At 42.7% G+C, this 561626-nt stretch overlaps 5 protein-coding genes, 2 non-coding genes and 1 pseudogene across 7 annotated transcripts in view; 6 read left to right on the top strand and 2 right to left on the bottom strand.

The window, feature by feature from the left end:
* LOC145395055 (uncharacterized) overlaps positions 1-27746 on the top strand; it is a 262494-nt gene extending 234748 nt beyond the window's left edge. Inside the window, exons 18-19 of the mRNA XM_080268807.1 lie at positions 24421-24700; positions 26614-27746. Coding sequence (XP_080124933.1) covers positions 24421-24700; positions 26614-27746 — 1413 coding nt within the window. The remainder of the gene's footprint in view (positions 1-24420; positions 24701-26613) is intronic.
* Positions 16030-16148, top strand: LOC145395113 (5S ribosomal RNA). The gene has a single exon (XR_013896544.1). It is a non-coding gene; the product is annotated as a 5S ribosomal RNA (ribosomal RNA).
* A 56549-nt stretch (positions 27747-84295) lies between the features above and the next one.
* Positions 84296-170620, bottom strand: scf (Calumenin B scf). The gene is made up of 8 exons (XM_080268689.1): positions 170541-170620; positions 132952-133054; positions 116409-116542; positions 106278-106471; positions 102359-102595; positions 101173-101288; positions 90749-91480; positions 84296-84968 (listed from the first exon to the last, which is right to left on the bottom strand). The coding sequence occupies exons 2-7, from the start codon at positions 133045-133047 to the stop codon at positions 91292-91294; spliced, it is 966 nt and encodes a 321-aa protein (XP_080124815.1). The 5' UTR covers positions 133048-133054; positions 170541-170620; the 3' UTR covers positions 84296-84968; positions 90749-91291.
* Positions 150669-150787, bottom strand: LOC145395132 (5S ribosomal RNA). Its single transcript, XR_013896561.1, has one exon. It is a non-coding gene; the product is annotated as a 5S ribosomal RNA (ribosomal RNA).
* A 392-nt stretch (positions 170621-171012) lies between the features above and the next one.
* Ns4 (Nucleostemin 4) lies at positions 171013-224862 on the top strand. The gene is made up of 10 exons (XM_080268687.1): positions 171013-171101; positions 184215-184327; positions 195432-195609; positions 197078-197429; positions 201446-201710; positions 205817-206034; positions 206975-207100; positions 208511-208676; positions 212646-212792; positions 224147-224862. Exons 2-10 carry the CDS (start codon positions 184234-184236, stop codon positions 224392-224394), a joined length of 1794 nt encoding a protein of 597 aa, XP_080124813.1. The 5' UTR covers positions 171013-171101; positions 184215-184233; the 3' UTR covers positions 224395-224862.
* Positions 224863-234131: 9269 nt separating this feature from the next.
* On the top strand, positions 234132-331952 carry LOC145394938 (arf-GAP with dual PH domain-containing protein 1-like). Its single transcript, XM_080268688.1, has 8 exons — positions 234132-234213; positions 249881-249992; positions 250185-250298; positions 270683-270860; positions 273295-273297; positions 293706-293942; positions 323543-323677; positions 331656-331952. Exons 1-8 carry the CDS (start codon positions 234132-234134, stop codon positions 331950-331952), a joined length of 1158 nt encoding a protein of 385 aa, XP_080124814.1.
* Positions 331953-411287: 79335 nt separating this feature from the next.
* Positions 411288-543256, top strand: LOC145395008 (N-acetylneuraminate (7)9-O-acetyltransferase). Its single transcript, XM_080268753.1, has 15 exons — positions 411288-411462; positions 458255-458351; positions 459133-459241; positions 467728-467868; positions 475155-475274; positions 484203-484337; positions 489718-489837; positions 492575-492690; positions 495004-495291; positions 495858-496006; positions 505495-505664; positions 521956-522198; positions 532534-532640; positions 541144-541360; positions 542912-543256. Exons 1-15 carry the CDS (start codon positions 411288-411290, stop codon positions 543254-543256), a joined length of 2532 nt encoding a protein of 843 aa, XP_080124879.1.
* LOC145395088 (5S ribosomal RNA) lies at positions 530933-531051 on the top strand (annotated as a pseudogene).
* Positions 543257-561626: the final 18370 nt, after the last annotated feature.

Raw genomic sequence — 561626 nt, 5'->3', positions numbered from 1 at the left:
CTACATGACAGTATTGTGATACCAACTCTAACATATGGAAGTGAAGCTTGGATGTTGTTGGAAGGACACAAGTCAAGAGTGAGAGCAGTGGAAATGAGTTATTTAAGAGGAGCCTGTGGAGTCACATGGAGAGACAGGCTGACGAACGAGGATATAAAGGAGCGTTGTGGTGTGGATGTGGATGTGATAGGAAGCGTTATGAGAAACACACTGAGGTGGTTTGGCCATGTGGGGAGGATGGAGGGTGAATGACTGACGAAGAGAGTGTATGTGAGTGAGGTGGAGAGGGGAAGAGGGAGGGGGAGGCCGAGGATGAGATGGAGGGATGGGGTGGAGAGGTATATGAGAGAGGGGGGTGTGAGTTGGGAGCAGGGCAGTGAAATGGCGGGGGACAGGGCGACTTGGATGCAATTTGTTTGTGGCCACCCCAAACGGGATTGAGGCGTCTGGCAATAGATAGATTATATATATATATACTAGTATATATATACATATCATCATCAGCCATTTGAGTAGCCACTGCAGGACCAGCCTATCCCAGCCGAAGTGGGGATGATACAGCCAGTGTATCTCTACCAAGTGGCTTAGGCTGTCTGGTAGAGACTGTATGTAGGGTGTGAAGTGCTTGTAAGTAATTGTTGTGTTGGAGTGGCTTTAGATGTGTGTGTAGTCTGTGAACCAAGTGTAATCGTCCCACGCAAGCCAAATGGGTGCAAGCATACTTTATAGTAAGCGACACTGGTTCAACCACATCACCTCTTATGTCCACCAAGCAGTACGTGGCCAGGAGAATGCTCCCAAAGTTTTTTACCCTGGCGGGGCACGAACCCTCGCTCTCCAGTGTACGAAAATGCACCTTTACCACTGTACCACAGAGGTTCCTTTATATACAGCTACTGCAAATTGACTTAGGACCTCCTCCCACAAGGTATTGAAAAACACAAATCAGAGTATATCAGTGTTTGTGCATGAAATGCCATTCATTAATATGAAATCATGTTTCCCTTGTTTTTCAGGACCAGTTGGATGCATTTTGGCATGGAATAACTTAGATCTCTAAAAATCTAAGGACATTTCTTTGCACTAAACATTTTGTCAGTTCAGTCTTGAGGTTGTCCAGATTGGGTGTCTTCTTCTCTATCTATCTATCTATCTATCTATCTATCTATATATATATATATATATATATATATATGTGTGTATATATATTGTGGTAGGTGGGGGCGCTCACCATCCACTCACTCGATGTAGTGCTGCTGTCGGGTGTCTGCCCTTTCCTCTCCTCCATCCTTCTTTCCTTCCATCCTCCTCTGTCTTCCTTAACTTCATTCTTTCCTTGTCCTTCTGCCTACGGGTGACTTTACACTTCCTCTTCTGTCTTTCCTTCATTCTTTCTCTTCCTTCTGCCTGTGGGTGACTTTACACTGACTGACAAGCCAAATGGTTTCCTGTACACCAGGAAACCATTTACTACGCTAGGTGGTAACCATATAACCAGATTTTGGCGCCTGGTGGTTTAGTGAGTAATTATTGCGCTCCAATCGGATTGAGCCGGTGAAGGTTTATTTCCAAGGGATGGTTGGGGTTGATTGCTCATGTAATGCCACTCAGGGATGAGTGAGGCTGGTCACTCTCATCTTAAATGTCACGACCAACTGCTTAGCCCCGGGCTCCTACACTCCTCATGGGGCAATGTAGGATTGGATGATGGATAGGGGAGGTACTGGCAGGGTGAGGGGAGCAAATAGGGAAGATACTAAGAGGGTGAGGGGAGTAAATAGGGGAGATACTAGTAGGATGAGGGGAGCATATAGGGGAGATACCAGCAGGGTGAGAGGAGTAAAGAGGGAGATACTAGGAGAGTGAGGGGAGTAAATAGGGGAGATATTAGCAGGGTGGGGGGAGTAAATAAGGGAGATTAAGTGGGTGAGGGGAGTAGATAAGGGGAGATATTAGCAGGGTGAGGGGAGTAAATGGGGGAGATATTACCAGGTGAGGGGAGTAAATAGGGGGGATGAAGTGGGTGAGGGGAGTAAATAAGGGGAGATATTAGCAGGGTGAGGGGAGTAAATAGGGGAGATTATAGCAGGGTGAGGGGAGTAGATAAGGGGAGATATCAACAGGGTGAGGGGAGTAAATAGGGGAGATACAAGCAGGTTTGGGGGGAGTAAATAGGGGAAATTAAGTGGGTGAGGGGAGAAAATAAGGGGAGATGTTAATAAGGGCAGCATACAGGAAACCATTTCCAACGCTGGGTGGTAACCATATAACCAAACTGTATGTGCTCCTTACGTGTCAACAAGTGGGTTGGTGGAGGGTTATTGCCCCTCCCCGTAAAACAAATAACTCAAAGACAATGGCCACCCTTTACGTTATTATGGCGTCTGGCGATAGATAGATAGTATATATATATATGTGTGTGTGTGTATATATATATATACAGTAAAAATCCTATTATTTGGCAGCAGATTATTCGGTAGATCCGACATTTCGACAGTTTTGAGAAATAGTCCCATTTACGAAAATCTTTGATTGTTCGGCAGATGTCCGGAATCATCTCGGCAGTCCAGGAAGTGTTATCTGTGACTTGTAGGCCTAATGTTTCATTACACTTCTGTATGTTCACTAATTTCTATATTTTTTCAGATTCAGGTATAGTATTCTATTAATTACAATATTGCACTGTATCATACAGTACAGTAACCACCCCCACCAAATTAGTGAGGGTTACGTTCCAAGCCCCCTCGCTAATTCTTGAAATTCTTTCATTCTTGACGCCTTCCTGAAAATGACATTTACCGGTAATTGCGTAGCCCATGAACCACTGATACTGTAATGCATTACCCATAAATAAATGTTGCTTGTTAAATCAGTTTCCCCGTTGTTTTTAGCTGTACGGCTGTGACAGCTCTAATGTTTTTATTCTTCAGCATAATGGTGGAAGGGACTGTCTTGTTTAACTAAACCTAACCTAACCGAGTTTAACTGTACCTAATAATTTAACCAAACCTAACCTAACCTAAAATCAGAAAAATACTTAAAAATAAACTGGAGGAATATGAATTGCTAAGGTCTCTCTGATGAAAGTGAAACGTACATTTAGCGCTCATTCTTTTGTTCGTTTTTGTGTTTAATGTGAAAGAGGAAGTATTGATGCAAACAGTAATGTATCCCATTAACCCCTTAATAACCTCCGGCACTGAACAACCCTTTACAGTACGGTACCAATGTCAGTGATGTCAAGTTAGTGTGAGCTATAATGAAAACTGAATAATTATGGGGAGGGAACGAAGGTCACTGGTATGTTTACACGACTCTACACTACCATTCCAAGCAGTCAGGCGGTCGGTTAATCTCAAATGTTTTCACCCATTGGGTAAATGCACCGTATCTTTATCAATTTTTCCGTGACTCATTGCGAATCATAGCATGGGTTTAGGAAGCTAAATAACACATTGCTAGGTGAGCCAGACGATTATCTTCACATCTTTAAGAAAAATTGATTTCAGAAGAATGGAAGAAACTTACTCTATGTACTCAGAGAGGGATTAAATTTCTTCCATTTTCTTAAAGATGTGAAGATAATCGTCTGGCACACCTAACAATGTGTTATTTGGCTTCCTAAACCCATGCTATGATTCACTATGATTCACGGGAGAAATTACAAAGTTACGGTGCATTTTCCAAATGGGCGAAAACATCTGAGATTAACCGACCCCCTGACTGCTTGGAATCGTAGCGTAGGGTCGTGTAAACATACCAGTGACCTTCGTTCCATTCCCATAATTGATCACAGTTTTTTCATAGCTCACTAACTCGACATCACTGACATGGGTACTGTAAAGGGTTGTTCAATCCCGGAGGTTATTAAGGGGTTAATGGAATACATTACTGTTTCCATTAATACTCTCCCTTTCACATGTAAACAAAAAAACGAACAAAAGAATGAGTGCTAAATGTATGTTTAACTTTCATCAGAAAGACCTTACAAATTCATATTCCTTCACTTTATTTTATGCAATTTTCCGACTATTTTACTTAGTGTTTGGAAAAGTACTGTAAACAGTACTCACTCCAAACATATTTCTAATAATATAAGTAGTGATGAATTAGCCAATACAAGTGATTCACTGAGCTGGTAGGTAATATTCTTTATCATTCCGGCCATCCAGGAAGTGTTATCTGACTTGTAGGCCTACTGTGTTATTACACTTGTATATGTTCACTATATATATATTTCAGATTCAGGTATAGTATTGTATTGATTGCAGTATTGTACAGTATACAGTACTCTCTCCAAACACAGTTGTAATACCATAAGTGGTGATGACAGTGTTCACCAATATATTTAAGGTACTGAGTGGGTAGGTTTTTGATTATTCGGCAATCCAATTTCTTGGCATCATCCCGGTCCCATAGATGCCGAATAAAAGGACTTTTACTGTATATATATATATATATATATATATATATATATACAAGGAATGCAGAAGGGGAAAGCATACTCGAGTTTGGGGAGGCAACAGACATGATTGTGTGCAACACATATTTTAGGAAAAGAGACAGTAGGTTAATTACGTATGAGTCTGGGGGAAATAGCAGTCAGATAGATTATTTTCTGGTTAGGAGGGCCGATAGGAGGTTAGTGAGGGATGTTAAAGTTATAGGAAGTGAGGAGTGTGTGCAGCAGCACAAACTGTTGATTTGTGATATGGTGCTTAAAGAACAAGTGATGAAAAAGAGGACTTATGTACCTAGGAGGAAAATATGGAAGCTGAAAAACCAAGTAGTAAGGGATGCCTTCTATAGCAAGTTGAGGAGAGTGGTGGCTGAACAGGGAGCTGTAGACAGAGGCGTTAATGAACAGTACAGAGCCCTCAAGAACAATTTCTTGAGAGTTACTGATATAACATGCGGTTGGACAAGAGGACCACCAAGACATAAAGTAACTTGGTGGTGGGATGAGGGTGTAGAAGCTGCAGTTAAGGAGAAAAGAAGGCTTTTCTGGGAATGGAAGAAGGGTGGTAGCAAAGAGGAATATTTGGCTGCCAAGCATAGGGCTAGAAGAGCGGTATACAGGGCAAAGTCTGAGTCACAGAGACTATTACTTGATAACCTAAATCATGGTGAAAGGAAAAATATATTTAGGGTGGCAGGTCAAGTGAAGAGGGATAATCGGGATATTATAGGTGAGCAGTGTGTGAAGAATGTTGAAGGAAGGGTAGTGGTGAACAGTGAGGATATCAAAGATGCATGGATAGATCATTATAACCGGTTGTTGAATGAGGAGTTTGACTGGGACAGGGAAGGTTTGGAGCCAGCAGATCCAGTGTCTGGCCCTTGGCCTTTGATTGATACTGCTACTGTGAGTGAGGCAATAGGCAGAATGAGGGTGGGGAAGGCAGCAGGTGTGTCTGGGTTGACTGCTGAAATGTTGAAGGCCTCAGGCGATATAGGGGTGAGTTTAGTCACTGACCTGATTAATAGGATTATTTATGAGTGTGTTGTCCCAGATGATTGGCTGAAGAGTGTAATTGTAAATATGTATAAAGGGAAGGGTGATGCCCTAGTAAGAGGAAATTATAGAGGTATAAAGCTTTTAGATCAGATAATGAAGGTAATAGAGAGAGTTTTAGAAGGTATGATTAGAGAAAGAGTGAATATTGATGAGATGCAGTTTGGGTTAATGCCAGGTAGGGAGACCACTGATGCTTTGTTCATTGTTCGACAGCTTCAGGAAAAATATATCGATAGGAAAAGGGATCTTTATTTTGTTTTTGTTGATTTGGAAAAGGCCTTTGACAGAGTCCCTAGAGAGGTGAAGTGGGCAATGAGAAAGCTTGGCTTGGAGGAGTGGCTGATTAGGGTGGTTATGGCTATGTATGTGGGTGCTCACAACCAGGTAAGAGTGAATGGAGATTTGAGTGATGAGTTTTCCTTGAATGTTGGTGTGCATCAGGGGTCAGTCTTGAGTCCCATGTTGTTTATCATGGTACTTGAAGCCCTTTCACGTGACTTTAGAAACGGACTCCCGTGGGAGTTGTATGCTGATGATTTGGTGTTGATTGCAGAGAACGAAAGGGAGGCGGAGGAAAGGTTTAAGAAGTGGAGAGATGGTATGGGGCACAAGAGTTTAAGGGTAAATGCCGATAAAACAAAAGTGATGATATCTAGGGTTGGTGGTGGTACTGTCAAAGACGAGGGAGAGTGGCCATGTGCAGTTTGCCACAAGGGCGTGGGAAGTAATTCCATCTTGTGCAGTGTGTGTGATAAATGGGTGCATAAGAGATGTAGTGGTATCAGAGGTAGACTGCGAGATAATGCTGATTTTATGTGTATGGCATGTCGGGGTGAGCAGGTGGAGATTGTCAGCCGTGAAAGGATTGAACTTGCTGGTGAATCTCTTGAGTGTGTGGAAGAGTTTTGTTATTTGGGATATATGTTGTGTGCTGGAGGTGGGGCTAGAGCTAGCTCTGTGGCTAGGGTGAGAAGTGGTTGGAAGAAGTTCAGGGAGCTCTTGCCTCTCCTGACATTGAGAGGACTCTCCCTACGTGCTAAGGGGTCTTTGTATGCAGCATGTATTTACCTATTTGTAGTATACAGGAATTGAGCAATGCTTGTATTTGTATTTACCTATTTGTAGTATACAGGAATTGAGCAATGCTCGTATTTGTATTTACCTATTTGTAGTATACAGGAATTGAGCAGTGCTCGTATTTGTATTTAGCTATTTGTAGTATACAGGAATTGAGCAATGCTCGTATTTGTATTTACCTATTTGTAGTATACAGGAATTGAGTATGGTAGTGAGACCTGGGCAGTGAAGGAGGAAGATATTCGCCGGCTCAGACGTACAGGAATGACAATGATTAGGTGGATGTGCAGTGTGTCCCTGCGTCCAAGGCCTGGAGGGGCTGGGTATACGATGGACGAGTTGAGAGGTAGGATGGGACTGGAGTGTATTGGTGTTGTGATGAGGAGAGGTAGATTGAGATGGTTTGGACATGTGGAGAGGATGGGGGATGATAATTGGATGAGGAAGGTGAGAAGTGTTAATATTGGGGGTGGGGTTATGAGGGGTAGACCGAGAAAGACATGGGACGAGGTCATTAAGTGTGACCTCAGGGTTAAGAGACTGAACAGGGAAGCGCAATGGATCGTGCAGCGTGGAGAGCCGCCATTAGGTGATCAAGGCCGACACTTGCAAGCATGTTGGAGCCTTTAAAAATAAAAACGACATATATATATATATATATATATATATATATATATATATATATATCTATCTATCTATCTATTGCCAGACGCCATAATCGCGTACAGGGTGGCCATTTGACTCTGAGTTATTTGTTTTACAGGGAGGGGCACTAACCCTCCACCAACCCACTTGACACGTAGGGAGCACGTATGGTTTGGTTATATGGTTACCACCCAGCGTTGTAAATGGTTTTTTGGCTTACAGGAAACCATTTGGCTTGTCACTCAGTGTAAAGCTATATATATATATGTAGTATATACATACATACATACATATACATGCAACCACTGCAGATTGACTTAGGTTCTACACACAGAATTGCTATGGGAAAGTTGTTTGTCTTTGCTTTGTGTTTCCTCCTCTACCAAGTGAATTTTTTCGGCAAGAAGTAACTGGCAACTCCTCTGGTGTTGGTGGGAGGTGGTGAAACACTCAGCATGTCAGTGCCCAGAAGCGAGAGTGGGAGTATATGTTCCCGTCGCTCCGAGCTTTCACCTCTCTGTTTTCGTATGCATTACTTTTTGCCCTGTTATTTTCCCAGTAGTGGTAGGTGGTGGCGACCATCATCCACTCACTTGATGTAATGCTGCCTACTTCTTCCTTAGCCTTTATCATTCTTTTTCAGTGCCTGCCCTACTCTCTTCCTATTTCTCCCATCTTTCCTGTCACTACTTAATGCTTTTCTTTCCGTTACAGGTGGCTTTACATTGGGTGACAAGCCAAATGTTTCCTGTAAGCCAAGAAACCATTTACAACGCTGGGTGGTAACCATACAACCAAACCATACGTGCTCCCTACGTGTCAAGTAGGTTGGTGGAGGGTTAGTGCCCCTCCCTGTAAAACAAATAACTCAGAGTAAAATGGCCACCCCATACGGGATTATGGCGTCTGGCCATAGATAGATAGATAGATAGATTATTTTCCCAGAGTCAAGTTGTCATGCCTGGAAAGTACTGCTCAAGGGATGAGATGGACTGTATCATTGCATGAAGGCAGGATAATGTCCCTATCAACACAATTTGTGAACATACTGGGCCTGCAAAGTCAACCGTCACGAAGATTCTTGCTGCAGTGCGCGACCTGCCACTTGATGTACCAGAGCACAAGCATGACGGTGGAAAGAAGAGGACAACTTCCAGATGTATAGATATGCTTCTGAAGAGAGAAGTAATAAAAAATCCTCGACTGACAGCAGCAGACTTGAAGAGAATACATCCCCAGCTGTTACAAGACATCTCAATTCGAACTATCCAGCACCGCTTGCAGAAGAAGCTGGGTTTGTCAGGCCACACTGCAGCCAAGAAACCGTTTCTCACTGACCGCATGAGATGCAGCAAAGTCAGTTTGCCAGGAAGTATGCACACTGGACATCGGATGATTGGAAAAAAGTTATGTTTTCTGATTATAGCACATTTCAAGTGTTCCAGGTGTGTTCTGCCAAGGTTCGTTGCCCTGCCTCTTGTAGTCGATATGACCCTGCTTACACGGTGCCGACTGCTAAGCACCCACAATCAGTACTGGTATGGGGGTGTTTCTCAGGCGAAATGGGAAAGGGAGGCCTCTACTTTCTTCCTAAGAACGTGATGGTGAATGGTGGCTGGTACATTCAAGTTCTGAAAGATCATTTGTTAAACATTTTTCATGGGTGCGACTTTTTCATGCACGATTCAGCTTCTTGTCACAAGTCAAGAGAGGTGACAAAATGGCTTCAGGGTAATCGATTGAGGTCCTCGACTGGCCTGCAACAGTCCGGATCTAAATCCAATAGAAAACTGCTGGACAAAGATGAAGAAAATCATGGCAGAGAAGAAGATACCCAATCTGGACAACGTCAAGACTGAACCGACAAATGTTTGGTGCAAAGAAATGCCCATAGATTACTTTAGAGATCTAAGTAATTCCATGCCAAAATGCATCCAACTGGTCCCGAAAAACAAAGGAAACATGATTTCATTGTAATGAACGGCATTTCATGAACAAACATTGTGATATATTATGATTTTTGTGTTTTTAATACCTTGTGGGGGGAGGTCCTAAGTCAATTAGCAGTAGCTGTATATATATATATATATATATATATATATATATATATATACAGTATGTATATATATATATATATATATATATATATATATATATATACAGTATGTATATATATACACACACAGGAATCCCTCCACTTTCCGATGTAATAGAGCCAAAAGCATGTTCGGAAAGTGATCCCGTCCGGAAAGTGGGCCCCAGCCTCTTGGACTTGTATTTATGGACCCTAGCCTACCCTGACTCAGAAAAACACATATACAACTCCCTACTGGACATGCATAGTACCTACTTAAGACCCAAATCACACCAATAAGGGTCATAAAAGACTGAAATAAATGCAAAAGAACCAGAGAATGAGGTTTTAGAGGTGAGTTTATACAATATTAAACATTCTGGGTACTTACAACAAGTCCCTGGCTCCTGGACTGGTTTCAACCGCCAGTTTGCACTCCACGGTTAATCCTTTGCACTGTAAATTCTAATTTCTTAACACTGCACAACGCTGTAAATTCCCGTGTGGTCTAGTGGCGAGGTATTGCAGTTTATTCACTGTTTATTCACAAAAACGAGTACGTGCGGCATCCATTGCGATAAGCATCCACTTGTGATGACAGTTAGGTGGTAACTGATGGTGAGGGAGGAGCAGGGTTGCCAGATCGATACTCGGCCACATTACCAAACTCCTCATTTTTCGTTACCAAATTCATAAAGCAAGCATTTATTCTTCACTAATTATATATACAAGTGGAATATTAATCACTCTCCTTATAATTAACAGCATGTTGATTATTTTCATGCTATGTAGGCTAGCAGATTAATCAGAGAGAGCAGACAATCCACCATCTCCATTCTGTGTATCCTCATACATATGAAAAATCTGTTTGGTAATGCATTATTCTGATTCATTACCAAACGAATTTTTCATTACTAAATTGGCCCACATTTGGTAGTGAAAAATACCAAATGGCAACCCTGACAGAGGAGGGGGGAGGAAGGAAGGGGTGAAGGGGCCGTGGTGTAAACAGCTGTTCAGCGCCCTGCAGCAGTTTCAAATTACGGGTGGGAAAAAATTTGGATTTGGGGGTGATTTTTTTTTTTTTTTTTTTTTTTTTTTTGGCCATTTTTGGGTTCCAAAGATCCATTCCCACAATGTCCGGAAAGTGGGCATCTGGATAGTAGAGGGATTACTATCTATATATATATATATATATAAAAACACCTTCCAGTAGGGTAATCTTTCCTCCCCCCCCACCCACACTTTGTAAGTGTGCCTTGCTTAATTGCCGTGGGTTATAGGTATGTGTGTGAGGAAATTGTATTGAGAAAACCTAATGGTGAATTGCACTGGTCTGTATAAAATTTTAGTATTTTTATGCATAAACACAGTTTGCCAGTGGCATTTAATCCTTCAAACAAGCATTGAACAGACGAGGGCAGAACATAACGAGCTATTAAAAAAGTATACTGTACAGTGCTTAGAACAGATCATTGTGAAATATTTTAAAGTTGTGTAGTATACACAGAATAGATGTTAAACCTAATGAAAATGTAGTAACAGCATCAGAAAACAAAATTTAGCATCCAGTGAGACCCTTGGCATCAAAAATAATTTTAAATATGAGTCTTCCCTTGACAAACTCATGTTTCTCCATTTTCAAAGCAATCTGCATTGCACATGTGACAACAGTGTCTGGGACTACATGCTTCTTGAAAGGCAGAAATTCAGGTTGCACGTTCTGTGGTTCTATTTTGTGGAAGAAAAAAAAAAAAAATGAACATCCCATGTAATGTTTCCTAGCTCTGCCAAGTTGTATAACACACCTATATAATAAATGTCTTTGCATGACCTCTGCCTGGGTAGCACACTAGACCATAATCACCCTTTTTCCAGTACTTCATACTCCGCTTTTTCAGTAGGATGTACTGGTATACCAGTCACAGCATCATTGTCATCTGAGATGTCCGGCGGTGTTTCTTTTTCTGAAGGATCATCTGGTTCACTGTCAGACCAATCATGCACAGGAGATTCTGTGTTGGCACAAGGCTTCCCCAGTGATGCCTCAGAGGTTGATGCGTTTATGTCATCAATGGTCACACTTTGACCTGGCTCTGCCTGGATTCTGTTGGCTTGTGTTCTTCATGGTTTGGCTGCAGCATCCTCCGAAAGCTTCCCCTTTTGTTTATTAACCAAGATTGATAATTTTCCAAGGTGAACCAGCTGGTGACTCCATGTTGAGTTTTGCTGTGAGCGGTTTCTGTTTGGAGGATATATACCAGATGCACAAAACCCACTTATAGCAAGTTACTGCTTGAATTTACCTATAAATGACGAAAACACATTAGCTAGTTGTTTTCAGTGTGTGAATATGTTCACAACAGTTATCACCATTACATGAATTAATATCATGGCAGCAGTTACCCTATACAACCTTGTCACAGTTGCCATGTTGGTGCATATATAGGACTAAATACCATATTCTCAGAGCTATAAATTCATGTGATTGCTATAACACCTTACACTGTCCACAGGTACTGACAGCATTTTCAAGTATGCAGACAGGTTTATTCATTTAGCGCCCAACTGCATCATTTGCAGCAAATATTTTTGTAAAAAAAAGTGATTAAAAATATTTTCCTTTAAAAAGAGTACTGTGCATAGTAATCATGTAAGATTATGAAATTTAGGGAATATGTAGAACATTGAGAAGTAAATAAATTCCAAATGGTTATATTTCATTAAGTACATATTTTGGCAACTACCTGCATAATGATCACTTTTAGGTACTGTATTTTTTGTAGTTACCCCAGACTTAACACAATTACCCTGTTCTGTGGTGACATACACAGTGATATACAGGAACACAGTATTGTCAATTAACCTTTACCGTTTATGTTCACTTGGTATGAGTTACTGAAGGATCCACACCATGTGGTATAGGAAAGATGATAGACTGTACAGTAGCGTTATAGACTGAAACCCTTTGGAGTTCACGAGCAATGCCAGATTTACTGATGTAATATTATTGTTTGGAAAATACAAGTAATTGATAGTGTATAGGTGTACTGCAATTTGTCAGTTGAGTATTTCACTTGCTCTTCTTGTAGAGTGTGTGTGTTTCCATTGAGCTGGCTGTACTTCATCTAGCTTAAGGCACAATAATATTTTTTAAAGAGTAATATCTATGTAAATAGATATACTTACCAGAGCTGATTAACTCTCTCGCGCACAGATAAGTTTTAGTAAGTTTCCCGGCGCACGATTTTATTCCACCCTCCTCCCCGCCAGCCCGCCCTTGTGCTGCTGAAAACATGTATTCTCGTCTTATTTTCGCCACCCAAGCCTCTCTGTATTGTCATGAAACCTGCATCATCTTATTTGCCGATGTTTTTTCTAGCCAGTAAGCAAAATATATATATATATATACAGAAAAGTATGAATAAAAGTACATTAGGCCGGTGTGAATAAACATTTTGGAACGTCAATCTCAGTTCCCAACATCCTAGTTCAAATGTTTTCCATTATACAGAAAAATGTTATTAGAAGTTTTGATAGAGAATTTCATCAGCTTTCTAATGAGATTTGTCTGATTGTGATACAATTTGTAGTTTTTGAGAAAATAGCAGAAAGCTGAAAGCCATTTTTTGAGACAAACTGATTTTTGTTCAGGGAGCCCTACCGCAAAAGTTTTCTCACACACATTATGTTTTTATTTCATAATCTTGTGTAGAATTTCATGAGCTTTCTCATGGTCTGTCTATCTATCTGTCTATTGCCAGACGCCATAATCCCGTAAGGGGTGATCATATGACTTTGAGTTATTTGTTTTACGGGGAGGGGCACTAACCCTCCACCAACCCACTTGTTGACACGTAGGGAGCACGTATGGTTTGGTTATATGGTTACCACCCAGCGTCGTAAATGGTTTCCTGGCATACAGGAAACCATCTGGCTTGTCACTCAATGTAAAGTCACCTGTAAAGGAGAGAAAAGCAATAAGAAGTGACTGGAAAGATGGAAGAAATAAGAATAAAGGAGGGCAGGCACAGAAAAAGAATAATAAAGGTTAAGGAAGAAACAGGCAGCACTACATCAAGTGAGTGGATGATGGTCGCCACCACCTACCTCATGGTACCAGCAGATTTTTGATACACTTCATAGTTTCCGAGTAAATCACAAAAAACTACTGGGTACTTTCAAAGCCGTGCTGCACTTTTATCATGTGCCACAATAACCATGGTATTCCTGCCTACGTAACAACAACTTTTTATCAGAGATATTACATTGTTATGTCCTGTACATACATAGAATTCACTGATCTTTATCATGGTTCTTACAGGAAATTGATACGTCCAATAGTTTTCGAGTAAATGGAGGACAAAGGTAGAAAACTCCTCCAAGTGCTGCATAGTTTTGCCACTAGCAAGAAAAAACACTTTCTTCTCCCGCCTTTACCTAAAAAATATACTCTCAAAGGCTTATATTTTGGTGATGAACATACGTAGAATTCAGTTATCTTTATGATGGTTCTTACAGGAAATCGATACGTCCAGTAGTTTTCGAGTAATTAGACGACAAAAGTAGAATACTCCTCTGAGCACTGCATAGTTTTACCGCAAGCTAGAAAAAAACACTCTTCCCCCACCTTTACCTAAATAATATGCTCCCAAAGGCTTAAATTATGTTGATGAACATTTGTAGAATTCACTGATCTTTATCATGGTTCATACGGGAAATCAATACGTCCCATAGTTTTTGAGTAATTGGACAACAAAAGTAGAATACTCCTCCAAGCACTGCATAATTTTACCGCAAGTGAGATAGAAACACTTTCTTCCCCCGCCTTTACCCAAAAAATATGCTCCCGAAGCCTGTTTTTATTTACTTCCCCCCCCCCCTCCATGTACATATGTTTATATGCTTCCTCCTGATGTTGTCAAAACACAAATGCGACTATTACCTGGATGAAAGAGAACAGCTTACCTTCAAGTGCACTGTCAGTTTTTCCTGCCTCACCCACACCTACATATTTTCACTCGCACCAAAATGCAAACACAGCTGCACACATCATTCAACCTTACCTCAATACACTGCACGAATGGTTCACCACAAACAGGCTCAAAATAGCCCCAGCCAAATCTACAGTGACTCGTCTCACAAACTGGACAGCAGAACACAGTCACATATCGCACCTCACCATAAACAACACTCCCCTACCACACACACACACACCCAAAATCCTTGGTGTAACATACAATACATCAGTGTCATTTAAACAACACATCACAAACATTAAAAATAAAATAACACCAAGACTCAATGCCTTGAGGTCACTTGCCCATACAACATTCAGACACAACAAAGAAACCACCACCACAGTATACAAACAATACATACGTTCAGTGATGAATTATGCAAGCCCTGCCTGGGCTTCTAACCTGACCAAAACACACTACAACAGTCTACAGACCATACAGAACAAGGCCCTAAAAATAATCACAGGCTTCACAGCTACTACACGCACAGACCACCTACATCAAGAAAGCAAAGTCCTCAAAGTCAAGGATCACCTAGACATGAGAGCACCCAGTTTCTTGCTGCAGCCTCCACAAACCCACAACATCCACTACAGTACATGGCAGCACATCCACCCACACCAAGGAACATCAAAACAACACCCAGCACACGATACCATACACAAATACTGTCATCTCGCCCACCTCAGACCAGCTTCCAGAAGCATATCCACACTCAGATCACTCGCTGCTCCATTCAGTCACTTAAAGACAACACAGCTGCATTCACAGCCTCCTAACATCCACCCTTCTGAATCCTATCTTCCTCGTGAGGACAGGGTCCACCTGGCCAGGCTGAAATGTGGGCACCATCCAGCCCTCTTAAGCTACCAAAAGAGGCTGGATGACTCTGTCGCTGATGCCTGTCCAGGATGCAACACAACACCCCATACTATTATGCACATTATGGAAGACTGCATTGCACACTATCACCTACGCCAACAACACAACATACACTCTTTGAGAGCTCTGTGGCAAAGCCCGGTCTCGGCCATGGCCTTCTTAAGGGACTTGGGGCTGTTTGGCCAGACTGCCTAGGGAACAACTACTACTACAAGCCATGTGCAAGGTGATGTTCTGTTGTCGGTGGCCATCTTGCAACCGTCCTGCCAGCACCCAGCCCTCTACAGCCAAGTGCTGAACTTTCAGCCTGTACCTTCCATGTGTGGACATGCATTTCACTGCAATTTAGTTGTATGTATTTTCTTTGTATTTTCGTCGCAACTTACCTGTTTCAAGATGGCAAGCATGAGTGGTTCTTCGGGTAGCAGTGGTAATGAACAAGAGCAGCCTGGCACTTCTAAATCTTCACTGCCAAAGGAGAAATGGCAGTACAGGAAAGGACAGAAATACACCAAGTATACACTTGCTGACAGTATGGCAATACAATGCAGAACTACGGTTACTTAACCACAATTATAGTTCATAAAGTTTACAGGGGATGTGGGCAAAAAATCATGCATTTAGGTAGTTAAGTTCAGAGGCCCCGGACCCAAACTAATTTTTCCCATAAGAAGTTCAGTTTAAATTTTGATTATTTGAATTTCACGGTGATTTTTAGGTACCCATGCCCATCGAAATTCGAGAATCCACTGTATATATACAGTATATGTATACATATATATATATATATATATATATATATATATATATATATATACGGCCATACCACGTTGAGTACACCGCTTCCCGTCCGATCAGCGAAGTTAAGCAATGTTGGGTCTGGTTAGTACTTGGATGGGTGACCGCCTGGGAACACCAGATGCTGTTGGCATCCCTACGTGTCAAGTGGGGTTGGTGGAGGATTAGTGCCCCTCCCTGTAAAACAATTAACTCTAAGCCATTGGCCACCCCGTTTGGGATACATGGCGTCTGGCAGTGAATGAATGAATATATATATATATATATATATTATATATATATATATATATATATATATATATATATATATATATGTATATCTATTGCCAGATGCCTCAATCTTGTTTGGGGTGGCCACAAACAAATCGCCTCCACATCGCCCTGTCCCCCGCCATTTCACTGCCCTGCTCCCAACTCACACCCCCATCTCGCATATACCTCTCCACCCCATCCCTCCATCTCATCCTCGGCCTCCCCCTCCCTCTTCCTCCCTCCACCTCACTCACATACACTCTCTTCATCAGTCTTTCACCCTCCATCCTCTCCACATGGCCAAACCACTTCAGTGTGTTCCTCATAATGCTTCCTATCACATCCACATCCACACCACAACGCTCCTTTATATCCTCATTCGTCAGCCTGTCTCTCCATGTGACTCCATAGGCTCCTCTTAAATAACTCATTTCCACTGCTCCCACTCTTGACTTGTGTCCTTCCAACAACATCCAAGCTTCACTTCCCTACATTAGAGTTGGTATCACAATACTGTCATGGAGTAACTTTTTCACTTCCATGCTCACTTCCCTGTTTCTTATCACTGCTTTCAAAGAACCAGCAACCTTTCTTCCCTGCTGTACCCTTTCAAGCACTTCACCCTCCAAACCTCCATCCTTACTCATCATACTACCCTAGTACTTAAACGTACTCACATTTTCCAATTCCTCACCATCCAACCTCGCTGTGCATCCACTGACTTCACCTCTCTCAAAGACCATCACTTTACTCTTCCCTACATTCACCTTTAGATTCCGTTTCGTTCACACTCTCCCAAACTCATCCACCAAGCCTTGCAGCTCCCCTTCGTCTTCACTCAACAACACAGTATCATCTGCAAACAACAGTACAGGGAGTTTCCAAACACTATCCTCTCTCACTAGGGCCACTCCAACATCCACTACCCTACTTTGTACCTCTTTTATTACCCCATCCATGTACAGATTGAACAACCATGGAGACATGACACATCCCTGTTTCAACCCAACTTTCAAAGAGAAAAATTCACTTAGTTCACCATCCACATGCACTGCAGCCTTAGCACCATCATACATACTCTTCACAGCATTCAACAACTTCCCATCTACTCCATATATTCTTAATACTTTCCACAATCCTTGTCTATGCACCCTGTCATATGCTTTTTGTAAATCCATGAAAGCCGCATACAACTTATTTCCCTTCTCTAGAAACTTTTCCACTAAAGATCTAAGAATGAATATATGATCTGCACAACCTCTTCCCTTCCTAAAGCCTCCCTGTTCTTCTCCAACTAATTCCTCTGTTCTTTCTCTAACTCTGTCAATAAGTATCCTACCATACACTTTTCCTAATATACTAAGATGACTAATGCCCCTATGATTACCACACACTTCTTTTTCCCCTTTTCCTTTGTACAAGGGAATAATTATACCTGACTTCCAATCCTCCGGGACTCTACCTTCCTCCCAGTCCAATCTACACATCTTCCACATCCATTCTACTACTATCTCTCCCCCATCCTTCAGCATTTCACCACACACTCCATCAATTCCTGGGGCTTTCCCCAATTTCACTTTCTTCTTTGCTTCCACAACTTCTATGCTACTGATTTCTTCCTGTCTTTTCACCTCCCTCCTTCTCCCAGCCATTCCCCAGCCACTTATACTCGCATTACTTCCATCCTGTATGTTCAACAATTCCTTAAAGTGTTCTCTCCATCTGCTCACTTTTTCTCCCTTCTCCACAAGTAATCTACCATTTTTATCTTTCACTCCCCTGCTAACCTCACTTCCACCCTGTCTTACTCTCTTCACCTCTTTCCAGAACATTTTCTTACAGTCCCTCCACTTTACACTCAAATTCCTTCCAAATTCCTCATCCACTCTCTTCTTACTCTCTCTTACTAATCTTTTCACCTCTCTCATTCTTTCTACATATGACTCTCTTCCGCCTCTCAACTTCTTCCACGCCCCTATTTCTCATCCATTCATTGTATGCTTTCTTCTTTTGTGCCACAGCAAATATATATATCTGAGCTAGGTACACTACCTGTTCACTGACGTCCGTGGTTGCTAGGCGTCCTTACATCCCCTGCGCACTTGCCGCTAAGGTACTGCTAACATACACTATGCAACCACAATATCCCTCCATGAACACCCGTGACACATATCGCTATCATTTTATATAAATCATAAGTTATCAACAAATGTCTTAGCAAGGTACAGTACCTGTCCACTGACGTCCGTGGTTGCCCGGCGTCCTCACGTCCCCTGCACACCTGTCGATGAGGTACCGCTAACATACGCTACTCACCCAGAATATCTCTCCACGAACACTCTCGGCACATTTCACGTACATTGCACGTAAAGTATAAGGTCTCAATAAATGTCTGAGCAAGGTACACTACCTGTTCACTGACGTCCATGGTTGCTAGGCATCCTTACATCCCCTGCACTTTTGCCACTAAGGTACCGCTAACATATGCAACGCACCCTAAAATATCCTTTCACGAACACTTGCGGCACATTTCGTGTATACTTCACACTAAATCATACCAAATACTGTACATGACTACCACAATGATTCCACCCCTACCTCTGCAATTATTTTGTTCCTTACTATGGTACAACATAACGCAGCACCTTCGCCTCGAGAGTACGACGCACTGCTATATTGCACACACCACACTCCTTCATGAACACTTGCAGCATGTTTGACATATATTTCACACAAATTCATACGCATATACAATATCACTATCAAAATAATTCCATCCCTAAACACCTCTAATAATCCCTTCCCAACTATGGCATACAGGTGATGCCTGCCCCATTCCACACTACGGCTTTGGCGTACGTAACGCCTGGTAGTTCCAGTATTTCACAAAGCCAGTTACCGTACTATATCTTTCACACAATATACAGTTTAGGCATTGGCTTCACTATAAATGTAAATTTATTCACGGCATAGGGCCAAGGGGAGGCAGAGTGGCGAAACCCCACTACAGTGAACACAAGTCTTGCCCCCAGGCCTAACGACTGATAACGGGCACCATTGCTTTTAGAGATATCTACACCCACTGCAGATTGACTTAGGACCTACACACAGAATTGCTATGGGAGAGTTGTCTGTCTTTGCTTTGTGTTTCCACCTCTGCCAAGTGAATTTTTTGGACAAGAAGTAACTGGTAACTCCTTTGGTGTTGGCGGGAGGTGGTGAAACACTCAGCACATCTGTGCTTGCCCAGAAGTGAGAGTGGGAGTATATGTTCCCATCACTCTCAGCTTGCACCTCCCTCTTTTTTCATATGCATTACTGTTTGCCCTGTTATTTTCCTAGAGTCGAGTTGTCATTCCTGGAAAGTACTGCTCAAGGGATGGGAGGGTCCATATCATTGCGTGGAGGCAGGATACTGTCCATATCAAAACGATTTGTGAAGGCACTGGATCCTCAGAGTCAACCGTCATGAAGATTATTGCTGCAGCGCCAGCCTACCACCTGATGTCGTACCGGAGCACAAGCATGGCAGAGGAAAGAAAAAGACGACATCCAGAGGTACAGATATGATTCTGAAGAGGGAAGTAATCAAGAATCCTCAATTGACAGTAGCAGAATTGAAGAAAATGCATCCTTAGCTGTTACAAGACTTCTCAGTTCGAACTATCCAACAGCGCTTGCAGGAGCTGGGTTTGCCAAGCCGCACCGTAGCCAAGAAACCGCTTCTCACGGACCGCATGAAGAAGCAGCACATTCAGTTTGCCAAGAAGTATGCACACTGGACATCGGATGAGTGGAGAAAAGTATTGTTTTCTCGATGAAAGCACATTTCAAGTGTTCCAGGTGCGTTCTGCCAAGGTTCGTCGCCCCGCCTCCCGTAGTTGATATGACCCTGCTTACATGGTGCCAACTGTTAAGCACCCACAATCAGTAATGGTCTGAGGGTGTTTCTCAGGTGAAATGGGAAAGGAAGGCTTCTACTTTCTTCCTAAGAACTTGATGATGAATGGCAGCCGGTACATTCCAGTTATGAAAGATCGTTTGTTAAACTTTTTTTATGTTCATGGGTGCGACTTTTTCATGCACGATTCAGCTTCATGTCACAATTCAAGAAAGGTGACAAAATGGCTTCAGGATAATTAGATTGAGGTCCTCGACTGGCCTGGCAACAGTCTGGATCTAAATCCGATAGAAAACTGCTGGGCAAAGTTGAAGAAAATCATGGCAGAGAAGAAGACACCCAATCTGGGTAACCTCAAGACTGAACTGACAAATGTTTTGTGGAATGTCCTTAGATTACTTTAGATGTCTAAGTGATTCCATGCCAAAATGCATCCAATTGGTCTTGAAAAACAAGGGAAACATGATTTCATATTAATGAATGGCATTTCATGAACAAACATTGTGAGAAACTGTGATTTCTGTGTTTTTTAATACCTTGTGGGGGGGGGTCCTAAGTCAGTTTGCAGTAGCTGTATGTTCCATCGACAAAATCCCATCAAAATATGCTCAGAAATAATATATTATCACACTCAGTCCATAGGGGCTTCAGCTCAGGTTGGAGGGGGAGAATTAGTGGCGTTTAATGGAACAACACATGCAGTGCAACCCTACAGCCTAGCTACTTGTGAGGTACTGAGGTTTATTGCTATGGACAGGCTGAGAGGTGCCACAATGTTGCCAGGTGTTTACCTCAGAAGAGAGACGTGCCTGCTAGAATGCACCAAAATTTGATGCAAATCGGCCGAAAACTTTATTTTTGATGAATTTTTTCTGCTTTTTATGCGATTCGTATTATTCCGTTTATGTGCCAAGCTACAAGGAACACAATTCACATCAACGTGCCTAGGAGGGTTAATGCTTTGGTCATTGTGTTTGTGCTACACCTATGGGTGGAAGTATTTATAACACAAGCTTTGCTGCAGTTTTTGAGAATCCAGCAAACACAAAACAAATGAACATTATATATGAATCCAATGAGAAGATGGTAATGTGTATGCATAACCCTGGGACAAAAATGGATAGATTTTTAGGATTGTGTACTAATGCACTTTAAGACAGAATTGTAAAATGAAACATTCAAATCTCTCGTCATTAATTTTCTAATATGTGTTCATATTACACATCTTAATTGTACGGAGCAGATTGTGCTTCTTTTTCCTGAGACTAAATCTGTTTGTAAAATGCAGCACTTGGCATCAATTTGAGGTTTAAGAAGCATATAGTTACAATATAGTCCTTTCTTTCTTTATAATCAGAAAGACATTTACAGACCATATGTACTGTGTATGTATGGGCATAACTCATGCCAGTGCAGAAATAAGTAGTATAGATATAAGTAAGGATTGCATTGATCATTTCCTATTTGGCAGAATTCAGGGAAGGGATTGGAGATTATAAATGAGTGCTAAAACTCTAAAATGGACATGAGGAAGTTTTAATATTTGAAAAAGTGATGTGCTGTGTATCAATTGTGCTGCAGTATGCTGTTGTCTGTGTGTATTTATCATTGCCACTGTTGTCTTAACCTTTTTGTGCACAGATATAAGTTACTGAACAGATTGTTCTGTACAAAGTTTTGTCCTGACCATGGAAGAAATAATGGCATTTTGAGCAACATTTTTCATCCAAAATTTATTTTTCCAGGTTTTGTGACACAACTTGTGTCTAAATGCAGTAATGTGACATTCCAGGGAAGGCAATTTTTGTGAACTGGTTTGAATTCCCCCCCCCCCCAAGTGCACAAAGGGGTTACTATTGTCATAGGACTGAATCATGTGTAACAGCTGACTTTGTATATAAATAACACTCATTCCAGAACATTCCAAAGACTGTGTAGATGCTCCATCATGATAATACATTGCTAATACAGTATTTGTGTAAGGCTTTAGATATGCTCATTTTATTTCAATAAAATTGATATAAGTAGTGACATACTGTAAGCAGGTGTGTGTGTATGTTTGTAGAGCTGGTAATTCAGCATGTATGCAGCACGTAAAGGACTGTAGTCAGTGTTAGACAGGTGTGTTGCATGGATCTGCTACCTTGTGTTATACATTATAAGTGTACATCATTACAGGCAAACATTTCCTGCAATAGTAGTGCACATTTGTATTTACCTAACACAGAGGCAGTGTTGTGTGTTTTATGGAAAGTCAGTGAATGAGTTTACAAGACAAATGTGTCGTGTACATCCGCAAGTATTTTCATTTTCTGTGTAAACATAAGAGGAAATATTATTTGATCATTTTTAGCCCATGAAACTGATAAAAACCAGGAGCAGTGGTTAAAATTCTGTTAGTGTTAGGCAATGCCGTTCATTGTTTAAACACTTTAAATTAATAGGATAAAAGCTGAAATAACAGGAAATGTTAAGTTCAGATGGTGAATGACAGAAACAAGTTTTAATTAAATACAGGGTATACAGGGTGTCCCGAGAGTTAAGTCAAAAACTTTGGGAAATAATAGAGGAAGGAATTCTAAGGAAAAAATGTTATATGAACATGTGTCCAAATCCCAACCGTTACGGAGCTACAGTTACTGATGACCTTATGGCCGAATTATGAAGGAGACCATTTTCACCCATAAGGTCGTCAGTAATTGTAGCTGTAACGGTTGAGATTTGGACATATGTTCATATAGCATTTTTTGTTTAGAATTCCCTCATCTCTCATTTCTCAAAGTTTTTGACATAACTCCAGGGACACCCTGTATAGATACTTTATAATGAATTACGATATTTGGATTTCATGACATAAAATTGGTCTGGTTCTGTTTAATACAGAACATTCACCTTTCTTCCTTATTGACTGTCTTACTCTTTCAGTACAGGTACTGTTTAAGATGATGCATTTTAGTTAACCTTAAACCAGAATGTGGCAAAGGATTGTCTTTTTAAGTAGTACTTCTGCTTATGTGTGGCTACTAAGTTTGCACTTATATTTGGTATCACACATGACAGTAAAGGTAATTTTCAGTAAATTATTGCAATGAACTCAATGCAGTGCTGCTCTCGGGTGTCTGCCCTTTCCTCTCCACCCTTCCTTCCTTCCATTCTCTTCTGTCTTTCTTTCCTTCATTCTTTCCTTGTCCTTCTGCCTACGGGTGACTTTACACTCCCTCTTCTGTCGTTCTTTCCTTCATTCTTTCCACTTCCTTCAGCCTGTGGGTGACTCTACACTGAGTGACAAGCCAAATGGTTTCCTGTGCACCAGGAAACCATTTACTATGCTGGGTGGTAACCATATAACCAAATTTTTGCGCCTGGTGGTTTAGTGGGTAATTATTGTGCTCCAATCGGATTGAGCCGGCGAAGGTTTATATCCAAGGGATGGTTGGGGTTGATTGCTCATGTAATGCCAGTCGGGAATGAGTGAGGCTGGTCACTCTCATCTTAAATGTCAGGGCCAACTGCCTAACCCCGGGCTCCTACGCTCCTCATGGGGCAATGTAGGAGTGGATGATGGATGGATATTGCAATGAATAGACTGAACTTCCCTGACATGAATAAGAACTGTATTTAGATATGGTGTACATGAACTTTCAAAAATTGTAATGACTTACGATATACGCAGACGTATTGCATGGTTGGGCAAAATGTTTTGTGGAATAATACAATATGTTGTAATCCATTTGCTGTTTGTGTTGTCTCAGATTGCTTAATGTATATGTTTGATGTTGACTTTATTTTTTATTTTAGCAAAATACCTTTGAGCCAGGAGTTTCTTTTCTGTCAACAGTAAAACCAAATGGAGAGGATGTTGAGCTGTTATTACTTGAATTACTTCTGATAGCTTTTGTTTTTGGTAGAAGTTGTCATTTATGGTTGTAAACTTATTTCCTTTTTCTGTCATACCAGAAGCTTTGTAAAACCAGTTAGTTGTATTTGGAGGTTCAGTACATATAGCATTAGATAGTCTTTAGTGAATGTAAGGTGGAAGAAATTTCTAACAAAATTATCTTCCTTTCTATGTGTCATCGTGGATGTGGTCACCATTGGTGTGTGATGGTGATATCTGTGATGGATTTTGTTGCCTACAATGGGTGATGACATCTACAATGGATGGTGACCTCTGTGATGGGTGGTGATGTCTGCAATGGATGGGGATGTCTGTGATGGATGGTGATATCTGTAATTGGTGTTGGGTGAGCAGAAGCACAGCGGTGTGACGGATGCAGCCACACAGGCAGAGCTGCAGCGGGGCCACTCTCTCCACCGGATGGGGGCCGCATCATCACCAACCCCTGGTGCCCACGGGGGAGGTTCGCCTGCACCAGGGATCATCTCCTCCCCCTGTCCACCAGCGGCCATACTTGGGGGTTCCCCTTGCCGCTCCCCGCTACCCCCCTCCCCAAGCCCCCTCCAGACCATACCTCTTATCTCACCCACTTCATCCCCGCCCCTCCCTCCTACAACACCGCCATCCATACCAAGTGAGTTTGTTATATTTTATGTATAGTATACCTGTATTTGTGTCTAACCATCATTGTCATCATCATCATCATCATCATCATCATCATCATCATCACTGTTCATCATCCATTGCATCATTTAATCCAGTCTTCCCCCAGAGGTGCATAGGAGCCTGAGGCCAGGCAAGTTGGTCCTGACATTTAAGATGAGAATGACCAGCTTCACTCATCCCTGAGTGGCATTACATGAGCAATAAACCCCAACCATCCCTTGGATATAAACTTGCACAGGTTCAATCTGATTGGAGCACCTTAATTACCTGCTAAACCACCAGGCGCCATAATTTGGTTATATGGTTGCTGCCCAGCATAATAAATGGCATCCTGGTGTACAGGAAACCATTTGGCTTGTCATTCGGTGTAGAGTCACCCACAGACAGAAGGAAGAGGAAAGAATGAAGGAGAGAAAGACAGACAAGGAAGGAAGGAAAGAAGGGAGGGCGAGAGGAAAGGGGAGGCCACAGAGAACAGCACTACATCATATCATAATTATCATAATTGTCATCATCATCATCATCATCCTCTCATTTTCAGTTTTTTCCCATACAGGATGGGTTGAGGTAGGATCCAGAAGACCAGGAAAGAGAAGGTCCAAAAATGGGATATCTGTCAGCATCATGCTCAGGGAATGAACTGGACAGTCAGTCATACATCATTCAAGCCCACAGAATCCCGACTATCACATAAGCTAGTTACACATTTATATCCCTGGTTGTCCAGGACTACATCTCTGTTTTCAAGAATTTGTTTTTATATTTTGAACCATTTACTTATGCTGGGTGGCATTAACCATATAACCAACTTTGGGCACCTCGTGGTTTAATGGGTAATTAAGGTGCTCCAGCCTGATCGAGCCTGCGTAGGTTTATATCCAAGAGGTGGTTGGGGTTTATTGCCACGTAATGCCACTTGGGGATGAGTGAGGCTGGTCACTCTCATCTTAAATGTCAGGACCAACTTGCCTAGCCCTGGGTTCCTACACCCTAATGGGGCAACACAGGATTAGATGATGATAATATTATGAACTTAAATTTAATGTATAAGGAATGGAATTGCAGTGGACTGTTTACCATTGCAGCCTTTCTGTCATTACTCATCTCATCATCATTTCAGTCCTAATTCCCACCTAAAGATATGGTTCAGACTGACCGAATATTTAACTAGGGTGGCAGGATGGATGAGAAAAGGAGGAGGGCGAGAGTAACTGTATAGGAAGAGTTCTAGTGCACAGATTGCACTAGTTCAGGAGTGGCAGTATGATCTGTCATATTAAACCCTTTGCACGCTTTGACAAAGTTTGTATTTAATGTTGGTGTTTTTTAGCAGTTTGGTAACTGGAGGGTGGTTATAGGAGTAGTGTTGTGGAATGCAAGGTCAAAAGGGGGAGCTTTAATTTTTACGGTATTGTGCAAACAACTTGCAGTGCATTGGGTGTTGGGGACGAAATTTTCTCATAATCTATAATGACTGTATTTGAAATATGAATACTGTATAGCAAGGTCACTGTCCAGCACTTATGTTGTATGGCAGCCTTGTAGCTCTTAGAACACAGGAGAGGGAGTATATAATTATAACCTCCCAGTTTTCTATTCCATGTTGTGAAAGGGACTGTAGAGATGTACTATAGAGATCCTTATCCATTGTGTACATAAGAACTTGATTATGATGATAAATTTATGGAACACATCCATACATTGCTTTTGTTGTTAAACCTCTTCAGTCAGGTGGTATGAATTTCACCCAAAGGAAGCTTACTGACTTTAACCAGAATGAAATGTCGTGCCCAAGTGGATGTGTATCAGTGAAGAGTTACCAAATAAACCTGATTACTTTCAGCTATGAATGCTATTGTAAATATGTTAATATTATTTCAGGTTCACCACTACATCACAGTGGGAGTAGCATAGAGGGCACAGCACTGAGCTTGAGCAGACTGCATCTCCACCCATCCTCATCCCCAGCTGGCCCTCGCAGCCCGTCCCATCGACAGTCCCCACCCCTGACGTTAACTCCACAGCCATCATCCCCAGTGTCACTACTAAGCCCTGGACCACCCCTCTCACCGCCCTCCCCTGGCCTTATCCCTCGTTCAGGTCCGTCCCCTCCACCTTTGGGCTTGGACTGTATCAGGGAGGAGCCCCCGCGAGGCTGCCACATCACCCATCATGTCCCACGCAACATATACACCTTCGCACAAAATCCACAAATCTCCATAACTGATGAGAGTGGGGGACAGGTTATCATTGCATCATCATCTGACTCATCTCCAGATGTTTCAGATGATATGGACTCCTCTCCCTTCCCTTCTCCTCCAACTCCTGATCATGCCAACTTGTTTCCTGTTTCTCCTCAGCGATTATCGAAAGGGCTAAGCTTAGACTCATCTCCATTGCCATGTGTTCGTGACTGTGACACTGAAGGGCCATCAATAACTCGAGGAACAGCAGGCATATTTGCATCGCGCAGACCCTCGGCAACTGACAACAATAACGTCCATAGAGTCCGCAATGAACGAAATTTGGTACGACAAAATGCCATCTCGGGAACACAGAGACATCCGATGCTAATTACAAGTATGGAGTTCAGACATAGCTTTCCTCCATTTCATAATGGAGGTACAAGTGAGAGTGACATAGAAATGACAGACGTTAGCCCGTCTGGGGATCGGTCACCCCTTATGGAACGTGGTGTGATAGAACTGGAATTGCCTAAGACAGGAAGTGGCTCTTTTCTGTTAACTCTACCAACTAAGTATTCAGGTATGGCACAACAAGACCTCTTTGGAAATATAATACATGTTCTTGAAAGGCGGGCACCTTCCATTGTGCGAGAGGGGGGACGAGACTGTGGCCTTTCTGTGCGGGACCCAACGGGGGCCCAAGTAGACCTCGAGGTGCATGAGGGATCTGCGGCAGACTCTCGGGCCCTCAAGATGCGTAGAGTGTCTGGTGATGAGGACCAGTATACACAGCTCTGCCAGCAGTTGTTTGACTGTATGACAACCTAACATTCACTGCGAGTTGCTTCAATGTGTTGTGGAAGTGCTAGTGTATGCGAATGCTTCAGAATGTGTGCAGGTATCAAGGGTGTGCTGAAATTAGGAAGTAGAAGCCCAAAGTCAACTATTCATACTGCAAGGCTTGTATTAGGGAGGACAGCTCTGAACACAAACAGCCTCTTAATTCAGAGCTTGTCTTCTCTGGTTGCAATGTTAAAAATTAACATTTTGCCATCAGTACTTGAGGCTGCAACTTTCTAATTGCAACACTGTCATTACATTGTTTATTTGTTGTAAAAAATAATCATCCATTTCTAATCTCTCTAAATAGACAGGGATTACACTGAACCATAAATTTTTTGTTTGTAGCATGTTATATCATACTTCACATATGTACTCTGCTACCTGTCTATTTAGTAACATTCTAAGTTATGTTTGTGTATGTATGTTGTTATATTATAGAAATGTATTTCACATTTAGATGTTACAGTAGTATATAAGGACTTCTCAGTGTCTTTCAGGATTTACAGCCATCATTTCTTTTAGAGTCTAATTAACTATGAATGACATTACTGAACAGTGCTGAAATAATTACATTTTCAAGTGCATATTATATCTATTTAATTCTCTACAAGTTGCCTTCTGGACTGCATTCCATTGTTGTAGTATTTCTACTCTTCATTAAAGTTCATGTATATTAAAATGCCAAAAGTATTGAGGAAGTATAAAGGCTATATGTTTGGAACACCATTTTACAGGCACACAATTCTGAGTGTCAATTCTGTGGACACATTTTGCTTAGCTTCCCATGTCACTCACTAGCCACAGAGTGTAGGAAGGTGAAGCACGGCAGTCTTCAGAGGAACCTCACCTACCTGAATGTTGCAAATCAAGTCCACTGCTTAGACTTTCTCTTAATCCAGCTAAATGCAGTTAATTATATTATGATGTAACTGACGATGAAGTAAAATTGTGCACATTTTATATCTGAAGTAACTGTATTTCAGTATATAACATTTAGTCCTGATAAATATTTTTGCTAGTTCACTAAGTACTGTATATTCACATAATTATTCACAAAAAATGCCAGGTGTGTGTACAGTAGACTCATAACTCCCTGAAACAGCAACAGCAATTGGAAAGGGTTTGGGGTAAAATAAAGGGAGAGACATCATGTAGTGTATTAATGGCTTTAGCTACTTTGACTCACAAATGGAACTTCATTTGGTCAAAGAAAAAATTTAGGTATTGATATTACATGCCATTACATTTTAGAAGTCATTTAAGTCTTTAAGTCCTATTCATGTAGCTGCTCCTCATTCCTTTAAAACTGAAAAACACATAATGATACTAATACGTACAGATGTATTGTAGTAAAGCACATTTTATTCTGGCAATGTAAGAAACTAATGATTGATGTTAAAGTAAACCAGTAGTGATTTAATACATTAATATTTGTTGTCAGTTAAGTAATTTGTCATCAAATTATTTTCAGTGATTAGTGACTTGGGAACCATATTCCCATTTCACCCCCCCCCACACACACACACACACTTACACATACATGCACACTCATACACACATACACCTTTGGTGTTTGTATTTTGATTGGTGTATTCATTCATACAACTCTCCTTGTATTCCAACATTTAAATAACCAGGTCAGGGAGGGGTTTATAATAACATAATACCTAAGGGGTGGTTGGGGTTATTGCTCACGTAATGCCACTCAGGAATGAGTGAGGCTGGTCACTCTCATCTTAAATGTCAGGACCAACTTGCCTAGCCCTGGGTTCCTACACTCCTCATGGGGGCAACATAGGATTGGATGATGGATGGATGGATGAACTGATATATAAACATATTTCAAGCTAAAAGCACTGGTAGTGGACCGTGCTTGGGAATTAAGATACAACAAATAATGGGCATCCACTTCTGTAACACATGATGGGTACAGTATCTCTCTGATCTCATTTGCCCTGTTTTTATTATCTAGTAACATATTTACACCATAGTTATCTGTGGTTCGCTAAGGCCCTATCTGTTACAGTTATATATGCTGAGGTTCCAAGTTGTGAACAGCTATTAAGTCCAGTAATGGTATGAATACAAAATTACTTGGGGTAAATATGTTGCATGTAGGCCTTTCTTTCCAAGGAGTGAGTTATACATTGATAGGACTTAAAGAACTAAGAAGTTTCATCAATAGGTGTAACAGTTTTGATCAGCAATCTTGCTTCTATATTTCCACAACTTTTGGGAGAGCCCCTTGAAGTGCCAACTGCGTATTTCCTTTGGGTTTCACTGAGCTGCAAATGCACGAACCTCAAGGCATTACGATCAACGCCTGTTCATCCAGTACAGGTCTTAGGTTATTTATGCCTCTGCCAATGGCTTTCAGTAATTGTATTCATGTAATTTGTAATTAATGTTGAATTAAACAATGCCTTTTTTATGGTAACAAAAAAATAAATAAAAATATAAAGTGTATTGAATGTTAAGGTTATCCTGGTAACTTGAAAGACATGGTGCTATTGGTGAGAAGTAGGGACAAGAAGGATAAGGTGTGTGTATGTGAAATTGAATTGGCTAGTCAGTGTGCTGGTATAATTACCAGCTGTATTTATGTTTAGTGGGATTACTGAATATAATAATGTAGGTATATACATGTTCCCTTTTATTTTATTTTATTTCAAATATCATTTTTTCCATAACTATTGAAAATCAGATGATGTTATTGGCTAAAGTCCATATTTTAAAGTCTTATGATGTTTTAAAAGTACTATATGATTCTTCTTATCATCCCAGAGTTCCACGCATCCACAAATTGTAGCCATCCGTGTGGGGATAAAATGTTTTTTTAAAGTTAAAAACAACTGTCATCAGATTTTTTGTCCAGTTACTATAGTCATTTACTCTAACTTGGCCTGAAACTGCCATCTCTCCATCATGAATGCCGAGTAATATTTTTGCACTAGAATGTAACAGTTGTCACAAGGCAGTGCTATAGGGGGGTTGTATAGTTGTAGTAGTGTCTTTTTCTGCCACTGAGCCACATAAAATAAGCTTCAAAAGAACAAAAATCTGGGCCAAGTTAAAGTAACATGAGTGTAGTGGCTTTTTCAATAGTATACCCAACATAATCAAATTTCAGAGTAACATACTATAGTACTGTAGCATTCCAATCACATTCTGACATAAGAGTTTGACGTTCAAATTCAGTTTGGTCAAAGTCAACGGCTCACTTGCTCTCCTGCCTGTTATCTCATTGCTGGATTCACAGACGCTTTATTGTGACTTAGTAGACTGAGGTGAATATAATCATTCATCCACATGTGATAATATGCACTTTTGTCCATCACATCTTGTTCAGTCGTCTGTGACTTCAGCAGTAACAGGCAAGGGAGGTGAATGGGCTTTTGTATTTGACTGTGCAAGGGCTATTACTTTAGACTGTGTTCGTCAGCAGTGATGAGTTATGGATAAAGGTTACGGGCATCGTGTTAAAATACAGAAGTCATTAATCCCCAAAGACTAATCAGACTTCAACACATGATACATTGGCTTCAGATCTTTGGTGAAAAATTGGTTATCTCCATGCAGCTGTTATGAATAGTCCGCTCAAACAAGAATTTCCAGCCATGCAAAAGGGTGACAACATTCTTCTGGTTTTTACTAGTTATTTGAGAACCGTAAGGCTTATAAAAAAATTTGAAACCATCCATAGAAAGCTTATAAAATCAAGCATCTTTGGCTGCAAAAATTTTTCCTTCCTCATCAAAGGTATTGGTGAAATTGTGAATTGCATGTTTTTAATGATTCTCAGCATAAAAATATGACTACTTTTTTTTTTTCCTGATTATTTATTAACCATCATGAAAATTAATGTCTGTAGGTATTGTTATCCGTAGGCCATGTCTACACCAAATGCTTGCTGGCATGGTCAGGTGTGATTGGGAGTTTTGTGTCATTACAACCCATGTAGGTGGCCCCAATGGATGCAGGCAGATGGGAGTGAGAACTTTTGTGGGTTACAATGATGAAGAAGTCCCTCCTGTGCCAGAAAGCATTTGGTGTTGATGCAGCCTTGGGCATTGTAATGAAGTTTCAGCTGCTGTACAAATTTATTGTACAAAAGAAAAGTCACCAGAGAAAATTATACTTTGGTGTAAATTTAGTTCCAGAAACAGTAATATTAGTATAGAAGAGTGTTGATATCTGATTAGTTCAGTAATTCCTCGTTTGGGCACACCATAAGTTGTGTAAATCTCATGTTAGGTAATTCAATATTTTACAGAGTGGTTTGTATAACAAAAGCACTTGTAGTGGATAGCACTGATAAGAACGGACCACTTACCTCTGGAAATTGTAGCTAGAGGTGGTGGTTTTTTTTTTTTTTTTTTTTTTTTTTTTTTTTTTTCCTGATGATGTAGTCTTTAATTTATTTATTTTTTTATTTTTATTTTTTTTCCACTATCAGCAAATTTTATTCACCTTAGGCAAGAGATTTCAAACTGGAGGGGTTAGATACAGCCTTCATTGACCCCCTTCTGTATTAAAGGTCTATCCTAAGTTGGATATAATTGTCAGATAGTGAACAGATTAAATGAAAATTGTGTCATCAAACTGAAGGGGTCAAGGGAGCTAATAATTCCTATTTCCTGTATTGATTATATGTGTGTGAAGAAGCAGTATTGCTCCTGAATGAATACTGGTAAGTGTATAGGGAAATGAGTTAGCAGTGAATTTGGGAGACTTCACTACAGACAGGATTGCAATATACAGTACTAGAAATATTCAGGGAAATTTATGTGCTGTTTGTTTTGTTACTACTAAGAAAATGTTGTTCATCAGTTGTAAAGAAATATAAATTCGGTACACTATATGCTAAGGTTGGAAGACTATTGGCTAAACGAGGTCAGAGTATAGAACTGTTAATGATGTGTTTAAGTCAACAGATTTCCATTTAAAGCGAAAAGAATTTGGGTATTATTTCTTAATGAGATATTTTATACGTCATATATGACTTGTCCTTAAGGGTTAATGCAAAACCTTAGATCTGATGTTTAAACTCCCTTTCTTGACTTACAATGTAATTGTTCATTGTACTTAAAACTTGTCTACATGACTTAAGGGACATTTATATGTAGTTTTGAGAGTACGATTTATTGAGAGTCCATCCATGCAGTATTTTTTGCATATTACATATACTGTGTACTGGTGTGAAGATCTTGACTCTTACCCTCATAGCTGTGATCAACTCTTCCCTTCACTTTCCTCCTGTCTTGTCTTCATTCCTTTACAATGCCCCATGCTCACTGTTTTCTTTTCCTTGGATAATATTCCAAGCAGCACAAATTCTGCAGGTATGGTATAGCATGGAGCATTGTTATCACTTTGCCTGACCATCCTTACACTTTTGGTGGGTCTGCTGAGGGAGCAATGACAGTACAGTATTAAATAATATAAAAAAGTTATTGTATTAGCACTGTGACCTGGGCGGTATGGAGTCGACTCTGTGGAAATGATAAATATTTTTGTCGTAGAATAATATTATTTATAGGGTAATCTTGAGTTCACCATTTGTTATTAACATTTCTTCCATTACACCCTTCAGGAAAAATATTGTTCTACATAATCAATAGCTGAAAATGAAGAATGATTATTTTTATTGTTTACAGTGTTATTGACAGATGTGGCGTTTATACATGGGCTTTTTCTTTATGTAAGGGGGGAAAATAGAAGGCAGGAAATTTTATGGTATTTATATCTACTTAACTTGGGTAAATTTGTGCAAATTTTATTCCATTGTAACTTTGTTAGTAATTGTTCATGAAAAAAAAGAATGGAAAGTTGTTTTGGTATTTCATAATAAAATTCAGTCTGAAAATTTCCAAGCATCATATGTACTGTGATGTTCTCAGCATTGAAAACCAAGTGTCTGTGTCTGGTTGAGGAACTACCTGTCAAGAAGAATTATGAATCCACTGTGTTCTGTGTTGATGAGCAAGGCTAGAAAAGTGATAGTACCTTTGGCCCCAGTTTTTCCATGTTAGGGTCATTAATCAGAGGTGGGGTTATTTACATGTATGATGTTGGTTAGGCTTAGAATAATGAGTCATAAAGTTGCTTCTCTTGCACTGTACCTCTGAGCTGGCAGCCGTCTCTTATTCCCAAGTCTCCCTGCTGCTTGTGGCTCAGACATTGTCTGAACTGTGTGAAGTGTGAAAAGGTGCACAAATTTGCGGTAATGACTGGGGTCTCCTGCCTCCTCCAGGCCTACCCAGGGGAACCACCACTACTACTACTAGAGTCATCTTTCGGTTATACTTACTGCAAATCATATTCCATCATCAGGTAATCATCACCTTATGGCTTTCAGTAATGAAATGATATTAGGTATGTTTATAACCCAGACATAAAAATAGAGCTCTTAAATTACACCAGGTTCTGATTGCAGTAAGCATAATTGAAATACTGGCTTCTAGTGAGTTCATTCCACCTCATTACAATACCATTTCTTATGCTCACTGAATATGTAAATACTTTAAAGAAATCTATTTAAACTATAAATCTGTGATTTTATTATCTTCAAGAGTCAAAATATATAAATATATCAAAGCCTAGAACTGTATCAATACCCACTGTCAAATATTTAGTTAATACTGTTGAATTTAAATTTTTACTGTACTTTTAATACCTTTCAGTGACTATGCAAGTGTTAAACAGAGTTTGTACAATGTGCAAGTTACTTTAATCATTGTGATTAGAATCAGTATTATAATCTTCTGTATTTCCTGAGAATGTTTAGGAATGTGCAGTGGGTAAGACTAAGCTGTGTAGGTTTACCAAATGACATGTTAATTTTTTTTTCATTGTTGCATTATTCTAATTCCATAATCCAGTGTGATAAAGATTTGTTTCTGGATATTAATTAATATTTCATAGGTATTCATATCTGGCAGCAGAATAGTAAGTACAGCATAGGTGATAATACTGTATGTTTTTACACAGTCTTTTTTTAAACATTTGCCATAATTTAGTGATTTTTAGATACGGGGATCTGGGGGGGACAACTCGACCAGAAACCCCAGTTATATGGTTATCACCCAGCATAGTATATGGTTTCTTGGGTGCAGGAAACTATTTGGCTTGTCACTCAGTGTAAAGACCATAAGGCAACACTATATTGAGTGAGTGGATGATGGGCACCAGCACCTGCCACCAAACACTATGAAAAAAAAATGCAGTAGTCCATCCATCCATCCATCCAACCATCATCCAATCCTACATTGCCCCATAAGGAACGTAGGAGCCTGAGGCTAGGCAGTTGGTCCTGACATTTAAGATGAGAGTGACCAGCCTTGCTCATCCCTGAGTGACATTACATGAGCAATCAACCCCAACCACCCTTTGGATATAAACCTTCACCAGCTCAATCCAATTGGAGTGCAATAATTACCCACTAAATCACCAGATGCCAAAATTTGGTTATATGGTTACCACCTAGCATAGTAAATGGTTTCCTGGTGTACAGGAAACCAATTTGGCTTGTCACTCAGTGTAGTCACCCACAGGCAGAAGAAAGGGGAAAAAATGAAGGAAAGAAAGACAGAAGAGGAAGTGTAAAGTTACCCATAGGCAGAAGACAAGGAAAGAAAGAAGGAAAGGAAGACAGAAGAGGATGGAAGGAAAGAAGAATGGAGGAGAGGAAAGGGCAGACACCCGATAGCAGCACTACATTGAGTGAGTGGATGGTGAGCGCTCCCAAATGGGAGTCAGTGGTGGATGTGGTAATGGTGAGGGAAAATCATATGTTTCTGATTTGGCTCATCCTCATTCCTTAAACCACTGAAGCCTTTCACTATTTCCAATTTGGCTTGTCCTCATCCTTGAAGCCATTGAAGTCTCTCTCTTTTTCAGATCTGCCCCTTGTAGGAGCACTGAGTTATGTTCTCTTAGAGGGGGTCAGTGCCTGAGCTGCTTGAAGAACATTTCCTGTCATGGCAAGGCCAATTGTTAATGTGTGCTTTCACTGTTCCAGACCTTGTACAGTCAAAGATATTAGTGATGTGAAATTTGGTGAAAAAAAAATTGCGAAAGGGCTCATATTTTGGTGTGCTCTGCTTTGTGCCATACAGATGGTTGGTAGCACTGACATGAGATGTCACATGCACCAAGTGATGAACCTGTGGATGCAAGCATATTTATTGTAAGCAAAACAAATATATACAGTATACAGTATTTTGTTTTTATGACTGCTACTTTTATTTGATATATACAGTATAAAGCATTTCTCATCTGCCTTGCCAGGAGCATTACAGTTCAGTTAGCTAAATAAGTGGTCAGAAGTCAGTTCTTCACCCTTATTAATTAAATTCTATTTAGCTTATTAAGTTAACAGTTGTGAGATTTGATTACCAATATCTGTCAGAGTTACTAATCAAGATTGCCCAAACTGTTCTTCATATGAGGATGGTTCCTGTATATTAATAAGCACATGCTTTGTTATGAGCAGCAAAATGAATCCCACAGACTGGAGTTTGAACACACAACCCAGGAAACCAAAGTCAACCCACAGCTGTTCATGTGCTTCATTTCACATGCAATTCGTCTCTTTCAGCGTAATCATTGTTCGCAGGTGCTGCCTTCCATCAGGTCCTGAAGTGGTATGGTAACATGAGGGCGACCTGAACAATGACTGTTCTTCATTGTGCCTTTCTTCAGAAATCACCTAATCAACCTTTCAGTGGTTGTGCCTACACTTTATATTTGCACAATCTTTTCGGGATTCTCTCCCCCTAAATAAAGGAAGATCATGCTCCCTCTATCTCTCTAATACAGTAGTTGGATGCATGTTGCTTGTCCTCTTCATGCCAAGGATTATACTAGGTCTGCTTACCATTTTGTGGTTAGGTGTAAGATGAAAGAGCCAGGCAATCATCACCTGACTGAATGTGGATTGCAAATCAATGTTAAGGCTTTGGAATTTCATGGTTTCATTCATACCTCCAACCCATCAGCAGCAGATATGAAGCCTGAGGAAGTCAGGTTAGTCATCCACAAATACAGTATGTTACTGTGGTAGGACTATCATAATGTTTCACGTGTTCATGTTTCACGTGTTCCACTTAATCTTTGGACAAAACTGCGACATGACTTCTGTCTTTGTCCAGTGATCTCAGTTATCTGTTGTTGCAATATCTGGTCCAACGCTATATCCAGCACATTTTGCTTGGCTCTATTAAAACAATATCCAGCGAAATTAGGCAATATCCAGCTCAGAAACAGGAAACTAAAACCACCTCGAAGAAACTTGGATTATTGTACAGAGTCCATAACTTCTTCACTGAAGAGCAGTTAACTATAATTAATGAAAGCACATGTGCGCTCTCAGCTTGAATATTGCTCACCCTTGTGGAATGGATGTGGAGAGGTTGCACTAAAACAACTAGACAAAATTCAGAAGGAGTTATTAATTACCCTGCTATTATAAATAAACTACCTCCCCTACAAGTAAGAAGAAATGTTGCCTCTCTTGCATTACGGGTATTTTACAGATACTTTTATGGCAAATGCTCGGATGAAGTTGCATCTATTTTGCCACCTCTCCACACCTTCCCTCATGCTATACAGCCATCTGGAGCGCTCGTGACTGGAATGTCACACAGCCATATTGCAGAACTTCTGCCAATCAGAATTCTTTTATTTCCCGAACTGCATCTCTTTGGAACTCACTTCCCCAGAGTTGTTTCCCTCCAACCTTCAACCCACAGCTGTTCAAGGCCAAATGTTACAGATATTTTATGAATGGAAGACGCCAGTAATCTGGTGTATGGATTGTTACGTGTTCTAGGGTCGACTTCTCGTCCTCTGAACACGAGCTACTGAGCTGGGGTTCTCTTTCGAGACCGGGTCTAGAATACACAACAAGAGGAACAGGGCATAAAAACTCGGTTCAACCAACCATACACGTATATTACCGTAATTACAACTTGGAACAGAATACAATATTAATATTATACACTGAGCAGGTAAGGGGACACAACAGGACTATTGGACTCTGGCTTGGGCTGCTGTGTTCTTGGGCTGCTCACGGGTGTTGTCCGGGTGTGGGAGGAATCTCGTCAGGTGTGCCCTCTCGCAGGAGGCACAGGACTACTGCTGAGGGCTGGGGCATCCGGAGCAGGCTGTGTGGAGGGCCCATCCCTAGTAGGGCCTCAGTGGGGAAGGCGGCCTACTGGACTGGGGCTGGACAGGGTGAGTAGGCGGGCTTGCCTTTGCCTACTCCTGGAGGAGGACTGCATGCTGGTAGGGCTGGGGAGGTCATGCCCTGGAGTCCTAGGGGTGCCCCTGGGTGTCTGGGGGCTGCGGTGTCTCTCAGGTGGAGTCTCCGTCAGGAGCTGCCTACAGCATCCCTTCCCCGTGGAGTCCGACAGCGAGGGGCGTCGCCGGGATGCTGCCTGCAGGGCACAGATTCCCAGGCTTACAACAGGGCCTTGCCAGATCTCCTCCAGCTGCAACTCTGCCTGAGAACTGCTCCTGTGGGGAGAGAGAGAGAAGGGTGTCCCACTCGGCCTCTGGGTGGGTGGTGAAGCAAGCAAGGGTCATCCTCCAGACGGTGGTCATCGTCGCGGTTCCACATGCCCCTGAAACAGCAAGTGAAGGACGTATGGTGGCTGTCCCTTCCCCGGTGCGGATGGTGACTGTCACCGTGGTCCTGCTCCCCGAGGAGGCGGTAGATGAAGGGCGTACGGTGGCCATCCCTTCCCGGTGCAGATGGTGGTTGTCACCAGTTGTGCCCTCCTCTGGGGCCACAGCAGGGAGATTTATGGTGGCTGTTCTTCTCCCGGTGCAGACGGTGGCCGTCACTGCGGTGCTATTCCCAGGAGTGGCTGCAGGTGAAGGCTGTACAGAGGCCGTCCCTTCCTTCCCGGTGCAGACAGTGGCCGTCACCATGGTCCTGCAGGGGGTAGCAGCAGAAGAGCATACGGTGGCCATCTCTTCCTTCCCAATGCGGATGGTGGCTGTCGTCACAGTGCTGCCTGGGACTGCATTCCCACAAGTCCCACCCCGATCCGGGCAAGGGCTGGTCTGGCATACCTCTCGTTGGGTCTGCTTGAAAGGAAGAGGGGCACATGGTGGCAGGGGACATAGGACTGTCTGGCCCAGGCCCTTTACGCTCTCCGCATGCCTCCTTGTGATCTTTCTTTGGGGTGGGTGTTGTGACACCCTGTCTGTGGCTCCTCCATGGGGTGGGTGTTGCGCCACCCCTTCCGTGGCCTCCCCTTGGGGTGGGTATTTCACCACTATTGTTGGGGAAAAAAGTCACATCCCCGTGGCTGGAGGTGGTAGGTGTCCGAGGTGGTGGTCCGGTAGGTCGGCGTGAGGTGGCGAAGGAGGGCAGTCCAGTGGTGGGAGGGGAAGTTTGGTTCCTGGTGTGGTGTATAGGTTATGTGGAAAGTGGAGGTTTGCGGGGTCTTCAGGAGGAGGTGAGGTGTCCCCCGGATTCATTGGTGTTTCCCCTGGGCAGAGGTCCAGGTCACTCGGCATATCTTCATTTCTGGAGGTGGTGAGTGGCCAATGTCTCCTGGCTGAAGGCTGGAGACGGATGAGGCACCCTGGGTTTTAAGGGGTCACCAGGGGCTGGTGGAGGTGGTTGGTTTGGTGGGTGCTGGGGGCACTGGGGGTGTGGGTGAGGGTGTGGATGTGTATCTAGCTGGTGGGTGGGAGAGGCAGCTGGATCTGGTAGTGGCGGTGGTGAGGCCAGGTGTGGGTGGCGAGGAAATTGGACCACATGGTGAGGCGGCCGGGTGGGGGTGGGAGGTTCTTGGTTTGTGTGGGGGAGTTTTTGCGTTAGGAGGTGGGGGTATGGGGGTGGTTGAGGAGGGGGAGCTGGTGTGGGGTCTGGTGTAGGATGTCGGTGGGGGAGAGGAGAGTGTGGGTGTAGTGGTGGCGATGGTCAGGGCAGGTGTATGTGGCGTGGAGCATCAGTCAGTCACGTGGTGGGGTGGGTGCAGGCGCAGGGTTTCATAGTTGGGTGGTGGGGTCTTTGTGTCCGGTGGTGGCAGTGCGGCGGCGAGTGCTGGGGTGGGAGGTGAGTTGGGAGTCTGTGGTGAGGGTGTGGAGTTTGTGGAGGGTATAGTGGGATGCATGATTGTGGAGGGGGGAGTGAGTGAGGGTGAGGAGTGTGATGGTGTGAGATAGCAGGTGTACAAGTCAGCTGTGTGGTCAGGGAAGGCGGGTTGTAGTGTGGCGTGCTGGGTGGGGGAGTGTGTGTGGCATGGTTGAAAGGTGGTAGGTGGGGGACAGAAGAGACGCACAAAGCGATTGCGATATGTGCTGGGAGTGTTTTAATATTGGATGGAGGAGACCGTGTGGCGGCCTTGGGTAGCTGGTCTCTGTTGAGCAGGTATGAGTTGTTCCCACATGTCATGAATGGGGCACCGGTGATTACATGCTGAAAATTCCCACGGATCTATGGAAATCTGGTTGGTATTTTCGTTAGAAGGGGGACGCCTTTTGGTGGGGTGCTCTCTGGCCATACGTGGTGGTGTTGGCGAATCTGTGCATCTGGGAGGGGTCCATGGTTTTGGGGGTTGTGCGGGATTCAGCGGGATTCTGCTCACTGCGCCGATGTGTTGTGGGGTGGTGTGACGGGCGAGAAGACGCCTGATAAGTTGAACATCCCTGTCAAGGTTTCCCGTTGGGTCAAAGATTATGAAATGTTCCCCTATGGTGCTGAGAAGGATCCTTAACAGGGTATTGAAGATAAGTTGTTCCCAGGTGGATGTGTCGGTCTCTGGTTAAGCGACGGTGACAAGTCGCCTGGCCTGGATGAGTGTGTCGTCCAGGTTGCCATCGTAGGTGAGGGTGTCAAGCTGTGACAAGGCTACAACTTTTCCTAAGGATGGCATGACTGGGTGGATCACGATTTGGGTGAATTTCGCCCATGTTAGCTCTGAGATGATCTTGATGGCAATACTTGACACTGCCTTGCCCACATGCGGCAGGGTAACTGCTATCTTCTCCCTGTCGTGATCGTATCCTATGTCCAATAGTGGCAACCATGGACAGGTATGTACTAATATCGTATTGTTTGGGGTTGAACTTTGGTAACTGCACGTGTGGTTTGGCAGCCATTTTGCTAAACTTTCCCGTATGTTCCTCTTTGTACTCTGACCAGATCAAGAACCACTGCTGCCCACCAGCGCTGGGTGGCGAGGAGGGAGGCCCTTCTCTAGTGGGGCTTCAGTGGGGAAGGCGGCCCTCTGGACTGGGGTCGAACAGAGCAAGTAGGTGGGCTCGCCTTCGCCTACTCCTGGAGGAGGACTGCTTCCTGGTGGGGCTGGGGGGGTCACATCCCAGGAATCCTGGGGGTGCCCCTGGGTGTCTGGGGGCTGCAGTCTCTCTCGGGTTGAGTCACTCAGGAGCTGCCTGCGGCGTCCCTTCCCCATGGAGTCTGACAGCGAGGGGCGTCGCTGGGGTGCTGGCTGCAGGGCACGGACTCCCAGGCTGACGACAGGGCCTCGCCAGATCTCCTCCAGCTGCAACTCCACCTGGGAACTCCTCCTGTGGGGAGAGAGAGAGGGGTGTCCTGCTCGGCCTCTGGGTGAGTGGTGAGGCGAGCAAGGGACATCCTCCATGGGGGTAGTTGCAGAGGCAGTGGGCGAGGGACGTATGGTGGCCATTCCCTCCCCAACGTGGATGGTGGCCGTCATTGCAGTTCCACGTGCCCCTGAGACAGCAGGTGAAGGGCGTATGATGGCCGTTCCTTCCCCGGTGCAGACAGTGGCCATCACCGCAGACCTGCTCCCTGAGGAGGTGGCAGATGAAGAGCGTACGGTGGCCGTCCCTTCCTTCTCGGTGCGGACAGTGGCCGTCATCACGGTTTTGCCCTTCTCTGGAGCCACAGCAGGGAGACATACAGTGGCCTCTCTTACCCCGGTGCAGACGGTGGCTGTCACCGCAGTGCTGTTCCCAGGAGTGGCTGCAGGTGAAGGGTGTATGGTGGCTGTCCCTTCCTTTCTGATGTAGACAGTGGATTTCATGCGGTCCTGCAGGGGGTAGCAGCAGAAAAGTGTACGGTGGCTGTCTCTTCCTTCCTGATGCGGACGGTGGCCGTCTCTTCCCTCCCGACACAGACAGTGGCCATCATCACGGTGCTGCCTGGGACTGTATTCCTACAAGTCCCACCCCGATCCTGGCAAGGGCTGGTCTGGTTGGAGAGTAGTGTACCAGCACTGCGTACCTCTCATTGGGTCTGCTTGAGAGGAAGAGGGGCGCATGGTGGTGGGGAACAAAGGACTGTCTGGCCTGGGCCCTGTACATGCTCTGCGGGGTGGGTGTTGCAACACCCCATCCATGGCTCCTCCATGGGGTGGGTGTTGCACCATCCCTTCCGTGGCCTCCCCTTGGGGTGGGTATTTCATGAATAATTTTCTTTATTTCTTTGTTTTTCCTTTCTCTGTTCTGTTATTTAAAAAACAAGAAGAAAAGCAATCAGCGATACTGCTTTCTTCAGTGGCGATGTGTATCATAGGGCTCAGACACGGGACCCAATCGGTGCGCGGGCAGACACCCGCAACACACCAGCCAATCATAATGCATTGCGGAGCGGCTCACTGTCCACCTGAAATGCAAAGCCTACCATCGTTCTCACTATGACCTTGGCTCCCTCATTCTCCCCTGTGTATGCCATATGGTGAGGACGTATCTGCAATGTGCTTTTGTGACACGTGGTGGCTACCTGCTATATAGTGCCATGACAGCCTGTGGCCTCCCATGCTGTAGTACTCTTTGTGGGTGCCATATCCCACTAAACCACATGGGATTAAATGCCCTGCACTGCATGGTGTACTACTCTACCCTCCATAGATGCCAACACAAGATGAATACAGTATAATTGAAATACACACCTCCGCCGCCGCCGGACCGACCACCCCGCCACCCCCCACCCTACCACCTCACCACCACTCCAGGAGCGCCACCCCCCACCCTACCACCGAGCCACCGCCTCACCACCACCCCAGGACACCACGGCAGGCTGGGTCATTGGGAGACTGACCCGGAGTGAGAAGGGCGCCGGGGCTCCCCTGTCCTAAGTCCCTCTTCCACCCAACCGATCCAACAGCGACCACGCAGGAGAAAGACACGACCCTGCTGGCGGAGCAGCCTTCACCAGGTTCAGGGTGGGACTGAGCCAGATTCAGTCGCAGACAACACCGCGGTAACGGCCACTGTATGTGCCGGGGAGGGAGTGGCCACTGTATGCCCCTCAGTTGTTTCCCCCTGTAGCACCGCCACAACGGCCACTGTACGTGTGGGGGAAGGAGCAGCCACTGTATGCCCTTCAGCTACAGCCACATCTGGAGACGGCCTAGGAGTGTTAGCTATTGAGCGCACTCTGACTGGCAAAGGAAGGACGAGTGGAACCATGATAATGGCCACTGTACGTGTCGGGGAGGGAGTGGCCACTGTACGCCCCTCATCCACTACCTCCTCCTCCTACGGGAGTAACACCGTGGTAACGGCCACTGTACATGCCGGGGAAGGAGCGGCCACTGTACGCCCTTCAGTTACTTCCCGTTGGGCAGGCAGACCCACAGTAATGGCCACTGTACGTGCCGGGGAGGGAGCGGCCACTGTACGCGCCTCATCTGCCTCTTCCTCCTTCGGGAGCAGCACCGCCACAACGGCCACTGTACGTGTGGGAGAAGGAGCAGCCACTGTACGCCCTTCAGCTGTGGACCTTAGGAATTGCGGAACCGCCACAATGGCCATTGTACGTGTGGGAGAAGGAGAGGCCACTGTACGCCCTTCAACTGCGATTCCTGGGGTCCTCCCGGAGAAGGAGATCCCTTGCGCGGCCGGCCTTTCACCTCTCGGCTGCGTGGGACGCCCTTTGCTTACTCCCTCCAGGTGTGGTCAATTATTAATTAATTATTATTAATTATTAATTAATAATTAGACAGTTCCCGAAACAGGAAGTCAGGGATGATGATCTCACGGACATCACCTGGCGGACTAATTCGGGAATAAACAGATTTCTCCTATACGTGACAAAGATTTCACGAGATCTGTGGAGGAGATGGACCACTGACTACCTAATATCTCTCAGGGAGCAACACCGTCAATTGACATACAAGAAAGGGAAGGCACACCTCAAGTTGGGGATGTCGTGCTGATATACGACGATGGACCTCGACTTCTCTGGCGACTAAGTCGGGTCACTAAATTGTTACATGGTCCCGATCAAGAATGTAGGGTAGTACAGCTAAAGACAAGCGCCGGTTTGACCACGAGACCAGTGGTTAAGTTGTATCCCTTAGAAATTGACATAGAAAGGAAAGAAGATGACAGCCAAACCGGCGCTACCCAACACCTCCCTACACCCATAAATGACCGATGTGATGCCCCGTTGAGGACATCACGTCGGACCGCCTTAGGTTCCTCCCAACTATGGCGTACCCTGATTGGGACGGGACAGTTGTAAATATTGTACAGTATATACAGTATTCTGGGCGGGGGAGTATGTCGTGGATTTCGGGTTTAAATATTCCCGCCCACGACAGCACATTTTGGTAAATAATTTCATGTACTGCATAAATTGGGTAAAATATTATTTATCACTAGAGATAAATCTGGTCATGGAAAAAACAACGTATTTAGTTATAATGATTCAGTAATGTTAAGTTTCATTTGATTTACTTCGTGCACGAAGCTGCTCGAACAGTTCTCTCCCTGCTACCAGAGAGTTCAGTTCTCAACCTGCCACTGAACGGTAAACGTACGTGCCTCAAACTCTCTACAACGATCAGCCATCTCTGCTATCAATACCATCAACACCACAGCTAAGTACTCAACATATTTATTGAGCCTAGAATATTTATACTGAGTAATGATCAAAACGCTATATTCACATACCGTATACTATAATGGTGAGTTGGTGTTTCGCTTTATGTTAGTTTATAATTAAGACCCCCTATAGTGATAATAACTAACAACCCTTGCCCTACTTTCCCGTTTAGTTCTTAAGACAGGTAGGCATTATAGAGGCAACCTTAGGAGTACTGAAATCCCCTAGACAGGCCACTTGGAGGCCTCAACGTGTTAGTGTGGATATCCAGAACTTGTCTTCTCCCAAAAGTGGCTGGGCTCCTCAGATATTAAAGAATATGTTCTTGATGAAATTGTCAAACTACCCACATACACTGGCTGTACATGTCTATTGTGATGGGTCAGTTGATGACAGTAAATCTGGATGTGGCATTTTCATTGGTGACTATACCTCCCCCACCCAATACACTGACACAGAGGTGTCCAGGGGGCTGCCTGCTTATTTGTCCTCCACTAGGGCAGAACTCTACGCCATTCTTGAAGCTCTTCACACCGTGATAGCTTTAAATAAAGATGTATACTTGTTTGTAGATAGTCAAGCTGCATTGTATGAACTATTGTCTACCTCTCCATGTGACTGTGATTTAGTTAATAAGTGTCTTGCTGCCATAGATACCATTGAGGAGACTGGTGCCAGGGTCCATTTCATCTGGGTTCCATCTCACATAGGCATACAGCTTAATGAAAAGGCGGATAGTCTTGCTCGTAAGGCACTTCATGACCATACAGTGGACCCTGGCACTGAGTACACCCTGGGATATATTAAAAAGAAAATTAAAGACCATGTAATTAATACTGCTAAGGATTAGCTACAACATTGTTGTGACATAGGTAGCTCTAGTAGCAATCATTATGCTGAAGTAATGCAAAATAGTACCTATAGTTATGGCATATTAAGTGCATCTCATGATGGGACAGCAATGAGACTTAGGCTGGGATATAAATATTACTGGGAGGTGAGTGGCTCCCCTGCTGTTGCCTGTAAATTATGTGATACACCAGGGGGTCACACACTGTACCACTATATCATGGAATGTCCCTACATTGATGAATTTAGACCACAACATGAACTTGATCTCACAGAAATGATCTGCTACTTCTTTAATAATAACATTCTTAAAAATATACTTAAAGAATTTCCCAAGTTTGCTCCTAGGTGGTGATTTTGTAAATATATACATCTTATTTCATACATAAGTGATATCTCAAATGTTTGCTGGCTGTGAAATATGCCTTTAATTTTATGCAATGATTGGCTGGCTGTGAAATATACCTTTTATTTTGTACAAGAAATGATATACCTCACTGAAAGACATGTATCTCCCTTTTTGTTTTACATTGTGAAATATACCTTTTATTTTATACAAGACATGATATACCTAACTGAAAGACATGTATCTCCCTTTTTTATACATTGTGAAATATACCTTTTATTTTATACAAGAAATGATATACCTCACTAAAAGACATGTATCTCCCTTTTTTTTTTTATACATAAATACCTGGCTGTGGTTAAAATGACATGATATACCTCACTGTAATGTGTATCTCTCTTCATATATATGTATGTATGTATGCATGTATGTATGTAGGTGTATATGTGTGTATGTATGTATATTATGTACTTATATATATGTGTGTGCATGTATGTATATTTGCATGTATGTATGTATATATATGTACCTGGCTGTGGTTAGAATGATTTTTTTTTTTTTTTATTTTTTTATATGAGGTGATATACTTAGCTACAAAAGAATGTATCTCATTTTTTCTATAGACTAGTTAACTGTATTTACAATTAGCAGGATTCATACTGTATTTTGTACCTTTATATTGAATGGGGAAGGCCGGCAAGAACCGACCTTCTCCTTTGTTGTATTTTTTCAACAATAAACATTTATCTATCCATCTATCTCTACAGGAATGAGTCAAGCTCGTACTGTCCCGTGTCTTAAACCATATTTATCGTACATATCCTTAAATTTGTGAATTGTTTTGACACACACTGTTTCATTCGGTAGTGCATTCCATTGATCAATTGCTCTGTTTGGGAAACTGACTTTCCTTACGTCTTTATCACCTCTCTTCTTAAGCAGTTTTTTGCAGTGTCCTCTTGCTGATGCTTCTCCATATGTTAAGTAATCATTTATGTCTATTTTCTCCTTCCCTGATATGCACTTATATAGCATTATCATGTCACCTCTTTTCCTTCTCTCCTGTAGTGTTGGTAGATTCAGTTTATTTAGTCTTTCTTCTTAGCTTAGGTCCCTTAAGCTTGGTATCCATCTTGTAGTGGCCCTTTGAACTTTTTCAATCTTGTCTATGTGCTTTTTGAGATGAGGACTTCAGACTACTGATGCATATTCCAGGGTTGGTCTAATGAATGATGTTATTATCCTTCTTAGCATGTCTTCATTTATGTATGTGAATGCTATTCTCGTATTTGCAAGCAGTGTATACATGTTCCGTACCTTCCCGCTGATGTGGTCAGCTGGAGATAGTCTGTTATTGATAATCACACCTAGGTCTTTCTCTCTTTCTGATGTGTATAGGGTTTTATTTCCTAACTTATAATCCCAATCAGGTCTTTTTCCACTTTTACCAAACTTGATTACATGACACTTGTCCACATTGAATTCCATTTGCCATGTACTACTCCATTCATGAAGTTTATTTAATTCTTCTTAGCTCTTTACAAGAGTCTGTGTTAGTAATTCTCCTTTGTATTTCTGCATCATCTGCAAACATATTCAGATAGCTCTCATTTCCAGTGTTACTGTTTATATCATTTATATACACTAAAAACATGATTGGTACCAGCACTGAACCCTGTGGTACTCCACTAGTCACTTCTTTCCATGATGAGTAGTTTCCTCTTAGTACTGTTCTCATTTCTCTTTTTATGAGAAAGTCTTGCATCCAACAAAACGGTTTGCCTCGAATTCCTCCTTGATGGTACAGTTTCCATAAAAGTCTTTGGTGTGGTACCGTACTGTGTCAAAAACTTTCTTGAAATCTAAATAGATACTGTCCACCCATCCTTCCCTTTCCTGTATTGTGTTTGTTACTCTGTCATAGTAGCTCAACAGATTAGTAACACATGATTTTCCTTTTCTGAAACCAAACTGTCTTTCTGTTATACTGTGTTCTTCTAGATGATTTACCCAAGCTTTTCTTATAAGCTTTTCTAATACCTTGCTTACAACACTGGTCAGTGATACTGGTTGGTAGTTGAGTGGATTTTGTCTATTTCCTTTCTTGAATAAGGGGACAATATTTGCTTTTTTCCAAATATCAGGTAGTTTACCTTGACTCAAGGATTTCTTGAAAATTAAAAATAATGGTTTACTTAACTCCTTTGCACATTCTCTTAATACCCAACATGAAATTTCATCAGGACCACTTGTTTTTCCTCTGTCTAATCTACTTAACTCCTCCTGTATTACTTTTTCTGCTATTTGTATATCTGGTAGTATGTGTGGACATGCATGTTCCACATAGTCCCTCTCAAAATTTTTTTCTTCTGTAAAAACTAATTGGAAATTCTTATTTAGTGCTTCACAAATATCTTTCTCTTGTGTATAAGTGATTCCCTCGTCCGTAATGGATTGTATTACATCTTTTACTTTGGTTTTGCTTCTGATATAGCTGTAAAACAGCTTTGGTTGATCACTACTTTTATTTATTATATCCTCCTCAAACTATTTTTGGGCTTCCCTCCTTATTCTTGTATAATCGTTTCTTGCCTGTTTGTAATTATTATACGCCCTTTCACTATTGTGTCTTCTGTATCTATTCCACAACAAATCTCTTCTTTCTTTTGATTTTTTACATTCTGTATTGAACCATTTCTGTATTTTCTTATCTGCTTCTTTGTGCTGTGGGATGTACTTCTGGACTCCTATTTCATAAAATTCACAGAATTTTTTATATGCAGCATTTAAATCTTGTCCTCTAAGCTCATTTTCCCAATCAGCTTCTAAGAAATACTTCTTTAGGTCTTGATAATTTCCCTTTTTTATAGTTTAGGCTCTTTTTGTAACTGTCATTGCTGTTTACTATGTCATATGCTATCCTGAAGTTATAATTTAGTTCTGCTTTTGCCGAGTGGAGGGTGATATATTAAACTGTCAATATCATTTTCTTGCCTAGTAAATATTAGATCTAGCACTGAAGGTACATCAAGTCCTCTTTTTCTGGTGGTTTCCCTCACATGTTGCGTTAGGAAAAACTCTTGCATGAGATCCAGGAGCTTTTGGTCCCAACAGCTTTCTTGGCTAATTATATCTAGAGTATTCCAATTTATATTTGTATTGAAATCCCCAGTTAGTATAATTTTTTCTGATTTCTCTTCCATTTCATGTAGTAATGATCTTAAACTCTGAATTGTACTCTCTGCCAGGTCCTCATATTTGTCTCTTTCCCATGTGTTTGATCTGGGTGGCATGTACAAATTGGCTACAATTACTTTACCTTCAGATGTGTTGATCTCTACTGCAATCAGTTCTACTTGTGATGGTATATCTAGTTTTATTTCATTGACTTTTAGATTTTTCTTAGTTAATATTATAATTCCTCCTCCTTTTTTTTAAATTTCTGTCTCTTCTCCATATATTGTATTCCTCTAAGTTTAGTATGTCATTGGATATCCTTGGTGTTAATTTTGTTTCAGTTAGGCATATTATTTGTGGTTCATTTTCTGACAATCATTCATCTCTAGTAATTTAGATACCATTCCATCCACATTTGAGTACATCAACTTTATCATCTTGATTATATACTTGTCATGACATGGTTCTACTACCTTCCTCCTTTTTATTCCATCCTGTTTGTGTACCACTTTCGTACCTGCAATCCTATTACTTTTTAAAAAAATTTCTTCTCCTCTTCTGATCTTCCTTCATTTTTTGTTTTTGCTTCCTCCCTTTTCTCTCTCAGTAATTCCAGTTCCTCTTGTGTTAGGCATCTTTTTATCCATACCTTTTTGAACTCCTCTTTTTCCATAAGATTCTTTGCATTTTTTAGTATCTCTTCCACAGTGTTTACACTCTGGAAAGTCACCTTTAGAGGTCTTGTCTTGCTTTTCTCATATTTCCCTAACCTTTTGTGTTCCTCTATGTCTTTACTACAGATTTCCTCTGATACTTCTTTCAGTAAGCTCATTACATTTGCCATCTCCTTTTTGTCTCATGTGAGCTTGTTTTTTACTTCTTCCTCTTCTATACCAGTGATTACTATAGATTTGTTTATATCTACTGAATCTCTGACTAACTTTGGATTGTTTTGGATTATTCTTTTCACTTCCTTTTTAATGCTTTTTTCCTCCACCCTTATTTCTAAGTCTTTCTTTACTTTCACCATTTCAGCATACGTGGTTTCCACATCATTTTTGTAGCTTTGCACATCTTCATTCACCTGTGTTATCTTCTCCTCAATATCACTGCTCTGGTCTATAAGACTGCTTACTTGTCTAATTGTCTCTGTGTTATTTTTGAACTCTTCCATAACACTCTCGTGATTGACTACTGTACTTGCCTTTTCACTCATTTTCTTCCTAAGTGTACTGAATTCCACTGTTAGTTCACTGATGGTTGTGTCTTTCTTATTGGCCTCCCTTCCTAGTTTTTCTATTTCTTCCTTTTGCAAGTGCATCTGCTTCTTTATTTCATCAATTTCATTTTTGAAAGCCATTTCTAGTTTGTGTACACGTTCAACCAGTCTATTGTGAGTCTCCACTTCAACCAGTTCTTGGTAGAAATTATCATTTTGCTTTTTACCTTTATCCCTTTTCTTTTCCAAATTTGCTTTACTAAAGTATGTATCCATTTTGCAATACTAAAAGAACAGAGTATGTACTTACAGAGTATGTACACTTTCCCCGTGTTGCTGTAGTCTAAACAAACCTCAGCTGACTCAGCGCATTTTTTCGTCTTGGTTCTCTTTTTTGTTTGAACAAGTCTTGTTTAAACTTATTGTTTTTTTCCTTTTAATAATGAAAAATCATTTAGTCTAACCTGGTACAGAGCTTGACTCATACAAAGATACTAATTTAGGTAATGCTTTAAGGGCTTTTGCCATGGGGCTTTTGTCCTAATGAGCTTCGTTCAGCACACACACACACACACACACACACACACACACACACACACAATATGATAACAGAAAGACATTTTGGTTTCAGAAAGGGAAAATCATGTGATACTAATCGGTTGAGCTACTATGATAGAGTAACAGAAATATTACAGAAAAGAGAAGGATGGGTGGACAGTATCTATTTAGATTTCAAGAAAGCATTTGACAGAGTACTGCACCAAAGACTTTCATGGAAACTGTACCATCAAGGAGGATAAAATGCCCGCCGTGCCCGCCGCAGGACCTCCCACCTCACCACCCCCCACACCACCACCGAGCCGCCACCCCACCACCACCCCAGGAGGACAAAATGGTGAGGTTAGTGACCCCGGGCAAGAGGGTCATCAGGGCATCACGGCCCCGGGTCCCTATTCCCCGCAAGTGCCCCAACCCCAGGTGATCAGGGGAAGTGAACTACTGTGCGGGCGGAGCAGTGATCGACAGAATAGGGGTGGGACTGAAATAAAATCAGTCCCAGGTAACACCGTATTGACGGCTTTGTTACACCCTCTAGGGCAGGAGGCCCAAGGCTATGGCCTAACAAAAAGTAAAAAGAGAAAGACGAACCAAGGCTACGGCCTAATAGAGTGTGTAAAGGGGAAGGCGACCCCAGGCTCTGGCCTTAACACACCAGGGAGAGAGAGTTGCCTTGGTGCATCCCTCTCCTGCTGTTCTTTGGCTACGGCCAGAATACGGATCAGGGTAAAGAGCCCCTGCTACCGTACGTGTAGCACTTCCCTATAACGGAAGCGACACCCCGTGGACGGTCCCCAGCCGCAGCGTGCGGGCGAACCAGTTCGCCCGGTAGTTGTCTTTCGTACGGGTAGACACTCGGCTCTGGCCGGGGCACGTACCAGGGTAGAGAATTCCCTGAAGGTAGGTTCAGTCTGTATTGGAGAGAGTGTGGCCTCTGTGCCCCTCCCTCTGGCTTGTCTCCTACTACGGGAGCAACACCACGCCGGCGGTCCCGAGCCGCGGCGAAAGGGCGACCCCGATCACCCTATAGGTGTCCCCCGTACACCGGGCAAGTTCACGGCTACAGCCAAAGTGTGTAATAGGGGAAAGAGACCCCCGGCTCCGGCCTCCAGACACACCCGAGAGACCACGGGCAACGTGAGTCCTCCTCCAGCCTCTTTCCCTTCGGGGAGCCCTTCGTCACCATCCGGGAATATAGCCCCGGAGGAGACACTAGAGTGGTGGCAAGGCCCGATATCGGACTTACCGCCCACACCCGGGAGTTCCTTGTTCCTGCTGGAGCCCCGTAGGAGACGCTGCCGCAGTCCAGTCCTGACGGCGCCTCTCCCTCTTGGTACCCGCAGTCCCAGGACGCCCAGGCTCGACTCCACAACCCACGACGAAGGTGATCCAGGCTCCCTCACTCCCCGGAGTCGGAAGAAACAGGCCCGATTACTCCGGCTGTTCGGTCCCAGTCCTGAGGGCCACCTATCAGGTCGAGGCCCCCAGACCAAAGGGCCTCCCTGCACCCCACCGGCGCGGCCCTAAGACGAGGGCCGCCTCTCAGGTCGAGGCCCCCAGACGGGAGAGCCATCCTGTACCCTAAAGTGTAACTAACAGTGGCAATACCCAGGAAACAGAGGAAAACAGTGACAGTGACTACCCAAGAAAATATAGTAAACAGTGGCCCACCAGAACTTAGTGTTACCAGGGCAGAAAGTGAACTTTGTGAATTATCTTAGTCCCTCCCCATATGAAGGAACCAGGGAGTTTTCTGTGAGTCTCGAGGTAGGGGCGCGGGCGAGTCAAAAGTTAAGTGTACGTGTCTCCGTGACAAGGTGACAGTGTCGAGTGTCGCTATCCGCACCCTACCTCTTTTATAGTAATATCCCTAAACCAGACTCCCAACCTCGTGTATTCTTAAAGTGAACAACCCCATTTAAATATTACCTCCAAGTGACATAAGAACCCTATTAAAGAACACTCGCAATCTCCCTGTGTGATAATTGTAGTGCATGTGCTTATTCTGTGAAGCCAAGTGTTAACTCTGTATCTCTGTGTCTCTGTATCTTAAATATCATTCTATGTGTACTGTTATGAGTAGGATCTAGGTAATAGATGTGTTACGGTATACTGCCTGGTTTTTATGTCCTGTTCCTTTGTTAGTGCTTTACTTCCGGTCTAGAAGGAGGACCCCGCTTCAGTAGCTAGTGTTTTTACGACGAGAAGTCGCCTTAAAAACACAGCATTACACTGGTGGCAAGGGGTGGTTCTGGATCCGAGTAAAAGCACGGAGGAACAAAGAAAGGAAACTTGCACAATGGCAGCGAAACCACACATCCAATTGCCGAGGTTTAATCCAGACCAGTGCGACATAGAGGTATATTTAGATATGGTCAGACCCCTCCTAGACATAGAGTTCGACTCAGAGAAAAGATTGCAGTCACACTACCTAACCTGGGTAAAATAATCACTACTGTCGCACCAAAAATCGTCCCAGAACTGTCATGGGACCAATTCTCGCAAATAGTTAGACAGGCTGTTACGCCATCAATAGGCCGAGTTGTCGCTCTCTCTCAACTCGATGCCCTTACCTACGACGGAAACCTGGATGATACATTCACCCAGGCTCGGCGCCTCGTCAGCGCTGCCTGTCCCGAGGCACCTACAAATGCCCGGGATATACATACATTTAATGCTCTATTGAGGATCCTCCCCAGCATAGTCAGGGAGCACTTCTCAATCTACGACCCCTCAGAGGACATGGAAAACGACCTGCATCTCGTCCGACGTCTGCTCGCCGCCCGCCCCACACCACAGCCACTCCACGCGGTGACACGTTTTCCAACAAAGTGACACTCTCCATCCAAACCTGAGCTGCCGCCTCACCAGCCAGCTACAGAGCCGTCTCCCACAGTGCCTAGAGCTTACCCGCAGAAGAAACGCCCGAACCCCAGGGAGCAAGGAAACCTCATCACAATTAATCCCTAGGAATTCACGGCTTGCAGTCGCACCTGCCCCTTGCACGACATTAGGGAACAGCTTAAAGCTAGCAGGCGCAGAATCTTTCACCAAGGGCGCAAGAAAGTCTCCTCCTTAGACGACGACGCCCCGGAAGACGACGCACCGCCAACACACTACTCGGGAACGGACGACGACGACCAAGACGACACCACTCCACAACAGATGGATTTTTAGGCCCGCCCCCGCACCTCCCCACGGTGGCGGGGGCCACCTCACAGAACTACAGACCTCCAGTCTACAACAAGATTTGGCTGAACGGGGTCAAGGCACGACTACTAGTGGATACGGGAGCAGCCAGATCGTGCCTCTACTCCCACTTATACTCCCGCCACATCGCTGTATTTGGCCCTCTTTTCCCCACCTCAGCCAACCTCGTCGACGCGGGGACGGCCCCTTGTCTATCCATGGGGAAACACGGGCCCTTCAAACCCACACCCACCAACAAATATCCAGTAGCCACCCATTCATCATATTCGACTCTACATGCAATCAGTATGATGGATATCTAGGGCTGGACCTCCTCCAGAAACTACACGCCACCATTGACTGCCATCAACGTCGCCTCTACTTCACTCCATCCCATCCCAACCAAGCATCAATCAACAAGAAAGAAGAAGAAAAAAAAAAAACACCGAAGAAAAATCAGGAACACCACCCCTCACACACTACACAAACACACACTACCATCAAACACTCACCTGTCCCAAATCACTCATACACCTAACCCCAACCCAACCTCTCAAACTGCCTCACCCCCATCACCACCACCCACCACACATCATCTGGACCCCTCCCCATCTTTTCCTGCCACGATCGCCTCCTTAATCACTATTCCACCCCACCACGAAGCTTGGGTAAAACTAAACAAACCCTCTCATACCTCCGTCCTCTTCTCACCATCCATCCCCACCGGACCACTCTCTTCCTGTTTAGTAAGCCCCACCTTCCTCCCCCCACATGCCCACGAAATCCGTATCGCCAACCTCACCACAACCTCATTAACCCTACCAAAAGGACTCATCATCGGCGACACAGAAGAAGCCGAACCATGCCAAGCACCACCTCCGGACCATCCCACTCTCCCCGACCTACCATCACACCTATCCCCTGCCCAAACCAACAACCTACGACAACTCCTCCTGGACTTCCAGGACCTATTCTCCTCCGGCCCAACTGACCTTGGCCATACCACCTATCTCAGCCATGAGATACACACGACCGGACCTCCGATTCGCCAACCATCACGACGAAAGAATCCAAAGCAACGGGCAGAAGAAGACTGGCAGGTCCAGGACATGCTAGATGCCGGCATGATCTCCAACTCCACCAGCCCATGGTCCTCACCGGTGGTACTCATAAGAAAAAAAGATGGGACAATGCGCTTTTGCGTAGACTACCGCCGAGTCAACGACGTCACAAAGATGCAACTCCCCTACCCCGGATAGATGACTCACTGGACTCCTTACATGGCTCGACATGGTTCTCCACCCTAGACCTGCAATCAGGCTATTGGCAAGTCCCCGTACACCCTGACGACAAACACAAAACCGCCTTCTCCACATCGAATGGCAAACATTATGAATTCAACATCCTTTCTTTCGGACTCTGCAACGCCCCTGCCACATTCTCCCGTCTGATGGAGTCAGTCCTCAGTGGACTAACCTGGGAGACTTGTTTGGCGTATCTCGACGACGTCATCGTCTTCAGTCGTACGTGGGCCAACCACCTCCACCGCCTCAAACAAGTGTTTCACCGCATACGCCAAGCAGGGCTAAAATTGAAACCAACAAAGTGCGTTTTGGCCGAGCGATCAGTGTCTTTCCTGGGACACCTAATTAACGCCGAAGGCATTTCACCAGACCCAGATAAACTACGTGCCATCGCAGACATCCCCCTGCCCCGCGATGTACATGAAACCAGAGCCTTCCTTGGGTTAACATCATACTATAGGCGGTTCGTCAAAGGATTTGCTGATATCGCCAAACCCCTACACGATCTAACAAAAAAGGGCGAGCCTTTCTTGTGGACTGAAACAAGGAAAACAGCATTTACCACCCTCAAATCCAAGTTAACCACTGCCCCAGTAGTCGCGTTCCCAGACTACAACCTCCCATTCCGCCTGTATACTGACGTGTCGCTCATCGCCATAGGGGCTGTCCTTGCACAAGTACAAAATGGGAGGGAACACATCATCGCCTGTGCCAGCCACACCCTGAATCCTGCAGAACGGAACTACGCGGCCACCAAACGCGAGTGCCTAGGGATCATCTGGTCCCTAGAATACTTCCGTTCCTACATCTCAGGCACCCATGTGATAGTCATTACAGATCACCAATCCCTACAATGGCTATGGCAATCAAACACCACCAATGCCCAACTGATACGCTGGCGAGAGACACTCGAAGAGTATGATTTCGAAATCGCATACCGACCAGGCAAACTCCACACAAACACCGATGCCCTATCCCGTCTCCCAATCAACACCATCTCGACAGAACCAGACCTGGTCCAAATGTGGCACAACAAACAACGCCCTACCTGGATTCCACCGACCACATTCACTAAACTCCACCCACACGGCGAACACCTCTTCGACCCAAACGGACACATCGTCCTTAGCCCCGCCACTGCTCACGACACCATGCTCCACCTCCATGCCCATAACGGCATCCACCTGGGAACGAAGAAACTGCTACAAGTCTTTAACGATATGTCCTGGACCCCGAACCCATCCACCATCGCAAAGAAGATCATACAATCATGCCGAGCATGTGCCTTAGGAAAGGACATCACCCGAACACCAGGCCCTACAGGAAAATTAACAGCACAAAAACCATGGCAACTACTCTCCTTAGACGTCGTCGGCCCTCTCACACCAAAAGCAGGCTACAAGTACATAATTACCTTCGTGGATGTATATTCAAAGTTTATCATCGCCTGCCCCGCCAAAGATCACAACGCAGTATCAGTTGTCGATGCCCTCACCCGACATGTATTCCCTTATTTTGGGATTCCACAGGCTCTACATTCGGATAATGCTCCAGAATTTACGGGAAAAGTCTGGGAAGAACTAGCAAGCATATTCGGATACCACATCTCCCACTCATCCCCCTACTGGCCCCAGGGCAACAGCATCTGCGAGAGAAGCCATCTCTCCCTTATGAACCAGCTCTGCACACGCATTATGCAAACAGGAAATGAAGACTGGCCTGCCCACGTCAAGATCATCCAATGGGGCTTAAATACATGCCCATGAGAAGACGGAATAACTCCACATGAAAGAGTTTTCGGAGAATCGCCCCTACTCCTACCACTCCGCCACCACCTACAACCACCCACCCCACCCTCCACCACCGACCCTCTCCACCACCTCAAACGCCGCCTCCACCACCGACCCTCTCCACCACCTCAAACGCCGCCTCCACCATCTGCATTCACAACAAGACCTAGCACCTGATGCAACCCACTCCAACCCATACACACCTGGCCAGTCCGTTGTCGTCGCAAACCTGCCTACCCCACCCAAAACCTCCCCCCGATTCAACGGACCTTACAAAATTGTGCGAGTACCTAACCCATACCAAGTCACTATAGATCAACAAGGACAACACCGCACATACAGAAATCGCCATGTGCGCCCCTTCCACCCACCCGACACTGCCCACCCCCGCGCTAAGCCTACCTGCACCCCGGCCCGCACACCTGTCCACCCCGACCTTTCTCAGAATCACCCCCCAGACTCCTACTCCTACTCCTTCTCACCCCCTTCCTCAAACTCACCAGCAACCAGCCCACCCCCAGACACACCACCACCACAGGCTGAAACCACCACTACCTCACAACCTGAAATTCACCCACCTAACACCCATCCACCCACCACATCCCAACCCACTTCGCCCATGCCACCCACATCACCACAACCGCCCCCCCCCACCCCGAAAACCACACCACTCACCACCCCACCACCTCCACACCCACCACCACCCTCCCTCATGACCACTCTCATTATACGTGCCACACCGCACCCCCAACCATCCCCCCCCCAACCCTCGCACACCCTCACCACCACCACGCACACAACCAACCTCGCCACCCACACCCACCATCACCACTACCACCACCAGATCAGGACGCCTCTCACGCCCACCCGCAAGATACACACCGACACCTCCACCCATCGCACACCCACCCCAAAACCCACCCTCTCCACATACCCCCCCAAACACCTCCCCCATAACCCTCCCCCTCCACCAAGCACATTGGAACTTTCCCAATTCCCAATTCCCCAAAGGGCGACGCTCCTCCCACCGAATTAGCCCCAATAAAACCACCAACCTCCTGTCACTCTCCAGCATTCAAATTTCATCTCTCCACCAGGCACCATTCCCCGAGATGGTGACGAATGTCCATTGGAAGCCATACAACCGCCCACCAGCCAGAATCAGGGTCACCTACCACCTGCTACGCCTCCTACGCCGGACCAACCATCCGTCCTCCCTCCACCTCACGCTCAACCCCCATCAGGAGCCCAACACATTCACCACTCACTGGGTCAGCCTCACCCAACACCTTACCCCGGCCTACCAGACATCCACCTCCACCACCTACCACCTCCAGTCACGGGGCCGTGACTTCAACAACGCGGAGGGTGGTAAAATGCCCGCCGTGCCCGCCGCAGGACCTCCCACCTCACCACCCCCCACACCACCACCGAGCCGCCACCCCACCACCGCCCCAGGAGGACACAACGGTGAGGTTAGTGACCCCGGGCAAGAGGGTCATCAGGGCATCACGGCCCCGGGTCCCTATTCCCCGCAAGTGCCCCAACCCCAGGTGATCAGGGGAAGTGAACTACTGTGCGGGCGGAGCAGTGATCGACAGAATAGGGGTGGGACTGAAATAAAATCAGTCCCAGGTAACACCGTATTGACGGCTTTGTTACACCCTCTAGGGCAGGAGGCCCAAGGCTACGGCCTAACAAAAAGTAAAAAGAGAAAGACGAACTTAGGCTACGGCCTAATAGTGTGTGTAAAGGGGAAGGCGACCCCAGGCTCCGGCCTTAACACACCAGGGAGAGAGAGTTGCCTTAGTGCATCCCTCTCCTGCTGTTCTTCGGCTACGGCCAGAATACGGATCAGGGTAAAGAGCCCCTGCTACCGTACGTGTAGCACTTCCATATTACGGAAGCGACACCCCGTGGACGGTCCCCAGCTGCAGCGTGCAGGCGAACCAGTTTGCCCGGTAGTTGTCTTTCGTACGGGTAGACACTCGGCTCCGGCTGGGGCACGTACCAGGGTAGAGAATTCCCTGAAGGTAGGTTCAGTCCGTATGGGAGAGAGTGTGGCCTCTGTGCCCCTCCCTCCAGCTTGTCTCCTACTACGGGAGCAACACCACGCCGGCGGTCCCGAGCCGCAGCGAAAGGGCGACCCCGACCACCCTATAGGTGTCCCCCGTATGCTGGGAAAGTTCACGGCTACAGCCAAAGTGTGTAATAGGGGAAAGAGACCCCTGGCTCCGGCCTCCAGACACACCTGAGAGACCACGGGCAACGTGAGTCCTCCTCCAGCCTCTTTCCCTTCGGGGAGCCCTTCATCGCCATCCGGGAATATAGCCCCGGAGGAGACACTAGAGTGGTGGCAAGGCCCGATATCGGACTTACCGCCCACACCCGGGAGTTCCTTGTTCCTGCCGGAGCCCCGTAGGAGACGCTGCCGCAGTCCAGTCCTGACGGCGCCTCTCCCTCTTGGTACCCGCAGTCCCAGGACGCCCAGGCTCGACTCCACAACCCACGACGAAGGTGATCCAGGCTCCCTCACTCCCCGGAGTCGGAAGAAACAGGCCCGATTACTCCGGCTGTTCGGCCCCAGTCCTGAGGGCCACCTATCAGGTCGAGGCCCCCAGACCAAAGGGCCTCCCTGCACCCCACCGGCGCGGCCCTAAGACGAGGGCCGCCTCTCAGGTCAAGGCCCCCAGACGGGAGAGCCTCCCTGTACCCTAAAGTGTAACTAACAGTGGCAATACCCAGGAAACAGAGGAAAACAGTGACAGTGACTACCCAAGAAAATATAGTAAACAGTGGCCCACCAGAACTTAGTGTTACCAGGGCAGAAAGTGAACTTTGTGAATTATCTTAGTCCCTCCCCATATGAAGGAACCAGGGAGTTTTCTGTGAGTCTCGAGGTAGGGGCGCGGGCGAGTCAAAAGTTAATTGTACGTGTCTCCGTGACAAGGCGACAGTGTCGAGTGTCACTATCCGCACCCTACCTCTTTTATGGTAATATCCCTAAACCAGACTCCCAACCTCGTGTATTCTTAACCCCTTAACCGCGGGGCATCACTTTCGTGACTTTTGGGAGCAAGGGATCATACTCTGGGGCGTCGCTTTTGTGATTCTGTGTTATTTTGAATTCACCCGGGCTTCCAAGTGGGGGCTTGTATCATCTATCAGTACTGCCAATGTCCAACACTAGTCAGCACTCCTAATCTCATCTGTACTCCCATCCATTGTTGACAATTTAGCCATTTCTCCCCATTCTTGACTCCCCTCCCTACCCCCCCTCCATTACACTATCCTCTCGCCTGCCCGGCCGTGCTACGCTAAGTAAATCTTCCCTGGAATTTTTCACTGATTTCATCCATTGAAATAAGCCCTATGCCCTATTCTTATACCAAATAATATATACAAGAAAGAAATAAGGTAAGTGAGAGTGCCATACACCTGGAATTGGCTAATTATCACCTGACAACACCTCATGTGCACTCGTTCGCTAATTTTCGCTGTTTTTTTCCCCTTGAAATATGCCATATAATCTATTTTCTTAATTAATATACATATAAGGAGGAAAGGGAGAAGCCTAAGTGATATTTACATTCACCTGGAACTACCTAATTTATAATGTATTGTCTAGATTTCCTGCCAATCATTTCAGTGAAATACATAGCTGTTTCAAGAGCTACATTGGTAGTACTGAATAACCCCTAAGTAGGCCTCAACCCGGGCCGGCCCTCCTTTATCAGTTCTCTCTCATCTTCCGAAGAGAAGGTATGGCTCATCCTCTTGCTGACTTCAGGGCCTTTTTTCACCCCCATGCAAAGGGCCCTGTGACCTTTACCCCCTACTAAACCTAGTGTGGAAAGAGGTAAAGGGCTGACAATTGATAAAAGAGTGACTATGATCTTTCTATTGAGTAAAACAGTGCAAGTGGAATTGTAAATAATGTGTAAATAATGTGTAAACAGCAAGTGAAAGTAATGAATGTAAATATACGTGAACAATGGAAAATAGTTTTATAAGTTACTTCAAGTGACAGTGCATAACAGTAAATAAAATAGAAATGTAAATAACGTAAATAAAATAGAGAACGTAAATAGAAATGTAAATGAGTAGTATTATAAGAATACGAGTATATACCCTAGGAGTAATGAAAGTGAAAGTTTCACTATAGCATGTCTGAATACTATGAGTTATGAGAGTGAAGATGAAAGTGACATTCACTCTCAGTGCCAGTATACAGGATAAGTGAATGCTACGTATTTTACTGAAAGAAATTGAATCCCTACAGTGACAATAAACTAATACTACTGAAGGAAACTTATGGATAAAGACTGTAGATATATATAAGTGTTATATAGTAATAGAAATATAAAGTGTGAGGGGTTTTATGAATAATAAATGACAGAGTACCAAGAGCGAACTAGCGCAAGTGCGGCGGTCAGACGCGCTCATAATTTTCATTGCTTTCACAGTGTTTTTTTTTTTTTTTTGGAGTATGGATCACAAACTACTTGAAAATCATAGAGTAGTGTTTATAGTGTTAATATCTGGCTGTGGTAATCATATTACGGGTTGTCGGGAAGTGTAAAGTGGAGACTTCGTTACCCAACTTCAGAGGTCTCCACAAGTCCTACGGTAACTGACGAAGGCTCAACAAACATTCCAGGAGAAAGCTGAAGGTATGTGCCATAAGCATATATAATTTTAATATTCTAGGACTAATAACTGATTTTTGGCAAATATTTTTTGAGAGTCTGTCGGAGCCCTAATAACCCCGCGGCACACGCAAAACATCGGTAAACATGCCCGCGGGGTAGGGGTTAAAGTGGACAACCTCATTTATATATTACCTCCAAGTGACATAAGAACCCTATTAAAGAACACTCGCAGTCTCCCTGTGTGATAATTGTAGTGCATGTGATTATTCTGTGAAGCCAAGTGTTAACTCTGTATCTCTGTGTCTCTGTATCTTAAATATCATTCTATGTGTACTGTTACGAGTAGGATCTAGGTAATAGATGTGTTACGGTATACTGCCTGGTTTTTATGTCCTGTTCCTTTGTTAGTGCTTTACTTCCGGTCTAGAAAGAGGACCCCGCTTCAGTAGCTAGTGTTTTTACGACGAGAAGTCGCCTTAAAAACACAGCATTACAGAGGAATCAGAGGCAAACTGTATTGTTGGATGCAAGATTTTCTCAAAAAAAGAAAAATGAGTACTAAGGGGAAATTACTCATCATGGAAAGAAATGACTAGCGGAGTTGCACAGGGCTCAGTGCTGGCATCAATCATGTTTTTAATGTATATAAATGATATAGTTAGCAACATTGGAAACGAAAGCTATCTAAATATGTTTGCTGATGATGCAAAAATCCATCCATCCAATCCTATGTTTCCCCATGAGGAGCGTAGGAGCCCAGGGCTAGGCAGTTGGTCCTGACATTTATGAGAGTGACCAGCCTCACTCATCCGTGAGTGGCATTACGTGAGCAATAAACCCCAACCATCCCTTGGATATAAACCTTCACTGGCTCAATCCAATTGGAGCACAATAATTAACCACTAAACCACCAGGCACCAAAATTTGGTTACATGGTTACCACCCAGCGTAGTAAATGGTTTCCTGGTGTACAGGAAACCATTTGGCTTGTCACTCTGTAGAGTCACCCACGGGCAGAAGGAAGAGGAAAGAGTGAAGGAATGAAAGACAGAAGAGGGAGTGTAAAGTCACCCGCAGACAGAAAGACGAGGAAAGAATGAAGGAAAGAAAGACAAAATGGAAGGAAAGGAGGATGGAGGAGAGGACAGGGCAGACACCCGAGAGTAGCACTACATTGAGTGAGTGATGCAAAAATACAAAGGAAAATTGCTAATGCAGACTTTTGTAAAGAGCTACAAGAAGAATTAAATAAACTTAATGAATTGAGCAATACATGGCAAATGGAATTGAATGTGGACAAGTGTCATGTGATCAAGTTTGGTAAAAGTGGAAAAAGACCTGATTGGGATTATAAGTTAGGAAATAAAACCTTACACACATCAGAAAGAGAGAAGGACTTAGGTGTGATTATCAGTATAACAGACTATCTCCGGCTGACCACATCAGTGAGAAGGTACGGAACATATACACTCTGCTTGCAAATATGAGATTAGCATTCACATACATAAATGAAGACATGCTGAGAAAGATAACAACATCATTCTTCAGACCAACCCTGGAGTATGCGTCAGTAGTCTGGAGTCCTCATCTCGAAAAACAGATATGATTGAAAAAGTTCAAAGAGCCGCTATAAGATGGGTACCAAGCTTAAGGGATCTAAGCTACGATGAAAGACTAGAAAAAGTGAATCTGCCTACACTACAGGAGAGAAGGAAAAGAGGAGACATGATTATGCTATATAAATGCATGTCAAGGAAGGAGAAAATAGACATAAATGATTACATAACCTATGGAGATGCTTCAGCAAGAGGACACTGCAAAAAACTGCAGAAAAAGAGAGGTGATGAAGATGTAAGGAAATTTAGTTTCCCAAATAGGGCAATTGATTAATGGAATGCACTACCGAATAAAATAGTGTGTGCCAAAATAACTCATAAATTTAAGGATATGTACGATAAAAATGGTTTAGGACACGGGACAGTACGAGCTTGACTCCTTCCTGTAATGATACAATTAGGTATGAACAATTTGGTAAGAACACACACGAGCGGACACAGTCACAGAGCGAACGGACGTGTTTCGGCCGCCTCTCCCCGTCTCCCGAGCTCAGTGGCTCAGATTGCCGCTTAGTGCTGTCAACCGCTGCTGTAAACCTTAAGTAGTTTTCAGGAATTATGTTTGTCCTGTCTCCTTTGGTCTTGTGTTAAACTTAAAGTATTATAAGTTAATACAGACTACCAAAAATGTAAAGAGCCATTGTCAGTGAGTATACATGAATGTTTATATTATTTTCGGTAACCAACCTCAAAGCATGGCTGACAATGTAAACATCAAGGGACCCGAATTTCCTGGATTTGAGAGTGAAACAATGTGTTGGATTTAGTTAAAACATTGATTATGAGGATTTGTGAACTAGAAGAGAAAGTGGAGGATCTACTATTAAGAAACATGGCTGAAAATACTGAGAATACTATACAGAGTCTGATCCAGGCCATTGAGACGTTGAATCAGGAGATCGACAAATTGAGACGAGAAAATATCGAATTAAGGAGAAAACTAGAAGAGAGCTGTAACAAAACAGTGAAGGTAAGTAGTGTGTTAGAAGACCAAAAGGCAAAGTGGGCACATGTGGAAGAAGAACAGAAAGAACTGGTGGTAAATATTACTAAGAGGGCCACACTCAATTTTACGGCTAAAATATGTTTTTACCAATGATTTTGTTATGCTAGGCGTTTTTATGTTGGCTTCCCGCCCTAAGAATCCCTAGGGTGCAGCTGGGTTCCCTTTCTAGACTGGAGCTTAGACACAGTATGAGAGGAACAGGGCATAAAAACAGGGCAACAACCTTACACTTACATTGACAAATTCTTTGCTACAGAACGGGAAGACAATTTACACAATATACTAAACAGAGTTAATACACAGGCTGGGAGATGGGTTTCGAGTATCACGCAGGCTCCTAGATAGGCAGTGGTCAGTGTTATGCTGAATGTTTTTAGACCGACTTCTTGTTCTAAAGACACCAGTGACTGAGCGGGGTCCTCTTTCTAGACTGGAAGTAGAACACTAGGAACAGGGCATACATGGGCACGGTGTTTACGCCTGAGTCAATACACGAGAGAATATCACACAGCCGTGGGGACACTGTTTATACACTCGGGTCTCTTTGGACTGTACATGGTAGGTTGGTCTCTTTGGTCACATACTAGGATATTCTCTGATTCTGGGATGCTTAGACATATACACAGTACCGGTACTCTGGATACACTAGAACAGAGACTTTTAGGGGTAGTGTTTCTGTCTCATTGTCTTATATCACTCGCAGTCACTTTCACTGTAAGTCTTTAGCACGACACTGGGATTTGGGGGCGTCGTCACTGGACTGCTGAGGCCTGGGTTTAACTGAGGTGGTGCCCAGGAGTGAGGGGGAGCCCTTCTGGGGAGCCCTCCTGCAGGAGGCATGGGACAGCTCTCGGGGGCGTCGCAGCCCGGTCGCATGTTTGGTCTGGGGTGCAGGGAGGTCCTCTTCTGTTCAGGCCTTAACCTGGTAAGGGGCCTTCAGGACTGGGGTTGAACTTCATCAGGTGTTGAGCCCGCCGCTTCTTGCTCCTGGCAGAGGGCTGACGGTGAGTGGGGTCAGAGCGTCCCGGCTGGGGGTCCGCAGGCTGGCCCTGGGAGGCCTGGGACTGCAGTCGCCTCTAGGCTGGGGCACTGTCAGGGGTTGGCTGCGGCACCTCACCTGCAGGGTGTCCGTCAGGATCTGGCGTCGTCCAGGGGCAGGCTGTAGGGCGTGAACCCGGCCTTTGGAGACAGGACCTCGTCACCACTCCTGGAACGGCAGAACCTCCGGGGAACCACACCTGGAGGGAGAGTGAGAAGGGTGTCCCACGCAGCCGAGGGATATAGAGTGGGCCGCACAAGGGACCTTCCCCTCCGGAAGAACCCTCAGAACTGTGGATAAAGGGCGTACAGTGGCCGTCCCTTCCCCGATGCGTACAGTGGCCATCGTCGCGGTTCCACAGTCCCTTGGGGTAACAGCAGAAGGATGTACAATGGCCATTCCTTCCCCGGCGCATACAGTGGCCATCGCGGGACTGCACCCGAAGGAGAAAAGGCAGATGAGGGTTGTACAGTGGCCGTTCCCTCCCCAGCGCGTACAGTGGCCATTGCCGCGGGTCTGCCTGCCCAACGGGAAGTAGCTGAGGGACATACAGTGGCCGTTACCGTGGGGCTACTCCCATAGAAGGAGGAGGAGGAAGTGAATGAGTGACGTACAGTGGCCGTTCCCTCCCCGATGCTTACAGTGGTCGTCGTCGTGGTTCCACTCCTGCCTTTGCCTGTCGGTGTGCGCTCAATAGCTGCCACACCGAGGCGGGCTTCAGATGTGGCTGCAGCAGAAGGACGTACAGTGGCCATTCCTTCCTCGACATGTTTAGTGGCCGTTGTCACGGGGCTGCGATGGGAAACGGCCGAGGGACGTACAGTGGCCATTCCCTCCCTGGTACGTATGGTGGCCGTTACCGCGGTGCTGCCTGGGACTGTTTCTGGAGCAGTCCCACCCCGATCCTGACGAGGGCTGGTCCAGCCAAGAAGTAGTGTCGCATTCCTGCAACATCGTGGTTGGGTAGGTTGAGGGGAAGAGGGACACAAGGTCGGGGTGCACCTGAACCCATCTTGCTCTGGGTCAGTGTCGCATTCACCTGGCCCACCAAGGTTTCTTCTTGGGGTGAGGGTAGGGCTGCGGCTCCGTAGCAGGGTGAGGGCTCCGGCGGTGGGAGCGTGCATTTTACCACTGTCCGTGGTGAAGAAGTCATGGCCCCGTGACTGGAGGTGGTATGTGCTTGTGGTGGAGGTCTGGTGTGTAGGTGCGATGTGTTGGAGGAGGGCGGTCCAGTGTTGCGTTATGTGGTTGGGTTCTTGGTTAGGGTTGAGTGTGATGTGGAGTGTGGAAGAGTGTGAAGTGTGGCGGAGGCTGCGGAGGAGCTGGTGTGTCCCTCTAATTCTCTGTCGAGGTCCGTGTGGAGGATGCCAGATGACACGGTGAAGTCTCATCTCTGGTGGTGGTGAGTTATTGGGGGTGTGGGTTGGCGATGGAGAGTTTTTGGGTGGAGGAGGGGGTGAAGGTGAGGCGGCAGAGTGAGGTGTGTCGGGTGGAGAGGATGGTGATGTACCGGAATTGGAGGAGGCTGGCGGGGGGTCAGGTGAGGGTGAAGTTGGGGAGGGGGTCCGTGGGGATGGTGAGGTTGAGGGTGGGGTGGGGGAGGTGAGCGAGGAAAGAGAGGTGGGTGAGGGTGAGGAGGAGGGTGTGATAGGGAAGGCGACTGAGTTGACCGTGTTGGCGGGAATGGAGAATGGTGGTGAAGTGATGGTGGTGGGTGGTGCGGGGTGGTAGGTGGAAGGCAGAAGACAGGAGGAAGTGGTTTTAGGAAGTAGGTTGGGGGAAGATGAGGTAAGGGTTCTAGGAGGCCTGTGAAGGGGGAGGCAGGCTTTGTGTTGAGGGAGTATAGGAAGGGGGGAGGCAATAGTAGTGGAGAAAGTGGTGTGTGAGGTGGGAAGGTTAGGAATAGGGGAAGGTAAAAGAGAAGAGATAGTAGGAGGAGAGCAAAAGGAAACATGACGTTTCCCCCTGTCGGAGACTGGGGGGGTATGTGGGATGGCCCCTGTCATTATGGTGGGGTGCGGGGGCGGTGGGGGGCGCCTTCTGTGCCTTTTCTTACGTCTTTTCTTTCCCTGAGGCTCTGGGCAAGCGGCGTATGATGGGGAGGCTTGTAGGCGCCCTTGTGTTGTTTTGCTGTGCCGGTAAGCTTTTAGCTGCTCATGGATGTCGTGGATTGGGCATCCGTGGCAGCAAGGAGAAAATTCCCACGGGTTGACGGCGATGAGATTCGTGGGGAATTGAGTTCGCCGATGCGTTGAGGGGTGGCGTGGATGGCTAGAAGGCACCTCATTAAATTGATTTCTTTATCCAGGTCACCCATTGGTTCATGTATTATAAAATGTTCTTTAATGAAACCGGGGAGGATCCTGAGGAGTTTGTGGAATATAAGCTGTTACTGGGTTTTTGCGTCCTTTTCCGGGTACGCGGCGGTGACGAGCCGCCTAGCCTGGATGAATGTGTCATCGAGGCTTCCGTCGTATGTGAGGGCGTCGAGTTGCGATAAGGCTACAACTGTGCCCAGGGATGGCATAACTGCCTGTTTCACAATTTGTGTGAATAGGTCCCATTTTAGTCCCGGGACGATTTTCAGAGCTATGCTTGCCACTAATTTGCCCAGGTGTGGCAGTGTGACGGCAATTTTCTCCGTCATTTTCAAACCCTATGTCTAATAAGGGTTTTATCATATCCAAGTACCGTACACATCGATGTATTGATCGGGGTTGAACTATGGCAATTGAATATGTGGTCTGTCTGCCATTGTGTATGATTCCCCTATTTGTTCCTCCATGTTCTAATTGGATCCAGAACCACCGCTTGCCACCAGTGTTATGCTGGATGTTTTTAGACCGACTTCTTGTTCTAAAGACACCAGCGACTGAGTGGGGTCCTCTTTCTAGACTGGAAGTAGAACCTTTATAAAGGAACAGGGCATAAAAAATCGGCAGGACACCTTAACACATCTTTTGTCTCGGTTCAGTTCCCTTTCAATATACATACAAAGATACACTGAATATGAATGGGATAAAGTGTCAGGTTAATTAATACTAGCCTAACATATCACATGGGCACGGCGTTTACGCCTGAGTCAACACACGAGAGACTATCACACAGCCGTGGGGACACTGTTTATACACTTAGTCTCTTTGGACTGTACGTGGTAGGTTGGTCTCTTTGGTCACGCACTAGGATATTCTCTAGTTCTGGGATGCTTAGACATATACACAGTACTCATGAAACACTAGAACAGAGACTTTTAGGGGTAATGTTTCTGTCTTCGTGTTTTATATAACTCTCAGTCACTTTCACTGTTAAGTCTTTAGCGTGACACTGGGATCTGGGAGCATCGTCACTGGACTGCTGAGGCCTGGGTTTAACTGAGGTGGCGCCCAGGAGTGAGAGGGAGCCCTTTTGGGGAGCCCTTCTGCAGGAAGCACGGGACAGCTCTCGGGGGCGTCGCGGCCCGGGCGCATGTCTGGTCTGGGGTGAAGGGAGGCCCTCTTCTGTTCAAGCCTCGACCTGGTAAGGGGCCCTCAGGACTGGGGCCGAACAGTGTCAGGAGTCGGGCCCGCCGCTTCTTGCTCCTGGCAGAGGGCTGATGGTGAGTGGGGTCAGAGCGGTCCCGCCTTGGTGTCTGCAGGCTGGCCCTGGGAGGCCTGGGACTGCGGTCACCTCTAGGTTGGGGCGCCTTCAGGGGTTGGCTGTGGCACCTCGCCCGCGGGACGTCCATCAGGATCCGACGTTGTCCAGGGGCAGGCTGTAGGGCGTGAACCCTGCCTTTGGCGACAGGACCTTGCCACCACTCCTGGAATGACAGCACCTCTGGGGAACCACACCTGGAGGGAGAGAGAGGAGGGTGTCCCACGCAGCTGAGGGATATAGAGTGGGCTGCGCAAGGGACCTTCCCCTCCGGGAGAACCCTCAGGACTGTGGATGTAGGGCATACAGTGTCCGTCCCTTTCCCGATGCATACAGTGGCTCTCGTCGCGGTTCCACAGCCCCTTGGGGTAGCAGAAGGACGTACAGTGGCCGTTCCCTCCCCTGCGCGTACAGTGGCCATTGCTGCGGGTCTGCCTGCCCAACGTGAAGTGGCCGAGGGATGCACAGTGGCCGTTCCTCCCTGGTACATACAGTGGCCGTTACTGCGGGGCTACTCCCATAGGAGGAGGAGGTGGATGAGGGATGTACAGTGGCCGTTTCCTCCCTGACACGTACAGTGGCCATCGTCGCGGTTCCACTCCTGCCTCTGCCAGTCAGTGTGCACTCAATAGCTGCCACACTGAGGCGGGCTCCAGATGTGGCTGCAGCAGAAGGACATACAGTGGCCGTTCCCTCCTCGACGCGTACAGTGGCCGTCGGCACGGGGCTGCAGGGGGAAATGGCTGAGGGACGTACAGTGGCCGTTCCCTCCCCAGTACGAGCAGTGGCCGTTACTGTGGTGCTACCTGGGACTGTTTCTGGAGCAGTCCCACTCCGATCCTGACGAGGGCTGGTCCGGCCGGGAAGTAGTTTTGCATTCCTGCAACGTCGTGGTTAGGTAGGTTGAGGGGAAGAGGGACACAAGGTCGGGGCGCACCTGAGCCCGTCTCGCTCTGGGCCAGTGTCGCATTCACCTGGCCCACCGTGGTGTCTTCCTGGGGTGGGGGTAGGGCTGCGGCTCCGTAGTGGGGTGGGGGCTCTGGTGGCGGGAGCGTGCATCTTACTTAGTCTGGGTAAGGAGGCAACACACAGCTTTCACAGTCCTTGCATGGGAGGCTCATTTCCCAGTGAGAAGGCAAAATATAGGTTTCACAGTGCACGAGGTAGTTCAAGAGTCCTTATTCTGACTCTGACTCTATATCCTGATTCACGATAGTTATACACATTGTCACTGGATTCTGTTTCTTGTCTTACACGGGGTGGGTATGTGTTGCCACAGAGTCATGATATCGACACCAAGCTTTGCCTCTCGTTTTGCACAGGATTGACATGCACTGTCTCAAGTGTCTTTCCTCACTTTAATGAATTTCACTATTCACTTGCACTGCACAGTCTTTGCCTTTCATTCACAGTCTGTGGGAACCATGTATCGCAGTCACTTTTATATATAATGTCGCTGATTGGGCAAAGGGGAAGGAGGAAGGCCTGGAGACTCATAGTCGTCAGCCTGGGGTAGGCGGAGTCCCTTCAGGAGTCCCTTCGTCCCATGGCCACAGGACTACTCACAGGGGCATCATCTCTCGTTGAGGGCTTGGACTGGGCATAGTGAAGGACCCTTCACTGTCGGGGCTGGGATCTGGCGTCTGGCCCTCAGGGCTAGGGCCAAACAGGTTCTGGAGGCGCTCCCTCAGGCACCCGGTGGAGGAAGGGCATCACCTTCGTCGGGGAGGGGAGAGGTCTCGCTCCAGAGTCCCGGGGGGACCCCCAGAGGTCCATCGGCTGGGGTCTCCTTCCTGCGGAATTGCCATCAGGGTGGGGCTGCAACATCACTCCTGGCAGGAGTCCATCAGGTGGGGGTCTTCCTTGGGGGCCGACTGGATGGAGATTAACCTCGGGGATAACACTGGGCCTCTCCACCAGTCCTCAGGGCAGAAGTCCTCCTCCTGGAGGTTGCCCCGGTCTGGATGGACAGAGGAGTGGCCTGCGCTCCTGCCGGTAGGCAGGGCTGGTCGCGGTTGCCCTCAAGCTGCGGAGTCACGGGGGTGAGGGACTTTGGCATCCCTCCCCGGCATGGCTACCGGCCGTTGCTGAGTTCCCTTGGGCAACAGACGGAGGGCGGCTACAGGCCGTCCCTTCGCTGTTGGTGCGGCTTCAGGCCATCACCGGTGCCCGACTCCCTGACAGGATCGCAGACAAAGCAAGGCTACAGGCCATCGCTTGACTGCCGGCACAGCTGCAGGCCGTCACTGAAGTCCCGTATGGAGGGTGACGTGTAGACGAGGAGCAGCTACAGGCCGTCTCCTGCCTACTGGCGCAGCTACAGGCCATCGCTGGTGTAATGCTCTCCAACGCAACTGCAGAAGGATAGGGGGCGTACCTTTCCTCTCGCGAGGCTTCAGGCTGTCACGGGTTCTGCAGGGGGTGTGAGCAGCATCTGTCGGAGCAGCTACATCCCATCTCCTATTTTGGGGCCCGGCTACAGGCCATGGCCTTTTTTGTGTGCGGCTACCGGCTGTCACAAGGGCCCGGCTACAGGCCATGGCCTTTTTGCCGGAGCGGCTACAGGCTGTCTTCAGGTTTTTAGAGTGGTCACAGGCCATCTCTTGGGTTGCACAGCTACCGGCCGTTGCTGGGGTGCTGCTTGGAGCTGATGGTTCAGCTCCACCCCGATCCTGGTGAGGGCTAGCTCGGCCAAAAGGAAGTGCACTCGGACTGGGGTGGTCACGCTGGGCGCACTCCAAGGAATAGGGGCACACGGCCCAGTGGAACTTATGTCCGTATTGCATGGACGTGGCACACATGCCATATACCCCTCTGTGGTCTCCTCCTGGGGATGTAGTGGTGTCCTGAGTTGCCACGGCTGATATTTCAGTTTTTGTTGTGACTTGTGTGATTTTGACCTTCATTTCCATTGGAAATGCTTTGTTTGCCCCCCCACACCCCTACCCTGCAATTTAGGAAATGTGGGGTTTTGGATGGGGAAATGAGTAAAAACAAAGCAAAACCAGGGATTTAGAAGGTGAAAATCACAAAAAAATAACAATCGGAAAAAATATGTCATAACTATAACCAAACCTAACCTAACTGTAATGCTAGGTGTATTCGGGGCAGCTTCCTGTCCTTCTAATTCCTAGTGTATAGCTGGGTTCTCTTTTTAGACCAGAGCTTAGACAGATAGGAGAGAAGCAGGACACAAAAACTCAAGGCAACAGCCTTACATGTGTATTACTGAATTCTTCAGTGGAACAGGTAGATGTCACGAATACAGATACAGTCGACCCTCTGTCTTCGCGGGGGTTAGGGGCCAGAGACCCCCAAGAAGATCGAAAATCCGTGTAAAATTGGTGCCCCCCTAAAAACACCCTTAGCCCCCCATTTCCTTCTTTAATGAAAGAAAACCCCTATGTACATGTCAATAAACACTTTATTCATAATGAAAGTATGAAAAAAATAGTTTAATTGCATAGGTGGATGGCCGCTCACACCACTCGTCACAGCTACACTCTCACCCTCCACCACCGTTACCAGGATTTTCCCTCCTGTAACTTGTCCAGCAGTTCTACCTTCTCCAGCAGGGTCAGGGTCATTACCTTCTTCTGGCACTTTGGGGTGCCTTCAGATGTCTTGGCTGCTCTCTTAGGGCCCATGGTAGATAAAATGATGGTGTCACGGAGAGATCAGCAAGTACAAGCGCGCACAAGCATGGTCACAATGAGAGTGGGTTTCGGGACAATTCACCGTCAAGTCAATTCGCAGTCACAACAATAACAAGACAATTCGCCGTCAGGACGATTCCCCATCATTTATTTACATACTATAATAGTCATTTAAATATACGAGTTTTAAAAGTGGTGGTGGTTTATTGTTTTTATAATAAATGTAGTGACATCTGTTGAGGCTCGGCCATATCTTTCCCCCACGGTTTGCGTCCACTATGGCCGATCAGAATAACACGTTGGATATTGTCATTTGAGATGAATATATACTTGTACCTCCTCAGAGTTGTTTTAAAATATACCCAGGATGTTGTAGTACCAATGAAAATTAATGAAGACAACTATGGATGATGCTAGAATATAATTCAAGGTAGACTACAGCAAAGTAGGAACACGTTAATTATTGTCTAAAAGTGCAACTTATAAATGATATCCAAAGCCTATGCTATTGAATGAACATAGACTTTGGTAGATCCCCCTGAAAATTAGTTATTAAAGTATTAATTATTCAATCATAAGTATATTTATAGAATGACGGGGAATCGTCCAGGATGCGAATTGTCCTGACGGGGAATCGTTCATGTTTTGGCGGCGAATTGACTTGACGGTGAATCATCTCAGAACCTGAGAATGAGAGAACCTGCCGTGAGAGATTCAAAACAATGCGGGGGTGGCGCGGGTGGCGCTGCGGGCGGTATGCAGCGTGTGGCGCACGATTTGAATGTTTCCATTTTTCTCTGGACTTCAAAAAAGGTGATTTGGTTTCCCTGGTGACAAACCGCGAACAATCGAAACCGCCAACAGAGGAACCGCGAGGACAGAGGGTCAACTGTACACTGGACAATTATACTTCTTAGGCCTAGATATGGGTTATTAGTATCGCACAGGATACTACTCAGGTCAAGGTCGGGTAAGGTGAATAGCACTTAGGGCAGAGGTTTATATACTATTATTGCAGGAAGTCCAAGTTATATGTTTGGGGAGTGAGTGGTACTATTTCACTGTTGGTAATTATTACCTTAACACTGGTGTCTGTTTAGGATTTCAGTATGATGCGGCATTACTAGATGCTAGCATATTCACTGTAATAGCCTGTATTTCACTGAATGGCCATGTTCACGGTTTCACTTACTTTTAGTCACTCCACCACTTTTATATTGTCACTGGTATTCCTCTCACTGACTTCCTTTATATGGTTAATTCACTGCTCTGCCTTCATGTCACTAAGTCACGGACTCTGCTTTCACTGTCACTCCTTTTGGGGCTGGGCGTCGTGGCGGTCAGGTACAAGGGCGCCAGAGATGACCCAACCTCCTTACTGACAGGGCTGGATTACGCCAGGGGCCTCTGTGTTCAGGGGCCGCGGGATCACGTGTATGGACGTCCTCTCTCGTACGGGGCTGCGGGTGGCGAAGGGTCCTGCGCTTTCGGGGCTTGGGGCGGGAGTACGGCCCTCAGGGCTGGGACCGAATAACTGTCTGAACTTCTCGCTCAGGCGCCTGACGGAGGACGACGATCTCTGGCGTCTGGGCGTAGGGAGGTCCCGCCCGGGGTTGGTCTGGAGGTCCCAAGGGCTGCGGTCCCCAGTGTTCAGAGACACCATCAGGAGGGGGCTGCGGCGTTGACCTATGTTGGGGTCCGTCAGGCTAGTCCTTTCTGGATCTGGCTGCATGGAGAAGAGCCCGGTGGAAGTCACAGGGCCTCTCCAGTACTCCTCCAGGCTGGGGGCTCTCTTGGGGTCGTAGGTTGATGAACAGGAGTCAGTACCTGACGGAGGAGCGGCTACCGGCCGCCTCCTGCTGTAGGGCCTGGCTACTGGCCATGGCCTTCTGGGGGCGCAGCTGCAGGCCGTCACTAAGGCCCGGCTACTGGCTGTGGCCTGGGGAAAGGAGCAGCTACAGGCCAACTCGGGCACCTTCAGAGCGGCTACGGGCCGTCTCCTTATGAAGGCAGGAGGGGCTACAGGCCATCTCCTGCTTCCCTCTGGAGCGGCTTCAGGCCGTCTCCTGCAGGAGGGTTGAGCGGCTACAGGCCATCTCTCAAGGGGCACCTTCAAAGCGGCTACAGGCCGTCTCGTGATGAAGGCAGGAGTGGCTACAGGCTGTCTCCTGACGAAGGGAGGAGCGGCTACAGGCCGTCTCCTGCAGGAGGGTTGAGCGGCTACAGGCCATCTCTTTAGGGGCACCTTCAGAGCGGCTACAGGCCGTCTCCTGACGAAGATGGGAGCGGTTACAGGTCGACTCCTGTTTTCCTCCAGAGCGGCTGCAGGCCGTCTCCTGTAGGAGGGTTGAGTGGCTACCGGCTGTCTCGGGTGCTGGCTGGAGCTGGAGTTACAGCTCCACCCTGAAGTTGGTTTGGGACGGCTTGCCCGGAAGGTAGTTTTGTATTCCTGCTATGGTGGCGGTGGGTGAGCTCTGGGTCATGGGGGCGCACAGCCTGGGAGGACTTATGTCGTTGTCGCCCTGAGTCCCGGTGCACTGTCGGTGCTCCTCGGTGGGCTCCTTCTTGGGGTGCTAGGTCACCCTCTGTGACACTATACTGCATTTTACTAACCAGACCTAATGAAACCAAACCTAACCTAACCTAACCAAACCTAACTTTACCTAACCTATCCAAATGTAACCTAACCTAACCAAACCAAACCAAACCTAACTGTTATGCTAGGTGTTTTTAGGTCGACTTCTCGTCCTAGAAGCACCAGCTGTAGAGCCGGGGTTCTCTTTTGAGACCGGAGCTAGAACACACAGCAAGAGGAGCAGGACATAAAAACTCTGGACAGCAACCTTACACGTGTATTATCTTAATTACAACTCCCAGTGTACTGTACAATATGAATGTAAGTTACACACAATGCACTATTCAGTATCAGATGCGCTAGGCAGACTAGAGGGCTCTGGACTGTGTTGTATCAGTATCACACAGGATACTGTCCAGTCACAAGGACACCAGATGGACACTGTACACAAGGTGGATGTAAGTCTCACACAATATGTTATTTGGTCTTTAGTACACAATATGAATATAAGTATTACACCATATACTATGCAGTGGTAGGGGCACTAGTTGGACACAGTACACAATATGAATATGAAAGACACACAGTATACTATTCAGTCACCAGAGCATTAGTTAGGCACAGTACAGTAAGCCCCCGCATTTGGCGAATTTCAACTTGGTGAAACTCATTTTTGGCGGTAGGGTGGCCACGGACCACCGAATGCGTGCTTGGCGATTTGAATTCAAACTTGGCGGTCCCCCCCACTCGATGAGCCACAAGAACAGCCCCAAAAGCAGCCACAAGAACAGCCGCAACCTCCCCAGCCACCCCAACCTCCCCAGCCAAGCTTCGCTGCCCTCTTTAAGCTGGATGCTGACTTTTCTGGCTTCGATGAAGTGGATGATCAAGCGAGACAAATGGTTGCTAAGGGGGTTATGGGGGAGGAGGGGGAGAGTGATGAGGAAAGTGGTAGTAGCAACTAAGCTGCCCCCACTGCCACTCCGACGTCCCCAGCCAAGCAAGCCTATCTTCACTCTATTTACGGTTAGTTACAACCTTTATATCATGTCTTATTAGCTTTATTTATTGTTTATTGGTCTGTTTTCTACTTGTGTATTAATATGTGAAGGCAAAAGATTTTATTTCAGCTCGAAAGATGGTGTTTTAAGGGTCAAAAGGGGGACTTTGGCAATGACCAAAGACTGATTGAGGCATTTTATAGGCAATTTATATGGTAAAAAGAACTCGCGTTTGGCGAAATTCGCATTTGGCTGTAGTTTCGCCAGACTAATTGGATCGCCAAACGCGGGGGCTTACTGTATACAACATGAATACTAGTATCATACTATTCACTAGTCAGTCACTGCTACACTGGGCAGACTGGAGGGCCCCGACTGGGCTGCAGGAGTCTGGTGGCCCCCAGATGTCGGCCAGGTGTTGGAGGGGTCCTGTCCAGTATCTCTTCTTGTAAGGGCCACGGGACAACCCCCAAGGGCGACATCGTCTTTTGTGGGCTGCTGCTGGGTGTGGTGAGAGGCCCTCTGCTTGCAGGGCCTTGCTGGATTGTCTGGTCCTCGGGGCTCGGGCCAAGCAGAGCAAGTAGGCACGCTTGTCTGCGCCCACCCTGGGGAGGAGGTCGCCATTGTCTAGGACTGGAGATCATGCCCTGGAGTTGCAGGGGTGCCTCGGGGACTCTGGCATCTTCGGTCTCCCTCCTGTCGGGCTGCCATCAGGGTTGGGCTGTGGCGTTGCCTCCGGTGGGAGTCCGTCAGCTGGTCATCTCCCACGGGTGCCAGCTGCACTGCACACACTCCCAGGGACAGCATGGGGCCTCACCACACCTCTTCCAGGCAGGAAGGCTTCTCCTGGGGGCTGCCTCTGTGGGGAGAAACAGAGGAGCGTCCCGCTTGGCTACAGGAAGGGTGAGCCAAGAAAGAGTTGTCCTCTGCAGGGGAAGTCTCAGGGGATGAGAGACTTTGGTTGGCATGTCTCTGCCTGGTGTGGTTAGAGGCCGTTGCCGAGGTCCCGTGAGCAACAGGAGGAGGGCGGCTAGGGGCCGTCCCTTTCCTGTCTGTGTGGCTGGAGGCTGTCACTGGGGCCCGACTTCCAGGCAGGACTGAGCGAGGTACGGCCAGAGGCCATCACCTGACCACAGGTGTGGCTAGAGCTAGGCCGTCACCTGACGACAGGTGCGGCTAGAAGCTGTCACCGGTGTCATGCACGGGGACGTGCAATCAAGGTGCGGCTGGAGGGTGTTACCTGCCTGCGGGTGCGGCTAGAGGCCGTCACCAGTGTCCTACTCCCGGAGGCAGCTGCAGAAGGAGAGGGGGTGTTACTATCTCCTTGAGTGTGGCTGGAGGCTGTCACAGGTTTCTGCAGGAGAGGGGGGGGGGGTTGCAGCAATTGAGCAGCTAGAGACCATCTCTATATTTATGCGGCTAGAGGCTGTCACTTGGCTTGTGTGGCTACAGGCCGTCACAGGGGTGCTGCTAGTGACTGAGTATTCACCCCACCCTGAACCTGGTGAGGGCTGGTCTAGCTGAAGGGTATTGCCCTCGCACTGATTAGTTCCTGCTGGGTCTGTTGCGGGGAATAAGGGTACAAGGTAGTAGGGGACATATGCCTATACTGCCTGGATAGTGCAGTGGTCTCCTCCTGGGGTGGGGGTTGTGATGTCTCATAGGTGTTCTGCTGCTGTGGTGGGTATTTCATTAACCTAACCTAACCTTATGCATCCAAACCTAACCTAACCTTATGCAACCAAACCTAACCTAACCATATCTATTAACCATAGTGAGAATGGGAAGGAGCAGGTCTCTTCCCAAAATGTTCCCTTGAAATGAGCAACAGTAAAGCCACATCCCCAACGTTTCCTGGTTTTGGGAATAACGTATGTACCATCACCAACCATTGTCTTTTGTATTCAGGGTATCTACAGGGTCGTTCACAATGTGGACACCTCACAGATGACAGAAGGACACCATGTGCAGCTAGAATTTCTAATGTTTTTTCATTATCTTCATAGAAGTCCTTCAAAACTTACAGTGGAAGAGGGGAACAGCCAGCACAAAGATGCTCCATGTTGAAACTAAATTTGAATTCAAGGAAGGAATTCGAATAAGAAATTTGAGATCACTGATTGGCTGCTCCCATGCAAGCGATAAAAATGAGTGCTGGTTGCAGCAAAGACGCCACCAGATGGCACAGCTGTCAGTCTGTCCGCGGGCCGCATGGGAGAGAGGTAAGAAAGATGGCCCCGCCTGATAAACAGATCTATCTATCTATCTATCTATTGCCAGACGCCTCAATCCCGTTTGGGGTGGCCACAAACAAATCGCCTCCAAGTTGCCCTGTCCCCCGCCATTTCACTGCCCTGCTCCCAACTCACCCCTCCCTCTCTCATATACCTCTCCACCCCATCCCTCCATCTCATCCTCGGCCTCCCCCTCCCTCTTCCCCCCTCCACCTCACTCACATACCTTCTCTTCATCAGTCTTTCACCCTCCATCCTCTCCACATGGCCAAACCACCTCAGTGTGTTCCTCATAACGCTTCCTATCACATCCACATCCACACCACAACGCTCCTTTATATCCTCATTCGTCAGCCTGTCTCTTCATGCGACTCCACAGGCTCCTCTTAAATAACTCATTTCCACTGCTCTCACTCTTGACTTGTGTCCTTCCGACAACGTCCAAGCTTCACTTCCGTACGTTAGAGTTGGTATCACAATAATGTCATATAGCAACTTTTTCACTTCCATGCTCACTTCCCTGTTTCTTATCACTGCTTTCAAAGAACCAGCAACCTTTCTTCCCTGCTGGACCCTTTCAAGCACTTCACCCTCCAAACCTCCATCCTTACTCATTGCACTACCCAAGCACTTAAACGTACTCACATTTTCCAATTCCTCACCATCCAACCTCGCTGTACATTCACTGACTTCACCTCTCTCAAAGACCATCACTTTACTCTTCCCTACATTCACCTTTAGATTCCGTTTCTTACACACTCTCCCAAACTCATCCACCAAGCCTTGCAGCTCCCCTTCGTCTTCACTCAACAACACAGTATCATCTGCAAACAACAGTACAGGGAGTTTCCAAACACTATCCTCTCTCACCAGGGCCACTCCAACATCCACTACCCTACCTTGTACCTCTTTTATTACCCCATCCATGTACAGATTGAACAACCATGGAGACATGACACATCCCTGTTTCAACCCAACTTTCTAAGAGAAAAATTCACTTAGTTCACCATCCACACGCACTGCAGCCTTCGCACCATCGTACATACTCTTAACAGCATTCAACAACTTCCCATCTACTCCATTATATTCTTAACACTTTCCACAGCCCTTGTCTATCCACCCTGTCATATGCTTTCTCCAAATCCATGAAAGCCACATACAACTTCTTTCCCTTCTCTAGAAACTTTTCCACTAAAGATCTAAGAATGAATATCTGATCTACACAACCTCTTCCCTTCTTAAAGCCTCCTTGTTCTTCTCCAACTAATTTCTCTGTTCTTTCTCTAACCCTGTCAGTAAGTATCCTACCATACACTTTTCCTATAGACAGATACGGTAGGTTTATTCTTGTGGAACCAAAAATGTTGTCAGACGTAATTATTATTAGAAATGTGATGGCCTCCATGCCCTGGATAATACTCGGAAACAAGAAAGAAGTTGAAAAATGACCCTGATCACCAATGAAGTGAGTACAGCCCTCTTAGTGGTAAATACTGAAGTGGTCAGCTTAAGGGAAACCATTCAGGAAGAAAGGGAACTGAACAAGAAAAAAATGGAAGAAAAATGTAATGAAAATACTGAAGAAAAAAGAGAAAATAGTGTGAGAAACTGTAGAATGGAATATATGTGTGGTAATATATGGAAACAGAGAGGAGGAGGAAAAGGTCAGAACTGTGAGACTCGAGAGAGACACGAGTCAGGTGAGAAAAGTATTGGGCAAGATCGATCCTGAAGGAAACAGGTCTATCTATCTATATACCTAGGCTGCCTCTCCCAAGGAAAGGGAGGTAGCCGAGACAGGACGACACAATCCCCATTTACTCATCCATTAAAACACATTTATTCGCATCTTTGCCCCAGAGGGGAGAAGAGACAGATCCTCACCACACCACACCACACCACACGAGGGTCAACCGCACAGTGCAATCAGAGACATCCACAGCAGGGCCCGACAGCAGAGCTGGTTTACCCCTGCCATATCATAATAGACCCATCCCATTACCTGCACCTGACCTGATTAGCTGATCAGACCAAATGCGGGAGAATATTCCCCCAGGGCTGCGTCATCATTTATTCATTCACAATTTCTCTCCATGTATTTCTGTCACGTACAGCCACTCTTCCGTGGTCAACAGAAATCCCTCTCGCATCCAATGCTCTCCTCACACTGTCCATCCATCCTATTCGTGGTCTCCTTCTCAGCCTTACACCTCTCACATCAGATCTAGTTATCTTTTTCACCAATCTCTCATTATCCATTTTCTCCATATGCCCAAACCATCGCAACACCCTCTGCTCAACTCGATCAGCCATCTCCCAAACAACTCCAATTCTCCTTCACACTTCATCTTTTCTCACTCGATCCATATGCGTCACTCCTCACGTACTGCTCAGACACCTCATCTCCATTACATTCAAACTTTTCCCCTCTGCTACACCCATATTCCATGTTTCAGCCTCATATAATACCTCACCACCCACACCCACCCTCAAAACCACCATCACCCTCTCCAGCCGCCTTTCATACCCACCGGCCAGACACTTCACCATGCCTTCCCCTACTGCCCCCACCTCATTCCCACCACCTGATCAAATCACCCCAACCCCTCACACCCCCAGCACCACCCCCATGACACTGAGGCTACACCAGGTTCAGTGGAAACCTCCACCCCCACTATCCTCAGGGAAAACAGCTGCACCTACCCTCAGCAACCGCATAAAACCTCCACCACCTCACTGGTTGCCAGCATTTAGCTAAGGTACGCCGAACACCAGCCACCACCAACCATGAAGGTACGGCGTGTCACCTGGGCCCCAACCTACGGAAGGAAGCAATGCGTCCGTGGGCCCCACCATCTTCTGTGACTCCTCCACACAATGCATGAAGCCTCCACCCTCTACATCACCTATGCCCTGCACCAGGACCCGAACATACTCACCCCACATTGGACCACCACCCTCCAGCACCTGACACCCGTCTACAGCACCACCACCTCCGAGACCTACTACCTCCAGGCACGGAGACGTGACATCTCCCCCTCCCCCCAGACGGTGGTGAAATATCAACCATGGCAGCTGAGCACCACCAGGACAGAGCAACACCCCCCTCCAGGAGGTGACCACGCAGAGACTCCGAGAATGCGTGTGCTGTCAAGGCAGTACGGACGTATGTCCCCAACTACCTTGCGCCCCTATTCCCCAGAACAGACCCAGCAGGAGTGCTGCAGTCCGCATGCATTACCCTCCGACTGGACTAGCCCTCGACAGGTTTGGGGTGGGGCTGAAAAGACAGTCCTGAGTAGCACCCCTGTGATGGCCTTGAGCCGCACAAATGAGACAGCCTCTTTCAGCTTCAAAATAGTGACGCCCTCTGGCCGCACACCAAACGTGATGGCCTCCAGCCGCATACAAACGTGACGGCCTTCAGCCACACACCAGAATGTGACGGCCTCCAGCCGCACAACTACAGAGATGGTTTTCAGCCGCTCAGGTGCTGCTTGACACCCCCTTCTCCTGCTGAAACCAGTGACAGCCTCCAGCTGTGCCTGGGTAGAGATAGGTACACCCCCTCTCCTTCAGCAGCTGCCTGTGGGAGTACGACACTGGCGACAGCCTCCAGCCGCACCAGCAGGCAAGTGACGTCCTCCACCCGCACCTCGACTGCACGTCACACCTCCTACAGGACACAGGTGACGGCCTCCACCTGCACCCATGGTCAGGTGACAGCCTCCGCCTGCACCTTGCCCACGGTCCTGCTAGGAAGTTGAGCCTCGGTGACAGTCTCCAGCTGTACCAACAGGGCAGGGACAGCTTCTAGCCTTCCTCCTCCTGTTGCCTACGGGACCTCAACGACGACCTCCAGCCACGCCAGGGAGAGGCATCACCACCAAAGCCTTTCACCCCCTGTAACTTCCCCAGTGAAGGACGACCCTTTCCCGGCTCACCCCTCCTGTAGCCAAGCGGGACGTTCCTCTGCCCCCTCTCCACTGAGGCAGCCCCCAGGAGGAAACTCTCTACCTGGAGGAAATGTGGTGAGGTCCTGTGCCATCCCTGGGAGTGTGTGTCATCCAGCTGGCGCCCGTAGGAGACGACCACCTGACAGGCTCCTACCGGAGGCGACGCCAGTCTGACCCTGTTGGCGGCCCAAAGAAAGGGGGACCACAGACGCCGGACTCCCTGAGGCACCCCTACAACCCTGGGGCGTGACCTTTCATACCATAGACAACGGCGACCTCCCCAGGTAGGTGCACATAAGCGCGCCTGCTCGTGCTGTTTGGTCCGAGCCCCAAGGACCAGACTACCCTGCCACGCCCCACAAGTAGAAGGCCTCCCACCACGCCCGACCACAGCTCCTAGCAGACTGTGTCACCTTTGAGGGTCATTCTGTAGCCCTTGAGATAATGGACACCAGACGGTATCCCTCCCATACCTGGCCGACACCATGAGACCACCTGGCCCCTGCAGCCTAGCCGGAGTTCCCAGGCTTGCCCAGTGTAATAGTGACTGCCCAAACCTATAGTGACTGTAGGGCTCAGACATATATATGTACAGTGTCGAACTAGTGCTCTAGTGACTATGTAGTATGCCTACGCGTCTATGTGTGTATGCTGTGTTGTACTAATGCTTTTACCATTGTGTTATATATGGTGAGACATATTCAGATTGATGTCAGAGCCCAAGTAACAAACTGTGTGAGATCTAATACCCTTGATTGTGCAGTGTCCGTCCAGTGTCCTTCTGACTGGTTAGTATCCTGTGTGATACCCACAAACAAATCGGGACCCTCTAGTCTGTCCAGCACAGTTGATAGTAAATAGTGTGTTGTGTACAACTCCCACCCATATTGTACAAAGGTTGTAATTTGGATAATACACATGTAAGGTTGTTGTCCTGAGTTTTTATGTCCTGCTCTTCTCTATTGCTGGTGTTCGTAGGACAAGTAAGTCGCCCTTGAAACACCTAGCATAACAGAGGCAATCAGGATTTTTTAAAACTGTGTTTTAGCACTTTAGCATTGACTTGGCAACTTTGTGAGGTGTTTTAGGGATAGACAAGCATGAAAATTAATGGTACAGGCTTTAAAAAGTTTAATACCTCCGTGTTTGGGAGTGATGAAGGATAATATTTGCTCAGGATTATTATGCTGGAAATTTGATGTAAAGGGGAATTTCACGTGTGGATTGTGATGAGATTTGTTACAATGTGATAGCATTAACATAAGGCAACTATTACCTCTGAGAAGTTTCGGAAAATCCACTGTTGCTAGTGATAAACTGAATGAGTGACTTGAGAACTGTTGCTCTTAAGTACATTATTAGATTCACATATTTATGGGAGAGATAATAATATTTATTGCCTCAGTGTCTATGTAAAGTTAATGCAGTTCATATTTTGCTTATCTGATTTATAAAATGTAGTTCTTGAATATGTTTGGTAGGTGGAGGCTTCCATCATCTACTTACTCGATGCAGTGTTGCCTCTCCCTCTCTCTCCAGGTGACTCTACACAGGAGGACATGCCAAACGGTTTCATGTATCCTAGAAAACCATTTGCAATATTGAGTGGTAATCATATAACCAAATGATGCCTGGTGGTTTACAGGGTTAAGGCACTCCAATCAGATGGAGCCTGTATAGGTTCCATATGACAGGTGTTTGGGGATTATTGATCATGTAATGCCAAGCAGGGGCAGGTGAGGGTGGTCACTGTTGCCTTAAATAGTGGGACTGAGTAGCCTAACCTGGAACCATTACACTCCTGTTTATATGGGGCAAATTAAGCTTATTGTTGTACTTTTTGAATATGCACAAAATCTTTTAATGACCATGGTAATTTCAGTAATATAGTACCCAAGTCAATCTTTTTCAGATGTTGACTGTATAAAAGTACCCCCAAAAATAAATATTTGAAATTTATCATTTATTATAAAACAATTTAGTTTTACAAAACATGATACAGTAAATTGTATAAAAGTACATAATTTCAATAATTTAGTATTTCCTACGCTATCTATATAATAAACTACTTAAAATATAATAATTGCAATACTGAAACCTCCCAGTCAACTGCATAAGTTTAATGTAACCAGGATTCATGAAAAAATAAATTCTAATGACAAGCTTACCAAACAGTAACATATACTATACTGTACAGTATATTACTCAGATTTTCATTAATTATAAACATTTCACAAAATTGAACTGCAAACTAAGGAATTAACATGATATGCACAGTAGATACTTGATTCACTTTGGGAGTGGGAAAAGTAGCTGTCCAAGACAAGACAGACCTTGTACAGTTGACAGAGAGTATAGACAACCCCCTGTATCCAGGAGTTACAGGCCCATGAGATTCACTCGTACGTTTTTCAGCAACCTTGGGGAAAAAACAAAGCTTGCTCCAGTAAATAAAAACACTGTAACAATTACATTTTAAGAGGAAACTCTTAAAATTACCTGCTGAGTCTGCCCCTTGTGGTTCTCATTTCCTTAACCCATACCACGCTAGCGACGTAGGTCTACGTCCCTCTCTAAAACGCCAGTGACGTAGATCTACGTCCCTCTCTAAAACGCCAATGATGTAGATCTATGTCCTGCAGCATTGAGAAGTCATCGCAAGCAGCCAAAGTAAAATAGAAGGTAATAGCATATTTCACTAACTTCAGACATTTCTCCGCTACGCTTATGACACTGATTCAGGAGCGTGGGAGGCAAATGACAGTCTTCACGGGCTCACAGCCGCTCTGCTTCCTCAGTAACCTCGAAGATTTCGGAGGTTGAGTGGCATGAACCTGACTCGATTCCACCAACTTTCTGGCTTTGGTGATTACTTTTATTAGTGCCAGGGATATTATATTGATGTATTAAGCCCATTTAGCCAGAAAAAAAAAATCCAAAATCAGTTCACAAGCTCACAGCCACTTTGCTCTCTCAGTAATCTTGAAGATTTCAGAGGTCAAGTGGCACTAACCTGACTTGATTCCACCAACTTTCGGCTTGGGTGATTACTTTTATTAGTGCCAGGGATCTAATATTGATGTACTAAGACCATTTAGCCAGAAAAAAAAAAATTTAATATCAGTCAGCATAGAGTGGTATCAGTCCACCCCCCCCCCCGGCGCGGTACGGGTTAATATATAAATTGTTGCAATCATGACTTTTTTTTTTTTTTTTTTTTTTTTTTTTTTTTTTTTTTTTAATGTATATAAATAAGGTGAAACTAAGGCAGGTAATGACTGTTATAAAAACATTTCATTTTCAACAATATGTGCGTGTTGAGACTAAACTGCGTACTTCAACAGCAGAGGGAAGTGCTAGGGTTGCAACATACGTATCATTTTATATTCCTATGCCTTATGAATATACAGTAAGACCTCACTATAATGCACTAATTGGGGCCCAAACCATTCCAAAAAATGCAAAAATCCGATAAAGCAGAATCCGGGCTTCCCCCTGCTAATCCGGACTTTTTCCCATATATTAGACATTAGTCTGGATCATGTGAATGATTTTTAAACTGTTTTGACTACCATTGTGGTACTACTCTGTGTTATAACTTCACTACATTAATCAAATAGTATAATACAGTATATATAATACTATACTGTACACTGATAAACATGTCTTTTATTTACCTTATTGTGGTGAACATAGCTGAAGTAGTCAGGCAGTTCGGACTGCTTTTGGCTTTATCAGACTTTTTCCGATATATAGGAATTTAGTCAAGCAGCTCCTAGAGTCCGACAAAAGCGACTTCCGGTTTACTTAAGTCCGTTATTTTGAGGTTTTACTATATATGTATAAAAAAAAAAAAAATTTGAGGGTATGCTTAAAAGTGGTCACATACAATGGATGTCAACAGAATGGAATATCTTGAACAGAACTCATGCTGCTCCATTTTAACTACTGTATAGGTTATTAACTCCTTTATACATGGTTTCATGAACTTCTGCCTGTGGTACCCTGACAAATAGGAGGCCAACTGTACTTCTCTACAAACTGCCTTGAACTTTCACTGATATTCACCCTTACACCACACACACGCACAAACATACATACATACATATATATATATATATATATATATATATATATATATATATGTAATGTTGATACCCATATAAAATTCATACTAACTGTTGTTGACTTGTACAGTGTTCTGTAGTGATACTGTGCCAGTTGTGCAGACTCTTGAGTTCCTGGTATGCACTCTTAAAAATTCTGGTATTTGTAAAATGACATATTAATGTTATTACAAACTTCAGTGACAGGAAGATCCAGAAACATGAGTATGATGAGTAACCCATTAACTTAAGCACCATATGGAATTTGAATTAATCTTATTCTACTATTTAACAAAACAAGTACACTACCAGAAAACAAGTCCTGTATTATTTAAACTATTTAAAGCCCACTAAAATTACTGTTCACTGCCACCATCAAGTAATATTAGCAACTAACTATGATGATGCAAATATAATGACCATGAAAATTTACTTACATGAAGTGGACTGCTGATAAACATACCGTATCATTCACTTAACTGATAATTCTTCATGCACAATATGAAAATAGTACAATAACAGATTACAGGGAAACTTTCTTAAGATCCTGAATTATGTCTCGCACCACTAAAAAAAAAAAAAAAAAAAAAAAAAAAAAAAAAAAAAGACAGGTTCTGTGATAAAACTGCCATTCATTTCAACAAACAAGTCAGTGGTTTATCAAGCTGGAAATATTTTAAAACTCTTGGTTATCTTTTACAACTCTTTGTTATCAATTCACATGAATTAAACACAAAGCAAAATAGCATTAACATTAGACATTTAAAAAAAAAAAAAAATAGTGCAACACAGCAGCATCACACAAAAAGTAGCAGAATGGACTGTAGTAACATTCTGTACTAATCTGTATGAGTAATGCCAATATTTCTAGTGCTGCTTTTAAATTTAGACTTAAACAATTCATGATCTCCCATATATTCACCTAGCAAGTTGGTAGCTGTTAAATGTTATTCATATGCAATATTGTAAAATTTTGCCAGATTTCTTAATCTGCATAAAAATTCTACCTCAAATATTTTATTACATGAAGTCTCATATTTTCAGTGTCATGTGACTGCCCTGTACACAACAAACTTACTGCACAAATTAACAGCATCTGCCAATTAACACGCAAATGCACACTCTTTGTTTACATATGAGTATCCTTTTGAACATGCACCAGTACAAATGGATATACAAAAATATTAAATTTACTGAAAAACCCATTCTCTGCATGCTGTGTTTGGATCACTGGAAAAAAAAAAAAAATCAGAAATATTTCCCATGCACAGCCTAGTACTGTACAGTTGAACGTCACTTATCTGCAACATATTGAGAGCTGGGCTTCACAATGAGTAATCCATCAGCATAGATGAAATTTACTTTTTAAGCCACCCACCCAACCACCCCCTTTTTATTTTAGCTGATCCCAGACAATTGTATTCTGCATTAGCATGACATACCTGGGCTGTAAATTATGATTAGCATGGTCTCAGTAACCCCCTCAGATGATTCTACTCTATTTGGCTTTGTTAAGTTGTGCATGAGCCATACAGGTTTATTCAGAATGTGCTGTCTGGGTAATGATGAAGATGATGCAGCTTTATGCTATGAACTCATTTTGTTTGATGGGCTAAGGGTCCCCATGAGGAGGACTCATGCTGGAACAAGTAGCATTCTGCAACTGGATGTCTTTAATGTCATCATCCAGTGGCCTTTTTAGTGGGATAACACCCAGCCTCTCAACTGACAGCATACACTCTGAACCATTAAACCATGCTGGGTACATTCTGCCTAGTACTGTATATAACTTTATCATATGTAAAGAATAACTAAGCAGGTCTGGATATGATGAATGAGAAATACTTGCTGCATTAACTTCAAAGTTCATTAGCAGCATATCTGGAATTGTTTAGCATAGCACACAGCTTTACCCCTCCCCCCTCCCCTCTCTCTCTCTATACATATATATATGCTCTGGCAGGGAAGGAAATGGCAGGTGGCCAAATGAGGTGAACATGCAAGTCTTGTGCATGTCCATGGTTATTTACAGGTTTGTTGTTTATGTAGTAGAAAATTTTGGGCAGGCTTCCAAAATCAATGGCAAAGTAATTTTTCCCAAGTTAAATCCGATTAGTAATAGTGTACAGATCTAGAAAGTTTTGAATTAATGATAATCAGATGATTAACCCCATGGGGTTGGGCATTGTTTATATAATCGACCGTCAGGAGCTGGCATTTCTTGCAAAAAATAGGTGATTTTTCAAGAATCACTCCTATGAAAACTATTAAACCTATCATAAAAATCTTGACACAAGTCAAGAGTGAGAGCCGTGGAAATGAGTTATTTAAGAGGAGCCTGTGGAATCACATGGAGAGACAGGCTGACGAATGAGGATATAAAGGAGCGTTGTGGTGTTGATGTGGATGTGATAGGAAGTGTTATGAGGAACACACTGAGGTGGTTTGGCCATGTGGAGAGGATGGAGGGTCAAAGACTGACGAAGAGAGTGTATGTGAGTGAGGTGGAGGGGGAAAGAGGGAGGGGGAGGCCGATGATGAGATGGAGAGATGGGGTGGAGAGGTATATGAGAGAGGGGGGTGTGAGTTGGGAGCAGGGGAGTGAAATGGCGGGGGACAGGGCGACTTGGAGGCGATTTGTTTGTGGCCACCCCAAACGGGATTGAGGCGTCTGGCAATAGATAGATAGATAGATAAAAATCTTTATACCCAGCATAGTACAACTCTTTAGCTTTAATGAGTGGTCTTCCAATATCCTATGATTAATTATTTATTGTGGAACAGTGGCTGAGAACGTGTCTAAACGGCTGAGAACGTGTCTAAACATTCTGGAACAGGGACCGACATCCCCATGACACACATTCCAGAATGGGGACTGACATTTGGGGGTTAATGTTTAACTGAACTGAGAACTTAATGTCACTTTTTGGTAAATATTTCTAGTTTCTATATGAAGATAATGTACAGTTAAATGGTTGGGTATGTTATATGAAAGTACATTTCTGAACTGAAAATATACAACCCTACATAATATTCCTTCCTTTTCTCATATTTACTGGATTATCAAGGTTTGTGTTTGTGCCACCCCATCACATCATACAGCTTTTGTTAGCAGTACTAAAGTTCATTAAACTGTCCATCTTAAATGAGTTTGTGTATAAAAATTCTGACTCTCATTTTATGGTATATGATATTTATCAATAAAACCAGCCATCCAAAAGTTTGAATACAGGTACATTATAAGTGGTGGCAAAATTAATTCATACAGGTAAATTTTACTTCTAAATTCATTTAAAAATAGGAAGTGGAATGACTGAAGGACCTATACTGAAATGATAGAGTAGTTCTTCAGGAGTACTATGTCTTTGTGGCTGCTTTTATGAAGTTCCCTTTTCTGTCTTCCCTTCATTTTTTTCTCTTCCTTCTACCTATTGGTGACATTACTGTACATTCCCTCTTCTGTCTTTCTTTCCTTCACTCTATCCTCTTCCTTCTGCCTATAGGTGACTTTACTGAGTGAGAAGCCAAATGGTTTCCTGTACACCAGGAAACCATTTACTATGCTGGGTGGTAACCATATAACCAAATTATGGCGCCTAGTGGCTTAGTGAGTAATTATGGCGCTCCAATCAGATTGAACTGCTGCAGGATTATATCCGAGGGGTGGCTGGGGTTTACTGCTCACATAATGCCACTCAGGGATGAATGAGTCCAGTCACTCTCATCTTAAATGTCAGGACCAACTAGCCTAACCCTGGGCTCTCAAGCTCCTAATAGGGCAACATAGGATAGGATGATGGATGGCTAGATGGATAAGGATTATTCCACTGGATTATACAATACCTAACTATCATTCATTTCTTGCTTAGGTGAAACTACAGGTCTCAAAACATGGTTGTATAGTACTGCATTTTCATTGTCAGTTCAGTAATTTTCACCACTGCACAATGGCAGAGAAGAATCAGGATACTAACAAACCCAGCTAAAGTATTGGTTTCATCTGGACTCCAGCTTGAAATGTTCAACACATTCTCCCACTGTTCAATGCATTATCCCACTACAGATGGTTATCTTCTAATAAGATTTAAATTAAAGAGCTGACTTACTAATGTAAGCATTACACAAGTCTGCATAAAGTTTAAACAAAAACAGTTTTTCCTTGTATACTGTATGTGACCTGTCAATACTATACTCAATATGACCTTCAATGTCAAGATTAGGATTATTTTTGTAATGATACCAGTAACTGGTTTCTGGGACCTGAGTTAATCTCTTCACTACAAGGGATATCTACTATCCTAAAGAAAATCATACAGACATACCCAAATAAAATAGATGTGACAATAAAAGAGGTTAGTGAAGATAATCTTTACCCTTTCTACTAAGAGGGATCTTTCTTAAACTGCATAAAATAATTTGGCAGTGACCACGGTAAAATACAATATAATAAACATAATTAAAAAACATCAATAATGAAGGGGTTAATTTCACAACAATCCACTTCCTCAAATGAAAAGCGAATGATACATTATGTGTAACTAAAACAATGTAACATGTGAACCCAACTCTTCACAGTGGTCAGTTGTTGCTATCAATACTTAAGATTAGCAGCTGTCAGTAATGTCTGGATACCTGCAGTAATCTGGCAAGTAGAGTAGTAATGGTGAACAATATACTTGTATTCACTTTTAAGATGAATTCCCTGTCAAGAATTACTTACGGTCCAACTTCAGCTTGGTTCTTTGTCGTATTAATTCATTTGAAACTTTCGTGAGAAAATTAAAACATCCTTAAAATTCATCATGTCTTACAAGTGCTTCACCAAAGTCAGTTGCTTGAGATCCCACAAAAACATCGTATTTTTCCAGGATTTCATCCCTGGTCAGCACTTGGTCTTCGTTCATATCTGCTTCATAAATCAGGTGCTTTGCCTCCGCTTCTGCATGGTTATAGTCAGCAGGGATGATCCACTGTTTAACCTGTATCATCACCAGAAGGAAGCAATTAATAAATCTTCATTATTCATATCTGATACATGCATATCAGAAAAAAGTAACAACTTAGTAACATAATTGTTGTAATCCTTGCCTTATTATCAGGCAAAGAAAATAGGATGGACAGGATATATATACTGTGTGTGTGTGTGTGTATATATATATATATATATATATTAATCAGTAGGCAAATTAACAACAAAGTGCCCAGTGAAATAGATCATACTGTCATTAACTCACCAATCAGGCCTTTAAAATCCTGGCTTCATCACATGCACTTACTCTGTCAACTCCATGTTAAAAGCAGTGCAGCAACTGTCCTGTGATTTTCATTTATACTTGAATCATTCATTCATTACAATGATCTGTCAGACCGAAAAAGATCTGGAATGAGGTCACACAGTGTGACACAAGAGATAAGAGATTGGACAGGGAGACTGCCAGAGATCAAGCAGCATGGAAAGCCACCATTACGTGACCAGGACTGATGCATGCAAGCATGCTGGAGCCTTTAAAAAATACAGTATACAATATGATATACCTTTTTTCATTACAACTCCCACATCTCACTTTCACTGACATTCCTTCACCCATATCCGGCTAGCTTCTTTTTGATGTTCTACACCTCCTTCTACAAGCCTTTTTCATTCCCAAATTCATATTCATTCTTTCTATATGAATATACAATCTATCACTTTCTACCCCTCGATCAAGAGACTTTCTATCTTGATGTATATGAATCTCTGTGCTTCTAATCTTCAAAACCAATGCACAACCTACACTCCCTAACAACACACTTTTTCACTGCTTTCACCTGTGGCTTATGAGACTAATGCTATACCAATGTCTCGCTCATTTACTTCTCAACAAGCATCATTTTACATATCTCCCACTCCCGTGGGAGATGTATGCCAATGATTTACTGCTGACTGGAGAATAAAGGGGAGGCAGAGAAAAGACTTAGTAAGTGGACAGATGGTATGGGACACAAGGGTTTAAGTGTAAATGCAGATAAAACAAAGGAGGTGGTATCTAGGGTTGGTGGCAGTACTCTCAAAGAAGAGATAGAGTGGCTATGTGCGGTGTGCCACAAGGGCGTGGGAAATAATTCCATCTTGTGCAGCGTTCATGATAAGTGAGTGCATAAGAGATATAGTGGTATAAGAGGTACTCTGCAAGATAATACTGATTTCATGTGTGTGGTGTTGGGGAGAGCATGTGGAGGAGTTTTGTTACTTGGGAGACCTGTTATTTGCTGGAGGTCAGGCTAGAGCTAGCTCTGTGACTACAGCGAAGAGTGATTGGAAGAAGTTCAGGGAGCTGTTGCCTCTCCCGACATTGAGATAGCTCTCCCTCGGTGCTATGGGATCTCTGTACGCAGAATCTGTCAGGAGCGTAATGCTGTATGGCAGTGAAACCTGGGCAGTAAAGGAAGAGAATACTCATTGGCTCGAACGTACAGAAATGACAATGATTACGTGGATGTGCAGTGCGTTCTTGAATGCGAGGCCTGGAGGTCTAGATTTGTGATGAAAGAGTTGAGAGGAAAAATGAGACTGAGGTGTATTGGTGCTGTGATCAGGGGAGTAGATTGAGATGGTCTGGGCATGTGGAGAGGATGGGGGATTACAACTGGGTGCAGAATGTGAGAAGTGTGAATGCTGGGGGTGGGGTTGCAAGAGATAGACTGAAAAAGACCTAAGACAAGGTCACAGAGTGTGGCCTTAGGGACAGGGATGGAAGAGGGAGGCTGCCAGAAGTTGAGCAGCATGGAGGGCAGCCATTAGGTGACCAAGGCTGATGCATGCAAGCATGTTGGGGCCTTTATAAATGAAACAAAAAGAAGCATTTGCATGCATTTACTGTACTTTTAAATTCCACTGTTTATAGGTATTCACACAATTTTGGAAAGTCTGCAAAGACTTTTGTTTACTATTAGTAAGCAGCCAACTGTGTGGATAAAATGGCAACAAACCTAGCCTGGAGATTGCTTAGATCATGGATACCATAATTCTTAATAATATTTGTTTTCTAAACAAGTTTGTGAGAGTTAGAACATGAATCAGTATATGAGAGAAGGGGGTGTGAGTTGGGAGCAGGGGAGTGAAATGGCGGGGGACAGGGCGACTTGGGGGCGATTTGTTTGTGGCCACCCCAAACGGGATTGAGGCGTCTGCCAATAGATAGATAGAACTACACCATGGTGATTACATGTAGTTTATGCAACAAGCAAGTGTCCACGTATACTAATTTTAAAAATAGGAAAAAATATTCAATCAATATAGGGTATGTCCAAAAAGAAACCCTACTTTTGTACAGCAGTCAACGTAGCATGATTGTGACTGAGGTGGTGGGTAGCAGTGACTTTGAGCTTTAGTCTAACACTAGCTGCACCACACCATGTCACTTAGTCATCAAGGCAATCAATACAGGGTCTGTCCAAAAAGAAACCCTACTTTTGTAAAGCTGTCAATGCAGCATGATTGTGACAGAAGTGGTGGGTAGCAGTGACTCTGAACTTTAGTCTAACACTAGCTGCATCACACCATGTCACTTAGTCATCAAGGCACACACACTTCAGTGAACATGCATTTAGTGCACTTGGTGATTTATTGTAAGCTTAACAGTGAAGGATCTCGAAGAGCATGGTGTTTGTGAGAAATTCTGTTTCAAATGGGAAAAACTTTTACGAATACTTTTCAGATGTCGCATGAGGCTTATGGGAAGGATTGTTTGAGCTGTACACAGTCATAAGTGGTTCCAGCAATTGAAATCGGGAAGAACATCCGCCGAAGATTATCATCAAGAGACCACGATCAAGTTGAGAAAGTGCATGCTGTGACCCGTAAAAATCATCGCATGAGTGTCCGTGAGGTTTCCAAGGAAACAAACACTTGTAAACGTTTGTATCACATGATTTTACCAAAAAACTGAAGACACAACATGTTGTCGCAAAATTTGTGTTGTGTCTGTTGACAGATGTCCCAAAGGGAACCCTGTCACAAACAGTCAAGAGCTATTTGATTGTTTGAATGCTGATGAATATTTTCTCACGTGTCATAACAGGTGATGAAACGTGGGGGTATGGCTATGAAGCTGAAACATAAATGTGGCCATGGGTTAGAATGTCACCACAACCAAAAAAAGCATGTCAGAGTCGCTCAAATGCAAAGGCGGTGTTGATCATCCTTTTTTTTGGGGAAGGGTTCATTCTTCATGACTTTCTTCCACGAGGTCAGAGCCAATAAAGTTTTACTTTTCCAGGGAGGGAGTGTGAAGGAAGAGCCTGAGGTGTGGACAAACAAAACCTGGATGCTGCACCATGACAATGCACCTCCTCATGCATTACTCGTTTCTATGACTTTCCGGTGAAGTTGGAGCTGATCATCATCCCCCTGTTGCCCTACTTTCTGGATGTGCCCCCTGTGGATCCCCCCCCCCCCCAAAGTTGAAATCCACCTTTAAAGGTCGCCAATTTCAAATGACAGAAGATACAGTAAAACCTCAATATAACGGACTTCAATAGACCAAAATTCCTTTTTACTGGAACTGAGGTACTACCGGACTAAATTCCTATATATTGGAAAAAGCCTGATGAAGCCAGAAGCAGTCCGGACTGCCTGACCACTTCAGCTATGTTCACCACAATAAGGTACATAAAACACATGTTTATCAGTGTACAGTATTATTATACAGTATATATTATACCATTTGATTAATGCATTGAAGTTATAACAAAGTACAGTACCACAATGGTAGTCAACCGTTCGTGCAATCTGGGCTAATGTCTGATATATCGAAAAAAGTCCAGGTTAGCAGGGGGAAGTCTGGATGTCGCTTTTATCGGAATTTCGTTTTTTCGGAATGGATTGGGCCCCTATTAGTCTGTTATAGTGAGGTCTTACTGTATACACAAAAATTCGCTATGTGTACCAAACACACATTCACTCAAGCGTGTATACCTCGATGACTATTTGATGTGGCACAATGCAGCAAGTGTTAGACTAAAGCTCAAAGTCACTGCTACACAGCGCTTTCATCATGATCAAGCTACGCTGACTATAGTCTCGGTGCTAGACTCTGAGGTTGTCATTATCGTACCCTGGCAACCTACCCGTCAACAGTGCATCTGATTTTGTGTACAATATGATACGCGTGTGATTCGTGTATAATAAGATCCATGTATAATAATATGATCCGTGTATATGACATGAAATTGGATGTTAACAGGTAGGTTGGCGGTGGCTCAATCGGTAGAGAGGTGGCCTGCAGTCCTAACAGACCCAGGTTCAAATCCTGGCTAGGGCAGGGAAGTTTAAGGATTTGAATTTCATTAAATCAGGCTTTACTGATCTACCAGAAGACCCGCCGACATGTTGTAAAAATACCCCTGCTAATACTAATACACCAGTCCTGTAAGAGACAGCCCTAGCATCCTGTAAGAGAGCCCTAGCATGTATTCAATATGGACGGTCCGTGTTAGCGCCGAAGTGGTGACATGTAGAGGTGTGTGGTATGTAGGAGGACTGCTGGGTCTTGATAGCAGACTGTGAAGCCTATGCCCAGAGTTGGACACATTATTTAAAAAAAAAAAAAAAAAAAATGCCAGGGTATGATAATGATAACCTCAGAGTTGTGCATTGCAATTATTGTTGGAGCATTATTTAAAAAGCTTGGTTTCTTTTTGGACACACCTCATATTGCTACATTCTGAGAGGGAATTATGTATGATTAGGAAAAGCTAGCAGTGACACATATACATTTCTCACATTGTAGAATTTTTTTTTTTTTTTTTTTTTTTTTTTTTTTTTTTTTAAGCATTCAAGAAGGAACCAAAGGCCAGGAGCATGCAAGAGAGAGTCAAATTCAAATTCAAGATCAGTTCATTCTGAGATGCCTGGAAACACTGCATTTGAAGGACTGGAGATCATAGGCAGTAGGAAATACAGACATAGGGAGACAGTTCCAGAGCTGACCTGTTGCATACATTAAGGACTGAGAATAACAGTTAATTCCTGCATTTGTGAGTCTGACAGAAAAGAGATAGAGTTTGTTGTTAGACAAGTGATACGTGACTGTCGTAGCAGCGGAGGGATGCAAGCAGACAGTTGAGTGGAGCAGCGACCACTGAAGTGGCAAAAGAAAAGAGACAAGATGTAACAGAGCGGCAAAGAGACAGAGGTTAAAGTCAGCAAGTAAGAAGAGGGGAGTTAATGAGATGAAAAGCCTCAGACTCCACCTTGTTGAGAATGAGCTGTATAAGGGGAGCCTCCCCACACGTGAGCGTTGTATTCTACACTGATGAATAAAACCCGTGTATAAAGTCAGCAACTGTACAGGGGTGTAAAGAAGGCGTGGGGTTGGCTTGGCACACCTAATCTCTTGGATGCACATTTTACAAGAGAGGTAACATGATCTTTCTAAGATAAATCCTGAGAGAATGAAACTCCACATATATTTAACGATGATGCAGGACTGAGTTGGATATTGTTAAAAACTAGAGGATACTCCTGCGGAACATCACGTTGGGAAGAATGATGTAACGTGAGTTTTTGATGCATTAAAAACAAGATTATTTTTACTCCAGTCAGAGATATGAACTAAGTCAGACATTAGGTATGACATAGTCTCATCCCTTGTTTGTTAAAGTGAATGCTGAGATGGACGTTGTGGGAAAAGAATGGAGAAGTGAAGGGTGAAATCATCAGCGTACGAGTGGATGGGGTTAAATGTACAGCTTAAGCGGGCCATACACGCACAGGCGAGCTCGTCCGGTGGCCTGAAGAGGTCGGCCTCAACGAACAAAGCTGTGCCCACACACAATTCAGTCAGCCTCACGGCTCAGCTCAGTTGCACGCAAAATGCCGTGGTGTGAGGGGGGGCCATGGACACTCCGCTGCTCACAGATGACCTGGAGCTGCATGCTATTGGGGCTGTTGCTGCAGCCTATATTGCAAATAATAGAAAGAGGAGGAAAAAATGGACCAAATGGGCAAAAAACTGGTTGATGAGAAGGAGTAAATTGTCTCATCTGACTCTGTTGAAAGAACTGCAGTGCGAGAAAAATGACTCGTTTAATTACTTGAGGATGGACGAGGATTCCTACCTGCAGCTGTTGTCATTGGTTTCTCCAATAATAAAGAAGAACGATACCTGTATGAGGAGTGCTATTTCACCACATGAAAGACTGACAGCCACACTGAGGTTTATTGCAACAGGTTACTCGTACGAGGATTTAAAATTCTCGCGCACAACTGACACAAGCCTGACGCATGATGGCCTGCAGTACCCCACACACGCTCAGTTTGCCTGAACCTGACCGGAGCCTGACCATGAAAATCTGTCCACGACAGATCCCAGGATGACTGTTGAGACTGCCTGGGCAGGTGCCTGTTCCATACCCACACACGCCCAGGTTTGCCAGAATGGGCCTGCCTCTTCAGGCCACCGGATGGGCTCGCCTGTGTGTGTATGGCCCGCTTTAGAGGGTCACTGACGAATAAAAGGAAAAGAGTTGGTGATACGACAGAGCACTGTGGAACACCACTATTGATAGCTCTAGGAGAAGAACGGTGGCCATCTACAACTGCAGCTATAGAATGACAAAGGAAGCTAGAGATGAAGACACAGATAAAAGGATAGAAATCATAAAAGGGCAGTTTGGAAATTAAAGATTTGTGCCAGACCTAATCCAATGCCTTTTGATATGTCAAGTGTAATGGCAAACTTTCACCAAAGTCCTGAAAGAAGGATGATCAGGAGTCTGAAAGGTAGGTGAGACGATTGCCTGTGGAGCAACCCTGGTGGAACTCATACTGATGATCAGATTGAAGGTTGTAATAGGAAAGACGCTTCAAATTTTGTTGTTATGAAAAGACTTGAAAACTTTTGAAACTGGATGTTAAAGCAACTGGGTGATAGTTAAGAGGGGTGGGAATACTGTAGTCACCCTTCTTTGGGACAGGCTAAATGAGAGCAAACTTGCAGCAAGAAGGAAAGGTACAAGTTGACAGACACTGGGAAAAGAGTTTATCAAGAAAAGGTGTAAGCACAGTTCTTGAGGACAACAGGAGGGACCCCATCAGGCCCGAATGCCTCGTTAGTACACCCATACCCCGTTATCTGGTGTATCGATAACTGGCGCTTTGCTAGACAGAACGTAAGAAATAGGGGAACATTCCCACAATCCAAACAATTTGAATGTCCGCTGCCTTGCTAGTCCGACACCCCACCTCTCCAGTCCGACACCTCGCCTCTCCCCAGGTTTGAAAAGTAGCTGTCCTGGTCCTCCTGTCCTCCCTCCATCCCCTCTCTTCTCCCCCACTCCATCCCTCCTCCATCCCCCACCACACTCAGAACTGCCAGGCATGTCTCCCTCTGTCTTCCCCCACCCTTGGTTGTCTCCCTCTCCATCCCCCCACTCCCACTTGTCTCGTGTGTGTGTGTGTGTGTGTGTGTGTGTGTGTGTGTGTGTGTGTGTGTGTGAGATAGTGGAGAGAGAGAGAGTGAGAGTAGGGTGGAGGGTTGCTGGGCTGTTTGGCTTTCTTGTCTCCTTCCCTATGACCCTCCTCCCAACCCCACTTGTCTCCCTCCACCACCCCTGCTTCTCTCCCTCACCATCCCCCTGCCCTCCCCCACCCCTGCTTGGAGCACTGCCAGCAGCCTGCCTGGCTGTTTAGTTCCCCTGAAGCGGTGTTGAACATCACACATCCCACCACCCCACCCTCCTGCATGTAATGTCTGATGTGCCATTTTTTAGCAATAGTACTGTTCATCCATCCATCATCCAATCCTATGTTGCCCCACAGAGGAGCATAGGAACCCGGGGCTGGGCAAGTTGGTCCTGACATTTAAGATGAGAGTGACCAGCCTCACTCATCCCTAAGCAGCATAACGTGAGCAATAAACCCCAACCATCCCTTGGATACAAACCTACACAGGCTCAGTCTGACTGGAGTGCCTTAACTACCCACTAAACCACCAGGCACCATAATCTGGTTATATGGTTACCACCCAGCATAGTAAATGGCTTCCAGGTGTACAGGAAATCAATTGCTTGTCACTCAGTGTAGAGTCACCCATAGGCAGAAGGAAGAGGAAAGAATGAAAGAAAGACGGAAGAGGTGGGAAGGAAGAAAGGATAGGACAGACATCCAAAGCAGCACTACACTGAGGGAGTTGATGGTGAATGCCTCCCACCTACCACTAAATAGTATTGTTAATAAGGATAATAACATTACCTATGGTGTTTCTGTATCATAGAGACACTGAATAAGGTAAATGAGGGTTTGGGTTTGGGTCTGGAAAGAATCTGTGGCTTTTCTTCAGTATCTTACAGGGGAAACTGCTTCAATGTCTGACATATTCGCTGACTGAGCACTCCCACTGGTACACAACACTGCCGGATATCAGGCTATGAATGTATTGAGGCCAGCAAAGGCAGAAAATACATCAACTGAAGAAATTTTAGTCTGCCATGAGGAAGTCAGAGGGAGGGAAGTGATGGAGGAACAGCATCAGAATTGTCTAAGGTGGAGCTGGAGGAGACAGTCTGGGCAAAGAGTTCCGTTTTATCAGTAGAAGAAATAGCTACAGAGCCATCAGTGTGGAAAAGTGGAGGGAAGGATGAAGAGGTAAAGTTGTTAGAAAGGTTTAAGGGAAGCTGCCAGAATTTAGGCTGGAGAGGTCAGCGCATTTAATATGAATGAAACAATTTTTGGCAGAGTGATGAACAGACTTAGCAGGATTGCAGGCAGAAACATAAGAGATGAGATTCTGGGATGGGTTGACTCTGGTACCTTTTGTAGGCCTTCTCCTTGTTGTGGACAGCATTAGAACAGGCATGATTAAACTTTTTTTTTTCTCCCATTAGCCACAGGATATGAGAAAGGAATGTATGCTTCCATGCCCAAGAGAATAACCTCTGTAATGAGCTAGGCACACTCAGATCAGCAAAGTGCTGCCTGAGGGTCTCCCAATCTGCAACTCCAAAGTGCCACAGCTGCTGCTTCTTGGGAGGGTCCACAGATATTACTGGCGCAAGAGAACAGGTTAAGGTGATAAGGTTGTAATCAGAGGAGCCCAACGGAGAGAAAAGATTAACAGTGTAAGCAGAAGGATTAGAGGTAAGGAAGAGGTTAAATATGTTGGAACTCTCTGCAAGGTGGTCAGGGATAAGGGTAGGGTGCTGTACAAGCTGCTCTAGGTCATTAAGGATAGAAAAGATGCAGGCTTGTTCACCAGGTGGATCAGTTAAAGGAGAGGAGAGCCAAAGGTGGTGGTGAACACTAAGATTTCCTAGAATGGAGATTTCAGATAAAGGAGAAACTGATAAATGTGTTCCATCTCAGAAGTACGATAGTCGAAGAGTTTTTCAGTCAGTAGAGTTAGAGGATACGTAAACAGCATACATATTAGTCAATGACAGGAAAGCTGAAGCCAGAGAGTAGAGAATTAAGAAGATTCAAGTTCAGTAGGACGGCATTTATCCAATATAATCAGAAATTCTCAATACAAGTTCCCACCACTATAAGATGTTTTGGCATAATTAAAGGCTACAGTTCATATGCCACTGTACAAAACTTAGAAGGAAACCAATCCAACATTGTAAATTGGGTAAATATTTCATGGAGGATGAACAAGAGCCAAATACTGTACAGATCAACCTGTGGCCTTACCTCATCTTTGTCCAGGAACCCATCCCCATTCTTGTCCCGGAACTCCCGAAACTGGTCTCTTTCATTGCTGACCCACTCTGGTTCCACCTCACCATCACCACCGCGGTACATGTCACCTGAAGCACAGCCAGTTATTTTCCCAACCAAATTGCAGGTACAGCTGCAGACATACTGATCCATTAGGTGATACAATAAATAATGAACAAACAGCAACTTTCAAAACCTGGTGATGCAATGTGCAATAAAATACTACACCTTTATCCCTACATCTTACTTCTATCTATCTATCTATAGCCCGACGCCCTAATCTCGCAAAGGGTGGCCGCAGACAAAACGCCTCCAAGTCACTCTGTCACCCACCATTTGACTCCCCTCCCCCCAACTCACCCCCCCCTCCCTCATATACCTCTCAACTCCATCCCTCCACCTCATCCTCGGTCTACCCCTCCCTCTCCCTCCCTCCACCTCACCCACATACACCCTCTTAGTCAGTCTTTCATTCTCCATCCTCTCCACATGTCCAAACCACCTCAGTGTATTTCTCCTAATCTTTTCAACCACATCCACATCTACCCCACAACGTTCCTTCACTTCTTCATTCGTCAACCTGTCCCTCCATGTCACTCCACATGCTCCTCTCAAGTAACTCATTTCCACTGCTCTCACTCTTGACTTGTTCCCCTCTTGCAAGGTCCACACCTCGCTTCCATACGTCAGGGTAGGGATCACAATACCATCATGCAGAGACTTCTTAACTTCCATACTCACCTCCCTATTTCTCATCACTGCTTTCAGTGTGCCAACAACCTTCCTTCCCTGCTGTACCCTTTCACGTACTTCATCCCCCAAAGTTCCATCCTTACTCATCACACTACCCAAGTACTTGAATGCACTCACATTCTCCATATCCTCACCATCCAACCTCACTGCACACACTGTGACTTCATTCCTCTCAAACACCATAACTTTACTTTTGTTTACATTAACTTTCAGCTTCCTCCTCCTACACACTGTCCCAAATTCATTCACCAAACCTTGCAACTCCCATTCATCTTACTTAATACCAACAAATGCCAGTACTTGACTAAACACGCACATATTACTAACCAATGTACTCCACAAGTGATATTCAGCCATCCTTGTCCTTATCTATAATTGTGCTCAATAAAAAACACACAGTACTAACCAATGTACTCATCAAGTGATATTTTGCCATCCTTATCCTTATCTATGTCCTCCATTGTCTCAGTAACCACAATGGCTTGCATGCGCTGTGCCTCCTCGGGGTGAAGGAAGTCAGTAAATTCCTGGAGTGAGAGTGCCTCATCACCATCTTCATCGGCTGCCTCCCACCGTCGCTGGTCCCGCTGTACCATTTCCACATATGTCATCCCATCATTGTCCATTTCACCCTCCTCCATGTCTGACAGTATACACATTTTGTCACAATAAAAAAAAAAAAAAATAAGGCATGGACAAAACAGAGAGGTAAGGAGAGAGGCTCGAAGAAACGAGCCGGGCAATATTCACATTGTCACCATTTCACCTTCCATCATGTCTCACAATGTGCTCGTCACCATTTCACCCTCCTCTATGTCTAACAATATTCACAATGTCACCATTTCACTCTTCCACCTGTCTGACATTATTCACACTGTCACCATTTCACCCTCCTCCATATCTGATAACATAGTATTCACAGTGTCACAATTTCACTTTAGTTCATGTCAAATTACACCACCACAAAATGGCATGGAAAAAGGATATGGAAGGAAAGATAGCTCAAAGAATACTATAATAATCTGCACTCAGTAAAACAGATGAACTGGAAATATTATTGAATGTTTTGGTGGATGAAGAGGCCTAATACAGGACACATTTGTAAAGTGCGGTGAGAATGCACAAGAATACTTTCAAAATTACTACAGAACAATTCCATTTCAGTACAGAGATAGGAGAGAACTGGTCTGATGTTTGACTAGTGAATGAATGGAATATGTTACCAAGCAATGTAGCTGATAATTCAATAGACAGATTCAAGAACAAGCTATAGTAGATAAGTATATGGCTGGATAGGACTTGATATTATGGCCTGTTCATATCATTAAAATACTCAGAACAGATTTACCTGTACTATATTACAATTAATTCCTCCTTTTCTAGGTTGCAGTGTAAAAGTTTTTTTTTCCCTTGGATCTGCTTTCAAAATTTCTATGCCGGTTTTTCTAAGCTACCAGGTGTTTTTCCTCAATTTTACACTCCAGTTTCAGCTGGAGGGTTTAGTGAGTGGGTGACAACTTCATTGTAATTCGTCAATTCACACTATTTAATCATATCCTTAAGCAGGAGCAGCACAATTTGTGCTAACTGGCCTTCTCCAACTAGCTAGCTTCGTCTCTCTATCTATCTATCTATTGCCAGACGCCTCAATCCCGTTTGGGGTGGCCACAAACAAATCGCCTCCAAGTCGCCCTGTCCCCCGCCATTTCACTCCCCTGCTCCCAACTCACACACCCCTCTCGCATATACCTCTCCACCCCATCTCTCCATCGCATCCTCGGCCTCCCCCTCCCTCTTTCCCCCTCCACCTCACTCACATACACTCTCTTCGTCAGTCTTTGCCCCTCCATCCTCTCCACATGGCCAAACAACCTCAGTGTGTTCCTCATAACGCTTCCTATCACATCCACATCCACACCACAACGCTCCTTTATATCCTCATTCGTCAGCCTGTCTCTCCATGTGACTCCACAGGCTCCTCTTAAATAACTCATTTCCACGGCTCTCACTCTTGACTTGTGTCCTTCCAACAACGTCCAAGCTTCACTTCCGTACGTTAGAGTTGGTATCACAATACTGTCATGTAGTAACTTTTTCACTTCCATGCTCACTTCCCTGTTTCTTATCACTGCTTTCAAAGAACCAGCAACCTTTCTTCCCTGCTGTACCTTTTCAAGCACTTCACCCTCCAAACCTCCATCCTTACTCATCACACTACCCAAGTACTTAAACGTACTCACATTTTCCAATTCCTCACCATCCAACCTCGCTGTACATTCACTGACTTCACCTCTCTCAAAGACCATCACTTTACTCTTCCCTACATTCACCTTTAGACTCCGTTTCTTACACACTCTCTCAAACTCATCCACCAAGCCTTGCAGCTCCCCTTCGTCTTCACTCAACAACACGGTATCATCTGCAAACAACAGTACAGGGAGTTTCCAAACACTATCCTCTCTCACCAGGGCCACTCCAACATCCACTACCCTACCTTGTACCTCTTTTATTACCCCATCCATGTACAGATTGAACAACCATGGAGACATGACACATCCCTGTTTCAACCCAACTTTCAAAGAGAAAAATTCACTTAGTTCACCCTGCTTGTCATAAAAGGCGACTAAAAGGGTTGGCGGAGGGTTAGTGCCCCTCCCCGGAAAACAACTAACTAAAAACACAAACAATAAGCCTCGGACAAGGGCTAGCTTCTTATTACGATCATATCTCATCAAGTAGTGGCATTTTCTTAAATACGAACAGCCCAACCCGGCCCGACCATAATGCTTTTGAGCAGCTTATATTTCAGCAACCACAGTGCTGATCACTGCATGGTTTGCACCAAATGATAGCTCCATTCTTTAAGATTTGTTTTTGACAGGTTTCATCACAACCCGGCGGTGCATGCGACACGGAACACGTGCCATGTGCAGCATGTTGAAAATTTTCGAAAGAGAGCCACAGGTCAGACAGTTTGTCGTAAAGGCATGAAAACTGGTAGGTAGAGAGCCATCAATTTACTCAAAGCATCTTCGGGGTGTAAGGTGACATTTCAATGCTTTCAGATTTAAATGGCCTCATTCGTACCTTGCCAACAAAGGCATTTTACTTGTGTTCATATGGCATATTTGTAGCTGTAGTGCAATTGTTTTCATCTGACAGAACTGAGCCATTCCCAAACTTGAACACTTACTGTGACTGCATGAAATTTGATGAGCCTTATTAATGATGTAGGAATGAGTCCCTGCTTACTGGTCAGATCCAACTCCAGTTTGTTTACACTTCATCATTAACTGATCTGTAACCAGTTCTGGATCTCTGTCAGATTAGAACAAACTACTGTATACTTATACTGTCAGCCTTCTACTTTGATACAATTCCCATGTGCTCACCCATCACAAACCTATTTTACTTTGTTGCCCCTAGGTTTCTTTCATCGGAACTCTGCATCTTACAAGACACTATCTGTGACTTGGGGGACACTGCCAAAGACCTCTTAGTGAGCCTATGTTATTGATGCATCTTTCCCAAGTAAAATTTGGACAATGAGGAAATAGGTGTTCGGTTCTGTCTGTGTGGTACTGGCATTGCCTGCAGGCTAGATTACAGTGTTTGGTTTATTCTATGTCTGTTGAATGCGGAGTTACTACGACCCCTTTTTTGCACATGGTACAAAGCCAGTGAATACCTCCACTCTCCACCCAACTAACCAAAACCTTTGTCTTCCTTATAATTTTTCTTCCCAATCATCATTCCCCAACCCTATCACTTCATACCCTCCTTCCACATCTGTAATTGCGAAGACATGTTATGGTCTTGAAAGTAATAAACACTAATAACATCTGCTTAGCCCTAACAACAGTGCTGTCATTTCTTTAACTGCAGGATATTCTATACCCAAAATTTATATAAGTACTGACTATATTTAGTAAATTCCCATTGTTCTAATCATAATCTCCCATGCCTCACTCCCTTTAGGAGTCCCCACAATGGGCTGGCCATAACAGAACTACAGTACAGTACCTGTAATATACTGGTAGCTTATCTCTAACCTAAAATATATTAGCCTTGTCATTTTTTTTTTTTTAAGTTTTAATATCAAATATATTCAAAAACAATGCTGTACACCCTAGATTATGGAGGTAGTAGCTGGGTTTTATGGGTATAGAATTTGTAGTACTTTCTCTATGTAACTGGGTAAGTGATTAAAAAAGAATCAGCACTGATGGGGTTGACAATCATATATACATCAATGACACCTCTCTTACTGACTTTATCACAATTTATTTACTTTAATAAGCATGAATGGAAAATGGAGAACTCACTGTCAATGAAACCGTACACCACAGCCTTGTACTCCTGCCAGTGCAAAGTTTCCTTGTTTTCAGGGTTGTTCGCATTCCACTGTCTCTTCACGTCTTCATTAATGTACCGCTTCTGGGTATATTCAATCCAGTTTTGCAGTTCCTTCTCTGTCACTCCTCCATCATTATCTGCGTCAATCTTATCAACTATTTTGCTGAAATAATCAAAAATACCTTTCAGTGCATCATCATCATCATCATCTTCCAGACCTCCTTTCCCACCTTAGGGCAGGGTGAGGAGTAGCAATGTCCAGACAGCCAATATCTGCCCAATTAATTGGGCCATGCTTCCATTCATTTCATCATTCAAGCTCTCTCCATCAGACAGAAAAAAAATAAATTAATAAATAAAAAAAAAATAAAAATAAAAATCACCTTCTGTAGCTTGACATATACCTATCTGGCTGAGTCAGTCCGAAGCCTGTCATGTTTAAAATGGGGTGCCAAATCCCTGGTTATGTGCTTCCCCGAACAAAATTCATCCATCTAGCTTGGTCTCTTGTCAGTTCCTTAGCTTCACCAGCTTCCATACCTATCTTCCTCACACTCTCATCCACCATATCCCTCCACCTTCTTGGCCTATCTTGCCTCCTTCCTCCTTCAAATTCACTCAGATATACCTTTTTCACCACTGTCATCCAATCTCTCCATATGACAAAACCATCTCGGAACACTCTCATCGATTCTGGTGTCCACTTGGTATCTTTCACGTATCACATTATTCCGTATCCAATCCATTCTCTGTACTCCACATACATTCCTCAGCAGTCCCATCTCCACTGCTCTTACTTTTGACTTTTCGTTTTCATGTCACACCATAGTCTCACATCCATATGTTAAAGTTGGCATTAACACTCCCTGTATGCCTTGCACAGCTGCAACACTCAAGCCTCTGTTTCTTATCAAGGCCTTCATAGCACTAGCTAGATTTCCTTCCTTGTGTCACTCTACTTTCCACTTTTGCACATTTTCCTCTCTTTTCTATCACTGTTTCCAGGTATCTGAACTCTCTCACCAATTTCAGACTCTTTCCATTGACTGAAACATTCACTGAATTTACTGTAAATGCTTGTAATAGTAGTAGTAGTTGTTCCCTAGGCAGTCTGGCTGAACAGCCCCGAGTCCCTTGGGAAGGCCATGGCCGAGACTGGGCTTTCCCACAGAGCTCTGAAAGAGTGTATGTTGTGTTGTTGGTGTAGGTGATTGTGTGTAATGCAGTCTTCCATAATGTGCTTAATAGTATGGGGTGCTGTGTTGCATCCTGGACGGGCATCAGTGACAGAGTCATCCAGCCTCTTCTGGTAGCTTAAGAGGGCTGGATGGTGCCCACATCTCAGCCTGGCCAGGTGGACCCTGTCCTCACGAGGGAGATAGGATTCAGAAGAGTGGATGTCAGGAGGCCGTGCATGCAGCTGTGTGTTGTCTTTAAGTGACTGAATGGAGCGGCGAGTGATCCGAGTGTGGATATGCTTCTGGAAGCTGGTCTGAGGTGGGAGAGATGACAGTATCTGTGTATGGTATTGTGTGCTGGGTGTTGTTTTGATGTTCCTTGGTGTGGGTGGATGTGCTGCCATGTAATATAGTGGATGTTGTGGGTTTGTGGAGGCTGTAGCAAGAAACTGGGTGCCTCTCATGTCTAGGTGATCCTTGAGTTTGAAGACTTTGCTTTCTTGATGTAGGTGGTTTGTGGGTGTAGCAGCTGTGAAGCCTGTGATTATTTTTAGGGCCTTGTTCTGTATGGTCTGTAGAGTGTTGCAGTGTGTTTGGATGAGGTAGAGCCCAGGCAGGGCTTGCTGGTCTGTAGAGTGTTGTAGTGTGTTTTGGTGAGGTTAGCGCCCAGGCAGGGCTTGCATAATTCATCACTGAACGTATGTATTGTTTGTATAATGTGGTGGTGGTTTCTTTGTTGTGTCCGAATGTCATATGGGCAAGTGACCTCAAGGCATTAAGTCTTGGTGTTGTTTTATTTTTAATGTTTGTGATGTGTTAAATTACATTGATGTATTGTACTGTATGTTACACCAAGGATTTTGGGTGTGTGTGTGTGTGGTAGGGGAGTGTTGTTTATGGTTAGGTGTGGGATGTGACTGTGTTCTGCTGTCCAGTTTGTGAGAAGAGTCACTGTAGATTTGGCTGGGACTAGTTTGAGCCAGTTTGTGGTGAACCATTCGTGTACTGTATTGAGGTAAGGTTGGATGATGTGTGCAGCTGTGTTTGTGTTTTGGTGTGTACATGTACAGTAAGTGTTATCATCTGCATGGGAAGCTATGTGTATCTGTGGTGTGTGGGGTGTGGGTATGTTGTGCATGTATAGGTTAAAGAGTGTAGGGGACAAAATAGATCCTTGGGGGCACCGTTTGTGAAGCTTCTGATGTTAGAAGACTAATTGGCAAATGTTACATGTGCACATCTGCCTGCTAAGTAGTTTGCCAGTCATCTTTTTGTGTTATTGTGCATGTTTGTGTTGAGTATTTTGTTTGTGAGGTTGTGGCAGGGGATGGCATCAAAAGCTTTGCTGATGTCTAGTGTGATTGGGAGTGCTCTGTGTGGTGGCCTAGCTTAATTCATGCCATGGAAAACTCTGTGTAAGGCCTGTAAGAAGGGTGTTTGTGGAGTGTAGTGGCCTAAAGCCATGTTGTGACTGGGCTAGGGGAAAGTGAGGTGTGACTAGTTGTAGTACCAGTAGTTCAGTGACTTTAGAGGGGGTGCAGAGAAGTGTGATGGGGCGGTGTGAGGAGAGTAAAATGGGGTCTTTGTTGGGTTTAGGGATAGTGATGATAATGCCATGCTTCCACATGCTGGGTATTATGTTGTGAGTTGCTGTAGTTTGATATGTTGGTGAGTGCTTGTATGCCTTGTGGTCCAAGGTGTTTAAGGTGAATGTTGCTTATGTTGTCTGGTCCACAGGCAGATGAGTGCTTAAGGGTGTTAATGATGTGCTTCGTCTGGTTGTAAGTGAAAGGTGCATAGGCTGGGTCTGTGGGGAACTGTCTCTTACGTCGGATGATACGGCGGTCTTCGGGATGGAAGGTTAGATGGCTGACTTGTGAAAAGTGACTGATGTGAGTGTTTGCTTGTTGTTTGTTTGAGGGTAAGGTGTCTGTTGTTGTGATGGCAGCGTGTGATTGTGTGGTGTTGCTGTTGGAAAGTGTGATGCTGTTTAGTGTTTTGTAGAGTTTGCTGATGTTTGTTTTGTGGTCAAGTGTTTGGAGGTAATTTTTCCAGTTTAATGTTTGCTGTTCAGATATTTTATTGTTTATTTGAGTGTTGAGATCTTGTATTTGTTGTACGGTGTCTTGTGTATGGGGTGTCAGGGAGTGTCCCGGTGTGTCCCGTTGTCTGATGAGGCCTTGAATTTCTGGTGTGAAGTTGGGGTTGTGTCTCTTTCTGTTGCCTCTAGGGATGTGTCTTTTGTCTGCATTTTGTATAATTGTATTGAAAGTGTGTACAACGGTGTTGATGTTTGTGATGGGTGTACTGTTTAGTGTTTCGAAATGTTGTTCTGTTTCAGTTACTAAGGCCTCCCAGTTGGCTCTCTTATAATTAGTGTATGTGTTTGTGGCCAGTTGGCTCTCTTATAATTAGTGTATGTGATTCTGGTTTTGGTAGTGATGATGATTGGGAGGTGATCAGAACCTAGGGTTTTGACCACTCTCCAGGATGTAGTGAAGGCGAGGTTTGGGGGACAGAAGGTGATGTCTGGGGATGATGGGAGGAAGAGGGCTTGGTGTGGGATATGGGTATGTTGGTCTAGATTGTTCAGTATGAAAAGATGATCTGTCTGGGATTGTAACTACTTGTTATCAAATGTGGTTAAATCCATCCATCCATCCATCATCCAGTCTTACGTTGCCCCATGAGAAGCGTAGAAGCTCGGGGCTAGGCAGTTGGTCCTGACGTTTAAGATGAGAGTGATGTGGTAAAATACTAAAGAAAATTCAGAATAAACTAGAATGCAATCAGAAAGCTCATACCTCTACCAATGCCACTGCCATTAAAAAGGATCTGGATCTGGATCCGTGGAGATATTGTGTGGAATACTTACAATTTGGACCTGCCTCAAAATGTAATCAGTTGTTCCTTGACCCATGGACCACTCTTCTACAAAATTTTACTGACATTCATTTAGAACTTTTGGAGATATTATACATATGAGCTGGATCCACCCCAAAATTTAATGAATTCTTTCTTGGCCCATGGCCCACCCTTCCACCAAATTTCATTGAAATTCATTGAGAACTTTACGAGATATCGTCTCGACAAACAGACAAATAAACATAGGTAAATAATCATATTAGAGAAACATCCTTTAACCCCTTAACCGCAAGATGTCACTTTCATGACGCTTGGGAGCAAGGGATCATACCGCAGGGCGTCACTTTTGTGATTCTGTGTTATTTTGAATTCGCCTGGGCTTTCAAGTGGTGGCTTGTATCATCTATCAGTACTGCCAATGTCCAACACTAGTCAGCACTCCTAATCTCATCTGTACTCCCATCCATTGTTGACAATTTAGCCATTTCTCCCCATTCCTGACTCCCCTTCTTACCTCCCCTCCATTACCCTCTCCTCTCGCCTGCCCGGCCGTGCTACGCTAAGTAAATCTTCCCTGGAATTTTCCACTGATTTCATCCATTGAAATAAACCCTATGCCCTATTCTTATACCAAATAATACTGTATATACAAGAAAGAAAAAAGGTAATCTGTGATAGTGCCATACACCTGGAATTGGCTAATTATCACCTGACAACACCTCACGTGCACTCGTTCGCTAATTTTCGCTGTTTATTTCCTCTTGAAATGTGCTGCATAATCTATTCTTGTAATAAAAATATATATAAGAAAGGAAGGGAGAAGCCTAAATGATATTTACATTCACCTGGAACTACCTAATTTATTATGTATTGTCTAGATTTCCTGTCAATCATTTTATAGCGTATTTATTAGCAGCTGTCACCCCGCTGACATTGGCAGCATTGCACTCCCCCTAGGCAGGCCACCACACTGTATTCAGTTTACTGTTGACTTTCAAGATGAAAGCAGGTCGGATTCGAGCCTGTCCAATTCTGCCGCTTTTTAGCCCTATACAAAGGGCCCTGTGACCTCTACCCCCTACTAAACCTCGTGTGGAAAGAGGTAAAGGGCTAAGCGACTGCTGTGGAACGTGAACTGGCTAATTTGTCAATGAAAATTATAGACAGTGACTACGATCTATCTGGTGCGTAAAACAGTGCAAGTGGAAATGTAAATAATGTGTAAACAGCAAGTGAAAGCAATGAATGTAAATATAAGTGAACAGTGGAAAATAGTTTTATAAGTTACTGCAAGTGACTGCATAACACAGTGTAAATAAAATAGAAATGTAAATAATGTAAATAAAATAGAGAATATATATAGATGTGTAAATGAGTAGTAATATAAGAATACGAGTATATATACTAGGAGTAATGAAAGTGAAAGAGTCACTCTAGCATGTATGAATACTATGAGTTATGAAAGTGAAAATGAAAGTGACAGATTCACTCTCAATGCTAGTATACAGGATGAGAAAGTGAATGCTAAGTATTTTACTGAAAGAGAAATTTAATGCCTACAGTGACAATAAACTACTATTACTGAAGGAAACTTATGGATAAAGACTGTAGATATATATAAGTGTTATATAGTAACAGAAATATAAAGTGTGAGTGTTTTTATGAATAATAAATGACAAAACACCAACGGCGAACGATCGCAAATGGGAAGGTCATATGCGCTCGTAATTTTCATTGCTTTCACTTTTTTTATTTTTTTTTTTTTTTTTTTTTTTTTTTTGAGTATGGATTCCAAACTATTTGAGAATCATAGAATAGTGTTTCTAGTGATAATATCAGGCTGTGGTAATCATATTACGGGTTGTCGGGAAGTGTAAAGTGGAGACTTCGTTACCCAACTTCAGTGGTCTCCACAAGTCCTACAGTACTCAACGAAGGCTCAACAAACATCCCAGGAGAAAGCTGAAGGTATGTGCCATATGCATATGTAATTATAATATTCTAGGGCTAATAACTGATTTTTGGCAAATATTTTTAGAGAGTCTGTTGGAGCGCGAATATGCCCGCGAGACACGCAAGTCAGGCAAAAACAACCCCACGGTTTAGGGGTTAAGAAACAAGTAACTGTGACTATTCAAGTAAATTCACATTTTACATCACATTCATTCATCATCTAAACCTACGTTGCCCCATGAGAAGCGTAGCAGCCCCGGGATAGGCATTTTGGTCCTGACATTTAAGATGAGAGTGACCTGCCTCACTCAACCCTGAGTGCTATTACATGAGCAATAAACCCCAACCATCTCTTGGATATAAACCCTTCACCGGCTCAATGTGATTGGAGCGCCATAATTACCCATTAAACCACCAGGCGCCAAAATTTGGTTATATGGTTGCCACCCAGCATAGTAAATGGTTTCCTGGTGTACAGGAAAACATTTGGCTTGTCACTCAGTGTAGAGTCGCCCACAGGCAGAAGGAACAGGAAAGAATGAAGGAAGGAAAGACAGAAGAGGGAGTCTAAAGTCACCCATAGGCAGAAGGACGAGGAAAGGATGAGGGAAAATTAGACAGAAGTGGATGGAAGGAAAGAAGGATGGAGGAGAGGAAAGGGCAGACACCCAAGAGCAGCACTACATCAAAGGGAAGACACCCGAGGGCAGCACTACATCAAAGGGCAGACACCCAAGAGCAGCACTACATCAAAGGGAAGACACCCAAGGGCAGCACTACATCAAAGGGCAGAATCCCAAGAGGAGCACTACATCGAGTGAGTGGATGGTGAGCGCCCCCACCTACCACCTGCAATGAAATAATGTATAGGCACCATACTACATAAACAACATGCCATGCAGTAATGGAAGTAAGTACTATAAAGGACCAAAATGAAAGCCAAATACCAATTATAATGAGACTGAATAAGCTTAATGTTGTGCTAATTTTAGTCAGGATAGTAGCTTTCAATTCAGGATAATTGTCCATCCACCCATCCATCATTTAAACCTATCTTACCCCATGAGGAGTGTAGGAGACCGGGGCTAGGTAGTTGGTCCTAATATTTATGATGAGAGTGATCGGCCTCACTCATCCCTGTGTGGCATTACTTAGGCAATAAATCCCAACCATTCCTTGGATATGAACCAACACATGCTCAATCCAGGTGGAGCACCTTAATTACCCACTAAACCACCAGATGCTATAGTTTGGTTATATGGTTACCACCCAGAATAGTAAATGGTTTCCCGGTGTACAGGAAATCATTTGGCTTGTCACTCAGTGTAGAGTCACTTGTAGGCAGAAGGAAGAGGAAAGCATGACATAAGTGGAAGGAGGGAAGAGAGGAAAGGCTCAGTGCATACAAATCACCACAGTTTTATGTATGTGCATTGAAAGACAAAAGTTGTGTTGCAGTTTTGTCTAAGATTAAGTGTAACATGTAAAACATCATGACAACTCTACCACAGTGAAGTGTAACATGTGCAACATTATGGGAGCTCACCTCAGCTACATATTCATGGTTGGCTACACTGACTTTCTCAAGCTTCATATCTGCTGCTAATGTGATGACAGTATAAATGATCCAAGGAAATTCCAAGTCTTAACATCGATTTGCAACAATTACTGTACTGCATCTGAATTTCGTACATGGCACAATGCAAGCCATGTTCTATCATGCAGTGATTGCGTGACTGCTTCATTTTACACCTTTCCACAAAAAGCCATGCAGACCTAGTATATACCTTGGTATGGAGAGGGCAGACAACAAACATCCAACCACTATGGAGATGACTGGGTGCATGATTTGTCTTTATTCTGGGGGAGATGATCCAGAAGTGATAGTGTAAACATACAGTGTAAGCAGAAACACAGAAAAATGGATTAGGCAATTTCAGGAAGAAAACAAAATGGAAATGATCATCAATATTCACCATTCAGGTTACTCTCATGGTACCACACCATTACAGGACCAGGTAAAAACTAATAACAGCAATGGAAGGCAGCACCTGCAAGCAGCACTTGGCCATGAGAGACGAACTGCATCTAGAATGAAGCACACGAACAGTTGTGCGTAGACTCTGGTCTTCTAGGTTATGTGTTTGAACTCTAGCCTGTAGGATTTATATAATTATCAATTGGGGATACTCACCATCCACTCACTCAATGTAGTGCTGCTCTCAGATGTCTCCCCTTTCCTCTCTTCCTTCCTTCTTTCCTTCCTCTTTTGTCTTTCCTTCATTCTTTCCTCTTCCTTCTGCCTACGGGTGAATTTACACTCCCATTCTGTCTTTCTTTCCTTCATTTATCCTCTTTCCTTCTGCCTATGGGTGACCTTATACTCCCCCTTCTGTCTTTCTTTCCTTCATTCTTCCTCTTCTGCCAATGGGTGACTCAACACTGAGTGACAAGCCACATGGTTTCCTGTACACCAGGGTGGTAACCATATAACCAAATTATGGTGCCTGGTGGTTTAGTGGGTAATTAAGGTGCTCTGATCAGCCTGAGCCTGTGCAGGTTTATATCCAAGGGGTGGTTGGGGTTTACTGCTCATGTAATGCCACTCGGATGAGTAAGGACGGTCACTCTCATCTTAAATGTCAGACCAATATGCCTAGCCTTGGGCTCCTAAGCTCCTCAGGAGGCAACACAGGATTAGATGATGATGAATATAAGCTAATTAAATTAAAAAAGATGGACAACTGACTTCTGGACATTCCTTTAGCTAACTGAATTACAATGTAGCTGATATGGCAGTAAAAAAGAAAGCACATTCGACACTCTTCACATATACAGGTATACCTTGATACACGATACCCCTAGATGCGATACCCTGGCTAAACGATGGGGGTAGAAATATCACCATACCTCGCCTAATGATGGGGGCAGAAATACCACCATGCCCTGCCTAATGATGGACAAACCCCAGTTTAATGATGGGTTTTTATTTATTTATTTTTTTTTACCGATTTTGATATTTTAGACTAAAATTTTGTGTTTAGGTTGATTCAAAAACTGTTTTTAGATTAATGTGTTCTAGCCATTGGTGGGGTGAACACTTGTCATTTTGGGTTGCAGTTTACTAAGCTTGATTTTTTCCAAACTTATATTTGATGATTTTCAGACTTTTTGTTGTTGTTTTTAGTGAGTTATTTACAGGTGTTAGGCTTAGGTTAGCTTCTTTTACAGCTGTTAGGCCATTAAGATTGGCTTTAAACTGTTTTTGGACTCATCTGGGTGGGTTTAGGACTTGGCTGGGGGGGAAACCAAAGGCTCAAAAACACATCCCTATACATGTTAAATCTACCCAGAGATATGATACCCCACCTAACAATGAATTTTTACTTAACCAGTTGCATTACTAAACTGGGGTATACCTTAAAAAAAAAAAAAAAAAAAAAAAAAAAAAAAAAAAAAACAGTCTGAGATGTAACATGTACAGCAGATTTGTTTTGCTATGATAAAAAAAAACATGCTCAAATCCACAGACTCGTCACCTGGAGCAAACGGCATCTCATATCAGTGCTACGAACTGTCTTTATGACACAAAGCAAAGCGCACCAAAACCTAAGCCTTTCAGATGTTTTCACCAAAGTTCACATGACTTTTGTCTTTCATTGTACAGTACAGTATACCTTATTCATAAACAGCCTGATCAAACAGAACTAATATGCATTACCTGCATTTAAAAAGGGGTCCATAATCTGTGACTGATACATCCATGTACTGTACATCACTGAAGATAAATCAAGTTATCAAACCAAGTCAACCACCACGACTATTAGGCCTGGATCTAGGGAAATTACTCGTATCATGAACAAACATTTAAAGGTCTCAGTTACATATTCACAAAAAAGTTACTTTTATTCAGGCTACTGCCACACAATTTGCTGGAAAGACCTCATTTAGAGCAATAAAAAACTGTCTCCATTAACCTTTTCATAATAAGATGTCTCTCTATTACATTACAGCAACTACAAATAAATGGATTTATCTAAAGAGAGGCCTTTCTGATTTAATAACTTAAGAATGACAGTGACTGATATTTCTGTGTGTTCCCACCTGAGCCTGTCTTTGCTCTCCTCTGGTGTGAGCTGGTCAAAGGTCCGAGCCTCATCCTCACCCAGGAAAGCTTCATGATCATAATCGGGGTTATGCTCATCATTCACAAAGTGCTCTTCATTGCTCAGCTTTTCCTGTAACATAAAACATAATGAATCCATTAAGCTCAAGGATATACTGTACACCCAAATATTTTTTGCACCTGTTGAACTAGAACTAGCTGTATTGCAGCTCGGTGGTTTGTGTAGCAGTACACAGTCATGACTCTAATTGTGATGGGGTTACATCACGTGATAATATATCTCATACCGATTTATCATATATCGATGTCAATTTAACAGGGGTTCAATGGGGATAAGTTGGGGGTCAAGGGCCATGTACATTATATATACATACAGACATATATACAGTGTGTATATACAGTAATCCCTCTACTATCGAATGTAATAAAGCCAAAGGCATGTCTGGAAATTGGTCCCATCCAGAAAGTGGGCCCCTAGCTCCAGGACTGGTACTTAAGGACCCTAACCCAGCCTAACTTTGAAAGACACCTAAATAACTCCATACCAGACATGCATAGCACCTATTTAAACCTATTTAAGACCCTATTCACACCAATAATGGACATAAAGCATGAAATAAATGAAAAGGAACCAAAGAATGAGGAATTAGAAGTGACTGTACCTCAGCCAGGGTACATACAGCACGTTTGTGGCCGGCTTTTCTAACGTTTTGGCAGTGGTGAAAATGCCTTTGAAGCATGTACAGTAATCCAGTGTTGTGCTGCACTTAGTTCTTTGCACTGTGAGTTATTGTTTAACACTGCACATTGTTCTCAACTGCACCACACCAGTTTCAACCGCAAATTTGCACTCCACAGTTAATCCTTTGCACTCAAATTCTAATTTTTTAACACTGCACAACACTGTAAATTCCCGTGTGGTCTAGTGGCAAGGTATTGCAGTTTATTCACAAAAAATGAGCACGTATGGCTTCCATTGCGATAGGCATCTGCTAACCATCAAAGTTAGGCAATAACTGTTGGAGTGTTGGGGATAGGGAAACAGATTTGCCAGATCGCAATGGCCACAGTACCAAATTCCTCAATTTTCATTACCAGATTTGTAAAGCTAGCATTTATTCTTAACTACTGTAATTATATAAACAAGTGGAAATACATGTAATCACTTTTCTCATAATTAACAGCATGTTGATTATTTTCACACTATGTTGGCTAGCAGATTAATCAGAGAGAGCAAACAATCCACCATCTCCATCCTGTGTACCCTCATACATATGAAAAATCTGTTTGGTAACGCATTTTTCTGATTCATTGCCAAACGAATTTTTCATTACCAAATTGGCCCACATTTGCTAATGAAAAATACCAAATGGCAACCCTGACAGGGAAGGGGGGAGGGGGGAGGAAGGAAGGGGTGAAGGGGCCGTGGTGTAAACCAGCTATTCGGTGCCGCGTGGCAATTTCAAATTATGGGTGGGAAAAAATTCGGATTTGGGGAGGATTTTTTTTCTTTTTTTTTGGCTATTTTTGGGTTCCACAGGTCCAGGCCCACAATGTCCGGTAAGTGGGGTGTCCGGAAAGTGGGCGTCCAGAAAGTACTGGGATTACTGTATATATATATATAATGAAAATCTGCAGATACAAGAAAAAGTGTGTGTGGGGGGGGGGGACAGGTCAGTCATAGCAAGGAAAGCATGGGGTCAGGTGAAGACGAGGCGAGGTGAGGTGATAACTGCAGTTTGTGTAGGGGTTAAATGGAGGAGTGGAGACAATAATGGGCTTTAGTCTGGGTGGAGAGAGAGAGAGAGGGGATAGCACAGTAGTAGATATCGAGTAGAAAGGCAATGGGGTAGAGGGTAAGAACTTTGTATCCTCAGTAATTATGGGATTTGAGTTGGGTTGGAGAGAGAGAGAAAGAGAGAGAGAGAGGATAGTAGTAGGTATCGAGTAGAAAGGCAATGGGGTAGAGGGAAACAACCTTGTATCCTCAGTAATTATGGGATTAGAGTTGGGTTGGAGAGAGAGAGAGAGAGAGAGAGAGAGGATAGCACAGAATTAGGTGCTGAGTTGAAAATAAATGGGCTAGAGGGAAAGAACTTTGTGACATCAGTAATTATGGGATTAGAGTTGGGTTGGATTGGAGAGAGAGAGAGAGAGAGAGATGGACTTATGAAAAAAAAAAAAAAAAAAAAAAAATGACTGATGAAAGACCTTTAAGAACAATTTATTCTCTTAGGTGGGGGACAGCCTGTGTATATATATATATCTATCTATTGCCAGACGCCTCAATCCCGCTTGGGGTGGCCACAAACAAATCGCCTCCAAGTCGCCCTGTCTCCCGCCATTTCACTGCCCTGCTCCCAACTCACTCTCATATACCTCTCCATCCCATCCCTCCATCTCATCCTCGGCCTCCCCCTCCCTCTTCCCCCCTCCACCTCACTCACATACACTCTCTTCGTCAGTGTTTCACCCTCCATCCTCTCCACATGGCCAAACCACCTCAGTGTGTTCCTCATAACGCTTCTTATCACATCCATATCCACACCACAACGCTCCTTTATATCCTCATTCGTCAGCCTGTCTCTCCATGTGACTCCACAGGCTTCTCTTAAATAACTCATTTCCACTGATCTCACTCTTGACTTGTGTCCTTCCAACAACGTCCAAGCTTCACTTCCATATGTTAGACTTGGTATCACAATACTGTCATGTAGTAACTTTTTCACTTCCATGCTCACTTCCCTGTTTCTTATCACTGCTTTCAAGGAAACAGCAACCTTTTTTCTCTGCTGTACCCTTTCAAGCACTTCACCCTCCAAACCTCCATCCTTACTCATCACGCTACCCAAGTACTTAAATGTACTCACATTTTCCAATTCCTCACCATCCAACCTCGCTGTACATTCACTGACTTCACCTCTCTCAAAGACCATCACTTTACTCTTCCCTACATTCACCTTTAGATTCCATTTCTTACACACTCTCCCAAACTCATCCACCAAGCCTTGCAGCTCTCCTTCATCTTCACTCAACAACACAGTATCATCTGCAAACAACAGTACAGGGAGTTTCCAAATGCTACCCTCTCTCACCAGGGCCACTCCAACATCCACTACCCTACCTTGTACCTCTTTTATTACCCCATCCATGTACAGATTGAACAACCAGCTCATAAATTTAAGTATTTCACACACAAAAAGTTAACACTCCACTTAATACTGCATACTGCACTATTTGTAAAGCACCTCCACTGTTATTTGGTAACAGGGATGGTGTTTCAATGGTCATGCACACATGAAACAAGACAAAAAGTAGACGATCATAGCGAATTAACATATAAATAGTGAGAAAAAATTAGCACCAAGCCTAGAATGGCTATGTGGCACTAAGGCAGCAAAGAATGGAAGATAATTAAATTAGATGCAAAACACACAAAGCAGAAAGAAAAGCAAGAATATTGGAAATAGAAAAAGTAGGAGAATCACCAGAGATATCAGTAAGCAACAAGGGAAGAGGTACCGTATTTCGTGAGGTAGAAGACGCACTTTTTTTGTCAAAATAACCTTCAACCATCCTCATGCGTCCTGGAGGCGAGACTTAGACCTTGGCTTCATTTAGAAGAATCACTCATACAGAGGATCATCTCACTGTTTGGCAGTCAAGTATTTTTTTTGAGTGTAAACACTTTTGATTTACTGTAAAAAGTTACATTCACTTGTGTATATACTCAGATTTTACGATTAGACACACCCAAGCTCAAGAAAAAATTTAGGGTTTGTTTACAACTGGCCATGTGATGGTCTGAGGGTTTAGCAGTATAGCAGTTTTGCAATTTAGCATCAAGCAAACACCCTACTTTAGCAGGCTAACATGATCACAGGTGAACTCCCTGCTAACCTTCTGAAATGCAGTCATGATCACTTTGCTTGCCATCCACTCAGTAACTAGTAAGGGAATCATACTGGAGATGATGGCTAGCATGACATTTGAGTCATTGTAACGAACGTCTGTCTCATATGGAAATTCAATAACTCTTGTTTGGCTGGCTTCTCTTACTGATATTTTGTTTCATTCGAGACAAGAATATAATAGAAGGAACCAGTTTTATATTACCATTACTGAAAAACGGGAAAAACAGCTGCAACATTAAACAGTACTGTCTGAAATTACAGCTTTTTGGCAGTTTAGCAATTTAGCAGTTTAGCACCTAGCAGTCCCCCAACTCTCAGAACATGATCACTTCTGAACCCCTTGCTAACCTTCAGAAAGGCAATAATGATCACTTCACTTGCTATCCAACCACTAACTAGCAAGGGAATTATATTGGAGTTGTTGGCTAGCATGACTTTTGTTGAGTCATTGTAACAGATGTCTGTCTCATATGGAAATTCAAAAATCCTTGTTAGGCTGGCATCTCTTACTGATATTTTGTTTCATTCGATACAAGAGAATCATAGAAGGAAGCAGTCTTATATTATTGTTGGTGAAAAATGGGAAAAACAGTTACAACATTAAATAATACTTCCCAAAATTACAGCATTATTAGCGGTTTAGCAATTTAGCAGTTAGCGCCTAGTGATATGGATATTCAATCACCCCATGTTAAGATGGCTTCTGATACTTTTAGGGTACATAAAATGGTGTAAACATTCCTTGGAATTGATTTTTGAAAATTTGGTTGTGTTGTCTGTGATTGTAAAATTCAGTACATGCATGCATTTGAAGACATGCAGGCATTTGTTTTGGAGATATAATGTATTCCTTCACTTAATGGCCTTTATATTTTCTTAAATGAATGTTTTTTTCAGTTCATTTCAAGAAAAATAATACTGTACTTATCTCTATATACTGATACATACGTAGTGTACTTTAACAGAGATGAACATCACGTCTCAAATTATTGTACGAAGGGAATCGGACACATCGAAACCGTAGTGTTAAGATGGCATCGTGGTATGGAGTAACATTTTATAAGGAAGGAGTTGTTTGTTTGTTTTTCTTGTCTTGTACCCTTCTTTTACATAAAAATAAAGACACCAAACATATATGAGGCACTGAGTGGAATAACCTCTTGTCCGCCACAGGAGCCATTTTGGAGTTAAGTACACCAATGTATTCTCCAAACCCTCTTCAACTAGTACAGTAACGAATCATGTGAAAAAATGCCTCCAGTAAGGGTGAAAATCCTGTTTTACAGAGAGTACTGACTGACCGTGCTGCACACAAAGGTGTTTCTACTCTGCTGGGTGGACATTAGGTCCATTTTCGCCTGAATAATCCAGTCAGAAAATCGTTGAGGCTTAGCATTGTCTTCCCCAGGTCCTGAACCTTGGAAACCAACATCAGGCTCAGTTATTCCATTGGTGTTAAGGTCGATTTTTCTTATGTATTCACGTTAAGACACGCAACTATTGTGAGCTCCATGTGGGGGAAGCCCCAGAATGCTAGTAATAACCACTCGAGTGCCACAGGCCACCACACACTGAGTTGCTGGCCAATTACACAATGATCTTCTTGAGTACAATTTTTGAGGACGTAAGTGTTATTATTCTTATAACATTGTTCATTAATTTTTATTATGGTTTTGGAATAACAATAGTGTCGGATAAAAACGTAACTATGAGTGTTCAAGGTCAACAGTATGGTACTAGCAGCAGTATGGTATGGACAGATTTTCTTAGCTATATTTTATTTTTTTGTGCTGGTTTTGTGCTATATTAATGGATATTGTGAAAGTACATGCATACTTCGTAAGGTTGGCTTGCAATAACTCACATTTTTGGAAAAATGCAGTTCACTGTTGTCAGGCAACAGGAGAAAGTCACTGTTAATGTATTATTCTTTGAAAATGCCATTGATTTACATACTATAACATGCAAGCAGATGTTTTCGGCTACATTTGAAAAAAAATTCACCAGAATATCTTTATCGGTTGAAAAGATATGGCATTTTGAAAGTAAACAAACTTTAACAGCATTTTTTTCAATTTTTTATATTTGGCGTATGAGAGGTTATTTCACTCAGTGCCTCACATATACAGTACTGAAAAGAGACTAATGTGTTAAGACAGTGTCATGGAATGCAGTAACATTATGTAAGGAAGGGGTTGTTTGTTTTCATGTCTTGTACGGTACCCTTCATTTACTGTACATAAAAATAGAGAAACCAAAGACAGATATACAGTACTGAATAGAGATTCTGAAAGCTGAGTGTGTATTTTAGTGAAAAATACTCATATCAAGCAACCTTTCTGTAGTCTTGGTCAAGACATACTTTTTTTTTCCCAGAACTTCCCTTCCAACGTTGCTTAACTTCGCTGATCGAACGGGAAGCGGTGTACTCAACGTGGTATAAGCAACGTTGGGTCTGGTTAGTACTTGGATGGGTGACCGCCTGGGAACACCAGATGCTGTTGGCATCCCTACGTCAAGTGGGGTTGGTGGAGGATTAGTGCCCCTCCCTGTAAAACAATTAACTCTAAGCCCTTGGCCACCCCGTCTGGGATACATGGCGTCTGGCAATGAATGAATGAATGAAACTTCCCTTCCAGACTTAGGGTGTGTCTTTCACACTGCAGCGTCTAACATGCCACAAAATACGGTAATAATGAGGGGAAGGGAAAAGCAGAGTGACAGTCGCAAAGTATGAACGGGCAGTCAAGAAATGGCATCTGATAGTCAAGGGGCAGTTACAGTGTGAACAAAGTAGCAGGGGGTCACCACTCATTAAGTGATCGTCAGTGGGGCAGGTGTGACCCAAGCAAGACGAGCAAGGATAGTCTCCCATCGATGACTAGGATGAGTGGAAATAGACCAAAGGAAGAAAAGAATGTTTAACGAGAAGAAGCTTATTGGTGACCTGGGGGTTCCAGGAAGTTTGCCACAAGTCACGAAAGAGGCGGATAAGAATAAGAAAACAATCAAGAGCAGGAATCGGCCAAGGAGAAGACATGAGAGACAGAGCGGCAGAATGGGCCAGTGAATCTGCATGTTCATTACCAGCAATCTCAACATGACCAAGGACTCAGCAAAACTTAATCGACTTCTTATGCACCGAAAAACGGAAAAGCCACACTTGACTTTGGGTGACAAGCAGATGAGAAGAAGAAGAAGCTCGTACAGAAGAAAGTGCACTAAGGGAATCAGAGAAGATAACAAAAGAGGAGGAATAGGAACAAAACAGACTTCAGAGCAAAAAGACTTCCATAAAGTTCCACTGTGAGAACACCCATGACAGACGGAAGGGAACTGGAAAAATAAGACTCCAAGGAGACAACAGCAAAACCAACACTGAGATGGGATTTGGAACCATCAGTAGAGATAGGAGTTGCAGAAGAATGAGAAGTGTTCGAGAAAAAGGGAGCAGAGAGCAAGAGGAGAAAGAAGAGAGCAGAAAACAAGGGAGAAAAGAACAGACCACTGGAGGGGGTAAAAGTCAAAGGGGGAAAGAAACGGGACAAGAGGGAAGACTGGGTGGAAAGGTGAAACCAACAGACTGAAGAAGAGCAGGGACATGGAGGAAGAAACAAAGTAGGAGATGAGATGCAGACTGAAATGAACGGCTGAGAGAGGGAGGAGGGCAGAGCAATTTATTAGAAGGAAACTGAAGCAGACACGCATACGACTAAACCGTAAGGAGAGAATGATGAATGGAGAGGGGGGAGGGATGCCCAATTCAACATAAAGGCTTGTGACTGGAGTTTGGCTAAACGAAGACCAGTATGATGATTGAAGTCAAGTTTCAAAAGAGTATGGGCAGAGGAAGAAGAATAGACTTGACTTCCATAATCGAGTTTAGAAAGAATAAGAACAGAGTGGAGACAAAGAAGCGGGGTGCGATCAGCGCCCCACAAAAGATGAGACAGAGCTTGTGGTAAGTGGGAACAAGGAAGAGTGGAAGAATGAAGGAAAGAATCATGCGCATTCCAGCTTAACTGAGAGCCAAGGGCAAGAACAAGAAATGCTGCAGAAGATCAATGAGGAAGAGGGGCATCATACAGATAAAGAGGTGATTGAGGTATAGTACAGGAAAGGATAAACGACACTGCATAAGACTTGGAGGAAGAAAAACAAAAACCATGAGTGGTCATCCAAGTAAAGGCTGCAGTAATGGCAGACCGAAGAAGAGAGTGGAGATGAGGGAGATCCGAATCCGCAGCGTAAAAGCAAAATCATTGACATATAACAGAGAGGTGGAAACAGTGGGAGGCAAGGAAGGGACAATACTGTTAATGGTGATGAGAAAAAGGGTAGTACTGAGGACACAGCCCTGCGGGATGCCTTCATGCTGGGGGAAGGCACAGGAGAGATGGGCACAGAGATAGACATGGAAAGTGCAGAGGGAAAGAAAATTTTAAAGAAAAACACCAATGTTACCACGAAGACCAAGGAAATGAAGACAATGCAAAATATGATATTGCCATGTAGTACCATAAGCCTTTTCCAAATAAAAAAAATATATATATATATTTTTTTTTTTATGCGAGGAAGAAGGAACCAAAGGCCATGAGCCCGCAGTAACAGTTCCCCCCAAGAGAAAAACAAAATACAATATAGAGCCAAATTCAAGATCCGATCATTTTGAGATGCCTGGACACACTGCGTTTGAAAGACTGGAGATCATAGGCAGCAGGAAATACAGACAGAGGGAGACAGTTCCAGAGCTGACCTGTTGCATAAATGAAAGACTGGGAGTAACGGTTAACTCTTGCATTAGAGAGTTGGACAGAAAAAGGATGAAAGTTTGCTGCCAGACGGGTGCTACGTGCCCGTCGTAGAGGTGGAGGAATGCAAGCAGACAGTTCAGAGGAGCAGTGACCATTAAAGTAGCGATAGAAAAGAGATAAAGATGCAACAGTGCGGCGAAGAGACAGAGGTTGAAGGGAGTCAGTAGGAGGAGGAGAGGTAATGAGACGAAAAGCCTTTGACTCCATCCTATTGAGAAGAGCTGTATGTGGGGAGCCTCCCCACACATGAGAGTTGTACTCCACACAGGGGCGGATAAAACCCCTGTATAGAGTCAACAATTGCGCAGGGGTAAAGAAAGAGCGGAGTCGGCTTAGCACACCCAATCTCTTGGAAGCAGATTTTACAAGAGATGTAATATGATCTTTCCAAGATAAGTCCCGAGTAAATGAAACCCCAAGCATGTTCAAGGATGATGCAGGATTAAGCTGAATATTATTAAACATTAGTGGGTATACCTGTGGAAGATTTTGTCGGGTTGATAGGTGTAAGAACTGAGTCTTAGATGCATTAAAGACAACCATATTACTTTTACCCCAGTCAGAGATACGAGCCAAGTCAGACATTAGGTGTGCCATAGCCTCATCCCTTGTTTCTTGAAGTAACTGTTGAGATGGGCGTTGCGGGAACTGAATGGAAAGGTGAAGGGTGGAGTCATCAGCGTATGAGTGCATAGGGTTAGATGTACAGCTTAGAAGATCATTGATGAATAAAAGGAAGAGAGTTGGTGATAGGACAGAGCCCTGAGGAACACCACTGTTGATAGTTCTAGGAGAAGAACGATGGCCGTCTACAACAGCGGCTATAGAACGACCAGAAAGGAAGCTAGCGATGAAGGCACAGATAGAAGGATAGAAACCGTAGGAGGGCAGTTTGGAAATTAAAGATTTATGACAGACTCGATCGAAAGCCTTTGAGATGTCAAGTGCAATGGCAAAGCTTTCGCCAAAGTCCCGAAAGGAGGATGACCAGGAGTCTGAAAGGTAGGTGAGAAGATCGCCAGTGGAGCGTCCCTGACGGAACCCATACTGACGATCGGAAAGAAGGTTGTGATAGGAAAGATGCCTAAAATTTTTCTATTAAGAATTGACTCGAAAACTTTTGAAATACAGGATGTTAAAGCAATTGGACGATAGTTGGAGGGTTGGGAGTGGTCACCCTTCTTTGGGACTGGCTGAATGAGAGCAAACTTCCAGCAAGAAGGAAAGGTACAAGTTGACAGACAAAGACGAAAGAGTTTGCCTAGGCAGGGTGTAAGCACAGAAGCACAGTTCTTGAGAACAACAGGAGGGACCCCATCAGGCCCATATGCCTTGTTAGTACTGAGGCCAGTGATGGCAGAAAATACATCAACTGAAGAAATTTTAATGTCAGCCATGAGGAAGTCAGAGGGGGGAAGAGATGGAGGAACAGCACCGGAATCGTCTAAGGTAGAATTGGAGGAGAAAGTCTGTGCGAAGAGATCTGCTTTATCAGTAGAAGAAATAGCTACAGAACCATCAGAGTAGAAAAGAGGAGGGAAGGATGATGAGGTAAAGTTGTTAGAAAGATTTTTGGCAAGATGCCAGAAGGAGCGGGAAGAATTCGAGTTGGAGAGTTGAGAGCATTTAGTATGGATGAAATTATTTTTAGTAGAGCGAAGAACAGACTTTGCACGATTCCGGGCAGAAACATAAAGATGATGTGATTCAGGGGTGGGTTGGCTCCGGTACCTTTTGTAGGCCCTCTCCTTGTTGCGGACAGCATTAGAACAAGCGTGATTAAACCAAGGCTTTCTTGCGTTAGTCAAAGGATATGAGAAAGGAATGTATGCTTCCATGCCCGAGAGAATTACCTCCGTAATGCGCAAGGCACACTCAGATGGCTCACGGCCATGGAAGCAATAATCATTCCAGGGAAAATCAAAGAAGTACTGCCTGAGGGCCTCCCAGTCTGCGGCTCCAAAATGCCACAGACGACGTTTCCCTGGAGGGTCCACAGGCCGTACCGGAGTGATAGGACAGGTTAAGGTAATAAGATTGTGATCGGAGGAGCCCAACGGAAAGAAAAGATTAACAGATTAAGCAGAAGGATTAGTTGTGAGGAAGAGGTCAAGTATGTTGGAGCTCTCTCCAAGGCAGTCAGGGATACGGGTAGGGTGCTGTACAAGCTGCTCTAGGTCATTAAGGATAGAAAAGATGTAGGCTTGTTCACCAGGTGGATCCGTGAAAGGAGAGGAGAGCCAAAGGTGGTGGTGAACATTGAAATCTCCAAGAATGGAGATTTCAGAGAAAGGAGAAATGAATAGAATGTGTTCCATCGTAGAAGTAAGATAGTCGAAGAATTTTTGATAGTCATTAGAATTAGGGGATAAGTAAACAGCACAGATATATTTAGTCAGAGAATGACAGGAAAGCCGAAGCCAGAGTGTGGAGAATTCAGAAGAATCAAGTTCAGGAACACGAGAGCAAGATAAGTCGTTGCGTATATACTGTATACACAACAGCCACCTTTGGCTTAGAAATGAGTATAGAGAAAGTAGGAGGATACAGAAAAGGGTTTGCTGTCTGTTGCCTCAGACAGCTGAGTCTCCGTTAGAAAAAGAAGGTGAGGTTTAGAGGAGGAGAGGTGGTGCTCAACAGAGCGAAAGTTAGAGGAAAGGCCGCGAATGTTGCAGAAATGAAGAAGAAGAGAGTCAGACAGTGCTTCCAGGCACCTTGAGTCGTCACTGGGAGAGGGGCAGATGGTGGGGGCATTTATGGTCCCCCCCCTGGGGACTCCGAGGCTTGATAAAACGACGCCATTTTTGGTAAATTTTGACTAGTGAAGGGAAAAGACAGAACAGATAAAATACACCGATCGAAGTTGAGGATCTAAAGTGCTAAGAACTTTGCGATATCCTTGTGATATCCAAACTGTAAGGGGGAAAAAAGACAACAGGATTCAAGGTGCCACAAGTCAATGACTGATCATACGTTCAAGCAGTTTACACGAACAACTGGTTACAGCAATGGGACAGCAGTCTTGAGGAATACAACCTATTTTACCAGGCTTAAGAAATGGTAGGATGACCACCACACACCAAGCAGGGGAAAAGATACCCTCAGACCAAATCCTGTTGTAAAGGGCCAAAAGAAAAGACATGGCACAAGGGGATAGGTGTTTCAACATACAATAATGAATACCATCGAGACCCTCGCTGGAAATTTACACAACTAAAGTTAGGATGACAACTCACGGAGAGTGAAAGGAGCATTAATAGCCCCCTCAGCAGACAAAGTAAAAGAAATCGGGACGGATTTGGAAAGAGATTTAAGATGGTGAAAATCTGGAGAAAGGTGGGACCCTGTGCTTACAAGACTAACATAACTACCTAAAGCTTCAGCAACCAAAGAAGCATCAGCTACAGAACCACCATCTAAAGAAAGGACAAGAGCCCCAGGTGGGATATGCTTACTAGAGATTTACCAGATACGAGACCAAAGTGCTGCAATGGGGCATCCGCCGAAATGCTAGAAACAAAAGATGTCCAACTGTGTCGTTTGGCTCGACGGATAATGTGGTGGAAGGCAGATGCACAATAAAATAGTAAGAGACTACGGGTACAGTCTGGTGTAGAGATGATCAAAATGAATGTAAGCACTGGGCTGCCATCTTGGCTCAAACATTTGACCATCAACTTGCATAGGAGGCACCACATACACACATGATTGTAGAAAGCAGCCACCACAATTATCTTATAAGCATATTTCATGACTGTTACTCGAAACTGGTTGTAATTTTTACTGCATTCTTCTACCGATTAATTGCATACCAGACTCATATACTGAGTTGTGACTGTACTTAGGACAATCCTGTGATGCATGAGTCCAGTAAGTCTAAAGTTCAAGTCAACACCTATGCAGAAATTTAAAGTAGGTGCTGGTGTTATTATGTCCTTTCATATACCTGCAATTGTTTGCACCCTGTCAGTTCTACCAATGAAATGCACAAACTGATGAATGTAAACATATACACAAACTGACATGTAAATATACCTGTATATATAAACTGACATGCAAACATACACAAACTGACACATGCAAATACTGCCACTACCTACTACATTTCAACTCTCACATACTTCACTCTTCCTATAGATACAACTTTCCAATTTGTACTTCACGAACATGATGAACGGTCTATTCTGGTTATACTAGTGTCAGTCAACTTGTTCATAAACTTGCAACCTCTCACCCACCACCTGTGACTTATGGATCATCATCATCATCATCCGGACCTCCTATCCCACCCTAGGACAGGGTGAGGAGTGGCAACGTCCAGACAGCCAAAGTTTACCCAGTTCAATAGGCCATGCTTCCATTCACTCACCATTCAAGACTTAGAAATCCTGGGTCCATCAAACAGGCCAAAAAATTTTTATCACGTTCTGTAGCTTCGCACATACCTATCTGATTGAGCCAATCCAAACTGTCATGTTAAAAAGGGGTGCCAAATCCCTGGTTATGCACTTCTCCACACAAAATTCATCCATCCAGCTTGGTCTCATGTCAGTCCCTTAGCCTCACCAACTTTCATACCTCTCTTCCTCACAAACTCACCCACTATATCCATCCACCTTCTTCTTAGCATACCTCACCTCCTCCCTGCTTCAAATTCACTAAGATATGCCTTTTTCACCACTCTGTTGTCATCCATTCTCTCCACATAACCAAACCATCTCAATATACTCTCTTCAATTCTGGTGTCCACAGCCTTCCTCACTCCGTATCTTTCACGCATCACATTATTAGGTGGGGGCGCTCACCTTCCACTCACTCAATGTAATGCTGCTCTCGGGTGTCTGCCCTGTCCTCTCCTCCATCCTTCTTTCCTTCCATCTTCTTCTGTCTTTCTTTCCCTCATTCTTTCCTCGTCTTTCTGCCTGCGGGTGACTTTACACTCCCTCTTCTGTCTTTCATTCCTTCATTCTTTCCTCTTCCTTCTGTCTGTGGGTGACTCTACACTAAGTGACAAGCCAAATGGTTTCCTGTACACCAGGAAACCATTTACTATGCTGGGTGGTAACCATATAACCAAATTTTGGCGCCTGGTGGTTTAGTGGGTAATTACTGTGCTCCAATCGGATTGAGCTGGTGAAGGTTTATAACCAAGGGGTGATTGGGGTTTATTGCTCACGTAATGCCACTCAGGGATGAGTGAGGTTGGTCACTCTCATCTTAATGTCAGGACCAACTGCCTAGCCCCAGGCTTCTACGCTCCTCATGGGGCAACGTATGATTGGATGATGGATGGATGGATGAATCACATTATTCTGTATCCTATCCACTCTCTGTACACTACATACATTCCTCAGCACTCCCATCTCCACTGCTCTTACTCCTGACTTTTCATTTTCATGCCACACCATTATCTTACATCCGTATGTCAAAGTTGGCACCAACATTCCACGTAAGCCTCGTGCAGCTGCAACATTCAAGCCTTGTTTCTTATCAAGGCCTTCATAGCACCAGCTACTTGCTTCCCTTGTGTCACTCTACTTTCCACTTCTTTGCACATTTTCTTTTCTTTTCTATGACTGTTCCCAGGTACTGTATTTGAACTCTCTACCAATTCCAGCCTCTCTCTGTTCACTGTAACATCACACTGGGAGTCACCTTCTCTCTCAATAGCCATCACTTTACTCTTTTCTACATTTACTCGCATTTACTTATGAAACATCAGGGTGAAATTTAAAAAAAATATGAACACACTGTGCGACACAGATCATCATTTCATTAACTGGATGAAACTTGTTTTAACCAACTATAGGTTATTACTGAAATGGTGTTAAGCCATGGACAAGTTAGCTAATGCAAGATATAGTGGCTATCGCTCTCTTTCCAAGAAGGTTTGGTCCTGCAGTGGACCTACTGTTGACGGATACAGATACACAACAGACCTTCGGATCATTATATTAGACTGATGACACTTCAAAGGAAACACTGCAAACCAACTGAAGTAATCTGATTCAAGGGGATTATGAAAACACTACACACACACACACACACACATACATATATATATATATATATATATATATATATATATATATAATCACTTGTTGGGTCTGGTTAGTACTTGGATGGGTGAACGCCTGGGAACACCAGATGCTGTTGGCATAACGTTCTCCCTACGTGTCAAGTGGGGTTGGTGGAGGATTAGTGCCCCTCCCTGTAAAACAATTAACTCTAAGCCTTGGCCACCCCGTTTGGGATACATGGCATCTGGCAATGAATGAATGAATGAACTTAAATCTGGTAATCTTTTACTCAGTTAACTTCTGCTTTTTCCAGATGAAATATTTCACTTCAGAGAGGTTTTTTGATGTGAATGGTTAAGATACACAGTACCCTTCATTAACCCATTCACTGCTGGATGGCTTTCCTTTAATTGTTTGGTTGTAGCAAGAATACAGTAAAAAAAAAAAAAAAAAGACATCACTATGCTTAAGTAATATAGGTACAGTATGGGGTACGGTGTATGGGCTGATGGGCCGGTGTGGGGTGCTGGGTTGGGTTGTGTGAGTTGATGGGTTAGGGTGGGGATGATGAGTTAGGGTGTGGGGTGATGGGTTGGGGTGTGTGGGGTGATGGGTTGGGGTGTGTGGGGTGATAAGTTGGGATGTGTGGGTTGATAGGTTGGTGTGAGGTGATGGGTTGGGCTGTGGAATGATGGGTTAGGTTGTGGAGATAATGGATTGGGGTGTGCGCAGTGATAAGCTGGGGTGTGTGGGCGAGAGGTGATGGGTTGAGGTGCATGGGATGATGGGTTGAGGTGGGTGGGGTGATGGGTTGGGGTGCATGGGGTGACGGGCTGGGGTGTGTCGTGATGGGTTGGAGTGCATGGGATGATGGGTTGGGGTGTGTGGGTGCGAGGTGATAGGTTGGGGTGTGTGGGTGTGAGGTGATGGGTTGGGTTTGTGAGGTAATGGGCTGGCATGTGTGAGGTGATGGGTCAGGTTGTGGAGTGATGGCTCAAGATGAGTTGGGGTGAGCTATGTGAGATAATGGAGTGAGATGTATGAGACAATGGGGTGGGCTATGAGATAATGGGGTGGGATGATGGGGTATGGCATGATGGGTTGAGGTCTGTAAGATGATGGGGTGGAGTAATGGGTTGGGGTGGGTGGGGTAATGGGTTGGGGTGTGTGAGATGATGGGATGGGGTGATTGGATGAGGCGTGTGAGAATGGGGTGTAGTGATGGGCTGGGGTGTGTGATAATGGGGTGGGGAGACTGGGGTAGCCTACGTGAGATGACGGGTTTGGGGTGTATGGGTTGGCCAGAGTACTATATTGACTGTGCCAGGATAAAACGCACCTATACTGTTCATGTCAAAAATGTATCACACATTCACATCTGGGAATAAATTCACAAATTTTAAAATACTTCCTTCATCCCTGACCATGACCATCGCTTGTGTAAATCACGGCTGGGAAGATGAATGATGAGCTGATAAAGTGGATGATATTTGATAAAGGGAAGCAATAATATGGAATGCAATAATAAACTGAAGAATGACTCAATGTTACGAGAACATCAGCAATATTGCCGTATCAAATCTGTGACTCCTTGAGAATAAGTCAGTATAAAACTTTAAACCATTCGGTTTCTGGACGCGCCACGTAATGCTGCTTCTAAGGTGATTTGGGATCCCTGGACACAATGGACTATGAGACTGCTATGGATGGTGGTGATGATAATTAACAATGAATTATTGGCATAAATGCAATGATTAAGGGTAACGTACTTACCTCATGCACTCTTGATGACTTCTCTTCGTCAGCTGGCTTTGCGATAACTAGCGATGTCAGTAACAACACAGACAGAGAATGGAGCCTCATCTTCATCCTGAAGCTGTAAAAAAAAAAAAAAAAAAAAGTAAAACAAACTACGAGCTAATAATTAAGGCAGTTTACAAGTCATAATTTAAGAGAAATAACTTACCCGGTCAAGGTGAGATTTAAGTTACAGTATGTTAAAATAAGAAAATTATGTTGAAATGGCCGAACGCACAATCCACCAATGACCACCGAACACACCCAACCTCTCCCCTCTCTCGCACCCCTGGGACTGGTTCACCGCGCAACAGCCGGGCCCCTGGGCCCTGACCCTCAAGCCAGCTGCCAGACACCCACAACAAAAGAGGGGAGAACAGAAAACGGACGAAATATCATTGTATTATTAAGAAATAACGCTATTTTTACTATTATCTGATACTCTAGTTTCCAAATAAACACAGACCGACACGTATATACGTAAAACGAAATTATGAAAAAAAAAAAAAAAAAAAAAAAAACAGAAAACGGCCAATGGGATCGTGTGGGTTCACTTCCTTAAATCACTATGACCACTTTAAATTACAGTATCGAGAAGTTTAAACTTTCAGGACTCCCAAGCCTACGTAGCATTAGGACCTTGACCGGCTGACAGATGAGCGGGCCTGCACTAATCTTGCATCAGCGAGGGAGGGGTCGGAGGAGCTGGCAGCGGTACGTCACCTCTGCTGACGTGGAACTTCCAACGTTTGCATTTACACTCAGAGCAAATTACGTGACACCAGGATGTTACATCATTAAAACTGATATTCACACAAATCCCTACAGATATTATCATTTAGTGCTTAAAGAAGTGTACTAACCACAAATAAAAATTAGGAAGGATATACTGGGAGTTGTACACTCGAGAATGTTCCCCGTCTCTCCGTGGAGGGAAAGGACAGTGACGTGGCTGATGAAGGAACCACTCGACTCGTCTTAGATACTAAAGTTTTTAGAGTAATTAATCGAGGGCAGATACTCCTGGAAACTGATTAAGCAACACCATGTTATGTGAAAGTAACTTAAAGAGATATGCCAATATTAGGCACAATTCCCGTTTCATGGTTATGAGAATGACATTGAAATATTGTTGTAAAGGTATAAGATACATTACATACATGAGAGAGAAGTAACATCAAGGCAATATAGAAGCACTGCATGGCTATGTGAATTCTCTCACAAGGTAAACATTAACAGGGCGCAGGGATCTGAATTACTTCCAACGAGTGTAAGTGGGGCACGGGAAATAACCATCGCAAAATTATAAATTTTATCTACCTATCTATCTATCTATCTATTGCCAGACACCTTAATCCCGTAAGGGGTGGCCACAAACAAATCGCCACCATGTCGCCCTGTCCCCCACCATTTCATTGCCCTGCTCCCAGTTCACACCCTTTCTCTATCTTTTTTTTTTTTTTATGCGAGGAAGAAGGAACCAAAGGCCAGGAGCCCGCATAAGTCCCTTCCAAGAAAGAAAAAAAAAAAAAAAAAAAAAAAAAACAATACAAAAGACAGCCTAGGTCAAGATCCGTTCACTTCGAGATGCCTGGACCCATTGCGACTGAAATACAGTACTGGAGGTCACAGGAAGTAGGTAATGTACAGACAGAGGGAGACAGTTCCAGAGATGACCTGTTGTATAAATGAAGGACTGGTTAACACTTGCATTAAGGGGGTATCACATGGTACCTGAAATCATGGTTTGCCGAAGAAATCGTGGTAACCGCCCACAAAACCGTGGTAGCGCCAAGGATTTCGTCGGCAAAACTGGCTTCCGTGCAAACCCATTCCTGTCCACGGATTCAAGAACTAAACGTTTTCTACCGTCTTCGTATCTCACCCAAGCGTGGTCGGGAGCAGTCTTGGTGTTGCTTGGGGAGTGAGACTGGCCAGTAAGGACATATAAATTATATATATCATGAATTTTGCGCGATAAATGTAAAATTTGGGTGCAGGTGGCTAATATTAATGACATATAGAGCCAGTTCAGACAAATAACGGCTGCGTGTACGTTGCATATTCGTCACAAGATTGTCTTCGGCGAACCCCTCTGGTTTATTTTGCGAATGGCACAATTTTTCGGGGCAACGTATCCTGGACTGTTTTTGCGGACAGAAACCAAGCGCCCCAAGATGCCCTTCGAATCCCAAGCTCCTCTTGGATGACAAAAACACGGCTTTTAACAGTAGGGCAAGCCGAATGGAGAACTTGGAGGTAATACTGCAGTATTTTGTTTATTTTTTAAGTCATATTCCCTCCTAGAGTGCCTATTATTTTCCATTATATTGCCCTCCTCTCTTCCTATTTCTCCCATCTTTCCTGTCACTACTTATTGCTTTTCTTTCCGTTACAGGTGGCTTTACATTGAGTGACAAGCCAAATGGTTTCATGTAAGCCAAGACACCATTTACAACGCTGGGGCCGGATGCTCAAAACTGGTCATATCTCAGTCCCGCCGTCGGTGGTCGCTCCTCTAGTCCCGTCTTAAGTTATTCCCACCTTATGACTGACCACCTCCACCAATGTTCAAACGAGAAGCGGTCAGTCGTAGGGTGGGTATAAGTGTTAGTCCCATCAAGCGGCAGAGGGCAGGCATTTCGCCAGCTGATCTGATAGCAACCAATGAGAATCAGTGTAACAAAAAAGGCACCCAATGAGAATCAAGGAGGTTGTTTCTAAACAGACAACTCGTGCATGCTGGTAACAACAAATATCACCGCCACAGTCTAGATACTCGCCACACGCCTCTCTGTCTGCTAATACTAACCTACTTCACGATGGAAGGTGAACCTAAAGCCAAGAGACCTCGGCGCCCAAACTTTACTGATGCAGAGCTGCTGGCTATAGCAACAAGTGTTGCAGAGAAGCAAGACTTTATATTGGGAAAATTTTCATTTGACAGTGCCTCAGGAGTCACGATGAAGGCGGCAGCTTGGCAGTATGTTACTTTTGCTGTCAATGCTGTCAGTAGAATTCAACGTGATGTTTCGGACGTAAAAACTAAATTCACGCATTCAGTTTAGTCAATAAACTGGAATTTTTTTCATTAAGACCTGTTTTGCAATGTTTTTCTTTTCTAACTTATAATCTTTGACAGATTTTATATTTGTTAATAACCATTAGGCCCATCCAACAAAGTTTTAGCCCCAATCTAACCTAATCTACCTAAATTAACTAACCTAACCTAAACCCCAAACCTGCTTGGAGGTTGTCAAGCCAAGGCCTCATGATTACGGTGATAAGTTGTTTTTAGGTCAGTGGGGTCCAGTTAAGTAATGTTAGGTTAGGTTTTAAGCTAAGTGCAAAGTGGTGGTGGGTTTTCGTTAATATCTCAGAGACTATTATTTTGCCATGGAAGAAGTAGAATGATTTGATGCAGACATCAAGCTGTACCTATTGAGCTATATCAAATTCATTACCATGAGGCAGGTGCGCTTGTAAACATTTACTCTATCCTTACCTAAAGACCCTAACCTATCACTTCACAGCCCATACTGGTCATAATAAAATTGTGAGCTAATGAAAGGTCCCTAAAGGAAAAAAAAAAATAAATAAATTAACAGTTTAGGACACCTCTGGAATTCAATATGCATACTCCAGAGAATGGAGGTTAAAATGTGAAATTCCAGTAGTGTCCTAAACTGTAATATACCGGAAAAAATACCAAATCTGCCCACATCTAACTTAGAACGAGGGTTTGTAGAAGAAAGCAGTTCACATGCCATACCTAATGAAAATATATGAGTAGCCTACATTTTATAGCAAGTATGTGGCATCATAGGGAGGCTTTCACAGTCTCATGAGATAAAATTATGCTGCACATCTACAATTCATAAGAGGCCTCAATAGCGAGTCACTTAAAACTCGATAACCAAGCACAAATCATGCATGAGAGAGTTCCCTGGGATCCTTGCCATAATAAAATACCGCTGTATGCTTGTACAGTATGTATTACAAACACCTTAACTAATGTTTTGAGGGGTAGATAACGCTGATGAGAGGCTCGAAGCTTCCTTACGACCGTGCTGAATGGGCTTTAGGACTGCTTGGTACCAGTCGTAAATTTTGATGGAGTTCCGACCAGAGATAGTCCCGCTGACGTCACAACATGGCGCCCAAACTGTTTTGAACATCGCAGACGGCAGCCATTGTGAACACAGGTGATGACTTAGTCCCGCGCTGGCGAGCAACGACCGGGACTAAAGTTTTGAGCATCCGCACCCTGGGTGGTAACCATATAACCAAACCATACGTGCTCCCTACGTGTCAAGTGGGTTGGTGGAGAGTTAGTGCCCCTCCCTGTAAAACAAATAACTCAGAGTCAAATGGCCACCCCATACGGGATTATGGCGTCTGGCAATAGATAGATAGATATATATATTACTACTTATGAAAGCTTAAATAACCTTTTATATTTGTGCACGGGTGAAATAACGATGTCCATAATTCAGTTGTTTACATTAGGGAGTTGATACAGCACACCACGCTGGGTGAAGGAGTACTGTATATATCTCGCTGTTCATTCAACTCTGCAGATACGATGGCATCTGGGCAGATAGTATAGAAAAGGGATGCTGAAACTGCCCTCATTGAATAAAATAAGGCCATTCCCTTGTCACGAGAAGGCAGCTCCACAGCCGCCTTCTCGTGGTTTTGGCCACCGCCGCTTCTTTCTCCTCAAGTGCCGCCACTGCAAGAGCCAATACAGCAATCACTCTTCCCTCAGCAAATTCAAAAGCCATGTTGCGTCTGATACGTGTGACTCGTGTGAAACGGTGGGACAGACTAAGGTGTGCTTTGTTTACAAGTTTGCTGACCATTGGTGGCGATCGAGGAACGTGTGATAGGGTTTTATGCCTGGTTCCAGCACACCAGGAATGCGTTCCGTTGGCAAACCATGATTTCTGAAACCGTGTGATACCCCCTCAGCACGGGTGGGGAACCTTTCTCCTAGTAAGGGCCATTAGGATATTTTTAACATCATTCGTGGGCCATACAAAATTATCAACTTAAAATCAACCAGTAAGCTCTTCCCGAACACATTCTCACCACCGAACGTGCTCGCAGTTATGCACAGTTAGTGCTGGGATACGTATAAGACAACGTAAGATTAAAGAATTACTGTACTATGAAAACTATAAATTTACAGGAGAGGCCTTTGAAAGGCCAAACCCTCGAACATCAGCGCAGCACGCACGGTTTGTTTTTGAAATGTGTGGCTTGCAAATCAGCGCCCATGGAGACGATGTGAGAGAAGAACAACATAGTGCCCCCAGAAACACGGAAGAACAACGTAATGCCCCCAGAAACACAGTGAGAAAGAAACAGTGTAGTGCCCCCATTAACACACCGACACCCCTACCCGGACCCCACGGAGTAGCCACACCCACACTAGGGGACCCAATACGACAACGGCATAAGCCAGCCCGGGCCGTGCGCCCTTATCAGACTCAGCCGTCGCACCGCCACCATAGCAGACGGAGGACACTACCTTCGGGGAGCAGGACTGCCAAATCAGACTGGGGTGGAACTGATATTTCAGTTTCCGTCAGCGCCCCTCTGGAGACGGCCGATTGCCGCTCCCGCCTTCGTCAGTCGGCCAAGCGTCGCACTGAAGGTGTTTCTACCGAGACGGCCTATTGCCGCTCATCTCTTTTGCCCCAGGAGACGGCCGATTGCCGCTCCACCCTCCTGCCGAAGGAGACGGCCGATTGCCACTCTGGAAGCGCCGCCCCTGAGTCGGCCTATTGCCGCTCAACCCTCCTGCCGAAGGAGACGGCCGATTGCTGCTCTGGAGGTGCTGCCCCTGAGATGGCCAATTGCCACTCACCCCTCCTGCCGAAGGAGATAGCTGATTGCCGCTCCAGAGGTACTGCCCCTGAGACGGCCGATTGCCACCCCTTCCTCCTGCCGAAGGAGACGGCCGATTGCCGCTCTGGAAGCACTGCCCCTGAGACGGCCTATTGCCGCTCACTCCTACCGAAGGAGACGGCTGATTGCCGGTCTAGAGGTGCTGCCCCCGAGACGGCCAACTGTCGCTCACCCCTCCTGCCGAAGGAGACGGCCTATTGCCGCTCCATAGGCGCTGCCCCTGAGACGGCCAATTGCCGCTCCCCTCTCCTGCAGAAGAGACGAGCCCACGGCCTCTGGAGAGACGACCAGAGGAGTGCTGACTCCCCCACACAGCCACGGCCTATTGCCGGGCCCTACGGCCAGACAGAGGTGCCGACATCTTCCCTGCGTGAGACAGACACCCGGCTCCCCAGCACCAGAGGGACCCCGCGAGGCCTAACGGCCTCCCCTGGCCTCCGGTCCTTACGCCTGGTCCTAGAGAAGACTCACCTGTCAGCCCCAGCACAAGACAGTGCCGCAGCTCCCACCTGACGGCGCCCCTTAATATTGGGGACCGCAGCCCTCAGCCTCCTCGGGCCCTCCCCAGGACTCCCGGGCGCAACCTCTCCATGCCCAAGAGACCTCCACCTCTGGCCGAGACAGGAGCCAGAGACTCCTAGACCTGTTTGGCCCCAGCCCTGAGGGCCACACCCCTAATCCCAGCCCGGAGACTAAGGGCCTGTGCGCCACGTGCAGCCCTGGACAAGAGAAGATGCCCCTGCGAGCCGTCCCATGCCCTCTTGGCACGCCTTTCCCTGGTGGTGCCCCTAGCCCGGCTAAATAGACGCTGGCGTGTCTCCCAGCCGCCCCCACGACACGAGTGAATATATGTCAAGTGTGGTATTGCCCCAAGACTAGTGACGGAAATTATATTAAGTGTGACATTGCCCTAGAAAACAGGTTACAGTGATATAGTGACTAAATGCATGTCCAGTAGCAGGGCGAGTGAAATCACAGGCGAGTGAGTAAGGATGAGAACAGTGAGTGAATCCCGAGAATTCTGACTCATAAGTGACGCCCTCATAAGAAACCAGTAAGAACTCTTCCCCTGAGGAAGTCTCTGTAGTGAGAGTATACATATGTCCCTTGCTGTCAGAAAACCATAGAAAGTGAGAATAATATCCGTCCCTTTGTATTACCGTAAATACAGTGAATATCCAGTGTCCCGCTATTCCCTCTCTCCCTACAACTTCTCCTCCCCATAACTAACGTCATATAAACGAGTGATATATCAAATGTCAAAACCCTTTTTCTATCAAGTGATACTAAGAGTAAATTAGAAAGACGTATCCTTTCCCAATATTACTATAACTCTGTTCCGGCTCGTCACGTGTCCCCCCCCCCCTGGTGTGAACTCCCCCTCCCGCGCTCTCACGCGTGCCCGTGTTCCCTGTACACCTGTTCACTAGACTTTCTGTATTGGCAACCATAGTGGTTAAGTCAGTATCCTGCAAGATACTAATATCCTAAGTAAGGTTTCATTTCTGTGTCACTATTCATGTTGTAATATCTGTATTTTGTCCTGTGTCTGACTGGGAATATACGTGTAAAAGGTTATTGCCTAGAGTTTTTGTGTCCTGCCTCTCTTTCATTGCACTAAGCTCCGGTCACGAAAGAGGACCCCGCTACACGTTAGGTGTTTTAGGACCGAGGAGTCGGGCCTTTTTCACCTAGCATTACAGTTTTGATCACATTATTTGCTGTACTGCTTTTCCACAGTACTGTATTTGTAAGTTAAATATTTACATTACTGTTAAGTTTATGCGCAAGTTAAAGTACTATTAAACAACGTTAAAGCAAGAAATAGTCTTATAACCAGCTCACCCGATAGGCGTTGGAATATTGCCTTTTTTATTTGTTCGTTAAAGATTTGCTGTACTGCTTTTCCTCAGTACTGTATTTGAAAGTTAAATTGTTATGCGGGATGTTTTTAGTCCGACTCCTCGTCCTTAAAACGCCCAAGACTGAACGGGGTCCTCTTTCCGGACCGGAAATAAAGCACCCACAAAGGAACAGGGCATAAAAACTAGGCAGTACACCTTAACACATCTATTGTCTTAATCCAATACACTGTTACAATATAAAAACAAAGAGTTACAGGATATGATGGAGACAGGTTTACAGAGTTAGCTCCTCAATATACGGTAATGTATCACACACAGCACAGGCAGATAGTGGAGATTTTCAGTTATACATCGATGGTGAGTTACAATTTCTCTATACTCGTATTATGTCCATGGGCAGAACTAGCATTTAATAGTCTAAACCAGATGCACTAGGGGTAAAGAGGTCCAGGGGTCAAGAGAGCGAACATTACTATAACTTGTCAGAGCGCGAGTCGCGACACTCAGGATAGTTAATTGGTTGCGGAGACACTGTTCAGAGGTTCCTGGTTTTTCCTCGCGCCCCACTGTTTCCGTATGTCTCTGTGCCCGTGTTCACTAGTCTTTTCTGTTCTGCCTGGGTATTCGTCTCACTGTGTGTCACTTATATTATTCTGGCCTTACTCTTTCACTGTTACTGTTCACTCCCGTCTCTGTGGTTTTCAAGACACACGAGATGCGGTAAAGTCACTACTTGCCCTTGTTTCCTGGGCTTAACAGAGGAGGTGTCCGGGTGTGGGAGGGGGCTCTACTGCGGAGCCCTCCTGCAGGAGACAGTGCACCACCCGCAGGGGTGTCACCGCCCGGGCTTTCTTCATCAGGGGAGTGCAGGGAGGCTCTCCCATCTGGGGGCCTCGACCTGAGAGGCTCTCGTGCTGGAGCCTCGTCGGTGGGGTGCAGGGAGGCCCTCCAACCTGGGGGCCTCGACCTGAAGGGCAGCCCTCGGGGCTGGGGACCGAACAGCTGCAGGAGGCTGGCCTGTCACCTCTTACTCCGGGCAGAGAGCCGTGGGGGAGTGGAGCCCAAGCGGCCTGGCTCTGGGGCCCGCCTGTCCAATCTGGGAGCCCGGGTGCTGTGGTCTCCTGTAGGGAGGGGCGCCGTCAGGGGCAGACTGCAGCACCTCTTCTGTCTGGCATCCGTCAGGGACCGGGTCCAACCAGGGGTAGGGGCAGGACCGACACAGGGCCGCACCACCACTCCGGCAGTACCTCCAGGGAACCACACCTGGAGGGAGTAAGTAAAGGGCGTCCCACACAGCTGAGAGGTGAAAGGCCGGCCGCGCAAGGAACCTCCTTCTCTGGGAGGACCCCAGGAATCATGAATGAAGGGCGTACAGCAGCCGCTCCTTCCCCCACACGTACAGTGGCCATTGTGGCGGTTCCGCAATTCCTAAGGTCCACAGCTGAAGGGCGTACAGTGGCCGCTCCTTCCGCCACACATACAGTGGCCGTTGTGGCGGTGCTGCTTCCGAAGGAGGAAGAGGCAGATAAGTGGCGTACAGTGGTCGCTCCCTCCCCGGCACGTACAGTGGCCGTTACCGTGGGTCTGCCTGCCCAACGGGAAGTAACAGAAGGGCATACAGTGGCCGCTCCTTCCCCAGCACGTACAGTGGCCGTTACCGCGGTGTTAAACCCGTAGGAATAGGAGGTAGTGGATAAGGGGCATACAGTGGCAGCTCCCTCCCTGACACGTACAGTGGCCGTTATCACGGTTCCACTCCTCCTTCCTTTGCCAGTCGGAGTGCGCTCAATAGCTAACGCTCTAAGGCCGTCTCCAGATGTGGCTGTAGCTGAAGGTCGTACAGTGGCCATTGTGGCGGAGCTACAGGGGGAAACAACTAAGGGGCGTACAGTGGCCGCTCCCTCCCCGGCACGTACAGTGGCCATTACTGCGGTGTTGTCTGGGACTGAATCTGGCTCAGTCCCACCCCGAACCTGGTGAAGGCTGCTCTGCCCGCAGGGTCGTCTTTCTCCTGCGTGGTCGCTGTCAGACCAGTTGGGTGGAAGAGGGACTTAGGACAGGGAAGCCCCGGCGCCCTTCTCGCTCCGGGTCAATCTCCCAATGACCCAGCCTGCCGTGGTGTCCTCCTGGGGTGGTGGTGAGGTGGTGGCTCGGTGGTAGGGTGGGGGGTGGCGCTCCTGGGGTGGTGGCTCGGTGGTAGGGTTCCCGGGGGATGGCGGGGTGGTCGTTCCGGCGGAGGTGTGTATATCATAAATATTTATTGTTCTCGTATGTAAGTTAAAGTACTTAAATAAAGTCTTAAATAAAGTCTATCTATATCTATCTATAGCCCGATGCCCTAATCCCGCAAAGGGTGGCCGCAGACAAAACGCCTCCAAGTCGCTCTATCACCCACCATTTGACTACCCTCCCCCCAATTCACCCCCCCCTCCTTCATATACCTCTCAACCCCATCCCTCCACCTCATCCTCGGTCTACCCCTCCCTCTCCCTCCCTCCACCTCACCTACATACACCCTCTTAGTCAGTCTTTCATTCTCCATTCTCTCCACATGTCCAAACCACCTCAATGTATTTCTCCTAATCTTCTCAACAACATCCACATCTACCCCACAACGTTCCTTCACTTCTTCATTTGTCAACCTGTCCCTCCACGTCACTCCACATGCTCCTCTCAAGTAACTCATTTCCACTGCTCTCACTCTTGACTTGTTCCCCTCTTGCAAAGTCCACACCTCACTTCCATACGTCACGGTAGGGATCACAATATTATCATGCAGTGACTTCTTAACTTCCATACTCACCTCCCTATTTCTCATCATTGCTTTCAGTGTACCAACAACCTTCCTTCCCTGCTGTACCCTTTCATGCGCTTCATCCCCCAAAGTTCCATCCTTACTCATCACACTACCCAAGTACTTGAATGCACTCACATTCTCCATATCCTCACCATCCAACCTCACTGCACACTCTGTGACTTCATTCCTCTCAAACACCATAACTTTACTTTTGTTTACATTAACTTTCAGATTCCTCCTCCTACACACTGTCCCAAATTCATTCACCAAACCTTGCAACTCGCATTCATCTTCACCCAACAATACTGTATCATCAGCAAACAGCAACACCGGAAGCTTCCAAATCTCACCCTCATTCGTTAGGGCCAGCCCCACATCCACTGCCCTACCTTGCACCTCCTTTACAACCCCTTCCATGTATATATTAAACAGCCATGGAGACATCACACAACCCTGTTTCAGTCCCACATTGAGATCAAAGAACTCACTCAGCTCACCATCCACTCGCACCGTAGCCCTTGCTCCCTCGTACATGCTCTTCAAAGAACTCAACAATTTCCCCTCCACTCCATATATTCTTAATACTTTCCACATACCTTGCCTATCTATTCTGTCATAAGCTTTCTCCAAGTCCATGAAGGCAGCATACACTTTCCTTCCTTTCTCTAGATACTTCTCCACTAAACATCTTAGAACAAATATCTGATCTACACACCCTTTTCCCTTCCTAAATCCCCCTTGTTCTTCTCCAACTAGCTCCTCTGTCATATGCCCAACCCTATCAATGAGTATTCTACCATATATTTTACCAGTCACACTAAGAAGGCAAATACTCCTATGGTTACCACATACTTCTCTCTCCCCTTTTCCTTTGTATAAAGGAATAATTATACCTGATTTCCAGTTCTCTGGAACCCTTCCCTCTTCCCAAGCCAATCTACACAACTTCCATATCCACTCCACAACAATCTCACCCCCATACCTAAGCATTTCACCACACACTCCATCAATTCCTAGGGCCTTTCCCAACTTAATCTTCTTCATCGCTTCCACTACTTCCGCCCTACTGATCTCTTCCTCCCTCCTCTCATCTCTTATTCTCCCAGCCATTCCCCAACCACATTAAATAAGGCATTGGAACCAATTACCCTGATTTATATGATTACCCATGATCAATGGGTTCTGAGACAATTCACCGTCAAGTCAATTCGCCGTCAGACAATTCCCCGTCAAAATATGGATGAATCCCCGTCAGGACAATTCGCACCCTGAACGATTTCCCGTCATTCTATAAATATACTTATTTCGCCTCTGAATTACATTCTAGCATCACCCATAGCTGTCTTCATTAATGAAGGCAAATTGTCTTGTTATTGTTGTGATAGCCAATTAACTTGACGTCAAATTGTCCCGAAACCAATCGGCACTGGAATGGTGCCTTGTGTTTATGTATTTGTATATTGAAGTTTTGCTGTGCAGTACTGTATTTGTAAGTTATAACATTAAATAAACCTTCTAACCACTTAAAGTGCTTCATATTGATTACCAATGGCAGATAACAACAAAATAACACATTTAGGGGGTCTAGGAAGCAAAATAATGAGTAGTTAAAACTTACGCGTGCCACGGTTGGAACGAAACCTGCGCGTTAGGGGTGAGCTTGCAGTGATCCCTCCAATATCCGACGTAATAGGGTCATAGGCAGGTCCGGATAGTGGTCCTGTCCGGATATTGGGCCCCAGCTTATGGACTTGTACTTATGGACCCAAACTCAGAGAAACACCTATACAACTCCCTCTGGACATGCATAGCACCTATTTAAGACCCAAATCACACCAATAAGGGACATAAAAGACTGAAATAAATGCAAAAGAACCATTGGTGAGTTAATACAATATTAAACATTCTGGGTACTTACAAGTCCCTGGTTCCTGGACTGGTTTGAACCGCCAGTTTGCAGTCCACAGTTAATCCTCTGCACTCTAAATTCAAATTTCTTAACACTGCACAACACTGTAAATTCCTGTGTGTTCTAGTGGCGAGGTATTGCAGTTTATTCACTGTTTATTCACAAAAAACAAGCACCTGTGGCTTGCACTGCTATGAGCATCTGCTCTTGATCGGAGTTAAGCTGTGACTGTTGATGATGGCGGGGTAACAGAGTTGCCAAATCGCAACGGCCACATTACCAATCTCCTCAACTTTCATTACCAAATTTAACTTTTCATTACCAAATTCATAAAGCTAGCATTTATTCTTCACTAATTATATATACATGTGGAAATACATGTAATCACTCTCCTTATAATTAACACCATGTTGATTATTTTCACGCTATGTAGGGTAGCAGATTAATCAGAGAGAGCAAACAATCCACCATCTCCATCCTGTATCCTCATACATGTGAAAAATCCATTTGGTAATGCATTATTCTGATTCATTACCAAACGAATTTTTCATTACCAAATTGGCCCACACTTGGTAATGAAAAATACCAAATGGCAACCCTGACAGGGGAGGGGGGAGGGGGGAGGAAGGAAGGGGTGAAAGGGACCATGGTGTAACAGCTGTTCGGCGCCAGACGGCAATTTCAAATTACGGGTGGGAAAAAAAGTCAGATTTTTTTCGAATTTTTTGCGGTTTTGGGCCCATTTTGGGAATATTGGATCCCAGGATGATTATGTCCGGTTAGTGGGGATGTTTGGATATTGGGCGTTCGGATATTAGAGGGATTACTGGGAATAGTCACCGATGGCATCACAACACCCCCAGGAGGAGCCTACAGAGGGGCAGACAGAGCGCGGCCCAACTCTGGGCGACAGGGACGTAAGTCCGCCAGGGCTGCACACCCTATGACTCGGAACTCACCTGCCGCCACCATAGCAGGAAACGAAGACTACCTTGCAGGTGAGCTGACCCTCAACAGGATCGGGGTTGAACTAGTTCCTCAGCTCCAAGCAGCATCCCAGCAATGGCCATCAGCTGTGCCCTTTGCGAGACGGCCAGTAACTACTCAGTCCTTCAGGAGACGGGCGGTAGCTGCTCGGAGGGCCCTCAGGAGACGGCCGGTAGCCGCTGTGCCCTTCAGGAGACGGCCAGTAGCCGCTCACTATTAAAAGAGCCACGGCCTCTAGCCGGGCTCAGGCGACAGCCGGTAGCCGCGCCCCCAAGGGGCCATGGCCTGCAGCTGGACCACACGGCAGGAGACGGCCAGTAGCTGCTCCCCCGTCAGGTGCTGCTATTCCCCCCTACAGGAACCAGCGATGGCCGGCAGCCGCACTGGGGAGAGAAGGGTACATCCCCTCTCCTCCTGTAGTTGCCTCAGAGGACATGACACAGGTGACGGCCGGTAGCCGCGCCCATCGGCAGGAGATGGCCTGCAGCCACTCCTCGTCGGCACGTCGTCCTCCATACCGAGCATCGGCAACGGCCGGTAGCTGTGCCGACAGCCAAGTGACGGCCGGTAACCGCACTTTGCCTGTGCCTCCGTCAGGGGAGTCAGGCCCAGGCGACAGCCAGCAGCTGCGCCTACGACAAAGGGACGGCCGGTAACCGCCCATGTTGCCCACAGGAACCCAGCGACGGCCAGTAGCCGTGCCGAGGAGGAGCGCCAAAGCCCCTCGCCCCCTGTGACTCCACTATGAGAGGGCGATCTGCCATCAGACCTGCCAACCGGCAAAGGTGCAGATGACCATGCTGTCCACCGCAAACGAGGCAGCCTTCAGGAGGAAAGTCCCAGCCCCGAGGACTACTGGCGAGGCCCTGTACTATCCCCAGGGCTCCTCTCAGTACAGCCAGCTCCGGAAGGGCCCTACCTGATGGACTCCTACAGAGGTTGATGCCACAGCCAGCTCCTGATGGTGTCCCTGACTGCAGGAGACAGGACCCCGAGGCCGCCCCCCAGGACCCCTGGGTGGGATCTCTCCCCACCCAGACACAGGAGACACTCGTCCTCCGTCAGGCGCCTAAGTGAGCGTTTCCAGAACCTCTTCGGCCCCAGTCCTGAGGACAACACTCAAGTTTCCAGCCCCGCCAGTGCGGGGTCCTTCGCCCCACACAGCCCTGGACGAGAGAGGACGCCCCTATGAGTGGTCCCGTGGCCGCGGGAAGCAGAGGCCCCTGGCAAGGCTCAGCCCCCTTCAGGAATAGAGCTGTGAGCTTCCCCAATGCCCTCTGCCCTCACCGCCGCCCTACCCAGATCCTGACAGTGAGTGACACTGCAATTGCAGTGACAGTGGAACAGTGACATATAGACAAGGCAGTGTATTGATATGTAAAAAGGAGAAATTAAGTAAAAGATCTGCCAGTGATATAGTGACTTGAGAATAGACCCCCAGTGAGAACAATGACGAGGAAAGGCCGAGTAGTGAATATAGTGACCTCAGTGAAATGTGCAAGATCCACGTCTCGGCCCCGGTAATAAAAGTTCCTCAGTGTAGTTGGGCCTAACACCAAACCATGCACCAAAGTGTCAGTGTGAATTTTACTTAGTGAGACAGTGAATAATTCTCCCTGCCCAACAGCATGAGCATTGTACAGTGTGCTGTTCACTTTGACCCAGAACTATTGTCCTAACAGTATCCTGCGCGATACTGCCACCCATGATCTCAGTACATGTCCTATAATTGTCTAGATTACTGTTATGTGACATCTACCTGTTCCTAAGCACTGAATTTGTCAATATACGTGTAAGGTTGTTGCCCTGAGTTTTTGTGCCTTGCCTCTCTCTTGATATTTAAGCTCCAGTCTAGGAAGGACCCAGCCGCATCCTAGGTGTTTCTAGTGCGGGAAGCCGCCTAAAAACACCAGCATAACATATATAGATAGATAGATAGATAGATTGATAGATAAATGTATATCTCTATCAATCTATCATCTATCTATCTATCTATCTATATATATACATATATATTTGTTCATGAGTTTATGAAATTGTATTTATGAAGTGCCTTGCAGGCCTGATCAAATGGTCTTGTGGACCTTGTAAGGCCCAGAGGCCGGACATTCCCCACCCCTGTATTAAAGAGTCAGACAGAAAAGGGATGAGAGTTTGTCGCTAGACAGGCGCTATGCACCCGTCGTAGAGGTGCAGGGATGCAAGCAGACAGTTCAAAGAAGCGGTGACAAAGGAAGTAACTAGAGAAAGTAGATAAAGATGCAACAGTGCGGGGAAGAGACAGAGGTTGAGGGGAGCCAGTAAGAGGAGAAGAGTTAATGAAACAAAAAGCCTTTGACTCCACCCTACTGAGAAGAGCTGTACGTGGGGAACCTCCCCACACATGAGAGTTGTACTCTACACAGGGGCGAATAAAACCCATGCATGAAGTAAGAAACTGTGCAGGGGTTAAAAAGGTATGGAGTTGGCTTAGCACACCTAACCTTTTGGAAGCAGATTTTACAAGAGATGTATTATGATCTTTCCAAGATAAATCCCAAGTGAATGAAACCCCAAGCATGTCCAAGGATGATGCAGGATTGAGATGGATAATATTAAACAATAGATGTTACTTCTGTGGAAGATTTTGTCAGGCTGGTAGGTATAAGAACTCAGTCTTTGATGCATTAAAAACAGGATTATTTTTACCCAAGTCAGAGATACGAGCCAAGTCAGACATTAGGTGTGCCATAGCCTCATCCCTTGTTTGTTGAAGTAACTGCTGAGTTGGACATTGCAGGAACCGAATGGAAAGGTGAAGGGTGGAATGATCTGTGTATGAGTGGATAGGGTTAGATGTACAGCTTAGAAGATCGTTGATGAAAGGACAGAGCCCTGAGGAACACCAGTGTTGACAGATCTAGGAGAAGAATGATGGCCATCTACAACAGCAGCTATAAGACGACCAGAAAGGAAGCTGTAGATGAAGGCACAGATAGATGGATAGAAACTATAAAAGGACAGTCTGGAAATTAAAGATTTATGCCAGACTCGATCGAAAGCCTTTGAGATGTCAAGTGCAATGGCAAAGCTTTTGCCAAAGTCCCGAAAGGAGGATGACCAGGAGTCTGAAAGGTAGGTGAGAAGATCCCCAGTGGCGTATCTCTGAGAGAACCCATACTGACAATCAGAAAGAAGGTTGTGATAGGAAAGATGCTTTAAAATTTTTCTGTTAAGAATACTCAAAAACTTTCGAGACACAGGATGTTAAAGCAATTGGACGAGTTAGAGGGTTGGGAATGGTCACCCTTCTTTGGGACTGGCTGAATGAAAGCAAACTTCCAGCACGAAGGAAAGGTACAAGTTGATAGACAAAGGCGATAGAGTTTACCTAGGCAGGGTGCAAGCACAGAAGCACAGTTCTTGAAGACAACAGGAGGGACTCCATCAGGTCCATATGCCTTATTAGTACTGAGACCAGTGATGGCAGAAAATACATCAGCTGAAGTCAGCCATGAGGAAGTCAGAGGGGAGGGGAAGTGATGGAGGAACAGCACCGGAATCATCTAAGGTGGAACTGGAGGAGAAAGTCTGAGCGAAGAGATCTGCTTTATCAGTAGAAGAAATAGCTACATAGCCATCAGAGTAGAAAAGAGGAGGGAAGGATGATGAGGTAAAGTTGTTAGAAAGTAGCTACACATTTGAAATGTGTAAGCTTGCATATTTTTGTGGTAATTGTGTACCAAAACCTTGTGAGAAGCATTTGCAACCAAATGTTGCATGATAACGCGGCTAATTAAGATGGGACCATAAATGATCCATGAAATGACAACTACAGTTTTTGAAAAAAAATTATTTGATCATATCAAATATAAACTTTGATGAAGTTTGAAGCCATATCACGTTTCTAACATTTCAAAACTGGAAACGTTTATTGGTAGGCTATGCACCACAAAATGCATATTAATCTTCTATATAGCTTAAAATGAACATTAATTCACACTTTTTAATATCAAAACTCCATGGAAATACCAAATTTATGACCAACACTGAAGTGAAATTCTACCTATGTATGACTAAACCGTACATCCATAAAACTGTACCAAACCTAAATTTTCATTCATTCATTGCCAGACGCCATGTATCCCAAACGGGGTGGCCAAGGGCTTAGAGTTAATTGTTTTACAGGGAGGGGCACTAATCCTCCACCAACCCCACTTGACACGTGGGGAGAACGTTATGCCAACAGCATCTGGTGTTCCCAGGCGGTCACCCATCCAAGTACTAACCAGACCCAACGTTGCTTAACTTCGCTGATCGGACAGGAAGCGGTGTACTCAACGTGGTATGGCCATATATATATATATATATATATACAAAAATTACATCTATATATATATATATATATATATATATATATATATATATATATATATATATATATATATATATATATATATATATATATATATATATATATATATATATATATATATATATATATATATATATATATTTATATATATATATATTTATATATATATATATATATATATATATATATATATACTGTATATATATATATATATATATATATATATATATATATATATATATATATATATATATATATATATATATATATATATATATATATATATATATATATATATATATATATATATATATATATATATATATACTGTATATATATATATATATATATATATATATATATATATATATATATATATATATATATATATATATATATATGTATATATATATATATATATATATATATATATATATATATATATATATATATAATACATATACAACATATATATACATTTGTTTTAATTAGGCCTAGAAAAAAAAAAAAAAAGCACTCCTGTGAAATGACATGAACTTACATACTGTACTGTAGTTTCATTATGAATAACATTCATGTTGTGAGAAAGTATACTAAAGGATGCTCTTTACTTTCCAAATCACAAGTGAAACCAAAATACCACAATAATATATTAACCCAGCTAGAATGATGCAAAGAAGTAATTCAAGTGTCCATTTTTTTTTTTTAATGCGAGGAAGGGAGTTGCAAGGTGTGGTGAAAGATGAGTTTTGGGCAAAAGTAGAAGCGTGTATGGACAAGTTTGAGAGGAGCGAGAGAGTGCTGTTGATTGGAGACATGAATGGCAAAGTTGGGAATGTACGAGTGGATGAAGTGGTTGGTCAGTGGGGTGTGCCAGCTGACCTAGATAGGAATGGAAGTGCTTTGGTGGACATCTGTGCTTGTAAGGGGTTGGCAATAGCCAACACCTACTTTCGTCATAAGATGATCCACCGGTATACATGGAGAGTAATGAGGAGGATGGATGGTGAACTTGTTGAACGAATGGCAATGATAGACTACGTGTGTGTGGATGAGCGAATGAGAAGACAAGTGTTGGATGCAAGAGTGTGGAGAGGGTGGGGGAATGGAGTCTCAGACCATCACTTAGTGATGGCCAAGGTAGAGCTGCAAAGAAAGTGGTTGAGGAGACGAACGGGAAGACAGGAGGAAGCAGCTCCTGTGAGAAGAGTGGAGAAATTGCAAGATAGTGAGAAAATGACAGAGTATAAGAGCATAGTGGAAGAAAGATTGGGAAGGTATGAGCTATAGCAGATAGAAGGGGTGGAAGATGTATGTAAGATATTCACGGAAGAGACAGGCACAGCGTGTGAGGCGGTTTGTGGAGTGAGGAGGAGATGCAAGGATGTGCAAGGGACAGCATGGTGGAATGATGAGGTGAAACGAGCTGTGGAACAAAAGAAGAAGGCATATAGTGAATGGTTAGTGAGTAGAGGTAGGGGAGAAGATGAGAGAGAGAAGAGAGAGGTATATATGAGCAGGAGAAGGGAAGTTAAGAGACTGGTGAAGGAGAGTAAGAAGAAAGTGGATGAAGAGTTTGGGAGGAATCTGAGTGTGAAATGGAGGGAGAGTAAGAAATTGTTTGGAAGGAGGTAAAGAAAGTAAGGCAGTGTGAAAGGGGAAATAGTAGGGGAGTGAAAGATAGGAATAATAGATTGTTGGTGGAGAAGAGAGAGAAATTGAGGAGATGGAAGAAGCACTTTGAGGATTTGTTGAATGTAGAGAGTGAGAGCAGTGCGAGTATAAGTGGTTGGGGAATGGCTGGGAGAAGAAGAGATGAGAGGAGGGAGGAAGAGATCAATAAGGCGGAAGTAGTGGAAGCGATGAAGAAGATTAAGTTGGGAAAGGCCCCAGGAATTAATGGAGTGTTTGGTGAAATGCTTAGGTATGGGGGTGAGATTGCTGTGGAGTGGATATGGAGTTGTGTAGATTGGCTTGGGAAGAGGGAAGGGTTCCAGAGAACTGGAAATCAGGTATAACTGTTCCTTTATACAAAGGAAAAGGGGAGAGAGAAGTATGTGGTAACCATAGAGGGATTTGCCTTCTTAGTGTGACTGGTAAAATATATGGTAGAATACTCATTGATAGGGTCAGGCATATGACAGAGGAGCTAGTTGGAGAAGAACAAGGGGGATTTAGGAAGGGAAAAGGGTGTGTAGATCAGATATTTGTGCTAAGATGTTTAGTGGAGAAGTATCTAGAGAAGGGAAGGAAAGTGTATGCTGCCTTCATGGACTTGGAGAAAGCTTATGACAGAATAGATAGGCAAGGTATGTGGAAGGTATTAAGAATATATGGAGTGGAGGGGAAATTACTGAGTGCTGTGAAGAGTATGTACGAGGGAGCTAGGGCTACGGTGCGAGTGGATGGTGAGCTAAGCGAGTTCTTTGATCTCAATGTGGGACTGAAACAGGGTTGTGTGATGTCTCCATGTCTGTTTAATATATACATGGATGGGATTTTAAAGGAGGTGCAGGGTAGGGGAGTGGATGTGGGGGTGGCTCTAATGAATGAGGGTGAGATTTGGAAGATTCCAGTGTTGCTGTTTGCTGATGATACAGTACTGTTGAGTGAAGATGAATGGGAGTTGCAAGGTTTGGTGAATGAATTTGGGACAGTGTGTAGGAGGAGGAATCTGAAAGTTAATGTAAACAAAAGTAAAGTTATGGTGTTTGAGAGGAATGAAGTCACAGAGTGTGCAGTGAGGTTAGATGGTGAGGATATGGAGAATGTGAGTGCATTCAAGTACTTGGGTAGTGTGATGAGTAAGGATGGAACTTTGAGGGATGAAGTGCGTGAAAGGGTACAGCAGGGAAGGACGGTTGTTGGTACACTGAATGCAGTGATGAGAAATAGGGAAGTGCATATGGAAGTAAAGAAGTCACTGCATGATAGTATTGTGATCCCTACCCTGACGTATGGAAGCGAGACATGGACCTTGCAAGAAGGGAACAAGTCAAGAGTGAGAGCAGTGGAAATGAGTTACTTGAGAGAAGCATGTGGAGTGACGTGGAGGGACAGGTTGATGAATGAAGAAGTGAAGGAACGCTGTGGGGTGGATGTGGATGTGGTTGAGAAGATTAGGAGAAATACACTAAGGTGGTTTGGACATGTGAAGAGAATGGAGAATGAAAGACTGACTAAGAGGGTGTATGTAGGTGAGGTGGAGGGAGGGAGAAGTAGACCGAGGATGAGGTGGAAGGATGGAGTTGAGAGGTATATGAAGGAGGGGGGGTGAGTTGGGGGGAGAGTAGTCAAATGGTGGGTGACAGAGCGGCTTGGAGGCGTTTTGTCTGCGGCCACCCTTTGCGGGATTAGGGCGTCGGGCTATAGATAGATAGATAGATAGAAGAAGGAACCAAAGGCCATGAGCCCACAATAACAGATCCCTCCAAAAGAAAAACAAAATACGAGAGAGCCAAATTCAAGATCCATTCATTTCGAGATGCCTGGACACACTGCGTTTGAAAGACTGGAGATCATAGGCAACAGGAAATACAGACAGAGGGAGACAGTTCCAGAGTTGACCTGTTGCATAAATGAAGGACTGGGAGTAATGGTTAACTCCTGCATTAGAGAGTTGGACAGAAAAGGGATGAGAGTTTGCTGCTAGACGGGTGCTACGCGCCCGTCGTAGAGGTGGAGGAATGCATGCAGACAGTTCAGAGAAGCAGTGACCATTAAAGTAATGATAGAAAAGAGATAAAGATGCAACAGTGCGGCAAAGAGATAGAGGTTGAAGTAAGAAGGAATGTTGCCTCCCTTGCATTATTTTACAGATATTTTTTTGGGAAATGCTCAGATGAAGTTGCGTCCATGGCGCCACCTCTCCATGCCTTCCCTCGTGCTACACGGGCATCTGGCAGTGCTCATGACTGGAATGTCACTCAGCCTTATTGCAGAACTTCTGCCTATAAGAATTCATTCATTCCCCGAACTGCATCTCCCTGGAACTCGTTTTCCCAGAGTTGTTTCCCTCCAAATTTCAACCCACAACTGTTCAAGTCTAACTGTTACAGATATTTTATGAAGAGGACACCAGTAATCTGGTGTATGGATTATTATTTTTTTTTACTCATTTGTTTTTCCTTCCTCTGTTCTGTTATTTATTTAAAAAAAAAAAAAAAAAAGTAAGAGGAGGAGAGTTAATGAGACGAAAAGCCTTTGACTCCACCCTATTGAGAAGAGCTGTATGTGGGGAGCCTCCCCACACATGAGACTTGTACTCCACATGGGGGCGGATAAAACCCCTGTATAGAGTAAAAAATTGTGCAGGGGTAAAGAAAAAACAGAGTCGGCTTAGCACACCCAATCTCTTGGAAGCAGATTTTACAAGAGATGTAATATGATCTTTCCAAGATAAGTCCCAAGTAATTGAAACCCTAAGCATGTTCAAGGATGATGCAGGATTAAGCTGAATATTATCAAACATTAGTGGGTATACCTGTGGAAGATTTTGTCAGGTTGATAGGTGTAAGAACTGAGTCTTTGATGCATTACGAACAAGATTATTTTTACCCCAGTCAGAGATATGAGCCAAGTCAGACATTAGGTGTGCCATAGCCTCATCCCTTGTTTGTTGAAGTAACTGCTGAGATGGGTGTTGCGGGAAACGAATGGAAAGGTGAAGGGTGGAGTCATCAGCGTATGAGTGGATAGGGTTAGATGTACAGCTTAGAAGGTCACTGATGAATAAAAGGAAGGGAGTTGGTGATAGGACAGAACCCTGAAGAACACCACTGTTGATAGATCTAGGAGAAGAACGATGGCCGTCTACAACAGCAGCTATAGAACGACCAGAAAGAAAGCTAGCGATGAAGGCACTGATAGAAGGATAGAAACCGTAAGAGGGCAGTTTGGAAATTAAAAATTTATGCCAGACTCGATCAAAAGCCTTTGAGATGTCAAGTGCAAGGGCAAAGCTTTCGCCAAAGTCCCAAAAGGAGGATGACCAAGAGTCTGAAAGGTAGGTGAGAAGATCACCAGCAGAGCGTCCCTGACGGAACCCGTACTGACAATCAGAAAGAAGGTTGTGATAGGAAAGATGCCTTAAAATTTTTCTATTTTGAACTGACTCAAAAACTTTTGAAATACAGAATGTTAAAGCAATTGGACGATAGTTGGAGGGTTGGGAGTGGTCACCCTTCTTTGGGACTGGCTGAATGAGAGCAAACTTCCAGCAAGTAGGAAAGGTACAAGTTGACAGACAAAGGTGAAAGAGTTTGCCTAAGGGGTTTAAGCACAGAAGCACAGTTCTTGAGAACAACAGGAGGGACTCCATCAGGCCCATATGCCTTGTTAGTATTGAGGCCAGTGATGGCAGAAAATACATCAGCTGAAGAAATTTTAATGTCAGCCATGAGGAAGTCCGAGGCGGGAAATGATGGAGGAACAGCACCGGAATCGTCTAAGGTGGAATTGGAGGAGAAAGTCTGTGCGAAGAGATCTGCTTTATCAGTAGAAGAGATAATTCACCGATACTCAAGAGCAGCTTCTGGAAACATAGAAGAAACCAATCGGGACATGTCAAGAAATGTGAAGTTTATGAACACAATTTTACATGAATCAGGCAAAAGAGTGATATTATTGCACTTTGGTCAACCTGAATACTGAGCATGTTTTAAAACATTCACATCCCCTGCAACTGCAAAAAATTGTGCATGACAAATTGGCTACTCTGCAACTACAGTGAAGTGTACAGCATGGTGCATCTTCACTTTTGCAGCTGCACTGTATTAACTGTCTGGTGCCAGAGGGACATTTGGAGGCACTGTTACAGGATCTAAGGACTTGTTTGCATTAGGTTATCCTTTATCCATCCAAAATTTTCAATTTTCATGCTTGGGAGCTGTGGGTCCTTCATTGATTTCCAAATGCATGCTTGGTAATGGGCACACTTGACATTCTCTGCAAAGGATTTATTCGTAGGTGGGAGAGAGTTAAGGTTTGGTGTCACTGTACTTCCTTTGCCAAGCTTTGATGACCAAAGAGTCACACAAGCCTCTGACATGCTGTCACAGCTGCATGGAAGTCACTGATAGCTTCCTCCAGACGAAGTCCAACATCAGCAGCCCACTCATCACTACTTTTTGTAGAGATATTGAGGATGGCATCTTTGAACAGCTTTTTTTGTCCCTGTCCCAATAATTTCATAACATATAACTGGGTCTCCATCATGAGGTGGTTTTTAGGATCTTTAATTAACAAACAATTTTCACCACAAAAGATGCAGTGCTCATGGAATGAAGATTGCTTATCCACCAAGAGTCTTGCTCTTTTTGATCGACCTGGTTCACTCACTTGTTCAGTGCCGCAACCACTGTCAGCTTTTGTGCCTAGATTGCCGAGAGTTTGGGAAGCAAAGTATCTAGAATGCTGGCCATTTTCAACTTTCTTATTTTCCATGAATTGACCTGAAAAGTGGTCAAAATAAGCTTAATGATAGTAAAAGTGCTCACCTTTGCTGTTTTCCACCTGAAAACAGGTGTTTCGGTCCAGCATGCCCAGATTTGCATCAGATGGCTACTTTCAGATAATGCCAGCAGCTGATGTGGATAGATAGTTCAATGCGGTGTTGAGTGGGTGGATGCATATAGTACCATACTTGTAGTATGAAAGTGCAACCTGGTTTCCATAATGTGGCCACAATCGAATCTATGATGATGGGAAGTTGGAGTTCCGTGCTAATTTTACATATTTTCACATTCATTTTTTTCATACAGTCTGTCCTCGCCTAATGCGGTTTGCTGTAACATGATACTGCTCTATCATGGCACAATTTTGTAGAAGGAAATAAGCATTATAACGCGGGCACTGTTAGCATAATGCGGTAATTTGAACCGGGCTGGCTGTGATGCGGTGTGCGTCGCACAGCCTCACAATACTGGACGTCATCACCTGCCAATCACGCTTCGTCTTTCTCGCTCTCCCAGCCACTCAACCAATCAGGACCCCCCTACTTCCCTCCCACCTACCGCGTTCCCCACTCGGTCCACTCCTACCCACACCATCCTCCTCAGCTTGCCTCACGTTGCGGGACTCTGAAGGATTTTAGTGTGTGTTCTCCCCCTCTACCTCATCTCCGGTGACATGTGTCTGCTCATCTCCTCACATAAAGTACAACAAATAAAAATCTCCTATAGACCTAATGTACTTTTATAACCATATTAATGCTTTTAGGAGGTTTAAATTGAGGGGTATAAAAAAAAAATTTGCACCACAAGGGGGGAAAAAGTGGACTTTGGGCAGGGGTGCAGAAGGAAATAGGGTTTTCAAGAGTCTCTGTAATGCGATATTTGCCTAATGTGAGGTCGGTGCAGAAGCAAATACCTGCATTAGGCAAGGACAGACTGTATTATATTGTTATAAGGCAAAATAAACATTCATGTTGCACACAGTCACATTAGTTATGGTGAAAGATAAAAATGGTAGATTACTAGTGGAGAAGGGAGAAAAAGTGAGCAGATGGAGAGAACACTTTAAGGAATTGTTGAACATAGAGGATGGAAGTAATGTGAGTATAAGCGGCTGGGGAATGGCTGGGAGGAGGACGGGGGTGAGAAGACAGGAAGAAATCAGTAGGATAGAAGTTGTGGAAGCAATGAAGAAAGTTAAATTGGGGAAAGCCCCAGGAATTGATGGAGTGTGTGGTGAAATGCTGAAGCATGGGGGAGAGATAGTAGTAGAATGGATGTGGAATATGTGCAGATTGGCCTGGGAGGAAGGTAGAGTCCCGGAGGATTGGAAGTCAGGTATAATTATTCCCTTGTACAAAGGAAAAAGGGAAAAAGAAGTGTGTGGTAATCATAGGGTCATTTGTCTTCTTAGTATAATAGGAAACATGTATGGTAGGATACTTATTGACAGAGTTAGAGAAAGAACAGAGAAATTAGTTGAAGAAGAACAGGGAGGCTTTAGGAAGGGAAGAGGTTGTGTAGATCAGATATTCATTCTTAGATCTTTAGTGGAAACGTTTCTAGAGAAGGGAAAGAAGTTGTATGCGGCTTTCATGGATTTGGAGAAAGCATATGACAGGGTGGATAGACAAGGATTGTGGAAAGTATTAAGAATATATGGAGTAGATGGGAAGTTGTTGAATGCTGTGAAGAGTATGTATGATGGTGTGAAGGCTGCAGTGCATGAGGATGGTGAACTAGTCGAATTTTTCTCTTTGAAAGTTGGGTTGAAACAGGGATGTGTCATGTCTCCATGGTTGTTCAATCTGTACATGGATGGGGTAATAAAAGAGGTACAAGGTAGGGTAGTGGATGTTGGAGTGGCCCTGGTGAGAGAGGATAGTGTTTGGAAACTCCCTGTGCTGTTGTTTGCAGATGATACTGTGTTGTTGAGTGAAGACGAAGGGGAGCTGCAAGGCTTGGTGGATGAGTTTGGGAGAGTGTGTAAGAAACGGAATCTAAAGGTGAATGTAGGGAAGAGTAAAGTGAGGGTCTTTGAGAGAGATGAAGTCAGTGAATGTACAGCGAGGTTGGATGGTGAGGAATTGGAAAATGTGAGTATGTTTAAGTACTTGGGTAGTGTGATGAGTAAGGATGGAGGTTTGGAGGGTGAAGTGCTTGAAAGGGTACAGCAGGGAAGAAAGGTTGCTGGTTCTTTAAAAGCAGTGATAAGAAACAGGGAAGTGAGCATGGAAGTGAAAAAGTTACTACATGACAGTATTGTGATACCAACCCTAATGTATGGAAGTGAAGCTTGGACGTTGTTGGAAGGACACAAGTCAAGAGTGAGAGCAGTGGAAATGAGTTATTTAAAAGGAGCCTGTGGAGTCACATGGAGAGACAGGCTGACGAATGATAATATAAAGGAGTGTTGTGGTGTGGACGTGGATGTTATGAGGAACACACTGAGGTGGTTTGGCCATGTGGAGAGGATGGAGGGTGAAAGACTGACGAAGAGAGTGTATGTGAGTGAGGTGGAGGGGGGAAGAGGGAGGGGGAGGCCGAGGATGAGATGGAGGGATGGGGTGGAGAGGCATATGAGAGAAGGGGGTGTGAGTTGGGAGCAGGGCAGTGAAATGGCGGGGGACAGGGCGACTTGGAGGCGATTTGTTTGTGGCCACCCCAAACGGGATTGAGGCGTCTGGCAATAGACAGATAGATAAATATATTTCTTATCTTATTATCCTTACATTACAGTAAACCCTCTCTATTTCGGATCCATATAATTCAGATATCAGATAAATTGGATCTTTTTGGCCGCTGGACAAATAATTTTAAATTGGATACAAATCCGATTTAAGCAAAAGGAGTGCAGTGCAGTTTTCATACAACATGAGATAGGTTATGCTGAACCTAATGCTAAATCAATTTTCCACTAAAACGTGACATATATTTACATGTAAAATAGGGGGTTAGGATCTAGGAGTTCCATATTTTTCGTTAAAATATATTTATAGTTAGGTTATTACGAAAATGTCTGCCGTAAGACACCCAAGACGGTGTGTTTACATAGATGTCACCGACTGGACACATCAGTGCATTCTAACCTAACCTAACCAACTAGTTTTGCTCCCTAATACTCCCCATAAAAATTTTAACCACCAAGGATTGCCACAAAGCCCTTGAAAGTCCTCATTACCAATCAAGCAAGAACTTCTCTGACCTAACCACCACGTCAATAATGGCCACCCAGCATTACGCATATTTCGCCAGGAATTACTTTCGGCGCACTAAAAAAAAAAAAAAAAAAAAAAAAAAAAAATGCAGTGTGAAACTATTTCTGAAAGTCGTTAGTCATTAACAATAAAGGAAAAATACTATACTGAAGTCGTCAGCATTGAGTGATTGCATACTTCTCACTTCTCGGATATGCACGAATGCAGTAATTGTGAATAATACACAAGTTAGCCAAGCAGTATAATTTGTATGAAAGTATAATTCACAACTATTTACGTCAACACGCAGTGTCTTCACATACCGTAATAGCCGAATTATCTTGACCAAAAACCGTCAGTGCATAAACAAAAGGTCAGGAACAAAGCCCTTTTTTCCCCCTTCTTCTTCACACTCATTGCACTATAGGGCAAAAACATGAATTTTACTGTTCCTTCATCCTTAACTCTTTTTTTTTTTTTTTTTTCAAAGAAACTATCTACATCGTAAACACATCCGACATTTTATCTGTTTGATCATTTGCACTTAAACTCCTACACCACACATCACTTCGTCCAACAATTTTACATTTTCCTTAGGAATAAATGCTTTTCTTATGTTGACAGCACTTTCACAGTGCTTAGGCCGAACTAAAGATAGTTTGGAACCACGTGCTCAGAGTTCTGAGAGTACATTAGAAGCAAGGAAATAAGCAAACAAACGCTTCTCATCACAGCTATGTGTCTGATCGTTTGCATTTAAACTTCCAAACAACACGTCACTTCGTCCAACAATTTTACATTTTCCTATGGAATAAATGCTTTTCTTGTGTTTTTAGCACTTTCAGAGTGCTTAGGCCTAACTAAAGTTAGTTTGGAACCACATGCTCAGAGTTCTGAGAGAAAATTAGGAGTAAGGAAATAAGCAAATAAATGCTTATCACTGCAACCATCCACACAACATTGAGGCAGGCAGTGGCAGGTAGTATGGGATATGGGTACAGTACTGTACTGTACTGTTCAATGTTTTTGTGAAAAAGCCATGTTTTAGTGAGCATGGATGTGCTTTGGTGACAGGGGCAGGCATGTGCTCTGATAATTCGGATTTTCGGATATTTCGACATGGGTTCCCCCCAATCAATCCGAATAAGAGAGGATTTACTGTACTTGGTCATGATGTACTTCTATATACTTACATTTACTGATATTACACCCACCGCAAATTGACTTAGGACCTACACACAGAATTGCTATGGGAGAGTTTTCTGTCTTTGCTTTGTGTTTCCACCTCTACCAAGTGAATTTTTGGGGGCAAGAAGTAACTGGCAACTCCTCTGGTGTTGGCGAGACATGGTGAAACACTCAGCACGTCAGTGCTTGCCCAGAAGTGAGAGTGGGAGTATATGTTCCCATTGCTCTGAGCCTGCACTTCCCTCTTTTTTCATATTCATTACTGTTTGCCCTGTTATTTTCCTAAAGTCGAGTTGTCATGCCTGGAAAGTATTGCTCAAGGGATGAGAGGGTCCGTATCATTGCATAGAGGCCAGATAACGTCCCTATCAACACGATTTGTGAACATACTGGACGCGCAAAGTCGACCGTTGTGAAGATTCTTGCTGCAGCACGCAGCCTGTCACCTGATGTCATACCACAGCACAAGCATGGTGGTGGAAAGAAGAGGATGACTTCCAGAGGTACAGATACAGTACGCTTCTGAAGAGGAAAGTAATCAAGAATCCTCGACTGACAGCAGCAGAATTGAAGAGCATGCATCCCCAGCTGTTACATCTCAATTTGAACAAATCAACACCGCTTGCAGAAGGAGCTGGGTTTGCCAAGCCGCACCACAGCCAAGAAACTGCTTCTCACTGACTGCATGAAGAAGCAGCGCATTCAGTGCGCCAAGAAGTATGCACACTGGACATCAGATGAGTGGAGAAACGTTATGTTTTCTGATGAAAGCACATTTCAAGTGTTCCAGGTGCGTTCTGCCAAAGTTCGTCGTCCTGCCTCCAGCAGTCGATAAGACCCTGCTTATATGGTGCCAACTGTTAAGCACCCATAATCAGTAATGGTATCGGGGTGTTTCTCAGGTGAAATGGGAAGGGGAAGTCTCTACATTCTTCCTAAGAACTTGATGATGAATGGTGGCTGGTACATTCAAGTTCTGAAAGATCATTTGTTAAACTTTTTTGCTACTCATGGGTGCGACTTTTTCATGCCCGATTCAGCTCCATGTCACAAGTCAAGAAAGGTGACAAAATGGCTTCAGGATAATCGGATTGAGGTCCTCAACTGGCCTAGCAACAGTCCGGATCTAAATCCAATAGAAAACTGCTGGGCAAAGATGAAGAAAATCATGGCAGAGAAGACACCCAATCTGGACAGCCTCAAAACTGAACTGACAAATGTTGAGTGCAAAAGAAATGTCCTTAGATTACTTTAGAGATCTAAGTGATTGCATGCCAAAATGCATTCAACTGGTCCTGAAAAACAAGCGAAACATGATTTCATATTAATGAATGGCATTTCATGACCAAACATTGTGATATACAGTACTATGAATTCTGTGTTTTTTAATACCTTGTGGGGGGAGGTCCTAAGTCAGTTTGTGGTAGCTGTACTTTCAGCATTATATACAATATACACCATGTACATATCATTATCAGTTATTTCATCACTTGGAAGTTCTCCAAATTCGACTGGAAGTTGGGAACAAGCACAGTATCTTTAGCAGAGTGGCATGGCCCAGATCTGCATCAGATGGCTACTTTCAGATACCGTCAGCAGCTGATGTGGATAGATAGTCAGTTTTGGTTAAAGTAGGTGGATGCATGGAGTATTTGTAGTATGGAAACACAACCTGGTGTTATGTAATGCGGCTGCAGTCAAAACTCTGACTTTGGGAAGTTGTGGTTCCATGCTAATTTTATGTATTTTTACATTCACCTTTTTTTTTTTTATATTATACTGGTATATGGCATGGGAAAGGAGGACCGGTGTCTGTCATCCCAATTTCTGTCACACACTAAGGGAAGACTCAAACAGTTTCGCACTAATGTGCAAAAAACTGTGTCTGTATATACACGGACTCGGAATTTTAGGGTACTAGGAGTTAGTCTGTATACATACAGACCCAGCAGTTTTGACACTACTGGTTTGTCCGTATACAGTAAACCCTCCAAGATCCGACGCAATAGAGCCAATGGCATGTCCGAAACTTGGGTTTGTCCAGGACTTGGGAAAATGCCTCCTGGACAGGTACTTATGGACCCTAACCCAACCTAACTTCGAAAACCACCTAAATAACTCCCTACCAGACATGCACAGCACCTATTAAAGATCCTACTCACACAAATAAGAGACAGAAAACATGAAATAAATGAAAATGAACCAAAGAATGGGGAAACAGAAGTGAGTATGGAAAATATTTAGCAGTGTACAAGGTACTTACAACATGTCGGTGGCCATCACGAAGATTAACCCGTCTCCTCTAAGGTTCTGACAATGGTGAAAATGCTCTTGAAGCACATACAGTAATCCAGTGTTGTGCTGCACTTAATCCTTTGCACTATGAATTATAATTGTTTAACACTGTACATTCTATTCTTACTTGCACCATGCCAGTTGCAACACGTCAGTTTGCACTCTGCACTTAATCCTTTGTACTGTGAATTCTAATGTCTTAACAGTGCACAACACCGTAAATTCCCATGTGGTCTAGTGGCGAGGTTTTGAAATTTATTCACTGTTTGTTCACAAAAACGAGCACGTAAGGCAACCATGGCGACGAGTGTCTAGTCATGACGGTAGTTAGACAGGAACTGGGGAGGGGAGGATGCAGGGGGGTGCTCTACTACGTGTGAAAATACAGCTGTTCATCGCTGCATGGTAAATTTAAAGTAGGGATGAAGATATAACGGCTTTTTTGTGTTTTTTTTTTTTTTTTTTGTGGCCAAGGACCTGAGCCCAAAATGTCTGGGACTTGGGCCTCCGGATCTTAACCCCTAGGGTACGCAATTCTCCAGCCTCGACTACCCCCCAGAACGCAAAAACAGGCCTATTTTTCGACTATGTCAAAGGTTAAAAGTTTTATGTCCAATTTATAGAGCTTGAATTTACACACCTGAAAATGCAAACCCCACCCTCCTAGACCCAATAGTTACTGAGCTATGGCCTATCAAAGTTTATAATAGTTACCCGTCACGGCCCTGTTGAGAAAGAAAATATGCCGCTCGCACCTGTCTTCTTTGCAAAAATACGTACAAAAATCACCAAAACCATTTTTTTTTTTTTTTTTTTTTATGTGTACAGATGTTATAAACCATTGTAATGTGCTTAGAAAAAAATAAAATGGTGACTAACCCCCCAAATAAATATGATAAATAGTAAAAATTATCCTCCCCTCCCCTCCTCTCCCCATACCTCAAATCCCCTCCCTCCCTTTCCATTCCCTTCCCTCCCCTCCTCTCCCCTTCCCTAACCACCCCTCCCCTTTCCCCTCCCTGCCGAGCTGTCAAATCTAGCTAGGGAAAATGGTCATGAACCCCTCCATAAAAATATGATAAACAGTAAAAATTATCCTCCCCTCCTCTCCCCTTCCTATACCTCCAGTCCCCTCCCTCCCCTTCCCTTCCCTCCTCTTGCCTAACCTCCCCTCCTCCCTCCCCTCCCCTCCGAGCTGTCAAATCTAGCTAGTTTTTGTTTCGTTGCGTTCTGTTTCTGAAGGCTCCAACATGCTTGCATGCGTCAGCATTAAATAAAATTTCTTTTTCGAGTGGGTTTCGAATAAAGACAGCTAAAATAATTGCTGTGTGCTTGTCTGTATGCAAAGACACGAATAAATTACAGGTAATGATTCAAAAAGGCGCCATGAAGGGTAAAAAATACGCAAAATATTCAAGGCCAGGGAGGTAAAGATACTGTATGCTAGGGGGTGGGGATGGGGGTGGGGGGAGGTGGTAAGGCCAGGAGGGGGTGTATGGGGTTGGAGGGATGGGATGAGACCACCACAAGACACAAAGGAAGGACCCCAGTGGAGTACAGGGACATGGAGGGAGGGTATGGGGGAAATACCCTATGGGGGGGATACACATGGGAGGGGGAGATGCATGAGGAGGGGGTGGGAGGGGTGGTGGTGGTAAGAATGGTGGGAGGTAGGGTAGTAACAAGGTAGTGGGGAAGAGGGACGTGGCGAGAGGGAGGTGGGGGGTACACCCCAACTGCCTGGTTACGGGCCTGGGTCCCCCCTCTGGTGTGTCCAACACGTAGTTCTGATTGGTTAGAAGCAATCTACGTCACAGCTGGGGTGGAGCCAGCTGCCGCCAGTTTTTTGTGGATGTTGCACAATCGGTGTTGTTCCTCCTTTAAAGAAACTGTGCACAAAACTCGATGGATGAGCTTAGTACTTTAGGGGTTAAAGGGATTACTGTATATATATGGACACGGCACGGAACGGGTTAAACACTTGCTTTTCATTTCTCTTTAGATGTCTTTGTATATGTGTGCTTGACGTTTATGAGGAAACACATGACTTGTGGCATAGTATTTTAAAGTTCTAGTTTGTGACCATATTTTCTTCAAGGTGATCTGCCTTCCCATCACTGTAAATTTTACTACACCTGATAATATTGCTAATCCTACTGACACCAAATTCAATCAGCTAGTCTTGTTTATCACAGCAGTTGTATTTAAATGTGCAATAATGGAAGCAGTCAGTCATTTTTCATCCCTGTGATATTAAGCATTCACCCTCCACCAGATACTACATACTACTCTTCCACCAAATTCGCCATCATGCACTGCACAATTTTTCTACCTGAAATTTAAATTAAATTAGTTGACAATCAATGGAGTAATCAAACATGATGTTACTGGACAATCATTATATAATGCTTGTACCTTTTCTTTTTGTCTGCAGAAATTACCATGATTATGAAAGCATTATTCAATACTACCACCACCAGTCATTACCAGACAATATACAAGATGCCTGAAAAAAATACCACATGTTAGCATCATGAAAGTAAGATAAATATACAGGAATAATGAGTATGGCAGAAGCATGCATGCTAAAATGCACTGAGCCAATGTAGTCTATCAACTATAGCCAGAGGCCAGAATCCCATAAAAAGTGGCCATTTGACTTTGAGTTAGCTGTTTTACAGGGAGGGACAATAACCCTCTGCCAACCCACTTATTGGCACACAGGGAACATGTATATGTTGGTTATATGGTTACCACCCAGCACTGTAAATGGTAACCTGGCTTAAAGGAGACCATTAGGCTTGTAACTGTGTGTAAAACCACCTAAAAAGGAAAGGTGATAAAACGTGACAAGAAAGATGGAAGAAACAGGAAGAGAGGAGGGCAGACAAAGAAAAAAGATGATAAAGGTGAAGGAAGAATTAGGCAGCACTACATCAAGTGAGTGGCTGATGGTCGCCATCACCTACCATCAACCTGTATAGTGAAACCATTTTTTTGCCATTTCATTTACTAACTTCATTTAAATGACTGATCAGAAAAGCATTTCTATAAACAAAATATTTTCACTGTGAAGTGAAAATAACGGAAATAAAGGAAAATGTACCACTGCTGCACACTGTTACATTTTTCAACTTTAGCACATTTCATAATTGGCAGCTATCTTGGACACCATCTTAAATTACTAACAATGCTCAACTGTGACAAAAAGGCACCCGGCATATTCTTAATCTACACATTCTTAGCTTTCAAATGACACCGACAACAAAACTATAATGTACGGTACATAACATTTTAAGGTATCCCCCAAAATCTTGATTTGGCTGCTGGACTAAAGGTGTTACGGTACTAGGAAATTAGGAATCATGGCCTGAAACTCTTCAAGATCAGAGTGGCAGGAAGACTGAAACAGCAAAATTTCTCTCTGACAATACAATACTTAATAGGCTATACTGGTAGCCTACCTAGGCAAGCTGTGAAGGTATAATTTTTGTTTTGGACATGTGGGGAATATCAGATTTTAACCCTCCCCAATCTCTGGATCTCCTTATCTGGAGTAAATTAAACCTCAGGACAAGCAATCGCCAATAAATAATAGCATCATAAATGAATTTACAAATTTTTTTCCACGTTTCAGAACCTAGTCTGTATCAGGAGATCTTTCAGATGCTATTAGAGGGGTCCTGTGAGTTCGTATGTTCGTTACTAGTCGCCAGTAGACATGCATTAGTGCCTGATATACACAATGGCTGACTGCATTTCTTTTTTTTTCCAGTTGAATTGTGCTTTTGTTTCATCTCCACTATTCATAGGTCGGCATAACTGGCAGTCACTTCACACATGATATTTAATTTCAGTATTAGGATGGTGTCTCTGCTCCGGCTGTGAGAGTGATTACTTCTCAGTATATAACTGCCAAATTTCATGGGGATTATGCAGACAAATCTAAACTTAGCTACAGTACAGTGTATTATGTTTTTAGGACATCATGGTGTTCTGGCAGCTCAGGTGATCAGTAAAAACTGTAAAAATCTGTGATGCTTCAGAGACAATAAACATACTGTATCTGGTTTTGTGGCCATAGCACCCCCATTCTGAAAACAAAAAAAGAGAAAAAAGTGCAATTACCAAGGTTCTGATTTTAAGGGTATTACCTTGATGGAAGTAGGTTAGGTTAGGTAAGGTTAGGGATTTAAGCTAGACATGCAAACTATGTTTTTTCCAATGGTTGTTATATGTGTTTTGAACGATTTTGACCATCATCTCAATTGAAAGTGACTAGATTTTGTGATATTCCCCTAGGAGAACCCCTAGATGGGGATGGAGGAAAATTGCAAAAGCTAGTGATTTGCAACAGAAATGAAGGTTAAAATCGTTCAAATATCAAAAACCACCAGAAAAACACTGTTTGCATGTTGAAATCTAGAGATGTTCAATACTAAAAATTTACCCGTTGCAAATGCTCCTAGAGCATTCTTTTTTTTTTAACAGCCTAGACAAATACTAGAATAAACAGGAAATTACACCAGTTTCAATGGCCAACCAGTGATCATCAAAGATGATAATAAAGACAGAGGCCTAACAGACCTGTGTGCAGAACATAAATTATACAAGGTTACAAAGGAGTGGAAGGGTTAGGTGCAGGCTTCGAACATGAAAAGATAATGGCCTTATTTTCCAGTAGACTAGTTCCCTTTGAATAAAAATAAGGTAAATTTTTACAAGTTGCCAATACACCCCCCAGGTTGTGCAGTAAATTAATCTGGATCAAACCTAACCTGCTGCAGCGTAATGCTTACCTTAGAGTTAGGTATCATACTGTGCGTTTATGGTGGCAATATCCCTGAACCGCATATTGGCAACTTGTAAAATAATAGTAAAAATAATATCTCTTTTGATGAACCCACTGGAAAAAGCATATTATCTGAGATTTTTGAGGTACTGAAAATTTCCTCTCAAAGGGTGGGGTTAATAATTTTTGCCTGAATGAGGTTTAGTCTATCTATATATAGCTAGATGCCTTAAGCCCGTAAAGCTAGCCACACACGCAGGCAACTGGCGTGATGATTATTGTTTGTGGACTTGCATCAGTTCTTAACATCATAGTCAAAACCCCACACACGCTGATGATTATTGTTGATGCCTGGAGCGAGGACAGGCATGAACGCGCCAGTCATCTATGTGTGTGGAGGTATGAGAACTGAGGAGGGTTCTCAGTTCCCCTAAGCAGAAGTGGCGATGGATGGTTCCTACGCGTAGACAACTGGTGCAGACAGTCCCTACACGGACAACTGATGCCAATGATGCCAATCCTTCTTCTGGCCTCATGTGGAATTATAAACAGATGCAATTCCAGTTTATAATTCCACGAGGTGGAGTCATTCCACCTGACAACTGGACAGCGTGTACTGTGTTAATCAGGGGCTTGCCATAATAAGTTTCATGCCCTCCTGAAGAATCTGAACAGAACTAGCAAGTGTCTTCACCATATCAAATAAATGGGTATAGTTATGGGTAGTGGGAACACTGTCATTATGAGAGGGTACTGGTAATACGTTACTGTCGTAGCTGCATCCTTTAGGAGTTCTGGGGGAGTCAGTGGTCAAATTTTACACATTGCCCTCATCTGATTTTCGACTTTTCATTAACATTTTCCATTTTTTTTTTTTATAGCAGAATTGGTCATTCTAAGAATCTTTTCTTCTATGACATTTCTCTCGCAAATTGATAATAAACGAGTTACATGCTTTATTTCTTATTTACACCCAGTCAGGTTAGGTTAGATGAGGTTTGGTTAATGTCATGGGAGGTCTGGGGGGCAAAGCCTCCCAGTTAGGAAGCACGACCAGGGTTGGGGGGTCTGAGGGGCAAAGCCCCCCAGTTAGGAAACACAAACTCGCTACCTAAGAAGCTTAAAATTATTTCCTTCCGAAGGATTTTAGTGTTTTTCGTTTGATTTTGATAACAGTTCCAGTAGGAAATCACTCGCTATTGCGTTTTTCCCCCACCCAAAACCCCGGTTTCCCACAGGTCCCCCAGTATTCTTGGGGGGAGGGGGAAGAACCGCAAAAAAATACGTTTCACATGATAACAGGCATCCAACCTGAGTGTTTTCTGTTATTTTTGGTGTGATTTTTGTTGATTTGGACCGGGCCTTTCCATTGGAAGTCGCTAGTGGCGTTCAACAAAAACTAGCGACTTGCAATAGAACCGAAGGTCAAAATCGATCGAATTACACCAAAAACAACAGGAAACACTCAGGTTGGATAAAAAAATCGGATGAGGGCAACGTGTAAAAATTGACCAAGTCAGTGGGCTTACACTTACTGTAGTACCGGTACTGCAATACCATAACTGAAGTTAAAGAAACCTGCTAATAATTCAAAAGCATTGGAGAGAGATACCACTACAAATGGTGTCTGTGTGCGTCTATACCCAGCACAAATCACACTCAACAGCATCTTCAGTGGCAGTTAAAAGTTTCACAAGGGTACCGTAAGGTACTCAGTTTTGTGGCCTAAAAGTTAAACTGCGAATCTGGTTGGTCCCTGGAAGCAGCTATCCCGTTAAATATTCAAATTAGCAGAGAAATAGCCAAAAATTACCTTTAAAATTAAGAATCACAAATCCACAACGTATACCAAATGCAGCAGACGCCTCTTTTCAACTTTTGTTTACTTCCAACTCACCACAAACCTTCCCAACCAATCATCAGCCACCCTCTCAGGCGTTAACCAATCAACATTGAGTATGCGGATTTTCCACTGAAAACGATGACAGATCGCTAAAGAAAAGCAAACATTATTAAATAATTACGTCTTTTAACAAAGTTTCTGAAAATGGTAAAGTAAAAATAATTTTCTTCCCTCTGCTGCTGTTAAGAGGTAGCTGCTGACTACAAATCCATGTACATTTAAATGAAAGTAGGAAACTACACGTTATTTTTTTTTTTTTTTAATTACCTTTGAAACACTGCAGTGTATTGGCATAAAATGTACGGACATATTTCAAGATACTATACACTACATTATTAACAACAACAAATTATTTTCTGTTCTGTGAAGACTGTGTTGGGGAAGACGATCAGACTATTCTCAAATTTGTTTTATGCCATGGTGCTAGCTTCTTAATACGAACTTGCAAACTTACCCGTCAAGAATTTTAAGGTGGGATATCATTTTTTATGTTTATATGAACAACATTGCACATCAGTGGATGTACGTGTTGTATTGCTTCTCAAACAAAACGTGGACATTTATGGTTATGATACCGAAAACTAAAAATGTAAAGTTGGGTAAAACTCGCAGAAACGCCAACGACTCTGGGTTGTTTGTAATTTTAGGGGCCTTACAGTTTGTTAGGGATATGCTACATCCCCAGCCAATAGTTGTTTTATCTGACTGACAATCGCTTTTCTCTCTTAAGTTCCCCATCCCCCTCCACACATAGGCAGTTAGTGTTTGAGATCCAGTCTGTCCTTTGCCCTTGGATTCCAATGGGTATTCCATGCATTTCCAATGGATACCTCCCCAAGTGGGTATACGAGCTAATGAGGCTGTTGACAGAGCTGCCACTATGTCACGTTCTTACCTGTTGGATTTTGGCAGCTTCTCCCATCTTGTCCTAGTCTTGTCACTCCCATTGGAATTCAACTATGCAAGCAAATCTTTCCCGTGCCACCCTAGGGCATTATAGACAAGATTCCTCCCGCAGTCGATGGGTGTCCTCGTCATCCTGAGCCTTGGATACTGCGTTAGTGCATCTGAGAATAGGTCATACAGATCTGGCATCCCATTTGTTTAGGATAAACCTAGCTCCAAGCCCTAATTGTCAGTGGTGCCTGAATGTTGAAGACACTATCCATCATTTCCTGTCAGACTGTCCCTGCTTTCACTTCTTCTGTGTGAGGCTCAGAGATGATTCAACTGTTATGGGTATCACCACCTTCATTCTCCCAGTGTTGTTAGGGGGCTGTGGTCTGGCCACCACAGATTGGGCTGCAGTCATCCGCCACACCCTGGAGTTCCTGGGGCAGTTGGGGTATGTATGTCAGCTGTGAGGTCTACAAGTTACTCTTGGTCCCATAGTCTGAGGTGGCCCTAATGAAAGTGAATTAGACTTCTGACTACAACACCCTTTAACTCAAGAAGAAGAAGAAAAAGAAAGAACATTAATTTCATATTACTAAAATGATAATACTGTAATTAGTAGATATACAGTACCACAATATTAAACCAAGACCTGCTACCTCCTTTTGTTGTAAAGTACAGTACTTTGCATCCTTTACAAGAGATATTTCTCACTGGCAAGAAGCACACAACCCAACGTTGCTTAACTTCGCTGATCGGATGGGAAGCGGTGTACTCAACGTGGTAAGCAACGTTGGGTCTGGTTAGTACTTGGATGGGTGACCGCCTGGGAACACCAGATGCTGTTGGCATCCCTACGTCAAGTGGGGTTGGTGGAGGATTAGTGCCCCTCCCTGTAAAACAATTAACTCTAAGCCCCTTGGCCACCCCATTTGGGATACATGGCGTTTGGCGATGGATGGATGGATGGAAGAAGCACACACCCAGCTTCAGTAAACAGAGTATGCCAGGATCAGTGGAACTCCTCCCTCAGCCTTATCCTCCCCACCATAACCATAGGACTACCGAACAGGCTCTTTCCCCCACCTCTGGGCCAGATCCCCACACAGAATTACTGTACTGACTTCCTAGTGACCAGGCTACGTATAGACCATGTCCCTCTTTGCGCCCATCTGTATCGTCTCCAACTCACTCCCTACCCTTATTGTCCTTGGTGCTGCGTGGTCGATGAGGCGATTGACCCCTTCCTTTTAGAATATCCCTGTTTCCACTCATATTGTATGATTTTACGTGACAGACTCTTAGCAGAGGGGATCACCACTATTACCCTACTGACATTACTATCAGGACGAGGACTTGACCCCGAGCTCCGAACTACAGTATCACTCCTACTTGGTCATATTCTACGGAGTTATGGGCGCTTCAGGTCCACCGCTGCATCAGTCTAAAGCTGCCCTGGCCCACTGCTGGGTTGAACATGGCTTAATTATTGTCCTCGCCCTCTAAGCATCACCCAACACAGCAACAGAAATATTTCAATCATCAGTTATCTATTTTGTCTACTAATTGGAAAACTCATTTTAGGAGATGGATGTGGACCTTTCAGATTTTTTATTAGTTCAGGAAAACCCCAAGGCACCTCTTTTTTGTTACAGACCCCTTTGGACCCAGCATCCATATAAACAGGGCAACCTTTCAGCCTCACCTGGGCATCTGTTCATAGGAAAAGTAAAATCACCCAAACCAGCTTGAACTGGTAAAATTCTAACTCCAGCTAATAGTGTTTTTTTGCCGTGACATCCATATAGGATTTTCCCATGTTTCAAACAGTGTCACTTTCATGTCCACCAGAAGTAAGCAGATATTAAGATTTTACTGTACTGTATCCCCTTTTTCTCAGCTGATATTGGAAGACCCTTCCTAACTTTCTTGACCATTGGTGAATTGGATTTTGGGCTGTGGAGGATGGCAAAAGAAAAAGTTAAAATTGCATGCATCATATACAGGATTGTTTTTAAAAAACTAGGTCCTATGGCAAACTTAACCAGATTTACTCAGCCATTCTATACTACCCAACCTTACCATGTTTCCACAAAAATGACATTGCTGCTGATTTATTTTTGAATGTCAAACCATTGTTCACACAGTCCCAAGCCTAAATTTCTCTGTAAAAGGAAAGTTAGCATTATTGTCTTGAGAAGCCTTTGAAAATGTGAGCATAAATGAGATAATATATGTTACCACTGCCAAGTTGAACCATTAGCTGAGGAATAGGCTGTTGAAGTCAGAATAGATGAGTCATTGATTGACAGTAAAAACACTTGATGAAATTCAGGGCAGCAGTCAGCTGACCCAAACACCTGTGTAAACTGCACACTGAAAATTTTTCACATCTTTCAGGCTACTACTAACACCACAACATCTCATGTGGACCCATCTGTTGCAAGTTGTAATATAGGATAGACTTTCTCTCAGTTCCCTTTTTTATGCATTACAAGACCACACACCTTGTACGACAACATTACCACCCTCACACCTACTAATCTTGAATTTTGTGTTACCAGTGGTAACTTTCAGTCCCATTGTTCTGTGCTATCCCTTCTTAACCTTCCCTGTGGCATCTTGCATACTGTAAATAATCAAAACTTAATCAACAGCATATAAAAAACTTATATCGTACCCACTGAGCTCTATAATATGGAGAGGCTATCTCCACCATGGGCGTGTGATTTTGGCCACCATATTGAAATACCAGCATTCAAATTCAAATTCAAATACAGTACATCCCCCTAGTATGCGCCTATATGGGCGGCAGAGGACGTCGCATACTAGGAATTCACTTACTGTGAATACATAAACTTTTGGGAAAAATTACATATGAGTGGCATCCCCCTTCATGGCCAACCCTTGAGATGCCTTTCAGACCCAAGTATTGTACTATACAGGGAAACCATTTAAGACATATTACCTAAGATAAAGAAAACCAACAAGATTATGGCTTTACTAGGTAAATCAACAAGGATATGGCTTAATTAAACCAACAAGAATATGGCTGCTCTCCTTTACCCATTATCGCTTCTTGGGGTGGCAATGTCGCGTACTCGGGGTAACCCAGGATTTGGGCCACTCTTCACTGCCCGTCTCACTTACAAGGAGTTCAGTTCGCTTTCTAATAAAAAATACACTAAAAAAAAATATATATATAGGTCCTTGCTTACAAGAGGGATTGCGTACTTGGAGCTTGTGCACTGTGGGGATGTACTGTACTTTATTCCCACTAAGCAGTGGTTATTAATAAAGGTACACTCGTTGCATATATCACAAAAATGTATATGGTTTATGATTTCTTTTCTACTTAGTTGAACGAATTATATTGGGTACATTTAGCCAATGCGTATGAAACAGCGCCATAGGTTGCAGCAGTGCAGAACTTACCCTTTATGGCACTATCCATGTCATGAAAACAAATGTCCAGATTGATAAAGGCCAGAAGAAACATGGAAATATCGACAAGAGAGTGTAAACAGAAGAGAAAAGGACATAGAGAGAAAGACTGGAGATAAATGGGCCCATTTTAGTGGCCTCATTCATGCAGGGATACTTGTGAAGAATCTTCCGTCCTCACCCCAGGGGGCAGTAATGTTACAGAATTAGCAACAAGATATATTTCTTACTTGTGAAATGTAATGCCATCTCTCTCTGATGAATTCCTGTACCCATTTTTGCATCCAGAAGCTGCAGAGCTGACCATGGCACTATATATTACGGAATCATCAGCTGCTTTCAAAAACCCAATGAACACTTCAGTTCAAAAACTGTTGAGATCAGGCGAGATGTAACATGGCTCCCGCTACACCAGCGTTGCCCTGGCGGCAACTACATAAGTTACGCTGTGTTACCCATGAGAAAGCCTCTCTGTATTATAGAGCTCAGTGATCGTACCCCATTTCTAAATACTGTACTGTACAGTACCCTTGGCAGTGCTTCATTCACCAGGATAAACAGCAGTGGACTCAACACAGAACCTAAATGCTCCCCTGCATTAACCATGAATTCCTCACTTAACTCTCCACTCACTGTCAAATACCATATTGTACTTAATTGTCTATTCATAGAGTTTCTTCAGCTTGGCAATCTATTCATAAACACATGACCGTCTCTTAGTAGGGTACATTTTACTTCCATCTTCAAAACTCCATCAAACACCTTTTCCACATCCCAAATTCCTTCTGGGGTATTTCTCTTGACAGTCTTGGAGAGAATTCCAACATACTTGACCTCTTCCTTACAACTAATTCTTCTGCTTACCCTGTTAATCTTTCCTCTCCGTTGGGCTCCTCCGATCACACACGTATTACCTTAACCTGTTCTATTGCTCCAGTATGGCCTGTGGACCCTCCAAAGAAATGTCAGTTGTGGCACTTTGGAGCTGCTGAATGGGAGGTCCTCAGGCAGTACTTGTTTGATTTTTCCTGGAATGATTATTGCTTCCATGGCCGGGAACCATCTGCGTATACCTTATGCATTATGGAGGTTATTCTCCCAGACATGGAAGCATACCCGGTACATTCCTTTCTCATATCTTGTGACTAATGAAAAAAGCCTTGGTTTAATTATGCTTGTTCTATTGCCATCCACAACAAGGAGAGGGCCTATGAAAGGTACCAGAGCCTACCCACCCTTGATTCACATATTTTTTTGTGTTTTTGCCTGGAATTGTGCTAAGTCTGTTCTTCATTTTGCTAAAAATAATTTCATCCCTACCAAGTGCTTTCAACTCTCCAACACGAATTCTTCCCGTTTCTTCTGGCACCTTGCCAAAAACCTTTCTAACAATTTTACTTCATCATCCTTCCCTCCTCATTTCTACTCTGATGACTCAGTAGCTATTTCTTCTACTGATAAAGCAGATCTCTTTGGTCAGACTTTCTCCTCCAGTTCCATCTCAGATGATTCTGGTGCTATTCATTCCTCCATCACTTCCCACCTCTGACTTCGTCATGGTTGTGATCGGAATTTCTTCAGCTGATGTATTTTCTGCCATCACTGGCCTTAATACTAACAAGGCATATGGGGCTGATGGGGTCCCTCCCATTGTCCTCAAAAACTGTGTTTCTGTGCTTGCACCCTGCCTAGGTAAAATCTTTCGCCTTTGTCTGTAAACTTGTACCTTTCCTTTTTGCTGGAAGTTTGCTCTCATTCAGCCTGTCTCAAAGAAGGGTGACCATTCCCAGCCCTCTACCTGTCACCCATTTGCTTTAACATCCTGTCTCTCAAAATTTTTCTAATCTGTTCTCAACAGAAAGATTTTAAAGCATCTTCCCCATCACAACCTTCTTTCAGATCGTCAGGATGAGTTCCGTCAGGAACGCTTCACTGGCAATCTTCTCATCTACCTTTCAGACTCCTCCCTTCGGGACTTTGGCTAAAGCTTTGCCCTTGCACTTGACATCTCAAAGACTTTCAGTCGAGTCTGGCATATATCTTTAATTTCCAAACTGCCCTTGTACGGTTTCTATCCTTCTATCTGTGTCTTCATCTGTAACTTCCTTTCTGGTCATTCTGTAGCTGCTGTTGTAGACGACCACTGTCTTCTAGATCTATCAACAGTGGTGCTTCTCAGGACTCTGTCCTATCACCAACACTTTTCCTTTTATTCATCAGCTTCTAAGCTGTACATCTAACCCTATCCACTCATATGCTGATGAGTCCACCCTTTACCTTTCCATTCGGTTCCCGCAATATCCATCTCAGCAGTTGCTTCAACAAACAAGGGATGAGACTATGGCACACTTAATGTCTGACTTGGCTCATATCTCTGATGGGTAAAAGTAATCTTGTTGTTTGTAGTGCATCAGAGACTAAGTTCTTACACCTATCAACCCAACAAAATCTTCCACAAGAGTACCCACTAATGTTTATTAATGTCCTGCTTAATCATGCATCATCCTTAAACATACTTTGGGTTTCATTCTCTTGAGATTTATCTCTGAAAGATCATAATGACATCTCTTGTAAAATCTGCTTTCAAGAGATTAGGTGCGCTAAGCCAACTCCATACCTTCTATACCCCTGCACAGTTGTTGACTTCATACACAGGTTTTATTCACATCTGTGTAGAGTACAACCCTCATGTGTGGGGAGGCTTTCCACACATAGCTCTGCTCAACAAGGTGGAGTCAAAGGCTTTTCGTCTCGTTAACTCTCCTCCTCTTACTGGCTTCCTTCAACCTCTGTCTCTTCGCTGCACTGTTGCATCTTTATCTCTTTTCTGTTGCTACGTCAATGGTCACTGCTCTTTTGAACTGTCTGCTTGCATCCCTCCACCTTTACAACAGGCACATAGCACCTGTCTAGCAACAAACTCTCATCCCTTTTCTGTCCAGTCCTCTAATGCAAAAGTTAACCGTTACTCCCAGTCCTTCATTAATGCAACAGGTCATCTCTGGAACTGTCTCCCTCTGTCTGTATTTTGTACATCCTATGATCTTCAGTCTTTCAAACGCTGTGTGTCCAGGCATCTCGAAATGAATGGATCTTGCATTTGGCACTTTTTTGTATCTCTTTTTTTTTTTTTTTTTTTTTTTTTTTTTTTTAGAAGGAATAGTTTCCAGGTTCCTGGCCATTGGTTCCTTCTTCCTTGCATTAAAAGAAAAAAAAATCAGATAATGGAAATGCATCACTTGTGCCTCTTCCTGTCATGGAATAGACTGCATTTAATTTATTTTTACTTTCTTTATAATCATGCCACAAGGACCCTTTCTGTAACCATGCGAGAAGTACAGGAAGGTTCAGATGGTACTTGTATATCTGGAAAAAGTGCACTGGTATGAGGTGAACAGGGAAGGATTAATGCATTTTTTTTTTTTTTTTTTTTTAATGTATGTGAATGGAAAACTGTTGAATGCTGTTTTTAAAATGGTAGTGAAACATTTGCAAAGGTAGCTGAATGTTTAAGTGAATGACTCACTGTCAGTGTTGGAGTTGTTGTTGATTGGCACAGATACGAAAGTGCAGGGAAAAGTGTGGAGGTTTAATTCTTGGATGGGTGCTGCATTTGTGTCTCCACTCAGTGAACGGGGGCACCATAGGAGGCTCCGAAGCACCCTGTGATCTGGTTATTTGGTTGCCACCCAGCATTGTAAATGGTTTCCTGGGTTACAGGCAATTAATAGACTTGTCACTCAGTGTAGAGCCACCTGAAGTGGAAAGAAGAATAATAAAAAGTGACAGGAAGAAAAAGAAGTACAAAGAGAGGAGGGCAGACATAGAAATTAAGTGATAGATGTGAAGGAAGAAATAAGCAACACTGCATCAAGTTAGTGGATGATGGTCACCACCACATACCACTGTCAATGTTGGAGTAAGACAAAGGTGTATGATGTCACCATGGATTTTTTGTACATGGATGGAATTATGAGATACGTGAAAACTCAAGTTGTGGGGACGGGGTTAGGATTGCGATTAATGGTGAAGTGTTAAGGTATCTCAGATATACCAGTATATGACATGCAGATGTTGCTTGTTGCTTGGTAGTTTCAGACAGGTTTGCAGAGTACAGTATTATGGATGTTTCTGAGTGTCATATTTTAAAGGTAATGCAGTATAGATAAGACTAAAGTAATGGTTGATAAGAGAGATGGTAATTCATTGTGTTATGTTCATTAATGGTGATATTTGAATTGTTAAGGAGGTTTAGGCAATATACCATAGTGGAGTACTGTGAAAAGAATGATGGTTGAATGCATAAAGACAGTGGAAAGTAGAGTGGCATAGGGGAGGTACCTGGTGCTATCATGCTATGAAGACCTTGATACTAGACAGAAGTCAGAATATGGAGGTAGCAATAGGATTGCATGAAGATATGTTACTGCCCACATTAATATATGGGTGTGGGATTTGGTGTGGCATGATGATGAAATGTCGCATAAGAGAAGAGGAAATGTGATTATTGAGGGATGTGTGTGGAATGTGTAGAAAATGATTCATGAAAGGTGTAAAATAAGACGTATGGTCATAATACAGATGGGATGAAGAGGATGTCCTTAGATGATATACAGTGTAGTCATATGGAGGGAATTGTGAAGTGGTATACATGGGTGAATTTGATGGTGGGAGGAAGTTTAGTAGGCAAAAAAGAAAAAAAAATTGGGTGATATAGTGGATGGAGTAGATGAACTAGGGAACTGACAGGAGATTTAGTTGGTTGGATGATCTGTGAATATAGGAGCATTTGACAAGGGTTTGGCATCTGTTTTTCAACTTGATGGTGTATGGTTTGACTGTCTGTCATGAATAGGAAGTGCTTCTGTAAAGAAAAAATGCAGATGCTTATGCCTTTGAGGTGGAACAAGGATTCCAGAAGCTTGAATGGTAAGTGAATAAGTGTCTGGGCCATTCACTAGGCATTCCCTTAGTAGTTCTCCCTCTCATGAATTCTCTTTCCATGATTTCTGGATCATACAAAATCATATCCCTAAGTGGGAAAGAAGGTTAGGATGGTGATGGTGATGATTAATACCACAAGTATCTTTCAGTTTTTCTCATATTGTTTCTCTTCTGCCTTCTCGCAGAAAAATTTATCATAATTCTGAACCTCTTACCATTCCTGCAACAATCCTGTTCATCACTTCAGGCATTCTTATATCTCTCTTATGTTCTTTATCGCCATTTTTTTTATCCACACTTATCTTAAAGCCCTCAACACCAGTGCGACACTATATTCACCTCCCATAGCCTCATTAACTTTTGTGAAAGAGTATAGTCACTTCACAGGGCTTTGTGTGTACGTATTTCTCGTAAACAGGTCTTTCCAGTTTCCACTACATTTTACCATTTCTGCATGTACCTTCAACACCTGAGTCTGTCCTTGCAGCACCTGCTTCCTTCAGTTTTCACTCCTCTCTTCTCTTTTGCCTCAGATTTTTCTTAGACTGTCAGTCCCTGTTGCACTCTTTGCTTTCATCATTCCCATCCTTCAAGTGTTCATGTTTCTTTTTCCATTTGGCAATTCCTTCTCTTCCGTTTGTTAACATTATTTCATTTTCATCTGATATTTTCCCACTTTTACACACTTATTTCTTCATTTCTCATAACTGAAATAAATTTTACGTTATTTCAACTCTTGCTAGGCTAGATGGGATGACTAAATACAGCAATTCCTAAATAATCCAGCATAATAGGGCCAAAGGCATGTCCAGGTAATGACTCCGTCTGGATAATGGACTTCCCCCCTGGCCCCTTTTCATATGTAATGTAATATTGAAAACCAGTGTAAAAGGCTACTACAATACATTATACAGCATTTGTTCCTGTTGTTTAACACTACTCTGTCTGGTCAAGCAGACCTATAAACTACAGCCAAGCAATTACCATGCTCAGGCAGACCCATCAACCACAGACAAGCAATCACCGCTGGGTAAACTACCCAGCCAGACAGGGCAGCGGCAACGGGCTATTATGACCTGGCCAGGTGGAAATGTTCACGTGACCATAATTTCTACCTGGATCCAACCATTTTTGTACTGGATATTATGTGTGAATAATGGTGTTGAACAGCCAGATAACAGAGTCCGTGCAATGGATTGTCTGGCTTATGGCCGTCTGGATACCTGAGAGATTTCTGTACACTGGTGATGCTTGAACTAGTACCATAGGCATGTATGTCTCAGACATTTTTGAGAGAGAGAGAATGTAATTTGGTTCTGTAAGGGTTTCATATTTGAAGACAGTACAGGTACATTAGGTGTGACAGCAAAACAAAACTTCATGCATTTTGTCACTAAAAAATGTAATGGATTTGTCAAATACTGTAAAATGTATTAGTGGGAGGCAAAAAAGAATTGCATTCAGGTCATAGGGTTCACACCATACTTACAAAAACATCTTAGAATATTGACTTTTACATTGTGTAATGGATGCAAGAGCTTATAGAGGTTGAGGGAGTGAACTTTCTGACCACTTCTTGGTGGTGGCCGGAATCAAGGTCCAATTAGGATGGAGAAATAGAAGAAGGGAGGGACGGGAAGAAGGAGTATTTGTAAGGAGAGTGGAAAGGTTACAAGAGGATGAGAAAAAGGCAGAGTATAAGAGAGAAGTGGAGGAATGATTGGGCAAATATGAATTAGAGCAGATGGGGGATGTGGAGGGTGTGTGCAGGATATTTATAGAAGAAATATGTGCAACTTGTGATGTGGTGTGTGGGATGAAGAGACAGAGGGGTGTGCAAGGAACAGCGTGGTGGAATGAAGAGGTGAGACAGGCTGTGGCACAAAGGAAGAAAGCATACAACGAATGGATGAGAAATAGGGGCGTGGAAGAAGTTGAGAAGCGGAAGAGACATTTATATGTAGAAAGAAAGAGAAAGGTGAAAAGATTAGTAAGAGAGAGTAAGAAGAGAGTGGATGAGGAATTTGGAAGGAAGTTGAGTGTAAAGTGGAGGGACTGTAAGAAAATGTTCTGGAAAGAGGTGAAAAGAGTAAGACAGGGTGGAAGTGAAGTTAGCAGGGGAGTGAAAGATAAAAATGGTAGATTACTAGTGGAGAAGGGAGAAAAAGTGAGCAGATGGAGAGAACACTTTAGGGAATTGTTGAACATAGAGGATGGAAGTAATGCGAGTATAAGTGGCTGGGGAATGGCTGGGAGGAGGACGGAGGTGAGAAGACAGGAAGAAATCAGTAGGAGAGAAGTTGTGGAAGCAATGAAGAAAGTTAAATTGGGGAAAGCCCCAGAAATTGATGGAGTATGTGGTGAAATGCTGAAGTATGGGGGAGAGATAGTAGTAGAATGAATGTGGAAAATGTGCAGATTGGCCTAGGATGAAGGTAGAGTCCCAGAGGATTGGAAGTCAGGTATAATTATTCTCTTGTACAAAGGAAAAGGGGAAAGAGAAGTGTGTGGTAATCACAGGGGCATCTCTCTTCTTAGTATAATAGGAAAAGTGTATGGTAGGATACTTATTGACAGTTAGAGAAAGAACAGAGGAATTAGTTGGAGAAGAACAGGGAGGCTTTAGGAAGGGAAGAGGCTGTGTAGATCAGATAATCATTCTTAGATCTTTAGTGAAAAAGTTTCTAGAGAAGGGAAAGAAATTGTATGCGGCTTTCATGGATTTGGAGAAAGCATATGACAGGGTGGATAGACAAGGATTGTGGAAAATATTAAGAATATATGGAGTAGATGGGAAGTCGTTGAATGCTGTGATGAGTATGTATGATGGTGCTAAGGCTGCAGTGTGTGTGGATGGTAAACTGGGTGAATTTTTCTATTTGAAGGTTGGGTTGAAACAGGGATGTGTCATGTCTCCATGGTTGTTCAGTCTGTGTATGGATGGGGTAATAAAAGAAGTACAAGGTAGGGTAGTGGATGTTGGAGTGGCCCTGGTTAGAGAGGGTAGTGTTTGGAAACTCCCTGTACTGTTGTTTGCAGATGATATTGTGTTGTTGAGTGAAGACGAAGGAGAGCTACAAGGCTTAGTGGATGAGTTTGGGAGAGTGTGTAAGAAACGGAATCCAAAGGTGAATGTAGGAAAGAGTAAAGTGATGGTCTTTGAGAGAGTTGAAGTCAGTGAATGTACAGCAAGGTTGGATGGTGAGGAATTGGAAAATGTGAGTACGTTTAAGTACTTGGGTAGTGTGATGAGTAAGGATGGAGGTTTGGAGGGTGAAGTGCTTGAAAGGGTACAGCAGGGAAGGAAGGTTGCTGGTTTCTTGAAAGCAGTGATAAGAAGCAGGGAAGTGAGCATGGAAGTGAAAAAGTTACTACATGACAGTATTGTGATACCAACTCTAACGTACGGAAGTGAAGCTTGGACTTTGCTGGAAGGACACAAGTCAAGAGTGAGAGCAGTTAAAATGAATTATTTAAGAGGAGCCTGTGGAGTCACATGGAGAGACAGGCTGACAAATAAGAATATAAAGGAACATTGTGGTATGGATGTGGATGTGATAGGAAGCGTTAGGAGGAATACACTGAGGTGGTTTGGCCATGTGGAGTGGATGGAGGGTGAATGACTGATGAAGAGAGTGTATGTGAGTGAGGTGGAGGGGGGAAGAGGGAGGGGGCAGCTGAGGATGAGATGGAGGGATGGGGTGGAGAGATATATGAGAGAGGGGGGTGTGAGTTGGGAGCGAGGCAGTGAAATGGCGGGGGACAGGGCGACGTGGAGGCGATTTGTTTGTGACCACCCCGAACGGGATTGAGGCGTCTGGCAATAGATAGATAGACACATTGTCATGGAACTCTGTCATTCTTGGTAACTTATCCCGGTTACTGAGTTGTTTTGTGTCAGCATTCAAGCATTTAAGATAGGACACATCCCATAACATTTCTAAATTTTTAAAATACAGTTGACATATTTTTAACACTTTGTGTTTCAGTAATTGCAGTCTTAAATCTGGTTTACTGAGGGGAAAAAAAAATAGCAACATTTATTGTTATTTGGTAAAATTATGATTTAAAGTATTGACATGATTTATTACTAACATTTTGAATTATGAAATATGTTTAAAATATTACAAAGTTTGAGCAGCATTTTGGTGTCAGTAAACTTTGCCTGTCATACCTCATTGACCTGATGAAGGAAAATATGGATACAGTATTTAGCAGCACAAAAGCTTGTTAAATGTTTGTGTTAAGTTTAGTGTAATAATTGCTGGAATACTAGCCTAACCTTACTTACTTTATTGACAGATTAGCTGCAACAGTCAGCATGCCACAGACACACAGAAAAGTTGCTTTTAGCAACAAGAAGAAGAAGGCACAGCTCAAGGCGCGCCGAGAAAGAAAGAAGCTTATTGCATCAGGTGACAGTGTGATGCTAGTACAGTATATTGTTTATTCCTTGTAAAACAGGGCATTTTGGAAAGTTTAATATTCTGTGGGGTTGCATTAAGTGTTTGGCACAAAATATTTTTAGTATTATTGGTACCTGTTTCATAAAGCTGTGATACCTTGGCACAGATGTCAGCAATTCTGTCTTCTTTCCATTCCATATCCAAGTTAACTGCTGAACTTTTTCAGTTATTATTTTACAAAGGTGCAATTGCAGACAATTAAAAGTACTAAATGGCCAGAGTGTGGCTGGAGACAACAGGCACCCCAGACATTGTGTGGTACTGTAGTAAAATTCTGTGAATGAAAGTCTCCAGTAGCAACTGTGGTTGTGAATGGATGTGGTAGGTTTGTTTTAAATATGACAGGAATACTGTACTGAACAAAATACTAATCAGTCACTTCACATACAAAGTACAGTAAAGCCTCACTATAACAGACTAATTGGGGCCCAAGCCATTCCAAAAAAATCAAAATTCCGACAAAAGCGACATCCAGACTTCCCCCTGCCAACCCAGACTTTTTCTGATACATCAGACAGTAGTCCGGATCACACCAGTGGTTTTTAAACTGTTTATCACTACCATTGCAGTACTGTACTGTATTATACCTTCACTAGAGTAATCAAGTGGTATAATATATATGATAATACAACTGCAGTTATCACCTCACCTCCTTTTCAGTATCTTCACCTGACTCAATCCTTCCTTGCTATGACTGACTTACTAAACACACACACACACACACACACACACACACACACACACACACACAGTTTTTTTTGTATCTGTGGATTTTTCGTAAGTCAGGGTCTGACTATACTGTACTGTACACTGATACACTGATAGACATCATCACCCAGACCTCCTTTCCCACCCTAGGGCAGGGTGAGGAGTACCAGTGTCCAGACAGCCCAAATTTGCCCAGTCCAATGGGCCATGCTTCCACTCACTCATCATTCAAGCCCCTGAAATCCTGACTCTGTTGGATACTGATCAGCATGTCTTTTATTTACCTAGTTGTGGTGAACGTAACTGAAGTGGTCAGGCAGTCTGGACTGCTTCTCGCTTCACCGGACTTTTTCCAATATACTGTATAAGAATTTAGTCTGGTAGCGCGTCGATTCTGGTAAAAGCAAATTCTGGTCTGTTGAAGTCTGTTGTATTGAGGTTTTACAGTATTATTGTTAGTAGTGCTATGCATGTCTCATTAATCCATCCATCCATCCTGAGTTGCCCCATGAGGAGTGTAGGAGCCTGGGGCTAGGCAAGTTGGTTCTGACATTTAAGGTAAGAGTGACGAGCCTCATTCATCCCTGAGTGGCATTACGTGAGCAGTAAACCCCAACCACCATGCCTAATTAATATTTGCAGTACGGGTATTGGTAAAGGATAAAGAGGTGAAATGCAACAGGCAACTCTGTAACTGATATATTTGCCATTCATGTGAGAATCTAAGTGCAATGAATCCTCAGGTCATATTCTTTTTTCCTTGAGAGCATTCATAATTCAGTACATAACATGCTTGCATGCATTGGCCTTGGTCACCCAATGGCTGCTATCCATGCTATTCGATCTTTGGCAACCTTCCTATACAGTCCCTTACCTCTGAGGCCATGCTCTTTCACCTCATGCCAGGTCTTCTTTGCTCTGCCTCTTGCCCCCCTACCCTCGATGTTCACACCTCTCACCCTCCGCACCCAGCTGTCATCTTCCATCCTTTCACCGTGCCAGAATTATCTCAGTCCACCCCTCCTCATCACAACACCAATACAGTACTGTACTTCATGTTCTTTATCAAGCGATAACCTAAAACAGAAACATTTGCTGAAGTGCTGAGAAAAAGCCTTGAAGATGGCAAGAAAGACTATAGAAAAAAAAGGCATTATAGATATATGTTCAGTCACAACTTGCTATACAGTAGGATTTTATCGTGTGAAAACCTTTTGCATAACAAGTTATTGTATAATGAGGTTGATGTAACAAGGGTTCACTGGGGATAGGGAGGGTGCCATTGACCATGAAACCTAAAATCTAAAACTCCTTACCTTTTTAGGCTTGCCCTCAGCACCCCTCAGTAGCACCATGCTTTCCATTTGGGGTAGCATGCTTGCCAGATACGACTTCCAGGTAACAAGTTCAATTTTTTATACACGATATATATATATATATATATATATATATATATATATATATATATATATACAGTCGGCGCAATGGAAGTCTGGACCCTCTATTTCACACGATATATTTGGTAGGGTCCAATAAATATTGTAGTCGGTGGATTTATTTTCTGGTGGCTTCTAGCAACTTTACAGGCTTAACACCACATGCTGTGAGTTTATGAGCTCAGTGCCTGCCTGACTTTGGATGGAAAAGCACATCAGATTTTCTTGTCCTGCCTGGCCCTTGTTAATTTCAAAGCTCTCGTTTTCACACCCTCATTTGCCTTAGTGAATCATTGGAGATGGGTCCCAAACCACTAACTGATGTAGAAAAAGCCCGAATTTTAACCATAAGAGAGGAAAATGTAAAAATTAAGGAGAGGCTTCAGTGCAGCAGTACGGCTGGGGATCTTGAAGTCTTTCTGAAGTTGATGGTGTATGGTTCTTTCAGACATATCTTTCATCAATTCTGGGTACATATCTTTCAGTTGTCTAGCAGTCAAACGTGGGTCTTTTATCTCAGCTTGCTACAGTAACCTGTCTGTAGTTGGTGATGTCTTCCTTTTAGGTCCTAGCCTGTCTTTATGCTGGGGAATTCTGTTTTTTGGCAGATGGCGGGCAGCTGCGAGGAGTGCCATAACTGTAGATTTTCCTCGCCCAGTTCGAATACAAATATCCTTAATTTCCACATTTTCCTCTCTCATAGTTAAAATTCGGGCTTTTTCTATATCAGTTAGTGGCTTGGGACCCATCTCCAATGATTCACTAAGGCAAAGGAGGGTGTGAAAACGAGAGCTTTGAAATTAACAAGGGCCAGGCAGGACAAGAAAATATGACGTGCTTTCCCATCCAAAGTCAGGCAGGCACTGAGCTCATAAACTCACAGCATGTGGTGTTAAGCCTGTAAAGTTGCTAGAAGCCACCAGAAAAAAAATCCGCTGACTACAGGAATTTTCTTACAATATTTCTTGGACCCTACCAAATATATGGTGCGAATTAGAGGGTCCAGACTTCCATTGCGCCGACTGTATATATATATATATATATATATATATATATATATAGATAGATATACAGTCAAGTCGCCTATGGCACGTGCTTCTATGGCACAGTTTTATATGAAACGGCAAGGTGCCAGACCCTCCAAAACGAACCACGCGCGTAAACTATACCTATGGCGTGGGCACGGCAAGGTTTGAAACATACCTCTTGCCTCGGAACCCCCAACCCTACCCCTTCCGCTGAAGCACTATTGTCGTCAGAGTCAGATACATACAGTGCAGCCACAACTCATTGTATGTTGAACCGGTACAGTATACGATAATTCGCTACAACGATAACAAAAAAGTTACACCCAAAAATCCAATTTACGATGAATTTCCCACCATAACGATATTGCCATCAGAAAATTTCGTACGAAGCGCCAGGCGCTCGCAAAGCGACCGTCGCTCGTCTCAGGCAAGATGGCGGCCTCGGCGTGCAGAGCATTGTTTTGATTTAGTTGCATAGTCCCGCCACCCCTTCAAAGCCCTGTCATTTCCACTCGTTCTCGTGTGCCACCCTACTGTCGTCACCTCTCAGCCAAGCATCATACTACAGTATACATCGTTTAGCACCAGGACAACATTATGCAAGTGTGATTATTGTGTTGTTGCAATGATGTACTGTATGTGAGTAACGCTGCCTGTATTGGTGTGATTGTGTTTGTTTTGGTCTTGGAGACGACTTGGACCAACACAAGAAGTGATTAAGGTGGGTTGTCATTTTTGTTTGACTGATTGCTTGATTGTGTGCATGTGTAAAGTGGAGAAAAAAAGGGAAAAGTGGGGTGAAAAAGGGGACTTTGGGCGAACGTCCCATAGGTTTGGTTATTTGTATGGAGCGGTTTTCTGTGGCTCGGGCTCAGTCCAGAACCAATTAGCCACGCAATAGGCGACTTGACTGTACGTATATATATCAGTGGTGGGCAGCCCAAACGAAGAAGGACCTTGCGCAAGCACAGTGCGCAATCCACAGGTCACTACCTTATGCAAGCGCAAGTGCTCAATCTGACAAATATTTAGCTTGCACAATGTCGCAAAGCGCAAGCGCAAACCATTTGCATATATTTGTGGGAATTAATGTAAAATATTGAGATATTTAAAGAAATTAGCATACTTTTATTTATTATTATTATTTTCTATTATTTGTAATTTGCGCAAGTGCGCAATCTAATATTTAGCTTGCACTATGTCGCTAAGCGCTAGCGCAAATCATTTGCATGTATTTATGGGAAGTACTGTAAAATATTGAGATAGTTAAAGAAATTAGCATACTTACTTACTTTTATTTATTATTATTCTATCTATCTATTGCCAGACGCCTTAAGCCCGTAAGGGGTGGCCACAAACAAGCAACAAATCACCTCCATGTCACCCTGTCCCCCGCCATTTCACTGCCCTGCTCCCAGCTCACACACCCCCTCTCTCATATACTTCTCCACTCCATCCCTCCATCTCATCCTTGGCCGCCCCCTCCCTCTCCCCCCCTCCACCTCACTCACATAAACTCTTCTCATTAGTCTCTCACTCTCCACCCTCTCCATATGACTGAACCACGTCAATGTGTTTCTCCTAACTCTTCCTATCACATCCACAGCCACACCACATCGATCCTCACTTCCTCATTTGTCAGTCTGTCTCTCCATGTAACTCCACATGACCCTCTCAAATAACTCATTTCCCCAGCTCTCACTCTGGACTTCTGTCCCTCCAACAAGGTCAAAGCTTCACTTCCATACATTAGAGCTGGTATCACAATACTGTCATGTAGTAACTTTTTCACTTGTGGAAATTCAAACAGAGGAGTGAGCGGGCTGCGAAGCGGAGGGACAGGGAAACAAAGGCTGTGATGTTGCCAGTTTTACTTTTATCTGCATTTTCGCAAGACATTTTATTTAATAATTCAATATAGATATACAATAGGATATGCAATTCCTTACAAAAATCATCAAAACATCATTTAAATAAAAACGGTACATCCCCACAGTACGCAAATTCCGAGCACGCGATCCACCTTGTATGCGAGGACCTATTTTTTTTTAAATTTTAGTGTATTTTTTTATTAGTACACGAATTGAACTCCTTGTAAGCGAGACAGGCAGCGAAGAGTGGCCCAAATCCGGGGTTACCCCAAGTACGCGACATTGCCCCCCAAGAAGCAATAACGGTTACTTACGCTCCACCCACCTTGTGACGTCGATGCTGCTCACTCATTACGTGATGCCCATATGCGCCGCTTGGAGGGTGTTGAGGTAAGAGTCCCAGCACAGGAAACACATGCGCACAGAGGGTACACTTGCTGTTCCAGGTATGTCCCCGTGTACTCTGAGGCTATTTTTTTTTTGTGAGCCAGGATGTCTCCCCTCTCCTCCAGGAAGAAGAAGTGCATCACCCATGCCATGAAGATGCAAGTCTTTAGGAAGAAGGAGAATGGAAAGGGTAACACGGCCATTGGCAAGGAACTAGGCTAGGGAGAATCGTCCGTGTGAATTGTATGAGCTAACATGGAGGCCATAAAGAATACTGTGAAGACATATGGGACGGTGGCATTGGACGGGAGAAGCAGGCTGACGAACCAGGCTATAATTCTTATGGAGCGGTTCCTGGCTACATCTATCTTGAGGAAGAAGGAAGGAATTCATCAAGGATCCGCCCAAGATTTTCTACAAAGCTGCAGCTCTAAAGCTTACTGTAATGAAACCATTTAAAGCCTCCGTGGGATGGCTTTGCCACTTTTTGAAGAGGAAGGAGCTACGTCACATTCGCCTCACGGGGGAGCATGCATCAGCGGATGAAATGGCGGCCGGGGATTATCCAGCCATCCTAAAGAGGATAATCAACGAGGGTGGCTACAGCAGGGGCCAAATTTATAACATTGATGAAACAGTCCTATACTACAAGGCTATGCCAAAGTATACTTATATTAGTAAGCACCAGCGCCAGGCCCGGGGCAGAAAAATCGACAAGAGCATGATAATAGTCATGTTCGCAGTGAACTTATCAGGTTTACACAAGATGCGTCCTGTTGTGGTGCATACCGCAGCACACGCCAGATGTTACAAAAATCTACCCTGCATGGATGACAGCGGGGTATACTGGTACAGCAACTCCAATGGTTGGATGACGAGTAGCATGATTTCTGAGTGGCAATTGTGGCATTTCATCCCTGATGCCAAGGCAAGATCCCATGAACTTGGCATCCCCTTCAAGGTGCTTCTCATCCTCGACAGTGCTCCAAGTCATCCAACCTGGCTAGCAGACCTCAGCAAGGAATGCAAGATCGTTTTTCTGCCCCCAAGAACAACCTCTCTCATCCAACCACTAGACCAGGAGTTGATTGCAACGGTCAAGCACCTATACCACCAACGCCTCTACGATCACCTCCACAGCAAGACCGACAACTGTGAGGAACTGCAGGCAATTCATGACTTGAACACAGTTGGGAGTGATATCATGGACGCCGAGGATGGTTTGGACTCGCCACCCACTTCACCTGCTTCATCCTCACCACGCATAGCACCTGCACAACCAACTTCAACTCCTGTGAAGACTATTATGGCTTTTTGGCGGTCATTCAACCTCAGGGATGCCATCACTCTCTTGTTGCCCTCTTGGGCAGATATAACTACTGCAACAATTAACCATGCTTGGTGCCTCCTTGTACTGCATCTGTGTGAAATCACACCGGGAAGCGCCTTTCAGTCCCAGGCCGCTGCCGAGGCAGCCACTCTCACAAGTGCCCAAGCTGTGCCCTGGTTTCAGGCCGTCTCGCTGGAGGAGATCAGGGGTTTACATTTGACAGAAGCAGAGCAGGATCCCAAGGAAATCGTGTAGCGAGTGGACGAGGCTGACGCAGAGCGGGAGATCGCAGCAGAAAAGGCAGCAACACCAGTGATGGCGAGTGAAGATTTGTCCATGATGGAGATCACCCAGGCACTGAGTGCCCTTGATAAATTCAAGGAAGAATTCAAGGACATCAAACGCTCTCAGTTGCGAGTGGAGGAGGTGATGTCTTCACTGGACAAAACCTTCCGCTACTTCACCGACAAGTACAACCAGGAAGTAAACAGATGGAAGCAAACACTCATCACCCATTACCTTCAGCTTGAACATAGTGAGGAATCACTCCCTTCAACATCAGAAGAGCCATATCCTGAGGAGGATCGAGAGACTGATTCGATGTTTGAGCTGTCAGAAATAGCCTTTGAAGGGTTTATGAATTAAGTGAGTGCATTAGGTAGTGAAAGTGTCGAAAGTGCTGGTGATGAAAGTGGTGAGGATGGTGGTGTGTCGGGTGGTGTGGTGGGTGATGCAACGCATCATCCTGCCTGGGATCCTCTTCTTACCTCCATCACACCTGATGCCCTCCTGGGTAAAGGTGAGCAGCCATATTCTTGTTGGTTTAGTTAAACCATATCCTTGTTGATTTACCTGGTAAAGCCATAAACTTCTTGGTTTACTTTATCTTAGGTAATATGTCTTAGATAGTTTCCCTGTATAGTACAGTACTTAGGTTGCCCATGAAGGGGGGTGCCACCCATATGCAATTTTTCCCATAAGTTTATGTATTACCAGTACACGAATTCCTAATATGCAACGTCCTCTGCTGCCCATATGCTCGCGTACTAGGGGGATGTACCTGTACTGTATTACGTTTTAATGATTTTTGTAAGGAATTGCATATGCTACTCTTAATAAGTAATGTATTTTTAATTTATTATTTTTTACTAATAATAATAATTTAAAAAATATTAAAATACATTACCTCTGTTGAAGCATTTTAAGAAATGCTACTACTCTCTGTCCCTCCCGCCTCCCCCCAGCAGAACCCTCGCGACCTGCCCGAGCTTCCCCCATCCCTTGTCCAGATATACAAGAAGCTCCTAAGACCACATGTACCTTGGATTGCGCAGTGTGAAATTCACAGGAAAGGTGTGCAAGCACAACTAAATTTGCGCTCGTGCACTTACCTTTTCATGTGCGAAAGCGCAATATTGCGCATGGTCTCGTGCGGTGCACAATGTGCAAACGATATTCACTGAAGGGCAACGGTGCTCTTTGCGTAAGTGTTTTGCGCATCTACCCAGCACTGATATATATATATATATATATATATATATATGCTGTATATACTCTATATATATACTCTCTCTCTCTCTACATATATATGTACATATATGTATATATACGCATACATATATATATACATATACTGTATATATATATCATATATATATATATATATATATATATATATATATATATACACAGTAGAACCTCTTTGGTCTGGACCCCTTTGTTCCGGATTTCTGTTAATTCGGACAAAATTTAAAAATAATAAGCTCCAAAAATATGCACAACACTGTAAATTCCTGTGTGGTCTAGTGGCGAGGTACTGCAGTTTATTCACTGTTTATTCACAAAAATCGAGCACATGTGGCTTCCATTACGATAAGCATCTGCTCTCGATCAGAGTTAGGCTGTGACTGTTGATGGTGGGGTAACAGAGTTGCCAGATCACAACGGCCACATTACCAAACTCCTCAGCTTTCATGACCAAATTTAACTTTTCATTACCAAATTCATAAAGCTAGCATTTATTCTTCACTAATTATATATACGAGTGGAAATTCATGTAATCACTCTTCTTATAATTAACAGCATGTTTATTATTTTCACGCTATATAGGCTAGCCGAATAATCAGAGAGAGCAAACAGTCCACCATCTTCATCCTGTGTATCCTCACACATGTGAAAAATCCATTTGGTATTGCATTATTCTGATTCATTACCAAACGAATTTTTCATGACCAAATTGGCCCACATTTGGTATTGAAAAATACCAAATGGCAACCCTGACAGGGAAGGGGGGAGGAAGGAAGGGGTGAAGGGTCCATGGTGTAACAGCTGTTTAGCGCCGTGTGGCAATTTCAAATTACGGGTGGGAAAAAATTAGGATTCTCTCTCTCTCTCTCTCTCTCTCTCTTTTTTTTTTTTTTTTTTTTTTTTTTTTGGTGGGGGTGGGGGGGGTTCCGAAGGTCCAGGCCCACAATGTCCAGTAAGTGGGGTGTCCGGAAAGTGGGCGTCCGGAAAGTACAGGAATTACTGTACAGTATATATATATATATATATATATATATATATATATATATATATATATATATATATATATATGTATATGTATGTATTTAATGCAGTGAAGAAGGAACCAAAGGCCTGAAACCTGTAAGATTGTTCCCTCCTAGAAAAAACAAAGATAACAGAGAGCCAAATTCAAGATCACACACAAAAAGTTATTACTTCATATCACACACTACACTATTCGTTAAGTACTTGAAGTGTTATCTGTCGATAGCAGTGGTGTTTCAGTGGCCTTTTATGCACAAAATGGAATGAAATGCAAACAATCACAGCATATGTAAACATTGGAGGGTCATCTTGGCTCAGTCAACTGACTGGAAAGCTTCATATCAGCTGACTGGGAGGCTGTATGTTCAGCTGACATGATTTTCAAGTCACAAGTTTCAGTATTCTACACACAAATAGTTATCACTTTACTTAATATTGCGCTCTGCACTATTTGTTAAGCACTTGCACTGTTATTTTGTGATGGAAATGGTGTTTCAGTGGCCTTTCATGCTCAAATTGGAACAAAAGGCAGATGATCACAGCGAATGTAAACACTGGGTAGCCCTGTTGACACAGACAGGTGACTATCAGCCTGCTTACGTCACTTCGTCTGCTCAAGATTTCAGAGGTGGCTGTCACGATTATCATTCTAGTAGTTGTGGTGAAAAGAAGATTGTTCTTGACCAGCAGCTACCAGTTGTAAAACCAAAGGGTGATGCAAATTCTTGGGGGAGGGGAGATGTTTATACTGCATTTATAATGATCTTTTAAAATATTCCAGAGTTTAATAAAAGTAATGAAAATTTTTGTGACCATCGTTCTATGAGGTCTGAGTTACATTCTCAAGAGTTATCATGGTGTCATATGAATTAATTGATTGAATACAGTATAAAAAAATGAACTGGTAAAAGGAGTCTTCTGTCATGAAAAAACTAACCATTGTTAGATTAGACCTGCTTGGAGAGCAGCTGACTTAATATTTTCCATGCTCTATAGCACTAATGTACACTATAGTACAGTATAGTACTGTACAAATTTGGAAACCAAAGTTACAGTACCATCTGACCATACAGTTGTACTTATTTTGTCTTGGCACACACTCTACTTGTAAACATGGTCAGGCAGCAGGTGCAAGGTACTGTTTAAGAAACATTCAAGGTTTGTCTCTGGCCATTGCTTTCGACCTATAGGGTTAGTTTAAATTGCCTATTGCTAAATTAGGTACGCACTAATCCATGTTGTCTGGTATGATAAAACAGTAACAACTAATTTTACATTATCCCTGTCAAAGTGTAGGGCCCAGAGGCTCAGATACTGTAATACAGAACATGTAAGAGACCAACCGATGACACTGTTGGCACTGTGTGATTGGAAAACTCCAGTGATTTCATGGAGTTTTAAAATCTGTGTGTGCAAGACAAGGTGAAAAATTTTACTGGTATTCTCCAACCATTAGACCATCAGGTGCTTAACTATATGCGTTATCAAATGATATTCTTGTGTTGCTTAGTAATGGAGGACTTCAGACTGCCTTTTACAGGGTACTTTGTGTGACAGGAATATTGATAATACTTTTATGGAAGGATGGGGTGGAGAGGTATATGAGAGAGGGGGGTGTGAGTTGGGAGCAGGGCAGTGAAATGGCGGGGGACAGGGCGACGTGGAGGCGATTTGTTTATGGCCACCCCGAATGGGATTGAGGCGTCTGGCAATAGATAGATAGACTTTTATTTTCTTTCACAGATGCACACTCTGAAACCAAAAGCAATTTCCATCAGACACAGTCAATATATGGAGTGGTTGTGAGGACAGAGGAGGGCAGTAGTGGTGGAGTGGAGGGTGGTGAAGGGGCAGAGGTTAACTTCTTAGAGGAAGTGGAAGCAATTAACCAACAACCTAAAGCTCAAAGCATCACCAACAGGTAAGATACCTATCAGTGTCCTCCATGCATATAAACATTGCAGTTGTTTACAGTACATTGTGTTAACACTGTTTGTTAAGGTTTGTTTGGTTGTTTCACTCACATGCAGAAAATCATAGGCATCATCATCATCATCAGCAGCAGCAGCAGCAGCAGCAATAGCATCAGTAACTTGTTGGTTGTTATCCTTTTCTGTCTTTGTTCTGTGACTTGGAATTTCATCCTTCCCATCTGGTTCTCTTCCTACATCTTGTGTTCATTTCATCCATGTATTGGCTACAGTACGCTGTAACGCCAGCCAATCAGGGTGGTACTCCCAAGGGGAATGGGAATGCTGGTATTAGGGAGAGGTGGAGCTCTTGTTTCACTAGCTACTAGAATTTATAACCATCTCTCCTTGGTGACCTTATCAGTGTGACACTAACATGGAGAGTAGACCAGCAAACTCTCCCAAACACATGAACTATCTCATGCACTACACCACATGTGCTTTACATATCACACGTACCCCACTACGTCACAGGGGTTGGTGTCAGCAAGGGCATGTGGCCAGAAAAATTTGCCCCTGCTAGCTAGTGGTGAATCTGTTGAGGGAAGAGTGGCAAGGGCTCCACCAGCATAGATTTGGGGACTGGGATGGAATGGGGCATGGATCTGTGCTAGAGGGTACAGGGCATTTCAGTTCCCAGGCTGCTGCTTCCTCCCAAGAAACCGAAGTTTTGCACTTAATTTCTGCCAACGCTTTCACTATTTAGTCTCTGATTTTGATAGAAGCCAAAATGGCGGCTAATCACTTTAATGATTTAATTGAAGTAATCTTCTTTCAAGAAAGCTGCTGCAGTGGTATAGTAAAACAAAATATGTTTTCACTGTTTAGTTAAAAAGAAAAAAAAAAAAGACACTGAACACTTGTAGATGAATTCATCTCTTTCACAACTTCATTGCGATGTTCTGCAAATAAATTGTAAATGTAAATATTAAAGAATGAGAATACAAGAGTGAGAACCAAAAAAATTTGTATAAAAGATCTGAAGTTATAATCCCTAACCATATGATGTGATTTAGATGTATTAATTAATATTTGGAATATCCCTTGACCTCCACCTGTTTCACATCTTCCTTTGTCAGTTGCCTTAGAGTAGGCTTGTCCTAAATTTAATCTAGATATAGAAAACTTGAAAGTAGAAATAAATGGTAAAAATCATATCGAGCCTGAAAATACTACTAATGGGTAAAAATTAAATGAATTTAATTGAATATTTACATTTATAATATTTATTAAGTAACCCATTAACCCATGGTGTCTGGGATATTACCCCATGTTTGGGGCATTAGCCACATTACAGGTATCTTAAAATCTGCAGTAAGTGGGACACTTCTCCTCAAGGTAAGCAGTAGTGTATATATTGATTCCCCATATAACAAAATAGCGAGTTATGGTATTGAGATATTATTTTATCTGTTACAGATATAATCTGAAATTTAGAAGAGAAAATGATGCAGAAAAGGCAAGAAGGAAGGCAGCACACCATACTGAGATCCAGTCTCAACCACCCACAGTGCTGGAAGTTGAGTCAGAGTCCTTTTATCCTTCAGGCCTGAGCTACCCAACACGACCACCCTGGAAGAAGAACATGTCAAAGCAGGAGCTGGACATGAATGAGAACAGACATTTCAGAATCTTTTGTCAAAATCTGGACCAACAATTTAGCAGGGATGACATGAGCCTATATGAACTGAACCTGGAGACCTGGCGGCAGCTGTGGAGGGTCACAGAGATGGCTGATATTCTTCTGATCATTGTTGATGCTCGCTTTCCAGTGAGTATACTATAATGGTTACTACTGGTAATCTTCTTCATGAGTGTAGAGGTGAGAGTCATACCTCCATTTTAATGGAACTAGAACAATTTGCATGTACAGTGTATTCCTGAAAAATTGTTCAGGATAGGTTCCAAGACCCCCTCTCCCTAAAGAAAGAAAAGTAGAATCCATGCATATTTTATCCCATGCCGGTACTTTAATGCAGTACCAAGATTTTACTAACTTCATGAGCTGGAAAATGCTTCATATTTGTATCATTTACAAAGGCTCCAACATGCTTGCATGCATCAGCCATGGTTACCTAGTGGTAGCTCTTCATGCCTCTTGATCTTTAGCCACCTCCATGTTCAGTCCCATATTCTTGAGGTCACATGCTATGATCTCGTCCCAGGTCTTTTTTTGGTCTTCCTCTCACAACCCGTTCCTCGATGTTCACACCTCTCACCTTCCTCGTCCAGCTGTCATCCTCCATCCTCTCAACATGCCCAAACCATCCCAATTTACGCCTCCTGATCACAGTACCAGTACATTGAAGTCCCGTCCTTCCTTTCAGTTTTTTTATCGCAATCCAAGCCCCCTCAGGCCTCACAGTCAAGGGTGCACTGCACATCCAGCTAATCATAGCCATTTCTGTACATTTGAGCCTTAGAATATGCTCCTCCTTTGCTACCCATGTCTCAGTACCACACTGTATTACACTCCTAATACTTGCTACATACAGTAAACTCAGTTATCTGGCGTAATTCAGCCAAGCTCTACACCAGTTAAAGTGAAATGCCGTATACAGTATTTCATATCTGGCGCAACATTTGGCTTTGAGCTTGATATTGTGATTCTGTTTGTCTCGATCCTCAATTCTAAAACATTACCATGAGTAAAAGATGAAAACTAAGCATATAAAATAATACAGTAATGATACAGGACAGTAATATAGTATAAAATGTACTATTGTATGACAAAAACTGAGCATATAAAACAATACAGTAATGATGCAGTACAGTAATACTGTACATAGTGCACTGTTGTATGATGAAAATGAAGCATATAAAACAATATAATTATGATACAGTACAGTAATACAGTACATAGTTTACTGTTGTATGACGAAAAAAATATATAAACCAATACAGTGATGATACAGTACAGTAATGCTGTACATAGTGTACTATTGTATGATGAAAACTAAGCATGTAAAACAATACATGAATGATACAGTACAGTAATACTGTGCAGTGCATAGTGTACTATTGTATGAACTCACCAAGTGTTGGCATCAGTGGAGGGTAGAGTAACACACCGTGCAGTACAGTACACTTAATCCCATGTGGTCTAATGGCGAATGTCTTCCTCAAAGATTACTTCAGCTCCACCACCTCAGGCTCAATCAGGGTTCACACTCGCACTCGTAAACAGTACTGCATTCACACACACAATAGACCACTAGAGCATGAGCACAATAAACAGTTCAGCAGTGTGTACAGTACCTCAAACATAGGAGCATAGGATACCACAGAGTAAGTAACAGCACCAGGGTTGTGCAACCACATGGTCAGGAAATGCTAGCGCACAGGCACGTCTTCACTGTACGACACCCACGGGCAAGAATGAGAGTATGGGACTATTCTCAGGGCGCTGGGTGTGCCGCACCCGCGACGGATTCTGATTGGCTAGCGTGTAGAGGGCATTTTCATTGGCTCCCGAGTTTGGGGATTTTCCCTGGCACCAGGTGGCAACCACTTACGAGCAGGATGAAATTCCACAGCACCAGATATTGCACTGGACCACCAGTTACATCTGCTTTGGAGCCGGATGTTGCATAATTTTTTTGGATATTGCTTTAATAGAGCCAGGATAGCTGTGCCGGATATTGCATTCGGTCAGATAATGTGAAAACAAATAAGTGAGTTTACTGTCAAGGATACCATAGCATGGAGGGAGAACCTTCCCAATGTTAGGAGAGGGAACAGCTCCCTGGACTTCCTCCAGCCACTCCTTACTCTAGCCACAGAGCTAACTCCAGCCCCACTTCCAGCACATAACATGCTCTCCAAGTAACAGAACTCCTCCACACACTCAAGAGGGTCTCCAGCAAGATTGGTCCTTTCACTCCTGTCAGTCTCTTCATGCTTTCCCTGACAAACCGCACACACAAAATCAGTATTATTTTGCAGCCAACCTCTGATATCAGCAGGCTCTTATCACAAGCACTGTATGATGCATGAAATGGAATTATTTACTACTCCCTTGTGGCAAACTGCACATGGCCATACTCTTTCTGCTTTTACATTACTGCAGAGAGAGTGGCCTTCTGCAGTTTGCCACAAGAGTGTGGGCAGCACATTTTATTTTTATATGAAAGTATTGCCTTTGTAAAAGCATAATTTGAAACTGTTTGTATTCCCAACTTGTGGTTTCTTGGTGTGCTTGGCAGAATGATTGGCTGTCAAACCTTTTCGCGACCATTTAATGTAGATGAAAATGTGTTGAGAAAATATAATAGTAACTTACATGGTTTGCAGTTGTGATGCTTAGCTTGGCGCTTTCTTTAATTAATAAATGTAAAAAGTTGGACATAAAACAAAGCTTTAAGAATTGTCACAGGATGCTTTGAGACCACAGGTAAAGAACAGCTACATCAAGAAACAAAAACAAAGCTTTAAGAATAATCAAAGGATGCTTTGAGATTACAGGTAAAGAACACCTACATCAAGATGCAAAAATATGTGGGACTTTTGCTGTGTGACTAACTGGTTATGGACCCCTTGTGTGAAAATTGTAAATCATAAAACTTTAATGCATAGACTGGGAAAATTCAGCTGTTTCTTTTGTTCCTGACTAGATAAACTTTAATGCATAGACTTTTGGGAACAGTTCAGCAGTTTCTACTGTTCGTAACTAGCTACTGTCATGCAGCATTTTATACCTCCTTGTACCTAACCACAGACTAATTTGTAGCACTTTGAGGCATATAATAGATGGTATTGCAAAAGATTTCATAATGGTATATGCACTATTGTACAGATACTGTACTGAAACAGTAATGGCTATTGGGGATTTATCTGAGCAGAGGTGAGTGGTGGGCATAGGGTGGTGAGGAGGGAGAATGGTTGTGTGAGGCTTCCATGGCTCTGCACGACTTCATCAGGGGAGTCTTCAAAATCAGCAGAAAACGTATCAGTTACTGGACACATCGACTTGCTTTTCCCTTGCAGATTTCTGGGGTTTAGCAGCAAAAAAACAAGTGATCAGGGTCTGGTGTTTGGACTGCTTACTCAGCTCATCCCATTTTCTACAAGTCAGAATTAATTACACGTGATCTAGTGCTGCTGTTGATGGCAAAATTCACATATAACGAGAAGTTAGGATACTACAGATTCAATTCCTTTAAGTTGAACCTAATTCCTTGCAGTCCAACCTGGCAGTTGATAGGAGAATTTACTTGGAAGGGGAAGTTTAGTTATTTTGTGGTTGTTGTGGGAACAGAGAACTTCAGAAATTTTAGCACATACATAATGAGACCTCACAGTATTTCTAGCCAAGGATTGTGTGAATATGAGGGGCACATGGTTGATTATTTTAGTTCAAAAGGTACCTCCCACACTTGTAATTTTATGTTGTTTATTACCCCCTCTATTTAGAAACAAATACTGAACAAATTCCTAACACTACACAGGAGTTCCTTCATAATATTCCTCCTGCCCTAAGTACTGCACAGTCTGTGACTTAAGTTCACTTTAGTTCATATATTATCTCCTCTGCTTTTTACTTTCATGTGGTAGCTAAGATTCCCAAGCTGATCTAGGCTTTGTACATTTCTTTGTCCATAGATGATTCTGTTTGATACACTGTAATACATCTAGGGGGAAAGTGACGATTAAGCCTGAGTGTGAAATATACTCATTGGAATAGTAAGTCAACTCTTGGCCCTGGCTGTATGTATCAGAATGATTCTCATATAATTTTGTTTGTGAAAAATGTGTTGGAGGATGATATGCTGCTGATATTTATGACAGGTAGCACAGTTCCCACCATACCTGTATGACCATCTGGTGGGGCAGGAAAAGAAGGGCATAGTGCTGGTGTTGAACAAATGTGATCTGGTGGGAGTAGAAGTTGTGGCAGCCTGGCATCATTACTTCACAGTCCACTACCCAGCCATCATCCTAGTGCCTTTCTCTTCATGGGAGGATCATTCACGGCGCTCACACAAACTCAAGATGGCCAAATATAGCTCTCTTAAGCTAGTGGAAGCCTGTCAGAGCCTGGTTGGGGATGCAGGTGAGATAATTGTACTGGGAGTTTAATATTATTTATCTGCCCTGTGAGGCTGTAAGCTAGGGGTCGGGAGTTACACGTGACTAACACCCAATGTCAGGAGCTTAGAGCATCACTGTTACCCTGGCCTGCAGGAACTTTTGTACCCTGTACTTGTTTTATGGTTATATTGATCAAACATGACAAACCAAGATATTTTCCATTTAAAAATAAGTAAAATGAGAGAGAGAGAGGGATTAAATGCTTTTGCAGCTGTGACCCATGAAACGCAACTTGTCTCATAGTGGCGTAGCTAAAATTGTGCTTGCATTGCTTTCTTTTGGAGGATTTAAATTAAACTTATTATTATTCTGAGCATGATAGGTCAGGAGTAGACCTACATTACCATGAGTTCCATTGAGTGACTGAATTCTGCTTTTACTTATAAGGTATTTGATAGTTATATAGAAAATATGATAATATTTGTGGTTTGATATGACAATCCAAATACAGCATCAGAAGTTGCCAGCTATTTGTATGGAAGGGAGAGGGCGAGGGGCATCATGTAAACCTGTCAAACTTTTCCTCATTTTCTAGACATCCTGTGCATTCATACTAACTACTCTATTCTGGATGAGTCTCGTAACCCACAGAAAGCTTGAAATTACCCCCGATGGGGTAATTTACCATACTCCTAATTGCCTACCCCTGCTGTAAGCAAATCAAGAAGGATGGAATGAATGTAAATTGCATGTATGATTTATTTGTTTTTAGTCAGATGCTGAATTACAGAGGTAATGTTTGTAACTGGTGACAGAGGCTGGTCCTTATTTATAATAAAAAAATCACATGGTAATGCATTCATCATCTCATCATTCCACTTTAGTCAACTTACAAATAAGGGCATATCTAAAATCTGTATGTCCATGAATTTAGTATTTCTTCTCCCTCATTTCCAGTCAGTGGATCATTACCAGCCTCTGATTTATGGTACAACAGACTATTGAAATACATTACTGGTGTACTTCATTCAGGACTAATTGATGCAATCAACTTTCTAACTAACCATTGCTATATCGTAATCCCTGTAAGACCTGGACACCCAAATCCAAGACATTTTGGGCTTAGGCCTTCGGAAACTAATAATGGCCGAAAAACGTAAAAGAGCAATAAAAAATCCGACATGTTTTCAACCGTACTTTGAACTTGGCATGCGGTGCCAAACAGCTGTGTTTTTGCGCATAGTAGAACACCCCCCTGCATCCTCCCCTTCTCAGTTCCCGCCTAACTACCGTCATGACTAGATGCTCATCGCCATGGCTGCCTCACATGCTTGTTTTTGTGAATAAACAGTGAATAAACTGCAATACCACGCCACTAGACCACATGAGAATTTACAGTGTTGTGCGGTTTTAAAAAGAAATTATAATTCAGAGTGCAAACTGGCATGTTGCAACTGACATGGTGCAAGTAAGAACAGAATGTGCACTGTTAAACAGTTATGATTCACAGTGCAAAGGATTAAGTGCAGCACAACACTGGATTACTGTACGTGCTTCAAGAGCATTTTCACCAATGTCAGAGCCTTCAAGGAAGCAGGTTAATTTTCTTGATGGCCACGGGCGTGTTGTAAGTACCCTGTACACTGCTAAATATTTTCCATACTCACTTCTAATTCCTCATTGTCTGGTTCTTTTTCCTTTATTTCATGCTTTCTGTCCCTTATTTGTTTGAATAGGGTCTTAAATAGGTGCTGTGCATGTCTGGTAGGGAGTTATTTAGGTGGCTTTTAGAGTTATGCTAGATTAGGGTCCATAAGTACTTGTCCAGGAGGCATTATCCCAAGTCCTGGGCAAACCCAAGTTGCGGACATGCCTTTAGCACTATTAGTCGGGTCTTGGAGGGATTACTGTACATTTAAACTTGGATAATAGGCCATATCAAAGTAAATTTGAAATTTACTGACACTTATTACATCATGTGATTTACTGTCTATCTGTCCGTCTTTAGCTAGCAGCCTTAATCGTGCAAGGGGTGGCCACAGACAATTGCCTCCATGTCACTGTGTCCTCTGCCATTTATCTACCCTCCCTCCAGCTCACATCCCTCTCTGTTTGGGTTATCTTTCACTCCATCCCCCCATCTCATCCTTGGTTTCCTTTTCTCCTCTCCACCTCATGTACACCCTTTTAGTCAACCCCTCATTCTCCATCCTCCCCACGTGGCCAGACCATTACAGAGTATCTCTCCTAACACTTTCAGTCACATCCACATCAATGATACAATGCTCCTTCATTTCTTTAGTCGTCTGTCTGTCTGTCTGTCTGTCTGTCTGTCCGTCCATGTAACCCCACATGCTCCTTTCGGTTAACTCATTTCCACTGCTCTCATGCTTTTGTCCATCCAGTAGTCTCATTTTACTCATCTTCTTTGACTGTACTGTAGTTTATGTTATTTTCTTTCCCTGCTTTGCTTTACCTGGCACTTCTTACTCACACGTGCTTCTTTAATATACTGCGTTATGTACTATATCTTGAAACTACTAGCTAGGGTTTTCTGTGTCTGTCATATAGACATTTACTGATACCTTTATTAATGTATCCAATTCATCATCATCATCATCATCATCTAATCTTGAGTTGTCCCATGAGGAGCATAGGAGCCCAGGAAGGCAAGTTAGTCCTGACATTTAAGATGAGAGTGACCAGCCTCACTCATCCCTGAGTGGCATTGCATGAGCAGTAAACCCTAACCACTCCTTGGACATAAATCTGCACAGGCTTAATGCAATTGGAGTATCTTAACTACCCACTAAACCATTCATTACTTTATTTCTGTATTGCATAGATTAAGAACGAAACAGTTATGCCTACATTGCAGATAAGAATGAGATCATGTGTGGAGAGAAAATGAATGGATGGCATTCATGCCTCCCATGTTTTCTTAACCCGTTAACTGCTCATGGCGGTTTTTTGGAGGTGTCCATGGTGCGCAGACATTGGGGTAAAAATGAAATTTTCCAAAGGCCAAATTTTGTCGTAGGAATTGAGAGAACACATGCCAGAGTATATAGTAACGAAATATTAGCTCAATATTTACCTTAGTAAAGCCATGGATGAACATCAAAGTGTCAGATTCCCTATTGGAATGTATGGTTTTCGTTTTCTTTTTCGGTTTCGGTTTTGAAGGCTCAAACATTCTTGCATGGGTCGGCCTTGGTCACCATGGCACTATATTCGAAATTACCTGTACAGCCAGGGCTGTATTGAGCAGTCGCACTTGGAACAGCCCAGGCTGTATAGAGCAGTTAACGGGTTAATATTTCAGCTGATTTCACTGTTGCTGATTGTCTAATTTTGAACATTTTACATATTCATATCATAATTCATACAGTAGTACTGTAGTTTGACTGCTTATAAGAAGATTAAGTCCAGTTGTTTGGTCATTATTTCAAAACATTGGTGTATGGGTGTGAACTTGGTGTGGCATGAAAACAGGAGTAAGAGCACTGAAAACGAGGTTATTTTGAAGAATGTATATGGAGTGCTTAATATAAAAAATAACTGATTCACGAAAGATGTAGGGTAAGGAAGTTTGTTGACAGTAGGGTTGGAGAGAGTGTACTTAGAAGGTATGATTACCTAGAGAGATTGGGGGAAAATTAGTTTGTGAAAAGAGTGTATGTGATTGAATTTGAAGGTAGATGGAGGCATGTTAAAATAGGTTGAAGGTATATAGATACTTTAAATGAGTGTATGAGGAAGTAGGGTTTGGAGATCAACGAAACTGGCGAACTGCTGGGGTTGAGTTGGTTGGATGAGCTGTATAAGAAGGATGACTAAGGTGGTATAAGAGACAACTAAAAGGAATATGAATAGAGAGATGGAAACATGTTCGTATTGATGTCGAGATGTGGCAGCTCAGCTACCCAGTACTGACAGTGCAAGGAGCCTCCCACTTCATATGGTTTAGAAGTGTGGGAGTTTTTACTTGAGAAATCCTGTTGCCTTTGATGTGTGTCCCCATTGAGATCAAAGAGCCATATTGTAGATCTCCTTACCTCAAGTAATTGTGGCAAAATAAGTTTAGGTGACGTTAATGTGTATTGATATATTTTCGTTTTTCCACAGTGAACTTGCAGTCATGGCGATCTAAAATAGAAGAGGAGGGAATCATGTCAGGTGAAGAGTGTGAGGAATGTGATGCAGAGGAGAGTGTAAACTTGGAGGTCCCTTCTACTCGCCCTTACTATCATCAAAAGTTCAAGGATGGTGTCCTTACCATAGGCACTATAGGACATCCAAATGTTGGCAAATCATCCCTCATAAATGCACTTTTGGGCAAGAAGGTGAGTCATAATGTTGCTGTCATACTTTTAGTACACAGGTGACCTTAAACAGTTTCAAATTATGGTGGTAATAATGGTAGGAAAGAAACAGTGTAGTGCCAGAAATTGTGACATTGACAGAAGTGAAGAACACTGAATTGGTTGAGGTATCGGAAGGAATGAGGTGCTGATGAGGTGTATGCAGAGATGATTAACTGTCATGGAGAGAGTTAATGTAAACAAACGTAAAGTTACGGTGTTTGAGAGGAATGAAGTCACAGAATGCACAGTGAGGTTGGATGGTGAGGATATGGAGAATGTGAGTGCATTCAAAAACTTGAGTGGTGTGATGAGTAAGGATGGAACTTTTGGGGAAGAAGTGCTTGAAAGGGTATAGCAGGGAAGGAAGGTTGTTGGTTCCCTGAAAGCAGTGATGAGAAATAGGGAGGTGAGTATGGAAGTTAAGAAGTCACTGCATGATAGTATTGTGATCCCTACCCTGATGTATGGAAGCGAGGCATGGACCTTGCTAGAGGGGAACAAGTCAAGAGTGAGAGCATTGGAAATGAGTTACCGGAGAGGAGCATGTGGAGTGACATGGAAGGACAGGTTGACGAATGAAGAAGTGATGGAACGTTGTGGGATGGATGTGGATGTGGTTGAGAAAATTAGGAGAAATATACTGAGGTGGTTTGGACATATGGAGAGAATGGAGAATGAAAGACTGACTAAGAGGGTGTATGTAGGTGAGGTGGAGGGAGGGAGAGGGAGGGGAAGACCCAGGATGAGGTGGAGGGATGGAGTTGAGAGGTATATGAGGGAGGAGAGAGTAGTCAAATGGTGGGTGACAGAGCAACTTGGAGGCGTTTTGTTTGAGGCCACCCTTTGCGGGATTAGGACGTTGGGCTGTAGTTAGATAGACAGAATAATAATGGGTTATCTGATTGTTGTGGTGTTTCAGGTTGTGAGTGTGAGCAAGACTCCTGGTCACACCAAACACTTCCAGACCATCTTTCTTACCAAGACTGTCAAGCTTTGTGACTGTCCTGGCCTGGTTTTTCCATCTACTGTCTCAAGACCTCTGCAGGTACAGTACTTGTACATCTCATCTGTGATTTGTATAAATTCATTATGGTGTTCTTTACATTTTAGAAGCTTTGTGAAGAAAGGTAGCTAGTACTATAAAAGCAAAAACCCATCTGTATGATAATATTTTCAGTTTTAATCAGGCTGCCATTAATCATATGTAATAAACCTAAAGACAACCGCTGGCTGTGAAGGGATTAATGGAAGCTACATCTAATTTGAGTGGAAGATATTAGCATCCATCATTCACACACATGTAGTGCTGTCTTCGGTGACTCTACACTGAATGAGAAGCCAAGTGGGTTCTTGTAACCCAGAAAAACATTTACAGTGTTGGTTGGTGACCATATAACTACAAATATGGTCAGTGGGTTAAGACGCTGCATTCAGATTTTGCCCTCATGAGTCTAAGACCTGGGAGTGGTTGGAGTTTATTAGCAATACTGTACAGTGAGTCCTCTATATACGAAAGGGATAGGGACCAAAAAAAACTTTCATAATGCGAAATTTCGTATATCGGAACGATTTTCCCCATTGAAATATACATAGAAAGGGGGGACGCATTCCAGGACCCCATTGGACCCCCCACTTAAACTTTACCCCTCCTATTTTGAAGTATGCAGTACTGTACACGTATACAGTACTATACTTTTGTACAGATATTAAAAAATAAAACATACAACTAATTACTGTAGTACTGTATTAGTACTGTAGTATTAGACGGTGCAAGGCCTAAAGCTTGCCCAATCTCCGAGACTCCCTGCCCCACCTCGTGGCATCTTATTATTTCCAATTTCCTTTCAAGAGTGAGAGTACGATGCTGTTTCTTCCTTGCAGCTTGTTACCCAGATGCTAGAGATGATGCAGGGCGCTTGGGAGGCATGGTGAAAATGCGAAAAGGTGAAGAACAGCGAAAAACAGCGTAACATACAATGAAACTGAGAGGAGAGGACAGATGTGACTCGACTGAGAAGCACGCAAAAATGTGTTTGCCAGAGATTGGTTAGTTCGTTTTCTCACTGCAAGCGAGCACGGTGCTGTGCAGTGCCCCCATTTTGAATTTTTTGTATTTCCTCTTGTATTGCTTTTCGTACCATTGAAACAGAGGCTTTTCGTATTGTGGAATTTGTCCTACATTCATCATTTTCGTACCATTGAAAATTCGTACATCGAGTTTCTGTATACCGAGGACTCACTGTACTCACATAATGTCATTCAGGGGCAAGCATTTACCACATTCACCCTTGCCTTAAATTTGGGACTGAGTAACCAAGCCTTGGACTGCTGTGCCACTGATGGGGTAGTAAAGGATTAGATGATGGATGGATGAATGACAAAGACATACTGAATGACAAAAACTTTAATGATGTTGATCCAGGATATCAATAGATTTCTTTTATTCCATGTGCAGGTCATAATGGGAAGCTATCCAATATCCCAGGTGCGAGACCCAGTAAGTGTTGTACAGTACATTGCTGCAAGGATTGATATTCCTACCATATTAAAATTACAGCATCCCAATGATTCTGATGATGATGACACCACACCAAAATGGACTGCGTATTTTATTTGTGAAGGTAAGATAATGTTCATCCGAAAGCACTAATTTCTCCCCTCGTAATAGCCCAAATGAGAGACCGGGCGATCAAACACCCCTTAACCACCACCCCTGCCCCAACCCTAGTGTAAGCATTGTTGAATAGATGTGGAACAGCTAAAGCTTGTGATGTTACAGTGTGTCATTGTTTTTATAGACAATCAGAGCCAGTAGGAGTAAGTATATAAAGTTATTTAGTGTGTAAGACTGCTGTTACCCACAACGTATGAGAGAGGCGCGAAAATGAAAGAAGACCTGCAATGTATTATGTCATATTGTCTCTATACTTAAATCCTATATTATAATGTTACAAGTAAGTATAGTATAGTAAACAGCATCTGTTCAGAGACATGCCTTTTCTCATCCATTCTTGCTCGCACCTCCACCACCCTTCTCTCTGGGTTCCTGTCTTCACCAAACGTCTCTCTCCCCCTCTCGTCCCCCACTCCCCCCCCTTTGTTAACCAACATAAACTAAGGTAATGATGAAATGATCTGTAATGTATTGATAATATTTATATTATCATACACCTCTATATTAAGCACCAACAGATCAATAACATAAAATACTTCTGTATACCTGCCAACTACTTCATCTTGTTGTAAGCTGTTACGTGACATACTCAGTGCAAGTTAGACCTTGTGTTACAAGGATGTATCGTTGTTTATTGTTAACACAGGTTGTGTGGTTTTGGACATCCATTAATTCATATTAACGTGGCAATTTAAGCCGTACTTTATAAATATGTAAGGTTTATGTTCCTGTCATTATTGGATGAACGAAACGAATTAGGGATCGGCTCTGACGAACCACAGACTTTCTGCTTTCATGATAATATTCTGTCTTCTTGTCACAACAGTGACACAGTATCACTGTGTATGTGATTATCCCACATTCAGTCATACACATAATGACACTGTGTCGCTGTTCCAACATGAGCACAGAATACTGTATTTTCGTTAAAGTAGTGAGTTTGTGTTTCGTCAGAGCTGATCCCTGATTCGTTTCGTTCATCCATTAATGACAGGAACGTAAATCTTATACAGTAGAACCTCTTTGGTCCGGACCCCTTTGATCCGGATTTCTGTTAATTCGGACAAAATTAAAAAATAATAAGCTCCAAAAATATGTTGAAAGTAATTCTAAAGTCATTTTCAGTATCGGCACAGAAAGCGATCGTCATTCGTTTAGTCTCGGATCACGCTAGGTCGCAACATGGGCGCCTGTTTAAACACACGCTAGCATTCGTTCCATCAACTAGTTCACCAACCATTTATATTTTTACGCTGTATTTCAAAAGTTAATCCTCCTTACCATGCCCCTTAATGCAAGTGTAGCTTCCGCAATGAATAAAGGTGTTAAAAGGAGGAGTTTGCTTACACAAAAATGGGTCAGAATATTCTGCAGTGTTTAATGATTATTGTAGGTTATTTTTTGTACTTAACTGTGCTTTACTTGTACATCAGACATTAGCTTCTTGTCCATATGGGCGTTATCAATATGCCAAAAATGACTGTATTTTTTGCTTACATAAGTTTTATTTTTTTCCAAATATTACAGTTAATTAATTAATTTATTTTTTTGCCTACACGGGCCTTAGTCACTTACTACAATTTAAAATGTAGGCTAGTTTCTTATCATGGCCTTACCTGTAAATTATGCAATACAAAACTATCGTACATGATTAGTTTGGTTATTTTAGTATCCTTTCATCTTTTGCAGTTACGTAGGGTTGACATATGCCACATATGTTAATAATTAGCAAACATACCATATGCAGATAGTTTTTGGTATGAACTGGAGATTACCCTGATGGTCCGGACAATCTGCTAATTCGGACAACCCTTCCCCCCATATAGTCCGAATGAGAGAGGTTTTACTGTATGTCTATAATGTAAGGATTAAATTGCCACCGGAATATTAATTGATGGACATCCAAAAACCACGCGTAACCTGTGTTAATGAATAACAACTGTATGTTCTTGTAACACAAAGTCCAACTTGCAGTGCGTATATCACATAACACCTTACAACAGGATGAAATGGTTGGCAGGAATACCAAAGTATTTTATATTATTGATTTGTTGGTGCTCAGTGCAGAAGTGTATGATAATATTAATATGATCAATACATGATGGATCATTTCATCATTACCTTAGTTTATGTTGGTTAACAAGGGGCGGGAATGGGGGACGAGAGGGAGAGCTAGACGGTTGGTGAAGACACGATCTCAGAGAGATGTGTGGTGGAGGTGGGAGCAAGAATTGTTGAGAAAAGGCATCATATCTTTGAACAGATGTTGGTCACTATACTATACTTATTTGTAATATAATAATATAGGACGTAAGTATATTGACAATAACACGTAATACATTGTAGGTTGTCTTTCATTTTCGTGTCTTTCTTGTACATTGTGGATAACACCTGTCTTACACACTAAATACCTATTTATATATTTACCCCTACTGGTTCTGATTGTCTTTAAAAACAATAATGACATATTGTAACATCACCAGCCTTGGCTGTTTCACATCTATTCAATAATGCTTACACTGGGGTTGGGGTGGGGCTGAGGGTGTGGGGTGTTCGATCACCTGGTCGTTCACTGGCAGCAACTCAGGCTACTAGGGGGGAGAAATTAGTGCTTTTGGGTGTACAGGAAGTCATATTATGTTACTGTAGTTAGTCAAAAGTTTTGATTGTAACTTTTCAGCTTAAAATTTTTCTTTTTCCACCCCATTTACAAAGTTTGGCACCTAGGAAGCTCTATTGTTCAGCTAATCTGTTTCCTCCACCTAAGCTCAGTGGAGCTGATGAAAGCATGAAGCTGCACCATTGAGCTGTATAAAACTTTCTCTGAAGTTTCATGAGTTGGAGATCATGCTATCATCCCCTGTTGCTGGGGATTTTCCAAGCTGCCTTGTTGTTCAGGGATCGATACCGAGTCTTCCCTGACACCAGTACAGATATAGACATTGACTATATGGCTCTCTGTTTCTTAATTTAATTTCCACATGTTTGTTCTCCTTTTACATACTCTGTGGTGGTAGGTGGAGGTGACCATTATTCATTCACATGATGTAGTGCTGTCTACATCTTCCTTCTTTTTATCATTCTGTCTCTGTGTCTGCCCTCCTTTCTTTCTATTTTACCTTTCCTTCTTGTGACTCTTGTTTAATCTTTCCACTTCTGGTTGTTCTACACTGAGTGACAGGATTGGTAGTTTGCTGTAACCAAGGAAACCATGTATGATGCTGGATGGTAACCACATAACCAGGTAACAGGGTGGTGTGGAGTCTGCTGTGGTGCCCGGACTAACTGGATGGAGTGATGCAAATGTGGTATCCATGCAGGAACCAGACCTTCACACCTTTGTCCATGCCTCACTGTTGCAAGGCACTGTCATCCACGAGGGAATGTCAGATCACTACATGGGGTGGCCCTGCTGGGTGGTTGCTTGCCAGTGGTTTATGAGGTCAGCTTGGCCAGACAAACTGGGGCTGATCAGCGACAGCAACATCATACTCTGTAGTGTATGTTAGGATGGATTCTTATTTCTCAGCATGGTTTTTGCCTTTTCTTTTTCCTTTTGCTTAGCGTAAGCTACACTGGTTAGACTTGCTAGGTAGACCCAGGATTCCAGGGGGTTGAATAATAAGTGAATGAGTATCTTACCCATTTCTCTGGTGATACTTTTGACATTTCTTCCTTTGTAGGGCTTTCTCTTTCCATGTTTTTAGATATGATAAGACTGCATGTAGTAAAGAGCAGGTTTTATTTCATACTGTAGTGAACTAAGCTATTAAAAAACTTTAATGACCACCTCTTCCATATTCGACAACTTTAATCCATGCATTGTATTTGCACTTTTTATTTAAAATATTAGGTAACCTTGAAACCCTTGTTAGGTATTTCTAGCTTTGAAGCAATATTCCCTGCATTACCACAGCTTGGGCAAAAAAACGTGGTTACTTCACTCGCTCCCGGGGAGGCCCAGATGTATCTCGAGCAGCCAATGAACTTCTGCGGCTTTGCCTTAATGCTCAGAAGGGTCTTATCTTATACCTCAAGCCACCTGGCTTCACTGTGGATAGAGGTGAGGGGACATATGCTTTATCATCATCATCATCATCGTCATCATCATGATTGTTGTTATTATTTTCATTGATATCATTGTTGTTGTCATCATTGTTGTCACAAAGCTATCAGTATGGTATATTGGACACTGACAAAAACGACCTATCATCTCTTAGCTGTGATATTCTTTGCTCCATCATGCAAGAAGAGCCATTCGTAGGGAAAGTGCTTCATATTTTTTTAAGGCTGTGACAACCAGTGATGGAGAGCCATTCTTTTGATTGCCAAGTCATAAAAGAGGTGCACCCCTTGTGTTGCAAATGAAGAGTTGAGAGGAAGGACTGCACATAGACACCAGGTTTCACACCTAACAGGGACCGTAAAAGTGCTCCCAAAGTTGGGTCATTGTCTGTTTGGGAAATATGCCTGTGGGGACCGGGCCTGTCAGAAAACTCACCCCTAGTGTATTTCCTACTTTAAATACATCGTAAAGTTACCTGAAATGTTCCCATTAACACAGTAAATCATAAAGTAACACTAAATTAACAATAAAACATAAGAACATCATAAAATAATGCAGCCAATCCCATGAAGCAGTGAACTCAGGGAGTGATGCAGTGTTACGTTTCTTTGCAAGTGCATCACAAAATAAGCAGACCTGGTCTTGAATTTTGGGTCCTAACACACTAATATCTTCCCTGGTCCTCCTGTTCAGCCATTGTAACAAACAATGTTCAGCCACTAGCATATTTGAACTGTATTCAGTCATTGTCTTCACTGGTCTGCCTCCAGCGCCTAGTTCAGAATACATCTTCACAAGGGCTTGATTGACTTTAAGCTCACCCAGCTGTTTTTCCATACTGTGCACAGTCACCGCTGACACATTATACATTTTGCATATTTCAGAGTTACGAGCACATTTCTTCATTTGTGCCACAATTTTATTTTTTAACTTTATCATCATACTTGTGTTTTTTCACCCCCTTGCAGTAGTCACGCTTGGCCTTCCCTTAACCATCTGCTGTTCCAGGGTCACGCTTTTTACACTGTTTCCACTATAACCGAGTCCACCTCTAGCTCAGCTTGAAGCACAAGACAACATATTTCCATCAATTTCTAATCAAGGACTCAAGTGTGTAACACTCAGCTTGCAGACACACTGAATTCCTACAGGAAACAGGCCAAAACTGATGTCGTCATGGCAAGAATCTGAAACTTGTGATTCTGGAGCGTGCGAAAGTGTGTTCTTTAGTTGCAGATGTGCAATCATGGAAATATTTGATGGCTGCCGCATAAGTGTGTTTCTCCAATCTCAATGCCGTGAAACCTGGTGCGCTACAATTTTTTAATATATTGGTGATGTGATGAGAAGAGGTTGATTGAGATGGTTTGGGCATGTGGAGAGGATAGGATGACAGCTGGGTTGTGGCAGGTGAGAGATATGAACATTGAGGGCAGAGGTGTGAGAGGCAGAATGAAAAAGACTTGAGATTGTCATAGAGTGTGACCTCAGGGAAATGGAAAGGCAGTTAGAGATTGAGCAGCAAGGAGGGTCGCCATTAGGTGAACGAGACTGATGCATGCAAGAATGTTGGAGCCTTTATAAATGAAACAGCAATCTCCATTATATTTCATCCATCCATTTCTGTCCCCTGTCATATTTGCGTCCGAAGTGTCCATAGGTTACCTAACTTCCTTGCACATTTGTGTACCGTATGAAGCAGCTTTCCTCTTGAACTTTTATATCTCCTTGTGCCATATTGCCATGTGTATATCCTTGTTACATGTGTAGCCATGTCCATTTTCTTTATGTGATCATGCCGCCTAAACAAACATTCCTACCTTTGCATTAATAGACTTCCATACTCCACATCCTTCTTAACTCCCTTTTTCATATCCTACGAGGTCTTTCCAAAAAGAAACCAAACTTTTTAAGTAGCCACAGTTTAGTCAGTGTAGTGTAATCACGATGGGGCCGCTGTGTAGTGATGACTGAACTTTAATCTAACACTAGCTGCATCACGCCTCGTCTCTAAATCATCAAGGTACATGCTCTTCATTTAATGTGTATTTAGTGTACTTTTGGCAGATTTTCTTTTGTCTCCTCTATTGTCTGAAATCAGTGATCTTTCAGGGTGCATTTCAACCTGGGGGGGGGGGGGAGTCTGCAGGAGCCAAATCTGGAGAGTAAGGAGACAGGGGGGCAAGAGTTGTCTCATGTTTCGGCAAGAAGTCACAGATAAGGAGCAATGGGTGAGGAGGTGCATTGTCATGATGAAGCATCCAGGTTTTGTTTGTCAACACCTCAGGCCTCTTCCTTTGCACCACTTCCTTCAAACACTTCAGAACATCCAAGTTAAACTCTATTGACTCTGTGATCATGTTGAACAAACTCATGATGAACGACACTCTTCCATTAACCCCTTAACTGCAGGGCATCACTTTCGTGATGCTTGGGCCCAAGGGATCATACCACGGGGCGTCACTTTTGTGATTGTGTTATTTTGAATTCGCCCGGGCTTTCAAGTGGTGGCTTGTATCATCTGACAGTACTGCCAGTGTCCAGCTATAGTCATTGCTGCTAATGTCATCTGTACTCCCATCCATTGTTGACAATTTAGCCATTTTTCCCCTGTCCTTGACTCCCCTCCTTACCTCCCCTCCATTACCCTCTCCTCCTGCCTACCCAGCCGCGCTGCGCTATGCAGATCCTGCCCAGATTTTTCCACTCGTTTCATCCTGAAATGTGCCCTATGCCCTATTCTTTTACAAAATAATATATAAAAAAAAGAAAAGGTAATTGATACTGCCATACACCTGGAATGGGCTAATTATCACCTGGCAACACCCCACGTGCACTCGTTCGCTAATTTTCCATGTTTATTTCCCCTTGAAATATGCCGTATGACCTGTTCTCGTAATAAAAATGTATATAAGAAAGGAAGGGAGAAGCCTAAGTGATATTTACATTCACCTGGAACTACCTAATTTATTATGTATTGTCTAGATTTCCTGCCAATCATTTCACAGCATATAAATTAGCAGCTGTCACCACGCTGACACTGTCAACCCTTCCCTGCCCATTACACCACATCATTCAGTTTACTATCGTCTTTCTAGGTGAAACCATATCGGATTCGCACCCCTCCATTTCTTCCGCTTCTGAACCCACTGCAAAGGGCCCTGTGACCTCTACCCCTACTAAACCTCGTGTGGGAAGGGGTAAAGGACTAAGTGACTCTGCTGTGGAACGTGAACTGGATCCATGATAATGATAGACAGTGACTACGATCTTTCTGGTGAATCATGTGATGAGCCAGTGGAGGAAATGGTGACAGAAACTCCCAGTACGAGTGCTTCAGTGTCCCAAGTTTGTCTTGGCTCCAAGGAAAAGGAGCCCTTAGTTACTCCAAGTGACAGTGCATAACATAGTGTGAATAAAATAGAAATGTAAATAATGTAAGTAAAATAGAAAATGTAAATAGAAATGTAAATAATTACTAATATAAGATTATGAGTATAAAAACTTGGAGTAATGACAGTGAAATTGAAAGCTTCACTCTCTATGCTAGTGTACTGAACGAGAAAGTGAATGCCTGGAGTGAAAATAAACTACTGGTAGTGAAGGAAACTTATGGATAAATATTGTATATATAAATAAGTGTAATAAAGTACTAGGAATATAAAGTGTGAGTGTGTTTATGATAAATGACAGCTCCACCTCAGAATACCGGCGGGGAACGAGCAGGGGTGGAAAGCTCATACGCGCTCATAATTTACATTGCTTTCACAGTTTTTTTGTTTTTGGGGGGGGAGTATGGATTCCAAACTATTTGAAATTCATAGAGTAGTGTTTGTAGTGATAATATCAGGCAGTGGTAACCATATTACGGGGTATCGGGAAGTGTGAAGTGGAGACTTCGTTACCCAACTTCAGAAGTCTCCACAAGTCCTATGGTAGTCGACGAAGGCTCAACAAACATCCCAGGAGAAAGCTGAAGGCATGTGCCATATGCATATGTAATTATAATATTCTAGGACTATTAACTGATTTTTGGCAAATATTTTTAAAAAGTCAGTTGGAGCATGATTATCTCCGCAGGACAGGCACGGCGCGCTTCCGACATCCCCACGGTTAAGGGGTTAAAAAAGATGATCAACATCACCTTCACATTTGAGTGACCCTGATGTGCTTTTTGTGGTTGTGGTGATGATGTTCCAACCCATTGCGATGACTACCTATTTTGTTTCAACATCATAGCCATACACCCATGTTTCATCACCTGTTGTGACATATTCAGAAAGTTTTCATCTGCATTCAGACAGTCAGACAGCTCTTGACTGACTGTAACAGTTCTCATTTTGCTCATCTGTCATCAGACATGGCATGAATTTTATGGCAACACCATGCATCTTCAGTTTTTTGGTTAACATTGTGCGGCATGAACTTTTACAGATCCCAGGTTCATTGGAAACTTCATAGACAGTTGGATGATAATTTTCACGAATCACAGCATGAACATTCTCAGCATGATCTTGACGTGGAAGGCCGCCCAGATTTGGGATCATCTTTGGTGGATGTTCTTCATACTTTGAACCACTTATGACATTGCGTATATCCAAGACAGTCCTCCCCTCAAGCATGTTGCAACATTTGAAATGTCTCTATAAAGGTTTTTCCCAATTGGAAACAGAATTTTACACAAATACAATACTCTTCAAGATCCTTCATTGTTCAGCCTGCAACAAATTGCCAAGTACACTAAATACACGTTCACTCAAGCATGTATACTTCAATGATCAAGTGACTTGGCATGATGCAGCTGTTGTTAGACTAAAGCTCAAAGTCACTGCTACACAACGCTCCTGTCACAGTCATGCTGTGCCAGCTAGTTGGTGCACTATGTAAATAGTTTTGTTTATTTTTGGACAGACCTCGTACAGATAATCTCAATAACTGCGAAGTTAAAATAGAGAGTTTAACTGTCATCATTCTGTCACCATAATCATATACATAATCCATCATTTAAACAACACATCACCAACATTAAAGATAAATTAACACCAAGACTCAAGGCCTTAAGGTCACTTGCCCATACAACATTTGGGCACAAAGAAACCACCACCATAGTATACAAACAATACAGTAATCCCTCCAATATCCGGATCAATAGAGCCATCGGTAGGTTCGGTTATTGGTTTTGTCCGGATATTGGGCCCCAGCTTATGGACTTGTACTTATGGACCCTAACTCAGAGAAACACCTATACAACTCCCTTGACATGTATAGCACCTATTTAAGACCCAAATCACACCAATAAGGCACATAAATGACTGAAATAAATGCAAAAGAAACATAAAATGAGGGTTTAGAAGTATGTTCATACATTAATAAACATTGTGGTACTTATGGACCCTAACCTAGCTTAACTCTGAAAAACACATTCCTACTGCACATGCATGAGGTAAGTATAGTATGGAAAAAAGTACAGTATGAAACATTCTGGTAAGTATAGTATGGAAAAAAGTACAATATGAAACATTCTGGCTACTTACAGCAAGTCCCTGGCCACCTCGATGAATAACCGCCTCCTCTCGGACTCTGACAGTAAGAACGATTTCCTGAAGCACTTGCAGTACACTCTTCCTGAAGTCTTGCACTGAACTTAGTCAGTAACACACAGAAGTCCGTTCTCTTCACAGTGTTCACTTTAGTCCAAATAATGTTCCATTTTAATTTCGTGTTGCACATTAACTTTTCCCAATTTTTTTTTATTTTCCAAAGCCAAAACAAAGAAGGTTAGTTACATTAAATTTTGTTTCCACTGAGTCTTTTCTCTCATTTCGAAAACCTTAACACAACACACCGTTTTTTTCACTGCACAACACTCAAAATTCCCGTGTGGTCTAGTGGAAAAGTTCTTGCTGTTTATTCACTGTCAGAGTCCGAGAGTATCACTGGCAGGCGACCAAGGGGTGCATCGCTGGGTCGTGGTGATGGCGTACCGACTACAGAAGACTCTGACGAAAGCCGCAAACTCACATCGAGCGGTGACTCCACTGTAGCTGATGCGCTGGGCTGTGGCTCGGAGCATGAGGGCCTGTCTTGGGGAGGCAACGGAGTGGAGCCAGGGCTTGGCACAGCGGGGGTCACGGGCCTGAAAAAACTGTCAATCGTTGACTGACGCAAGGACTGACGATTCTGGCGATTGATGATGCGCTGCCGGAAAGCACGCACTTCCTCCGCGAGTCCCAAGGGCCCCATCTCCCTGTCGCAGTCCAGGTGTTCCAGGTAGTCTAGGATGAACTCTAGATGTTCCCGGAGTGCGCTCAGCTTGGGGATGGCTGGAGTGGTGTCCTGCTGAGAGGAGTCCGCATCATCGTCGCCTTCGTCGTCGGAATCTTCAAGTTCGGTACTGACACCAGCAACCGAAGACACGATCTCGATATCAGACAACGTCTGATACCCAGGATCGCCCTCGTCGTCGTCCAACCACTCACGTACATCGTCCACATCAACAACGTCGCCGTGCGTACGTAGCCGTGCATGGAAGTCATCCACGTCAAAGCCCAGAAAATCGTACTCCACATCTGTTCTGAGAAGCAGACGAGACCAACCATTTTCAAGAGTTTTCACAGGGACTTCCTTCCATGCACTAGCCCAGTTGTACAGCGCAGACTTGATGTTGTAGCGGCGAAGGTTTTCCAAAGTCCGCTTGCCTCGAGTGTCACGTCCTTCCCTGCGCTCGTCCTCGTCCTCGAGAACAACCATCACCTCGTCCAGGAACTTCCGACGGTACAGGCGCTTTGTTGCCACGATCACTTCTTGGTCCATGGGTTGAATGAGAGCAGTCGTATTAGGTGGCAGAAACATGCACCTAATACGGCCATTTTCAGCAACCAAGTCCTTGTCGCACGGGTGGGCAGGTGCATTGTCGAGCAGAAGCAGAGCCTTTACCTGGTCGCGAGGGATTCCCAGTGTCTTCGTCTGGTACTGGATGACCTCCTTGACGAAGTGACGGTGAAACCAGTCTTTGAAAATCACAGCTGTGAACCATGCTTTCAAAGAATGGTACCATACGACAGGAAGGACATCCATCACCCCACGAAGGCACCGAGGCTGCTTTGCACGGCCAACAACAACGGGCTTAAGCCGGTGCATGCCGTTAGCACTGGCACTACACAAAGCAGATATCCGTTCCTTAGAAAGCTTGCGGCCAGGTACACGCTTCTCCGTCTCATCGGCTAGAGTGTTCGTTGGCAGCGAGCGATAGAATAGGCCAGTTTCGTCTGCGTTATAGACTTGACCGAGAGTGAGGCCCTCCCTGTCGATCAAGCCTTTCACCTTGTGCCGAAACTCGTCAACTCCATCCTCGTTAGCGTCCAATGCTTCGCCATGTGCTTTACGGTTAGTAAGGCCATGTCGCAACTTGAACGCGAAGAGCCAACCCTCGGATGCCTTGAAGTCTAGGGCGTCGTGAAGCCTTGCAAACTTCTCAGCAGCAGCCTTCAGCTCCGTTCTACGTACCATCACACCAGCTGCACGTTGCTGTCGGTACCAAATCAGCGTGGATTGGTCAGTTTCTGCAAACTTGGGGGTAAACATAACCTTCATTTCCACGTTGCGTTTGCTTCTCGACGAGAAGTCAGCCGTGTACTGCATGAGTTTGTCTCGGGAACGTTTGATATCGAACAAAGTCGACCGGGCCAGGTTAAACTCGCGGAGAATGCGTGAAGAAGACCAGCCCGCATCACCTTTCTCCAATATCTCCCTCTTCTTTTCCAGAGTCAACACCACTCTCTTCCTTTTCTCAGGTGGCGGGGCCATCATCACACACACTAAGAGGAGGGCCGAGAGCAGCAGGAGGCCTTGCAGCAAGTACGGCACCACCACAAAAGTGAGCACGTGGGCAGCCATTACGAAGAGCGTAGGTCCAGTCGCGGTGAGAGAGAGGCGGGAAGTGGGGAGGATGCAGCAGCGCTCTATCGGACGTCGGAGGAATGACGAACCAAAACAATGCTCTCCCGCGGCACACGCAGCAAGTTCAAATTACGGACGGCAAAAAATCGATTTTTTAAAAATTTTTTTTGGGTTTTCGGACCATTTTGGGAATGTTGGATCCCAGGACGATAAGGTCCAGGTAGTGGGGATGTTCGGTTATTGGGCGTCCGGATATTAGAGTGGTTACTGTATATACATTCATTGATGAATTATGCAAGCCCTGCTTGGGCTTCTGACCTCACTAATACACACTACAGACCATAGAGAACAAGGCCTTAAATTTAATCACAGTCTGCACAGCTACTGCACCCACAGACCACTTACACCAAGAAACCAAAGTCCTCAGTGTCAAGGATCGCCTAAACATGAGAGGCACAGATTTTCTTGCCGCAGCCTCCACAAACCCACACCATCCACTACACTACATGGCAGCATATCCATACACACCAAGGAAAATCAAAACAACACCCAGCACACGATATACACAAATACTGTCATCTGTCCCCCCTCACCCGCCTCAAACCAGCTTCCAGAGGCATATCCATACTCAAATCACTCGCCGCTCCATTCAGTCACTTAAAGACAACACAGCTGCATGCACGGCCTTCTGATATCCACCTTTCAAAACCTTCTTCCCTTGTGAGGACAGGTTCCACCTGGCCAGGCTGAGATGTGGGCATCATCCAGCCCTCTTGAGTTACAAAGAAAAGGCTGGATGACTCTGTTGCTTACGCCTGTCCAGGATGCAACACAGCACCCCATACAATTAAGCACATTATGGAAGACTGCATTGCACACAGTTACCTCAGCCAACAACACAACATACACTCCTTGAGAGCTCTGTGGGAAAACCCGGTCTTGTCCGTGGCCTTTCATATCGGAGCTGTTCAACCAGACTGCCTAGGGAACAAATACTACTACTGCTACTTAATTTGTCATATATTGCATCCTTAACTGGCTTGGTTAGCTTTCTTGGATATTCACTTAGTTAAATCATTATCTTTGCCTTCCCTGCCTCATCTGATCCTGATTCACTTACGGTGTCCTCTCACCTGTTCTTCTACAGTACATTAGTAATGTCAAGTCACTGTGTGACGTTTCCATCTAAGTAAAGTTTGTTCTTCCTTTTGAATACCTGTAATAGATTTCCTCCACCACATATTTCATGAATTTGTACATTTTACTCTCTTTTTCTTATTCGAACAACATATAGGCCTGTTACTGAGCATTCTTATCAACATTCTCATCTCCATTGATGTGACTCATTAACAGATGATTCATTAAAGTTCATTCATCCTATAGTATTGTCTCAGACCCATGCTAACATCAGCCAGACTGTATGTGAGGGGCTGGAAACTGTATTCTAGACTGTAACATTAGACTGAAAATATCATGGTTTTGCCTCCTCACTGAGAGCTGAAAAATGTTCCAGTATGTTTACATGACACCACCACCACACACCTTACCTATGTTTCTGAGGATGAGAGAAGTGATGTAGTTCATAATAACCATTTTAGCAATAGTTGATGCAGTTTATTGAGTATCTACAATAAATATCTGGCTTATATCTTCGTAGACCTGCAAATTTGGAAGGTACAGAGTGAGAAGGATGTGAAATGAAATTGGCATAGAAGGGAGATCAAAAGGAAGGGACTGAAGGAAAAGAACTTTTTTTTTTTTTTTCCCACATAATCATCATCATCATTACAGATATTTTTTCCCACCTAAGGATGGGGTGAGGTATATTTGATGTAAGAAATCATAATTATAGCAGAAATGCTGTACTGTGTATTTATATTAGTCTTTAGTTACCGTACAGTTTCTCTGCCACACACACTGGTGCTGTTTGCCATCTTTATAGAATTGTGTTCCTTTAAGTAGAAGAAGAAGTATCATTGAATCTTAACTGATGTACAGTCGTGGTCATAACAATCACCTATCCTCCGGTACCCCATGCCTCAGGCTGGCTCCTTTATGCGCAACAAGTCACAGTGGAATAATAGGGGCTGAGAGGGAGGGGCCAGAGAGAGTGAAGAGAAGGTGGGTGGGGGAATGAGTGATGGTTTGGGGATGGAGTGAGGGAGGGGAGAGAGGGTACAGTGGGGGAGGGAGATTGAAATGCAAAGTGGTGGTCACATTATTTGTCTGTTTTCTTTCATTCAGGCCATGACATAAAGGAGTTAATATTCGGTAGCTAATGTTACATTATACCCTGTATAGTGGCATCAGATCTCAAGCTTTAGAGTGGTCATATCGAGGGCTGGCTGAGACAAATATACAGACGTGATAAATCATACATTAGTGCAGAGCTGTCAAGTCTGTGTGGGCCCAGACTGTCAGTACGTGAAAACCAGAGAAAGAGAGGATACGAGCACGCCTCCTTCAGCACACAAAGGACGGGTGGGAGGTGTTCAAACGAAACCAGCAAACCATCAACAACATTGATTCCTCGGTTTCGTGAAGACAGCAAGAGGTGAGGCAGGAGACCACTGGACTACTTACAAAGGCTTTCCTGGTTGCTTTGGCTTGACCAGTGTTGGTTAACAGTAATGTGGATATTTTTTCAGAGTTTGGGTAGGATTTTGTTTCATTTTCCTTCTAAAAGATTATGAGAAATATCATCCTTATATCCACCCTGTGCACAGACATCAAATTTTGTTACCTTTTATGCACAGGTATTCTCAATAGCCTTTTCATTACAGAGATGCCATAAAATAGTTGACATGATACTGACTGTATAGAGGGAGGATGATCATCTTTGTTGTGGACACAGTCATGTCGGAGGTTACTTAGTTCCAAAAATTGATTACATGGAAGGAGAGAGGACATTCCTTACACAAACATTACAGAAGTCAAAACCATACAGATTCCATTCTGTATCCGAAGTCAAAATACACAGATGAATACAGTTATCTGGCATCGCACTAATGTTTGATCTGTCACGTCAGTATATTTCTGATATCGCCTCTCTGATGCTTGTTATCTGATGCCACTGTACAAGGTGTAATGTAGCATTGTCTACTGAATGTTAACTCTTTTATATCATGCCCTGAATGAAAGAAAATAGACAAATGATGTGACCACCACTTCACATTTTAATCTCCCTCCCCTACCAACCGTCCCTCCCCTTCCTCACTCCACCCCGACAACATCACCCGTCCCCCCACCCACCTTTCCTTCTCTCTCTGGCCCCTCCCTCTCAGCCCCTCATACTTCAATGCAACTTGCCACGCATAGAGGAACCAGCCCTGAGTCGCGGGGTACCAGAGGATAGATAATTATTTATGACCACGACTTTATGTGGTAAGAGATCCATTCTGTTGGATATTTCATTAGTCTTTAATGGTGCTAATTTAATTATTGTCCCACAGAAAAGCATGAATCAGACCCCCTGACAGAAGAGATTAAACTCATTCAAGGGATCCATGCAAGGGAAACAGACTTACCTTCATTGGACGAGGAAGAGAGGAAAGACATTGAAGAGGAGGTCAGTGAAGAGACTGAGTCAGAAGAGGCAGACTCTGAGGGCGAGGAGGAAGAATCTGAGTGTGAGAGCGATGAAGAGGAGGACAGTCCCACAACACAAAACAAATTTGCACTTCTTACTGAAAATGATTAATATACATAACCATTACAGGAAAGTAACTGCTTTTTTCAATTAAATTGTTCTTACCAGTGCTGTGGTGATATAAGTATAATAAAGTATATTGATACTTAACCTTCAAAGGGCTGGATGCATCTCACGTCCCGACAGCATCATGGTATTTAGATTGAACTTGTCAGGTATCCCATCCATCCTTAATAGGTTAAATGAGAGTCAAACTTCTAGGATTGGAGTGCTTCCCTTAAGGCAGTATCATCCTAGTGCCTCATTTCTTCGGCAAGCATCATTCCAAATGCAAGTTCCTTGGAACCTGGTGCACACCTTATCACACTACAATATGCCTCATGCCTTGTATGATTGACAGAGATGCTTCTTCTCCATCCTCAGTGTTGAGTTTGGCCCATTTCCCTGGACCCACAATTTTCTACTCATACTGAAGGCCATACTTAAATGAACATCCTTTACCATCCTTGTCTTTGTAGGAGCTGCATAGCGTGGGTTAAACCTATGATATTTTAAAGCAATAGTTTCCCCATTAGAGACATCTTCCTAAACCAAGGGCAGAGTCTAGGGTTTGTATTCTTGTTGATTGAGGAAGTTCCCTTACACCATTTCCTAAGCAATTTATTTTGCTTAATACACCATACTGTCTTCTGTGTTAAATCAGTCCATCCAGCAGTACCATACTCTACATAAAGAATGTCATCATCATCATCATCATCACCTGGACCTCCTTTCCCACCAAAGGGCAGGGTGAGGAGTAGCAATGTCCAGACAGCCCAAAATTGCCCAATCCAATGGGCCACGCTTCCATTCACTCATCATTCAAGCCCCCGGAATCCTGGCTCTATCAGATACGCCGAAAACATTCACCACGTTCTGTAGCTTCACATATCGTATCCGACAGAGTCAATCCAGACGCTGCCATGTTAAAAAGGGGTGCCAAAAATCCCTGATCATGCACATCTCCTCATAAAATTCATCCAGCCAGCTCGATCTCCTGTCAGTTCCCTAGCCTCACCGACTTCCAAACCTCTCTTCCTCACATATTCATCCACCATATCTCTCCACCTTCTCCTTGGCCTACCTCGCCTCCTCCCTCCTTCAAATTCACTCAGATATACCTTCTTCACCACTCTATTGTTATCCATTCTCTCCACATGACCATACCATCTCAGTACGCTCTCTTCAATTCTGGTGTCCACCGACTTCCTCACTCCGCATCTTTCATGAATCACATTATTTCGTATCCTATCCACCCTCTGTACTCCACATACATTCCTCAGCAGTCCCATCTCCACTGCTCTTACTCTTGACTTTTCATTTTCATGCCTCACCATAGTCTCACATCCATATGTTAAAGTTGGCACTAACACTCCTTCATGTAAGCCTCGTGCAGCTGCAACACTCAAGCCTCTGTTTCTTATCAAGGCCTTCATTGCACCAGCTACTTTTCTTCCTTGTGTCACTCTACTTTCAACTTCTTTTGCACATTTTCCTCTCTTTTCTATCACTGTACCCAGGTATTTGAACTCTCTCACCAATTCCAGTCTCTCTCCATTTACTGTTACATTGCACTGGGAGTCACCTTCTCTCTCAATAACCATCACTTTACTCTTTTCTAAATTTACTCTCAAGGAACGACACTCTGCTCCAATTCATATTTGCTCAATCGTTCCTCCACTTCTCTCTTATACTCTGCCTTTTTCTCATCCTCTTGTAACCTTTCCACTTTCCTTGCAAGTACTCCTTCCTCTAGTCTTTCCCTTCCTCTATTTCTCCATCTTACTTGGATCCTAATTCTGGCCACCACCAAGTAGTTGTCAGAAAGTCCACTCCCCCAACCTCTATAAGCTCTTGCATCCATTACACATCTTCGCATCCTTTCATCCACACACACATAATCAATCATTGCCTTCCTTTCATTCAGTTCACCACCCACCTTTCTCATCACTCGCCATGTATACCTGTGGATCATTTTATGCCTGAAGAGGGTATTGGCTATCACCAACCCCCTCCCAGCACAAATGTCCACTAATGCACTGCCATTCTCATCTGTCTCAGCAGGCACACCCCACTCACCAACTATTCCATCCACCCTCACATTCCCTACTTTACCTATCATAACACCAATCAAAAACACTCTCTCATTCCTTCCAAACTTTTCCATGCACACTTCCACATTTGTCCAGAACTCTTCTCTCACTCTGCTAGCATGATCTTGCGTTGGCGCATACACAGACGCAATCGCCCACATTTGTATTCCAACTTTCAACCTTACCCACACAATCCTTGACCCAAGTGATCCATACTGTCTTATGCTCTTCTTCCATCTTTTACTCACAACTATACATACTCCCTCTTTTGCCATCTCATTCTCACCTATTCTACTCCTGCACATATACCCCATCCATACTCCCTTTCTCTCACACTTTCTCCTCTCCATTTTGTTTCAGTTATTCCACATACATCCACTTTTGCACCCTCAAGCACCTTGACAATCTCTCTCTCTTTCACCTCATCATTCGCACCTCTTACATTCCATGTTGCCATTACCAAGTCCTTTGTCCGGTCCTTGGTTGTCATCGTTTGGTCAGTCCTTGTCCGAGGCTTCTTGTTTGTCTTTTTAGTTAGTTGTTTTCCGGGGAGGGTCACTAACCCTCCGCCAGTCCTTTTAGTCGCCTTTTATGACAAGCAGGGATACTGGGGGAGTATTCTTGAAAAAAAAAACTACCCCCAGGGGGGTATTACGTGAGCAATAAACCCCAACCATCCCTTGGATATAAACCTGTACTGGTCCAATCTGATTGGAGCTCCCTAATTACTCAGTAAACCACCAGTCACCATAATTTGGTTATATGGTTACCACCCAGCATAGTAAATGGCTTCCTGGTGTACAGGAAGCCATTTGGCATGTCACTTAGTGTAGAATCACCTGTAGACAGAACGAAGAGGAAAAAATGAAGTAAAGAATTCAGAAGAGGGAGTGTGAAGTCACCTGTAGGAAGAAGGAAGAGGAAAGAATGAAGGAAATATTTTATTTATTTAGTTACATATTTATTTATTTAATGTGTTTATTTATTTATTTATTTGCTTTTCACATCTCAACCATGAATCAAGAGCTTGTCACTGTAACGACCTCTTTCGACGACACACCACCACTCTCCCTTGCATGCTCCTGCACCATGTGTCATCTCCTCTTTCCCAGACTTGCCCCCCACCTACCACATTCATGCATTGCCAGTCATTCCCTCACTCTCCACCTTGTTCTCAGTCACCATCTCCTCCCAACTTTCCTGCTTCCAAAACTGATGCAGACATATCTATACACACATACACCAACCTACACCCACCCACAGCAATACTAACACCAAACTACACTTATTCACGCTCACTCACACCAATCTACACCCAGTCACACCCACCTGCACCTGAGCACACCTACCTACACCCATCCACTTCTTCTCACATCAACCCACACTCACCCACAAACACCAACACCCACCCATAAACATCTACACCCATTTACACCTGTGAACACCAACCCACACCCATGCAAACCTACTAACACTCACCTACACCCAATTACATCTGTGAACACCTACCCACACCCATGCATACCTATTAACACACCTACACCCACTTACACCTGTGAATACCTATCCACACCCATGCACACCTACTAAAACTCACCTACACCCATCTACATGCATCCCAAAACACTACACACACACACACACACACACACACACACACACACACACACACACACACACACACACACACACACACACACACACACACACACACCTATTCACAACTCCACACAACCACATCCACCTACAAGCATCCAAGTCTTCCTACAGCCACTCACGCATATTGAATAGTGTTTAAATTAACACAGATTCACTGGCACACCACAAAGTTTAGTAGACTTATTTGATCTACTTTAAACATCACCAAATGCAATGACAAACAAGTAGAGTCCCAGTATTGCCTTTGTAAATAAGATAAGGTAGTCAGGGCAGCCATGTTTGACATTGCTGGGGGGAGGGGGAGTGCCAGCCACACAGATTAGTGGCATGCCAAGATAAGTATTTCATTTTTTTTTTTTTTTTTTTTTTTTTTTTTTTTTTGACCATTGCTCCATAGGCTGTAACTATGCAAACCCTCAGTTTTGTAGCAATAAGATACTAATTACTGTGACAATTAAGGAATGATATGGGTACTGGAAGCCAACTAAATCATTAGTTCCAGCAAACTGAGGGAGACTTATATTTCCAGGTTGCAGTTCTTACAGATCCACCACAACCCCTCGCGTACTTGGGTTTCAGTATCCCAGGGAATACTGTATGTAAAAACCTTGTTAAATTTAAATATGAAGCTTAAACGATGCTTCCCTTTCAATGTGCGGTAAGAAAAGTAATATGTACCCTGACAAAAATGCTGTGCATGGCATTTTTTTAGGATAAGAGAAGTTTTCATTGCCAGTCTGGCAACTTTACTTGTGCACACCAGAGACAACGGAACAGTGGCTATTCCCCTAGTTTGGGCTGTCATTTACCATAGCAAATTTTATCCAAGATCCCACTGTAATTATATAATGCTTCTACATCACATGGAACATTTTTCTAATATGTTCAGTCTCATCACTTTGATGAATTAAGGCTGGTATGAAGGTAATTAAACTTAAAAGTTTTGCCAATTATAGTTGGAGCTCTGTGTCAGAAGTGATGCTTCTTACCAACCAACCTACCTGGAGCCTGTAATCTGGCTGGAGAACTACTGAGCAAGGTTTGGTTCATTAGAATCTATAGTCAGATTTATATCAAAGACTGTTACTGTATACCCTACTTTTTTTTTTTTCCAGCTATGTCATTATAGAAAGTTAGCACTAGTCACCTGCTAGTTTCACTTAGATACTTGTTTTGGTAGAGAAGCAGTTGAGCCCTTTCAGACTCACTACAATCCTCCCCCAACAAAGGTGCCAAATCCTGTTTCACTGAAGGTGATAATATGTGAAATTACAAGCCATTACAAAGTATTTGAAGGCAAATCAACTAGCGAAATATAATTGATCTTGAAAAACAAAAATGCTGAAAGGAAAATACAAATTGGTCTTGTATCTCTTTTCAAAGTTTATGTAGAAGTACCTTTGATGTTGGATAAATCTGCGACCTGGTGACACTGACCTGCATTTTTTCTGGCTCTGATGAATTCAAAAACCTTTAATCACCACAACTTATTGTTATAATTATCCAAATGTCATCATGTACAAATGACCACACTGAAGAAGAATGGCTAGAGTCAGTAAATACAGCAGATGAAAAGTGTCCATGAACACCATAAATGTACAGTTTGGACAGAGAAGGACTGTGGAAAGTTTTGCGCATTTACGGTGTAGATGGTAAGCTGCTAGGTGCCATCAAGACTTTTTATGATGGTAGTGAAGCGTGTGTAAGGGTTAATGGGCATCTATGTGAATGGTTCACAGTCGGGGTGGGTGTGTGACAAGGTTGTGTGATGTCCCCATGGTTTTTCAACATATATATGGATGGGATGATGAAAGAAGTAAAAACATGAGTAATGGAGAGGGGGATGATGTTGGTAGTGAATGGTGATGGCTGAAATGTCTCAGATTTGTTGTGTGCTGATGATGCAGTACTGCTTGCAAATACCAGACAAGAACTTGGTAGGCTGGTGCAGAGTTTTGCTGAGGTCTGTAAGCGTCGTTCCTTGAGAGTAAATGTAGAAAAGAGTAAAGTGATGCTTATTGAGAGAGATGGTGACTCCAAGTGTGATGTTGCAGTGAATGGAGAGAGACTGGAATTGGTGAGAGAGTTCAAATACCTGGGTACAGTGATAGAAAAGAGAGGAAAATGTGCAAAAGAAGTTGAAAGTAGAGTGACACAGGGAAGAAAAGTAGCTGGTGCAATGAAGGCCTTGATAAGAAACAGAGGCTTGAGTGTTGTAGCTGCACGAGGCTTACATGAAGGAGTGTTAGTGCCAACTTTAACATATGGATGTGAGACTGTGGTGAGGCATGGAAATGAAAAGTCAAGAATAAAAGCAGTGGAGATGGGACTGCTGAGGAATAATATATGTGGAGTACAGAGGGGCCATGACTCACAGTTGTTCAGTGTCATTAATGTAAACAAGGAAAGGAACTGGTCCCAGCACTGACCCCTGGGAAACTCCACTCTTAACTGGTAGCCAGTCTGATCTTGGGTTTCTGATGTTCACTCTGTGGTATCTGTCAGTAAGGAAGCTCTTAATCCACTGCAGTATTTTTCCTCCTATACCTATTGCCTCCAACTTAATAATTAGTCGTTGATGAAGAAGTCTGTCAAAGGCTTTTTCGCAGTCAAGGTGGTTCATATCAACTCATAGCCCTCTATCCTCAGCATTGATCAGGTCATCTAAATAACATAATATGTTGGAGAGGCAGCTCCTGTTACTTCTGAAGCCGACATGTCGTAAAAATACCCCCACTAATACCAATACACCAGTCCTGTATGAGACAGCCCTAGCATGTATTCAATATGGACGGTGGGTGTTAGCGCCGAAGTGGTGACATGTAGAAAGGTGTATGGTATGTAGGTGGACTACTGGGCCTTGAATGTAGGCTGTGAAGCCTATGCCCAGAGTTGGACACATAAGAAAAAAAAAAAAAAAAAAAAAAACTTTTTATGCTCTGTTCCTCTCTTACTGTGTCTAAGCTCCAGTCTAGAAAGAGAACCCAGCTGCACTCAAGGCGTTCTAGGGATGGGAAGCCGCCCCTTAAACACCTAGCATTACAGCCAGCATGGGTGTTATGCTAGGTGTTTTTAGGTTGACTTCTCGTCCTAAGAACACCAGCTACTGAACTGAGGTTCCCTTTTGAGACCGGACCTAGAATACACTATGAAAGGAACAGGGCATAAAAACTCTGGTCAACCAACCTTACACGTGTATTATCTTATATTCGTACACCAGTGAATACAATGTGATTACAATTTGGTCACAGTACACTATAGAGGTTCAGAGGTACTCTCTGGACCAGAGGACTGTGACGGGGCTGCTGAAGTCTCGTGCTGCCTATAGGTGTCAGCCAGGTGTGCCTTCCCTCAGAGGGTATGGGACTACTCTCGGGGGCTGCGTCATTTGGAGTGGGCTGCTGGGCAGAGTGGAGAGGGGTCCTTCTCTAGTGGGGCCTCTGTGGGGAGTTCAGTCTTTAGGGCTAGGACCAAACAGGGAGAGTAGGCGTGCTTGTCTGCACCCATTCTGGGGAGGAGGTCGGTGTCCAATAGGGCTCGGGAGGTCATGCCCCAGGGTCCTGGGGGCACCTCAGGGAGTCCAGGTACTGTGGTCTCCCTCAGGTCGGGTCGCTGTCAAGGGTGGTCTGCAGCGTCCTTTCCTTCGGAAGTCCAACAGCAGGTGGTCTCACCTGGGCACTGGCTGCACTGCTTGAACCACCAGGGTCACGATGGGGGCATGCCAGACCTCCTCCAGGTGTAGCTCCTCCTGGGGGCTGCCTCTGTTGGGAGAACAGGAGGGATGTCCTGCTCGGCCACAGGAGGGGTGGGCCAAGCAAAGGACGTCCTCTGGAGGGGAAGTCACAGGGGGTGAGACAAGTGGTGTCTGTGCTCTCCCTGGTGTGGCTAGTGGCCGTTGCTGAGGTCCAGAGGGCAGCAGGGGTAGGATGGCTAATGTCCGTCCCTCTCCTGCCGGTGTGGCTATTGGCCGTCACTGGGGCCTGACTTCCTGACAGGACTGAGGGCGAGATGCAGCTAGTGGCTGTCATCTGTCTACTGGCGCAGCTAGTGGCCGTCACTGGAGTCCTATTGGGCGAGGTGTGGCTAGTGGCCATCATCTGTCCTCTGATGCGGCTAGTGGCCGTCGCTAGGGCCTCGTTCCCCGAATGGACTGTGGGCTGAGTGCAGCTAGTGACCGTCATGTGCTCACGGGTGTGGCTAGTGGCCGTCACCAGGGTCCTGTGAGGGGAGGGGACGGCATACAAGATGCAGCTAGTGGCCGTCACCTGCCTGCTGGTGCGGCTTGTGGCCATCACCGAGATCCAACTCCTGGAGGCAGCTGCAGGAGAGTGGCTAGTGGCCGTCTCTTCCCTAGTGCGGCTAGCGGCCATCACTGGTTTCTGCACAGGGGAGGATGCAGCTGTTGAGCAGCTAGTGGCCATCTCTTGCCTAGTGCGGCTAGTGGCTGTCACTCGGGTGCTGTGTGGGACAGAGATATCAGCCCCACCCCAAACCTGGCGAGGGCTGGTCCGGCTGGAGAGTAGTGCACCAGCACTGTGTAGTCCTCGTCGGGTCCGTTAAGGGGAAAAGGTGAGCAATTAGGTAGTAGGGGACGTAGGCCCATACTGCCTGGGCATTGCTCGCGCCCTCAGAGCCTCTCCGTGGTCTTCCCCTGGGGTTCGTGTCGCAACGTCCCTGTGGTGTCTCGTCGTGGTGGGGATTTCAATGGGGAAGGATTGATTTTACCTGTCGGTCTCCCTGGGAGGAGGAAGTCCGGTCATGAAGTGAACTATACTATTTTCACTTTAATTTGACCTCAAACTGCTGTTCGCCCATCTTCTATGCTGAGTTGTGGCACCAGATTAACACCAGAATGCGATACTTAAGATGACGATTGGCTGACTGCAACATGTCTTAATAACATTTACTAACCCATATTTCCCCATCAGATATATGTTGTCAATTAATAAGAAAGAGATAATAAAGTAACGTTGCATTCAGCCAGTCATCACCAATCTGTCAAGTGCATCTTCGCCTTGATAAAAAAAAACTGAGTATAGTTGCGTAGAAGTGCCGCGGAAAGGATGGAATGTCATTGTATTGTTTTATTCTGCCAGTGTGCCATGTAAAATATAACATGCAAAAGGGCGAAAATATGGCACAGGTTTCAGTAAAAGGATTATAGGCTAGTAATGACTGGTACAGAAAGAGGAGGAAGCACCACTAATCCATATATTTTCCTGAATTTCAAATTACTGCATTATTTTTCTTTTCATTAATAGGTCATACACATCTAAGGCATAAAACCATCACCACCAGTTAACGGGAGGGCATCTTATCAACTTGGAAATTCCTTGGATGAAACGGTTTGTTCTACGTAGGCCACCCGCCATAAACTCTTACCACGAACACAGGAAACATGATTCAGGGGTAAGGAACCAATTTCTAGAGAGAATCGGTTCCCAATATTGCTATTTACAGTGCAGTATTTTGCTGAATATATAACTAAAGTTTATTTGAAAATAAGCAGTTAATCATTTTAATCGTAGTATGAGAGCTTCGAGGATGGCAAACTCCTTACAAGAAATTTGATAATAAGAAGGCTCTCTTAACTTAAAATTTATATAAAGTCCCAGGAAAGACCTTGAAAATCTAAGTTAACTCTTTTTAAATATTAAGATAAATAAATATTAGGCATCAAATTGACGTCATACTGGGTGCGTCAACTTCGGTTGCTTAAAATTATTTTTACCTTGTCAATTTTCACTTCATACTAATAGATGTGTATCTATGACTTACAGGGATAATAAATTTAGACGAATGTATTTTTGATAAATCTGGATGTATGTCTTGAAGAGATAAAACCAGAATAAAGTGATCCTCTTGGTGTGGCAGTGAGAGCGGTGGGAATGGACGAAGGGAAATGTCCCCCGCAAAGTCTGAAAATATAACTCTGGGTGCCAGATTATCAGCCGTCTAGTGCCGTAATACTTGACTTCAAAAGGAATCAATAGAAAAATGGGGGATAGAAATGCACGCAGGATCAGTGAGCTTGTGAAACGTGCAGGAAACAATGAGTGTGCAGACTGTGGATTGGAAAGTAAATATTATTTCTTTTCTGTGTACCGTAATTATAATAAAGATAAATGTATGATTGGAAAATTAGCGTTTAGTTGTGTTTATGGTGAATGTAGGAAAAAACTGTCAACGGTGGGCAAATGGTGTAAGGTTTTGATTTACTTGTGCAGTTGCATGCAACATACTGGGTAGAGGTGCTTTTTAAACATTCATTCATTCATTGCCAGACGCCATGTATCCCACACGGGGTGGCCAAGGGCTTAGAGTTAATTGTTTTACAGGGAGGGGCACTAATCCTCCACCAACCCCACTTGTAAACATCTCAGTTTAATGATAAGCCCGATGTTGACTCGTTGAAGCTTGGTATTGTGTCTAAATGCATGTCTGTACTTCCATGTTGTGTATTTTGCTTAGCCTAATTTGGTGTTTCTTACGAAGTTGATGACATTGACGTTGATGGTGTTTACGGAGGTATGGCCTTTGCAACGGCACCTCCTTTTTACTTTTCCCGTGGATGTATTCCTTCTTCTTCGTTTAGTTCTTTTTTCCTTTTATTCCACATCTGGTGCAGTATCTCGTTTTTCTCCTTCAGTCTTGTCTTTTCAAATAAAAAGCTCCCAATTATTTCTTCCTTTTCTTCCTGTTATGGTTGTTGTAGCTCAATTGCCATCTGTCTTTTCATTTAATAAGCTTGGACACCATAGTACAAAATGTTTCAGGTCTTCCACATCCGCCCCACAAAGCTTGCACTCTCTGTACGTGTGTCTGGTTCAGTCATTTAGTTGCAGTGTATTTGATCTTGAAAAGAGTTATCGATGCTGGATAATTGTCATATATTTCCTCTTCCTGTATTTTTTCTTTGTATTGCCTGTATATATTCAAGCATGTTTTGTGTGACATTTCCTCTTTCCATTTATCCGTATCCCATCTTCTTGCCAACTCTTTTATTTGATCTCTTGTCACATTGTCTATTCCATTTCTTATTTTCAGTTCCGCCATGTATTTTCGCACTGTTGTTATCCAGTTAAAGTTTCCTTTCTCCTGCATATCTCTCAAGATCATTTTCAGCAGATCGTTGTTTCCATCTTTTAGGTGTTTTAAATAATTCAGCTTATCCTTCATCATTCTTGTTTTCATCAGTGAGGCTCGTATTTCCCCTCTCAGTGCACATATGGGTGTATATTTCTGTGCTCCCAGGATCTGTTGGTATACTCAGTGTCTGTAATTTATAATACTGTTTCCATATAGAGCAGATGGTAAGACGACACTTTTCCAGAATGTCTTGCCAATGAGCAGTTTGTTGCAACTCTTTAATATTACTGAGTATGTTCTGTTGGACATTTCTTGTGACTTATTTATGTTGGTCAGTTTCTGCCTTTCAAACATATTTCTTTTATTTTCTATGGTTATTCCCAGGTATTTAATATCTTTTACTATTTTTATTCCTTCCACCTCTTCTGGTTGTCCTTTCATATTCCATATCATTACATTACTTTTGTTCTTATTTATTTTTAGTCCATACTCTTTACTTATTTCGTTTACTATCCTTATGTTTGTTTTTGCATCTTCTATTTTTTCTGCCACTAGGAGTCCATCATCTGCATAGAAGGGAACTCTTATTTTCAATACCTCATTGCTGAATCCCTTTCCTCTGTTTTCGATGTCTTTAGTTATCATTATGTTATCAGTTTGAATAAGAGTGTTGATGCTGTGCACCCCTGCTTTATTCCACTCGTCACTTCTATCTCTTCCTTCATTGTTTTAGACAGCTCTAGCCTTGTTTTATCTCCGTCGTATTGTTTGCTGATAGCATCTATCACATAAGGGTGGATTTGGCCATGTGGAGAGGCTGGAGGGTGAAAGACTGACGAAGAAAGTGTATGTGAGTGAGGTGGAGGGGGGAAGAGGAAGGGGGAGGCCGAGAATGAGATGGAAGGATGGGGTGGAGAGGTATATGAGAGAGGGGGGGGTGAGTTGGGAGTGGGGCAGTGAAATGGTGGGGGACAGAGCAATGTGGAGGCGATTTGTTTGTGGCCATCCCGAACGGGACTGAAGCGTCTGGCAATAGATAGATAGATAGATAGATATGCCTTTTTGAAGTCTATTGCCATTACTATTAATGGGGATTTCTTTTTAAAGCTTTCTTCCACCATGTATTGTAGTATAAATATGTTGTCCTCTATCCTTCCACCCTTTGTGAATCCAGCGTGCATCTCTTGCAATTCTTCATTTCTTTTCAGATGTGTATATTTCCACTTCATCCCTCAGTCACGCTGCTTTAGGCTGATGAATTATCACTTGCTTAGTAGGTCATTTGATGAAACTCCAGAGAAATTACAATTAATTTTTACTCTACACTATAATTCTCACTGATAGATTTAAGAAACTGCAGAAATATGTAATTTTGAAGTTTATCCATATGAGGGAGGGGGGGGTGAGTTGGGGGGAGGGTAGTCAAATGGTGGGTGACAGAGTGACTTGGAGGCGTTTTGTCTGCGGCCACCCTTTGCGGGATTAGGGCGTCGGGCTATAGATAGATAGATAGATCCATATATATAGCCAGAAGTTGCCAGCAATAATATCTCATCATTTACACACAAACCGTGGTAAGTGGCCATCGCATGTCGGACTTCCAGGTTGATGCAGCTCTAATTCAGTCTGCCACTAATTATTTGTGTCCAATAACCCAACCTAATGTGATCTAACAAACCTAGCCTAACCACGAAGGTAATCCGTAATGAGGTTAGAGACATAGGATCACCTCTTAAAAGTTAATGGAAATTTTAAGTTGCCTTTAAACTGGTTCATTGACTTTGCAAAGGTGTACAGAAGTGTGTATTCGAGTATGAAGAGGATCCATCAATAAACAAAGTATGATTGCATGTGGGATAGGTTAGGTTTGAATAAGCTTGGTTAGGTTAGCATAAAATAGGTTAGGTTAAGTTAGGATAAGTAAGGTTGGATTGTAACAAAATTTAGGTTATGTCTGGATAAATAGGCACTGATAAGAGTAATTTCATTAAAAAATGGCATTCTAAGGTGGTGTTCATCTGTCTTTGTGCACCACATGATGGCATCCTTCTGTAAACAAACATCACTAATTTAAATGCTTTTCACCACTTTTAAATGAAGTAAAAAACACAGAATTTTGAAAAAGAATAAAAAAATACTTTAAAAATTCCATGAAAAGCTAATGTATAGGAAAAAATAAAAACAAAAGAAAACTGAAAATAAGGTGGTCCTATGTCTCCTTATGGAATACCTTCATCATTTGTAGTAGGAGCTCTTCTGCATTCTGTGCTCCCTTTTTTCAAACAATATTTTTCTTATGTGAATTAAAGTGCTTGAAAGGGTACAACAAGGAAGAAAGGTTGCTGGCTTTTTGAAAGCAGTGATAAGAAACAGGGAAGTGAAAAAGCTACTACACAGTATTGTTATACCAACTCCAACAAATGGAAATGAAGGTTGGACCTTGTTGGAAGGACACCAAGAGTGAGAGCAGTGGAAAGTAGTTATTTGAGAGGAGCATATGCAGTTACATGGAGAAACTGACTGACAAATGAAGAAATGAAGGAGCATTGTGGTGTGGATGTGATTGAAAGCATATGGAGAAATACAGTACTGGTACAGTACATGGAGGTGATTTGGCCATGTGGAAAGGTTGGAGAGTGGGAGACTAATGAGGAGAGTATATGTGAGTGAGGTAGATTGGGGAAGAGGGAGGGGGAGGCCAAGGATGAGATGGAGGGATGGAGTGGAGGGGTATATGAGAGAGGGGGGTGTGAGCTGGGAGCAGGGCTGTGAAATGGCAGGGGACTGGGTGACATGGAGGCAATTTGTTTGTGGCCACCCCTTCCAGGATTAAGGCATCTGGCAATAGATAGATTTGAACAATTTTGAATTTAATTCTCTTGCAAATTAGTTTGTAGTGACGATATACGGTAGCCTGTGGCCACCCCTTCCAGGATTAAGGCATCTGGCAAAAGATAGATTCGAACAATTTTTAATTTAATTCTCTTGCAAATTACAGTTTGTAGTGACGATATACGGCAGCCTGTTTTTTAAATTATTACTCTTCCCCCAAACTCGTGCTAGGAAAAGCCAGTAGGCGTAGCTACGGTACTTTATAGCATTATTATTTGAAGTGGGTTTTCTTCTATAAACATCCCTCAGAAAGTAACCGTTTCTGAGAAGTTATTTAATATTGCTGCTTTACAAAGTTGAAGGTGTAGCCTAGTTGGTATGCATGGTGTGCCTGGAAGAAATGAAAATGGGGAACCAATGATAGGGATGTGCGTTGAGCAAGAGATAGTGATTGGAAATACCTTGTTTGAGAAGAAAGATGTTTATAAGTATACATGGGTGAGACAGGAGGGTGGAAGGGTTGTTGATAGAGCATTGATGGACTATGTGGTTGTGTCCACGAATGTAATAGGATGATTGTTGGATGTGAGAGTTTTGAGAGGTGAGGGTGGAAGGGTTGGCATTGATTAAATCAGACTGATTTAATCATGTGATTAAATCAGTGATTTTTTTTACTAAAAAAAATCATGATTTTTTTGAATTTTTGATTTTTTTGATTTTTTCACCTAAAGATTAACAAATAGAATCTGAGGGTTTATAAAAGTTGTGTACAGTATAACTTTTCATTCATTTTTTCGGATTTTATACTTAGGCATTAAGTAAGCAGATTTTTAAGGAATGGTGCCCTTTGAAACTGTTACATTGTATGACACATAAAATAATTTTAAATTTGTGGAACTAAGGATTGATAATATTTGCTAGTTGCAACATACATTTTAGATAATCAGGGTCCAAGCAACACCCTTCCGGGCCCCGGTACTTGTGCAAAGCTTTTGCTCCCCCTGTTATCTGGAGCCATAAATCAGAATTGAGAAATGAATCAATACAGTTCATGCCAAGAAAACTTACATAATGGTTAATGGTAAAAAACAATAATATAAAGTCCCTTGCTTCAGAGAAAACTGAAACTTGCTCTTCTCCTTCATTTAGCGAAACTCAGCAATAAGGAATTATTTATGGATTATTTATGAGTACATCCTAAACAAATAAAATTATGATATGCTTACCAGTAGTGAACTGGAATATACTGTCTTTATTATCACTGGCAACTCAGCCTTAACCAGTAGCATACAGACAGGACTTGAACAGGTATGTACTGGTATCTGGATTCTGGACAGTGGCTTTCAGCCTGAACAATGAGTGGATAGACGTGACATGATGTTAACAGTATTCAGAATACTGCTTTTGAAATGTTTCCTACCATATATGATGAAAAAATCAAAAACATAAAAAAAAAAATCAATTAAATCATTGATTTTTTTTTTTTTTTTTTTTTTTTTTTTTTTTAAATAAAAAAAATCCTTAACCCTGAACTGTCCACTACCTGGTGGAGGGAAATTTAAGAGTAGGTAAGAGATGGTTGAGAGCTAGGAGAGTTAGGTGTGGCAGGGAGGTTTTGAAAGTGAGTTGGATAAAAGAGAGAAAATGATAGACTATCAGGAGAAATAGAAAGATGAGTGGAACGCAGTGAAAGATCAGGAAAATGGCAGTGTTGAGGAGTAATGGCAGTTGTTGTTGTTTAAGAGTGCTGTGGTGGGCATGCGGAAGAGGTGTGTGGTGTGAGACGAGTGGGTGGTGGTATAAGAAAAGGAAGTAAATGGTGGTGCGAGGAAGTAAGTATGGCTGTGGCTGAGAAGAGATGTGCTTATGAACTGTGGCTGCAGAGGAAGGATGAGGTGTCATATGAGGGGTATAAGGAAAAGAGGAATAGGGCGAGAAGGGCTGTGCGTGAAGCTAAAGTGGCAGCAGATGAGAGGTGAGGTAGGCAGTTGACTGAGAATTTTCAACAGAATAAGAAAAAATTTTGGAAGGAGGTGAAAAGGGTGCAAATGGGAGAGTCTGGGAAGGAAGAGGGATTACTGTTTATACCCTACATATATATATATACATATATATATATACAAAGTAAATGGTGGCGACCATCATCCACTCACTTGATGTAGTGCTGCCTACTTCTTCCTTAGCCTTTATCATTCTTTTTCTGTGCCTGCCCTCCTCTCTTCTTATTTCTCCTATCTTTCCTGTCACTTCTTATTGCTTTTCTTTCCTTTACAGATGGCTTTACATTGAGTGACAAGCCAAATGGTTTCCTGTAAGCCAGGAAACCATTTACAACGCTGGGTGGTAACCTTATAACCAAACCATATGTACTCCCTACGTGTCAACAAGTGGGTTGGTGGAGGGTTAGTGCCCCTCCCCGTAAAACAACTAACTCAAAGTCAAATGGCCACCCCTTATGGGATTATGGCTTCTGGCAATAGACAGATAGATAGATAGACTTCCATCCTCTATGTTCAACAATTCCTTAAAATGTTCGCTATGTTCAACAATTCTTTAAAGTGTTTTCTCCCTTCTCCACTAGTAATCTACCATTTTTATCTTTCACTCCCCTGCTAACTTCACTCCCACCCTGTCTTGCTCTCTTCACCTCTTTCCAGAACATTGTCTTACAGTCCCTTCACTTTACACTCAAATTCCTTCCAAATTCCTCATCCACTCTCTTCTTACTAATCTTTTCACCTCTCTCTTCCTTTCTACATATAACTCTCTCTTCCACTTCGCAACTTCTTCCACACCCCTATTTCTCATCTATTCATTGTATGCTTTCTTCTTTTATGCCACAGCCTGTCCCACCTTTTCATTCCACCACGCTGTTCCTTGCACCCCCCCTCACCACATCACATGCTGCACATATTTCTTCTGTGAATATTCTGCACACACCTTCCACGTCCCCCATCTACTCCAACTCATTTTTACCCAATCGTTCCTCCAGTTCTCTCTTATATTCTGCCTTTTTCTCATCCTCTTGTAACCTTTCCACTCTCCTTGCAACTACTCCTTCCTCCCATCCTTCTCATCTTCTATTTCTCCATCTTACTTGGATCTTGATTCTGGCCACCACCAAGTAGTAATCAGAAAGTCCACTCCCCCAACCTCTATAAGCTCTTGCATCCATTACACATCTTCTCATCCTTTCATCCACACACACATAGGGAAAAATATACACAGATAACAACACTGTGCCTATTAACCAATAAAAGCCTAGCACTGTTTAATTTTTGTACTTCTGACCTGACAACAGTACCATACTGTAAACTGATATACCGGTAGTTGTTTAAATATACAGTAGCTTATATTCGCCCCCCCTGGGGGAGTGGGGGTTTCAAGAATACTCCCCCAGTATCCCTGCTTGTCGTATGAGGCGACTAAAAGGATTGGTGGTGGGTTAGTGCCCCACCCTGTAAAAAAAGAACTAAACAAGTGAACAAAACGCCTTGGACCAGGACACACCATACGTTGACGACCAAGGAACAGACAAAGGACATTCTAGGAGGGATGGGAACATGGAAAGTGAGAGGAGTGAATGATGAAGTGGAAGAGAGAGAGACTGTTCAGGTGCTCAAGGATGCAAGAGTGGATTTATGTGGATTGACTGACACTAAATGGAAAAGTGAAAGGGTGAGAGAATGGGAATATGGTTTAGGAATATGTGCGGGAATTAATGAGAATGAGAGGGCAAGAAAGGGAGTATGTCTGATGATAAGCAAGAAATGGAAGGAGAATATAAGAGAGTATGGAACAGTGGGTACATGGATTGTATGGGTGAGCATGAAAGTAAGTATACAAGCTTGGGCGATTGTATGTGCATATGCGCCGACAGAGGACCAAATGGCAAGAGTGAAAGATGAGTTTTGGGCGAGTGTAGAAGCATGTATGGACAAATTTAAGAGGAGCGAGAGAGTGTTTTTGATTGGACACATGAATGGCAAAGTTGGTAATGTACGAGTGGAAGGAGTGGTTGGTCAGTGGGGTGTGCCAGCTGAAGTAGATGGAAATGGTTGTGCTTTGGGGTTGGCAATAGCCAACACCTTCCTCCGGCATAAGATGATCCAGAGGTAAACATGGAGAGTCATGAGGAGGATGGACGGCGAACTTGTTGAACGAAAGGCAATGATAAATTACACGTGTGTGGATGAGCGAATGAGAAGACAAGTGTTGGATGCAACAGTGTGGAGAGGGTGGGGGAATGGAATCTCAGACCATCACTTAGTGATGGTCAAGGTAAGGCTGCAAAGAAAGTGGATGAAAAGACAAAGGGGAAAACAGGAGGAAACAGCACCTATGAAAAGGGTGGAGAAGTTGCAAGAGAGTGAGAAAATGGCTGAGTATATGAACACAGAGGAAGAGAGACTGGGAAGGTATGAGTTAGAGCACATGGAAGGGGTGGAAGAAGTATGCAAGGCATTCACGGAAGAGATAGGTGCAGCATGAGAGGTGGTTTGTGGAGTAAGGAGGAGATGCAGGGGTGTGTAAAGGACAGCAAGGTGGAATGATAAGGTTAAACAACCTGTGGAACAAGTGAAGAATGCATACAGTGACTGCCTAGCGAGTATAGGTAGGGGAGATGAGAGAGAGAAAAGAGAGGTATATGTGAGCAGGAGAAGGGAGGTGAAGAGATTGGTGAAGCAGAGTAAGAAGAGAGTGGATGAAGAGTTTGGGAGGAATCTAAGTGTGAAATGGAGGGAGGGTAAGAAACTGTTTTGGACAGAGGTAAAGAAATAAGGCAATGTGAAAGGGGAAACAGTAGGTGAGCGAAAGATAGGAATAATAGATTCTTGGTGGAGAAGAAAAAGAAATTGAGGAGATGGAAGGAGCACTTTGAGGATTTGTTGGATGTAGAGAGTGAGAGCAGTGTGAGTATAAGTGGCTGGGGAATGGCTGGGAGAAGAAGAGATGAGAGGAGGGAGGAAGAGATCAGTAGGGCAGAAGTAGCTGAAGCAATAAAGATCAAGATGGGGAAGGCCCCAGGAACTGACGAAGTGTGTGGTGCAATGCTGAAGTATGCAGGTGAGATTGTTGTGGAGTGGATATGGAAGTTGTGTAGATTGGCTTGGGAAGAGGAAAGAGTTCCAGGGGACTGGAAATCAGGTATAATTGTTCCTTTATACAAAAGAAAGGGGGAGAGAGAAATATGTGGTAACCATAGAGGTATTTGCCTTCTTAGTGTGATTGGATAAATATATGGTAGAATACCCGGTACTTACTGATAGGATTAGAAATATAACAGAACAGCTAGATGGAGAAGAACAAGGGGGATTTAGGAAGGGAAAAGGGTGTGTAGATCACATACTTGTTCTAAGGTGTTTAGTGGAGAAGTATCTAAAGATGGGAAAGAATGTGTATGCTGCCTTCATGGACTTGAAGAAAGCATATGACAAAGTAGATAGAGGTTGGGGGAGTGGACTTTCTGACCACTACTTGGTGGTGGCTAGAATTAGGATCCAAGTAAGATGGCGAAATAGAAGAAGGGAAAGACGAGAAGAAGGAGTAGTTGCAAGGAGAGTGGAAAGGTTACAAGAGGATGAGAAAAAGGCAGAGTATAAGAGAGAAGTGGAGGAACGTTTAGGCAAATATGAATTGGAGCAGATGGGGGACGTGGAAGGTGTACGCAGGATATTTACAGAAGAAATATGTGCAACCATGTGATGTGGTGTGTGGGAGGAAGAGAAGACGGAGGGGGGTGCAAGGAACAGCGTGGTGGACTGAGGAGATGAGACAGGCTGTGGCACAAAAGAAGAAAGCATACAATGAATGGATTAGAAATAGGGGCATGGAAGAAGTTGAGAGGCGGATGAGAGAGTTATGTGTAGAAAGAAAGAGAGAGGTGAAAAGATTAGTAAGAGAGAGTAAGAAGAGAGTGGATGAGGAATTTCGAAGCAAATTGGATTGTAAAGTGGAGGGACTGTAAGAAAATGTTCTGGAAACAGAACTGAAATTTAGCCTAACACTGAATACTTATTAATACTGTATTTTAGAATAAATATCAATCGTTTTGAAACCCTTATAAAGAGTTAATATTTCTTATGCCGAGAAAACTGTGATGTCGATAAAGTAATTACGTGTTTACAACTGAGACGGGGCTCTGGCAACAGTATGAGGAACATGTGTGATAGCGTGCAAGTTTTGTTCCACTTATATCTTCCTCGGCCGTTCCTGATACAATGTACCGTGTGATACCCCCTTTAGCTGTGGACACTAAGAAATCATGGAGACAGCTAAAGAGATCTGGCAACAATTAAGCCACTCCCAAGCCTCGGAACCCATCAACCCACCCAAGCCTTAATCCTTATAAAAGTTTGATGGCCTTTTATGTTGTTTATTTATTCATTATACTGTTATTATTAACATAATAATGTTTTATTTCATGTTGGAGGAGAGATTGGCAGGAAATCGCAGGCATAAAGTGGTTAAAAGTTAGAAAAATGGGCCACTGAAAAACTAATTAGAAATTTTCCCATTGATTGTTCAGTTCAGCTATCGCGTATTCAACTATCACGCGCGTTTGCTGTGACCAATTAGGCGCGATAGCAGGGGGTTGAGTGTAATCTGTTCTCAGAGAGCAGTGGAAAGGTCAGTGTCGGGGAATATCTTTAAGAGAAAGGAAAAGATCAGCTAGGGTGAGAGGGCAGACTAAAGTCAGACATTATACTATAGTAGTTATAAAAGAAGAGAAATGGGCAGGCAATGTAGCATGAATAAGGGATAACCGATGGAGCAAGAGGCTGAATGACTGAACACCGAGAGATTGTAAGGGTAACAGATAAAGGCCAGACAGGAGGTGGAGAGATGAGATAGAGAAATTTGCAGGGAAGATGTGGCGGAGATTGGCTTAGTCAAGGATTTTGTGAAGGCTGGGGGAGGCCTTTGTTCAGCAGTGGACTTGTAATGGCTGCTGCTGCTGCTGCTGCTGCTGCTGCTTCTGATAATATATATACTGTATATATATATATATATATATATATATATATATATATATATATATATATATATATATATATATATATATATATATATATATATATATATATATATATATATATATATATATATATATATATATATATATATATATATACTGTACACTATATAGTTTCATTTATTAAGGCTCCAACATGCAACCATGCATCAGCCTTGTTCATCTGATGGTAACTACTGGTATCTATCTATCATCCAGTTAATTTTTGCACCATCAGGAACATAAGGAACCAAAGAATGGCTGCATAGGGATGCAAAGAGTGGCTGCAGGCTCTGAATCAGTGCCTGTCACAAAAATACGGAGATCCAGCCTCACCCACTTCCCCACTATCAGTCTTTGAATTTTAGCTTTATCTCTGAAGCAAAAACAATCCACATTACTAATTTGTCCAGTAAACTGTATCTACCAGATAGTTTGTTGTTAGATATGCTCTGCAGACATATGTAGGATAAAGCTGTTCCATATACTCGAACTGGTACTGTGTATAAAAATGGACATCATCCTGTTTCATATGCATCTCTTCATATTGTACTGTATATAGTGTAGAGGCATCAGCGCAGGCACTTAAAAACATTGTTATCACACATCTGAGCTGGCTTTTGCTGACAATGATGGTACAGTATCTGTAATTTCTCATGGCTTTGAGGGATTCAAAGATAAGGCCTTACTCAAGGAGTTAATCCCAGGTGGTGAAGACTATTATCTCTCCACCTCTGGGTGTCAGAACCCCGTACCTCAGGCCCATTTCAGGTCTGTCTGCAGTATGTGTGTCTTTCATTATGTGCCCTCTTTACTACTTTGTATTAGCCTAACCATGCCCTTGTGTGTTCTGATAATTACTGTAACAGTATGTACGGTATGTCTTTAGTGGGTATAATTTGTTGTAAAATGGAAAATTTGAGTTTACAGATTGGGTGCCTGGTACTAATTAGGATAAATCCCATCAGTTCTGTGCTTTCGTTATTGTGAAATTTCGTTATCACGCACTAGGCTTGGTACCAGTTATGTGCAGTAATCAAGGGATCGTCATATTTTGTGTCGGGGGATATCAGCGGGTGATGCAGAGTTGATACCATTTGATGCATGTTGTGTGAGGCGAGTCAGTAAGTTATTTGTAGGGTGCAGTGCTCTGAGTCCGTATTGTGATGGAGCAAGGGGGACGTGGGGACTGACTTTGTTGAGAATGAAGTGTTCAGTTACAGTAGAAGTCCTATTTTTCGGCATCTATGGGACCAGGCAAGTGCCGAAATATCTAAATTGCCGAATTATCAAAAACCGTACCCACTCAGTACCTTATATGTTTCGGGGAACATTATCATCACTACTAATATCATTACAAATGTGTTTGGAGAGAGTACTGTATACTGTTTGATACTGTACAATACTGTAATGAATACAGTACTATACATGAATATGAAAAATAAAGAAATTAGTGAACATACTGTATATAAATGTAATGATACAGTAGGCCTACAAGTTCACATGCACTTACCTAAACTTATAGTAGGTTCCTTATTTACATATGTACAATAGAAGGGGTTGATTGGAGTCTGCTGCTGCAGGAAGAAGTCCCCAGCAGTAGAGGGGACGAAAAAAATCGGAAAATCTGCCGAACGATCAGAGATTTTCGTAAATGGGACTATTTCTCAAAACTGCCGAAATGTCAGATTTGCCGGGGAATTGGATGCCGAAAAATTGGACTTTTACTGTATTTTGATATACACGTAGGACTTTACAAAAGACAAAGCTGACACACACCACAGACTCCCTAGATCAAACACCATTCACACATTCACTCGGATAGAACTGAGGGCTACAGAGGAGGCCACATTACATACATTCATCCATCATTCCTCTAGAAAGACACAACACAATCACTTTTCCAGAATGACATAACATTAGAAATAGTCACTCAGTGTCTGATCAAGAAATCAACAAATGTTACCGAAACATTTACATTCCCTTTGACACTTTGCATTATGAACCACCACAATAAACCCCTCAGCTTCCCCCTAACACAGACACCTAACTCTGTCATTGCTGAAAGTTTTCATACTAAAAACACTGTCTGGTATAAACAGAATCAAAACAGCCACTGAGGCCCCAACATTGCCTCACACCTCAGTGACATGTATTTTCTCAGTGACACCTTACAATACATGCTCTTGCCACCGACACTCATCACCACATTCCCTCCTCCCCAGACATCACAGCTGTTTGTCAACACTTACACACAACACCACCTGGCAAATGGAACCCAAACTCACTGCAGATATTCTCCCCATCATTATCACTACAGAAGCACATTCCAGACCAGAGCAATCATGACTCATGTACACTAAGTACGAGCAAGCAGACTTGACAGAATTCACTGAAGAAACAGAACAACACTTCAGCAGACCAAACAATACACCTGTCACCAACATTAACAGGCACATTACAAAGTTCATCAACATCATACTCAGCGCAGACATGCACCACATTCCACGAGGCAGCAGAAGACATTACAACCCAAACTTTACACTAGAGACTGCCTGTTTCATAAGGCAATTTGACAGACTTAAACGTAATTCACCTCACTCACAAACACACGACACCATCACAAGGCTTCAAGAACTAAACAGTGAAATCAACAACAGAATTAATATAAAGAAAGTTGAAACCTGGAATGCCTTTGCAACAACACTTAATCACTCCATAAACCCCTCTTTGCTTTCCATCACTAAATCACAGACATGCACTTCCAAGACCCATGCCTCCATCACCTCCTAGACACATCCCTTCCTACAAAGAACAAACGGACATACTCATAAACCACTATACAAACATAAATCACTTAATACCAACACATGCCGAGTCTAAAATGCAACCCTCTTATCATAGGCAGCCCTCTCTACTCAGTCACAATGGAATCCCCTTCATTCCAGAAGAGACACAATATTAACAAGAAGAAAAAATCTATAAGCACAGAGCCAAATGGCATTAGCAACCTGCACCTAAAACATTTAGGACCACAAGGCATCCAGGCCCTCATAAACTTCTCATATGCACACCATAGCATTCCTAGTACAGTACAGTCATGCCTTCTGAGATGCGCATAATTGATAGCTGCCATAAAAGTATGCATCAAACAAATTGTGCATCTTAAAAATAATGTATGAGAAAAATTATAATTGGTTCTGGGCTCACCAGAACTAGGGACCTCTTTTGTCCTTACTTGTAAATTTTCACCTCAAAAACAAGCATACAGCATTAAGTGATTTACCATAGCCTATATATATTATGTATTTAATGTTACATTCTTGTTTTACATACCTTTTTTAAATGAAAATGAAACAAAATGTTTTAATTTATTCATCCATCATCCAATCCTACATTGCCCTGTGAGGAATGTAGGAGCCCTGGGCTAGGTAGTTGGTCCTGACATTTAAGATGAGAGTGACCAGCCTCACTCATCCCTGAGTGGCATTATATGAGTAGTCAACCCCCAACCACCCATTGGATATAAACCTTCACCGGCTCAATCCGACTGGAGCGCGATAATTACCCACTAAATCACCAGGCACCAAAATTTGGTTATATAGTTACCACCCAGCGTGGTAAATGGTTTCCTGGTGTACAGGAAACCATTTGGCTTGTCACTCAGTGTAGGGTCATCCACAGGTAGATGGAAGAGGAAAAATGAAGGAAAGAAAGACAGAAGAGGATGGAAGGAAAGAAGGATGGAGGAGAGGAAAGGGCAGACACCCAACAGCAGCACTACATCGAGTGAGTGGATGGTGAGTGTCCCCACCCAGTAGGTCGCAGAGGCTATATGGTGGCTGAGGAGGGTTCTAAACATCACATGGTCACTCACTTCCATTGCTGCTGCTGCCAGCATCATTCAAGATTGCCTCATCATCAAATCCTTCAAAGGCCATAGTAGAAACATTTGCCATAACATCATCCACTTTGTCATCCCCTTCACAGTCTGTCTCTGGCTGACATTGGAAATAATCTAGCCTTTGTGCAAGTGTAAATGTATTCTTCTTGGCTTTCGTTCCTCCCTTTGGTCATGAGAGGCCTGCTGTAGAGCTTGTTGAGGGGCCTGGGGCAGCCATAGCACTGTGAAAAAAGCACAGCCAACTTGTAAGGAATGTGGTGCAAGACTTAGGAGTACTTTGGTGAAATGGGAAGAAGCTCCACTTATGAGAAACAAGTTCTAGTGCTCCACCAATGAGAAACAAGTTAACAAACGAGTTGTAATGCTCCCTCCACCCATGAATGAGCTAACGAATGAATTGTAATGCTCCACCAGTGAGAAGTGAGCTAACAAACGAATTCTAACGCGCCATCAATGAGAAATGAGCTAATAAGAAACGAGCTCTAGCACTCCACGAATGAGAAACGAGCTAATAAGAAACGAGTTCTAGCGCTCCACCAATGAGAAACGAGTTTTATCGTGTGGCCAATGATGTCATACAGTGAAGGACACAATGTGTATTTTTTTCGGTGATGTTAGAGTGTGAATTACTATATTTGATGTGTGAAATACAATACTGTCCGCCATTTTTTACTGCATTTCTTAGAAATGCGCAGCTTGGAATTGTGCATCTTAGAAAGTGTGACTATATTTAGAATCATGGAACAATCATCATTATGCTTAAACCAAACAAAGACCCAACAGTTCCTTCTTTGTACAGTTTCATAATGCTACCTAGCACAGCAGTACAAAAGCTTAAGGGATTATGCAACCTGAATTGGATATTTGTGAAGTTTCATTTGTTAATACTAACTATTGTACTGACAGATCCAGAATGGGCATCATTCAATATTGGTGTGTTTGTATGTACAACTTGTGCTTCATGGCATCGCAGCATTGGTACACATGTATCGAAGATCAAGTCACTTACGCTGGACAGGTCAGTGCTTGTTAGGTTAATTGTTGTTGTTCATGTTAGTTATTACTTGAGTTTGTGAATGAGATACTGAAGATTTAGATAGATAGGATGCTTCTTATCAAAACACTGATATTGGATTAGACACATAAGTAAACCATAGATGCTAGAATTCTTCCCTAGCAGTGTTCAGTATGGTATGTAATTTCTCCTCAGATGGGATGATGAACAAGTGGAGGGGATGGAGCTTATGGGTAATGTGAAGTCCAAAGCCAGATATGAAGCTCACAGGCCAGCATGCTACCGAGCACCACGTACCGGAGACCCTCCGTTAGTATTCTGTTCCACCTGCTTTACTTGCTTGAAAACTATCCAGTACCTATTTTTATATTAGCTGCCACTATGCATACTTCATCATTGTATGATAGTTTTGCCATTACTGTTTGGTGTTATTCAGATATTGTAGATTTTTTTTATTTTCCCCCCCACAGGCCTTAAATTCATGTGGGATGTTGTCACTGTATAAACTGTCTTAACCCCCATCCGCCGCGTAATGTATATACACATCGTAGTCTGGCTGCAACAGGGCCGCCGGGTGACATCTATATACGCAAATGTCTTCCCGTCACTATTTGAACGGGCCGTCATTTCATCTCACCACCAAAGGGTATGGAGGGAGTCCCTCCATAGCACACAGGCGAGAGTAAGTCTGTCCTCTGCTTCTGCCAGGTGAACAACTATGTCTTCAGGTTGTTATTTGTATGATTCCGTCCATGCCACCTGTAGCCAATTGCATCATCCATCCCTGGCAAGCCTCTTTCCAAAGATACTAGAAAAGGGCTCCGTGATAGTGCCATAAGGCATGCCTTGGATGCAACAGTATCTAGTTTATCAAGTAGTGGAGAAGTTATCAGGTTGAGAACAAAGCCATAGTCAGTGCAACGGGCAGATGCACGAACACGTCCTGCTCCTGCGGCAAAAATCAGTTCTCTTCCCCACGTCATTACTTATCAGTGCAACAACCTAGAGACCTTGGGATACTTTCATTCACAAGAGGAAGAATTGTTGAGTAAATGGTTGTTAATTTGTTTCCGTAAGTGCAGTAGTTTCCGAGATATTGAGGTTTGAAAACAAGCAATTTTCAGTGGTTTCTGAGAAATTGCCCATAGTGAGGTGACGACTACGTTAAAAATAGCCGGGCGTTTGGGGTTTAATTAACTGTGTAAGGCTTATAGTATTTCCATGGCAATCTTTTATTTGCCCATTATATTTTATTCATCAGTCTATCAACTGATATGTATCTTTCTGTCTATCTATACAGGTATACAGTATACTGATACATATATATATATATATATATATATATATATTCATTCATTCATTCATTGCCAGACGCCATGTATCCCAGACGGGGTGGCCAATGGCTTAGAGTTAATTGTTTTACAGGGAGGGGCACTAATCCTCCACCAACCCCACTTGACACGTAGGGATGCCAACAGCATCTGGTGTTCCCAGGCGGTCACCCATCCAAGTACTAACCAGACCCAACGTTGCTTAACTTCGCTGATCGGACGGGAAGCGGTACATATATACTGTATATATATTTGTGGTAGGTGGGGGCGCTCACCATCCACTCACTCGATGTAGTGCTGCTCTTGGGTGTCTGCCCTTTCCTCTCCATCCTTCTTTCCTTCCATTCTCTTCTGTCTTTCTTTCCTTCATTTTTTCCTTGTCCTTCTGCCTATGGGTAACTTTACACCCCCTCTTCTGTCTTTCTTTCCTTCATTCTTTCCACTTCCTTCAGCCTGTGGGTGACTACACTGAGTGACAAGCCAAATGGCTTCCTGTGCACCAGGAAACCATTTACTACGCTGGGTGGCAACCATATAACCAAATTTTGGCTCCTGGTGGTTTAGTGGGTAATTATTGCGCTCCAATCAGATTGAGCCGGTGAAGGTTTATATTCAAGGGGTGGTTGGGGTTGATTGCTCATGTAATGCCACTCAAGGATGAATGAGGCTGGTCACTCTCATCTTAAATGTCAGGACAAATGCCTAGCTCCGGGCTCCTACGCTCCTCATGGGGCAATGTAGGATTGGATGGATATATATATATATATATATATATATATATATATATATACACAGCATACTGTATATATATACCGTACAAGTATATATTTAGGCATAGGAAGGTTGCATCCCCATTGCTAGTTATTTTTTATGCAAACAGCCATGAAGCTTCACACAATTTTGCCTTACAAAAGGTCACTGAGGCTGAAGGCATGCATGTCTCAAGTAATGGGGAGAGGACAAGAAGAGCTGTATCTTCCAAGAATCACACTAATTTGAACCTTCCCCTGAATTTTGTTTTACAGCAGTGGCTATGTGTCTCTGTGCCAATGTGTTACTCTCATTCCAAACCTGAAACAGCTGTTATCTTTCTTCTACATTCTTTTTCAGTGGATCATACTATACCCAGTTCTAAGTAATATACAGTATGTGTATATGTGTGCACTATGTTTGCATGTTTGTGTGCATGCATACAAGAGAGAGAGAGAGAGAGAGAGTCATCTGGCACTCATTTTCCATTTATAGTAGCTCTGATTAAGTTTGTTACCATCCTTACAGTTATGTGAACTCAAACTTTTAGAATTTAGCTGTGCCCTCAGTGCTCCCAGTTTCATTTGATCATCCTAAAGCCATCATCATTTCAGTAGCTTTATGATTTCTGCCATCATTGCCATTTTTCATCCTATTTTGCTTTATTCTTCACACTGTGATGATCAGTGTACAGTAGATGCTTGACTTAATGAACGCCGATATAGCAGAATCCCAAAAAAGTGGAAGAATTTTTTTTCCGTTTTTTTTTTTCTCTCTCTCTTTTTAAATGCAAGGACGAACGAACCAAAGACCAGGAGCCTGCAAATTATTCCCTCCAAGAAAAAACAAAAACAAAAGCATGACAAGAGAGCCATATTCAAGAACCGTTCATTTCAAGATGCCTGGACACACTGCGTTTGAAAGACTGGAGCTTTTAGGCAGCAGGCAATACAGACAGAGGGAGACAGTTCCAGAGTTGACCTGTTGCATACATGAAGGACTGGGAGTAACAGTTAACTCTTGCATTAGAGAGTTGGACAGTAAAGGGATGGGAGTTTGTTGCTAGACGGGTGCCAAGCGCCTGCCATATTAAAGGAGGGATGCAAGCAGACAGTTCAGGTGAGCAGTGACCATTGAAGTAGTGAGAGAAAAGAGATAAAGATGCAACAGTACGGCGAAGTTACAGAGGTTGAAAGGAGCTAGTAAGGGGAGTAGAGTTAATGAGATGAAAAGCTTTTGACCACCTTGTTGACAAGGGCTGTATGTGGGGAGCTACATGAGAGATGTACTCTACACAGGGGGGAATAAAGCCAGCCAACACCTGTGCAGGGGAAAAGAAAGTATGGAGTCAGCTTAGCACACCTAATCTCTTGGAAGCAGATTTTACAAGAGAGGTAATATGTTCTTTCCACGATAAATCCCAAGAGAATGAAACTCGAAGTGTTTAAAGATGGTGCAGGATTAGGTTGGATTTTGTTGAAAATTAGAGGGTACTCCTGTGGAAGATTTTGTCGGGTTGATAGAGGTAATAACTGTGTTTTTGATGAATTAAAAATGATTACTTTTACCCCAAGCAGAGATAGGTGTGCCATAGCCTCATCCCTTGTTTGTTGAAGTAACTGCTGAAATGGACCCTGTGGGAAGCAAATGGAAAAATGAAGGGTGGAGTTATTAGCGTATGAGTGGATAAGGTTAGATGTACAGTTTAGAAGGTCATTGATGAACAAAAGAAAGAGAGTTGATAATAGGACAGAGCCCTGAGGAACACCACTATTGATAGCTCTAGGAGAAGAACAGTGGCCGTCTACAGGAGCAGCTATAGAATGACCAGAAAGGAAGGTAGGGATAAAGGCATAGATAGAAAGATAGAAGTTGTAAGAGGGCAGTTTGGAAATTAAAGATTTATGCCAGACTCGATCGAAAGCCTTTGAGATGTCAAGTGCAGTGGCAAAGCTTTCACCAAAGTCCTGAAAAGAGGATGACCAGGAGTCTGAAAGGTAGGTGAGAAGATCGCCATTGGAGCATCCCTGGCGGAACCAATGCTGATGATCGGAAAGAAAGTTGTGACAGGAAAGATGCTTTAAAAAATTTTTTGTTAAGAATAGACTCAAAAATTTTGAAATACAGGATGTTAAAGCGATTGGGTGATGGTAAGAGGGTTGGGAATGGTCACCCATCTTTGGGACTGGCTGAATGAGAGCAAACTTCCCACAAGAAGGAAGGTACAAGTTGGTAGACAAAGGCAAAAGAGTTTACCTAGGCAGGGTGTAAGCACAGAAGGACAGTTCTTGAGGACAACAGGAGGGACCCCATCAGGCCTATATGCCTTGTTAGTATTGAGGCCAGTGATGGCAGAGAATACATCAGTTGAAGAAATTTTAATGTTAGCCATGAGGAAGTCAGAGGGGGGAAGTGATGGAGGGACAGCATCGGAATCGCCTAAGGTGGAATTGGAGGAGAAAGTCTGAGCGAAGAGTTCTGCATTATCAGTAGAAATTTTGCTATAGAGCCATCAGGATGAAAAAGAGGAAGGAGGGATGCTGAGGTAAAGTTGTTAGCAAGGATTTTTGCAAGATGCCAGAAGGAGTGGGAAGAATTCAAGTTGGAGAGTTCAGAGCATTTAAGGAATTGTTTTTAGCAGGGAGGAGAACATATTTAGCATGATTCCAGGCAGCAGCATAAGAGAGGAGATTCAGGAGTGTGTTGGCTCCTGTTCATTTTGCAGGCCTTTTCCTTGTTACGGACAGCATTAGAACAAGCGTGATTAAACCAAGATTTTTTTTTTTTTTTTTTTTTTTTTTTTTTTTTTTTTTTTTGCATTAGTCAAAGGATTATAGAAAGGAATATATGCTTCCGTGCCTGAGAGAACAATTTCCATAATGAGCAAGGCACACTCAGATGGCTCTCGGCCACGGAAGTAATAATCATTCCAGGGGAAATAAGGGTACAGCCTGAGGGCCTCCCAATCAGTGGCTTCAAAGTGCCACAACTGATGTTTTTTTTTTTGAGGATCCACAGGCCATACCAGAGCGATAGGACAAGTTAAGGTGATGAGGTTTTGATTGGAGGAGCCCCACTGAGAGAAAAAATTAACAGCATAAGCAGAAGGATTTGTTGTAAGGATGAGGGCAAGTATGTTGGAACTCTCTAAGGCAGTCAGGGATACAATTAGGATGCTGTGTAAGTTGCTGTAGGTCATTAAGGATAGAAAAGATGTAGCTCTGTTCACCAGGTGGGTTAGTGGATGGAGAGAAGAGCCAAAGGTGGTGGTGAACATTGAAATCTCCTAGAATGGAGACTTCAGAGAAAGGAGAAATGGACAGAATGTGTTCCATCTTAGAAATAAGTTTGTCAAAGACCTTTTCATACTAGAATTAGGCTGTAAGTAAACATCACAAATGTGTGTAGTCAGAGAAGACAGGAAAGCTGAACCCAGAGAGTAGAGAAATCAGAAAATTCAAGTTCTGGAACACAAGAGCAAGATGTATCGTTGCGTACATATGCACAACAGCGACCTTTGGCTTTGAAATGAATGTAGAGGATGTAGGAGGATGCAGAGAAGGGTTTGCAATGAGTCGCCTCTGACAGCTGAGTCTCACTTAAGAAGTGAAGGTGAGGTATAGAGGAGGAGAGGTGGTGCTCCACAGAGAGAAAGTTAGAGGAAAGGCCGTTATTCTCTGTGTTATTGAAACACTGAAAAAGTTCAGCAAAGGGGGATGGTCAGGAGCTAGTCATGAAGGCTAATGAAATGGGAGCTCCGGCTGTCCCAGTTATCTGCTTTCCATCCACCTTGGGAGTACTGCCCTGCTCGACTGGTGCAACAGTCTACTCCCTATGGAGGATTTAACCCCTAACCGCTGGGTGTCAGTCAGAATTGTTAAGAAATCAATGGCCGTGTGGCGCCAGGTGTCGGTCAGAACCGCATTTGTTTTCGCGCCACAGTTTGAAGTGGCCGCCACTTTATCTCATCACCAAAAGCTAGGGAGGGACAAACATACCTCAGTTGTCTTTGTGTCTTTGCCAGGTGTAAGGTAATCCTTTCTCAACCCTTCTCGTCCGATTCAGTTTCCGCCTCACATGCACTTTTGCCTCATCCACCCCTGCCAGACCTCTTTCTAAGGATTCCAAGAAAGGACCCAGTGTTAGTGCCATAGGGCGTGCCTTGGACACTAGTGTGTCTGGTTTATCTAGTTATGGGAAAGTTATTACATTGAGAGCAAAACCATAGTCAGGACCGTGGGCAGAGGCATGAACACATCCTGTTCTTGCGGCAAAAATTAGTCCTCTTCCTCACGTCATTACTTATTGACGCAATGACCTACAGACCTTGGGATACTTTCATTCGCATGAAGCAAGAGTTGATGAGTAATATGGTCTTTAATTTGTTTCCTTAACTGTTATAGTTTTTGAGATGCAGGTATAATCCGGTTTAATGATGCAGTTGTTTAAGTAAAAACCCATTGTTAGGCAGGGTATTGTATCTCGGGGTAGATTTAACATGTAAAGTACTGTATAGGGATGCTTTTTTGAGTCTTGGGTTCCCCCCCCCCCAACCAAGTCCTAAACTCACCCAAATGAGTCCAAAAACAAGCTTAAAGCCAATGTAAATGGCCTAACATCTGAAAAAGAAGCAAACCTAAGACTAACACCTGTAAATAACTCACTAAAACCAAGAAATAAAATCTGAAAATCATCAAATATGTCTGGAAAAAATCAGGCTTAGTAAACTGTACCCCAAAATGACAGTGTTCACCCCACCTATGTCTAAAACACATTAATCTAAGTCTAAAAACAGTTTATAAAGCAACCTAAACACACAATTTTAGTATAAAATATCATCAAAATTGGTAAAAAAAAAACATGAAAACCCCTTGTTAAACCGGGGTTTGGCCATCGTTAGGCGGGTCATAGCGGTATTTTTACCCCGATCGTTAAGCTGGGGTATCACATCTAGGGCTATCATATATCGAGGTGTACCTGTATTAAGGTTTGAAAACAGGCTATTTTGGGGAAAATTTCCATAGTGAATGAACAATGGCACTATAAATAGCCCGGTGTGCAGGGGTTAAAGGAAAATTTCCGTAAAATTGAGAAATAGTCTGTAAAGGAAATTCCGTTTCAAAAATCATCAAAATATCTGAAAGAGTTCCATAAATCGATCATGTCATGGAGCCCACAGTGGACCGCTCTCCTGGCCAGTGGTGCAGTGTTGCCACACGTCCCTACCAACCTGCCTGGATAGTAGCAGTGGCGGGGAGTGGGTGATGTCTCACGGCCCATACAGCCTTCACATGATCACCTTACTGTTAGCAATAACTCCGCGTGTGTGCAGCTTTGCCTTTGTATTACAACCTTATTTATGTTTTGTTTTTTCAGTGAACCAAAGCTTTTATGAACCATACCTAAGTTTCAGGAAAAGAAGGGAGGATGAGGCTTTCTCTTGCCCAGAAATTGGAAATAATTGAAAAGATGGAGCGCTGAGTAAGCCCTGGGCCAATGATGAAGGAGTATGGGGTAAAGAAAACCCAAGCGCATGACCTACTCAAACACAAGGACGAAATCAAGAAACTGAAATTGCATCCAGAGGTGGGTGCTAGTGTTAGTGAAAAATCTAAAATGTTGGAAAAACAGTCTCTGAAAAATAAACAAGTTTGAAAATTAGAGGAAGCTGTGTACAGCTGGTATAAGCAGGAAAGAGCCCAGGGATTGCCTGTGCATGGGCCAGAGATACTGAGTGCTGCACTGAGGTTTGCTGAGAAACTCGGAATAAAGGACTTTGTGGCAAATGACGGGTGGATAACATGATTTTGTAGGTGAATGACATTACACACAGAAAAATTGTGGGTGAGAAGTACAGTGCTGACTTTGAAAGTGCTTGGCCTTTCATTGAGGAATTAAAGAAGATTAAAAGGGAGACAGGCCTTCAGGACTGACAAATTTATAATGATGAAACTGGGCTTTTTTGGAAAGCCCTGTCTAACACCACTCATGCTGAGAAAAGCCAGTCCAGTGTGCCAGGCCACAAGCAGAGCAAATCAGGTGTCTGTGCTGTTGTGCGCAAATGCTAATGCTTCGCACCGACCAAGGCCGGGCAATGCAAAGCAACAACGGGCAATGAGGCTTATTGTGAATAGTTTTCCTGTGGACTATGACAGCAGTACCAAGGCTTAGTTCACAGGCAGGATAACCAAGTCTTGGTTTTCTGACTGTTTTGTGCCCTAAGTCAAAGGGTACCAGATGAGAGAGCACAGTGTGCAGCCAGGTGAGGTTAGGTTTGTGTTGCTGCTGGACCAGGCCCCAGCCCATCCCTCGGAGGAAGTGCTGACCACGCATGATGGGAAAATTAAAGCCATGTTCCTTGCTGCCAACACAGCTTCCATCCTGCAGCCCATGGACCAGGGGATCATCGACACCTTTAACCCCGAAAAAATACCATGACTGTCGATTGTCAGTTTGCAAGTTTTCCATGTAGAGTCTTATGACTGACGATCGTAGAAGGTCTGTCAAAAACTGCCGAGCACTAAGCCAGCCCTTTTTACGACGTAAATGGTTCCTACCCAGTCAGAACTAGGGGATGAGGCGATGGGAAGGATGATCCCGCCCCTTCACCAGGTCTGTGGGGGGACCACCCCCCAACCACTTCTCCACCTTTCTTTGGCAGATTAGATACAGCTCAGTCTGTCCCCTCCCACCCAAACTACCCACCAATATCACATCTACATCACATGTGGGGTGTCTCATGCTGGCTTCCTCCTCCTAGCCCCCCAGCCCTTCTCCACCTACCTCCCCCAGCCTCCTCTCCACCTCCCTCCCCCAGGCCCCCTCCACCTCCCTCCCCCCCCCTGTTTATATCAAATGATGTGGGAATTTCCCTGCCATGATCACTTTGTGTGTTTCCTCCCACCATAATACCTCCCACACCACCTCCCCTGCATGGGGGGGTGTCTCATCCCCCTTCACACCTACCTGAGACCCCCCTACCCCACCTCCACCTCCCTGTCTCACTATCGTTTGTCCCAAATATGACAGTAATTTCCCTGCCATGGTCGGCCTGTGTGTGGTAGGTTGGGGCGTCCATCATCCACCGGCTTAGTGTAGTGTTACTCTGTTTTAGGGTAGCTCTACACTAAGTGGAAAGCCAAATGATTTAATGTAAACAAGAAAATCATTGACAGCACTGGGTGCTGACTTTATAACCAACCACCATGTTTTCCCCATATGACAGCAGATGGGTTGGCGGTGGGTTAAAACATCTAACTAAAAATACGATTGAGATGCATCGGACCAGGACTGACCAACAGGTGATAACTAAGGGCCGTACAAAGGACATGGTACGGATTGCAACATGGAATGTAAGGGGTATGAATGATGAGATGAAACAGAGAGAGATTGTCCAGGTGCTTGAGGGTGCAAAAGTGGATGTATGTGGAATAACTGAGACTAAATAGAGAGATGAGAGTGTGAGAGAATAGGAGTATGGATGGGGCATATGCACAGGAGTGGGTGAGAATGAGAGGGCAGAAGGAGTATGTATTGTTGTGTGCAAGAGATGGAAGGAGAATATAAGAGAGTATGAATCAGTTACCCCAAGGATTGTGTGGGTAAGATTGAAAGTTGGACTACAAATGTGAGCGATTGTGTATGTGTATGTGTCAAGGCAAGATTGTACAAGTAGAGTGGAAAAAGAGTTTTGAACAAATGTGGAAGTGTGCATGGAAAAGTTTGAAAGGAATGAGAGTGTTTTTGATTGGAGATATGAATGGAAAAGTAGGGAATATTAAGGTGGATGGAGTAGTTGGTGAGTGGGGTGTGCCTGCAGAAGATGAGAATGGCATGCTGTAGTGGAAAGTGCAGGGAGGGGGTTGGTGATAGCCAGTACCGTCTTTGGACACAAAATGATCCACAGGTATATGTGGCAAGTGATTGGGAGAGGGGGTGGTGAACTGAATGAGTGTAAGGCATTGATTACTTATGTGTGTATGGATGATAGAATGAGAAGGTGTGTAATGGATGCGAGAACATGTAGAGGTCAGGGGAGTGGACTTTCTGACCACCACTTGGTGGTGAAAGTCAAGGTTCAAATGAAATGGAGGAATAGAAGAAAGGGAGGACAGGAGGAAATAGTTCATACAAGGAGGGTAGAAAGGTTGCAAGAGGATGGAAAAAAAGCAGAACATAAGAGAAAGCTGGAGGAACAATTGGGTATATATGATTTGGAACACTTGGGGGATGTGGACGAGGTGTGCAAGATATTCACAGAAGTCTGTACAGCATGTAAGGTCGTGTGTGGGATGAAAAGAAGACAAAAGAGGGTGCAAGGAACAGCATGGTGGAATGGAGAGGTGAGACAGGCTGTGGCACAAAAGAAGAAAGCATATAGTGAGTGGATGAGAGGCAGGGATGTGGAGGAAGTTGAGAGATAGAAGAGTGAGTGGATGGGAGGCAGGGACGTGGAGGAAGTTGAGAGACAGAAGAAAGTGTTATATGCAGAGAGGAAGAGAGAGGTGAAAAGATTAATAAGAGAGAGTAAGAAGAGAGTGGATGAGGAATTTGGAAAGACTTTGACCATACAGTGGAGGGAATGTAAGAAAATGTTCTGGAAAGAGGTAAAGAGGGTTAGATAGGGTGATAAAGAAGTTAGTCAAGGAGTGAAAGATAAAATTGGTAGATTGCTGGTGGAGAAGGGAGAAAAAGTGAGCAGATGGAGTGAACACTTTAATGAATTGTTGAATATAGAGAATGAAAGTAATGTGAGTATATGTGGCTGGGGAATGGCTGGGAGAAGGAAGGATGTGAGAAGAGAAGAAATCAGTAAAATGGAAGTTGTGGAAACAGTGAAGAGTCAAAATGGGAAAGCCTCAAGAATTGATGGAGTGTATGGTGAAATGCTGAAGCATGAGGGAGAGATACTAGTAGAATGGATGGTGAAGATGTGTAGATTGGCCTGGGAGGTAGGTAGAGTCCCGGAGGATTGTAAGTCAGGTATAATTATTTCCCTGTACAAAGGAAGATGTGCAGATTGGCCTGGGAGGAAGGTAGAGTCCCGGAGGATTGGAAGTCAGGTATAATTATTCCCTTGTACAAAGGAATAGGGGAAAAAGAAGTGTGTGGTAATCATAGGGGCATTTTTTTTTTATATATAAATAACAGAACGGAGGAAGGAAAAACAAATGAGTAAAAAAAAAAAAAAAAATCCATACACCAGATTACTGGTGTCTTCTGTTCATAAAATATCTGTAACAATTAGACTTGAACAGTTGTGGGTTGAAGTTTGGAGGGAAACAACTCTGGAGAAGCGAGTTCCAGAGAGATGCAGTTCGGGGAATGAAAGAATTCTGATAGACAGAAGTTCTGCGATATGGCTGAGTGACATTCCAGTCATGAGCGCTACCAGATGCCCGTGTCTTCTTAGTATAATAGGAAAAGTGTATGGTAGGATACTTATTGGCAGAGTTAGAGAAAGAACAGAGGAATTAGTTGGAGGAGAACAGGGAGGCTTTAGGAAGGTAATCATTCTCAGATCTTTACTGGAAAAGTTTCTAGAGAAGAGAAAGAAGTTGTATACGGCCTTCATGGATTTGGAGAAAGCATATGACAAGGTGGATAGACAAGGATTGTGGAAAATATTAAGAATATATGGAGTAGATGGGAAGTCGTTGAATGCTGTGAAGAGTATGTATGATGGTGCTAAGGCTGCAGTGCGTGTGGATGGTAAACTGAGTGAATTTTTCTCTTTGAAGGTTGGGTTGAAACAAGGATGTGTCATGTCTCCATGGTTGTTCAGTCTGTACATGGATGAGGTAATAAAAGAGATAGAAGGTAGGGTAGTGGATGTTGGAGTGGCCCTGGTGAGAGAGGGTAGTGTTTGGAAACTCCCTGTACTGTTGTTTGCTGATGATACTGTGTTGTTGAGTGAAGACGAAGGGGAGCTGCAAGGCTTGGTGGATGAATTTGGGAGAGTGTGTTAGAAACAGAATCTAAAGGTGAATGTAGGGAAGAGTAAAGTGATGGTCTTTGAGGGAGGTGAAGTCGGTGAATGTACTGCGAGGTTGGATGGTGAGGAATTGGAAAATGTGAGTACGTTTAAGTACTTGGGTAGTGTGATGAGTAAAGATGAAGGTTTGGAGGGTGTAGTGCTTGAAAGGGTACAGCAGGGAAGAAAGGTTGCTGATTCCTTGAAAGCAGTGATAAGAAACAGGGAAGTGAGCATGGAAGTGAAAAAGTTACTTCATGACAGTATTGTGATATCATCTCTAACTTATGGAAGTGAAGCTTGGACATTGTTGGAAGGACACAAGTCAAGAGTGAGACCAGTGGAAATGAGTTATTTAAGAGGAGCCTGTGGAGTCACATGGAGAGATAGGCTGACAAATGAGGATATAAAGGAGCTTTGTGGTGTGGATATGGATGTGATAGGAAGCGTTACGAGGAATACACTGAGGTGGTTTGGCCATGTGGAGAGGATGGAGGATGAAAGACTGACGAAGAGAGTGTATGTGAGTGAGGTGAAGGGGGGGAGAGGGAGGGGGAGGCCAAGATGAGATGGAGGGATGAGATGGGGAGGTATATGAGAGAGGGGGGTGTGAGTTGGGAGCAGGACAGTGAAATGGCGGGGGACAGGGCGACGTGGAGGCAGTTTGTTTGTGGCCACCCCGTACGGGATTGAGGTGTCTGGCAATGGATAGATAGATAGACAGGGGAAAAGGGGAAAAAGACATGTGTGGTAATCATCAGGCCTTTTGTCTTCCTAGTGTAATAGGAAAAGTATATGGTAGGGTACTTATTGACAGAGTTAGGGTAATAACAGAGGAATTAGTTGGAGAAGAACAGGAAGATTTTAGGAAGGGAAGAGGTTGTGTAGATCAGATATTCACTCTTAGGTCTTTAGTGGAAAAGTTTCCAGAGAAGGGAAACAAGTTGTTTGCAGGCTTCGTGAATTTGGAGAAAGCATATGACAGGGTGGGTAGACGAGGAATGTGGAAGGTATTAAGAATATGTGCAGTAAATGGGAAGTTGCTGAATGCTGTGAAGAGTATGTATGAGGGTGCTAAGGCTACATTGCATGTGGACAGTGACCTGAGTGAATTTTTCTGTTTGAATGTTGGATTGAAACCGGGATGTGTCATGTCTCCATGGTTGTTCAATCTGTATATGGATGGGGTTATAGAAAAAATACAAGGTAGGGCAGTGGATGTTGGAGTGGCCCTAATGAGAGAGGGCAGTGATTGGAAATTCTCTGAACTGTTGTTTGCAGATGATACAGTACTGTGTTGTTAAGTGAAGACGAAGGTGAGCTGCAAGGCTTGATGAATGAGTTTGGGAGACTGCGTAAGAAACGGTATCTGAAGGTAAATATGGGTAAGAGTAAAGTTATGGTCTTCGAGAGAAATGAAGTCACTGAATGTACAGTGATGTTGGATGAATAGGAAATGGAAAATGTGAGTGCATTTAAGTACATGGGAAGTGTGATGAGTAGGGATGGAAGTTTAGAGGGTGAAGTGCTTGCATCGGTACAACAAGGAAGAAAAGTTGTTGGTTCTTTGAAAGCAGTGGTAAGAAACAGAGAAGTGAGCATGGAAGTAAAAAGTTGCTGCATGGCAATATTGTGATACCAACTTTAACATATGGAAGAGAAGCTTGGACGTTGTTGGAAGGACACAAGTCAAGAGTGAGAGAAGTGGAAATTAGTTATTTGAGAGGAGCATGTGGAGCCATATGGAGAGACAGACTGACAAATGAGGAAGTGAAGTAGCATTGTAATGTGGATATGGAAGTGACAGAAAGTGTTAGGAGAAATACATTGAGGTGGTTTGGCCATATGGAGAGGATGGAGGGTGAGAGACTGGCGAGGAGAGTGTGAGTGAGGTCATGGGGGGGAGAGGGAGGCGGAGACCAAGGATGAGATGGAGGGATGGAGTGGAGAGGTATACAGTATGAGAGAGGGAGATAGGAGCTGGGAGCAGGGCAATGAAATGGCAGGGGACAGGGTGACATGGAGGCAGTTTGTTTGTGGCCACCCCTTATGGGATTAAGGTGTCTTGCAATAGATAGATAGATAGCGACAGGTCGACCTATGTTTGTGTGCGCTCACCAAAATTATTCTCACACCTCCTCTCCCCCACGTTGGAGGTATGCCTCACCCCTGCCTGAGACCCCTCACTCCCTTCCTAGCCAGTGTCCTGAATATGATACGGTAATTTCCCTGCTGTGATCCACTCTTAATCCATACCAAGTGACTTTGATGCTTAGAAACATTTGTTATAAGTTTATAGTAATTTATTTGAGGTTATTAGCACTCATGCTGACTCCTGCACCTAGTTTCATCAATAGAAACATATTTTACAATGATTTAATTGATTTTGGTAAGGTTCATTAGCAAAAATTAGTTTTTTCTTGATTTTTTTTGGGTTTGGGATTTTTTTTTAATGCTAATTCTTACACCTAGTTTCATCAGTTGAAACATATTTTACATTGATTTCATTGATTTTGGCAAAGTTCTTGCAAAAATTAGGTTTCTGCCAGTTTTTCTGGTTTTCTCATACTGTGAAGAGGGACTTTTATAATCTTTGACGGGTGGCACTGCTGTAAGCATTAGGCCAAGGGGACTGAGCTTGGCATTTTCAGGTGTGTAAATGCAAGCTCTTCACATCTGTAAGAAAAAAAATTTACCTCAGTAAAAACTGAAAATTCAGACCCGAATTGTGCCTGGGGTGGAACATAGCCTCAGAAAAATGCTGTCTGTAGGGGTTAAATGGCATTTCAGGAGGCAGATACCCCCTGGGGGTAGGGGGGTTTTCAAGAATACTCCCCCAGTATCCCTGCTTGTCGTATGAGGTGACTAAAAGGGTTGGCGAAGGGTTAGTGCCCCTCTCCGGAAAACAGGTAACTAATAAGACGAACAAGAAGCCTCGGACGAGGACCGACCAAAAGATGACGACCAAGGACTGGACAAAGGACATGGCACGGATCGCAACGTGGAATGTAAGGGGTGCGAATGAAGAGGTGAAAGAGAGAGAGAGAGAGATTGTCCAGGTGCTTGAGGGTGCAAAAGTGGATGTATGTGGAGTAACTGAAACTAAATGGAGAGGAGAGAGTGTGAGAGAATGGGAGTATGGATGGGGTATATGTGCAGGAGTAGGTGAGAATGAGAGAGCAAAAGAAGGAGTGTGTATTGTTGTGAGTAAAAGATGGAAGAAGAACATAAGAGAGTATGGATCAGTTGGCTCAAGGATTGTGTGGGTAAGATTGAAACTTGGAATACACATGCGAGCGATTGTGTGCATGTATGCGCCAACGCAAGATCGTGCAAGCAGAGTGAGAGAAGAGTTCAGGACAAATGTGAAAGTATGTATGGAAAAGTTTGGAAGGAATGAGAGAGTGTTTTTGATTGGTGTTATGATAGGTAAAGTAGGGAATGTGAAGATGGATGGAGTAGTTGGTGAGTGGGGTGTGCCTGCTGAGATAGATGAGAATGGTAGTGCATTAGTGGACATTTGTGCTGGGAGGGGGTTGGTGATAGCCAATACCTTCTTCAGGCACAAAATGATCCACAGGTATACATGGCGAGTGATGAAAAGTGTGGGTGGTGAACTGAATGAAAGGAAGGCAGTGATTGATTAAGTGTGTGTGGATGAAAGGATGCAAAGATTTGTAATGGATGCAAGAGCTTATAGAGGTTGGGGGAGTGGACTTTCTGACCACTACTTGGTGGTGGCCAGAATCAACATCCAAGTAAGATGGAAAAATAGAAGAAGGGAGGGACAGGAGGAAGGAGTAGTTGCAAGGAGAGTGGAAAGGTTACAAGAGGATGAGAAAAAGGCAGAATATAAGAGAGAAGTGGGGGAACGATTGGGTAAATTTGAATTGGAGCAGATGGGGGACGTGGAAAGTGTGTGCGAGATATTCACAGAAGAAATACGTGCAGCATGTGAGGTGGTGTGTGGGGTGAAGAGAAGACGGAAGGGGGTGCAAGGAGCAGCATGGTGAAATGAAGAGGTGAGATAGGCTGTGGCACAGAAGAAGAAAGCATACAATGAATGGATGAGAAATAGGGGCGTGGAAGAAGTTGAGGGGCGGAAGAGAGAGTTATATGTAGAAAGGAAGAGAGAGGTGAAAAGATTAGTAAGAGAGAGTAAGAAGAGAGTGGATGAAGAATTTGGAAGGAATTTGAGTGTAAAGTGGAGGGACTGTAAGAAAATGTTCTAAAAAGAGGTGAAGAGAGTAAGACAGGGTGGCAGTGAAGTTAGTAGGGGAGTGAAAGATAAAAATGGTAGATTACTAGTGGAGAAGGGAGAAAAAGTGAGTAGATGGAGAGAACACTTTAAGGAATTGTTAAACGTAGAGAATGAATGTAATGTGAGTATAAGTGGCTGAGGAATGGCTGGGAGGGAAGTGAGAAGACAGGAAGAAATCAGTAGGATAGACTTTGTGGAAGCAATGAAGGAAGTCAAGTTGGGGAAAGTCCCGGGAATTGATGGAGTGTGTGGTGAAATGCTGAAGCATGGGGGAGAGATAGTAGTAGAATGGATGTGGAAGATCTTGAATTTGGTTCTCTCGTGTATTTTGTTTTTCTCGGAGGGAACTGTTACTGCAGGCTAATGGCCTTTAGTTCCTTCTTCCTCGCATAAAAAAAAAAAAAAAATGGCCTGAGAGGAAGGTAGAGTCCCGGAGGATTGGCAGTCAGGTATAATTATTCCCTTGTTCAAAGGAAAAGGGGAAAAAGAAGTGTGTGGTAATCATAGGGGCAATTGTCTTCTTAGTGTAATAGGAAAAGTGTATGGTAGGATACATAGTGACAGAGTTAGGGAAATAATAGAGGAATTAGTTGGAGAAGAACAGGGAGGCTTTAGAAAGGGAAGAGGTTGTGTAGATCAGATATTCATTCTCAGATCTTTAGTGGAAAAGTTTCTAGAGAAGGGAAAGAAGTTGTATGCAGCCTTCATGGATTTGGAGAAATCATATGACAGGGTGGATAGACAAGGATTGTGGAAAGTATTAAGAATATATGGAGTAGATGGAAAGTTGTTCAGTGCTGTGAAGAATATGTACGATGGTGCTAAGGCTGCATTGCGTGTGGATGGTGAACTGAGTGAATTTTTCCCTTTGAAGGTTGGGTTGAAACAGGGATGTGTCATGTCTCCATGGTTGTTCAATATGTACATGGATGGGGTAATAAAAGAGATACAAGGTAGAGCAGTGGATGTTGGATTGGCCCTGGTAAGAGAGGGTAGTGTTTGGAAACTCCCTGTACTGTTGTTTGCAGATGATACTGTGTTGTTAAGTGAAGACAAAGGAGAGTTGCAAGGCTTGATGAATGAGTTTGGGAGAGTGTGTAAGAAATGGAATCTAAATGTGAATGTAAGAAAGAGTTAAGTGATGGTCTTTGAGAGAGGTGGAGGTAGTGAATGTCCAGTGAGGTTGGATGGTGAGGAAATGGAAAATGTGAGTACGTTTAAGTACTTGGGTAGTTTGATGAGTAAGGATGGAAGTTCGGAGGGTGAAGTGCTTGAAAGGGTACAACAAGGAAGAGAAGTTGCTGGTTCCTTGAAAGCAGTGATAAGAAACAGGGAAGTGAGCATGGAAGTGAAAAAGTTACTTCATGACAGTATTGTGATACCAACTCTAACGTATGGAAGTGAAACTTGGGCGTTGTTGGAAGGACACAAGTCAAGAGCGAGATCAGTGGAAATGAGTTATTTAAGAGGAGCCTGTGGAGTCACATGGAGAGAGGCTGACAAATGAGGATATAAAAGAGCATTATGGTGTGGATGTGGATGTGGATGTGATAGGAAACGTTAGAAGGAACACACTGAGGTGGTTTAGCCATGTGGAGAGGATGGAGGGTGAGAGACTGATGAGGAAAGTGTATGTGAGTGAGGTGGAGGGGGGGAGATGGAGGGGGGGAGATGGAGGGGGAGGCCGAGGATGAGATGGAGGGATGGAGTGGAGAGGTTTATGAGAGAGGGGGGTGTGAGTTGGGAGCAGGGCAGTGAAATGGCCGGGGCAGGGCGACGTGGAGGCGATTTGTTTGTTGCCACCCTGTACAGGATTGAGGTGTCTGGCAATAGGTAGATAGATAGATAGATACAGGACAACATTCTGGTGGTAGAGATGGAACCAAAGGAAGGACAGGACACCAGAGGGCATCACAGAGTTGAGGCATTGAAGAAATATAACATGCATGACACTGCCCTGAACATCAGGAAGGCATGGGACCTGGAGGCCACCAGGAAGCTCATTCATGGGCAGAATGCGATATTCGGCCAGAGGGAACACATGAAGTGGCAACAGGAGGAGGCAGCAGATTTTAAGGGCTTCACTGCAGAGGAGAGCAGGGAGACCTTTTGCTGAGCAGGCAAGGCTGAAGTGGGCATGGAGGGCATCCATGAATGAGTGGATGTGGATGCTGGTGACCCTGGCTACCAACGTCCAGTCCGAAGAGGACATTTAGGCGAAAGTGACTGCAAAGGAGGCACCAGCTGAGGAGGAAGTGCAGGATAGCAAAGTCAGACTATCTCAGCCATTGTTAGTGTCGACACACTTCTAGATTTCCTCATCGACAGCTATCATGAGGATCTCCAAGTGTTTTACCCTCACCTGAGGGAAATGAGGACCAGAATTAGGAAGATCTGGAGGAAGATGTATGGCCCAGAGCAGGCCAAAATCGATAACTTCTTCAAACGACGACTACCACGTAAACCTAAGAAAAGAAAAGACAGTTGGACATCAGACATTTCCTTGTTATTCACCTCTAGCCTCCCCACAGCTGAATCTGATGTCTCTCTGTCCTCAGCCTCTGCCCAAGGGACACGTACACCATCACCAACACCATCCCTGATGGTCCCCATCCCCTCCATCACGCCAGTACCACCTCTAGTGCTGATGGAGGGTGACTCAGACTGTGACTAAACAACCCTAGCCTGACACAGGTTTGGGGGGACCAGTATGTGTACTTGTGTCAGGCATGTTTCTGCAACAAGTGCAGAACCCCTACTTTTGGAAGTAAGCATTACTGTATGCTACTATCCTTATTTACTGCAGTGATGCAGCATGTGTTAGGAGTATAATGTTATTTGGTAGTGAGAATTGGTTAATAAAGGAAGAGGATTTTTGCAGGCCCAAATGTACAGAAATGACAGTGATTAGGTGGATGTGCAGTGCACCCCTGAGTGTGAGGCCTGAGGGGGCTAGGTTTACAATGGAAGAGTTGAGGGATAGGATGGGACTAGAGGGTATTGCTATTTTGATGAGGAGGGGTTTGGGCATGTGGAGAGGATGGGGGATGATAATTAGGTGCAGAAAGTGAGAAGTGTTTATGTTAGGGTTAGGGTTGCGAGAGATATACCGAAAAAGACCAGGGACGAGGTAATTGAGTGTGATCTCAGGGATGAGGGACTGAACAGGGAAGCTGCCAGAGATCAAGCAGCATGGAGAGCTGCCATTAGGTGACCAAGGCCATCGCATGCAAGCATGCTGGGGCCTTCAGAAACAAATGAATGAACAGTTCTGTATTTGTGCATATTTTATTACTACTGTAAGTCATTACTGTATGTATCAGTGTTAACATGTACACAGTAATGAATTTAAGTGTGGGTATTAATTATGGGCTCAGGCTGCCATGTGTAGCATTGACAGTCAGCATAGTTTGCTAGGTGTGGGTGCACATTGTCAGGAACTCGGCCTGACCACCGGCATCAGAGATTGGGCAGAAAGTTTCTCAAAATACTGGAAAAATTTCCTTTATATGGAGCCTTGGTTATGGAACTCAATTTAGTGGAAAATTTGAGAAAATGGGATAGGGGTTGGCTGAATTAGTTTGTTTAATCAAGCATCTTTTGTAGTTGGAAACAGAGAGAAGAGATTTGACCAAATGGAACAAAGCAGATGGAGAAAATAAACATTTGACTGAATTGATCATCATCATCGTCATCATCTAATCCTGTGTTGCCCCATGAGGAGTGTAGAAGCCTGGGGCTAGACAAGTTGGTCCTCATATTTAAGATGAGAGTGACCAGCCTCACTCATCGCTGAGTGGCATTACATGAACAGTAAATCCCATCCACCCCATGGATATAAACTTAAAGACATATTCCGGCTGGAGTGCCTTAATTACCCAGTAAACCACCAGGTGCCATAGTTTAGTTATATGGTTACCACCTAGCGTAGTATATGATTTCCTGGTGTACAGGAAACCATTTGGCTTGTCACTCAGTGTAGAGTCACCTGTGGACAGAAGGGAGAGGAAAGAAAGGAGGAATGAATTAGGAAGGTAAAAGGACATGACATCATACAGTAGTAGACAGAGAACAATACTGTGCCGTGGGAGGAGAGGTTGTTACTGTGTAGGGGAGAAGTGCATGGAGGTTTGCAAGTTGTACTCCTTACAGGATGTAGACTCTGACAGTAGATAGATAGATAAGCTTTTATTTATTAAGAGCATAGAGAGAAATAAAGGATTCTCAGACACAATAACTGCTCACATAAAAGATAAGCCTTGCATTATTTAGGCTAGAGTATTTGTGAAGCCAGGACTTCTGGCATATGTTCTCTTTCTTTATTTTCATGGTGTGTGTCTTTTTAATCTCACAGACCTTTGTATCATGACTTTTTCAGAGTATTGCTCGAGCAGTGGATTCGTGCAAAATATGAGCGGCAGGAATTCATTAATGTTGACAAGCAGACATATTTGGAGAACCACCTTGAAGGAGAGCTGATGAAGAAAGCCCGTGTTGACAATAAATACTACCTTCGCAAGTTTATTCTTTCGGATAACTCACTTAAGTATTATAGTGTGAGTATATAAGTTTCATATTGGAATTAATAATTGTATTTTTGTAATATAATTGTCCTTCCATGAACATGGGGATTGAATACTACCAACAAAGCATCTATCTATCTATCTATTTCCAGATGCCATAATCCCTTATACAGGGTGACCACAAACAAATTGCCTCCACGTCACCGTGTCCCCTGCCATTTCACTGTCCTGCTCCCAGCTCAGACATCCCTCTCTCATATACCTCTCCATTCCATCCCTCCATCTCATCCTTGACCTTCTCCTCCCTCTCTCCCCCTCCACCTCACTCACATACACTCATCTTATCAGTCTCTCACTCTCCATCCTCTCCACATGGGCAAACCACTTCAATGTGTTTCTTGTCAGTCTCTCACTCTCCATCCTCTCCACATGGCCAAACCACTTCAGTGTGTTTCTCCCAGCGCTTCCTGTCACATCCACAACCACACCACAACACGCCTTCACATCCTCATTTGTCAGTCTGTCTCTCCATGTGACACCACAGGCTCCTCTCAAGTAACTCATTTCCACCGTTCTCACTCTTGACTTACGTCCCTCCAAAAAGGTCCAAGCTTCGCTTTCATATGTTAGAGTTGGTATCTCAATATTGTCATGTAATAACTTTTTCACTTCCATGCTCACTTCCCTGTTTCTTACCATTGCCTTCAAGGAGTCAGCAACCTTTCTTCCTTGTTGTACTGATTCAAGCACTTCACCTTCTAAATTTCCATCCTTACTCATCACACTACCCAAGAACTTAAATGTACTCGCATTTTCCATTTCATCATCATCCAACCTCACTGAACATTTACTGACTTCACCTCTCTCGAAGACCATAACTTTACTCTTCCCTACGTTCACCTTTAGAGTCCGTTTCTTACACACTCTCCCAAACTCATCCATCAAGCCTTGCAGCTCACCTTCGTTTTCACTTAACAACACAGTGTCATCTGCAAACAACAGTACAGGGAATTTTCAAACACTGCCCTCTCTCATTAGGGCCACTACAACATCCACTGCCCTACCTTGTATCTCTTTTATAACCCCATCCATATACATATTGAACAACCATGGAGACAAAACACATCCCTGTTTCAACCTAACATTCAGATAAAAAAAACTCACTCAGTTCACTGTCCACATGCACTGAAGCCTTAGCACCCTCAAACATACTCTCCACAGCATTGAACAACTTCCCATATACTCCATGTATTCTTAATACTTTCCACAATCCTTGTCTATCCACCCTGTCATATACTTTCTCCAGATCCATGAAGGCCGCATACAACTTCTTTCCCTTCTCTAGAAACTTTTCCACTCAAGATCTAAGAATGAATATCTGATTTACACAACCTCATCCCTTCCTAAAGTTTCCCTGTTCTTCTCCAACTAATTCCTCTGTCATTTCCCTAACTCTGTCAATAAGTATCCTACTGTATACTTTTCATATTATACTAAGAAGACAATTGCCCCTATGATTACCACACACTTCTTTTTCCCCTTTCCCTTTGTCTAAGGGAATAATTATACCTGACTTCCAATCCTCCGGGACTCTACATTCCTCCCAGACCAATCTACACATCCTCCACATCCATTCTACTACTATCTCACCCCCATGCTTCAGCATTTCACCACACATTCCGTCAATTCCTTGGGCTTTCCCCGTTTTGACTTTCTTCATTGCATCCACAACTTCCATCCTGCTGATTTCTTCCTGTCTTCTCACCTCCCTCCTTCTCCCAGCCATTCCCCAGCCACGTATATTTGCCCTACTTTCATTCTCTGTGTTCAACAATTCCTTAAAGTGTTCTCTCCATCTGCTCACTTTTTCTCCCTTCTCCACTAGTAATCTACCATTTTTATCTTTCACTGCCTTACTAACTTCATTGCCACGCTGTCCGACTCTCTTTACCTCTTTCCAGAACATTTTCTTACATTCCCTCCATTTGATATTCAAATTCCTTCCAAATTCTTCATCCACTCTCTTCTTACTCTCTCTTAATAATCTTTTCACCTCTCTCTTCCTTTCTACATATAACTCTCTCTTCTGCCTCTCAACTTCTTCCATGCCCCTGTTTCTCATCCATTCATTATATGCTTTTTGTTTTGTGCCACAGCCTGTCTCACCTCTTTATTCCACCATGCTGTTCCTTGCACCTCATTTTGTCTTTACCCCACACGCCACCTCACATGCTGCACATATTTCTTCAGTGAATATCTTGCACACACCTTCCACTTCCCCTATCTGCTCCAGTTCACATTTACCCAATCGTTCCTCTACTTCTCTCTTATATTCTGCCTTTTTCGCATCCTCTTGTAACCTTTCCACTCTCCTTGCATATACTGCTTCCTTCCATCCTTCCCTTCTTCTATTTCTCCATTTTACTTGGAGAACGTGTTGGTTAGGCCACATGTTTTCATGTTGAAGAAGGTTTTATATTCTGGGACTCATAAGACATTACAGTACTTGTTTGACTCCAGTTGGGTTACAGGAGCACACAGGCAGAACATTGATGTGCTGGGACAGTGTTAAGGAATGATAGTAAATTCATGCAGTGTACAGTTGCTAAATATTTTATCAATTGATCTATCTGTAGCCCGACACCAAAATCCCGTAGGGGTTGGCTGTTTATCTTTGACAGTAAACTCCCGATTATCCAGCGCAGGATTATCTGGCATGCAACATTATCCGGCATAGCCAGTGACTGAATTAAATGGTATCTGGCAGTGAGCATAAATTGTTTGACATTATCTGGCATAAAAGACCCTTTCTTCTGGCTAAAAGTACATTATTATCCTGCATGAGACAGCTGTTGTCATCAAACATCTAGCCATAATCACAAGAAAAGGAAGTAAAGAAATACACAAAAAGAATGGGGTTATACTGTACTGAAATATTGTAGTGGTGGAGTGTTGAGGGAGGGAGGGTTGACGGTTGGTGGTCCTTGCAGCTCACAGGGTGTTGTGGTGGGTAGGGAGGGGAGATGCAGTCATGCAGTGGTGGGGAGTGGAAGAGTTTTGATTGGCTAAGGCAGGGAAGGGAGAGTATAATACAGATTTTCATTGGCTGGTAGTAGGTACATGAATGTTCTCTCAGTCTCCATGTATTCCTCCGCCACTATGGTGCCGATATACAAATGAGCCTACGTTGCACTCTAAGTCTTCCATCATTTTTTCCATCCATCCATCATCCAATCCTATGTCGTCCCCTGAGGAGTGTAGGAACCAGGGGCTAGGCAAGTTGGTCCTGACGTTTAAGATGAGAGTAACCAGCCTCAATCATCCCTGAGCGACATTACGTGAGTAATAAACACCAACTACCCCTTGGATGCAAACCTGCACGGGCTTAATCTGATTGGAGCGCCTTAATTACCCACTAAACCACCAGGTGCCATAATTTGGTTATGTGGTTACCACCCAGTGTAGTAAATGGTTTCCTGGTGTACGGGAAACATTTGGCTTGTCACTCAGTGTAGAGTCACCCATAGGCAGAAGGAAGAGGAAAGAAAGACAGAAGAGGAAGGATGGAAGAGAGGAAAGGGCAGACACTGAAAGCAGCACTACATTGAGTGAGTGGATGGTGAGTGCCCCCACCTACCACAATCAAGTCTCTTCCAAAACATTATTAATATTAAATGGCAACATTGTGATGGGTTTCTCTCCACACCTGGCTGGCCATCTAATGCTGCTGTGGCTCTCTGACACGTTGCACTGCTGTCCCCCTTCTCTCTCTCTCTCACCGTGGAGTTCTTCACCTTCTTTACCGTTCCTCTCCTTATGCGTGGGCTTCTTCTCTGAAGCGTACATTACTGTGTTTTGAAGTGTACATTACCCTGCTATACAAGTGACTGTTGGATTCTGCTAAGGCACCAATGAAAGTGTTTTTAGAAAGAAAAATTGATTAAAGTGTGTGACTAAACAAGAGGAGTTGAGGAAAATGTTTATTTTACGAAGCAGAATAATCATGCAACAAAGGAATTTTAAACAAAATATAAAATCAATTAGACAACTGTTTCTTCTCAAGTGAAGCTTGTCCTTGTACTACATGATGACAGTTTTGTTGTGTGTGGCAGAGTCATCTGCTAGAATTTTGATCTGCGAAAGTACGGTATGGTTTACACAGTACAATGCAGTACAGTGGAGCATTCTTCATTACAGTAATCACTCCAATATCCGGATCAATAGAGCCATCGGTAGGTTCGGATATTGGTTTTGTCCGGATATTGGGCCCCAGCTTATGGACTTGTACTTACAGACCCTAACACAGAGAAACACCTATACAACTCCCTCCGGACATGCATAGCACCTATTTAACACCCAAATCACACCAATAAGGCACATAAATGACTGAAATAAATGCAATAGACACATAAAATGTGGGTTTAGAAGTATGTTCATACATTAATAAACATTCTGGTACTTATGGACTCTAACCGAACCTAACCTAACCGAACCTAACCGAACTCTGAAAAACACATTCCTACTGCACATGCATGAGGTAAGTTTAGTATGGAAAGAAGTACAGTATGACACTTTCTGGTAAGTATAGTATGGGAAAAAATACAATATGAAACATTCTGGTAAATATAGTATGGAAAATAGTACAACATGAAACATTTTGGCTACTTACAGCAAGTCCCTGGCCACCTCGATGAATAACCGCCTCCTCTCGGACTCTGACAGTAAGAACGATTTCCTGAAGCACTTGCACTACACTCTTCCTGAAGTCTTGCACTGAACTTAGTCACTAACACACAGAAGTCCGTTCTTTTCACAGTGTTCACTTTAGTCCAAATAATGTTCCATTAAATTTAAGTGTTGCACATTAACTTTTCCCAAGTTTTTTTAAGTTTCCAAAGCCAAAACAAAGAAGGTTAGTTACGTTAAATTTCTTTTCTACTTAGTCTTTTCTCCCAACTTGAAAACCTTAACACAACACACCGTTTTTTTCACTGCACAACACTCAAAATTCCCGTGTGGTCTAGTGGAGAAGTTCTTGCTGTTTATTCACTGTCAGAGCCCGAGAGTATCACTGGCAGGTGTCCAAGGGGTGCATCGGTGGGTAGTGGTGATGGCGTACCTACTACAGAAGACTCTGAAGACAGCCGCAAACTCACGTCGAGCGGTGACTCCACTGTAGCTGATGTGCTGGGCTGTGGCTCGGAGCATGAGGGCCTGTCTTGGGGAGGCAACGGAGTGGAACCAGGGCTTGGCACAGCGGGGGTCACGGGCCTGAAAAAACTGTCAATCGTTGACTGACGCAAGGACCGACGATTCTGGCGATTGATGATGCGCTGCCGGAAAGCACGCACTTCCTCCACGAGTCCCAAGGGCCCCATCTCCCTGTCGCAGTCCGGGTGTTCCAGGTAGTCTAGGACGAACTCTAGATGTTCCCGGAGTGCGCTCAGCTTGGGGATGGCTGGAGTAGTGTCCTGCTGGGCGGAGTCTGCATCATCATCGCCTTCGTCGTCGGAATCTTCAAGTTCGGGACTGACACCAGCAACCGAAGACGCGATCTCGATATCAGACAACGTCTGATACCCAGGATCGCCCTCGTCGTCGTCCAACCACTCACGAACATCGTCCACATCAACATCGTCGCCGTGCGTACGTAGCCGTGCATGGAAGTCATCCACGTCAAACCCTAGGAAATCGTACTCCACATCTGTTCCGAGAAGCAGACGAGACCAACCATTTTCAAGAGTTTTCACAGGGACTTCCTTCCATGCACTAGCCCAGTTGTACAGCGCAGACTTGATGTTGTAGCGGCGAAGGTTTTCCAAAGTCCGCTTGCCTCGAGTGTCACGTCCTTCCCTGCGCTCGTCCTCGTCCTCGAGAACCACCATCACCTCGTCCAGGAACTTCCGACAGTACAGGCGCTTTGTTGCCACGATCACTCCTTGGTCCATTGGTTGAATGAGAGCAGTCGTATTAGGTGGCAGAAACATGCACCTAATACGGCCATTCTCAGCAACCAAGTCCTTGTCGCACGGGTGGGCAGGTGCATTGTCGAGGAGAAGGAGAGCCTTTACCTGGTCGCGAGGAATTCCCAGTGTCTTCGTCTGGTAATGTATGACCTCCTTGACGAAGTGATGGTGAAACCAGTCTTTGAAAATCACAGCTGTGAACCATGCTTTCAAAGAATGGTACCATACGACAGGAAGGACATCCATCACCCCACGAAGGCACCGAGGCTGCTTTGCACGGCCAACAATAACGGGCTTAAGCCGGTGCATGCCGTTAGCATTGGCACAACACAAAGCAGATATCCGTTCCTTAGAAAGCTTGCGGCCAGGTACACGCTTCTCCGTCTCATCGGCGAGAGTGTTCGTTGGCACCGAGCGATAGAATAGGCCAGTTTCGTCAGCGTTATAGACTTGACCGAGAGTGAGGCCCTCCCTGTCGATCAAGCCTTTCACCTTGTGCCGAAACTCGTCCACTCCATCCTCGTTAGCGTCCAATGCTTCGCCATGTGCTTTACGGTTAGTAAGGCCATGTCGCAACTTGAACGCGAAGAGCCAACCCTCGGATGCCTTGAAGTCTAGGGCGTCGTGAAGCCTTGCAAACTTAGCAGCAGCCTTCAGCTCCGTTCCACGTACCATCACACCAGCTGCACGTTGCTGTCGATACCAAATCAACGTGGAGCGGTCGATCTCTGCATACTTGGGAGTAAACATAACCTTCCTCTCCACGTTGCGTTTGCTTCTCGACGAGAAGTCAGCCGTGTACTGCATGAGCTTGTCTCGGGAACGCTTGATATCAAACAAAGTCGACCGGGCCAGGTTGAACTCGCAGAGAATGCGAGAGGAAGACCAACCCGCATCAGCCTTCTCCAATATCTCCCGTTTCTTCTCCAGAGTCAACACCACTCTCTTCCTTTTCTCAGGAGGCGGGGCCATCATCACACACACTAAGAGTAGGGCAGAGAGCAGCAGGAGGCCTTGCAGCAAGTACGGCACCACCACAAAAGCGAGCACGTGGGCAGCCATGACGAAGAGCGTAGGTCTTGTCGCGGTGAGAGACAGGCGGGAAGTGGGGAGGATGCAGCGGCGCTCTATCGGACGTCGGAGGAATGACGAACCAAAACAATGCTCTCACGCGGCGAGCGCGGCAAGTTCAAATTACGGACGGCAAAAAATCGATTTTTTTTCCAATTTTTTTGGATTTTCGGACCATTTTGGGAATGTTTGATCCCAGGACGATAAGGTTCGGTTAGTGGGGATGTTCGGTTATTGGGCGTCCGGATATTAGAGGGATTACTGTATATTGATTTTTTCTGTTTTTTTTTTTTATGTTTTGATTGTTTATTTTGGGCATTATTGTACACTATTCTCCATTAATGTCTTTACATCACCACCGTCATCGTCATCACCACCATCAACACGAAATATGTTTCTGTACAGAAAATTACAGTGTACTTCACGGTACATTACAGTACAGCATTTCAGTATTAGGAACATATTTTAGCCTTTGACGATTTATGGTGTTTACAATGCATGTGTTTATACAGTGCAGTACTGCTGGGTGAAAGAAAATGGGTCTTGTGGCTGGGGGGACTTTGATATTATCCCCTTCGTCAACGTGAAATTGTTTCTGTACATAAAATTGCAATGTACTTAACAGTACATTACAGTACAGTAATTTATTATTAGGAAATCTGTTAGCTGTTTTTGACATTTTAAGGTGTTTTGTAGGGGCTAGACAGTGGATGAGTGTTATAGGGTTGGGGGGTTAGGGGCCCCTCAGAGAGACTTTTGCATAATCCTGCATTTTGACTGTATTTGACAGGCCTTTGGCTCTATTACGCCGGATAATCAGAAGTTTACTGTATTGTGGTTGTTTTATGGGAAGGGGCTCTAACCCTCAGCCAACCCACTCGTTGACACAAAGGGAATATTTAAAACTGCAAGAAGTGTACTGTAAGTGTGTATTAAGTCATCTCAAAATACACTTTAAAAACTAGTACTGGTAGATTCTAATGTGATGGCATTTGGGGACACTTCAGAGGGTATGTACTGTGCATATGTTATTAAGCCATCTCAGAGTACACTTTAAACAAGTATTGTACTAGTAGATTCAAATGTGATGATGTTTGGAGGCACTTCAGAGGGTTTTTAGGCCATGTAATACCTGATAAGGTAGTTAACTTATGGCTTCAGGGTCCCTTTTGGGACATAAAATATTCTCAGGTCTCAGGGGCTTCTGTTCACTTACCACATGAAGAGAGGACTGACTGTACCAAATATTTGTCTAAATATAGCCACATTAGTAGGGAGGAGGCTGTAGCACCAGCTGATCAGGGTGGTACTTGCAAGGGGAATGGGAATGCTGGTGATAGAGAGAGCCGGAGCCCCTGTTTCACTATGGTGGTACCACTCTAAACTGGCGTTTTGGGTGGGGCACAAACCTCTGTACAGTGATGCCATGTGTTCCATACCCTCGATGTAAAAGTCTCTGATATATGTAAAAGGCATCACATTAAGATAAACACATATGAATACAATGGTAATGTGTGTATTATAATGTACGAAAGAACAGTAAACTTATTATGCGTAAAATATTTATACGGCAATACAGAAACGTGGGATAAATATTTTACAGTGTTGCTAAAAAAAAAGTAGTCAGAGAGGAAAAGTTTGAATGTAATGGAGATGAGATGTCTGAGGAGTATGTGTGGAGTGACGCGTATGGATCGAGTGCGAAATGATGAAGTGCGAAGGAGAACTGGAGTTGTTCGGGAGATGGCTGGTAGAGTTGAGCAGAGGGTGTTGCAATGGTTTGGGCATATGGAGAGAATGGATAATGAGCGATTGGTGAAAAAGATAACTAGATCTGATGTGAGAGGTGTAAGACTGAGAGGAAGACCACGAATAGGATGGATGGACAGTGTGAAGAGAGCGCTGGATGCGAGACGGATGTCTGTTGAGCAAGGAAGAGTGGCTGTGCGTGACAGAAATAAATGGAGAGAAATTGTGAATGAATAAGTGATGACGCAGCCCTGAGGGGATATTCTCCCGCATTTGGTCTGATCAGCTAGTCAGGTCAGGTGCGGGTAAGGGGATGGGTCTGTTATGATGTGGCAGGGGTAAACCAGTTCTGCTGTCGGGCCCTGCTGTGGATGTCACTGCTTGCATTGCGCAGTTGACCCTTGTGCGGTGTGATGCGGTGAGGATCTGTCCGTTCTCCCCTTTGGGGCTCAGATGCGAATGAATGTGTTTGAATGGATGAGTAAATGGAGAGTGAGTCGTCCTGTCTCGGCTACCTCCCTTTCCTTGGGGGAAGCAGCCTAGGTATATAGATAGATAGATAGACTTTTATTGGCTGTTACCGTATTTCTGGGGTTGGTAATAATGTCACAATTATGATTATAAGATAATGTGCAGGAATATAAGTAAAAATATGCCATTTTCTTAGTAAAAAAAAATAATACATTAAACCCTCGTGCGTGGCAACACTCACATACACCCAGTTCGACCTGGGGGCCTGTTTGGGGACACCTCTTAAAAAAAAAAAAAAAAAAAAAAAAAAAAAAATGCTCCAAGACTTTTACCTCCTGGGTGGTGTGGAAATAGTCAGATTTACAATATGTACATTATAATGTAAAAGAAAAGAACCAACATGTATCCTAAAATACCACAGACGAGAGAGAGAGAAAGAGAGGGGAGAGGGGGAAGGCAGACCAGGGACAGTGTTGAGTGCAACTGAGTGAGAGATGGAGGAAGGGAGGGAAGGAAGGAGAGAGAGAGTGATTGAATGATAACAAATCATGGCGCCACAACAGCGAGGTCGTCTGGCGCCATATGTAAAACAATAATATTTTTTAATATAATTAGATATAATAAACACAAAAAGAAATGAAAGCACAAGTTTATAAGTCACTCATAAAAGAAACAAAATTCTCAAGGGTGATGCACATCTCCCCCCAGGAGAGAGAGAGAGAGAGAGAGAGAGAGAGAGAAGGCAGGCCAGGGGCAGTGTTTAGTGCGTTGTCAAGCTGAGGGAAAGATGAAGGGAGGGAAGGAAGGAAGGCGAGAATGATTGAATGAAAAATCAAGGCGCCGCAACACCGAGGTCATCTGGCGCCATATGTAAAACAATAATATAATAAAAAACAAAATAAAGAAATGAAAGCACAAGTTTATAAGACATAAAAGAAACAAAGTTCCCTAGGGTGACGCACATCTCCGCCCAGGAGAGAGAGAGAGAGCGAGAGAGGCATCGTGGGAATGGAATACGTGGCAACACTGTACAGAGGCTCATGCCTCACCCAAACCGCCAGTTTAGAGTGGTACCACCATAACTGCCTAACCATCCCCTATTGCTGACCTTTTCAGTGTGACACTAACATGGAGAGTAGACCATCTTATACACTACACCACATGTGCTTTACATATCACACAACTTACCCCACTACGTCACAGGGTTTGATGCCAGCAAGGACGTGGCCAGAAAACTTTTGCCCCCGCTACCTGGTGGCGACCTTTCGAGGGAAGGCATGACAAGGGCTCTGCCAACATAGATTGTGGTGTCTGAGTGAGATAGGGCTTGCTAGAGGGTACATGGCATTGCGGTTCCCGGGCCGCCACTTCCGCCCAATAGAAAGGGGCCCGAACCTGGGAGCAACGTCCCAGAAGGCTGTCCTATCAATGGGTGCATAATGGCGGGACAGTTATGGCACCAAGGCCCGTCTGGAGGGTGTCCCTGTAGCTATGCAGGCAGGGTGCCTTGAAGCCACTACCACAGCCAATGGTCAAGGCTGATGGGCTTGGGGTCCCAGTCCATTTCCTGGACCTGGGACTGTGCAGGGGGTGGGGCCTGTGGCGTCTCTCTCCTTTATTATTTTTACTGATTATGATGAAGTTGAATGAAATTCAAAGCAAGCCGGAGGACACTAAATCACCTAGGGGGATCAGATTGGTGTCGTGGAATGTGGGAAGTTTGAGGGGTAGAGCAGGGGAAGTGGTTGAGATACTGAGTAGGAGGCGGGTAGATGTGGGATGTGTGCAAGAACTCCGGTATAGGGGTGGATCAGCCAGAATGATTGCTGGGAGGGATTTTAATTATAAGTTGTTCTAGCAGAGTAGGACAGAGAGAGATGATGGTGTGGGTGTGTTGGTTGGGAAGAAATGGGTGGAATATGTCATGAATGTTATGAGGGTAGGTGATAGGATAATAGTAGTGAAAATTTTGGTCAGTGGGAAAATGGTTGCATTTATATCGGCATATGCTTCACAGGCAGGCTCGGATGAGGTAGAGAATGATGGATTTTGGGATGACTTAATACGATTAGTAAGTTGTATGGGGGATGATGAGTTTGTAGTTGTGGGAGGGGGCTTAAAAAGTCATGAAGGTGAAGGAGCTCAAGGATATCAAGGAATACATGGGGGATGTGCATTTGGTACAAGAAATGAGGAAGAGGAAAGGATACTTGAGTTTGGAGAGGCAGTGAACTTGATTGTGTGCAACACACATTTTAGGAAGAGAGAGAGAGAGTGGGTTGATTACATGTGAGTCTGGGGAAATAGCAGCCAGATAGACTCTTTCCTGATCAGGAGGGCTGATAGGAGGTTAATGAGAGATGTTAAGTTATAGAGAGGGAGGAGTGTGTGCAGGAACACAAATTATTGATATGTGACATGGTGCTTAAGGAGTGGGTGATGAAAAAGAGGACCTGTGCACTTAGGAGGAAAATATGGAAGCTGAATAACCAAGCAATAAAGGATGCCTTCTTTAGTGAGATGAGGAGAGAGGTGGCTGAACAGGGATATGTTGACAGAAGTGTTAATGAACAGTACTGAGCCTCAAGAGCAACCTTTTGAGAGTTACTGATTCAGTATGTGGATGGAAAAGAGGCCCACCAAGACATAAATTAACTTGGTGGTAAGGTGAGGGTGTAGAAGCTGCAGTTAAGGGGGAAAGAAGGCATTTCTAAGAGTGGAAGAAGGATGGTAACAGAGAGGAATACTAGTGCCAACCATAGGGCTAGAAAAGAGGTTTACAAGGCAAAGTTTGAGTCACAGAGACTTTTACTTGAAAACCTAAATCATGTCAAGAGGAAGAATGTGATATTTATTAGTGACAAATCAGATGAAGAAGGGGAATAGGGACATCAAAGGTGAACAGTGTATGAAGAATGATGAAAGAATGGTAGTGGTGAACACTGGGGATATTAAAGACGCATGGAGAGAGCATTACAACTTGTTGTTGGATGAGAAGTTTGACCGGTACAGGGAAGGTTTGGGGCCTGCAGATCCAGAGTTAGGCCCTTGGCCTTTGATTGACGCTGCTACTGTGAGTGGGGCAATAGGCAGGATGCAAGTGGTGAAGGCAGCAGGTGTGTCTAAGTTGACTGCTGAAATGTTGTAGGCAGGATGCAAGTGGTGAAGGCAGCAGGTGTGTCTAAGTTGACTGCTGAAATGTTGAAAGCCTCAGGGGATATAGGAGTGAGGTTAGTCACTGAACTGGTAAATATAATTATATATGAGTGTGTTGTCCCAGATGGTTGGCTGAAGGGTGAATTGTAAATGTGTACAGGGGGAAGGGTGATGCCTTGGGAAGAGGAAATTATAGAGGCATATTTTAGACCAGATAATGAAGGTAATGGAGAGTGTTCTAGTAGGTATGAATGGAGGAAGGGTGAATATTGATGAGATGCAATTTGGGTTTATGCCAGTCAAAGGGACCACTGATGCTATATTCATTGTTCAGCAGCTTCAGGAAATATAGGAAAGAAGAGGGAACTGTACTTTGTTTGTGTTGATCTGGACAAGGCCTTTGGCAGAGTCCCCAGAGAGGTGGTGAAGTGGACAATGAGAAAGCATGGGACTGAGGAGTGGCTGGTTAGGATGGTTATGGCCATGAATATGGGTGCTCACACTCAAGTTAGGGTGAATGGAGGTTTGAGTGATGAGTTTTCTGTGAAATGTTGTTGTGCACCAGGGGTCAGTTTTGAACCCATTGTTGTTTATCATGGTACCTGAAGCCCTCTCACATGACTTCAGAAATGGACTCCCATGGGAGATGTTGTATTCTGATGACTTGGTGTTGATTGCAGAAAATGAATGGGAGGCTGAGGAAAGATTCAGGAAGTGTAGCGATGGTATTCGACACAAGAGCTTAAGAGTAAATGAAAAATACAACTAAAGTGATGGTATCTTGGGCTGGGGATGGTACTGTCAAAGAAGAGGGAGAGTGGCCATATACGATTTGCCATAAGTGCGTGGGAAGTAATTCCATCTTCTGCAGTCTGTGATAAGTGGGTGCATAAGAGATGTAGTGGTATTAGAGATAGACTGCGAAATAATGCTGATTTCATGTTTGCGATGTGTTGAGGAGAGCATGTGGAGATTGTCAGGTGTGAAAGGATTGAACTTGCTGGTGAGTTCTTTGAGTGTGTAGAATAGTTTTGTTATTTGGGAGACGTGTTATGTGCTGGAGGTGGGGCAGGAACTAGCTCTGTGGCTAGAGTTAGGAGTGGTTGGAAGAAGTTCAGGGAGCTGTTGCCTCTCTTGGCATTGAAAGGGCTCTTCCTCCATGCTAAGGGATCTTTGTATGCAGCATGCATTAGGAGCATAATGCTGGATGGTAGTGAGACCTGGGTCAGTAAAGGAAGAGGATATTCGTTGGCTCAAATGTACAGAAATAACAATGATTAGGTGGATGTGCAGTGCATCCCTGAGTGTGGTGCCTGGGGGAGGGACTAGGTTTACAGTGAAAGAGTTGAGAGGTAGGATGGGACTGGAGTGTATTGGTGTGGTGATGAGAAGAGGTAGATTTTAGATGGTTTGGACATGTGGATAGGATGTGGGAAGTGATGTGGCAGGAAGTGAGAAGTGTTAATGTTAGGATTAGGGTTACAAGAGGTGGACCGAAAAAGACTTGGGACGAGGTCATTGAGTGTGACCTCAAGGATAAGGCACTGAATAGGGAAGCAACATTCAGAGCCTGCATTAGGTGACCAAGGCCAACGCATGCAAGTAAGTTGGAGCCATAAACATTAGAATTGCTGTAACCAGTTCAATTTACCAAACTGATATGTCTCCAATTTTGGCCCCCTCCCCCCCCTTTTTCTCCCCTCTCATATACCAAACTTGTACCGATTTTTACTGTTGATATTGGTATATCGGATACAGATGGAGGAAACATTAATTTGCCTTTTATTCAGGATTTTGTTCATTGTTTACCATGATTCTGTGTGAAGGAGTATTGTTGCTTTGATACTTTTGTGCAGTTACATAAAGAACAGTCTTCTCGGAAACCATTAAAAAGGTTCAGAATAATAACTTGGTGAATGTGAATAGGAGAGCAATGAAGAAGAAGAGGGAAAAGGAACAAATAACCCTCAAGGTTGAAAGGAGTGAATTGAGAGTGAGGTATACTGGGCTTGCAGTACAGGCAATGTGTAAGTATGGTGGCTTTGTAGGCTTATATATGTAAATGCTGTACACATATGCAGTTGACAGGCGCAAATTGCGTGCAACCATTAGTTCTTACGTTGTCAGTTAAGTCATAATATTTACAGTCACTTATATCACAGTAGTCTGAATAAAGAAATGATGAACTGCATCATGATATATACATATATATGTACACAGTATATATTATATATATATATATATATATATATATATATAATATTTTTATGTGTCCGACTCTGGGCATAGGCTTCACAGCCTGCTCACAAGGCCCAGTAGTCCTCATACATACCACACACCTCTACATATATGAAAGAAGGCAGTAGATGGAGGCAGTAAGGGGACAGTAACTGAATAAGGAGATGAACTGCATTTGACTACTCTGTTCAGGCTGTGCTTCCACAGAAAAGCAATTCTTTATTTGATAGAAAAACATTATGTATAGATCTTGCCTATAGTTCTTCATTACTACACTATACTGTACAAGGTTTGCAACTTTGCATTCATGTCTAAAGGAACGCTGGTAAAGTGAAGAGACTGTGAACACCTTCGACAGGCGATCATGTGTACAGTAAGCTACTGCTGCACTGCTTTTGTTCTTTGAGTGTAAATTCAAAGCAGATATTTAGCATGGTAGGAGACACTGTGACCAAAAAGCCTTGCTCACTTAAGAACTTTAAACACTTAGCTTTTCAAGATGAACATAGACAGTCTTACTGAATATTGTCTTAACCCTGTCATGTTTCTGGGCCGGGCAGATTATGTCTGTGCTAGAGTCAGCCGCTCTCGTGCTGACCCACATCTTCGTTCCATGATATTTTTCTTTGAATGCTCTGTGTAAATACACTTTTCATGATAGAATGTTGGTTTTGGTGTCATGATGTCAGGATTTTTAAAATATCTTAATACAATATATATATACTGTAATAGCTAGTAGCACACATATGTAATCTAGAGGTTAAGTCAAAGTCATGGCTAGGGCCTGGAGGAAGTGACATTCGCACTCTCTCTTAACAGGAATGCCACAGACATCACCTCGTTACACCTGATAGGAAAATCCCCAAGAATCGAGAAAATTTTACTCAACCATTCAATACTTGTGACACAAGCTGTCGTATATGAGAGAGAAGGAATTGGGAGACAGGAGAGCTAGCAAGAAGTGGGTCTAGACTCTAGAGAGAGAAGCACGGTGGGAAAAAAGAGGGAGGCTCATGAAGTTAGCAAGCATAAAACGCGCTCACCTCCATACATTATTGTGAGACATCCATCCATCCATCCATCATCCAATCCTACATTGCCCCATGAGGAGCGTAGGAGCCTGGGGCTAAGCAGTTGGTCCTGACATTTAAGATGAGAGTGACCAACCTCACTCATCCCTGAGTGGCATTACATGAGCAATCAACCCCAACCATCCCTTGGATATAAACCTTCACCGGCTCAATCCGATTGGAGCGCAATAATTACTCACTAAACCACCAGGCGCCAAAATTTGGTTATATGGTTACCATCCAGCTTAGTAAATGGTTTCTTAGTGTACAGGAAACCATTTGGCTTGTCACTCAGTGTAGAGTCATCCACAGGCAGAAGGAAGAGGAAAGAATGAAGGAAAGAAAGACAAAAGAGGGAGTGTAAAGTTACCTGTACCCAGAAGGACAAGGAAAGAATGAAGTAAAGGAAGACAGAAGAGGATGGAAGGAAAGAAGGATGGAGGAGAGGAAAGGGCAGACACCTGACAGCAGCACTATACTTAGTGTAAATTTTGAGATATCCCCTTTGAAGACATAAACTACAAACTACAAACCCTAGTACTAATTTTTATCTTTCTCCTGTCATTGATTACAAGTAAACTAAGGTTATCTCCTACAAATCTACTCACTGTCTACTACAGCTTGGCTATGACTACAATATAATAAATTACAAGTTTGATAATTTTAAAGCTTAATAGTTATACTTTATTGTAGTGTGTTCAGAAAAGGAAATCATCATCATCATCGTCATTATCATCATCATCATCCAATTCTGTGTTGCCTCATGAGGAACATAGGAGCTTGGAGCTAGGCAAGTTAGTCCTGACATTTAAGATGAGAGTGACTAGCCTCACTCATCCCCGAGTGGCAACACGTGAACAATAAACCCCAACCACCCTTTGGATATAAACCTTTACCAGCCCAATCTGACTGGAGCGCCTTAATTACCTACTAAACCACCAGGCGCCAAAATTTGTTTACCGTATATGGTTACCACCCGGCGTAGTAAATGGTTTCCTGTGTACAGGGAATCATTTGGCTTGTCACTCAGTGTAGAGTCACCCACAGGCAGAAAGGAGAGGAAAGAATGAAGAAAAGAAAAACAGAAGAGGAGTGTAAAGTCACCTGTAGGCGGAAGGGCGAGGAAAGAATGAAGGAAAACAAAGAAAATAAAAAGTCTAAATGATGTGTTGAAGTAAGGCAAAAACCAAAAATATTATACCGTGCTGTAGGGAAATATTCCTGGAAAAAAAAAAAAACTAATAAAGATATTGTAAATAAATCAGGTTTAAATCATGCAAAATTACAGTAAATTACCTTTACAATGCTATATTGATTATGGTTGTTTCTGCATTTTATTGTGCAGTAAAGTGAAAGGAAGAAGATGCACAGTTTTTTATGATTCTTGGCTGCATATTCGTTTCATGATCTTTTTCTCTAATTGGTCAGTGTAAATACGCTTTTTATGATAGGATGCTACTTGTGTTATTTTGAAGTTGAATAGTTGTACTTTATCATAGTATGTTCAAAAAAGGAAAACAAAGAAAATAAAAAATGAAAATGGTGAGTAGAAGTTAGGTGAAAACCTAAACTATTATACCTTGCTGTAGAAAAAAATTTAGCAAAGAGAACATGGGAGTGGTAAACATAATTGGTTTTGGGGGTGTGCAGAGAAGGAATGGAGTGCCAGGAGACGTGACACTCGTACAGGTGAAGAATGCTGTGAAGTGTCTGAAAAATGGGAAAGCAGCTGGGGTTGATGAGGTGTATGCAGAGATGCTTAAGTGTAGTGGAGAGAATGGAATGAAGTGCTTGTTGGAGATATGTAAGAAGGCATGGATGAGTGAAACTGTGCCTGCAGAATGGAACAAAGCTGTGATTGTACCCTTGTACAAAAATAAAGGTGAGCGAAGTGAGTGCAAGAATTATCGTGGCATAAGCTTACTGAGTGTGGTAGGGAAGGTATATGGAAGAATTATTATAGTGAAAATAAGAGAGATATCAGAAGTCCTAGTGAGTGATGAACAGGGTGGCTTTAGGAGTGGCAGAGGATGTGTGGACCAAGTATTGCAGTTAGACAGATGGTAGAAAAGGCTTGTGAGAAGGACCATAAGGTGTTTATGACATTCATGGATCTGGAAAAAGCATATGACAAAATGGACAGAGAGGGATTGTGGAAAGTTTTGCGCATGTACGGTGTAGAGGGTAAGCTGCTAGGTGCCTTCAAGAGTTTTTATGATGGTAGTGAAGCATGTGTAAGGGTTAATGGGCATATAAGTGAATGGTTCACGATCAGGTTGGGCGTGTGACAAGGTTGTGTGATGTCCCTGTGGTTGTTCAGTATATATATATGGATGGGGTGACGAGAGAAGTGAAAACATGAGTAATGGAGAGAGGGATGGCATTGGTAATGAATGGTGATGGATGGAATATCTCAAATTTGTTGTATGCTGATGATGCAGTACTGCTTGCAAGTACTGGACAAGAACTTGGTAGGCTAGTGCAGAGTTTTGCTGATGTCTGTGAGTGTTTGCTTGAGAGTAAATGTACAAAAGAGTAAAGTGATGGTTATTGAGATAGAAGGTGACTCCCAGTGCAATATAACAGTGACTGGAGAGAGACTGGAATTGGTAAGAGAGTTCAAATACCTGGGTACAGTGATAGAAAAGAGAGGAAAATGTGCAAAAGAAGTGGTAAATAGAGTGACACAAGGAAGAAAAGTAGCTGGTGCAATGAAGGCCTTGATACGAAACAGAGGCTTGAGTGTTGCAGCTGCACGAGGCTTACATGAAGGAGTGTTAGTGCCAAATTTAACATATGGATGTGAGACTATGGTGTGGCATGAAAATGAAAAGTCAAGAGTAAGAGCAGTGGAGATGGGACTGCTGAGGAATGTATGTGGAGTACAGAGGGTGGATAGGATACGAAATAATGTGATTTGTGAAAGATGCGGAGTGAGGAAGTCGGTGGAGACCAGAATTGAAGAGCATGTACTGAGATGGTATGGTCATGTGGGAGAATGGATAACAGTAGAGTGATGAAAAAGGTATATCTGAGTGAATTTGAAGGAGGGAGTAGGCGAGGTAGGCCAATGAGAAGGTGGAGAGATATGACGGATGAATGTGTGAGGAAGAGAGATTTGGAAGTCGGTGAGGCTTGGGAACTGACAGGAGATCGAGCTGGCTGGATGAATTTTTTGAGGAGAAGTGCATGATCAGGGATTTTTGGCACCCCTTTTTAACGTGGCAGCGTCTGGATTGACTCTGTCAGATGTGATTATTTAAAGCTACAGAAGGTGGTGAATGTTTTTGGCGTATCCGATAGAGCCAGGATTCCGGGGGCTTGAATGATAAGTGAATGGAAGCGTTGCCCATTGGATTTGGCAAACTTGGGCTGTCTGGACATTGCTACTCCTCACCCTGCCCTTGGGTGGGAAAGGAGGTCCAGATGATGATGATGATTATGAAGAAAAAAAAACTAATAAAGATATATATCTGGTTTAAACCATGCGAAACTACAATAACTTACCTTTACAGTGATATATCGATTATGGTTATTTCTGCATTCTATTGCGTGGTAAAGCAAAAAGAAAAAACTATGCACAATTTTTAATGATTCTTGGCCGCACATTGGCTTCGTGATCTTTTTCTTTAATCAGTCAGTGTAAATACACTTTTTATGATAGAATACTGGTTTTGGTGTTGTTTTGAACCTGAATAGTTTTACCTTCTCACAGAAAGTTCAGAAAAGGAAAACATGGAAAATAAAAAGTCAAAATAACGAGTTGAAGTTAGGCGACAACCAAAAATTTAATACCTTGCCATAAAAAAATATTTGGGAAAAAAAACTAATAAAGATATATACTGTAAATCTGGTTTTAACCATGCAAAACTACAAAACTACTGCCTGCCATGCACAGAGCAAGCATTCCGCTAAATCATGCATGCGTCTCTTTGTTATGACACTTAAACATGATTTATGGTGAATATTTTACAAAAGTATCTTAAAATGATGCATAAACACATCATTGGAATCTCAGAGGTTGGATTTGAAATGACGCAAAAACTCGTCATCGGAATCTCAAAGGGTTAGTACTGTATCTAGAAAAGCACGACATTTTTAGTGTATGTAATGTGAACCATTACAGTGCATTGTACTACCTATGTATATGGTTGGCATACTCCGTGCTTGCTCATTCATACTTTGTTTCATGGGATACAGTTTCAGTATTGAGGTATACAGTTGCGGCAATGAAAGTCTGGACCGTCTACTATGGGGCTCAGACTTAGTGGGGGAAGAGTATTGAGCTATCAAGCAATTATGATGTAGGGATTTTAGTTTCTAGCCATTTCCATTCAACTCAGGTTGCTTGCTAGCAACTGCTGTGAGTCGGCTGCCCCAGTGCATGGCCAACTGTGGAAGCAAGCAGGTCTATGGTATGCACCGTCCACTCTGACTTTCAGTGATTTTCCATGCCCACCCTTTGTTGCCCTCCAGTACCTTACCAAATCATCAGCGATGGGTCCTAAGCCACTTACTGACAAGGAAAAATCTTGTATTCTGGCTCTGAGGGAGGAAAAAGTCACTACAAAGGAAATTTGAAACCAAACAGGGCGAGCAGTCAACAGTTATTGCACTTCTTTTCACAGCTTGCCATCTGCCCCCAACACAATTCTCCAGCATAAACCTCTTGCCGGACCCAGAAGGAAGACTTCTCCTACCACTGATCAGTTGCTGAAGCAAGCTGTGACCAGGAATCCTCGTCTGACAGCCTGCCAACTCAAGGAAATGTATCCTGAACTGCTGAAAGACGTATTCCGACACACGATATGACATCGCCTTCTCAAAAACCTGAAAATTCCCAGCTGCACTGCAGCACTCAAGATAAGCACCAATAAGATGATAAAGAAGAGACTAGATTTCACCAAGGAACATCAGTACCGAGGTGTTGAGCAATGGAAAGATGTCATCTCCCTACGTGTCAAGTGGGGTTGGTGGAGGATTAGTGCCCCTCCCTGTAAAACAATTAACTCTAAGCCCTTGGCCACCCTGTTTGGGATACAGGGCATCTGGCAATGAATGAAAAATGAATGAATATAGTTTATACTAAAGATTAATGCAAAGTGAAAAGAAACTGGGTTTCTGATTAAAATATAACTGCAGCTGCTAGTACCATGTGTACCATTGAAAGTAAACATTAAGCCTAAGGCTTGTCATTGATGAAATGCTGCTTATGTGTATATGTGGTCATTTTACTGTGTGACTCACAGGTTCCTACCTGTCTGGCACAACACCTTAACAGAAAGTATTGTTTTTGTATTGAGTTACAATGTGACCACACTGATATTATAATATTGTGTTGTAAATCTTCTGCATGTTTTAGTTCAAGCATTTGTACCATTTACGAAAGTGAACGGAATGTGGGATATGGACATATTTTTGGAAAATAATCAACACCCCCACCCTAGTTCACACCTAAAAAGGTAGAAAAAAAGAAAAAGTGCTAAAACACCAGTAAGAGTTTAGGACATTGGGTAAAACAAACATTTACGGTAATTATTTTTCATCATTACTCAGCCGATTCTGAATATCAGATGATTTTTCCTTTCCGATACCGAGACCGTTACTAACCTGTTGGGAGCGATACGCCTCATTTGGGACTTACCATAGTCGAAAGCGATAGTCCTCAAATGAGCGCGATTTTCAAAGGCATACAAAAACCGCACCACGAGGAGTAGGTGGCTGAAATTTGTATGGGAAATAGGGGCAGGTGGCAACTCTCGATACCACCCATGCACTGCCCCATATACGCTCTGAATACACATGCGCGCGGACACCATGGAGTGCACACTAATTTCACTAATTTTTCTCCTGTGGCGCTGCTAACCCCGCACCAGGTGCTAGGAGATCTGCACACACACACACACACACACACACACACACACACACACACACACACATGAAAGAGAGAGAGAATAAATAGGGGAATGGCACAAGGAGCGTCCCTTTGAATGATGAGATAAGGCATATCATCGGTCCCTCTTCTCTCTCTCTTATTCTCCATTCCCTTCCTCCTCTCTCGGAGAGAGAGAGAGAGAGAGAGAGAGAGGGAGAGAGATAAAGGGATCTGCACACACACACACACACACACACATGAAAGAGAGAGAGAATAAATAGGGGAATGGCACAAGGAGCGTCCCTTTGAATGATGAGATAAGGCATATCATCGGTCCCTCTTCTCTCTCTCTTATTCTCCATTCCCTTCCTCCTCTCTCGGAGAGAGAGGGAGAGAGATAAAGGGATCTGCACACACACACACACACATACACACACACACACACACACACACACACACACACACACACACACATGCAAAAGGCATTTTTTTGAGAGAGAGAGAGAGAGAGAATAAATAGGGGAACGGCACAAGGAGTTTCCCTTTGAATGACGAGATAAGGCATAACATCATTGGTCCCTCTTCTCTCTCTTATTCTCCATTCCTTCCCTCCTCTCTCAGAGAGAGAGAGAGAGAGAGAGAGAGAGAGACGGGTAGACCTAAATTGTCTGATAACTTATGCTTTGTCGGCAGTGTGTAAGGTAATTTATTATAGTTTGAGAGAGAGAGAGAGAGGGTTGATGATACAGTAATCACGTGATCCTTGCCCAGGGTCATGGTAATAAATATAGGTTGCCGGACAATGCCCTTTCTTACCTCACTCACCGCAGGTGGTGGGTTGCTTGTGCCACCAGCTGTTCCTCTTCTGGCCATTTTATCTCACCACCATGTGACTTTATGTGGTCATATATATATCTTGCCGGATGTGGGCAAACATGTCCAAGACGATGATGTGTGTTTCATTCAATTCTGTAAGACTTGAAATTTCAGCCAAGTCGTTGTTTGGTGCCAGGTACCCATGGAAACATGGTCACTCTCCACGGGTTTTAATCAGTTCATGCTTGCCAGTTTACAGCAGTGCTGATTAGTTCTGCCTTGTGTGTACTTAAGTATGTGCTTGTGTTGCTGTGCACTCAGTATGTTCAGAGATAACTTCTGCCATCATTTTCCATGTAATAGAGTAGGCCAGATATTATGGCTCATGACTGAACATTGTAGTGCATTTAGTATATAGTGTTTTGTACCAAGCTTTTCATTAAATGTTAAATATCATTGTTGACAGCAAAATGGGCGTGAGGTGCGAGCAACAATCCCTATCTCAGATGTGAATGTCTGCCTTGCACCTCAGAAGATGAAGCATGACACAGGAATGCAGCTTACCTACCTGTGTGAAGGTTCCACCCGCCATCTTTTTGTGTACCATGATAGTGGAGAAGACATCATACGCTGGTACAATGCCATCAGAAACATGAAGCTCAACTGGCTCATGGTGGCCTATCCCAGTGTATCTGCTGAAGAGGTAAGAACTTATAAAGGAGCAGAGTTACAGTGAAGTACTATACAAGGAAAAGTGTATGAACATAATAATAATTGCTTCTCCAAAAATGTTGTTATAACAACTACACCAGTTCACCATCATTACATGAAAGCAGATGTAAACAGCAGAACCTTACACACGATGTTAATCACCAACCTTTCATGTAACAGCTTTGGCCCCATATCCCTAATCAGAGTAAACACCTAACCATAGACAAATCTGAAAAGATATCTGGAGAGGTCAGACAGGGTGGCTCTAGCAAAGCTGCAATAAGGACACCACCAGTCCCATCCATCCATCCGTCATCCAATCCTGTGTCACTCCATGAAGAGCGTAGGAACCCGGGGCTTGGCAAGTTGGTCCTGACATTTAAGTTGAGAGTGAACCACCAGTCCTTACTCTGATATAAAAACAGGGTCCATTGCTGTATAAGCAAAAATATTTGCATAGTGTAATGTTGTACCCCATCCATTTAATGTCAGTATACAGTGTCACAACTGATAAAGAACAAAACAGAATCTCATACATCATTGCATGTAACAATCCTTGTGCACTGTACTTTGCCATCCTGTGAATATTTATCTTTTTACAGCGATCTCTTACAGTTCATCCTTTTAATCCCATCAGCCTAATGACACATTTTTAAATTTTAATCTTACTAAAATTATTGTATTCAGCTTAAGATAGACATTGAACAGGAGAGTCAGTGTAGTCTTCATTAATTCCATCATTATAAATGGTATATCCAAAGCTAAAGTAAGCTGTCCAGAGGTACAAAGGTAATAAGAATAAAAATGAAGAATATATCATGGCATTTAATGGGTTAGTTTGAATTTAATAATTGCAGCTTTGATTATGCAGATAGTGAATTTATCTGAACCTTGCAGTTGAAGCCAACCTGAGTTGCCATTCATGGAATTGATTGGCTGTCATTATTAGGAAACTCAGTAGAAAGCTTGTCATGTTTCCATTTCCTTCTTTGTGCTCTGTAGTTGTGAGTAATATTAATAGGTGAGTGTTACTTGTCATGTTTCCATTTCCTTCTTTGTGCTCTGTAGTTGTGAGTAATATTAATAGGTGAGTGTTAATCACAAATGATGATTCAGTCTGGGAAAGTAACAACTAGCATGTGAAACATGATAATATAACAAGTATCAGAAAGAGACACAGGCAAATTTTAAATTCATCTCTGATGATCCTGTCCATCCATTCACAGAATCCTTGGCTTATGATGTCATAATGCTGACAAAGATGCCAATGTTTCCATACCATTTGTCATTCGTGATACAGTAAACCCCTCTGTTATCCGACATAATAGAGCCAAAGGCATGTCTTGGTAATGGCTCCATCCGGATAATGGACTTCTCCCCTGGCCCCCATTTGTACATAACCTGACTTTGAAAGATAGTGTGAAAGGCCACTACAGTACATCGTACAACACTTGTTCCTGTTGTTTAACACTACTCTGTCTGGTCAAGCAGACCTATAAACCACAGCCAAGGACACTCACTGAGCCCAAGAATCTGGTAGTGGCTTTGGTCACCTGGGCAAGTACCACATCCCTCAACACAACACATACAACGCCACTGTTTTTATACACCAAGAAATGACTCCCCGGCAGTCATTTCTCGAAGACTTCTTCTAGCTGGTGACAGTGAGAGCAGTCCAGGACCCATCAGCAAATACATATGTCCAGCATGCTCAAAACCTATCACTTTGAGTTGACAGACAAAGGCTTCAGTTCAGTGCAATTCCTGCAAGAACTAGACCCATTACACCTGCACAACACTTGCAACCAGAGAACGTTACACAAACACCTGGACCTATGCTCCTTCCCCCCACCCACTAACTCCTCCACTAGCCCCTCTCCTACTTCCTCCACACCTCCTCAGCCTAACCCACTGATCCTTCCCGCACCATCCAATTCCCCAACCTCTCCCATTTACCCCAATCTAATTCACCCAAACCCTATTCTCTATCACAATCTTCTACCCCTCCCCCTCCACCCACCCCCACCTCCTCCCAGTGCTGCAGCACCAAACACACATCGTACACACAACATAAACATTCTTCAAATAAACACCAAAAAACAAGAACTCACACAATTCATCTAACAACAAAACATACACATTGCACATTACAAGAAACAGAGCTAAGCAGAACACAGAAAATTCATTTCATAATTTAACCACCATTAGACCACCAGGCTGATGCCTGTTGCGGTGGACTCATCACCCTGGTACACCAATCCATCAACTTTTCAGATACCAGTGCACACACAAAATCACTTCTTCCCCCACATGACACCACATCAGAAATTCAATAAATTAAAATATGCACTGGTAACAAATCACACATGACAATCGCCAGTACATACATCCCCCCCCCCCCAGTCGTCTCCCTCAGTACCACACACATACTCTCCTCAAATACACCACATCACAAACATACCCATCATCATCCTGGGTGATGATTTCAATGCCAAGGCATCGGCCTGGCATGTCAGCAACCCTGACATAGACAGAGGGCTGATATTACAGTCCCAAACAAATAATCTTTTCATCCTCAACAATCCCCCAGCAACATACTCATATCCCACACCAAGCCTTCTTCCTCCCATCATCCCCAGACATCACCTTTTGCTCCCCAGACCTTGCCCCCACAACATCGTGGAGAGTGGTATGGCTCTGACCACCTCCCAATCATCATTACTACCAAAACCAGATTCACCCCAGCTGGCCACAGACACACATACACTAATTATAAGAGAGCCAACTGGAAGGGCTTCACAACTGAAACAGAACAGCACTTTGCAACATTAAACAGTACATCCATCACAAACATCAACACCACTGTGGACACCTTCAATACAATTATTCAAAAAGCAGACAAAAGACACATCCCTAGAGGCAGCAGAAAGAGACACAACCCCAACTTCACACAAGAAATTCAAGGCCTCATCAGTCAACGCGACACACTACAGCACTCCCGAACACCCAGTGTGCAAGACACTGTACAACAAATACAAGAACTCAACACTCAGATGAACAATAAAATATCAGAACAGCAAACACTAAATTGGAATAATTATCTCCAAACACGTGATCACAAAACAAACACCAGCAAAGTCTACAAAACACTAAACAGCATCACACTTTCCAACAGCAGCACTGTGCAGTCACATGCTGCCATCACAGCAACAGGCACCATACCTTCAAACAAACAACAAGCAGACACTTATCAATCACTTTTCACATATCAGCCATCTAAACCCCCATTGCGATGACCAACCTGTCATTTGATGCAAGAGACAGTTCCCCGCAGACCCAGCCTTCACACCTTTCACATACAACTAGACAAAGCACAGCATTAGCAGCCTTAAGCACTCATCTGCCTGTGGCCCAGACAACATAAGCAACATACACCTTAAACACCTTGGACCACAAGGCATACAGGCACTCACCAACATATCAAACTACAGCTACTCACACAACATAATACCCAGCATCCGAAAGCATGGCACTATCATCACTATCCCCAAACCCCACTACAACCCCACATTACCTTCCTCACACTGCCTCATCACACTCCTCTGCATCCCCTCCAAAGTCACTGAATGACTGCTATTACAACTAGCTACACCTCATGTCCCTGTAGCCCCATCACAACATGGTTTTAGGCTGCTACACTCCACAAACACTCTTCTTATAGACCTTACACAAAGAGTTTTTGATGGCATGAATTCAACTAGGCCACCACATAACACTCCTAGTCACACTAGACATTAGCAAAGCTTTTGGTGCCATCCCTTGCCACAGCCGCACACACAAAATATTCAACACAAACATGCACAATAACACAAAAAGATGGCTGGCAAACTATGTAGCAGGCAGACGTGCACATGTAACATTTGCTGGTCAGTCACTGAATATTAGAAACTTCACGAACATCCCCCCAAGGATCTGTTTTGTCCCCTACTCTCTTTAACGTATACATGCAAAATATATCCACACCCGGCACATCACAAATACACATAGCGTCCTATGCAGGCGACATACCACTTACATGTACCAACCAAAATGCAAACATAGCCGCACACATCCCCCAACACACTACACAAATGGTTCACCACAAACAGACTCAAAATAGTTCCAGCCAAATCTACAGTGACCCTTCTCACAAACTGGACAGCTGAACAAAGTCACATTCCACACCTCACCATAAACAACACTCCCCTACCACACACACTCACACCAAAAATCCTTGGTATAACATACAATACATCAGTGTCGTTTAATCATCACAAACTTGAAAGATAAATTAACACCAAGACTCAGTGCCTTGATGTCACTTGCCCATACAACATTTGGACACAACAAAGAAACCACCACCACATTATACACACAATATATATATTCAGTGATGAATTATGCAAGCCCTGGTTGGGCTCATGACCTCATTAAATCACACTACAACACTCTACACACCATACAGAAAAAGGCCCTAAATATAATCACAGGCTGCACAGCTACTACACCTACAGACCACCTACACCAAGAAACCAAAGTCCTCAGTGTCAAGGATCATCTAGGCATGAGAGGCACCCAAATTCTCACTGCAGCCTCCACAAACCAACACCATCCATTACACTACATGGCAGCACACCCACACACACCAAGGAACATCAAAACAACTCCCAGGACACGATCGATATCATACACAAATACTTTCATCTCTCACCCCTCGCCTGCCTCAAACCAGCTTCCAGAAACATATCCATACTCAATTCACTCGCCGCCCCATTCAGTCACTTAAAGACAACACACAGCTGCATTCACATCCCTCCTGATATCCACCCTTCTGAATCCTACTTCCCTCTTGAGAACAGGGTCCACCTGTCCAGGCTGAGATGTGGGCATCATCCAGACCTCTTGAGGTATGAAAAGTTTTTTTTGAACAAGGAACCAAAGGCAATGAGCCTGCAAAACTGTTCCTTCCAAGAGAAAAACAAAATACAAAAGAGAGCCAAATTCAAGATCCGATCATTTTGAGATGCCTGGACACACTGCATTGGAAAGACTGGAGATCATAGGAAGCAGGAAATACAGACAGAGGGAGACAGTTCCAGAGTTGGCCTGTTGCATAAATGAAGGACTGGGAGTATAGGAGTAATGGTTAACTCTTCCATTAGAGTTGAACAGAAAAGGGATGAGAGTTTGCTGCTAGACGGGTGCTATGCGCATGTCGTAGAAGTGGAGGAATGCATGCAGACTGTTCAGAGGAGCAGTGACCATTGAAATAGCGATAGAAAAGAGATAAAGATGCAGCAGTGCGGCGAAGAGGCAGAGGTTGAAGGGAGGCAGTAAGAGGAGGAGAGTTAATGAGGTGAAAAGCCTTTGACTCCACCCTATTGAGAAGAGCTGTATGTGAGGAGCCACCCCGCACATGAGAGTTGTACTCCACGCAGGGGCGGATAAAACCCCTGTATAGAGTCAACAATTGTGCAGGGGTAAAGAAGGAATGGAGTCTGCTTAGCACACCCAATCTCTTGGAAGCAGATTTTACAAGAGATGTAATATGATCTTTCCAAGATAAGTCCTGAGTAAATGAAACCCCAAGCATGTTCAAGGATGATGCAGGATTAAGCTGAATATTATTAAACATTAGTGGGTATACCTGTTGAAGATTTTGTCGGGTTGATAGGTGCAAAACCTGAGTCTTTGATGCATTAAAAACAACCAGATTATTTTTACCCCAGTCAGAGATATGAGCCAAGTCAGACATTAGGTGTGCCATAGCCTCATCCCTTGTTTGTTGAAGTAAGTGCTAAGATGGACGTTGCAGGAATCGAATGGAAAGGTGAAGGGTGGAGTCATCAGCGTATGAGTGGATAGGGTTAGATGCACAGCTTAGAAAGTCATTGATAAATAAAAGGAAGAGGGTTGGTGATAGGACAGAGCCCTGAGGAACACCACTATTGATAGCTCTAGGAGAAGAACAGTGGCCGTCTACAACAGTGGCAATAGAACGACCAGAAAGGAAGCTATAGATGATGGCACAGATAGAAGGATAGAAACCGTAAGAGGGCAGTTTTGAAATTAAAGATTTATGCCAGACTCGATCGAAAGCCTTTGAGATGTCAAGTGCAATGGCAAAGCGTTCGCCAAAGTCCTGAAAGGTAGGCGAGAAGATCGCCTGTGGAGTGTCCCTGACGGAACCCATACTGACGATCAGAAAGAAGGTTGTGATAGGAAAGATGCTTTAAAATTTTTCTTTTAAGAATAGACTCGAAAACTTTTGAGATACAGAATGTTCAAGCAATTGGACAATAGTTAGAGGATTGGGAATGGTCACCCTTCTTTGGGACTGGCTGATTGAGAGCAGACATCCAGCAAGAAGGAAAGGTATAAGTTGATAGACAAAGGCGAAAGAATTTACCTAGGCAGGGTGTAAGCACAGAAGCACAGTTCTTGAGAACAACAGGAGTGACTCCATCAGGCCCATATGCCTTATTAGTATTGAGGCCTGTGATGACAGAAAATACATCAGCTGATGAAATTTTAATGTCAGCCATGAGGAAGTCAGAGGGGGGAAGTGATGGAGGAACAGCACCGGAATCGTCTAAGGTGGAATTGGAGGAGAAAGTCAGTATAAGAAATAGCTACAGAACCAGCAGAGTAGAAAAGAGGAGGGAAGGATGATGAGGTAAAGTTGTTAGAAAGGTTTCTGGTAAGGTGCCAGAAGGAGCAGGAAGAATTCAAGTTAGAGAGTTGAGAGCATAATGGATGAAATTATTTTTAGCAGAGCAAAGAACAGACTTAGAACGATTCTCGGCAGAAACGTAAAGATGATGTGATTCAGGGGTGGGTTGGCTCCAGTACCTTTTATTGGCCCTGTCCTTGTTGCAGACAGCATTAGAACAAGTGTGATTAAACCAAGGCTTTCGTGCATTAGTCAAAGGATATGAGAAAGGAATGTATGCTTCCATGCTCGGGAGAATAACCTCCGTAATGCGCAAGGCGCACCTAGATGTCTCCCAGACATGGAAGCAATACTTATTCCAGGGAAATTCAAAGAAGTACTGCCTGAGGGTTTCCCAATCCGCAGCCCCAAAGTGCCACAGATGATGTTTCTTTGGAGGGTCCACAGGCCGTACCGGAGTGATAGGACAGGTTAAGGTGATAAGGTTGTGATTGGAGGAGCCCAATGCAGAGAAAAGATTAACAGTGTAAGCAGAAGGATTAGTTGTAAGGAAGAGGTCAAGTATGTTGGAGATGTCTCCAAGGTGGTCAGGGATACGGATAGGGTGCTGTACAAGCTGCTCTAGGTCATTAAGGATAGAAAAGGTGTAGGCTTGTTCACCAGGTGGATCAGTGAAAGGAGATGAAAGCCAAAGGTAGTGGTGAACATTGAAATCTCCTAGAATGGAGATTTCAGAGAAAGGGAAGTGGATAGAATGTGTTCCATTGTAGAAGTAAGATAGTCAAAGAATTTTTGATAGTCAGTAGAGTTAGGAGACAAGTACACAGCACAGATATATTTAGTCAGAGAATGACAGGAAAGCCGAAGCCAGAGTGCAGAGAATTCAGAAGAATCGAGTTCAGGAACGCGAGAGCAAGATAAGTTGTTGCATATATATACACAACAGCCACCTTTGGCTTTAAAATGAATATAGAGATAGAAGGACACAAGTCAAGAGTGAGAGCAGTGGAAATGAGTTATTTAAGAGGAGCCTGTGGAGTCGCATGGAGAGACAGGCTGACGAATGAGGATATAAAGGAGCATTGTGGTGTGGATGTGGATGTGATAGGAAGCGTTATGAGGAACACACTGAGGTGGTTTGGCCATGTGGAGAGGATGGAGAGTGAAAGACTGACGAAGAGAGTGTATGTGAGTGAGGTGGAAGGGGGAAGAGGGAGGGGGAGGCCGAGGATGAGACGGAGGGATGGGGTGAAGAGGTATATGAGAGAGGGGGGTGTGAGTTGGGAGCAGGGCAGTGAAATGGCGGGGGACAGGGCGACTTGGAGGTGATTTGTTTGTGGCCACCCTAAACGGGATTGAGGCGTCTGGCAATAGATAGATAGATAGTAGGAGGATGCAGAAAAGGGTCTGCTGTCAGTTGCCTCAGACAGCTGAATCTCAGTTAGAAAAAGGTGAGGTTTAGAGAAGGAGAGGTGGTGCTCAACAGAGCGAAAGTTAAAGGAAAGGCCACGAATGTTGCAGAAATGAAGAATAGAGTCAGACAGTGGTTCCAGGCGTCTTGAGTTGTCACCGGGAGAGGGGCAGAAGGTGGGGGCACTCATGCCCCCCCCTGGACTCCGAGGCTATGTTATTCGACGCCATTTTTTTCTCTCTCTCTCCAGATTTTGAAAAGGAAGTGTGGTGTGTACTGTGCATGTAGTTTGGTGTAGATAGTTAGAGAAACTTCTGTTGGAGAGCATGCTGGCCTACTCTCTGTGTTACTGAGACACTGAAAAAGTTCAGCAGAGGGAAATGATTGGGACCTAGTCCTGAGGGCTGATGAAACGGGAGCTCCAGCTCTCCCTGTCATCAGCTTTCCATCCACCTTGGGAGTACTGCCCTGCTCAACTGGTGCTACAGTCTACTCTGAGAGGCTGGATGACACTATCGCTGATGCCTGTCCAGGATGCAAAACAGCACCCCATACTACAGTATTAGCACATTATGGGAGACTGCATTGCACAGAATCGCCTGCACGCAACACAACATACACTCCTTAACCCCTCACCCACGGGCAGTCACTACTGTGACGCTTGTTACATAAGTACCATACTGCGGGGCGTCATTTTTGTGATCCAGGAATTTTTAAAATCGCCCAGGCTTTTAAGTGCGGTCTTGTATCATCTATCAGTACTGCCAGGGTGTAGCTATGGGCAGCGCTGCTATTACTGCTAGTACTTGCTGGGCAGCGCTGCTAATACTGCTAGTACTTGTATCCAGTTTTTGCAATTTGGCCATTTTTCTGTGTTTGCCTCGTCTCCCCACCTCCCCTCCCTTACCGCCTCCCCCACCTAGCTACAGCCTGGCTGCGCAACGCAACTCCCAGCTGGTTTTTTCCATTTGCTTTTTCCATTGAAATGTGCCCTGTGCCCTGTTTTCATACTAAAAAATATATAAAAGAAAAGGGAAAAGGCTAATTGATACTGCCATTGGCCATGAAGTAGCTAATTTATCACCTGGCAACACCCCACGTGCACTTGGTCGCTGATTTTCTCTTCATTACCCATTGAAATGTCCCTTATGACCTAGTCTCATACTAAAAAATATATATATACACGTATATATAAAAAAGGGAAAAGGCTAAGTGGTACTTCCATTGACCTGAAAGTAGCTAATTTATTGTGTATTGTCTAGATTTCCTGCTATCCCTGCGGGAGGGGCACGGCAAGGTCCAGCCATTCCTGCGGGTGAGGGGTTAAGAGCTCTGTGAGAAAGCCTGATCTCGGTCGTGGCCTTCCTTAGGGACTCGGGGCTGTTCGGCCAGACTGCCAAGGGAACAACTACTACTACCACTACTACCATAGCCAAGTAATTACAGTACCATGGTACAGAAGACCCATCAACCATAGACAAGCAATCATCACTGCAGGGCCATACACCGTAGTGATATGAGAAAAACACGAGAGAACCAACTGCACAAGAAAAATGCAGTGGGCACACAAAACATAATGGTAAAATAGAAAAAATCTGTGTAAGATAGAATAAAATCTTAGTACAGTTCAGTTAGCTAGAATAATATTAAGGTGAACACTCACAGTTCCTTGCTGGGCTTTGTGCTGAACAACCTGCTAGCTCCATGACTCGGACTCTTGTACTACAGCTGTCGAAGCCGTTGCACTGCACAGTACATCCCAAGTGGTCTAGTGGTCTACAGTGAAGATATTAGTTAGAGTCAAAGTCAAGGAGGATCTCCAGCAGTCAACCCATGTGAGTGGCTGCGGGATGTGGTGATGGACTGCATACTTCAGGTGAATTTGAAGATAGCCGCAAACTCACATCCAGGGGAAACGTACAAGGTTGAGGTTCCGTTGTTGAAGGCGTGGTTTGATGCATTGATGGTGGCAAAGAAGAGGTGGACTGGACTGGGGTCAGAGGTGAGAAAAGGAGTCGATCTTTGACTGGCGATAGGAGCGATGATTCAGGTGTCGAATGACACTGCCTCACAAAATGCAGATCCTCCACAAGGCAAAAAAGGATCATCTCTGTCACAATCTGGGTGCTCGGCATACTCACGCACCTGCTCGAGGTGTGCCCAGAATGTGCTCAGGTGGGGGATGGCTGGAGTACTGCAGTTCTGCAGGTCGTCCATGTCATCCTTGTCGCTCTCTTCTGGCCGAGTATCAGCAGCAGAAGTGACAGTCTCTGTCAGACATAACCTGAAAGCCGGGATCACCTCCATCATTGTCTAACCACTCCTGGACGTCATCAGCATCCACAGCCTCGCCTGCATTATGAAGATGAGTGTGGAAGTCGTCCATGTCAGAGCCCAGAAAGTCATGTATGCTCTCGTGTCCCTGAAAGAGACGAGACCAACCACTTTCAAGGGTTTTCACAGAGACTTTCGACCATGCACTAGCCCATTTGTACACTGCAGACTTGAGGTTGTAGCACCACAGGTTTTCCAGTGTCCTCTGACCTTGCGTGTCCAGCCCCTGACTTTGATCATCCTTGTCCTTGAGAACAACCATCACCTCGTTGAGGAACCTCCGTCGGTACATCCTCTTCGTGGCCATGATCACACCCTGGTCCATTGGTTGAACCAGAGCAGTGGTATTGGGTGACAAAAACATGCACTTAATGTGACCGTCATCTGCAATGATTTCCATCTCATGGGGATATGCCGGGGCATTGTCCAGGAGAAGACAAGCCTTTACCTGGTCACGAGGGATTCCAAGTTCCTCTGTTTGATAGCAGATGATCTCCTTGATGAAATGCCTGTGGAACCAATCTGTGAAGATCTTAGAGGTAAACTAAGCCTTCACAGAATAATGCCACACAACAGGAAGGACATCCATTAGCCCACAAAGGCAACAGGGCTGTTTTGCACGACCAACAGTAACAGGTTTCAGCTGATTCATCCCATTAGCATTAGCACAGCACAAAACAGATACCCGTTGCTTAGATAGCTTGTGGCCAGGCACATGCATCTCTCTTCAATCTACCAGAGTGTTTGTGGGCATTGTGCGGTAGAAGAGGCTAGTTTCGTCAGCATTATGGACTTGATCGAGAGTGAGGCTTTCCTTCTCAGTCAAGCCTAACAAATTCTGTCGAAATTTCTCCAATCCCTCCTCACTAACGTACAAAGCTTTGCCATGGGTCTTACGATTGGTAAGACCACTTCAAAGCTTGAACCTGAACAACCAACATACGGATGCCTTGAAGTCTGGGACGTTGTGAAAGTGGGTGAACTTCTTGGCAGCAGCTTTCAACTCGTTGCCTCACACTAGCACGTCTGCAGCCCGTTGATGGCAGTACCAGATCAATGTCGAACAGTTGACTTCGGCATGCTGGGGCAGACTCATAGCTATCTGTTCGGTATTGCATCTGTTCCTCTCTCTCTCTGTCTCTCTCTCTCTCTCTCCTTTAACCCCTAGGGTATGCAGTTCTTCAACTTCGACTACCCCCAGGATGCAAAAACAGGCCTAATTTTCAACTTTCTCAAAGGTAAAAATTGTATGCCCAATTTATAGAGCTTGAATTTACACACCTGAAAACTCAAACCCCACCTTCCTGGACCCAATAGTTACTGAGCTACGGCCCGTCAAAGTTGATAATAGTTCCTCATCAGGTGGTAAGGCCAGGAGGGGGTGTATGGGGATGGAGAGATGGGAGGAGACCACACCAGACACAAAGGAAGGGCTCCAGTGGAGTACAGGGACATGGAGGGAGGGTAGGGGGGAAATACCCTCCCCTCAGATGACTGGGGGGGGGGACATGGGGGGGATGCATGAGGAGGGTATGGGAGGGGTGATGGTGGTGGTAGGAATGGTGGGAGGTAGGGTAGTAACACAGTAGTGGAGTAGAGGGATGTGATGAGAGGGGGGTGGGGGTACACCCCCCACCACCTGAGTACGGGCCTGGGTCCCCCCTCCGGTGCATCCAACACTTAGTTCTGATTGGTTAGAAGCCATCTACGTCACAGCCGGGGTGGAGCCAGCTGCTGCCAGTTTTTTGTGGATGTTGCACGATCGGCGTTGCTCATCCTTTTAAGAAATTGTGCAAAAAGCTCGGTCAACGAGCTTAGTACTTTAGGGGTTAATGCAAGGAAGCGGGAACCAAAGGCCAGGGGCCTGCAAATTGCTCCCTCCAAGATAAAACAAAAACAAAATAACAGAGAACCAAATTCAAGATCCATTCATTCCGAAATGCATGGACACACTGAGTTTGAAAGACTGGAGATTGTAGGCAGTAGGAAAAACAGACAGAGGGAAACAGTTCCAGAGTTAACCTGTTGCATACATGAAAGACTGGGAGTAGTGGTTAACTCTTGTGTTAGAGAGTTCGACAGAAAAGGGATTAGAGTTTGTTGCTAGACGGTCCGTCGTAGTGGTGGAGGGATGCAAGCAGACAGTTCAGAGGAGCAGTGACTGTTGAAATAGTGATAGAAAAGAGCTAAAGATGCAACAGTGTGGCAAAGAGACAGAGGTTGAAGGGAGCCAGTAAGAGGAGGAGAGTTAATGAGATGAAAAGTCTTTGACTCCACCCTGTTGAGAAGAGCTGTGTGTGGGGAGCCTCCTTACACATGAGAGTTGTAGTCCCTACAGGGGCGAATAAAACCCGTGTATAAAGTCAACAAATGTGCAGGGGTAAAGAAGATACGGAGTCAGCTTAGCACACCCAATCTCTTGGAAGCAGATTTTTCAAGGAAGGTAATATGTTTTTTCCAAGATAATTCCCAAGAGAATGATACCCCAAGTATGTTTAAAGATGATGAAGGATTGAGCTGGACATTATTAAAAATTAAAGGGTACTCCTGTGGAAGATTTTGTCGGGTTGATAGATGAAAAAACTGAGTGTTTGATGCATATAAACAATAAGGTTATTTTGCCAGTCAGAGATATGAGCCAAGTCAGACTTTAGGTGTGCCATAGCTTCATCCTTTGCTTGTTGAAGCAATTGATGAAATGGACACTGCAGGAAACGAATGGAAAGGTGAAGGATGGAATCATCAGTGTATGAGTGGATTGGGTTAGGTCATTGATGAATAAAAGGAGTCTGTCATGTACTGGGTGAGTTTGTTATGGGCTTTTCTGACATTGTGTATGTTTGAGCGGGCCAGGTCGTACTCCATAAGATGTGGAAAGTGGACCATCCTGCATCAGACTTACTCAGAATCTCCCACTTCTTCTCCAGAGTCAGCACTACCCTCTTCCTTTTCCATGTTGGATGAGCCATCATTGCACACCCTAGGAATAGGCATGCAGGGAATAACAAGGCCTGGAACAGGTAGGGAGCCACCACAAAAGCTTCCATGTTTGCTGCCATAACAACTGTCAGGTGGAGCTGCTTTCTACATGGTCGCCATCCAGGAACTGAGACCAAGTGACGGGGTCTCTGGCGGATGCTAGGTAAACCAACCAGCCAGACACGGCAGCCCCATCAGGCTGTTCTTACCCATCTGGGTGGAAATATTTTGCATGACCAAAATTTCCGATCAGACGCAAGCATCATGCGTGGATATTTTGAAAAAATATATGAATAATGGTTTCGAACAGCCATATCACAGCATTTGGGTAATGGCTGTCTGGACAATCGAGAGAAAACTGTATCTGGAGGTGGACGAAATCCAGATACTGAGCAGTATCCTACCTACCATTACCTTACCCATACCCAACCTATATGTACAGTACCCCACGTAATTGTGGCAGTGTTTTTCGGTCTTACAGCTGCTGTACAGTACTGTATTTAGACATCAAATCACACATGGAAATATCCAGTATAATGCTAGACACTAAGAAAACAATGCATGAGCAATAAAAAAACAAAAAAAATTCATGGTACAGTAGTTACCACCCATTGAACGGTGAACAGGCGTTTTAACCTGCAAACACCATCTGGTGTTCAAGTCATTTCCTCCTCCTCCTCCTCCTCCTCCTCCATTCATCCATCCATCCATCCATCCACTGCAGCAGGACGATGAGTGGGGATGTGCGGCGAGGTGGTGAAGGTCTCCACCTCAGTAGACTCTGAAGACAGCCACAACCTCACGTCTAATGGTGACTCAGCAGCTGTCTGTGTGCTCAGTTTTGGGTCCGAGAGTGAAGACTGGGGATGAGGTGGTGGTGGTGGGGAGAACAGGCTTGCGCACATGGGGGTGGCAGAGTTGAAGAAGGAGTTGATCTTGGTGTGACGATATGTGTGATGATGCTGACAGAGGATGACAGTGTCCCTGACTGCCCACAGATCCATCACCAGCTTCAGGGGCACCAACTGTCTGTTGAAGTGCGGGTGCTCTACCTATTCAAGCACTTGCTCACTGCCGGCATGTAGCACACCAAGATGAGGGAGTGATGGAATGGCGGGGTGCTCAGAGTCAGAGTCCTTGTCCTTGTCCTTGTCGCTGTCCTGTGTCTGCCCTGCAGAGACAGCAGCGACGATCTCCTCATCAGGCAACGTCTGATAACCTGGATTGCTGCTGATGCTGTCCAATGACTCCCTCACATTGTCGACGTCCACATCCTCACTTGCTGTGTGTAGACGATGGTAGAAATTGTCTCGTTCGTTTTTGAAGACTTAAACGTGCTTGCATGCATCAGCCTTCGTCACCTAAAGGAGGCTTTCCATGCTGCTCAGTTTCTGGCAGCTTCCTTATTTAGTCCCTTAACCCTGAGGTCACACTCAGTGACCTTGTCCCAGATCTTTTTTGGTCTACCTCTCACAACCCTACCCCCACGATTAACACTTCTCACTTTCTGCATCCAATTATCATCTGCCATCCTCTTCACATACCCAAACCATCTCAATCTACCTCTCCTCATCACAGCACCAATACACTTCAGTCCCATCCTACCTCTCAGCTCTTCCATTGTAAACCTGCCCCCGAGGCCTTGCACTCAAGGACCCAATGTACATCCACCTAATCATTACCATTTCTGTATGTTTGAGCCTGCGAATATCCTCTTCCTTTACTGCCCAGGTCTCACTACCATACAGTATTACACTCCCAACATGCCGCATACAAAGATCCCTTAGCACAGAGGGAGAGCCCTCTCAGTGTAAGGAGAGGCAACAGTTCCTTGAATTTCTTCTAACCACTCCTCACTCTCTCCTCAGAACTAGCTCCTGCCTCACCTCCAGCACATAACATGTCTCCCAAATAACAAAACTTCCACACACTCAAGAGACTCACCATCAAGTTCAGTCCTTTCACGCCTGGCAATATCCACATGCTCTCCCCGGCATACCACACACATGAAATCAGAATTATCTTGCAGTCTACCTCTAATACCACTGTCTCTTATGCACCCACTTATCACAAACACTGCACAAGATGGAATTACTTCCCACACCCTTGTGACAAATCTCACATGGCCACTCTCCTTCTTGTTTGACAGTACCACCTCCAGGCCTGGATACCATCACTTTTGTTTTATCTGCATTTACTCTTAAACCCTTGTGCCCCATACCATCTCTCCTCTTCTTAAATCTTTCCTCAGCCTCCCTTTCATTCTCTGCAATGAACACCAAATCATCAGCATACAACATCTCCCACGTGAGAGGGCTTCAAGTACCATGATGAACAATAAGGGGCTCAAGACTGACCCCTGATGCACACCAACATTCACGGAAAGCTCATCACTCAAATTTCCATTGCCCTTACCTGGATGTGAACACCCACATACATGGCCATAACAACACTAACCAGCCATCCCTCGATCCCAAGCTTTCTCATTGCCCACCTCACCACCTCCTTAGGAACTTTTCCAAAGGCCTTCTCCAAATCAACAAAAACAAAGTACAATTCCCCTTTCTTTCCTACATATTTTTCCTGAAGCTCTCGAACAGTGAATTTGGCATCTGTGGTCCCTTTGCCTGGCATAAACCCAAACCGCATCTCATCAGTACAGTATTCTCTCTTTCTGTAATCATACCTTCTAGAACTGTCTCCATTATTTTCATTATCTGGTCTAAAAGCTTTATGCCTCTATAATTTCCTCTTCCAGGGCATCACCCTTCCCCATGTACATATTTGCAATTACACTCTTGAGCCAATCATCTGGTACAACACACTCATATATAATCGTATTTATCAAGTCAGTGACTAACCTCACTACTATATCTCCTGAGGCTTTCAACATCTCAGCAGTCAACCTAGACACACCTGCTGCCTTTGCCACCTGCATCCTGCCTATTGCCCTGCTCAGTAGCAGCATCATTCAAAGGCCACGGGCCAAAGACTGGATCTGCAGGCTCCAAACCTTCCCTGTCCCAGTCAAACTCCTTATTCAACAACTGGCTGTAATGCTATCTCTCTGTTTCTTCTGTAACCCCACTGTTCACCACATCCCTTCCTTCATCATTCTTCACACACTGTTCACCTATGATATCCCTATTCTCCCTCTTCATCTGATTTGCCACCTTAAAAATAATATTCTTCCCTTCCACATGATTTAGGTTATCAAGTAAAAGTCTCTGTGATTCAGACTTCGCCCTGTAAACCTCTTGTCTAGTCCTATGCTGGCAGCCAAGTATTCCTTTTTGTTACCACCTTTCTTCAATTCCTGGAAAAGTCTTCTTTTCACCTTAACTGCAGCTTCTACACCCTCATGCCACCACCAAGTCACTTTATTTCTTAGTGGACCTTTTGTCCATCCACATACTGAAGCAGTATAGTAACATCCCAGCCCTGAAAGTCTACGGTTTATCTTACCAGCCACTGGCGAGTACTTGAATAACTTTTACTAGCCAAGGAAAATTTTTACTAGCCAGAACAAATAATTATACATCTTGCAAGTTATTTATTGTTGTCCAGGTTAATATAAATAATAGATTTGCTTGTATTCAAACATAAATATGGAATTTGTATATGGTGCTTATACATAAATAAATTCTGTATTTACTGAATTATGATAATAGGACATAATGTAGCTAAATAAAAGGGTTATCATACTTCGCAATTTAATTCAGCATCACACAGTTCAATATGCTTCCTGCTCTTGCAATGGGAAACTATGTTTTCTTTTTTAAAATTCTGAGATCCAGTTACGAAATCTGTTTTGACAGCTGCAGTTGGATTTTTTATGCAAATGGAACATTTCATTTTGTTTTCTTTTTCATCATACATAAGCCACGTAAATTCTTTCTTCCATTTTTGGAAGAAATTTTCTCTGTGATGCATTTTTTGAGGGAGGCAACGAAATTGACGTTGACGGTGACTGTTTCATAGGTTTCATGTTGGAAGCAAGCGACGCCACACCTTGTCAGCTGACTATGGCAGCACTGATTATGCCATCAGACAGCGAGTAAGAGACAGCGTCTAGCGACTGTTATGATGCCAAGCGGTTTTTAATAGAGTTGCCAGATTATTATTATTATTATATATTTTTTTTTTTATCAAGATGATATGAAATAATGGTTAAAGAAACAAATTATATTAAAATTAAAGATTAAACTTCAACTCTCCACTGGCCAGTGAGAAATCATTTTTACTCGCCATGTTATGTATTTGCTCGCCATGGCGAGTAAAATCCTCGCAACTTTCAGGTCTGCACTCAAAAGGTTGTTCGTGAGGGCTCTGTACTGCTTGTTAATAATTCCGTACATGTCTCCATGTTCAGCCACCTCTCTCCTCATCTTGCTATAAAAGGCATCCCATATTGCTTGGTTTTTCAGCTTCCATGTTTTCTTCCCAGGTGCATAGGTCCTCTTTTTCATCACCCGCTCCTTAAGCACTGTGTCACATATCAATAATTTGTGTTTCTGCCACACTCCTCGCTCCCTATAACAAAAACCTCACTAACCTCCTATCGGCCCTCCTGACCAGGAAATAGTCTATCTTGCATCTGATTCCCCCAGACTCGCATGTAATCAACGTACTCTCTCTCTCCCTAAAATTTGTGTTGCATGCAATCATGTTCATTGCCTTCCCAAGCTCGAGTATCCTTTCCCCTTCCTCATTTCTTGTTCCATAAACACATCCCCTATATACTTCTTCATATCCCTGAGCTGCATCACCTACATGACCATTTAAATCCGCCCATAATACAGGTATTACAATCTCATCATCCCCATACCACATACTACATGTATTAAGTCATCCCAAAATCTATCCCTCTCTGCCTCATCCAAGCCTGCATGTGGAGCATATGCCGGTACAAGAGCAAACACCATCCCACCGAACAAAATTTTCACAACTATTATCCTGTCACATACTCTCATAACATTCATGACATTCCAACCATTTCTTCCTAATCAGCACACCCACACCCCCATATCCATCCATCCTACCCTGCCAAAACAACTTTTAGCAACAATCCCTCCCAGCAATCTTTCTGGCTGATCCACCCCTATACTGGACTTCTTGCACACATCTCCCATCCACGCACCTCTTACTCATTACCACAACCACTTCCCCCACTCTACCCCTCAGACTTCCCACATTCCACAAAGCCACTCTGTTTCACAACAAATCCTTCAGAGTTGTGCACGGTGTCATATCCTTGAAGGAGACGAGACCAACCACTTTCGAAGGTTTTAATGGAGACTTCCTTCCAAGCATTCGCCCAGTTGAACACCACAGACTCGATGTTGAAACAATGAAGGTTTTCCAAGGTCCACTCCCCATGTGGTTCGACCCTGGCTTATCATCCGGAACCACCATCACCTTGTCCAGGAACCTTAGACGGTACAGTCTTTTCACTGCTGTGATAATATTTTGGTCCATTGGTTGAATGAGGACAGTTGTATTAGGTGGCAGAAACATGTACCTGATACGACTGTTATCAGCAACCAATTCCTTCTCGGACGGATGTGCAGGGGCATTGTCGAGGATCAGGAGTGCGTTCGCCTGGTCGCAAGGGATACCAGGTTCCTCCGTTTGATAACAGATAACCTCCTTGGCAAAGTGTTTGTGGAACCAATCTCTGAAGATCCTACAGGTAATCCAGGTCTTCACAGAATGTTACCACACAACAGGCAGGCTATCCATCAACCCATGGCGACAATGTGGCCATTTTGTGCATCCAGCAATAACGGGCTTGAGGCGGTGCATTCTGTTAGCATAGGCGCAGTACAAGACCGAGATATGCTGTTTGGACAACTTTCGACCAAGCACAGTTTTCATCCCTCTCTTCTGCCTGGGTGTTGGTGGGCAAGGAGTGGTGGAAGAGGCCGGTTTCGTCAGTCTTGTACACTTGACTGATAGCAAGGCCCTCGTCCTTGATCAGGGGCAGCACTTTCTGGCAGAACGGCTCAACATCCCCTGCTGTCACTTCCAAACCCTCACCATATGTCTTGCAGCCAGTAAGTCCATGTCAGAGTTTGAACTGGAAGGGTCAACCTTCAGATGCCTTGAAGTCATGCACGTTGCATAGGTGTGCAAACTTCTCGGTTGCCTCCTTCAGCTTGGTCCCACGTACAAGCAAACTGGCACCCCGTTGCTGGCAGAGCCAAACCAAAGTCAGTTAGTCGATGGCAGTGTGGTGGGGCTGAGACATCATCTTCCTGTCGTGCATCTGAGTGACATCACTGTAATCAAGTCCATACTGAATCAGCTTGGACCATGACTTCTTGATATCAGACAAGGTTGAACAGGCCATATCATATTCCTGCAGAATGCATGAAGTGGTCCAGCCTGCGTCAACCTTGCTCAATATCTCTCGCTTCATCTCCAGAGTCAAAACCTTCCTCTTGCTTCTCGGGTTGTGGTGGGGCCACCATCACACACATGAGAATGCCCCAGAGGAAAATCAAGGCCTGGAGAAGGTAGGGAACCACCACAAATGCAACAGTGGAAGCTGCCATGGTTACAAGCACATCCCCACTCATGACAGAAAGGTGTGAACTGAGGTGCGGTACTGTCAGCTGTACACTATGCTGCCATGTCTCTACCCATCCTTGGCTATTAGTACACAAGTAAAAAGTGCCAAATTGACCTGTGAGTGCAAGGGTCAATTTCACTTAACCAGGCAAATGAGCAACACTGGAGCCCCTTATATCAAGGCCTCAGGGAGTATATGAGAAATCTGGCTGGCCAGGTGACTTTGACCATTTGGTAGGGAGGTAGACAGCTGCGCGTTACTGGAAATGTCTGAGTGATCCAGGCGGCTGAGAGACTTTGACTGTTCGGTGAGGAGGCGGACGGCCATAATTGCTGAGCTTGTTTGTTAGGATCTGTATTACCCACAGGCAGCCAGTAGCGTCCGAGTGCTCCTGGCTGCTGGGGGACCTTGACCATTCAGTGAGGAGCCGGACAGTCATATTTGCTGAGCTTGTGGGTTAGAGTCTGTATTACTCATGTGCGACTGGTAGTGTCAGAGTGATCCAGGCATCCAGGGGACTTTGACCGTTCGGTGAGGAGCCGGACGACCATGTTTGCTGAACATGTGAGTTAGGGTCTGTATTATCCACGCATGGCTGGTATCGTCTGAGCGATCTTGGCAGCCGGGGGACTTCTGACGGTTTGGTGAGGAGTCCGATGGCCATACTGTATTTGCTCAGCTTGTGGGTTAGGATCTATTACTCGTACTTGGCCAGAGAGGACGTCCAGCTGTCAAACTGATTTTTTAAATTTGTAGGTCACCCACCTGGCAATGTTGGAGGTTTGATGTTCGGATACTGACAAATAAATCCGGATACGGATATAATAGAGCCAAGGCCTAATGTTCGGATACAGAGCACGTTGCATACGGAGCGTCTGGATAATCAAGTGATTACTGTATTTCCCTGGTGTTTGTTCTTTTAATACATTGTTCCATTAGCAAAAGAAACTAGCCTAACATCCAGTTGTTTCAGCCACAAAAGTTTAGTGCCATTAATGTTGTATACCAGTCATAAATGCTGGGTGGTTTGACTATTTAAATCATCGTTTTCAAAAAGGCATTGCTTAGCTAGAATTCATGTGACTCTTCCTGTTTACATGTAAGTCAGTAGTAATATAAACTCTATTTACTATTGCTGTTTGACATCTACCAGTTATACAGTAAATGTGGTAACTGAAATGGACAAACAACAAACAGGATTATAGGAGTGTAAGCATGAGAGGGAATGATGAATACCTTCAATCCCCAAGCTTTAAATACAGACCCATAAAACACAAAAATATCAATACAAAATGGCATATACAGTATGGATGTCAAGGAGGTTGGCAGATTAACCCCCTTGCGCACGATGACCCAAAACGAGTCAAAATGGTGTTAGGCTGAAGAGGATCCGGTGATGCACTATGATGCACTTGTCAGTGTTGGTCTGAAGGGATGCCGATTAGGCAATTTTGGACGAAAATATTCACCAAAAATTAAGTTTTAGCATGAAGTGTGTCAATCTTTGCTGTGCCGTAGAGGAAGGTGTCTATTTCAAGGCCAGCACTCTCAAATAGTCGGCTTTCTCTCGACATCAGTGGGGGGGGGGTTGCATGCACACAATTTTTGGCAATTTGCTTGAGAACTATTGGATATATCAAAATTCCAAAGGCATCACGTGAAAACTCGTGAAATTCTGCTTATAGGCATATGATAGCTCTTGCATGGTGCGGGCAAAATATTGCAGTAGGGTTTTGGGAAGTTATTTTCCCTGTGGAAACACATCACAGTATTCTCACTGCATTTCGGTACTTTCACTGTATTTTCATTCATCAGTATTGTGTGTTTTTATTAGCTTATCGCATAGTGCAGTAGGCTCGCACAGTGTGCAAATTGCATTGTGAGCGAGTGACCAGAAATCATATCCAAAAACCTTGAATGCACAAGTTTACCTCACAGAATGTGAGGTAGAGACAAGGAGTGGCTCAAAAATGCCATATTCTATTAGTACGCGACCCTCCCCTCACACAACGCGTCCATCATTATGTGTCGTCATGTTGATGCACAGAAATTCCCGGTCATTCTACTGCGCAGCTTGGGGTACAAGGCGGCTGGCACGCAATAACAGTCCCGGCTCGTGCACAGTGCGGATCCACTCTCTACAGCTAACCTGTCATGTACAACGTGTGGCGTTTTTTTTACCACTCCATCCTGGCCTGTACTTCGCCACACCATGGCTGCAGCCCCAAGAGTTAAAAAACTTCTGACGCTTGCAACCAAGTTAGAGATTATCAAGATGAAGGAGGAGCGACAAGGAAACATTGCCACTGGGAAAGCCCTGGGACCGGCTGAATCAACAGTGAGGACAGTGTGGAAGAACTCTGATGCCATAAGGGCTCTAGTGAAGACATATGGTGCATCTGACCTAGATGGCCGTTTGCGGGTGGGAAATCGTGCAATGATACTAATGGAACAGTATCTTCTCACCTTCATAATGAAGAAGGAGAAGGAAGGTGTTCCACTGAATGGCAGATTTATTCAGAACCAAGCCCAGCTCTTTTACAAGGCAGCATCTCTCAAGTTAAATGTGAACAAACCTTTCAAGGCATTGGTTGGATGGCTGGACTGTTTTCTGAAGCGCAAGGAACTCCGTCACGTCAAAGTGTCTGGTAAACATGCCTCTGCCGATGAGCTGGCCGCGAAAGACTATCCTGCGATATTTAGAGCGACGAAACATCGTTATACTACAAGGCCATGCCCAAATCAATTTACATCGCTAAAAAACAAAAACAAGCCTCTGGTCGCAAGTTCCAGATGTGTAAGATGACGTTAATGTTCGCTGTAAACCTGTCTGGGAGCCACAAGATGAGGCCAGTTGTTGTACACACAGCTTCACACCCAAGGTGCTACAAAAACCTCACGAACATGGGCTCAAGTGGCATGTACTGGTACAAGTCTGCAAATGGTTGGATGACCAGGAACATTATGGCAGACTGGTTAACAAAGCACTGTGTCCCCGATGCCAGGGCCAAGTGTCAGGAACTTAACATTCCATTTAAGATGCTCCTTGTGCTGGACAGTGCACCAAGTCACCCTCCATACCTAGAAGATCTGCACAGGGATTGTCGTGTTGTGTTTCTGCTGCCCCGAATGACATCAGTAGTGCAGCCACTGGATCAAGAACTGATCACCACTGTGAAGCACTTCTGCCATAAGCAAGTGTACAACTACCCACACAAGAAGACTGATACACAAGAGGAGCTTCATGCCCTACAAGAAGATCACAACGAAGACCTCGATGAGACACCTGCTCCTGTACCATCTCCATCAGCAGCTGTATCCTGACCCGCCACAGGTGACATGACTGTTGAGGCATTTTGGCTTCATTTTACAGTGAAGGATTCAGTTGACTTTCTCCTACAAGCTTGGCACCAGATTACTCCTGCAATGGCGAACCATGCGTGGTGAATGCTCGTGCCTCACTTATACACAACCCAGGAGACGGCCATTCAACCACTGGCCGAGGCTGAGGCAGCAGCACAAGCTGTACCAGGTTTTGAGGACGTTACATTGGCGGACATATGGGAAGTGCATGCTGCTAATGAGGAACACCCTCCCGAGGAAGTATTGTAACGGATAGACGAGGCAGACGCAGAGCCCGATGCCAGGCAGAGTCAACTTGAGCAGCCTTGTGTGATGGAGGGGAATACAGAGCTGTGTATGTCAAGAATAAGCAAGATCCTTGCTGCCATGGATAAGCTTAAGGAAGAGGTGAAGGAACAGGAAGTGGTCAGCTTAAGAACGGAGGAAGTTCTGGTTGGTATTGACAAACTCTTCCATTTCTACACAGACAGGCACAGGCAAGAAATAAACAGAAGAGGACAGACATTCATAACAAGTTACACACAGCAGGCTCAAGTTAGTGAAATTGAGAAATCAGCTACATCGTCTGCTCCTGTTCCAGTTGAGGATGAAGAGGATACAGTGTCAGAAGAGTCAGCATTGGACTTCGAGGGGTTTATGGCCGAAGTGAGTGACTTTGAGGCTCCTGGGGAAGGTGCTCAAGAGGAGTCTGTGGAGGGAATTGTTGGTGCTGCGGGGGGGTGCGGTGCAGTAAGTGTTGCCTCGCCATGGAACCCCTGTTATTTAAGTCCATCAGGCCTGTTGTCTACTGTTGTTAAGGTGAATACCCATATTTTTTGTTATTGTAGCTATATCTGTAGTACAGTGTCTGAAAAATTTGCTCTTTATTATGTCTCTTAGGGCCAAAAAATGTCCAGGTATGAGGGGGTACCGTCCATATGTAATTTTTCCCATAAGATCATGTATTCACAGTGCGCAAGGTCGTGGACCGCCCAGTCTCTTGCACATTGTGCGATCCTACTGTATAAACATTAGCAAAAATGATGGTATATAATTGATACCAGTATAAGCAATTTCTGGGGCAAAAAAAATCCATTGGAATGTTTTCCATAGTGCGTGAGTCCAGGCTGCCCTCTTGGCATTTTCTCTGATCATGTCACACAAACTTACAGAAAATTTTAGATACACGAAAGGGTTAAGCCAAATCCATTGCTCTTAATATACCAGAATAATGGCCTACAAGGAGACATCTTAGGGAGGGAAAACTGTTGAAGTTGGAAGTGAGTGAAAAACTGGCAGGAAATGTGGACTTAATCCATACTTTATCATCCTCCCTACCACCATCAGTGAGTTTTTATAAATACAGTAATAACCATTAACAGTTAGTTAAAATGCTGTTCACATTTGGAGAGAAAAAAAGAGAGCGAATTTTGACAATAGTGGTCAACATCATTGATGGCAGAACAAAATGTGGGTTTCCACCCTGCAGAAAACTTCTATCCATCTGTTCTATTGCCAGATGCCATAATCCCGTAAGGGGTGGCTGTTTGGCTTGAGTTAGTTGTTTTATGGGAAGGGGCACTAACTCTTTGCCAACCCACTTGTTGACACGTCGGGAACACACACGGGTTATATGGTTACCACCGAGCATTGAAAATGGTTTTCTGGCTTACAGGAAACCATTAGACTTGTCACTCAAGGTAAGGCCACCTGAAAAGGAAAGAAAAGGTTTAAAAAGTGACAGGAAAGATTGGTGAAATATGAAGAAAGGAGGGCAGACACAGAAAAATAAATGATAAAGTTGAAGAAAGAAGTAGGTAGCACTGCATCAAGTGAGTGGAAGATGGAAATAGGAATAGAGTAGGGCAAACATGGACTAGAGTAGGGCAGACACAAAAAAATGATAAAGGTGAAGGAAGAAGTAGGCAGCAGTACATCAAGTGAGTGGATGATGGTTGCTACCACTTTCCAACAAATATTTATGCATTCTAAATTCTCATTTACAGCTTTCATAAGCAAGTTTATAAAAATGCCCAGTAGCTGTGGTAATCCAGGAAAAACTAGAAGCAACCTGTGAAAGACTCATTTCAACAGAAAATATGGAAAGGCTGCGCGTGTTTGTTTCATTTTTGTCTTCCATTGTTTGAAGGCTCCAACATTCTTGCATGCATCCGCCTTGGTCACCTAATGGTGGCTCTCCATGTTGCTCGATCTCTGGCAGCTTCCTTATTCAGTCCCTTATCCCTGAGGTCAAACTTAACCCCTAAAGTACAAATAGGATCGATCTGTCCTTTTCCAGACTTTGGCTTGATGCCTAATAGGATCGATAGAGGAGCCTTTGTAAAAAACTGTGGACACTAGGCTTCGGCCTGATTGTGACATATATCGATGCAAACCAATGAGAACTAAGTCCTGAGTAGGGAGGGGGGAGGATTCGGGCCCCTACCCATGGTGGGGGGGGGTGATTCCCCCACCGCCCTCTTGCCATCTTCCTCTACCTCAATACCTTTGTTCCCTCTCCCCCTCCCTTGCTTGTGACTGGACTCACAGCTCCTCCTAACAACTCTGTAAAGCTGATTTTTCCATGCCACACTCCCCCCACCATCCTCCCTCATTCTCCCCCCTCCACCCCTTCATACTCCCTCCACCTCCACGTGCATTCTTGCTGTGGCTACGTGTAAACATTTGACATATGAGAATGCTGTATACATTTTCTGGTGTGTAAAATCACGATCTCTCATTCTATAATGCCAAAATTAATGCTGATGCAATTTTTTTTCTCTCCTCCTATTTGCAAGGGTTGCCAGTGTCAGTTTTTGATGATCCTTGACAGGCTATAGCTCAGTAACCAGTTGGTCTAGAATGCTCTGATTTGCGGCATAAGGTGTGTAAATTCAGGCTCTAAACCTTGGGTAAAACACTTTTTACTTCAGTAAGAGTCGAAAAATCGGCTCCATATACAGATTTTTATGCCAGTACGGGCGATCGAATAGCATATCCTAGGGGTTAATGATCTTATCCCAGGTCTTTTTCAGTCAACCTCCCGCAGCCCAAACCCCAACATTAACACTCCTTACTTTCTGCACCCATTTATCATCCCATATCCTCTCCATATACCCATACCATCTCAATCTACCTCTTAACACAACTAGAATACACTCCAGTCCCATGCTACCCCTCAACTCTTCCATCGTAAACCTAGCCCCCTAGGCCTCACACTCAGGGACACACTGCGCATCCACCCAATCATTATCATTTCTGTACGTTTGAGCCTGCAAATATTCTCTTCCTTTACTGCCCAAGTCTCACTACCAAACAGCATTACACTCCTAACACATGCTGCATACAAAGATCCCTTAGCACAGAGGGAGAGCCCTCTCAGTGTCAGGAGAGGCAACAGCTCCTTGAACTTCTTCCAACCACTCCTCACTTTAGCCACAGGCTCCAGTCCCACTTCCAGCACATAACATGTCTCCCAAATACCAAAACTCTTCCACACACTCGAGAGACTCACTGGCACGCTCATTCCTTTCATGCCTAACAATCTTCACCTGCTTTCCCCGTCACATCGCACACATGAAATCAGCATTATATCGCAGTCTACCTCTAATACCACTTCATCTCTTATGCACCCACTTATCACAGACGCAGCACAGGCTGGAATTATGTCTCATACCCTTGTGGCAGATTGCACATGGACACTCTCCCTTTTCTTTGGCAGTACCACCCCCAGCCCTGGATAGCATCAATTTTGTTTTATCTGAATTTACTCTTAAGCCCTTGTGCCCCATCCCATCTCTCCACTTTGTAAATCTTTCCTCCGCCTTTCCTTTCATTCTCTGCAATCAGCGCCAAATCATCAGCATACAACATCTCGCACAGGAGTCCATTTCTGAAGTCACATGAGAGGACTTCAAGTACCATGATAAACAACATTGGGCTCCAAATAGACCCCTTATGCACACCAGCATTCACGGAAAATGCATCACTTAATTTCCATTCACCCTTACCTGGGTGCTAACACCCACATACATAGCCCTAACTGCTCTACCCAGCCACTCCTTGATCCCAAGCTTTCTCATTGCCCACTTCACCACCTCTTCAGGGACTCTGTCAGAGACCTTCTCCAAATCAACAAAAGCAAAGTACAGTTCCCAAATCTTTTTTATATATTTTTCCTGAAGCTGTCGAACACTGAATATGGCATCAGTGGTCCCTTTGCCTGGCTTAAACCCAAACTGCATCTCATCAGTATTCACTCTTTCTCTAATCATATCTGCAGGAACTCTCTCCATTACCTTCATTATCTGGTCTGAAAGCTTAATGCCTCAGTAATTTGGTAATTAATTAATGAAAAACCACAGTGATACCAACCATGGTTCCATTATGACAATTTGATGTGTACTGCTATATATGTCCCAGCTGCATGAATATGTGGTAGTCCAGTCATGGACTTGGTGAGGAGGTGGACATGGCCAGAGAGTCACCAGCAGCAGCAGTCCTTCGCTCCTGTTGCTGCTGTTGTAGACTTAAGAACACTTGATACAATCTACTCAAACTTACCTAACCAAACATACTGTTGCCCTCCTAACCTTACATCACCACAAACTAATATACCACTCCCTAATCTAACCTAAATATAAGCCAAACCAAAGATAATTATATAACCTAATCTAAACTAATTTAACCTAACATTGAAATACATTGTATCATTTATCAAGGCTCCAGCATACCTGCATGTTTCTACCTTGCTCACCTAATGGCAGCTCGCCTTACTGCTTGGTCTCTGGTAGCCTCTCTATTCAGTCTCTAGTCTGTAAAGTCACACTGTGATCTCATCCAAGGTCTTTTTTGGTTGTGTCCCTCAACCCTACCTCTGACCTTCACACTTCTCACCAGCTGCACCCAACTGTCATCCTCAGTCCTCTCACCTTGCCCAAGCCATATCAATCTATCCCTCCTCATGACAACACCAATACATTAAAGTCCCATCCCTCCTCCACTTTTCAATAGTAAACCTAGCCCCCTCAGCCCCCACATTCAAGGACACACTATACATCCATCTAATCACTGTCATATCTGTACATTTAAGCATACAAATATCCTCCTCCTTTATTGCCTAGGTCCCACTGCGATACAGCTTTACACTCTTAACACATGCCTCATATAAAGATCCCTTAGTGCAGAGGGAGAGCCCTCTCAATGTTAGGAGTGACAACAGCTCCCTGAACTTCTTCCAACCACTTCTTACCCTAGCACCACCTCTAGCACATTAACATGTTGCCCTGATAAAAATCATCCACATTCCGGAGACTTGCCAGCATGATCACTCCTTTCACTCCCGACAGTCTTGACATGCTCTGCCCAACACACTGCACACATGAAATCTGCATTATTTCCAAGTCTTCCTCTTATGTCTCTACATTTCTTATGCACCCATGTCTGTTACATCTCCTTACATCAGTTTTTTTCTTGGCTCTGGAATCTACCTACTCTATGTCTTTAGGTGAAGTAGATCTGGATAATGATGATGAACTTTAAATAACCTTTAATAAAGTTGCATTAAACTTACACAACATTAATGGCACTATATGTTCATGGCTGAAATGTATGGAAATATTATGATTGATAAATGGTTTGGAAACCCTGGCATTTTCATTGGCATGATGACATGATAAACCTGGGAATCTGTGGTTAAATGTGACTGTCATTGTTAAATTGAAGATTTGCCTGTGTTTCCAATACCTGTTATACTACTATGTTTCTTATGCTGCTTGTTACTTTCCCAAATTGGGTCATCATTTGTGATTAATGCTGATCTGTTAATATTACTTACTGCTACCAGTATAAAGATGGAATTGGAAACATGACAAGCTTTCTGTTACCCAAGTTCTCCTCATAATGACAGCTAATCAGGTGCAAGAATAGAAACTCAGATAGGCTTCAGTTGCAAGGCTCAGAGAAGTTCACGATAGCCATGCAGTCATACATAACTCATAGGAAAACTCAACCACAGGTAAAGTCAAATTGCAAACTGAGACTCGCAGTATTCCAGTCTTATTAAACTTTTTCCATCAGCTGGTTTTGGCACTTGGTTTTGCTCCCAGTCCATAGAAGACATCAGCTGTACCATGGCTGACCTCAGTGTATGAATTCTCTGTAAGGAAGAATGACATAATTTTACATCATTTCATTTTATTTTATACTGTTTCAGTTGTTTGAAAATGTTTACTGTTACAGCTGGTGCCATATCTGACCAACGATTTTGTAGCGGAGGGTTGGCTGAGCAAGACAGGACCACGTGAGGGAGATGCCTACCGGCGCCGATGGTTCACGTTGGATGATCGCAAGCTTATGTATCACGACAATCCCATGGTATTTTTAAAAATATTATTTGCAGTCTTCAACCCCTCAACTGGTGCTGGAGAAGATTCCTTCATGTGGTGGCACTGATATAATCAAGTGGCTCCACTGCTTGATTGTATAGCCATCCCTCAGCTGCATCCCTATTCCCCAAAAGGAGGATGGTGAACTGCAGAATGGCAACTTAATCGCCTGCAGTCCATTGGGCTCAAATTTCAGATGAGCTTGGGGTTGCAACTACCACTGCAGTACAAGTACTAACCCTTTGACTTCAGAAGATGTGATTTCCATCTTAGTTTATTCTTGTGATTTAATTGGTTCATGCTGAATGATCACAAGCTCATGTATCATAGTTCTATGGTATTTTGAAAAGTGTATTGTTAGTCATAGCCCCCCCTGAATCCGGGTGAAGTCCTTTATGGTTAGTTCTTGTAACTCCAGTGGTTCACACTGAATGAACACATGCTTGTGTATCACAGCAGTCCCATAGTATTTTTAAAAGTTTGATTTTGTGACATTCATTTCTTGAATCCAGATACTGTAATGCTCTTTTTAGTTTATTCTTGTTAACTCCAGGTGATTTTATTCAGCATAGGATAGACTTTTGAATTGGAGGGATTAGATACAGCCTCAGTGAACCCCTTCATTACAAGAGGCCTTTTGTTAATGGAATGTAATTGGAAGCAGCAGTAATAATAATAATAAAAAAGTAGATCACCCAGATTCAAGTGGCTAAGTCAGTAGTATGATAGTCAAAGCCAGCACAGTCGTGATCTACCTTGATCTGCAGTTGTTGTTGTTGCTGTTGAGTAATCTTGGTCTCTCTGGCTGAGCAAGTCCATCAAGCTCAAAGAAGCAACCACCCCTCCAGTAGTATCCTGATATCATTACCATCACTCAGGGGATGGCTTAGAAAACTAGAGTACAGTTAGTCTTTGTTATAAGCCACTTTTTTTTTTTAAATTGTGTTTCATCATCATCGTCATCATCATCATCATCATCATCATCATCATCATCATCATCATCATCATTATTATCATCCAGACCTCCTTTCCCATCCTAGGACAGGGTGAGAAGTAGAAACGTCCAGACAGCCCAGGTTTGCCCAATCCAATGGGCCACGCTTCCATTCACTCATCGTTCAAGCCCCCAGAATACTGGCTCTATCTGATACACCAAAAAGCTTTCAACACCTGCTGTAGCTTCACATAAACACATCCAACAGAGTCAGTCCTAATGCTGTCATGTTAAAAAGGGTGCCAGATCCTTGATCATGCTCTTCTTCTCACAACATTCATCCATCCAACTTGATCTCTTGTCAGTCCCCTAGTCTCACCAACTTCCATACCTCTCTTCCTCACACACTCATCTGCCACATCCCTCCATCTTCTTCTTGGCCTACCTTGCCTTCTCCCTCCATCAGATTCGCTCAGATTACCTTTTCACCACTCTTTTGTTATCCATTCTCTTCACATGACCATACCACCTCGGTACACTCCCTTCGATTCTGGTGTCCACATTTTCCTCACTCCGGATCTTTCACAAATCACGCTATTTTGTATCCTATCCACCCTCTGTACTCCACATACATTCCTCAGCAATCCTATCTCCATTGCACTCACTCTTGACTTTTCATTTTTATGCCACACCATAGTCTCACATCCATGTGTTAAAGTTGGCACTAACACTCCTTCATGTAAGCCTCTCACAGCTGCAGCACTCAAGCCTCTGTTTCTTATCAAGGCCATCATAGCACCAGCTACATTCCTTTCTTATGTCATTCTACTTTCAACTTCTTTTGCACATTTTCCTCACTTTCCTATTACTGTACCCAGGTATTTGAACACTCTCACCAATTCCAGTCTCTCTCCATTCACTGTACCATCACATTGGGAGTCCCTATCTCACTTGATTACCATCACATTTCTCTTTTCTATGTTTATTCTCAAGGCACGATCCTCACAGACATCAGCAAATCTCTGCACTAGTCTACAAAGTTCTTGTTCAGTGTTACCAAGCAGCACTGCATCATCAGCATACAACAAATTTGATATATTCCATCCATCACCATTCATTACCAACGCCATCCCACTCTCCATTACTCGTGTTTTTACTTCTTTCATCACCCCATCCATAAATATATTGAACGGCCATGGGGACATCACACAACCTTGTTGCACATCCACACTGGTCGTGAACCATTCACGTAAATGCCCGTTTGCCCTTACACGTGCCTCACTACCATCATAAAAACTCTTGATGGCACCTAGCAGCTTAATGTCTACACCGTACATGCACAAAACCCTCCGCAATCCTTCTCTGTCATCTTTGTTGTATGCTTTCTTCCAGATCATTAACCCCTTTGCCACGATGACGCTAATACGTTGTTGTAACCCTCCAGTGTGCACACACTACAATGCCTCTGTGTTGTCTTATATCAGTGCCACGAAAGGGGACAGCAGAGGGTTTAGTTTATTGTGCTAGGGCCTTACATATTGGCTCGTATTTGTTACTGAGGATAAAATAAGCTCCACCCACTTTTTTTTTTTCAGCCAATCCCAATATATATGGGAGGGCACATGATTGATGGCATGTTGGACAGTAGCTCTGCATCCTGCCAGGATCAGTCTGGACTGTGTGTCATAGCACAGTGTACTGTCATTCCCTCCACAGTTAATTATTGGCGAAGCACAGCGTATTCTTGAGGAATCTCACGATTCTCGAGTGGTGAGGACTATCAGCCGTCAGCTCAAGACTCGGAAATCGATGACTCGTCGAGTGAAGAACTTGAGAGTGATGAATTTGATGATGTTCATGAAAAAGAAATCAAAGGTGGCTGGCAGTTGATAAGCGACATTTTTGCTGACACGTCCCAACCACATGCCTGAATTTACGACCGAGTTTTTCGGGTTGAACCCAGCGATCAGCAAATCTGAAATTGTGTCGCCTTTGGACTCTTTCAAGCAATTTTTTGATGCAGATGTGGTGAAGCAAAAGTGTGAGTGGACAGATCTAAAGTCAAATTTTTCAGTGAATACCCACAGGGAAGGGGTAAAGTATACAGCATTTTTTGGCATCCAGTTTCAGAAAGTGATATGTACACTTTTATCAGGCTTTTGCTTCCTTGGAAATAACAAAATTGCCCCGCATTTACATGTACTGGAGCAGAAGTATATTGTACAGTATCGTTAGTGGCACAGCCAGGATACGCCACAGCCTGGGCCAAGCAGGGGCGTGAAAACCAAGAAAATGTAGGCCTAGATTTGAGTTCAGAGGAAACATTTCTCATAGGTATGTACATTGAATTAATTCGTATATATGTAATCTTTCACTGCACTGTAATTTTTATAAACCTACTCAGCAATATTTTTCGATTTATATTATTTTTATAAGAAGCACAACCAGTGACAGATTCAGTCTTACACACATATCCACAAACATACAAAACACCATAGCTATTTTCGCAAGATAGCAGCTTTTCTTTGGAAAAGTAGTGTGGATATTTTTCTATTTATATTATTTTTAAAACAAGCACAACCAGTGACAGATTCAGTCTTACACACATATCCACAAACATACAAAACACCATAGCTATTTTCGCAAGATAGCAGCTTTTCTCTAGAAAAGTAGTGTGGAGGAACAAGGGGGGGGGGAAGCCTTGTACATGGTAATATGCAAGATTAGTCACCCTCTTGGCGAAGGGGTTAAATGCAATAAACACCTTGTAGTCCCTCTCACAAGCCTTCTCCACTATTTGTCTTACAATATTTATTTTGTTTTCTGCTGTTAAATTTGCCACAAATAATTCAGTGAGAGCTGATAAAGTTTCCATATTCCCCATAAAGCTGATATGCCTGTATCTCCCAGTTTGCAGTTGTGGTAGGTAGAGGCACTCAACACATCTTGATGCAGTGCATCCGTAAGATGTCTCTACATGGAGTGACAGGCCTAATGGTTTCCTGTAAGCCAGGAAACATTTGGGGATGATGTAGAATCCATTATGGTGCTTGTAATGGGTGGAGAGACGCCAATGCGGCATCCATGAACATGCTTGGGGTTTCATTCACTTGGGACTTCTCTTGGAAAGATCATATTACATCTCTTATAAAATCTGCTTTCAAGAGATTAGGTGTGCTAAGCCGACACCGTTCCTTCTTTACCCTGGACAATTGTTGACTCATACACGGGTTTTATCCGCCCGTGTAGAGTACAACTCTTGTGTATGGGGAGGCTCCCCACATACAGCTCTTCTCAATGAGGTAGAGTCAAAGGCTTTTCGTCACATTAACTCCCCTCCTCTTACTGGTTCCCTTCAACCTCTGTCTCTTCGCTGCACTGTTGCATTTTTATCTCTTTTCTATAGCTACTTCAATGGTTACTGCTCCTCTAAACTGTCTGCTTGCATTCCTCCATCTCTACGATGGGCGCGTAGCACCCATCTAACAGCAAACTCTCATCCCTTTTCTGTCCAGCTCTCTAATGCAAGAGTTAACCGTTACTCCCAGTCCTTCTTTTATGCAACAGGTCAACTCTGGAACTGTCTCCCTCTGTCTGTATTTCCTGCTAGCTATGATCTCCAGTCCTTCAAAGGCAGTGTGTCCAGGCATGTCGAAATGGTCAGATCTTCAGTTTGGCTCTCTCTTGTATTTTGTTTTTTCTTGGAAGGAACAGTTATTGTGGGCTCGTGGCCTTTGGGTCCTTCTTCCTAGCTTAAAAAAAATAAAAAATAAAACAATAAAAATCCATACTCTTCCCTCTACTTCGCTGTGGTGAAGCACTGTCTGCCACAAGGGACCATCAGCTCATTGCATGGTTCTGCCCACCACGGATGATTGTTTGCCGGTGATTGATCTGCTTGACCGAACAGGCTGGGGTTATGTAACACAACAATCTTAATTTGCAATACCACTTGTATAGAAAGAGTTGTGATATTATGGGACACAACCTTGACTTACAGTGGGGAGTGAGTATAAAAGTAAATAGTTACAATAACTTTATATGACCACCTCCCTGGTCCCCTGACCTGTTTAGGAATTATTGGAAAGGAAGATCACTTTAATTCCAGTCACTCCTCTCATCTCTTAGTAACATGAAGCAGTTTTATAACCCTCACTCTAGTGATGTACTTTCTCTTTTATTCTTGCTATCGATCCATCCATCCATCATCCAGTCCTATGTTTCCCCATGAGGAGTGGAGGAGCCTGGGTTAGACAAGTTTGTCCTGACATTTAAGATGAGAGTGACCAGCCTCATTCATCCCTGAGTGGCATAATGTGAGCAATAAACCCCAACTGCCCCATGGATATAAACCTACACAGGCTGAATCTGATTGGAGTGCCTTAATTACCCACAAAACCACCAGGTGCCATAATTTGGTTATATGGTTACCACCCAGTGTAGTAAATGGTTTCCTAGTGTACAGGAAACCATTTGGCATGACACTCAGTGTAGAGTCACCCATAGGCAGAAGGAAGGGGAAAGAATAAATAAAAGAAAGTCAGAAGGAGTGTAAAGTCACCCGTAGGCAGAAGGATGATGAAAGAATGAAGGAAAGAAAGACGGAAGAGGAAGGAAGGAAAAGAGAAAAGGGCAGACGTCCAAAGCAGCACTACATTGAGTGAGTGGATGGTGAGTGCCCCTACCTACCACTTCTCTAAATGATATCATTTTTGTTGATTCAGTTATTGCGAGAGTTGAATGTTATATCTAGTCCCACCAGTTTGAGTAGTCTTTCATAGACTAATAATATTGTCTTAAGTTTACAAGAACAAAAAACAAAACTTGTTGCCAAATTGAAAGGGTTAATGACAGAACCCACTTTAATTTATTGAGCCCGAGGATATCTTCCTTTAATTTTTGTTATCTACTGATGATATACACTTTTCTAATTGTAGAGATTAGATATTGCCTTACTAAACCATCATATTTCTGTTGTAGAACAAGGGAATATCATTCCATGTATGCTTTGTGTGAGTGGTGTGTGAATGATCGTGTGCCCCATTTCATTGGGCATACTGTTGATAAGTCTCCCTTTGTCCTACTTTCTTTTGCCGTCTTTATGGATCCTACTTCATGCCCATGTGTAGGTGGGAGAAAAATCAAGATGGCAGTGATGATAGTGGTGGAACTCAGTATGTATTGGACTGGTGATAGGATCTGAGCACTGTAATTCACAGGTCAAGGAATTTGGTTGTGTTGTTGAAAAGTGCAACAAGTGAAATTATTTACTAAGTTGTGCCTTATGTACAGTCGCCCCAAGAAGTGATGGCAGAGTTTCAGATTGCTTCGGTCACTCTGCACTGCTGTACGCTCAATGAAAACAGTGAATATAAGGTAAGCATTCAATGCCTTCATCAGATCATATCAAATAAATTATATATTATATTGCGCTAAGAATGATGTAAAATGAATAACTGGAGGCAGTGATATTAGAAGTTAACACTTAGTTACCTTTCCCGATTTGAATGAATGTGAAATGTATTACTCCGCGCGCGGTGGGCAGTAGGCCTATAACTCCGTGTTCCTGATTTAAATGTTTCCCAGGATTTCAAACACAGATGCTCTAGTTTTGGGGATAAGATGCAAATGAATGTGTTTGAATGGATGAGTAAATGGGGAGTGTGTCGTCCTGTCTCGGCAACCTTCCTTTCCTTGGGGGAAGCAGCCTAGGTATATAGATAGATAGATAGTGACAGCAATACACTGCCCTATTTTCAAATGCTATGGTGATGATCCAGCAACAATAAGGATGCCATAACAATGAAATTATTCTTCATAATGATGCCCTACCTTCGGTAGCAGCAAGACCATACTGCCATTTATTCTGTCTTCCTCTCTCCAATAATACTTATAATTAGCAACTTTATTCCCAATTGATGCAAAATTATTATTAGCTGTAAGAAGGTATGACAGATTCTGCCTTTTTCTCTTACACTAAACAATAAACAGGACCAAAACATGAGTTCATAAACTCTTGCATTGCAAAACCACTCACTCTTTACTCCATCATTTAATTTTAATATCTGTCTTTCTAAATAAACTGTAATGTCCTGCTGAACAGAAAATGCTGATTTGGAAGTTTTAAACTCAGTTATTTGTTTATGAACCTCTGCATTTTACTACTCTTGCTAATCGATTATGCACTGAGGATATCAGACTATGACAGAAGTTAGCATTCTGTAAGGAGCTCTGACTTTAGGCAAACATCGAGGTTCTTTTTTTATATTTCTTTCACCGACAGCCCTCTGGCTTATATTAAATAATCCAGAGATTTTTTCTTAATGGAAAACTGGCCAAAGGCAGTGTAATAACTGCATGTCTTTGAGTAATTGTTATCTCTTTTCGTGCGTGTTGATCGAAACATTTAAAATAGCTTACTGGCTTACGCCCTCTTCCCGCATTCTGTCATCGTCCATGGAGACATTGGAAATGGAAATAAACGACTTTAAATTATTCCCTGGTATTGTAACGGAAATTATTTTATAATAATTACTCATTTTTATTGTTTATTGAAGCTTCCTTTTGTTCAGTCTTATGCTACTAAAAAATTATTGCGTGTTACCATACTAGACTTGAACTCCACAAATTATTCCTGACTGTCCCTGAGCGATAGTTGTGAAATTTCAATTAGTTCCGTTTTGGATTTCCTATTATCGTAACTAACGAACTGCTTCCTACAAATTTGAAATATACAGGTACTTTAGCATTGATTTATTGCTTTTTGTAACAGTTTTACGTATTAGGTTTCACCTCGTAGGGATATAAGGAAGAGTATGTGCACTGTCGCTGACCGAAAATTTCTGGATACTCCGCCGTCACTTCTTAGGCCGACTGTACCAAGAGCCACAAATTTAAAGGCTGTACTAATAAGTTGTTAAATATGTAAACTACTGTATTTCTTTTTAACATTGTATATGTGGATAACTTTTCTTCAGCGTTGGAGTATCCTGTGACAGTTTACTATGATGTAATTTGTCTTTCATCCCACCAGGATGCATATCCCAAGGGTGAGATTTTCCTTGGCCACAAAGACAACCAGTACAGTGTTCAGGAGGGTGTGCCAAGGGGACACAAAGAGCAAGACTTTCCCTTCTCCCTGTACACTCCCAACCGGAATTTCGTCCTGTCTGCAGCCACCTCTGAGGATCGTGCTCGGTGGTTGTCAGCAATAGGGGCAGTGTTGGAGCGAGCAATGAGGCCACAGGATAATCAGAGTAAGGCTGATATGGAGGCTGCCCAGAGTAATAGAAAGTCCTCTCGATCATCTCGTATCTTGTCATGGCTCTAATGTGTGAATGGTTATGTGGTTAGATGAGGTTGAATGAGGAGAGAGTGTTTTTGTTTTTGCATATACAAGAACTTGGAGTAATATGAGAGCTTCAGGTTATGAATATCTGTTAATACAGGCTGTGTGTGTTTGTGTTATAGTTAATAATCTTTACATGTAGTGGATGTTTATGTACAAAAGTGGAACTGAAATTACACTGTCACACAAAATTAAATTAACAGGATATTTATTGTAGTGCTGTGTGTAGAGTAGGATTTTGATGGTACCGTAATTTTGGGAAATCTTGCAGTAAATGAGAGTGACTTACATTGAGGAATGTGCTCAGGGGTATAAGCTGAAAAGAACATAGTACTGGGACAAGGATTGGTCAGATAGAAGCAAATAATTATAGGAAACCATCAGGAAGAGGAACAGTGAAGATATTCAAAATCCCATTGTAAGTGTTCACTTGTTTACTGGGTCTGATCAGGGTTTATCTTTCCACACAAAACATGTTTCGTGCAAACTGGTCCCATGTAAATTGAGGAGCTGCAGTAATAGTACAGTTAAAGATCAGTCTCACAGGACAAGGTCATCTTGAGCACTTCAGAACCAGTTTGAACCAGGCTTAGTAAAAGGGCCAAGAGTTTGCCAGGGATGAAGTAATTTCAAATTTGAGAACCATCAGCAAAGGACAAGGTCACAGGGAAGGATCAGAGGTTTGGCCTTAGTCGAATTGTAAGACATGGACATTGTACTCTGTGAGTGCTCCTTCTTGTTGATAATTTGAATTCATACAAGCTTTTTAACCATTTGATCACTGGGAATATGCTTTACTAAATAAAATCCTTTAGTGTTAGCCTAAATATAATTCATAGGTGAACCAACAGAAATTTAGTAGTAGTTACAGCCCCAGGTTTATCAGAATATGAACCCAGTGGACTGAAGGTTGAAATTGCTTCTTGCTTGCAGTCCACCATCCTCCTTTTGGGAGATAAGGAGGTGAAGGGTGTTCGTATAACCAAGCAGCTCCACTGCCTGGTTATATTGGTGCTATGTCATGAAAGCATCCCTCACCAGTACCAACTAGCAGCAGAGAAAGTATTGTTTAGGATAGTTGTGTAAGTCTTTGATTGCTAAGAATTCCTTCAGTCAAAATAAAACATGAATAAATTCAATAAAACACCCAAGTGCAAAGGAATAAATTATTCCTTAGTCATATTTTCATAGTACAATATCAGTTATCAGCTTAAGTAGCATTTTTTTATTGTGTCTATTAAGTTTTTTTAGTTCTATTCCCATGGGTTGTAAGCAAATACACATACCGGTAAATGATTTCCATTGGTGATTAAGATGATGATCATCATTGCTATGCTTAATGCAGTTAGGGTGACATATGAAAGTCTTCTACAGCACAGTAAACTCTCAAATATCCGGCCAGCCAAGCCCTATGCCAAATAACGTGAAACACTGGATATTGCATATTACCCCCATTGGCTCGATATTCAGCATTGAACCCGATGTTGCATTACTCTCCGTCTCGACCTGCTATCCTAAAAGCTATCCCATGAGTAAAAAATGAAAATTGAGCATAAAATACTATAAAGTAATCATACAATTCAGTAATACAGCACTGGTTGGCAACCATTTATGAGCCACTTGATACACCTCGATGCCGGATATTGCATAGAATTGCCAGTTACATCCCATTTCGGCGCTGGATATTGTGATGATGGATAACTAAGAGTTTATGCGATTCGTAGTCCATTACATCTTTATTTGTCTATCTGCCTACCTACCTACCTATCTGTCCATCTACCTATCTGTCCATCTGTCTATAACTACAGTAGATGACCTAATCCAAGAAGGAGTGAAAGTCAACCACTGAGAGAATGTGGTGGTTCTAAGGTGAAGTGAAAGTGTGTGTGTGTAAGTGTAAGGTTTTAATGACAAGAGTATTGGTATTAATTATGTATATGCAAATCACTGCATGCTGTAAAGTATTGGCATACCAAATGTAGCATTAAGTAATGTCTTGATTGCATGCTATATCTATGTTAGCAAAATGTATTAGCTTCCCTGAGACTGTTACATGGCTAAGGTTATCTGGAAATGCTCCATGCATGCTTTATAAAATGTACAGGTAACTTGGTGTATAAGTACTTTGATAAGTAATTTTGTATGGTATATGTATTATTAGTATATTCCAAAATGTATTCATAGTTCACATCAGTGTACAGGCAGTTCTTGTTATAATTTAAGGTCAAAAACATCACAACTTCTTGCATGCAGCAGGTATGGTGGTATAAATTGAGAAAAATTGGCAAATCAGGTTTATATGTAGCACCAGAGCAAGATTAGACAGTTTTTCTGTAACAAGGACTTACTGTATTTATTGGCTTATGGCTAACTTGGGTGCATGATTAATTCGTTAGCCCCTTCAGTCAGATGATGGATTTTTTTGCTTCCTCTCCAGACAGTTTTATTCAGTTTAGGGTAAAGTTTTGAAGCTGGAGGAGTTAGATACGAGGTGCTACCCAAAAGTTCCAGTAATTTGAATATTGTAGGAAAATAAGTTACCTTACCTCTTAGTTCTCACTGTCACCGTCGAAGGAGTCCCCTTGGGCATGTATACAGTGCTCCCAGCATTTTTTTCCACAAGTCCATGCATCCCTGGAAGGCTTCAGGTGTGATGATCTTTAGCATCTCCTGTGATTCTGTCTGGATCTCCTCAATCGAGTCAAATTGACGCCCTTTCAGTCGTAATTTCATCTTGGGAAACAGGAAAAAGTCGCTTGGGGCAAGGTCAGGCAAATATGGTGGGTGGGGAATGATTAACATGTTAGTAGAAGCCAGGAACTGCCAGACAACAATTGATGTGTGGACAGGGGCATTGTCATGATGCAGGACCCAGTCCATGTTCTTCCACTGCTCTGGATGTTTGTGGCAGATGTTCTCCCTCATATGCAGCAAAACTGCACAGTAAAACTTTCCGCAGACAGATTGACTGTCTATCTATCTATCTATTGCCAGACGCCATAATCCCGTATGGGATGGCCATCTGACTCTGAGTTATTTGTTTTACAGGGAGGGGCACTAACTCTCCACCAACCCACTTGACACACAGGGAGCACGTATGGTTGGTTATATGGTTACCACCCAGCGTTGTAAATGGTTTCTTGGCGTACAGGAAACCATTTGGCTTGTCACTCAATGTAAAGCTACCTGTAACGGAAAGAAAAGCAATAAGTAGTGACAGGAAAGATGGGAGAAATAGGAAGAGAGGAGGGCAGGCACAGAAAAAGAATGATAAAGGCTAAGGAAGAAGTAGGCAGCACTACATCAAGTGAGTGGATGATGGTCGCCACCACCTACCACTACAGATTGACTGGATGGGACGAATTCCTTGTGGACAGTCCCTTGGATATCAAAGAAAACTATCAACATCAACTTGACATTGCTGCAAACTTGACACGTTTTTTTTGGCCTCGGTGAACTGGGAGACTTCCATTGCGATGACTGTTGCTTTGTCTCCTGGTCATAACCATAAACCCATGATTCATCACCAGTTATGACCTTGGAGATGAAGGTGACATCATCTCCAACTTGATTCATGAGCTTCTACAAACTGCAACGCGATGTGCCTTCTGCTTGTCACTCAGCAGTCTTAGCACAAATTTTGCAGCGATGCGTCTCATGCCCAACACGTCCAACAAAATGCGTTGCATGCCCTTGTATGACAGTCCAGTGATATCACAAACATCTTGGATAGTTCATCTACGAACTGCAAGGATAGCCTGACGAGCACTTCCGACGTTTTCTGGTGTTGTTGCCATTGACGGTCGTCCAGAATGATCATTGTCTTCGACAGGCGTTCGTCCTTCCTTGAACCACTTGTACCAGAAAAATGTTCTGCTTTGGGACATGGCATTGTCACCAAAGGCTTGCTGAAGCAACTGGTGAGTTTTTGCAGCTGTCTTGTTGATCTTGAAGCAGAACTTGATGCAGGTTCTTTGTTCCATGAGGTCCGTCATTGCAAAACCACCAAACCACCAACACACCATGTTACAATAGTGACCATAGCTCAACAACACGTCCACTCACAGACACGGCTGGGGCCACACTGACGCACAAGGGGTGCTGCTGACTCCTCCTAGCGGCAAAAGGCAAAACTGCAAACAGTTGGCTCCCTCTGTTCAGACTATTGGAACTTTTGGGTAGCACCTCGTATAACCTTAATTAACCCCTTCACTGCAAGAGGACTGCTCTGAACTGGATAAAGTCATTTGAAACTAGAAAGAATGAACCCCCAAAGACATCATCAAAGTGGAGGGCTTAAGGTGGTGGAGTAAAAGCAGTTTTACTTCTGAGATTTAGGTAGATGAACCCTGCAATTGATTATTGAATTGTTCATGTTATTGGAAGAGTATTATGAAAAAGATAAATTGTTTTACAAATTGTGCATAAATTATGTAAGTTATGTTTGAAAAATTTCTGATATTTAAAATTTCTTTCATAATGTTTGATAAACTTTCAGGTATTCAAGTTTGTAAACTGTAAAACTGCTTGGCATGTAGAAATCCTGCATGTTGTATAAAATGTAGTAAACTGTATTATATAGTAATTATAAGGTAGTTTAAGTAGTTGGCTGTACAGTTATGATAAGCTCTTGAGAACAGTATTTTTATCCTTTAGGTGGCAGGGGCTTCTTTCAGTTTAATGAAATTATCTGTTCTTCCCTCACATTCGTACATAACTATTATGCCATGCTTCCTCTAATGGAATCCGTGATATGGAGTTGACCTCAATATAGCCAATGTTTTCTGTGGAATGGAAGTGAAACTAAGTGCCAAAACAAGCTAAATACATCATAGCAGTTGTGGAAACTGTTAGGGAAAGAAGAAATTTGATTTGTGAATAAAATAATTACTTCATAGCAGTTGTGGAAACTGTTGGGGAAAAAAAAGAAATTTGATATGTGAATAAGATCTGTAATGATGTGAGAATCTCAGCTTTGACTTTGACACTGAATACAGTTGCTCAGAAGAAAGATCACCAAGTGACTGTACTTCTGGCTGAATGTTTCATGTCTAAGAGTGATGATTCTGTGACTAGTTACCAAGCTTGTACCTACATTTCACTCTCATGGTAGTGCCTTCCAGGTTCAGTGGCAGTCTTCCATCTAATACCTAATCTGGTGGTAGCCAGAATGTAGTACATAGTGAAATCCTGCTCTCTGAAGGATTAATTTTTCTTGTAGTCTTTAGTAATCGTATTCCATTTTACCTGAGAGAAATTTGTGTGTAACTCCCATAGCAAGGCAGTTATGGTCAGGATAATGAGATATGTCTTTTCTTATTATCCATTTGATATCTTGAATCTTCCTTCGACTGAATTAAATTAATCGGTATTAACCAGAATAAAATATGTATTTTTTCCTATAATGGTGAAAGTGTTAAAAAATTTCCCTCATTCACAAACACAATTGCACCATGCATCTTGTTTTTGGTGTGGCCATTTTAAACCATATTTCTAAGTATCAAGAGTAAGACTTGATAATTGTTGCTAGTCTGGTAATCTCAGCTGCTTCTATTGCAGTATTTGAATGTATACGTGAACTGTTTTTAAGTTTTGTACAATCATTCTTCCTCATTCATCTACTCTATACTTTCTTTATGCTTCCCATTCTTCCTAAATCATCTGCTCTTTATACTTTCATTGTTCCTTCCATTCTTACTAATTCATTTCCTCTTAATAATTTCTTATTTCTTCCATTCTTCTTCATTCATCTGCTCTTTATACTTTGTTTGCTCTTACCATTCTTCATTCATTTACATTTTATATTGTACTTCCTTTGCTCCTCCCATTTTTCTTTCTCCGTCCACATTTTAAACTTTCTTTCCCCTCTTCATGTGTTAACAAGCTTCACACATCATATACACAGTCCTTTTATCTTCTTTAACCAATCCATTCTTCAAGTTTATTCCACTCCTGGCACATATATTGTAGTATCCCATCCAGTCTTTTAGCTCATATCACTCATGACTAATTGAAGTATGCATCCCATCAATTATCTTAGATCATATCACCCATGGCACATAAACTGTGGTATCCCATACTTTCTTTTAGGTCATTCCACTCAAGATATTTAAATTGTGGTGTCCCCTACTTGTCTAGTAATAGAGCACAGGCAAGTTAACCTCCTCAGTCCAGTGCTTATTTTATATAATGTATTCTTCTTAGCTTCATTTTGCTCTCTCCAGTAGACTTAATCATCTCTGTGTACACCTCATCAAACCCAGCTGCTTTCCTATTTTTCAGTTGCTTCACAGCGTTCCTCACCTGTGCGCGTGTCACGGTTCCTGGCACTGCATTCCTTCTCTGCACCCCTCCAAAATCAGTCATGTTTACAGCCGCTCTACTCTCTCTATTCCCACTCATCAGACTTTCAGAATATTCTTTCCATCTGTTCCTTACTTCATCCCCATGGATTAATCTACCATTTACATCCTTCAGACTCACATTTCTTTCCACTGTCACTTCTACATTTCCATATCTCTTTCCAGAATAACTTCATATTTTCAGAGTAATTTGCATTTTTCTTCCCAGATCATCATTTACCTCCTTCTTTTTCCTCTTCACTAGTCTCTTTGCATGCTTCTTGCACTCAGTATATTCAGTTCTTATTTCAGTTGAACCCCTGTCCTGTAACCACCTCAGCCACTTCCTCCTCTTTTCCTCCACTGCTCTCTAAACCTCTTCATCCCACCATGCCATACCTTTCTTTGTTGTTGGAGAGAACAGAATGAAGTGCTTGTTGGAGATATGTAAAAAGGCATGGATGAGTGAAACTGTGCCAGCAGAGTGGAAAAAGGCTGTGATTGTACCCCTGTACAAAAATAAAGGTGAGTGAAGTGAAGCAAGAATTATCGTGGCATAAGTTTATTGAGTGTGGTAGGGAAGGTATGTGGATAAATTATTATAGAGAAAGTAAGGGAGATATCAGAAGTCCTAGTGAGTGATGAACAGGGTGGCTTTAGGTGTGGTAGAAAATGTGTGGATCAAATATTTGCGGCAAGACAGATGATGCAGAAGGGGCTTATGGTGTTTATGGCATTCATGGATCTGGAAAAAGCATACGACATAGTAGATGGAATTATTTTAGAAGGTTTTGTGCATTTACGGTACAGAGGAGTAGACTGTAGCACCAGTCAAGCAGGGCAGTACACCCAAGGTGGATGGAAAGCTGATGACAGGGAGAGCTGGAGCTCCCGTTTCGTCAGCCCTCGGGACTAGGTCCCGACCATCCCCCTCTGCTGAACTTTTTCAGTGTCTCAGTAACACAGAGAGTAGGCCAGCATGCTCTCTAATACAAGTTTCTCTAACTATCAACACCAGACTACATGCACAGTACACACCACGCTTCCTTTAAAAAAAAAAGAAAAAAAAAAAAAGTCAAATAACATAGCCTCGGAGTCCCCAGGTGGGGGACCATAAATGCCCCCACCTTCTGCCCCTCTCCCGGTGACGACTCAAGATGCCTGGAACCACTGTCTGACTCTCTTCTTCTTCATTTCTGCAACATTCGTGGCCTTTCCTCTAACTTTCGCTCTGTTGGGCACCACCTCTCCTTCTCTAAACCTCACCTTCTTTTTCTGACTGAGACTCAGCTGTGAGGCAACTGACAGCAGACCCTTTTCTGTATCCTCCACTTTATACTCATTTCAAAGCTAAAGGTGGCTGTTGTGTATGTATACGCAACAACTTATCTTGCTCTTGTGTTCCTGAACTCGATTCTTCTGTATACTTTACACTCTGGCTTCGGCTTTCCTGTCATTCTTTGACTAAATATATCTGTGCTGTTTACCTATCCCCTAATTCTACTGACTGTCAAGAATTCTTTGACTGTCTTCTACGATGGAACACATTCTATCCATTTCTCCTTTCTCTGAAATCTCCATTTTAGGAGATTTCAATGTTCACCACTACCTTTGGCTCTCCTCTCCTTTCACTGATCCACCTGGTGAACAAGCTTACACCTTTTCTATCCTTAATGACCTAGAGCAGCTTGTACAGCACCCTACCCGTATCCCTGATCGCCTTGGAGAGAGCTCCAACATACTTGACCTCTTCCTTACAACTAATCCTTCTGCTTACACTGTCAATCTTTTCACTCCGTTGGGCTCCTCCGATCACAACCTTATCATCTTAACCTGTCCCATTGCTCTGATACGGCCTGTGGACCCTCCAAAGAAACGTCATCTGTGGCACTTTGGAGCTTCGGATTGGGAGGCCCTCAGGCAGTACTTCTTTGATTTTCCCTGGAATGAGTATTGCTTTCATGGCTGGGAGCCATCAGAGTGTGCCTTGCGCAGTACGTAAGTTATTCTCTCGGGCATGGAATCATACATTCCTTTATCATATACTCTGACTAATGCACGAAAGCCTTGGTTTAATTGTGCTTGTTCTGATGCTGTCCGCAACAAGGAGAGGGCCTATAAAAGGTACCGGAGCCAACCCACCCCTGAATGACATCTCTTTTACGTTTCCGCCCGTAATTGTGCTAAGTCTGTTCTTCGCTGTGCTAAAAATAATTTCATCCGTACTAAATGCTCTCAACTTTCTAACTTGAATTCTTCCCGCTCTGGCACCATGCCAAAAACCTTTCTAACAACTTTACCTCATCATCCTTCCCTCCTCTTTTCTACTCTGATAGCTCTGTAGCTATTTCTTCTACCGATAAAGCAGATCTCTTCGCTCAGACTTTCTCCTCCAGTTCCACCTTAGACGATTCCGGTGCTGTTCCTCCATCACTTCCCCCCTCTGACTTCCTCATGGCTGACATTAAAATTTCCTCAGCTGATGTATTTTCTGCCATCACAGGCCTCAATACTAATAAGGCATATGGGCCTGATGGAGTCCCTCCTGTTGTTCTCAAGAACTGTGCTTCTGTGCTTACACCCTGCCTAGGCTAACTCTTTCGCCTTTGTCTATCAACTTGTATCTTTCCTTCTTGCTGGAAGTTTGCTCTCATTCAGTCAGTCCCAATGAAGGGTGACCATTCCCAACCCTCTAACTATCGTCCAATTGCTTGAACATCCTGTATCTCAAAAGTTTTCAAGTCTATTCTCAATAGAAAAGTTCTAAAGCATCTTTCCTATCACAACCTTTTTTCTGATCGTAAGTATGGGTTCTGTCAGGGACGCTTCACAGGTGATCTTCTCACCTACCTTTCAGACTCCTGGTCATCCTCTTTTCGGGACTTTGGCAAAAGCTTTTGCCATTGCACTTGACATCTCAAAGGCTTTCAATCGAACCTGGCATTAATCTTTAATTTCCAAACTGCCCTCTTACAGTTTCTATTATTTTATCTGTGCCTTCATCTCTAGCTTCCTTTCTGGTCATTCTGTAGCTGCTGTTGTAGACGGCCATCGTTCTTCTCCTAGATCTATTAACAGTGGTGTTCCTCAGGGCTCTGTCCTATCACCAACTCTCTTCTTTTTATTCATCAGTGGCCTTCTAAGCTGGACATCTAACCCTATCCACTCATACGCTGATGACTCCACCCTTCACCTTTCCATTCAGTTCCTGCAACACCCATCTCAGCAGTTGCGTCAACAAACAAGGGATGAGGCTATGGCACATCTAATGTCTGACTTGGCTCTTATCTCTGACGTGGGTAAATATAATCTTGTTGTTTTTAATGCGTCAAAGACTCAGTTTTTGCACCTATCAACCCGACAAAATCTTCAACAGGTATACCCACTAATGTTTAATGATATTCAGCTTCATCCTGCATCATCCATGAACATGCTTTGGGTTTCATTTATTCGAGATTTATCTTGGAAAGATCATATTACATCTCTTGTAAAATCTGCATCCAAGAGATTAGGTGTGCTAAGCCGACTCCGTTCCTTCTTTACCCCTGCACAATTGTTGACTCTATACAGGGGTTTTATCCGCCCCTGCATGGAGTACAACTCTCATGTGTGGGGAGGCATCCCACATACAGCTCTTCTCAATAGGGTGGAGTCATAGGTTTTTTGTCACATTAACTCTCCTCCTCTTACTGACTCCCTTCAACCTCTGTCTCTTCGCCGCACTGTTGCGTCTTTATCTCTTTTCTATCGCTACTTCAATGGTCACTGCTCCTCTGAACTGTCTGCATGCATTCCTCCACCTGTACGAGGGCGCGTAGCACCCGTCTAGCAGCAAACTCTCATCCCTTTTCTGTCCAACTCTCTAATGCAAGAGTATACTGTTACTCTTAGTCCTTCATTTATGCAACAGGTCAACTCTGGAGCTGTCTCCCTCTGTCTGTATTTCCTGCTTCCTATGATCTCCAGTCTTTCAAACACAGTGTGTCCAGGCATCTCGAAATGATTGGATCTTGAATTTGGTTCTCTCTTGTATTTTGGTTTTCTCTTGGAAGGAACAGATTTGCAGGCTCGTTGCCTTTGGTTCCTTCTTCCTCACATAAAAAAAAAAAAAAAAAAATGATAAGCTTTTAGGTGCCATCAAGAGTTTTTATGATGAAAGTGAGACATGTGTAAGGGTAAATGGGCATCTAAGTGAATGGTTCACGGTCGGTGTGGGCATGTGACAAGGTTGTATAATGTTCCCATGGTTGTTCAATATATATATGGATGGGGTGATGAGAGAAGTAAAAACACGAGTAATGGAGAGTGGGATGGCATTGGTAATGAATGGTGATGGATGGAATATATCATATTTGTTATATGCTGATGATGCAGTACTACATGCAGATACCGCACAAGAACGTTGTAGACTAGTGCTGAGTTTTGTTAATGTCTGTAAGTGTCGTGCCTTGAGAGTAAATTTAGAAAAGAGTAAAGTGATGGTTATTGAGAGAGAAAGTGAATCCCAGTGTGATGTTACAGTGAATGGAGAGAGACTGGAATTGGTGAGAGACTGGGTGCAGTGATAGAAAAGAGAGGAAAATGTGCAAGGGAAATGGAAAGTAGAGTGACACAAGGAAGGAAAATGGTTGGTGCTATGAAGGCCTTGATATGGAACAGAGGCTTGAGTGTACTAACTGTATGAGGCTTACATGAAGGAGTGTTTGTGCCAGCTTTAACATATGGATGTGAGACAGTGGTGTGACATGAAAATGAAAAGTCAAGAGAGAGAGCAGTGGAGATAGGACTGCTGAGGAATGTATGTGGAGTACAGAGAGGGGATTGAATATGAAATAATATGATTTGTGAAAGATGTGGAGTGAAGAAGTCTGTGGACACCAGAATTCAAGAGAGTGTACTGAGATAGTATGGTCATGTGGAGAGAATGAATAACAATAAAGTGGTGAAAAAGGTATATCTGAGTGAATTTGAAGGAGGAAGGAGACGAGGTAGGCCAAGGAGAAGGTGGAAGGATGTGGTGGATGAGTGCATTAGGAAGAGAGGTATGAAAGTTGGTTAGGCTAGGGGACTGACAAGAGATCAAACTGGCTGGATGAATGTTGTGAGAAGAAGTACATGATCAGGGATTTAGCACCCCTTTTAACGTGACATTGTCCAGATAGACTGTATCTGATACATTTATGTGAAAGTACAGAATGTGTTGAATGTTTTTGGTGTATCAGATAGCGCCAGGATTCCGTGGGCTTGAATGATGAATGGATGGAAGCGTGGCTCATTGGATTGGGCAAACTTAGGCTGCCTGGACATGCTACTCCTGTCCCTGCCATAGGGTTGGAAAGGTCTGAATGATGATGATGATGATTCTTATGTGCAAACATTTTATTTTATTTTATTTTTTTTATTTTTTATTTTTTTTTTTTTTAACGCACTGGAGAGACTTCGTATTGGACTGTTTAGGTAAGGCCTTCATTTACTCCTTCATTAAACCAAGTCTTCCCAAAGCTGAATAAAATTCAATAGAAATAGTATCATCCCCATCATTGTTGTCATTGCCATCATCGTCATCATCATCATCAGCAGCAGCCGCATCGTCATTGTCATCTTCATTATCATCATAATCATCATCATCATCATCATCATCATCATCATCATCATCATCATCATCATCATTCATTCAGACATCCTTTCCCACCTTAAGGTGGAGTGAAATGGGGTCCAGAGAGCCAGAAAGAGCTTGGTAGAAGACATCACTGGATTAAAGGGGTTAAAGCTTGTCCCCTCATATTTTACATCATCCTTCATGCATGAACCACTTGCAACTGTATTCACTTCACAGGCATTCTCACAGTTAAACACAGTACTGGTCAAGTTTTTCATTTTGCATCCAACTAATAGGTTTAAAATATACAGTACAGTCCCAGATATCTGGTATCCAGCTAACTGGGAGTAATTATCAGACAACCAGGAAAATTCACGGACTGGCAAACACTGCATGTAAACAAAAATATAAGTGTGTGCCACTTTGAATGCTCGCCCCTGCACGGGATAATGACGTTTCACATGAGCCTGGGTGAAGTCAGGCAGTGTGAATTGAATGAATTTCTGGTAAAGGTCATTTCCATGTTAATCCCCTTCCCATCCCCTCTTTCCCCTCCTCATATTGAGTCACCTTTTGTACCTCCACAAATCACCAGTTAGCTGACCGCCATCAGTCAGTAAACAAGCACTCTTGCAATTGTGTTGTTGTGTCGTGATAGTGATTTGTATACTCTGTGATTCCTAAAGTGCAAACAAATCATAAGCACATTGTTGTAACAGAAGCTGGATGTATGCAGTAAATGTGAAAAAGGTGAACATTTCAAGACACTGGTAACAGAACTGAGCATAGGAAGTTCTGCAAGTTATGATATCAAGTCTGAAGGACCCAATCTCAAGGAATTTTTCATGAAAAGCAAGATGAATAAATCCGTTGAAAAAAAGCATGCTCTTCGTCGACCAAAAATGCGTGGGACCGGTATGGTTTTCCACCTAATGAACCGACTGATAACTACCAACAAGCTTGCAATCTCCTAGAGTATCTTGGCAAGTCAGTTCTGTTAAATATAATTTATTCATTATAAAAACATAGAAAAATAAACAAAAGAAATAAATCTTGAGCATTTATTGGTGAGCTGAGTTTGGAAAGAAGTGTTGTATAGTAGAATTATCACGACTTTCATACTTAAACTTGTGTATACAGCTCCAGCCCACTAATTTATTCCTCTCCTGACCACTGTCACATCACATCTCACTCATCACTCAGCTGTTTTGCAGATGATGCAATAAGTATGTACAAACTGCAAGGACAGTGATTGCATCCAACAAAACACACCTTCATTTCCATCAGCTAGATATTATCTTCTCTCCCAGAGCAAATGTGTTCTAAGATGAATGTATACATCATCTTAGAATGCATTTTCTTTGGCAAAGAAGATGAATTCTAGCTGATAGAAATGAAGGTTTGTTTTGTTGGATAAAATTATGATGCTTGCAACTCGGACATATTTATTGCATCATCTGCAAAACAGCTGAGTGGTGAGTAAAGGGTGAAATGATGGCGGTCAGATGAGGAATGAATTGGTGGGGTGCAACTATATACACAAGTGTGAGTATGAGAGTTGTGATAATTCTACTGTACAACACTTCTTTTCAAAATCATTTCACTGATATGAGTAAATGCTCAAGATTTATATCTTTAATTTATTTTTCCATGTTTTATGAGTACAATAAAGAATAATATTTTTAACATAATGAACTTCCCTTGTGCATTTTTCACTACTGCAAGACAGTGCAGTCATGTGTGTTATATCTGTGCAGTGTGTTTAACCTCTAAATACTGCATTTTTTGAAGCTGTGTCCCCCCCCCCCCCCCCCAGCAGCAATTCAGGGTTTATTTTTCAGCGTTTACCAAGGTAAAATTTTTTCCTACAGATTTGAAGAGCCTGAATTTACACACCTGAAAATGCCAGTCTCAGTCCCCTGGGCCTAATGGTTACCACAAAATCACCCATTGAAGATTGTAAACGTTCCCCCTGGCAGAGAGAGAGAAAATGAAAAAATGGCAGAAGCTTAACCCTTCGAGATTTTCGGCCCTCCGCTGATTGTGTCTGTGACAGATTCAGCCTTGTACACATTAAGCGCACTGTTGCGGAGCGATATTTGTACTTAATCGGCCACTGTACACTAACTTATTAAGGTAGACTAATGAATCTGGTACCGTCTTAAAGCTGAATAGTTGCCGTTTATCATAGTATGGTTGTAAAAAGCAAATACAATAGCTAAAAGGCCAATATTACGAGTAGAAGTTAGCTGAAAAGGAAAAAATCGCACACCTTTCCGTAGAAAAATATTTGTAAAAAATAAAGTATTAGAGTTATGTGAAATTTGATGGCACCATGTCAGTCTACAGTACATTCCCTTTCTATTGATATATAGGTCATGGCAATTTATATTACTTTTCACGGAGAAAAGCGAAAGCTCTCGTTGTCATCCAGGCAAATATCCGTGCTGGTAATATCGATATTATTTATGGCAAGAAGCTATTTATTATGCCTATCTATCTGATGTACTCGTCACTGTAAAAACAGATAGTTGGAAAAGGATAAACAAAATGGTTTATGTGGAACAAGGCCAGACAGGAGATGAAAAACAAGCAAAAAGAAAGTATTTTTTCGTATGACTCGAATTTGAGTCATCAGAATCTCTGACTTTCTGACCACTACTTGGTGGTGGCCAGAATTAAAGTTCAAGTAAGATGGAGGAATAGAAGAAGGGACAGACGAGAGGAAGGAGTAGTTGCAAGGAGAGTGGAAAGGTTACAAGAGGATGAGAAAAAGGCAGAGTATAAGAGAGAAGTGGAGGAACGATTGGGCAAATATGAATTGGAGCAGATGGGGGACGTGGAAGGTGTGTGTAGAATATTTACAGAAGAAATATGTGCAGCATGTGATGTGGTGTGTGGAAGGAAGAGAAGATGGAGGGGGGTGCAAGGAACAGCGTGGTGGACTGAAGAGGTGAAACGGGCTGTGGCACAAAAGAAGAAAGCATACAATGAATGGATGAGAAATAGGGGCGTGGAAGAAGTTGAGAGGCGGAAGAGAGAGTTATATGTAGAAAGAAAGAGAGAGGTGAAAAGATTAGTAAGAGAGAGTAAGAAGAGAGTGGATGAGGAATTTGGAAGGAATTTGAGTGTAAAGTGGAGGGACTGTAAGAAAATGTTCTGGAAAGAGGTGAAAAGAGTAAGACAGGGTGGAAGTGAAGTTAGCAGGGGAGTGAAAGATAAAAATGGTAGATTACTAGTGGAGAAGGGAGAAAAAGTGAGCAGATGGAGAGAACACTTTAAGGAATTGTTGAACGTGGAGGATGGAAGTAATGCGAGTATAAGTGGCTGGGGAATGGCTGGGAGAAGGAGGGAGGCGAGAAGATAGGAAGAAATCAGTAGGATAGAAGTTGTGGAAGCAATGAAGAAAGTTAAATCAGGGAAAGCCCCAGGAATTGATGGAGTGTGTGGTGAAATGCTGAAGCATGGGGGAGAGACAGTAGTAGAATGGATGTGGAAGATGTGCAGATTGGCCTAGGAGGAAGGTAGAGTCCCGGAGGATTGGAAGTCAGGTATAATTATTCCCTTGTACAAAGGAAAAGGGGAAAAAGAAGTGTGTGGTAATCATAGGGGCATTTGTCTTCTTAGTATAATAGGAAAAGTGTATGGTAGGATACTTATTGACAGAGTTAGAGAAAGAACAGAGAAATTAGTTGGAGAAGAACAGGGAGGCTTTAGGAAGGGAAGAGGTTGTGTAGATCAGATATTCATTCTCAGATCTTTAGTGGAAAAGTTTCTAGAGAAGGGAAAGAAGTTGTATGCGGCTTTCATGGATTTGGAGAAAGCATATGACAGGGTGGATAGACTAGGATTGTGGAAAGTGTTAAGAATATATGGAGTAGATGGGAAGTTGTTGAATGCTATGAAGAGTATGTACGATGGTGCGAAGGCTGCAGTGCGTGTGGATGGTGAACTAAGTGAATTTTTCTCTTTGAAAGTTGGGTTGAAACAGGGATGTGTCATGTCACCATGGTTGTTCAATCTGTACATGGATGGGGTAATAAAAGAGGTACAAGGTAGGGTAGTGGATGTTGGAGTGGCCCTGGTGAGAGAGGATAGTGTTTGGAAACTCCCTGTACTGTTGTTTGCAGATGATACTGTGTTGTTGAGTGAAGACAAAGGGGAGCTGCAAGGCTTGGTGGATGAGTTTGAGAGAGTGTGTAAGAAACGGACTCTAAAGGTGAATGTAGGGAAGAGTAAAGTGATGGTCTTTGAGTGAGGTGAAGTCAGTGAATGTACAGCGAGGTTGGATGGTGAGGAATTGGAAAATGTGAGTACGTTTAAGTACTTGGGTAGTGTGATGAGTAAGGATGGAGGTTTGGAGGGTGAAGTGCTTGAAAGGGTACAGCAGGGAAGAAAGGTTGCTGGTTCTTTGAAAGCAGTGATAAGAAACAGGGAAGTGAGCATGGAAGTGAAAAAGTTACTACATGACAGTATTGTGATACCAACTCTAACGTACGGAAGTGAAGCTTGGACGTTGTTGGAAGGACACAAGTCAAGAGTGAGAGCCGTGGAAATGAGTTATTTAAGAGGAGCCTGTGGAGTCACATGGAGAGACAGGCTGACGAATGAGGATATAAAGGAGCGTTGTGGTGTTGATGTGGGTGTGATAGGAAGCGTTATGAGGAACACACTGAGGTGGTTTGGCCATGTGGAGAGGATGGAGGGTGAAAGACTGACGAAGAGAGTGTATGTGAGTGAGGTGGAGGGGGAAAGAGGGAGGGGGAGGCCGAGGATGAGATGGAGAGATGGGGTGGAGAGGTATATGAGAGAGGGGGGTGTGAGTTGGGAGCAGGGGAGTGAAATGGCGGGGGACAGGGCGACTTGGAGGCGATTTGTTTGTGGCCACCCCAAACGGGATTGAGGCGTCTGGCAATAGATAGATAGATAGATAGATAGATAGAATCTCAACGGTTGGATTTATGATGACTCGAAATCGCGTCATCAGAATCTCAAAGGGTTAATTTTCCCCAGAGAACCTAACCAGAATAAATGAAATGAATGTAAAATATGTTTCTGTTGATGAAACTATGTGCAGGGGTCAGTATGAGAGTTAAAAAAAAAAAAAAGCAAAACAAAATTTTTCCAAGCTGGAAAAATTAAGCAAAAACCTAGTTTTCGCTACAGAACCTTACCAAAGTCAGTGAAATCATTGTAGAATTTGCTTCTGTTGATGAATCTAGGTGCAGGAGTCAGTATGAGAGTAAAAGAGCAAAAAAAAATTTTGGTGAGTAGATGCACAGTCTGATCATAATGGAAATTGCCGCATCATATTTGGGACAAAGGATAGGGAGGGAGGGAAGTGGAGGTGGGGGTGAAAGGGGGGGATGAGACACCCACCGGAATATGGGGGAGGTGGTGTGAGGGGTAGTATAGCAGGAGGAAACACACACAAAGCAATCACAGTAGGGAAATTGCTGTGTCATTCGATATAAAGGAAGGGTGGAGGAGGGGGGCATGGGGGAGGGGTGAGCTTGAGACACCCCCCCATATGATGTAGATGTGGTATTGGGGAGTAGTTTGGGTAGGAGGGGACAGAATGGGCTGTATCCAGTCAGCCAGAGGGAGGTGGAGAAGTGGCTGTGGGGAGGTCCCCCCTATAGGCCTGGAGAGGGGACAGGATCTTCCTTGCCACTCCATCATCCCCTAGTTCTGATTGGGTAGGAACCATTTACACCATAAAAGGGGCTGGCCTAGTACTCGGCAGTTTCTGACAGACCTTCTACAATCGTCAGTCATAGGACTCCACTTGACAAACTTGCAAACTGACGATCGTCAGTCATAGTACTTCAGGAGTTAAGACGGGGTTATGTTTCGAATGGAATTGTTTGTGTGGCCCTGGATATGAGTGATACTGTATATACTGCAATGATATAGCCTATGTATAAAAATGTACATCAAATATCCGGGAAAAAATCAGTAACTGGCAAGGCAAATTCCCCAAGCTTCCCAGTTAACTGGGATTGTACTATAGTCAGAAATTATCCAACCCTGCTTTCTTAGTGCCTCCCACTTAACTTGCAACATTTCGTATTTTTATTTAATCATTTATATCCATCCATCCATCCATTATCTATTCCTGTGTTTCCCCATGAGGAGAGTAGGATCCTGGGGCTAGGCAAGTTGGTACTGACATTTAGGATGAGAGTAACCACCCTCACTCATCTCTGAGTGGCATTACGTGAGCAGTAAACCCCAACCGCCCCTTGGATATAAACCTACACAGGCTCAGTCTGATTGGAGTGCCTTAATTACCCACTAAACCACCAGGTGCCATAATTTGGTTGTATAGTTACTACCCAGCGTTGTAAATGGTTTCCTGGTGTACAGGAAACCACTTGGCATGTCACTCAGTGTAGAGTCACCCATAAGCAGAAAGAAGAAGAAAGAATTAAGGAAAGAAAGACTGAAGAGGGAGTGTAAAGTTACCCGCAGGCAGAAGGATGAGGAAAGAATGAAGGAAAGTCAAAAGAGGAAGGAAAGAAGAAAAGGAAGGGCACTACATATACTTATTATTATTTTTTCCATCCAACCCTACTCTCTTAAGGCCTGCTATGTAGTTCATAACAGTTCTTTCATTTATTTATTTTATTTGTTGTTATTCCCATGCAACCTTTCTTAGTGCCCACTTCTTTACCCCACAACAATATATATATATATATATATATATGTATATTTAATATTTATGCATGTATGTGGTAGGTGGAGGCACTCACCATCCACTCACTCGATGTAATGCTGCTTTCGGGTGTCTGCCCTTTCCACTCCTCCATCCTTCTTTCCTTCCATCCTCTTCAGTCTTTCTTTCCTTCTTTGTTTCCTTGTCCTTCTGCCTACAGGTAACTTTACACTCTCTCTTCTCTCTCTTTCCTTCGTTCTTTCCTCTTCCTTCTGCCTGTGGGTGACTCTACACTGAGTGACAAGACAAATGGCTTCCTGTACACCAGGAAACCATTTACTATGCTGGGTGGTAACCATATAACCAAATTTTGGCACCTGGTGGTTTAGTGGGTAATTATTGCACTCCAGTCGGATTGAGCCGGTGAAGGTTTATATCCAAGGGGTGATTGGGGATGATTGCTCATGTAATGCCACTCAGGGATGAGTAAGGCTGGTTACTCTCATCTTAAATGTTGGGACAAACTGCCTAGCTCCAGGCTCCTATGCTTCCCATGGGGCAATGTAGGATTGGATGATGGATGGATGGATTTGTGTATGTATTTATTTTTTACTTTATTCCTTTACATTTTCTTTTTTTTTTTTTCTTTTTTTTTTTTTTACAGAACATCATCATCATCATCATCATCATCATCATCATCATCATCATCATCATCATCATCCCTTTGCTATATGGTGATAACTACCTGCAAGCTACTCTGCCCTCACTTAGCTCTCACACTGTGTCACACCTTTTCCTTTTATTTTGCACACCATGTACCTGTATTGTTTAATTTTCTTCTTCCATACTGTATAAAATTTTCCTCTTCCAACACTACCATATGATTTCACTCTCATTTTGTTTTGTTTTTCTCCAGTGGTCTTTGCATTCCAAAATACAGGTACAGTAGACCTTTGTTTTTATAGTTGACTGTTATATGATTGTATAATTTTAGTACCATTTTTTTCATATTATTTTTATATATATTTTTTTTTCACTACACAACTGCTCTGAGGCCCAGTTTCTCATTATTTGATAGAGTTTCTCGCTTATATGATTAGTACAATGCCAAATTAGTTATGCAGTCAGTTGTTATGTGATTAGCAAAACACAATCCACTCACTTGATGTAGTGCTGCTCTCAGGTGCCTGCTCTTTCCTCTCTCCCTTCTTTCCATCCTTCTTCTTGTGTCTTTCTTTCCTTCATTCTTTCCCCATCCTTCTGTCTACGGGTGACTCTATACTGAATGATAAGCCTCATGGTTTCCTGTGTGCCAGGAAACTAACACACTGGGTGGTAACCAAATAACCAAATTATGGCATCTGGTGGTTTAGTGGGCAATTAAGGTGCTCCAATTGGATTGAGCCAGTGCAGGTTTATATCCAAGGGGAGGTTGGGGTTTATTGCTCATGTGATGCCACTCAGGGATGAGTGAGGTTGGTCACTCTCATCTTAAATGTCAGGACCAACGTGCCTAGCCCCAGGCTCCTATGCTTCTCATGGGGCAACACTGGATTAGATTATGAATGAATGAACAACACATCCCATTTGTACAAGAAGGGAGTGCTGTATTTGTAATTTTCAGTCACTTGTGTACCATCTGATCTGATTTATGCTTGCAGGTGTTCAGAAAAAGGTCAGTTCCACTGTCTGCAACACAGAAATTCTCCTTCACTCACTCCCTGGTTTCACTTAGAAGAGTATTGGAAAAAACAGGTTCATGCAGGGTCCATCACTCCCACAATCATGGTTAATTTATTATTTATTTTTTTTTTTATATTGCATTGAAGTCTGTCATGTACCGTTCTGTCTTTCAGCTTTACCAAATGCCATACTGTTACTCAACCCAAGCATGTTGTATAATCTCTCTTATAAATTCTCACTTTGTGTAAGCATTATACAGCACACCCCCATTATCTGATGGGGTTACATTATGGGAAGTGGATATAACAGTTTATCAGATACCAGAACAATTATAACATGGATTCAGTGAGGCTATGTTTGAGGTCAAAGAAAACCCACCCAAAATTTAGGTGGAGGGGAAACCTACCCCCAATCTGGTTCCTAAACCTCCTCTTATGCCATATCTGCAAATTTCCTCTCCTGTCTCACCTATGGGTATGCTTGCATGCGTCAGCCTCTGTCACCTAATGGCGGTTGTCCTTGCTGCACGATCTATGGCAGCCTCCCTGTCCAGTCCCTTAACCCTGAGGTCACACTTAATGACTTCGTCCCACTTCTTTCTCAGTCTGCTCCTCTCAGCCACACCCCCAGTATTAATACTTCTCACCATCTGCACTCAGTTATCATCCCCCATCCTCTCCACATGCCCAAACCATCTCAATCTACCTCTCCTCATCACAACACCAATACACTCCAGTCCCATCGTACCCCTCAACTCTTCCATCGTAAACCCAGCCCCCCCAGGTCTTGCACTCAGGGACGCACTGCAGATCCACCTAATCATTGTCATTTATGTACATTTGAGTCTGCAAATATCCTCTTCCTTTACTGCCCAGGTCTCACTACCATATAGCATCATGGTCCTAACACATGCTGCATACAAAGACCCTTAGCACGTAGGGAGAGTTCTCTCAATGTCAGGAAAGGCAACAGCTTCCTGAACTTCTTCCAGCTACTTCTCACCCTTGCCACAGAGCTAGCTTCAGCCCCACCTCCAGCAGATAACATGTCTCCCAAATAACAAAACTCTTCCACACACTCAAGAGACTCACCAGCAAGTTCAGTCCTTTCACGCCTGACAATCTCCATCTGCTCTCCCAACACGCCGCACACATAAAATCAGCATTATCTCGTAGTCTGCCTCTAATACCACTACATCTCTTGTGCACCCATTTATCACAAACACTGCACAAGACGGAATTACTTCCCACACCTTCATGGCAGACTGTACATGGCCATTGTCCCTCTTCTTTGACTGTACTGCCACCAACCCTAGATATCATCACTTCTGTTTTATCTGCATTTACCCTTAATCCCTTGTGCCCCATACCATCTCTACACTTCCTAAATCTTTCCTTCGCCTCCCTTTCATTCTCTGCAATCAACACCAAATCATCAGCATACAACATCTACCACAGGAGTCCGTTTCTAAAGTCATGTGAGAGGGCTTCAAGTACCATGATAAACAACAAGGGACTCAAAACTGACCCCTGATGCACACCAACATTCACGGAAACTCATCACTCAAATCTCCATTCACTCTTACCTCGGTGTGAGCACCCATTTATTGTACATGGCCATAACCACCCTAACCAGCCACTCCTCCAACCCATACTTTCTCATTGCCCACTTCACCACCTCTCTAGGGACTCTGTCAAAGGCCTGTTCCAAATCAACAAAACAAAATACAGATCCCTTTTCTTCCCAATATATTTTTCCTGAAGCTGTCAAATAATGAATATGGCATCAGTGGTCCCCCTGCCTGGCATAAAACCAAACTGCATCTCATCAGTATTCACTCTTTTTCTAATCATAGCTTCTAGAACTCTCTCCATTACCTTCATTATCTGATGTAAAAGCGTTATACCTTCTTTCCAGGGCATCACCCCTCCCTTTGTACACATTTACAATTACACTCTTCAACCAGTCATCTAAGACAACACTATCTATCTATTGCCAGATGCCATAATCCCTTAAGGGGTGGCCACTTGACTTTGAGTTATTTGTATTAAGGGGAGGGGCACTAACCCTTCACCAACCCACTTGTTCACACGTAGGGAGCACGTATGGTTTGGTTATATGGTTACCACCCAGCGTTGTAAATGGTTTCTTGGCTTACAGGAAACCATTTGGCTTGTCAATGTAAAGCCACCTGTGAAGGAAAGAAAAGCAATAAGAAGTAACAGGAAAGATGGGAGAAATAGGAAGAGAGGAGGGGAGGCACTGAAAAAGAATGATAAAGGCTAAGGAAGAAGTAGGCAGCACTACATCAAGTGAGTGGATGATGGTTGCCACCACCTACCACCAACACTCATATATAATCATATTTATGAGGTCAGTGACTAACCTAACCCCTATATCTCCTGAGACCTTCAACATTTTGACAGTCAAGCCAGACACACCTGCTGCCTTCCGCACCTGCATCCTGCCTATTGCCATACTCACAGTAGCAGTGTCAATCAAGGGCCAGGGGTCAAACACTGGATCTGCTGGCTCCAAACCTTCTCTGTCCCAGTCAAACTCCTCATTCAAAAACCATCTACAATGCTTTCTCCATGCATCTTTAATATCCCCACTGTTGACCACTACCCTTCCTTCATCATTCTTCACACACTGCTCACCTATAATATCCCAATTATCCTTCTTCATCTGATTTTCCCCCTTAAATGTCATATTTTTCCTTTCCTCATGATTTAAGTTATCAAGTAAAAGTCTCTGTGACTCAGACTTCGCCCTGTATGCCTCTCTTCTAGCCATACGCTTGGCAGCCAAGCATTCCTTCTTTTTAACCACCCTTCTTCCATTCCCAGAAAAGCCTTCTATCCTCCTTAACTGCAGCTTCTACACCCTCTTTCCACCACCAGGTTACTCTGTGTCTTGGTGCGCCTCTTGTCCAACCGCATATTACATCAGTAACTCTCAAGAGGTTGTTCTTGAGGGCTCTGTACTGTTCATTAACACCTCTGTCTATGGCTCCCTGTTCAGCCACCGTTCTCCTCATCTCGCTGTAGAAGGCATTCCTTACTGCTTGGTTTTCCAGCTTCCATATTTTCCTCCTAGATACATAAGTCTTCTTTTTCATCACTCATTCTTTAAGCACCATATCACAAATCAATAGTTTGTGCTGCTGCACACACTCCTCGCTTCCTATAACTTTAACATCCCTCACTAACCTCCTATCCAGTGGTGGGCAACGCAAACGAAGAAGGACCTTGCGCAAGCGCAATGCGCAATCCACAGTTCACTATCTTGTGCAAGCGCAAGTGCACAATCTGACAAATATTTAGCTTGCGCAATGTCACACAGTGCAGATGCAAACCATTTGCATATGTTTGTGGGAATTACAGTAAAATATTGAGATATTTACATAAAATAGCATACGTACTTACTTTTATTTATTATTTTCTATCATTTGTAATTTGCACAAGTGCGCAATCTAATATTTAGCTTGCGCAATGTCGCTAAGCGCTAGCACAAACCATTTGCATATATTTGTGGGAATTACTGTAAAATATTGAGATATTTAAACAAATTAGCATACCTTTCATTCATTCATTGCCAGACGCCATGTATCCCAGACGGGGTGGCCAATGGCTTAGAGTTAATTGTTTTACAGGGAGGGGCACTAATCCTCCACCAACCCCACTTGACACGTAGGGATGCCAACAGCATCTGGTGTTCCCCGGCGGTCACCCATCCAAGTACTAACCAGACCCAACGTTGCATACCTACTTTTATTTATTATTATTCTATCTATCTATCTATTACCAGACCTCTAAATCCCGTAAGGGGTGGCCACTGGCCACAAACAAGCAACAAATCGCCTCCATGTCATCCTTTCCCCTGCCATTTCATTGCTCTGCTCCCAGCTCACACACCCCTCATATCCTTCTCCACTCTATCCCTCCATCTCATCCTTGGCCTCCCCCTCCCTCTCCCCCCCTCCACCTCACTCACATACACTCTCCTCATTATTCTCTCACTCTCCATCCTCTCCATATGACCAAACCATCTCAGTGTGTTTCTCCTAATGCTTCCTATCACATCCACATCCACACCACAACGTTCCTTCACTTCCTCATTTGTCAGTCAGTCTCTCCATGTAACTCCATATGCTCCTCTCAAATAACTCTTATTTCCACAGCTCTCACTCTTTGACTTTTGTCTCTCTAACAAGGTCAGAGCTTCACTTCCATACATTAGAGTTGGTATCACAGTACTGTCATGTAGCAACTTTTTCATTCGTGGAAGTTCAAACAGAGGAGTGAGCGGGCTGCGAAGCAGAGGGACAGGGAAACAAAGGCTGTGGTGTTGCCAGTTTTACTTTTGTCTGGATTTTTGCAAGACGTTGTATTTAATAATTCAATATAGATATACAGTAGCATGTGTAATTTCTTACAAAAATCATTAAAACATATTATGTAACTAAAATATCCACAGCCTAATGAATTACTGTATTAGGCTGTTGATATTTGGTTTAAATATTATGATTTAATAATTTTTGTAAGGAATCACATATGCTACTGTTAATAAATAATGTATTTTTTAATTTATTATTTACTAATAATAATAATTTAAAAAATATTAAAATTCATTATCTCTATTGAAGCATTTTAAGAAATGCTACTACCTTCCGTCCCTCCTGCCAGAACCCTCATGACCCGCCCAAGCCTCCCCCATCCCTTGTCCAGACATACGGGAAGCTTCCAAGACCACATGTCCCTTGGATTGTGCAGTGCACAATCCACAGGACAGGTGCGCAAGGCAGGTGCAAAAGCGCAATATTGTGCATTGCACAAGTGTTTGGACACCTGCCCAGCACTGCTCCTATCAATCCTCCTGACCAGAAAATAACCTATCTGACTGCTAGTTCCCCCAGACTTGTATGTAATTAACCTACTCTCTGTTTTCCCTCTTTCCCTAAAATGTGTGTTGCACACAGTCATGTTCATTGCCTCCCCAAACTCATTTTTCATTCATTCATTGCCAGATGCCATGTATCCCAGACGGGGTGGCCAAGGGCTTAGAGTTAATTGTTGTACAGGGAGGGGCACTAATTCTCCACCAACCCCACTTGACACCCCAAACTCGAATATGATAAAAAAATTAATAAGAGATGTGGTGTCGAAGTAAGACAGGAAAGTCCCAAAACAACCGTAGCTAACCTTAAGGTGCCAGGTTCTGGCTGAGTTATTATCATGGTCCCCCCCATCCCCCTCAGTTGCTGGTGGGCAGGTGTTGTCCCTGGGCACTCATTCATTGCTCCATATTCTCCATCGCTTGATCCCTGTCCGTCATGATCCTCTTTAACACTGAGAGAGCCAGGGAGGACACCTGTTGCCATGCAGCTACCATATCAGCAGACTCTTTAATAATGATAGAGATGGTTGAATGGGTTATCCGCAGATTGTCAGCAACACTACTAGCGACCTGGATGCCGTGATGCTGCCTTATGATATCCAGCTTCACTTTTTGGGTGGCAGTCTTGAGTGTTCCACCCTCCCTTTGCCAGGACAGTTCCCTGAGCACCATTCTTTCCACTAGAGGGTAGCACCTCAGCCAGACATTATCCCAGACTTTCAGTGATTTGACACACACACACACACACACACACACACCAGTGTCTCTAACCAGCATGGTCGCAAAATTGTGTGAGAGAATCCTGAAAGACAGATGGATAAAATGTCTGGAAGAGATGAATATTTTGGCTGAATGTCAGTTTGGATTCAGAAGTGGAAGGTCATGTGTTTCAAACTTGCTGAGATTTTACTCAAGAGCGATTGATGTGGTACAGGAGAGAGATGATTGGGTGGATTGTGTGTACTTAGAGAAGGCCTTTGACAAGGTACCTCATAAGAGACTAATGTGGAAACTAGAATATATAGGAGGACTAAAAGGGAAACTTCTGGAATGGATGAGAGACTTTTTGAGAGACAGACAAATGAGGACAGTAATAAAGGAAAAGATGTCTGGATGGAGGGAAGTAACAAGTGGAGTCCCTCAAGGCTCAGTGTTGGCGCCAGTAATGTTCCTGATTTACGTAAATGATATGGTAGATGGAGTGAACAGTTATGCAAGTCTGTTTGCTGATGATGTAAAGATCTTGAGGAAGATAGAGGTTGAGGAGGATTGTAAAATACTGCAGGAGGATTTGGATAGGATACACAATTGGAGCCGGACGTGGGAAATTAAATTTAATGTAAAGAAATGTAAAATATTGGAAATGGGTAAAAGTACCAGGAGACCATCACTGAATTATTTTTTGGGTAATGAATTAATCACAAAAAGGAGAGAAGAGAATGATTTGGGAGTGCTGGTCCAAGATAGTTTGTCACCAGAAAAGCACATGAACAAGATAGTTGGAGAGACTTATAAGCTCTTGACTAACATAAGAGTAGCATTTCATTATATGGATGAGGAAATGATGAAAAAATTGATAGTGGCCATGATCCGCCCCAGGTTAGAATATGCAGCGGTAGTGTGGTCTCCACACAAAAAGAAAGATATAAACAAGATTGAGAGAATACAAAGAACAGCAACCAAGATGGTCCCCAGTCTGACAGACCTGTCATACAGAGAGAGGCTGGAAAAACTGGATTTGCCTTCGTTAGAGGAAAGGAGAAAGAGGGGAGACATGATTGCGGTGTTCAGGACCATGGTGGGAGTAGATAAAATTGACAAAGAAGATCTGTTTGTATGGGATAAGAGAGCAACAAGAGGACATGGAAGGAAATTGAAAAAGTCAAGCTGCTTGAAGGATATCAAGAAATATAGCTTTCCTTACAGAAGTATAGACTTATGGAATAGCCTGGACAAAGAGATCGTCCAGTCTAAAAACTTAAACGAGTTTAAAGTTAAATTCGACTTATTGAGAAACAGCGACGGAAACCCACGAGCATAGTACATTCCGTGTATATCACAATTAGGTATATTAGGTAAATACTTAAATATTTGGAATGACTTAGATTAGGAGAAATACACTGAGGTGGTTTGGACATGTGGAGAGGATGGAGAATGAAAGACTGACTAAGAGGGTGTATGTAGGTGAGGTGGAGGGAGGGAGAGGGAGGGGTAGACCGAGGATGAGGTGGAGGGATGGAGTTGAGAGGTATATGAGGGAGGGGGGGGTGAGTTGGGGGGAGGGGAGTCAAATGGTGGGTGACAGAGTGACTTGGAGGCGTTTTGTCTGCGGCCACCCTTTGCGGGATTAGGGCGTCGGGCTATAGATATAGATAGATAGATAGACTTAGACAAAGAGGTGGTGCATGAGAAAAACATTCATGTGTGTAAAGGTAGACTTGATAAATGTGGATATGGAGACAGGACAACACAAGCATTGCTCAATTCCTGTATACTACAAATAGGTAAATACAAATAGGTAAATACACACACACACACACACACACACACACACACACACATTCATTCATTTCAAGGCACACATAGTGAATAGTTGCAGGGGGTTTGGAATGTTACACAAGGGAGTGAGAACACTGCAGTGCAGTGAACACAAGAGTTGCAGTCACTACAGTGGGACATGTGAGAGAGAGTAGGGGACAGAGCAGTGCAGCCATTAAAAGGAGTACAGTAGTGGGAGCTGTGAAGCCTGTGCAGAAGCATTGGAATGGGTTTCAGTGCACGTAAACATTTGCAGCCATCTTATCTCCGACAGGTGACAGTCAGCTTGCATATGTGTCAGTGAGTGTGATGGGCTTTTCATATGCCACCTTCATTGTTATAGTGGGAGTGATGCGTCGAATACAAGGAGGTGGTCCTAACTAATTGCACATTGTTATAGTGATATATTGATAACCAGTTAGATCAGATACAAGGGGTGTGTTGTACCAATATTCTACTTTAGTGCTCTACAGACTTTCCAGCTGTTTGTCCTCTCTTTGGATGGATTTTGCTACTTATTTTCTAGATACATCCTCTGATTTTCGTTTTAAGTCCTTCTTGTCTTAGAATTTGTTCAAATTATTTTTGTCACTCTTCTAAACAGTGATGTTGCGTAGCACACTGTTTCTGACTACTTAGTTTCTGAATTTTTTATGCAGTTCAGTGTGCAGTGCTAGCCAGTAATACAACTGGCCTTCATGTACAGTAAATACATTATACAGTAATTCCTTCTCCAGAATTCCGGGTACTACTATACCATAAATAAGAGATGTATTCCAACAGAAAAGATAGTCCCGTCAGATTGCAACAAAATTAAGTTTTGCTTTGTTTTGTACTAGTGAGGAAAATGTGCCTGACTGTTTATAACTCTCCCAGGCTCCTGTGATTCACTGTCAGCTGAATATAATTGTCTGCAATTAGCTGGAATAGAGTAGAAGAGCTGTCCCTACCATGAAATAGCCGATGGTGACTGTTAACTCTCTGAGGCTCCTATAACTTACTCAGATGAATAAAGTTACCTCTTTTTAGTGAAATAGACTACCAGAGTTGTCCCAGTCATAAGAAGTTTTATATATGGGGTTTAATAATTAAATCAGTTAATAACTAATTTGAAATTACATCAGTTTTTGATGCTTCAGTCATCACTAGCCACGGTGTAATTTAGAAGTAGTGTTCCCATGATAAAAGTTTCCTTTAAGTTGAAAAGTGTGCTAACTGATTGGGTGTTGAGGAATTACTTTATCAAGATCAATTCCATAATCATATATAAGATTTTATCCATCCATCCATCATCCAGTCCTATGTCGCCCCACAGGAACCCAGGGCTAGTCCAGTTGGTCCTGACATTTAAGATGAGAGTGTCCAGCCTCACTCATCCCTGAGTGGCATTATGTCAGCAGTAAACCCCAACCACCCCATGGATATAATCCTACACAGGCTCAGTCCATTTGGAGCACCTTAATTACCCACTAAACCACCAGACACCATAATTTAGTTATGTGGTTACCACCCAGCTTAGTAAATGGCTTCCTGGTATACAGGAAATCATTTGGCTTGTCACACAGTGTAGAGTCACCCATAGGCAGAAGGAGGAGGAAAGAATGAAGGAAAGACAGAAGAGGGAGTGTAAAGTCACCTGTAGGCAGAAGAAAGAGGAAAGAGTGAAGGAAAGAAAGACAGAAGAGGAAGGATGGAAGAGAGGAAAGAGCAGACACCTAAAGTGGCATATATTGAGTGAGTGGATGGTGAGTGCCCCCACCTACCACTTATAAGATTTCAACAGGAACATATCTGCTACCACATAGATTTTTTTTTTTTTTTTTTTTTTTTTTTTTTTTTTTAATGGCCTCTCCCAAAAAAAGGATGCGTAGTGTATGGTGTTTTGATAATATCGTATGAATATCTGAATTGCTTTACTGAAGCTTCTTTAAAGCCAAATAATGTTTTATATTAAGCAGGATATTATTAGATCACTGTATGTTTCATTGCAAAATAGGTCTTTGAATACCATAAATTTTGGTGGTGTTCAGTTAATAAAATGTATGAGGAAAAAGTGATGATGAGTTTTTTTGTGAAATGTAGTATGTGATATTGATGTGGACATAGGATTTGAATGGTTATTATGAGAAGTTTGAGGGGGGGGGAAAAAAAAAAAAAAAAAAAAAAAAAAAAAAAGGCTGTCTCATAATTATTATATTCAGGAAATTATATCTTAAAGGTTATTCAGTTTTAATTCATTGCATACTTTTGTTACTAGCAGTTTGATATAAAATACTGCATTATGCAATTTCATTGAAAATATAACTTTTGGCAGCATTCTCAAAGCACTGCTCTGAAGTGACATTAGGGTTTGTTAACACTGTTGTTTGTGTTTGTGAAGAACTACACTCCAGTTGAGTTTAGAACCTACTTTAATCTTTAGTTTCTTTACCCATATATTTTTCAAAAATCATCTGCCTTTTTCCTTATTCAGAGAGATAAAGTGAATCAGCTTGATCATTGTTCACTGTTGTTTGAGGACATTTACTTTCCAGCTTGTGAGTGTAATTTAATTTGACTTAAAAAGATATAAAATTGTGATGATTGTGCTGTAATCTGCTGACACACTGCTGCATCCTATTAACCCATTCCCTATAATGACATGTTAACTTGGTTTATTCTTGCTACCTCCTGGTGATCTTATTCAACTTGGAGAAGATTGAAGGTTGTATATAGCCCCACCAGTCGGAAGAATATCTTGAGCTAAAGATTTCATCTAGAGATAGCAGGAATAAAATGAAAATAACGTTGTCTTGTTGTCTGGGTTAACGTAGAACAGGTGTCAGTAGATAAGTCTTGGATATTTCATTGTATTGCTTGACCCTTCAAATTTAGCCAAGCTGGGAAATGCGCAGGATCCTCAGTCCTTCCACCAGGGTCTGATATGAAGGTCTGTGATCATTTTAGGTGTGATGTGACATTTACCAATATCAGTTGAAATCCAAGCAAAAATGCCTTTACAGCTTTTCATTTGTGCTGTTTTAATTTATATGCTTTTGTTTATATCTGCATGTGCTTGCTGTAGATTACTCCCTGCATAATATAATCAGCATCAGCTACATTGCCTTAAGAAGTTCTCATTGTGAGTCAAGATTACTTTTCAGAATATCACTAATTTTTCCAGGCACTGATTGGGAGCCTACATGTGGTGGCTCTGTACACCCTGATTAAAGCAACTGCAGCATCCACTTAGGAGCCAAACCCCATATGAATTATGCAAGCCCTGCCTGGGCTTCTAACCTCACCAAAACACACTACAAACACTCTACAGACCATACAGAACAAGGCCCTAAAAATAATCACAGGCTGCACAACTACTACACCCAAAGACCACCTGCATCAAGAAACCAAAGTCCTCAAAGTCAAGGATCACCTAGACATGAGAGGCACCCAGTTTCTTGCTGCAGCTTCCACAAACCCACAACATCCACTACAGTACTTTGCAGCACATCCACCCACACCAAGGAACATCAAAACAACACCCAGCACACGATACCATACACAAATACTGTCATCTCTTCCCCCTCGCCCACCTCAGACCAGCTTTCAGAAGCATATCCACACTCAGATCACTCGCCGCTCCATTCAGTCACTTAAAGACAACACACAGCTGCATGCACGGCCTCCTGGCATCCGCCCTTCTGAATCCTATCTTCCTCGTGAGGACAGGGTCCACCTGGCCAGGCTGAGATGTGGGCACCATCCAGCCCTCTTAAGCTACCAGAAGAGGCTGGATGACTCCATTGCTGATGCCTGTCCAAGATGCAACACAGCACCCCATACTATTAGGCACATTGTGGAAGACTGCATTGCACACAATCACCTACGCCAACAACACAACGTACACTCTTTGAGAGCTCTGTGGGAAAGCCCGGTCTCGGCCATGGCCTTCCTAAGGGGCTTGGGGCTGTTTGGCCAGACTGCCTAGGGAACAACTACTACTTCTACTACCCCATATTTCCTTGTGCCTTACCATGGGGAAGGACCCTGGTTCAATCTTGGTGAGGTCCTGTCTACCACAAGGGGGTGCCATATCCCTAGGACAGCCTTACAGAAGCAGTTGCTCAGCCAGACAGACCGGAGTTAAGCAATAACAGCTGTGACTAATTTTTCCATGCGATACATTAGATACTCTAAATTGGGGAAAACCAGCAGATCAGCTTTTTAGATACCAATGGAACTTTAATAGTCATTTTACTTTGGACTTAATGGCAAAAAAAGGGTGTAAAAAATGCAGCTAATAATGAGGACTTGCCGCTACTTGAAGCTTGTAATAAGTTGCTATTGTTGTGTTTTTGTGTCAGAAGCTTTATGTTAAGGTAATGTAATGTGAGTGTTTTTTCTTGCATCTTTTCTCAGGGAACTTTTGAAAAACATTTAGCTTTGGCAGTTGCAGTTCCCAGGAAAAATTACTGGAAACCCTGAAAAAGTTGCCATCAATATTAATTTGCCAGGAAAACTGCTCTTGTGACACAGTTCTCATACATTTCATTAATAAACATTTTTTTTTAGAGAGATATTGTGTACTTCATTGTTTGTTTTGTCTTGATACCTGTTGTAAACAGCCAGGTAAATTATGATTATTGTTAAATGATTTATATATAAAGTATAAAAAGTGATTGAAATTAATATATTGCATGGTATATACTATTTAACCCCTTTGATACAATATTGTCTTTTATATTTCATTCGTACAGTCAGCAGATGAATTCATTCAGCTTAGGAGAGACTTTTCAGATTGGAGGGGTTAGATACAGTATAGCCTTTGTTAGTCCCTTCACTTCTTGGCAGGTCTCCTCAGCTGAAGAAAATTGTCTGGTACTGTCAAGAATAAAATGTGAAAAGCATCATTGTAGTGAAGATGTTAAGAGTATACTTTTACATACCACAGCCAGTGATTAAGCGGTATATGTTTAGTCTAGTTCAAGAATGGTACTGGAGAGGGACACCTTCATGTGATGGGACTGATATAACTGAGTGGCTCACCTGTCTGGTTTTATACATGTCCTTTGACTACTTCCCTATCCCCCAGAAGAATGATGGTAGACTGGGAGAAGGGCAACCTAAGCCTGCAGTCCACTAGATTCACATTTCAGATGACCTTTGGGTTACAACTGCCACTTCTGCTACCACCACCAACACCACCACTACTACTACTACTACTACTACTACTACTACTACTACTACTACTGTACTACTACTACTACTACCTACTATTACTATACTACTACAACTACTACTACTACTACTACTACTACTGTATTTCAAGCATACTGCTCATTAACCCCTTCAGTATGTTGATGCAAGTTTAGGATTGTTCATGCTGTCTCCAGATGATTTTATTGAACTTGGAATGAACCTGCAGTAATGGAGAAGTAAATGAAGGCAACATTTAACCCACTCCAATTTTTAAAAATTTCCAAAGTTGAATAAAATTGTCTGGAGTTGGCAAGAAAAGAGTGAAAAATGCATCATCAGATTGAAGTGCTGTAAATACAATTTAGCTTCAACATTGATATTGAACATTACTTGTATAAATGTCTTGATTTTACAGTACTATGATTTATTCATATGGAAGAATTATATCTTAATTTGAAAAAGTTGTCTCATGAATTATAGTAACAACTTTTTCATATGTTGATATACAGCATTTTTTTCGCTACATGTATACACACTAAAAAATTATTTGGCACCCCTGGATGCAGTGAGCTTTGATATGATTCATAGAATTGAAACCATGTTCATTTGGTAGTGTTGGTAATTCAGAATCCCTGGTCCAAATGTCACAATGCATCACACCACAAGGGTGCTGAATAGTGGATGTATATCTGTTTGCTTATGATGCCATGGCCCTGTTATTATATACATAAGCATATAGGTGTTTTTGTGAAAGAAGGGCCAACCTACCATAAACAGGGTTTGGAGAAAAATGCGTTTAAAGATTTGAAAGTTGTAATGGCCACTCCAGTCTTCTTTTTTAATTCACAGAAAATTGGCAAATAAATTAGCTTTTATATCATAACTGGTAAATATATTTACAGTCATATAACTGTGTATTATGCAATAAAGGAGGGGGCATGTGGGCAGTGGCACTGATGATTCTGCATTGTGAAGTAAAAACCCATCCCATTTTGAAGGTTATGAATTGACAAGGCTATTGATAATACTTGTGGCTTTCCTTCCCACCTCCAACCCTTATCCCCTCGAAAATTAATCTCAATGAATAAGTAAAATCCTCCTTCCCCCCACCCCCCCAAAAAAGATGCCATTTTGGGAGCATCATTACAGCTGTTACTGTACATCTGTGAATTAAGCAATAAAACTGACAGTTATTAGGTATCAGATGTCATACTCTGGAACCGTCTCCCTCTGGCTGTATTTCCTATTGCCTTTGACCTCCAGTCTTTCAGATGCAGTGTGTCCAGGCATTTCAAAATGAACAGGTCTTGAATTTGGCTCTCTATTATCTCGTTTTTGTTTTTTCTTGGAGGGAACAATCCCGCAGGCTTCTGGCCTTTGGTTCCTTCTTCCGTTCATTAAAAAAGAAAGTCAAGAAATGCCTCATTGGTTGGGAGGCATGTACTCATGGCCTTTCTTCCTCCCCAGTGGGCAATGGGAGCACTGTGTGTCAGGCCAGCTGAATGCAAGAGGATCAGTTGTTGAGGGTCCAGGTTTTGGACTCTCAACCATGCTAAAAGGTCCAATATTTATTTCTTTGGGAACAAAAACATGCAATCTAGGCCAGGAGAACATATTGGAACCTGTAGGGTTCATTTTGCCATGTTTGGTTGGTTGACCCTTCTTTAACAGACTGCCTCATATGTTTAATAAAATGTAAAGTACTTCTCGCAGAGTATTTTTTGCTGTATAGATATTAACAAAGGTCTCAGTGCTAAATCTTTTTTAAAGTAATATCATGAATGAAGTATCTTCATTACTTGTGTTATTCATATAACTAATTAATAGCTTATGCTGTAGTTGATAATGATTTCTGATGTAATGGATGAGAATAGTACAGTTCCAGCATACTGTAGTTTTAAAGGTTTCTTTTATCTTTAATACCAGCTAGACCATTTGTATGATAAGTGTTAGTGAAAGTGGTTCACCATTGCACAGCATTTGTTAATTTTTTTTTTTTTTTTCTCCCATCTTCCCAGTGGCGGTGAATCTTGTCCGCAAAAGACCTGGGAAATTCAGCCTTGACATATTCAGCTTAGGGTGAGGGAAGAAAAAAATTCTTTTTGGAAAGAAGTTTTCAAGATAAGGAGGAAGAGTACAAATAAATTCAAGAAGATCTGAAAAGGTTGCAGAGGAGAAGAGAAAATGAAAGAAGAGGAGAAAGGAGAATATAGCAAGGCAGGTGAGAGAAAGAAAATACATTATGTTGTTATACTGGGTATGTTTTTCCACTAACATATTTTCTGATAAAATTGTTGTCAGGTATTTCTCTAAGTATAAATTTGGTAGAAATGTTAATCTTAGTGAACACTTTCCTTTTGAAGTATTTGTCATATATCATAACATTATACAGTACAACTTTAAAGGATAGAGAAATTGTGAGCGGTATTTAAAAAATTTGTTTTCTTCATTATTCAGCTACATGTGATTCATCATCATAGAAGCTGAGAAAATTAGTCATACACCATCATATACACTAAGTTAGTGCAGGTACAGAGTATAATTAGATAATTTTATGAGAAAAAGAACTGTACTAAGAGTTTGTGATGTATTGAAATAACTGATTTAGACTGCTTAAAATCTCATCCTACTGTAATGCAATATCACTTAAGAATATCTCAAGCTTTCACATTAGGCCTGTATGGATGTTGTAGTTTTGTTTGTTTGTTTCTTTGTTTTTTATGATAGTTCAGTTTAGATTCATTTGATTTTGAAAACCATATTCATACATTGATTTTTTAAATAGTTTTAATAATTACTTGTAACTTCTTCTGTAATTATTTAGGAGACTGCAATAATGTCATACATTGTGGATGAACTGAATGGGATAGATTGCTGTACTGTAATTACGGTAAGCCATATATTGTGCACTATTCAGTACAAAGAATATTACTTTGTGCTTTGTAAAACCAAATAGTATTCATTCTTTTGTAATGAAAAAGTCATGTACAAAACTGAAGAAAAGAATGTTTTTAATGTAGAGTGAACTGAAAAGAATAGTTATAATATTATAATTTAGAATGTTAAGTTAATTCATTGAATGCCATAAGCATTGTACTACCACCAAAACATTAGATGCCATTTGGGGTGAATAAGTATTTCAGTCCTAACTATTTTTTGGAAGTCAAACAACTAGTCAAAAAGGGACAAGCTCAAGCAAGTTTCTCATTGAACCCCTGCAGAATAAGAAATGATCATCATCACCGTCATCATCATCATCATCATCATCTTCATACTCGTCTTCATCATCAGTACCATCAGTGAACTAATCAAAGCTTACAAAAAGACTACTAAAAAAATCTGGGACGAGATCTTAGAATGTGACTGCAGAGATAAGGGACTGAAAAGGGAAGTTGCCAGAGATTGAACAATGTGGAGAGCCACATTAGGTGACCAAGGCCAACATATACTAGCATGTTGAAGCCTTTATAAACTACACAGTTCTAGCCCTAATGCCTGTGAAATGTAGAGGTTCAAAGGATTCAGAAACAAGAAAGAAAAGCACAAATGTAGAACTGTCTGCAGAGTGGCAAGTGAAGTTGACCACACTGTCATTTGCACATCATTGAATCCTTTGTAGTACATGTATTGGCTTTACCTCGCAAGCAGATTTCAGTTGTCGATGTTATTCTTTTACTGTTATATTAGCATCGGTATTATTGTTGATTATATGTGTGTGTGTGTGTGTGTGTGTAAGTAATAAGGCAGTAAGTTTACTCCACAACAGCAGAGTCACTTGGGTTCACCTCTCCTTAACTACATGAAATTATCCCCATCTACCCACCCTTGATGACTGAGATTACACAACTGCTTAGGTTAAACAAATTGCCAGTATTTACAATGGCTTACATTTATTACAAAAGAAACTCCTCAAGGAAATCATACACTAGAATCATTGAAGATACCCATAACACTTTACAAAATTAATGCATAGCCACCCACCATGCAGAAAATCATGTTAGAAACCATAAACCCAATTGTCGGTTCATACCCCTAACTCATGTACCAAAATAGTAATGTCTGTCTGTCTGTCTGTCTATTGCCAGACACCTTAATCTCGTAAGTGGTGGCCACAAACAAACCGCCTCCATGTCGCCCTGTCCCCTACCATTTCACTACCCTGCTCCCAGCTCACACCCCCGTCTCTCATATACCTCTCTACTCCATCCCTCCATCTCATCCTTAGCCTCCCCTCCCTCTTCCCCTATCCACATCACTCACATACACTCTCATTGTCAGTCTCACACTCCATCCTATCCACATGGCCAAACCACCTCAGTGTGTTTCTCCTAACGCTTCCTATCATATCCACATCCACTCCACAGCACTCCTTCACATCCTCATTTGTCAGTCTGTCTCTCCAGACTCAAATAACTCATTTCCACTGCTCTCACTTTTGACTTGTGTCCCTCCAACAAGGTCCAAACTTCACTTATATACGTTAAAGTTGGTATCACAGTACTGTCATGTAGTAATTTTTTCACTTCCATGCTCACTTCCCTGTTTCTTATCAGTGCATTCAAGGAACCAGCAGCCATTCTTCTTTGTCGTACCCTTTCAAGCACTTCACCCTCCAAGTTCCATCCTTACTCATCACACTACCCAGATACTTAAACTCACTTACATTTTCCATTTCCTCCTCATAGTAACGTACATGACAATATTCACAATTTCAGTTGTACCACATGCAATAAATGCCTTAGGCCACATGCAGTAATATGAGCCCAATAATATAGTCATATACCCACACTACATCCTCTTACATTTCAGGATTGTTTTTGTGCCAGTAGTCTGGAAGATATGGCAGAGTTTATGCTTCAGAATAATGATACTAACAATTTTCTCTCACCACTCACCTTTGTTTAGGGAAATATGTTTGTATGGCACTTCATGTATAGCATTCCTCCAGCATACGTAACAAGTTAGTCACCATTGTCTGACTTCCCAACCCTTTCCTGTGCCTGCTAAGTACCGAGAGCTATCAAAATCCCCCTGGGCTGCTCCCTCTCCTAACACTGCCATGCTGGACCAGACTCCTACAGACAAAAACACCCACATATCATTACTAACAACATAACTCACAACCATCAGTCAGTGCTAGGATGTCTCAGTATACTTGCAAGGTAGGCTGCTCTCCAAATAAATCAACATACCTGCTTAAAATTGGCAAGAATCAACACAGCAGCTCTGGCAGCCTACCCATTGTAAGAGCAGATGTGTCCCCAGCTTTTGGTAGGCAAGGGTGTGCGGTTTAAAACTTGACCCATTTCCCTTCAATACCTAGCAGCAGCCATTGCAAGTCCACTGCCGAACAAAGGCCCCCCCTCAACCTTTTCCACGAATTCCTTGACTGAGTCAATCTGTGTCATGTTTTGCCTGCAAACTTCTTTATCTAATCTCTCCGCCTCCCGTCTGTCCTTGTTCTGCTATGCTTACAGTGTCTTGGAGTCAAGTCAGTCAGCCTCTTGCTCCATCGGTTATCCCATATTCATGCTACATGACCTGCTCACCTCCATTTCTGCCCTTTTATAACTTCTATAATGTCTTGGTCATTACATAGATATATTTTATATACTGTACATATATATATATTTGGGTGAGGGCAGGCTGTCAAAATCACTCATGTATCTCAGAAATGCCTTCCACCAATCCATAATGCCTCACTGAACTTTAATAGAACAGTCCCTTGTAAGAAAGGAAAGTAAATAACCTAAGAAACGACTGATGTTAAAAGCCACAGAAATGCCAACCCATGTAATAGGGAAAGCTCTCACCCCTAAATAAAGGGAAGATCAAAGGATCCTACAGTGTGTCAGTACATTTACTGCAGAATGTTCAGTCAGTAATCATAATTTCAAACATTCTAAAGCTGTGTGTCCGGACCAAATTATGGAAATTAAATTTAAATGTGTATAGCTACTGCAGAAGAATTGATCTAGTCAGTACAGTAAACTCCATTGGTCTTTTCATTGCACCATGGAATTCAAAAAATAATTTTTTTTGTAGAATGAGAATGAACCATAAGTGTTACAACTTGACTTTGTATATTTTGCTTTTAGTCTATGGTCTTTCCATCCTTGGCATACAGTACTGCCACTGTTGGATTTGGCATGCCCTCAGACAGTTTTCCAAAATTTTCAAAATGTGCTTTGTTGACAATTCATTCATCTAGTGGCTGCCTTTCATTATCATGTTTTCTTGCAGTTTCACAATTGTTGAGTCCTACATGAACCAAAGCAATCACAACATTCCTTTCATTGTTCTGGGACTTGCTAGGCTTCAGTATGGTGGCAGGAGGGAAAGATAAAGCTAGCAAAAGTAAATCATTGATTTCAACGCACAATAAACATCTTCAAGAACCTGGATTAATCCGTTATGTTTCCCTTTCACACCACAAGGAGGCATGGGTATTTGAATCAGTGTACGTCTGGCAACAGTGAGTCGTTGTATATCTTGCCACAGTCTCCATTTGTTAGGCTGTACATCAGTTTCAAAATAACAGATTAATAACTATCTGGCAGTCACAGGGGAAGGTTTTGTAATCCACAGTTATGGCATCATGATTTTTTGCTCCAGTCTGGCATATCTGTTCCACACCCCATTATGTATTTAAAGAGTGGTAGAATATAAAGAGAAGACAACCTTCACATATGTAACCTCAGTCACCGGTAATATGTGATGCTGTAAGTACTCTACTTTGTCTAACTGAAGCAAAAGTAAAATGAAGTAGGTATTTCAGATTTTGTTCAATAGCATAAAACCAAATCATTGACCAGTAGACAAAAGCAGATGCAAAGCAGAATGGAAAAGATTAGTTCATAGGTATCATAGTAACGTCTAGTATCACCTGATGTCACCTTCTTCATATCTTATCTTCATTTATATGGGGTGGGATTATAATACAAGCACAGAAATTTAGTATACCCAACGAAGGTTAAAAGCACTGGTAGAGGCATATGTGGTAGAAGTTACTGTTGTGTTTTTAATGCTTAATGTTACTCCAGATCAGTCTCTTGTTGGCGCTATAAATAGCATTGTTACAGTATAACCTGTAGTCAGTGAATGTGCAATTCCCATTCAAGAGTGCTTTAGTAGTTAAATTAATTAGTAATTTTCTTATGTGGCTGTGTATATGGTAAGATTATAAGAACAATACTGTAATTAATGATTAGTAGCAATGTATGGCTCCAACTAGATTGAGGTACAGTATATAAGTAATAGAAATGGATTTCTGTATTTACTGGTTCATTACAGGTATGTAATATCATCAATATCATCATCCTTACTGTATGTCCTGCTAATGATAGGAATATATAAAATCTAGAAAAAAGAAAAGGAATGTACAAAAGTAGGTGAAATATTATCCTGTAGGCAGCGACATACCTTGTATGAGGTTGGTCTGAAAGGCTGCGACATCCTTCATATGAATGAGATTTTTAGCCTTGTACCACTAAGGTTCTAGGAGGGACAGCATCAAAGAAATTGTATGCCATATTAGACTAACTGTCATCTGTTACCTCCACCTCCAAGGCTGTTACCGTGAATGAATTTTATGTATTTCTTTACTCATTTACCTATGGCATAAGCACTGGAGGAAGGCTCAAACCTGTATAATATATATATATATATATATATATATATATATATATATACAGTATATATATAAATGTATATATATATATACAGTATATATATACAGTAATCCCTCTAATATCCGAACGCCCAATATCCGAACATCCCCACTAACCGGACATAATCCTCCTGGGATCCAATATTCCCAAAATGGGCCAAAAACCGCAAAAAAATCGAAAAAAAATCTGACTTTTTTCCCTCCCATAATTTGAAATTCCCGTCTGGCGCCGAACAGCTGTTACACCATGGTCCCTTCACCCCTTCCTTCCTCCCCCTCCCCCCTCCCCTGTCAGGTTGCCATTTGGTATTTTTCATTACCAAGTGTGGACCAATTTGGTAATGAAAAATTCGTTTGGTAATGCATTAGAATAATGCATTACCAAATGGATTTTTCACATGTATGAGGATACACAGGATGGAGATGGTGGATTGTTTGCTCTCTCTGATTAATCTGCTACCCTACATAGTGTGAAAATAATCAACATGGTGTTAGTTATAAGGAGAGTGATTACATGTATTTCCACTTGTATATATAATTAGTGAAGAATATATGCTAGCTTTACAAATTTGGTAATGAAAAGTTATATTTGACAATGAAAGTTGAGGAGATTGGTAATGTGGCTGTTGCAATCTGGCAACTCTGTTACCCCACCAACATCAACAGTCATAGCTTAACTCCGGTGGAGAGCAGATACTCATAACAGTACAAGCCACAGGTGCTTGTTTTTTTGTGAATAAACTGCAATACCTTGCCACCAGAACACACAGGAATTTACAGTGTTGTGCAGTGTTAAGAAATTAGAATTTAGAGTGCAGAGGATTAACTGTGGACTGCAAACTGGTGGTTCAAACCAGTCCAGGAGCAAGGGACTTGTAAGTACCCAGAATGTTTAATATTGTATAAACTCACCTCTAAAACCTCATTTTATGGTTCATTTGCATTTATTTCAGTCTTTTATGTCCCTTATTGGTGTGATTTGGGTCTTAAATAGGTGCAATGCATGTCCAGAGGGAGTTGTATAGGTGTTTTTCAGAGTTAGGGTCCATAAGTACAAGTACATAAGCTGGGGCCCAATATCCGGACAGGACCACTATCCGGACCTGCCTATGGCTCTATTACGTCGGATATTGGAGGGATTACTGTATACACACTGAGTCCTCGATAAACAAAAGGGATAGGGACCAAAAAAAATTTTTGTTATTCGAAATTTCATACATCGGAACAATTTTCCCCATTGAAGTATACCTAAAAATGGGGGGATGCGTCCCAGGACCCCCTCGGACCCCCCACCCAAACTTTACTCATCCTATTTTCAGGTAAGTAATACCTGTAGATGTAGAGAACGAGGTGGCCATTTTCTTGTACATCTCATTTATCTTGGTCACAGTCCCAACGGTGGAACCTGCAAGGCCTAAAGCACACTCAATCTCCGAGACTCCCTGCCCCTCCTCATGGCGTCTTATAAGTTCCAATTTCCTCTCCAGAGTTAGAGTACGGTGCTGTTGCTTCTTTGCAGCGGGCTCCCCGATGCTGGAGATTATGCAGGATGCTTGGGAGGCATGTCTAAACAGTATGAAAAGGTGTAGAGCTGCAAAAATATCCTCACGTACAGCGAAGCTGCGAGGAGTGACGTGGACTTGGTCCTGGGACAATTCGCCGTGAAGGCAATTTGCCATCAAAACATGGATGTTTCCCCGTCAAGACAATTCGCACCCAAGATGATTCCCCATCATTCTATAAATATACTTAATATTAATTGATTAATACTATAATAACTAATATCATGGGGAACTGTCAAGGTCTGTGTTCATTCAACAGCATAGGCTTTGGATATTATTTATAATTTGCACTTGTAGTCAGTAATTAATTTGCTTCTGCCTTGCTGTAGTTGACTCTGAATTATAATCTGGTGTCTCCCATAGCTGTCTTGTCATTTTTATTGTAATTTTTGGATGCAGTAGGTTGAGACTGATTCAGTAGCTGAGAATGTAGACATCATATGAAGGTTAATCGTATAATTTTAGAGTATGTCTATCATTCACTTGAGGTTATTAGGCATTTATATAAATGCCAATGTCTCATACGTAGCTGTATGTTAAATGATGAAGTGAAAAATTGCACATCACCTGATTCATGTTTCAGCATACAGTGGAGTCCCTTTCATCAGAAATTCATTAACCGTAATATGCCATTAACCGTGAGTTTTACTAAAACGTTCTCATTTCGATTAACCGAAAAAATCTGGAATCTATCCGAAAATTCAAACTTGGCGGGCTTGTTTTGCGCCAACTTTGGTTTACGGTTGTTCCGCTGGTCACTAGAGCGAGCGTTGGTTGTGCCAGCCCCCATCCACCACCTCCAAAGATTGGATGATGTGGCAATGATTGAATAAGGAAACAGAAAAAAAAAAAAAAGGTTAAGACTTTATTTGTTTGAATTTCTTACTGTGAATTACATAATTGTTTTGGTGAAGGTTTATTTAACCCCTAGGCGCCGGTCCACATCATATGATGTGTTGGTAGAGGCGTATGGTCCACGTTATATGACGTTTTAATTTTTAGTGGGCATGTTTGAACTTTGTAGCACACCATATGGACTCAAGAGTTTTGTCCCGGCATGGCTGGTGTGCGGGGTCACTTTGGCTGGCGGGGGAGTGGGCAGGGGTGGGAGGGCAGCCCAGCAGGGAGCAGGGATGTGGTGGTGGGTGGTGGGAGGCCGGTGTAGGGAGTGTGGCCTTGGAACCAGCTGAAACTGGTTCGGGGTAGGAGTAGGGGTCGGGAGGGGTGGGGTAGGGTGAGGTGGTGGGGAGGGCTACTTGGTGGCCATGAAGGGTGTGGGGGAGAGTGTATGGATGCTTGAGTACACTTATACTGATCATAGCCAGCCGTGAGGGAGTATCACAATGTCAAGAAGTACTAAAAACAGTGAAATAATGTGTAAACAGTGTGTAAATAATTGTGAATACCTAAATAGAAATAAGTTTGTTAGAAAATAAGTATCGTGGAAAACATTAAAGAAACCAGTCTTTATTAGTTACTTTCTTCTATTTTTTTGCTATTTTAGTTGTAATATTGTATTCATAAGACATTGCGAATTAGTGAGAGAAACAAAGACACACTCAACACTTATTTTGGCACAAGAGAATCATCCCTCCTCCCGCCACCACCATCGCCAACACACCACCGCGACCATGAACACGCTCAGCCTAGCCGCCACGCACCTGCTCCCTCACGCCACACCACCACCTCCAAATCGCCAACAGAGAGTAAGTACGCACATTTTATGTGTTTTTTGTCACTTCTGATTGTAATGAAAAAATATATATATTTTGGGGAATATCGATTTTCCTGAAAACAACCTGGTTCTGGGACATAGATAGGTCTACCCATGCCTGGTGCCTAGGGGTTAAATTTATTTAAGTGAAGATTTATTTAAGTTGACAGTTTCTATTACAGTTACAAAAGTGCAGTTATATACGTAGTTACTACAGTGTACAGTACAGTACAATCCCAGTTAACTGGGCGGCTTGGGGAATTTACCTTCCCGGTTACAGATTTTTCCCGTAGTTCTGATATTCAAATCTATACAAAGGCGATCATTATCACAGCAGTAAATACAATTCAGGTAATCACCACTCACATCAGGGGGCACACTAAGAGATTCCACCTGAAAAATTGCCTCGTAAACACACACCATGGTCATAATGCACGTGTGCATGCAATGCCTTGCAGTACCGGTACTGCAAAATGCACAAGTCCACTCTGTTAACTACTGAATAATTTCTTGTATGTACTGTACTCATGTGGAAAACTGAAGAAATAAAATCCTGAATATTTATTGGCAAATTATCACTACACCTGTGCCCCCACATCAGCTTTGTTTACGATCCGAGCCCCAACTGACCACCACCATTCCGCCACTGTTTTGCACCATTGTTAACTACTGAAGTATTCGTTGTATGTACTGTACTCATAAAAGTGGAAAAATAAAGAAATAAAATCTTGAACATTTATTGGTGAACTGATGTTAAGACTGCACTTTAGAATTATCACACCTGTGCCCCCAAAGAAGCTTTGTTTACGGTCCCGGCCCTGACTGACCTCCATCATTCCACCCTTCACCTGCCGCCAATCAGCTGTTTTGCACAAAATAAAATACATGATGTACTCATGAAGTGCAAGCATATATATTTTTTTTCTTCCAACAAAGTAAACCTTCATTCCTATTAACTTTTTTTTTTTTTTTTTTCATCTCTGCCAGCACACATGCATTCTAAGATGAATTTATGTGGTGCAAGTTAGAGTCGGTCCGTTAGGAAGAAAAACAGCGGCATTTGCTGATTTGCTCTCTCCCGAGATGTCTGGCTTACAAATTCCATGCCTGTCTTTGAAACGATTTAACCATCCAACACTGAAATCACATTCGACTTCTGTATTCATTTTATTGTGAAACTCTCTTGCTTTTTCTTCGATAAGAGGACCAGAAATAGGTGCTCCCCTAGATCTTTCTAAGCAAAACCACTCGAATGATGAAGAGTATGCCTTTTTTCAATGGACTTACTTGTCTCGCTTTTCATGAAAAATTCATTGAGCTTGGATGCTTGGGTCTTGATATAAATCGTTGGATTTCCTACATTATATTCGGTCATCAGTGTTTTATAATGTTTGCCTTTTTCAAGTCTATTGCGTATGTCCAGCTTCTGTTTCAAGGTAGGCACGACACGCTTACGTTTAGTTTGCTCTTTAGGCATTTTGGAATGTTGAAATTACCGTCCATCAGAGCAACACAACAGCAAGAGAGCTTGTTTACTGTCTGGTGGTAAAAAGCAGACTGGTGATTTGTGGAAATTGTGGAGGGTGTGGAGGATGACTGAATTCAAGTAGGGGAAAGAGGGAGGAGGAGGGCTGGTTAAGAGGATTTACTAGGGATTTACATTAGCCAGAAATGCCTTCACCTCGCTTAGTCCGACTTCACCCAGCCTCGCGTGACACGAAATGGCGGTTTGGCAGTCCATTCAAAATGGCGCACAGTTATAACTTACTGACGGTTTTACCAGCCCTTGAATTTTCCCGTTTTTCTGAGTATTCCGTTTCTCTGGATACCGGATAGCAGAGATTGTACTGTATTAAGTAATTTGGTGATCGTTGAGTGGCTTTTGGGGTACTGGTGGTGGTGGTGGTCTAGACGTCGCCAGAAATGGGTGATGGTTGAGTACAACACTGTTCCCTAGTATCCTGCATATTATTACAGTATCTTTTATCCAAAAAAATCGATTAAACGAAACTTTGAAAGTCCCATGATTTTTGGATAAAAGAAACTCCACTGTATTTATATATTTTTCCGTTAATACCAACTAGTTTATGCCATATTTTACATTTAATATAAAAGGAATAAACCACCATCACCTTCATAACTCATATAATTCGAAAACTAATATACTTGCTAAATAAACTGATATGTAATTAAATGACAGGGAATCGTCCTGACGGCGAATTGTCTTGTTATTAATGTGATGGCGAACTGACCTGACAGTGAATTGTCCCGAAACCATGGACTCAACTTAGAAGTGCGTGAAAAATTGTTTACCAGAGAGGGGTTACTTCATTTCCTCGTCGCAAGTGAGCGTCCATTTTGAATTTTTCGTATTTCCTTTTGTATCGCTTTTCGTATCATTGAGACAGATACTTTCGTATTGTGGAATTTGTCCTATATTCATCACTTTCATAACATCAAAAATTCACACTTCAGATTTTCGTGTATCAAGGACTCACTGTATATATACACCTTGGTCCCAAATAATGTGCCTATATGGTGGATGCGCAAGTGCGTGCTATTTGATATCGCACTAATTGAAACACATAACTTATGGGGAAAAATTCATTTGGTGGATGAGTGACTCCAACTTTAGGGGTTAAACTGCTGAACACTGAAAATCACCCTAGCACTAATAAAGGATTAATCCCCAAGCTAAACCTCATCAGATCATATAGCCCTGCTAGGGTCACAGGAGAGCGCAACCCCTCCCAGCACAGCAGCCACCGAGCAGGACCCAAACTCGCAACCTCACTATTACTAGTCCAACACCCTAACACTGAGCTACCGCGCTCCCCCCTAGTACTAATAGTACTAGTATAGTATACATACATAAACTCATACAGTACGTGTACACATACCCGAGATGAGCTGGACTAAACCGGTTTGCTGCCCACCCCCTCTCTCTGTCTCTTGTAAATAATACAAAGTAATATGCACCCAGATTGCACTAAAATCATACTAGAGTGGCTGAAAGTGTTATTTTATATTATGCTGTGAATTATTGTGATAAAATACATGTGATTTAGTGATATTTTTGCAATAATCAAAGAAGTCATATGCTAAGTGCATTAGAGAGTGAACATTTTTGCAGTTGCAAACTGTGTAGCTATGCTATGAAATAACTCATGGCATTATATCAATAAGTTTTTATAAAAGTAAGCGGTAATAAAAGTCATTCAGTGAAGTTTTATAAAGTTTGTAATGATTTTCCTCGTATTGCTAGTGTTTTGCTAAAGTCTAGTGTAAACACTGGAATAACGTAATAAAACCATATGAGACTGGCTTGAAATGTTTTTATTTATATTTATTATTATTATTATTGTAATTATTATGAAGAGGTAATGTGGCAGTAACCCTAGTTTATACAGAAAAAAAATCTTTTGGTTTGGTAGTAATTTCTGCATTCAAATTGTTCTCCAAGCTTGAAGTGCATACAGACAGGCAGTGGCAAATGATAGTAGAAAGCTTGAAGTTTGATAAAAATATTAACTCTTAATATTAAGGGTAAGTGGGATAAACCACGAGTTGAAAGCACACCATTTTTTTCCTATTTCTCTGCCCTGAGCACATTCAGTAAACTGTCGTCATGGCTGCTGCAGCCAAAGGGTTAAGGCATCTGCAGCAGCCAAGATTCGGCTGATCTGCATTATGGAGAGCTCTCCTTGTGTTGCTGACAACGGTGTAACATTCTCTTATCTCACCTTCTGTAGTGCATCCTCAGTAGATGCTGCAGTAATCACATCTTCTGCTGTGGTGGCTTCACCAACATTGTTAATCTGAGACGTTGTGGATATTAAGAGACAGCTCGCACTATTAAGGAATCTCACTATTTGATCACGCGCTAATTGGGACCTAGGTGTGTGTATATATATATATATATATATATATATATATATATATGTTGGAGCCTTTAAAAACGAAAACGATATATATATACAGTACATATATACTGTATATATATATATATATATATATATATATATATACACACACATACATACATATCCATCCATTCCATCATCCAATCCTATGTTGCCCCACAGAGGAGTGTAGGAACCTGGGGCTAGGCAAGTTGGCCCTGACATTTAAGATGAGAGTGACCAGCCTCACTCATCCCTGAGTGGCATTACTTGAGTAGTAAACCCCATGGATATAAACCTGCACTGGCTCAATCCGATTGGAGCACTTATATTATCCACTAATCTGCCAGGTGCCATAATTTGGTTATATGGTTACCACCCAGTGCAGTAAATGGTTTCCTGGTGGACAGGAAACCATTTGGCTTGTCACTCAGTGTAGAGTCACCCATAGGCAGATGGAAGAGGAAAGAATGATGGAAAGAAAGACAGAAGAGGGATTGTAAAGTCACTCGTAGGCAGAAGAAAGAGGAAAGAATGAAGGAAAGACGAAGAGGAAGGATGGAAGAGAGGAAAGGGCAGACACCCAAAGTAGCACTACATCAAATATATATATATATATATATATATATATGTATATACAGTGGGCTCGCACAGTGCGCGCCACCGCAGTGCGCGATTCGCCTTGTGCACGAGTGACCAAAAATCATAACCAAAAACCCTTTAATGCGCGAGTTTACCGCACAGAACGCGAGGCAGAGGCAAGGAGTGGCTCAAAAATGCCATTTTCTACTAGTGCGCGACCACCCCTCTCAGAGCGCGTCACGTGTTGTCATGTCGATGCGCAGAAATTCCCGGGCATTCTACTGCACAGCTTGGGGTACAAGGGAGCGGGCGCGCCATAACAGTCCCGGCTCGTCCACTGTGCAGATCCGCTCTCTACAGCTAACCTGTCGTGTACAACGTGTGGTGTTTTTTGTGCTGCCTGTACTTTGCCGCACCATGGTTCCAACCCCAAGAGTTAAGAAACTTTTGATGCACGCCACCAAGTTAAAGATCATTAAGATGAAGGAGGAGGGTCAAGGAAACACAGTTATTGGGAGAACCCTGGGACTGGCTGAATCTACGGTGAGAACTGTGTGGAAGAACCGTGAAGCCATAAAGGCTGTAGTGAAGACGTATGGTGCCTCTGACCTAGACGGCCGTTTGCGGGTGGGAAATCGTGCTATGATACTAATGGAGTGCTATCTTCCCACCCTCATAATGTGGAAAGAAAAGGAAGGTGTTCCACTTAATGGAAGATTTATTCGGAACCAAGCCCAGCTCTTTTACAAGGCTGCATCTCGAAGGTTAAAAGTGGAAAAACCGTTCAGGGCATCGGTTGGATGGCTGGACCGTTTTCGCAAGCGCAAGGAACTCCGTTACGTGAAATTGCCTGGTGAACATGCCTCTGCCGATGAGCTGGCCGCGAGAGACTATCCTGCAATATTTAAAGCGATTATTGAAGAGGGACAGTACACCAAGGACCAGATCTACAACATCGATGAAACGTCCTTATATTACAAGGCCATGCCAAAATCAGCTTACGTTGCTAAAAGACAGAAAAAAGCCCCTGGTCGCGAGCTCCAGAAGTGTAAGATGACGGTAATGTTCGCTGTAAACCTGTCTAGGAGCCACAAGATGAGGCCAGTTGTTGTACACACAGCATCACATCTAAGGTGCTACAAAAACTTCACGAACATGCATGCAAGTGGCGTGTATTGGTACAAGTCAGTAAATGGTTGGATGACCGGGAACATTATGGCAGACTGGTTAACAAGGCGGTGTGTCCCTGATGCGAGAGCCAAGTGTCGGGAACTGGGATTTCCATTTAAGATGCTTCTTGTGCTTGATAACGCACCAAGTCACCCTTCATACCTGGAAGATCTTCACAAGGCCTGTTGTGTTGTATTTCTGCCGTTCCGCACGTCACTAGTGCAGCCACTCGATCAAGAACTAATTGCCACAGTGAAGCATTTCTACCATAAGGAAGTGTACGACTACCTACGCAGGAAGACTGACACACAAGAGGAGCTTCATGCCCTACAAGAAGATCATGACGAAGACCTTGATGAGGCATCTGCTCCCTTTCCCTCTCCACCAGCACCTGTATCCCCACCTACCACAGATGCCATGACTGTTGAGGCATTTTGGCATAACTTTACGGTGGGGGACGCAGTTGAATTTCTCCTTCAAGCCTGGCACCAGATTACACCTGCAACAGTGAACCATGCGTGGCGAATGCTTGTGCCTCACCTATGCATCACCCAGGAGACGGCCATTCAACCACTGGCCGATGCTGAGGCAGCAACATTGACAGCAGCACAAGCTGTACCAGGTTTCGAGGACGTTACATTGGCGGACATACAAGAAGTGCACACTGCTACTGAGGAACTGCCTCCCGAGGAAGTGTTGCAACGGATAGACGAGGCTGACACAGAGCTCGACGCCAGACAGAGTCAAGTTGAGCAGCCTAGCGTGATGGAAGGCAGGACTGAGCTGTGTATGTCAAACATAGCAAGATCCTTTTGCCGTGGATAAGCTCAAGGAAGAGATGAAGGAACAGGAAGTGAGCAACCTAAGAACGGAGGAACTTCTGGTTGGTATCGACAAACTCTTCCGTTTCTACACAGACAGGCTCAGGGAAGAAATAAACAGGAGAAGACAGACGCTCATAACAAGCTACACACAGCGGGCTCAAGTTGGTGAATTAGCGGAACCATCGACATCGTCTGCTCCTGATCCTGTTGACGATGAAGAGGATGCAATGTCAGAAGTGTCAGCATTGGACTTTGAAGGGTTTATGGCTGAAGTGAGTGACTTTGATGCTTCTGGGGAAGGTGATCAAGAGGAGTCTGCGGAGGGAAGTGTTGGTGCGTGGGGAGTGCGGCGCTGTAAGTGTTGCCGCACCTCGGAACCCCTGTTATTTAAGGTCATCAGGCCTGTTGTCTACTGTTGTTAAGGTGACTACCCATATTTTTGTTATTGTAGCTATAGCTTTAGTACAGTGTCTGAAACATATGACCTTTATTATGTCTCTAAGGGCCAAAAAATGTCCAGGTATGAGGGGGTACCGCCCATATGTAATTATTCCCATAAGATTATGTATTCCTAGTACGCGAATTCCCAGTGCGCGAGCTCGTACACCGCCCAATCTCTCGCGCACTGTGCGAGCCCACTGTATATATATACCTGTATATATATATATATATATATATATATATAATTTCCAGACACCATAATCCTGTAAAGAGTGACGACAAATAAATCGCCTCCATGTCGCCCTGTTCCCCGCCATATAAGTGCCCTGCTCCCAGCTCACACCCCCTACCCTCATATACCTCTCCATTCCATCCCTCCATCTCATCCTTGGCCTCCCACTCCACCTCACTCACATACACTCCTTGTCAGTCTCTCACTATCCATCCACTCCACATGGTCAAACCACCTCATTGTGTTTCTCCTAACACTTCCTATCACATCCACATCCATGCCACAATACTTCTTCACTTCCTCATTTATCAGTCTGTCTCTCCTTGTGACTCCACATGCTCCTCTCAAATAACTCATTTCCACTGCTCTAACTCTTGACTTGCGTCCCTCCAACAAGGTCCAAGCTTCACTTCCATGCTCACTTCTCTGTTTCTTATCACTGCTTTCAAGGAAGCAGCAACCTTTCTTCCATGTTGTACCCTTTGAATCACTTCATCCTCTAAACTTCCATCCTTACTCATCACACTACCCATATACTTAAACGCACTCACATTTTCCATTTCCTCCTCATCCAACCTCACCGTACATTCACTAACTTCATTTCTCTCAAAGACCATAACTTTACTCTTCCCTACATTCACCTTTAGATTCCGTTTCTTACACATTCTCCCAAACTCATCCATCAAGCCTTGCAGCTCACCTTCATCTTCACTTGACAACACAATGTCATCTGCAAACAACAGTACAGGGAGTTTTCAAACACTGCCCTCTCTCATTAGGGCCACTCCAACATCCACTGCCCTACCTTGTATCTCTTTTATAACCCCATCCATATACAGATTGAACAACCATAGAAACATGACATCCCTGTTTCAAATCAACTTTCAAATAGAAAAATTCACTCAGTTCACTATCCACACACACTGCAGCCTTAGCACCCTCATATATATATATATATATATATATATATATATATATATATATATATATATATATATATATATATATATATATGTATATATATATATATATATATATATATATATATATATATATATATATATATATATATATATATATATATATATATATATATATATATATATTATATATATATATTATATATATATATATATATATATATATATATATATATATATATATGTGTGTGTGTGTGTGTGTGTGTGTGTAATTCACCAGGTCGGTCAGGATCACTTGATGGTCGTGATCGTCAGCTTTTACCCTCCCGGAAGGGAGCTGAGAGCTCATATAGTCCGATCTAAGGGCAAGGCTGTGACCCTCACACACCCACACACCCGTCCCCTTGCTCAAGGGGGACAGTAATCACCCACTTCGTCAGTGAAACTTTTCGCAACCTGAGCGAGGCGCGAACTCCCGTCCACCAGTTGGCAAGCGAGAACGTTACCAGTGCACCAGCGAGCGGTGTGTGTGTGTGTGTGTGTGTGTGTGTATACTATAGAACAGAGTAAAGTGATGGTTAGTAAGAGAGAAGGTGACTCCCAGTGTGATGTTACAGTCAATGGAGAGAGACTGGAATTGGTGAGAAAGTTCAAATACCTGGGTTCAGTGATAGAGGAAAATGTGCAATAGAAGTGGAGAGTAGAGTAACACAAGAAAGGAAAGTAGCTGGTGCTATGAAGGCCTTGATAAGAAACAGAGGCTTAATTGTTGCAGCTGCACGAGGCTTGCACGAAGGAGTGTTTGTGCCAACTTTAACATTTGGATGTGAGACTATAGTGTGGCATGAAAATGAAAAGAGTGAGAGCAGTGCAGATGAGACTGCTGAGGAACGTATGTGGAGTACAGAGAGTGGATAGGATATAAAATAATGTGATTCATGAAAGATGTGGAGTGAGGAAGTCTGTGGACAACAGAATCGAAGACAGTGCACTGATATGGTGTGGTCATGTGGAGAGAATGGATAGCAATAGAGTGGTGAAAAAGGTATATCTGAGCAAATGTGAAGGAGGGAGGAGGTGAGGTAGGCCAAGGAGAAGGTGGAGGGATATGGTGGATGAGTGTGTGAGGAAGAGAGGTATGGAAGTCAGTGGGGCTTGAGGACTGACAAGAGATCAAGCTGGGTGGATGAATGTTGTGAGAAGTGCTTTGTCAGGGATTTGGCACCCCTTTATAATGTCTCAGCGTCTGGATTTACCTTATCGGATACATTTATATGAAGCTACAGAATGTGGTGCATGTTTTTGGTGTATCAGATAGAGCCAGGATTCCATGGGTTTGAATGATGAGTGAATGGAAGTGTGGCCCATTGGACCTAGCAAACTTGGGCTGTCTGGACATTGCAACTCCTCACATTGCCCTTGGGTGGGAATGAATGTCCGGATGATTTTACACACACACACACACACACACACACACACACATATATATATATATATATATATATATATACTGTATATATATCGTTTCATTTTGTTTCGTTTTTAAAAGCTCCAACATGCTTGCATGTGTCGGCCTTGGTCACCTAATGGCGGCTCTCCACGCTGCACGATCCATTGCAGCCTCCCTGTTCAGTCCCTTAACCCTGATGTTACACTTAATGACCTCGTCCCATGTCTTTCTCGGTCTACCCCTCATAACCCCACCCCCAGTATTAACACTTCTCACCTTCCTCACCCAATTATCATCCCCCATCCTCTCCACATGTCCAAACCATCATTTTCGTTTTTGAAGGCTCCAGCATGCTTGCACATGTTGGCCTTGGTCACATAATGATGGCTCTCCATGCTGCTTGATATCTGGCAGCTTCCCTATTTAGTCCCATAGCCCTGAGGTGACAATGACTTCGTTCCAGGTCTTTTTCGGTCTACCTCTCACAGCTCTATCCCGAACATTAACACTTCTCACTTTCTGCACCTAGTTGTCATCCCCCATCCTCTCCCCATGCCCAAACCATCAAAATCCACCTCTCCTCATCACAAACCAGTACACTCCAGTCCCATCCTACCTCTTGACTCTTCCATCACAAACCTATCCCCCTCTGGCATTGCATTCAAGGACGCACTGTACATCCACCTAATTATTGCCATTTCTGTACATTTGAACCTGCAAATATCCTCTTCCTTTACTGTCCAGGTCTTACTACCATGCAGCATTACACTTCTAACACCTGCCACATACAAAGATCCCTTAGCACGGAGGAAGAGCCCTCACAGTGTCAGGAGAGGCAACAGCTCCCTGAACTTCTTCCAACCACTCCTCACTCTAGCCACAGAGCTAGCTCCTACACCACCTCCAGCGCATAACATGTCTCCCAAATAAGAAAAACTCTTCCACACACTCAAGAGATTAACCAGCACATTTAATCCTTTTATGCCTGGCAATATCCACATGCTTTCCCTAACTCACCATACACATGAAGTCAACATTATCTCGCAGTCTACCTCTAATACCAATAAATTGTTAGTCTACCTCTAATACCACTACATCTCTTATGCACCCACTTATGATAAACACTCCACTAGATGGAATTACTTCCCACGCCCTTGTGACAAAGTGCACATGGCCACTCTCCCTCTTCTTTGATAGTACTGCCCTCGGCCCTAGATACCATCACTTTTGTTTTATCTGCATTTACCCTTAATCTCTTATGCCCCATACCATCTCTCCACTTCCTTAATCTTTTCCTCGCCTCCCTTTTATTCCCTGCAATCAACACCAAATCATCAGCATACATCTCCCATGGGAGTCCATATCTGAAGTCACATGAGAGGGCTTCAAGTACCATGATAAACAACAAGGGGCTCAAGACTGACCCCTGATGCACACCAACATTCACGGACAACTCATCACCCAAATCGCCATTCAACTGTACCTGGGTGAGAGCCCCCTCATACATGGCCATTGACCCTAACCAGCCACTCCACAATCCCATGCTTTCTCATTGCCCACCTCACCACCTCCCTAGGGACTCTGTCAGAGGCCTTCTGCAAATCACCAAAAACAAAGTACAGTTCCCTTTTCTTTCCTGTACATTTTTCATGAAGCTGTTGAACAATAAATATGGCATTAGTGGTCCCTTTGGCACAAACCCAAACTGCATCTCATCGATATTCACACTTTCTCCAATCATGCCTTCTATCTCTCTCCATTACCTTCATTTTCTGGTCTAAAAGCTTATGCCTCTGTGATTTCCTCTTTCCAGGGCATCACCCTTCCCCTTGTACACATTTACAGTTACACTCTTCAGCCAGTCATCTGGGACAACACATTCATATATAATTGTATTTATCAGGTCAGTGACTAAACTCACTCCTCTATCTCCTGAGGCTTTCAATTATGGCTGAGGGAAGAGAGGGGGGGGGGGAATCAGAAGGAGCACATTGCTTACAATTTATGATGCATTAGGCTAATTGGCATCTCATTCAGCCTTGGCCGTTACTCAGTTGTGTTTAGGTTGTTCCTGGTTTGCTGCCAACTAAGGAATTTCCTACCAGAATAATTTCATTGTAGTGGTTAGTGGCAGTGCCTACCATCCACTCACTCAATGTAGTGCTGCTCTTGGGTGCTTGCACTTTCTTCTCTTCCTTCCACCTTTCCATCCTTCCTCTTCTGTCTCTTTCTTTCATTCTTTCATTCTTTCTTCTTCTTTTTGTCTACGGCTGGCTCTACACTCAGTGACAAGCCAAATGGTTTCCTCTACACCAGGAATCCTTTTACAATGCTGGGTTGTAGCCATATAACCAGATTTGGGCACCTGGTGGTTTAGCAGGCAATTAAGGCACTTTAGTCAGATTGAGCCTGTGTAGGTTTATATCCAAGGGATGGGGTTGATTGCTCATGTAATGGTACTCTGGGATGAGTGAGGCTGATCACTGTTATCGTATATGTCAGGACCAACTTGCCTAGCCCCGGGCTCCAACGCTCATAATGGGGAAACACTGGATAAGATGATGAATGAATGAATGGCAGTTCCATGGTGAGTTCAACAAAAATATTTCTTGGGTAGGTGTGCTGTATCATTTCTAAGGATTTGGTGTACATTTGAAGGGAGTTTGTTAGGGTCACTAAATTTGTTGAAATGCCACACCAGCAGGAATTTTGTGTCTGCCCTATGCTGCACCCGGATTAACACAGTGCCCAGTAAAACTGTGTACCACAGACAGTGTAAGACAATAACACATATATTGTATTCTTAAGAGAGACTTGGCAAAAGTTAAGCTCAGTTGTGTCTGGGAAGTGAGAAAATTTTTATTTTTACAGTACATTGTTCTGTTGGAAAGATTTTAATACCAGACAAAGGATAATGTTTCTTTGTAGTTGATATGCCAAACTTTTGTCTTTGTATGACTGATAAACTTTAACATGCTGTCATGTTGATGGACAAGAGCAGTATTGCTTCCCTTCTCATGTATTGATTAGAGTATATTTGCGCTAATTGAATGAACTTAATGAAGAAAAAAATGTGCTTTCTTGTCTATTATTAAGTTGATCTTCATTTAAATAAATGGTACTTGAGGTGATATGAATCCAATTAAAGAATAAGGACTGATGGGCTTCAAAGAAAGAAGTTTTTGTAGTAAATAATGAGTGTGTGTGTGTGTGTGTGTGTATGCACATGTGCATATGCTTAAAGAATTGATTTTGCTGCACAGTATTTTGAGGTGCTGCCCAATAGTTTCAAGCTCAGTTAAACAACACATATTTAGGCTTGGCAGCAATCTAATGTTTGATGTGTAAATAAGTGGTATGATGCCAAAACAAAGAAAGAAAATCATGGTTTGGTTCTCCCTCTTCTTGCTGGATGAGCACGGTATGTAGGTTTGCTGTGATGAGTAGCATGACAGCTGAACATTTTGATATATGCTTATGTGCTTTAAAAGTGAAATTGGCAGTAGCTAGATGCAGATCAGTAATATTTTAGAAGTGTCAGAAACACTCATTTCTATATAAGTGTCAGACTGATGATTGTTTACTATTAAGTTTGGAAGAAATACCTGTAATTATGTTCTTCTCAGTCAAAAGGAAGGATTATTGTGTTGGTAAATATTTATGTACGCTGTGAATTTGAAAAGCAAACTGGGTGCTTTTTCTCTAGTTATAAAATACTACACTTACTGCTGTGTTTAGCTTTTTAAGGATAATCCATATAATACTAAGCTTAACTAGTCCCTTACCCTGCTACTTTAACTAGTCAGATGTTCAGAAGAAACACAGGAAAATGGAAGTGCTATATTTTGGTTGTTTCTTTTAGAACATAGGATGGTATCCTCATTGCAGTGACTTGGTATGTAGCTGGGAGAGAGACTGATTGACAGTGTGACTGAACAATATATGAAGTCATAGATGGTAGGTGCTAGGAGGAGGGAAAAATATTCTGTTGGGCTGAAAGTCAGTGAAGAAATAGAGAGAATGCTGAGCTAAGTAAAGTGGTAGGAGGATGAAAGAATTGACAGAGGCTTTTGCATTATCACAAAGTAAGAGGCACAAAGCTCCAAATGTAACTGCTCAGGAATACTATGCATTGCATCAAAAGGTGATTCAGGGGATATGTCATTTCATTTTTTTATACTGGCTGGGATTCAGCCATTTTGTGTGTTTATTATTATGATGAGTGTTAATATAAGTTAACCCTTCTGCACACAAAGACGTGATTCGCGTTCTTTGGGCTTGTCCTAGTCAAAACACAAAGATGCTAATCATGTTCTAAAGCAGTTTGACAAAAAATAAGTTTTCAGCCGATTTGCGTCAATTTTAGTGCGTCCTGGCAGGCCAGTCTAACATCCAAAGTAAGCGCTTGTCAACCCCGGTGCCCCTGGCATAGGATAGAACGAATCGGTATTCCACAGTCTCTCACCGCCAGCCAGGCATAAGGGTTGCCCTCCGTCCCTTGTCCCTTTAAACATCCTCCATTTTCCCTGTCCCGCCTGAGGCAGAAGCTACGATTGAAATATCGTTATTGTATAGTGTTTGTGAATCTGTTGTGAAGTGATTGTGTCTGTGGAACATATATATATTGTTTGTAAAGCATTGGGGCCCGTTATCAGCTGTTAGGCCTTGGCAGGAGTGATGTTTGCTATAGCGGGGTATGCTACTCTGCAGCACCCTGCCCCAAATGATGAGAGTATTTTACCTATTTAGTGATGCAAGTGTTTATATTGTGTGATAGATATAGTTCCTGGAATCTTTGTGATAGTGATGTATAGCGTATGGTTTAGTGTGAAATATACGTTCGTAGAGAAATATGTTGTGTGCATTGTCTGAGTTACCATAAACATGGTGGAAGAATGAGAGGCGTCAAATACGTCACACAGCCACATAATGAAATGTATTGCACCATTCTCAGACAGTGATAGATTATGTATTGTTCTGTGTGAAACATACGTATATGGTTCATTGAGTGTTTGTAGAGATATATATTGTGTGCATTGCCTGAGTTAGTGCTAACATAGCGGAAGAATGAGAGGTGTCAATACGCCACACAGTCACATGCTTGAATGAAATGTATTGCACCGGTCTCAGACAGTGATTGATTATGTATGGTTTTGTGTGAAATGTACGTATATAGTGCAACGGGTGTTCGTAGAGAAATATATTGTGTGCATTGCCTGAGTTTGCACAAACATAGCAGAAGGATGAGAGGCGTCAGATACGCCACACAGCCACATACCTCGAATGAAATTTATTGCACCATTCTCAGACAGTGATAGATTACATACGGCTTTGTGTGAAATATACTTATATAGTGCAACGAATGTTTGTAGAGACATATATTAAATCATTTGCAGAGTGCTAGTCTCGATAAAAGGTGTTGCGTGACAGTGAATGAAAATGTAGTTTATTGCTATTAACTCGGAAACTATGAGGCACTTGAAAAATCTGAAAACACCATGAGAAAGGCCATGAAATTCTACATAACCTGATGAAATAAAAACAACATCTGCAAGAAAACTTCTTTGCTAGAGTGCCGTGAACAAAAAATCACTTCCCTGTAGGTAAGTACTTTTAGTTTTTGGCAGTTCTCTTGAAAACTATAAATTGTATCAAGAAGCCACTAACACTTTTAGAAAGCTGATGAAATTCTCATTCGAAACATATAATAACAATTAGAGGTATGAGGGAAAAATACTCAAGCTATGAAGTTGGGAAGTGAGATTGACATTCCAGAATGTGTATTCACGCTGGCCTAGTGTGATGACCCGAGCTGCCTGGAACCACTGTCTGACTCACTTCTTCTTCATTTCTGCAACATTCATGGCCTTTCCTCCAACTTTCACTCTGTCGAGCACCACCTCTCCTCCTCTAAACCTCACCTTCTTTTCCTAACTGAGACTCAGCTGTCTGAGGCAAGTGACAGCAAACCCTTTTCTGTATCCTCGTACTTTCTCTATACTCATTTCAAAGCCAAAGGTGGCTGTTGTGTATATGTACGCAACGACTTCTCTTGCTCTCGTGTTCCTGAACTCGATTCTTTTAAATTCTCTACAGGCTTCGGCTTTCCTGTCATTCTCTGACTAAATATATTCGCGCTGTTTGCATATCCCCTAATTCTACTGACTATCAGAAATTCTTCAACTATCTTACTTCAACAATGGAACACATTCTATCCATTTCTCCTTTCTCTGAAATCTCCTTTCTAGGAGATATCAGTGTTCACCACCACCTTTGGCTCTCCTCTCCTTTCACTGATCCACCTGGTGAACAAGCCTACACCTTTTCTATCCTTAATGACCTACAGCAGCTTGTACAGCACCCTACCCGTATCCCTGACCGCCATGGAGAGAGCTCCAACATTCTTGACCTCTTCCTTACAACTAATCCTTCTGCTTACACTGTTAATCTTTTCTCTCCGTTGGGCTCCTCCGATCACAACCTTATCACCTTAACCTGTCCTCTTGTTCTGGTACGCCCTGTGGACCCTCCAAAGAAATGTCATCTGTGGCACTTTGGAGCTGCAGATTGGGAGGCCCTCAGGCAGTACTTCTTTGATTTTCCATGGAATGATTATTGCTTCCATGGCTGGGAGCCATCTGAGTGTGCCTTGCGCATTACAGAGGTTATTCTCTCGGGCATGGAAGCATACATTTCTTTCTCACATCCTTGACTAATGCATGAAAGCCTTGGTTTAATCACGCTTGTTCTAATGCTATCCACAACAAGGAGAGGGCCTATAAAAGGTACCGGAGCCAACTTACCCCTGAATCACATCTTTTATACGTTTCTGCCCGGAATCGTGCTAAGTCTGTTCTTCGCTCTGCTAAATATAATTTCATCTGTACTAAATGCTCTCAACTCTGCAACTTGAATTCTTCCCGCTCCTTCTGGCACCTGGCCAAAAACCTTTCTAACAACATTACCTCATCATCCTTCCCTCCTCTTTTCTACTCTGATGGCTCTGTAGCTATTTCTTCTACTGATAAAGCAGATCTCTTCGCTCAGGCTTTCTCCTCCAGTTCCTCCTTAGATGATTCCGGTGCTGTTCCTCTATCACTTCACCCCTCTGACGTCCTCATTGGTGACATTAAAATTTCCACAGCTGTTGTATTTTCTGCCATCACAGGCCTCAATACTAACAAGGCATATGGACCTGACTGAGTCCTTCCTGTTGTTCTCAAGAACTGTGCTTCTGTGCTTACACCCTGCGTGGGCACTCTTTCGCTTTTGTCTGTCAACTTGTACCTTTCCTTCTTGCTGGAAGTTTGCTCTCATTCAGCCAGTCCCAAAGAAGGGTGACCATTCCCAACCCTCTAACTATCATCCAATTGCTTTAACATCCTGTATCTCAAAAATTTTCGAGTCAATTCTTAATAGAAAAATTTTAAAGCATGTTTCCTATCATAACCTTTATGATCGTAAGTATGGGTTCCGTCAGAGGCGCTCCGCTGGCGATCTCCTCACCTACCTTTCGGACTCCTGGTCATCCTCCTTTCGGGACTTTGGCAAATTGCCATTGCACTTGACATTTCAAAGGCTTTCAGTCGAGTCTGGCATAAATCTTTAATTTCCAAGCTGCCCTTTTACAGTTTCTATTATTTTATCTGTGCCTTCATCTCTAGCTTCCTTTCTGGTTGTTCTATAGCCGCTGTTGTAGACAGCCATCATTCTTCTCCTAGATCTGTCAACAGTGGTGTTCCTCAGGGCTCTGTCCTATCACCAACTCTCTTCCTTTTATTCATCATTGACCTTCTAAGCTGTACATCTAACCCTATCTACTCATACACTAATGACTCCACCCTTCACCTTTCCATTCGGTTCCCGCAACACCCATCTCAGCAGTTGCTTCAACAAACAAGGGATGAGGCTATGGTACACCGAATGTCTGACATGGCTTGTATCTCTGACCTGGGGTAAAAATAATCTTGTTGTTTTTAATGCATCAAAGACTCAGTTCCTACACCTATCAATCTGAAAAAATCTTCCACAGGTATACCCACTAATGTATAATAATATTCAGCTTAATCCTGCATCATCCTTGAACATGCATGGGATTTCATTTACTCGGGACTTATCTTGGATAGATCATATTGCATCTCTTGTAAAAGCTGCTTCTAAGAGATGAGGTGTGCTAAGCCAACTCCGTTTCTTCTTTACCTCTGCACAATTGTTGACTCTATACACGGGTTTTATCCGCCCCTGTGTGGAGTACAACTCTCATGTGTGGGGAGGTTCTCCACATACAGCTCTTCTCAATAGGGTGGAGTCAAAGGCTTTTCATCTCATTAACTCTCCTCCTCTTACTGACTCCCTTCAACCTCTGTCTCTTCACCGCATTGTTGCATCTTTATCTCTTTTCTATTGCTACTTCAATGGTCACTGGTCCTCTGAACTGTCTGCTTGCATTCCTCCACCTCTTCTACTGGCGCGTAGCACCCGTCTAGCAGCAAACTCTCATCCCTTTTCTGTCCAACTCTCTAATCCAAGAGTTAACCTTTACTCCCACGCCTTCATTTATGCAACAGGTCAACTCTGGAACTGTCTCCCTCTGTCTGTATTTCCTGCTTCCCATGATCTCCAGTCTTTCAAACGCAGTGTGTCCAGGCATCTCGAAATGATCGGATCTTGAATTTGGCTTTCTCTTGTATTTTGTTTTTCTTTTGGAAGAAACAGTTTGCGAGCTTGTGGGCTTCGGTTCCTTCTTTGCATTAAAAAAAAAAAAAAAACTTCTGTTCGTACTTTTCTGTACAGTTTCTCTTTTTGCTTATCGGCTAGAACAAACATCGGCTAATAAGATGATGGCGTTTTTATGGCAATACATGTACATATATATGTTTGGGTGGCAAAAAACAGACGAGAATACATGTTTCCATGGGCGCACTGGGGGGCTGGCGGAGAGGGGGGGTGGAATAAAATCATGGTCCAGAAAGCTTACCGAAACTTACTGTGTGCGGAAGGATTAATTTAAGTGTTTTAAGTATTTTATACTTTACTGTGATGATTCTTCAGTTAACACCATTAATATGTTCTTACAACCGGCTTCCTTAAGTGAAAGTATCTTGAAGTGAAATTTTTGTTCCAGACTAAATGAATAACTGAATCAGATATAGCAGTTAGCATGTATATACTTGATGTTGAATCCATAAAACATGGCACTGTGCAGGCAGCTCTGTTGTTTGCCTGGTTTCTATATTTTTCAGGTCCTAAAAAGAAACTAATCCATAGGGATAAGGAATATCACATTCTGTCTCTAGAGAAATGATCTGCCCCACCTCATGCAGTACCGACAGATAGAGTTGTGGAAGACGTTTAGAGTGTAGGGTGAAAAGTGTTCTGTTGGAATGAAACACTGTTGCAAGCTTTAAAGCCTGTTTATTTCAAATTTTGTTTCTGCATATTAAAATTAAAGTTTTCAAGTAGTTTGGTGTTGTAAGAACTAATCCATATACCTGTTTCCTGCTGTAAGTTGTTCTGTTTTTAACTCATTGCTGCATATCTGGTCTCCTCACTTTCGAAAGAATTATTTGCTTTATAGATTGTATTTATAAACTTATGAACAGCATCACTGGGTAAAGCACAACTGATCAAATCTTATTAAATGAGGAATTATTGTATATGTGCTTCAAAACATATTGTAGTTGGTAAAGTTCTGTTGTCCTACACATAGTTCACCTGTACTTAATTACTGATTGTACAATGGCCATCAGATATGGTGTCACTCTCCCTACCCCACACTTACAAAAGCATAAACTGAAGTGGTTCCAGTAAACCATTATAATCCTGTGTAATACAGTCATCACTTATTATTTGCAGGGTTAGGTTACCCAAATTCTGTGAATAGCTAAAACTGAAAATATTCTTCATGAATTAGGAGTATACTCCTCAGTGGGTACGATTTTCATTTGGTGTGAAGTGGTAAGTGTATGGGAGCCATCCGTCATCATTGTATTGTAAGCAGTGCGTGAAGTAACAGCTTAAAGGTTGAAAGGATAATGGAATAACAGAACAATTGCAGTGGAAATTAGATTTGAATTTATATTGGTACACAAAATGAAAATGAAATGGATGTGCAAGAAGAGCACGGTACGGTGGTACGCAGTGCTTATGTGTGACATTCACCATTCATATGCTGTTACCTTGCCTTATTGCTCTCCCCTATCTCATTACTTCTCCCCACCCCCCCTTGTGTTTGTGCTTTGGATGATGATGGTAAGGTAGTAATTGATGATGCTTTTGATGATGATAGTGAGATAACATGACGATGAATTGATAAAGTGATGTTGATGAGCAAAGTCACCTTTTCAACTACAATCATGACTCTCATCTCTCACTTAGGAACTTTTGCAGCACAGTTAGACTTTGCTGAGGCATGTTGGGGATGCTGAAATACTCCAATAAATGTACAGACTTTGCAGTTACACTGGCTATTGCTCCCAATAGGGCAACATGTGTAAGAAAAGTGGACTATTGGAAGGAGCAAAGTAAAGTGCAAATGAGACACCTAGTGGTCGGGGGCAAAAAATTGTGACCCAAGATTTTATATCCAACCACCAGAAAAAACCTCCACAGACAAAAAAAACATGAGTAGTTTAATCCTTGGGTCGGGGGGGACTGAGTGTATCGTGTATTTTTTTAATGGACAATGATCCCTAACCTCATTCATCTCATTTGATGGCCAGCTGTGATTAGATTGGAGGCTTGATTTGACTGGTAACTAAGAAAATGTGTCCCTACTGTATAACAAATGGTGATCAGATTTCATGTACTCAAGACTTAGAATTCAAATTCTGGGAGTGGCCCAGTTCTGTCAGGTAAAGGTAGACCAACTGTACAGATGTTGAAATGTTTCACAGAAACCATTTTAGTGTCAGGCAGGCAGAGTAACACCACATTTAACAGCCACTATATATTACATGCCAGTGCAAATGTGTAATAAACTGTATAAGCATGAATTATACGGCACTGTATTAGAGCTGCTGGCAAAATAAGCAAAAACCAGTATGATAATGAAATTAGCTGTAAGAATTGCATAGAAGAAAAAAATAACGAATTCTAGTCACATCCTATCATCCCCTCCCCCCCCAAAAAAAAAAAAAAAAATAGGTCAGACTTACACAGTTCTGAAATGTTAGTTAATTACTTTTTTATATATTAATAGGTAAAATTTATAACAAATAAAAAGACAGATATTAACATTAGTTGAAATTTATTTATTTATTTATTTTTATGAAGCATACATCAGTATGCAAATCATTTGAAAAATTTATTACCCAAACATAGGAAGAGTTGTATACAAAAATAAAAAAAAAGGTAGATAGTGGACATCATGTGGTTCTCAAGAAGTGTGCAAATGTGCCAATGCTTTGCTGAGGAGTCATGTTTAGTTTAATATTTCCTTACGCTTATCACTAAAGAAAGATGTGTGCCATAGATATATCTGCTGTATCTGCCTTGATCTCTTGTATTTCTGAACATTGATTTTCTTCGTAATTTGTCTCTGTCCCAATGTTTATGGTGATTTTGATCAGTTTATGTAAAACACTGAATACTGTATAGCCATGCTCACTCATACATACATACATTCTCATGCACATAGACTACAAAAGGCAACTAACCAACATTTATCACATGGCAACCTCACTGTATGACAAACTTTAGTTGATTCTGGCCTGATTATGTAGTGAGTAGAATAAGAAAATGTGAATGACATGGGGCCCCAGCCAATCCTACTCTACCCACTGTCACTAGGTAGGAGATACTTGTCTTTCTTCTGTTTATTAGTAGCCCTCACTTATATGATTACATGCATTCAGTATGTGAATACTTTACACACACATATACACACATATGAGTATATCTATGTACAGTATATATGTGTACATACAGTATATATACTGTATACATATATAATGCATATGTATGTTCATTCTCATCTTAAATGCCAGGACCAACTTGCCTAGCCCCGGGTTCCTACGTTTCTCATGGGGCAACACTGGATTAAATGATGGATGGTTAGATATGTATGTATGTACACTTGATATGGAATGAACGTGTGATATGTCACATTAATGTCATTACAAAAGAGCCAGGCCCAGAGTTCCAGACCAGCTCAGTTGAGAAGCTGGCCAGAATGAAGTAAAAAACACATCCTCAGAGTAAGGGGGTCAGTGGAAATTTTTCTACTAATCAGTTAAGCAAGTGGGATTTCATCAGAGTTAAAGAAACGTATGTGTCAGTAACCGGAACAAAGATAAAAAGGGGTGGTAAACTTCATTGATCTAAGATTGCTTTTGGGAAATGAACTCTACCTACACTATTCAGCTGAAGGGGTCTTCCCTACTGCATATTTCCATACAGTTTTGTAAGGCAGTTCTCCATGTTTGAGTGGATCAGTCCTTCTTTATGTGATGGCAATTATTACAAAAGAAAAAAAAAAAATCTGGCTGAGAGGAGTTAAGGTTCATTACTTTTCATGTTTCACATTGTTATTACAGTATTTGTATATAGATATATATATAGATATAAGTATATATATTAATAGTTATGAAGACTTATGCACCATACAGCTGTGATTGATGTACACACTAGATAAAAGTTTAGTTATTATATAAAAATATATATTGAATGCATAGCAGTCATAATTTCCTTGCTGTGTAAAAATTATTCTCATAGTTAATGGTTCTAGGAATTATAAATTGATTGGAAGTGTTTATAACTATTGTAATATAAATAACTGAATGGGATGGAAATATTTGGTGATAATTGTGAAGTATGCACTGTCATCAGTGTAAAAATCTTATAATTATGGGTTCGTCCTGAATGTAATCCATAAATATTTCCCGAGGAAGGATCCCTCTCTTCTCTTCAGACAACCATATTTGTGCTCACTGCATATTCTTGTACTGTACATACATATTGTACACTTAGGAAGACAATGCTGATGCTTTAAGTTTTGTGTCCATACTGTAGTTTGTTTATATAAACCATAAGCCCAAATGGATAGGGAGAACGTATGTTAGTAATAGAAACATTGTCTTTCACATACAATACTCTTAGTAATCAAATACTGTTATATATCAATGGACATCACATTGTCCTTGCTTTAAGGAAGTGCTGGATTACTATAAAATAATCTTGCTGTTTAGCAGGTTGAATGGTATGGTAATTTTCTGTAATGTTTTACATAAATATTAATGCTGCATCTTAGATTATATATGCTCATTGTGAATGATTATTTGTGTATGATTTATCATTATTTAATGTTAATACAATTTGAAAATTAATAATCATTTACCATCTCAAAAGCTGGATTTCGGCACAAGGTTCTTATTGTTCTTCTTCTTACCATCTCAAGTTATAACCACACTGGATCATAAGTTTGATCAAGTAATAAACCCAAGTCTGCTCAAGTAATGACATCCCCATCAGTCTGAAGATGGGACCATCTTAAGCTGGATAAAATTGTCTTGCCCTAGATGGGGTTGTTGTTGTTAAAATGATTAAGTCATCATTGTATTGAAGGGTTAACTAAAATACTGTAATGTTATATATTTAATCACTGGAGTTTGTAAGCTGAGTACAGTACAATGTCAATGATACTCAGTAGTTTTTCATGTTGTACTTTTATGTATTGATGTATGTTTCTCTTCATGGTTGAATACAGGCCACCTAAGTATACAGATTGCTTATTGTGCAGTTGTCCCTTGTATATGCCTTGTCCTCAAGAGTGTATGTAAATCAAAACCACATAGCTTTGACTAATGCATTTCATTCTTATGACTGTATATTCTGTTTATGGCCTTCATTAACCCATGGAGTGTGAATCATAGCTCAGATTGTGCCAGACCAACCTGCAGTTCAAAAATTGCACATTGGGAAGGCTCCCAGGATGGGTAATAGCACACTTTATGGGTTAAGCCCATCTTTATGAAAGGTTTTTCCTTTTGTGAAGAAAATCCTGTAGTGGTAAGTGGATTAGATAAAACATGTCATCAGATTGAAGGGGTTGGTAATGTATGGAAAAAACTGTATCCTATCCAGCCCTCTATGGACTCACCTTCTGATGCCTGTTATCCCTGTCATAAGTTTTTGTACAGGTACACAATTGATCTACTGGCAACTAATGGTCTAGCACCTTGTTTAATTGGTCTGAAATTTTGAATGGGTATATACTTGAAATTCATGCAATTGCTGCGCTTGTTTACTGGGCAGCCACAGATGGCATTGTGTGTAGTGTGCCATCACCCAACTGTTTACACTGCAGTTCTTGGTTGTGATCCTTGAATGTGTGCAGTTCTTGACTTATTTGCCAACATTTTACCTTGGCTGTTCCATTTAAACTTGTAAACTGTGACATACATTCCACAAGGCAAGATTAATAATATTAATAATAATAATAATAATAATAATAATAATAATGATAATAATAATAATGATAATAATCTGGTCCTTTGTTTCTCAAAAGCGCCAGTTCTTCCATAGGGATTTCATTAGCACTCAGCATACATATACATTATTTTTACAGTTACAAGAATCATGACATCTCTCATATACAATACAAACATCATCAGTAAAAAAAATATGAAAGTGGCAGTAATTAAACCCTATAATCATCCATCATAGTACTGTACCTCTCTCCAGGTCGTAGCATTTTGAAAAAAGAAAGGCTTTCAGCTGCCTTGTAAAGGATTCAACAGAAGAGAGTTGTCTCATGGACAGTGGCAATCTTTTATGTAATCTAGGAGCTCTATACACAAAAGAACGATCAGAGAAATATGACTGGCGAATGGCTTCAGGCTCATCAAGATGCAGGGAATCGTCTTCATTATGTAACGTCACACCTGGGTGTGCAAATGGGAGTTTTAACAATTCAGCAAGATACTTCGGTTCACCAAACTTAAGAACCTTGAATGTAATAAGACACAGTTTAAATTCAATTCTAGTCTTTACGGGTAACCAATTCAGCTCAATTAGGAATGGCGTAGTCGAGGTTCTCGGAGGGAAACCAAAGACAAGCCGTGCTGCCCTGTACAACGCAGACTGAACTTTTGTTAGTACAGTATATTATTTGGAATACCAATCCACAGTGAATTACAATAATCAACAACACACAGCTGCATGCATGGCCTCCTGATATCCACCCTTCTGAATCTTATCTTCCTCGTGAGGACAGAGTCCACCTGGCCAGGCTGAGATGCGGGCATCATCCAGCCCTCTTAAGTTATCAGAAGAGGCTGGATAACTCTGTCACTGATGCTTGTCCAAAATGTAACACAGCACCCCATACTATTAAGCACATTATGGAAGACTGCATTGCACACAATCACCTATGCCAACAACACAACATGCACTCCTTGAGAGCTCTTTGGGAAAACCCGGTCTTGCCCATGGCCTTCCTTAGGGACTCGGGGCTGTTTGGCCAGACTGCCTAGGGAACAATTACTACTATTACAATAATCAACATGAGAGAAGACCATTGCATGGACCAGTGTTAAGAGCAATGTCTGTTCAGGAATTTTCTCACAGAATACAGATTTCTGATATGCAAGTTACACCCTCTGACAACTTGATTAATATGTTCTTTATAATTTAACTTTGAATTACAATAAACACCCAGATTTCGAACGGAATTGATTGGATGAAGCTGTGACATGCCAGTGTTCAAAGCCAGGGCATTATCAGTGTCGTCACCCATTCTGTTTCCTCTGATGATGATGATGATTTCAGTTTTACCCTCATTCAGCTTAAGTTTCCTCCTAGCCATCCAGATCTTAATATCAGACAATAGAGATTCAAGCTTAGTCTTAGTATCATTGATATCTGACATTTTAACATAGAGCTGGGTGTCGTCAGCATAAAAATGATAGGACACGTCGTGAGCATCGAGTAAAGACAATAAACTGCTTGTATAGATGGTAAATAGAATTGGACCCAAAACTGATCCTCGAGGGACTCCGAATAGAAAGGGAGCAGAATCAGAGCTAATATCATCAGCAACCACTGTGTGAGATCTGTCCAACAGATACAACTTCAGGAGCAAAAGTGCACTATCACGAACGCCATAAAAATATAGGTCATCCACCAGTAGTTTATAATCTACTGTACCAAAAGCTGCAGACAGATCCAACAGAACTAGGAGAGAGGACATCCCACCACAGGTGTTTGCCACCAAGTCACTATGAATTCTTGTCAGTGTAGTTTCAGTTGCATGGTATTTTCTGTATGCTGATTGAACAACAGGAACAACTCTGTTCCAGTAGTGGTACGAGTTGATCAGGTATGGCACGCTCAGTAATCGTGGATAAGAAAGACAGGTTAGAGACAGGACAATAATTTGTCATGCTTTCAACATCAAGGCCAGGTTTCTTGATTAGGGGCCTAAGCAAGGCACGTTTCTCAGACTGCACAAAATTGCTTTCTAAGAAGCATCTGTTTATTGTGTTACAGATAAATTCTGCAGCATGCTCGTACACATCAGGGAGTTGTGACAAGTTACACGGATCAAGTGGGCAAAATGTTAAGTTCTCTGATGTAACATTTGACTTTATTTACATCCAGTGGATGAAATGTTGAAAGCAAATAACCGCCGGTGTACCTTGGTTGGAAGTCAGTTGAGTACACCTCATTATAAGAATTGTTGTCTAAATAAATTTCTTATGCGAGATATCTTGGTTGTAAAAAATGAAACAAAATCAGAAACCAATTGGGCATCAGATATAGAAGTTGGTTTAACAATTATATTCCTCCAGCCATCCAAATTGTTCACAACTTCAGACAGTTTTTTTTTATCATCACCATATGAATCAACTTTATTTTTATAATACCTTGCCTTTTAGGCTTTTACAGTGTGAACAACAGCTCCTCTCGCACAAACATAACGCAAACGAGTTAATTTGGTCCGTTGCAAGCGCCACTCACGTTCTGCCTTTCTACGTTGTCTACGCAAAGAATTAATGGAAGAACCATACCACAGAGAATTATCACGTATAATGATTGTTTTTACCACCTCAGAAGAAGAATGATCAAAAATTGACCTAAGCTCAGTGTTATATATATATCAACCAAATCATCAGAAGAAGGATTTGAAGAATCATTGCAGTTTAAACGCTGATCAGTTTCACGACACATCAAATGGCGGTCAATGTTCCTGTAATTTCTGAACCTGATGACCTTTTTATAGGAAGGGGATTGGGGGGTATCAAAACTAAAAGTGAGCAGAGCGTGATCAGAGATGAGGGAGTCAGCCGAGTCAACCTCCACATCCGATACGCACAACCAACAGGGGACAAGATCAAGTGGAGGACATGTCCCGAGACATGAGGTGGATCACGCACATGATTGAAAAAATTATTCTGGGTGATCAGCTCAAGGAATTCTGAAGAAAATGGTTTTGACTGCAGACTGTCAACCCAGTAATTGAAATCACCACAAACGAGAAGTCCTCCAAATTTAAGAGCAAATGCTTCAGGAAACTGCCCAAACTCTTCCATAAAACCTCGATCTGTGCCTGGATGATCTGGTCGATAGATAATTGTAATTCTAATGGTATTCTGATGGAAATATATTAATACTTCCATAAATTCAAATGAAGGTGAGATCAGGGAGAAAAAAAAAAAAAAATGGTAATCCCAGTTTATCTATCAATTTAGCTTAGGCTCATTTGGATAATGCTACATTCCACAAGGCAAGCTTAAGGGTGGGGGGGAAACAGTAATCCCAGTTTATCATAATTTAGCTCGGGCCCTGTCTGATAATACAGTTTTTCAGATAATACTATGCTATCCTCTACTCTACAGTGGGTATAACCCCTGTAAAACTATACAGGGTCTCCTCATCAGTATGCAAAACCTGCCTTGATCCCGATTTTCCAAAGGCCACTTTTATTTATTGATTTTATAATTTGTACAGAATCAGTCCTATGTTAATATGAGAAGATTTTAATGATTGAAAATGCATTTCCTTTATACATATTCCACCTTAGGCCTGTCATATCCATATTGAATGCTTGTTAAGTTACAGGCACTAAGACTGTTGGTACAGTCTGACCTCAATATTCATTTGTTCGCTATGTGATAAATCGCTAAATGTTGAATTAAAAGTTATTCTCAGTTTTGCTGTAGCGGTGGCAAAATGATGCGAATTTGCTTGAACGATGCCTCCCAGTCAGTTGTTTGAACCAAGATGGCCACCTAGTGTTTACATTCACTGTGTCTCCCTTTGTTCCATTTTGTGTGTGCAAGGCCATTGAAATACCACACAATTGCCAGATAACAGTGTAGGTGCATAACAAATAGTGCAGTGTGTGATATTAAGTGAAGTGACAACTTTTTGTGTGTGAAATACTGAAACGTCACTCGAAAATCATGTCTGAGAAGGATGGCACCTCTAATGGAAAGCATGATCCTATTGAGGGCAAGCCTCTTTGTTTCGTTTTTTTATATTTATTTATTTTTATTTTTTTTTAAGGGGTACTTGGTCGTAGCTTCTTTCCCTATTCCCATCGAACACATGTAATATCTGCCTTGCCAGACGATAATTTGCTATGCAGTGTGTTTTCACTTGACATAATCTCAAAGTATAGGGAGGTGTGACTGTATTTATTAACCCGAGATGTCCCGTCGATGTATGGGTACGTTGCAACATTTTGCATTTGCCAATCCCGACGACATACTGGTACGTCGTGCAATTGCAAGGTCCCTAATTTGCACAATTTTCAATTTTCGCGCGTGATTTTTCGTACGTATACACGGGACACCTTCCTCTATTCCTCTACAAGATGCCAAGCAGGGACAATGCATTACACCGCATAACCTCCCCCCCCCACCCCGCACGCCATTGTCTCAGCAATTCACCTGTTACCAGTGACCTGGCCAATAAAGACATTCAGGGCCAGAGTGATTCCCTAATCGATGACAATGTGGAGGACAAAGTTTACATAGCATTAGAGGAAGAAACAGTCAGAAATGATGATCAGGTAATGTGGCAAAAGAAAGTCAGGTATGGTGATGAGTTAGTAAGTGAAACAATGCTTATAATGCCTATATTACTGTTTGAAAACCAATATACTCTCGTACTACATATAAATTCGTACCAAGTAAATAAATAAATATGGTTTATGAGTGGTGTGAAATAGCTACCCTCCCATAAAACTCGTTTTCTTTGGTGCCAGCGTGTTAGAAAACCCAGTCAGGTAAGGAGGTACTGCTACCTGGATCGAGTATTTTAAACCTCAGTTGAGCGATTCCTCTATGAAATTTCGATGTTTCTCACCAAAAGCAGAGGTTTTAGCAAAAAAAAAAAAAAAAAAAAAAAAAAAAAAAAAACTCAGGATTGGGGGGTGTCGGAGGTGCGAAATAGCTCGGGACGTGACGGGTTAAAAGTGAGAGTAAGATGCATAGATGAATAGAAATAGAACCAAAAGCAGTCGACAAACTATTGTACTTAAGTTATGTAACACAAAGGAGGCAGGGTGGTGTCATCTGCATGCACATTTACTTAAACATTTTCTTACTTTCCACAAGGATCTACATGCATGAGGAATATTATGTTACTTATTGAAAAAGAGATTGAGATGCATACATGGATATGAGTAGAGCTGAAAGCAGGCGACTAACTACATAAATTATGTAACACAAAAGCTGATAGGCTGGTGCGAACTGCGTACATACAGTATTTACAGAAAAATTTTATTATTTTCTACAAAATGAGCTACAGGCATGCATATAGCACAAAGGCAAGTAACATAAGCCCCTGTCAAAGGTCTGATATGGCAACAAAGGCCATAAACTCCATGATGAACTTTACGTACACCAACACCAGTCAGCTTACTCTCCGTGACTGAGGTGCAGTGAGCAGCGGCCTGCTTTTTTTTCCCCCCAGGTATTGTCAGTGGCATGGGGAGTTTGCTGGAGCATTAGACAGTTTGAAAAATTCAGTTTCCCTGTTCATTGTCGGGTAATACAATAAAAAACAGATACTGCTTTAATTCAGCAAGATTTTTTGCTGTGTCAGGTAATATGTTGAGTAATGCAGTGTCATAAATGGGACATTAATAATAATTTCTTCAAGGTTTGCTGTTGACTTGAAATTGATCATATGATGGCATATGGAGCATTCTCATCTCCCCCTCCCTTCTTCATGCTGTATTTTTAATGCAGATCCCCTTGAAATTTGAATATTGAAACACTCACCTTGACTACTGTAGATATTTGCCTAAAACTTGGCACACCCATTGCACTATAGAATATGCTGTTTCGTCTCATCATGCTAAAATCTCTGTTGAAATATGAATTTTATTTTTTTTGACTAGACAAAAACCCTGAGCTTTAAATGCATAGCTAAACTATGAGAGACACTGACTAATTTAGACATACCCATACTTCAGCATGTTCTCTTTCATATTATTGGATTATAAATGGATTTTCATGATATTAGAAAAAAGTGATGGGTTTTTGCAAATCGAGGACACAACCACAATTCTCAGTGCTGCAGTTTATGGGCTAATATAAGTTTCTTAGAGTCCATGGTGCTTTACAGACACTGGAGGAATCAAATTATTGGGTCATATGTGGAGTGTGTTATTATTTTATTATTACTAATATTATTATTATTATTATTATTATTATTATAAGTTTCCTGTACATCAGGAAACCGTTTACTATACTGGGTGGTAACCATATAGCCAAATTTTGGCACCTGGTGGTTTAGTGGGTATTTATTGTGCTCCAGTCGGATTGAGCCAGTGAAGGTTTATATCCAAGGGGTGGTTGGGGTTGATTGCTCATGTAATGTCACTCAGGGATGAGTGAGGCTGGTCACTCTCATCTTAAATGTCGAGACCAACTGCCTAGCCCCGGGCTCCTACGCTCCTCATGAGGCAATGTAGGATTGGATGATGGATGGATGGATGGATTATTATTATTATTATTATTATTATTATTATTATTATTATTATTACTGTATTAATATGTGACCTTGGTTGGTCCAGCAAAACAGATTATTGCTCCCATGTTCTTGACTACATATTTTGGTCTCAGAGCATTTATGGTATTTCAGCAGATTCAATTATTTGTAAGAGTTTACCTGTTATAAGGGTTCTTAAAGATTGTCACATTTTGAATATAATATGAAATGATGCATTATAAACATTCAAATTATTTACAGACCATGTAGTTGTACTGTTAATTTTACAACTTTCATATGACCATCATGAAGGAATCCTTCTGGCCTGCCATATGAGAGCCTCATTATTGGTAGCAGAGTGGTCTGGTGTAACTAATTTAAAATAAGAAGAAAAACATATTGTATTATCCAGCAAAGCTCTGGAACCAGGAGTACTGGAAAATAAATGGTGTATTTGTACTGTTTACAGTATGAATAAAACTGAATTGCCACTTCCCCAAATTTATAGCACCTAGTGTATGGAAATATTGTCTTATTCTTGACCACATCCTTGACTTAGCAAGGATCTTTTGTATTTAGCATATTTTAAAGTTAAACTCATTCATTTTTAACATAAACTTTCTCAGTTTATCAATTGATATAACAGGTTTCAGGTTAATTTTAGCCACTGCTCTAAGGTATGCAATTTCCTATAAGACAGGACAAGGTTTGGTGGTGAAAATGCACATTGTATAGTTAGCAGGACGAGTGAATGGCTGGTTCTGAATGTTCACACTCAGACTTGTATGACACACGATCATTGGTGTTTGGTGGAATAGAATACCAAAATTGTCTCAATGTGGAGAGGGTTAATGGTACCACAATCAACACAAGCTTTTATGACTCACACATCAGAATAGTATAATCTGGCATTAGTAGGAATGAATAAAGTAGACCTTTAGCTTGTCTGGCTAATGTGTGAACAAGCTCCCTGTATCTATGGATTCCATCTAAGTGGCACCTTCAACCCACCATAATAAGTGTATGTGATAACCAAATCTCTGGGCTGGCTGCCATTTTTTCTATAAAAACCCTATATTGTATGGCCCTAACTTGCCCAAATATAATCCCTCTGTGAATGTACTCCACTATACAAGGGTGGCTGCAACTATCACTACCACTACTACTGTACAATCTGTCACTACCACAGCATCCATCAGCTGCCATCACTGCCACTTTATGGTGTTAGACTACATACATGGTTATAGCCAGTGTTTACAGTGTCACATGTAGGTTAACTTCACAGGAGGAAAAAGTGTATATGGAACCTGCATTAGCTGAGAGTCTGTTATACTCGAGTTTTCCCAGCCATGATTTAATCAAGGTTATCTTTAAATTATCTGGACATAATATACAGGAGAGCAGTGTGAAGCGGGTGCTGCCTAGGAGTTACAGACTTGTCTTTATAACTAAGTAAACTGTATAATACAGACAACAGAGTGTACAGTTTATTGCTTATATTACTGTTTGAATAATTAATAGCTCTTACAGAATATGATACACTCTATTTAAACCATACTAATGGAAGGTCCATGAAATAAAGGTTACTCTTAATATAAGTTTTTAGTGTTGTTTCACATATAATACTACCATGTACAGCCAACCAGAGGTATAGTCTTAACATTCCACTCACAAGAATTAGCATTGTTCTGAAGCTTTGCAAAGATTTACGTGTTTCATTAAATTTCTTTGCAAGGTGTGTAAAGAGTATATTTGAAAAAATTCTTTTTCTCATTAATTTTGTGAATTAAGGCATACAAAGTGTTTGGCTTGCTGTGTCCTAAAAAGTGAAGACAAAGGACCTCATGGTGTGTAACTGGTAATCATAGTCACTCAGGAGGCAAGTTGGTTCATGCTTCTCAACTCCTTTGGTCCAGTGATGTAAATTTGTATTTTATGCCTGCTACATTCAGACAATATTATTCAGCATAGAGAGGATGTTGACTGGTGTTGTGGTTAGAGAAAGACACTGGACTTTAGGGATTAGAGAGAGAGACATTGTAGCATAAACAGTAGAGAGAGACATTGGATTAAATAGTGATTAGCGAGTGAAAGACATACTGGAGTGTTGAGGATACAGAGAGACACTGAACTGGTAGGGGTTAGAGAAAAAGAGAGAGAGTGAATGTAGGGGTTAGAGTGAGAGGTTGGACTGTCTTGGGGTTTAAGAGAGACTGGACCGTGTAGATGTTATAGGGGGAGATTAGATTGTGCAGGAGTTAGAAAGAGACACTGGACTTTATAGGGGAAAATGGAGACCATAAGTCCATTGCTACAGGTGGCCTTTCTAAAGCTTGAAAGAATTCCCTGGAGGTAGCAAGAATAATATAAAATAAAGATAGCTTTCTCAGGCTGCAGGAGTCAAAGTTTTGATACTTTCATTGCCAGGCAATACTGTACAGTGTCATAAATGTTGCTTTTTATATTTTGGTATCTGAAATGTTTACATGGTAATTGCTGAATTGTTATGAATTTATCATAAGAAGTTTATTTATTACAGTATTCTTTTTCAGGTTAATACTCATCATCATCATCATCATCATCATCATCATCATCTTAATGTTAATTATACTGTTTTCTGTGTAAAAGGACCACAACTTGAGTTTAATTACTGGATTATCTACTCTTTTTGTCTGAAATGTGACTTAGGACCTTAAATTTGTGCTTTCATCATGATGATAAATTACTGTATATGTGAGTCTAAGTCAATAAAATGACAAAAGTTTCTTGAGTCTTAATTTCATGGGTACTGGTAAAGTTCATACAGGTAGCAGTAGGTCGTTGTATGTATGGTATACTCTGTAATGGTATTCACTAAACTACATCTACAGTTTCTTGTACAGCTGGCTTTGTGTTAGTAATGTTGTAAAGGAAATACAAGGTATGGCAGTGGATGCAGGAATCTCTGGTAAGAGAGGGCAGGGTTTGGAAACTTCCTGTACTGTTCAGTGCTACAAAGACAATACCTGTACTGTAGTTTCCAGACGAGTAAAATCACAGGTGGCACATGCTTTGTAAAACAGGCCCACATAGCATGATACACAATGGAGCACAGCACAGCATGTGCCGCACTCAGATACAGACACTTCAAAAGTGTAGGGAACCTATGGGATGACCCAATATGGGTAGCTGCTTACCTGTAATTAACAGGTAGCCCTGGCAAGACAGACTGTTAAGCAACAACTGAGGTTCTGTATTACGTTCAGATGATTGGGAGCTGCAAGGCATTGTGAGCAAGTCTGGAAGCGTGCCCAAGAAATAACATTTGAAAGCAAATTTGGCGAAGAGTAAACTTATGATTTTTGAGATATGAAGTTGGTGGTAGGTGGGGGTGCTGACCATCCACTCATTTGACGTAGTGCTGCTCTCGGGTGTCTGCCCTTTCCTCTCCTTCCCTATTTACTTCCTTCCTCTTCTGTCTTTCTTTACTTCATTCTTTCCTCATCCATCTGCCTACAAATGACTTTACACTCTCTCTTCTGCCTTTCTTTACTTCATTCTTTCCTCTTCCTTCTGCCTATGGATGACTCTGCACAGTGACAAGCCAAATGGTTTCCTATACACCAGGAAATCATTTACAACGCTGGGTGGTAACCATATGACCAAATTATGGTGCCTGGTGGTTTAGTGGGTAATTATGGTGCTCCAGTCAGATTGAGCTGGTGAAGGTTTGTACCCAAGGGATGGTTGGGGTTTATTGCTCATGTTATGCCACTCGGGGATGAGTGAAACTGGTCATTCTTATCTTAAATGTCAGGACAAACTTGCCTAGCCTTAGGCTCCTATGCTCCTCATGGGGCAACACAGGATTGGATAATGGATGAATGGAGGAGATACAGTATATATGTTACAAAGCAGTAGCAAGTTTAAATGGTCAGGAAGTGGAGAACATGAACACCTTCACGTATCTAGGTAGCATGATGAATAAAGATGAGAATTTAGATAATGAAGTGCAAGAAAAGGTTACAACTGGGAAGGTGGTTTGCATGAGGATGACAAGGAACTGGGAGGTGCCATGGAAGTAAGGAAATTGTTGCATGACAGTACAGTACTATGCTCCCCACAGTAACATGTGAAATATGTATTTTACTGGAAGGTCACAGGTGACGAGTGAGACTTGAGATTAGTTATCTGATATAGGCAGGTATAGAAACATATGGCATGCAAAGAAATGAGGAATTTTGGGTGTGATGCTGTGTCAAGATGGATATGCCAGAAAGTGTTAGGAAAGGTATCCGAGATGATTTGGGTATGTGGAGAGAAAGGAGAGAAAAGACTGTCAGTAAGGGGGAGGGAAAGAAGTGGTCAGTGAGACCGAGGACGATAAGGAAAATGGTATATGAATGAGAGTGATCTAAGATGGAATTAGGGTGGCAGAGGAGAGAGCAGTGTGAAGGCAATTTGCTCATGGCCACCCTCTCCAGGATCAAAGCTTCAAACAATGGACAGACAGATAATAGGACAGTATTCTCAGCCACAGACGTCCATCCTCATACGAGCTGTGGTTAGCTATTTGTTTAGTAATCAACCCGCAGTGAGATAGGGTCAGCTGGAATTACAGTACTTGGCAGATACCACTTGGATATTGTTCACCTCATTACTCAAATACAGGTCAGTGCAATAACTGGTCAAGCTATTTTTGAGACAAGACAATAAATTAGATGTTTCTTTGGCAAAATGTTCACTAAACTGTTAAATTAGCACTTTGGCTAAAGTTTATTTACTTTACGCAGTGATTGGTAAATCATCTCTGAATATGATGAAAGCCAAAAACTAACGCACAGCTGTCCCATTGTGTTGCCTCAAAGTAGAGCTGTAAAAATGCGCTGAAATGCGTAATTATGAGTTTATTTGAGTATCTCACTCGTTCTCCAAAGTGTACGTTTAAATAGTGTTTGTTTACGTCTAGTGAGCCTCAGGGGAAATATTCGTGGTTATCTGTGATGTTAGACTTTCCTTCTCAGTCGCCAAGAATGACTGAGAGGGGAGGTAACAGTGCTTTAGACACACACGCAAACTCCGGAAAGATTCAGTTACCGGTAATTGAGGAACTTAACTTGTATTTCAATTCCAAGATAGCAAAGATTATCGCTACAGCCGTTGTAATATGTTTCATCGCTTATCATGGCTTTTTGCACGTCGTAGATGGTGAGTATGTTTTGTTTGTATATAGCTTGATAATTGTACATAAATGAATGCAATCTTATCAACTAGAAGCGTAACCAAACAAACTGTAGTAACTGAACCTTAACCCTATTGTCCAGTGCACAAAGTTCCCCCATGTAGAAAGTTCACCTACCCTAGGTGGTTAAAATTAGGGGAGTTCGTGGGGCAAAGTTAAGATAAGCTAGGATAAGTTAGACCAGATCGCTGAGTTTCCTACGGTATAGGAGAACTTTGTGCAAACGACAGCTACTGTACGCTAGCAACAGGTGCTGTATACAGTACATGCAGATGGCCATGCACATGTGCATTAGGGCAAAAGAGATTTCTGCATAGAGGAACTTTGTGCCTCTGACACCGTCGGTTCAATAGAACCTTTATTGTACACGACTGAGAGCTACTGCCAGTTTTAGGTATTATTTGAGATTTACAAGCTGCTGAAGTTAATATATGTACATCATAGTTTATTGGTTTGAATCAGTTTCTCTTTGATAAACAGTCATCATAAATACAGTTTTATGTCAGTTATTTATCCATCTATTGTCAGATGCCATAATCCTGTAAGGGGTGGCCATTTGTCTTCGAATCAGTGATTACATGGGGATGTGGAGTAACCCTCTGCCAACCCACTTGTTGAGACATGTAGGGAACATGTATGGGTTGGTTATATGATTACCATTCAGCACTGTAAATGGTTTCCTGGCTTACAGGAAGCCATTTGGCCACCTAAGCAGGAAAGAAAAGTACGGTACTGTACTGTATAGTAATAAAAAGTGACAGGAATGATGGGATAAATAGAAAGAGAGAGGGCAGACACAGAAAAAGAGTGATAATGATGAAGGAAGAAGTTCCGTAAGTAGCTAGTGTTACGGTACAAGTGACTGGATGATGGTTGCCACCACCTTTGTGAATTAAGAGACGGGGCTTGGGGCAGGGTCGCAAATGGATTTTTGTGTACTGTATATAATAAAGAGGGAGTAACCAGCATCCACTCACATGAGATAGTGCATCCTACTTCTTCCTGCTATCTGTCAATGTCCAGATGCCTTAATCCTGTAAGGGGTGGCCACAAACAAATATCTCCATGCCACCCTGTCCTTCCCATTTCGCTGCCCTACCTCAGCTTACACATCTCTCTCTCATATATGGTACCTCTCCACTTCATCCCTCCATCTCATCCTTGGTCTTCCCCTCACTCTCCCTACCTCCTTGATAGTCTCTCACTCTCCATCCTCTCTACATGGAAACCACTTCAATGTGGATGTGAGAAACTATTAGGAGAAAAACATTGAGGTGGTTTGGCCATGTGGAGATGATGGAGGGTGAAAGACTAACAAGGAAAGTGTATGTGAGTGAGATGGAGGAAAGGAGAGGGAGGGGAAGGCTGAGGATGCAATGAAGGGATGGAGTGGAGAGGTACCCAGTATATGAGAATGGGGGGATGTTAGCTGGGGGGAGGACAGTGAAATGGCATGGGACAAGGTGACATGGAGGTGATTTGTTTGTGGCCACCCCTCTGGCAATAGATACAGTAGTCCCTTAATTATCCCATGTAATAAAGCCAAAGGCATATCTGGGTAGTGGCAATATTCGGATTACGAACATTATCTCCCCTACTAGCCTATACCTGGACCCTACCTATACCCAACCTATACCTAACCTATTTGTACAGTACCTGTGCTTAATTTGGCAGTGTTTAATGATCAGTCAGGCATATTCATACATCAAAACACACATAGGAATATCAAAAATAATTTTTAACACCGAGACAACCATGGAAAAAAAAAGAAAGAAAAGAAAAGGAAAACTAAAATCTATCTATCTATCTATTGCCAGACGCCACAATCCCGCACGGGGTGGCCATTTGACTCTGAGTTATTTGTTTTACAGGGAGGGGCACTAACCCTCCACCAACCCACTTGACACGTAGGGAGCACATATGGCTTGGTTATATGGTTACCACCCAGTGTTGTAAATGGTTTCTTGGCTTACAGGAAACCATTTGGCTTGTCACTCAATGTAAAGCCACCTGTAATGGAAAGAAAAGCAATAAGTAGTGACAGGAAAGATGGGAGAAATAGGAAGAGAGGAGGGCAGGCACAGAAAAAGATTGATAAAGGCCAAGGAAGAAGTAGGCAGCACTACATCAAGTGAGTGGATGATGGTCACCACCACCTACCACTACCCTGGCTATATACTGTACTACTGTATGTACAGCACCCTTCCTTTTTGGCAGTGTTTTCTGGTCATTCTGCCATATTCAGACATCAAAACACACATAGGAATATCCAAAATAATTTATACAAAAAAAAAAAAAAAAAAAACCCTACCTAGGCTAATAGCTACACTATTGTATGTACAGTACCTCTTCTGATTTTGGCAGTGTTTTCTGGTCATTCTGCCATACTTAGACATCAAAACACACATAGGAATATCCAGAATAATTTTGAAAAAAAAAAAAAACTATACACTACTGTATGTACAGTACCCCTCCTAATTTTGGCACTGTTTTCAGGTCAATCTACCATATTTAGACATCAAAACACACTTAGGAATATCCAAAAAATACAAAACACCAAGAAAACCATGCAAAAACCTAACCCCTCCCCCCAAACATTACCCATACATACAGTACCCCTCCAGATTTTGGCAGTGTTTTCCGGTCATTCTGCCATATTGAGACATCAGAACACACATAGGAATATCCATATTAATGCTAAACACCAGGAGAACAATGCATAAACAAAAAAAATCCGCAAAAACCCTGAAGATGGTTGGAAAATCTTTTATCTTTGTGACACGAATGATATCTGCTCCCGGGGCACACACAAAAAAATCTGTCTAGCTGTCTATTGCCAGACACCTTAATCCCGTAAGGGGTGACCACAAACAATTCGCCTCCATGTCGCCTTATCCCCTGCCATTTCATTGCTCTGCTCCCAGCTCACACCACTCTCTCTCATATACCTCTCCACTCCATCCCTCCATCTCATCCTTGGCCTCCCCCTCCCTCTACCCCCCTCCACCTCGCTCACATACACTCTCCTTGTCAGTCTCTCACTCTCCATCCTATCCACATGGCCAAACCATCTCATTGTGTTTCTCCTAACACATCCTATCACATCCACATCCACACCACACTGCTTCTTCACTTCCTCATGTCAGTCTGTCATTCCATGTGACTCCACATGCTCCTTTCAAATAACTCATTTCCACTGCTCTCATTCTTGACTTCTGTCCCTCCAACAAGGTCCAAGCTTTACTTCCATACGTTAGAGTTGGTATCACAATACTGTCATGTAGTAGCATTTTCACTGCCATGCTCACTTCCCTGTTTCTTATCACTGCTTTCAAGAAACCAGCAACCTTTCTTCCCTGTTGTACCCTTTCAAGCACTTCACCCTCTAAACTTCCATCCCTACTCATCGTACTACCAAAGTACTTAAATGCACTCACTTTTTCCATTTCCTCCTCATCCATCCTCACTGTACATTCACTGACTTCACTACTCTCGAAGACCATAACTTTACTCTTCCCTGCATTCACCTTTAGATTCTATTTCTTACACTTTCTCCCAAACTCATCCACCAAGCCTTGCAGCTCCTCTTCGTCTTCACTTAACGACACAGTACCGGTATCATTTGCAAACAACAGTACAGGGAGTTTCCAAACACTGCCCTCTCTCACTAGGGCTGCTCAAACATCCACTGCCCTACCTTGTACCGGTGTGTCTTTTATAACCCCATCCATATACAGATTGAACAACCATAGAGACATGACAGCTTCAATCCAACCTTCAAATAGAAAAATTCACTCAGTTCACTATCCACACACACTGCAGCCTTAGCACACTCATACATACTCTTCACGGCCTTCAACAACTTCCCATCTACTCCATATATTCTTAATACTTTCCACAATCCTTGTCTATCCACCCTGTCATATGCTTTCTCCAAATCCATGAAGGCTGCCTACAACTTCTTTCCCTTCTCTAGAAACTTTTCCACTAAAAATCTAAGAATGACTATATATCTGATCTACACAACCGCTTCCCTTCTGAAAACCTCCCCGTTCTTCTCCAGGTAATTCCTCTGTTATTTCCCTAATGCTGTCAGTAAGTATCCTACCATATACTTTTCCTATTACATTAAGAAGACAATGCTATCATGATTGCCATACACTTCTTTTTCCCCGATTCCTTTGTACAGGGGAATAATTATAGGCTACCTGACTTCCAATCCTCTGGAACTCTACCTTCCTCCCAGGCCAATCTGCACATCTTCCTCATCCATTCTACTACTATCTCTCCCCCATGCTTCAGCATTTCACCACACACTCCATCAATTCCTGGGGCTTTCCCCATTTTAACCTTCTTCATTGCTTCCACAGCTTCCATCTTACTGATTTCTTCCTGTCTTCTCACATCCCTTCTTCTCCCAGCCCCCAGCCACTTATAGGCCTACTTGCATTACTGGTACTTTCATTCTCTATGTTCAACAATTCCTTAAAGTGTTCTCTCCATGTGCTCACTTTTTCTTCCTTCTCCACTAGTAATCTACCATTTTTATCTTTCAGTCCTCAACTAACTTCTTTGGCATCCTGTCTAACTCTCTTTACCTCTATCCAGTACATTTTCTTACATTCCCTCCACTTTACACTCAAGTTCCATCCAAATTCCTCATCCACATTTTTCTTACTCTCTCTTACTATACCTCATACCAATTAATCTGGCCAGGCATGTATGGCAACACTGTTCCTGCCGAGATTCTGATTGGCTGGAGGTGTTTGTTCGATTTTGTTGTTGCTTAAACCGATACTCCCTTTATTATCAGATGTGATACTGAATTTGTTGGCAATACAATCGTCAAAAGCAATAAGAAATCCGTTATATACTTAACAACAGTGAAATTTTCGTAGGAAGATAGAGATATGAGTCAACAAAGTATTATAACAGACCAAGTCAAGGTCAGCATTCGAACAATTCCTTTAAATCTCTGACACTCCGTAATATAACAGAAAATTAAGGAAACCTGCTTAATCTAAGCATTGGTATAACACACATTTAAATTTTGAGATCAGTCTGCACCGTTAAATAGTGCCACAACTCTGAATAATTAAAAATTCTAATGAAAAGACGAGTTCTGCGGGGAGGGAGGTTTGAAAAAATCGCGAAAAATCAAAGTAGGCTAAAGGAAATCTATTTCATTATATCTCCTCTAATATCACAGTACAGACTGATCTTAAAATTTAAATGTGTTATATTAGGTACAATTAGGTAAGAACACACACACACACACACACACACACACACACACACACACACACACACACACTAGAAAAAGCTAATTAGAAAGTTTGGGTAAACCATCTAGAACACAATATGATATCAGAAAGGCAGTTCGGTTTTAGAAAGGGAAAATCATGTTTTACTAATCTATTAAGCTACTATGATAGAGCTGCAGAAACATTACCTAAGAGAGAAGGATGAGTGGACAGTATCTGTCTAAATTTCAAGAAAGCATTTGACAGAGTACCGCACCAAAGACTTTTATGGAAACTGTTCTATCAAGTAGGAATCCAAGGCAACTTGTATATACTGATGGATGCAAGATTTTCTCATAAAAGGGGAATTGAGAACTAAGGGGTAATTGCTCACCATGGAGGGAAGTGACTAGCGGAGTTCCACAGGGCCCAGTGTTGGCATCGGTTATGTTTTAAGTATACATAAATGACACAGTACCGTAACATTGGAAATGAAAACTATCTAAATATGTTTTTGGGTGATGCAAAAATACAAAGGAAAATTACTAACAGACTCTTGCAGAGAACTACAGGAAGAGTTAAATAAACTTCATGAATGGAGCAATAAATGGCAAATAGAATTCAATGTGGATAAGTGTCATGTAGCCTAAGTAAGTTTGATAAAAGTGGAAAAAAACCAGATTGGGATTATAAGTTAGGAAGTTCAACCCTACACATATCAGAAAGAGAGAAGGACCTAGGAGTGAATTATCAATAACAGACTATCTCCGGTTGACCACATCAGTGAGAAGGTACAGAACATATTGTACAATGCTTGCTAATATGAGAACAGCATTCACATATATAAATGAAGACATGCTGAGAAAGACAACAGCATCATTCATCAGACCAACCCAGGAGTATGCATCAGTGGTCTGGAATCCTCATCTCAAAAAATACATAGACAAGACTGAAAAAGTACAAAGGACCGCTGCAAGATGGGTCCCAAGCTTAAAGGATCTAAGCTACGAAGAAAGACTAGAAAAACTGAATCTACCAACACTACAGGAGAGAAGGAAAAGAACTGACATGATTGTGCTATATAAATGCGTCTCAGGGAAAGAGAAAATAGACATAAATTAGTATATAACCTATGGGGAAGCATCAGCAAGAGGATACTGCAAAAAACTACATACCGTAAAAAAAGAGGTGATAAAGACGTAAGGAAAGTCAGTTTCCAAAATAGGGCAATTGCTCAGTGGAATGCACCATCGAATGAAAGTGTGTGCCAAAACAGTTCATAAATTTAAGGATATGTATGATAACAGTGACTTAATACATGGGACAGTACGAGCCTGACTCATTCCTGTTAAGATACAATTAGGTAAGAACAATTCGGTAAGAAATGGAGAGCGTAGAATTGTCCAGCCTCTTGTTCTTGCAAAACCAATACGGTATCATGGTTACAACAGGGAATCAGTCGTAAATATTCGTATGTTTGAGAATCGCAATGGGTCATATTGTAGGTGGCACAGGAGACTTCGTAACACCTTATCTGTAGTGATTATTCTACATGTTACAATTTGATACTTTTTGGTACATGCTGCCGTTTTTGTATTTTTAACTTCGACAAAGTTTGCATTGATAATATATTAAGGGACATTGAGGTGTAATATGCAGAATAAATCCCTGAGAAAGACGCATTAGGGAATCTCCCAGTTGATTAACCCTTTCTGTACGGCGTGTGTGTGTGTGTTCTTACCTAATTGTATCTTTACAGAAATGAGTCAGGCTTATACTGTCCCGTGTCTTAAACCATATTTATTGTACATATCCTTAAATTTGTGAATTGTTTTGGCACACACTATTTCATTCGGTAGTGCATTCTATTGATCAATTGCTCTGTTTGGGAAACTGAATTTCCTTATGTCTTTATCACCTCTCTTCTTATGCAGTTTTTTGCAGTGTCCTCTTGCTGATGCTTCTCCATATGTTAAGTAATCATTTATGTCTATTTTCTCCTTCCCTGATATGCACTTATATAGCATTATCATGTCACCTCTTTTCCTTCTCTCCTGTAGTGTTGGTAGATTCAGTTTATTTAGTCTTTCTTCGTAGCTTAGGTCCCTTAAGCTTGGTATCCATCTTGTAGCGGCCCTCTGAACTTTTTCAATCTTGTCTATGTGTTTTTTGAGATGAGGACTCCAGACTACTGATACATACTCCAGGGTTGGTCTAATGAATGATGTTATTATCCTTCTTAGCATGTCTTCATTTATGTATGTGAATGCTATTCTCATATTTGCAAGCAGTGTATACAAGGTTCCGTACCTTCTCGCTGATGTGGTCAGCCGGAGATAGTCTGTTATTGATAATCACACCTAGGTCCCTCTCTCTTTCTGATGTGTATAGGGTTTTATTTCCTAACTTATAATCCCAATCAGGTCTTTTTCCACTTTTACCAAACTTGATTACATGACACTTGTCCACATTGAATTCCATTTGCCATGTATTACTCCATTCATGAAGTTTATTTAATTTTTCTTGTAGCTCTTTACAAGAGTCTGTGTTAGTAATTCTCTTTTGTATTTTTGCATCATCTGCAAACATATTCAGATAGCTCTCATTTCCAGTGTTACTGTTTATATCATTTATATACACTAAAAACATGATTGGTGCCAGTACTGAACCCTGTGGTACTCCACTAGTCACTTCTTTCCATGATGAGTAGTTTCCTCTTAGTACTATTCTCATTTCTCTTTTTATGAGAAAATCTTGCATCCAACAACACAGTTTGCCTCGAATTCCTCCTTGATGGTACAGTTTCCATAAAAGTCTTTGATGTGGTACTGTGTCAAAAGCTTTCTTGAAATCTAAACAGATACTGTCCACCCAGCCTTCTCTTTCCTGTATTGTGTTTGTTACTCTGTCATAGTAGCTCAACAGATTAGTAACACATGATTTTCCTTTTCTGAAACCAAACTGTCTTTCTGTTATCATATTGTGTTCTTCTAGATGATTTACCCAAGCTTTTCTTATAAGCTTTTCTAATACCTTGCTTACAACACTGGTCAGTGATACTGGTCGGTAGTTGAGTGGATTTTGTCTGTTTCCTTTCTTGAATAAGGGGACAATATTTGCTTTCTTTCAAATATCAGGTAGTTACCTTGACTCAAGGATTTCTGGAAAATAAAAAATTATGGTTTACTTAACTCCTTTGCACATTCTCGTAGTACCCAACATGAAATTTCATCAGGACCACTTGCTTTTCCTCTGTCTAATTTACTTAACTCCTCCTGTATTATTTTTTCTGCTATTTGTATATCTGGTAGTATGTGTGGACATGCATGTTCCACATAGTCCCTCCCAAAATTTTTTTCTTTTGTAAAAACTAACTGGAAATTCTTATTTAGTGCTTCACAAATATCTTTCTCTTGCGTATAAGTGATTCCCTTGTCCGTAATGGATTGTATTATATCTTTTACTTTAGTTTTGCTTCTGATGTAGCTGTAAAACAGCATTGGTTGATCTCATCTTTTATTTATTATATCCTCCTCAAACTGTTTTTGGGCTTCCCTCCTTATTCTTATATAATCGTTTCTTGCCTGTTTGTAATTATTATACACCCTTTCACTATTGTGTCGTCTGTATCTATTCCACAACAAATCTCTTCTTTCTTTTGATTTTTTACATTCTGTATTGAACCATTTCTGTGTGTGTGTGTGTGTGTGTGTATCTCGCTGCGACGTACCGATTAAATTCAGTTTAGGGTAGATTTCTGGTAGGCCTAACGATGGGGTTAGTGAGGGCTCTACATAGATTCACCAGTTCATAATTTATAATCTCTCCAGAGCTGAACACAATCATCCAGAGATAGCAAGAATGAAAGGGAAAATACGTCATCTGGTTATGAGTACGGCCTTTTATCGGGAGTTGATAGACCGCAGACAGTGGCCGGGGTTCGTATTTGTCAAGGACTAAAAATCAGCAAATCCAGTCTCCATAGTTTTTTGTCACGGAAAATTTTGTATTTTGTTTATTTTCACTGCAGTATTCACTCTTAATTGGTGTCACTTCATTATTCACTCTTAATTGGTGTCACTTCATTATTCACTCTTAATTGGTGTCACTTCATTATTCACTACTATTTGGTGTCACGTCAATATTCACTCCTGTTTGGTTGTGAAGTGTTTGGTAGTGTTGTGTTTGAAACTAAAAGTAAAAATCAGTGATCTGATACACAGCCTAAGCACAATACAACGTACGGTATAAATACTGCCCAGGTGTTGAGCAGGTGTTAGCTGATCTGGCTTAAACTTGTGTACATCGGTTAAATAACACCTGTTCTTTCCTGGTATACACCTCGTGTATGCATAGATTTCGTGAGCTGGATTCGGATAAACACACAGCTGCCCACTTTATGCCTGCACCGTAAATACAACAACAGCAACAACAAACAACAACTACTACTACTACTACTGATCATCATCTTATTCTTGTTCCTCTCCTCCTTCTCCTCCATCATCATCATCATCATCCAATCCCTTTTTGCCCCTTATAAACAGGAGCGTAGGGGCCCGGGACCAGGCTAGTCAATCCCGACATTTAAGACAGCGGTGACCTCCTCACTGCCCCAGAGTGGTATCACGTGACTGTAATGCAAGGTGAAAAAGGCCCGACTCCTTGGTTCTAAAACACCTAACGTGTAGCGGGGTCCCCTTTCGTGATCGGAGCTTAGTGCAATGAAAGAGAGGCAGGACACAAAAACTCTAGGCAATAACCTTTTACACGTATATTCCCACAAACACAGGACAAAATACAGATATTACAATACGAATAGTGACACAGAAATAAAACCTTACTTAGGATATTAGTATCTCACAGGATACTGACTTAACCACTACGGTTGCCAATACAGAAAGTCTAGTACAGGGATCACGGGCGCGCGTGAGAGCGCGGGAGGGGGGAGTTCACACGGGCGGGGGGGGGGGGAGGGGGGGGAGGAAGGACTCGTGACGAGCCGGAACAGAGTTATAGTAATATTGGGAAAGGATACGTCTTTCTAATTCACTCTTAGTATCACTCGATAGAAAAAGGGTTTTGAGATTTGATTCTATCTCGCGTTTATATTACGTTAGTTATGGGGAGGGGATGTTGTAGAGACTCTAGGGAGGGGATAGCGGGACACTGGATATTTACGGTAATACATAGGGACGGATATTATTCTCACTTTCCTATGGTTTTCTGACGACAAGGGGCATATGTATATTTTTACTACAGAGACTTCCTCAGGGGGGATGTTTTTACTGTTTTCTTACGAGGGCATCACTTATGAGTCAGAGTTCTCGGGACTCACTCACTGTTCTCATCCTTACTCACTCACCCGTGATTTCACTCGCCCTGCTACTGAACATACATATATCACTGTAACCTGTTTTCTAGGGCAACGTCACACAATATAATTTCCGTCACTAGTCGTAGGGCAATACCACACTTGACATATATTCACTCGTGTCGTTGGGGCGGCGGGGAGACACGCCGGCATCAATTTGGCCGGGCTAGGGGCACCGCCAGAGAAAGGCGTGCCGAGAGGGCACGGGACGGCTCGCAGGGGCGTCTTCTCTCGTCTAGGGATGCACGTGGCGCAAGGGACCGTAGTCTCCGGGCTGGGACTAGGGGTGTGGCCCTCAGGGCTGGGGCCAAACAGGTCTAGGAGTCTCTGGCTCCTGTCTCGGCTAGAGATGGAGGTCCGTCGCCGTCTCTTGGGCGTGGAGAGGTTGCGCCCGGGAGTCCTGGGGAGGGCCCGGGGAGGCTGAGGGCTGCGGTCCCCAAAATCAAGGGGCGCCGTCAGGTGGGGTCTGCGGCACCGTCTCGTACTGGGGCCGACAGGTGAGTCTTCTCCAGGGCCAGGCGTAGGGACCGGAGGCCAGGGGAGGCCGTTAGGCCTCGCGGGGTCCCTCTGGTCCTGGGGAGCCGGGCGTCTGTCTCACGCAGGGGCGATGTCGGCACCTCTGTCTGGCCGTAGGGCCCGGCAATAGGCCGTGGCTGTGTGGGGGAGTCAGCACACCTCTGGTTGTCTCTCCAGAGGCCGTGGGCCCGTCTCTTTTGCAAGAGGGGGGAGCGGCAATCGGCTGTCTCAGGGGCAGCGCCTCTGGAGCGGCAATTGGCTGTCTCCTTTGGCAGGAGGGGTGAGTGGCAATCGGCCGTCTCGGGGACAGCACCTCTAGAGCAGCAATCGGCCGTCTTCTTCGGCAGGAGGAGTGAACGGCAATCGGCCGTCTCGGGGGCAGTGCTTCCAGAGCGGCAATCGGCCGTCTCCTTCGGCAGGAGGAAGGAGCAGCAATTGGCCATCTCAGGGGCAGCACCTCTGGAGCGGCAATCGGCCATCTTCTTCGGCAGGAGGAGTGAGCGGCAATCGGCTGTCTCAGAGGCAGCACTTTCAGAGCGGCAATCGGCCGTCTCAGGGGCAGCGCCTCCAGAGCAGCAATCGGCCGTCTTCGGCAGGAGGGTTGAGCGGCAATCGGCCATCTTGGGGGCGGCGCTTCCAGGGCGGCAATCGGCCATCTTGGGGGCGGCGCTTCCAGGGCGGCAATCGGCCGTCTCCTTCGGCAGGAGGGTGGAGCGGCAATTGGCCGTCTCCTGGGGCAAAAGAGATGAGCGGCAATAGGCCATCTCGGCTGAAACACCTTCAGTGCAACGCTTGGCCGACTGACGAAGGCGGGAGCGGCAATCGGCCGTCTCCAGAGGGGCGCTGATGGAAACTGAAATATCAGTTCCACCCCAGTCTGATTCTGCAGTCCTGCTTTCCGAAGGTAGTGTCCTCCGTCTGCTATGGTGGCGGTGCGACGGCTGAGTGTGATAAGGGCGCACGGCCCAGGCTGGCTTATACCGTTGTCGTATTGGATCCCCTAGTGTGGGTGTGGCTACTCCGTGGGGTCCAGGTAGGGGTGTCGGTGTGTTTCTGGGGGCACTACACTGTTTCTTACTCACTGTGTTTCTGGGGGCACTACACTGTTTCTTTCTCACTGTGTTTCTGGGGGCACTACGTTGTTCTTCCTGTTTCTTTCTCACTGTGTTTCTGGGGGCACTACGTTGTTCTTCCGTGTTTCTGGGGGCACTATGTTGTTCTTCTCTCACATCGTCTCCAGGGGCACTGATTTGCAAGCCACGCATTTCAGTGACCAAGAAACTCCAACCATCCTTCAGATGGTTGCCCCTACAGGCTCCATCCGGTTGGAGTGCCGCAACTCACTACTGGTAACCACCAGGCGTCATTTGGTTACAGTATATGGTCACCACCCAGCATAGTAAAAGGTTTCCTCTGCGTCACAGGAAACCATTTGGCTTGTAACTCAGAGTAGAGTTAGTTGGAGAGAGAGAGAGAGAGAGAGAGACCCAGCACTGCATTGAGTAAATGAGTACCGTAAGTAGACGATGGGCGCCCCCACCCACCACCACAAATAATCGTATAGAGTATCATCAGCTCGAGACACTCCAATGCAGAATGAAAGCTTCTTCCAGCTTCTTGATCTCAGACTGACCGGTTGTTCGCCTAATCCATGCAGTCTCAGTAACCTCGTCAAATTTTATCCCAGTGATGGTGTTTGTGTGCCACTTCCACTCACTGATATGCTGGTTGTCACTCTCATATAGCCTACCCGGGTTGTCTGTCTTTCATTTTTTACAAAAGTTACCACCTCACCTTGTCAATTTCTTCTTTGTAAGTGAAACCTTTTCACTGTATTCAGACATTTTTATTCGACTTTGGATATACTTTTTGACGTGGAATGGTTATAAATAGGCCCCACCACTGGAGATCTGTCCATGGTGGGGAAGGTAACATTACTATAGAGAACCTTCCAAAACGGAATTGATGTTGCGTGGTAGCATAATTAAAGTGAAGAAGTACAGCAAAACCTTGCAGCCCCACTCTTCAGCAGGTGACTCTTCCGAAACCTGTAGGCTTACAGAAAGCGTAAACAGACTAATACCATAGGTAGCCCTGAAAATATCTGTAACCATAACACAGTCTCAAAACCGGTTTTCTGTAATGCTGCGAAAGAACGAAATTCTGGGCCAGGTTAAGGTAAAAAGAGTATAACAGAGAGTTCACAATGAAACCAGAGCTAACGGAATATTACGAAAATCAAGGTGGTCAGATATCATACGTGTTCTTCCATTTTGCAGAGTATTTCACGTAACTCAAGTGTCAGGAAAATACATTGTTACAGCTCTACATGCTTTCTACAACACTTCGTGATTAGCACCGTAGTCTAGTGTTTTTGTTACGGATCTTCATTCAAGATGGAGAGACGACAATTTTCGACCAAGTTAGAGTAAAAAGAGTACACCAAATACTTCACAGCACAATTAGTCAGTGTTAAAATAGCTATAGCACTGTCTTTTTCTGCAAGCGAACTATGTGATTTTTTTTTTTTTTTAATAAAAAAACAGAGGAAGGAAAAACATTAGTAATAGAAATAATCCATACACCAGATTACTGGTGTCCTCCATTCATAAAATATCTGTAACAGTTGGGCTTGAACTGCTGTAGGTTGAAGTTTGGAGGGAAACAGCTCTGGGGAAGCGAGTTCCAGAGAGATGCTTTTCGGGGAATGAAAGGAAACTGATTGGCAGAAGTTCTGCAATATGGCTGAGTGACGTTCCGGTCATGAGCGCTGCCAGATCCCCTTGTAGCACGGGGGAAAGCACGGAGGGGTGGCATAATGGATTCCACTTCGTCTGAGCATTTGCCATAAAAATACCAGTAAAATAATGTAAGGGAGGCAACATTCCTTCTGCTTGTAGGGGAGGTAGTTTATTTGTAATAGCAGAATTATTAACCCCTTAACAACGAGGCGTCACTTTCGTGATGCTTGGGAGCAAGGGATCATACCGCGGGGCGTCACTTTTGTGATTCTGTGTTATTTTGAATTTGCCCGGGCTTTCAAGTGGTGGCTTGTATCATCTATCAGTACTGCCAATGTCCAACACTAGTCAGCACTCCTAGTCTCATCTGTACTCCCATCCATTATTGACAATTTAGCCATTTCTCCCCTTTCTTGACTCCCCTCCCTACCTACCCTTCATTACCCTCTCCTCTCGCCTGCCCGGCCGTGCTACGCTAAGTAAATCTTCCCTGGAATTTTCCACTGATTTCATCCATTGAAATAAGCCCTATGCCCTATTCTTATACAAAAAAGAAATAAGGTAAGAGATAGTGCCATACACCTGGAATTGGCTAATTATCACCTGACAACACCTCACATGCACTCGTTCGCTAATTTTCGCTGTTTATTTCCCCTTGAAATATGCCGTATAATCTATTTTCGTAATAAAAATACATATAAGAAAGGAAGGGAGAAGCCTAAGTGATATTTACATTCATCTGGAACTACCTAATTTATTATGTATTGTCTAGATTTCCTGCCAATCATTTCACAGTGTATATATTAGCAGCTGTCACCACGCTGACATTGGCAGCATTGCACTCCCCCTAGGCGGCTAGGCCACCAAACTGTATTCAGTTTACTGTCGTCTTTCAAGGTGAAACCACGTCGGATTTGCGCCTGTCCAATTCTGCCGCTTTGTAGCCCCATGCAAAGGGCCCTGTGACCTATACCCCTTACTAAACCTCGTGTGGAAATGGGTAAAGGACTAAGTGACTGCTGTGGAACGTCATCTGGCTAATTTGTCAATGAAAATGATAGACAGTGACTACGATCTTTCTGGTGAGGAAAACAGTGCAAGTGGAAATGTAAATAATGTGTAAACAGCAAGTGAAAGCAATGAATGTAAATATAAGTGAATAGTGGAAAATAGTTTTATAAGTTACTGTAAGTGACAGTGCATAACAGTGTAAATAAAATAGAAATGTAAATAATGTAAATAAAATAGAGAATGTAAATAGAAATAGAAATGAGTGGTAATTTAAGAATACAAGTATATATACCAGGAGTAATGAAAGTGAAAGTTTCACTCTAGCATGTATGAATACTATGAGTTATGAAATTGGAAGTGAAAGTGACAGATTCACTCTCAACGCTAGTATACAGGACGAGAAAGTGAATGCTACGTATTTTACTGAAAGAGAAATTGAATGCTTACAGTGACAATAAACTACTATTACTGAAGGAAACCTATGGATAAAGACTGTAGTTATATATAAGTGTTATATAGTAATAGAAATATAAAGTGTGAGTGTTTTTATGAATAATAAATGACAGAACACCAGCGGCGAACGAGTGCAAGTGGGAAGGTCATACTTGCTCGTAATTTTCATTGCTTTCAGTGTTTTTTTTTTTTTTTTTTTTTTTTTTTTGAGTATGGATTCTAAACTATTTGAGAATCATAGAATAGTGTTTCTAGTGATAATATCAGGCTGTGGTAATCATATTACGGGTTGTCAGGAAGTGTAAAGTGGAGACTTCATTACCCAACTTCAGAGGTCTCCACAAGTGCTACGGTACTCGACAAAGGCTCAACAAACATCCCAGGAGAAAGCTGAAGGTATGTGCCATATGCATATTTAATTTTAATATTCTAGGACTAATAACTGATTTTTGGCAAATATTTTTAGAGAGTCTGTCGGAGCGCGAATATGCCCGCGAGACACTCAAGTCAAGCAAAAACAACCCCGCGGTTTAGGGGTTAATAATTCCAGCAGCTTTGTTCTGAATTTTGTCTAGTTGTTTTAATGCAACCTCTCCACATCCACTCCACAAGGGTGAGCAGTATTCAAGCTGAGAGCGCACATGACTTATAAATGATAGCTCGTCAGTGAAGAAGTTACGGACTCTGTACAGCAATCCAAGTTTCTTTGAGGCGGTTTTAGCAAGTGATCTGACATGAGAGGTCCAGCCGAGGGCATTGGTAAGTGAAACACCGAGAATTTCAATACTTTTGGAGATTGGAATATTAGTAGCATTGAAGGTAATATACGAAATTGGCAATACCGGTATCTGTTTATTAGTAAGCTGTATGTATTTGGTTTTACTAGCATTAAATGAGACAAGGTTGTTTTGTTCCCATTCACTGATCGTAGATACGCTAAGTCTTGATTTCTGGAGATGGCTGTACTGAGTTGAGAGTTAGAGATATTAGACTTAACTACAAAATGACGAAAATTTGGGCCAAGTTAGTGTAAAAGACCTATAGTGTCTTAGATAAGTTCAGAGTTGAATAAAAGCGTTTGTTAATAGTAGGGATTAGTTCAGAGTTGAATAAAGTAGTTTGTTGATGGCAGAAATAAAGAAGAAAATGTCACCGGTGACACCGGATTGAATGCAGTAGTTAATTCTTTTAGGCCACTTAGGGTTCATTCATATCCATCACATCCAATCCAACGCAGTCAGAATCAATTTAGAGTTCTGTGAGACACTGCGTGGTTAGGGGGATGGCTTGAGCCACGGACTTCTCTTAGAATTTGGATGTCGGCGTGGGGTGGGCGGGATGGGCTGGGATTGTGGTGGGGCTGGGTAGGGATCGTATAGTTTGCAAAGTTGGGTGTAGTTGGTCGGCTAGTTTGGGCGGAGCCTAGATTTAACCCAGTTTTCTCCAAGCACAGCAATAGCAACAGTAAAAATGCGCCCCTCAGATATAGCTGTCACGTAATAGATAAAAATCCGTGAAATAAGGCTCGCGGCAGCGCTTCTAATTATATGAAACGTACCCCTATTGATGTCATATATATCCAGTGGTTAGGTAACCATCATGCCAGCCAGTTTTCTGCTAGTTAGCAGATTGAGTCATTGAATAACTTAACGTCAGGTTAAAAATAGCCAAGGTTTTAGCCAACTGTCTTGTCTCTAACGCATTGGAAATTCAATGAGGCTGGCCTTCGGAAGTTCAGCAGGTGTTTACTTGGGTATTCAGTCTGCTTAGTGTGGCGATTTCTTTTACTTCCATACATAATGTTGATTCATCGAGTTTCCAAGGTTTATGTTAATGATGACAACTGTTTTCTTTTGCAAATACTGTATAACATTAAGAAACTTAACAGGTGGTGTCTAAGTGCAGCGAACTGGAAGTGCTTGATGACCAATGAGGAATTTAATTGCCGATATTTAACATGATTTCAAAACTGCATGATAGTATGAAGTAAAAAAAAAAAAAAAAAAAAGACGCTAAAGAATGTTTACCGGTATATGCCAGTCTGACACTTGAAGGGTAATGAACGTCAGTAACAGGTGTCCTTGTGATTAGCCGGGAGAGTGAATAAACAGACCATTTAAGATAGCATCTGCGCACAAGTAAAATATATTAACCCATAGTTGGAACCACTTCAGTATTCTGTTCGAGCTAACGTGAGACGATTTTATTCAACTGAGTGAGTCATAGGAGCTCGGATGTTAGTAGTTAACAATAACCCATTTACATTAGGACCTTTTTTTTTTTTTTTTTTTTTTCCAGTGCAATTTTAGTCAGCTGAGAGTGGGTCAGAAGAGCTTGGAAATGTTTGTACTGTCACCGTTAACCCTCTCATGATTGAAACAGCTCTAGTTATCTGTTCCAGCTAACGCCAGACCATTTAATCAACTGCCGTAACTAGCCTAGTTCATTAATGTAAGGGTAGTGTTATGAGAAGTACTTTTTAGATGGACTGGCCATGGGGAGAGGATGTAGAATGAAAGACTGACTAGGAGAGTATATATATGAGTGAGAAGGAGTGGGAGACCAAGGATGAGATAGAGGAGATAGAGAGATGGAGTGGAGATACCGGTAGGCTGTATGAGAGAGGGATTGAGTTGAAGGGAGGGCAGCCAAATGTTATATAGGAAGATTTGGAGGCGATTTGTTTGTGGCCACCCCGTACGGAATTAAGGCATCTAGGAGTAAATTGCTAAATAGATAGACAGGTAGATGATCACCTTACTTTCCCTGGTGGCAGTGTACCGTATGATCGAAAAGCCTCCAGTCAACTCTTGGGGATCGTTCTTGCACAAGGCCGTCACTCCGACTAGGGTGCTCAGACCACTAAACCGCCAGGCTCCTCCAGTTAGCCTATAAGGCAGGGGAAACCTATATAGAAGCTACACGCCATACTTTAACATACTGCATACTTTAACATAGTGTATTTTCTGACAAAGATCCCGAACCCCCATTCAGCTGCTCAGTTGATGGCCACTTGTATTTAGTTTGGAGGGTCGATTTGACTGGTAACCAAGGACCCTCATTCCTGCCTCATAACTAATGCGTATTAAATTTCATGCAACCACGGCTTGTTGTTCAAACAATGGAAATGGACCAGTTCTGTTTGGTAAAAACAAGTTAACCAGCAATCGATAAAATAAAAGGGAAAGAATTAATGGGGATATTGGACCCACGAAAATATCACCACATTATGCAGCTCGTTTTTTTCCCTCTCCGTTTGAGAATCCCCCCCCCCCCCAAAAAAAAAAAAAAAAAAAAAAAAATCGGTGCAACGGTGGTGTAGCTAAGGCCATATTTTCGGTAACATCGTCATGGAGGAGTCCAACTTTACAGACGTTTTATGAATGGAGGACACCAGTAATCTGGTGTATGAATTATTTTTATATTCATTTGTTTTTCCTTCCTCTGTTCTGTTATTAAAAAAAAAAAAAAAATTACCGATAGTGCTGATTATTGGTGCACACTTTCATAGGCATGACCTGAAAGAATCTATATCGACCTGAATTAATCTAACGGACAAAGAGGGAACAGAAAGAACATGAGACCAAAACCATCATGTCGTGAAGACCATTGCATCAAATGCCCTTGTCGACATGGCCTGAATGGATCTGTATTGATGCAAAGCAATTTGACGCAGCTGAAGTGGCCTGAAAGGATCTACCTTGACTAAAAAGGCCCTGAATTAATCCACTTGGGCCTGAACAAACTGTAGCTGCAATGAACTAGAAAGAATAAAATGGATCTAAGCTGATTGGGCCTGTTGGATATACATGAATTTATCCAGTTGTGGCCTGAATGACTGTAAATAAAGGTGAATGGCCTTGAATTAATCTGAATTAATCTGACTGAGCCTGAGTGAATAGAAAGTATATGAGTGGACTTAAATTTGTTCCCAATTGGACATGAATTGACCTCTTGCGAGATTTTTGGCTGGTAATTTCCGTAGCTTTAGTACAAATCACGTTTATAATAGAAAAATATCGTGTGAAAATGGCTTAGACATAACACTAAGTACTTGTTGAACAATGTTATGCTTCCATTTTGCCGTAAATGCTGCGAAAAATTATCATTGTCGATATTTCCAACTTCCTCGTAGCCTAAAAATCGCAAATGGTCAGTTGCCTTAAACTGATGAATATTGTCCCTACACGGCCTGCATTGTCGAAAGTAGACGTTGATTGCTGTGTTTGGGTTTCAGCTTAGGCTAAATGACCTAAAAGAATGGATACAACAGTAGAACGAAATGTTCTAAGCCATCCTTCTTTTTTTTTTTTTTCCCCTTTCAAATGGCAGACCATTTTACTCAACTTTGTCAATACGTCCACGGGCTGGAAACGTAAAACGTAACGGAACAACGCACATGTATGTACAGTACACCGCACATGCACACTTGCTGTAGATAAAAAAATGGGCAGAGCAACACACACACGGACGTGTATGTACAGTACACCACCCATGTCCTCATATTTCACACGTGTAGGCTACGCACCATACCGTACATACACACATTAACAAACCACACAGACCATACTGTGCATGTGCATATCAGACACGCACTGACTTACCGTATAGTAAACCACACAGACCGTACAGTACATACGCACACTTGAGAGGCACCGGCATACCATTTACTAAACCACAGACCATACATATGAACACAAGACATACATACATACCCGATACTTACACATATTGTACAGTATACCAGACATGTACACACACTGACATAACACACATACACGGGGGAGCCGGCGGTGCATTGCTTAACACATCCAACTCACATGTGGATGGAGAAAGACGAGTTCGATTCTTGAGTGGGTTTAATAAGACGTGATTCTAGAGGTTTCGTAACAACTCTTACGATGCGATTTGTTATGCAAAATACAGCTCAGTATTGCTGATTCAGACTTTGTCAGTATTTAAACGACACAAACAACATGCAAAACAATGCTAAATAAATCGCTTAGGGAGAGGTGCTACTCTCTCATTGCCATTTACAATACGGACCTTACGGTACAATCTTCCCCCTTGTCGAGATTCATTAGGCAATATAATTAGGAACCGGGCTGTAACATTATCTATCGCAGTTCTTAATCCAGGAGATTTGAACTTAAATAAATATTGATTGACTTCTTTAACACCTTCAGCTCGAGGACATCATAAATATTTCATTCTTGCAGTCCCTTGATCAGATTCAGCTCAGTAAAGACCGTCTCCTATAGTCAGCTTGTTTTCATCTGACGGAACCTGGCCATTCCCCAAACTTAGGTATTAAGTCGCAGTTGATTCAATGAGCATTAATTACGAGGTGGGAATGAGTCGCCTTGGTTACTGGTCAAATCAGCCCTCCAGTCCTGCTAAACTTGGCCATCATCTTAGCGGAAAAGGGGTTAGTGGTTTTTGTCAGGTTAGAGTAAACGCCTTACAGCGAAGGTATTGTCAACGGTTTCCACTAACGCTTTTACTGTTTAGGGTCTATACCGAGAGGAATAAAATCGTTTGTCAGTAGCATGCATAATATATACCATAAATGACGTCCTCTGGGTGAAGGTTTTATTGACGTATAATCGATAGGCGTAAAGTTAAACCCTTTGCTTAACGCATGTCACGTACCTTACAGTACCCCCTCCCCCCACACACACATATAGGCCATACATACATTCATATAGTTTTAATAATAATAAAGCAGATTTGCAGTTTCCTCCTGTGCGTTCAGCGAAAACATGGAAACTGTATACTTAATCTTTTTTTTTTTTTTTTTTTTTTTTTTATGCGAGGAAGAAGGAACCAAAGGCCATGAGCCCGCAGTAACAGTTCCCTCCAAGAGAAAAACAAAATACAATAGAGAGCCAAATTCAAGATCCGATCATTTTGAGATGCCTGGACACACTGCGTTTGAAAGACTGGAGATCATAGGCAGGAGGAAATACAGACAGAGGGAGACAGTTCCAGAGCTGACCTGTTGCATGAATGAAAGACTGGGAGTAACGGTTAACTCTTGCATTAGAGAGTTGGACAGAAAAGGGATGAGAGTTTGCTGCCAGACGGGTGCTACGCGCCCGTCGTAGAGGTGGAGGAATGCAAGCAGACAGTTCAGAGGAGCAGTGACCATTAAAGTAGCGATAGAAAAGAGATAAAGATGCAACAGTGCGGCGAAGAGACAGAGGTTGAAGGGAGTCAGTAAGAGGAGGAGAGTTAATGAGACGAAAAGCCTTTGACTCCACCCTATTGAGAAGAGCTGTATGTGGGGAGCCTCCCCACACATGAGAGTTGTACTCCACACAGGGGCGGATAAAACCCCTGTATAGAGTCAACAATTGTGCAGGGGTAAAGAAAGAGCGGAGTCGGCTTAGCACACCCAATCTCTTGGAAGCAGATTTTACAAGAGATGTAATATGATCTTTCCAAGATAAGTCCCGAGTAAATGAAACCCCAAGCATGTTCAAGGATGATGCAGGATTAATCTGAATATTATTAAACATTAGTGGGTATACCTGTGGAAGATTTTGTCGGGTTGATAGGTGTAAGAACTGAGTCTTAGAAGCATTAAAGACAACCATATTATTTTTACCCCAGTCAGAGATATGAGCCAAGTCAGACATTAGCTGTGCCATAGCCTCATCCCTTGTTTCTTGAAGTAACTGTTGAGATGGGCGTTGCGGGAACCGAATGGAAAGGTGAAGGGTGGAGTCATCAGCGTATGAGTGGATAGGGTTAGATGTACAGCTTAGAAGATCATTGATGAATAAAAGGAAGAGAGTTGGTGATAGGACAGAGCCCTGAGGAACACCACTGTTATAGATCTAGGAGAAGAACGATGGCCGTCTACGACAGCAGCTATAGAACGACCAGAAAGGAAGCTAGCGATGAAGGTACAGATAGAAGGATAGAAACCGTAGGAGGGCAGTTTGGAAATTAAAGATTTGTGCCAGACTCGATCGAAAGCCTTTGAGATGTCAAGTGCAATGGCAAAGCTTTCGCCAAAGTCCCGAAAGGAGGATGACCAGGAGTCTGAAAGGTAGGTGAGAAGATCGCCAGTGGAGCGTCCCTGACGGAACCCATACTGACGATCGGAAAGAAGGTTGTGATAGGAAAGATGCCTTAAAATTTTTTTTATTAAGAATTGACTCGAAAACTTTTGAAATACAGGACGTTAAAGCAATTGGACGATAGTTGGAGGGTTGGGAGTGGTCACCCTTCTTTGGGACTGGCTGAATGAGAGCAGACTTCCAGCAAGAAGGAAAGGTACAAGTTGACAGACAAAGGCGAAATAGTTTGCCTAGGCAGGGTGTAAGCACAGAAGCACAGTTTTTGAGAACAACAGGAGGGACCCCATCAGGCCCATATGCCTTGTTAGTACTGAGGCCAGTAATGGCAGAAAATACATCAACTGAAGAAATTTTAATGTCAGCCATGAGGAAGTCAGAGGGGGGAAGTGATGGAGGAACAGCACCGGAATCGTCTAAGGTGGAATTGGAGGAGAAAGTCTGTGCGAAGAGATCTGCTTTATCAGTAGAAGAAATAGCTACAGAACCATCAGAGTAGAAAAGAGGAGGGAAGGATGATGAGGTAAAGTTGTTAGAAAGATTTTTGGCAAGGTGCCAGAAGGAGTGGGAAGAATTCGAGTTGGAGAGTTGAGAGCATTTAGTATGGATGAAATTATTTTTAGTAGAGCGAAGAACAGATTTAGCACGATTCCGGGCAGAAACGTAAAGATTATGTGATTCAGGGGTGGGTTGGCTCCGGTACCTTTTGTAGGCCCCCTCCTTGTTGCGGACAGCATTAGAACAAGCGTGATTAAACCAAGGCTTTCTTGCGTTAGTCAAAGGATATGAGAAAGGAATGTATGCTTCCATGCCCGAGAGAATAACCTCCGTAATGCGCAAGGCACACTCAGATGGCTCACGGCCATGGAAGCAATAATCATTCCAGGGAAAATCAAAGAAGTACTGCCTGAGGGCCTCCCAGTCCGCAGCTCCAAAATGCCAGAGACGACGTTTCCCTGGAGGGTCTGCAGGCCGTACTGCAGCGATAGGACAGGTTAAGGTAATAAGGTTGTGATCGGAGGAGCCCAACGGAGAGAAAAGATTAACAGAGTAAGCAGAAGGATTAGTTGTGAGGAAGAGGTCAAGTATGTTGGAGCTCTCTCCAAGGCGGTCAGGGATACGGGTAGGGTGCTGTACAAGCTGCTCCAGGTCATTAAGGATAGAAAAGATGTAGGCTTGTTCACCAGGTGGATCCGTGAAAGGAGAGGAGAGCCAAAGGTGGTGGTGAACATTGAAATCTCCAAGAATGGAGATTTCAGAGAAAGGAGAAATGGACAGAATGTGTTCCATCGTAGAAGTAAGATAGTCGAAGAATTTTTGATAGTCAGTAGAATTAGGGGATAAGTAAACAGCACAGATATATTTAGTCAGAGAATGACAGGAAAGCCGAAGCCAGAGAGTGGAGAATTCAGAAGAATCAAGTTCAGGAACACGAGAGCAAGATAAGTCGTTGCGTATGTATACACAACAGCCACCTTTGGCTTTGAAATGAGTATAGAGAAAGTAGGAGGATACAGAAAAGGGTTTGCTGTCAGTTGCCTCAGACAGCTGAGTCTCTGTTGGAAAAAGAAGGTGAGGTTTAGAGGAGGAGAGGTGGTGCTCAACAGAGCGAAAGTTAGATGAAAGGCCGCGAATATGTATGCCGATTTCATTGAAATCCATGTGCACACAATCCCCTGTTCCTGCTCATTTTTATTTTGGGGATGAGGATTGACCCACCAAGAATTATTGGGGGTCACGCTTCCTAAATATCGCATCATGGATGAGAGTCCATTGTACAACATTTACGGTACTAAAATATCAACGCCACTGGCCTCCATTTGCTATGTCTGAGAATGTTAAATTTGGTATGGTGGGCTGGCTCCACTGAAACCATGGTTGGAAAATTGTAGCTATGTATTGGACAACCTTTGGGGTAACCAGACAAACTCACCTGGAAAGTTATATTCAACTTTGTCTCCTATTTATGTTAGTTTTATTTTGAGAGGGTAACTCCTTCCAAGAATCACTGATGGATCGTGCTCCCCAAATATCGCTTTACAGATGATTGTTCATTGTACAACTTGTGCAAAGATATCAAAACCATATCTACGCTCCTTTCACTGCTGACAATTTTTGTCATTTGATGAAGGGGGTTGATCCCCCTAAAATTAATAGTGGGAACTTTATATAGTGGAAGACATTACCAAGGAACCAGACGAACCAGTCCCAGAAGTTCTGTTGAAATCCATATAATCACTTTCCCCAATTTCATATCGTTTTTATTTTTGGGAGAGGGCTGTCCCCCCGAGAATCACTAGGAGGCTCACGCTCCCCAGATACAACATTATGGATGAGAGTCTGTTGTACAACATGTAGGCTGGCAAGATATCAAAGCCATATCTGCCCTGCTTTCACTGTCTGAGATTTTTTTTTTTTTTTTGATGAGGGGGCTGATCACTCTAAAAATCATGGTTACAAAATTGTATAGAGTGGAAAACCTTCCCCAGTAACCAGCCACACGTAGGAAGTTTAATTCAGATCCGTTAGTATTAGCTAATAATAATAATAATAATAATAATAATAATAATTATTATTATTATTATTATACGATTTATTCATTGTCTGCAGCTGAAGGCTGAAAATATACATCTTAAGAGTATATATTTGTGATGCATGTTGGATGATTCTCGAGAGCTTGTTTTTGATAACATATAATAAAAAATAATGACTTATAATTTACGAACATTAAAGCTATATTGAAGTGCCTTGAGTAAGGATAGCAAGGTACAGTATCATTTAAAGAAGGGAAAAAAGTATTGGCAGTAAGAAATTTTCCAATAAACCGCTGGTTTGGACGTTAGTGACACTACGGTTGTTTTAAAGTGTTCACTGATGATTTTTTTTTTTTTTAATTTCTTTGCTTCTCATACTACTTTATTATTGATAAATCTGACTATGGTTTGAATAGCACTGTTTTTTTTTTTTTTTTTGTAGAAGGCAGTTCTTGTTTTTATTAGTTGTATTATATTGTAGCGGCTGTGGGTGGAGAGGGAAGTGTAGGATGGGAGAAGTTGTCGGGGACACGGGTGAGTGATAAACCTCTCAATAATCCCCTCGCCGAAAAGCTATAGGCCTCGTTAACACCACCAAAAAAGAGTGGTGTCAAGCGCTGGGTGACAGAACGTGTACAATGCACGCAGAATTCTACACGCCCCCTTTTGTACCCTCTCCAGTCTGTGGTGTGTGACAGTGAGAGGATGACCAAGCTGACGATGCATACATTAGTTTGGGGATTATAAAATTGACGTACCGGTGGAGGGAGGGGGAGAGGGAAAGGGAGACCAAGGATGAGACGGAGGGATGGAGTGGAGATGTATATGAGAGAGGGGAGTGTAAGTTGGTGGAAGGGCAGCATAATGGCGGGGGACAGGGCGACATGGAGGCGATTTGTTTGTAGCCACCCCTTACGGGATTAAGGCGTCTGGCTATAGATTCATAGACAGATAGATAGATATACCAGTATATCTCCCTGTATTATTACTGTTGGGTGGACTTCATTCTTCTCAGCATGTTCAGTGTGTGTGTGTGTGTGTGTGTGTGTGTGTGTGTGTGTGTGAGACCATTATTTCGGAACCGGATTGGTCAATTTATCTTTGTAACCTCCCACTCCACCCCCCCCCCTCCCGCTCCCCTCCAGTCCCAGTCCCCGCTTCAGGTGTTTCCTCCCAGTCCCAGAGCAGGCCCCCACATCAGTTTTCTCACAGCCCTCATGGACAGAGCTTTGCCCTTTACCTGCGACTCGCCTTCTTTGCATTGTATTTGTACTGTACCAACGTCACGCAGTTTAACACGCTCCATTTAACTCTTTAGCTGCTGCCTACTCGTATTTTGCTTGTTATTCGGCTAACGTCTGACGACATTTTTACGCTCACTGTTTATCCCTATAGCTGCTACTTACTTTGCATTGTATTTCTATCAGCGCCAGACGATGTTATTAAGCTCAGTGTAACCCTTTTAGCAGCTGCTTACTTTGCTTGTTATTTCGGCAAACTTTAGGTGATTTGTCTCAGTAGAAACCTAGGGCTCCATAAATGCTAAAAACCATCAAGATTAATGTTTTGACCAAGAATTAAGTCCAGTATATTACATTTCAGCATTCGACGGACGATTTTATAGAAATTAACCATAGTCAGAGGGTTAGTTTCACCGTCTTTTTTTTTTTTTTTTTCTGAGATGAACAGAATGCAAGAACACTCATTGAATCATCATCATCATCAACCCAGCCATAGTTTTCACCCGAGAATGATCACTGTTTAGGTTCACTTTTTGATGTGTACTGTTTAATTCCGGATCTGGGAGCAGAGTACATGAACAAACACACTGGTTGACGTCATCATTATCATCATCATCATCATCATCACCCCAGTCATAGTCTCCCCTGAGTATATATGTATTAAATTGCTAAACACTTTTTTACTCACAGTAGCATCTTGTTCAGCACACTCATTGATTCTTTCTCGTTTAGGGGTTTCCCTCTGATAAGTAAAGTAATCTTGAAGTAAGCGGAATAGACAAGAAAAAAAGAGCGAAAGAGAGAGAGAGAGAGAGAGAGAGAGAGAGAGATCACTACAATATAAAGGTTAAATTTGAAAACACTCAACTAAACAAGTCAGTGTACTGGAGCTTGAAATTAAACCCTCAGGAGTTTTATTCAAGATCACTATTATGGCGAAGAAAAACAAACTTTTAGACACTATTCGCGCCAGAATGAACGCATATTCGGAGATGCGCAAGAAAATGGTGAAATCGAGACTGTTTCAGGAGGTAACAAATATCGAACATCTGAAGGTGTACGCCTGCGTTGTGGTGATTGCGTTCATTGCCTCCCACCTTTATTTGGCTCCCCTTGACGGTGCGTGTTTATATCTGTCTATTTGTCTATATATGTCTGTCTGTTTATCTGTCTCTGTCTGTCTGTCTATCTATCTATCTATCTGTCTGTCTGTCTGTCTACGGTATCTATGTACACACAGTATATATATATATATATATATATATATATATATATATATATATATATATGTGTGTGTGTGTGTGTGTGTGTGTGTGTGTGTGTATATCATCATCATCCGGACCTCCTTTCCCGCCCTAGGGCAGGGTGAGGAGTAGCAATGTCCAGACAGCCCAAGTTTGACCAGTCCAATAGGCCACGCATCCATTCACTCACCACTCAAGCCCCCGGTCTCTTGGGTCTATGTGATACGCCAAAAACATTCACCACATTCTGTAGCTTCACATAAGCGTATCCGATAGAGTCAGTCCGGACGCTGTCACGTTAGAAAGGGGTGCCAGATCCCTGATCATGCACTTCTTCTCACAACATTCATCCAGCCTGATCTCTCGTCAGTTCCTTAGCCTCACCGACTTCTATACCTCTCCCTCACACACTCATCCACCATATCCCTCCACCATCTCCTTGGCCTACCTCGCCTCCTCCTTCATGCAGATTCGCTCAGATATACCTTTTTTACCACTGTTGTTGTCCATTCTCTCCGCATGACCATACCATCTCAGTACACTTTCTTCGATTCTGGTGTCCACAGACCTCATCACTCCGCATCTTTCACGAATTACATTAGCCTATTTCGTATGCTATCCACTCTCTGTACTCCACATACATAACTCAGCAGTCACATCTCCACTGCTCTCATTCTTGACTTTTCATTTTCATGCCACACCATAGTCTCATATCCATATGTTAAAGTTGGCACTAACACTTCTTCATGTAAGCTTCGTGCAGCTGCAACACTCAAGCCTCTGTTTCTTATCGAGGCCTTCATGGCACAAGCTACTTTCCTTCCTTGTGTCACTCTACTTCCCACTTCTTTTGCACATTTTCCTCTCTTTTCTATCACTGTACCCAGGTATTTGAACTCTCTCACAAATTCCAGTCCTTTCCCATTCATTGGAACATCACAGTGGGAGTCACCTTCTCCCTCGATTACCGTCACTTTACTCTTTTCTGCATTTACTCACAAGGCATGACACTCACAGACATCAGCAAAATTCTGCACTATAACCAAGTTCTTGTCCGGTATTTGCAAATAGTACTGCATCATCAGCATACAAAAAATTTGAGATATTCCATTCATCACCATTCATTACCAACGCCATTCCTCTCTCCATTACTTGTGTTTTCACGTCTGTTATCATCCCATCCATATATACATTAAACAACCATGGGGACATCACACATCCTTGTCGCACCCCCACACTGATCGTGAACCGTTCACTTAGATGCCCATTAACCCTTACACGTGCCTCACTACCGTCATAAAAACTCGACAGCACCCAGCAGCGTACCATCTACACCGTACCTGCGCAAAACCTTCTACAGTCCATCTCCGTGTACTTTGTCGTATGCTTTTTCCAGATCCTGCTCTACTATCTGTCTGACTGCAAAAATTTGATCCACACATCCTCTGTCACTCCGAAAACCACCGTGTTCGTCACTCACAAGGACTTCTGATATCTCTCTTACATTCTCAATAAAAAAAAAAAAAAAATCCATATACTTTCCCTACAACACAAAAAAAAAAAAAAAAAAAAAAAAAAAAAAAAATCCCACGATAATTCTTGCATTCACTTCGCTCACCTTTACTTTTGTACGGGAGTACAATCACAGCCTTTTTCCACTCTCCTGGCGCAGTTTCACTCATCCATGCCTTCCTATTTATCTTCAAGAAGCACTTCATTCCGCTCTCTCCACTACACTTAATCGTCTCTGCATACACCTCATCAACCCTAGCTGCTTTCCCCTTTTTCAGTTGCTTCACAGCATTCTTCACCTGTGCGAGTGTCACGTTTCCTGGCACTTCATTCCTCTGCACACACCCAAAACCAATCATGTTTACAGTGGCTGTGCTTTCCGTATTCCCATTCATCAGGTTTTCAAAATATTCTTTCCATCTGATCCTTACTTCATCCTCTTGGGTTAATAATTTACCACTTACATCCTTCACACTTTCATATTTCTTTCCACTGTCACTTCTACATTTCCGCACCTCTTTCCAGAATAACTTCATATTTTCAGAGCAATTTGCATTCATTTTTCTTCTTAGATCATCATTTACCTCCTCCTTTTTCCTCTTCACTAGTCTCTTTATGTGCTTGTTGCTCTCAGTATATTAAGTTCCTATTTCAGCTGAACCCTTGTTCTGTAACCACTCTAGCCACTTCTTTCTCTTTTCCTCCACTGCTCTCTTAACCTCTTCATCCCACCATGCCGTACCTTTCTTCTTTGTTGTTATTCTTGCCACACCACACACCACTTTAGCATTCCTAACTAAGCAATCCCTGTATGCATTCCACAGGCTGTCCAGATCTATTCCATTCCAATTCACTGATTCTAACTCCTCCCCTACTTTGGTCCTGTATTCGTCTGCCATTTCTTTGATCGTCAGCTCGACTTTCAGTCTTTCTCCCTGACTGCTCCTGTCTCTCCTGATTCACCTCACTCCTCTCAGCTTGATCTTGCATACCACAATCATATGATCTGACAGACCTCCACATCGTCCTCTCATGGCCCTCGTAACAGCTACCTTTCCCAGCATCAACTTCTCTACGAGCTCGTAATCAATCGGGCTCCTTTCAACACGATCCCCGTTCCTTCTGTACCATGTATATTTATGTGCAGCTTTGTGTTTGAAATACGAGTTAAAATTCACAGCCTCCTTTCCTGACATATGTCCTTCAGTCGCTTCCCATTATCATTTTCTCCAGGTACCCCGTTACAACCCATTATGTCATCCTCAGGACCAGTGCCTACTCTTCCATTCATATCGTCCATATTTAGCTCCTGGGAATTTCTCCAACTGCTTCTTCCAGCTCATCCCAAGACCTGTCTTTCTCTCTCACTCCTGTCATCACACAGCGCGTACACTACAATGACTGCCACTTTCACCTTCTCAAACTTGAACTTGACTTACATACATCTCGAGTTGACACATTTGTAATCTGTCATTCCACTCTGTCACACTTCATTCATCAACAAAGCAACTCCTTCCCTGCATCTTCCTCTCCCATTCATGCCCGACCTTACCGGTGCACACTTTACTGTACACCCTCCCACTCCACTTCACACCCTTTCATCTTCATTTCACACAATGCCATCACGGCGTATCTCGCACTCTTGAACACATTCACCACTTCCACCCTCTTGCTGTTCTCATTCACACCTCTCACATTCCACATGGCCATGCGAATCTGCCCATTTGTTTGGAGCCCTTGGCAGGTATTGGGCCCTCCGAGGCTCTCCGAAACGTTTGCCACGATTAAGTGATTTTAGATTGGGGAATCTGGGGAACACTTAACCCTGCCAGAAACTCCGGCTATATGATTACCACTCAGCTTAGTAAATGGTTTCCTGGGTACAGGAAACCATTTTGCTTGTCACTCAGTGTAGAAACTGTAAGACATTCCTACATTGAGTGAATGGATTATGGGCGCCCCCACCTACCGTATATATATATATATATATATATATATATATATATATATATATATATATATATATATATATATACACACACACACCATTTTGCTTGTCACTCATTGTAGAAACTATAAGACATCCCTATATTGAGTGAATGGATTATGGGCACCCCACCTACCGTGTGTGTGTGTGTGTGTGTGTGTGTGTGTATATATATATATATATATATATATATATATATATATATATATATATATATATATATATATATATATATATATTTGGTGACAGGAGGTTTCATGGCACTTCATCATGAGCGACCTATTTTTCCTGTTAACCTATTTTGCCTATTACACCTTATCCTTGTCTTCTTTGTTCTTTATATCATATTAACATCGACATAGTTTATATGAGTAACATTTCATTTCATTTCGTTTCGTTTTGTTTTTAAAGGCTCCAACATGCTTGCATGCGTCGGCCTTGGTCACCTAATGGCGGTTGTCCATGCTGCTCGATCTCTGGCAGCCTACATATTCAGTCTCTTATCCCTGAGGTCACACTCAGTGACCTCGTTCCAGGTCTTTTTCGGTCGCCTCGCGCAGACCTACCCCTGACGTTAATACTTCGTACTTTTTGCACCCAGTGGTCATCTCCAATCCTCTCCACATGCCGAAACATCTCAGTTTACCTCTCCTCATCACAACACCAATACACGCCAGTCCCATCCTACCTCTCACCTCTTCCATCGTAATCCTAGCCCCCCCCCCCCCAAGGCCTCGCATTCAAGGACGCACTGCTTATCCACCTAATCATTGTTATTTGTACGTTTTGAGCCTGCGAATATCCTCTTCCTTTACTGCCCAGTCTCACTACCATACAGCATTACACAACACGTGCCGCATACAAACATTCCTTAGCATGAAGGGAGAGCCCTCTCAGTGTTAGGAGAGGCAACAGTTCCCTGAACTTCTTCCAACCACTTCTCGCTCTAGCCACAGAGCTAACTCCTGCCCCACCTCCGGCACGTAACAAGTCTCCCAAGTAACAAAATTTATCCGCACACTCGAGAGACTCATCAGGAAGATTAGTCCTTTCACGCTTGAACTCCACATGTCCCCGGCACACCGCACACATGAAATTGGCATTATCCCGCAGTCTACCTCAAATATCACTACATCTCTTATGCATTCACTTATATCAAACACAGCACAAGATGAAATTACTTCCCACGCCCTTGTGGCAAATTGCACATGGTCACTTTCCCTCTTCTATGACAGTACTGCCACCATCCATAGTTACCTTCGTCCTTGTTTCATCTGCATTTACTCTCAAGCTCTTGTGTCCCATACCATCTCTCCACTTCTTAAATCTTTCCTTCGCCTCCCTTTCATTCTCTGCAATCAACACCAAATCATCGCGTACAGCATCTCCCACGGGAGTCCATTTCTGAAGTCACGTGAGAGGGCTTCAAGCATCATGATAAACAACAAGGGGCTCCAGACTGACCCCTGATACACACCAGCATTCACAGAAAACTCGCCGCTCAAATCTCCATTCTCTCTCACCAAGGTGCCAGCACCCACATACATAGCCATGACCACCCTAACCAGCCACTTCCCCATCCCAAGCTTTGTCATTGTCCACTTCACCACCTCCCTAGGGACTCTGTCAAAGGCTTTCCTCAAATCAACATTAACAGATTACAGATCCCTTTTCTTTCCTATGTATTTTTCCTGAAGTTGTCGATCAGTGGTCCCTTTGCCTGGGTTAAACCCAAACTGCTTCCCATCAATATTTACGTGAGTAACATCCAAGAAAATTATGAAGTATAATGTGCAGCAGGATAGAATGGGTGCTAGTTACTTGAAAGTATTGGTAAGGAATAGGGAAGTGAGCATCGAAATAAAAAAGTCATTGCATGACAGTATTGTGATCCATACTTTCACATAATGAAGTGAATCTTGCACCCTGGTGGAAGGACAATTAAAGAGTGAGAGCAGTGGAGATGAGTTATTTGAGAAGAACATGTTCAGTAAGAGACAGACAGGCAGAAATGAGGAAGTAAAGGATCTTTGTGGTGGCGATGTCTAATGAGATTGAAAGTGTTAAGAGAAGTACCGGTACTTTGAGATGGTTTGGCCATATTGAGAGGATGGAGAATGAGAGACTGACTAGAAGAGTGTATGTGAATGTGAAGGAAGGGGACACCAAGGGTGAGATGGAGGGATAGAGTGCATCATCATCAGCCGTTTGAGTATCCACTGCAGGACCGGCCTATCCCAACCGAAGTCGGGACGATACAACCAATGTATCTCTACCAGGTTGCTTAGGCTGTCTGGTAAAGATTGTATGTAGGGTGAGAAGTGCTTGTAAGTGTAATGGTAGTGTTGGAGTGGCCTTGGATGTGTCTGTAGTCTGTGAACCAAGTATAATCGGCCCACGCAAGGCGACTGGGTGCAAACATACTTTATAGTAAGCGACAGTGATTCAACCACAGCACCCCTTGTGTCTGCCAATGCAGTATGTGGCCGGGTGAACACTCCCAAAGTTTATTACCCTGGCAGGGCGCGAACCCTGGTTCACCCGTGTGCGAAACGCACACTCTACCACTGTACCACAGAGGCTCATTATATATATATATATATATATATGAGAGAGAGAGGAGTGTATGAGCTGAAGGGAGGGTACCCAAATAGCAGGGGACAGGGCGTCGTAGAGGCAATTTGTTTGTGGCCACCCATTACGGGATTATGACGTCTGGTAGTAGATGGATAATAATGTGCGGAAGAAAATGAAAGGGAAGGAGGTAAGCTACTTAATACACTGCCCCAAAACCTACTTATCTGTCCTTCATTACGGTGACAGGTTTTATATTTTCATTTTTGCTCTCCAGCCAGATTTTTTTTTTATTGAGGGGGGAGGAGACTTTGAACGAGGGAGGAATTAGATACTGCTTTCATTAACCCCTTCAATACCAGAGGTCTCCGTTCGGCGGAATTAAAGCGTTTGGAGGTAGCAAGACTATAATGATAATAATAATAATAATAATAATTATAATTATAATAATAATAATAGAATAGTAGTAGTAATAGTAGTAGCAGTAGTAAATAATAACAATAATAATAATAATAAAATTAATAATAATAATAATACCGGTAATGTATTAACGACAGGTTGAATAACATCGTACCGTTAAGGACTCTCACCTGTGTAGGGCTCGAACCTACCTGCGGTGGCGACGTAAGTTCGAGCCCTACGCATGTGAGGGTGCTTAACGGTACGATGTTATTCAGTTATGATAATACTGTAATAATAATGATAATGATGATGATGGTGGTGGTGATTAAAAAAAAAAATGGTAGTGATGGAACGATATCGCAGTGAAATGGTTAAAATAGATCACAGCCCTGCGTGTTTAGCTCTCCCTCGCTGGTGAATGCGCTCTGACGGCATGCAGGCTGACCAAATTTATGATCACAAATGTTCTGTAACTGACTCAGAAATTTGTGGTTTCCATTCTCACTTCTCTTGTCTATTTTAACCCCTTGATTATGATGACGTTGAACCCCTTAGCTGTGGATACTTACTTTACAGTACCTATCAGGGCCGTGCGCAGGATTTTTAAAAGGGGGAGGGGGTTTAAAAAAATATTTTTTCATAACAATTTATTCACTTTATTTCATTCATTCAGCCATTCGTCATCTAATCCTGTGTTGCCCCTTGAGGAGCGTAGGAGCCAGGGGTTAGGCAAGTTGGTCCTGACATTTAAGATAAGAGTGATCAGCCTCACTCATCCCTGAGTGGCTTTACGTGAGCATTAAACCCCAACCGCCCCTTGGATGTTGCCTAATCTTGCACAGGCTCAATCCGATTGAGCGCAATACGGTAAACTTAGGTACTGTAACTGACCAATGTACTGAAAGGGTACAAACTGAGGGCAAGTTACATACTGATCTCTGCAGAACCTTGGAAGTGAAACAGAGAATTCGGCCATTTACTTGACACATTTCACTATAAAACACAGGAAAAACAAGAGAAAACACCAACTCGCTGCACGGAAGTACCGTTTACTTACCCTTATGAAACATTCTACAAAATTTCACTACGCTCTGCAAACTTCCATTTTCTGTTATTTTTCTATCGTAACATTCTCAGCGTGGTTTAATTAATTGAATGAGTTGCGTTTTAAGTTTTATTTTCATTCGAATTTTTCATTCTTTCCAAATGGGGGGTTAAACCCCCCCCCCCGTGTGCACGGCCTTGGTACTTACATTCCTCTCAAACAGACGACGTGCTTTTTTCTTTTTTAAAGTCTTGCTGCACTCAAACGATTCTCTAAGGCTTAGAGGAGCACCACACTGCTGAAGGAGTTAACGAAGGCGATGCGTAATCTCACAGTGTCAAACAGTCTCTTCTGAGGTGGATAAAAATCGTTTGGGGCTAGTGTATGAGAAAATTGTACGAAAAGAGCTTCCTCGCATCGAATGGACTGATAACTTTTTTCGGTATATGTCCAGACGGTTTTATTCAGTCCAGGATAGCCAAACAGGCTAGGTTAGATTTAATAAACCCTTTCATTATTCGGGTTCTCCGCTAAACGTAATAAAATAGTATAGTGGCTTCAAGAATTTATAGAAAACATCCTTGGCCAGAAAACTTTTATATTCGTTTGTCAACCCAGTATTATCATGAAGTAAACTCTAGAACGATACCAAGGAGGGTGTCGAATATTTTTGCGGGAGAAACCAGATAAATACATAGAGTAGCAGTGGACAGTGCTAAGCCGACTCCGTTCCTTCTTTACCCCTGCACAATTGTTGACTCTATACAGGGGTTTTATCCGCCCCTGTGTGGAGTACAACTCATGTGTGGGGAGGCTTCCCACATACAGCTCTTCTCAGTCAGGTGGAGTCAAAGGCTTTTCGTTTCATTAACTCTCCTCCTCTTACTGGCTCCCTTCAACCTTTGTCTCTTCGTCGCACTGTTGCATCTTAATCTCTTTTCTATCGCTACTTCAATGGTCACTGCTCCTCTGAACTGTCTGCATGCATTCCTCCACCTCTTCGACGGGCGCGTAGCACCCGTCTAGTAGGAAACTCTCATCCCTTTTCTGTCCAACTCTCTAATGCAAGAGTTAACCGTTACTCCCAGTGCTTCGTTTATGCAACAGGTCACCTCTGGAACTGTCTCCCTCTATCTGTATTTCCTGCTTCCTATGATCTCCAGTCTTTAAAACGCAGTGTGTCCAGGCATCTCGAAGTGATCGGATCTTGAATTTGGCTCTCTCTTGTATTTTGTTTTTCTCTTGGAGGGAACAATAATTGCGGACTCGCGGCCTTTGGTTCCTTCTTCCTCGCATTAAAAAAAAAAAAAAAAAGTATGTTACTTGTCCTTGAGGTGTGGAACTGGGATATATTATAAAGGTGAAATTTCCAGTTTACAATACCAGGGTATCTCATTACTACTACTACTACTACTAGCACCACCACCACCACTACTACTACACACACACACACACACACACATACACACACGGATATGCATTTAGTTTATTTTTTCTACTTTTTTCATAATGTTTTCAGGACATAGAAGAGAACTCTCTCTCTCTCTCTCTCTCTCTCTCTCTCCTTTTCTTTATCCCATCACCCTCCCTTTCCCTTTCCCTATCCCATCATCCTCCCTCTTCTTTTCTCTATCCCATCACCCTCCTTCTCCCTCTCCCCCCCTCCCATCACCCTCCCTCTTCCGTTCCCTCTCCCATTGCCCTCTCTCTCTCATTCCCTATCCTATCACTCTCCCTCTCCCTTTCCCTATCCTATTACTCTCCCCGTCCCTTTCCCTCTCCCTCTCCCATCACCCCTCCCTCACCCTTTCCCTCTCCCATCACCCTCTCTCTCCTTTTCCCTCTCCCTTCACCCTCCCTCTCCCATCATCCTCCCTCTCCCTTCCCTATCCCATCACCCCTCCTTCTCCCTTTGCCATCACCCTCCCTCTCCCATCACCCTCCCTATCCCATTCCCTCTCCCATCACCCTCCCTCTCCCATCACCCTCCCTCTCCCTTTCCCTCTCCCATCACCCTCCCTCTCCCATCACCCTCCCTCTCCCTTTCCCTCTCCCATCACCCCCTCTCTCCCTTTCCCTCTCCCATCACCCTCTTTCTCCCTTTCCCTCTCCCATCACCCTCTCTCTCCCTTTCCCTCTCCCATCACCCTCCCTCTCCCTTTCCCTCTCCCATCGCCCTCTCTCTCTTTTTCCCTATTCTGTCACCCTCCCTCTCCCTTTCCGTTTCCCTTTCCGTCTCCCTCTTCCATTCCCCATCCCATCACCCCTCCCTCTCCCTTTCCCTATTCCATCACCTTTCCTTTCCCCTTCCCTGTCCCATCAACTTTCCCCTGGACCAGCCAGGTCTATAAAGAAAAAAAAAAAAAGTCTTTACTGCACTCTGTTCAGTACCTAGAACTGAATGAAACCTGGATTATATACATGATGCTTGCCTGTTGTGCTGTTGAAGGAAGACTGAGATTTAATGCATTTTAAAAGACCATTGTATATTTGAAAATCATTATTCTGAACCTCCTCCTCCTCCTCCTCCTCCTCCTCCCATCATTTTATTTAGATTATTTATCATTTAGCACAATTCCTAACACCCTGGGGAATGTTGCCACTGAAGACCAAGCAGGATGGGTACATGAAAGCAAAGAGATACATTGATGAATACATGGACCAAACATGATCATATTAAAGACAGTTACAAACACAGCAAAGAAACATGATGGTACATAAAAAAAAAATACAGCAGAAAAACATGCATAATGAATGAGATTCCTAGGACCAGAGGGGCATAACCTGTGCAAGGTATATTTTGAGTTATTGAAGGTGAAAGTTGGAGAATTGTTGGTGTAATAAGTCTGAACCAAAAAGGCATCGTAGTCACAACAAAATGATTGTCTCAGCAAGTACTTTTTATCTGTTTATTTTGGAAAAAAAAATTTAAAGGATTTTCTTTTATATGGGAGAGTTTGCCCCCCCTTCCATGAGAGCCACCCATAAAATATTCCTGAATAGAGAAAACGGTTAATATAAAGTATTACTATTATGAGTATAGTAAGTTATCAAAACCTCATTCTTTTCTGACCTTCAGTTAATTTTATATAAATTTTTTTATTGTATTTTACATATGTGTTTGTTTTTGAGACCTGAAAAGTATACTTACAGATGATGAATTTATTTAAAAATATGTAGTAACAAAATATATCTGCCTACACCTCCTTCAAGGCCAGTGTGGTCATGTGGTTGGATGTGGGGGGGTTAGTATTCGAGGAAGTCGTCGTTTGGGTGTGACTCGCTGCAACACGTGCCTGATTAACTCGGCTGATATAGGCTTGTCCATTGTCTCTTTTCATCTTTGTCGCTCCTTTTTTCCAAGTTTCTGGCATCCTGAGACGCTTGCGAGTATGCTGTGGGCATTGTTCATTCCTTTCCGTGTCACTGTCACTCATGGCAAAAGGTATACCGGTAATCTGCCCATTAGACAAAAAATATACAAGGAAATGGCGACAATGGCCTGACCACTGACGTCTCACGTGTTCACTGAGATGTGTGGTGTTGGCTGGCGTGCGGTGGGTGACTCATTATTGGCTGAGCAGCAGGCGTGTACCGAGATACGAATGCTCATTGGCTGCCCAGGGACTGAGGCATCCACCCCTCTGGCCCTTGTTTGAAGAGTTAAATGGAGGTTTTCCACACATGAAACTATGCAATCCTAGTCTATCCTACCACCTGCTGCATGGTCGATCTGTGCCTGAAAAATCACACCACGTTGTATAGGAAGGTTTGAACTATCTTTTCCGAGCAGAATGTACATTTCTGCCATTTTGAGGGTTACGCCTCTCTGGTCATAGGAGCCTCAAATTCTTATGCATGAGTTTGTTTAGATATACAGCTACCGCAAATTGACGTAGGACTTCCCCCCACAAGGTATTAAAAAACACAGAAATCATAGTACAGTCATCCCTTAACATTCGTGGGGGTTAGGTAACAGAGACACCCGTGAATGTTAAAAACCCGCGTATATCTGCTGCCCCCCCCCCCTTAAAAACACCCAGGACCCCCCATTTCCTTATATAACTAAAGAAAAACCCTATGTGCATGTTTACAACCACTTTATTTAATACAAGAACACAAAACAACTACTTTATTTAATACAAGAACACTAATAAAAGTTGAAAATAATGAATAGTGTACTCCTGCATGGCCTCTTCTGACAACTGTGCTCATCCCAGCTCCCTCCAAAAGGAAGAGTGTTACAGTATATTTTATTCACTGGATAATGCCATTACTATACTAAAACAGCCAAAAACTGTGCCTGGGATAATGTTACAGTGTCAGCAGAGTTCAGTGAGATAATTTTTTTTTTCAATAGCCATCCGCGGATATTCAAAACCGTGAATGTCAAAGCCGCGTAATGTTAAGGAATGTCTATATATCACAATGTTTGTTCATGAAATGCCCTTCATTAATATGAAATCATGTTTCCCTTGTTTTTCAGGACCAGTTGGATGCATTTTGACATGGAATCACTTAGATCTCTAAAGTAATCTAAGGACATTTCTTTGCACCAAACATTTGTCAGTTCAGTCTTGAGGTTGTGCAGATTGGGTGTCTTCTTCTTTGCTGCGATTTTCTTCATCTTTACCCATCAGTTTTCTATCGGATTTTAATCCAGACTGTTGCCAGGCCAGTCAAGGACCTCAATCCAATTATCCTGAAGCCATTTTGTCACCTTTCTTGACTTGTGACATGGAGCTGAATCATGCATGAAAAAGTCGCACCCATTAATAGCAAAAAAGTTTAACAAATGATCTTTCAGAACTTGAATGTACCGGCCACCATTCATCATCAAGTTCTTAGGAAGAAAGTAGAGGCCTCCCCTTCCCATTTCACCTGAGAAACACCCCCATACCATTACCATTACTGATTGTGGGTGCTTAATAGTCGGCACTGTGTAAGCAGGGTCATATCGACTACAGGAGGCAGGGCGACGAACCTTTGGCAGAATGCACCTGGAACACTTGAAATGTGCTTTCATCGGAAAACATAACTTTTCTCCACTCATCCGATGTACAGCATGCATACTTCTTGGCAAACTGAATGCACTGCTTCTTCATGCGGTCAGTGAGAAGCTTTTTCTTGGCTGTGGTGCGGCTTGGCAAACCCAGCTCCTTCTGCAAGCGGTGTTGGATAGTTCGAATTGAAACATCTTGTAACAGCTGGGGATGCATTCACTTCAATTCTGCTGCTGTCAGTCGAGGATTCTTGATGACTTCCCTCTTCAGAAGTGTATCTGTACCTCTGGAAGTCGTCCTCTTCTTTCCACCGCCATGCTTGTGCTCTGGTATGACATCAGGTGGCAGGCCTTGCGCTGCAGCAAGAATCTTCATGACGGTTGACTTTGCGCGTCCAGTACGTTCACAAATCTGGTTGATAGGGACATTAGCCTGCCTCCATGCAATGATACGGACCTTCTCATTCCTTGAGCAGTACTTTCTAGGCATGACAACTCAGCTCAAGGAAAATAACAGGGCAATCAGTAATCTATCTATCTATCTATTGCCAGACACCATAATCCCGTAAAGGGTGGCCATTTGACACTGAGTTAGTTGTTTTACAGGGAGGGGCACCAACCCTCCACCAACCCACTTGTTGACACGTAGGGAGCAATATGGTTTGGTTATATGGTTACCACCCAGCGTTGTAAATGGTTTCTTGGCTTACAAGAAACCATTTGGCTTGTCACTCAATGTAAAGCCACCTGTAATGGAAAGAAAAGGAATAAGAAGTGACAGTACGAAAAAAGAGAGAGGTGCAAGCTTGGAGCGACAGGAACACATACTCCCACTCTCACTTCTGGGCCGGCACTGATGTGCTGAATATTTCACCACCTCCCGCCAACACCAGAGGAGTTGCCAGTTACTTCTTGCCCAAAAATTTCACTTGGTAGAGGTGGAAACACAAAGCAAAGACAGACAACTCTCCCATGGCAATTCTGTATGTGTAGGTCCTAAGTCAATTTGCGGTGGGTTTACAGCATATGCATAGATATACACATGCATGCATAGACTGTAGCTAGCTACAAAGACACACACACATACACATATACATCACCTCTTACATTTACTGTAGTATCCCTGTCACTCTTAGAGTGAAGTATACACCAAATTGTTTCAGTAGAATTATGATACAAATGTTTTCATTAGTAATTACAGTATAATCTTATGTTTCTCAAAAATGTTGTTTCATTTTATAAGAATATGCTAGCACTCAGAATCTTATAATAACAATATGGCTATTAGTTCATAAGTATGATTGCATCAGAAGAATGACCCTTACTGAACTGTTTTTACTCCAACTTGGCCTAAAATTGCCATCCCTCCATTACAAATACAGAGTTGCAACAATAGATTATCTCTGGAATATGATAATGGTCTCAAAGAAGTCATATGGAAAGGACACAGGACCATAGTATTGTCTTTTTCTGCCATTGAAATACCTCAGATTGACTGTAAAACACCAAAAGTCTTGGCCAAGTTAGAGCAAAAAGAGCACTGTGCTGCATATTTCTTGTATTTCTCCATCGCAGTACTATCAGAGAGATCATAAGTTTTCAGGAAAAGTTTTTTTTCTTTTTTTTTTTTTTTTTTTTTCTTTTTTTTTTTTCCCATAGATTGCTTTATTGATATGGGTAGCATTTTAAAGAATCTGGTGCTCTATAAGAGAAATATTGTGACACAAAAAGGACACTTCTTTACTGTTTCAGGCTCCTCAAGATTTAAGGGAGCCGTCATTACTATGCAGGCCAGTTCCATTTTGTTTGGATACTTTGGTTCACTGAACTTAAGAGCTTTGAAGGTCATTAACTTTTCCTTTGAATTATGAGTTTTAGGGTTCACTGTAATGTGATTAACCCCATTTTTTAATTGGAACTAGGGTTTGGATTATCTATCCATCTATTGCCAGACATCTCAATCCCATAAGGGGTGGTGACAAACAAATTGCCTCCACGTCACCCTGTCCAATGCCACTTCACTGTCCTGCTCCCAGCTCACACCCTCCTCTCTCATATACCTCTCCACTCTATCCCTTCATCTCATCCTCGGCCTCCCCATCCCTCTTCCCTCCTCCATCTCACTCTTTAGTCCCTTGCACTCCATCCTCTCTACATGGCTAAACCACCTAAGTGTATTTCTCCTGACACTTTCTATCACACCCACATCCACACCACAACTCTCCTTCACTTCCTCATTTGTCAGTCTGTCTCGCCATGCAACTCCACATGCTTCTTTCAATAACTCATTTCCACTGCTGTCACTCTTGATTAGTGTCCTTCCAACAAGGTCCAAGCTTCACTTCCATACGTTAGACTTGGTATCACCATACTGTCATGCAGTGACTTTTTTACTTCCATGCTCACATCCCTGTTCCTTATCACTGCTTTCAAAGAACCAGCAACCTTTCTTCCCTGTTGTACCCTTTCAAGCACTTCACCCTCTAAACTTCCATCGTTACTCATCACGCTACCTAAGTACTTAAACGCACTCACATTTTCCATTTCCTTTTCATGTAACCTCACTGTACATTCATTGGCTTCACTGCTTTTGAAGACCACAACTTTACTCATCCCTACATTGGCCTTTAGACTCTGTTTCTTACACACTCTCCCAAACTCATTTACCAAGCCTTGCAGTTCCCCTTTGTCTTCGCTTAACAGTACAGTATTATCTGCAAACATCAGTACAGGGAGTTTCCAAACACTGCCTTCTTGTATTTGGGTGGCTCCAACATCCACTGCCTTATCTTGTATCTCCTTTATAACCCCTTCCATATACAGATTGAACAACCATGGGGACATGACACATCCCTGTTTCAATCCAACCTTCAAATAAAAAATTCACTCAGTTCGCTATCCACACGCACTGCAGCCTTAGCACCCTCATACATACTCCTCACGGCATTCAACAACTTCCCATTTACTCCATATATCCTTAACCCCTAAAATACGGTCATCGTAATGTTTTGACATACGCTCAGGACGGGCATAATTGGAGGATGTGATATGGTTGGGGATTTGTTGGGGTGGTGGAGGGGTGTGGTGGTTGTGGGGTGGTGCAGAGATGGGGATTGGGTGCTTGGGGGAAGTGGGGCTGGGGGTGGGGGGTAGGTTGGAGGTGAGGGGGGTGATGGGTGGGGTTGGTAGGTCGGGGGATGAGGGGGGTGATGGGTGGGGTTGGTAGGTCGGGGGCCGAGAGGGGGGTGGGGGAAAAAGGGTGGGGATTGGAGGGGTGAGGTTGTTTGGGGGAGTGGGGGTTTGGGAGGTAGGGCGGTGGGGGGTGGAGGAGAGTACGGGGTTGGGGTGGTGGGGATAGGGGGAGAGCAGTAGGGGATGGTGGGGGTGTGGGGAAGTGGTTGGGGGAATTTGGGGTTGTGGGGGGGTGAGGAGGGTAGGGGTGGTGGGAGGGTGGAGATTAGTGGTGGTATGAGGCTGTGGAGGGTATTGGGGGGATAGTGGGGGGAGTTAGGGGACAGTAGGGGTTTGGGAGTTCGATTGTGGTGGGTGATGGGGGAAGGGATGGGGGGGTGGGTAGTGTGTGGGTGTGGTGGTAGGGGGATGGGGTGGGTTTTGGGAGGTTGGGGAGGGCATGACCGCAGATACATACACCCGTCTTTTTGGACCTAGTACCCTTGGACAGCATGTGCGAATCTTACTGCATCTAACACGGTAAAGGAGAGAAAGAGAGACAGACAGACAGACAGACAGAGACAGAGAAAGAGAGAGAGAGAGAGAGAAAGAGAAAGAAGGGGGGAGAGAGAGAGAGAGAGAGAGAAAGAGAAAGAAGGGGGGGGAGAGAGAGAGAGAGAGTACAGGAGAGAAAGAGAGACACAAGGATGCTTACGCGATGTTTACACGGTTTTATATACGGTCGCGTAAGCATAACATCCATCAGCATGGCGATAATGAATACCAGGCCTTAGAATAGACGCTATGGGCGAGTGTGGGTGAGCGTGAGTCAGTGTGTGGGTAGCCGGGGACAAAGGGTGGAGTTCAGGTGCGATGTGTGACTCCACGACCATCCTGTGAAGGTGTTATCACTGTGAGGATATTACTCCCGTGAGGGACTAGTGTTGTGTACTTCACGCCCCTACCCACACACTAATACTGTAAGACGAAAATTGGACCCGCCACAAGTGAGTTGCCCTTGCTTATTTTTACGAATACAGTAATCCCTCCACTATCCGATGTAATAGAGCCAAAGGCATGTCTGGAAAGTGGTCCCATCTGGAAAGTGGGCCTCTGACTGCTGGACTGGTACTTATGAACCCTAACCCAGCCTAACTTTGAAAGCCACCTAAATAACTCCCTACCAGACATGCATAGTACTTATTTAAACCTATTTAAGACCCTGTTCACACCAATAATGGACATAAAGCATGAAAGAAATGAAAACGAACCAGAGAATGGGGAATTAGAAGTGAGTATGGAAAATACTTAGGCCTAGCAGCATACAGGGTACTGTACTGTACTTACAGCACGTCTGTGGCCGCCTCCTCTAACTCTCTAAGGCTCTGGTAGTTGTGAAAATGCTCTTGAAGCACATACAGTAATCCAGTGTTGTGCTACACTTAATTCTTTGCACTGTGAGTTATAATTGTTTAACACTGCACATTCTTCTTAACTGAACCACACCAATTCCAACCGCCACTTTGCACTCCACACTCACTCCACAGTTAATCCTTTGCACTCTAAATTCTAATTTCATAACACTGCACAACACTGTAAATTCCCATGTGGTCTAGTGGTGTGGTACTGCGGTTTATTCACTGTTTATTCACAAAAAATGAGCACGTGCAGCATTGATTATGATGGACGTCTTCCCTGAACGAAGGTTAGGCAGTAACTGGGAACAGGGTTGCCAGATCTGAACTCGGCCACATTACCAAATTCCTCAATTTTCATTACCAAATTCTTAAAGGAAGCATTTATTCTTCACTAATTATATATACAAGGGGAAATACATGTAATCACTCTCCTTATAATAACATTAATTCATTTTCATTCATTTGTCAGACACCATGTATCCCAAACGGGGTGGCCAAGGGCTTAGAGTTAATTGTTTTACAGGGAGGGGCACTAATCCTCCACCAACCCCACTTGATGTTGGGATGCCAACAGCATCTGGTGTTCCCAGGCAGTCACCCATCCAAGTAACAGAATGTTGATTATTTTCACGCTATGTTGGCTAGCAGATTAATCAGAGAGAGCAGACAATGCACCATCTTCATCCTGTGTACCATCATACATGTGAAAAATCCTTTTGGTAATGCATTATTCTGATTCATTACCAAATTGGCCCACATTTGGTAATGAAAAATACCAAATGGCAACCCTGACAGGGGAAGGGGGAAAGGGGAGGAAGGAAGGGGTGAAGGGTCTGTGGTGTAACAGCTGTTTGGTGCCGCGCGGCAATTTCAAATTACGGGTGGGAAGAAATTCGGATTTGGGGGGTATTTTTTTTCATTTTTTGGCCATTTTTGGTTTCCGAAGGTCCAGGCCCACAATGTCTGGTAAGTGGGGTGTCCAGAAAGTGGGCGTCCGGAAAGCACAGGGATTACTGTACAGTATTTATTAATCTGCACGTGGTTGATGTCACGACATAACCCGATTATAAATGTAGGAAAGTAAGGAAGAGAAGTTAAAGCGATATGTGTATACGAAGTAAACTGTGGTATAACGCAGCATATTGAGAGAGTAAAGTTGCAATTCCAGGTATGACCGAATAAATAGTCGAGTCCAGCTGGGCGGGTTTCATTACCCTGTTTCCCCCTCTATGAGTGCGGGCGTCTTCAGTGGACACCCGTCTTTTGGGGGTTAATACTTTTCACATTCCTTGTCTATTCACCCTGGCGTATGCTTTCTCCAAATCTATGAAGGCCGCACACAACTTCTTTCCCTTCTCTAGAAAATTTTCCAGCAAAGACCTAAGAATGAATATCTGATCTACACAGCCTCTTCCCTTCCTAAAAACTTCCCTGTTCTTCTCCAAGTAATTCTTCTGTTATTACCCTAACTCTGTCAGTAAGTAACCTACCATATACTTTTCCTGTTACATTAAGAAGACAAATGCCTCTATGATTACCACACACTTCTTTTTCCCCTTTTCCTTTGTATAGGGGAGTAATTATGTCTGACTTCCAATCCTCTTAGACTCTACCTTCCTCCCAGGCCAGTCTGCACATCTTCCATATCCATGCTACTACTGTCTCTCCTACATGCTTCAGCATTTCACCACACACAACGTCAATCCCTAGGGCTTTCCCCATTTTGACTTTCTTTATTGCTTCCACTACTTCCATCCTGCTGATTCCTTCCTCTCTTCTCATATCCCTCCTCCTCCCTACCATTCCCCAGCCACTTATACTTGCATTATTTTCATTCTATATTTTCAGCAATTTCTTAAAGTGTTCTCTCCATATGCTCACTTTTTCTCCCTTCTCAGCTAGCAATATACCATTTTTATCTTTCACTCCTCAGGTTGCATATTTGAATTGTTATTGGCTGCCTTATCACATGATTGCATATTTTACCTGTTTTCATATACACTGTTGCCATTATTGAGTACTGTAGATCTTCTGCTTTAGAAACCTCTTCTTACCACAACGAAATAGCAACCTGGATTTTATATTCAGAAGTTACATACCATAGTCTGAGGGCTGATTAGGACTTAATAATAACTGAATAGCCATCCATCTTAATGGCCCTCGTATAGTTGACGGTCATTAATTCCATCTTCTTGTTTGTTATTGTAGGTGGTGACTCGTGCCAGCGCTTGCTTTCTGATGGCAGGTTCCAGGGGGCACTGGTGTGGCAGCCTTATGGCTGTATGCTACACACATACTCTGACATGTGAGTCTTTGCTAATAATATTTGAGTCCTCTTTAGGTGGTTATGTATGGTAATGTACTTTTATGTACTGTTGAAATTCAGCATGTTTATTCAGTTTGAAGAATGAAACACCATCCCACTACAGTGTGATATACAAACAGATCATGATGCTTTCTTTCTGTGTCTGTCTCTGTGGGTATAGCCTTGATATCTTAAAACATGCCCAGAAATAGCAAGATGTTAGACATAACCACAGCAATTTTGATATCAGTGGAATTGCCTTCTCAGGCTCCCCACTCCCCACTTATAACGCCACCAAATAATAACCACCAGAAATACTGTATTGCATGGAGTTTTATAGTCATATATGAAATAAAGAGTCAGTCATCTTTTTCATTCTCAGAATGTTTACCCATTTTATTTTCATACCCAGCAGTGACAGCAGTTTTGGTTTTGACATTGGCAAATCTGGTTCTCCACTGCACTTATGACACTTCCTTTGTGTGGCTGTGGTGTCATCTATAACCAACATATATTTTAGAGGGGAATGAATTTCCTTATGTACTGTAAGGGACAAAAGTTTGCCCGCTTTTCCGCTGTACCTACATTGTATTTAGGGCATGTCCATCACTTTGCTTTCAGAACCACATTAACAGTGAGCAAGTTCCATTGTCAAGAGAAACATACCAAGCCTCTCTGAGTTAAGTAAAATTAGTCAGCAGAGGAAAGTGAGAAGTAGAAGAACTGAAATACTGGGTGAACCTTTGACCCTGACTGTTTTTCCAACCTCTTAAATTCACAGAGACTCCCGGAGATGCATGCGATATGTGGCATTCTTGAAGCGGGACAATCACTTCCTCTTCATTGGAGACTCCAGGATACGCCAGCTCTATCAAGCTCTTGTAAAGCAGGTCTGGTATAGGTTGATGGCATGCTTGTATGTGTTTTTGTTTTCTGTTTGGAGCATATTACTGAGTCATGACACACTTGAGTGGGTCTGTCTAGTATCTACGTGGAGCATGTTAATTCTACTTAATAACTAATAGAACTGTTCTTGGTTTGGTGTTGGTAGGTGGTGGCGAGCATCATCCACTCACTTGATATAGTGCTGTCTACTTCTTCCTTCACCATTATCATTCTTTTTCTGTGTCTGTCCTCCTCTTTTCCTATTTCTTCCATTTTTCTGTCACATTTTATTACTCTTCTTTTCTTTTCAAGATTCCTGTAAGCCAGGAAACCATTTACAACACAGGGTGGTAACCATATGAACAACCCGTATGTGTTCCTTACTTGTCAACTATACCAATTTTATGTTCTTAAGGCCTAGAATCCACGCTTTCTTTCTGTGTCTGAAAACAGCTGATTGGTCCATAACAAATGTTCGTGCAGCTGCCCATTTATTTGTATTAAATGAGTTGACAGTTCATAAACAGACCAGATTTTCGCTAAAGTATTGTTATTTATTAGGAGTATAACAATACAAATTATTTTAAGGCATTAGCATGTTAGAGAGGATATTAACCCCTTAACCGCGGGACGTCACTCTCGTGACGCTTGGGAGCAAGGGATCATACCGCGGGGCGTCACTTTTGTGATTCTGTGTTATTTTGAATTCACCCGGGCTTTCAAGTGGTGGCTTGTATCATCTATCAGTACTGCCAATGTCCAACACTAGTCAGCATTCCTAATCTCATCTGTACTCCCATCCATTGTTGACAATTTACCCATTTCTCCCCGTTCTTGACTCCCCTCCCTACCCCCCCCCTCCATTACCCTATCCTCTCGCCTGCCCGGCCGTGCTACGCTAAGTAAATCTTCCCTGGAATTTTTCACTGATTTCATCCATTGAAATAAGCCCTATGCCCTATTCTTATACCAAATAATATATACAAGAAAGAAATAAGGTAATTGAGAGTGCCATACACCTAGAATTGGCCAATTATCACCTGACAACACCTCACGTGCACTCGTTGCTAATTTTCGCTGTTTATTTCCCCTTGAAATATGGTGTATAATCTATTTTCGTAATAAAAATATATATAAGAAAGGATGGGAGAAGCCTAAGTGATATTTACATTCACCTGGAACTACCTAATTATTGCAGGCCACCACACTGTATTCTACGCTAAGTAAATCTTCCTTGGAATTTTCCACTGATTTCATCCATTGAAATAAGCCCTATGCCCTATTCTTATACCAAATAATACAGTATATACAAAAAAGAAATAAGGTAAGTGATAGTGCCATACACCTGGAATTGGCTAATTATCACCTGACAACAGCTCACGTGCTCTCGTTCGCTAATTTTCGCTGTTTATTTCCCCCTGAAATATGCTGTATAATCTATTTTCGTAATAAATATACATATAAGGAGGGAAGGGAGAAGCCTAAGTGATATATACATTCACCTGGAACTACCTAATTTATAATGTATTGTCTAGATTTCCTGCCAATCATTTCATTGCTATATATTAGCAGCTGTCAAGAGGCTGACGTTGGCAGTAATGCATTTCCCTAGGTAGGCCACCCCAGCCCACCCCTATCAGTTCACTGTCATCTTCCAATGTGAAGGTACGTCTGTTTGCTCCTGCTAACTTCTGCCACTTTTCACTCCCATGCAAAGGACCCTGTGACCTTTACCTCCTGCTAAACCTCGTGTGGAAAGAGGTAAAGGGCTGACAATTGATAAAAGAGTGACTACGATCTTTCTATTGAGTAAAACAGTGCAAGTGGAATTGTAAATAATGTGTAAATAATGTGTAAACAGCAAGTGAAAGTAATGAATGTAAATATACGTGAACAGTAGAAAATAGTTTTATAAGTTACTTCAAGTGGCAGTGCATAACACAGCGTAAATAAAATAGAATTGTAAATAACGTAAATAATATAGAGAACGTAAATAGAAATGTAAATGAGTAGTATTATAAGAATACAAGTATATACCCTAGGAGTAATGAAAGTGAAAGTTTCACTCTAGCATGTATGAATACTATGAGTTATGAGAGTGAAGGTGAAAGTGACATTCACTCTCAGTGCTAGTATACAGGACAAGAAAGTGAACGCTACGTATTTTACTGAAAGAAATTGAATCCCTACAGTGACAATAAACTACTATTACTGAAGGAAACTTATGGATAAAGACTGTAGATATATGTAAGTGTTATATAGTAACAGAAATATAAACAGTGAGTGTTTTTATGAATAATAGATAACACTAGCGGCGAACGATCGGATGTGGGATGGTTATATACGCCCTCGTAATTTTCATTGCTTTCACAGTGTTTTTTGGGGGGAGTATGGATTCCAAACTATTTGAGAATCATAGATTAGTGTTTCTAGTGATAATATAAGGCTGTGGTAATCATATTACGAGTTGTTGGGAAGTGTACAGTGGAGACCTCGTTACCCAACTTCAGTGGTCTCCACAAGTCCTACGGTACTCGACGAAGGCTCAACAAACACCCAAGGAGAAAGCTGAAGGTATGTGCCATAAGTATATGTGATTTTAATATTCTAGGACTAATAACTGATTTTTGGCAAATATTTTTTGTGAGTGTGTTGGAGTGCGAATATGCCCGCGGGAGCCGCAAGTCAAAGCAAAACAAGCCCGCGGTGTAAGGGTTAAAACTGTAAAATAGGTGCCACAAACAGTCAAAGTCAAGGATGCACGCTTGCTTTCGGATGAAGTCTATTCACTATTTCTTTGATTGTAGCAAAAGTAATATACAGTAGGTACAAACAAATGACACCAAACATAAGATTGTAGCAAAAGTAATATACAGTAGGTACAAACAAATGACACCAAACATAAGGTACATTGTTCAGTGGGGGGGAGACACAATCTGGCCGCACTAAAGGGTGGTACTACTAATCTGTGGCCAGGTTGTGTTAGGAAGAATACTGCCACCGTATTCTCCGTGTGTCGTAAAAGGCGACTACAAGGGGTGTGATGAGGAGACTAGGGACCCCCTCCTCTGTTTGTTAGTTCCTAAACAGAGACAGGCCAGAGAAAGGGATGGGGGATTGAGTTATCCCCGTACCCTGAAGATTGGGTCTATGAATGTGCGTGGATGTTGTCCGATTGAGGCTAGAAGGGAGGAGATTGGGAGATTGTTTGTGAGAAGAAAGTTGGATGTGTTAGCTTTGAGTGAAACGAAGATGAAAGGGAAGGGTGAGTCTATGTTTGGAAGTCCGAATGGAAGATTGTCAGATGTTGACAGAGGAAGGGCAAGAGAAGGTGTGGCCTTGTTAGTGAGTCCAGAAGTACAGCAGTGTGTGATTGAATGGAAAGAGGTGTCATCGAGATTGATGTGGGCGAAAGCAAAATTTGAATGTGAGGTGTGGGTGTTTGTGAGTGCATATGGGCCTGGTAGTGAAAGGGATGAAGAAGAGAGGGAGTCTTTCTGGAATGATGTTGATGAGTGTTTGCAGAGTTTTGGAGCGAATATGAATGTGGTAATGATGGGAGATCTGAATGCTAGAGTGGGAAATGTAGCAGTTGAAGGTGTAGTTAGTATGCATGGTGTGCCTGGAAGAAATGAAAATGGGGAATGAATGATAGGGATGTGCATTGAGCGAGAGATGGCGATTGGATATACTCTGTTTGAAAGGAAAGATATTTATAAGTATACATGCGTGAGACAGGAGGGTGGAAGGGTTGTTGATAGAGCATTGATGGACTATGTGGTTCTGTTCAGGAATGTAATAGGAAAGAGTGTTGGATGTGAGAGTTCTGAGAGGGGAGGGTGGAGGTATGTCTGACCACTACCTGGTGGAGGGAAAGTTAAGAGTAGGTAAGAGATGAGTGAGAGCTAGGAGGGTTAGGTGTGGCAGGGAGGTTTTGAAAGTGAGTGAGTTGGATAAGAGAGAGAAAATGATAGAGTACCAGGAGAAATTGAGAGATAAGTAGAACGCAGTGAAATATCAGGAAAATGGCAGTGTGGAGGAGGAATGGCAGATGTTTAAGAGTGCTGTGGTGGGGCATGCGGAAGAGGTGTGTGGTGAGAGACGTGTGGGTGGTGGTGTAAGAAAAGGAAGTGAATGGTGGTGCGAGGAAGTAAGTATGGCTGTGGCTGAGAAGAGATGTGCATATGAAGTGTGGCTGCAGAGGAAGGATGAGATGTCATAATTATGAGAGGTATAAGGAAAAGAGGAATAGGACAAGAAGGGCTGTGTGTGATGCTGAAGTGGCAGCAGATGAGAGGTGGGGTAGGCGGCTGACTGAGAATTTTCAACAGAATAAGAAAATGTTCTGGAAGGAGGTGAAAAGGGTGCGAAAGGGAGAGTCTGGGAAGGAAGAGCGAGTAAAAGCAGAGGATGGAAGGATGTTCATTGAGATGGATGCAGTAAGGAAGAGATGGGCAGAGTATTTTGAAAGATTGTTAAATGTAGAGGAGGAAAGGGTGGCTGAGATTGTGGCAGATGGAAGGGGGCAAGGAATAAATGTGTTGGGAAAGTTGAATGATTCTTTGATCACAAAGGAGGAAGTGCAGGAGGCAGTAAAGGAGGTGAAAAAAGGGATAGCTGCAGGTATGGATGGGTGTGCTGTGGAATGCCTGAAAGGTGGTGGAGCGACTATTGTTGAGTCGTTATTAAGATTGTTGAATGTGTGTTTTATGAGAAGTATGATGCCAGTTGACTGGGCAAGTGCTTGTGTGGTCCCATTGTATAAAGGCAAGGGTGATAAGTATGAATGTACTAGCTTTAGAGGTATAAGTCTGTTGAGTATTGTAGGTAAGATGTATGGTAGAGTGTTAATTATGAGAGTTAGAGAGAGTACAGAAGGAGTGATTGGTGGTGAGCAGTGCGGCTTTAGGAGAGGGATGGTATGCGTGGATCAGGTGTTTGCTGTGAGACAAGTGTGTGAAAAGTATTTAGTGAAAGGCAAGGATGTGTTTTGGGCATTCATGGATTTAGAGAAAGCATGTGATAGAATTGATAGGGAGGCTTTGTGGACTGTTTTAAGATTGTATGGACTTGATGGTAGGTTACTAAAAAGGGTGAAACGTTTTTATGTAAATATTAGAGCGTGTGTAAGAGTGGGAAATACCATGAGTGATTGGTTTCCGGTGAGAGTGAGGCTGCAGCAGGGATGCATGATGTCGCCTTGGTTGTTTAATATTTATATGGATGGTGTTGCAAGGGAGGTGAAAGCAAGAGGTTTAGCTGGAGGTCTGAATCTGGTGAATGTTGACGGTAGAGAGTGGAATCTGAAGCAGTTGCTGTTTGCGGTTGCTGCTGCACTGGTGATTCAGAGGAGAGATTGAGACAGTTGGTAGAGGAGTTTGGAAGCGTATGTGAAAGGAGGAAATTGAAAGTAAATGAGAATAAGAGTAAAGTGATGAAGTGTACGAGGTCGGTAGATGGGAGGGGGATGAATACTGTTTTGAATGGTGAGTTGCTTAAGGAGGCAGAGTGTTTTAAGTATTTAGGGTCACATGTTTCTGTGGATGGAAGAATAGATGCAGAAATGAAGTTTAGAATGAATGAAGTAGGAAAGGTGCTGGGAGGAATGGAAAAAGTGTTTAGATGTCGTTCGCTTAGAATGGATGTAAAGAGAAGGCTGTATGAGGGTGTTGTGGTACCGACTGCATTATATGGGGGTTGAAACATGGAATATGGGTGTAGCAGAGAGGAAAAGTTTGAATGTAATGGAGATGAGGTGTCTGAGGAGTATGTGTGGAGTGATGCGTATGGATCGGGTGAGAAATGATGAAGTGTGAAGGAGAACTGGAGTTGTTCGGGAGATGGCTGATCGAGTTGACCGGAGGGTGTTGCGATGGTTTGGGCATATGGAGAGAATGGATAATGAGCGATTAGTGAAAAAGATAACTAGATCTGATGTGAGAGGTGTAAGGCTGAGAGGGAGACCACAAATAGGATGGATGGACAGTGTGAAGAGAGCGTTGGATGCGAGAGAGATGTCTGTTGAGCAAGGAAGAGTGGCTGTGCGTGACAGAAATAAATGGAGAGAAATTGTGAATGAATAAATGATGATGCAGCCCTGGGGGGATATTCTCCCGCATTTGGTCTGATCAGCTAATCAGGTCAGGTGCGGGTAAGGGGATGGGTCTATTGTGATGTGGCAAGGGTAAACCAGCTCTGCTGTCGGGCCCTGCTGCGTATGTCACTGATTGCATTGCGCAGTTGACCCTCGTGCGGTGTGGTGTGGTGAGGATCTGTCTCTTCTTCCCTTTGGGGCTCAGATGCAAATGAATGTGTTTGAATGGATGAGTAAATGGGGAGTGTGTCGTCCTGTCTCAGCTACCTCCCTTTCCCTGAGGGAAGCAGCCTTGGTATATAGATAGATGGAGATAATTTGTACAACAGTATATATATACCAAATCATTGTATAATTAATAAAACTTATATATAAGCAGTGTCCATGGGGAGATAAAAGGAGCAGCCACAGTGATGACGGTTTTCAAATGTAGATTTTTCTGCTGCTCATATCATAAATATCTTTGCATGCAGTGTATCGCAAAATTAAACAGGCAGCTTACCCTCCCTACTCACCACCCTGCTACTCTCTCTCTCTCTCTCTCCCCGATGAGCAGGGGTGTATTACTACAACCCAGTACTGTACATACACGCTCACTGTTCCTACTTCCAGATCTTATCATTTAGGTAACCATTAATTATATGGCCTTCATAATTATAAGCTACCAGGCATTTTAAAGTACAATATAGGCTTACTGGTACAGCAGTATACAGTATGTAACTGAGTAATAAAAGAAATTAAGGAAATTTATCAGGTTAGTACTTGGATGGGTGACCACCTGGGAACACCAGATGCTGTTGGCATCCCTACGTCAAAGTGGGGTTGGTGGAGGATTAGTGCCCCTCCCTGTAAAACAACTAACTCTAAGCCCTTGGCCACCCTGTCTGGGATACATGGCGTCTGGCAATGAATGAATGAATGAATGACACTTGACAGCTGCGAGATGACATCAGCTGGCTGGTGGTACGTTTAATTTCCCGCCAAGTGATTGGCTGTTCCCCTGAGCATTTTACCTCCCCAAGGATGGCTATAATGATATTGGCTTTTATCAGTTATATAATAGTTTGGGATATAACTAGACTATACACACTGTACTTCACGGACTATTGTCCTCTATTTTTGGTGTCATTTGTTTATAGTTAATTTATTTTTGATACAAAACAACGAAATAGTGAATAGGCTTCATTTGAAACTAATTGTATCCTTGACTCAACAGTTTATGATACATATTTAACTTTTTTAGCATCCCCTGTGAAATGCTAATCCCTTCGTATTATTTTTATGTTTATTTTCTTGATTATTAACATTACTGAGGAGAAATACAGGCCTGATTACAAACTGAGAACACATTCAGTATAAGTACATGGGTAGCCACTCGAACATTCGATATGAACCAACCATCAGCGTCCACAAAAAGTGGGTGTGGCTTCTAGGCCTTAGTAGCGTAAAGTCAGAGTAGTGGGTTGGTGGAGGGTTAGTGCCCCTCCCTCTGAAACAGCTGACTCACAGACAGCCACCCTGTGCATAATTACGGCATATGGCTGTAGATGGACAGATAGATAGATACTTGGTTTGCTTTAACCCTTTCACCCCAAAGGCATCATCCTGAACTGAGTGTAATTGTTTGGCATTACTTAGAATAAAATACAAAGTATGTTGTTAGGCTGAAGGGATTAGCAATCACATCTTATATGATCAGCTGATATATTAGTTTATAAGTAGTTAAAGCACATTTGTATCTTTTGTTATGCAAGCAGTAACAGTGTTATATCCAGACTATTTGAGCATCAAAAGTTTGTCTTTATCGAAACGAATGTTTATACTGTATCTAGCATGAAAAGAGCAGTACAGCCTAATCAATAACCACTTCAAGCATCAAAAGTTTGTCTTTATCAAAACAAATGTTTATACTGTATGTAGATCTGGCATGAAAAGAGCAGTACAGCCTAATCAATAACCACTTCAGCTCAGTAACATCTCTATTACTGTAATTTTGCTGCTGACAGACTGTTTGAGGTAACTTAGGAGAGACTTAAATACCCTGTATTAATCCTTTAATAAGGGATTTACTTAAGCTAAATAAAATTATATTGAGTGGAGCCAGGATTCTGGGGCTTAAATGGTGAGTGAATGGGAGTGTGGCCCATTCAGTCGGGCAAACTCTGGTTAGTACCGTATCTAATTCATCCAGTATTTTTTCTGGCACTGAACTCTGCCTCACCCCACCTTTGGGTGGGAAAGGAGATCTGGATGATGATGATGAACAGAATAATCTTGTGCTGGGAAGAATAGAGTAAATGAAAAATATGCTACTGAATTCAAGGAATTAAGATCTTTCCAGTTTAACTATCATCTTGGAGCTGGTACTAATGTGTTCAGTGTGTGTTTACCCCCAAGCTTGCTGTGACTGAGCCTCAGTTCCCAAAGGAAGCTCACCAGGATCTTAGCTACAATGACACCAATCTGCGTCTGAGGGTGGAATTCCTGTGGCGCCCCAGCTTGGCACAGGATGCACCTGCAGTCCTCCATAAGCTTAAGGTTAGCTTTCCACAGTGATATATGTGTTATCACTTGTGGAAATGAGTTATGTGAGAGGAAGATGTGGAGTTACATGGAGAGAGATAGACATATGGGAATGTAAAGGAGTGTTGTTGTGATGATGTGGATGTATTTACCTATTTGTATTTACCTATTTGTAGTATACAGGAATTGAGCAATGCTCGTGTTGTCCTGTCTCCATATCCACATTTATCAAGTCTACCTTTACACACATGAATGTTTTTCTCATGCACCACCTGTTTGTCTAAGTCGCTCCAAATATTTAAGAATATACCTAATTGTGATATACACGGAATGTACTATGCTCGTGGGTTTCCGTCACTGTTTCTCAGTAAGTCGAATTTAACTTTAAACTCGTTTAAGTTTTTAGACTGGACGATCTCTTTGTCCAGGCTATTCCATAAGTCTATACAGTACTTCTGTAAGGAAAGCTATATTTCTTGATATCCTTCAAGCAGCTTGACTTTTTCAATTTCATTCCATGTCCTCTTGTTGCTCTCTTATCCCATACAAACAGATCTTCTTTGTCAATTTTATCTACTCCCACCATGGTCCTGAACACCGCAATCATGTCTCCCCTCTTTCTCCTTTCCTCTAACGAAGGCAAATCCAGTTTTTCCAGCCTCTCTCTGTATGACAGGTCTGTCAGACTGGGGACCATCTTGGTTGCTGTTCTTTGTATTCTCTCAATCTTGTTTATATCTTTCTTTTTGTGTGGGCACCACACTACCGCTGCATATTCTAACCTGGGGCGGATCATGGCCACTATCAATTTTTTCATCATTTCCTCATCCATATAATGAAATGCTACTCTTATGTTAGTCAAGAGCTTATAAGTCTCTCCAACTATCTTGTTAATGTGCTTTTCTGGTGACAAACTATCTTGGACCAGCACTCCCAAATCTTTCTCTTCTCTCCTTTTTGTGATTACTTCATTACCCAAAAAATAATTCAGTGATGGTCTCCTGGTACTTTTACCCATTTCCAATATTTTACATTTCTTTACATTAAATTTCATTTCCCACGTCCGGCTCCAATTGTGTATCCTATCCAAATCCTCCTGCAGTATTTTACAATCCTCCTCAACCTCTATCTTCCTCAAGATCTTTACATCATCAGCAAACAGACTTGCATAACTGTTCACTCCATCTACCATATCATTTACGTAAATCAGGAACATTACTGGCGCCAACACTGTGATTGAAAGTTTGTTCGTATCATTTGTAAAGGCTCCAGCATACTTGCATGTTTTGGCCATGGTCACTAAGTGGCGGTTTTCCACACTGCTTGATCTCTGGCAGCCTCCCTGTTCAGTCCCACATCCCTAATGTTATGCTCTGTGACCTTGACCTGGGTCTTTTCGGTCTGCCTCTCGCAACCCTATCCTCACTGTTCACACTTCTCACTTTCTGCACCCAGCTGTCATCCTCTATCCTCTCCACATGCTCAGATCATCTCAGTCTACCCCTCATCATCACAACACCAATACACGCCAGTCCCATCCTTCCTTTTAACTCTTCAGTTGTAAACCTAGCCCCTCCAGACCTTGCATTCAAGGATGCACTACACATCCATCTAATCTTTGTCATTTCTGTATGTTGGAGCCTACGAATATCCTCTTCCTTGACTTCCCAGATCTCACTACCATACAGCATTACACTCCTAATGCATGCCACATACAAGGATCCCTTAGCATGGAGGGAGAGCCCTCTTAATGTCAGGAGAGGCAACAGCTCCCTGAACTTCCTCCAACCACCCTTTACCCTAACCACTGAGCTAACTCCCACCCCACTTCCAGCACATAAAATGTCCCCCAGATAACAAAACTCTTCCACACACTCAAGAGACTTCCCAGTGAGGTCAATCCTTTCTCATCTGACAAACTCTACTTGCTCTCCCCGCCAGCACACACACAAAATAAACAGTATCTTGGAGTCTGTGTCTAATACCACAACATCCCTTATGCACCTATTTATCACAAATACTACAGAAGATGGAGTTACTTCTCACACTCTTGTGGCAAACCATACATGGCCACTCTCCCTCTGCTTTGATAGTACTGCCACCAACCCTAGATACCATTACTGCCCTTTTATTTTATCCGCATTTACTCTTAATCCCCATTTCCCCATTCCATCTCTCTGCTTCCTAAATCTTTCCCCCACCTCCCTTACATTCTTTGCAATCAGCACCAAGTCATCAGTATACATCACCCATGGGAGTCCATTTCTGAAGCTATGTGAGAGTGCACTGCTTGAAGCACAATGTTCAAGCAATAAGGGGCTCAGAACTGACCCTTGATGTTTGCAAACATTCACGGAAAATTTGTCCCTCAAATCTCCATTCACTCTCACATGGGTGCAAACATCTCCATACACAGCCATAACCACTCTAACCAGCCATTCTTCTATCCCAAGCTTTCTTATTGCCCACTTCACCACCTCCCTAGGGACTCTGTCAAAGGCCTTTTCAAAATTAACAAAATCAAAATAAAGCTCCCTTTTCATTCCTGTATATTTTTCTGAATCTGTCAGATAATGAATATGGCATCAGTGGTCCCTTTGCGTGGCAATAAATCCAAACTGCATCTCATCATTATTCACTCATTCTCTTATCAAGCCTTCTTGGACTCTCTCCATTATCTTCATTTTTTGGTCCCATATTGTATCCATTTATTATTTCCTCTTTTCACGGCAGCACCGTTCCCTGTATACACATGTACAATCACTCTCAAGCCAGTCATCAGGGACAACACACTCATTTACTGTATAATTAAGTTTATCAAATCACTATCTAAATCTACGCCTACAGTATATCTCCTGAGGCCATCAGCATTTCAACAGACTTAATGCTTGTAGCTCCTGTTGAAAATACAGTAAAACCTCGATATACTGGACTTCAATAGACCGGAATTCACTTATATCGGACTCGAGGGACTACCAGACTAAATTCCTATATATCAGAAAAAGTCCGATAAAGCCAGAAGCAGTCTGGACTGCCAGACCACTTCAGCTATGTTCACCACAATAAGGTAAGTAAAAGACAAGTTTGTCAGTTTACAGTATAGTATTATTATATATATTATACTGTACCATTTGATTAACGTTGTGATGTTAAAACACAATATAGTACCACAGTGGTAGTCAAAACAGTTTAAAAACCGTTCATGCGATCCAGACTAATGTCTGATATATGGGAAAAAGTCCGGATTAGCAGGAGGAAATCCGGATGTCGCTTTTATCGGAATTTCGCATTTTTCGGAATGGTTTGGACCCCAATTAGTCCGTTATAGTGAGGTCTTACTGTATTAAATATTTTTATGAACATGCATGCATTTGATACCAGCCTTTCTCCAGTGTGTTACATAACATACATAACTAGTCGCCTGCTTTCGGCTCTGCTCGGTTCCATCTATGCATCTCATTCATACTTTTAAAAAGTAGAAATATTCTTTGTGTCTGTAACTGAACAAGCATTCAGTGCAAGTGAGACAGGCCAGTGGTGAAATATGTATAAAAAGAATGCATTTTTAATAATTATAATCGTTACCATAACATACAAGTGGTTTTATAAGAATTACAGTAAAAGTCCAATATTTCGGCATCCAATTCCCCGGCAAATCTGACATTTCGGCAGTTTTGAGAAATTGTCCCATTTATGAAAATCTCCGATCGTTCGGTAGATTCTCCAATTTTTTTCGTCAGTCTTGAAATTCTCCATGAGGCTCGCCAGCTAGCTACCCGCCTTTACCCACCTTAGTGAGTGAGATAGTGAAAGTGATGGAACGAGTCTACCACTGCCATGAAGCTCAGAGGCTAGCTCTTTCTCCTATAGCATAAAGAGAGGACAAACATGTAGTGAGTCTAGCATGGGAAAGAGAATCTGTTTCGCCATTCTTCCGCCATTCTTCCGAGTTGTTGCCGTGCTGCTGCCGACTTCTCTTGATTCTTCTGTGTGCTTTGTGAACTTCGTACCGAAATACCTCTGAAATTACTATTCGAGTGTGCTGGGGACTTCTTCCAGCAGTAGCAGACTCCAATCAACCCCTTCTATTGTACATACAGTATGTAAATAAGGAACCTACTATAAGTTTAGGTAAGTGCATGTGAACTTGTAGGCCTACTGTACCATTACATTTATATACAGTATGTTCACTAATTTCTTTATTTTTCATATTCATGTACTGTATAGTACTGTATTCATTACAGTATTGTACAGTATCAAACAGTATACAGTACTCTCTCCAAACACATTTGTAATGATATGAGTAATGATGATAGTGTTCACCGAAACATATAAGGTACTGAGTGGGTAGGGTTTTCGATAATTCGGCAATTTTGATATTTCGGCACTTGCCTGGTCCCATAGATGCCAAAAAATCGGACTTCTACTGTATACAGTACTGTATAGTGATAGCCCGATTATCCAGGCTATATGGTATGAAGGGGTGCCCGAATAGTCCAAAATCATGATTAATCCTGTAATTAATTACTGTACTGTTCAACTGATCTATGAACCTCTCATTGGTAGTGGGTTCAGAAATTTACATGCTCCCATAGCCGGCCTGGGGACCATTTTTTCAAAGTTCTAAAATCAATTTCTTTTTTATACAGATGTGAAGAGAATTGTCTGGTGTACCTGGCAGTATGTTTTTTGGCTGCCTAAACCAGTCCTGTGATTCACTATGATTCACGGAAAAAATAATAAAATTATGGTGCATGTGCCATATGGCCAAGAACATCCTAGGTGAAATGATGGCCTGACTGCTTGGGATGGTAGTGTAGGGTTGTGTGAACATACCAGTGACCTTTGTGCTGTTTTTTATAGCTTGTGCTAACTCGATGTCACCGACACTGGTACAGTAAAGTGTTGTTCAACATAGGGGGGTATTAACGGATTAAGGAACGTGATGTTAATAACGGGCATAATTTTCCAGCAAGTAAAGGTAATTTACCACCCTGAAAATAGTAAAAAAGATACAGACAACAAACTGGAGGAACATGAATTGGTAAGATTTTTCAGGTGCTTAAAGTTAAGCATACATTTAGGGTTCATTCTTTTGTTCATTGTTGTGTGTGTGCATGAAAGAGAGAGTATTGATAAAAACAATAATGTTTTCTTTTAGCCCCTTAATAGCCCCTGTCGTTGAACAATGCTTTACCGTACCAGTGTCAGTGACATCGAGTTAGCATGAGCTTTAATAAAAATGTGAACACTTATGGGATGGGAACGAAGGTACAGTATGTTTACATGACCCTACGCCACCATCTCAGGTAGTCAGGCAGTCATTTCACTGAGGATGTTTTTGCCCTTGTGACACATGCACCGTAATTTTATTACTTTTACTGCGAATCATAGCGAATCACAGGATGGGCTCAGGAAGCTAAGAAACACATTGCCAGGTGTACCAGACGATTCTCTTCACATCCATAAGAAAAAATATATGTATTTTAGAACTCAGAAAAAATGGTCAACCAAGGGAGCACGCAAATTGCTGAACCCACGCCATTGAGGGGTTAAGCAGTACCTACGATTGTTTGTTTCTGGCACAACGGAAGAAACTTACTTAACATACTCAAAGGTGGATTTTGTTTCCCAATTTCCCAACTGTAGGTTAGGTTAGGTTAAATTATTGGGTGCGGTTAAGCTAGGTTACTATAGGTTAACACGCAGGGTAGGATGGTCCCTTTTGCCATTATGCCGACAAATCAAATGAGGGTTGTCAGTGGAACAGCTAAAAACTATGGGGAAACAGGTTTAACAAGAAACATTTATTTACCACCCCAGAAATAATAAGAAAAATATAACAGACTCTCAAGAAGAAGAACTGATTTAGTAAGTGCTTCTGCTCCTTAAAGTGTATGTTTACCAAATGAGCAAACAAGACCATCTCTCTGGTGGTGGCTTCCTTTCCTTATCAGTTACCTCATCAAACTCCACCCTACCACCCTTCTGAGCGGGAGGCATGGGTGGGGGTAGACTTACTCCTGCTTACCTGTGGTTTGCTTGCTAGCAACCAGATGCTCTCTGTTCAAACGGGAGTTATCGTATGGATAATTTTTTGTATTACCGTTCCACACTATCATTCAGTCGCTGCCTGGATATACCAAAATCTGGATATTCGGAACATGGATAATCGAGCTTTTACTGTATAATGAATACAGTATGCCATCTCTTTGCCGGATCAGTTGGGGGGAAGCCTGATCCAATAACACTGATAATCCAGTAAATAGTCTGATTGTCCCCCTCTGAAGTGGAATTTTAAATACGTAATGGAAAATAAATGAGTGAAATAGCATATTCTAGTACTAAAAATGAAAACTGTGCCCATTTTACACATACTTGGCCCATAATTTCACACCCCTGTCATATAGCATTTCTTCATGACTACCCCAAGCAGGTTGGAAAAAATCCCTCCATTGTTGGAAACTGCATTCTGAGTCACCCTGCACATAGGAAGCGATCTGGTTTGATCCGTTAAGCCTGCATCATATGCCCCATGTAACTGGTAGTTCACATGGTTTTCCCCATTTACCGGATGGTATCCAGTATGTACAACGGTTTGTCCAGGGACCTCAGAGTGTTCATTAAATCTGATATCCAGCCTAGCAGGGCATGATAAAGTGAGGGTTTGCCGTATACAACATAAAGGTGGCCATTGGAAAATCAGTATCAAGACAGGCACTGCATACTGACAGGGAGATCTGTATAGGGTTTTATAGGGGTTATACCCCATGTAGAGGGGTTGTGGGGGTAGCACGGCATTACAGGTAGCCCAAAAAAATCCATTATCCAACAGACCTTGGCTGAATTATGATTGATAAATGAGGGATTACAGTATTAGAACTTTTAAAATACAACAGTAGTTCCTGGCAATGTATTCACAGTGTTGTGTCATCAATTTCATGAACAGTTTCAGCCATTGCCAGCTGTATCCTGTGTATTCCTGTAAGGATGCAAATTCTACAGTAAACTTTACTAGATAGGGGAAAGTATTTAAATCCAACACTTACAGTACACATTTCAAGTTTTTGACTTGCCTAGTCTGCACATTGTTATCATTACAAACAACCTCTTGAAACAGCTTGTGATTCATTTGCAAGGCTGCAAGCACTGTGAGTGTCCCCCTTAATGCAGATGAAAAATCCATTTACAGTTATACGGACTGTGAAAATGTTAAATCGGTGTATTGAATAGCATTAGTTAGAGATGTTTAGTACATGGTGCAGTGCCTTTAACCCTTTTCTTTCTCTCCTCTCCACTAGAGAAGTGCCAAACTACCTCAGCTGATTGTGATGGGATGTGCCACTCATGACATCAAGGAATCCAATGGTTCCTCACAAGCTCTCGAACAGTATAAGAGCAGTCTGATGGACCTCTCATCGGTAAGTTTTGTATTTTGAATTAATGAACCATAGTATCAAGTCTCTGACTGAAAACTGTGCCATATAGTATTTGCAACCTTATCAATTGATAGTAATTGTTTCCTCATGCCCAGTTGGAGGAAGACATATCCATATATGTACTGTATTTTGTAATACAGAAATTGGGTAGTGGCATGAATTCATACATATGCAAGAATTCTTGCTACTGTTGAAAGAAAAAAAAAATACATGGTAAATTTCATTCAAGAAAATATTATACCTTCTGATGACTGGAGAGCATACTGGAAGTTTAAAAAGAAAAACAATTTCTCATCGCTCACTAGATGGACACATTTGGTGTATTTTTGGATTAGATCTTCAGACAGAAGAAGAAGGGATGGTACAGGAGAAAGCTGAGAAAATGGTAGGAGGTGAACAAGAGGGTTTGTGGAACAGGAGGGGGTGTATGCTTGAGATATATGACAAAAAAATATTTAGAGAAAAGTAAAGTAATTATGTGCTCTCTTCCTGGATGTTACAGAGAAGACAGATAAGGAATGTGAAAGTTCTGAAAATATATGGAGTAGAAATTGATGAATGCTGTTTAGATTATGATTGTACAATAATGGCAGTGAGTATGAAAAATGAACCGATCATGTCCTTTGATTTCAAAGTTGGATTAAAACAGGGATGTGCCATGTCTCCATGCTTATGAAGATGGTCTTATAAACAAAACAAAAAAAAGGGTATAAAGTACAGTAGTGGATTTTCAAGTGTCTTTAGTGAGAGAGAGTAGGGTGTGTAAATTGCCCATACTGTTGTTTGCTGATAACTACCGATAAGTGAAGATGACTGGGTGTTCCAAGGTTTGGTGAATGAGTGTGGAAGTGTAAATAAGGAACAAAATTTGAAAGTGAATGTTGCACAAAATAAAGTTATTATTTTTGAGTGGAATGAAATCGTGGAGTGTGCAGTGAGGCTGAAGGTCGGGAAATGGAAAACAACTTTGCATGTACTGTATCTGTCAGTAATGGTTAATTGGTTGCCATAATGCACCATACATCATTGTAATGGCCTCTAAATGTGTCACCCCACAATCAGGTATACCAACCATTCATAGATGACATGCTACGTTTTGCTTATTTTCACATCCATCATGCCCAGGTGCCTAGGTAGTTTTTGGTGGGGTGTGCATTGTGGGTAGTGAAATTGAATAGGGGTGTGAGCATGGAAATAAGAAGTAGTTGCATGATAGTAAAGTATGGTGATCCCCACACAGACATATAGAAGTGAAGTATAGACTGCTGGAAGGACACATCTATCTATCTATCTATCTAAGGGGTGGCCATTTGACTTTGAGTTATATGTTTTACGGGGAGGGGCACTAACCCTCCACCAACCCACTTGTTGTCATGTAGGGAGCACGTATGGTGTGGTTATATGGTTACCACCCAGTGTTGTAAATGGTTTCTTGGCTTACAGGAAACCATTTGGCTTGTCACTCGATGTAAAGCCAGCTGTAAAGGAAAGAAAAGCAATAAGAAGTGACAGGAAAGATGGGAGAAATAGGAAGAAAGGAGGGCAGGCACAGAAAAAGAATGATAAAGGCTAAGGAGGAAGTAGGCAGCACTGCATCAAGTGAGTGGATGATGGTCGCCACCACCTACCACTAGATGCTGTATCAAAAGTCAGAGTATTGGAAATTAGCATTCAGAGAGAAGTTCATGAAATTAATGAAGAGACAGACTAATGAAGTTCAAGAGCATTGTTATGTTGATGTGAATGTGCTGGAAAGTTTCCGGAGTACCCTGAGATGATTAGGCCGTATGGAGCAAATGTAGAGAGGAATTAAGAAGGAGAGTGTAGTTGATTGAGGTGGAAGGAGAGTAGAAGAGAGGAGAGGGATACTGAGAATGAGGTAAGAGGCCATAGTGGAGAGGTATAAGAATGAGGTTTGGGAAGGAGAGAAGGTTGTAGGATGGCAAAGGACTGGTGACATGGAGGTAGTTTGTTAATGGATACCCCATCTGCAGTTAAGATGTATGGCAATAGATAGGTTATATGTGAGTCAGCTTGTTGTATATGCCCTATTTCATGGTGAATATGCATAAAATTATTAAATAAGTACAGTACCTGCAAAAAGTATACGGAATTGCCAAAAAAACAACAAATGCCTTTCATTTTCTTTATTTTAATGTGTTGTATGGCCACCACGTGCCTTCAAAACCTCTTGTATGCATCGTGGCATGGAGTCAACAAGTGTCCTGTAGTAATCCAGGCCAGTTTTGTGCACCCAGATGTCCTTGATAGCTTCAACAAGGTGTGGAATTGAAGAGGTGTCCTTTTCTTGAAGTTTAAGCTTCATGTGAGACTACAGCTCCTTGATGGGATTCAGATCTGGAGAGTTCCCAGGCCACTCAAGAACATTCACCTGCTTGTCTGCCAACCATTTCATGACCATCTTTGCCTTGTGGCATGGTGCATTGTCTTGCATAGAGAAGTTGCAGTCATGGATATAAAAAAAAATCAACATATGGCATTGCAAGACATCAGTGTAACGATCTCCAGTCATAGTGACGTTCTTGGGTAGAACATACAATCCTCCACGCCCTTTCTCTCCACTAAAGCAGCCCCAAATCATGACTGAGAGTGGGTGTTTGACATCAGTTGCACATACCGGGGGTCAAGGGGATTCATGTGTGATGGACGTCTCAGCTTTCCACTCCTCTGTGCACCGCATTGGAAAGTCGACTCATCTCTCCATAAGACCTTTCTCCAGTCTTCACGAGTTAAATCTCTATATTTCCTTGCAAAACTGAGACGAGCAGCACGCATTTTGCGAGTCAGAAGCGGCTTGCAGGTCGGGGAACGAAGATGCAGCATCAATTCTTTCTGGCAGCGATGTTGAATGGTGCACTCAGCAACACTTCCAAGGATGTCAGGGTAGGCATACTTCAATTGTTTTGCAGTGATTCATGGATTTTTCAGTACTTGTCAAGCTTGTCAGTTGTTGTTGTCTTTCTGGGACGCCCAGGAACAGGTTTATGAGGTGGAATCTCATTTTGGGGGAAATCCTTTGCCTTAGAAAGCAGGCGGTATATGGCTGTCTTTCCTTTCCCTGTACACTGACATATTTCCTTGACAGGCATGTTTGCATCCTTCAGGGCAAGCATCATAGCTTTTTCTTGCTCAATAAGGTTCTTAGGCTCCATTCTACGACGTGGGTGGGTAGCAGCATGACGAATAATGGAAGGGAAAGAAACTGAGGGAATTTTTTTTCAGCACAGCCAAATGCAACCCCCCTCTCTCTGGTGCTACCTGCGCGGCACTAGGGGAAATTGCGTGGGTGGTGTTGATATGTATCTGACAGAGTTGCCATGCACCAATTTAGTGTAATATGAGCCATCAGTTGGATGGTAAACTTCAGATTTCTGAAGACACCAAAACTGGCCGTGGCCCACAGATATTCCTCATACTTTTTGCGGGTACTGTAATTACCGTAAATAATCAGGGTTGCAGAACTGAGTTATGTTGCATTTTAGTAACATTATAGGTAAGAAAGTCAGTAAGAGAACATGAAGAACATCAGAAAAGCAATTTTCCCATAATTCCTAGGGAGTGGCATGTCTGTCAAATAAATGTCTTGTCTGTGGTGAAGTAGTTAATAGCAAAATTCACCATGATCTTGTACATAGTTTCTGTGAAAGTACAGTCACGCCTCAGTATTTGACGGGGTTATGTCATGTGAAAACTTATTTCATAACGATTTGTCATATACCAAGGTAGAACAGGGAGCCATTGACAGAAGTGTTAATGAACAGCACAGAGCTCTCAAGAAACAATCTCCTAAGAGTTACTGATTTAGTGTGTGGATGGACAAGGGATCCCCCAAGACATAAAGTAACCGGGTGGTGGGATGAAGGTGTAGAAGCTACAGTTAAGGAGAAAAGAAGGCTTTTCTGGGAATGGAAAAGGGATGGTAACTAAGAGAAATACATGGCTGCCAAGCATAGGACTATAAAAGAGGTTTACAGGGCAGAATCTGAGTCTCAGAGACTTTTACTTAATAACCTAAATGGTGTGGAAAGGAAGAATATGATATTTAAGGTGGCAAATCAGATGAAGAGGGAAAATTGGGATATCATAGGTGAGCAGTGTTGGAAGAATGATAAAGGAAATGTAGTGGTGAACAGTGGGGATATTAAAGATGCCTGGAGAGAGCATTGCAACCGGGTGTTGAAGGAGGAGTTTGACTGGAGCAGGGAAAGTTTAGAGCCAGCAGATCCAGTGTTTGGCCCTTGGCCTTTGATTTACACTGCTACTGTAAGCAGGGCAATAGGCAGGATGCAAGTGGGGAAGGTAGCAGGTGTGTCTGAGTTGACTGCTGAAATACTGAAAGCATCAGGAGGTACAGGAGTGGAGTTAGTTGCTGACGTGATAAATATGGTTATATATGAGTGTGTTGTCCCAGATGGTTGGCAGAAGAGTGTAATTGTAATGTGTACAAAGGGAAGGGTGATGTCTAGGAAAGAGGAATTTATAAAGGCATAAAACTTTTGGACCAGATAATGAAGGTAATGGAGAGATTTCTAGAAGGTATGATTAGAGAAAGAGTGAATATTGATGAGATACAGTTTGGTTTTATGCCAGGCAAAGGAACCACTGATGCCATATTCATCGCTTGACAGCTTCAGGAAAAATAAATAGGAAAGAAATGGGATCTGTACTTTGTTTTTGTTAATTTGGAGAAGGCGCCTTTGACAGAGTCCCTAGGGAGGTGGCGAAGTGGACAATGAGAAAGCTTGGGATGGAAGAGTGGCTGGGTAGGATGGTTATGGCCATGTATGTTTTTTTTTTTTATGCCAGGGAGAACGAACCAAAGGCCACGAGCCTGCAAACTGTTCCTTTCAAGAGAAAAATAAAAGAGCCAAATTCAAGATCCGATCATTTCGAGATGCCTGGACACACTGTGTTTGAAAGACTGGAGATCATAGTTAGCAGGAAATACAGGCAGAGGGAGACAGTTCCAGAGTTGACCTATTACATAAATGGAGGACTGGGAGTAATGGTTAACTCTTGCATTAGGGAGTTGAACAGAAAAGGGATGAGAGTTTTTCTGCTACACAGGTGCTGTGCGCCCGTCGTAGAGGTAGAGGAAGCAGACAGTTCAGAGGTGCAGTGACCATTGAAGTAGCGATAGAAAAGAGATAAAGATGCAACAGTGCGACAAAAAGACAGAGGTTGAAGGGAGCTAGTAAGAGGAGGAGAGTTAATGAGACAAAAAGCCTTTGACACCACCCAGTTGAGAAGAGCTGTATGTGGGTAGCCTCCCCACACATGAGAGTTGTACTCTACACAGGGGCGGACAAAACCTGTGTATAGAGTCAACAATTGTTCAGGGGTAAAGAAGGAACAGAGTTGGCTTAGCACACGTAATCTCTTGGAAGCAGATTTTACATGAGATGTAATATGATTTTTCCAAGATAAATCCCGAGCGAATGAAATCCCAAGCCTGTTCAAGGATGATGCTGGAATAAGCTGAATATTATTAAACATTAGTGAGTACACCTATGGAAGGTTTTGTCGGATTGATAGGTGTAAGAACTGAGTCTTTGATGCATTAAAAACAAGATTATTTTTACCCCAGTCAGAGATACGAGCCTAGTCAGACATTAGGTGTGCCATAGCCTCATCCCTTGTTTGTTGAAGTAACTGCTGAGATGGACATTGCAGGAACCGAATGGAAAGGTGAAGGGTGGAGTCATGAGCATACAAGTGGTTAGGGTTAGATGTATAGCTTAAAAGGTCATTGATGAATAAAAGGAAGAGAGTTGTTGATAGGACAGAGCCCTGAAGAACACCACTGTTGATAGATCTAGGAGAAGAACGATGGCCGTTTACAACAGCGGCTATAGAACGACCAGAAAGTAAGCTATAGATAAAGGCACAGATAGAAGGATAGAAACTGTAAGAGGGCAGTTTGGAAATTAAAGATTTATGCCAGACTTGATCGAAAGCCTTTGAGATGTCAAGTGCAATGGCAAAGCTTTTGCCAAAGTCCCAAAAGGAGGATGACCAGGAGTCTGAAAAGTAGGTGAGAAGATCTCCAGTGGAGCATCCCTGACAGAACCCATACTGACAATCAGAAAGAAGATTGTGATAGGAAAGATGCTCTAAAATTTTTCTATTAAGAATTGACTCGAAAACGTTTGAGATACAGGATGTTAAAGCAATTAAACGATAGTAGAGGGTTGGGAATGGTCACCCTTCTTTGGGACTGGCTGAATGAGAGCAAACTTCCAGCAAGAAGGAAAGGTACAAGTTGATAGACAAAGGCGAAAGAGTTTACCTAGGCAGGGTGTAAGCACAGGAGCACAGTTCTTGAGGACAACAGGGGGGACTCCTTCAGGTCCATATGCCTTGTTAGTATTGAGGCCTGTGATGCCAGAAGATACATCAGCTGAAGAAATTTTAATATCAGTCATGAGGAAGTCAGAGGGGGGGGGGGAAGTGATGAAGGAATAGCACCGGAATCGTCTAAGGTGGAGTTGGAGGAGAAAGTCTGAGGGAAGGGATCTGTTTTATCAGTAGAAGAAATAGCTACAGAACCATCAGAGTAGAAAGGAGGAGGGAAGGTTGATGAGGTAAAGTTGTTAGAAAGGTTTTTGGCAAGGTGCTAGAAGGAGTGTGAAAAATTCAAGTTGGAGAGTTGAGAGCATTTATTACGGATGAAATTATTTTTAGTGGAGCGAAGAACAGACTTAGCACGATTCCAGGCAGAAACATAAAAAAGATGTGGTTCAGGGGTGGGTTGGCTCCGGTACCTTTTATAGGCCCTCTCCTTGTTGCAGACAGCATTAGAACAAGCGTGATTAAACCATGGCTTTCTTGCATTAGTCAAAGGCAAGGGTGAATGGAGCTTTGAGTAATGAGTTTTCCATGAATGTTGGTGTGCATCAAGGGTCGGTCTTGAGCCCCTTGTTTTTTATCACAGTACTTCAAGTCCTTTCGCGTGACTTCAGAAATGAACTCCCGTGGGAGATGTTGTATGCCGATGATTTGGGTTTGACTGCAGAGAATGAAAGGGAAGTGGAGAAAAGATTTAGAAAGTGGAAAGATGGGATGGGGCACAATGGCTTAAGAATAAATACAGACAAAATGAAAGTGATGGTATCTAGGGCTGGTAACAGTATTGTCAAAGATGAGGGAGAGTGGCAGTGTGTGATTTGCCACAAGGACGTGGGAAGTATTTCTATCATGTGCAGTGTTTGTGATGAGTGGGTGTATAAGAAATGTAGTGTTATTAGAGATAGGCTGCAAGATAATGCAGATTTCATGTGTGCAGTGTGTCAGGGAGAGCAGGTGGAGATTATCAGGTGTGAAAGGATTGATCTTGCTGGTGAGTCTTTTGAATGTGTGGAAGAGTTTTGTTATTTGGGAGACATGTTATGTGCTGGAGGTGGGCTGGAACTAGCTCTGCGCCTAAAGTGAGGAGTGGTTGGAAGAAGTTTTGGGAGCTGTTGCCTCTCCTGACACTGGGAGGGCTCTCCCTCCGTGCTAAGAGATCTTTGTATATGACGTATGTTAGAAGTGTAATGCTGTATGGTAGTGAGACCTGGGCAGTAAAGGAAGGGGATATTCGCAGACTCAAATGTACAGAAGTGACAATGATTAGTTAGATGTGCAGTGCTTCCTTGAGTGCAAGGCATGGGGGTGCTAGGTTTATGATGGAAAAGTTGAGAGGTAGGATGGGACAGGAGTGTATTGGTGTTGTGGTGAGGAGAGGTAGAATGAGATGGTTTGGGCATGTGGAGAGGTTGGAGGATGACAGTTGGGTGCAGTAAGTGGTAAGTGTTAACGTTAGGGGTAGGGTTGCGAGAGGTAGACAAAAAAAGGCCTAGGATGAGGTCATTGTTTGTGACCTGAGGCGTAAGGGACTGAATAGGGAAGCTGCCAGAGATTGAGCATAATAGAGAGCCGTCCCAAGGTTGCCAAGGCTGATGCGCATGCATGCATGTTGGAGCCTTTTAGAAACAAATGAGACAGTATAACATGGGTTCACTGGGGATAGGGAGGGGGTGAAGGGTCACATAACCTAAATGTCAAAAAACCTTACCCTTTTAGGCTTACGTTCGGCATCTTCACCAGTAACCATGCTTTCCACTAGGGGTAGCATCCCTGTCAGACATGATTTCCAAGTCACAGGTTTCAGTATTTCACACCCCAAGAAGTTATTGGTCCACTTAATATCACACAGTGCACTATTTGTTGCACACTTGCACTGTTATTTGGTAATAGCAGTGGTGTTTCAGTGGCCTTACACGGACAAAATTAAGCAAAAGGGAGATGATTGTGGGGAATGTAAACACTAGGTGGCCCTTTTGGCTCAAACATTTGAGTGTTGTCTTGTGTGGGAGGCTCTGTGTATGCATGGGATTGTTGTATGCGGCCACCACAGTTGTCATATAAACAAGTTCGATATCATTACAGCATTGCGAAACTGGGTATAACTTAGTTCAGTGTTCCATCAATTTATACATACCAAACAAACATATAATGAGACCTGACTACTTATGATACCCTACAGCTTTAAAAATTCATGCACAGGTAAGTCAGCCTCAGCTTAACCTTGAAAGTTGGAACAGGTTCGAGGTGTTTGGTGCATTGATGAACCAGTCACCCCCCCCCCCCCCCTTTTTTTTTTTTTTTTTTTTTTTTTTTTTTTTTTTTGCAGTGCCCCTTAGACATTGATCAGTAACACTAAACACAACTGAGTGAGAAACAGACATCACCTCACGTTGACTTTGCATCTCAATAGAGTGTTTTCTGTCACTGTTGTCACTTTCAGTTTTCTTACATTTCTGTATGTAGCAGAATCAGCTATACCACCCCTAAGGATGTGTGTGATTTTCATGATAGTTCCTGATATTCTTGTCTTCCCTCCCTCAGAGCCTTGACCAAATTGGGTCACGCACACGAATGTTATGGATGCTGCAGGACCCTGTGGTACACGAAAAGCTCAAACCAGAACGCCGTGCTATTACCAATGATCAGCTTGACCTTTACAATATGGCTGCTATGGAGGTTAGCATTCCTCAGAAGAGAGGTTCGTATATACTGTTGATAATATTCTCATTTTTTTATGTGTCTCATTCAAAGTTCCTCTTTATTTACCAAAAATTACTTCTAATAAAACTGTTACTATGCTGTCAGTGCTTCTGTTATGGTAATCCTTATTATAACTTATCATAATTATAACTGACCTGTTGCTTCCTCATGAGAACCCTCCAAAAGAGGATGGATGTGGCAGAAATGTCTCTTGGCTGCTTGTTCACTACGTAATTGTCATGTTCAATCACCAATTGTTTTCCGTCTTATTGAGTGGAGTATGGTACAGTTAGTCCTCTTTAACCTGTTCCAGGCCATGTCCATATATATATATGGACAAACGTAGTGACCCAGAATGCCAAGTCTGTACATACACGGATATGGATTTGCACACAGTTGTGCAAAATTATTTGAGTCTGCCCCAATTGCATGACAGAAAATGTGAAGGCAGACATCCCTCCTTCCCTGCCATGAGTGGGAAAGGGGTAGAGGTCACACATCCTGTGCCCTCAGTCTCCCTGTAAGCTTGAGTGTCACCATGTCACACCGCGCCACCAAGGACATTATGCATACAGAAATACCTCAACTTATAATTGGTTCCAAGAGGACGTTCGCAAGTTGATTTTGTTCGCAATATGAAAATCCCTTACGGTACTACACGTACAACATAGAAAAACACTGTACTGTTCACTGATCTGTCAGTAGGGTTTTAAATGTTCTTAAGCAGTTTATATTGTATTATGAAATATAAATGCCTAAATTAACACAAGAAATGCACAAGAAAAACATACAGTATAAGACACAACTGTGTTCCTGCTATTGTCCGATGCCTATTTACAACTGATGAAAGATGTGGAACGTTTGCCACCTGCAAAGATGTGGATGTGGCAAACATTTTGTTTCGTTATTCGTAAATATACGTTGGACATAAGCGATAACAGTGTTATTTTATAAACATTACTGTTGCTCACCTAAGGGCAGACATAGCAGGACATGCAAGAAGTGACAGGAGGCAGGTGGAGGAGTGGAGTTAGGTGGAAGATGCAGATGAGGAGGGAGCAGTGGGCAAGTCAGGATTTTCGGGAGAAGCAGGCTGAATGGATGTGGCTGAAGGCTCAGCAGAGGAGGTTGAAGGCTCATCAACGGAGGTTGAAGGCTGTGGTTTGTCTAATTTCGTTTCCACCCTTGGGCAAAACCTTGTGATTGACAACTGGGAAGCGTTGTTCTTTTTCTCGTCAAGGATGAGATGATACCCTGTCAGGGCATCATGCACAGCAGCATTGACTGCTGCCGTGTTAGCACTAGCTGTCTCACCACTTGCCTTCACGTTATGGAGGTTAGCCCATGATTTAAAGCGGTAAAACCATCAAAGACTTGCATTAAACTCTGCATCCTTTTCCTTAGGATATAGCTTAGTGGCCTTCTCCAGTATCAGCTCTGTGCCGTGGGGGATGTGCTGGTGAATCTGGTTGTCTATCCACACACTCAGAAGTTTCTCCATCTCCTTCATAATAAGCCCACATTTTTTGGCAATGATAGTGGACTTCATGAACACAGCACCCTTCACATGGTTAAAAATACGCTCCTTATCCTTATAACAGTTGTCCCCACAGTTGATCTGTTCATCCCAAATGAATCCGCTACTGCACTAATTCTTTAACCTCATTTAACACGTTTTATTATTTTGAGTTTTTGTTCCATAGAGATGGCACGTCTCTTCCTAGATGAGCCAGAAGCACCACTATCAACATGCTTGTATTTATCAGCCGTATTAAATGGTGTGAAAGTACTAAAAGCACAATGAGCAGCAATCCTCTCTTCTCCACATGAACAAAATAAAAACAAAAGATGGCACGTTAGCCCCCTAGCACCCACACTGCCGCCTAGCGACCTGCCTCACAACAACTGTCACCCGCCACATTCAAAAGCGGTCGCAACAGGCCGCAACAAGCTAAATTAGTTTTTCATGGTTATGTTCGTACCTGTGAAATGTTTGTTTATTTTTTTCATGTTCACATCTTTGAAATGCATGGATCTTGAATGCTCGTAAGTTGAGGCATTTCTGTACTCCTGACTTTCAGTCGAAGAACAGGGAAAGTGTGTTTGTGAGTGTATATAGTGTGTATAATGAAAGTAATATAAGTAAATGTAAGTACATAGAGTAAATCATGAAATCAAGCACAGGCATACCCCAAGATATGATACCCCTAGATTCGATACCCCGGCTTAGGGGTTGGGGTAGAAATACCACCATACCCTGCCAAACAATGGCCAAATCCCAGTTTATGATGGTTTTTATTTTCTTTACCAATTTTAATGATATTTTAGACTTAAATTTTGTGTTTAGGTTGATTTATAAACTGTTTTTAGACTCAGATTTATGTGTTTTAGTCATAGGTGGGGTGAACTTTGTCTTTTTTGGGTATAGTGTACTAAGTTTGATTTTTTCCAAACATATATTTGACAGTTTTCATATTTTATTTTTGGGTTTAGGTGAGTTATAAACTGCTTTTAGGCTTAGTTTAGCCTGTTTTAAAGCTATTTGGGGGTTTAGGTTAGCTAGAAGCTTGTTTTTGGACTCATGTGGGTGGGTTTAGGACATGGTTGGGAGGGAAACCCAGGCTCAGAAATGCATCCCTATACTTTACATGTTAAATCTACCCCTAGATGCAATACCCCGCCTAGCGATGGGTTTTTACTTAACCCATTGCGTCTTTAATCTGGGGTATACAGTAATACACCGATATTTGATACCCCAAGATTCAATACCCTGGCTTGAAGATGGGTGTTGAAATACCACCATACCCCACGTAATGATGGCCAAACCCCAGTTTGATTATGGGTTTTGATTTTTTTTACTGATTTTGATGATAATTTAGACTAAAATTGTGTGTTTAGGTTGATTTATAAACAGTTTTTAGACTTAGATTAATGTGTTTTAGCCATAGGTGGGGTGAACATTGTCACTTTGTGGTACAGTTTACTAAGTTTGATTTTTTCCAGACTTACATTTGATGATTTTCAGATTTTATTCGTTGGTTTTAGTGCGTAATTTATAGGTGTTAGGCTGTCCGCCAATGGACCAACAACACCTGTTTTCAGGCAGAAAACAGCCAAGGTCAGCTTTTTTAATATCACTAGGCTTATTTTAACCACTTTTCAGGTCAATTCATGGAAAAAAAAAAGTTGAAAGTGGCAGGCATTCGTGGCCAGTTTGCCTCCCACACCCTCAGCATTGGGGGCATGAAAGCTGACAAAGGCTCCGGCACGGAATGGGTTAAAGTCTAGGATTGTGCAGGCATTTTAAGTTTGACATGTTTCTGGTTTATGATTAAGTAGTAACACAAAAAACATTGAGTATCTGACTCCAAAGCAACTTAATAATGAAGAAATGGCTTTAGGTGCAGAAAAGGTGTTAATGTCCTCAGCAACCTTATAATGAAACAACATCAAGTAAAACAACTGAAAGCAAGGACTAACTATACATTTCTACTCTTCATGATTGCCCATATGGTCATCCTCATACAGTGTTAGTTTCAATGTACTGGTAATTTTTATAAAGCATATTTAACACTGTTTGCATGCATTCTCAATGCAGTTTATACCATCTCATGTATTTTTCTTTATTTATTTCACAAGACCACATACTCCTGCAGTTTTATCATCCATAATGTACTAAGGTTCTCATACAAGGTGCTAGTACTTATACCATCCATTCTGCTTGTATCTTACACTCTTACAGTACCATCTGGTTTATGCCTAAGTACCAAATGTAAGTATCTCCCACTTTACAATATAGATTAGTTAGTGGTTAGGGATTAATTGTTAAACTTTTTATAACTAATTGTTAATGGGAGTGTTTTCTGGCAGTGACTTTAAAAGCCAAACCAAGGAGAAAGTATTTTCACCCTGCTATAATCACAGTTTTATATAAAACAAAACAAAAAAATCAGACTCCACTTAATGTACAGTGCCGTGCTATAATATTAAAATGCATTTCTAGTCTAGAAGAGGGAAATCACAGATAGGTGGGGATTGAGACATACTCTTGCAAGCCGTTTCAGTGTTGTCACACACAGAGAAGGCTTCCAAACATTTCATAATAATAAGAAAATGCCCCCCAAAATGTGGTAAAGTCTGGCTAATTGTTTATTTGACTATTTCCACTGTGAACGTGCTTAGAAAGGAGTCTCTCCTAAACAGAATTATGTTATCAGATGGAAATAAAGATGTCCTTTAGTCTCACAGCTTAGTGGGGATTTTATAATACTTTCAGCCTAATGGGTATGTCCTAAGTTTAGTCAGATCATCAGGCGATAACCAGAACAAACAAACAAACAGACAAACAAACAAATCCTTGGGAAGAGGTGAAAAGGAAAAATGTGCAAATTAGATGTAAATGTTAACTTTTTCATTGCAATGATGTACTTTTTACTTTTATTCTTGGGCTCTCACCATCCACTCACTCAATGTAGTGCTGCTCTCGGGTGTCTGCCCTTTCCTCTCCTCTATCCTTCTTTTCTTCCATCCTCTTCTGTCTTTCTTTACTTCATTCTTTCCATGCCCTTCTGCCTATGGGTGACTTTACACTCCCTCTTCTGTCTTTCTTTCCTTCATTCTTTCCTGTTCCTTCCACCTGTGGGTGACTCTACACTGAGTGACAAGCCAAATTGTTTCCTGTGCACCAGGAAACCATTTGCTCCATTGGGTGGTAACCATAAAACCAAATAATGGCTCCTGGTGGTTTAGTGGGTAATTAAGGTGCTCTAGTCAGATTGAGCTGGTGAAGATATATATCCAAGAGGTTGTTGGGGTTTATTGCTCACGTAATGCCACTCAGGGATGAGTGAGGCTGGTCACTCTCATCTTTAATGTTAGGACCAACTTGCCTAGCCCCGGGCTCCTGTGCTTCTCATGGGGCAACACAGGATTGGATGATGAATGAAAAAGTGAATTCAGCTCTGAATGGACTTTTCAAATTGGACAGATTAGATACAGACTTCATTAATCTCTCTCAATTAGATACAGACTTCATTATTCTCACTCAATTAGATACAGACTTCATTAATCCCTCTCACTATTGAGGAGCTCTCATAGGTTGAGTAATGTTGTCTGGTAGTACCAAGAATATATTTTACATCTTTGGACTGAAGGGATTAAACTGAAAAAGTCACTAATGGATACCTGATTAATCACTAGGCATGTGTTATTTCAAGATGATCTCTAGCATCTGTCTCATTCTCTTGCATGTTGTTTTCCTGTGAGTGCATGGTTTATCCAGGTTTCCTACTCTGTGCATGGTTTATCCAGGTCCCTAACAGCTTCCGTCACCTGCTTATACCTAATGTTGTTGCAGGTGTTGTCAGGTACACGGGTGCGGCTGTGGTGGTCATCACGGCTTGTGGCACAAGGCAGCCTGGCCACCTCTTCTGATGGTCTCCATGCAAGCCATGTTGCTGTAAAGTATGACACACAGGTAGGCTGACATTCAGAAATGAGTAATTTTTTAATACGATATAAATCACATAGAATCATAGGTAAAAGAATTAACAAAAATATAAGTACTACAGGTATACTGTGTACATAATTATATACAATATGTACATCATCATCAGCATCATTACTGTCATTTCTGATTCTTTGTCCCCTCCTGGAAACCCCCTGAGCTTGGATTTTCTTTTCATCAGCACCAACAGTACTAGTTGTTGATTCTTTCACTTGTTATATATTCTTTCACTTGTATATTTCTTATCAACTGTCATCAGGCTTCAGCCACTGAAACTCTTTTTATATAATGATTTCCTTTCTTCCTTCCTTCCTTCCTTCCTCTTCTGTCTTTCCTTCATTCTTTCCTCTTCCTTCTGCCTACAGGTGACTTTACACTCCCTCTTCTGTCTTTCTTTCCTTCACTCTTTTCTCTTCCTTCTGCCTGTGGGTGACTCTACACTGAGTGACAAGCCAAATGGTTTTCTGTACATCAGGAACCCTTTTATATGCTGGGTGGTAACCATATAACCAAATAATGGTGCCTGGTGATTTAATGGGTGATTAAGGCACCAATTGTGTTTTGCCTGTGTAGGTTTATATCCAAGGGAAGGTTGGGATTTATTGCTCATGTAATGCCACTCAGGGATGAGTGAGGCAGGTCACTCTCATCTTAAATGTCAGGACCAACTTGCCTAGCCCCAGGTTTCTATGCTCCTCATGGGATGGCATAGGATTGGATGATGGCTGGATGGATTTTTTGCAAGAATGTCATCACTTTCTTCTCTTGTGTAATTCCCAGTATGTAAACCTTTTTTTAGTTTGGTTACCATATTGAATGCAAGGGTTGTTGTTCCAGCTGGTTCAGTAAAAAAATGAAATAAGCTTCATATATGTGCACTCTTAGTGCATGTTGAATGTTAGTAGGCTGCAGAAGGCCAGCAATAAAGGTGTGGTCAAATGCAGGATGCAATTACAGTAATTCCTTTAAGACCCGGACACCTCAGGTCCCAGACATTTTGGGCTTGGGATCTGGGACACCAAAATTGGCCAAAAAATGTCAAAATGCAAAAAAAAAGCTGATATTTGTTCATCCCTACTCTAAAGTTGCCACGCAGTGATGAACAGCTGTGTTTTGGTGCGTAGTTTCGGCAACGTCTGCTAGAGTGCCCCTGCATTCTCCCCATTTCTCACCTACCTACCGTTGTGACTGCACGCTCATCGCCATAGTTGCCCTCGTGCTCTTTTTTGTGAATAAACAATGAATAAACTGCAATACCTCGTCAGTAGACCACCTGGGAATTTACAGTGTTGTGCAGTGTTAAGAAATTAGAATTCAGAGTGCAAAGTATTCAGTGCAGAGTGCAACACTGACGTGTTGCAACTGGTGTGGCGCAAGTAAGAACAATGCAGTGTTAAACAATTATAATTCACAGTGCAAAGGCTTAAGTGCAGCACAACACTGGATTACTGTACGTGCAAGTGCACCTTCACCACTGTCAGAGCCATAGAGGGGACAGGTTAATCTTCGCGACGGCCACGGACGTGTCATAAGTACCCTGTACACTGCTAAATATTTTCCTTACTTCTAACTTCTTATTCTCTGGTTCTGTTTCATTTATTTTATGGTTTCTGGCCCTTATTTGTGTGAATAGGGTCTTAAATACAGTAGGTGCTGTGCATGTCCAGTAGGGAGCTATTTAAGTGGCTTTCAAAGTTAGGTTGGGTTGGGGTCTATAAGTGCCTGTCCAGGGGCATTTTTCCCAAGTCCCGGACAAGACCAACTCCCAGACGTTGCCTGGGTTCTATTACGTCATATCTTGGAGGAATTACTGTATATCTTTTTTTTTTTTTTTTTTTTTTTTTTTTTTTCCCCCACTATACTGTACTGGGGAAAAAAGTATTACAGTTACCTTTGCATATGTTGTATTCTTATTGAAGGAGAGCTAATTTTTCACATGATGTTAATGTACAGCATGCTATTGGAGTTAACTTTTTTTTTTTCCCTTTTCTTCATGTCAGTGAGAGCTTCCTGACTGATTAAATTATAAAAAAACATGATAGGGTAATGACTTGATCATTACTGACTGACTGATTGAATTATATATGTGAAGGTGTAATAACTTGGTCATTGTTAACTGACTGATTGAATAATAAAAAAAAAAAATGATGTAATGACTTGCTCATTAACACTGCAAAACCCAGCCAAGTAAAAGCACATGTCACTTAAAACACACACATATATTAAATCCATCTATCCACCATCCAGTTAGTGAAAAACACATAAAACTTGAAAAACTTCGCCCATGATTATGTAGAAGAAAAAAAAAATCCCTTGGGATAAGGGAGAGAAAATACTGCACTGTCCACGTATCTTAGGCTTGTTGTAAAAGAGGCAAGAGAAATGGATTGGGAACCTCATCTTTGGATTGGCATTGGGATTTGTTGATGCCTGTGCCCATTAATTACAAGCAGTCTCATAGTTCCAGAGAGAGAGAGAGAGAGATTGTACCTAAAACTTCCCCACATCTCTGACTTTCTTATGAAAGAGATAAGAGACCTTTCCACCTCATGAGTTCATAGGATTTGGTTAGGATGATATTGTTATTGTAAGTAGAGGAGAAAGATCAGAGAAATTAATGAAAGAAATGTGGATTGTGAAAGAAAGATATTTGAACTTCAACTTAGATGTGAGATTCAACCTTGATGTGTCCTTTCTGTTGCTGCAGATCCTCATGAACCTGTATTGCAACGATCACCTCAACTTTAATGATGGCACGTGCTGCAACTCCCGAGAGGCAGTTACAGCAACACAGATTGCAACCTTTGCCATCCTTTGTTCATGGTGAGATCTTGCTATAATGATTAGCTTTTTCCCCACTCCATAACTCTCTGGGAGTGGCTAAGGTGCTGCTTTTCACCAGGGATGAGGCATAGGAGGAGGAAGATTGGGAGGAAGTGACCCTGACTGAGTTAGAGGAAACAGGGCTAAATGTGCTGTTGTTATAGAAATGACTTTAGGGCTGCCTCTGATGTTATTTACAGTTTCATTGAGTCTCACTGTAGAGTGGGGCTGCGCAATAATGGTGCACCTATTATGTTAGTGTGTGGGTACCACTGACCCTTGGAGGTAATAGATTCTCACATATACACATATCTCGTTTTTCTGCAGCATACTTTACTCTTTTTATTCTAGCTGACTCTAGAATTATCACCATTCCATTTTGAATGCTGAGTTATAATATGTATTAACACTAGATTATGAGGCTAGCCACAAAGTGCTATGGAAAGAATGTAAAGCTGCAGCATTGTCCATTTCTGCTTGAGGTCCTGATAGAACTGGGCCACTCTCACCTCCTGAATATTAAGTCCTGGTTGCATGAAATTTGATGAGCCGAGATAGGAACAAGTGTCATTGGTTACTTATCAAATCAACCCTCAGATATGACTACACTTGGCTGTCAGTTGAGGTGAAAGGGATTGGAGATCTTCATTGAGTTATAGACAGTGTGCTACAGCAAAGGTGTTAAAGAAAGTATGATGTGATGGCATTGTGTTAGATGAAGATGAGAGGGAGTGGAGTGGCCAGCATTGATGCCATGACATGTATTAGGTCAGGAGTGAGCACTGATGGACAGAGTAATGAAGGAGTTGATTAGCTGGTGATAATGAATAGAGAAGAGAAGTGAGTGATTATGAATATGTTGTATCAAGGGCCATTTATGTCTGTTCAGTTTTATGTATAATATGGTGAAAGTGACTCTGATAATTATATATGCACCTTACAGTAATAAAGGATTGAAAAGGAAGAATAGATTTTAGAATGTACTAGGTAGAGAGATGGAATGCATGCCAAGGAGTCATTATAATGGGTGATGTGAATGGAAGAGTTGAATAATAGGTTTTAGAATGTACTAGGTAGAGAGATCAAATACGTGCCAAGGAGTCTTTATAATGGGTGATGTGAATGGAAGAGTTGAAGAATAGGTTTTAGAATGTACTAGGTAGAGAGATCGAATAAATACCAAGGAGTCTTGATAATGGATGCTGTGAATGGACTAGTGGTATGGATATTTTGAATGATATAAGCAATCATTTTGACATGTCAAGAAGAAAATTTGTGTGCAAGGAATTCATATTTTAAGTACAGAGAATTTCCTAAATATATATTATATTGAGAGAGAAGGTGACTCCCAGTGTGATGTCACAGTGAATGGAGAGAGACTGGAATTGGTGAGAGAGTTCAAATACTTGGGTACAGTGATAGAAAAGAGAGGAAAATGTGCAAAAGAAGTTTAAAGTAGAGTGACACAAGGAAGAAAAGTGGCTGGTGCAATGAAGGCCTTGATAAGAAACTGAGGCTTGAGTGCTGCAGCTGCACGAGGCTTACATGAGGGAGTGTTAGTGCCAACTCTAACATATGGGTGTGAGACTATGGTGTGGCATGAAAATGAAAAGTCAAGAGTAAGAGCAGTGGAGGTGGGATTGCTGAGGAATGTATGTGGAGTACAGAGGGTGGATAGGATACGACATAATGTGGTTCGTGAAAGGTGTGGAGTGAGGAAGTCGGTGGAAACCAGAATCAAAGAGAGTGTACTGAGATGGTATGGCCATGTGGAAAGAATGGATAACAATAGAGTGGTAAAAAAGGTATACCTGAGCGAATTTTAAGGAGGGAGGAGGCGAGGTAGGCCAAGGAGAAGGTTGCGAGATAAGGTGGATGAGTGTGTGAAGAAGAGAGGTTTAGAAGTCAGTGAGGCTAGGGAACTGACAAGAGATCGAGCTGGCTGGATGAATTTTGTGAGGAGAAGTGCATGATCAGGGATTTTGGCACCCCTTGTGAGCTTGGCAGCATCCGGATTGACTCAATTGGATACGCTGTGTGAAGCTGCAGAATGTGGTGAATGTTTTCGGCGTATCTGGTAGAGCCAGGATTCCGGGGGCTTGAATGATGAGTGAATGGAAGTGTGGCCTATTTGGATTGGGGAAGTTTGTGCTGTCTGGACATTGCTACTCCTCACCCTGCCCTTGGGTGGGAAAGGAGGTCCAGATGATGATGATGATGATGATATCTTATATACAGACTGCCCCCACTTAGGAGTTTGGCTTAACTTTTTTTTTCTGTTGTTATTTATTTATGTATTTATTTTCCATACAGCCCTATCATCATGATAGCCATTTCAATCAAACAGTGGCTGTGTGTCTCCAACCACATTCCTAATAATGAAACCACCACCACCGCTTCACTAGAAGACCCAAGTGCTCACCCACTGCTCAACAACCACACCAGCAACCACCAGCCCCCACAACAGACACCGCTAAACCACCAGAAACCAGAGACAAACGTGACACCAAAGAAGAACACAAAACAACCAAGCTACAGTGAGGTGCTGTGGGCCCTGGGCAAACTGGCTCTCATTATGGGGTACTTCTTCTTGTGTGATAGGTTAGTAGATTGAGATTGAGCCTGTTTATGTATGTAGGCACTGAATCACTATACCACATTAACCCTTAGAATGCGGATGGCATAATTATGCTCTTGATGCTATCAAGACAATTTCCTTTAACTTAGGAAAGGCCCTCCATACCGAAGGAGTTTTATTAATTCTATATCTAACCTCTCCAATTCAAAAAGTCTGGCCTGAATTGAGTTAATCCTCAGGAGATAGCAAGAATGAAATTACACATAATCCAGAGATTTGGTAGCAAGAACAAAATTACAAAATATCCTTAGACTTAGTAGGTTAATATCTGTTGTATCAGGTGTTGGTTGTGTTATTCTGTTGATGAGTAGATTCAGTTCCTGGAAAACAGCCTGAATGGGTTATACACCTTAATATCTACCTTTGTTACTTGTAGAAAAAAATGTTGAAATGATTTTGTTGAATTAAATCAGCATTTTATGACACTGTAGGTCTTATTAATGTAATTATGAAAAATAGCTCCCATAAGCATTTGCATTGTATCCGTTGATCATCTCTCTATTTCTACATCTTCTCCCCCTCACTTTAGAACGAGTCTCTTTATGAAGGAGAACAAGTATTTCTCTCAGCTCAACTTCTGGCTGCCACTGGGCTATGTCCTTGCACTGGGACTGTTCTTCACTGAGGACACTCCACACACTCGCCTCCTTCACCCACATATGACACAGGAATGGAAGGGTAAGCTGATGAAAGTAGAAGAGAGGTTAGGAGGCTATTGTTGACTTTGAGAAGATGGTTTGAGTATTGGTGGCCTGAGAAGAAAGTGAAGAGATATGAGGTAGTATAAAGGAAGAAATAGGGATACACATATTACTAATGGTCATCTCCCTGAACGTGGTGGAGATCTTCATCCTCTATCAACGTATTTCACATAGCTTAGTGGCACAGTAAGACAATGATAAGGTTATACACCCTTCCTATAGCACTTCTTTGTGATTATCACCATAGTTTAGTGTTGATATCTTGTTACATCATGGCATTCAAGATGGAGCGGTGGCAGTTTTAGGCCAAGTAAAGTGGATGGAGTATAATGCAAATAGATTGCTGTTTCTTTTGTCATCCAGTGAATGCTTTAGTTTATCATTTAGTTTAGATTCTCAGCATAATCAGAGTAGAAGTATTAAACACCAGTCCACTAAATGTTAACACCTTGGCCAGCCCGCATGTGCGCCTCACTCCATCCCAAGGTCAGCCAGAGGTTGCCAGGCAGTGAGTAGTTACTCGCTTATGTTTATACTCTTTTCTCATTTCTGACCTTTGTATTTTTCATGCTACACTATTCATTTTAGTATTAAATTGTTTGCGGTTGATTTTTCTATAAGGACATCTGCATAAAAGATTTAATAGAATATGAGCATTACCCATTGTGTAACAGAAGGTACACCCACATGTGAAAAAACATTGGCAGTTTGCATACTGTAAATGTGTATACTCTTTTTTTATTTTTGATGTTATTTTTTGTGCTGTATTATTCATTTTAGTCTCTTTTCGTTCACAAGTGTTTGTTCTACAGTAACAAACTATAAGATCTCACCAGTAATGACTAATTGGTGCAAGAAAAACACCATTATTAGCATCATCATCATCTAATCCTACGTTGCCCCATGAGGAGTGAAGGAGCCCGGGGCTAGGAAAGTTGGTCCTGGCATTTAAGATGAGAGTGACCTGCCTCACTCATCCCTGAGTGGCATTACTTGATGAATAAACCACCCAACCACCCTGCAGATATAAACCCTCACCGGCTGAATCCGATTGGAGCATCTTTATTACCCACTAAACCACCAGGAGCCAAAATTTGGTTATATGGGTACCACCCAGTGTAGTAAATGGTTTCCTGGTGTACAGGAAACCATTTGGCTTGTCACTCAGTGTAGAGTCACCCACAGGCAGAAGGAAGAGGAAAAAATGAAGGAAAGAAAGACACAAGAGGGAGTGTAAAGTCACCCGCAGGCAGAAGAAAGAGGAAAGAATGAAGGAAAGAAAGACAGAAGAGGATGGATGGAAAGAAGGATGAAGGAGAGGAAAGGGCAGACACCCGAGAGCAGCACTACATCAAGTGAGTGGATGGTGGGCGCCCCCACCTACCACAACCATTATTAGCAAAAGCATTATTTGTGTGACATTAAAATACATGTATAAAGGGTTTATTGGTGCTGCCACCCCAGGACATTTACCCATTTTTCCCTATGATAGCCTACCATCACAACTTTTTTTCATCATCATCATCATCATCATCATCCAGATCTCGTTTCCCACCCTAGGGCAGGATGAGGAGTAGAAGTGTCTAGATAGCCCAAGTTTGTCCACTCTAATGGGCCATGGTTCCATTCACTCATCATTCAAGCCTCTGGAATCCTGGCTCTGTCTGATACACCAGAAACATTTACCACATTCTGTAGCTTCACATAAACATATCCGATAGAGTCAGTCCGGACGCTGTCACGTTAAAAATGGGTGCCAGATCCCTGATCATGCACTTCTTCTCACAGCATTCAACTGGCCAGCTCGATCTCTTGCCAGTCCCCAAGCCTCACCGACTTCCACATCTCTCTTCCTCGCACACTCATCCACCATATCCCTCCACCTTCTCCTTGGCCCACCTCGCCTCCTTCTTCCTTCAAGTTCACTCAGATATACCCTTTTCACCACTCTATTGTTATCCATTCTCTCCACATGAACATACCATCTCTTTGATTGTGGTGTCCACAGACTTCCTGTCTTCGCATCTTTGACGAATCATATTATTTCGTATCCTATCCACTCTCTGTACTCCACGTATATTCCTCAGCAGTCCCATCTCCACTGCTGTCACTCTTGACTTTTCATTCTCATGGCATACCATAGTCTCACATCCATATGTTAAAGTTGGCACTAACTCTCCTTCGTGATGCAACATTCATGCCTCTGTTTCTTATCAAGGCCTTCATAGCACCAGCTACTTTCCTTCCTTATGTCACTACTTCCCACATCTTCTGCACATTTTCCTCTCTTTTCTTTTCCTCTCTTTTCTATCACCGTATGCAGGTATTTGAACTCTCTCCAATTCCAGTATGTCTCCATTCATTGTAAGGGTGCATCCACACATGCCCTCGAACGTGTGTTGACAACATGGTTGGCAACATGTTTGGGTATATGTATGCAGCAGTATTTGAACAGATGTATGCAAAACATGTTTCAGTGCAGCTTTGGACACTGGCAGCAGCAGCGATGGGATAAGTGTGTCCATACCAGGCAGCTGAGACTTCATCATGATGTTGCCAACATGATGTGAATGCTGCTGTTCCTAACATGTTTACAGCGTGTTCATTATTGTGTTGCATACATGTTGCCAGCACTTGTTTGAGCACACATGTGGATGCACCCTCACATCACACTGGGAGTCACCTTCTCTCTCAGTAACCATCACTTTATTCTTTTCTACGTTTACTTTCAAAGCACAACGCCTACAAACAACAGCAAAAGTCTGCACTAGTCAACCGAGTTCTTGTGCAGCATTTGCAAGTAGTACTGAATCATCAGCATACAACAAATTTGAGATATTCCATCCATCACCATTCATTACCAACTACTTTTTTAAACTGAAATATGATTAGTCATTAAATCATCATGAATACTATAAAATTCACCTTCAAGGAGTTAATGAGGTGTTTGGTGTGATGACTGTTCCGAGCCTTTCGCATGGAGGCTACTGCGGCATACTCCCTGACCCCTCGCTGACCTAGTCCCCACTCCTGCCACTTGCAGCAGGGTCACCCACTTCCGTCAACACTTCATTAAACCCCACAAAGTCAAAAGCTTCAGGCAAGTCCCCAGTGTCATCAGTGTCTTCATCTTCTTGAACCCCTCATTGGTGTTCTTCCTCAGCTGGCTGGCTTTGTGAAAGAAAGCGAGTGATGAATGATTGACGGCGGGCATTCACTCAGTCGTGATGCTGTTTCTGGCATTTTCTTGAAATTTGATTTACAGGTCCAATCATTAGTCATTAATTCTGATGGCTGCTCTTTCTCTCTGTCTCAGCAGACTTGAGTTTGGCATGAGTGCTGACCAGGCATGTTTAACTGTTGCCAGTGCTGCATTATTCCAGGCTTTGACAAAGAATTTTTCCTGTCTGTTGAATGTTATCTTTCTTCCAGATTCAGCAACATTCATTATGGTAGGGGTTGCAGGTATGCCAGGTGGAGTAGGTGAGTCAGGTGGGGCTGTGGAGGTGGAGGGGGAGGCAGCTGGTGAGTCAGGTGGGGCAGTGGAGGTGGAGAGGATGGTGGTAGGTGAGTCAGGAGAGGCAGCGAGGGGAGGATCCTCCATCTCCTCCTTGCTACTCCTCACTTTTTTGGCAATTTCCATCATCTCTTATTGTTTGTCGATTTCATTCATCTTGTTATGGACATATTTGTAGTATAACAACTTGGCATTTGCGAAATAACCATTATTTGATATGATACCCCGCCTAGTGATGGGTTTTTACTTAACCAAAAGCATCATTAAACTGGGGTATGCCTGTACAGTAAATATAGAGTATCTGTACTTACCACCCAATGATGTTTGTAGAGCACAGAAAGAATGGGAAGACATTGGCATGCTTTTTAAGCCTAGTGTCTTGAACATAGAACAATAAATGGATTTTTGGTGAATATTTTACTTTGATGACGTAAATAACGTCATCGGCTGCCGTATGAGAGTTTTTCGGATGACAAAAATTACATCATCTGGTGGGCAAAGTGTTAAGCCTTTTGCCACAATGATGCCTTATGTAATTCATTACTTCTAACACCAGATGATTTTTTTGGGCTTAGGAAGGGCCCCCTTGAACTGATTGGGCTTGATATTACATTATCACCATGAACCTATTCAGTGCAAGGGGACCTGTCCCCTCTAAGTTGAATTAGAAAAGCTGTCATCATACTCAAGGGGTTAAATAGTGTGCTATATTACAGTACCAGGATTGTCACATCAGTCAGTCAGATTTACGGTTTAGCTCTGACACTCCAGATCCCGTTGAGTGATGAGGTGGCACCCGACCCAGGATGGCTCCGGGTCCCGTCGCTTGACATGACTGTTCTTGTGCCAGTGTTTGAACACTTGTCCCGGATTTTTTCCCCACTCTTTCCCTCCCCTATAATCAGCTGACATAGCTGAGCACGTCATTTGTACCTGTCATTTATATTCCTGCCACCATGAATGATTATTGTCATGGAGCAAACTGGCACATTGTCCAATTCCTCACCCACCCACCTAGGCCATGTGACCTTTACTCTCACAAAACAACCCCTTCCCATGACAGTACTTCTGTGAAGGCTGTGAGGTTCCCCAGTGCACAGAGTGCTACTTTGATTTTCATACATTTGACAAATGTTAGTGTGAGATGTGTATTGGGAAAAACAATAGTGATGTTGGTGAAATAATGACAATACTGTAGTGACGTATGTGAAATATTTGATAGTGATGTTTGTGTAAATATTTACAACAGCGATGTTTGTGAAATATTTATGATTGTGATGTTTGTGTACTGTTTACAATAGTGACATTTATGATATAATTATGATAATGATGAGAGTGATGTGTTTTTATGAAAGAGAAGTGATTGGTGAAACATTTACGTTAGTGACGTTTATGTTCTACCATACTGATGTTTATGAAATATTTACAGTAGTGATGAGAGTGATGCATTTTCATGAAACACAAAGTGATTTGTGCAGTACTTATCCTGATAGTGACAGCTTAGAAAATAGTCAGTTGGTTACTACCTCAGTCATTGTCATCGTAGTAGAAATGTAGATTATTACAGTGGAAAAACGTGCCTGAGTGATGCCTTCAGAAATCTTATTACAGTTGATGTTTGTGCATAGAAATTGTAAATAGTATGTATAAGTGCCTGTATATAATAACTACACATAGAATATATATGAATTGGTCATAAGTGAAAAGAAGTAAAATAAGTGTTTGTAAAGCAGGAAATCAGTTTCGTATGCCATTGTGCAATGGGGAAGAGAATGGGAAGCTTCCACAAAAGTAATATGCATGATCATTCATGCTGTTTATTTGCAGTCACACACACATAGTGAATAGTAACAGCATGACAGCATGGAACAACTGGAAAAAAAGGGTGCAGTCGTGAGCTAAGAAACCAAGTTGATGAGACAGCAGCAGCGAGGAGGCAGGGAGTCTTGAGAAGGCTTTGAACGCATAGGTCCAGGGAGCAGAGCACGGTCTGACTCTGCTCACGCTTATGCTCACTGAAATAGAGCTGTTTTGTGAAATTTGCCTGTAAGCTGCAAGAGAAAAGTGTAAAAAATTCCTGGAGCCTAAGGGTTAACCCCTTTGCCACAGTGATGCTTATACATCGTCATAACCTGCCAGAGCGCACATATTCTGATGCCCCTATGTCGTCATATATCACTGCAACCAAAGAAGACCGCAGAGGGGTTTGTTTATTGTGCTAGGGCCTTTCGTATTGGTTAGTAAATGGTACTGAATATAAAATAAGCTCTACCCACTTTTTTTTTTTTTTTTCAGCCAATCCCAGTCTATGTGGGAGGTCAAGTGATCACTGGCATACTGGATAGTGACACTGCATGCTGCCATAATCAGTCTTGGCTGTAAATCATAGGAGTGTTTTGCTGCTCCCTCCACAGTGAATTATGGCTGGATCACAGACTATTATTGAGGAATCTCGCGATTCCTCAAGTGATGGAGTATCAGCCTTCGGTGCAAGACTCAGGTATTGATGACTCATCCAGTGAAGAACTAGAGAGTGATGAATTTGATGATATTGAAGAGAAGGAAGTTGATGGTGGCTGGCGCCTGGTAAGCAACAAATTTGATGACACACATCCCAGCCACATACCTGAATTTATGAGTGACTTTTTTGAAGGGGCTGAACCCAGGAATTAGTGGGTCTGAAATTGTGTCACCTTTGGACTCTTTCAAACTACTGTAATTTTTTATTCTGATGGGATGAAGAAAATAGCCTATGTGAATGGACATATCAGAGGGCAGATAAATTTTTCAGTGAACACCCACAGAAAATGGGTAAAGTAAGTACTGTACAGGTGGCCCTCCACATTTGCAGGGGTTAGGGGGACACAGTCCCCCATGAATGTGGATTTTCAGCAAATGTTTGGTGCACTTTCCCGTAAATGCCTCTACAGCTGCAAATCACTTTCTGTGAGCAAGTGTGCGCGTACTGTACCTAATAAACTATATCTGGGACCTGAAAGCAGCATAAAATATAACAAACAGCCGATGACTTGCCCACATGTGAGTGTGGGCAAGTTATCATCTACATATTTACCCTGACATCTTACAACCATACCAATGAAATTCAGTCTTGGCTCCACAGAGGCAATCCGCGAATCTGTGAGATCCCCGAAAGTTGATTCTGCAAATTGGAGGGCCACTTGTAGTATTATATTGTGTCCAGTTTCAGAAAGTGATATGTACACTCTTATAAGCCTTTTGTTAGCCATGGGAATAATGAAATTGCCCTGCATTGATATGTAGTGAAGCAAAATTAAGTTGTATGGTGGCCCAGCAGTGTTTGGTCCTGAAGTGATGAGCAGAAACTGGTTTGTCACCCTAGTTGTGAGTTCAGAGGCAGTGTTTCTAATAAGTATGTACTGTACATTGAATTACAGTAATTCATATTTGAATAATCTCTCACTGCACTGTATTATTTATGATAAACCCACTAAAAAATACAGTATCTTTCAATTTACTGTATATTATTTTTATTACAAATACAAACAGTGGCAGATTGAGTCTTACACACATACACACATAGGCCTATACTCACCTACATGCACATACACAAACATATGAAACATCATAGCTATTTTCACAAGATAGCAGCTCTTCCCTGGAAAAGCAGTGGGGGAGGGGAACGAGCAGGGGAACACTCGTACAGGGTACCACGCGAGAGTAGTCACCCTTGTGGCGAAGGAGTTAATTGTGTGTGTAGGTATTCATTTCTACCAGGAGGATAGACTTCTTATTTATTTATTTATTTATTTATAATGTGGTAGATGGGGGCACTCACCATCCACTCACTCAATGTAGTGCTGCTCTCAGGTGTCTGCCCTTTTCTCTCCTCCCTCCTTTTCTTCCTTCCTCTTCTGTCATTCTTTACTTCATTCTTTCCTCGTCCTTCTGCCTACAGGTGACTTTACACTCCCTCTTTTGTCTTTCTTTCCTTCATTCTTTCCTGTTCCTTCTGCCTGTGGGTGACTCTACACTGAGTGACAAGCCGAATGGTTTCCTGTACACCAGGAAACCATGTACTTTACTGGGTGGTAACCATATAATCAGATTATGGCACCTGGTGGTTTAGTGGGTAATTGCGGGGCTCCAGTTGGATTTAGCTAGTGAAGGTTTATATCCAAAGGGTAGTTAGGGTTATTGCTCACATAATGCCACTCAGGGATGAGTGAGGTTGGTCACTCTCATCTTAAATGTCAGGACCAACTTGCCTAGCCCTGGGCTCCTACGCTCCTCATGGGGAAACATAGGATTGGATGATGGATAGGTGGATGGATTTATTTATGTGATCCCTCTAAACGTACATTCCAGTCTGTCTGTCCTTCCGTCATCCAGTTCTTTATTGCCACATCAGAATAACAGAGGCACAGAACTAGACTACCGGTACTCTGTCCAGATATTTTAGGTGAGGGTGACCTGTCACACATCCCTGAGTGACAATGTGAGTAGTGAACCCCAGCTACCACTCTGACTCAGACCTTTGAGGGCCACATCTTGTTGGAGCACCTTAACTATGCTCATTTTACTCTAACAACCTAAAATTGCTAACTCTCCATGTTGATTATGCTGCATAATAGCATTAGATTAAACCATAGAATATGGTGCTAATTACAAAGAAATTCTATGGAGAGGGTTTAGAACCATAGCATTGTCATTTTTCCCCTGAGAGATACCTGACATGAGTTGCAAAAGGACAAAACTCTTGGCCAGCTGAAGTTAAAAGAATTGTAGCTGGCCCTAAACTCTTCAGAATTATGGTAGCCTAGGGTTGGTCTGTACACCTTGAAAGAGAGTAGCATGGGACTGGCTGGTTTTGTAGAGTATAAAATTCACTGTGATAGAAAATCTCATGCAGATTTTACCCATGAAGATTTTATTCTAGTTGCCACCAAATGCATTTATGCAGTTTAAAAAGACACCCACTCAGTCAAAGGGTCATCTTAAATGTCAGGACTAACTTGCCTAACCCTGGGCTCCTACACTCCTCTTGGGGCAACATAGGATTGGATGATGGATGGATGGATGTACTGATGAGTCTGCTAGCTACGATAATCCTGATGGTATGGATTACATATACTGTACTTTGTAAGTCATACATACAGTTTTATTACTGTATGCCCTTTCTGGCAGCGTAATACAGTAGTTGTTTTATATCATATATTCCATTTTGAAGATAACAGTAATTGTAAGTTTAATCAAGTGCTCATCATCATCATCATTGCCATTCTCTCTCTCTCTCTCTCTCTCTCTCTCTCTATCTTTTCTGCATCCCACCCTTTTCGTTTATTGGTGGGACATAAGAGAAGAGAGAGGAGAGTAAAGGGAGTAACGAGGAATTGGGTGATAATGATGTTAATGATTAGGCAGAAAATAATGAGAAGTAGGAGGAAAACTACCAATAGAGCGTCCAGTGTAAATGGCTAACCTGTAGTACATCCATTCACTCATCATTACTACCTCTTCTGATAAGGAACTTGGCACTGTGCACCCTGGGTGGAGCAGCTGCGCATCCATCAAGAAACCAAATCTCCTCACATTTCCCTGCACCTCGTCATGGGGAGGACCCTGGTCTGACTCTGGTGAGGCACTGTGTACCATGAGGGGGTGCCAGATCCCTACATGGTTTATGTACCTGTAGGACAGTCCCACAGCAGCAGTTGCTTACCTGTGGTTGATGGGCTATCTTAACGAGACAGTTGGGGGTTACAGAACAACATCAACAACCTCTCATTCTACTATGTTGTCAGGGTGGATAAGCTGGTGATACTGGAGGAGGAGGTGGTGAACCTGTCAGCATAGTGTCAAATGTAAAGACCCAGCCTGTAGAACCTGTACACCCATTCACTGATGATGATGATGATGATGATGATGATGTTGATGGTGATATACTTTTCATACCCCCACACCATCAGGATGGATGCAGTTGGTGATCTTAGTGTACCACATGACTGGAGCTTCACGGGTGCTTCCAATCTACATGCACATTCGAGTGTTGGTCTCTGCTTACCTCTTTCTCACGGGCTATGGACACTTTTCTTATTATTGGTCTGGTCGTGAGATGGGTATTGTCCGGTACTGCCAGGTAAGAGTTGCTTTTTGTATGTTTGAAGGTACAGGCAGTCCATATTATATTGTAGGAGTGTGTGCTAATACTCGTGTATAGTAAATATTTCCATACAGCTGGTACTGTAAATTGAGGAAAACTAGCAGATTATCTTTTCAGGTAGCAGTGGAACTGTTAGAGTCTTTCTGTTGTTATCTGCTAAATTCTCTTCATTCTGGGGATGTACAGTATTTTTAAGTTTACTTGTACAGGTACTGTCTCCAAACAGTTTTATTCAGCCTAGGAGAGGTAGATATAACCATGATAAACCCTTTATTACTGCAGATCCATTTTAAGTGAAATATAGCTATCTGGAACTAGCAAGAATAAAAGTAACAAATAAAATAAGAAAATAAGATTACAAAATGGGCATAAAAAGGTCACCATACAACAAGGACTTACTGTACATTATTTGGTGGTGTACTGGATTCCTTATGTACAGTTGCCAACAAATGGAGCGAGGACACCTAGTTCAGAATTGAGTAGGGTCCTTATTGTACTTGGTAACAGTGGTGTGTCATCATGGATCTTTACCCGGTGGTTCATGATATACAGTCGACCCTCAAATCAACGGACTAATAGGTGGGGACGAGTGTCCGTTGCATGAAAAAGTCCGCCGCTTGAAAATGAAGGGAAAAATAGCCTAAAACTCGTAAAATAACAAAAGAAATAGGATGGTATCGAAGATGAGGTGCAGCGATGCTATCGCAGACTAGTTTACCTCACAATATCCCATTTTCTATGGACCCATTATATTAAGACTTGCAGTTGCTTTATGGTGCACAGTAGAGTCTTCATACAATACGAGATAGGTTATGTAGAACCTCATGCAAAATCAATGTCACGCTAAAACGTGACATATTTACATGTAAAATAGGGGATTAGGTTCTAGGAGCCCCATATTTTTCGTTGAAAATATATTTAAAGATAGGTTATAAGTACAAATGTCTGCCATAAGACATCCATGACGTGTGTTTACATTATGATCTCGCCAATGACACATCGGTGCATTCTAACTTAACCTAACCGACTAGTTTTGCCCCCTAACACTCCCCATGAAAATTTTAACCACCAAGGATTGCCATGAAGCCTCTTGAAAGTCCTCATTACCATTCAACCAGAAACTTCTGACATAATGAACATATGAATAATGGCTGCACAGAATCATGCATATTTCGCCATGAATAACTTTTGGCGCACTCATTTAAAGAAGAAAAAAAAAGTGTGAAACTATTTTTGAGTCATAAGTCACCAACAATAAAGGAAAAAAAAAACTATACTGAAGTTGTTAGCATGGAGTGATTGCATACTTCTCACTTCTCAGGTACAGTACACATGAATGCAGTAATCGTGAATAATAAACAAGTCAGCCAATCAGTGTAATTTGTGTGACAGTACAGTATACAGTAATTCACAGGAACTGAAGTCACATAATGATCTTACCTAACTATTTACGTCAACACGTAGTGTCTTCACATACCATAAGATCCAAATTTTCTCTACCAAAGACTGTCAGTTCGTAGCAAGGGTCGGGCACAAAGCTTTTCTTTTTCTTTTTCTTTTTCTTTTTTTTCATGTTGCATCCAAGGTGAAAACATGAATTTTACTGCTTCATCATCATTAACTTTTTTTTTTTCCAACAAAGAAACTATCCACATCGTAAACACACCCGAGTCATTTCATGTCTGATCATTTGCATATTAGCTCCCACACTGCATGCCACTTCGTCCAACAATTTTACATATTCCTTTGGAATAAATGCTTTTCTAGTGTTCTTAGCACTTTCAGGGTGCTTAGGCTTAACTAAAGTTAGTTTGGATTCACATGCTTAGAGTTATAAGAGGAAATGAGGAGCAAGGAAATAAGCAAATAAACGCTTCTCATCACAGGGACAATACACAATGCTGAGGCAGGCAGTGGCAGGTGGTATGGGACATGGGTCACGTGGGTCAGGTACAGTACAGTGAGTCCTCGAAATACGAAAGGGATAGGGACCAAAAATACCTTTCGTAATCCGAAATTTCCTATATCGGAACGATTTTCCCCATTGAAATATACATATAAAAGGGGGGATGCGTTCCAGGTTCCCATTGGACCCCCCACTTAAACTTTACCCCTCCTATTTAGAAGTATGCAATACACGTATACAGAACTATACTATTATACAGACATTAAAAAATAAAACAACTAATTACTGTAGTATTAGTACACTGTACAGTTAAATATAGACCTGTGCTGTGGCTGGATATGGTGCTATGTCACATGGTGGGACCCTAATAATTTCCAATTTCCTCTCCAGAGTCAGAGTTGAACATAGAGGATGGAAGTGATGCAAGTATAAGTGGCTGGGGAATGGCTGGGAGAAGAAGGGAGGTGAGAAGACAGGAAAATCAGTAGGATAGAAGTTGTGGAAGCAATGAAGAAAGTTGAATTGGGGAAAGCCCCAGGAATTGATGGAGTGTGTGGTGAAATGTTGAAGCATGGGGGAGAGATAGTAGTAGAATGGATGTGGAAGATGTACAGATTGGCCTGGGAGGAAGGTAGAGTTCTGGAGGATTGGAAGTCAGGTATAATTATTCCCTTGTACAAAGGAAAAGGGGAAAAAGAAGTGTGTGGTAATCATAGGGGCATTTGTCTTCTTAGTATAATAGGAAAAGTGTATAGTAGGATACTTATTGACAGAGTTAGGGAAATACTGTAACAGAGGAATTAGTTGGAGAAGAACAGGGAGGCTTTAGGAAGGGAAGAGGTTGTGTAGATCAGATATTCATTCTTAGATCTTTAGTGGAAAAGTTTCTGGAGAAGGGAAAGAAGTTGTATGCAGCTTTCATGGATTTGGAGAAAGCATATGGCAGGGTGGATAGACAAGGATTGTGGAAAGTATTAAGAATATATGGAGTAGATGGGAAGTTGTTGAATGTTGTGAAGAGTATGATGGTGCTAAGGCTGCAGTGCGTGTGGATGGTGAACTGAGTGAATTTTTCTCTTTGAAGGTTGGGTTGAAACAGGGATGTGACATGTCTCCATGGTTGTTCAATCTGTACATGGATGGGGTAATAAAAGTGGTACAAGGTAGGGTAGTGGATGTTGGAGTGGCCCTGGTGAGAGAGGGTAGTGTTTGGAAACTCCCTGTACTGTTGTTTGCAGATGATACAAGGGAGCTGCAAGGCTTGGTGGATGAGTTTGGGTGAGTGTGTAAGAAACGGAATCTAAAGGTGAATGTAGGGAAGAGTGAAGTGATGGTCTTTGAGAGAGGTGAAGTCAGTGAATGTACAGCGAGGTTGGATGATGAGGAATTGGAAAATGTGAGTATGTTTAAATACTTGGGTAGTGTGATGAGTAAGGATGGAGGTTTGGAGGGTGAAGTGCTTGAAAGGGTACAGCAGGGAAGAAAGGTTGCTGGTTCCTTGAAAGCAGTGATAAGAAACAGGGAAGTGAGCATGGAAGTGAAAAAGTTACTGCATGACAGTATTGTGATACCAACTCTAACGTATGGAAGTGAAGCTTGGACGTTGTTGGAAGGGCACAAGTCAAGAGTGAGTGCAGTGGAAATGAGTTATTTAAGAGGAGCCTGTGGAGTCACATGGAGAGACAGGCTGAAAAATGAGGATATAAAGGAGCGTTGTGGTGTGGATGTGGATGTGATAGGAAGCGTTAGGAGGAATGCACTGAGGTGATTTGGCCATGTGGAAAGGATGGAGGGTGAAAGACTGACGTAGAGAGTGTATGTGAGTGAGGTGGAGGAGGGGAGAGGGAGGGGGAGGCCGAGCATGAGATGGAGGTTGAGAGGTATATGAGAGAGGGGGGTGTGAGTTGGGAGCAGGGCAGTGGAATGGCAGGGGACAGGGCGACATGGAGGCGACTTATTTGTAGCCACCCTGAACGGGATTGAGGTGTCTGGCAATAGATAGATAGATAGATAGTCAGAGTACGGTGTTGTTTCTTTTTGGCAGCTGGTTCCCCGGATGCTGAAGATGATGCAAGGCGCTTGGGAGGCATGGCAAAAGTACGAAAACAGGAAGAACAGCGAAAAATTGCGTAATGTACAGCGAAGCTGAGAAGAGAGGACGGACGTGACTTGACTGGAAAGGGTGCGAAAATGTGTTTACCAGAGAGGGGTTAGTTCGTTGTCTCGCCGCAAGCGAGCGCAGCGCTGTGCAGCATGCCCATTTTGAATTTTTATTTTCTCTCGTATCGATTTTTGTACCATTGAGACAGATACTTTCGTATTGTGGAATTTGTCCTACATTCATCGCTTTTGTACCATCGGAAATTCGTACTTCGAGTTTTTGTATTTCAAGGACTCACTGTACTGTGTTACAGTAATTTTTTGTGTTCAACTACAGTACAGTATCCTTTATTTTTGTACCTGCAAAGAGAAATACTGTATACTGTATACAGTTACCTCTCAACTAATGCAAGTTTAAAAAACGCATTTTCGTGTTAACTATCTATCTATCTATCTATTGCCAGACGCCTCAATCCTGTTTGGGGTGGCCACAAACAAATTGCCTCCAAGTCGCCCTGTCCCCCGCCATTTCACTGCCCTGCTCCCAACTCACACCCCCCTCTCTCATATACCTCTCCACCCCGTCCCTCCATCTCATCCTCGGCCTCCCCCTCCCTCTTCCCCCCTCCACCTCACTCACATACACTCTCTTCGTCAGTCTTTCACCCTCCATCCTCTCCACATGGCCAAACCACCTCAGTGTGTTCCTCATAACGCTTCCTATCACATCCACATCCACACCACAACGCTCCTTTATATCCTCATTCGTCAGCCTGTCTCTCCACGTGACTCCACAGGCTCCTCTTAAATAACTCATTTCCACTGCTTTCACTCTTGACTTGTGTCCTTCCAACAATGTCCAAGCTTCACTTCCATACGTTAGAGTTGGTATCACAATACTGTCATGTAGTAACTTTTTCACTTCCATGCTCACTTCCCTGTTTCTTATCACTGCTTTCAAAGAAGCAGCAACCTTTCTTCCCTGCTGTACCCTTTCAAGCACTTCACCCTCCAAACCTCCATCCTTACTCATCACACTACCCAAGTTCTTAAACATACTCACATTTTCCAATTCCTCACCATCCAACCTCGCTGTACATTCACTAACTTCACCTCTCTCAAAGACCATCACTTTACTCTTCCCTACATTCACCTTTAGATTCCGTTTCTTACACACCCTCTCAAACTCATCCACCAGGCCTTGCAGCTCCCCTTCGTCTTCACTCAACAACACAGTATCATCTGCAAACAACAGTACAGGGAGTTTCCAAACACTATCCTCTCTCACCAGGGCCACTCCAACATCCACTACCCTACCTTGTACCTCTTTTATTACCCCATCCATGTACAGATTGAACAACCATGGAGACATGACACATCCCTGTTTCAAACCAACTTTCAAAGAGAAATTCACTTAGTTCACCATCCACACGCACTGCAGCCTTCGCACCATCATACATACTCTTCACAGCATTCAACAACTTCCCATCTACTCCATATATTCTTAACACTTTCCACAATCCTTGTCTATCCACCCTGTCATATGCTTTCTCCAAATCCATGAAAGCCGCATACAACTTCTTTCCCTTCTCTAGAAACTTTTCCACTAAAGATCTAAGAATGAATATCTGATCTACACAACCTTTTCCCTTCCTAAAGCCTCCCTGTTCTTCTCCAACTAATTTCTCTGTTCTTTCTCTAACTCTGTCTATAAGTATCCTACCATACACTTTTCCTATTATACTAAGAAGACAAATGCCCCTATGATTACCACACACTTCTTTTTCCCCTTTTCCTTTGTACAAGGGAATAATTATACCTGACTTCCAATCCTCCGGGACTCTACCTTCCTCCCAGGCCAATCTGCACATCTTCCACATCCATTCTACTACTATCTCTCCCCCATGCTTCAGCATTTCACCACACACTCCGTCAATTCCTGGGGCTTTCCCCGATTTAACTTTCTTCATTGCTTCCACAACTTCTATCCTACTGATTTCTTCCTGTCTTCTCACCTCCCTCCTTCTCCCAGCCATTCCCCAGCCACTTATACTTGCATTACTTCCATCCTCTACGTTCAACAATTCCTTAAAGTATTCTCTCCATCTGTTCACTTTTTCTCCCTTCTCCACTAGTAATCTACCATTTTTATCTTTCACTCCCCTGCTAACTTCACTTCCTCCCTGTCTTACTCTTTTCACTTCTCTCCAGAACATTTTCTTACAGTCCCTCCACTTTACACTCAAATTCCTTCCAAATTCCTCATCCACTCTCTTCTTACTCTCTCTTACTAATCTTTTCACCTCTCTCTTTCTTTCCACATATAACTCTCTCTTCCGCCTCTCAACTTCTTCCACACCCCTATTTCTCATCCATTCATTGTATGCTTTCTTCTTTTGTGCCACAGCCTGTTTCACCTCTTCAGTCCACCACGCTGTTCCTTGCACCCCCCTCCGTCTTCTCTTCCTTCCACACACCACATCACATGCTGCACATATCTCTTCTGTAAATATCTTACACACACCTTCCACGTCTCCCATCTGCTCCAATTCATATTTGCCCAATCGTGTTAACATGAGCAAATATTTATGGAGATATGTTTAACTAATAAGGGTTTCTCGATTTAACGCGACTTTACACATACGTGATGGTTTCAAATTAGCCGCATGCCTTGGACAGTCCCGAGCTGATAGACCGTGTGTGGCAGTTTATGCATAAATACAATTTTTTTATTTGCCTGTTGCTTAAACCAGTTTTATTTGAATGAAGTTTGGCCCCATTCTGAGGAATTTGGCTCATTTTCGGACAAAATTTGACCAGGAAAGTGATGACAGTTCTAAATTGCTACAACTTGATGCTGCAGAAAAGAAAGAAGAAAACCACTCAGACCAAGATAGAGCAGTTCTTTATGAAGAAGACAGAAAACTTAAGGGAGTTATCTTCATCACCAGTAGCACGGGAGTCAGAAGAAGAGGAAGAGGAAGGACAGCAGAGCAAGGAGGGACAACAAATTTAGGGTGGGGAGTGGCGGGAGGTGGGGAGAGGGGGGAGGAGGGACAGCAGCAGACGACGAGTGATGCATAGATGAAGTGAGGCTTTGTTGTTATTGTTTGTGACCTACTTACTGTAATGAAAATTTTGCTTTTACTGTAGTGTTTTTATGACCTACTAATGCATTAATAATGTTGAGAAACTTTCACAATGCCGTGAATGAAGCAGAATTGAAAGAAAATCCACGTAAAAAAAGAATACAGTATGTATTTGGGGAGAAGTAAACAATGCTTCAGCCCAACTAGGGCTCATCCATCCATCATCCACTCCTACATTGCCCCATGAGGAGTGTAGGAGCCTGGGGCTAGGCAGTTGGTCCAGATATTTAAGATGAGAGTGAGCTAGGGCTCAGATGTTGTTATTTCTCCCCAAATATACTGTTTTTGTTTTTTATGTGGATTTTCTTTCAAATTAATATTGTTGCTTTTAAGTTTAGAGTAGCATAGCTCCCCAAATGAGTAGACTTTTCCACAGTCCAGGAACGTAACCCTCAATATTACCATTGTTTCGTATGGGAAAATTGTTTAAATAAATAATGCATTTTTAACTAACCCTCGTGTTATTTGAGAGGTTACTGTAGTTAGAAATGACAAACTTTCAAATAACAGACAAATTTCCTGTGTCTGGAGTGATTCTCTGCCAGCAGATATTGTCTGTTGCTTCTGAAATCCGTTGATTCGGGGTCCATAGAATCGAGTGTCGACTGTATAGCACATTGAAACTTATAGATTTGTTTAACCTGGTATGTATATTTGCCCACCGAAATGATGCAGTAAAGTCGTGAATACTACAAAAAAAATGGACAGGGTAAACTTCATAAGCCTGCCAATAGAGGTGAGGTTTATTTTCTATCAACCAAGATGGCCCCTAGTCTGGCAGATCTGTTGTACCGAGAGAGATTGGAAAAGCTTGATTTGCCTTCCTTAGAGGAAAGGAGAGAGAGAGGCAACATGATTGCAGTGTTCAGGACCATGATGGGAGTAGATAAAATTGACAGAGAAGATCTGTTTGTATGGGATAAGAGAGTAACAAGAGGACACTGAATGAAATTGAAGAAACCAAGCTGCTTGAAGGATGTCAAGAAATATAGCTTTCCTTATAGATGGATAGACCTGTGGAATAGCCTGGACAAAGAGATTGTCCATTCTAAAAACTTAAAAGAGTTTAAAGCAAAATTTGACACTGAGAAACAGAGACGGGACCCCACGAGCATAGCTCATTTCCTGTATATCACAATGGGGTGCTTCTGAAAAGCCTAGTATTCCGTCAGATGGCTCCACTGTAGCAGTAAACACATTCCCGCGCTGTTTAAAAAGCATAATTTTATTTGTTAAATACTTACACTGTTGTGTGAAATTGTGAATCATAGTAATGTCATATGCCGTAATATAAATAATACAAACAGAACACGTATATATAACGTATCATGAATTGTTTATATTTACCATAAACTGAAATTAAAATATCACTGATGGCATGTGATGGCAATCCGCCATTTCAGTGGTCCTATATTATTTAATTTCTGCTACATTTAGTGCAAGTTAGATTCTTAATACATAGTTTATTCAGAGTGTAAAGTACGCCTAGTGGGTATCTTGACTCATCCAGTCTCTATGTGGGCAGAAATTTAATGTTGAGTAAATACTGGCATTCACCATCAAAAATGATCCGGTCTGAGGAACCGTCCCAAAACCAAGATCGTTTACGCGTCATTCTTTGCCCGGTCTCACCGAGGACAGACGACTGTGGAAGGTACACAAGCCAAGACATCGCCTCCAAGTGATCCGCAAGATTCACACGGAGTCAAGTTCAGTATTCACGATTATATATATATATATATATATATATATATATATATATATATATATATATTATATATACACACACACATGCAAACGTGAGAACACATGATGAGTAAATACTACTGCATCCTCTTAAATGTCTACCACGAGTGAGATTGCATCCAGGTCAAGAGGACTGGTATGTGCACAAGCTACTGACTCAGTCAGTGGAAGATCTTACAAACATATGTGTGTCGACAGGTGGCCTGGAGACAGTTCTCACATGACCATACCATTAGGGACTTGCCAAGAGGGGGCAATGTGTGTAAGATATTGATGATAAGATGACCTTAATGTATTTATTTGGTAGGCACTTGGTGAAATGTAAAAATTAAAATAACCACTAGTTCTCAACAGAAAAAGACAAAACTTCACTAACACTTTATTTACAAAAAGCTACAATGATACATATACGACTCACTCATGGTGCAAGGAAGCTGCAGGGGAAGGTCTCTCTCTCTCAGCTCAACAGTCAGGAACTCACATTACTGAACTATATGTGTTTGTGGGTGTGTCCATTTACGACAGTAATGTAACCAACGTCGGATACAGGGATATGAGAAATGAGCGTAGCTTAGTTAACAGCTAGAGAGGCAATATGTGGGAATGACAATCACACAAAGGTATCGCTCACTGAAACACACTGCCTGTACATAGTCACTTACGAACCAATGACGAATGTTATGAATTTAGCTTGTTTCTACTCTGAGTGAATCCGTGACATTACACGCCATCAAAATAAAATTTTTCATGGAAACTTGACATCCCTCGTGAAAAACTTAAACACGGGACTGTCTTGTGGTGCGCATGCGTGAAGGAAGCGAGTAAAATGTTGAATGCCAGTATTTACTCAACATTAAATTTCTGCCCACATAGAAACTGGATGAGTCTAGATACCCACTAGGCGTACTTTACAGTCTGAACAGACAATGTATTAAGAACCAAATTTGCACTAAATGTAGCAGAAATTAAATAATATAGGGTCACTGGAAGGACGGGTTACCATCACATGTCATCAATGATATTTTAATATCCGTTTATGATAAATGTAAACACTTCACGTTACGTTATATATACGTGTTCTATTTGTATTATTTATATTTCGGCATATGACATTACCATGATCCACATTTTCACACAACAGTATAGATATTTAACAAAGAAAAATATGCTTTTTAAACAGTGCGGGGAATGTGTTTACTGCAACAGTGGAGCCATCTAGCGGAATACTAGCTTTGAAAGCACCCCATTAGGTAAATACACACACACACACACACACATACACACGAAAGCTCGATTGAAACATTACTTTGCTCGATGTGAGAGTATCTGTGCATGGCTATGTCTGTCTCTGTGTGTATTTACCTATTTGCATTTACCTATTTGTAGTACAGTATACAGGAATTGAGCAATGCTCGTGTTGTCCTGTCTCCATATCCACATTTATCAAGTCTACCTTTACACACATGAATGTTTTTCTCGTGCACCACCTCATTGTCTAAGTCGTTCCAAATATTTAAGTATTTACCTAATATACCTAATTGTGATATACACGGAATGTACTATGCTCGAGGGTTTCCGTCGCTGTTTCTCAATAAGTCAAATTTAGCTTTAAACTCGTTTAAGTTTTTAGACTGGACGATGTCTTTGTCCAGGCTATTCCATAAGTCTATACTTCTATAAGGAAAGCTGTATTTCTTGATATCCTTCAAGCAGCTTGACTTTTTCAATTTCATTCTGTGTCCTCTTGTTGCTCCCTTATCCCATACAAACAGATCTTCTTTGTCAATTTTATCTACTCCCACCATGGTCCTGAACACTGCAATCATGTCTCCCCTCTTTCTCCTTTCCTCTAAGGAAGGCAAATCCAGTTTTTCCAGCCTCTCTCTGTATGACAGGTCTGTCAGACTGGGGACCATCTTGGTTGCTGTTCTTTGTATTCTCTCAATCTTCCAAATCTCACCCTCATTCATTAGAGCCATCCCCACATCCACTGCCCTACCTTGCAGCTCCTTTACAACCCCATCCATGTATATATTAAACAGCCATGGAGACATCACACAACCCTGTTTCAGTCCCACATTTAGATCAAAGAACTCACTCAGCTCGCCATCCACTCGCACCGTAGCCCTAGCTCCTTTGTACATACTCTTCACAGCATTGAACAATTTCCCATCCACTCCATATATTCTTAATACCTTCCACATACCTTGCCTATCTATTCTGTCATAAGCTTTCTCCAGGTCCATGAAGGGAGCATACACTTTCTTTTCCTTTTCTAGATACTTCTCCACTAAACATCATAGAACAAATATCTGATCTACACACCCTTTTCCCTTCCTAAATCCCCCTTGTTCTTCTCCAACTAGCTCCTCTGTCATATCCCTAACCTTATCAATGAGTATTCTATCATATATTTTACCAGTCACACTGAGAAGGCAAATACCCCTATGGTTACCACATACTTCTCTCTCCCCTTTTCTTTTGTATAAAGGAACAATTATGCCTGATTTCCAGTCCTCTGGAACCCTTCCCAAGCCAATCTACACAACTTCCATATCCACTCCACAACAATCTCACTCCCATACCTCAGCATTTCACCACACACTCCATCAATTCCTGGGGCCTTTCCCATCTTGATCTTCTTCATTGCTTCCACTACTTCTGCCCTACTGATCTCTTCCTCCCTCCTCTCATCTCTTCTTCTCCCAGCCATTCCCCAACCACTTATACTTGCACTGCTCTCACTCTTTACATTCAACAAATTCTCAAAGTGCTCCTTCCATCTCCTCAATTTCTCTCTCTTCTCCACCAGCAATCTGTTATTCCTATCTTTCACTCCCCTACTGTTTCCCCTTTCACATTGCCCTACTTTCTTTACCTCCTTCCAAAACAATTTCTTACTCTCCTTCCATTTCACACTCAGATTCCTCCCAAACTCTTCGTCCACTTTCTTCTTACTCTCCTTCACCAGTCCCTTCACCTCCCTTCTCCTGCTCACATATACCTCTCTTTTCTCTCTCTCATCTTCTCCCCTACCTCTACTCGCTAACCATTCACTATATGCCTTCTTCTTTTGTTCCACAGCTCATTTCTCCTCATCATTCCACCATGCTGTCCCTTTCACACCCTTGCATCTCCTCCTCACTCCACAAACCACCTCACTCGGTGCGCCTATCTCTTCCGTGAATATCTTACATACGTCTTCCACCCCTTCCATCTGCTCTAGCTCATACCTTACCAATCTTTCTTCCACTATGCTCTTATACTCTGCCATTTTCTCACTATCTTGCAAATTCTCCACTCTTCTCACAGGAGCTGTTTCCTCCTGTCTTCCCCTTCGTCTCCTCAGTCATTTTCTTTGCAGCTATACCTTGGCCATCGCTAAATGATGGTCCGAGACTCCATTCCCCCACCCTCTCCACACTCTTGCATCCAACACTTGTCTTCTCATTCGCTCATCCACACACACGTAGTCTGTTATTGCCTTTCGTTCAACAAGTTCACCATCCATCCTCCTCATTACTCTCCATGTATACTGGTAGATCATCTTATGTCGACAGTAGGTGTTGGCTATTGCCATCCCCTTACCAGCACAGATGTCCACCAAAGCACTACCATTCCCATCTACTTCTGCTGGCACACCCCACTGACCAACCACTCCATCCACTCGTACATTCCCAACTTTGCCATTCATGTCTCCAATCAAAAGCACTCTTTCGCTCCTCTCAGATTTGTCCATACATGCTTCTATTCTCGCCCAAAACTCATCTTTCACTCTTGCCACTCGGTCCTCTGTCGGAGCATACACACATACAATCGCCCACGCTTGTATACCTACTTTCATCCTCACCCATACAATCCTTGCACCCACTGTTCCATACTCTCTTATATTCTCCTTCCACTTCTTGCTTATCATCAGACATACTCCCTCTCTTGCCCTCTCATTCTCATTAACACCCGCACATATTGTATACCTAAACCATATTCCCATTTTCTCACCCTTTCACCTTTCCATTTAGTTTCAGTCAATTCACATATATCCACTCTTGCATCCTCTAGCACCTGAACAATCTCTCTCTCACATTCCACATTCCCACCCTCAGAATGTCCTTTGTCCGTTCCTTAGTCATCAACGTATGGTCCGTCCTGGTCTGAGGCGCTTTATTCGCTTGTTTAGTTAGGTTTTTTTATGGGGTGGGGCACTAACCCACCACCAACCCTTTTAGTCGCCTCGTACGACAAGCAGAAATACTGGGGGAGTATTCTTGAAACCCCCCTACCCCCAGGGGGGGTAAATAATTTACTCTTCTCTTCCTCTGGTCTTTCCTCATTCTTTGTTTTTGCATCCTCCCTCTTCTCCTATAGTGTTCCCAGTTCCTCTTGAGTTAGGCATCTTTTTGTCCATACTTTTTAAAATTCCTCTTTTTCCATGAGTTATTTTGCATTTTTTAATATTTCCTTTGCAGTGTTTGCACTCTGGAAGGTTACTTTCAGGGACCTTGACTTACCTCTCTCATGTTTCCCAAGCTGTTTATGTTCTTCTATATCTTTATCACAGATATCCTCAGATACTTGCTTCAGTATGTTCATTGTGTTTTCCATCTCCTTTTTGTCCCTTGAGAGTTTGTATTTTAATTCTTCTTTATCTAAGCCACAAGGTACTGTAGATTTGTTAATCTCTACAGCTTCCCTGATTAGTTTTGTGTTGTTTTTTATGATTTCTTTCACTTCCTTACACTTATTTTCTTCTACCTTTGTATCTAAAACATTCTTTACTTTCACCATTTCAACATACTCGTTTGTAGTTTGAACCTCGTCTTTGTAATTTCTCACCATTTCATTTACCTGTGGTATTTTCTCTTCAGTATTAGTACTTTGGTCTGTCAGACTGCTGGTTTTCCTGCTTTTCTCCATATCATTTCTGAAATCATCCATAATTCTCTCATGGTTGACAACTGTACATCCTATTTCACTAGCCTTCATTCTCAGTGAATTTACCTCAGCTGATAGTTCATATGTTGTTGTGGCTTTTCTGTTTATTTCCTTTATTAATTCTTCATTTTTTCCCTCTGTTTGCATAGCTCATTCTTGATTTCATCGATATCCATTTGAAAATTTCTCTCTAGTCTGTTTACTCTTTCAGCTAACTTATCGTAAGCTTCCTTTTCAACCAGTTCTGGGTAGAATTCATCATCCTGTTTTTTTTACCTGTGTCTCCTCTCTTAACACCTTCTAAAAGCATCTTTCCAAAATATGAAGCCATCCTAAAGAAAAGATAATCTCAACTTACAGTAGTTGCATCATTCGCTTGCCTTGGTGTTGTTTAGCTGATGTAAGAAAACTCAGCACATTCCGTGACACTAATTTATAGATGTTAACTTACTTTAGGCTACACTTTTTCTGCTGTTACTTGTTTTACCATGTTGGATCATCAATTAAATTAGCCTAAATGAGCTTGACCCATAAATAGATACAACTTAGGTATCCCAGAGTGGAGCTCAGTGTTATACATCCGACTTGTGTACTGTCTCTTCCATGTGTGTGTGTGTGTGTTGGAGTCAGTTATTTGGGTGTGTGTGATGCATGAGGTTGGAGAGGTAGGTGGGGTGGTTTGGTGCATCACCAGGGTGGGTGGGCATGATGGGTGTTAAGAGTGAGGTGGGTTGGTTAGATGGGGTGTGTAGGGTGGCTTGGGGGGGGAGGGTGTTGTAGGGATAGATGGGTTGCTGAGTGGATGCCTTGAGTCCGCTGGGTGGGTGATTAGTCACAAAAAATAAAGTTTCAACAGCTTAAGCATGAGTATGAGCATCTGCCAATGCTATAATAGGTCTTAGAGAGCCACATAGTCGTGTAAAATGAGTAGCATGTAAATAATTCACCCCTGAATATAACTTTTCAAAGAACAAATGAATTACGAGTAATAACTGAAAGGAATCCTGGGCATGCTTGTAATTCTTACCCATTCCATACAGTATCTTGTTACTTGTGTTGTACAGTAATATCATTTTGATTGGCAAGTATACAAACCAGGATAACCGAATCTGTAAGTTTTGAAACACTGGATCTCATTTCACTGACATCAGTATGAACCACTGGGTAAAGATCCATGACAACACGCCACTGTTACCAAGTGCGATAAGGACCCTACTACCTCGATTCTGCATTAGGTGTCCTCTTTCCAGTTGTCAGCAACTGTAACTGTGCAACTGTTTTCAGGTTGTCAGATGATAAGATGAAGTGAAAGGACAGAAAAACCACAGCTGTGGTTTATTTATAATTTCAGTATTTTACTATCAAGCTTTTTATATTTTAATGATTCTGATCCAGTCATCATTTTATTAGCTTCAGAATGTTTGGTACTATATTATGTATACACTGTAGTGTTAAGATTTCGTTAGTTTAACTTCAGATTTTTTTTTTCATATGCAGGATATTTGCCATGGAATCATAACTGGACTTGTCATCATCATCCAAACCCTAATTACTCTTCTGTTGGTGGGAACACCCACCAACCATTCACATAATGTAGTGTTACCTTCAGGTGACTGCAGTGAGTGACAAGTCAAAATGCTTTCTTGTAGCCCAGGAAACCATTTACAACATTGGGATATAATGATATAACCAAATGGACACCTGATATTGTAATGGATTGTTGTTGTTGTTGTCCCAGGCTCATCTGAATGTGAACCTGATGGACTGTAGGCTGAAATTGCCCTTGTCTAGCAGTCCACCATCCTCCATTCGGGGAGAGGGAGGTAGGTGAGAGATGTTCGTATATTGAAATAACGTAGCCATTTGGATATATTGCTGCCACTGCATGAAGGTGTCCTTCACCTACACCTCAGATCGGTTAAGATGCTCCAACCAGACTCAAATATCACCCTCAGGGGGAAAGAGTCTGGTCATTCTTACCTTATATATGTGGAGGAAATAGCATAACCTTGGGTCCGTACACTCCTGATAAGGGCTGTAGAGGATTGGATGATAGAGGGATAGTTTTAGTACACATCATAAATACACTTTTGTAAGTTTCAGTGTAGTATTGTTATTTCGTCATTTAATCGATATTTCAGTGTTTTAAGTTTGTTATGACTATAATATTACTAAGAATACTATTCTCTCATACTGAAAATAAATTGTCATTTTCACATTTGTTACAATATCATTCTGCAGTAATAGTAGGCTTGAAATTTGAGACAGAAAATAGAGGGTTTTCATCTAAATCCCACTAGTGAACTGGCTTCTCTAGATGCACTGCCTTAAAGCTACTTGTCTCTTGCTGAGCAAGTAGACCTCCTATATTGTAAATCATCATTGACATTTTTATGCTCATTTTTCTGTTCTACCATTTAATTATCTTGTGCAGGTAATGTTCCGCATCAACTTCCTGACGGTGCTACTGTGTCTGACCATGAACCGTCCCTACCAGTTCTACTACTTTGTGCCATTGGTGTCGTTTTGGTACACCGTGCTGCACCTGACCCTGGCCCTGCCTCCACGCCTCACCCCACCTCGCCCTGGCACTGAAGCCTCACCATTCAACTATCTATACAGTGTGGTCAAGTTTGTGGGCCTTTCTGGCTTCATTACTGTACTTTTTCTTTCCGAGGTGAGTGGGATTTTTGGTTTAATAAATATTACCTGTTCTGCTACTGTACTTGTGTAAAACCATACACGATCTTGAAACTCCATCATTTTATCCATCTGTTCATCCATCCATCCATCCAATCTTGTTTTACACTATCTGTCCATTGCCAGACGCCTCAATCCCGTCCGGGGTGGCCACAAACAAATTGCCTCCACGTTGCCCTGTCCCCCGCCATTTCACTGCCCTGCTCCCAGCTCACACCCCCCTCTCTCATATACCTCTCAACCCCATCCCTCCATCTCATCCTCAGCCTCCCCCTCCCTCTCCCTCCCTCCACCTCACACACACTCTCTTCGTCAGTCTTTCACCCTCCATCCTCTCCACATGGCCAAACCATCTCAGTGTATTCCTCCTTACGCTTCCTATCACATCCACATCCACACCACAACGCTCCTTTATATCCTCATTTGTCAGCCTGTCCCTCCATGTGACTCCACAGGCTCCTCTTAAATAACTCATTTCCACTGCTCTCACTCTTGACTTGTGTCCTTCCAACAATGTCCAAGCTTCACTTCCATACGTTAGAGTTGGTATCACAATACTGTCATGTAGTAACTTTTTCACTTCCATGCTCACTTCCCTGTTTCTTATCACTGCTTTCAAGGAACCAGCAACCTTTCTTCCCTGCTGTACCCTTTCAAGCACTTCACGCTCCAAACCTCCATCCTTACTCATCACACTACCCAGGTACTTAAACATACTCACATTTTCCAATTCCTCACCATCCAACCTTGCTGTACATTCACTGACTTCGCCTCTCTCAAAGACCATCACATTACTCTTCCCTACATTCACCTTTAGATTCCGTTTCTTACACACTTTCCCAAACTCATCCACCAGGCCTTGCAGCTCCCCTTTGTCTTCACTCAACAACAGTATCATCTGCAAACAACAGTACAGGGAGTTTCCAAACACTACCCTCTCTCACCAGGGCCACTCCAATGTCCACTACCCTACCTTGTACCTCTTTTATTTCCTCATCCATGTACAGATTGAACAACCATGGAGACATGACACATCCCTGTTTCAACCCAACCTTCAAAGAGAAATATTCACTTAGTTCACCATCCACACGCACTTCAGCCTTAGCACCATCATACATACTCTTCATAGCATTCAACAACTTCCCATCTACTCCATATATTCTTAATACTTTCCACAATCCTTGTCTATCCACCCTGTCATATGCTTTCTCCAAATCCATGAAAGCTGCATACAACTTCTTTCCCTTCTCTAGAAGCTTTTCCACTAAAGATCTAAGAATGAATATCTGATCTACACAACCTTTTCCCTTCCTAAAGCCTCCCTGTTCTTCTCCAACTAATTCCTCTGTTATTTCCCTAACTCTGTCCGTAAGTATCCCACCTTACACTTTTCCTATTGTACTAAGAAGACAAATGCCCCTATGATTACCACACATTTCATTTTCCCCTTTTCCTTTGTACAAGGGAATAATTATACCTGACTTCCAATCCTCCGGAACTCTACCTTCCTCCCAGGCCAATCTGCACATCTTCCACATCCATCCTACTACTATCTCTCCCCCATGCTTCAACATTTCACCACACACTCCATCAATTCCTGGGGCTTTCCCCAATTTAACTTTCTTCATTGCTTCCACAACTTCTATCCTACTGACTTCTTCCTGTCTTCTCACCTCCCTCCTTCTCCCAGCCATTCCCCAGCCACTTATACTTGCATCACTTCCATCCTCTATGTTCAACAATTCCTTAAAGTGTTCTCTCCATCTGCTCACTTTTTCTCCCTTCTCCACAAGTAATCAATTACCCCATGCAGGATAATAATGGAAACAAAATCTTTTATGGAAATGATGTACTCAATATACTTCTGTTTTTCTAGACAAAACCAAAATGCCTTTGTGTTGTGAGACTACATGATATAAGCTCCAGAGGAGGTTTAAGCTTTCCTTACATGCCAATAGATAAGCTGTTTGTGGATCATGCAACCTGGTAAGGTGTTGCATCCCCATTCATTGCAGTGTACAGCACTGGAAACAACAGTGATATTTTCATGGCATATTAATTTTTGATATATTCAAGCTAATAAGATGATGATGAAAACTAATAAGGTTTCTCTTATTCCAGTTAGAAATATTAGGCAAGTCAGATTATCATGTGTGATGTAACCTCACACCATGCATGTTGTACAGTAGTGACTTGTGATAGATGTTATGAGAAGCTAGTGGAAAAGTGAAGGATAGGGTCATCAATATATGAGTGAATAGTACTAGATGTGAAGCTCTGGTCACTGATCAGTAGGGGGAAGAGAGGCAATGAAAGAACAGAACTCTGAGATAGCCTTAGAAGATCTGCCAGCCTAAAACAGCAACCGTAGAACAGTCAGAAAGGAAGCACAAGATAAGGACACAGATCAGAGAACAGAAACCAAACGAGAGCAGATTGGGAATTAACCCCCACCACATTAATTCTTATCAACGCGATTACCTTCCCTGAGTTGTAGTTTTTCAACTTTTTTTTTTCTTTCTTTCTTTTTTAAGTTGATATTTTGTCATCAGATCAAGTGTTTCTGAGCTCGAACTCCTTATCACCCTCGTCTTTTTGTAATTTTACACGTCTTGGGTGGATGTGAGGGCTGTTATAAGTCGCCAGCACTAAGGGAGGTAGACGTGTGTGAATCCACCATTGCTGGGCTACAACTGAGAACTGAATTACTAAATATGCAGTATTTGGCAACTGCAGTGTGGCAGGGATTGGCAGCATATCTGATGGCATAGAGGAGACTCAACATTCCCATGGAAACCACTGACTCTTCCTGTACTTGAAAGTATGGTGTGGAGACCCAGCGTCTCAATATGAGGCGATGAGCTTGGCGAGAGTTAAAGATTTGTGCCAGACTTGGTCAGAAACCTTTGAAATGTTAGATGCAATGGCAGAAGCCTAAACAAAGTCCCTAGAAGAGGATGAACAACAATCTGAAAGGAATGTGAATTGATTGCTAGTGTAGTATCCCAAACAGAACCACTTACAATCAAAAAGAATATTGTGAGAGGGAAAAGGCTTGGCTTCCTGTAAAAGATAGACTCAGTTACTTTGAAAATGCAAGAGATTAAAGCACTTAGACATTAGAGGAATGGGATCTGTCACCCTTCTTCAGGACAGGTTGAATGAAACCAAACTTTCAGCTAGAAGGAGAGATGTAAGTTGACAGACAAAGATGAAAGAGTTTGCTTAGGCTGAGTATCAGCATGGAAACAGCCCGTGAGCTCAACTAAAAGAATTTTCCATCAGAACTAGGCCTTACTGCATTAAGGTCAGAGAAGGGAGAATGATTTAGCATTGTAGTTTCTGATATTCATCCTCGTTAATCACTGAGGTTGAAGTATTTAACCGCCAGTTTGTCACTGAAGTTTCAGCACAGTAATGGCTCATGATCCAGCAGTATATTTATCAGCATCCTGGTGCCTCATCACAAGTGTTCACCTACTCCCTGTCTGTCAGATCATTGCTGGTTGGGAGGTATAATGACAGTCATTTCATTACCACCTGGCATCAAATACTGAACTAGCAACAATGGCTTCTAATGTTGATGTGGTTCAATTAGCTGATCTGTGTTTGTATGATGAAAAAGGGAATGAACTGATTGAATATTAATCAGTTAAAGAAGAATCTACCTCATCCCACCAGCAAGTGGGAAAAAGAGGCAGAATGATGATGATGATCAGGATGATAAAGAAGAAACTGTGAGACTGAGATTTCACTGGAAGGAAACAAAGACCCCACATACAGTACTTGTTGGAAAGGGCATGGGGGAATTATCAGTTACAGTACTGTAGTTATTCAGTAGCCATTAATCCTTGTATCACTGTCAATCCAGAGGGATTTATCAAGTTTCCTTGGCATGTCACTGTAAGAGTAACCATGTTTGACATTTTTTTCTAATCCTGTAATATTAAGCATTTATATACAGTATATGTAAATGAAATACATGTGTAAATTCTTAATTTAGTCTTTGAAGTGAGGCACATATATCCTTAGAAAGATACGGTATACCAAGATGTACCGTTGGGGGCAATATTCCCTTTCCACCCTCTTCTGGCAAAAACATAGTTTTGACAACTTTGGATGGTAGGTAGCTCCTGTGGGTATCAAACCCGGCTCAGCCTCTAATCTCCCTTTCCACACTTAGAGCACCTACTCACCTTATCTCCCCTTCTTTTTAGTTCATTAATTTATTCATCATCTAATCCAGTGTTGCCCCATGAGCAATGTAGAAGCCCAGGGCTAGGCAAGGTGGTCCTGACGTTTAAGATGAGAGTGACCAGCCTCACCCATCCCTGAGTGGCCTTATGTGAGCACGAAATCCCAACCACCCCTTGGATATAAACCTACACCGGCTCAATCCGATTGGAGCGCCTTAATAACCCTCTAAACCACCTGGCACCATAATTTGGTTATATGGTTACCACCCAGCAAGGTAAATGGTTTCCTGGTGTACAGGAACCATTTGGCTTGTCACTCTGTAGAATCACCCATAGACAGAAGGAAGAGGAAAGAATGAAGGAAAGAGTGTAGAGGAAGGAAGGAAGAGAGGAAAGGGCAGGCAACTGAGAGTAGCACTACATCGAGTGATTGGATGATGAGCGCCCCCAGTTAGCAGTGTAAGAGATATAAGAATGATGAAGTTTGCACACACACACACACACACACACACACACACACACACACACACACACACACACACACACACACACACACACACACACACACACACACACACACACACACACACACACACACACACACACACACACACACACACACACACACACACACACACACACACACACACACACACACACACACACACACACACACACACACACACACACACACACACACACACACACACACACACACACACACACACACACACACACACACACACACACACACACACACACACACACACACACACACACACACACACACACACACACACACACACACACACACACACACACACACACACACACACACACACACACACACACACACACACACACACACACACACACACACACACACACACACACACACACACACACACACACACACACACACACACACACACACACACACACACACACACACACACACACACACACACACACACACACACACACACACTTCAGAGTTTAAGAGCATTACTACATAGAATGGAAGAGAAATCAGAAAGAATAATACTAACTGGAGATTTTAATACAAATATAAATTGGAATACTCTAGATATAATAAGCCAAGAAAGCTGTTGGGACCAAAAGCTCCTGGATCTTGTGCAAGAGTTTTTCCTAACGCGACAGGTAAGGGAAGGCACCAGAAAAAGAGGACTCGATGTACCCTTAATGTTAGATCTTATATTTACTGGGCAAGAAAACGATATTGACAGTTTAATATATCACCCTTCATTCGGCAAAAGCAACCATGCAGTACTAAATTGCAACTTCAGGATTGCATATGACATAGTTAACAGCAATGAAAGTTACAAAAAGAGCCTAAACTATAAAAAGGGAAACTATCATGACCTAAAGAAGTACTTCTTAGAAATTGATTGGGAAAAGGAGCTTAGAGGACAAGATTTAAATGCTGTATATAAAAAATTCTGTGAACTTTATGAAATAGGAGTCCAGAAGTACATCCCACAGCACAAAGAAGCAGAAAAGAAAGAAATGGTTCAATACAGAATGTAAAAAATCAAAAGAAAAAAGAGATTTGTTGTGGAATAGATACAGAAGACACAATAGTGAAAGGGCATATAACAACTATAAACAGGCAAGAAATGATTATACAAGAATAAGGAGGGAAGCCCAAAAACAGTTTGAGGAGGATATAAATAAAAGCAGTGATCAGCCAAAGCTATTTTACAGCTACACCAGAAGCAAGCCCAAAGTAAAAGATAAAATACAATCCATTACGGACGAGGGAATCACCTATACACAAGAGAAGGATATTTGTGAAGCACTAAATAAGAATTTCCAATCAGTTTTTACAGAAGAAAAAAATTTTGAGAGGGACCATGTGGAACATGCATCCCCACACATACTACCAGATATACAAATAGCAGAAAAAGTAATACAGGAGGAGTTAAGTAAATTAGACAGAGGAAAAGCAAATGGTCCTGATAAAATTTCATGTTGGGTGCTACATGAATGTGCAAAGGAGTTAAGTAAACCATTATCTATAATCTTCAAGAAATCCTTGAGACAAGGTAAACTACCTGATATTTGGAAGAAAGCATATATTGTTCCCTTATTCAAGAAAGGAAATAGATAAAATCCACTCAACTACCGACCAGTATCACAAACCAGTGTTGTAAGCAAGGTATTAGAAAAGCTTATAAGAAAAGCTTGGGTAAATCATCTAGAAGAACACAGTATGATAACAGAAAGACAGTTCAGTTTCAGAAAAGGAAAATCATGTGTTACTAATCTGTTGAGCTACTATGACAGAGTAACAGACACATTACAGGAAAGAGAAGGATGGGTGGACAGTATCTATTTAGATTTCAAGAAAGCATTTGACACAGTACCACACCAAAGACTTTTATGGAAACTGTACCATCAAGGAGGAATTCGAGGCAAACTGTGTTGTTGGATGCAAGATTTTCTCATAAAAAGAGAAATGAGAACAGTACTAAGGGGAAGTCACTCATCATGGAGAGAAGTGACTAGTTGAGTTCCACAGGGCTCAGTGCTGGCACCAATCATGTTTCTAGTGTATATAAATGATATATACAGTAACACTGAAAATGAAAGCTGTCTAAATATGTTTGCAGATGATGCAAAAATACAAAGGAGAATTACTAACACAGACTCTTGTAAAGAGCTACAAGAAGAATTAAATAAACTACATGAATGGAGTAAGACATGGCAAGTGGAATTCAATGTGGACATGTGTCATGTAATCAAGTTTGGTAAAAGTGGAAAAAGACCTGATTGGGATTATAAGTTAAGAAATAAAACCCTACACACATCAGAAAGAGAGAAGGACCTAGGTGTGATTATTAATAACAGACAATAGTTATTAGTACAAATGTCTGCCATAAGACATCCATGACGTGTGTTTACATTATGATCTCGCCGATGACACCGGTTCATTCTAACTTAACCTAACCGACTAGTTTTGCCCCCTAACAGTCCCCATGAAAATTTTAACCACCAAGGATTGCCATGAAGCCTCTTGAAAGTCCTCATTACCATTCAAACAGAAACTTTTGACATAATGAACATATGAATAATGGCTGCACAGAATCATGCATATTTCGCCATGAATAACTTTTGGCGCACTCATTTAAAGAAGAAAAAAAAGTGTGAAACTATTTTTGAGTCATAAGTCACCAACAATAAAGGAAAAAAAAAACTATACTGAAGTTGTTAGCATGGAGTGATTGCATACTTCTCACTTCTCAGGTACAGTACACATGAATGCAGTAATCGTGAATAATAAACAAGTCAGCCAATCAGTGTAATTTGTGTGACAGTACAGTATACAGTAATTCACAGGAACTGAACTCACATAATGATCTTACCTAACTATTTACGTCAACACGTAGTGTCTTCACATACCATAAGAGCCAAATTTTTCTCTACCAAAGACTGTCAGTTCATAGCAAGGGTCGGACACAAAGCTTTTCTTTTTCTTTTTCTTTTTTTCATGTTGCATCCAAGGTGAAAACATGAATTTTACTGCTCCATCATCATTAACTTTTTTTTTTTCCAACAAAGAAACAATCCACATCGTAAACACACCCGAGTCATTTCATGTCTGATCATTTGCATATTAGCTCCCACACTGCATGCCACTTCGTCCAACAATTTTACATATTCCTTTGGAATAAATGCTTTTCTTGTGTTCTTAGCACTTTCAGGGTGCTTAGGCTTAACTAAAGTTAGTTTGGATTCACATGCTTAGAGTTATAAGAGGAAATGAGGAGCAAGGAAATAAGCAAATAAACACTTCTCATCACAGGGATAATACACAATGCTGAGGCAGGCAGTGGCAGGTGGTATGGGACATGGGTCACGTGGGTCAGGTACAGTACAGTGAGTCCTCGAAATACAAAAGGGATAGGGACCAAAAATACCTTTCGTAATCCGAAATTTCCTATATCGGAACGATTTTCCCCATTGAAATATACATATAAAAGGGGGGATGCGTTCCAGGTTCCCATTGGACCCCCCACTTAAACTTTACCCCTCCTATTTAGAAGTATGCAATACACGTATACAGAACTATACTATTATACAGACATTAAAAAATAAAACAACTAATTACTGTAGTATTAGTACACTGTACAGTTAAATATAGACCTGTGCTGTGGCTGGATATGGTGCTATGTCACATGGTGGGACCCTAATAATTTCCAATTTCCTCTCCAGAGTCAGAGTTGAACATAGAGGATGGAAGTGATGCAAGTATAAGTGGCTGGGGAATGGCTGGGAGAAGAAGGGAGGTGAAAAGACAGGAAAATCAGTAGGATAGAAGTTGTGGAAGCAATGAAGAAAGTTAAATTGGGGAAAGCCCCAGGAATTGATGGAGTGTGTGGTGAAATGTTGAAGCATGGGGGAGAGATAGTAGTAGAATGGATGTGGAAGATGTACAGATTGGCCTGGGAGGAAGGTAGACTTCCGTAGGATTGGAAGTCAGGTATAATTATTCCCTTGTACCATGCCACGTTGAGTACACCGCTTCCCGTCCAATCAGCGAAGTTAAGCAACGTTGGGTCTGGTTAGTACTTGGATGGGTGACTGCCTGGGAACACCAGATGCTGTTGGCATCCCTATGTGTCAAGTGGGGTTGGTGGAGGATTAGTGCCCCTCCCTGTAAAACAATTAACTCTAAGCCCTTGACCACCCCGTTTGGGATACATGGCATCTGGCAATGGATGGACAATCTCCGGCTGACCACATCAGTGAGAAGGTACGGAACATGTGTACACTGCTTGCAAATATGAGAATAGCATTCACATACATAAATGAAGACATGCTAAGAAAGATAATATCATTCATCAGACCAACCCTGGAGTATGTATCAGTAGTCTGGAGTCCTCATCTCAAAAAACACATAGACAAGATTGAAAAAGTTCAAAGGGCCACTACAAGATGGGTACCAAGCTTCAGGGATCTAAGCTACGAAGAAAGATTAAAAAAACTGAATCTACCAGCATTACAGGAGAGAAGGAAAAGAGGAGACATGATTATGATATATAGCATATCAGGGAAGGAGAAAATAGACATTAATGATTACTTAACCTATGGGGATGCATCAGCAAGAGGACACTGCAAAAAACTGCATAAAAAGAGGTGATAAAGACGTAAGGAAATTTAGTTTCCCAAATAGAGCAATTGATCAGTTGGATGCACTACCAAATGAAATAGTGTGTGCCAAAACAATTCACAAATTTAAGGATATGTACGATGAATATGGTTTAAATTGCCTCACAGAGGGGTTAAAACACAGGACAGTACGAGCTTGACTCATTCCTGTAAAGATACAATTAGGTAAGAATTAGGTAAGAACACCCACACACACACACACACACACATTAATGAGAAAGAGACAAAGAATTCTTGTATCAGCTGCCTTACTGTTTAGATCTTTTCGCTCTTCATATCAGATAAACCCTTCATTTCTTTCATACTTTATTTATTTATTTTTTCTGGAAGCTTTCTTTGATGTGACATGAGAATGTGTTGCATTTTCTCTCTCTTTCTCTCTCACATGTGTGTTTCATCATTCTTACATCTCTTACACTGCTGACTTTTCTGTCGTTCACTAAAGAAAAGGAAATAATGAAAATTGGTACTGTAAGTAAGGGGAGGAGGGAGGGATTAGAGGCTGAGCCAGGTTTGATACCCACAGGAGCTACCTCCCATCCAGAGCTGTCAAAACTACATTTTTGTCAGGAGAGAGTGGAAAGGGAATATTGTCCCCAACTGTGCTTTATGGTTTTGTATATTCAGTATCCTTTAGTTTGCAGTGTGTATATTAAAGTGCATTTTAAAAACACTTGAACCCTATTTCAAGAGGACTCCATGAGCATATTAATACTGTACAGTCTTGTAGTAGGCAGATTAATTTTAATGCTTATTGTGGCAGCTACAGGGTGACCAGTAAATAACTGTGGTGTAATCCTAAATCCCAGACAGTACTGAAGACCTGTGTCTGTAACCCTTGACAGAAGATCTGTCTCTCTTATCTTTGAAAGCTGTTTAGTGCTGCATCATCAGTGCTGTTAACACCATTCATCTCCTTTCAGGTATTCTTTGAAAAGATATTTGTCATGCGACCGTGGAAAGCTTTGTTCGTGACAACTGATGATGACATCCATGAATGGTGGTTCAGGTGGCAGCTGGACAGATACAGGTCAGGGACCAGGCCTCTCACCTCACATCTCTGTCTTTGTATAGTATATTCGTCTGTTTGTCTATCTTTCTTTCCTAATGCATATTTATCCTTTTTCTCTTCACTTGTTTTCCTCCGTCTATATATCTGTCTATCTATTACCAGTTTCCTTAAACCCATAAGGGATGGCCACACACAAATAAAACCATTGTAATTCCCTGTTCTCTGCCATTTGGCTACCCATCTCCTTTCTTGTATATCTCTCCACTCCATCCCTCTATCTCATCATTGGTCTCCCCCTTCTCCTCTCCACCTCCATTCATATACACTCTCATAAGGAGTTAGTCATTTTCCATCCTCTGCACATGGCCGGACTATCTCAGAGTATTTTCCTTAACAGTTTCAACCTCATTCACATTAATGCCACAGTCAGTCAATCAGTCAAGAAGGGGCATATGCCATGGGACACACAGTCTCACTCACAACTTGACTCCATCCATGAGGGTCCCTTTGTGCAACCCTCCAGGCTCCCCTCTAAGTATCTCCATACAGGAGTGATCAACTTGCTTCAGCCATGAGTTTCATGGCCTTCTTCTTGGCCTCCTCCACCCTGGGTTAACTTGTTTAGAGATCACCCTGTGAGCAGGATCAGCCTCAGGAAAGCAGGCCACATGCCCATATAGCTGGAGTTGGTGGTGACGTATTTTGTGGGTAATAGGCCTCGGTTCAGGGAGTAGTCACCCACGACACATCCGGCTGTACCAGTGATGTCCCATGATGCTGCGAAGACACTTATTACCAAAGGAATCAATTCACCTCTTCAGGTCACTGTTAAGTGTCCATGTCTCACAGCCATAAAGTAAGACAGGGAGCACCAGTGCCTTGAAGATGTGAACTTTTGTCCTTCTGCACAAATAACGACAGCGCCAAATACATGAATTGAGTGAATCCATAACCCTGTATGCCAGACCAATGTGACGAAAGATCTCACTGTCTGATCTGCCGTTGATATGGACCACACTACCAAGATAAGTGAATCTTTCCAAAACTTCTATATCACCACCACATGCTTGGACAGACTGAACTACTTCATCCAACAAGCCACCACATGCCTGGACCTTGGTCTTGGCCCAAGAGACCTTTAATCCCAATGGCCTCACATTCCTGTGAAATTCCTCGTGAGCACTCAATAGTTTCTCCAGCGACCCCATTAGGATAACTGCATCATCAGCAAAGTCAAGGTCGGTAACCCTGAAATTGCCAGTCGATACTGCACAGTGACTTCGGCCCACAGCCTGGTCCAGTACCCAGTCCATGCATGTGTTGAAAAGTGTGGGGGCACCTAACATCCTTAGTTGTCTGTCTGCCTTTCAGTGTAACTGTTTGTCAGTATATCTATAGCCATACACCTTAATCCTGGAAGGGTTGCCCACAAAGTACTCCCATGTTGCCCTGTCCTTCACCATCAGGTGGGCCTCTCTCCATCCCACACTGCTCTTGCTTATATGTCTCTTCACCTTGTCTTTCCACCTCATCCTTGGTCATCCTCTCCCCCCTCTGCCCTTTCACCTCACTCGCATACACTCTGTTGTCAATCTCTTACTTTCTGTTCATTCCATATGGCCAGACCATCTCAGGGTACTTCAGACCAGTATTCTTAAACTGAATGAGATAATTTTGAGGTTGCTTGAGTAAAATATAGAAATGAATAATTAGATTGAAGGGGTAAGCATGGTTAATGTTTTGGGGTATATGGGCAAAAACAATTGAAATTTATAAATCACTTTGTGCATATGCATGAGTGCCATCAGAAACAGTCAACAAAACTGTTTTAAGAGTTACAGTTTCTTTAGGACTGATCAGCTGCAGCAAGGAATGGAAGCTGAAGAAGCAAAAGAATTTATAAATGATATCACTGAATGCATGAAGTATGTGTGGAGATGCACAGGACATGCCTTGTAACTTTTCTTTTTAACTTTGCAGTTGATGGAATGTTTCTATCCCAGGTGTGGTGTGAAGTGAGCTAATCAAATGAAGCACATAATACAATAGACAAATGGCTGTGGTGTGGAGCCAAGAATTTTCAAGGGACACATAAGTACTGTATGGGCCATTTTGCTTAGTACATACATACTTTTCATTTACAGTACTACAGTAGTTAATTTATCTGAACCTTGCTATTGAAGCCTACCTGAGTTTCCATTCTTGCAGCTGATTGGCTGTCATTATAAGGAGAACTTGGATAATAGAAAGCTCATCATGTTTCCATTTCCATCTTTATACTCTGTAGCTTCAAGTAACATTAATAGGTGAGTATTAACCCTTTAGGGAGTAGTGGGTTAGCTTATTTAGTTTATGCCACGATGTACTGCAGTTGGATGCTTGCCACATGGGTGCTGGCTCAGAAATCATTTTCAGAACTTTTTTTTGCCAAGCCTTTTTTGGTGCAGAAATTTAGGCAAACCGTTATGAAACCTATGTCATGAGACATACCAAAGGCTGAATTTTCATGTGGATGCCAAAGAAGTCAAAGCTGGAGAGTAGCACTGACTTCCTACTCTGCCTTTATTGCAGCTAACTGATATATTGTATATGCATAAAATCTGGTTCAAATAGAAACAGAAATTACCTCTGAGCATGATGCAACAAACAGAAATGAGATAAACCCAAACGTTCAGGAGCTATAAGAGTTTAAGAAAAAAAGTTGTGTGCAAAGTGTTAATACTGTATAGTGATCCTTTAGTTATAATGGTTTTTGTTATCACTGCCAGATGAAAATCTGCAGTTCTGCTGTTATCACATATTTTTCGGCTAAAAAACATCAAAATCGTGCATCTGAGCTGGGTTCTGCCAAAGATGATGATGCAAAATTTGTGGTTTCAGAGGATAGGGAGGATCTTTTTGTGTTGGATGATGGAAGAACAAGAGGTCATGACTTCAAGTTGAGGAAAAGTAGATGTCTTAATGATCTTAATAGGTTCAGTTTCCCAAATAGAAGCATAAGTAGAGTATTCGGAATGACTTAGACGAAGAGGTGGTGCAGGCAAAAAACATTTGTGTTTAAAACTAGACAAGATAAATGAAGATGTGGAGACAGGACAACATGAGCTTAGCTCAGTTCCTGTATACTACAAATAGGTAAATACACACACACACACACACACACACACACACACACACGCACACACACACAAAGAGAGAGAAAGAGAGAGAGATTCCTTCCCACAATATGATTACAATATCAGTACAGTAATCTATGTATAAATGCATATGATAGTACTGTACACAGTACTGTAGGTGAATATGTACTCTATGGTATACTTCTGTTCAGAATGGGTATTTGTTTCAGTACCACAGCCAGCCACCTTAGCCACACAGCCCTAATGGGATAGGTTAGGTTTGGTTAGGATACGATAACATATGTGATTTTGCCTGGGAAACACATTGAGCCTATTTTTGAGAAAAACCTATGGTTAGTTTTGAAATGACGGTGCGAGCATCATTCCTGGCTGAGGGTTCCCGATGGCCACCACGCGTGTAACAGAGACGACAAGCCACGAGTAAATGTACGGTAAAAGCACCCATCCGCCTCTACACCGAATGGCGGGAGTCCCCCAGCCATCGAGATTAGTGCGAAACCCCCCACCATGCGCACCTGTCCACTTCCATGCTGAATGGTCAGAGTTGCCTGGCAGGCCACATCAGTTATACACTGCCCGAGGCAGTGATGTACTGGTCATCCGCTGTTGCCGTCACATGCTAACCCTTGCCAGGGCAAACAAAAGTGAACCTTATATGCAGATGTCAGTTTGCTGCGTTTTGCTTCATCTGTGCTTGGACACAACCGTGGGATGCGATATGGCAGTGCTGTACTGCTTGCCGGCCAACAAGCCTACACCTCAGTTCCCGCCTTTGTTTCGCCTGAGTGCCTCGCTTGCAAGAATGGCTGTGAATGCGGTTGCTTTTGTGGTGGTCCCCTGCCTTCTTCAGGATGTGGCCCTCCTTTGTTGTATTCTTGTGGGTGTGGTGATGGTTCCACCACCACCTGAGAAGCAGAAGAGGAGGGTTCTGAGTCTGGAGAAGAAATGTGAGATATTGGGCAAGGTTGACGTGGGCTGGACCACAGGATGCACACGTCACGAATATAATCTAGCCCGTTCAACATTGTTTGATATCAAGAAGTTACGCGACAAACCTACGCAGTACGGTCAGGACTTCAGCAAAAGCACATGTAGGGCTGATGGGAAGGTAATGGCCCAGGCCCGGCGTGCCATTATCGACCGGCCGACATTGATGTGCTTTTGTCAGCAATGTGGTGATGATGTGCTAATGCATGGGACTGAGGTGAAGGCTGCTGCCGAGAAGTTTTCCTGTCTGCACAATGTGCACGACTTCAAGGTGTCTGAGGGATAGCTCTTTCTCATCAAGCTTTGCTGTGGACTTACTGGTCATAAGGCACACGGCAAGGCCTAGGACGCAGCAGCAGAGGAAGTAGACCCGTTTTGCCAGAAAGTGTAGTATATGATCAAGGACAAGGACCTTGCCCTTGGTCAAGTCTATAACGCTGACGAAACTGGTCTATTCTACCACTCGTCGTCCACCAACACCCTGGCTGAGGAAAGGGAGAAAACTGTGCCTGGTTGGAAGTTGTCTAGTGCTAACGGGATGCACTGCCTCAAACCCGTTGTTGTTGGGTGTGCAAAACAACTACTGTACGTTGTCTCCATGGGTTGATGGATAGCCTGCCTATTGTATGGTACCATTCTGTAAAGGCCTAGTTTACGGCAAAGATCTTCAGAGATTGGTTCCACAGACACTTCGTCAAGGAGGTCATTTGTTATCAAATGGAGGTCCTTGGTATCACTCACGACCAGGTGAAGGCACTCCTGTTCCTGGACAATGCCCCCTCACATCTGTCTGAGAAGGATATGGTTGCTTATGACGGGCGGATAAGGTGCATGTTTCTGCCACCTAATACGACTGCTCTGATTCAACCAGTGGACCAGGGTGTTATCATGACTGCAAAGAGACTGTACCACCGGAGGTTCCTGAACGAGGTGATGGTGGTGCTGGAGAACGAGGACGCAGCCAAGGACACACGTGGGGAGCAGACCTTACAGAATCTTCGGTGTTACAACCTGAAGTCAGCAGTGTTAAACTTGGCGAATGCATGGAAGGAAGTCTCTGTGAAAATCCTTGAAAGCAGTTGGTCTCATCTCTTCCAGGGAATCGCAGCCAAGCACGACTTTGAGGAGTTTGACGTGGATGATTTCCACAGGCATCTTAGAACAGCATGTGAGCAGGTGGACATCGATGACTTGAGGGATTGGCTGGATGATGACGACAGCGATCCTGGTTATCAGACCATGTCTGATGAGGAGATCGCCGCTGCTGCCTCTGCTGGCATAGAAGAGGAGAGCGAGACCGACGAGGACGAGGATGAGGACCCTGACTCGCAGCCCTCTGCAACTTATTCACTCACACATCTCTGTGTCCTCCATGGTTACCTGCCAAGCGCATGCATTGTGACAGGGAGTTGGTGCTGCTTTGCCTGGCGATGGAGCTGCAGGGAGTTCGGGACACTGTCATCCTCTTGCAGAATCGTCGGTCCTATCGTCAGACCAGGAATGACTCCTTCTTGAAGCCTGCGGCCCCCATGTGCGCCAGCCCATTCTCACCACCACCACCGCCACCCCCACCACCACCACCTCGTTTCCTGCTGTCACCATCGGACCCACAGCTGAGCACATCAACAGCTGTTGAGTCTCCGTTGGACGTAATTTTGCGGCTGTCTTCGAAGTCTCCTGAGGTGGGTTGACCACCATCACCGCACCATGTTAACAGTCATCGCCCAGCTCCAGCAGGTTCAAGAGAAGGAGGAGGAGTTCTTGGACATTTGCTAGGCACGAATGTTTGCCACTAGACCACATGGGACAGCTCTATACCTGCTGGAGGTGTGCAGGTTAACCCCTTAAGCGCGGGCATGTCGGAGGCGGTCCGTGCACCTCACGCGGGGATATTCGCGTTCCGACTGACTTTTTAAAAATATTTGCCAAAAATCAGTTATTAGTCCTAAAATATTATAATTATATATGCATTTGGCACATACTTTCAGCTTTCTTCTGGGGTGTTTGTTGAGCCTTCGTCGACTACCGTAGGACTTGTGGAGACTTCTGAAGTTGGGTACCGAAGTCTCCACTTTACACTTCCCAACACCCTGTAATATGATTACCACAGCCTGATATTATCACTAGAATCACTATTCTATGATTTTCAAGTAGTTTGGAGTCCATACTCCAAAAAAAAGAAACACTGTGAAAGCAATGTAAATTACGAGCGTGTACCAGCTTCCCACCCGCGTTTGTTCCCCGCTGGTATTCTGTCATTTATTATTCATAAACGCACTCATACTTTATGTTCCTAGTACTTTATTACACACACACATATATATATATATATATATATATATATATATATACAGAATTTATCCATAAGTTTCCTTCAGTAATAGTAGTTTATTTTCACTCCAGGCATTCACTTTCTCATTCAGCAAACTAGCATAGAGAGCAAAGCTTTTACTGTCATTACTCCAAGTATTTGTACTCATATTCTTATATTAGTAATTATTTACATTTCTATTTTATTTACACTATAATATACACTGTCACTTCCAGTAACTAAGGGCTCCTTTCCCTTGGAGTTAGGATGAACTTGGGACACTGAAGCACTCGTACTGGGAGTTTATCACCATTTCCTCCACTGACTCATCACACGATTCACCAGAAAGATTGTAGTTACTGTCCATCATTATCATGGATAAATTAGCCAGTTCACGCTCCACAGCAGAGTCACTTAGTCCTTTACCTCTTCCCACATGAGGTTTAGTAGGGGTAGAGGTCACAGGGCCCTCTAGAAGCAGCGGAAATGGAGGGGCACAAGTGCTACATGGTTTCATCTCAAGATACAACACTGAACTGAATGACGAGGCGGATATGGGGCCACCAAGGGTTGACAACGTCAGCGTGGTGACAGCTGCTAATTTATATGCTGTGAAATGATTGGCAGGAAATTTAGACAATACATAATAAAGTAGGTAGTTCCAGGTGAATGTAAATATCACTTAGGCTTCTCCCTTCCTTTCTTATACTGTATATATTTTTATTATGAGAACAGGTCATACAGCATATTTCAAGGGGAAATAAACAGGGAAAATTAGCAAACGAGTGCACATGGGGTGCTGCCAGGTGATAATTAGCCAATTCCAGGTATATGGCACTATCAGTTACCTTTTTTATTTAATATATATTGTATAAGAATAAGGCATAGGGCTCATTCCAATGGATGAAATGAGTGGAAAAATCCGGTCAAGATTTGCCTGGCGTGGTGCAGCTGGGGCAGGTGGGAGGAGAGGGTAATGGAGGCGAGGTAGGGAGGGGAGTTAAGAACGGGGAGAAATGGCTAAATTGTCAACAATGAATGGGAGTACAGATGGCAATAGCAGCACTGACTATTGTCAGACACTGGCAGTACTGACAGATGATACAAGCAACCACTTGAAAGCCCGGGTGAATTCAAAATAACACAGAATCGCAAAAGTGACGCCCTACTGTGTGATCCATTGCACCCAAGCATCACGAAAGTGACGCCCCGCAGTTAAGGGGTTAAGAAGCCTGTCTGCAGTGCACTCGTTGGTAAATATCCCAGCCAGTTGGTTTTTGGCAGGTAACTTTAGGTTACTTTCATACTTTCCTTGGTGTATCAATTTATTTAGGATATTCCCATGTATGTTTTGATGTCAAAATATGGCAGAATGGCCTGAAAACAGTGCCAAAAATAAAGGGGTACTGTACATACAGTAGTGTATAGGGAGAGTGTTTTTTTGTTTTGAATGTTTTTTTTGTTTTTTTTCATGGTTTTCTTGATGTGGAAAATTATTTCAGATAATCCTGTGTATGTTTTGATGTCAAAATATGGCAGAATGACTGGAAAACGCTGCCAAAATAAGGAGGGGCACTGTACATACAGTATTGTTTAAGTATGGTGTTTTTTTTATTTTCAGTGTTTTCTTGGTGTTCAAAATTATTTTGGATAATCCTATATATGTTTTGATATCAAAATATGGCAGAATGACCAGAAAACACTGCCAAAATAAGGAGGGATACTGTACATACAGTAGTGCATGGGAAGGGTGTTTTTTGGTTTTCAGTGTTTTTTCTGCATGGTTTTCTTGGTGTTTAGCATTACTTTGGATATTCCTATGTGTGTTTTGATGTCTGAATGTGCCTGAATGACCAGAAAACACTTCCAAATTAAGCAGAGGTAATGTACAAATAAGTTAGGTATAGGTTGGAGGTTGGGTATTGGTAGGGTCTGGGTATGGTAGGGGAATAGTGTTCATTATCAGGATGTTGCCATTACTTGGACATGCCTTTGACTCATTTATGTCTAGATAAATGAGGGATTATTGTATTGTCATTATTATCAGTATTGTTATTATTATCATTATTTTCCCCTCCATTTGCAGTATGTTGTATGGGATGGTATTTTCGCTGCTGTATAATGCCATGACTCAGTACTCCATCATTGATGACAAGAGTGGGTCCAACCTACTGGGAGGGCGGCCTGCAGTGTTAGTGTGGTGTGCAGCAGCCGTGTGTCTTGCCTCGTACTCTGCCCTCACATCCTTCTGCACCAATAAACCTGACTGCAATGAGGTTCACCCATATGTTGTTTGGGTTCCAGTAAGTACTGTATATTTCCTTTGTACTATTGGTAACAAAAGTCTAGTTGCTTCTCCTACTTCTCTCTTTGTCTCCATGGACTTCAAAACTCAGCCTTGTGAGTCTGTAGCAAGTGACCCTGATGATTTTATATTTTCAGATTACTTTCATTAGTGTTATTGCTTCATGTTTATGTGACCGATTTTCAAGATCCATGGAGAGAAATGTAGAAGTTGTAACAGGACTTTTACTGCTGGCAGTACAAGTTAGAAAGTTTTAGGGTAGTTGATATATGAACAGAATGGTATTTGTTATTATAACTATTTGAACACAGGGCTTTGAAATCAGTAAACTTATGTATTAGTGAGTTGTTTCTTAATTGGCTATGAAATTGCCTGACAGTACATCACTATGTATTATTCAGGATGCATGTGATTGTCAGTCGTATTACAGTGCATTTCTTTTTTCCTAAGAGCATCCAGAAGCTATTGGGAAGTAATTAGCTGGTTTTGACAGTATTAGCTTCCAATCAGTTGAGAACATCAGCTGTCATGGCCAACTCCAATATGGGGAGTCTTAAGAGAAAACATGGCACATGGCATTGTTTTAGATTAGCTTAGATGTAGTTAGATGGATTATGTTTGAGGATATTGTAAGATAGATATGGGAGTGATGTTGTATGGCATCTTGTTACCCATATATAACATGGTTCTCCATCACTTCACACCTCACTTTTTCCTTTTACCCTTGTCTCACACTCTTCCCTCTCACCCCTACCTCACACACCTCCCTCCCACTCCTCACCACTCACACTTCCCTCCCACCCTTACCACACACACACTTCCTTCTTACCCCTTACCTCACACACTTTCCTCCCACTCCTCACATCACACACTACCCTCCCACCCCTCACCTCACTCACTTCCCTCCCACCCCTCGCCACACACACACACGCTTCCCTTGTATCCCTTACTTCACACACTTCTCTCCCACTCCTTACCTCACACACTTCCTTCCCACCCCTCACCACACACTTTCCTCCCACTCCTTACCTCACACACTTTCCTCCCACCTCTCCCCTCACCACACACACTTCCCTCCCACGCCTCACCGCACACACTTCCCTCTCACCCCTCCACACACACTTCCAGCCCAGCCCTCCACTCACACTTCCATCCCACCCAACACCTCAAACACTTCCCTCCCACCCCTCATCACACACACTTCCCTCCCACTGACCATACACATACACTTCCCTCCCACCCCTCACCACAACTTCCCTCCTACCCCTTACCTCACATACTTCCCTCACACTCCTCACCTCACACACTTCCTTCCCACTCCTCACCTCACACACTTCCTTCCCACCCCTAACCCCACACACGTCCTTCCCACCACTAACCTCACATACTTCCCTGCCACCCCTCACCTCATACACATCCCTCCCACCTTTCACTTCATATATGTCCCTCCCTCCCCTCACCTCACACACTTCCCTCCCACCCCCTCATTCTGCACTTTTCCTTGTCTCATCACTTACCACAGTTTCATGCCATCATCTTGCTCTTACAGATCCTGGGATTTATTGTGTTGCGTAACATGGTTGGTCTTCTGCGAACCCGCTACTCTTCCTTTTTCGCCTGGTTTGGCCGCATCTCTCTCGAATTGTTTGTCTGCCAGTACCACATCTGGCTGGCAGCTGACACTCATGGGGTCCTGGTTCTCATCCCATCGTACCCTGTTGCCAATGCTCTTGCTACTTCATTTGTGTTTGTGTGTGTATGTCATGAAGTCCATCATATCACTGAGATCCTGACGCCAGTAATGGTGCCAAATGATCCCCTCAGGGCCACCAGAAACCTCAGTGTGTTTGTATTTCTCCTTATGGCCATTGGAGTGCATGATGGAGTTTTCTGAAAACCAGGGAGTGGATGGAATAAGTTACTGACACCTATAAATTTTTTAGAAATTATAAAGATGCTAGTAGGTGTTAGGTACCATTGACCCTGGGTAGTACTGTGATGAAAGTGAAGTGTGGCTACAAGCTTGGTAACTACCCATACTCATCACTCTTAGGCAGGAAACTCAGTCATAGGTAAGTAAAATCCAAGCTGAGACCCACATATTGTTAGTAATTTTATTACACACAATAGATTTCTTTTCTCCCAACAGCTTCCAGCAACTTTTGGGAAGTACTTACCTGGTTTTGGGCTTGGTTTAGCTCCCAGTCCATAGAAAACATCAGTTGTACCTTGGCCAACCACAGTATAAGGATTCCTTAAGGGGAAGTATGGCATCGTTTGATTGATTAATTGATTGGTATATTATGCATGCTGGTAAAACATCTGGGAAATGGATATGGTAAATGCTGGTAAATTTAAAGGAAGTATAAGAAATGGCAGCTTTGGAGGTCTTTGTAAACCTGACATTAGATGATTAGGAGAGAGAATAATCTTTACAATAAACAAAGGTCAGTAGCCGGGTATGTTAAGGGTAGAAAGTTGGTGATGATATTGCTGAATTCTGAAGGCTGTATAATTATGGCTAGATACAGTACTCTGGTGTAATATAGTTTCAGTTCAAGCCTACCCAAGGACTGTTGGTTGACATCAAACAGGGCATACGGTTGCAAAGTCCTAAGTGCTCTAGTAAAAGTCCTCTACTTAGGAGCAACACCATAGCCCCTCAGGGAATACATGGCAAAAGGGGAAAAAAAAAGAAAAAGTCAGTAACATGACTTAAGGGTTAATGTCAGCCAGTTTCCTCACTGCATCGTCATTAGGAAGTATTGTTAATTTTTTTTTTTTTTTTAACTTTTATCATTACTTGATGAAAAACTGCACACAGTGAAACCAGCATCATACACTGTTATTGCAGTAATGGTACTGGATGGCAGTGGTGAGTCCCAGAGTGAGGAGGTTGGTTCTGTGGGTTCCAGGGAGCCTCCCCTGATCACTTTCTTAAAGTTTTTTGCACTGCCTGAAACACAATTGGCTAATCACAATAATGGACAGTGTGATTCAGAAGGCACAGGCATGTGTATTTCTGGTAAACACACTATCGTATTATTATTATTAGTAGTAGTAGTAGTATTACATATTATTATAACTCTTATCTATCCATCATCCAATCCTACATTGCCCCATGAGGAGCGTATGAGCCCAGGGCTAGGCAAGTTGGTCCTGATATTTAAGATGAGAGTGACCAGCCTCACTCATCCCTGAGTGGCATTATATGAGCAATAAACTCCAACCATCCCTTGGATATAAACCTTGACTGGCTTAATCTAATTGGAGTGCCGTAATTACCCACTAAACCACCAGGCATCAAAATTTGGTTAAATGGTTACCACCCAGCATAGTAAATGGTTTCCTGGTGTACAGGAAACCATTTGGCTTGTCACTCAGTGTAGAGTCACCCACAGGCAGAAGGAAGAGGAAAGAATGAAGGAAAGATAGACAGAAGAGGGAGCATAAAGTCACCCGGAGGCAGAAGGACAAGGAAAGAATGAAGGAAAGAAAAACAGAAGAGGATGAAAGGAAAGGAGGATGGAGGAGAGGAAAGGGCAGACACCTGAGAGCAGCAGTACATCAAGTGAGTGGGTGGTGAGCACCCCCACCTACCACATGATTATTATTATTATCCATCCATCCATCCATCATCCAATCCTACATTGCCCCATGAGTAGCGTAGGAGCCCGGCGCTAGGCAAATTGGTCCTGACATTTAAGATGAGAGTGACCAGCCTCACTCATCCTTGAGTGGCATTATGTGAGCAATAAACCCCAACCAGCCCTTGGATATAAACCTTCACTGGCTCAATCTGATTGGAGCACTGTAATTATCCACTAAACCACCAGGTGCCAAAATTTGGTTATATTGTTACCATCCAGCGTAGTAAATGGTTTCCTGGTGTACAGAAAACCATTTGGCTTGTCACTCAGTGTAGGGTCACCCACAGGCAGAGGGAAGAGGAAAGAATGAAGGAAAGAAAGACAGAATAGGGACCGTAAATTCACCCGTAGGCAGAAGGACGAAAAATGAACGAAGGAAAGACAGACAAGGATGAAGGAAAAGAAGGATGGAGGAGAGGAAAGGGCAGACACCCAGGAGCTGATTATTATTATTATTAGGAGAAACACACTGAGGTGGTTTGGTTATGTGGAGAGGATGGAGGGTGAGAGACTGACAAGGAGAGTGTACTGTATGTGAGTGAGGTGGAGAGGGAGAGAAGGAGGGGGAGGTCAAGGATGAGATGGAGGGATGGAGTGGAGAGGTATATGAGAGAGGGGGTTGTGAATTATGAGCAGGGCAGTGAAATGGCAGGGGACAGGGCAAAATGGAGGCGATTTGTTTGTGGCCACCCCGTACAGGATTAAGGCGTCTGGCAATAGATAGATAGATTATTATTATTATTATTTTTATTATTATTATTATTAGTGTATTACTACATCAGTTTGTCAACAAATGCTGAAAATTCAGGTAATGCCTATCCAAGTAGCATCCAAATGCGACATTTTGCTTTATTTTTCAGAACGAAGCTCCCAGACCCCTTGCGTCTTCCCCAAGTGTGTGGCAGACTCAGTCAGAATGTTTCAGCCCCCCCCCCCCCTCCAATTTTTTTTTTTTTTTTTCTAAATTCACCCCTGGGCGGTTTATATATTGCACCACCAACCTCACCTTGTAATACTGTATTTTGTGTATTGCGGGAATGGCTCAGTCTGCCGTGTGGTGTGGAAGGGGATTAGCCATCCATGGTAAAATCATATAGTCAATGACAGGTTATTTTTACTTATTATTAGTGTACCAGTGATTATCTATTTATCTGTATCTAGCCATCTGTCTGTCCAGCTATAGCCAGATGCTAATCATGTTAGGAGTGGCCACAGACAGATTGCCTCCATGTTTCCCTTTCCTCTTTGATTTGACTGCCCTCCCTCCAATTTGGACTCCTCTCTCTCTCTCTCTCTCTCTCTCTCCACCCCATTCCTTCATCTCATCCTTGATCTCCCTTGCCCCTCCACCTCACTTACATACACTCAGCTAGTCAGCCTCTCATTCTCCACCATTTCCATATTGCCACCCATCTTAGAGTATGTTTCCCAGTACTTTCAATCACCCACATTTGCACCACGGTGCTGTCACTTCCTTATTTGTCTATCTTTTTCCATGTAACTCAGTTAGCTCATTTTCACTGACCTCACTCTTGACTTGTGATGGACTTATATTTAATACAGGGTATACATTGGTAATGCTGACTGAACCATCCCTGTAACATGTTTGGCAAAGAGGGCACAGCATATGTATCACCCTATTCATATTGTTTATAAAGACCCCAGCTTGATTGCATGCATCAGCCTTGGTCACCTAATGGTAGCTGTCCACATTGTTTGATCTCTGGCAGCCTCCCTGTTCAGTCCCTTATACCCGAGGTCATACTCTGTGGCCTTGTCCCAGGCCATTTTTGGTCTGCCTCTTGCATCCCTGCCCCCATTGTTCACACTTCTTACCTTCTGCATCCAGTTGTCATCCTCCATCCTTTCAGCATGCCCAGACCATCTCAGTCTACCCCTCCTTATCACAACACAAATACATTCAAGTCCTATCCCTCTCCTCAACTCTCCGGTCTCAATCCTAGCCCCCCCCTCCCCCACAAGGCCTCATATTCAAGGACAAACTACGCATCTGTCTAATCATTGGGATTTCTGTATGTTTGAGTCTACAAATATCTTTTTTACTGCCCAAGTCCCATAACCATACAGCATTAAACTTAACACATGCTGCATACAAAGATCCCTTAGCATTGAGAGAGAGCCCTTTCAGTGTTAAGAGAGGCAACAGCTCCCTGAACATCCTCCAACCATTCCTTACCCTAGCCACATAGCTAGGTCCAGCCCCATCTCCAGCACATAACATGTCCCCCAAATAACAAGACCACACACTCAAGAGACTCCACCAAGATCAGTCCTATCACACCTGACAATTTCTACATGCTCTCCCCAACGCACCACATTTGAAATCAGCATTATTTTGCAGCCAGCCTCTAATACCACTTCATCTCTTATGCACCAACTGGTTACAATCGCAGCACAGGTTGGAGTTACTGTGCACACCTTTGCCCATGTGGCAGACTACTAATGGCTATACTCCATGTGATTTCGCAGTACCACCATCAGCCCGAGAGATCATCACGTTTTTTTTTATCCACGTTTACACTTAAACCCTTGGGCAAACACCTGTGCCCCTTTCCATCTCTCCACTTTCTAAATCTTTCCCCCACCTCCCATTCATACTCTGCAATCAGCACCAAGTCATCAGCATACCTTGTTTTAGAGCTTTTTTCCTGACATCTGGCACTAAAGCTTCAGTTTGCCCTTTGTGTTAGGAAACAGTTTGTGCTATATTGTTAACAGAAGGAAGTCACTTAAACATTATCATATTACATCCTTCCCTTCCTCTCATGATATGAAATGTTTTTTTTAATATACAGTACTCTATTTTGATACACATCCTGACAGAATGGCATCTTCAGCATTTTCAAATACTGTAATCCAAGAGCAAAGTCTATAAGGTAAAAAAGATAAAGGTGGAAGCAGACACTATCGGGCATTTAGCTGTGGTGCATATCTCTGATCTATGTCTTTGATCCTGTGGCAGTTTATTCACCCACCATCCTGTGATACGAGGCCACTGGATTGTGTGGGCTACCACAGCTAACTACCCTAGGTGTTACCCTAGGTGCTCATTGAAGCTACCAAGTTATAAGGATGGATGGACTCCTGAGTCAAGTGGTACCAGCTGTCTGGGCCAGAATTGGCATAAAATTCGTAACTAATTCATAACTTTAAAATATTGTGCATTTAATGTTTGGCTTTTTTTTTTTTTTTTTTTTTTTTTGTAGGTATGAATTCCAACCTTTCAGAAACTTGAAAGCAAACTACAGTATATATGTGTAGGTAAAGACTTTACTATATATAGCTCAAGATGGACTGATTTAAACCTTATAGCTAGACTAATCTCAGACTTTTTTTTTTTTTTTTCCCCTAAGAATGCAAAACATGATAATGGGGAAGTTTAATGTACTAAATAGTATTTACAATGAAATCTTTGAATGTACTATATTCTTGCAATTTGCTGTCAGATCAGCCATAAAGCAGTATTTTCTGAAGGTTATCCTAAATTCCAGATAATTTGGCCCTAATCACTGAGAATAGTGCTTCAGCACCATAGTAAGGTATGCAGAATACAGTTGATTAGTAAAACAGGCCCAATATACTTTATAATTTTCTTGGTTAGTAGAGTTTGTCCCCCCCCCCTTTTTTTTATCAATTCCAATTACAAGTTAGTTTTCTACTAATATGGCATTGTTTAGTACTGCACAGTACTGTTGGTATTTTGAGTTGGGAGGAAGTTCACATAGGAAGGGCAAGTGAGTTTTTATATGAAATAAAATCATCATTAGGCTCAGTATAAAGCTCTAGTCTTATTTTAGATTGTATATAGTTTGTGGTGGTCATCTTGAAAACAAATAGGTACCATGTGAAAACATTGTAATATTTATCTGATTTAGTATAGTGTGAGTTCTGAAATACATACTCATATACAGTGATCCCTTGGTTATCCCTTATAATTGGTACCGAGCCTAGTGCATGATAAGGAAATTGTGTGATAATGAAAGCACAAAACCTACTGGGCATCCTGCTTTTAAAGCCAAATTTCCATTTTACAACAACTTACACACACTTACTATATACTGTTTTGGTAAGTGTCAGAAATACACATAGACATGGTTAGGTTAGTAGAAGGTGATGGAACGAGCACATTGAAGTAGAAACACATACTATGGAGAGACCTGAGACGGGATGGTGAGGCTAGGGGGTGGAGAGATAACGGCCTCCACCATCTAGTATTATCACTTCAAGTAGGGCCTCATCTTTGAATCCCTCAAAGCCATTAGAACCCACGTGTTCTGCACCATCATTATCGGCAGAACAGCTAAGGCAGACGATAACGATGTATTTTAGCAAAAAAAAAAAGAAAAAAAAAAAAAAAAAAAAAAAAAGGTTTGATTATGGCAGGAGTGCAGAATTTCATCGTACAGTGATAATAAAAACCGCCATAACCAAGGGATCATTGTACAATACAGTCCATTGAATAGGATCTGTTCTGGGCAAAAATCCACAGTCTCTATGTTTGTGAAGAAGTGTCTGCTCGGTTAGAACTACTATATCTCAAAGCTAAGTGCTACAGAGATAAAATATTTAGTACATATGCAGCTTCAGAGTGTTGGGTATCTGAGTATGAATTTCATATTCTGTGTGATGAATTTAAAGTTATATGCAATAGCTTGGCCAGTAACATTTCATCTTTGGAGTTTTAGCATAGTGTAATAATTAATATCTCTGATTCACAAAGTATATTTTAAGTAAAAAATATAATTACAGAGACCTTTACTGTACATATTGTAAGGTAAGGTCAGTTTACAAACCATAGATGAAACTAACATACTAGAGATATTATTGCTGTAGATGCGAAGCATCTGTATATTTATAATTGTAATTTTTGTATTTCTTTGTTATTCAAAGAGAGTTGTTGTACACGAGGGAAAGAATGAGAAAGAAGGAAAGAAAGAAAGAGAGAGAGAGAGAGAGATGACAATGATCCCTTGGTTATCACACACAATTGGTACCAAGCCTAGTCTGTGCTCTTTCTTGTATTTTGTTTTTCTCTTGGAAGGAACAATAATTGCTGGCTTGCGGCCTTTGGTTCCTTCTTCCTCGCATGAAAAAAAATAAACTAAAATGCGTGATAACGAAAGTACAGAACCTATAGCATTTAACCTTGTGGTACCAGGTACCCCACTTGTAAACCCAAATTTTTCCTTTTATAGCAATTTTTACTCACTAAATACATACATACCATTATGGTACATATCAGAAATACACACAGGCACCGTTAGGTTAATAGAAAATGATGACGTGGGCACAATCAGGAAGACACATATCACAGATAGAGCTGAGATAAGCTTGAGGTAAGGGGTTCTGAGGCTAGAGGGTGGAGATGTAGTGGTCTCAACTACCTGGGATTATCTCCTTGAATTGGGCCTCATCTTTGATCCCTCAAAGGCATCAGAAACAACAGATACTGTATTACACCATCATTGTCAGCAGAAACCAGCTTAACCTGTTAACTGCTCTGTACAGCCTGGGCTGTTCCAAGTGTGACTGCTCAATACAGCCCTGGATGCGCTGGTGAATTTTGAATATATTGCCATGTTGACCAAGGCTGACCCATGCAAACATGTTTGAGCCTCTGAAACCAAAACCAAAACCAAAAAAGAAAATGAAAACCATACATTCCAATAGGTAATCAGACACTTCGATGTTCATCCATGGCTTTACCAAGGTAAATATTGAGCTAATATTTCATTACTATATACTTTGGCATGTGTTCTCTCAATTCCTAAGACAAAATTTGGCCCTTAGGAAATTTCATTTTTACCCCTATGTCTGCTCACCATGGACACCTCCAAAAATCCGCCATACGCAGTTAACAGGTTAAGTGTCTGATAGTGTTTTTTTAGCTGAAAAATGTGCAATAATGGCAGGAGTGCATACTTTAATCTAGCATTGATAACAAAAACCACCATAACCAAGGGATGACTGTACACGTGCATGCATACATTGATGGTGAATCACGGTCATCACCTAGCTCATGCACATGTTGACTGGAGTGGCTGATGCTGTTTCGTTTTATTTTCGTTTTTCGTTTTTTTTAAAGGCTCCAACATGCTTGCATGTGTCGGCCTTGGTCACCTAATGGCGGCTCTCCACACTGCACAATCCATTGCAGCCTCCCTGTTCAGTCCCTTAATCCTAAGGTCACAAAACGTACTGGGCGTCCCATGTCTTTCTCGGTCTACCCCTCATAACCCCACCCCCAATATTAACACTTCTCACCTTCCTCACCCAAACCATGTCCAAACCACTTCAATCTACCTCTCCTCATTACAACACCAATACACTCCAGTCCCATCCTACCTTTCAACTCTTCCATCGTAAACCCAGCCCCTCCAGGCCTTGGACGCAGGGACGCACTGCACATCCACCTAATCATTGTCATTTCTGTACGTCTGAGCTGGCATATATCTTCCTCCTTCACTGCCCAGGTCTCACTACCATACAGCATTACACTCCTAACACATGCTGCATACAAAGACCCCTTAGCATGTAGGGAGAGTCCTCTCAATGTCAGGAGGGGCAAGAGCTCCCCGAACTTCTTCCAACCACTTCTTACCCTAGCCACAGAGCTAGCTCCTGCCCCACCTCCAGCACACAACATGTCTCCCAAATAACAAAACTCTTCCACACACTCAAGAGATTCACCAGCAAGTTCAATCCTTTCACGTCTGATAATCTCCACCTGCTCACCCCAACATGCCGTACACATAAAATCAGCATTATCTCGCAGTCTACCTCTGATACCACTACATATCTTATGCACCCATTTATCACACACACCGCACAAGATGGAATTACTTCCCACGCCCTTGTGGCAAACTGCACATGGCCACTCTCCCTCGTCTTTGACAGTACCGCCACCAACCCTAGATATCATCACTTTTGTTTTATCTGCATTTACCCTTAAACCCTTTTGCCCCATACCATCTCTCCACTTCCTAAACCTTTCCTCCACCTCCCTTTCGTTCTCTGCAATCAACACCAAATCATCAGCATACAACAACTCCCACGGGAGTCCGTTTCTAAAGTCCCGTGAAAGGGCTTCAAGTACTGTACCATGATAAACATGGGACTCAAGACTGACCCCTGATGCACACCAACATTCACGGAAAACCCATCACTCAAATCTCCATTCACTCTTACCTGGGTGTGAGCACCCACATACATGGCCATAACCACCCTAACCAGCCACTCCTCCAAGCCAAGCTTTCTCATTGCCCACTTCACCACCTCTCTAGGGACTCTGTCAAAGGCCTTTTCCAAATCAACAAAAACAAAATAAAGATCCCTTCTCCTACCAATATATTTTTCCTGAAGCTGTCGAACAATGAATATGGCATCAGTGGTCCCCCTACCTGGCATAAACCCAAACTGCATCTCATCAATATTCACTCTTTCTCTAATCATACCTTCTAAAACTCTCTCCATTATCTTCATTATCTGATCTAAAAGCTTTATACCTCTATAATTTCCTCTCTCCAGGGCATCCTTCCCTTTATACACATTTATAATTACACTCTTCAGCCAGTCATCTGGGATAACACACTCATAAATAATCCTATTTATCAGATCAGTGACTAAACTCACCCCTATATCGACTGAGGCCTTCAACATTTCGGCAGTCAGTCTGTCGGCTGTCCGATATGAATCTATAATTTGTTTTAAATTTGGGCATTATCATTTAATTGTTGAATTGTTTTCATCTGTGGGGACCTTGTCATTCATAGAACTTGAACACTTAAATCATGGTTGCATGAAACTTAAAGAGCCTTGGTTATGAGGTGGAAATGAGTATCTTTTGTTACTAAGCAATTCAAACCTTCACACTGACTTCACTTTGCCAATAACCAAGCTAAAATGAGTTGGATATCTTTGTTAGGAATGAATAAATGCACTGTAGTCTCTTATAACTACAGGAATTTCACTCAGTTCACCTATTTCTGGTTCGGTAAGAAAATAGCAAGCTTAACCACTCAACAGGTGATCACTGTTATCAGTGACATGAATGCCATATTGTTGGATTTATGAATGTCCATTTTTCTTTTTGCCAACCTGTATAATATTAGGTCAGTTTAATACTTCTTTTTTTCCTTAATAAGACAGTAACTTTGCATAACCCCATCAACCCAAGGACATCATATTTGTTTTAATCTTGCCAGTAGCAGATGATTTTACTTGACATGGAAAGTGCCTCTTGTAGTGGAGGAGTTAATGAAAACTGTTTCATATCCCTCCAGTTTTAAATATCTTTCGTAAGCAGAATAAAATCATATGGTGATAACAAAGCTAAAATTAAAAATTAAAAGTTGCAAGACTGAAAGGATTAAGATTATGCTTGGCTTTAACACCATTGCAGACTTTAATGTTACTGGTATATGACTAGTATTCCAGTAATGTTCTGTTTCATCTGTTGTGTTGATTATATTAATTTTTAAATACATGAATGTGATATCAGGTTTACAGTATCACTTAAATTGCAGTGAGATTTTTGTTCATTTGTGTTGCTCTGTGAGGAGCGTAGGAGCCTGGGGCTAGGCAAGTTGGTCTTGATGTTAAAGATGAGAGTGACCAGCCTCACTCATTCCTGAATAGCATTACATGAGCAACAAACCCCCAACCTATCTGTCTTATCTATCTATTGCCAGACGCCTTAATCCCATATGGGGTGGCCACAAACAAAACACCTCCACTTTGCCCTGTCCCCCGCCATTCCACTGCCCTTCTCCCAACTCACACCCCCCTCTCTTATATACCTCTCCACTCCATCCTTCCATCTCATCCTCAGCCTCCCCCTCCCCAACCACCCCTTGGATATAAATCTGCACAAGCTCAATCCAATTGGATTGCCATAATTACCCACTAAACCACCAGGCACCATAATTTGGTTATATGGTTACCTCTCAGTGTAGTACAGTAAATGATTTCCTGGTGTACAGGAAACCATTTGGCTTGTCATTCTGTGTAGAGTCATTGACAGAAGGAAGAGGAAAGAATAAAGGAAAGGAAGAAGATGAAGGAAGGAAAGAAGAGAGGAAAGGGCAGTCACCTGAGAGCAACACTCCATTGAGTGAGTGGATGGTGAGCACTGCCACCTACCACGATGCAATGTAAATATTGTAATTATTAGTGGTGTAGAGAAACGTGAGTCTGAGACAAGTTTATTCCTGACTAGTTTTGCACAGAGGCATCTTCAGAGAAATGAACTTTTCCTGGATCATTCTGACTTATATGGCCAGCTGTTGATGTGGTGTGGTCTCACATAGCAGCACAGATGGTCAGGTCAGAGAGGGAAAGGTAACAGACCAATCAGTGACCTGTAGATTAAGGTTTTAACCGAGAGTGTGATCCAGCAGCCAGCCATGTAAGTCAGACTGACCTGGGAAAAGTTCATTCCTCTGAAGAAGCCTCTATGCGAAACTAGTCATGAATAAGTTGTCTCAGACTCATGTTTCTCTACACCACTCGTATACATCTGTCATGATGTCTCAACAATTGTGATTATTATTATTATTATTATTATTTTTTTTTTTTAAATAAAATAGAGAGAAGAGAGCATAATGTTACATTGTGCAGGGTACCTGTGCTGCATGCTGAAGCAAAAAACTGTTATGTAATACAGTAGCTGCAGTTATACATAAAAATTGCAAAATAATTAGTATTCTTACTTGTGCTTTGTGTGTGTGTGTGTGTGTGTGTGTGTGTGTGTGTGTGAGTGCATGCATGTGTGCATATGAGGCGTCTAGCAGCAGAGTGACGTATGTGCCAAAATGGCCGATGGTGAGTTATTCCCGCCAATATGTAGATGGAGCCTTCTAGTTCCTCCCTGTATAAAGCTACATACAAACAGAACCCTTATGGTTGGCTGGCAGATGGGCAAGCGTCGCGTGTTTTAGACCTTGAACACCCATAGAGGAAGTCTGCTCCCACATGGCAGAAGGACGTACGGGCCATGAGTTGCTAGCCATTGGGAGTCCGCATCTCAGTACTAGCCCCCAGCCTCAACCAGTTCCTCACCAGTGTCCCCCTAAAACTTGCACATGGTTGATGGGCTGCACTGTCCTCTGCCCATTTTGAGTGCTTTGAGTGCATTTGATTAAAAGTTTACAATATAAAAATTAATCAAAAATCAAGAAATTGCATTATTACAGTATTATAAAACTTTCACAGTTTATTAATTTTTATATTTATTTTTATTTGGATCACATAATTTTAACCCTTGTTAATATTTTGTGTATGACCCCCAATGTGGAGGTGTGCATGTTTTTTTTTTTTTTTTTTTTTTTTTTTTTTTCCCCTAAACAATGGATTCGTTAAATTGCATTTTTTTTAGAGCATTACATTGATATAAAATAATATTAGTTTTTTCTTTATACCTTTTATGTACACATTCTTCAAATTTAAGCTTCAATTACTCGAACATAACCCCCTGATGCATATGTCGCTCTGCTGCTAGACACCTCATATGTGTGTGCATGCATGCATGTGTGGTAGTTATTACCAGTCTTTTTTCTCTGTAGTACACGGACTTGCATGACAAAAACTTTAGCAGTATCTAATTTTTAGCACCTTAGTGGAATCCAGTTTGAGGAAGTCAGTGACATACTATGATGATGATTCTGAGTAAAGTATTATTATATTATATGCTGGTGGGTCTGATGCCTGGACCTGCTGTGCAATAAATCCCTTTTATTTGTAATCATAGAGTCCAGTTAAGACATCTTGGTTACTGTTTTGATATTCATGGACGAATACTACCAACTTCAAATGGACATATTGCCTTTTTCAGTTTACAGAACTCTATGATGAAATCCATGAATGTAGATTATCAGTGGTTTGCTGTACTTTGTCATATTTATGTTACAATAAATGTATCCATAAAACATAAGTTCTAGCTACTAAGGCCAATAGTTTGGAGAGCTGTAGTAAAGGGGAACTGAATGTTCTGTTGAAATACTGCCACCAGATAGCATACAGTATGTGCATAACTCATGATATGGATCTTACAATGCTGTATAATCTTCAGTCTTGTTATTATCCCCCTTTTCATCTTAATTTATTTAGTCATATAACTCTTGTACAGGAAAGTATCTGGGTCACATCAAGACTTTAGTGAACCAAAGGTAACCACAGTAGACACATAGCTTAGCTGGTTCATGGATGCTCACACACAGTTTATCTCAATATTCTGTTGTGAACTCAGTACAGTGTTTGCATGTGTTTCACAAGTACTGTACATGAATCAGAATTTGTATTAAGAATTGATGGAAGAAGTATTAATGGTATGGAAGAAGTAAGTTTGGTTGAAAATTTTTGCAAAGAGATGTTAATTGAGAGAACAGAAGACTAACAGTGTAGATTTGTAAAAAGTATTACTGGTACTGTAAATGTAAATTTTGACTGATAAGTAGAGAAACGAACAGAAATGTGTCACATCCCCAGAAAACTAGGTTTATGTTTCCTGTTTTACCTAGAAGTTTCATTTTCAGATAGTGACCAAAGTTTCTTTGATATCTCTCACAGTTTAATTAATTTTCATCATCTTCATCAAGTTTAACACCTTTCTTTCCCTTGGAAACCTTCAAAAAGGGAAAAGCTGTGACAGCTGCTTCAAGGCTACTTTTTACCAGCTTGCTTTTACTTTTCAGTCACCCCTTTTCCTGTTCTCTCTTTCTCACCAATATACCTTTCCATTCTTGTCTTCCACACCACATTTTACTTTTCTCTCCCAATAGTATTTTCATATTCACATGCCTGAAACATTTTCTGTTACTCTGTCACGTCACCTGTGAAACAATCTAACTCTCCTTTTATACCCCCACCCCTTCCTGTGGTCTCTAGATCTATATATCTGGGAATCTTGAAATACTGTAATGTATTGATGTTGGCTCTCTCTTGTTTGGCTTTCTTTAAAAGGGACAACTTTACAGGGTTCCAACCCTTGATTTCTTCCCTCATGAAGAAATACATGTACAGGCAATTCCCCAATTTTGCGGTAGTTAGGGGACACTGACCCCCATGATTCCGCTTAATTTTGATGCACCCCCCCCCCTGAAAATGGTCCTGGTACGGTAGTCTATAACCCCTGTAAGCCCATAGAAACCATCACAGGAACCTAAAACTGGCTTAAAACAGCATAAATATATAATATACTACTGTACAGTACGGATACAATTTCCTTAAAAAAGAAATAATCTGTAAATGGGTATGGGATAACATGTTATAACACAGTTATCACAAAATAAATCACAAAATAGGGCTGTACTGCTCTACTGTAACATCAGCACATGTGGGAGAACTAGGCTATGGCACAAATTAATACTGACCTCAGGCTACAACCCCAGTATGGCACACACGTGATAGCACATGTTATCACACTAACATGCACAAAAATTCATCAAATAGGGCCATACATTGCTCTGCAATATAGCACAGCACTGCAATTGAAGCCTTTGCGCAAATGAGAGCACTACGGTAGGGCAATAAAGAAAGTTAGAAGTTAATCAGTACAGGTACCTAGTGAGAGCATAGTGGAGGTGTTTTTGGCATGATCGCAGGTAAGAGAGTGAGAGAGAGGGAGACCAGCGAAGGCCCAGGTGCTGGGTGTGTATGGGTATGGCCTCCTCATGAAACAGTGTGCGGGTGGCTGAGTGTGGGAAATAACCGACACTGCAAAACACTGCAAATGCCTCCCAGTGCTCTCTGCAGACTCGGATTGCTGAAAAAATTTTTGCTAGGGGAAAATCCGTGTAAAAGTGTGGGCCATGAATTTCGGGCCCAAGAATGTGGGAGGTTGCCTGTAATGCGTTTCTCTTTGTGTTTCTACTGCCTGATGCTGCACCATGGTGAGCTTCTGCCCTCCCTTCCACCAGGTGTGTGTCTCATCCCATAAAACATTATTCCGTGTCACTTTTTTGTGTCAGCCTGATATTTTATCTGTTCTTTTTCCAACCATCCCAGTCTCATGTACAGTCTTGGTCAGTCTCTGTTTTCTGTTGCTGTTTATGGCCTTAGTTATTATATTTTACATCTCACACTACACCCATCTTCATACCACATTGTTCATAAATCTGTTCATTTGGCCATCTGATCCTTCATGTCACTCCATAGGCTCATTGAATTAACTATATTTAATCAGATTTTGCTCTTAGGGTTTGACATTCAATCAGTATTGAAACTAGTATGCTGTCATGCAGTGCTTTCTTACACCAACCTATCAATTCACCATTACCATTTCTCTTTCCTATAGCCCTATCTTCCAATCCAAAATTCTCACATTTTTCATATTACTTGTGCATCCTTCCTGCTTGTACCTGCAGCTGTTCTTGAAAAATGTTATTTCTGCAGGAGATGTATAACCAAACATATTCTTTGTGACTCATTACCCAGGTTTCATTCTCATATGTTGGCTGCTAATAACCAACACTGATATTTATTTACTTTAGCAGTGTAAGGTTTTACTTGATACTGAAAATGAAGTAATATTCTCCATAAGTTATCCACGATTCTCATTTTCTTCTCTGTCTTGCACAAATGTGATCTTTGCAAGTGAGCTTAAGCTTGCAGTGAGTTAAGGAAAATAACCGTATTTCAATGTTATTCAGCGTACAAATGTAATGATTATTATGCTGTAGTGGTAATGATGTACTTGAGCTGCCAGATAACAGTGGTTGTTATTTACTGCAGTACTTTCTGGTCACATACATACTGGGTAAAATTTTACATTATCTTATTACTGATGATAGTATTACTGCTAGGCACAAAAATCTTGAGAATCATTCCTTTTAGTCCAGTATTATCTTTTTTCTGAATTTCTGTAATAAAGCTGATGTTAAAATGTATGTGTATTACATTTCCTTCCTCAGAAGTGCCTCCTCTTAAAAGTCAGAGTTGTTGAGGCAGGGGAAAAAATAAAAAGTGGATAATTGCAACCAACTGTGAAATACATCATAATGGTACTGGCCCCAACCAAGGAAAAATAATGCAGTATCATGATTGTGCTTCAGCACCCCTCTTTCCTTGGCCAGTGCCATTAGTGGTATGAGTCAGAGATTATCATGAAACGTAAGTTATGTACAGACTTGTATAAAATGGGCAAAAAAAATTTCTGTGACCATATCTAATGCAAATCACAGTGTCTGGAAAAAGTACATTTAGTAGCTAACAGGTTCTTCAGTAAACTTATAGGTATATGCCTCTACCTTATATCAGATTTCTCTTTGACTGAGGAAAATTATTATCAGAATGAATTACTGGTAAAATTTTTTTGGACGAAGTACACTTTATTCCATGTAACACAGTCACAGGCATCTGTTAAAGGCATGCTGCATGTCCCCTGGGAAGATAGATAGGAAACCCTGACGAGATGATATCCTCTAACTGGGCACAAACACAACAGGCCCCTGCCACATCAAAGAGAGCACATCAGATTTCTGTGTGGGGCATTACAGATGACATACTGTATACAGTATACCTTGTCTCCCACTCCCCCCAAACAGTGGCACGGCCATGCCCTGATGAGCGCAATGGTTGGTGTGTTTCTATAAGGTGCACGTCCATCCAAAGAGGTAATGGCCAACAGCCACTCCCTTTATTATCCCTGGATGAGCCCAGGGTGACCTGGTGCTTTGGAGTATTCACTTTAGGCAAGCCAAGTTCAGCTTCAGCTGAACTCCTAAAATTCCTATCCATCCTTCTTATCCTTTCTGTCCCCCATCATTCCATCTCTCCCATCCCATATCTAACTATTGACTGACTGATTGATTGGGCAGTCAACTCCAATAACAAATCTTTTCAACACTGACCTCAGTACTAAGCACTTTCAACCAGAGCCCTACGCCCATCCACATATCTCTCTCCAATTACGACCCTTTTCACACTTATGAAAAATCTAAAACCCATACTCACTAAAACCTCAATAACTGCACTTTCACTTATTCATACTGCCCCACATACTTGTGATTCTCACCAGAAATTCAAAACTCTTTCTCTGACCCATTCTGTTCACTGGCTTCCCACCTCTCCCTCAAGAACTCTCTTCAGTGCTTTTCTCTCTCTCTCTCTCTCTCTCTCTCTCTTTTTTTTTTTTTTTCCAGGGTTGATGGGGGAGCCCTCACAATAAAGGCAGCCTTCCTACCATAGCATGTGCTTACCTCTTTGACCCCTCAACCAGAGAAGGTGTAGTGATAGAAAAAGGAAATATCACCCCATGACAGACCTTGGCACTATCCCTCGTACAGTACGAAAGTATATCTAAAGCTTTGAAAGAAGAGTGTGCCATAGATTGTGGGGAACGCTGAAGGGTTCATCACAAGAACCTTCAATTTAATTTAACCTGATCCCCACCAATATTAGCAAAGAGCGAATGATCATAATATAGTCAGGAGAATGATTTAAGCTTCAGTGCTGTTTCCTTTCCTAAAACTCTCTTACTGTAACTTTATCCTTCCTCAGTCCTACCTTACCATCTCTCTTGTCACTAAATACTGACAGACTGATTCATGACAGTTAGTCTTTGCCCTGTGATCTCTCCTGATCTTAGCTTCCCACCACTCGGCCTTCCCTTTCTGTACCTGTCAGCAATCCTCTGCCCCATACCAATGGTTGGCCCTCCTCACCCTCAGCCCCAGGGTGGTAGGTGGTGTTGACCATCATCCACTCACTTAATGTAGTGCTGCCTACTTTTTCTTTCACCTTTATCATTTTCTTTGTTTTTGCTTTCCTCTCTTCCTATTTCTCCCATCCATCCTGTCACTTTATATTACAGTGCTCTTCTCTCCATTTCTGGTGGCTCTGCATTGAGTGACAAACCTAATGGTTTCATGTAACCCAGGAAGCCATATACAACTCTGGGTGGTAATCATATAATTAAACAATGGAGTGATGTGGCACCTACTATAGTTCACTGCACAGGACAGCCCTGTAAGGGTGGTTGCATATACAGTACAGTACTGTATATGGTTGATGGGTCTGCTCAGCCAGACAGATGGGGGTTACTCAACAGCAACAACAACAACAAGAGACCTCAGCTTCACAACTCTGCTCAGTGCCAGTGCGCTCTTGGCCCTTTGAAAGGTAGCAATTTGAACAGAATAAATTAGACATCCCAAGGTTAAAGGTCGACTTCTGTGGACGAGGCAAGGTGGTTAGACTATCAGTAAGGCATGTAGTACTGTAACCATAATCTCAGCCTGTTCCCTGACTTAGTAAATGATGGTATTGATGGCCACAGGCAGCCCAATCCTTTCAGGGCATTCTGTAGGTCCATAAGTGCTGTGCACCAATTATCAGGCTTGTTCCTCCACAAGCTGAGAAGGAAAAGAGCAAGGTCCTTTATTAAAGTGACAAAGGCAATACAGTATACTGAATGCAACAACACAGGTGGCAATAAAGCTGTGCACAAAGGCAATACAAGATACCTAAAATGTAGGTCTCAACAGATGACCCTGTGTGCTCAGTGGTCAAGGCAGTGTATGTGTAACAGTGAAAACAGGTAAACCATCCTTTATTGTTGCAACCACAGGTTCAACTGGACATGAACCCCGTGGACAA

This window comes from Coenobita brevimanus, chromosome 29 (assembly GCF_032717465.1).
Source record: "Coenobita brevimanus isolate Jiangsu-jjx chromosome 29, ASM3271746v2, whole genome shotgun sequence".
Taxonomy (NCBI): Eukaryota; Metazoa; Arthropoda; class Malacostraca; order Decapoda; family Coenobitidae; genus Coenobita; species Coenobita brevimanus.
This window is presented reverse-complemented; position numbering and strand designations above follow the sequence as displayed.

Excerpts from the sequence above, each read along its gene's own strand:
- scf (XM_080268689.1), bottom strand. The coding sequence starts at position 133,047 with ATGAAGATGAGGCTCCATTCTCTGTCTGTGTTGTTACTGACATCGCTA. Across the intron at positions 116,543-132,951 it reads AGTCATCAAGAGTGCATGAG|GAAAAGCTGAGCAATGAAGA; the intron begins GTAAGTACGTTA and ends TTTATGTTACAG. Across the intron at positions 101,289-102,358 it reads ATCACTTGATGAGTACATTG|GTGACATGTACCGCGGTGGT; the intron begins GTTAGTACTGTG and ends GCTGTGCTTCAG.
- Ns4 (XM_080268687.1), top strand. The coding sequence starts at position 184,234 with ATGCCACAGACACACAGAAAAGTTGCTTTTAGCAACAAGAAGAAGAAG. Across the intron at positions 197,430-201,445 it reads TTGTTGATGCTCGCTTTCCA|GTAGCACAGTTCCCACCATA; the intron begins GTGAGTATACTA and ends TATTTATGACAG. Across the intron at positions 212,793-224,146 it reads TGGCTTCACTGTGGATAGAG|AAAAGCATGAATCAGACCCC; the intron begins GTGAGGGGACAT and ends ATTGTCCCACAG.
- LOC145394938 (XM_080268688.1), top strand. The coding sequence starts at position 234,132 with ATGGGGGATAGAAATGCACGCAGGATCAGTGAGCTTGTGAAACGTGCA. Across the intron at positions 250,299-270,682 it reads CCACGTACCGGAGACCCTCC|AGTATTGCTCGAGCAGTGGA; the intron begins GTTAGTATTCTG and ends TGACTTTTTCAG. Across the intron at positions 323,678-331,655 it reads TGTATCACGACAATCCCATG|GATGCATATCCCAAGGGTGA; the intron begins GTATTTTTAAAA and ends TCATCCCACCAG.
- LOC145395008 (XM_080268753.1), top strand. The coding sequence starts at position 411,288 with ATGACTGAGAGGGGAGGTAACAGTGCTTTAGACACACACGCAAACTCC. Across the intron at positions 459,242-467,727 it reads ATCAAGCTCTTGTAAAGCAG|CTTGCTGTGACTGAGCCTCA; the intron begins GTCTGGTATAGG and ends TTTACCCCCAAG. Across the intron at positions 495,292-495,857 it reads TACTTCTTCTTGTGTGATAG|AACGAGTCTCTTTATGAAGG; the intron begins GTTAGTAGATTG and ends CCCTCACTTTAG.